The sequence below is a fragment of the Sceloporus occidentalis genome, unplaced genomic scaffold (assembly GCF_023333645.1).
Source record: "Sceloporus occidentalis isolate IW3139 unplaced genomic scaffold, rSceOcc1.0.p SCAF_1, whole genome shotgun sequence".
Taxonomy (NCBI): Eukaryota; Metazoa; Chordata; class Lepidosauria; order Squamata; family Phrynosomatidae; genus Sceloporus; species Sceloporus occidentalis.
This window is the reverse complement of record NW_028316981.1, coordinates 45,414,267-45,990,982: the sequence shown is the minus strand read 5'-3', so window position 1 is coordinate 45,990,982 and position 576,716 is coordinate 45,414,267.

Here is a 576,716-nt window from a genome sequence, read left to right as displayed (position 1 = left end):
CCCAAATGCCATTGAATGGGATGGAAGTGTCACCAGTGTGATCATGCCTGGTGCTTCTAAAGTGAAATGGAAGAGTTATCGCCATGGAATTGTCAGCAGATATACCCTTTTCTTATTAATGGATTAATATTAATGGAGTTTGTTGAGAGAGAGTGTATCCACAATGCAGAATTAAAGCAGTGGGCACTACTTTAACTGCTATGGCTCTATCCTACAGAAACCTGGGATCTGTAGTCTGGTAAGGAACCAGAGGGCTCTGACAGACCAGGCCCTATGAAAAACATTCTGATGTCCTTTCCTCTCTTGTTTTATTCCAGTTGTTCTTGCTGCTTCCATTTTTTTAACTGGTTCTTTAAAAATATGAAAACCCAAAGTTCCCAAATTTTAAAAAAGACCCCAAAGCCTATAGAAAAAAGCATGATGGTGAACAGTGTGAGTGTTGTTTCAAAATACAAAACCCAGGATTCTGTAGGATAGAGTCATGGCAAAAGTGGTATCAAACTGCCTTAGATCTGCAGTGTGGATACACTATTTGGAAGTCTTCACAAAAATAGCCCTGTTGGCTCTCTTGAAAGTGATTGCGTGTCACAGGGAGGGGGATGCACCTCAGCTCAAGAGTATGTACATTTGGAAAACAGAAACAGGATTTTGGAGAAAAGTATGCACAAAGCAAATAGCACATAGCTGAACAGTTGGAAAAAAATATAAAAATTTGTTCTGATCAATGAGGAAAATTTGTACATTAGGTCCAAAATATAAATAAATGTTCATATTAGGAAAATAAATAAAAAGTATATGAATTTAAATGCAGGACAAAAAAGATGAAAGTCTTTCAACTCAATATGAAACAGAATAGTAAAAAAAAAATGCTGGGGGGATTTTCACAGCTCCAGGTAAGGAATATACAAATAATAATGTAAAAACATTGCCTTCCTATTAATGTTTTCCAGCCAGTGTTGCAAGAGGCATCTTGCCTCTCATCCTAGAAAGTAAATACATAGCCTTCATGCCTAAACCCGTGATCTGATATGTTAAGAAACTTTTATAAAGAATTGTATTCTTTGTTTGTTCCCATGCTAAAAATACCAAGGAATTTATAAGCACGACAGATTTTTAAAAATAATATCTGTAAAACTCTACACAGGAATCTATTTCATCTTAAATGTCAAGGACATGCTTAAAGTTTCTGCAGAAACAGAAGTAAGAATAAAATTATTTACCTAGTGTAGAATGGAAATGGATTTGCTAGGAAGAAAAATGAGAGTCCTCTTTGTTTTTTATTTATTTAAAAATCCTTTCAGAAATGGTTCCAAATTTAAATGAGACTCATCTTCAGAGACTAGATCAATTCCTTGGGCTGAATTTTCCTTTATTTTTCAAGTTGATCAAGCTGCTGTACTGTGGCTTGCATTCATCAGTAGTTTTGATGTATGCTATTGTAATATACCATAGTTCTGCAGAAGGGAAAAAACAAATTGGATCCCAAGGAAGTGAACCATAACTTCAGAGCTGCTGCTGTTTGAGGCTTTAAAATTGGGCTAGTTAGGGCATCTTTGGTTTCTGAGGCATTCAAAGCAACTTCTAATTGAATAAACCTTGAGAGTAAAAATGAGATTTCTATTGATTGGACAGAGAGTGGGACTTTCAAAGCCAAATACATTTTTATACACATATATAGTTCAGAGCGACCAGAGCTGCTCCCAGCCTGTTCTATTTCTTCACCTGCTCTCCTGCAAGCTGCTGGTTGTTCTGTATGAATCACTTCCATGCTGATTGGTACAATAGCTCACACTTGAAGGTGGCCAATAATTCAATTAGGCTGACTGAATTCAGAGTTGCATTTTATCTTAATAATACAGTACTTGGAGGTACAATTATTTCCTTTGACTCTTGGAAGAAGAACCACACATAAAAAGAAGCAGTCATCAAAATAAAAATGAGTGGCATTTATTAATTGTAGCATACAAAAGGGTATTGAAAGGCAGAAAGGAAAATGAAACTTCACACACTATCAGCGTCTAGCAAAAGGTTGGGATGGCGCAAGGCTAAACACAGAACAGCTGGCTAGTATAAAGGAATATGATTCTGTTCTTGAGCTTGAATCCCTTTGAAGAGAAGCTGGCCCATCTATCCAATGTTCCTAGCATAGCTCCTGCCTTAGTAGCATACAGTGTATATTATTTATAGGTTTCCATGCCATATGGAGTCTTATTTGGAAGAAAGGCAGCCCTCCATATTCACAGATTTTTTTCATCCATGGATTCAACAACAGAAAAATATTCCAAAAATATATCACTTCCCAAAAGCAAACCTTGATTTTGCTATTTTATATAAAGGATATCATTCTACTATGCCACTCTACATAATGAGACATGAGCATCCATAGATTTTGGTATCCATGGGGGTCCTGGACCCAAACCCCAGTGGATACCAAGGGCCTACTGTACAAATAAAATGTATAAATAAAGCATAGATGGAGGGGTAAGCTTATGAACCTTTAAATGTAAAAAAGACACCAAAATGTGACTTATTCCTGTTGTTTTCTTATGCTTCAACTCTCCTGAGATTATATATGATTATTTAATACTGAGCTTTCTCTAGACATGTAGATCCTCACTGAGGGGACATTTGGATTCCACAAGACTGCTTATTGCACCTTGAAGGGAGTTGCCATTCCAAAGAGGACTTGAGGGTACTGAATACATTTTCACGGCCAGCAGGCTACTGTTCACCCATTCCAGCTGCCTGATAAATGGTGTTCTATAGTTCCCCACAGATGAATGGACTGGATGAATTTCTGAATACTCAGAGAACACAGTTTCCCACTTCCATAGCCTATCACCATGAACTGCTGAAAAATCTGGAATTCATCTCCTGGGACCACGGTCATAGTATCCATTAATTGCTGGCAAGGGATACATATTTCTTGTCCCTTTTTAGTCTGTTACATTTTTTTTCAATCATGACTGCATTCTGTCCAGTTGACACACCATTCTGTGAGTTTGTTTTTAAAAAAGAACACACACACACTATATTTCATATGCAGTTTTCTCAGACATACACAATTTCTTCTAATATGTAAATTTTATCATTTTTTTCTTTTTGAAACAAGAACAGCTGCACAAAATGCAGAGTAGTATGCAAACCCAGTAATTATCTATTATCTGTTTGCCCCAAAATGCAGATTTGCACAAAGTTCTCCAAAACTTAATCAATTCCCATCATAACACAATGCATCTTTACACCAGCAGAAATGCTACATGTAATGTTTAGTCTCCACATGATTGAGACTTGTCTTATTCTTCATAAAGTAACAATGGCAAATGCGTATATTACCCATTTTCTAGTACCTGCATTTATCTATATTACAGTCTTCTGGTATCCCTTCATTTATCACATGCTCTATCTCTATATTGCTTCTAGTGTTTTATGATTTATTTGAACATTGTTATGAGTGGCTAACTGTATTATTACTTTATGATATGTTTCCTTGTTGTTGCAAGCAACCTCTAATGGTACTTCTCAAAATCTAGGTAATTTTTTTTTATTAATATAGGTGAGTCACCCCTGTTTTTACTTTTAGTGATTTGTCATTCATATATACCACACAGGCGCTTGTAAAGTTCATTGTAAATATTCTTTACAAGAAATGAAGTAAAAAAAAAGAGAGAGAGAAGGTAGAGAAATAGAAAGCTGGATAAGAGATCCATGGGAATAATCACACTGTGATTTCAAAGAAACATAGCCCAACTCCCTAAATTACTATCTTTACACAGTCTTCTGCAACCAGAAGTTATCCTTGTGAAATTTGTCACTTTATCTAATGAGTGCATTCTTAAATAATCATAAGCATCACTGTATATTTTTCTCAAGCTTTCCTATATTTTGGGGACTGATCTGCCTAGTATTTAAGAATATGTTTGATGCTAAGCTCATACTGCTTGGAGTTTATGGCAGCCTGACATGTGATGAGTTGTATGGCATAGACTTAAAAAAATTCTGATTTAATGAAATTTGAATAGAATACTCTGCGTCTGAAATTCTCTTTTATTCATGTCAGGCTTTTGATAGAGACAGCACCTTCAGCGCTGAACTTTTCAGCAAGGTCTCTGTGCAGCTTTGTAATAAAAACAAAGTTGAATTCATGAATAAGCAAAAGCCCCATGATGCCACGGTGAGAGCGAACACCAGCCTGATAGAATATTGCAGACATATCACTCCTGACAGGGCTAAGCAATAGGTGATGCAGATAAGTGGGGTTGGAATAAAATATGATTAATCCCAGTCTTTTCTATTCTGTTTTGATTTTAAAATACACAGAGCCCTCAATTCATCTTCTGTCTGGAAAGAATAAATCAGCTGATAAGCAACACTGAAATATAAGTGAGGTGCCAGTGAAGTCAAATGGCCATGTGTTCATAAACTGCTTATGCAAAAGAGAATGGGATTAAAGCAGCAATTCTGTAGACTTATTTACCTATGAGTAAATCCTGTTTGTCTCAAATGGGCTTGCTTCTGAGTAGACATGTAACAAGATTACACTGACAGTAACCAATAGGAAAGGTTGCCCTGTCTAAAGTGCCCATCAGAATTTATGCAGATAAGCTGACAGAAAGAATGATAACCATATGAACGCAGGTGAATGAGCCAGCGCAGACATGAACAAAACAGCAAAAAGAATTTAGATTAGTAATGCCATGACATTATGCCACTGGCAAATTAATAGCTCTGTATCTAAAGTGAGCTGACAATTTTGTTTTTCCTGTTGACTTTGCTATATTATCATTCAAGAGATAAATTTCAAGGAATGTTTAACATTGATGAAATTGCTGCTCCGGTGGGGAAAATTCTCACATAGCATATAAACTTTTCAGTTTGCTTGGTTGATTGATCTTTTTGATTTAATTCTGCTTCTGCCTTCACCATTGAGATTCCATGTGGTTTTGATTAGGATAAAAACAACATTCTTATAACTATAATGCTAAGTGTGTTATGAATTCTTCCTAACCATGGAAAGTGTGAATGGCAGAAAAACAAATCACAACTCAGAAATCATTGTTTTGAATGATATATACATTTAATTTAGCCCTGTTTATTTATTAACCTTTTATATTTCCTACCTTCCCCTCAATTGGAGCTAAGCCAGAACATAGTTAAAGGGATGCCAAAATAAACATGCCTTTAAAAGAAGTCAAAATTAAATTAGGAGAGAGCAAATATGGTTTCGGGAGCAGAAAGTTTTGTAACCTGAATATGACATCAGAGAAGGTGCTGTCTTATAGGGCCGAAACAGACGGTCCAGTAAAGCCACCTTCCAGGTGGGGTGGGGCTGTGGCATTTAGATGCTGCTTGCCCCCAAGACATCTTGAAGCTGCCCAGCTGTTTAGATGTGGGCAGCATCAAGGTGCTCTGATGGAGCAATGTTTGTATGTTACATCCTGCCGGAGTAGCTTGCAGCAGGCTTCAAAATGTTGCAGGGTGGGAACAGCCGGCTTTTGCCACCTGAAAAAGAAGTAGATCTTTGCAGCTCCTTTTTCAGCTTGGCTTCAAGGAAGGAAGGCCACACACCTAATATGTTTACCCCACTGACTACCCTGTGCCTAATCCCACAATGTTTATGTTAATCGGATTACTCTTTTGTAGATTATTTTAATATTGTAGGTTATTTTAATATTTCATTGTTTAATTCTGTTTTAGGAGAGGGAGGGAAGGGGTTTTTAGGATTTTGTATGGAGTTTTAATATGTAAGCCACCTCGATTATCTTTGATAGAGAGGTGGGATACAAATCGAATTTTTATTATTTTATTTATTATTGGGGCCATGGCATGTGGTTGAGGGTTCAATCCCAGGTAAGGGGGGCTCAAGCTTGACTCAGGCTTGCATCCTTCTGAGGTCGCTAAAATGAGTACCCAGATTGTTGTGGGCAATTACCTTACACTTTGTAAACCGCTTAGGAAGTGCTTAAGTGCATTGATAAGCGGTATAGAAATGTACTTGCTATTGCTATTCCTATGTGATGCCACAGCCCCAATCCAGCTTTGGCATGGACAGTTTGAAATCATCACTGCAGGGCGTTCTGTTTCGCCCCATATTCTCTATATGTAGCCTGGATTATATATATAATATCCAGGACTATCTCCTCAACTGTTTTAACAGAAAGGATAGGTTTGTTTAGTTGGAGATGGTGAAATGCAGTCATCTGTCCACAGTCATGGGGGTTAGGGGAACAAGCCCCCCATGAATGTGGAAAACCAACAAATAAGGTTCCCCTCTGATACTTGAGACAGATGAGTTGGGTTGTTTTTTTCAAATTTAAGGAGTTTTTTTTCTTTGTTTTGTTTTTTAAGGGGGACTGCATATCTTTCCCCCATGTGCCATTTAAATTGCTTTTTATTCAGTAGTCAATTTATATTATAATCATTTATATTTTGATGTTCAGTATTATACTTTTAAAGATATATTTTTCTTTTTTAAGTTGTGCGATACCTTTAATCCCAGCCTTGGAAGAGAGGCGAGATCTAAATAAAATAGAAAAAATAAAATAAATAATTTTGTATCATTTGATCTGGTCCTAAAAAAGTAATTTCCTTTTTTTAGGACCAGATCAAATGATACATTGAGTTATTGTTGGCAAGGCAGAACCTGAAGAACAGCAAATACCATGCCCACCCATACACAAAGGAGAATGTAAATAAGCTTTAGTCTGCTTTGTAAAACATTTTAAAATAGCTTTACTTACAAAATGTCTTGTTCCTAGTCAAACATATTGTCTATTGAAGGAGAAGAGGGGCAAATGTCTACAGGTAAGAGTGGTGAAAGAAGAGAGTAGGTGTGAAGAAACAAACAATAATAATGTTCTCTGCAATAAGAAGGTTTCCGGTTCAAATGCATGTATCTAGTTTTATTCATGAATTTGATTTGAAGCTATCCATTGAAACAAAGTTCAACACTGCAGGTGGGAAGGCCTCCAGTATTCCAAATGCAGTCATTATCAAGAGGAGCGGATGTCCAAAGCATGCTGGCTCTGTGAATTCTGTGAAATCTGGGAACCTCATGAAAAAGAAGAGAAAGGGGGCCTTAGGACTTGTTAGAATCTTGGAGGAAGAGGAAAGCTCTTTGGACTCATACCAGGATAAAATAAGCTTGATGAAAAGCTGATAGTGTGAAAGGAAAGAGATAAGTTGCATTTTTCATGAGACCATACAAGATGCCAGTATATATTCTTGCAAGCTTGCTGAAATGCGAAATAATGCTACATCTAGATTTGGAAGCCAGATTCTAGCACTTTCTCCCATCTCTCATGAGTAAGGCCTTTTCTCTCCTTCTTTTACACTCTCAGCAAAAGAATGGTACATTTCTTCTATCTAGTATGGTTATTCCTTTGCATGAAGGAATTATATAGCATGGTGTGGAAGGAAGGGGACACTTGCCTAGCCACTTAGGTCAGTTATATCAATCGTGGTGGTTAAAGGGATGATAGATGTCACCTCCATATTACCTTCACTAACATGTACACACTCATATAGAAACATACCCCACACACTGGAACAGAATAGCCAAGCCTTATCTAGAAATTAAGCCCTATCTAATCATTTGCAGTTTTTTTCAGAGAAAGACTGCCCTAATGGAAACCATTTTAGAATACTGTAGGGATGTAATTCTTCAGTAAGGTCCAAAACATACTGCAGAAATAATCCAGTCTGAGACTGCTTTAACTGCCCTGGCTCAATGCTGGGGAATTTTGGAAACTGTAGTTTTGTGAGACATTTAGCCTTCTCTGTCAGAGAGCTCTGGTGCCATAAAAGATTACAGTTCCCAGGATTCCCTAGCACTGAGCCAGGGCAGTTAAAGGGGTCTGAAACTGGGCTATTTCTGCAGTGTGTTTTGGACCTAAGTTTCTTCTTCAAAGTAGGAATTAGTAATTTCAGCAATTTTGTTTGCATTTCAAGAAAATCTTCAAAACCACACAGTTTCCCAAGGCTGTTTGCAATCTGGGGCTTGTTCTTTATGCAATTTTCATGTAGCATCTCTGAAGATGCCAGCCACAGATGCTGGTGAAACGTCAGGAAGAAACTCTTCTAGAACATGGCCACATAGCCCGAAAAACCCACAAAAAACTCTTTCATGTGGCTGTTTGGCACAGCCTGCACAGAAAATGCAGGAAACAACATTTTCTGCATGGAAAATAATATGTCAATGCAGAAATATCCATTCATGTACAGAAAATGCTTTTTTCTGCACAGATTATTTTTCTGCACAGATAATGTTATTTTCTATGCAAATCATACATTTCTGAATTTTATGTAGAATAAATCCTGAATTAAAGCACTTTTTGTTCAGAAAACAATATTTTCTGTGCAAGAGTTAACATTTCTGCATTGAAATATTATATTGTTATGTTTATTTATATCCTACCTTCCTCACAGCACAGGGAGTCAAGGCAGCTTTCAAAACTAAAACAGTCCAAGTTAACACGCTATAAAACATGCAAAATACAAGTTGAAAAACAATTAAACAGTTAAAAAAATTAAAAACATTACATTATTAAAATTTAAAGTTTAAAACTCTTTAAAACAAAAATAAAACAGCATCCATGTCATGCGAAAGCCTGGTGGCATAAAACAATCTTTACCTCCATCGGAAGGACAGCAGGGATGGAGCCACCCTAGCCTCCCTAGGAAGGGAGTTCCAGACCTTGGGAGCAGCCATTGAAAAGGCCCTTTCTCTTGTTCCCACCAATGTGCCAGAGAGAAAGGCCTCTCCAGATGACCTCAAGTTTCTTGGGGTCATACAGGGAGATACAGTCCTTCAAATAGCCTGGACCCAAGCCATATAGGGCTTTATAGGTCAAAACCAGCACTTTGAATTGTGCCCAGAAATGGACTGGCAGCCAGTGGAGCTGTTGCTCCATGTAACCAGCTCCAGTTAACAGCTTGGCTGCAGCTCTTTCAACCAGCTGAAGTTTCTGAGCACTTTTCAAAGGCAGCCCCACGTAGAGTGCATTAAAGTAATCCAAATGGGTTGTAACCAAGGCATGTATCACCATGGCCAGGTCTGACTTCTCCAGGAATGGGTGCAGTTGGTGCACAAATTTTAACTGTGCAAAGGCACTCCTGGTCACAGCTGATACCTGGGCTTTCAGACTGAGTGCTGAATCCAGAAGTACCCCCAGACAACAAACCTGAGTTTTCAGCAGAAGTATAACCCCATCTAACACAGGTTGAATCCCTAATCCCAGATCTGTCTTTTGATTGACCAGGAGCACCTCTGTCTTGTTTGAATTTATCTTCAATTTGTTTTCCCTCATCCAGTCCATTACAGCAGCCAGATACTGGTTTAGAACAGACAATGCTTCCTTGAAATTAAGTGGAAAAGAGTGACAGAGCTGGGTATCATCAGCATACAGGTGACACCCTACTCCAAAACTCAGGATGACCTCTCCCAGCAGTTTCATGTAAATGTTAAAAAGCATAGGGGTCAGGACTGAGCCCTGAGGAACCCCATGCGCCAATGGCCAAGGAGTCAAACAGGTATCTCCCATCACCACCTTCTGAGAGCGCTCCTCCAGGAAAGAGTGGAGCCACTGTAGAACAGTACCTCCAAGCCCATCCCAGACAGACAACTCAGAAGGATACCATGATTGATGATATCGAAAGCCGCTGAGTGGTCCAGCAAAACCAACACTCCCTGTGATCAGTTCTCTGTGTAGGTCATCCACCAAATTGACCAAAGCTGTTTCTGTCCCATAACCAGGCCTAAAACCAGACATGGATCTAGAAAATCCATCTCATCCAAGAATACTTGAAGGTGGGAAGCCACCACATGCTCCAGCACCTTGCCCAAAAATGGAAGATTGGATACTGGCCTGTAATTATCTAGTAAAGTAGGATCCAGGGAAGGTTTTTTCAAAAGAGGTCTTACCACAGCATTTTTTAGGCATGTTGGAACCCTGCTTTGCTGTAAAGAGGCATTAATCACTTCCCTTATCCACTCTGCCAGTCCTCCTCTAGCCTGTTTAATTAACCACAAAGGGCAGCGGTCTAGTATACATGTAATGGCTCTCACCTCTCCAAGGATCCTGTCCACATCATCAGGCTGCACAAATTGAAATGTATCCATCAGTACTGGAGAAGCAGGAGCCAAGATTACATCTACCGACACTGTATCAACTGGCATCTAAGTCAGAGCGAATATGAGCGATTTTATCAGCAATGGTGACCAAATTCTTCACAGCAAACTGATGATTGGCTTACATTCTGCTCAGGACCAGATCGTAACAGATCCTTAACCACTTGAAACAGCTCAGATGAGTGGTTCTGTCGAGCCCTGTAGTTATGCTGTTTCCTGTGTAGAAAATTCGCAGAATACAGATGCATCCATACTGCAGAAATAATCCAGGCTGATACTGCTTTAACTGCCGTGGCTCAATGCTATGGAATTCTGGAAACTGTAGTTCTGAGAGATATTTAGCCTCCTCCTTCAGAGAGCTCTGGTGCCCCCAACAAACTATAATTTCCAGAATTCCATAGCACAGAGCTGTGGCTGTTAAAGTGGTTTCAAACTGGATTATTTGAGCAGATGCAGCCTACATTTCAAACTGAAAATTCTCATGAGTTCACAGTTCTTCTCAGCAGGGAATATGTTTTTGATCATTTCATGAATATTTTAAAATATTTTTTCCATCCCTATTGTAGAATCTAAGTCTTCACCTGCAACACTGAAAGGTAGAAGGGAGGGCTGAAAAGCATGTGGCAGCATCTTTAAGGTAAACTGGTTTTTATTTTAGCATGAACTTCAATGGATATAAATCCACTACTTCAGATACATCTTTTAAACCATCTGCAACATCAAGGAACTGAAGTTTTCACCACTACATGAATCCAGTCCCAGCATTCTTCCTTCTCCCCTTCTCCCCTTTTCAATTTGTGTAACATCAAGCTGTTGATATCACTGGCAGAAGGATCAAACATACCAATATAAGTGGAACAGCCTCCTGGCAATTGCAATACACACACACACACACACACACACACACGCATTTGAGTAATAGAACATCCCCTTCGAGGCCGGCTCATAGCTCTGGAGTTCATGGCTTCCATGACTGCCATGGGCCTCTCCCAATTAGTCTCGGGTCCGACACATTGTGCAGGTAATACGCTCAATGTGGTCTTTAGTACGGATCAGGGAAGTCCATGGGCAGAGGTCCTGGGGACCTCTGCTCTGTCATGGATGGACCATTTCCTAGTCAAGGTGCGACTGAAGGCAACCACCCAACTCCCCCCTGGGTGTGGAGGACCTATTAGAATGGTCCGCTCTCGAAGGCAGATGGAACCCAAAAGGTTCCAAGAAGCCTTAGAGGGATTTATGGTTGGATCTGACGTCAATTCTGTTGATGCCCCGACAGATACCTGGGACAGCATCGTTCTCGAACATCCTTTCCGGCCCGCTCCTAACAGAAAAGCCTGGTATACGGAAGATCTTCAGGAAATGAAGCGGGCCACGCAATGACTAGAGCGCTGATGGTGGAGACATCAGCGCCTATCTGACAAGACACTCCATCAGAGTCTTTTGAAGTCCTATGGAGTGGCAATAAGTGCAGCAAAGAATTCTTTCTATGCTGCACATATTGCATCTGCAGAGTCTCGTCCGGCAGAGCTGTTCAGGGTGGTGAGGGAGTTGACCCAGCTACCGCCCACCCTGAACCCCAACAAAAGCCTGCTGTGATGACTTTAATAACTTCTTTGCAGATAAAAATCTCTCAGATAAGGGCTGATCTTGACGCTGGCATTAAAACAGAAACAATAGGAGAGGTATCCAGAGCTTTCGTGGACTCTATTAAGCTTTGAGTTTGTAAATACCAATGAAGTGGACAAGCTCCTTGGATGTGTAAGGAAGATGACATGCACTCTCGATCCCTGCCCTTCTTGGTTGACCGCCCAGGGAGGAGATGCCGTAACTACATTGTTATGATTAATAATCAATGCATCCTTCCGGGAGGGCAAATTTCCACCTAAATTGAAATTAGCAGTGGTTAAACTGCTGCTGAAAAAACCCTCCCTGAGCCCCCTGGTGAAAAATAATTATAAGCCGGTCTCCCTGCTGCCATTTTTGGGCAAGGTAATTGAGAGAGCAGTCGCCTTCCAACTCCAAGCTGTCTTGGATGAAACTGATTATCTGGACCCATTTCAATCCGGCTTCAGGGTGGGATATGGAGTTGAGACTGCCATGGTCACCTTAGTCGATGATCTCCGTCTGGGCATTGACAGGGGAAGTGTGACCTTGCTGGTGCTCTTGGACATCTCAGCGACTTTCGATACCATTGACCACGGTATCCTTCTGGAGCGCCTGAGGGAGCTGGGTATCAGAGGCACTGCACTCCAGTGGTTCCGATCCTACCTCTCAGGCAGATTCCAGATGGTGAAGCTGGGGGACACTTGCTCCTCTAAGAGGGAACTGACATCTGGTGTCCCTCAAGGAGCTATTCTGTCCCCCATGCTGTTCAATATTTACATGAAACCGCTGGGAGAGATCATCCGGAGACACGGGGCGTAGTGTTATCAGTACGCTGATGACACCCAAATATGTTTCTCTATGTCTCCGACTGATACAGAGACTAAGGATGGCATCTCTCCTCTGAATGCCTGCCTGGAGGTGGTAATCGGCTGGATGAGGGAAAACAAACTCAGACTGAATCCAGAGAAAACGGAAGTACTTGTGATAGGTTCCTCGGGTCTAAGGAAGGAAATTTGCCAACCTGTCCTGGACGGGGTCACACTTCCCCTAAAGGATGATGTTCGCAGTTTAGGCGTACTTCTGGACTCGTCCCTGCAATAGACATCTCAGGTAGATGCGACGACCAGAAGTGCTTACTATCAACTTTGGTTGATACGCCAACTGCGACCCTACCTAGACCAAAGGGACCTTGAAACGGTGGTACATGCTTTGGTAACCTCTCGTACCAAGTTCGGAAGCTTCAGTTAGTGCAAAATATGGCAGCCAGATTGGTCACCGGTTCATCAAGGTTCGACCATATTACACCTATCTTAAAAGATCTTCACTGGCTCCCTATTTGCTTCCGGGCACAGTACAAGATGTGGTTATTACCTATAAAGCCCTACATGGCTTGGGTCCGAGTTACTTACGGGACCGCATCTCCCTATATAATCTGCCCCACACTCTTAGAACATCGGGTAAGAACCTATTAGAAACAGCAACCTCTAAGTACAGTGGTACCCCGGGATACGAATGCGCCGCCTTACGAAATTTCCGGGTTACGAAAAAAATCCATTTAAAAACATTTTTCCGGGTTACGAAGGTTATTTCGGGTTACGAAGAAAAATTTGGTGCTTTTCGGCGCGATTTCACACGGAATCGCGGCTTTCGCTATTAGCGCCTATGGGCTTTTCGGCTAGCGAAAGTTTCCGGGTTACGAAAGCGGCGGCGGAACGAATTAATTTCGTAACCCGGGGTACCACTGTATGTTGCTACTTCACAAAGAGCATTCTCATCACCAGCTCCGAGACTTTGGAACAGTCTTCCTGAGGAGATCCACTCGGCAGCCTCGTTAGAAATATTTTTAAAAGCAGTTAAAACCGAGCTTTTCAGCCGAGCATACCCCACCTAATATGAATACCCCCCGATATGATATGAATGATATGCCCCTGCCTGTGTATTATCCCTGCCTTGCTTGTTGATGCTATTGTTATTGTCTGATGTCGGATATTTTATTGATTTTAGCTGCTTTTAATTGAATTTTGATATAAATACCTTGTGCTGTATTTAGTCTGTAACCCCGTTTCGATCCACTGGGAGAGGCGGGGAAACATAAATAAATGTTATTATTATTATATTATTAGAATGAAGCCACATGGCAGATTGAAGAAAAGTATTTTTTTTTAATTGTGAAGAAATTAGATTGCTCCTGCTAACAGACAACTTCACACTTCTTGCTGCAACATGGGTCAGGCTGACACTACTGCTCCTTTGAGAATATTAACTACACAGTCGCATCAGTAGGTAGGCAGGAAAACTTGCTATGTGCTTATTATTACCGTAGGAGATGAGAATAATGATAACACAGTTCAGAGGCTTTTTGCCACTTCAGTGGAATGGCTTGCACAATCTCCTCTTCTCCACCAAAAACATTATAATTGCAATCTGGAGAAATCTAATCAGAGTTAATTCCCACTGAAATGTGTTAAGACAAGTTTATCATGGATGATTTAAGGGCCATTTATCTCATTGGGTTTTACAAGTCATCAACAGTGGCTTGTGGCTTCGTCAGCAAGGGAGTGGGTAGATTCCAAGTTTTCATCTAAAGCTTAAAGGAAATATCATAGGTGTTGAGTCCTTTCCATTCAGATAGCTTCAGTACCTTGCACAGAAAAATCTGGGCTGGATTCACCATTCCTCGAACACTGGAACCACCAGTGTCCATTGCAAGAGATGCATTTCTGTGGATCAGGTCCAAGGTGCCTTTTGAGAAACTATCTATGATTTTTCCATCAGGACTGGTTCTATCACTAGGCAGAATGGGGCAAACACTGCAGATACTGCAAGTTTCAGATACTGGGGAGATGAGCAGCAACACCTTGGCTGTTCTTCCCAAGCCCTCAGCTCTTCTCTTTTCATGAAGGACAGAGATGAGCATCTTGCCTTGTCCCATACCTTCTAAGGTAGCCTCTTGCCTCAAGTATGGTGAAAGATTCCTAGAGAAGGGCTAGGTATTGTGTGGCCTTCTAAATGTTCTTGAATTGCAACTCTGACCATCCCTCATCCTTGAATATGCTGGCAAGAGCTGCTGGAAGTTTCAGTCTGAACAACATCTGGAAAGTCACACAAATTACACCCAAGCCTTAGGATGGCAAAGTAAGGTACCATCACCAACCCAGCTGGACTGTGTGATTATGCAAAACACCAACTTATCTTTTATCTGAAGCAACAAATGCCCCAGGCCAGGCCTACTGTCCACATTCTGTTTCTTTATCTGGCATATAAAGGTCTAAGCATGGTGGACTAAACTATATGGGGACACTTCTTTTGTTCTTTCTACTCTAAATCTGAGATCCTATCTACATTTGTTGTTGTTGTGTGCCTTTAAATTGCTTCTGACTTGTGGCAACCTTAAGGTAAACCTATCACAGGGCTTTCTAGGGCTGAGAGTATGCAATTCGCCTAAGGTCGCCCAGTGGGTTTCCATGGCCAAGCAGGGATCAAAATTTTCATGTGATCAAATCTCAGTGAGATTATTTTATTAACAAACATCTGTAGAATTGGACTATAATTCACAAAATGCACCCACCTGACTTTTTCCCCCGAAGGTCAGGATGTGTATTTGACAGGTTGTGATTGGCCAGCTTTTAAATATTAGCATGGAGTCTTATGACTTGATATTCTTGTGTAGATGTGTTAGGCATACAATATTTGTGTTAGGCATACAATGACTGTTATTTTTGTGTTTAACAGATTTTTGTGTAAGTTTCAGGCTGGAATCTTGTTGCTTAGTTCTATTTAAGGGGGACCAATTAAATCAAATGAGGAATAGTGAGTCAATACAAGTAAATTGAACTGATGCAATAGTTGGGACAAACAATAGGATTTACTGAGCATTTTAATTTAGAAAATACTTGAAAGAAATTTAAATAAGGGTAGTGATAATGATGGTGGCAGTGGGGTAGTGATGATGATTATGCAACAATTGTTGTTGTAGTTTATTTATATCTCACTTTCCCCTCAAAATTAGGATTCAAAGCAGCTCACAATTTAAAATACTAATATAAAAACAACAAGGGTTATTTGAGTGTTCTAGTAACCACTTGGGCTGTGTTCATATGGCCAAACACTATGGCCCCCTCACTCCTCCTGCCAACCATTCTGGTTGATGCAGAGCACAATCCCCAGTTCTGGCACATACTGTCTGGAAACATACAAACAGTTCAGCACAGAACCCATGATTTAACTCCCTTAAAATAGTTTTTAAAAAGTCACCTTTTGCTCCATATCTTCCCAGAAGATCGAGCACACTTCAGAGCAATACCAAGTGGCTGTAGACAATGCTGGCAGTATGAATAATTCCCTATGAGGTCAGAACAAGAGGGAGAGACCTATGGCAGCAGTGATGGTGGGTGACACAGCATGGAGAAGAGTGTGAACTGAGCTCCACTGGCAAAATTGCTCTGAAGGCAAGTGCAGGGGTATCCTGATCTATCCCATTACCACTGGTCTCATTGTTGGGCTTGTTTGGGTACAGGGCAACAGCAACCAGGGTTAAGTGATTTATTGGTGGAAATTGCAGTGAAGCAGAAGAGCACCTTGATTCCCCATGGTGCATCAGAGCTAATGGTGCTAATGGTAGATCAGACTACACTTTCCCTCCCCCACTCCTGGATGAGGGAATGAGGGAATAAACAAGAGAGTGTACAGACCCCCAACCACTGCAAATGCAGAGTTTACATGACAGCATGTAAAAAAAGTTTATAAAATACCAAAGGTGCCTTCATTTCAGAAGCTCAGCTAGCCTTCAGTTAATATGACCTGAATGTAAAAGAAGAAGACAAAAAGACAACACACACTAAGATGACACACAACAATTAGCCCACCTTTCCTGAGTCCACCCCTCTCTTGGCTCACATGCTAAAAATCTAGTTTTTTCTAAAATTGTGGAGTAAAAGGAGGGGTTGTAAAATTCATATTAATGCCTGCACTAAACAATTTCACTATAAAACAGGGCATACATCATGGGTTCCTACAGAATTGGGAACAAAGTGAATATGAATCTTTTTGCCCTTGTAGTCAACCCCTTAAAGAAGCCGGGCCACAGTTCTATTGTTGTTGTGTGCCTTCAAGCCATTTCTAACTTATGGCAAACCTAGCTTGGGGTTCTCTTGGCAAGATGTGTTCAGAGGGGGTTTGCCTTTGCCTTCTTCTGAGGCTGAGAGAATGTGACTTGCCCAAGGTCACCCAGTGGGTTTCAATGGCCAAGCAAGGATGTGGACCCTGGTTTCAAGAGCCATAGTCCAACCCTCAAACCACTATGCCACAGTGGCTGCCCCTGTCTTATAGGTAGTTTGTAAATGTTTTGGTAAGTGAAAAGAAAGCATAGGTAGTTTGAAAATACTAGACAGATCTTTAATAGATAAGAATTTTAGGATTTCTAAGAGGAAGAGTAGACTGGTTACTTTGAAGCTGATGAATTGGGGTTTGATCATGAAGAGAAAATTAAGCTGCAATTTTTAAGAATATGTCATAGATGAACATGCCTATGTCTGCCAATTCCTTTTTGAAACCACAGTGTGTATGGAGGTTGGCATTAATTCTGCAGGCGTGTGGCCATGAGTATTCAATCACATTGTTCAATTACATCGTAACTGAATGCTGACACCTACTGACATACAAAACCATCAGACTATAATAACACTGTTGAAAGCTGATAGATGCACATGGCACATGTTATTTTATCCCCATCCCACACACACTTTACTCGACAGCATTTAGCTATACAAATGGCATTTTGTGTCAAGCCAAAGAAACTGCATAAAGTGACACAGTTGCTGCCAACATAGCAATTAAAACATCCAGATCTTCCTGAATTTCAGTTACTTCAGTGTGAATTCCACAAAAGTCAACAGAACTGTATCCAGGGCTGAATCCTCAGAAAGATTCAGGTGACCCTGTATCTTTCTACCTGTGGACGTTCCTGATGCTGGCATGCAAATATTATTTATTTATTTCCTTGGGCATTAGACTGGGAGAAGTTACAGTTCTCATGACACATGTGGTGGTAAACTCCAAAATAGTTTTCCCAGTGAGTTGAATGGTGGTCAGGGTTTAAATCCCTATTGTCAGAGAGGTTAAAAGAGTATGTTGCACAGGTCTACACAATAACCATTGTGGCTGAGCAATGGGGCCTTTTCACACTTCACAGTTATAGAGCTATGATTCCGTTTTAACTGCCTTGCCTATGGGATTCTGGGATTTTCAGTGTTGGAAAGGGTATGTAGAACTTACAACCACAAAGCTCTTTCAGTGCCTCCCCTAACTGCTGACCTTCATTCACAGCCCAGCAGTCTTGAGATATAGTTGACAATGGTGAAAGCACTGTACAGCATTACAGATATTTTCAAGAAAATGCAGCATACAGACCTGGGGCATGTGCCATTCACTTAAGATTCTATGGGAGAGGTGGAGGATAGGAACAGAATTCAAAAGGGCCTAGATGTACAAAACAGGAGGCTGGAATGAATAAAATGAAATTTAGTACAAACAAATGCAAAATTCTACATTTAGGCCACAAAACCCAAATTCATAGGGGGATAATTAGCTCAACAGAACTACATGTGGAAAGGACCTTGGGATTATTGTTGATTATAACTTGAACATGTGTGATGCTTCAACAAAGAAAGCAAATGGTATTTTAGCCTGGTTTAATAGGAGCATAGTTTCCATGCAGAGAAAAGCAATAGTCCCATGATATTCTGCACTGGTTAGGCGTCATCTGGCTTGCTGGGTATGTTCAGCTTGATGACTAGAAAACTGAGACGTGACATAATTTCAGTCTTTAAATACATCAATGTCTATCACATAGCAGAGGGTGCAGGACCAGGTCTAATGTTTTTAAATTACAGGAAGGTATATTCCAATTAAACATTAGAAGGAACTTCTTGACAATAACAGCTGTTCTGCACTGGAACCAATTTCCTAGAGAAGTGGTGGGGTCTCCTTCTCTGAACATCTTCAAAAAAAGAGGCTAGACAGCTACCTGCTGGGGAAGCTTTAGATGGAGGTCCAGCACTGAGATCCAGGAGGAAGTTGGACATAATGATCTATGAGGCCCCTTGCAACTCTGTGATTCTATAGTTCCTTCCTAGCTGCCCTTCCAAGTCCTAATCTTCTGATTTCTTGACTGCAATTTCCATTCCTTTTAATGACTGAGCCAATGTATGGAAAATCTTTATTTCACTGTCTTCATCAGCTGGTTTAAAATTATGTAAATCATCTGTAGCCATTTTTTCTTCATGTTCAGCTGTAACCTGCCTTTGTATTTTCTTCCTTGACTTTCCTCAGTAATCATGCAGTCTTTGTTATTTTCTGCCAGTGATATGATATCATCTACATATTTTAAACTATTGTTCATAGGGTCACCATAAGTTGATGCTAACATGATGGCAATTAACAACAGAAGAACATGCATTATTTTAATGTGCACCTGGATACATTTTGTGCAGGAGGAAAATAAAATGTGTGGTGGCAAGTAGTTTTTTGACTGCTTTTGAGTACAGTTGACAAGGATCAGGGATGTTTCCTAAAACAAGTAGGTTAGAGAAAGATAAAGAAATGCAAAATTGAAACTATTACTGTTACTTTTCTGTCTTCATAAGTTTAAATTTATAATATATTACTGGGAGCAACCACCTGACTGTTCTACTGATGGCCAAGGACAGAGGTGCTCTTTGTCAGTCAGAAGGCAGATCAGGGAATAGGGATCCAGCCTGTGTTAGATGGGATCACGCTCCCGCTAAAGATGCAGATCCATAGTTTGGGGGTATTCCTGGACTCTGCTCTGAACCTGGAGGCCCAAGTCTCTGCAGTGATCAGGTGTGCTTTTGCACATTTAAAACTTGCTTGCCAACTGCACCCGTTCCTTGAGATGCCAGATCTGGCCTCTGGTACATGCTTTAGTTACATCCCATTTGGACTACTGCAATGCACTCTACTTGGGGCTGCCTTTGAAAAATGTTTGGAAATTTCAGCTGGTCCAAAGAACTGCAGCCAGGGTGTTACTGGGGGCAGGTTTTAGAGATCACAGGATGCGCCTGTTGAAACAGCTCCACTGGCTGCCAGTTTGTTTCCATGCACAATTCAGAGTTCTGGCTATGAGTTATAAAGTTCTATATGGCCTTATATGGTTAGTTTCACAAAACTACAGAATTCCATAGCATTAAGCCATGACAATTAAAATAGTGTCGACCTAGATTATTTCTGTGGTGCAGATGCAGCCTATATATCTTCAGACAATGAGTCATGCTGTCTCAGTCACTTTCTATGATGTATAGTCAGGCAAAATAACATATGAGTGCCAGGTGATTTAGGGATAAATTTGCCATTGGTACCATCCCTTTGACTTTTTCGGGGGGAAATATTTAGAGTAAACTCTGAAACTCTGATACAAAAACAGGATCTCTCTTTCTCTGGGTTGTTCCTAAGAAAAAAGATGCAAAATTATTTTTCATTGCATAAACTGGTTTTCACATGTGCAACAACTTCACTGCAATGTGACCACCATTCCCCCACACAACTTCTTTACAAACAACATTTTCCTACTATTGCAATGGGACAGAAGCTCTAATGGATGGTAAATAGATCGTTATCTGTCTTGGTGCAATCAGTGGATGAATAGTTCTTCCATTAAATATGAAAAACTGAAGAATAAAAGTTAAATGGGGGTTTGGGAATTAGCTCATATACAAGTATAAAATAATTGTGACAGATAGTTCCTTTATTTCCATGCCAAATTAGTTACCTGTAAACAAGCAAATGCCCATTATTCCTCATAAGGTTATAAGTAATTTTCTATTTATTTATTTGCATTTTAATGAATCATTAAAGTCCCATAACACTCCTGGAGATTCCAATTAACTCTGCAGTGCCACTGTATCTGTAATACTTTTATACATTGTAGTAATTGGATAATTATATGTATGGCTATTTCATATACAGTGTAACAGGCAGAGTAGTTTGCCATTATAAATGTTGAGTTTCTATATACTGCTGTATGATATTATAGATGTGTGGTATAACTACACACACATAGAATAAATAGTTATGGGTTAATGTTCAAAGAAAAATTACCACATGAAAATTCTCCATAACGAGAATGTAAACAAGAATGAGACAGTCATTTGTTTCATATTTTAAAAAATAAAGGCTGCAAAGGTGTCACAATAATGTAGCTGACTTATAATCACTGGAATTACTGTCTGGATGCTACATGCTGTATTACATTTTGATTCAGACTTTTCCCCTCATTGTCCTATATGTGGAGCCCCATTTTTATTAAAAAAAGTCAGGTAAGGAAATCAATGCTACTATCCACTCTGAGCATTGCTCGTATGATATCCTCTCACAGAGTTGTCTTATTGCTCAGCAACAATAAGTACAAATGGACCTCCTCAGTGGAGGGACCACATGACATGTCCTCACATCGGTCTCTTCCTCTAAGGCAGAGGCTGGAGAGTGGGGCAAGTGGCAACAGGAGGTCCCATTGGTTGTAGGCCCAGACACAAAGCCCCTTGTAGTCCAGTGCCAGCTACACTGAAATTTCTGAGATGATCGTGTCTGTTTCATATGGTTTTCAAATGCAAGGTATAGCCAAAGGTGGCTTTGCCCGTTAATAAATAAATAATAATAAAACTTTTATTTATATCCCGCTTTTCTGTGATGGGACAATCAAAGTGGCTACAACATGTTAAAATCCACATTTACACATTTATATCCCAAATTACCCCCCTTAAAACAGGATTAAACAAATTACAATTAAAACATCTATTAAAAACACAATAAAATACAGAGAGGACAGAGCGGTGGGCTGATACATGATGTGGGGGGCAGTCATTCTGTTTTATTATTTATTATTTATTATTATTTATTCTGCATGTGTCGGTCAGCAGCTTTGATGACAGATGGCATTTCTCTTCTCAGTCAGTGTCTTGATGTGGTATTGGGTTGGATGAGGAAAAACGGATTCAAGCTGAATCCAGACAAAGTGGAAGTACTTACAATATGTGCCCCTGAGCCAGGCATTGGGTTACAACCTCCAATCCTAGATGGCATTACACTCTCCTCAATGGACTGTGTTCACAGCTTGGGGGTGCTCCTAGATCTGTTGCTTCAGATGATAAATTAGATAAATGTGACGGTCAGGAGCGCTTGCTATCAGCTTTGGCTGATACGCCAGCTGCGCCCTTTCCTGGAAATAAGGGACCTAGAAACTGTAGTACATGCACTGGTAGCCTCACGACTTGATTTCTGCAATGCGCTATAATGGGGCTACCCTTGTGCCAAGTATGGAAACTTCAATCAGTACAAAATATGGTAGTCAGGTTGGTTACTGGAAAAAAATAGGAGTGACCATATAATACCTATCCTGAAATCACTCCACTGGCTGCCTATTGGTTTCCGGGCACAGTACAAGGTGTTGGTTATCACCTTCAAAGCCCTACATGGCCTGGGTCCAATCTATTTAAGGGATCACCTACTTCTGTATAATCCACCCTGCACACTCAGGTCCTCTGGGAGGAATTTATTGCAGCCTATAAAGTCCAGACTAACTGCAACCTCCCAGAGAACATTCTCTGCAACTGCTCCCAGATTGTGAAATGGCCTGCAGGAGGAGATCCGTCAAATCACTAGCTTAGACAGCTTCAAAAAGCTGTTAAGTACTCAAAGCTATTGAGTACTTAGAGACAAAAAGAAAAAAAGACGGGCCTTTAAGTACGGACTCAGTATGTACTAGGGTTAAAAAGGGGGGTCACTTCCGGACGCCCCTAACCCTAGTACAGACTGAGTCCATACAAAATGGCAGCGCCCCTTCCACATGGGGACCGCCATGACGACGTCACAACTGCACCACCTCTATATGGGGCAGCGCGGACGTGACGTTGTCGCTCTGCACCAGGGCACTTAGTGCGCCCTTTCCACGGAGCAGGAAGGAGCTCCATTTCGGAGCTCCTTCCTGGTTTGCATCGCTGGGCGCAGCCTTTAGATGGCTGTGCCCAGAGACGCAAGGGAGAAAGGGGCCTCCTCCTCCCTGCCGCCGCAGGGTGTCCTTGGGGCTTGAAGCCCCAAGGACACCCCTTTCCAGGCTGTGGGGAAGCGGCCTTTTGCCACTTCCCCGCAGCCTGGAAAGTGGCGGATCGGGGCCTCGGAGGCTGCCGGTCTGGCAGCTGAGGCCCCGATACACCAGGGAAAGCAGCGCCTACAGGCACCTCAAAGGGGCGGTCTGTAACGCGCCTTTGAAAATTATAAGCATGTTGTATTTTAACAAATAAAACATAATAAAAATAATTTTTAAAAAAGCTGTTAAGATGGATCTCTTCTGGTAGGCCTTCCCTGAATAGAATTCTTGGCCATGGATGAACTCTCCCTCATATTATGTATTTAATTTCCACCCTGCCCATTTGATTATTTCTTATGAATAGTTTATTTTGATAGATTAATTTTTTAATAATAATGTGTTTAATTCTTTTTGGGTGTGTGTCTGTAAGATATGTACTGTTGGATGTGTTTTAAATATGTAAGCCACTTTGATTGTTTCCATAAAAGAAAAGAGGGATATAAATAAAAGTTTTATTATTTATTATTTATTATGTATGATATGTTCACTGAATAGCTTAAACAGATAGGATGATAAAAATGCAGTCATCCCTGACCGCTTGCCAGTTGGAAACCATTCGATTTCTTCATATTCTGCCCTGACAGTAGCCTTTTCTCCTGAGTATAGGTTATATACATCAAGAAAATCAAATCTTCCAGTACACTCACTTCTTTAAGGGAGATTCATGGTTTTTCATGACCTACACAATCATAGGCTTTGCTATGACCTCTAAAGCATGATCTGAATTTCTTCTGGAATTCTTTGGTGTGCTCCATTATCCAAATTATGTTTGTAACATATTCCCTAGTGCTTCTTCCTTTCCTGAATCCAGCTTGGAATACCTGGCATTCCTAGCTCCATGAATGGTAACAGTTTTTGTTGTATCACTTTGAGCATCTCCTTGGATTTCATGAGAGATTAATGCAATGGTCCTGTGGTTACTGCAGTCTCTAGTATCCCCTTTCTTGGGGATTGGAATGTATATTGAGTATATTCCAATCCTTTAAATATTGCTTGTTTTCTGTATCTGCTGACATATTTTAGTATAAACTAGAGCAAATTCTGTTCCTGCAGATTGAAGTAGCTCTGTTGGTATGAATTCTGTTCTTGTCAATTTGTTTCTTCTGAGTGCAACTTCTACTTCACTTTCTAGAATTGTAGGTTCATCTTCAAATGGCTCTTTCTTAAATGAATCTTTCACCCTTTCACCATATATTTCCCATCATCTTTTCTTCCCTTCTTGGTCATATAATGTGCTCCCCTGCTGGTTGTATAGCATTTACATTTCCTTTGATTTCTTGGATCTTGCAGAAGTCATCTCTTGTTCTTCCTCTTTTTGTAGTTATTTTCTATTTCTCAGTTTATTTTGTCACTGTGCAAAAGTTGCTGGACAATTGCATTCAGGGCTGTAGCCCTATTTCTGAACCTTAATACTTTTGTTTCACATCTTTCCTAGCTGCCTGAAGAGTTCCATCTGTCATCCATTGAGGCTTCTCTTTCTTTTTGATGCAGAAATGTCTTTTTGCATTCCTCCCTGACAATGTCCCTGGCTTCAATCCAGAGTTCTTCTGTCTCCCAATCAATTAGGCATAACAGGGCAAATCTTTTTAAAAAACAAACTAACAAACACATTATCTTTACATTCTGTTGGGATGTCTTTCAGGTTGTATTTTGGTACAATTGTTGCTTTAGTATTTTTCTTTAGCTTTACTGTCACTTTTGATATTAACAGTTCATGGTCTGTGCGACAATCTGCTCCTGGTCTTATTTTTGTAGAGAAAATGGAGCTTCTCCATCTTCTGCCTCCAATTATGTGGTCTATTAGATTTCCATCAGATGATGTCCATTTATACAGTTGCCTATTTGTTTGCCTGAAAAATGTGTTCATGATTAACAAACTGCTGGCCTCACAAAATTTAATCAGTCATTCGCCTGCTTCATTTCTTGATCCTAGGTTAAATTCTCCTACAATCTTTGGTTCTGATCTGTTTCCTGTTTTTGCATTCCAATAGCTTATGATTAACGATAAGTCTTTTTTTTTTTTTTGACATGTGATTAATTTCCTCCTGGACTCCAGCACATAATCTTCCAGTTTCTTCCTCTTCTGCCTCTGTAGTTAGAGCATAACCTTGGATTGTGGTTATATAGATGGATTTTTGCTGAAGCCTTATTAAAATTATTTGTTCAGACTTTGCATTATTTCCATTGACTCTTTTTGTGACATCACTCCTCACTGTTAATGCCACCAGATTTCTTCTTAGATTTTCATTTCCTGAGTAAAATACTGTGTAATTATATGACTCAAAATGTCCCATTCCTTTCCACATTTGCTCATTTACCCCAAGTATTGCAATGTTAATATGTTCCGTTTCTTATTTTACTATGTCTAGCTTTCCCTATCCATGCACCTCACATTTCATATTCCTGTAATATGTGTTGTACAGTTTCATACTTTCCTTTCACAGCTAAAGGTCCTTTCAGTTTTAGTCCAGTTGTGTCACTAGCCACAGCACTTCATGTTGTTGTCTTCCACTTTACCACAGTATCTCACTGGGTGTCTTCTGATCTGGGAATCTCATCTTGTGGTGTAGTCTCTTGTTTCATGTTGGGTTGTCTCATCATAAGGATTTTGTGGTTAAAAAAAAATTCATAAGGGGGTTCATTGTGCTTCCCTCTCTGTGGTACTAACAAAAGTTAGGTATTGTATCACTGCTGTTGTCTCTAAGAGAACCTGCAGCTGTGGCACCTCCCAGTATTGTTGCTGCCCAGTAGCTGTTTTGCAGTTTAGTCTGGTTCCTCAGCAAAAGCCTGTCTGACATGAAAGACCCTATCAGCAGCACCACTATGGTCTGCATAGCATCTTGCCCACAGGAGCACACTGTTTTATTACGATGGAATGGTAGTAACATGCTGAGAGTCCTTAAGCAGACCAAATCAAAGTGAACAAGAAAAGGAACATCTTTTTGAAAAGGTTTTTCTTTTTCTTTTTTAAGAAGCAGATTCCATGCTGTGTGGGGCCATCAATGCACAGGTACATAATTTATAACTGTAGTCTCAAACTACATATCTGTTGTAGCAGTTACAGGATGGATTTAGCTTTCTCATATACTGTAGCATCAGATACGACAAAACTAACAGTCTCTTGAGCAGCTATTATCATTTATTCCATATGTGGGTTATATATGTGTTCTTTGTATTTAAGAAATAAAAAATCATAGAATCATAGAGTTGGAAGAGACCACAAGGGCCATCCAGTCCAACCCCCTGCCATGCAGAAACTCACAATCAAAGCATCCCTGATAGATAGCCTTCAAGCCTCTGTTTAAAGACCTCCAAAGAGGAGAATCCACTACTTTCCAAGGGAGTGTGAACAACTGTTGAACAGCCCTTACTGTCAGGAAGTTCCTCCTAATGTTGAGGTGGAATCTCTTTTCCTGGAGTTTGCATCCATTGTTCCAGGTCCTAGAACATTACCTCACTATCCTCTTGGTCCGTTCTGAGAACGGAATGGAAGGAGCAGGAACAAGAGCGGAACGAGTGGTTGACGGATTTTACCGCACACACCAGTCCCTCATTCATTCCATTCCCTCTCTCTTCCGTTCTCAATCCATTCCAGAGGGGGAAAATTTTGAGAACTGTTCAGAATAGTTCTCAAAAAACGTTCTGTTTCCTGCTGGGCCATTCTGAGAACGGCCCTGAAGACCTGTGCGGTAAGCTTCATAGTCTCTAGAGCAGCAGAAAACAAGCTCGCTCCATCCTCAATATGACATTCCTTCAAATATTTAAACAGGGTTATCATATCACCTCTTAACCGTCTCTTCTCTAGGCTAAACATACCCAGCTCTCTAAGTCTCTCCTCATAAGACATGGTTTCTAGACCTTTCACCATTTTTGTTGCCTTCCTTTAGACACGCTCCAGTTTCTCAACATTCTTTTTGAATTGTGGTGCCCAGGACTGGACACAGTATTCTAGGTGGTGCCTGACCAAGGCAGAATAGAGTGGTACTATTACTTCCTTTGATCTAGACACTATACTTCTGTTGATGCAGCCTAGAATCGCATAGGCCTTTTCAGTTGCTGCATCACACTGTTGACTCATGTTCAGCTTGTGGTCTCCTACGAAAGATCCCTTTCACATGTAGTCCCGTTCAGCCAGGTGTCCCCCATCCTATATCTCTGCATTTCATTTTTCTTCCCTAAGTGCAGTACTTTACATTTCTCCCTGTTGAATTTCATTTTGTTAGCATTGGCTCAGCTTTCTAATCTGTTCAGGTCATTTTGAATTTTGATCCTTGAATTTTGAAATGTATCTTGCCCTCTTGTTACAGGGGCTTCACGGGTACATAGGAGATGGGATTCAGGGACAAAACAACAGTGGTGACTAGTGACAGCACTGGACTCCAAGCACAGAGCTGGATTAAGCAGCTGAGGACCTAAACCATGTCACATTGAACAGGTTGCCTGAGAGTTGCCCATTCAGAATGTTCCTGGGCTCTGAAGGTTCTAGGCAAAAGTCAGATGATTAGATTCAACCCCCTGTCATGCCATTAGGAGTTATACATTAAATACCTACTTGCAGCTTGTCATTCAAACACATACAAAAAGAGAGGGAGGGAGGGAGTGGGGAGGGAAGGAACGAAGGAACATATTCTCCATTAAGTTTGAGGTCCAAAACACACTGGAGAAATAATCCACTTTGAGACTACATTAACTGTCCTGGCTCAATACTTGGGAATTTCTGGAAACTGCAGTTTTGTGAAACAATTAGCCTTCTCTGCCAGAGAGCTCTGGTGCCACAATAAACTACAATTCCCAGGATTCCCTAGTACTGAGGCAGGGCAATTATAATGGTCCCAGACTCAAATGTAGTCATGCCCTATGCTGCCTGGCACTGCTGGCATAAGACACGCCTTCTGAGGTCAGAAACGAGGCACCCAGCATTTATTACATGGCTGGACACTTCATTGTGACCTCAGAGAAAGAAAATTGTGCCAGCGGTGCCAGCACCAGTCACCACAGTGAGATATTATGTAAATATGCCCCATAGTGCTCCAGAGTGCTCCCATTTTACCTGGAACATCTGGAGCAAAGGTAAGGCAAACTAGTGAAAGACAAGGATAATCTGGATTCCATACAGAACAGGCCTCATGTTGTGAAGACAGTCCTTAGTCAAATTGGGCTTTGGCCCTGTGCCATGAAAACAAGTCACAGTGAAGGCAGGGAGTGGGGTAGACTCATTCATTTGGCCCACATAGACATGCCCAATGACAGAAATCTTATATAAGGAGCTGTTACCAAATCAAAGTGAAATGAGGAGATTATTCCTTCTCATTTACTCAGGAAAATGGAACAAGGAATATTCAGTCTAGTATATTTGCTGCTAGCCAGAAAGTGGATTCAGACCAGAGCAGAGTCCTAGCATCACTACAACTGAAAAGGAAGGAGGAAGCCAACTAAGTAAATACATAACCCTCATGGACAGTCTTTGCAAATTGCAGGAACTATTTTATTTTATTTTATTTATATCCCGCCTTTCCTCCCAGAGGGGATCCAAGGCAGGTCACAAATAAAATTCAAAAAATGTATTACAGTAAAACAGTTAAAATCTTATCTAAAAACAGTATATAATTACAAACATTAAAACCGCACTAAAATCATGATACCCACCCTATATAACAAATAGCCAAGCCACCCCATGATTATACATTAAACAGGCGGCTTGAATAAAGCCAATGAAAGACAAGCAAGGAGGGGGCTATCCTTGCTTCTCGTGGAAGGGCATTCCAGAAGGTAGGAGAAAGCTCTCTCTTGTGTCCTCACCAGTTGAGCCTGTGATGGTGAACCTCCTGAAGGTGAGCCTCCTGAAGATTTTATGGCTCTAGCTGATTCATATGGGGAGAAATGGTCTGTCAAATAATCTGGAACTAAGACATGTAGGCTTCATAAGTCATAACTAGCACTTTGAATTCTGCCGGCAAACAAACTGGCAGCCAGTGAAGCTGTTTTAACAGGGGGGTTATGTGGTTCCTATAAGTGGCCCCAGTCAGCATCAATCGTAAGGCAGATCAGGGAATAGGAATGTTGCCTGTGCTTGATGGGGTCACACTCCCCTTGAAATCTCAGGCTCTCAGCTTGAGTGCACTACTGGACTTCACTCTGAGCCTGGATGCCCAGGTTTCAGCAGTGGCCAGGAGTGCATTTGCACAGTTAGAAGTTCGCCAGCTGCACCCATTCCTTGAGACATCAGATCTGGCTACAGTGACACATGCTTTGATTACTTCCTGTTTGGAATACCTGAACACACTCAGTGCCAGGCCCTAAGATCTGGCAACTCTATCCAAACATTAGTAAAATTGTATATTATCAGAACTGTATTACATTGATACCCAACCATGAAATAACGAGACCAGACACGTAAATTGGATGAATAAAGGGCCATTTATTTGACCTATAATCTATTTAAAGCTAACACTTGAACTTCAACCTTAACTTCAAAGTCTGAGCAAACTGATTAAAGTGAAAAGCCTGGTGTGGGTCCAGCTGAAGTCAGGTGTCAATCCTAGACTTCCTCTTCAGCCTTCCCTTTGGGCACAAACACCGAACCCTGAGGTAAATCCAATGATTTGGATTGCATCCTCAGCCAGTCCTAGGAAGCTAAATATAAGGTACTCTCCCCCAAACTCTCACGAATTTGTAAGGTTGAGCAAAACCCCCATGTCTACCCCAGAGGCAGGTTCTCTCACAACTCCACGCCCCTTAACGTGTTAAGCTGATCAAGAGCCTAACCTTTCACCACAAAGGGGTGCCAATGGTGCGTACCAAACAGTTCTTTAACCCCATATGGGCCAGTGAAACCTATTTAGCAGCCACCCAAAGCCAATTACCAGTCCTGGCACACAGTATGGGGTAGGCAAAAAACCCCGGGAAAAGGGGAGAAAATTACTACCTGGCCCCGAAGCGACCAACAGAGTTCATACTGCATTTAGGGTGGGCTGCTTCGTGGAAAAGAGGCAGGATGGGGGGTGTACTGTCCTTATATACTGATTCCACCTCTCATCACATGCCTCAGCCTGGTCCATTGGACCTTGCTTATATTGAAAATTCTGGTCTCTTCATGGAGGGTAGCAAAGCCCTCCCCTCCCTCAAGGCTCTGCCAATCGTCCTGGTGTGAAAATTTAAGACATTATTACCAAAGTTCTATCTTATTCTAACAGAGAGAGTCAAGAAGTATTTTTTTAATTAGAACTCCTTCAAAAGTTAAAGTCTTAAACTGTACCTTACTTAGCCAGGCCTCAGAGGGAGAGAAGAACTGCTGGACCACATCTTCTCCCCGCATCACCATTCCCTTCTCCTCTTGTGTCGTGTCTTTTAGATTGTAAGCCTGCGGGCAGGGAACCGTCTTTTATCCTCTCAGCTGTAAACCGCTCAGATTCCCAGTGACTGAGCGGTATATAAATAAAACCTATTATTATTATTATTACTATTATTATTATTATTAAGCCAGATGTTAATGTGGTCTATATGTTTTCTCTTGGGGCAGCCTGACCTTCAATTTTCCATAAAGGGGAAAAAATCTATTATGCTTCCTTGAAATAAAGAAAGTGAGACCCACATGCTAAACAATTGGTCTGTGACTGTGAAAGATAAAAAGCCACAGACATGCTTGCAGCTGGTGAGGTACTGATTGACCAGTAGTGTGAGATGTGACAAGGCATTTCATTTCATTCCATTTTATAGAAACTATGATAGATACAAGGATGAATAGGACATGACCGGGCATGATTCACTGAGGCTGTGATTTACTAAATTGCTACAGCAGTTGTGAGGATAACTTTGTAATCTTTTCCACAACATACTTCTGGTGTGTTTGTTTCTACAACACATCATGATATTAAGGATGGATATGTAGGAAATCAGAACACAGATGTGATTAACTGCTATACATTTTTGTTTGAAATGCACTAAAGTAGGACCATCAGTTCTATGGGCAGAATTTTTACTCTCCCCAGTGCCCTATGGACTGCATCCCCATGACAGTAAACCAAAATGCCTCCTCAATACCCGCATACCTCATTTCCAGTTAACATTTGGGGAAGGATAAAGGTGAAAAAGGAACCATCTAGATGTTATTGATGGTACTGTGAGGGGCAATTTTGGGGTGTGTGTGTGTGTGATATGTGAGGTAACTTTTGTACAGGATGAAAATAGCCTGAAAACCATGCCTTTAAAAAGTGGATTGTTAGGGAACCGGTGGGCTTCAGGATAGAGGTTGTGCATATGGACCAAGAGCCACACTTTCCTCATGCCATGTTGTAAAGCCATGTAACTATACTTCCCAAGCCCTAAAATCAATGGTTGGTTCCAACTTGAGTAGACCCACTTAATCAATAGGAACTTGACAACTAGCACTTCTGCAAGCTCCATTAACTGAGTGGTGCCATGCTTCATTGTACATGTGTTATGGGTGATGAGCCACAGCATTCCATCAATGTTATGAAGAGAAATACTCATTGGTTGTTCTGCCCTTGTTTCTTAGTGCCTTACTTCTTTGTATGATTGGCCTACAGATCAAGATAATTTCACCTTTAAGTTATGGCACATATAAGGATGGCTCAAGCTCTTACTCAGTTTCCCATTCTGTGGTCATGCCCCCTCTTGTAAATAGGAGAACATGTGATGGCAGTGGTAGCAATAGCCACTCAGAGACCAAGAAGGAGGAAGAGAAAAATGCAGCAGTGCCTATAACCTACCTACCTACTTCCTGTGATAAGAACGTTACAGAGGCAGTGCTTCCACTTAGCATCTGCTTCAGACTGTCTAGATGAGGAATTTGACTGGGCCCCATTCCAGAGAAAATAAGCTTTGGATCTATGGTCTCCAAAGTAGCTTTAGATCTTATCTATCTCTACAATGGTCTGTTTCACAGCCATGGACTTACTATCACCACTGGAGATTTTGGCAGTTACACGCTAGAGGATGTCTTCACTACTGCCACCTGAAGAGTTCGAGGATGTGGGTGGCACCTGAATCCTCCACTCACCCACCATCAGAGGAGAATGCCACAGAGACAGCATCTGCACCATTCCCTCCATAAGGAGGAGGTCACACCAGTACTGGCAGCCTTTGTCTGTTGAAACACAAATGAGGATGGTGGTGGCGGCAAGCACCAACACCCATCAAAAGAAAGAGGAAAGCAGTGACCAGGTCAGAAGAAAGAGGTAAAAGCAGAGGCAACATCACCAACATTGGCCAACTCTGGCAAGCTCTGCAATACAGTGGCAGCTCTCTAGAGTGAGAGGGGCACAGCTGGAGTGAGCTAGAAATTTGTCACTTCCAGTGGTATTCCATCTAAGACAATACTCTCACTGAAACCAATAAGAGGGCTAATAGTGAAAATATGGTTGATGGAGCTATTTGCTAAGAGTACAATTCTAAACATAGTTTGGCACAACCAAAACTCTTGGGAATAAGGTAGGGCAGCACAGTTTTATTTATTGTTAGCTCTATTTCTCTCATCTATTTTTGTGGCAAAAGTAATCCATTTATTTTCTGAGTCCACTTCACTTTCTGACTTATAAAAAGTCTGAATTAAAATTCTGATTTGACATGTTCATTTGTCATAATATATTCTTTTTTTGGATGTAATTTTGCTTAAAGTTATCAATTTTTGCCCAAATTATAAGACATATGAAGACTGATATTTACACTCTGTTCTGGATCAGATGCTGATTTGGAAAGTGTGAATCTAGCAAGTTCTTATCCAATCCAGCCTGATCCAATTACCTTCTGAGCTTCAGTAAATGTGAGTGCCCCTTCTATCTTCCCTATTCAGCATTAGATTGAGTTATGTAGTCAGAAAATTTCAAACTGGCTGAGATTTGGGATCAGGAGTTTGCTTCTATTACAATGCATATAAAATGTGGGCATAAAACCAACAAAGATGGATTTAAAGAATATCCAGGTTTATTACAATATTGCAGGCTACAAGCCACCAAGAGACCCAGGAAGGTCAAGAGAGTGGCATGCCTCCTGTTTTTTCACCAAATTAGTTTGTCTATCAAAACAACTAAATCCATTTCCATGCCATTCTCTTTCCCAAAACTAATTTGAAATGAGTCCAGATAGTCGATTTCCTGCAAGAATACCTAGAGTTGTTCAGCCACAACATGCTCAAGAACCTTGTCTAGATGGGGAATATTTGCAATAGGGCAGTAGTTTTTGAGTTGCTGTGGGTCAAGAGAGGTCCTCTTCAAGCGATGGTGCACCACAGCATCCTTCGAAGCAGTAAGTATTTCCCCATGACAGAGTGAAGCATTTATCATCCCACAAACCCACCCAGTCCATCCCACTTTGCTAGAACTTAATAGCCATAATGAGCAAGGATCAAGTGGTGGGATGAACTGATCACAACTTAATATCTAGATGTACATTCTTCTGCAAGTGCCTGGCAATTTTTTCATAGCCATAGGCTCTATTGTTGATATCTGTGGACCTAATCCCAAAAGGTTTCTCAACACTTGTAATAATCATTTTGGGTAGGAGATGGGGCAGTCCTAGAAATGTAATATCATTTTTCTGTCCAACCTGACAGTCATATAATAGGACTTGTTTACATTACTCTATACTACAAGTTTCTCATGGACTGTCTGCATGGCTTTTACCCCATCCAGCCCCAATACTCTGAATTGGGTCTGGGCTGTTTACACAGTGCCTAGACCTTGTCCCACATTAAGAAAACGTACCTTTTGCTCTGGATTTTCCAGGAGATGACAATCAGTGGTGATGGGCAGAGACAGGCAGCTTCCAGTTCCCATGAAGTCACTCTCTGGAGTGACTGTGGAGTCACTGTTTGCCTCAGTCTGACCTCAGAGTGACTTGTGCCTGCAGTGGTGGTACTGGCTGACTCGCAGGGACCACAGTTCTCTGCCATCTTCAGCAGGTAAGGGGGGGGTGCAAATTTGAGGCAGCCCGGAGTATTCTGTCAAGTGTAGGCAAGCTGATAGGCACAATAAAAAGCCTTTGCATTCGCTCTGGGTTCTACACCACAAACATTCTCCCCAACATCCAACCTCTTCCTTTGCCCACAGGTCTTTTCACTTCATTTCATTTTTATGCCACTTTCTCCCACAGTGGGACCTAAGGCAGTGAAACATACACACATGCGCACGCACAAACCTAACCTAACTATAAAATTTTAAAGAGGATTAATTCTATAAAATCATTAAAAGTTATATTTTTTAAAAAAATGGGCAAACACCCCTATAAGAAGTGTCTCTGCTAGCAATTAAACATTAAAAGCCTGTTTAAGCAAACAAACAAAAATATTTGCCCTCTGGCAAAAGAAGAACAGAGAGGGAGCCAGTTTAGTCTCCCATAGAAGAGAATTCTAGATTGTAGGAGCAGCCCCTGAGTAGACTCTCTACTATGTCCTTGCCAAATCAGCCTGTGCTGGTGGTGGGAAATCCCTCCACTGTGGATCTTTTTATTATAGTTATTGTTATTAATTTTGGATTTATGGTGGATGGGTGGGTGGGTTTGTGGGAGATTTTATTGTATTGTATTTATATTTTAATGTTGTAGGCCACCTCAATCTCCTTGGAGACGCAGGTTATAAATTATTATTATTATTATTATTATTATTATTATTATCATCATCATCATCATCATCATCATCATCTGTGGCAGGTTTGTATATGGTCTTTCAGGTGGTTTGGGCCTAAACCATTTAGGATTTTATAGGTCATGACCAGCACTTTGAATTGTGCCTGGTAATGAACTGGTTTAACTTCAAAATTTAACTTCAAAGATGAATTTTCCTATCCTTGAAAAACCATGGGATAAGCCCAGGTTGCATACATGCTGCATACAGGAGAATGCAGTAACCTGTCTTTGAAGTTAAATGTGCGTGTATCCCATCGGGAAAATGGTGGGATAAAGTATGTGTGATAATCTATGAAATGGCAAGATGGAATAGGACAAATACAGTCATTTGTAAGTACCCTGTGCTGTCCAATGCTGTAGTTGCACAAGACTTCAGAAACCTCAGTAGGTCCAAAATGTTGCAGCCAGAATGCCAGCTGGCCCAGTTACATGGCTCCCTTGTTAAAAGGGATAAGGCATGTGAGATAATCTCCGTAGTGAGACAAGAGCTTCAATTGAATATCCAGCTCTCTCAGTTGGAAAATCCACCAGATATTCAGGAATCCCTCAGATTCCATATGTCTTTGGAGGCTGAACATCTTAATAGGTCTCTCATTCATGCAGGAAGGATCTGTTACTGTTATCCATAAAAATAGAATGTTTGTTGCTCGGTGTGATTAAAGCCAAAGTACACATAGGAGTAAAGAGATTTTATAGTTTTATTTGCTGCCATGAATAGATTCTAGTGGTCTCATGACCAGAAAACACAAACACAACGGAAAGGAACAGACATCTAAGCAGATATATGTTTGCATATGATAATTACAAAGCATTCTATTTCTATGTAGGTACAGTGTCACTAATTAGTTGGTCACATTTCTTGAGCATGTATACTAGACAAGTCATGTTCTACTATCCTATAGTGACCCCTTGTTGCCTGATAACCTCAAAAGAGAGGAGGGCACCTTCTGGGAGAGAGGTTTGCTTTGAGCTTGTGACATCAAAAGGCACCCAGAGTTCAGGAACTCTGTACAACCTTGGGAAGCTGTTGAGTGGTGTCAGTCACCTCTCTACGATAGCTGCCCATTATCTAATTTGCTTCTATTAAGCCTTGTAGTTTTACCTCTACCATTCCCCTTGCTTCATTTCATTCTCTGCTTCTCTCTCAAGTTGACAATGTCATGGTCACTGTCTTGAAGAACTATAGGAAGGTGAAGAAAAACACACATATGTTTTTCTATTCATTTTGGCATGATATTTCCATACTGGTGTCTTTACCATTTTCTCCCAGTATGTCTTATCAGTTGCCTCATTTGGTACAAGATACAGCTAATTAATTAATATTGCGTGTCCCACGCTTTCTTTGTTTTGCAAAGGGCATGAAGAATTCAACATCTCGCTTTCTTTCCTGGTTTCTCACACCTGTTTGGACAGCCATTATTCTTGCTGCTGTCAATTCATGTTTTATAAAAACAGCTTATAAAGGCATACACTGCGTGAGTACACAAACCAGTATACCAATGAATATTATTTTGATTATACCAATGAAGAGTTGCCTGATCCAACCAAAATTACACAACAAATAAGCCAGGATAGATCCATACCACCAGCTCCTTGAGCTGTGGCATCACATCCTGGGGTTGGTTCACTTTGTTCTTCACCCCCTATGAATTGTCTGACAAACTAAAGCAACACATGTCTTGAAAATCTTGACATACCCTCTTGTTCCTAAGCAGCAAATAGTCACTTTTTTGTTTAATACACCCACAAATTATGTTTTAGGTCAAATTTCTGGTACACTTGTTCTGCTGTAGAACTTAGAAATAGAAGGAAAAGACCTCCCCACCACCACCACACACACATTCATTTTTGTCTTTTCAACAAAAATCTCCAGTCCTCCATTCAATGGTACTCCTTTGTGCTGACTTCTGGTGCACCATTCTGTTGATCCACTACTAGTTAGGCACAGTGGTGCACAACTGTAATCCCATGGCTGGGAGGCTGATACTGGCAGGTGGCTTGAGTTCAGGAGTTTTGGGCTATGCCAATCAGATGTCAAGTTTGTCATCATTACCCCACTTGTAACCCGCTTTGATCTCTTTGGAAAAGCGGGCTATAAATAAACAGTATTATTATTTTTATCATTACCACTAAACAAAACTTCATGAGGAAATGATATAACCATGAAAATGGGATTGCTGAAATCACACCAAACCCATACAATCTTCCATTTGCTGTTGTGTGCCTTGACATTGTTTCTGACTTATGGTGACCCTAAAGCAAACCTATCACAGGGTTTTCTGGGGCTGAGAATGTGTGGCTTGGTGAAGGTCACCCAGTGGGTTTCCATGGCCAAGCAGGGAATTGATTCCTGATCTCCAAAGTCCTAGTCCAACACTGAAACTACTACACGACACTGATGTTTACTGATGTTTACTGATGATGGTCCAACACTGATGTTGGACCAACAATGTAGAAAGACATGGTTGTCATGGTAGCAATGAAATCCCAAGCTGTCCATTGGTACAGCCTCATGGACAGTAGTTGTTTCATTGCAAACTGACCTACCATTAATGAGAAGCACCAATAGATTAGAAAGTGGTCTGACAAGGCAGCTTCAGTTTTGAGGGACCAAACACAGGCTAGATCTCAGATATCTATCTCACTTTTCTCTTACTTCTGGGATGCAGTGGCTCAACTGGTTAAGATGCTCTGTTAATTGTAAGGTTGGCAGGTTGGCAGTTCGAGGCCTGGCTGCTGCATGATGGGTGAGCTCCCATCACTAGTCCCAGTTTCTACCAATCTAGCAGTTTGTAAGTATGCAAATGCAAATAGATAATAGGTACCATTCTGGTGGAAAGGTAAACAGCATTCTGTACAATCATGCTGGCTACATGATGACAGAGTAGTGTCTGACAACACTGGCTCTTTGGCTTAGTAAAAGAGATGAGCACTGCCCCCTATGGCGGGACACGATTGGATAACCTTGTCAGTGGAGAATACCTTTACCTTTTTTCTCTTACTTATCAAGTCCAACCTCCTGCAACATGCATTCCACTACCCATGATCACTCGAATAAAGGCACTCCATTCTTTGAGATTCAGCTAAATACAAGTGCAATATTTAACAAGCAAAAATAATCTGAACAACCTCTGTTAAGATGCCAATGCAGCAGTTCAGAGCAAGTGAGCCACAACTCACAATCCTAGGCCAGCTTTCCAATATTTCTCAGAAGCCTTCAGAGAAATTTAAGGTGGGTGCCAAGAAAATAAAAGTCTAATTCAGTATGGTATTTCCTCACTGCCAGAGATGCCCAGCTCATCTACCCTGCTGCACATCTCTCACATGAGCATGTAATGATCTTGTAATCCCTGCTTCTCACCCAAGGACCTTAAGGTTGCCTCCCAAGAGAGTTAATCCACATTCTAATTGACATAAACCCAAGATCCTGACACTCATCCACAGACTGTCTTTTACAGTATTTATAATAAATGAAGAATGAAATGCATATACGATTGGAGTACAAAATTAGACAAGAGCATTTTTAAAATTTCTTTTCTAGTCTGAGCCTTATGAGCAGCCTACAATAGGAATGTGAGCAGATTATTTAAGAATCAAACAGTGCTTTTTTTAAAAAAAAAGAATCTCTGGCATTCTCTGGAGTTCTGTAAACAGCTTTCTAGGATCCAACACTTTCTGAGAAGCTCATGGGCAGAAGTCATATTATGTCTTCTCATGGGCATCGCAGCTACCAGAAGAGGCTAAAAAGCACTGTGAAAACCACCAGGAAGCTCTAAAAAAATAAACTGAATAAAAGCAGTTTCATTTATATACTGCTTCATACTGAACTAACAATGTCTAAGTGGTTTGCAACTGTAAGCTAATTGCCCTCAACAATCTGGGTATTCATTTTAGCGACCTCAGAAGGATGCAAGCCTGAGTCAAGATTGAGCCCTTCTGCTGGTATTCAACTCTCAACCTTATGGTTTTGAGTGAGTGGCTGAACTACAGGCGTTTAACCACTGCACCACCAGGGCACCTGGTGAAAAGAAACAAGCCACTAAGGTAAGAGATCAAGAACAGGTAAACCTGTGTAAACAGATTAACCCCCTCCTCTTTCCATATTTTTCAATACGCAATCTTTTGTAGAGCATGTGTAGCATGTACATTTAGCAATAGCATGTACACTTCTATACCACTTATCAGTGAACTCAGTACTTTCTAAAAATGGCACTTTACAATCCCTAAATGAGTACCCCAACAAGCTAGATACTCAATTTACCAATCTACGAAAGATGGAAGGCTGAGTCAATCTTGGAGCCCCTGGTATTGAACCCACAACACAGTGGCTGCAATACTGGCATTTAACTACTGGGTCACTAGGGCTCCCTGGTCATTGGTTATTATCCCTCCTTCTCCCAAAATTGTTTTACAAATACTTCATGTATCAGCAGAATATGAGGCTTTCCCAGCCTATATTGGAAATAAAAGAGATTAAATTTAAGATCTTTGGCTGAGGATGGAAAGAAGATTTAAATATATTTGAAAAATGGTTGAATTTTATTATTATTATTATTGTTGTTGTTGTTGTTGTTGTTGTTGTTGGAAGCCCAAATGAGGGGAATCGTGAACTGATAAAGAAATTTTACAGTTTGGGACGTATTCTGGTTTTTCAGTGTGTGGGGTTCGTGTGTATATGTGCTACCCATAGTTTCTGAGGTAGAGCACAGAAAACAACACTATATACACAAAAAATGCTGATAGCTGTCAAAAAATTACAAAGTTTCTGAAGAATAAGGGAATGTACAGACCGGCCATTAAAGCTGGCCTGAGGGCAAAGTTGGGGCATGGCATCCACACGACGCATGCCCCAGATCTGTGGTGTCACAGCGTTCCTCTGGCACCGTGTTTAGATGTGCAGCATCAAAGAAGTGCCATAAAGCCTCCGCACCAGTGGCTATTGGTACCCTTTCCAAGGTGTAAAAAGGAGCCACATTTTTAGGCTCCTTTTTGTACTGTGGAAAGGCCAGCTCGGGGCCACAGCATACAATTGCTGCAGCCCCAATCTGCCAAAGATGGAGGCAGCTGCAGGCTGCCCCTTTAGGGGCAGTCTGCACAGACCTTAGGTCCCTAACTACAGCATTAAAGGAGCCCTGGTAGCACAGTGGTTAAATGCAGACACACGATTGTGAGTTCAGTCCAAGGGACTCCAAGGGTAACTCAGCCTTCCATTCTTTCATAGGTCAGTAAAATGAGTACCCAGTTTATTGGGAGAATTAGTTTACAGACTGTAAACCCCTCAGAGAGTGCAGAATTCACTTATAAGTGGGATAGAAATGTACTTGCTATTTTCTGCATTGTTTTCTGTTCAATAATAGTCCATGCATATTTTTCGCAGAATAAATCCTAAACTGTTACTAGTCTTGAAAATGAAGAAAATGTAAAAATAGTTACCACTTCCAAAGCAAAAAAAAAGTGCATTCCGACTTTGTTCATTTAAAGGAGGCACACTACAATTAACCTTGTCTTTCTTGCATAATCATTGCTGGCTTTCAGGGGGTGGGGAAAAACACAAAGGAGGATACACCTCTTCAAGAATCTGTAGTAGTGAGACTGACAGTGACTCTTGTTTCTGCCTTCCTTCAGAGCTGGAGCTAGTGACCTGTTACATTTGAGTCATAAATCTGAATTCTTCCAGCTCCATGGTCTGCTTAGCTTCTAATTTCTCATTAGTGAGGTTTTTCATGGATTTGAATTGTAACAGCATTAAATAATATCCAGTGGTTTCCAAAGAACCTTTTCCCCTCCATTAAAATCATGTACTGAATACAAATGGTGGTTAACAGCAGTTTCACAATCCAGGGTATCAACCATTAATTGATTAAAACTTGGTATGCAGATGTCCTTTTGTCCTAGTTATATTGCCTTCTTGCTCTCTCCATCAGAGGAATGACAAGGCTGTTTTGTAACTTTTTGTTATCACAAGCATCAAGGTTATTAGATAGTACGTGGACCCTCACTTGACTGTATTTGCAACAAGAAAGAACAAGAATAATTCAAAATTTAATCATGCATTACATTAACTGTAAAGCTTTGTTCAGATGTTTGGTTTTGAATTCATATGTGGAAACAGACACAAGTGAAAAACAGTTAGGTACTTAAACTGATTGTGAAATATACAAGGTTGGCTCTGCCATTAAAGAGAGTGGGGCAATTGCCTCAGACAATGGACAGGATAGCAGATTATTTACAAGATGATGATGATGATGACTTACTGCCAGAGATGAGAAGAGGTTTATGGGATTCTAATAAATGTCATTCCAACAGTAACCCATAGACAATGACATTGCATAGACAAAGAGGACAGAATTCAGACAAAACTGTAATAATCTAACACATTGCTTTTAGAAAATGCTTTTAACAATAGTTCTATCTTTCCAGTGGTAAACAAAGATAGGGTGTATTTTCCAATGAGTATCATTACAGATATATGGCCCCTGCTATTTAGGCATGGTGAGGACAAATTCTACCAGTAGCAATGTTCCAGTTGTTACTTTTAAAGAGGAAAAAGGTGTAGAGATGGCTTACAGCTGTAAAACAGCTACCATACATTTGAATCCAGTTTGCTGTTTTGCTGAAATTGATCATTGAGCCACCTCCTAAAAGTTTAGAAGCAAAAATTACCAAATTTCCCTGAAGTGTGAAATACTTATTTACTCATCCACAAAAGCAAATTTCAGCTGCCTGCCTGCTTGTACGTGATCCAAGAGGAAATACTGAAGAAAACCATAAGTTTTGGGCATTGTAAAAGGAAGCATTATGAAGGAAGCTAGGGACACAATGCATTCATTGCACAGCATCCAAATGTACCGTTCTATAAATGGGACCTCAAGAAGTCTGTCATGAGATAATGAGTCAGTGAAAACCTCTCAAATTTGCTTGGGACTAGTCATACACAGCTTCTTTCAAGTGCACAGTGTTCACTTCAATGCACAATCTTGTTTATAACCCAAGGTGTATTTCAGAAAGTGTTGGTTGACTAAGATAGGACCTCTGCGGTTGCCTGCCCCATTCTTCATGTCTCATCTGCATTATGCTGATAGAATGAAGAAGTAATTTTTTGCAAACTTCAGCACAAGGCAAGAAAATGGAAGAAGTATCACTTCCATAATGGATAAATCACTGCTAAGCCCATTATTCCTCCCAGTTGGGATACTTCCTTGTCTGGAACATATCACTTTCCTCTCTGGTTTTTCCCCAGTTCATACTGATGTATTCATAATAGAAGGAAAATTGAATCATTGGGCATGTTATGATTCTCATATTGGTATTCCAATAATTTATGAGCAAAAGTAAAACACTGCTTAGGAATTCTGAAACCATTACTTTCCATCTAAAACAGGGTCAGACAACAGGCATCTTTTCATACAGATCTACCTCACATGGAAACTTTATGTGGTTTGAGATACATTTAACTTGGCTAAATTTTATGCTTAGGCTACTGTAGATGAAGTGATGGAAATGGGTGTGATCCTGCTTTTGCTTTCTGCCCAGGCTAAGAAGGCCTAGCAATATGTCAATGGAAGGGACATATCAAGAAGCATAATTGTTTTTCTATATTCTAAGCCTTCTTCTTGAAAGCACAAGCCCATCAACATTTTTGTAGAAATTGTTCAAATAGCCCTCTTTATACATATATTTAACTTGTGAGATGGAAGCAAGATCACCATTTACATCCACCCCTAGTTACAGCCTAGAGGGAAGGGACTTTTTATGTACAGATGCATGCATCCAGACTTTCTATGAGAATGAGAACCTCTGATTGGACAGAGTATTACTTCTTTTGGAGAGATATATGCACATACATCTGGGAAATGTGTGACCTTCCTATTTTATTCCTATCAGCCCTACCCAGAATTGCCAATTTGCTATCCAACTTGAAATAACAAGACCAGACACAGACATGGATTGAAAATGGGCCACTCTATTTATATTAACCTATTTAACAGTTTTCTTGAAATCTACAAAAACTGAAGGGGAACAACCTGGTGCAGGAGCAGCTGTGGCAAGTGGTCTTTTCCTCAGACCATCTATCTCCTCAGCTTCCCTTGGGTGAAACATCTGAACCCTGTGGAAAACCCCATAACTAGGTTGTTCCCCAGTCAGCTCGCATCTGGAACGCCAACCTGAGATTTTTTTACTCAGCTCACAGGACTTGATTGAGGGTTATATCCCAGGTCCGCCCCAAGGGAGGTCTATTTCTCTATCCTTTTAGTCACATGACCTAAGAAGAAAGTTTCAGAGGCCTAACCTTCACCCCAAGAGGGTGCCATAGCTGTTCACCTGACCACTAATTCCCCCCATCCATCAACTGCCAGTGACCACCTATTTAGGTCCACACCCAAGCCAATTGTCTAAGTCCCCAAACAACAGTGTGGGGTAGGTGAAAAACCCTTGAAAAGGAGAGAAAATTTCTACCTGGCCTGAAAGTAACCAACATATTCATACTGAAGTAGAAGCGAGAGGGTGGGATAAAAAAATTGCATCTAATTGGCTGCTGGCCTCCATTCAAGATGTCAGCAAAGGCACATCCCCAGCCAGGGTTCAGCACAGAGGATGCAAAATATGCTGACAGATGATGGGGTGATGAACTTCAGCTTCTTTCAGGCATAGGCAACATAGCCAACTAATTTTTCCCATCTGATATACAGAAAAGTGTTCATCACACTTTCCCTGAATATGTGGTGGGTAAGTCAGCAGGGAGTGGACAACAGTGGAAATTCACTCTGGCCCCTGCATTTGATAAAGATATAAGCTGAGTGGGGGTCTTAGAAGAAAAGAAGCCATTAAAACACTGAGACTCAAGGTGGTAGTCCATGGACAATTGGCAGTTTGAGAGCTGTTGGCTACTGGCCCTTGGAGAGTTTCCAGAAAGAAAACTGTTGTAATCCATGGACACAAATTTGGTGCTGGTTCTTGGCACAATGGGGAAAATATCTAATTGTCTCCCATATCCGATAGCTTACTGTACTGTATCATGTAGTTAGCACAACACATTACCTGTCAACAGAGTAGCCGCTGAAAGCAAAGATCCCTGATCTAAATTTGTCACATAATCATGAACATGTCTTAGCTTGCATCCTTGTCCTTTAGATCACTGGTTTCTGTATCTGTGGAGAGGGAGAAAGACTAGGTTAAAGTGTGTGCATGTGGGAAATTTATCCATTTTCTCACTGTAGCTTGATTTTGCTGGAGAATTTATACTATATATTACATTCTCCAAACAAATGATGAAACTTTCAAACTGAGTCTGTGAATGGCCTTTGTGAGATCAACGAAATTCAGGATAAGCCTGTAATAACAGATACAAAGCTCTTTTAATCCATGAATGCACCTAGCCTTGATGAATGTTAGCCATTTTACGCTATCTGGATTTATCTTGAATCAGGAAAAAATCCCTTAACTCTAATTAAATGTCCCCAATAAATGTCTTTATTCTGAAGCCAGTTATTCACTTTTCACATTTCCTGTGCATCCAAAGAATCCCTACTGATTAAAAGTGGGGGGAGGGGGTTAGTTCTGTGTAAGGCACATTGCAAAATACACCATGAAATTGCATTTATTAATAAGGAAAGCAGCCACAGCCACTTGACTTTCATCTTGGTGCAGACGTTGATGCAATTGTCAGTATCTTTGTTACACATTTTTAATCTAACTCCATCTTTTCCATCTATTGCTTAGTTTTTTTTCAATCTATTCACTCACATTCCAGATAAAACTTTTATACAGTACTTTTCATTTTTAAGAATGTATAGATTTCTTGATGTTACCTATTTCATATCCAGGGCTACCAGAAATCTGATCTACATTGTCAAGCCACATGACATACATTGTAATCACTAGTTTACCTTGCACATATTGGTATATGTCCATGGATTTGCCACCAAATTCCTAGAGTAATTATAAAACATTCTGCTCAGTTTCAATATCCAAAATGAATTAGGGAGTTTCTCTTCAAATAAAACAGCTAAGGAGCTTTAAAGAGAGCAGAAATAACCCTGAGAACCAGATTCAACTCTCTGCTCAGCACTGAAGCAGTTGGTAGGTGGCTTTGGGCCAGTCACAATAATCTCTTAGCCTAAACTCATCTCACGGGATTTTTGTGAAGATTAAATTAACTCCATCTTGAACTCCATGGAGGAAAAGAAGGAGATAAATATGATTCCTGAATACATGTACAATATCCAGGACTCTCTTCCTTTCATGATTGAAAATATTCTGAAAGTGGTTTAAAAAGGGGTTTTCTTGGGTGTATGAAACTGCAATGAAAAGAATGCTAGAAGGATAAGAAACTTTATGGTTTGGGACTTTTACTTTCTGAAAAATACATGTGGGGTTTTTTTGTCTGCAGAAAACAGAATTTTGTTCACAAGAATAAGGGTTTTTGATTCCATTAATATGAAATGCAGAGCCACGGTGGTGTAGTGGTTTGAGCACTGGACTATGGTTTGCCCTCCTGGCACAGTGTGTACTCAGCCACACACTCACAAATCATAAGCTTGTGAGTTCAATGCCAGCCATGGGCTCAGGATCAACTCAGCCTTGAATCCTTCTGAGATCGCTAAAATTAGTACCCAGCTGGGTGATCTTACGCAAGTCACACACTCTCAGCTTCAGAGAATAGCAATGAAGAAACTTGCCAAGAAAACCCCATGATAAGTTTGCCTTGTGGGTGCCATGAGTTGGAAAGAACCTGAAGGCACACAATAAGAATGCAGAAATGCAGTTTTCTGTACTGGAATCTTGCCTTCTGCTTTTTTGCACAAAAAACTACATGCTTTTCTTTTCTTTTCTTTTCTTTTTGCACAGAATAACTGACCTGTGAACAGTTTTCAATGCCTTTCTCACAGTAGGGACACAAATGATAAAATTATTTGGTTTTGCCTGTGATCGTGAAATTTACTAAGTTTTACATCTTTAAGTAGCGTTAGACTGTACAAAGGTGCACAAGCTATTGATGATCCTGACTTCCTGGAAGCTAGCATGAGAGCTCCCTTCTTTAAAATGGAAAGATGGCGGTTGGATTTCAAATGCTGGAGAAAAGAGTAAACAAAAACTAAAGTAGGCTGTCTTTCATGCCAAGGTTGAGTATGATACTAATTATAGCATCAATGTCAGTTTTATATATGCCAGGAGCAGAGAATGGGAATGTAACACATTTTAGGCTATAACTCCTAGAATTTCCAAGCCAGTGTGGCCACTGAGGGATTCTAGAGTGCATCTACACTATAGAAATAATACAGTTTGACACCACTTTAAGTGCTATAGCTCTATCCTATGAAATCCTGCAATTTGTAGTTTTACAAGGTCTTCAGCCTTTTCTGCCAAGGAGTGCTGGTGCCTCATTAAACTATCTCAAGATCCTGTAGGAGCGAGCCATGGAAGTTAAAGTGATGCCAAACTGCACTATTTCTACAGTGTATATGCACCTTTAGTCAGGCTTAAGAGATCCAGTGAAAAATCATTTGGCAGTTGTATTCCAAAAAAAGCAACTTTTCCCAGTTCTGCCTTTGGCCCAGTACAGATGGGCCAAAAGCGGCGTGGCAGAGCTGATACTTGGGTTCAGGAACACGCAGTAACTGCACGTTCCCAAACCCTAGTACATATGGGGGCCACCATTTTGGTGTGTGCGTGTTTAGACAGCACGCGTACCAATAACATGTCTTGTGCAATGCATCCAAACAGTGCAGTGCACATGACACATCACCACGATGCCCCAGGGTGCAAATGGCACCTTGGTGGCATCACAGGAAGGAGCTCCATTTTGGAGCTACTTTTTGCAGCGGATCATGGTCGCAGCCCTGTGGTTGCCACAGCAACGATCCTAATCTGTACCAGGACTTAGCAAGAATTAGCAGATCCAGATGAAAGTCCTCACTGAGCCATGAACCACACTTTTTGTTTTTTTGTTTTGTTTGTTTGTTTTATTTATATACCGCTATTCCAAAGATCATAGCGGTGAACAGCAAGTAAGCTAATTAGCAAGTAAGCTAATTTGCCCCCAACAGTCTGGGTACTCATTTTAGCGACCTCGGAAGGATGCAAGCCTGAGTCGAGCTTGGGCCCTTTTGCTGGTCTTGAACTCGCAACCTTGTGGTTTCGAGTGAATGGCTGCAGTACAGGCATTTAACCACTGTGCCACCAGGGCGCCACTTGGGCTAGTCACTCTGTTTTGCAATCTAACATACCTCATAGGATTGTTGTAAGGATAAAATGTGTTAGAGGGGAGACATTTACAGCATCTTGGTCCCAATGAAGGAAAAGCAAGATAGAAATGTAATTTATAGGGCTTTCTCTGTGCATTAGTCCAGTGTCATTCCATGGCCATTTTTCATTGTACAGTTTTTGATCCTGTTTTTTCGGACTTTCACAAATCTTGGTACTTCCTTGGTGTGTTGATGACCCTCTCTTTTGCTTGAATGCCATTGCTTTGACCACATAAGTATTGACACCCATTTACAAGCATTACTCATGGACATTATTTCATGAAAGGGCTTAGGGTTAAACAATATTTGAATGAATAGACCGAAGGCCCATAGGCTGGCTTCTGTTGAGTCACCTTCTGGTCATTATGACAACTCTCTTCCCTCAAATTTCAATGAACTGTACTCTCTCATATATTGCCTAAGCAGTGGAAATCGTTCATCTTTGGCTCATAAAGTTTGCAGGGTATATTAAACTGGCATCAGTGCTGAAATCTTTGATGTACCAAGTCTTGACATGAAATATGGCCCAACTAGCTATTGTTTATTGCATTCCTAAGGCCCATGCTAAATCTGCAGGGCTCCATTTTTCTGGTCTGAAACTGTAATTCCAAACCATCCAGAGGTAATGTAAATCTTTTTCATTGGCTGTCTTTGGCCAGAAAGTAGTAATTGCAGGAAATGACAAGAGCAGGATTTCATTCAATTGCGCTAAGCGTAAAAGGACCAAACACAAAAAAGATTTCCTTTCATGTCATAAAGATGTACATGTTAGTATTTTATTTGTATTTTTCTTTCCAAACACAGAACAAACAGAGGCCTTGGAAGCAGCTGAGAGGCTAAAAATGCTGTTCTTCACAGTCATGCTCAGGAGATGGATGGGTGATGATTACTGTCAGCCTCAAGCTGTCATTGACGTATGCCGCTTTCATTGAGCATGCTGAGAACCAGGCCCCATCAGAGGTCAAGTTATAATGTTGGACTGAAAACCAGGTTTGCTTGCTGCAGTGTTCTTCTGCCTCTCAATAAGATGAAGTTAAGACCTTGTCAGACACATCTAAAGTGAAACAGCTATATTTTAAAAAGCAGAAAGGGAAGTGAAGGGTGGGGGGGAGAAATTGACCTGTACCTTTAAGATTAACTGATGTTTATTCTAGCATATGTTTTTAAAGACATCTATCCACTTTTTCAAATGCAATACAAATTTTAAAACCGCAGACAGAACCACCACCATATAAATCCTAGGGAGATATCATCTGCAATTCAGGATTTGTATACAAGGACCAGAATATTATTATCCTATGCAAGAGGTGGAACTTTTTCCAGAGCTGCAAAGCAGCCTCGTTGTCTGCACCTTCCTTCACTCACAACAATTGTGCACACAGTCCTTTCATTCTTGCTACTACCACCTGTGCCAGCATAATAACACACATGATTCTGGCTAAGAAAAACACTATTTGGATGTGATAGGCCAAAATAAAGCCAGAAGCTGCACCAAAGCTGTGCTCTATTCCTTAGGACTGGAGCATGACTTTGGCGTGGCTTCTGGCCTCTTAGAATGCATGCAGCATTTAAACAGCATACCTACAAAGTGACCCCAAACAGCTTTATTTTGGCCTGTCTGTTTGGGCTCAATTGTTAGAAAACTACTGCTGAATTCTTCTCTTTTATACCCAGATTTATTTCTTAGATGTCCCTTTTGTGGAAGCATTTGTCATCTGGTTTACATATGGATGAGTTTTAAGTGGTGCTTCCCCCCCCCACCCCCCCATCATGTGAAACAATATGCCCCAGGAATAATTTTACAGTCTAATCTGCTGTTTGTGTGAACTAGGGAAATAACTCTTCATTAATGTTCTCCTCAACAAAAACAATGGGTAATTGTAGCATTTTTTTCCTACTGTGAAAAAAAAAAGTGTTTGAAAACAGGCCTTATTCTGCGCAAAATTCCCATGTGGTTGTTTTTGCACAGAAAACAGAATTTTTTTAGCATAGGAAACAGGGTTTTCTGGTCAGAAATATTGTTTTCAACAGAGGAAATGCTGTTTCTTGTACAAACAAGATCTGTTTTTTGCACAAAATAACTGTGTGTGAATTTTGCACGTAATAAGTCTCAGCATATGCCTTTTCCCTCTCAGCAAGACGTGAATGAAGAGTGTGCCCAGGAAGACCTGTGAACCTCATAGAGCCCCTCTTATAGCTGACTGGGATGGAAGAGAGGGGAGATTGAGGGATGAAGCCATCATTGTACTCATCATCATGAGCCTGATAAAGGACACCAAGCTGCCATCACATTTTTTTTCTAAATATATTCCTATTAACATCTAACAGTTGGAATTAAGGAACAAAGGAAATCTTCAAAAATGGTGATTAATATGCTTTAGTGAGTCATTTGCCTTTTGGATTTCTATGAGATACTTTTGAGGAAGACTTTTGAAGTGATGCCCTTCTTTGGGATTGATTGCACAAAAACCTTTTAAAGTTATATAAAAGGGGAAAGAATAAAACTTTTTGAATGCCCAGAGACATAGAGTTTGACATAGGAAAATAACTATTAGATTTAGAAACAATGCAGTTTAGCACCACTGTAAGTGCTGTAGCACCATCCTATGGAATTTTGGGATTGGTAGTTTTACAAGGTCTTTTGTCTTCTCTGCCAAAGTGCTGGTCACAAAATTATAAATCCCAGGATGAAGGATGAACCCATGGCAGTTAAATGGATGTTAGTTGCATTATTTCCACAATATAGCTGCACACCTGGTTTGTTTTGTTTATACATTTGCAATTAAAGTAGGGCATAAAGAAAAGAGAAAAGACTAGCTTTGTTACAAGGCTGTTTTTATCAAAGGTATTCAGGTTACAAAATGACAGGGGAGCTGATGGGTTAAATCTTTAAGTACCAAATATTTGTTAAATGGAATAACAAAGAGAACAACTACACAAGTAGATGATGGAAAAAGCTTGGAAGGGGATTTGGGAGGGCTTGTATAAAAAAGGAGACAGGTGTATAATCACTGTGGAGAAGTCACTTTTACACTTTTTCTGTTTCTTCTTTTTCTTCCTTTTTCATATGTATGCATTTTTTATTTGTAATTTTTATAGTTTTAGTATAGTGTTTTATATATCTGAATGAACGGATGGATGGATGGATGATCGATCGATAGATAGGAGAATAAGGGATGAAACAGATGGCCCCTTTGCAGTGGCTTCCTGACAGCTTGAGGGTATGTTGTTTAGATAACACACCCCCAAGCCAGCAAGAAGCTGCCATGACCACACGGCAAACAGCTTTGCGGTACTCTGATGCCACTGTGTGTATATGCCACATGTTACAGGAGTGCTGCAAAGTGGCTTTCTGCCGCTTCTTTTTGGGCTGGCTAAAAGCCAGATCAGGGGCATGGTGTGTGGTTGCCATGGCCCCGATCTGGCAATCAGGGCCATCTGTTTTGGCCCTTAGTCTTGAATTGTAACATTTCTTGTCAGGCCAGGATTTTTCTCATCAGGATTTCTTGCCACTGAAGAAACGTGTCTTCTTTTTTTAAAAAAAATTAAAAACAAACAAACAAAAAAACTCCTTTAATTTGAATAGTTTTGAATAATTTTCCTATCCCTCATCTGAACTATGCCTGGAACTGCAACTGAAAATATTTTAAAAGTGGGAAATAAGAGGGTGGGAGGACAAATACATGGATCACATGTAATGAATAAGAATAGAAACTTGTCCTTTTCAGATTTCCTTATTCTATTGCTATCATTGTTGGGGGGTTTTTTGCCCTTATGTTTATACATTAACATAATTAAAACCCATGAAAAGTATCAGTTTTATATGTAAATTTATTGATGAAGATACTATTTTTCCCTCAAAAGAATTCAAAAGAATGTTCTTCCCACCATTATACAATATGACCTAGATAAAATCATAAGTTTTATCTAACTAGATAGTAATGAACAGCTGTACTTAAGCTTTATATTTTCCAACCATTGATCGTCATACCCACCTCCCCAAACCCCTTAGTTGTGAATGGCACTAGGTGAAGCAGGAATCCATCCTACCATTCACACACCTCAATAGTTGAATATTTATTTATTTATTTATTTATTTATTTATTTAACTTTGGGATTTATATCCTGTCTTTCTACCAAAATGGGATTCAAGGTGACTTGCAATAATTTAAAAGAATAAAACTAAAACTTTAATTAGAAAAGTTAAAAATAATTAAATGATACTAATATTGAAACATGTTATCAAACAGCATAGTTCAAACCATTTTTAAAAGTAAAAACCATTAAAGCATTAAAACAGCACACTATGCTACATAAGTAAAATTCACCCACCAAACTCCTGCCTAAATAAAAATGTCTTCAGCTGCCAGCAAAAAAGAGAGCAGTGAGGGGACTTGAAGTCCTGTGGGAGGGCATTCCACAGTTTGGGAGAAGCTGCGGAGAAGGTTTCCTTTGACATTAATGTCTAGTTGTAACCAAATGTAGGGGGGCATTGCTCATATCTGTTTGTCAAAGAGCCAGCATTGACAAACACCTATAGTCATGTAAAAGACTATACTGAAGACTGTTGCCTTCCCACCAAAGTGGTACCTATTTATCTGCTTGCACCTTTACATGCTAGGTAGGCAGAAACTGGGACTAGTGCCGGAAACTCACTCCGTCCCATCTACCAACCTTCAGACCTTGCGATCTTCAGAATTGGTGTCTTAACTACTAAAGCTATCATGGCCCGTATGTAGAGTGCATTACAGTTGTCCAAACAGGGTCAAGTCATTTGTCACCATAGCCAGAATATGAAAGAGAAAGAACTGTAAGTATGAGATGGAAAAGTCACATTGGTCAAGCATTTGTGGCAAATGTTGTTGGGGAAGTGCCTCCAGAGGAAATGGAAATCCTATTAATGCATAAAAAATGGTGAGCTTCATTTTCCAGATTAGTGACACAATAGATGTTTGAAGATTAAAAAAAAAAAGGGGGGGGGAATTACATTTAGGAGACAGAAACAATAGAAAGACAATTAAAAATGAAGTAATTTCCTGCAACTCGATAGGAAAGATTTGGCATAAAAAGAGATGTTCCAGAGATGGTAATGTATGTTCCATCTAGAAAATGTATGGAGAGCTTTAAGTTCTCAAACATCCTGGGGACATCAAGCCTACAAGAATAGCAATTATGTTCAAAGATGTAGTTCTTTCTCATATGCCTTTCTCTATACTTTGCTAAAGGCTCTCCCTCTCCATGGCCCAGTACAAATGGGCAGTTTGCAGCATCCTCATTGCGAACTAGGGCTAGATGAGTCTGGGCGTTTAGTCCTTCTTTTCCAACTCTTTCTCACTTTCTGGTTAAGACATATTTGTTAAAAATGCTTCCACACATTCCTCACAACATCTACTGTGTTCACCGGGTCTTGTGGTCACACTACATGGTCACAATTGGTGGAGAAGTGGATGGAATTATGTACAACTCAGATTTTTTTAAAAAAAGACATAAGTAGTCTGGATTCTGATTTCATTGTACTGAATGATGTTCATGCATATCCAACTGATTTATTGACCATCCCTTTTGTAGTCTCTTTTGTAGTGTATTGATCTCCCTCCTTGAAGGGAGAGGAGAAGCAGGCACAGTTGCTCCATGCCTAGGCTGAGAAACAGATGAAGGGCCCTCTGACCATTCCAGCTACTGAAAGAAAAAGTTATCTGGTGGACTTAATCCCCTCCTACACTGCCATCCCTTTTCCCTCTTGTGTCATGTCTTAATTAGATTATAAACCTGGGGATAGAGAACTTTTGTTGTTCTTTTACTTTTAAAGTGCAGTGATGGGGCTATATAGATGATGATGATTATCTATTTCAATGTTATATTAAAGCATATTTAATTACTTTTAATTGGACTCCTTAAATGGGTGGCTTACTTATCATTGGCATGTAAGTCAAAGATCCCATAGCCCTGGAATGGAAGAAAAGTCCAGCCCTGCAAAATCGTATGTCAGGAACTAGCTATCTTCCCCAAAATTTCATAGTACATAAGAATATCTGTGAAACTGCTCTATAAGGATCAGGAGAAGAGGAGAGAGGATTTGTACATGAGAAAAACAAAAAAAGACACAAGAGAGCTGAATTCATATTCTCATACTACCTTGAAATTCCCTGGACAGCTACACAAGTCTGCTAGGTCATAACCTGAGGTGTAAATTACACCTGTAAGTCTAATGCTAGATCATAACACAAAATTGTTGATGACTTCTTTGGCTATATTTTTTCATCCAGAGTTTTCATCTGCTGTTGTGATTTGAGGTAGTGGTGGCCTAAACATTCCCACTTGCTGAGAGGACAGGAAAAATATTCCATCATATCCACCTCTGAGCCTTGTGAACTGGTTCTTCATGGGCCCAAATGCTTGTGGGGCTTGCTTGTGTGTGTGTTTGTGTGTGTGCGTGGGGGGGGGGTGTCCTTCCTTAGAACAAGAAGTGGGTGAGTTTATGATGAGGTCCTCTGCCTTACCAGGAGCCCTCCTATCAGGGAGGAGGAGTTGCATTATGTCCCTCTTCCCCACGCTAATGCCTGAAATATAAGGATTGAGGCTGAATGCAAGTAATAGATAGGGGGAAAGTGCAGGAGCTCACAATGAATTTCTATATCCATTATCAAAGGAACTCTATATATCATCTGTACCTATATCATCTGTGCTGAAGTGTGGTGGCATTAGGAATATGGAAGTAACTGTCAAAATCAAATACTGGCCAAGCACACCAGTTGCTGAGTCCTAAATAAAACACGTGCAAGAATGATAATGATGACTGATTGACTGAAATATTTATAACTCATTCTGTCTCAAAGATCTCAGGGCAGTTTACAAAAAGCAATACAAGTTACAATGTTTAAAATGATTTTATAAGTAGTATAAGTTTTATAAGAAGAAGTGTTTGGGATGAATTAATGAGGCACAAAGACTTTCACATGAGTATTGGTGACGGTCAGGCCTCCAGGAAGAGGGGAATTCCATAGCTGGGTTGCCATGGCTGAGAAGGCCCTCTCCCATGCCCCAACACAGTGTATGGAGAAGGACTGCTCTCAGCAGTCCTCAGTTTGGTTCCCATTTTTTGAATTGTTGGTATTTGCTGTCAGGTTGACTTTGGTCTTCAGGAATGAGATTATTATTTTTTCATTTGTACTGTTTTGAAATCTATTATATTTACTGGTTACTCCATTGAATCTACTATTGAATTGTAAAGCTTACTGGTTAGTCAATTAAATCTATTATTGAATGGTAAATCAATATGTAGGTAAATCCCCTTGATTCAGTGAATTGACTCTAATTGGGTCTAACACTAGGATAGAGGCCAAATATGTTAATAACTGTAATATGCCTTGATTGTGCTACATTCAGAAAAATGGCATGAAAAAAATATATTCTATCAACATATTTTCCATCTAATGCATCATAGTCCTTCATATGATTCAGGCCAAATGTTTGTCCCTGAAGAAGCATCTGAGAAGGTACTTGAAATGATTGTTTGGAAAAGTTGTTGTTTTGTTTTCCTTACTTTAATACTGTATGTCATTTTCTATTTGCTTGGGTTATTTTGTTACTTCCATTCTGGTCATCAAACCCAAATGAATACCTTCAGGTTGTGTTTCTTCAAGTAGCTTTCTTTCAAGAACTTTGGTAATGTCTATTATTTCCTACTTGAATTTTTTTAAAAAATGCTCCTCACACAAAGGCTGACAGAGTAAAGGACAAGAGTTCATAGCAGTGCATGTGATGGCATTATAATGATGGCACTAGAAAAGTGCTTGATATTTTTCTTTAATTTAACTGTAGCTGTTAGCAATTTAATTATCACTGAAATTCAGAATTAAAGGGTACTTGGGTAATAGTACGAGACAGGCCTCTTAAGACAGGAACCTCTTAAGAAAGACTTACTTTTTAATATACATAATTTTATGCCAACAGTGAACTACAGAGACAGAGAGTGGTGGAATGAGAGATTGCACTGATTTTCTGGCAAAAAGATACATGATATGAAGAATCTAAAGGTTCTTTGTAGCAAAACATTCATATGAAGGTGCTTCAGGTTTCATTTCCCTAAAGTGCCATGTATACCTCTAGGCATAATGTTAAATTGTCTAAAAAATAGTGTCATCAGTATGCCGGCAGGATCCTATTTTTAACCTTTTCTCTCTGAGAACCAATTGCAGTGGTCTTGGTCTTGAACAAGTGCTTTTCCTTATGTACAGACTGGCTAGATATTTAAAAAGATTGAGCTAATACAGTTGACCCTCTGTTTTCGCAGGGGATATGTTCTGCACACACCCTGTGAAAACGGAGGCTCGCACATAGTCATGCCCCATGGGCTTGAATGGGGTGCCCAGGCACACTTGCCACTGAAATTAGCAGAGGTCACCCCTCCGCAGATATTCAAGATCATGGATCTCAGAACAGGGAATTAAGAGGGGCTGTATCTTACAGCTTTGCTTCTTAGATGTTTCTCTCCCTCTCTCCAATCCCTACCTTCTAATTCTGTCAATGTCCTATCTCTTATGAACTGATTCTAGACTATGCGATTCATAGATGTGCCTTGCTATCTTCAACACAGTCTGGTTCTGAACCTCTGAAGGGTGAAGGTTAACTACACGAAGCTATTAAACTGGAATCATGGGACCTCTTCTTCTTCTTAAGGTTTTCTAATCTAATCCCTTATCCTGAAATATTCATGGAATCATCACTGTTTGTGGAACACTAGATAATGGTCTTGGCTAAAAAGGACCTTCCATATTTGTCGCTCTCTCTTGTGGAAAGAAAATGCAAAGACTGTGTTTCCGACCACATTCTACATCTTTACTGGCAGCTTTGGATTTGAAATAGCTGCAAGAATCCACACTCAAAGATGTGCACCTTCAAAGGAAGAAGGAATTTATGTGGCTCATTACGTATCCCAGAAGGAAGTGGATCTTTCATGGTGAACTAATCTTACATGGTAAATGTAATTCTCATAACCTAGTCTGCTACCTGCCTGTCTGTGTCTCTGTTTACACATGCACAAAAGATGTGCTGAATATCTGAATAGGGATATGAACAGGTTTTGATTGGGTGTATAATTCTTTTTGTTTGAATATGGGCTATACAATGACACAACTAAAATATATTCTGTAACTAGTGCTTTTAAGGGGCTGTGCTTTCCATAACTAATAATAGCATTGGCTATTATTAGAGCAGAGACTAAATGTTACATTAGATCTTGACCTACTCATAGCCATTAAATGTTCTGTAGTAAGAAGTAATTTGGTTAAATTGTAAAATCTATACTCTTCAGGAAGATTTACTACAACACAAACCAAAACACAGATAAATACCACAATGTGTGACCATTATTTCCATTAAGCTGCAAATCCCTGGACTAAATTAATTTAATAGGAGCCACAGATTCCATCTAAATAGATTCATATTGTTTTTATTCTTTCACTAAAGGAGAAAACTACAGAGCTGTATTTCTATCCCAGGTATTGTTGCACAGGTTCACTTCTGAGGGGTCTTTGAAAAGAAGATAGTGGCCACCAGATGGCAACCACCATGACGACCTCTGGAAGAGGCAGTAAATTGCCTATTATCACTTATGTTCAACTTGGTATCACTGAAAATTGGAGATTAGGACAACTAGGGATGCAAAGAATATTTTAAAATATTGAGACCACTTTACATACCCTGGCTCAGTGCTAGGGAATCCTTGGAACTATAGTTTATAGTGGCACTAGAGCTCTCTGATAGAGAAGGCTAAATGTCTCACAAAACTACAGTTCCCAGAAATCCCTAGCACTGAGCCAAGGCAGTTAAAGCAATCTCTAACTGGATTGTTTATACAGTGTGTTTTTGACCATTGCCACCTAAGAATTTAAGAATAATATTCCTTTGCATATAAAGGAGAGGAGGGAGGAACAATATTGATTAACAGTCCTGTAAGGTAAAACTACACTCAAAGGCTTTTATTAGAATGAAATATAAACTAGTTCAATTCAGGCTATAAAGATTTTCTGTGATTCATTATTGATCATAGGGCAGATCAGGGAATAGGGACTTTGCCAATGTTGGATGGATTTACACTTCCCCTAAAACCTTAGGCTCATAGCTTGGGTCTTCTCTTGCATTCAACTCTGAGCCTGGATGTCCAGGTCTCAGCAATGGCTAAAAGTGCATTCACACAGTTAAAACTTGTGCATCAGCTAGTGCCTGTTTCTTGAGACACCAGATCTAGCTACGGTAACACATGCCATTTGGACTACTGTAACACACTCTACATGGGGCTGCCATTGAAAACTGTTCAGAAGCATGTTGTGACCAGTATGCTGACTAGGGACAGTTAAAGGAAGTGAAACATCAAGAATAAACTGGTGAAACATCAGGAATAAACTCTTCCAGAACATAGCCACATGGCCTGAAAAACCCACAAAAAAAGCTATGGATGCTAGCCATGAAAGCCTTCAACTTTTAATTAAACAATGAATGGAGTTAAAACATTAAATATTAAAAATATTAAAATGCATTAAAAGACTGTATACCAATCTTAAAAACTGAGCTGCACAGCATCAAAACCCCAACCCCAACTATTTGGTAAAAGTCTGATGGCACAGAAATATTTTGACCTGCCGTCAAATGGAGTGCAAGGAAGAGGAGTTCCATAGTCTTAGAACAGCCACCAAGAAGTCCCTCTCCCTTGTTTCAATCAAACAAGCCTGAGTAGGTGGTGGGACAGAAAGAAAAGCCTCCCCAGATGATCTTAAATTTCTAATGTGATCATACAGGGAGATAAAGTCCTTCAAGTAACCTGGACGCAAGGTATATAGGGTTTAGTAGGTCATCACCAGCACTTTGAATTGTGCCCGGAAACTCTATGATCCTGATATGGGTGCCATTATGTGGAACCACTGCAACAAGGGAATTGGGTGATCCCTGTAACCAACCTCAGTTAACAACCTGGCTCCAGCTCTTTGGGCCAACTGAAGTTACTGAATACTTTTCAGAGGCTCCACATACGATGCATTACTGTAAGCCAAACAGAATGTAACCAAGACATGTACCAGATCCTACATCTCTAGAAATGGAGACAGTTGTTGAAGGGTGCGTCAATACAAAGATAAATCCCACTCATTCAATAGATCTAATCTGGTTAGGACTAGCAACAGAATTCAGGCCAGAATTCCAGGATCTTTGTAATACAATTAATATACATATTGCTGGCACAAAGCCTAGAACCATAATCTGTGTCCAAACAATGACATATTTGCTACATCATAAAAAGAGAAAAAGAAAGTGATGTCTGGAGAAATCATTCCAAAAGGTCTTTCAGGACATCCTCACTTGTCATCATTTGATAGTCATGCAGAGCTCAGGCTATTAGTAAACATATGCATCTGCTTTGTTGCTTACTGCATGGATTCTTGGATATTAATATCAGAGACTAGAAAATATTTTTTCAAAGATTTTTGCTAGCTTGATTGGTCCTGGCTGAGATGAATAGAATTAAAACTTGCCATTTCTTTTCCCACTCTTATCTCATTCCTGTGTCAAACTGACCAGTCTGTTAGCCCTGGGGATATCTAAGCCTACCCTCCTCCTTTGATATCGGAATTACTATCAATCAAGCCTCTATGATCCTAATATGGGTGCCATTATGTGGAAGTGAGCAGGTCATGTCAGCTAGCTTAGGAGTCACCAAGAGGATTTATGTTCTGGACATGTCAGAGGAGGTGAGAAAGAGCCTAGCCATGAAACAATGGGATGGCTCTGGTCAGTGTAAATAACTCCATCTATCTGATACTTTAAGCTGTCCTGATGAAGGAATACACCCATTCACACCCTTATGTTTCACCTTTGGAAGACCCAACTTCAAAGTGTCACTTATGCATATCAAGGTTTTGGACCATTTGGGCACATCAACTCTCTGGATTTTTCCCCAGCGAACAAATTTCCTATAAATTAGGGAACCTTTCCTTTGTTAATTGGGTTAGCTTGGTTTGCAGGCAGAGGTGCTGCCAATTACTACTTTTCTAGACACCTCTTTCACTTGCCAAACTCCAGTGGCCTCGGGAATGATTGAGTTCCCTTTTCCCACCCCAGAACATCATCAAAAGGAGCACCATCCAAGCGGATGTCATATCTCCACTAAAAGGACTTACTCTGTTCCGGCCTAACTCCTTTATTTCTCAGTCTGTGTGCTTGTGTGAGTGATTGTCAAGAGTGTGTGCTGGTTTTTCCCATTTTAAAATAAAATACAATTGATTGAGGATATGCTTCTGCAGTTCTTCTTGTCTCCAACCTTGATATACATATGGATAATCCCATGGCTTCATAACATTACATTGAGCAAATATCAGATTCCCCAAGAGTGAGCTAATCTTAAGGTAGAGTTTCTCATTTTTGAAAAGAGGCCGTCTGAGTGTGTCTGGGACCCAGGCTGCATGTGGGTTTCAGTCGCCCAGTGGCATCAGCAGCAAATTATGTGCAATAAAAACAGCTAATAATTCAAAGTGCAACTGTATCCCATTAGGTATATGTCACTTTTTTATGTGATAAACTCCTATGTTTTAGTAATGTTTCTCTTGCTTCGTACTCACTTCTGTTGCCTTCTAGTTCACAGGTTCTGGCATCATTGTCAAGGGGTGAAGAAAATGGTTTTGTTTTTTAAAAAACCTCTGTGGTATATATATGTTCTTAATGTTCATGCTCTGTGAGGGATATTTTGAATGAGGCTACAGTGTAAGCAAGTACATCCGAATCCTTGTTTTGACACTCTGCATAGGGCCTAAGAGTTGTGGCTGTCTTGGTTACAGCTGGTATGAAAGAGAAACTTGATGCTTAGAAGGGGAGAAACTACATTCATATGGACTGATCAGGAGAATAATACTTTTTATTTTATCCTCAGAACAATCTTGTGAGGCAGGTCGGACTCAAGATACCCAACTCATTTCATAGCTCAGAAGACTAGACAGTAACTTCACTTCCTACTTCACTATCCAGCATCTCATCCATTAAACACATATAAAATCTTCATTAAAAAATATAAGCTTTCTTATGAAATAAAAATAATCAAAGTGTGGCATGGAACTGAGAACTGAAATAATAATTATTTATATCCTGCCTCTCTGTGCAACACAACCGGGGTGGCTTACAATTAAAATAATACAATCCCATAACCTCATGTTCCACCCACCCCTAAAATAACAATTAAACAATACACAATTTAAAACATACCTTAAAATGAACAGTCAGATCAACAATAGCTATAGCATAGTTCTGGGGGTGGGGGTGTAACAGGTTCAGATGTTTAAATTTTAGTGGTCGGTTATCTGTTCAGGAAAGGCCTGCCGGAAGAGATCCATCTTAACAGCTTTTTTAAAGCTGTTTAAGCTGATAATATGACAGATCTCCTCCCAATTAACCCAATTAATTGTGAGCCACTAGTTTAGCATCAAAATGCACAAGCTTTAGAACAGAAATATTTGGACCCTATTACATTCAGAAGGAAGAACATATAACACATGATATATGTCTGAACTGGCTTCTGCCTGTAACCATTTTGGGGAAAACATCTCCTACCTGAGGATTAAGAATTGATTGAATAAAAGAGAAGTCAACACACTCCTGTCCAGGGTTGCTGACAATGTTCTTTTCCTGTTACATTCAGCAGTCTTCCCAAACCAAACCTCAGAGAGCAAATTATACATTCAAATACATTCAGTTGACACCAAAACTGCTGAAGTGACAAGTAAACATAGAGTGCATTGTGTTTGATATGATGAAGCCAAACTCTCTTCTCCCCCCATCATTTGCTAATAAATACATGTCAAACACTATTGCTCAGCAAGTTAGTTGGCTTTGGGGAGGCTATTAGTGCAACCCACTTTAAACAGGATTATGTCACAAGAGGCAAATATGAAATGGAGTTTGCTGTGAATACAAAATGTTTTTGGGCTTTTCGAAGGATCTCTAAAGGGACTGTCAAAGTCACTTTCATTTTATGATATACAACCCTGATCAGCTTGGCAATGAATCACTTATTTTCCTGCTCTTTTCTATTTAACCTCCTTCCTGCTATGTTCCCCATACACCCACACAGATTTCACAGTAAGTATTTTTAAACTCCTGATTAATCACAGGTCACAACTATGCTTTTTAAAATGCTGGTGTGTTTGAGATTTTTTTTCTCTCATTTTTTTTCCAAAAAGAAAAAGGCTTTGCAGAGATGTGCTACAAATGATAAAGTGATTCTAATTAGTTTTAATTGGAAGTCTGCATTGAGTTTTCCATAAATTATTTAAAATTCTCTGAGAATGTGTTTCTTTAGGGAAAGCAGAGCATGCTGAATCATTTAGGTTGGCCAGATTTTGGCACTAGTCTGCATGTGTGCATGCATGTGTGTGTGTTTGTGAGTGTGAAAGTGAGCACACATGCACCAGCTATATACATTTGGCATAAAGAACTGCAATGTAAGCATTTAAGGGGTTCCCCCCCCCCCCACTTTCCATGAAACTGCGAGTCATGACATTTCCCCTCTCCCTTTGGAGGTGTATTTGGCCTAAAGAGCTATATGGATCTAAGAGGACTGAGTAAATCTCTATGCTTATAAAATCATAGTTTATTAAATTTCAGCACTCTACCTTCTTGATGGTTCAGCTGCTTCATATAGAGTTCTTAGAACAGCATACAGGGTTGCCCAGATTCAAACATGTTTGATCTTACTGAAAGGAAGTGTTTAGGTGGAATCTCTTTTTCTGTAGTTTGAATCCATTGCTCTGTGTCCCAGTGTCAGGAATGGCAAAAAATAAGCTTGCTCCATAATTACCATATACCATGCAGCTGCGGACAAGTCTACAATGTGCAAACAAGAATCAAGGAACACGAAAGACACTGCCGACTGGGCCAGCCAGAAAAATCAGCAGTAGCAGTAGCAGAACATGCCACAAACCATTCTGGGCATAAAATATTGTTTGAAAACCCTGAAATTCTGGGCCACCACCATGTCAGGATGCACAGAGAAGCCATTGAAATCCACAAACACCTGGACATTTTCAACCAGAAAGAAGAAACCCTTAAAGTGAACAAAATTTGGCTACCAGTCCTGAGGAATAGCAAAATAAGGACTCAGCAAATGCAAATAGGAAGCCATTCAGAGTCAGGGACTTTCCCAGCAGATAATGATCACCAATTAGCAGACATTAATCCTCGTTTGCATTAGCCTCCCAGCCTGAGGCCAGCCATCAGCACAGAACAATACACATGCAAATCACTCCTGGATTCCCAGGCTCACACAGGATATATATACCCCCTTTTTTTAAAGGCAAGCATTCTCTGAAGATGCCAGCCACCGATGCTGGCGAAATGTCAGGAAGAAACTCTTCTAGAACATGGCCACATAGCCCAAAAAAATCCACAAAAAAACTCTAATTTGGTGTCATCTGCAAATTTCATAAGTATACCCCCAATTCTGTCATCCAAGTCATTGATAAAGATGTTGAATAGCACTGGGCCCAGGACAGACCCCTGTGGGACCCCACTGGTCACTTCTCTCCAGGATGAAAAGGAGCCATTGTTGAGCACCCTTTGGGTTTGACCAGTCAACCAATTACAAATCCATGTAACAGTTGCCTTGTCTAGCCCACACTTCACTAGCTTGTTTGCAAGAACCTCATTTTCTCTCACAACCACTCATCCATTCTCCATAAAGATGATCATCCTGTAACCAATTATTCATTTACTCATCAAGTTGCAACTCTGAACTTAAAACTCTCCATGGAGATGACATCCTTTACAACAGTGATGTTTTTGAAATAAATAAATAAAATGATACAAGCTTCTAATTGATATCATGTCATGGGAATGCCTTTGTTGCACATTCTAGTTTACTGGAAAATTGTTTCTGTTACATAATTTGTGTATTTTGGTAAAACTCTGTCAGTAGATTAAATTTTATAAAATTAGTGCCATACAAGCTTTAAAGTATGCAATTAGATGTTCATAAGGTATTCATGAGTTTATTAGTAAACTATTTTCAGTTCTGAGGGGAGTAGAGCAGGGAAAGAAACAATTACCTTGATTAATATTTTTAATATTTATTTGCATTTTTCTACTTTTTTCCCTGTGTATATATTGGACAGTCAATAGGGATGTACACCAACCACAAGAATAAGTTTGGTCCCTTTTCAATGATTGAGAATGTGGTCCGATTCAGCTCAGACTGATGTGGTGCCAATCCATTTTGATCCAAGTCACAAAACTAAGTAGAATTTCAGAAATGCAAAGTCTGTGCCTTCCATTGTTGAGTGGAAATCCAAAATTGGCTGTAACTTTTTTCTCTCCTACCAGAATTAGATGAAATGGCCAAGTGTACTAGTCTCTTAAAACTGGTTTATATCTACCAAATTTCAGACAAATAGCTGAAGCATTTTGTAATCCATCCATACACCTAGGTGTTTTCACAGAAAGAAAAGAATATCAAGATGCTGTAGGGTTTAGGGAAGGGGATTACCCTTGCCTTTCCACATTTTGATTCTAGCTGATGGGGTTTGATTTTATTTCTGATAGTTTCAGAGGTCTGTATCAAATAATCAGTTCTTACTTTCTCACTGCTGTCTCAAAAATGATCCTGTCCCCTCCTCCACTTTCCAGTGAGCATTTATGAGATACCAAGCCATTCATATGTTCTCTCCAACCCCACCCTTCTGTTTTCTTACAATACCAGAAACTGAATGGTTCAAGGTTTCTGCTGTGAGGGCACATTTCCTCGTAGAGGTGCACCTTCTAATTAAGCTGGTAGCCCACATAAAATGAACAGTGAATCCTCTCCCTGGGACTCCCATGTCTGCTATTGACCCGTCTCCTTGTGCAATCATTTATTACCTGCTGATAATTTTCTTCTCCTGGTGATTTCTTTTTCATTCTCCACAGGCTGTGGTTTATCTACTTTTTTTGCCATTGTCTGTTGTGCAGCAAGTTCCCCTGTTGCTTTGTTCCATTCCCCTCCACTGCAGTAAGTAGTTTGCAGCTCAGGGTTTTCTTTTAAAAAGAACAAAAAAAAGAACTTCATGCTATGTACACCATTAGAGGGATAAAATAAGTGCATCTTTCAGTGTGTTTGAAGCAAACATGACTCTCTCTCTCTCTCTCTCTCTCTCTCTCTTTTTAATTTTCAGGTACCAGGGTCTACAGAAGGATCACTCTATACAGTAGGTCCTCCACATTCATTGGGGTTAGGGGCAAAAGACCTCCATGGAAGTGGAAAAAAACCCATATAGAAAATATTTTTTTTAACTTGAGAGAAAACCTCTCTAGGAATCTCTGGGTCAGTCAGTGCAACTCTGTTGTCAACATCTGCCAGACATTGACAACAGAATCATGCTGGATGACCTACAAATGCCTAGAGGAATGTTTTCTCCAGGAACCTCTGAGTCCTAGTTGTACTGGAGAAACTAGAGATTCCTAGACAGAACATATTGATTAAATCTGCAAATAGTCAAATCTGCAAATGTGGAGGGGCAGCTTTAATAACTGGGAAGCATTTCTTCAAGACCTACATCTCTTCCAAGAATTAATTTGGAGGGGGGGGGAGAGATATCTCATGAAACTGATGAGAACAGGTTGCTACTCCATTCCAATGAAGTTGCCCTTCTCCCACAAGCTCAGCTTGTGTATTAAGGTGGGCAACTGTGTCAGTGCCAGGGGCCAATTTCTCTCTGGATTTCACTCTCAGACAGCAAGCCCTATCACCTCAATTTTCCTCTGCAGCCCTTCCCAAAAGGGTGACAGGAAGGTACCTCCTATGGGTGGAGGTATGTTTGCATGTTTTATGTTTTTGGTGGGGAAGAGGGATGGTGCATAAAAAGCAGAATGGAGATGATGAACAAACAAAGGGAGGATGAAGCCAAGAAACGGGGGATGGCTTTGAGGAAAGCTTTTCACTTAACTGTCCAACTGCATGCTAATGTGTGAGCATCCAGATAATATTGTTTAGGCAGGCATCTTGCCAGAGGAACTGAAGAGGCCTGGCTGTTGCGGAAGGAAGCTGAATCTGAAGACACCTGAGTTGCTGAGGGTATGAGTTCACTGTAGAAATAATGCAGTCGGACACCACATTAAGTGCTGTAGCTCAGTCCTATGGAATCCTGGGATTTGTAGTTTTATAATGTTTTTAGCTTTCTCTGCCAAAGAATGCTGGTGCCTCACAAAACTACATATCATATGATTCTTTAGTATGGGACCATGACAGTTGAAGTGGGGTCAAATTGCATTATTTCTGCAGTGCAGATGCACCCTCAGACTGTGGCATGAGATGATGTGTGCAGAAGGGCTCTTGCCCTGTGATTCTCAGCCAGGGGCTACAGCCTGGGTTGCAATGGTGTCCTGCTTTGCCTACTGGAGGAGGAGGAGGTATGGCAGTGGGGCAGAATACGCCAATAGAGGAGAATGGGGAAGAGGCATCTCATGGCTGTTCCTCCTTCTGGTTCAATTTAAAATAATAATAATAATAATAATAATAATAATAATAATAATAATAATAATTTATTTATTTATTTATTTATATACCGCTATTCCAGAGATCATAGCAGTGAACAGCAAGTAAGCTAATTAGCAAGTAAGCTAATTAGCCCCCAACAGTCTGGGTACTCATTTTAGCGACCTCGGAAGGATGCAAGCCTGAGTCAAGCTTGGGCCCTTTTGCTGGTCTTGAACTCGCAACCTTGTGGTCTTGCTGGGAGGACCCTCTTCCATGTCCTACCAGTGAGGTCAGTGAGGGGGACTGGCCAGTTAGGTGGTGGAGGTTGTAAATGCTTCTTTGAAAGAGAGCTACGTTCCAACCTTTCCTAAAGAAGCAATTTTATGACCTTTGTTGGAGAAGGGGAGAACTTCATTAGACCCAACCTCCCTAGGTACATATCAAATAGTCTCTAATCTACCATTTTCCTATTACGGCCCTAGACAGAGTAGTGTCAACACAACTCCAGGCTTTCTTGTGTGTGCATGTTCACATAGAAGCAAGTGCAAGCAGGCAGGTAAGTCAGCCAAGTAAGGATTGATAGTACATCATGGTTTTGGTGTTGAATCCAACAATCTGTCAGTTTGTAACATTTAGTCTTTAAGGGATTTAATAATGCCTTCTTGCCCTAGAAAACATTCAGAAGGGATAAAAGCCAGCAACTAATTTTAATCATGCTCTCTATAATCTACTGCAGTTGGATCTGGATTGGCATGATTAAAATCTAATTGACACCTTCATCCTACATTTATAGTTTTCTCATTCATTTTTTACTGAGAAAGTAGACTGAAGTGACTTCTTTCTTTCTCTCAATTAATCTCAAAGGTACTACAGTACACTTTTTCTACATTACCACTTTTCAATTTGAACAAAGTTCTGAAACCATACTTTGGGATGCACAATTTGATTTTTTTTCCCCTTCAACTTTAAAAGGCCTCAAAGCAATGTGGTGTGCATGAAATATAATCTCTAAATTATGCTCACTTTACAAGTCATGCAGTGTCTTCAAGTCATATCCTCCCTATGGCACTTCTGAAAAACGCTTTGCATCTGAAAGTTATTCCCAAATAGCCAACATTATTGCTAAATAAATATTGACTTCAGAAGTGCCTCTGAACTGAGAACCACTTCTCACTTTATGCTCATAATGCAAATCTGTTCCTGCAAATTACCTGAATGTGTAAAAAAAAATTGGAAGGATTAGCATATATTACTGATTTCAAGGGGGGGGGGGAAGATGAACATCAATATCTGCCCCCTTTTAGAAGCAATAACATGGGACATTCAGTTTTAGGCTACAGCGGTAATGTTCCAATCTAATAAGCAAAATGGCATACTAGAAGAGTAATATCAAAATTTAATGTATTTTAAATACAAGTACAATAACAAAAATGTATTTTGCATACATTTACACTTGAAATTATTTGCCGCATATTGGCTTAAGATCATAAAGTTCCATGAGGCATAGTTAATTTTTACTCTACCTCACTGCCTGCTTGACCTATAGGTCTGTAGGCTGGGCCTTCCTCCTTATCACTGTTCATAAACTAGGGGAGAAGAATGGGTAGCCATCTCCATTCCTGCAGCCAGCTGCAGAAAGAAAATGATGTCTCTTTGACCTCTGGAGATCTCAACAGTCCAAAAGGATGTGTTTCTCTTCCTGCAGGAGGATGGAAGAACAGAGCTGGCTGGTGTTTGGGCTGACATTCATTCTCTCCAAACCACTGAATGGCTGCAAGGAAGAGTACCCAACCAGAAACATGCAAGTGTCTCAGAAAAAGAGTCTTAGTAGATAGAGGTTGTAATGCCTCTGAGGTCCTCTCTTCCTGCATCTGTAGAGCAAAATGGGACCTCTAGAGAGCACCTATTGTTTCTAATGAACTCACCAAACCCAATCCCTCATTGATTTGAATCCTCCCTCTTTAGCAATGTAATGGTATGTTGCTGGATTTAACCTGTACTTCCTATCTCTAATTCTGCGGAGACATTTCCTTCCCTCCCACAGCCCTAGAGAAAGCTAGCCCGAGCCAAGGTGTGTGAAAGAGGAGCAGAGGAGAAACAGAGTACAGTTGCCCCTCCGTTTTCTCAGACTTGAAATCCATGGTCTCAGTTATTCACGGAGAGGTGAGCATTCACAGGAGTGCATGGCCTTCAAGAAAATGTGGCTTGAAAATATGTGAGTTTCCATTTTCACAGGGAGGTCTGGAATGGATTGCCCCCCCCCCCCAAAAAAAAAAAATGGAGGGGCAACTGTATTTTTAAAAGAAAAGGTTTTATTCTAAGTCTATTTCTGCATGAAAAACACCTTTCTTCGGGTATGAGCTTTTAAATCACAATTTAGAGACAGATTAAGTCATTTCAGCTAAATCAGGAAAAATAACTGAAACCCTGACACAGCTAGTTATACATTCTCGTAATCCAGATTTGTAATCCTGGATGTTTATGGGGTAATTGGAAGTCTGGAGTCTATTCTCCAGCCCCCACCAGACTTCCAAACTTGAGCCCCTCCCCTGGAGTTCTTGTTGAAAGCCTCTTAGAATCTGTTTAAAGAGAGTGACATTGTGATTCTTCAGGCTTTTTGTAACTTCTCTGCAGAAGCATCTCTGAAAGTTCATGCTTGCTATCTCATCACCACTGCTGAGCCTCCTTAAAATGTAACTGAGCCTCTTTACCCTTTTTAACTCGTAAGCCAGAAAGAAGATTCAGATGTTGTGAGGACTTCCCATTTATCACAGAGGTGCTGAATTCCACCGTCCACCACGTCATACCTGTATCAACCACTGAAAGGATGCCAGCCCCTGTATATTTCTTTCACTTAATTATTTCTAACTCAATCCCACTTTTTTCCTTTAACACACATTCATATGTTTTTCCTTAACACACATTCATGTTTTTTAAACCACAAAGTCTTTCCATCCAAGATATTAAAAAGTGAGAACAGCTATAATTTCCTTATTCCCCCATTGTACCAAAATGGAATGAAATCAGTAGGCAGATAACTTCTTTTGTGAGTGGGGGTTGTTGTTGTGGTGGTGTACCTTCAAGTCACCTCCAACTTATGGCAACCCTAAGGTGACCTTATCACAGGGTTTTCTTGGAAAGATTTGTACAGAGGGGGTTTGCCTTTGCCTGCAAGAGAGTGTAATTTACCAGTGATTTTCTGTGCCTGAGCAGGGATTTGAACTATGTTCTCCAGTCATAGTTCAATACTCAGATGATTACGCCATGCTGACTCTCACAGGGTGGTGGTTATAACTGCCAAATTTTAAACAAGTGTCATTTTTGTGCAGTGTGCATGCGCTCGCGCACACACACACGTGTACACAAATACGCACACATGAGAATCCCATACATTTTTAAATTCTTCACATAATGGATTGTTGTACTTCACTGTCTGGATCTTTTTCCCTGCATCCAAATTCAGGAATGGTGAATTTCATATTTAGACCACTTTGAGGGAATCCTTTTTGATTTAAACATCTCCTGAATATGTATGAAGTAGCTGAGTTCACTTCTTAATTCAAGATTTGGTAAAACCTAAAGGGCACACCCATTAATGATTATACTAAACTGCCAAAGATGGAAAAAATATGTTTGAGTCAATGGTCAGAATCCTGTTTCTGCACTACAACATTATTTTAGCAATTGCTTCTTAATCTGGGCCAGACATCTGCTGCAAAGGAAGTAAAGCAATGTTCTCATCCCTGTTACCAGAAGGCATGTGGTGGCTCCAAACAACCTGTTTCTGCAAAGCTGGTATTCCAGATGACTACTTGCTTGACAATTCCCTGTGCTATGGAACATACCCCACACCCCAAAAGGCTGCCACTGGAGAAAGTGGTTGCTCTGAACCAATAGTCTTCTTCTCCTGAGACAAAAAAGATTACCATGCATTATTGCCTTCGTAGCAACTGCAGTTCTGGCCACATTCATCCTGTAGCTATGTCACCATGGTCTCTGGTGTAAGTATTCAGCAGTATCTTGGCCCATGTCATAGGGTCAATATCTTGATTGAACTTATTTTGACTTTAATATTATTACCAGTTACTTACCATAACTGTGGCTCAACATTCAATATTTGCCCGTTTCACTGTAATTCCCAATTTAGAATACATTTTTCTTCAGCATATCACATCGTTGTAACCACTGCTGTGTCTACAGAGATTATTCCAAGTGGCAACATTTTTGTTCTCATTAGCAATCTTCTTTTTTCTTTTTTCCACCCCCCCCCCCTTTTCTTAAAATAACCTGCCATGTGAATCTCTTAAAAACCCCTCAGGGCATTTAATAACTATTGTTGCAATTCTTTAGGCGTTCCTTCCATTTTGCTTGCACTGTAATTTGCAACCACTCTTTCCTATATTCAAATGGCTAGGTTTATGCAGTGAGGTAATTGAGTCCCAGCTCATCCAAATGATTCATTCTAAGCAGATTTCTGTCTCAATGGAGTTAACTCACATCCCTCTAACAGACTTTGCTTATGTTGCTTAGTTTATGACTGGGAAAAGAAAACAAGAGAAAGGATTTGAATCCTAAATTCAAAGCATGGAATTATTAGGGAAATGCACACTAATTTTTGGAGTGAGGGGGTTTGAAATTAATAAATTGGCCTAATGAACTGAAACCACATTTAAGCATTCTTTGAGGAGACCCATAGAAACAAATGAAATTGCAAATTGTCATTGGTCTCTTCCAACTCTATTATTCTATGATTCTACCTAAATCTGGAACTAAGCTGTCATTAATTGATTTTATTCCATTAAAAGATCTGTATACCACTCTTGACCAGACATGATTCTATAGCAATTCTCTCTGATTCTGCAATAAACATGCACTTCAAATAAAATGTAAGCATGCCTCAGTTAACAAAGCCTCTCAGAATGAAGCTTTATTTTACAAAATCTTTTTTATGCCTGCCAAGCCCCACATTTCACCCTCCCTCTATCTATCTAGAATGTCTTTAGCAGCATCACCTTGGGGAGGATAGTGAAGGAAGGTTGGAGAAACAAACTTTTTGGGCCAGGGTGCAGATGAACATGTGTTGTGTTGTGAAAAAACTAGAGTAGGGAAAAAGCATGATTCTGCTCTAGCTGATCCAATTGAAGTCATATATGCTTCCTTAGAACAGATGAGGCTGAGCATGCAAGAAGAGCAAAACAGGGGACAGATAAGCCTAACCAGCTTGGTTTATGTATTGAATGATTGCATTTATATCCTTTCCTTCTTCCAAAATGGGATCCAAGGCAGTGTAGATCTGTAAGTCTAGACACCAAATTGAAAATGATTAGAAAAATGGAAGCTGGTGAAAGAAAAAGGACCTGAAGAAGAGGTTCTCCCTCTTTGCCAACGGTCATCTTCTGGCCTGGAGGAAAAGAAAGGAAAGGCCCAACACCATCAGGGCCGGACCAGCCTTGATTAAGAAAAAGAGCCCTCCCTCCAGTCCATCTGCCTTGGTCCAGGCCTCAGAGGGAGAGAACCACTGGACCTGATCCCCTTTCCCACTACCATTCCCTTCTCCTTTTGTGTTGTGTCTTTTTAGATTGTAAGCCTGAGGGTATGGAACCGTCTAATTAAAATAATAATTGTAAGCCGCTCTGAGAGCCTTTAGGGCTGAAGGGTGGGGTATACATAAATAAATAAATAAATAAATAAATAAATAAATAAATAAATACCTGGATATTTTGAAAGAATCTTTAAAGTAATCTCTAGAAGATTCCTAATGTTTTTGTTTACTCATGCGATGCTTATGTTATCTGGTTGAGCAATGACTTTGGAGACCAGGGCTTGAATCCAGGCTCAGCCATGTAAACCCATTGAGTGATATTGGGCAAGACACACTTTCTGGTACCAAAGTTCCTGTTAAAGAAGTAACGCCCAGGAACTTATCTATTTCATTAACTGAGGTATACCTGTAGTAAACTGGACCAAACAAAGCAAATTAAATAATCTTTATCCCACCTCACTAATTAAAAATAGACATCAAAATAACATATAACTTTATTAACATGTATTAATAAGCAATAAATATTATAACAGACAAAGTCTAAGGAAAATATGGACTACTATGGTGGAGGTTAGTTGCCTCATTAACTAACATGCAAGAGTAGGACCACTCAGTATTATGTCCAAATTGGTGTTGTCTGCTCTTAGAGGATACCATCTTGAGAAGACCCAGTTCTTTATGTCAGTGCATCCCAATCACTAATCCTCCTCCATCTGAACACAATTCAAACAGAGAAGGAAAGTGAAATGGAGCAGGAGGATACTCTGACATTTCATTCTTGTCACTGCTTGCCTGTTGAGATGATAGCTGACCAGGTGATAATATATCAAAGAAGAAAGAAGGAGAAGAAGACTCTTTTTCAGTGACTCTTCTCCCAGAGTGTTTGCCTCTTCAGGCACCCATAAATGCCTACACCAATTCCAGTACTGTGGACAATATCACGCACTGTGGCTGTATGTAGTTGCTGGGTGGTGGTGCCATTTGTGTAAAGTTTTTGGATAGTTGAATGAAGGTCAGGATCCATATGGTAATACTTTTGGGAAGACAGCAGTCAGAATCCCAAAACAAATATATTAAATTCTGTAAACAGTAACTGAAGATCAGAAGTACAAAACATGGATAATCCAAGTTACATAGGAGGTCAATCAACCAATGGCAGTTGTGTCTGAGAAAACATCAGAGGTTCAACCAGGTTGGATCCTCTTTAGTAAAATAAATTGCTCAGGTTAAAGGTGCTGTTTGGAGCCTGGAATATTATATGGCTTCATAGATCTGGATGGGTCCCGGGGCTTGAAGTCATCTGACAGAATGATAGTCTGAATTTCAAATAAGCTGATTTCTTTGAGGAACTTGTTTCATTTAGCAAGGTATATACAAAAAGGGAACATTCGTAGGATAAAATTGTAGTGCAAATTTTAATGCTGTGGAAGATGGTTTCAAAAATCCTTGGCACTTTAGAGATGATACCTGGATACAGGTGCACCATATTATTAGTATTAGTATTGGTATCCCACTCCCCCCCCCAAAAAAAAAAATGGGATACAAAGCTGCTTACAAATTTACAAACAATGCAGTTAAAAACATACAAAAATGGGCATTAAAATAGAATTCAGCTAGTATAGTATTAAAATACATCACTCAATAAAAGAATAAAATTAAATTAAAAAAATAAGATCAGTGCTATGGTTCTATAATTGCTGCAGTCTCTTGTGTCTAGTTTTTTGGGGATGGGGATGTATACTGATCTCTTCCAATCTGTTGGTTAGCACTAGACTCTGTCAGTGTGGATTGCAGCAGTTCAATTGGAATATCAGCTGTTCCTGGTGATTCGTTTTTTGCTATTTCTCTTGTTATTTAGAATTTGGGGTTCATCTTCACATGGCTCTTCATTCCATGTGTCCTTCATTTTGTCATCTCTTTTATATAATTCTTCTTTGTATTGCATCCAATGTCTTTTTATTCCCTTCTGGTCTTGAATTATGTTATTTTTTACTGCCATAGAGCATTTGAATTTATGGGGGGGGGGTGTCACACCTTGAAGAAAATATTATTCATTCTTTTCTCTTTTTTTACATCAAACTGGCTTCAATTTACATTGACTTAGGGAATGAGAGACCTCCAAGAGCCTTGGTCATCAGCTGCCCTGTTCAGGCCTTATAAACTCAAAGCCTCTTTCACCAAGTCCATCCATCTACAACGTAGTCTTCCTCTTTCCCTACTGCCTTCCATTTTACCATCTTTTCCAAAGCATTTTGCCATCTCATTATATGTCTGAAATGTAATAGCCTCACTTTATGCTTGATTTCTTCTTGAACCCACTTACTTTTATTTTTGATAGGCATTCAACTCTTCAGATCACAATCCAAGAGAATGACAAAGTTTAATAAGCTCATTCTAGTTTGTATGTATGTGTATATGTGAGGAAGGAGAAATAAAAGAATTGTGGGCTCTTGAAATTTTTTAAAAGAACTACTACCAAAAAGGAAAAAAAGCTGATATAACATGGATTTGCCAACATGGATACCTTTGGTATCCACTGAGGTTTGGTTCCAGAACTCCGTGTGGATACCAAAATCTCTGGGTGCTCAGGTCCCATTATATACAATGAGGTAGTAAATTGGTGTCCCTTACATAAAATCCATTGGTTGAATTCATGGATTTGGAGGACCATCTTACTACACAAGGATAAGAGATTATCAGGTGAATTGTGTAGCAGCTCCACCTTCTTTCCAGTGCTACACATGTTGTTGGATATCAAGTCCCCTGTTTTCTCTCTTTATATTTAAGACTGGTTAAAACTATCCTGTAATGCAGGAGAGATGGCACTAAATTCAACATCACTCTAATGCTGTAGGCCAAGGGCAATGGAAATACCATCTACCATTTTCCCCTGCAGTACCTAACTATACCATCTAAAAGCAGGCTCCATGAGGTTTGTCAACCTTCCTGACCCAGTTTTGGGGGTGTTCTGTGGCCTACAGAAGTGAGCAGAATCAGCCCTCTCATTCTCACTAGATTCCACTGTTCTGAAATAGGAAAATCTACACTGAATATTGTCCATTGTGACCAAAGTAAAAGGCTGGTAAGATAAGAATAAACAAACGCCCTCTCAGAGCTAAGGGAAAATAAAATACTCTATAGTTTAGAAAGGGTCCTGTGGCACCTTAGAAACTGACACATTTATTGTGTCAGACATTGGTCTGGTTCAGGTATCATTTTGTCAGATGGCTCTTGTGATGCCCTCTTCAAGGAAGAAAATCACTAAATCACCCGAGCTTCTTGGCATCCACTATAGGATGCAGTTCAGAAATGTTATATTAATACTTCCCTGATTCAAGGAAAAGGAATCCCCATTGCCCCTCTCTTGTGGTCCTACAGTCCTTAGGGACTTATATACACCTTCACCTTGTAGCCGATTGATTCCCTCTTGAAAGGCAGTGCCGTTCATTGGGGGTCCCTCATGGTTTGTGCTTTTCCTGATTTAGTAGGGCTGAAGAGGCTGGAGCACAGGCAAAGGAGTCGTGGTTTCCATTGCAACTGACTGCTTTCAAATAATTATGTGTGAGTCATATAACCTTCAATGAATTGTTCTCCTGATCTCCATAATGATTTATTATTATTATTATTTTCTTTCCACTTACGCTGTAAAGCATTTAGCAATCTCATGAGAATCAAACTGTAATTTTTCATTTCTGTCCCAACAACATGCAGTTTGGTGAATTTGACAAATGTTAACAACCAGTTTGAGCAAACATCAGATTGGTGCAAACTGGCTGTATGGCTCCAACACCATTGTGTTCAAGCACACCACCTGTTTTACTCTATTGTGTATTCTACCAGGGCCACAGTCCTAAACCTTAAGGTATACTTAAGGTTATCAATGAGCTTAAGTGTTCCCAACTCTTTATTTAACTGTGTCATGGAATTTGCAATTATAACAAAGTTGTTTTAATCAGGTTTTATTCTTCTTTCAGTTTAATAATTCACACACAAAATTATTACCTGAGTCACTAAACTGCTTTTCATAGTAATAAAGTAGATATTGTCTGTGGGCTTTTAAAACTAGTAAGCGATTTCAAGGTGGCTTTATCTTGACAAGTAAGCATTACTGTGATGCATCCAAGAAGTTCTAGTTTGTTTTTGTTTACTTACCTTGTGTGCCACAGTAAAAAAATATTCAACACCTTGACAGGACTGACTTTCTTAGTTACATCAAGAGTCAGCAATGCCAATTAAATTCATTTCAGTTCCAGGTTGTAGCACAAATACTGTGGAAAAGTCAAGAAGATGTGTGAATACCTCTGCAAGTACTGTATGTTTTTGTGTTTGCATACAAAGAGAGAGAGAGAAAGGTTCTGGTGAAACAACTTTGCAAGCTGAGGTTGACTTATAGATAGCAAAGTTCACAGACTCAAAAAGATAGCATAAATGATTCATGTTGCATCCACACTGCAGAAATAATCCAGTTTAACACCACTTTAACTGCCATGGAATTCTGGGAATGATAATTTGTTGTGGCACAAGAGATATCTGACATAGAAGGCTAAATGTCTCTGAAAACTACAATTCTCAGAATTCCATTGAACTGAGCCATGGAAGTTAAAGTGGTGTCAAACTGGATTGTCTCTGCAGTGTGGATGCAGCCTCAGTCATCTGGAGGTCCTAAATCAGTTGAGTCAGCTACAATCAAGTCTTGCAAGCTGGTATTCAATTTACATAATACCAACTTATTTAGGAAGAGGTTAAAAACCTTCCTCTTCCAACAGGCTTTCCCCCAGACAATGTAGCATCTGCCCTCTCCCTGATGTATTGTTCCACCTGCACTTTACGTTAGCTATTGTTGTGTTTTAATTCTGTAGTTTTTACCTTGTTTTTAATCTGTTTTATTGCATTGTTTGTGCTTTGATGTATTTTATACTGTTTGTGAGATTTGTACATTGTTGTACTTTGTTGTTACCCGCTTAGATCTGCAAGGATAAGCAGGATACAAATAAACAATTTATTATTATTATTATTATTATTATTATCATTATTAACTGTAGTAACTTAACCAATTTTGTCTTCCATTCATGTTCTATTCATATTCTTACTGAAAAACCTCATGAGGATATAGACAAACAGATCTGACGTATTTCAGTTAAATAAATATTTCCAGTTTCTTTGAGTGCAGGTAAACATGTCCCTTCCTTACCTCTTGATAAACAAAATCTGACCTAGAGTTAGAACAAAAGAACATGTTATGCCAGTAGAACCCTCTCTATCCAAAGGTTTCTTCTCTAACTTTTAAGCAGAACCAGATTTTTCTGCCTACTTTTACACTTGCATATGAAGTAAATTATTGTAAAATAAATAAAAAGCAATGGATTCCATGGAAGCTTTAAACATAATTTAATTTTATTATTTATTTTACATTTGAATTTTGTCCAATGTATAAAATTCTCTGGTTGAATACAGCTTTAATAGATCAAAAAACGCAATATATTACAGTACATTGTATCTTTTGTTGAACCGACTTCAAGGCAACACATGAGGACCTTCCCACTTTATCCTTACAACTGCCCTTTGAGGTAGGTCAGGCTAAGAGAATATGTTTGACCCAAGCAGTAATACAGAAGAGCAATTCCTGTGCACTGCACAAATCATGCCTAAAGCTGGATTAGGTTCTGAGGAAGGAGGCATGAAAATTGAGGAAAAAACATCAACAATTTAGGATATGCAGATTAATTTGCTAGCAGAAATTAGCAAAGACATGGAATAAACTACTTGAAAAAAGAGCAAAGGCAGGTTTACACTTGAACATTAAGAAATAAAATGGCCACTGTAGAATTGCATAACCTTAAAACAGACAATGAAGACATGGATTGGTGATTGATTTCTTATACCTTGGCTCAGTCATCAATCAAACTGGAGACCGTTGTTGTTGTTGTTGTTGTGCACCTGCAAGATAGTTCTGAATTATGGCAACCCTAAAGTGAACCTACTGTGGGGTTTTCTTAGCAAGGATCATTCATAGGAGGTTGCCATTGCTGTCCTCTGAGGCTGAGAGAGTGTGACTTGCCCAAGGCCACCTAGTAGGCTTTCATGGCTGAATGGGGATTCAAACCCTGGTCTTCTGGAGTTGTAGTTCAACACTTAAACCACTACATTACACACAGTCAAGAAATCAGAAGACTACAACAACTAGGAAGGAACCAAACAAGATCTTCAAAATGTAAAGTATATAATTGATTGATTGTCCATGCCATTGTATTTCCAATTTCTATGTATGCTTGTGACAGTGGAAAAAAAATATGACAAGAAGACAACCATTTCATTGTGTTGCTGGAGATACCATGGCCTGTCAAAAGAACAACAAAAAAAATAGTTCTTATGCCAAATCAAGCCCAAACTCTCCTTGAAGTCAAGATGACTTAGGCTATCATACATAGGACATATCATGAGAACACATGACTCACTAGAAAAGATGATAATGCTTGGCTACGTAGAAACCATCAGGAAAGGAAGAAGACCACATTACAGGTGGATAGATTCAGGGCCAAAGCAGAGGGCCCTTTAAAGCCTGCTTCCGGGCATCTTGGGAATGTGGCGTTTATATGCCACATGGTCCAAAGACATTTGGAAGCCAGGTAGTTGCCCAGACATGGGTGGCTTCAAGTCTCTCCATCGGCATGGCATTCACATGGTGGGGCTGGGAAAGCCACCACTTTCCCAGGCCATATAGGAGCGGATCTTTCCTGCTCCTATTTAGGCTGGGTTCAAAGAGAATTAGGGCCAGGGGATGTGTTTGCCGCAGCCCCAATCTCTTTTTGGTGGGGGAGGCTTCAAGCTGCCCCTTCAGGGCCATCTATTCCAGCCCTCAGTCAAAGAAATAATTGCCTTGAGTTTGCAAGACATAAGTAGGGCTGTTGATGACTTGCGGTCTTTCATTCATAAGGTCACCATAAGTCAAAGTAGACTTGATGGCAGTTAACAACAACAATACAAAGGATGATAATAAAAAATAGCAGATACAGTATAATACAAAGTAGAGCACTATTTTGTATAAAACTAGAAGAGCTGCCTTTGGAGTAGAAATATATAGAAAAAACAAAAACATTAGATTAAATTTATGCTGAAATTAAAGAGATGTAAAATTTTCATCTACTACAGAGATCAAAATTCATGCCCAGAGTATAACTTATTATTTCTAATACATTTCTAATTGTGAGAAGTATTGCCACTTCATTAGGTTAAGTTAAACAGACAATTGCATATGGCAAGATTGAAGGTTATTGTCAGCCATGGGTATTTTTATTTGAAATTGATTACACTGGCTATGGCAAATTAATTCCATTCTCAATCTTTGTTATTTTGTCATTCCATTATTAGTTACTGAACTGAATTTATGTTAAATGACTCAAGCTCATATATTCTGACAATTGGAAAGTTTTGGAACCTGCTTTCTAATACATATTTTTTTGTCCATGGATAGTTCTGAAATGTTGGACAGAAAAAACACAACTAATCTTTAGCTGCCAATCCATCAGTTCCACTGGTTCATGAATCAATGTGGTCATGCTTGGCCCAAGTTGACCAGAAGATTTTTAAAGCTCATGATGGTAAATTAACCCAAATGTCAGTTCTCCTGTCAATCTTTATTATCTTCCCAAGCCAAGATAAATCAAATCAAACTCTGAGATAAGAATCAGTTTTTATATCCTATTCTGTGTTGGGAGATAGCACATCTTAAAATACTGTCATCCAATAGCCTTTTAAGTAAATATTTTACATCTTTTACATTATCCTTTCGAGAGAGCAGAGGTCATATATTGATCCCCCACCCCATGTTTCCCATAATAATTGAGAAAAACATACATAGCTCCAAAAATATAGTCAGCTCCATACAGAAGAATTTGGGGTTAGAATTTTAGTTTCATGGAGTCTGACAACTCAGCCACCTCACAAATGTAATAATAATAATAATAATATGTTTATAGACCGCTATTCCGCGATGATCATAGCGGTGTACAGTAAAATCGTAATACAATACAAAATACAGTTAAAGGAGGGAGAAGTCTCGTCCTTCAGGCAGTCCAAGATGTTGCTGGGTCTGCCTGATGGCTCCCTCTGAGGCCGAGATGACAGTTGAGGAGGGGCCTCTTCCTTCAGGCAGTCCCTGATGTTGCTGGGTCTGCCTGATGGCTCCCTCTGAGGCCGAGATGACAGTTGAGGAGGGAGGGGCCTCTTCCTTCAGGCAGTCCCTGATGTTGCTGGGTCTGCCTGATGGCTCCCTCTGAGGCCGAGATGACAGTTGAGGAGGGAGGGGCCTCTTCCTTCAGGCAGTCCAAGATGTTGCTGGGTCTGCCTGATGGCTCCCTCTGAGGCCAAGATGACAGTTGAGGAGGGGCCTCTTCCTTCAGGCAGTCCAAGATGTTGCTGGGTCTGCCTGATCGCTCCCTCTGAGGCCGAGATGTAGGTTTCCTTTGCTCATGTGTGCCAGCATTTATTTATTTATTTCTCCCTTGCCTTTCAGTGGTGCTTCCCAGTCCTAAATACATATCACAAAATAGCAAATAATTAAAATACTTTTAAAAATTTAAATGTGTCAAGGACAATTTTAACAGTTAAGACAGCAGTGTAAAAGTAAACCTACACAATGCTTTTGAAGCAAAAAATACTAACATGTCTTTGGGATGGAAACACATCCTAAAAGATAATGCCTTAACTCAGGCATTAATTAAGGTATTAACTCAGATATTAATTAAGGTCATAATTAAAAGTGATTGGAAAATGTTCAGAATGTTTAGCTCCCCCAAACTCTGCAACTGGACTGTTCACTGAGGCTGCTTACAAGGGCTCCTTTGTCAGATAATATTAGATAATAAATAAATGCCTTTCTAAACACAAAGCAAAACTTTGAGTAGGCTTTCATAGACAGAAAGGTTATTTCACCATATAAAAGGTATCTGCCCGCCATATTTCAGATGAAGAGAGTCCCAAACAGCAAGGCTATCTCAAAATAACTAAAGAATGGTATTTTCTTAACCATGCTAACACTTTCTTCTTCATGGTGGTTTCTTCTCCCCAGGTTTTTTCTGCTTTTCATGGGTTTTGATGGAAGCAACCAATCAGTAGTAGTAATAATAATAATAATAATAATAATAATAATAATAACTTTTATTTATATCCCACTTTTCTGTGACAAGACAATCAAAGCGGCAGTAAGGAAGGAGGGAAGTACTTCCTTGGTGCAAGACATTGAACCTAATGACTTTACTCTAGACCACCATGGAAGTATATTTTCAGGTTCAACTTCCTTCTTGCCCATCCATCCTTTGTTGGTGAACCCCCTTTTGTTATGATTGTTGTTATATGCACTTGCTATTGTCACACATTTTAGCAGTTCACATTATTTTGTCACAACCTTGGCAGCGTGGCATGGAACGGGTGTCTGAGTTAATGTTCAGTATTTCTGTATCAGGAGGATGAAGTGCAAAAAAGAATAGGTAGATGAATTGGGCTGAATGAAACACATCTATCTGAATTCATGAGTGAGAGTGTGAAAAAGAGAAGGAAAAGAGTGTGTGTCACTTTGGTAGCATGCGTGTGTATGGAAAGAAAGAGGAGGAAATATTGGGGTGTTGATGACTTTGGCTAACCATCACTGTTTGTATACTATCTTACTTAAATCATCACTATTGTACACATTCATATCACTTTGTCTGTTCAGATTCTTGAAAAGGCAACAGTACACGCCCTCCAACATTTCACAGATGAATATGGGATCACCCATGTGCATTTGTAAAGTGTGTGGCTGAGCAATATGAAGGTGTGATCAAAAGGATTTCTTCATGTACAAAAGTTATTAATGAGAAAGAATTCATAAAACTAGTATTTTAATCAGACAAACCTCTGGACCTAGGGAAAAAGAAAAAAGCTTTAATCAATAAATCTAACATTGAGTGCATGCATGAGTGAGCCAGTGCAGTGCAGTGGTTTGAGGGTTTGGCTAGGCCTCTGGAGACCAGGGTTCAAATCCTCACTTGGCCTTGGACAAGTTACATACTTTCAGCCCTAGAGGAAGACAATGACAAACTTCCTCTGGGCAAATCTTACAATGATAGGGCCTTAGGGTTGCCATACATCATAAATGACTTCAAGGCACACAACAACAAAACAATTGGTCTGCTACAAGTGTGCATAGCATAATGATAAATCTTATAGTATACATTAATGTAAAGCAAACCAGATACTAGCCTTGACTGCTTTCTTTCAGATTCATGATCACTGCATGAGCTCTTATGTTCACATTTACCCAGTTTGCTCAAGCCATAGATTCAAATATATTACAGCTTCCCTTAAAATTTATGTGGTCTCCTTGTGATCATAATTTCTCAGCCTAACCTATTAGAATCTAACCTCTCAGTCTAAAAGCAATGTTATAATAAAATTTGGGTGAGAGATGAGAAAACCACATGCAACATTTTCAGCTCCAGGAGAAAAATGAAACAGAATTAGTTTTTAAAAATATAGCTGAGTACATTATTGTCATTTAAAAATTTGATGCATTCCAGTAGCATTTTTGGAAGTTACAGAGGTAACAATTTTGTAGGAATTTACTTAGGAATAAGTCCTACTAAGCTCAGTGAGGTGGTATGGTTGTTTTGTTAACCTAAGTGAGCTCAACAGAAGCAAGACTAATGTCCTTCCTCTCTCTTTCTCTCTCTCTAAATGCTATAAACACACACTATTCCCCTCACGAAGATGCACATGCTTCCTCCCCTCTCCCACATAAATACACACAAACACACACATATTCTCAGTTCTCATACAGGTTGGGTCTCCCTTATCCAGAGTTTTGGAATACAAAATATTTCAAAGACCAAAACATTTTTCATGTTCTGAGGTAGTGACACCTTTGCTTTCTGATGGTTCAGTGTGCACAAACTGTGTTTCATGCACAAAATTATTTAACAAGATTGTAAAAAATTACCTTCCAGCTATGTGTATAAAGTGTATATGAAACATAAATAAATTTTGTGTTCAGACATGGCTCCCTCCTGCAAGATCTCTCATTATGTACATATATACAAATACCTATATTCCAACATAAAAAAAAATCTGAAATCCCAAACACTAATCATCCAATTTTCGATAAGGGAGACTCAACCTGTACATTGATAAACCCCCCACCTTTTCTTAAGACACAACCAGTTAGGGAAGTAAAACATTGAACAGTCCCTTGCTTCCTGCCTATTTCTCTGTCCTTGCTCTCCTATTCCTTGATGTTCAGTCACCTTCTGCCAATAAGGCAACACGAAATACAGAATCAGAGTATTCCACTTCTGATTGGTTGTTAGGGGATCCACCCTCAGCAGATCCCCCCTGTTGCCCACTTTTTAATTGCTTTATTGAGAGGTTGACCTGTAGAAAACTTCCAGTATGTTCATCCTAATTTTGATGAGACTTGCCATCGAATTCAAACTGGAGAACTGAGAACTTATGCTGGAGTTTTCAATCCATGATTCAACTGGGACAGGGAGTATATTGGGAGCATTTTTGCAAATTTTGGGACCCTTCAAAGGCATGATGAGCTTAAGAGACAAAGGGAGGGAGAGTACGTGTAATGGCCCTGGGCTTGTTTGCTTCTGTTCTGGTCCTCCTGCCCTGAAACAAAAATCTCCAAGGAAAGCTAGACCCTGGTGGAGGAAAAAACTGTTCTGGAACATTATATTCTACAATTTTTATATTTTTAAATGAACTGGTTGCTGGATGTTCAAGGCCCAAAAAGACATCATATAGCAACAAGAGCTTCACAATTAAATTTAAAATCACTCTTGAAAACCTTCTCTGGGCTAGCAGCTTGGGTATCAAAAGAAAAAAAAGAAAAAAGAATCCCCTTTCATATGTTGATGAATATTACAGCAAATGGAGGTCATGGTTAAAATGACAGAAAAATAGTGTGGAGAGGAAAGCAGAAGATTGGCTTCATATGTCAAAATTCCATGTTCAGATCCCTACTTATAAATTTCATTGTGTCGCCTTTGGCTGGCTACTATATATCATTCTACACCAGTTAACAGCCTTTTGATGAAACCGAAACATTTCTCTCTTTATTCCTTGCAGGTGGATACTACAGATGTAACAAGTAAAGAATAAATGATTCTCGAGTCCACTTTAAAAGGAAGAAGATATAGCCTACAATTACCTGACAAAAATGCCTTCTGCTTGCTTGGTGACATCTGTAAGTAACGAATCAATAGGATTACTTATGTAAATGACATTGCAGATGCTAACAAATGCATTCATCATTAAACCATTTTGTACTGCACTGACAAGTCAGATGAAGGGGCTCGCAACACATCTTTTCAGTAACAATTTTCTTGCTTTCAGAACACAGCCGCTGCTTAATAAGTATAAAGGTGGATCACAAAAATGCAATAAGAATGAAAAGGGTCTGGAAGCTAGTTGCTATTTATAGGCCATAGGATGAGAACATGGAGAAGAATGTAATGGGAGAAAATTAGATTGAGGAGCCTGTCAAGTATGACCTAGCTAGCTGGCTAATAGCTGTAGCTACTATTTAAGTATGTGGTTGGGTGGAATAAGATATGACAAGGTGTGAAGCAGGTAATATTAATTCATGGGTAGTGTATGGTAAGTAGTGTATCTGGGCATGCATTTCTAGCCTGCAAGGCTTATATATCTGAAATGACATCTTATTTCAAACTGAGCTCTTTGTGATGAACACAGTATTCCTCATATACATATCTTTCACACAAAAAATGCTGCAGTTGAGCATAAGCAGTTTTCCATGAGAATAAAACATATTTAACTTGTTCCTTGAGTTGTGGCCATGACCTGCACACAGCCATGAACCTAGAGCAGTTGAAGTCAACTGTTAGGGTTTAAGGGGCTGTATTAGCCCTCCAGTGGCCCTTGAAGGGTCATACCTGAAAAAAATGAAACATGTTTTGTCTTTAAGTAACCCCTAGGTGACAAAATGGCAACTTTGCCAGATTTTATTTTTCTGTCTGACTTGGCTATTTTGGGTCCAGGAGAGGTCTTTATTCATATAAGAAGTCATCTGCAAGTCAACGTCTGGGTTACTTTCTGTATGAAAAATGACTTCTTGGGACAACACAAATGTTCTGGGGGTGCATGTGGCCCATGGGCTGCACTTTCCCTAATCCAATCTAACAATTAACTAAAACAGGGATGAGGAAAGTGCAGTGCATGACCCCCAATGGGTCAGTGGTTATTCATGATGGATTCCTTCAACATCCTCCCACATGCTCACAGAATATATGGCCCCCACAGATGGCAGATGAAGAAGGGACCCTTCTGGAGACCTCATTGCCTAGGCATATGTGAATGAGGAAAGGTTACTCAGTCACAGTTCCCTACAGATTATATTGCAGAAGTACAATTTATTTTTTGTGGGATTTTCGGGCTATGTGGCTGTGTTCTGGAATAATTTATTCCTGATGTTTCACCAGCATCTCTGTCTGGCATTTTCAGAGAATGCTGGCACACGAGTGAGTGTGGTATATATATATATATATATATATCGTTGAGTGGAATCTCTGTGTTGGTCTGTTGTTGAAAGGCAAGGCCTCAGGCTTTCTATTCAATTAATGATTCATTGTCTGCTGGGAAATTCCCCTCACTCTGGATGATTTTCATTTACATGAGCTGGGTTTTGATTTTGGTGTTTCTCAGGATTAGTAGACAAACTCTTTAAGGGTTTACTTTAAGGGTTTCTTCTTTCCTGTTGAAGTTGTCTAGGTGCTCATGGATTTCAATGGCTTCCCTCTGCATTCTGTCCTGATAGTTGTTGGCATGGTCCACAATTTCAGTGTTTTCAAATAGCATTTTATGCCCTGGATGGTTTATAACATATACTGCTACTGTTGATTTTTCTGGCTGAACCAGTCTGCAGTGTCTCTCATGTTCTTTGATACATGTCTGGGTGCTGCATTTGGTGGTCCCTTTGTAGACTCGTCCGCAGCTATGCAGTATGCAGTAAACTCCAGTGGCCGTGAGAGGATCTCTCCTGTCACAGACAGAATAGGGAAACTGGTGAGGAAACACAACCTCCAGATGATCTACAAACCAACCAAGAAAATCCAGACAATGCTGCACTCAGCAAAGGACAGGTCAGGGCTTTCCTGAATAGAGTGCAGGGGCTAAAGCAAAGGGAAGAATAACTACAAGGTTTGAGTTATATCTTATTTTCATTTCTTTGCTTTGTGAGGAAAAAGGAATCTCCAACATTTGGGCTACGTTTTCTGGTGAGGCCATCTCATCTACCCCCTGGGGTCTTCAGCAAGCCTTCTGCAGATAAGGCCCTTCCACAAAGTTCTCTACATTCTTAAGGTAAACAGATCAGGAGTGCAAGTCATAGGAGGGCAAGTGAAGTTGGAGCTTCTTCAGTTTTCAAGGATGGAGAGGGGAAATGAAATTGGACCTCAGTCATGGAAGAAGTTACAGCTTAGTGGCGGAGCATATGTTGTATGTACAGAAGGCTTCTGATTCAATACTTAGAAAATGATTATACTCAAATCCCTGGATTATCACTGTCAATCAACTTCCAGGAAAAGACAATAATACTGGTCTAGATGGAGCAATGGTCTAAGTATAAGGCAGCTTTCTATATCCTAATTAATTTAAATGAGACTATTATGTAGATTTTTGGATCAGTTGGATAAATTAGCACTTCTTTGTGTATTTTTTTAAAAAAAAAATATTGGCCACCTTACCAATTTCATCTGATTTTGGAACTAAATAGGGCTGGACCTAGGTAACAGTTAGATGAGAGACTATCAGGGAATACCAGACAGTGATAAGTAGGAATCCTCTCAGAAACTCTGGAAAGCCACTGGTAGTCAGAGGTGACAGTACTGGGCGATACTCAGTAGAAGGAAGTTAGCCAGTGCCTGAAATAATAGTCTCTTTAGATATTAGGGACCCACTCAAACTACAGATTTATAGTGCTCTTATTTCATGTCAAGTACGATTCCATCTATGGAATCCTGGGATTTGTAGTTTGCAGAGTCACAAGAGTGATTTGGCTGAGAATTTTAAATGTCACTCTCTAAACTGCAAAATCCAGAATCTCTTATTGCCACGGCAGTTAAAGTAGAAATAGAGCACTATAATTTTGTAATGAGAATGGACCTTAGATGTGTCACTTCACCCACCACTCATCATCTGAACAAGCTGGAAGGGAAAGTTGGCAAAGGACTTCAAAAACAGTTGTAAGTGTTGCTCCTCCAAATGCTTACCAAGTCCTTTCTTGCACGTCTCAATGTCCCTTCCAGGAAATGGTGGATAACAAAATGTGATATAAGGAGTACTAAATCATTTTGATGTCAGAGTGGGCCTGTTTGAAAGTCTGAGGGCCATTCATATGACATCATCTATCCCACCACAGTGGTCCCTGGAAGAAAGTGAGTTTTGAAACCAGTACCCCCTCTGAGTAAGCATTCTGGTTAAAGCTTCAGCCTCAGATCAGTATGCACCTTGATTTAATCCTTGAGGTATTATTTGTTTTTGTCATTGGTTTTCAACAATTTAAGCAATCATTCTACATTGTAGAACTTACATAATACCAGAGAAGTAAGTAACTTGTTAAGGACAAATAGATCTATTTGGAATGTGTCATGGAGCATAGGCTAAAATGTTTAAATTGCACATCACATTTCTGTAACTACCAACACTGCTGTAATTGCGTTCAATTTGATTTCTATTTTAGGCTAACTCATGCACTGGTCCAGTACTGTAATGAGATAATTAGAGAAATAATTACTACGGAATATATTGTATAATATTATTTGATATATAATATCAAAACAAAATAATGTGAATGTTCAAACATTAACAGAAATGAAATCACAAACTTTTAATGAGATAGCAGTTGGAATTGTCTCAAAGGAAATGCTGCAGGGCAGATCACTAACTCCACAAGTTGAATAAATTGAAATCTTGAGTAGGATTTCATTTTATTTTTTCTTATTCTTGCAACTGAACAATTACATTGCAACTTCATTTTCAATTACACGGAGCATGTCCTATGAGCATTTAGGAAAGCATATGTTTATGTAAATGGAAAAACTATTTCATATGGTTATAGTAACATAGAGGAATATAGGTGAATAATATTGAGATTCCAGATAAAGAGTCTAAGTTAATTAGTCCTGGGATTATCATCCTCTTCATTCTTCTATAGTAGATACAAATTAGGTAGAAAAGTACATTATACTTTAAAAAGTAAGTTTGTTGGCTTTCTGATGTGAAGGGCCGTTTTTCAATAGATATGAATTTAAAATGCAGTCCAACAGCATAGATCTGTTCATGCATCCTTCTGTGCATACATTCCTAAATGTATCCAACAGTGCATACATCCTAAATCACTGTGCATACATATTACTAATAAGAAATTTTGTTTCTGTTGTTTAGTCCATTTAGGAGAAATAAGATCTAGAAAAATAATTAATGTTAAACAGTTCAAGCCAAGGTTTCATAAGTCCTTCATACTGGGCCCCTTATGTGCAAATGAGTACTGCTTGAGATGAAAGAAACTTGAATCTGGAACCTAGGAATGTATGTTCATCCTTGGATAGTAACTGTGCCCATAGTTCACATAACACACATTTGTTGTTGTTGTTGTTGTTTGCAAATCATTTCTGACTTAGAGCAATCCTAAGGCAAAACTATTATATGATTTTCTTGGCAAGATTTGTGCTGAGGAGGTGTGCCACTGCCTTCCTTTGAGGCCCAGGGACACTCAGTAGGTTCCCATGGCAGGAATTCAAACATAAGGACAACGGGTAACAAATCCAGTCCCTTTTTACAAGAAATCAATGTGGGCCTATTGTTTGCCAAATTTCCCTTAATTGTGTTAACTGTAGATTGATGTTTGTGGCTAATGGCCAAATTTCTGGTGGTGACAACAAGCTTATGGCATACATTTAATAATACATAATAATACCTTCCTCCAGTCGATCTGCCTTGGTCCAGGCCTCGGAGGTGGAGAAGAACTGCTGGACCTGATCCCATTCCCCACCACCACTCCCCTCTCCTTTTGTGTCGTGTCTTCTTAGATTGTAAGCCTGAGGGCAGGGAACCGTCTAACTAAAAGATTGTATGTACAGCGCTGTGTAAATTTACAGTGCTTTATAAATAAAAGTTAATAATAATAATAATAATAATAATACATTTCTTAATAACGATCTTGAAGTTTTATTGCAAATGTATGTTGTTGTATGCCTAATAAAGGTTGGAGGAAATGAAATGAAATGGAAAAAAAAATCATTGTTAAAATGTACTAAAGTTGTTAGGTTCCACAGCAGGCAGACCAAAAGGAAGGGTAGGGTGAGACTATTGTGTAACTTTTCCCAAAGTAAAATGGGTCCTGATTGGTTTGTAGAATTATGGAATCTGCTGAAAGTCTCTGGGCCATGGGGTGAGCTGCCAATGTAAAGCGTAGAGAATACCCTTGATTCATAGAGTTCAACTGAAGACCCAAAGATGTGATAATGTAGATTGTTTTCAGACCCTTCCTAATTACTGCACTAACTGTTTTGTTAAACAAGCACACAGAGACTGTGCTTAATGTTAATGACAACGCTGAAAAATAATAGTTCTGCTTCTTTCTGCATCACTATATTGCCTGCTCACCTTGTACCTTTATACTCACATTATTTCTTCAGTCTGCTGTGTTCTCCCCCTCCCCCCTCAGTAAACATACCTTGTAGAGTTTGCCCTGAACTTTTCACCACAGAGGCAAGGGGGAAACTGTGTAAACAATCCCTCATTTTCTTTACTGACCCCATATTCCTAACAAGCTGCTTTATAACATATGCAGTGAAACAGCCTCCATTTTCAGGTGTGATAATGATAAGGTAAATGAAGTGTGTGGCCTATTTAAAAGAAAATCATTGTGCTTGCCATAGCTCCTGGTAGGCCAAAGGATCCTTAAATCCCAAAGAAATATCCAGAACAGCACATAGGTTTTGAACTATGCTGATACTACTCACCAGCCATTTAATTAGCTACCCAGATGAGAGCTAAGCTCTTTAAAATTCTTGTCCCACTTACAGAGACTTCATCTTTTTTTGTTTTTAAAACCTGTCCCACTAATTAATTTACTGTTGGCCTGTTTCCCAAATGTATGCCTCACAGTCAATTTCTATGGTACATGACAGTCCATTTCATCCTCTTTCATTTGGGGTCCAGCTATCTCTTCTGTTTAGCTTCAGACCACAGAAAAATAATTGCCTGTGTCACCTGTGTCAGTCTAGATAATTTTGACAGATGAGGTATAGGGGTTACTTGCATTATGCCAATGTCTAATATCCTTTTCACAATTAGTGTGAATGTGTGGCAAGAGAGGGTCAAGATTCCATCTCTGCAGATACACAAAATTTTCTTTTAAAAAAAATCATTGTCTGCATAACCAGAACTTCACAAATTCACAGGCCAATCTAACTTAAGTCTATTTAGAATTATTTCCCAACATGTTCCATGAGTTTTACCACTAGAAACCTATACAAAGGATTGTGTAGCATTGCAGGTTAACTGGGCTATCTTACCCTTTCAGGATGTGCCAAAGTAACAGCCTCCAGTATATCCAACCCCCTGCCAGACCTATTGCAACAGGGTAGAAGTAAGGTAGCAGTGGCATTTCCATTCTTGTTGTTTTTTTTTAAATGATTCCCTTCCACTGGAAGGAGGGAATTAAACTATGCTTTTCTCAGACTGGTCTAGGTTACTGGCCATTTTGAGGACTCATCTGGAGACAAGAGAGCTTGGGGTTCTTTTGATTTACTACATCTTCTGTACCTCTTCCAAACCTCTAGACCTTGGTGTTGGAGAGGTAAAGGCTACAGAGGTTTATCTAGGAGTTGGGATGGAGCCTGTGGTGAGACTCCCCCCACCAGTTATAGACAATTCTTTGTGCCCTTGGACATGAAACCCAGAATTATTTTTAAACTGAGCACAGCCCAAGACTGTCAAGCAGGTCATTATGAATTACAGACTTGCACGTATGATTTAACAAAACAGTAAAAATCTCAGAGTACAGAGAATAACAACAACAACAAATAAAGCATCTAGGGGTAGCTGTGTTGGCTATATAGCAAATCCAATAGCTTTATTGGGACAACCAAAATGCACAATTACATGTTGCAAGCTTTTGAAGTCACACTGGCTTCTTCATCAGGCAAACAGGAGAAAAAAATGAAGATGTTAGTCTTAGGCCTGCATTTTCTGTTTCTGGTCTTAATTCAGATGATAGGAAGGGCCCTTGGACAGTCAACCTTCCTATGGTTCTAGGATACCCTGCCATGAACCATATGACTACAACTTTAAAGTGCTATCTTTTAAATATTATGGGTTATTTGATTTTTTCCCCCCAGATAAACATGTCTGCAACTGATGAAGTAGACTTATGGTGCATCTACACAGTAGAATGAATGCAGTACACTGCTTTAAGTGCTGAAGCTCCAGTCTATGGAATCCTAGATTTTGCAGTTTCACAAGGTACTTAACCTTCTCTTCCGAAGACTTCTACTGCCTCACAGTGTGTGGCATCACAGCACTCCTCTGGCACTGCATCTGCACAACACAGCACCAAAGGAGCACCGCAAAGCTGTGGCACTAGGGCTATCGCACCCCTTCAAGGGTGCAAAAGGAACCACTTTTTGCAGCTCCTTTTCATGCCCTGGAAAGGCTAGATCAGGGCCATGGCATGGGATTGCCACAGCCCCAATCTGGCTGTAAAAGGGGCAGCTGGAGGCTGCCCCAGGGGCTGTGTACACAGCCCTTTTGTGTCAGTCTCAAAGTTGTTATAAGACTGCTCTGCATGCCTAGAAATCAATATATCAGCATTTTCTTCTAATGCTGCTTGCTGATCACACAGAAGGAATACATCACCATCATCATGTGCATCTTGGTCTTTATTATTATTTTAGGATTTAGTTAAAGTTGGCCCTCAGTATCCACAAATTCTGTATCTGTGAATTTAACCATCAACAGCTTGAAAATATTCCCAAAAGATATAAATTCCATAAAGCAAACCTTGATTTTGCTATTTTCTATAAAAGACGTCATTTTTCTACATCATTGTATTTAATGAGCATCCATGGATTTTGGTATTCCTGGGGTGTCCTGGAACCAAACCCTAGCAGATACCAAGGGGCCCTGTAATAATGGTAACACTGGGTTCAAGCAGAGGGGGCTGAAAATGTGGCCAGAGGCCACTCCCACCCTGATTGCCCTGGGACCACCACAGGACTGCAGCAACCAGATGCCATGGTCCTAAGGGTGCCTGCCACTGTGGTCCTCAACAGGCCGTGAAAAGGAAACCATTCTTTTTACAGCCATGTTTGACAGCCCTAGCATGGCCTCAACTTTATCTCTGAGTGATACAGGGCATGCGTCATGTTTTCGCCCTGCCCCCAGATCAGTCCACTGGCAGCCCTTTTGGACCGTCTGTTTCAGGCCTCAGTCACACTAACTTAGGCGCGTTACAGACCGCCCCTTTGGGGCGGCCTGTAGGCACACCTTTCCCCGCTGGATCGGGGCCTCAGCAGCCAGAGCGGCAGCCGCTGAAGCCCCGATCCGCCGCTTTCCGGGCTGCGGGGAAGCGGCAAAAGGCCCCTTCCCCGCAGCCTGGAAAGGGGTGTCCTTGGGGCTTCAAGCCCCAAGGAGACCCTGCGGTGGCGGGGAGAAGGAGAAAGGGGCCGTTTGGCCCCTTTCTCCTTTGGTCTGCTGGGCGCAGCCGTCTGAAGGCTGCGCCCAGCGGACCAAACCAGGAAGGAGCTCCAAAACGGAGCTCCTTCCAGGGTCGCGGAAAGGGCGCCCTAGGCGCCCTGCCTTGACCCCAATACATCACAACCACGCCGCCTCGTTTGGAGGCGGTGCGGTTGTCACGTATCGATGGTGGCGGCCGTGTGGAACAGCCGCCACCATTTTGTGTGCGCACAGTGCGCACTAGGGTTAGGGCGGTGCAGAAGCACCTGTCAGGGATGATGGGAGTTGTAGCTCTTCACCTCCGGCTCTAACTCACCACCTTGTTATGCAGCAGAGCTGACCAGCTTTGGTCAGTGGTTAATGCTTTTCTTCAAAGCAGCAGAGTTTCAGAGAATAGGCTGAAGACCCTGACAAACTCTCCAAGCCTTCTCACTCTTCTTCCACAGATGTCTCCAAACTTCTCCCGGATTCTGCTGGCTCTTGTATCTTCACTCAAGACACCAGATAACTCAGTAGTCTTATATAAAAGATCTACTTTATTCTACTATATACAAATACTATATGCCCTACAAATCACTATCTCCAATACTCCACAATATCTCCAAACTACTCCAACTACCCAACAAAAAACATTGGCAAACATTGCAATTATTATAGCCATTGTTAATCACCACCCACTAGTCAGTTTCCACCCAGTGGGTGTGTACATTCATTTTGATTGGTTCACATAGTTCAACCCACACTTAAGACCAACCCAAGTATTTCATCATTTTACCTTGTACACTTAATGAATCTCAGGTGTACATTCTATAATTCTGTCCTTGACTTTCAAGACTTCTAAATTACATTAGCTTTTTCACCTGTGTAGCTTCTTAATTGCTCTTGCTTAGTCACTGTGACTTTCACATACATATTTTATTTCTATTACTGTATGTCCCATGTTGCATTTTCCTTAACAGCACCGCCCCGTCTTAACCCTAGTACGCGCTCCGTGTGTACTTTTTAGCCCATCTGTAACAGGCCTTGCTTAGGTCTTTGGTTGGAATTAACAAGGGACCTCTCCAATGATAGAAATGAATAGAGAGTCATCTCCACGTTATCCTAATCTTCTTCATCCATCAGCATTTGATGGTGCCAAAGTAGTATTGCATTCTGAATTATTTTTAATATGTGCAATCTTTTATTTTGTGCATAACTGTTAAATGAGAAACAAACACCAAAAGACTTCAAACCATAAATGCTAGCAATAATGGCACTTCTGGTGGGTAGAAAGGTGAATTTATTTGAGATAGAATCCAACTCTTCAAGCCTCATCAAGTTCTAATAATTTTAATTGAAATTTTTCTGTTTAGCTACCTTATTTTTAAACATACAGTTAAAAATGCACCGCCTGCTACTGATTTGGTAGAAACACTTTTTGATTTTCTTAACACCATATTTTCAATTGTTATTTTTTCCCCTCTCAGCATGCTGTTTTCATGTACAGCCAAACATACTTCCATAATTTCCACTCACTAATAAATTGCTGCTATTCAGATACTTTAATTATAATAAATTTCATGCTGTTCTGAAAGTCCACAAAGCACCCTATCATTGTTACATGAAAGTGACTGACAGAGCATAATTTGTAGTTTTTAATAATACTGAAAATATTAAAGAGGCAGAGCTCATGAACACTGACAAAGCAGTGGGGACACTGTGATAAACTTACTCAGTGAGCTTGCTCATGGTTGGAGATCCTGTTTCAGAACATTTCAGAAATTACGAGCAATGAGAAAGAAATTTAATCATAAATTCTTGGGGAATCCTCATTACTCACCTCTCCCTATTACTCACCTCTGAAAACTTTCATTGAAATGCAATATGTCATGGAAATCTACACATTTGCACTTGCAACAAATTTCAGAAACAATAAATGTGAAGAAAGCATGGAGGAATTTCTAGGAGAAAATATTAAATTGGCTAAGCCAGATGTTAGGACAAACAGTACACCGTTTATTGTCAATACGCATATTTGAAAGTCAAAAGGAGAGCTTTCCAAAATAAAAAGAAGAAGAAAGATGAAGAAAAGAAAATACTTTTGTTATGTTCTGCAAGATTAAAAATAGTAAACTATTCAGAAGAACACTACAATGTCCTTATAGGCAAAAGTGGCTAGCACTTATACAAGGCAATATACAAAGTTAGATCAGCAGCAGGAGATATAAAAAAAGGTATATTTGAAGAAGTTTGGAAGCCTTTTATTGTTTATGTTACTCATATAAATTCTGGACTTAAACCACTTGATAAGGCTTCTTTCTGGAGAAGTGTATTTTAGCCAGAGAGTCATAGAATCATAGAGTTGCAAGGGGCTTCATGGACCATCTAGTTTTGACTATTATAAACAATACATCACCTTTCAGTCAGTACACTGAATATGACTTATGGTGATGGACAATGGTATATAATTAGTATTATAATTTAATGTAGGGTAATTTAAGTTTCCTAAGGCTTCAGTCTTTTTAAAGGAACAAAACATATTGAAATATCAAAATGTCAAAGCCAAGCCTGTTAGGGTCTAGCTTTAAAATAGCAAAGTAGCAGAAATGTGCTCTTGCAAAAAAAAAAAAATAATAAAAAATAAAAAAATCTTCCAACAACTAAGACTTGGTGGTGAAAGGAGAAAAGGAGGGGGATAGGGATATGACTCCCTCTTATTGCTGACTGATTTGCACATTGCATTTGCTAGTATCTCCCTGAGCAGATAGTCTAATTGGGTGGAGGTTCTTCTGAGAGGAAGTGAGTCATATAGCCTAATCGCACAGGGCTCCTGGAATGGTACAAAAGGGGCTAGAAAGGGAACAGAACGAGTGAGGGAAGCATTTTACCACACACAGGAAGTCCCTGTTCCATTCCATTCCGTACCCCATCAGTCCCAGAGGAGGAGATTTTTGAGAACTGTTCTGAACAGTTCTCAAAAATCACCTCCTCTGGGATGGATGGGGAACAGATGTGGAATGGAAAGGGGACTTCCAGCGGTGGTGGTGGCATTCTGTGTGTGGTAAAATGTGTCCCTCACTCATTCCTCACTTGTCCCTCACTCATTTTGTTCCCTTCCCGGCCCCTTTTGTACTGTTCCAGCCAGCCTTGTGTAATAAGGTTCATAGATTTCACTGAGGTTGGGATTAGGAAGTGCTACCCCTGTATACAGTAGCTTCTCCTCAATCTCTGGAGCTCATGGGTAAGACCTTGGAAAACAGGAAGAGGACAACAGAAATTTTGCATAAGGAAGTTTGAGTGAGAGACCTGGAGTACTGTGACATCAACTATATAGGACAAGAGAACATGGGTGGTGAGGGATCTGCTGCAGTGACCTGCAACCCTTGTCCCATGTTGTTCTTAGCTGAAGATGTAAGGATTTATACCTGCAGCAAATGCACACTGATTGCACTATTAGAAGAGGAGGGGAAACAGCTTGAGGTTTGATTATCTACACACAAACCTCTCACAGAGGAGGAAACCCATGGAAGGGGAACATATGCCAGAGAAGAGACCAGTTCCCAAACTCAGAAGGCAGACACTGGGACGAATATGACACAGAAGGGGAGAACTATTAATAACTATGCAATGTTGATTCCTAGTTCTCCCCTTGATCAGCAATGAAGAGAGACAGCAACAGAGATAACAGCCTCAAGGACCATGGATTCAAATTGCAAGGAAAGAGATTCATTGTAAACATTAGGAAGAACTTCCTGATGGTAATTGCTGTTTCACAGTGGAACAGACTGCCTCTGCATGTTCTGGGCTTTCCTTCATTGGATGTTTTTAAGGAGAGGTTGGGTAGCCATCTCTCAGAAGTGCTTTAACTTTGTATTTCTGCACAACAGTGGGTTGGATTACAATTAAATGGCTCATGAAGTCCCTTCATGCCTTATATTTCCTCTACCTTTTGCTCCTCCTCATTCATCAGAAGCAGATGTGAAGCTTCTGTTATTAATTACAAATCAACTCACATGTTACCATATGGGATATGTGGTCTACTCTGTAACCAACAAATCAGATAAAAGAATCAAAGCTGGTTTGCTGGTTATAGCATATCCAATCAAAAGACATGCAAGACAGAATGCCACACATATATTTATGTCAAGAGATACTAAATGGATGTGCACATGTGGGGTGGGTGGGGGCAGAAACAGTATCCTCAAGGCAGTATGACCAGTGGCAGAAAGACTATTAGGAAATACTTGGAGGCTGGCTTTTATACTTTTAAGTAGATCTGGGCATGATATTATCAGGTGACAGATCTGAATCTGCAAATGGCCATGCTCGCTAAAAAATTGTGTGAGCTGTATTCCAAAAAAAGTAGGATTTTCAAGGTCTTATCACATGATCATCTCTGACTATTGACCTCATTACTACTAGCAAATAGTATAATACATCCTTATGTATTATGATGTAAAAAATTGTAACTTTTGAGTTCTGAAAATAACAACAACAACAACAACAACAGCAACACAGAATGTCAGATTCTTTAAAATGTGGTTGTCTGCATGAACTACACCCATCATTGTAAGTGATGACAAGCCTTGGGCTTCTCCTTTGCTGCCTTTCCTTCCTTTCTATAATATTTCATGTTAAATATCAATTTTTAGCATAGTAAGAAGTATGCTTTTTCCTGTAATGTACTTCCCTTCTTTGTGATAAAGCAATGCAGAATAACAGTAGAGAGGCAATAAAATATAATGTCATTCACTCCAGGCTTCAAGCACAAGACAAAAGCTTTAACATCTTTATTCTATTCAGGGCTCTGTAAGTGAACATTTTCAAATCCAGGTTTCCTTAGTGACTATTAAGCATCCCTGGATTCATTACAGATCTGATAGACAAAGCTCTTACCAATGCATTCTACCCATTTGCACAGATCTCAACACGCTCCTGTGGAAACAAGTGTAAAATCAACCTAGAAGTAGGTTCTTTCTTCAGGTCCTAACAAAACACACCTAGTTGTGCTTGTGTTTTCATTTTTCATTAGGTTTTTCTTTGGGGAGAAAATGTTCCCTGTTATTTCCCCAGTTGTTTGCTGTAGCACATAAACAATACTGCACCGATCATGTAATCCTTTGTTATGTACCAGAGAGATTCAATGTTGGGATTAGCAAATTATACTTGGTGCCTGGTGATGGATGGATGGTTGGATGGATGGTTGGATGGATGGATGGATGGATGGAAAAAATGAATGTTTAGCTTTGCAAGCAGAAATCAGAGCACATTGAATTCGCAATTGGGCCTGAACAGATAATCCAGCATCTTCGTAGATGCTAACAAGTCTGTAATGGATTGGGGTACCACTTGAGAACTATCTGATTAGTCTATCTAGCTACCACTACAAAAGCCAAATCCAGCTCTCTCCTAAAAGTTTTTCTCACACTCTGATTACCATGGAGTGGTACCTAGCATAGAATTATTAGATGAGAGATGTAATTATTTGAGTATTTCATTCTAATATGCAAGGACAAATAAGTTCTGTAGTTTTGTCCCTGCTGTGGGAGAAAACAAATATTTATGCACAGTTTTTATCCATTATTTTTACATTCTACAAAAATCCACATCAGTGTTTTGTGTGAAAATCACAAACACGTTTTTGTACAAAAACAAACAAACAAACAAACAAAAAAACCAGGGTTTCCATAAACCTACATTTTCACTGGAAAAACATTCTGTGAAAAATATTAACTTTGTACAAAAAAAAATTGGGTAGCAAGAACAAGGCGTGTGTGTATGAGAGAGAGAGAGAGAGAGAAATGTGTTGTTGTTTTTTCATACAGACAAAATTTGCACACCCAAATCTTCTTTGTTATTCTTCCCAGAATAATCTCTAAAAATAATGTGTTAATATAGAGCAAAAACTGCACAAAAATCTCACCTGTGTGTTGTTTTGTCCTGAGTATTAGAAAACTCAATTTTCAACTGGGAAATAAATACTAGTGAATTAGGAATGCAAAGAATATTTGAAAAAAAAATTAAATGTTGAAAAACCTTTTCAATTGTCCCATGAACACTCACAGTTCAGAACTTATTCTGCGCAAAATTCACTTGCTTTGTGTAGAACACAGCCTTTTTTGTGCATAAATATTACATCCTGCACAAAAAATATTGTTTTCTAGATAGAAAATCTCTTCCCTGAAATTGCAGACATTCTTTGCAAAAATTGCATGTGGGTAATTTACATAAAAAACAGCATTTCCTGAACTTTTTCTGCAAAGAAAATCCATCTTTCTACACAGGAATATTTTTTTTTTCCCACAGAAAAGACTTGTTCCAGTACAGAAAATATTGTTTTCTTTGGGAAACAACCACATGTGTATTTTGCACAGAATAAGTCCAAATTGTGAAAGGCTTTGAAAACCATGCAGTTTTTGAAGACTTTCTCATACCAGGAAGAAAATTGCTAAAATTCACTCTTTCCTTCCTTTGAGAAGAAAATTAGTGAAGAACTACATCCCTAACATAAATATTCTTTCCATTCCTAGATATGACTACATTTAATTTGTTAATGATCACTGTTACTATAAGTAACTGGCTATCCGCATGGTCTGTACACTCCCAAGTACACTCCCTTTGTCCATACTTTCTGTCAGACAGTATGTATTGGTGCTATACTTGGTCTTATGGGAAATCTAGACACATGGTCATTGTGAAAGCAAAACCTTTCACATAGCCAAGATTCTCAGTGACCCAACATTAGTAGTAGAGTTTCATTGGATAGTGGTGTGTGTCTATTTATGAGGTGTGTATGAAGCGAAGAGTGTACAAATGTGTACACATTGAGATGTGTACAGAAACAGAACTAAATGTTAGTTAATTAATGTTAAAGTTAATTAATTAATTAATTAATTAGCATGTAAGTATTAAAATCTGTGTTCGCAGTCTGGGGGTGTTCCTATACTCATCGCTTCACATGATAAATCAGGTGAATGCGACAGTCAGGAGCACCTGTTATCAGCTCCAGCTGATACACCAGCTGTGCCCTTTCCTGGAAGTAAGGGACCTAGAAACTGTAGTGCATGCACTGATAACCGCACAACTCGATTTCTGCAATGCACTCTACATAGGGCTAGCCTTGTACCTAGTCTGGAAACTACAATTAGTACAAAAGGCTGATCACTGGTAAAACTAGAAGTGATCATATTACACCTGTTCTGAAATCTCTTCACTGGCTGCCAGTTGTTTTCCTGGGCACAGTCCAAGGTGTACATTGCTTGGGTCCAACCTATATAAGGGATCACCTACTTCCGTACAATCCACCCTGCACCCTCTGGTCCACTGAGAGGAATTTATTGCAACCCATAAAAACCAGACTAATGGCAACCTCCCTGAGGATGTTCTCCGCTGCCACTCCCAGACTATGGAATGCCTTGCTGGAGGAGATCCGTCAAATAACCAGCCTAGACAGCTTCAAAAAAACCTGTCAAGATGGATCTCTTCAGGCAGGCCTTCCCAGAATACCTCAATCTAATCTCTGTACCCTCCCTACTTTATGTAACCATTGCCTCTACTTGAAAATTGCTGTCATTTAAAAGGTTGAATTTTTAAACTGTATTGTATTTAATCCTGTTTTAAAGGGGGAGTCAGTTTATTTATTGAGAGTATGTATTATTCCAATATAGTCTAGTCTTGTAAGCCACCTTGATTGCTGCAGCAGAAGCCGGGGTATAAGAATAAACTTTATTTATTGATTTATTTATTTAAATATAATTTATTATACTAATTTTTAAAATAAATTTGTTTATTAAAATATTTTAATTCCCTCTCAGCTCTATGTGGGCTTAGACACAATGGATAAAAATCTTCTTCTACATTAAATCATTTTTAAAAAATAGTTTCAGAAAGCTCATGTACTGTTAAAACAGTCCTAAGAAACAAATGGCAATACAAATCAATGGGGACTTGGATGTGGACATTGGGGCTATACAGACCAGCACCATTTTGGTGCGCGCCCTTCTGGATAGTATGTGCCATGATGATGCACATCCAGTGCAGCACAAAAAAGGCACAGCACCAATGGGGCATCATCATGGTGCACTGGTGCATCTATGATGCCCCTCCAGGGAGCAAGAAGACACTGCTTTTCACAGTATCTTTTTGCTTCCTCCAGGGACCAGATTGGTGCCACTGCATGCAGTTGCTGCAGCACTGATCCAGAATGAAAAGGGGCGGCTGCCTGCCGTCCATCTGTTTAGCCCCTTTTGTGATGCTGTTACTGAGATAGATAGGCATTTTCATTTATAAGTGATTTGGTTCATTTTGCCATCTCTTCTTGTCTTTCCCAAGACTGATATAGACAATGTCACAACCTCCAGTATGTTCTCACCTCCAGCAAGATGTGGGGAAAGCAATGACAACCATGAGACAAAAGTAGGTGAAAGGCTGGGAATGTAGACACTGCTTGGCTTTCCCTTCTGTACTTGAGAGGGACCAAGCAGTTTGATGCTGAAGGAAAGGGGCAGGGAATGGAGACAAGGAAACCACTGTATAATTTTATTTATATCCCGCCTCTCTACAAAATGCAATTGAGGTGGCTTACAAGATTAAAATATACAGTCTGAACCCTCAACCCACCCCCTTAAAATACAATTAAACCATGTAAAATTTAAAACATAAACCATACTTAAAAACAATACAATAACTGTGGTGAAGTAAGAGGTCAGCAGTTAGATTTTCCTTCTGATAGCCGGAAAACTGTTCAGGAAAGGCCTGCCGGAAGAGATCCATCTTTATAGCTCTTTTAAAACTGTTTAGAGTGGTAATATGACAGATCTCGTCCGGCAGGCCATTCCACAATCTGGCTGCAATAGCTGAGAAGGTCCTCTGGGAGGTCATAGACAGCCTTGTTTAACAAGGCTGTAACAAGTTTTTCCCCAAGGATCTAAGTGTGTGGGGAGGATTATATAGAAGGAGGCGGTCCTGAAGATAGGTTGGACCCAAGCCATTAAGGGCTTTAAAGGTGATAACCAACACCTTGTACTGGGCCCGGAAACTGATGGGCAGCCAATGAAGTGATCTTAAGATCCGTGTTATATGGTCTCTTCTGGATGTACCAGAGACCAGTCTGGCTGCCATGTTTTGAACTAATTGAAGTTTCCGAACCAAGCACAAGGGTAGGCCCATGTAGAGTGCATTACAGAAATCAAGGTGCGAGGTTACCAGTGCATGTCTCAAGGTCCCTGACTTCCAAGAAAGGGCGCAGCTGGTGTATCAGCCAGAGCTGATAACAGGCACTCCTAACAAATTCACCTGATTTGTGATGTGAAGTGACGAATCTAGGAGCACCCCCAGACTGCGAACACAGTCCTTTGAGGAGAGTGTGACCCCTTCTAGGACTGGAGGTTGTATCCTAATGCCTGGGTTCGGAGCTGATACCGTAAGTACCTCAGTTTTGTCTGGATTCAGCTTCAATTTGTTTTCCCTCATCCAATCCATTACTGCCTTAAGACAGTCATTGAAAGGCGAGATGCCATCTGAAGTCAAAGCTGAAGACCAAAACATGGATAAATATATCTGAGTGTCATCAGCATACTGATAACACCCTGCCCTGAAGAAGCAGAAGGTGCTACACAAGGTAAATGGTTCTCTACAACTGCTCAAACCCCATAGAAAATAACGGAGGATGCGCTCGCTGCAGGGCATTGGGTGTACTGCGTGGTTATGTGCCCCATTATATCTGCCAGGGCTTGCCTTCCACATAAGCTCAAAGTCACGGAAGGCAAGCCCACCTATGGGGAGGGCTGACTGTACTACTACTACTACTACTACTAATAATAATAATAATAATAATAATATGTAATATAAGGGAAAGGGTCAACATGAATAGATTGGTGCTTGCTTTCTAATTTTCCATTATGTCTGCTGTTTGATCATTGACCAGTATATACCCAGTTTGCTCCCATCGTTTGCTATATGTTGTTCTGTGCTTCAGCTGAGCAGAATTTCAAAAACTGCTATATATGGGAAAGTATATGTTTCCTTCATTACCTGACTGTTCAGCCTGAATGCTGACATCATGATCCATGTGTTGTAAAACAAAACAAAAAAAAAAAAAAAACCAACAACCCTATTTTCCTCAGTGCAATAATACCTCCATTTATGAACCTTAAAAGGGTCAATTTTCCCCTACAGTTCTCTGGCTGGAGTGATAAGGATACAGGAATAATTTTGCTCTCTTCTCTATTGGTGTTTCCTGATTATATTTATTAACATGTTCAAATATTTATGGGTGTAAGCTGATAGATTACTTGGGAATACCATCCTTCCACAATGATATCAGAACATCTTCCAAATCCAATATATTATATATACCCATGTAAAAGTCGACCTCGTGTATAAGCCAAGGAAAGGTTTTAGGGCCAAAATCATGGATTTTGATATGACCTGTTGATAAGTTGAGGGTAAAACTTAGGACCAGATAACAAAGGATGCAAAGAAGAGAGAAGGTTTTAACATCGGACTGAGAAGGGAAGGAAGTGGAGCTAAATGGGGTGTTGGGTAGGGAGAGAAGGTTTTAACATTGGGTTGTGTAGAGAGGGAAGTGGAGTCAAATGGGGTGTTTGGTAGGTGGAAAAGATTTTAACATTGATTTGAGAAGGTAAGGAAGTGGAGTCAAATGGAGTGTTTGGTGGGGTGAAAGATCCAGAGGAGGAGGATGGGAAGAGAGGGTTTTAAGGTCTCTCTCTCTCTCTCTCTCTCTCTCTCTCTCTCTCTCTCCTGCCTCGGTAGCTCTTTCAGGAATTGCTGCTGAGGCAGGGAGAGTGGGACATCCTGGCAATTTCCTTCAGGACCTTTCTAAGCAGCATTACTGTATTGACCCATATATAAGTTGATCCAAGATTTTAGGGTCAATTTGTGGCCATAATTTTTTTTGACTTATAGTCGAGTATATATGGTACTGCCTTTTTTTATGGTTGCCATGGGGAGACAATCAACCTGCTACATACACATGTGGGCACACATACACACACATCCATGTGTTCATTCTACAATGAAGATAATTTTGCTAACATTTCAAATATAACAGCAGCTTTTAAAAAGCAGTTTCAAGAGATACTGAGGTGCCTTATGATTTGATTAAAGGTGCAGTAAATCAGTCTGTTATTCTTCTAAAACCTCCTTCTTCTCTCCTAGTGGATATTTCTCCATCCAGCAGCAAAGGAATTTTCAAAACCTGCAGCCCTCATTTCCCTCAGGGGTCTTTCTCCCCTCCAACAGTCAATTTAATATTATTTTGAAGGAAAAACTGCCAAAATCCTTATTTTGTTGCTAATTTATATATTCTGTCTGACACTTCATTTGCTCCGCTATGATCATATTAAGTACAAAAAATATTTTCAGTGCTGGCTTTATGTTTGGAAATGGATAGATAAAATTATTAGATAAACCATTTTCTTCACATCACTGGCATTTAGTTACCCAAATAGTTTCCAATTGCTATTAACATCATTCTTGAGTACCATGATGTGTGGATGTTAAAACCTAGTGAAGGGAGACTTCAAAATGGCCATTAATTTTTCAAGAAACTATTTCAATTGCTGTTTGAACAGACATAGGACATAGTTGTCTGATCCAACTCCCTTGATGATATGAACTGAAACACTTCTGCTGACAACAGTGCACTTCAAATCAAACTAAAAATCAATCTGAATATCAAATATATCTGTGGGTTATACCTGTCTGCTACATGTAGAAAGCAGAAATCAAATGGAAGCCATTAAAATGTTATTTGTTTATTTTATTTACTTATATTATATATATGCCACCTTTCTCCAGGAATGGAACCCCAGACAGCTCACAGAAAGAAATCAATTAAACTATACTCATGCAGTTTTTAAAACACTTAAAGTCATCACAATTAAAACAATATAAAATTATTTTAAAACATACATAGGTTTAAAAAATAAAAATAAAAACATGCACACGTAAGTAAAAAAAAATTCTCCCTGGCACAGTTACATATCAAAAGCCTGCTTAAACAAAAAGGTTTTTGGCTGCAGTATAACTTCTAGTTAATGAATAGTTAGTGGAATCTTTTCAAATTGTTTGCCTTTTGTAAACCTTCTGTCTTTCATACCATAAATCCATAACTGTAGGCCATAAGAAAATACTATCCCATTTCATACTCTGCACATGACAAGTGAAACATAAAAGCATCACAAAATCACCCTTAGTCTCACAAAGTCACAGGGTAAATTTGGGAGAGGGGTTGTTGTTTCTGCAGGTATGTGTCTCTGTGGAGGGCTTTTCATATTGATTTTGGCACCAGAGAGTGGAAACTGATTAGTCTTTTAAAGAAAACTAACAAAAATAATGTGCTGTCCTATTTGAGCATTGCATGCTTGGATTCCAGACAGACTCTCCCACTACAATTACTGGTAAGCAGACACTGGGATCAAATGGGGGCCCATTTCCAATTGATCAAGAAGCAGTTACTTGACATTCCCACCCCCTCCTGTGACTGATCTCCAGCACTACAAGCAGAAAAAGACCCCTGTCACAAATCACACCCCCACACACATCAGAGATCACTCATGCAAGAGGGGGTGGGCATGTCATTCAGCCACTTCTCTATTGACAGGGGAACAGACACCATTGATGATCCCAGTGGTTGCTTACTAGTAAATGGGTTTTGGGGACTTTCACTGTCCCTCCAAAAAACACCATTGGATTATATTCTGTATCCCATTGAAAAGCAAAGCAAAACTAAATTGCTCCATTGTTTTCAGTGGGGCATGCCACAAGCTGGATATTAGATAGGAGCTTTATTATTATAAATAAAGGAGAAATTGAGTTTTATCATCTCTCTTCCCCCCCCCCCCCCTATATTTCTTCAGGATTAAATTTTTCATTTCACTTAGTGAAGATAAGTCCACTTTTTATTATTACAATTCTTCATTTTATTAATTTGCATTGCCTTCTCTTGCTCTGATTTCCATTTCCATTTTGCATTTGTCACATCATGTATTGTAACATCACACATTTGCATTTGTACCTCATGTTAGATCCAAATCTGATTAATCTTGTGGCATTGTGGCTGTATCCTCATTATGGTGTGATCCCGGATATAACTTTTCTAGCAGCATTCCCTTCACTCTAAATGAGAGGTGAGCAACACACAGCCTGTGAGAGACATGTCATTATTTTGACTTCATTTGCAGTCACTACAGCACACAAATACAAGTAGGTGGGTTTGTACTTAGGTTTGTACAGAGTTCGTTTTGGCAGCAACAAATCCAGCATCTATTGAGTTTTGCTGACATGAGCAATTCTGGTGGCAGTGCAGCCTGCTGTGAATTTCAGACAGTCCAATGCAACCCTACAGCAAGTGACATTACTATTCCTGATTCTCCTGAATCATTTCTCAAATAATGTCATCTGACAGTCAAGCTTGATTGGCTATATATTAAAATAATGTCTTCACATCATTCTGTGATCCCTGATTTGATGAAATCATGAATCATGAATCCTAAAAGAAAATGCTGTGGGATCCTGGGTGATGGGGAGATGGCACAGAACAATTTGAAAAGTAACTATTCTCACAAAATTTATCTTTCTCTGTCTCTCTCTGTCTCTCTCTGTGTCTGTGTGTTTATGCACATGCACATGCAGGTCCATCCACCTTATTTCCATCACACTAAAAAGAATTAAACATGAGTACATCTGGCATAAATCTATTAAACCATTTTCCCTTCAAGTATTTTAGGTTGCTCTCATTACTATGCTATCTTAATACAATGGTCTCTTTTGGTTCCAGGACACCCCCCCCCCCCCATGTATAACAAATTCCATGGGTGCTTGAGTCTCATTAAATAAAGTGGCATAGTAAAATAGAGTCTTTGTATAAAATGGCTAAATCAAGGCTTGCTTTTTGGCACGCGCGTGCGCGCGCGCGCGCACACACACACACAGAGTTAATATTTTCAAGTCATTGATGGTTGAATCCATGGATAAAGAATTTATCAATATCAAAGGACAAGCATACACAATAATTCCTTTACTAAACATCCCTGCAGATGTGCCCAGACAAAGGCTTATCTTTCTTGGAAGGACATACTCCTGAACTTCTGTTTGCAAACACAGATATCTCACACATCATTGTTCCCATTGCTGAGGGGCTTGTGCAGATTTCAGTTGTTGGCAGATTTCTCTAGGCTACAGGCAAAGCACTCCCATACTGAGCCTACAGGATCTTCTTGCACGGTCAAAGCAGCTTCCTCCCCATTGGGGTGCTCTCAGGGATAGAAGCCAGACCATTTTATATCAAGTTTATGTCAAATGGAGGGGTGAACTTTGGATTAACATCTTAATGATAATCTTTGTCACGTATGGCAAGGCATTGGGTGGTGGCTGTTTTCAGTTAGGTCCTAGCTTCAGGCCTTATTAATGGTCGTCTCATCAACATAGGCCTTTAAGGTAGTTGACTATTGGGATCATCCTTCCATTCTTATTCTTTCACCACTTCCCAGTTTATTGCATATATATGCTTTTAAGGCATTTTATGTTTTCTGTGGCCCGTTACAGATGGGCCTTAAACTACGGACTCAGTCGTACTAGGGTTAAAAAGGGGCGTCGCTTCCGGACGCCCCTAACCCTAGTACGGCCTGAGTCCATACAAAATGGCGGTGCCCCTTCCACATGGGGGCCGCCATGATGACATCACAAACGCGCTGCCTCCAAATGGGGCGGCGCGGACGTGACGTCGCGCTGCGCGAGGGCGCTTAGTGCGCTTAGTGCGCTTAGTGCGCCCTTTCGGCGGAGCAGGAAGGAGCTCCGAAACAGAGCTCCTTCCTGGTTTGCGCCAGTGACGCAAATCAGAAAGGGGCCGAGTGGCCCCTTTCTGAGAGTCCCTGCTGCCGTTGGGGTGTCCTTGGGGCTTGAAGCCCCAAGGACACCTCTTTCCAGGCCATGGGGGAGCGGTCTTTTGCCGCTTCCCCGCGGCCTGGAAAGCGGAGGATCAGGGCCTCAGAAGCTGCCGTTCTGGCAGCTGAGGCCCCGATCTGGCGGGGAAAGGGCCGGTTACAGGCCGCCCCAAACGGGCGGTCTGTAATGCGCCCGTATTCAGTACTTTGTTTCTTTTGTTGTTGTTTTTTTTAATTTAAATTCTGTCCCTGTATTCCTCTATAGTTCAATTCACTCTGTAGATCAACTTTTATTCACTATTTGCTTTTCATCATGTTTGGGCCTGGTTATATTTCTTCTGATTATTCTAATTAATTAGGAAGTCATCTTCATTGGTACAATTAATTGATCTGGAATAAATTTCTAAATTATATGTAATTGCTCTAGGATAATTTTTAACTTGATTAATTTTGATTATAGGACAATTGATACTTCTAATCATATTTCAATCAGTCTTCTGGGGTAGGGTTCTTTGATAATCAGGGTAATCTGTTGTCACTTTGTTATTGCTCCTTTACAGTTCTTTCTTTTAGGTTTTTGCCTTGGGCACAGTCTCTTTATTATCATGGAATTTTAAAAAGAGAAGGTGGCCTAAAGGGCCAAGGCAAAGCTGTAAAGAGCCAGAGATCCTGCCATTAATAAGCTATTAATTGGTTCTCCAGCATTTGAGCAGGAAGAAGACACCATTATTGTGGCTGTTTTTTCCAGAACAAATTCTCTTGAAGAATCCAGAGTAGTTCCTCTATCATCTTTGAGAATGAAAAGAGAACTGTGGCAAAGCAAAATAATATTAAGAAACAAGATGTTGATTTAAAAATAGTGTTGCCTTCCCAACCCCTTTCTTCCTAAACCAGCCCTAGAATTGTAGCTTCCAAACCATTCCTGTAGATTCCAGGTCAAACACAGGCTATCACAGTGGAGCACATTCCCTCGGAGAGTGGTGGAAACTCCTTTTTTTAAACAGAGGCCAGATGGCCATCTGTTGGGGGTGCTTTGATTGTGAGTTCCTGCATGGCAGGGGGTTGGACTGGATGGCCTTGTAGTCTTTTCCTACCCTATGATTCTATGATTCATAGCTACCTTGAGGAATGCAGCTATCTACAGAGGAAACATAAATGTCAATGGCACCATTGCTTCTGTTTACAATGACATTCTAGGGGTTGCAAATTTGCAGCCACTTTAACTGGCATTGTTGGCAAGAAAGTAAGGGTATCATTTTGAGTGTAGATCAGAGCTACGGACTTTATTAGAGAATATGGCTCTCCAACTATTGTTGGGTTGCAAGGTTCTGGGGGACAATAACTCCAGTCAGCCAGGACTAGGATAGCAACTTTTTCTTCAGCTTCCCCTAGACTGTGGAATGATCTCCCAGAAGCAATTTGACATCTGAAAACACTGTCCAAATTTAAAACAGCATTAAAGATAAGTCTCTTCCAGAGGCCTAGCCAGATGATTTTAAACTGAAAATTTTAAATGATGAAATTTAAATGTGGATTATTTTAATACATCTGTGTATTATTTATTCTTTCAAACTGATATGTGTTTTTAACTGACTTTGTGTTTTAACTGATATTGTCTATTTATTGGTCTGCTGTTGTTCCCTGTCTTGATCCATGGGGAAAGGCAGATAAGAAATCTGGAGAAGTGAGGGGCCTCAAAAACAGATTTAGTGGGACACATGTATTCCCAAGTAGTTTGTCAGTGGGCCACATACAGCCCACCCCCTGTGCTACCAAAATATTAATATGGAGGGGACATGGTGGTAGTGTAGATGAATAAGAATGCATAGAATGCAAGACTGATTCCTTTGCTCCTCCTTTGGTACCTTGGGGCCACATTAGGTCCTAGGGACAGATATCTCTTACCTGGCTCAAGGGGGCTGCAGAGATTACAAAGTGTGTGTGTGTGTATGTGTGTGTGTGTGATCAAGTTGCCATTCAACTTATCAACCCCATGAATTTCATAGGGTTTTCTTAGGCAAGGAATGTGTTTTTGCCAGTCCCTTCCTTTGAAAGATATCCCACAACACTTGGTATTCCCTGGTGGTCTCCCATCCAAGTACAAACCAGGACTCACTGACCTAGCATAACTTTCAAGATCTGGATATTGTTGGACTGATTCAGAATACAATTTATTGGTGTAGCCAATACGTCAGCATTGGCTACACTAGCTAGGGGCTGCTGGAACTTGCAATCCAACAATAGCTGGACAGCCATATGTTACAATAAAGTAACACAGTAGTCTAAAAGTTAATCCAAAAAGTCCCATTTGGCTTTAAAAAAGCAAAGATGCACATTGAAAGGGGGAGGATGGCTGGGAGGGGGAGACAGAGAAAGAATTAGAAAAGTTTTTGACTATATCTTCCAACATCTCCCAACACCCAGCTATGGGAACTGTAGTCCAAAAAAGGCAATGTTACCGAGTCCTGAGAAATATGGATCAGTATAACTGCACAGATATTTGTAATCTATTCAGGAAGCTCACTCAGAGGACTAGTATAACACCATAGTGTTTGTGTGTGTGTCTGTGTGTTTCCTGAGCTACACAGAGCACTTCTTCAATTGACCATTTTGGCTGGATTATAACATGTAGGCAGCTGAATTAGAAAACTAATCCCCCTTTGTCTTCACTGTATCCTCTGTATAAATTATACCGAAATAACTTGCCCCTTCCCTGTGTGACATTTTCTATTTTAGGTTCAACAAATTTGAATCCAGACAATTGCCAAAACAACAAAAACACACAATTCCAACATCTCATTGTCAGTGTACTAAGAAAGAACAGCTTCCTATCTTGCTTGACCTTTCCAGCTTGAAGACACATACACTCATTTGCACCCCCAGTGTTTAGCTGCACTGAAGCAATAAAGCAATAAAAATATCCAGAACATAGAATTTAAAATGATATTCCCACCTCCCACCATTGGGATGGATGACCTCTGTCATATGTGACAGCCAAGATATTTTCATTCTTTCACACTTCTCATGAAGGAAAACCAATAATTTTATTCCCACTCTTCTTTAGGCACAAGAAGAATTATACAATCAATTTGCATCACTATGGACAGTTAACAGCAGGTGAGGACACCGAACTGCATGTAGGGGGGCATTATGCTACCCACTTGATGTAGGAAGTCATCTAGAGACCTATTTAATAGGCAAAGAGGAAAAATGAACATAAGATTGAATTATCAAGAGAAATATAAATTAAAGACTCAAGTTCATCCACCACCATCACCATTTCTAGAGGAGACCAACATGTCAATTCAATGACCTCACTTAATTCCTGCCCATAAGCACTGTGGTTGGAGAGTGATGGTGAGATTTATGTCCTAAACTGCAAGATAGATTTAGCAGTAAGCAAAGCCCCTCGCCTCCCTTGCTCCACACCACTGTGACATCTTTCTTATATGGCTATTTGAAGACACACTTTTGAGCTATCTTCTATATATGTTCTATATATGACACCTATATATCTTCTATATATGACACCAAGATTTCTAGATTGGTCCATTCCTGAAGTGCAAAGGAGGAATAGCCTGTCATGCTTCTTAATTGTCATTGAGGCATCCTGCTTTTCTCCTGTTGTCAAAGTGTTCATGGAGCAGTCATTTCTTGAATAACGAGAACTTTCGTTATTCAAGAAATGGCTGCTCCATGAATGCTTTGACAATGGGAAAGAAGCAGGACACTTCAATGATGATTAAGAAACGCGATGGGCTATCCCCCGTTCACACTTCAGGAACGCTTCAGGAACATTTTGCTGGTATTTTAGTGTCTCCTTGTGAAAGAGTCCAGAGACCTAATTTGGAAAATTACATCTAAAACATACATGGAATTTGAAGGCATCACCTGCATGGGTTCTGACAAAGTTTTTCATATATGGAAGGTCTTCAGTTATTCTCTCAGGTGGGATAAGAAAAATAAAGTGCTATGGTTACAGTTCATGTCAACTGCTCATCTGATTCAAAGTGACAAGGCTGATAGGGGTCATGTTTTAGACAAAGAAATATCAGTATTTCTTATCTTATTTAGTGCAAGGTAGAATAAAAATAGAGTGTTCATGTGCTTGGAGTAAAGAGCCAACGGTCCTGTACATATAACCTGTCCAAAATGAAATATCAATGTTCTGTGTGCACAGGTTCATACATTCTGTCTTCATTTAAAATGAAGATTGTGAAAGGGTAAAAGATTACCAGGGATCAGTGTATATAGGGACTAGATCTATTCCATTTTACTTGGTGATAGTTCAGTGTTAGTAAGAGTTTTCATGATTAGGGAGAAAGACAACAGTGAATATATATTGCTTAGGTTTTTTTTTTTAAAAATGCTAATTTAAAAAGAGTGATAAGAACAGAGCTTTCAGATGGGATATTCAGCTTATTTAGGAAATTATTGCATGGGAAAACAGGTACGGGTTACACATGGTTTGTGTCTCTCTCTGACACATCTTATTGCAGTGTCCTGTGCGCAGGTACTAGGCAGCCCCTATCCAACCCAGGCTTCTCTGGCAGCTTTTCAGGAATGGGACAATCCCATTCTTGCAAAGATGAAGGAGAAGCCAGGGTTGCATATGGGCTCCCTACTGCCCAGATACCGGCAGTGCGATAAGATCCGTCAGAGATGGATACAAATCACATGTAACCGGGCCTGTTTTCCCATGCAATAATCTCCTTACAAATTTACAGAAGGAGGCTGAGACAACCTAATTTTGAAATTCCTGTAACATTATCAGACTGCCTTGGGTATATTTCATACCTCATCTTAAATCATCTCATTAGATTGTTGATATGGTAATTATATTACAATGAGTTATGAAAATAGTCTCAATGTGAAAAATAGCTCACCTTAAAGACTAAAGGGCTGTACAGACTGCCCCTAAGGGGTGGCCTACAGCTGCCTCTTTCTTCATCAAATTTGTGCCACAGCAACTGCATGCTGTGGCCCCGATCTGGTCTTTCTGCACTGCAGAAAGGGCGTCATAGCCACCGGTGATACAGCTTTTCAGTGCTTCTTTGGTGCTGCTTCATCTGGACGCAGCTCCAGAGGAGTGCCATGACACCACCCACCATGTGATGTGGTGCACAGTGTCATGCTGGCATGGGTGCAGAGTCGGGACATGCGCCGTGAGGATGCCTTATCCCCACTCTGCCCCCAGGCCAGCTTTTATGGCAGGTCTTTACACCCTCTGGTCACTCATTTTATATAGTGTATCTATAGCATGGGTCTTTGTAATAGTCGCTTTATATCCTATTTGTATTACTACTTACACACCTCCATCCACTCCCCAAATATATGTAGTTGCAATTTAGAATACCACTTCATACATCTGATGAAATGGGCTGCAGCCCACAAATGTTTAGACCATAATAGATGTAGTAAAATGTCCATTCTTATTTCTGCAACCTAATTTCAAAACTCCTCTTCAAGTGATTAGGTGAAATCTCTGCAGAAATGCAAAAACTGAGAAAGAAAGTAGTGACAGCTGGTGGCTTCCATGTCAATGAAAAAGAGAATCCTCTTCATTTTTATTCTGACCTTGAAAACTATCCTTATGCCTAAAAAAATGTTCAGCATGTTGGATCACTTCTTTTAAGGTCAGGTTAAACCCTGGTGTGGCTTTACCACCTCACTGACATGGAAGCTACCTACCCCAATTGAAGCAAAGCAGAGGAAATATTATAGAGCGAGAATGGGCAGGCTACCCATAAGGTAATACAACTGTTAACAAGGGGGAAAGGTGACCTATGCATACCGTAAAGTGCCATAAAACTTTGTTGTTAAACTCAGCTTCATTTTCAAACAAAAATGAGAGAAATTCTAAAGCCAGACATCTGTTGATTATACAGTAAAAACCAAGTATACATATCTTTAATTTCTTCAGTTTGAAAATATGCAAGGCTAATAATGATCACTCTATGTCAAAAATCAAATTGGATCATCAAAATGTTCCAAATAATGATCTTGTTCATGCCTTTTGATAGACTAACTGGATACTTTCAGATGATCCATGGCAGCCCCAGTGGAGAAAGACCTTCTGGCTCCAGCTGTATGAGAGAGAGTGTGTGATGAAGACCACCTGAAGCCCAGTGAATAGAGGAAGCTAATTGGGAGACGCCCTTGGAGAGTGGCACCTTTAAAAATGCTGGCTCCTGGGCCCCCTCCCCAGACCACCTGTCTACATTGGCCCAGAGAAGGATGCGGAGGAGAGCAGTAGAGTATTTTATGCTGGCTCCAATGCCCTCAGAACACCTGGCTGCACCAGCCTAGAGGATAACCATTTTAGACATCCACACAATCCACCCCGCACACTCAGAACATCTGGGACCAAATTGTTGGAGGTCCCTAGGTCTAATCTGACTCGGACCTCACAGAGGGCTTTTACCACTGCTGCCCCTGTACTTTGGAATAAGCTCCCTGCAGAGCTCCGCTCCGCCGCCTCATTAGATGTTTTTAAAAAACAGCTGAAAACATATCTATTCCGGCTGGCCTTCCCACCTTAAATTGTTTGTCTGTTTCTCCTGCCCCTTTTTTTTCTCTGACCCTGGATCGATGATTGTTTTTGCATTTTTCTACTGCCCCTGATATATGTATTTTTTACTTATCGTTTCCTGTTCCTGTCTTTGTAATAATGGTTTTAATTGCTGATTGAATTTTACCTGTATTGTAATGTTTTTTATAACTTTGTAAGCCGCCCTGATCATTTCTTGGAAGGGCGGGGTAGAAATAAAATTTATTATTATTTATTATTATTATTATTAGACATGTAATTGTTAATAAGAGGGAGTTGGGGATTGTTGTTTAGATTATTATGCTATATTATGTTCGATTATTACACTATGTCATGTTTTTTGGATTTTTTTGTACTTTGTACTTTTATATGTTTTTCTGACTTTACAGCGCTTTATAAATAAAGGTTAATAATAATAATAATAATAATAATAATAATAATAATATGTTTGCTGTGATGTAATTGGTGGGGGGGTGTACTTTGTATTTTGTATTTTGCTCCCTTTGCTTTGTAATCTGCCTTGATTCTGCAAGGAAAAGACGGAATATAGATAAATCAAATCATATTAGTAGCCTGGCATATGGAGCGTCATGAAATAAATAACTTAATTAATGAAACATTTCTATTCATCCAGATGCTCACAACCATAGAGGTTTTGAATAAAAGAGATAAATGAAAGGAAGAAATGCCAGTAATAACAACTTTTGAATAATATGCAGCAGAACAACATTTAGACACAGATTGTCTGACCCAGGTGATTCAGCTTCAAGACTCTACTAAAGAATTCCTTCACACATATTAGGGGCAAAGCATGCAGGGTTGACCTTTAATGAAAGGAAAACCAACACAGGCTGCTTCCACACTTCATAATTAATACAGTTTGACATTGCTTTGAATGTCATAGCTCCATCCTATTGAATTCTGAGATTTGTAGTTTGTTATAGCACCAGAGCTCTGAAAGGGAAGGCTAAATCTCTCACAAAACTACAAATCCCAGAATTCCGTAGCATTGAGCCAAGACAGTTAAAGCAGCGTAAAACTACATTAATTCTACGGTGTAGCTGCAGCCATAGCTTCTCCATTTTTATTGTTTTCACCTTTTCAACACACAAATACAATTAAAGAGTAAAAATAATTGAAACTCAGATGAAGGAAATAAACGATGAAGGTTTTTTGTGGGTTTTTTGGGCTATGAGGCCATGTGGCCACATAGCCCGAAAAGCCCACAAAAAACCATGGATGCCGGCCATGAAAGCCTTGACTAACTATGAAGGGTTTTTTCCCGACATGCTCTTCTTAAAGGTGAGCATTTGTTCCTAATTAATTTTCATAATGTGTGAAGTTTTAAGTCACAATTGTGTACGAAAGAAAAGTAAGATTCCCCCCTTCCTTTTTCAAATAAATGAAAGTCTTTTGTTGTCATCTGCAGCTGAGTTTTCAAGAAAAAAATATCAGATTGTTACCAGTGATAAGGTATTTGCATAACTCATCTGACTCACATCCACTATTATCTCTAAGTCATTATTTCCTCTTTGCCAGTAATAATTTTATTTGGTCAGATAATCAATACAAGGCTCATCCTTCAGAGGAATATGTTTCACTTTGTACTGTGAAGTGCAAGGAGAAGAATTCATTTTAGAATAATGAAATATGCTGGAGGAAGAAAGCTTCCATTTGTAAATTCATCCTTGCTATTTTATGAGATTTGCTTCATTGCCAGTAGGGAGAGGGGGAAGAAACCCACCCAATTACTTTGTTTTTACATGGTCATTGTGTTTAAAGGTGCTATGAAATGGGATAGTTGATTGAATGGTACTTACATATCAAATATTCTATAGGCCATAAAAAACATAGGCTGCAAGAACAGAAAGTCGAATGCTTTGATCTGATTGTTTTCCTTATGCCCTTACACTTCTGTCATAACTTGTTGATCTTGCTAATCTCAGTATGATTGTAGATTTGTCCAGCCTAGGGATGACCAGTCTTTTTCAGTATGAGGATTCTTATATAGATGTGTATGAAAATAAATGAAAAGATTAGTAGGTTCAGTGAAAGATGTAAAAATCTCATTCTTTAATGTTGTCATGCTTCTCTGAATCACAACTGCATCCTTTTCTATTCCTGCTCCACAACTGGGCATGAGAGCTTGTGTGAGCTTGTTGGGGGCTTAGAAATCTGTGTCTATTTTTATGCATTCATACCTGGTGTTTACTATTAACTGGGTATAAATTAATGTGGTTTGTCATTGATTACGTACCTGTTGAGTAGGTTACTAACTCAGTATGTTCTTTTTTCCTACCAATTTACTTTTTCTTTCTATATTCCTCAGTTGACATGCTTAGGCAGCAAAACAACTTTGTTGTTAGCCAGTGACCGTTCCCAATATTATGGTTAAAGTGAAAGAATTTATAATATTGTCAACAGGTGGGCAGGTGGCATTCATACTTAGAATGAGATAGGAATGGGGGGATTATTTCATTTAAGTTCATTTTTTAAAAAGAATTTAGGAAAATAATCAAATTTCTTCACATTCAGGGCAGAGAAAACATATAACTTGAGCTTAAATGCTTGCTATGGGGAAGAAACCAAATTCAGCAGATCATCTAGCCAAGTCTAAGAGTTTGAACACTTAGCTGTTAGGCCCTGTACAGACCGCCCGAAAACAGCAGTCTGCAGGTGACCATTTTAACTCTGGAGGGATGCCGCAGCCACTAGACTGCGCAACGTCCCTCCAGAGTTAAAGGAACCTGGTTTTTCTGGGTTCTTTTGTAATGTAATGGACACACTGCGATGTGCAGATGCTATGTGTCCGTTACGTGAAAATGATGATGGCCATACAGATGGGACACTGCCATCAGGCCGCCACCATTACATACAAAGGTTCCAGACTGTGCGGTTGCTGCACAGTCTGGAACCCTAGTATCACCGCCGCCATACCCCTTTTGGCCCGTTTGTCTCGAGCCTTAGAAATGTAGGTTTGGAAGCACGTACATTCAATCATGCTAATGGTGCTGAATTATAGTTGCCACCTCTCTTTCTCACCAGAGTTTTAGGACATTGAAAGGCTGGAATGTGCCCAGAGATCAATTTTGGCATAGTACAGACTGCCCCAAAGGGATGGCCCGTCAGCGGCCCAATTCCTTCCAGAGGGAAGCTGCAGCTGCCAAACCATGCGGCTTCCCTCCGGAGTAAAAAGAACCCAGGAAAACCGGGTTCTTTTTGTGCCGTAGGGCAGATGTCACGAGTGTACCAATGATGCACTCGTGAGGTACATGGGAAGCCGCCATTGTTCCTCCACTTGCATATACTAGGGTTAGGGACCATGCAGTTGCCATGCGGTCCCTAACCCTAGCATCGTGCCACTCCACAAAATAACTTTGTGCCAGTCCACAAAATAACTATGTCTCAGGCCATACTTAAGTTTCTAGAAACCAAGCACTATGAGAAATAGTTGAGGAAAATTGATATTTTTAGGTTAAAGCATGAACTAACTTGCCTATTAACTTGTTAAATTCTTAATTCACTAGGGTTTTTTTTTCCGAGTGGTTTATAACTCACTAGATTCTCCAATTAATGCTGAATTTGAACATATACTTTTGTGGATTCAGTGTTTGAAATTCCTTAGGGTGATTGCCTCTCTCTTTGTCACATTCAGTAAAACAAAAAGGCCTGTTCCAGTAGGAGAACAAATATTTGAATTAGAGAAAATGTCTCTCATGGCTCTGTCCTTAGGCAGACTAATCGGTGTGATTTCTTTGAGAAGACTCCAGGGAGAAAGGAGGAGGAGGGAAACAAATTTCTATATTTGGGTTTATATAACAGAAGAACAGCTTTAGCTTGGAAAAGAATTAAAATGAGGGCATTACTTGTTTGCCGAGTAGAAGACCAAGGCCATTAACCAGCCAGTACCCTTTCAGAATACTCCATATATGTAATGGGCCTACATTTGATGAATTTCTGAGCAGGGGACAGTGGGTCATTCTGACTGTCTTGAGTAACGTTTCCTACTCTTCTGAATTAGAGAAAATGTCTCTCATGGCTCTGTCCTTAGGCAGACTAATCGGTGTGATTTCTTTGAGAAGACTCCAGGGAGAAAGGAGGAGGAGGGAAACAAATTTCTATATTTGGGTTTATATAACAGAAGAACAGCTTTAGCTTGGAAAAGAATTAAAATGAGGGCATTACTTGTTTGCCGAGTAGAAGACCAAGGCCATTAACCAGCCAGTACCCTTTCAGAATACTCCATATATGTAATGGGCCTACATTTGATGAATTTCTGAGCAGGGGACAGTGGGTCATTCTGACTGTCTTGAGTAACGTTTCCTACTCTTCTGAATAGGTTTCTGGGCTTTTTGCTATAGTATTTTATATGGTGTAATATAAACACAACTATTACATAACATAAATTCAACTATTGTGTAATATTTATGGGTCAGAAGTAATTTCCAGGCCTTAAAGATTTTGCGACTAAAGTGCACACCCACTAGGCCTGTATAAAAGGGGAGTGTTTGGAGCCTTTTGGGGGCATGAGGTTCATTATTACTTTCTTCAGTAACTTCTCCCTTTCTATAGATTATATGAGGGACTGATTTCTATTGTATATGATTATTGCAATGAATCCCAGTGCAGTTCTTTAGTTTATTAGTTACACAGCATATCACAATTAAGGAAAAGGTTTACCTCAAACCCATCAACATTTATCATCTCTATTCTTCATTTTACTCTTCCCTACCCATCTCCTTCCTCTTATTCCTCTTTACATCCTTTAATTATGTAGCTAATGTAGTATAAATCCAGAGAAGAGTGGCATTGTGGGTTACAGAATTATTAAAACTACAGATTGTATTTGGAATTCCTGGCTCCTGCATGCAAAACCTGTTCTCTCTCTCTGCTCTTTGCAGACTAAACATGGAGGAGCAGAAAAGCTACAGTGATTCAGTTGTGCAGGGAGGAAAATAGTCTATATATGCTTTGAGAAAAATTTCTAGCTGAGAATTCTTTAGTCTTGATTCACTGACCATTCTTTGTAGCTATCCAGTTATTATACTTCCAGTAGATCGGTGCTGTCTAACCAAAACAAATAATTCCTTATTAACATTTAACAAGCAAGGCATTTGAAGAATGAATGAAGTCTGTGTTGGTGGTTGTGGAAAGAAAAAATAAGAGTCAGTATGAACTGGAGATATTTTTAGATGTGATTACATGCTTTGGGAAAGCCTTCTCAATTTTGACAGTTCCCAGATGTGTTTGACTCCCACCATTCTAGACAAGAATTCTGTTATGGGATTTGTATCCATGTGGGGAAACATTTTAGGCTAGAGAAAAACAGCTTTAAATGGACCAAAAGAGCTGTTCAGGAGTGAGGAAAAACCTCCATAGTTGTTTCTGTAAATCCTATGGACTAGGCCAACACTAACAGCTCAGTCCATTAGTCAATTAAAAAGAAATTAACAGGTTAAATCATTCAAGCCAGTATTTGTGCCAGTGAATTAATTTTCCAATTTCTCGTATTTAGCATTATTGAATTAATTTTCAAGCCTATTGTTCCAAACCCTGTCTATTCCTGAAGTGCATGCTTCTTTAGTAAAGTGTATTCACATGTCATTTCTTAAACTGTGTGCACTGAGGATGCTTTATTTTAGCTCTTTTCTAAGCACCTCATTACCCCTTAAGTCACCAAAATGTGCATATTCTTCTGCAAGATATCTTTCTTCTTCCAAGGAGTCTCAAAAGGTTCAAAAATGCTGCTTTCATCTAAGCCAATAAAATTATTGCCCATTCCAAAGTACAGTTTTCAAGCCTGTACTTGACAAGCTCTATCTTCCAAAATCACATCTTCAAAGAAATTACTACGATTACTACTAATGACTTCTGTCAATTGTATAACTTTTTTTTTAATTTATTGCCATTTCTAATTTTCAGCTGACAAAATAACTAAGGGTGGGAGTGGATTGTTTTGGTGAAAGGATGGTCTCTGAAACTACCTCTTTAGGTCTTGAAACCAGGGAAGTGGGGAAAGAGACTGCCCTTGAGGCTGGCCTGAAAGATCAACCCTCTCTTTAATCCCCAGGGCTTGGGAAAGGGACATTCTGGTTGGTCTTCCTGATATAGGCTGGCCAGGGAAAAATCCAGCTTTTGGGTTCTCTTTGCGGTTCGGGTATGATCGCCAGAGGGAAGACTACCAGCGGCAGTTGCTCCCACATTAGGCTATTCTCCCCCACCTTAGTTGCAGTTCTCTTAAGAAATCAATAAATGGGTCAAGTTAATAAAATGGCCCAAATTAAACCAATGTTTCAGGGTCTGTTTTGTTGTGTCTTGTGTTTTTGTTCCTGGGTTTGGTCAGCAAAAGACACAATCTTAGTTTAGCTGAAACTGTGGCTTTTCTAAACCCCATACTATCAGATTTGTTTTCCGATATGAGAGGAAGTACATGAGACGACCTCCTTAGTGATGTCTTCCATTGTCATACTCCTTTCTTGGGAGCCTAGGCTTTTCTCCCTCCCCTTTTTAATTCAAACACTGGGTCAGTAACAGCCCACTGCAGAAGTTCCTTAATGAGGGCATTCTATGTCTTTCTTTTTGTTATTCTGTTATGTTTTAAAATGTTTTTCAATTTATGCCAAATCAGTCTGTTTTTTTGTATCCTGGGACACAGGAAGGGCTTTGCATCCTGTGGATCCTCTCTGCTCACACCATCTCTTTCATTATCCCTTTCACCCACCTCTGACATCAATGCTGCCCCATCACGTTAGGAGGAATGCCCTTCCTTGAGGAGCCTGGATAGTTCCATGATGGAGTCAGGGAGGAAGAGCCAAGCTTCAACTAAGTTTGGAGTGGTACCTTCAGCACTGTGGAAAAAATTCTGATCTAAATGCTGTTCTAGGAATAAGAGAATCCCTTCAGTGTAAGAAAGAGAAAAAAAAGTTAGTTAGGCCTGAAACAGATGGCTTTTGTTGAGTGCCAGATCAGGGCTGGGCAATTGCATGCCATGTCCCCAATCCAGCTATTTACTGGCTCAAAAACAGGCAGACAAATGTTGCTCTTTTCTCAGCCAGCAAAAGGGTGCCCTTTCCACTGCCACCACAGCTTTGTAGTGCTTGGGCAGTGGGTAGCGTCTAAACACTGAGCCACTGGAGTTCCATGAAGCCAGCCCACATGTGGGCAGAAGGGTGGCTTCCAGGCAGCATCAGGGTGGCATCAGGGCATGCGTCATGCCCCCACACAGGCTGCAAGGTGGTTTTTAGTCTGTACCAGCCCCAAATTTTTCATTCACTAAGTCCAATTAAACACTCAGATTATGTGACGGCGACAATCTTAAACACCCTTACTAGAGAATAGGCATCATGGATCACAGTGGTAAGTACTTTTTGAGTTATACAGATTTTGTTGGAAGCCTTACAGCAGTTAGATATGACATACTGAGTAATGTGCTTCTAATCTGAGAACACAATGGAACATATTCCAGGCAATCCTAGAGGTGAGCAGAAAAACTAATATGCAATGTGTAACTATTAACATAAGATTACCTTGGGCTCTTTCTCCTGGGCCTAAATCAAGACATTTTTCACTTTTGTTTCAAGAAAATTAGCATGTCAGTGTAGGTAAAAGGTAATCCAGTTGTTAATTATTGTATCAAGTCTTCCATGATAGATAGATAGATAGATAGATAGATAGATAGACAGACAGACAATAAACAGGCAGATACTGTAATAATTTTCTTTTAACATTACAATAAACTCTTACATAGAAGTGAGTCATCCAGTGACAAACTTCCTCTGGTGGATTGTTTGTATCAAATGAGATTTCCATTTTTTTTGCAGTTGACACTGATATTATGAGGCACAGCAAGTAGCAGGGTGTGTAGAAGTACTACCAATTAAAGGGAATCCCATGCAAATACAAACATCTGGGTTTTATTTTGTCTTGTTTTAGTGTGAGTGATATCTGTAAAAGAAATCTTTATCTTACCTGTCTGCTCATATTACAAGGAATCATGATAAATTTGCATTACTTTGATGATGTGGTGGTGCGGCGGGGGGAGGACTGTGAATTTTTACATTAGAAAACAGAAATGGTCAAACTACCAGAGTGTTTTCCTATAGTAAAGAAAAGTTGTTACTCTCATTAAACATTTCAAGTGAACAAAAACAACATTATTGACACCTTATCCATTATATTTTTCGAGTTATTTATTCTTTATCTATGATCACTATAAAAATCAGTAATGGTTGCTAAACTCTTCCTTTTAGTGTGGTAGGCTTGGAACTCTATATTCCATTTATAATCTCTTCAGAATCTGGAAAACTAAGATTGCTCCATTTCTACATGTCCTATCAATCAGCAAGTGTCCCACGAATCAGGAGTCAGGTGGTCAGAATACAACACCGGCTGAGTAGTTAATTCAGTCCAGGTCAGTCACAGAGTATTCAGCAGGATGAAGGGAGAAATAAGAGGGAGAAGTCATTCTGCAAGTCAGTAGTCCAGATAAACAAAGCCAGCAAGAAATAAAATGGTGTCATAAACTGTATCCAATCCAAGGTCAGGAAAACACAAGGTAGTCAAGAAGGAGGGTTGAAAGCAATAATGTTGACAGGGAGTGGCTGGGAGATTTGTAGGTAACTGTCTCAACAGGTGCATACATAGGTTACCATGTCCTACTTAACAAGCACTGGGATCAGCACAAACTCTCCCTTCTCTCCCTCACTCAATGAATGACGGCAATAGGTCTTCAGCATCTGCACCCTCATGTTGTGAGCAGGGAGCCCCTCTGCTTCAGCTTCAAGCTCCTCTGACTCAGAGAGACCACTGTTATCAGAAGCTGCAAATTCCTATAGGTACATGCTTTAATAACATGCTGTAGGTAGCTAGTAAAACAGGATTAACTGGTTTCCCTTTTCTGTGTGCTTCGCTGATCACACATGCTTCAAGGGATTCTGGAGAGCTGATGTGTAGCTCACCTGTTGTAGACAGGCATATGTGGCTGCAGTAGAACTGGCTAGAGCAGAGTCCCTGAATTGTTTATTGCAAACATGCTGCTGCAGTCCAACACTGAATGTAATTTTCAGTCCTCCTTTGCCATCCTTCCAGTCCCAATGCTGATAAAAAAAATCTCCAACCTGAAATAATGAAGAGAAAAAGTGGGAATGTGGGGACATAGACTTCAATCAATCTTTATTGCTTTTGGCCAGTGGCCGCTGCAAAAACCAAAACAATAAAATGATGCATATAAAAATTTCATATTAACAAAAAATCGACATAAGCATTTACATATAACATATATAACATATATATAATAAAATTTACAGCTAAACCCTTTTAACTAAAATTATCCCCATTACAAGGAGCAGCTATCTCTGCTAAGTATTTCTTCCTGATCTTTTTGGCAGCAAGGGCAAATAGGGCTACACATCAAGTCACATATTTATGTCTATCCATTAGGAGATAAAGTACCTTTTCTTGGAAGTTCAAAAATAATCTATTTCCAGTTAAAAGTAAAATAAAATGCTCCCCAAAGTCTTTATATAATGGACAACAGATTAAGTAATGTACCAAGTCCTCTGAATGAGGACGGTCACTTATACATCTTCATTCATTTTTTGGAACTTTCTTAAGCCTCCCATTTCTTAAGAAACTATGATATAAGAGGACACATGAGGAACCATAGACAATATGTGAGGCCCTGTACAGACCGGCACTTTGTGCCGGCCTGTGGGCAGAGTCAGGAAACAGCATCCTATCGCTAGACACCCTAATTCCACCCCCAGGGTGTCATGATGCCACACACTGTTCCAGACGATGTGCAGCATCATGGCATGACTCTGGTGCTACATTCACATGATGCAGCATGGAAGGGGCGCCATACAGCTACGCTGCCGTAGATATGGCACCTTTTGAAGGGTGCAAAAGGGAGGCACTTTTTCTGGCTCCTTTTTGAGCTCTCCAGAGGCTGAATCGGGGCCACAGTGTGAGGTTGCCACTGCCCTGATCCAACCAGGAAAGAGGCAGCTACAAGTTGCCCCTTAGGGGAAATCTGTATAGCCCCTGAATCTGCAAGTGTAGTAGCTTCTAATATTGAGTCGTTCATTTTTTTTTCTTCCTTGCAGGATAATCTAGCCCTTTCAGTTCATCAACTGAAAGCCCATACTTAATAATTAATTGAGCTGCCCCATGGACTCAATTATTTACAGGTAATCCATTATTGAGTTCAAGGAGACATTTTTTGGTAGTCTAGAAAGTGACATCTCATAGATCTTAAACCAATAATACAGAATCCTTTTGTCTATTTGGCTTTCTAATGTTGGAACAAAAGTTTCGAGGTGGATCATAGAAGTTGAGGGATCCCTAAGAAGTCGTACTAATGCACTCAGAAAATAATTCTGCGATGTTTTTAAACCTGAAACCTTAAGTATACCCCAAATCTCTGCCACATAAAGGATCTATGCCAAATTTTTGGCTCTGAAAACCAATAGCTAAATTGCCTCCCCTGTTAACATTAAAGCTCAGTGTTGCTTTAGCTGATCTGTGGGCTTGTATTTTAATGTTTATCATACGTTATTTCCAAGAAACTGATTTATAGAATCATCGAATCATAGAATTGTAGAGTTGGAAGAGACCACAAGGGCCATCCAGTCCAACCCCCTGCCATGCAGGAAATCCCAATCAAAGCATACCCGACAGATGGCCATCCAGAAAAGAAAAGAAAATTCCCAAATATTTAAAGGTTTTTACTTGTTTCGTTATATGTTCATCTAGGTGCCGGGAATGTATTTTGGGATACCTACCAAACACCATAACCTGAATTTCGTTGTAATTTACTGTCAGGATATTTCCCTTACAATATGATGAGAGCCTGGTCAGCAAGGATCTCAAGCCCACCTGAGTTCTAGATAAAAGGATGATGTCATCAGCATACATTAGCAGAGAAAGCTTTTGGTCCAAAATAGTAACTGAGGCCCTTGACAGACGGGCCCTTTAGCACGTCCTGGTGACGTGCTAGAGTTGCCTCAGGTCGCCATTTCCAGATGCCCCACAACCCTAGGATGTCACCAGGATGTCATCACTGTGCGGCGCCGTATACACAGTGCACACAGCTGTTGACGTCACTGCTGCGCACCATTCAGATGGGCGCACGCAGCAGCGATGTACTCGCGCTGCCACAGGCAGTTTGTGGTGGTACTAAAAGGAGCTGCTTTTCAGCGCTCCTTTTTTTTCCGTGTAGCCATGCTGCGCAATCTGGTTGCTGTGGCACGGCTACGCGGAAAAGAGAGGTGGCTCCTGGCCGCCTCTTTCTGGTGATCTGTATCCCGCCTGAGGCATACTGTAGACCCTCTTTTTCCTTCCTTGGAGGTCTTTAAACAGAGGCTGGATGGCCATCTGTTGGGTATGCTTTCATTGAGAGTTCCTGCATGGCAGGGGGTTAGACTGGATTGCCCTTGTGGTCTCTTCCAACTCTATGATTCTATGATTCTATGAACTGCATCATTGATGTAAAAATTAAATAAAAAGGGTACCAATATGCAGCATAGGTATTTATTTTGGAGGTAAGATGACCTATCAAATCAACTTTAACCTGCATCGAGGTTAAAGCCCTAACTAGATATAAAAGGTGGGGGGTCAATATCAGTCTTTTCAAGCTTTTGCCACAACAGGTTCCTAGAAATTGAGTCAAAAGCTGACTTTAGGTCAACCAAACAAAGTTTTGGCTTCATACTTTAATTATGTTTAATTATTTTCAAAACTGAGTTAAAGACTATATTGTTTAGAGAAGCATTCCCAGAGGCTAGCCCCTCTCTGACCCAGGAAGCCTCCTTTTAACCATTAATTAAGAAGCCAAGCACTTCCTCCAGTCCATCTGCCTTGGTCCAGGCCTCGGAGGTGGAGAACTGCTGGACCTGATCCCATTCCCCACCACCACTCCCTTCTCCTTTTGTGTCGTGTCTTCTTAGATTGTAAGCCTGAGGGCAGGGAACCATCTAACTAAAAGATTGTATGTACAGCGCTGTGTAAATTTACAGCGCTTTATAAATAAAGGTTAATAATAATAATAATATGTTTATGGACAAAAAAGTTTACTACAAAGCACAAATCAATAGTGGATTTCTCCTTTTGAAAACCAGCTTGAGCTTCAGATATTAAAACATGCTTTCAGACCAATGTTCTAAGCGTCCCAATAAGGTACACATATATAGTTTGGAAGAGATATTCAAGAGACTAATCAATCTGTAATTGGCAGGATCTTTTTAATCTCCCTTTTTATGTATGGGGGCAATAATACTTAATCTCCATCCCTCAGGGATACATCCTGATTTGTTTATATGTGTAAACTACTTGACCAGAATAAGAGCCCAATAGTCTGGTTTTCAGTTGAATAGTACCATGGGGACCATATCCTCCCCAGTAGCTTTATTAATATATTGTTTTGCCATAAATTTAAAAACCTGATCAGGAGTAACCTCTGATCATTCTGGAAAGGTAGTAAATTAGGGAAGATGTGAATGAAAATGTTTGCAGCTGTATATATTTGCAAAATATTCCTCCCATACATTACTTTGAATTACTGCTTCCAGAGAATAATCGATGATTCTGATTGCTCTGGCAATAATATAACAGAATGTTTGTGAATTTTTTTTTTTTTTTTTGGTATAGCTTCATGATCTAATTCTTTCTACTGAAATGTATAGTAATTGTATCTCTTTTCTTTAATGTTTTTTAATCACTCCTCAGCCGTGCTGTATATAATTGTGTTTCCATGTTCCTTTGGCGGCCTTTACTTTTAGAGCCCTCAGCTCTTTCACTAATGTTTTCTTGGTCTTCCAACAGTCTTCATCAAACCAAGTCTGAGGCTTAAACCTAAACACTTTAGAATTAGAAGATGATGTAAGAACTGGTTTTAAATGGGACAAAAGAATTTTGTATAATCCAATAATATTATAAGGTTCATACAATACAATCTCTCTTAATTTAACAAAATTAGGCAATTCCAGAGTGTTAATAATTCTATCTTGGAGCTGTTTGTTCCATGAAGGATTAAGTAATACCATCAAGACTACCCAGAAATAGTCAGAGGACCAGATATAGACATAAGCAACTGTACAGGATGATGATCACTCTCAGCTCTAGGGGTTATTATAAATGAGTCGCAAAGTATTGGAACAGGACTAGTAGATGTGGGGATATAGAAAGCCATTGTAAAACAAAGCTTCATTCTCAGATGTTTTGATAACTGGGGTATGCCTGTATAGCAGTTTGACCATTCCACTCCATGGCTTGTGCATTTTCTCCTCAGAAATAATAAGTCAGAGTTATATTATAGTGATGACTAATAATAGCAATCTTGAAAGTAATAACACTGCCAAGAAAGTCATTGGTTCCTTGGAATTTATTCCTCAGGGGCTATTTTGGTGCATAAAAACGTGATATTGCAACTAGAAGCAACAACAACAAAGGCATGTCATTGGAAATTGTCCCAGTTTTAATTAAACATCATCTCCAAACTTGGATATACAGTACACAATGGGTTTTCTTGTTAATGATGTTCTGCAAAGACAAGCACCTTGTGCTCCTGGTGAATGATTTATTGACTGAAGCAATATAAATTTCTCTCTTACACATCTGGTGTGCAAAAGACAAAAGAGATAATTATGGTGCCCAAAGCACTTTTAACCTCATACATACTCTGTGCATAAATTGATTTGCATCATTCTTCATCACCTGCTTGATTTCATTGCCTTGCAGCAACAGGATTCTTGTGAAGTGAGTGTCTGTCTCATTCCCTACATGAGTGGAGGGGGAAAAAAGAGTTTGCATCACGGTTTCTGGTTAAGAACCAACTTTGTTCTACAGGAAACAATTCTGGCAGATTAATGCTTCACAGTAACGTTACTATTATCCTTTAAGAACTGGGTGTATTGTGCAGGAGTCAGTCAAGACTCAGTAACCCCAATATTTCCTTTAGTCCTCAAGTTTTGCCAGTGCAACTGACTGTGCAGAATCCCTTCTAGCTCTCTGCTCATTTTGGAGTCAATTAAATCCGGCTGCCTGATTAGCAATTCTCCCCAATATTTCAAGTTGTCAAGCTCATTCTTTTGCTCCTTCTGCTTTGAAGCATCTCTCTTGACATCCCTGAAGCAAGTGCAGGAGATAATACAATACAATCTTTCAGATAACCTGCATTTACATAAAATTTTCTTCATATCCTTTTCTCCTCCAATGTTTCATGTAAATGTCAGATACTTTCTTGTAATGGGTAAGAAGCTGCCACGCATGAAACCTTACTCTCAAAATGAGCACCTTCTTGACAACTACATAGTCACCTCTAGCTTTTCTCTTCCCGTGATAGATATATTTTGTATATTTGGAAGACTCAAAATAATATGCAGAACAGTATTTCAGTATTTTGTGTAACTTATATTGTAAACCTATTTGAGTCCCATTTGGGGAGAATGGTGGGATATAAAATTAATTCATTAAATTCAATAACCACATAGTGGTTTGGTCTTCGAAATGTTACGCAATGTAAAGTGGGCTTTCTCAGTGGCTACTGCTAGATTATGGAATTCCTTTCCATGGTAAGATGGCCCCCTCTCTGTTTTCTTTTTCACCAGCAGGTAAAGAAGTTTTTATTTGGACAGGCATTTGATGATGAGTTGCACAAGAAGGGATTTTTTTTAATGTGATAGGAGTGTTGCATTTTAATCTTCAGTGGCGGGATACAAACCGCCGCTTTGCGGCGCTTCCCCGTTGGCGCCATTTGCTCCGCTTGGGAGCTGCAGCAGTCAAACCGCGCGGCTCCCGTGCGGAGCAAAAAAGAAGCTCCATTTCGGAGCTTCTTCTTGCAGTGCACTGATGATGTTGCGAAGCGCCGCTGGCGCATTCGCGACATCATAGGCGCCGCGACACATCTGGACGCTATGCGTCCAGTACGTAAAGATGGCGGCACCCATGTGGAAGGGGCGCTGCCATCTTGTACGTATTGTATACGTACTAGGGTTAGGGGGGTGCGGAAGCACCGCCCCTTCCTAACCCTAGTACATATACAATACGTACTATATGGCGGTGTGTATCCCGCCAGAATTATGTTTTTAATGAAGTTATACTGTTTTAATTACAGTGGACCCTTATTATACGCTGGGGGTTGGTTCCAAGATCCCCCATGGATATCAAAATCAGTGGATGCTCAAATCCCATTAAATATAATGACATAACACAATGGTGTCCCTTATAAAAAATGGAAAACAAGGTTTGATATTTGAAATGTATACTTTTTGGAACATTTTCAAACCGTGGATGCTTGAATCCATGTATAAAAGATCCGTGTATAAGAAGGGAAGACTGTATTAGTTTTTCTATGTGATAGCTAATTTAAACATGTTCCCACCTCAACGTTAGGAAGAACTTTCTGATGGTAAGAGCTGTTCAACAGTGGAACACCCTCCCCTGGAATGTGGTAGAGTCTGCTTCTTTGGTTTGGACTGGATGGTCCTTGAAATCTCTTCCAACTCTATGATTGTATGTGGGAGAGTTGTTTGCTTTATCAGGTTTTAGTTCTACTTTGTTTGAACCTTGCTGTAAGTCATCTTCATTCCCATGTTGAGAGAAAGCCATGATAGAAATTAAAAATAAATAAATATGGGCCCAAGATCTATTCATTGTTTTTTTTTTTGGGGGGGGGGGGGCGGGAGGAGTATCAAGAGTGCTTAAAAAATGTCTGATTTGTGAAGAGGATGGTAGTGATAACGTTCAGTGCATGTTCTTGGATGTTCTGGTTGTTCTTCCTGGACATTAGAAGGGAGGAACAGAGACATGCTTGTACTGTACACCAACCACTTTTTAAGCCAAGTCATTGCACTGTAAGAAGAAAAGGAACTGCTTGTATAAAAGGCTCTTGGATGCTTCCTTAGACAAGCCAGTAGCATAATGGTCCAATGGGATTCTAGTCCTTATTTCTTCTTAATGCAAGTTTGCATAGTTCCAAATTGATGTTCAGGGACACCCTGGCATTTCCAACTCCATCAAGAGGTGAAGAAAAAACATACTCAGGACATTTCTCTACCATAGTCTCTTTGTTCAACCCATTTGTGCAAGAAATGTGAGTAAGAAAAAGCTTCCATCCAGTCTTGTAAACTAGAAACATTTTATGAAGGTATTTTCAACCTTTTCTCCTCCAGGATTTCCAAATCTTGTTTTTAGCACTTAGTTCATTGTATATATGGTATGAGGAGATGTGGTGGAGTGTGAGCAGTTAATTTTCTTTAGGAGAAACTGGATTTGAGAAAGATATAAAGTGGACAGAGATAAACACACACATACACAAACATATTGTTATCAATGTCATCACATAACCAGATAATTTTTGACTGATGCGAGGAATAAATTCATTGATGTATGGACTTGTCACAGAAGATGTAGGGATGTATGGATATTTTAGGAGTTGGAGTCCAAAAAGTCCAAAAAGCCATGGAGAATAGGTCTATCGACTGCCAGGGGAGTATCATCCCAGGCCCTAAGATTTTGGGTGCACCAACACTGTAGAAATAATTTTAAATTATATTTTGAGGCATGCGCTCTCACTTGGCTTCAAGATTGGATCAATTTGAAAAATAAGGGATTACTAGAACTGGAGAGGGATGATCTGAAATTTGGTTGGCACGCCTATTTACAATCTGGAAAAATTGAAGCAGATAATTTTTTTTAATAATCATTCTGTTAGAAAAACATTATTAAGAGTCTGGCAAAAACACAAACACAAATTATATAGGAAAATCCCGAAGTGGATACAGTTTGATATAACTTTAACTGCCATGGTTCCATCCTACAGAGTCCTGGGATTTGTAGTTTTGAGACACACTGGCACAGTTTGGCTGAGGAGGCTAAAGACCTTGTAAAAAACTACAAATCCCAGGTTTCCATAGGATGGGCCTAAAACACTTACAGTGACATAAAACATCTACTGTGTAGATGCACTGTTAAGGACCAAAAACCGAGGCCCAGGCATGCCCCTATTAATGTCAGAACTGGTGGGGCCCATCAGTATTACCTGGCCTGGTTCTGAAGATATTATTAACTACAATACATTAAACCAGTGCTACTCAGAACATGACATGCAAATACAAACACAAAGGTCAAGATCCTATTTGTGAAGTCCTTTAATGAGTTTTTTTAAAGAAAAGCCTGCTCAATCTTGTTTATAGTTTGTTTTTTATTGAATTTATATCCTGACTTTCTCCCACAATGAGATTCAAGGTGGTTTCTCACTCAGAAACACTAAAAGGTTGTGTGAATGAGCCTAAGCCCAATGAAAACAGAAGCTTATGTGAAACTAATACAAAACCTGTGTTGTAATCATTTGATGTGTTTAGATAATCTGCCCCCTTCTACACACATATTCTGACCACCTTCATCACACAGTCTTTGTTGTTACTTAAATTTGCTATGGAATAGATATTTTAGGAATGTTTCTCCTTGTAGGACATCGTGGACCCAGCAACAGTTAATGCACATTCCTTTTAGTAAAGCTAGAAATATACACTATCGTCTATGTTATTTGAGATGATATACCTGCTTAACACTGTCTGTTTGAAAAACCTGTCTGCAAACATAAAAAAAGATAGGGGTCTTCAAAATTGTTGGTTTGTTGTTCAGATTGTTCAGATCAGATTGTTCAGATACTAGTATTATTTCAGAATCGTCCCCTTAACTGCAGATCTGGCTCAACTGCAGATGATTCCCAGTTTAATGGCTAACTTGTGTGCATCTTTCCAATCACTTCAGTTGAATGCACCAGTTCCTGCCATTCTTCAGAGTCAAAGCTAGCTGTCTAACACAAATCTGTTGTAACTAATGGTCACTGTTTTACTCTCAGTGTTGTGTATCCTTCTCCATTCTGTGAAGATGGCTTACTACATTACATCTTGTTTTACATCTTCCTATTTTTGCTTCCTTTCATCCTCCTCCCACCAACTTTTATGATAACTATTTAGAAATCTATCACTACATTCAGAATACTTCTCTACAGCTGCAAATATGTATCACACATAATTAATGCATCCTTAATCAAAACATTACAGCTTCACAGAACTTATGGCACACATCTCTCTCTCCTCTGCCACATTCCTTTTTTTACTGAAATGCATATTTGACAAGCCCGCATTACTAGAATTCATTTGCTCATTATAACTTTACATTGGGAAAAAACCCAAGAGCACTTTACACATGAACAATCACTCTGCTGTATGTCTCCTAGAAACAGGGATGCTTGAGGATTTCATTCAGACTTATTCTGAAGCAAATCAATCTGGTTTACAGATAAATATGCAGAACAGAATGGTTTTTAAAAAACAAAAAGAGCTGTGCAAGTATGTAAGTAAAAGAAAAATACACAGTTGAACAATACTTTTTGTCACAACTAACCCACAGGGACATAAATGTGTGCAAGCTATTCATCAGGTTATAGAGGGAAACAGGAAAATAAGTGATAGAAGAAGAACCAGACTAATTCAAAAATTAGGACAGGTATGGTGACTGTGACATCTGCAATTACATTAAATTCCAAAATAGAGATTACAAAATTAGTGAATCACTGGGAGATAGGTAGGTATCAGGTTATAGCCAGAAATCTTGCAATAGCTATCTTCTTTTCTGAAGACACCAGGCTAGTTGAAACACATGGATCACTCCACTACCATAGCCCAAATACTGTGATTCATAAGTGATTCCTGAGTTGACACAGAGCAGAGGAAATTGATGTAACCTGCCTTGATTCTCATTGTGTGAGAAAAGCTGGATATAAATCTTTGAAATTAATAAAATTAAAAAGGAAGTATGGCATTTTTCTTATCAACAAAGCTAGAGATTTAGTGATATTGTTCAGCTGGTGACTTTTTTCTTACTCATAGACCAATACAGTGAGCTACATTTTTGTTGCTGTTATACTTGTTATGAGTAGGATGTCCAGTTCAAAATTGCCTGCAATTTCTGGGCCAGAACTAAGACCTAGGGTCAATCCTTTGTCATGTTATTAAGTATGATCCAACCAGAGTTGTTTACAGCTTGTCCTTCAAACACACACACTCACTCACAGAGAGAGAGAGAGAGAGAGAGAGAGAGAGAACACATTTTCCTATTTGGAAATTAAAACACGAAAGAGAGGGGGTTATTTCTTCTTACTTAGGCCCAAAACACACTGTTGTTATTCATTAAAACAAGAAAACTAAATTTCAAAAACTAAACTAAAAAGTGACCTGAGAACTAGGGAAAAGGTGTTATTTAGCTTATATGTACATTGTAACAAAGGAGATTGCAGGAACTAATCTTAGTGTAAAAGTGTAAAAGTCAAATAGATTATTGAAGGGTATATTATAAACTAACTGAGGTGAAATTAACAAAAAAGATCTGCCCTATGTATTTGGATGTACGAGTTGGACGTCTTGTAAAGAGATGACATATCGTAAATAGTGACACCAACAAACATGGATTTTGTACAATGATGCTAGGAAAGGTAGAGGGTGGTAGAAAGAGGAAGACCACATATCAGAGGTCACGGGTCTGAATCTTCAGGATCTGAACAGAACAATTGAGGATAGGGGGTCTTTCATAGGATCGCCACGAGTCAAAGTTGACTGATAGGCAGCTAACAACAGGTAATGGCTTACATGATATTATAAAATCAACCACATTTATGCAGAATGTAAGTAAATTAAATATTGAACCCATAGCTTTTCAGATGACATATTTCACGTAATATCCCATGAATTCAGGCCAAAGCTAAGTTTAAAAGTAATATTTTTAGTTTGTTTAATAATGTGAGCCAGGCATTTGATGCCATGTTAGAGTTCTATCTCAGAATAACAAATTACTTCTATTAATCCTGTTTACTATACTTGCTATGAATTTAAGATCTGAAGTGTTGTATTACAGAAGGAATGTCATTTTGATTTAATCAATACTAATCTGCAGGTGGATTTTTTGGAAATAGCATGGCTTGCCATGTTCCCTTATATAAAAGAGCATCTTTTTTAGTTTGATGCTTAGAGTAATATAATTTTGCTTCACGTGGTTCCCTGTAAAAAAAATTAAAAATCAACCATTCTACATGCATTTAAATCAGAATATCTAGCAAAGAACATGGAAATTAGGTGCCTTGGCTTGGCAAAAGTAGGTTCAGTAATTGGTTTATACATTAACAGATGATATTAGGGTTCTCATTAATGAGGAACAGAATTTCTGTTACCCTGATGTTACATTTGTCAAGCAAAGCTGTCCATATAATTGCATTTTTCTCCTCCTCACCAGACTCCAATCTGTTTTGTCCCCTTTTATTATTTATAACTGACATTACCTCAACAGTGAGAACATTTCAAGGTGAAGGGTTACTGTTATAACTCTGCTGAGGAGATTCTGGCTTGTAATTTTGATACTTTAGAGGAGGATGGTCATCTTTCCTCTTCTTGAAGAATGCTCCATAGTGCTCCATAGAATCTTTATTATTCAGGTTGTGGTCTACAGCAGTGCTTCTCATGATATCTGATGTGGGGAAGGGCAATTTATTTCCTGACAATGTCCCAGGTACCAATGCCATATTTGTTCCTGTTTGTCAACAATTGCTTCCTTCTTCACTCAAAACTTGCTAGGGGACATCAGACAATGGCTTGAGGAAATCCTTTTGTACATGGACCACCACAATCTAATCCTTTCAACATTGGTTAGATTTTTTTTAATAGAGTGGGGGGGGGGGGTTGGTAATAAAGTTGGATTCAAAAAGCAATAAGAAGATCAATGCTCAGTTTGGTTGTGGCCAGGTCTCAATCTCTCTCTTTCCCTCCCCTCTCTCCATGGAAGGAGCCTACACAATAAGAAGGGGTGGAACTGCATGCAAAAATCAAACAGAAATGTCCTATTAATAACAGCATTTTTTCCCACACTTAAAACAAAAATGTGTTTATTTTTATTCTGAAGAAATGGTAGGCATTTTTCTTCCCCCATGCTTAAATTACATTCTGTTTAGGGCCACCAGGTACAGAAAAAATGGCAACATAGGTAATAGCTAAATGGAGTACTACCAGGTAACCCACCATATATTATAGCATGTAGAGAGATCTTGTAGCACCTTTGAGACTAAGGGCTGGGGGGAAAAACCAGCCAGAGACTGATGTACAGACAATGTACACCCCCAAGCAACCCAGAAGCCAGCTTCACATCACCCAGCTGCCCACATATGGGCCAGCTTCCAGGCCCTCTGGTGACATGGCGTTCAGATACCACAACTGCCAGAGTGGCGGAAAGCCACCCCAGGGCTGTGGCAGGGCCAGAAAAGCCCGCTTTTACTGGCCAAAAAGGAGCTGCTCTTTGCCATTCCTTTTTCAGCTGGCTTCAAGGTGGATTGGGGCTGTAGCATGAGGTTGCAGCAGCCCCAATCCCCCTTTGTCAGGGGCTGCTTGAAGCTGGTCCTTCAGCCCTAACTGAAAGAAAGAAGTTGGCAGCATGATGCATCTGAGGAAGTAGACTTTCTCTATGAAAGTTCATGCTGACAACTTCTTTCTTTCAGTTAGTCTCAAAGGTGTTACCGATTCTACAAAAGGAAAGGTGAGAAAAATATACAACTGAATTCAACTGTTCTGCAACTTATGCACCGGGACAAAGAGAACTACTATAATAACCAATGCAGATAAACCGAAGATGCCAATAAAAAATAAAGAACAAGAGACCTTTTCCGCAAGATAAAATCAAAGAGTTACATCTTTTTTCATCTGAATTTCTTTCATGTATTAATCTCATGTTTTCTGTGATAATTGTATCCATATTATTAACCTTTATTTATAAAGCGCTATAAATTTACACAGCACTGTACATACAATCTTTTTAATTAGACGGTTCCCTGCCCTCAGGTTTACAATCTAAAAAGACACGACACAAAAGGAGAAGGGAGTGGTGGTGGGGAAGGGGATCAGGTCCAGCAGTTCTTCTCTACCTCCAGGGCCTGGATCAGGGGAAATGGACTGGAGGGAGGACTTGGCTTCTTGGACCTAGTCTGCCTCTCTCTCCATATGTATCAGAATTCGTAGAAATGGATGGATTTACATGATTGTATTTTTAATTTTAGTGTATCCAAAATGAATACTACTATTTGCCATCTGTCATCAAGTCCACCTAGATTTATGGCAATCCTATGAATGAGAAATCTCCAAGTCTCCCTATTACCAACAGCCCTGCTAGGATCTTGCAGATTCAGGGACGTGGCTTCCTTGACTGAGTGTATCAATCTGCAACGCCTTCCACCTTGCTAAGCATTATTGTCTTTTCCAGGAAATCAGGTATTTGCATAATATTTCTAAAATATGACAGTCTTGGTTTTGTCATTTTGGGTTCTAGGAAGAGGTCAGGCTTTATTTGCTCTATTTATTTGTATTTTTAGCAGTCCATGGTATCCATAGAACTTTTCTACAGCACCACATTACAAATATTTAAATGGGAATATTAATATAGAGAAAGGCAAACGCAGCAGCTCCCTGAATGTGTTCTATCTCTCTGATGCCTCTGAGGAATCCACTGTGAGTAGTTCACTCACATGAGTACAGAGGCCCCAGCTGAACATACCAGAGCAATTTATCTTATTGGAAATGTTGGCACTGATACTGAAAATTGTGAGCTAGGCCATTAACAGGTCCTCACACTAGGGAAAAGAGAGAAACAGCTGAAACTTATTTCTATCACCTTGTATCCTCCCCTGCCACACACACAATCCACATATTGCCTTGACAGGAAAGCCCTATTTTCTGTTTCCCACTAAGATTAAAAATTGCTCATTAATGGTCAGTTTTCCCTTTTATGCTGCGACAATGAATGCCTGATCACAGCCATTCTGTGCACCAGTAACTTTATGACTAGTTTGCTGGCCATTTCTATAGGGTATATATTAGCATGCTGGTTGATAGCTCTCTTTTGCCTGAAGACTATGAAACTCAGTTCAGTATGGTGCTCATTAATAGAGGTAACTGGAAAACTGTCAAAAGTGATTTAGCATGGATGGTTATAAGTATCTGAACCCATTTGAAAACAGGTCTTGCATTGCACATTTAATCTTTCAGCTAACCCAATATGGAGTCTAACTAAAAAGGCAAAAATAAGAAATTATTCTACTTCACTCGAGTTGTGTAGCTACTTTTTATTTTACTGTAAAATATATAGGCAGGAAGCATATGATTCAAGGAACTAGGCTTAGGAAAGGAGTACTCATAGAGGGGCAGGGTGACCAAGCCATTCAGAAAAAAGTGAAACCACAATCAGTTCATGTTTCTCTTGTCAGCAAAAATTTCCAGGTGCCTTTAGGTTTGAGAGTGACACAGTTCAGCCATGAATTCATTCTAAACGGTATGTCTGCTTACTTTTAATTTTCTTTATAGGTTAACTAATAAGAATAGGGTTCACTTTCAAAGCTGAAGTAGATTATCATATGGTTTATAACTGAACTATTGAGATTTATTTGACTTTAGAAATACCTTTTGAAATCTATAGCCCTTTATGGGTTTATGAATTTCAAGTTGCCTAGAGAAAGCTGGCTGTTTTAGCCCCCAAATAACTTTTTCTAGGATCTCTTATTGGATTACAGATAGCTCTCTATATCCACGGATTCTGCATCAATGGATTCAACCACTCATGGTCTGAAAATATTTCAAGAAGGAAAAAATCCAAAATGCAAACCTTGATTTTTATATAAGGGACATCATTTTACTAAGCCATTAGTAATAGGACTTGAGCATCCATGGATAGCGGAATCCACAGGGAGTCCTGGAACCAAAAAGCAGTGGATGCCAAGGACCCACTGTACTAACACATAGACCTGTCTCACTTTACAAAATGGTTAAGTTCCATTACGTTGTTCAATAAAATATATCAATGGGAATTGCTATAATTTTAGAATTAAGAGCACTTGCAAGACACAGAAAAGATAGTGGCCAAGAGACAGTGAAACCCCCAGAACCTACCTGTGCAGTGCAGTCCCCACCAGCACCACCATGTTGGTTTTCCTGGAGTTCGAGAGGAATCAGTGCAGATGCTTGTTGCAGTGCTTCAGCTACAGGAAGAAAATGGGACACATATCTGTTTGCTCTACCCCTCTCTAACAAAACAGAAATGGCCATGTTAGGAGAGGAGGGTATGCTTCTGAAAGAGCAGACGGGACGGGACTTTTGGATATGCAGTGATGATAAAAGTGATGTCATGAGGCAGATTTACAACTTTGTAAATTACTTAACAAGTTGCCAGCCAGTAACTCTACCAAATATGATACTGATGTTAAACAGAATTCAGTTTGGAGCCAATGGTTTACGTATTTGAGGAGGGAAAAAGATCTACTCTTCCTCTGTAATACTTGATCACATGCCAACCAGAAAGGTCATCATCATAAAGCTCAGAAGCCAGATAAAAGAAAAACCCACCTTCTACTCCTTAAAGTATTACTAGACACTGGTAATGGTAAAATGGATCCCCAAGCCACATAGTGACCATCACTGTGAGGGAGGGGGCTGCTTTTGGCCTCCATAAGGTAGACAAATGTGCTTTGAGCATAACACATTGAGAGGTCACATGCAGGGGGTGAGGGAGGAGGCTATTTAAGGGTCAGTCACCCCCTCATATGCTCAAGCATCAGTATTAAGTGTATGGTAGTTTGGCAGAGAGAAGATGGAGAGATGATGTGACAGTCATCTTTAAGGAACTGAAAGAATATCAGGTAATAGGAGGAGTGAGTTTGTTTTATGTTGCTCCAAAAATAAGAACATGAAACAATGGATTCAAATTAGAAGAAAAAAAGAGTTGCTGTCCAGAAGGTAACTTGTCTAAACTCTGCTTAAGTGGCTGTCCCTCATGATTGAGAAAGTACATTGATACACAGAAGATACTTCCACATGTGTAGCCATACACACATGGGAGAGCTTCTTGTGGTTGCTATATGTGTGCCTACTAGAAGAGGGCATCAGGCTCAATGGACCTGTTAAGGTCAATACGGGGGCTAGTGGCTATGCCCACTCTCTCATGTTGCATGAATGTGTGAAGGAGGTATCAGAAAAATTTTTGGAGCGACTAAGCACTGCTCCACAAGCCACCACTGGGATTTTCATTGACCTTTTCAGTGATGAACAAAAGAACATTGAAAACAGCATTAAGTTTTCACAATGCCTTGAATTACAGTATTTTTAATGTGCAGTGTAGATTCATGTGTAGATTTCTATGATCTGGGACCTTTAAATAATTGAGTGAAACACTGGGAAATGGATATTTATATTAATTGAACATCTTAATTGAGAAGAAAAATGTGAATGTATACAAAATTGTATGAATGTATATAAAAAAATTACATATTGGGTAGCTGTGATGATGGTGGTGATGCTACTGGTGGTGGTAGTGGAGGAGGAGGACATCAACAGATTATCTAATCCAAAAATAGGTAGGTAGATGATAGATTGTATGTACCTCCTTCTTTTTCTATTTTTTCCTTTCTTATTCTTTTCTAAAAGTATCTGCCTAGAAACAATAATCATACTATTTTTTAAAAAAAAAATCCACACACACACACACACACACACACACACACACACTATTCTCCCACCCCCACCCCAATAAGGAAGACAGAAACGATGTTCATTGTGGTCCTTGGATATCAGTGCTCCAGTGAGGGGCCAACTCTCAAACCAGTAAACATCACTGGCTTTCTGTGAACTTATATATGCTCCATAATTTTAGTGGAGCGTAACCTAGCATCTGTGAAGGGATGGATGAACAGAGTTTCCATAGTTATTGGAATGAACGAGGAAGGTCACTTCCAGCAGAGTTCTATGTATACATTAGAGTAGTCAGTATCCAGTTCTGAACGCTTTACCATCAATCTTTAATTGCAACTTATGTCTAGTGATTTCCTTGATGCTTAAGATACATCTCCTGTAGGACCTGGTTCATTTTCCTTTACATATGCTCAGTCCTTTCCTTGCTTGTTCTCACTAATAATACCTAAAGTGAGTGGAAACGACAGATGCTAAACCACTGAGCGCATCAGCTATTATTTCCAAAATAGTCACAAGACACTAATGTGATAGCAGTATACCATTTCCCATTTCCATGCATGCCCACTAAATCTGAATAATATTAAAGATTTGTTCTACACACTGTAAAGTAATGATAAAGAGAGCTGAAACCAAGCATTCCTCTGAAATCATGTCCTATCTTCTGCTGACCTCTCAGTGACTCCTAATACATTACAAAGAATTCTCAGGATCCCCATTTTCGCTAAGCTTTGAGTATTGCACCTTCATCTCAGATAATTTGGCACCATCTGAGGAGAAATGAAAGGAGAAAGAGAGAGGAAAGGAAATGCAATGAAAGTGAGAAGAAAAAGATTCAACAGTCTTGTCAGAGGCAGCATTTCAACACCTCCCAAGATGTATGGGAAGTAAAACATACTTTGTGCATTTGTGAGGCTTACACATTGTTTGGTGGCGCATACAAAACAATGGCTAGATCTTGAAAATCCAAATTGCTAAAATGATCAAAACTGGAGGGAGGGGAATCTGTAGCACTGTATTCTGTGTATTAGGTAAAATGTGTAAACAAATGCATATATTAGGAAAACCATTAACATGTGAACAGGTTTTCATGGAAACATAAACACACACTCAAAGACCATGTATGTGTAGCCCTGCATGTGTTTTTTTCCACATATGCCCACCACCCAGTGCCAGAGGGAAGGTAGAGATAATTCAACCCATGGAGAAGCAGCTCGTTTCATCTTGGCAAAGGGGGTGAAATGGGGGTGCACTCTCAGATGGATTGTACCCACCTTTTCCTTCCCCCTGGAGTTGAGAGGTGCCAGATTTTCATGCACTTAATAGTTACTCCCCTCCTTTTCCTTTAGTAAGGAGTACCAGGGGAGCCATCTGGAGCTTAACAACTATGAGGTAGTGGGAGGTTTTGGACAGAGTCCAAGGGCAAGAGAATGGCCCTCTGTACCCCTTCAAAAAGGGACCAGGGACGTAGCCAAGGGGGGGGTCCTTGGGGTCCGGACCCCCGTTAGATAAAATGAATGGTGAGTGCTGCCACGCTGCTGCACCCAAACCCCATTATAATGGTGGCACTTAGTCTGGACCCCCCCCCCCTTCCCAAAATCCTGGCTACATCCCTGAAGGGACTTATATATGTATAAGGCCCACTCACTCCGGCATAACTCACCAACAGAAGCCTAAATCTTTGAATCTGACAGGAAACAAAGACAGAAAGAAAATGCAGATAGGATCCAGACAGAACATATAGTTGGCCCTCCACATTTGCAGATATGATTATTTATGGATTCTATTATTTATGGATTTGATTAATATGTTATCTCTGGGAATCTCTAGTTCCTCCAATACAACTCTGTGATCAATATCAGCCAAAGTCAAACTGGAAGATGTAGAGATTCCTAGAGAGCACACTTCTCTAGGCATTTGTAGGCCCTTGAGCCCAATTCTGTGGTCAACATCTAGCAGATGTGGACCGTAGAGTTGTGCTGGATGACCTGGAGATTCCTAGAGAGGGGTTCTGCCAGGTTTTTAAAAAATTGTGTTTTATTGTTTGCTGTGTGTGTGTGTGTGGGGCAAGGAAAATATCAGAAGTTTGGAAAGGAAAACATTCCATATCATCCCCTGCTGAACAGTTTTGCTAGAGTGTTAGACCTGGTCTAGTATTACCTGAACGAGCTCCAGTAGGCCTTCTGTGTTCTTCTGACAAAGCTGTGAAAAAGAGGTCAGAGATGCAGATGTGGAAATCTGTCAATTTCATTTTTGTTGTGTTTTGGTTTAGAATCTCACCAACACTCAAACCCCTAATTTATTATTATGAGACTTTTCTTCTTCCTGCATGGAAATTTGTGCACACGTTTTCCATAAAGTAACTGTCAAGCTCAGCAGGGCAGCAACTCAGGTGCAGTAGTAAAAACTCGATATCTTTATTAAGAAAACTTATTGATTCAGTCTTGTAACTTTCAAAACTGACCAACCATTACAATCACATAATTAAACTGCACATAATTCAAATATCAGGTGGGCTTCATTCTAATTTGTTAAAATTAGTACATTCTTTAGTACTTTATTATAATATATTTAGTATTATTAGTACTTTATTTCCCTCTCAAATAACCTTGGGTATGCTTGCCTTTTTTTCTGACTTATCTCACCAGCTGGACATCACTCACAATCTAAAATACAATTCACAAACAGTCCTAAAACATGATATAACTACTATATATCCCATTACTGCATCATGGCAGGGCAAAAGCTTATACAACTCCTGACAGTAGCACATTTCATGCATTTCTCCCATTGGCTAATATTTGTGTGCAGATTTTGTAAATATGTGCATTTTGCAGTTTTGTGTGCATTTTTCAAATGTACATATATGATATTGCAAACAAATTAATTACATAAATTCACTAGTGTAAATTTGAAGATGGAAGAATCAGTGCAATTTGCTAGTGCGTAATTTGAAAAAGAAAGATAGAAGAATCTGCCAATTGATTTAGCCCTATATTGGTTTAAACTAGCCAACCCTGCTCTAGAGAGGTGTGAATATGTTACTTTTCTTGAAAATGAGTCCAGTGGATATCAAGGGCCCACTGTGTATATTGTTGCTTTCAAGCAGATGCAGATAAAGATTATTTATGTTAATTTTTGTTTTGGGATTTTCAGTTCCATTGTTTCACACACAACCCCAGAGTTTGAACTTAAAAAACAACTAGTTTTCCCCCAACCCTACTCCAGTGTAGGGATGGGAAGAATATTTAAAATTATTTGGGGGGGAAATGGCCAACAAACATATTTCTCAAGTATCAAGACATCCCAACAAGAGGAAGGCTGGAGAGATTCTGTGCAAAATTTGCATGTGGTTGTTTTCTGTTTTCTGCATAGCAAGTAATATTATTGCAAAAAGATGTTATTGCATGCACAGAAAAGGCTGCTTCGTGTGCATAAAATGCTGTAACTGGGGACTTATTCTATGCAGAATTCACATATGAATATTTTGGACACAAAAGTTTTTTTCTGTGCAGGAAAGAGTTTTCTGTGCAGAAAATAATACTTCTGATGAGAAATTTCTGTTCATAAAAGGCTGGTACCTTTGCAGGAAAGACTGTCTACTGCTCTAAACAACTGCGTGTAAATTTTATACAAATTGCATCCTGATTTGTGATTGATTTATAAAAAAAAGCAGGAAGAAATTTTTTTAATTACCAGTTGCTTCCTTCAAGAAAATTGGTGAAGAATTTCATCCCCTCCCTAGTGTTGTTGGAGGAAAAAATCAACATTCATCTTCAACATTTGCACATTTGCAAGATTTACAGGATATTTCTAGGAAATAAAGTGTATGAAAAGCAATGCAGATATTTTAAAATCTGGATAGTTAAACTTTGTATAATTGGAAAAAATGCGAAGAAACATGCTTCAGAATATGAGAAGAGAAATGCATAAATTAGGTAGACTGGGAATAAAGGTGCAAATTAAATGAAAATTTACAATGAATATCAGTGTAAGAACTAAAGACAAAGTTATCACCCCCTGATACATGACAAAGACAGGAATAAAATGCAAGTGGGATTTGGAGGAGCTCAGAAAAACTGAGATTGAGAAATTCCCTCATCTTTGCACTAAACAATTGTTTCACTTACATCAAGCCACTGGGTCTCCATGGATCCAATTACTTTATTAATATAACAATTTAAACATTCCATGATTCCTAAAATGTGGACTGGATTTGTCTTAGTGATGCACATTGTATGTATGACTTTTCATGGTAGAGTTATTGCAAAAGCCAGTATCCAAAATCTCCTTTGCACATTGATCTTTTGACAGTTTAACATGCCATCCTGGTGCCAGTGCACCCTTTAAGGCCATTTAGTAGCTCTAGGTCAGGGCAGTCAATATCCAGTTGGTTTTCTGCTGCTGACACACACAGAAAACATCTTTCTCCCAGATCCCACAGGAATTGCAAGAGGGTTTGGGAGAATGACATTTCTTATGAGGCTGCATCTGCACTGCAGTAATAATCTGGTTTAGCACCACTTTAACTGCCTCTGCTCAATGCTATGGAATTCTGAGAATTGTAGTTGTGTGAGATATTTAGCCTTTTCTGTCAAAGCATGCTGGTTCCACAACAAACAAGAATTCTCAGAATTCCATAACACTGAGCCACAGCAGTTCAAGTGGAGTAAAACCAGATTATTTCTGCAGTGCAGATGCAGCCTATGCCTCTGGCTGCAGAAACACAGCTGGATGCTGCCTGGCTGCCTGGCTGCCCTGCCCCAGCCTCCAATATGAATAGCTGAGTGCAGGAAGGAGAGAACAAGCTGACAGTAGGAAGGTATCCTGAGGGTGGGTGGAGGAGGGGAAGAGACCACGGTAAGCTTTGTGAGGTTTTAGACTCTATTCAGCTGATTTGGGGATATCTTAATAAACCTTTCTTCAATGTGTGTCAAGGCTGGTTAGGGAAAACCAGCTGTTACCTATCTCACTTCAAAACACAAGCTTTTTTAAAAAAAATCATCTGAAAGAATCTGATGGTGTCACTTCTGCTCACAGACGACTTGTGTTTCATGAATGAAAGTGTTTCTTATAATGTGCACAGCAAAACCAGTCTTACATAAATGCCCTACATCATCCAAGTAGTCACTCTCTGATCTTCAAATTCCAACAGAATTATTTATAGCTTTTTAATGAAATATTCATAAAGAAGTGTCCATTGCAGCCAATTTCTGCTAAGAAGTGATTTAACATTTTATTTTATTTTTTCCTCTACCCTCCCCGCCCCCAATCTTATTAATTTAGGCCAAGTAAGGAACAAAGTAGCATTAATTAAAAATGGGGAAATGAATTTTCTATTTGGATGGACTCTCTCTCCACCCTCACCCCCATCTCTTAAGAGCACATACAGATTGGCCAATGAACAGTCTTTCATATCTCTGATATTAGTATAACCTTTATGCTACTCAGTGGAAAACAGGGGAAACAGGTCTAAGAACAATTTATTTTATAGGAGGAAAAAGAACTAACAAACCAGTCCTAAACTTGCACAACAGTAAGGATGCATCTCATGCAGCCACAATTTCCCTAGGAGTAAGCTCTATTGAATATAACAAGACTTTCTTCCTTATGAATAAATGTGATTAGCATTCCTTTGCATATAAATATTGAGACTAGAGCATAATGACTGCTGATGGAACAAATAACCTTACCAGGCAGAACATTTATCATTATCATTTCTAGGATGCTTCTTAGTATCCTACCATTGTGGACCAAAACAAAATTCAGCATAAATGTTCATTGCTTTTGCCACATTAATTAGCTAAAATGTTTTCTCACAACAAGATGCGGAACAGGGTCTGGAGTGTGGGGAGGAAACTCTTGACCAAACTTCAAGGGAAAGCATATTCCATTGGGTGATCATCAGTGTCAATGTGAAAGGGAGTAATTTACCCTTTCACACTGGTTCCACAGAGTGTTTTGGCTATGAATAATAGTATCCCCTGATATACTCCTGGTGGAAAAGACAGATCAGGCAGTGGGGATGAGAGAAAATACAGGGAATATTACTATGTTCCCTTTCCTTCCTCTCTCTCAGCCCTTAGCACTACTTTCCCAACATTCCACAGGAGTTCCTCCAAAGTAGATTTGTGGGAGTACATGAGGCATAAAGATGAAAGAGATCATAAGGACTATCCAGCCAGGGAGACGGAGAGCAGTTTCTAGGCAGCCATTTTGAGTGGGTGAATGTTTGATTTTTATTAAAAAAAACCAAACTCTTGGGAGAGTGTGTTTGTTTCTGAGGGAGTGGAGTTCTGTGAGTCACATCTGTGAGTCACTAAGGGGTGGAACTAGGAGCCTTGCCAGGGAGAAGAGAAAACTGGGCAAATAGTACAAGAACCCAACAGTGGGAGGAAATAAAAAACCAGTTAAGCCACTAGGATGAAAGACTCGTGGTCTTAGATGTCACTATACTAATTCACAGAGAATGGGAAATAAACAAGATGGACATGTTCTGGGCACCTCAATTCAAAAAGGATGTTGACAAGGTGGAACATGTCGGGAGGAAGGTAACCAAAAAGGTGAAAGGTCTGGAAGCCACGCCCTATGAAGAGCAACTTAGGGAGCTGGGAATGGTTAGCCTGATGAAAAGAAGGTAAGGGGTGGCATGATAATCATATTTAAATATTTGAAGGGATATCATATAAAAGTGGGAACAGGCTTTGTTTTCACAGCTGTGGAGACAAGGACAAGGAGCAGTGGAGTCAAACTACAGGAAAACAGATTCCATTTAAACATTAGGAGGAACATTCTGACAGGAAGAGATGTTTGACAATGGAACACACTCCCTCAGAGAGTGGTGGAGTCTCCTTCTTTGGAGGTCTTTACACAGAGGCTGATGGCCATCTGTGGGGGGTGGTTTGATCGGTGTTCCTGCTTGGCATGGGGTTGGACTTAATGACCCCTGTGGTCTCTTCCAACTCTATGATTCTATGATTCTATTTACTTCAATTCTTAACACAGCAAAGCAAATACAATGTAATAGGCTTCACTAGATCTATATAACTTCTCCCAGACAGGCACGCCTAATGGCATGCAAATTTTCACAATCAAGGGAAAGTAGAGCACAGGCAAAAGGGGATCTAGGAGTTCAAGTAGACCACAAAGTGAAGATGAGTCAACAGTGTGATGCAGCAGCTAAAAAGCCCAATGCGATTTTAGTTTGAATCCATAGAAGTATAATGTTTAGATAAAGGGAAGTAATAGTGCCACTCTATTCTGCTCTGGTCAGGCCCCACCTGGAATATTGTGTCCAGTTCTGGGCACCACAATTCAAAAAGGATGTTGAAAAACTGGAGCGTGTCCAAAGGAGGGCAACTAAAATGGTGAAGGGTCTGGAAACTATGTCCTATGAGGAATGACTTAGGGAGCTGGGGATGTTTAGTCTGGAAAACAGAAGATTAAAAAGTGATATGATAGCCCTGTTTAAATACTGAAGGGATGTCATATTGAGGAGGGAGCAAGCTTGTTTCTGCTGCTCCAGAGAACAGGACACATAACAATGGCTGCAAAACTCAGGAAAAGAGATTCCACCTCAACATTAGGAGGAACCTCCTGAGAGTAAGGGCTGTTTGACAGTGGAACACACTTCCTTGAAGAGTGGTGGAGTCTCCCTCCTTGGAGGTCTTTAAAGAGATGCTGGATAGCCATCTGTCGGGGATGCTTTGATTGGGAGTTCCTGCATGGCAGAGGGTTGGACTGGATGGCCCTTGTGGTCTTTTCCAACTCTATGATGCTATGACACCAGTTTATTATTCCCAACACTTGAATTTCTGCCCCCAAGAAAACTGTTTCCCTTCCACACATAACTCAGTCTGTCAACTTCCTACCCAAAGCCTCATACTCCCTTGTCATATCCTGAAAGCTATGCCTTGTAATGCCATTGGACCAAAAGAAGGGGGTAACGGTCAGTGGGCTTGTCAAGTGGACTTATCAAGCTCTCTGTTACACCACAGATTTTTGCTCCGAAGGGGACAGCACACTTCTAGAGACATCCTATCAGGCCTGAAAATCTGTTCCTCTCAGCAAGGAGTCCCTTACACCACCATACATCTCCTGTGAGTATTGGCAGGGGCCCTTCCATGCACTGAACCTTTAAAGGTCACCGGTCAGTTCTCTGAGGACTGGTTGTTCTTGTGACTTCCTCCTGTCATTACTGAGCTTTAGTGATTGATGTTGTGGCTCCAAACTCACAGAATAATCCCTGGTCCTTTGTCTATGAGCCACATTCCTCAAAAGTTTTCTTAGGTCAATGAGATGATTGTGTGTAACACAGCCATTGTGCTGTATAAATAAATACAATTAGTAGCAGTAATAATACTAATGCTACAGTCATAATCATGATAATATAAGCTCTTCTGTTGTCAGTGGGGTGTATTATCACAATATTTCTTCAGTGCATATCACACTTACTGATCAGGATTGTTTCCACACTAGAGACTTGCTGACAAAAGTATTGCCCTTCCGGGATCAAATGGAAGAAGAATTTAAATGATTCCATATGTAGTTCTTTTTCCTCCACTGCAATTTGACAAAGCCTGATCCAATGGCAGAGACAAAAGTAAACAAACATCACTGAAAAAGAAATATATCCATGTGCTTTGTGAGACTTTCTCACTAAAGATTTTAAAAAATTAGGAGGTGAAGTTGAATGCTTTCATGGCCGGCATCCATAGTTTTATGTGGGTTTTTTGGGCTATGTGGCCATGTTCTAGAAAATAAACTTTTCTAGAACATGGCCATATAGCCTGAAAAACCCACCTAAAACTATAACAATTAGGAGGATTTGCTGGGAATGAGGTGGGTACAAGAAATAACTGTGATTATGATTCCTTTCACTTAAGCCTACCGTTTCATGTCTATTAGAATGGATATGCATCCTACTTTACAAAAGTGAATCCTCCTTTGACAGACTTCAAACAGACTATTGAAAGGAATGTCCAGTCCAATTTTACAATAATTTTTTTAAAAGCCCTATAAAATAACAATAAGAGCCCTGGAATTGTCCATCAGCTGGGCAGCAGACACTTTATTTATTGGATTTATATCCTAACTTTTACCCTAAATTGGACTCAAGTCAGCTGCTGACCATTTTGAGGTGCATTGTATTCCTGAGGCTGCATCCACACTGCAGAAATAATCCAGTTTGACACTACTTTAACTGTCATGGCTCAGTGCTATGGGATTGTTGGAATTGTAGTTTTGTGAGACATTTCACCTTTTCTGTTAGAGACTTGTGATGCCCCAATAAACTACAATTACATGATTCCCTAGCACTGAGCCATGGTAGTTAAAGTAGTGTCAAACCAGATTATTTCTATATTGTGGATGCAACCAGTTTAAACTATTGTAATTATTTTCTGTGTTTAGCTGTTGTCAGGCCCAGCCTGGCTGAGGACTCAGGGGAGGACTTTGAGCCTGGCCCTAGTTCTGCCCTGAGAGATCCAGCAGAGATTATGGCTCCAAAAGACAACTAGGAGCCAAACCTCCAGGCAGTAGTACTGTGGGGACGGAGGAGGAGGATCACATACCTACCTTCAGCCAGAGAAGATCCAAAAGGATATGTCTCCGGCACTCAAGGAGGCTTTATGTAAAACACCAACTCGTCAAAGATCAGCTGCAGTCATGAGGGCTGATGATAAAAGCCTGGGTAGGACACCAGAGCCTTTATCAGAAGCTATCTGAGCTCCCTAGTGAAAGCACCTTGTTTCCTGACACAGCTTGGATCTTTGGACTACAGACTGACCTGACTACCCTGCTTTTCTGGAACCCTTGATCTACTTGTACTGTTTGATTATGCTCTTGGTTTGACCCTGTGGGTTACACTTGGACTGACTACTGATTTCTGGACTCTGCCATTTGCCTGTAATTCTGCCTTTCAAGACTTGCCTTGTTCCACAACCTCTGCATGGAATTCTCATGTTTGTTTGGACTTGGGTATCAGCTGTTGGGTGCTTTCCCGGACAACTCTATACCTTACACACATGCAATTCTGAAGTAAATCCACATCCTCTTGTTCTGAAATTAGGCTACATCTACTTGAAGCTCCCCCCTCCATGAAGAGATTCATCTGCTGCCAACTCTAGCATGAGCCACCAAGAGTGAAAGAAGGTTTTAATGAATATTAAAGGATGCAGCAAGTGTTTCAGAGCAAAGCTAACTCCTTGTATTCACTCTAGCATGGAGAGCCCTGAGCAAGAGAGAATTACCATTAAGATCCTATATGGTTCCAGGCATGTGAGCAATTCAAGCCCTACAGGAAACCAAAAAGTATAGTTGTAAAGCAAGGGCTTTTATAGGCTTGCTTAAACAGCTTTTTAAAAAAGCTCCTACAAGCAGAAGCAAGCAAAAGAAGCTCCCCTTTCTGTATCACTTTCATGACACAGCAGCAGAGAGGGAGGCACAATTGCCACTCCCCTATCTGGTAATTTTATCTAACTGTGTTATTCTTAGATGATTTTATTGAATTGTTAATATTGTAACTGTGATTGTAATTGTATTTTTAACTGTTTTTACATTGTATTATGGCTTCAGTCATAATTTTAATTGCTGTAAACCGCTTTGATCTCCAGGAAAAGTGGTATATAAATAAATGGTTTATTTATTTATTTATTTATTTATTTATTTATTTATTACTACTCTGCTTAGCACATGATGCTCTTGCTTATGCATACAGTTGAGTTATAATGAGGGTTGAATGGAAGGCCTCTACAGACTGCAGGCTAAGGAGAAGGGCTAGAATCCCTTTCTAAAAATAATGTGTTCCATTACCTTCAGTATTGGCAGCAGCTGCTCATCCTGTTCTCTTTTCCCACTTTCTTCTATTGCAATGTTTGCAACAAAGCCATGATATATATATATATATATATATATATATATATATATATATATAAAATCACCATCTATTAAATGTAAAAGATACATTGTAAAAGGGAAGTTCAGTCATTGCAGAACATGTGATGTTACTGAAACAGGAAAATGGCAGAATACAGGTAACCATGTTCCAAACTCTGGAGAAATCCTTTAAAGTTTGGAATGAAGCTGGAGTGGATTCATTGTCCCACTAACATGGAAGCCACATGCCACCGCTGTACCCCTCCTTTACAGGGGCACTCCTTTCCAGGGCGTATGGGGAGCGCTGGCTGCACCAGGTACCACCTCAGATGGGATGTCACCAGTGCAATGGTAGGAAGGGGCTGCCTTCCAGGCATAGTGGCTCTACTGACCAAGTATGAAAGTGAGTCTCCTTCCTTTCTTGTCCATCCAGCAGCTCTGCCAGCCCTGAAAATGTGGCAGAAGCACTCCACCAACAGCTGCTGGTGGAAAGGGGCTGCCTTCCTTGTCTGGCAAATCTGCAGACTGGGCAATAAAGAGAGTTGCCTCCCTTTTCTGCCCAGCCAGCAGTTTTGCTAGATGTGGAAAAGACTGTTGAAGAGAAAAGGGGGTTATTAAAAAATGATCTGCATCACCTGTAAAATATAATGGGTATGCCATTGCTCCTTTCCCCAGGTGAACCTACAGCATTTCACTGTTCTGTACTGGGGGGAAAATGTATTTATTGTTATTTATTTATTTATTTATTTATTTATTTATTTCATTTGTATACCACCTTTCTCCCTGAAAGGGACCAAAAGTGGCTCACAGGTAAAAAAAAAACATTTTAAAATCTTAACAATAAAAATGTAAAGACAATTAAAATCTTCTGACTAAAAAGAGTATAAAATTACATTAAAGATTAGGACTGTAATTGCATACTTTTTAAAAAAACAACAACCATAAGGTTAGAAAAACAACTGCAAAGCAGTAAGACTAGGGTCCAACCACTTCATAGTAATGCCATCTGGTTTCTCTACAATGGAGTGAACAAATGTTGTCAACTTGGTGGGTCATGCCTTGTGTGGAAGCAACCCATGGGAGCTGTTTCTTCTGAGTGCATTATCTACAACACAAAAGTTGAAATGCTGAACAGGGCTATATGATTTAGCCCTAAAATGTAGTCTCAGGGGAAGTGAGATTCTTGCTTCTTCTTTTTAAAAATTTCTTGGGGAAAGCTCACTAATACAAAGTTTGAGAAATGCTGCTGCTCGGGAAACATCTCATGCATGGGCAAAGAAGCTAGTGGAATCAATTATTCATTCTCTCCAACAAATAGAAAACAATCTCGTTTTAGTCAAGAAGTACAAATCCTAGGACTCCCATACTTCTAACTGCAGTGAAAGGCCTGAGGGAAAACTGTCTAAAATTAAATGTACAATAACTGTGTTGGTTGTTATATGAGACTCAAACCATAATTTGCAGAGTATGTTTCTCTTTTTGTCTTAGTGCAGTTTTTTTTAATGTCAGTATTCTATTATTTATTACCACATAAGTATCCTGGCTTTTCTTTAAGGAGCTCTAAGTGGAAAAGATCGTTCTTCCTCCACACTTTATCTTTGAGAGGTGGGTTAAGCTGGAAGACAGACATTTTCCCAAGACCACCCATGGGCTTTGAAAAACAACAGGGATCAAACCAATATCTTTCAGCCTATCGCCATATTTTATCTATTACACACACACTTTCTTTACTTTGAAACTGATTTACCTTGAAATTTGTTTGATTTGCATTTTAATGTAACATTCCCTGATATGTACTTCTGGAAGTGAAATTTAAACAGGAACACAATTTGCAATAAGAAATCTGTAAATTTTCTGAGTTTGTAGGGTAATTCACAAAACACTACACTTTTTATATTTAAAAAAATCATTTTCATAAAATACACACCAATGAAAAAACGTACACAGAAAAAATGCACATGTTTGAAAAAAAGAATACACATGTTTTGGTCAATGGGAAAATGCGTAAGATGTGCCCCATTTGAAAAATGTGCAGGAAAATATCTTCTTGTTGAAGACTGAACAAAAGAATGGATGGCTTTTCATCAGACTGCAATCTGCTGTGAACCTGAATTGTAATGGGTTTCTTTTAAAAACATCCAAGAGCTCCAAAAACATCACAGCTGACAGATGAACACATCTTTATGCCCCATTTTCTCATTTTGATGATCATCTTTGGACTGTTCACATTTCCAAATCTAAGTTCTTCAAGGGCAGAAGGGCAAATTCAAACATCCATCTTGTGCAATACCAAAAATTGGCAATGATACTGTTCATTTTTTCATAGCTAGGGTTATAAAATCTTAGGAGAATGACCTCTAATAATTAGGGGTAGTTTTAGTACCTCACATTAGGGTCAATCTTGAAGATATATGAGTGTGAGTGTATTTCATATAGCTTTCTTTTTTTAACAAAAAGGCATTTCCACTACCATCACTTTTGTTTGCTCTACTGTTCGAGCCAACATTATTTAGTCCAGTCCTGAACTTAAAGAACAAATGATAAACAGCCAAGTCCACAAGACAGAGATTATAATGGCACTATAATTTAACTCACTAATTCAGCTGAAGTTCTTCTAACCCCAGTTTTCTCAAAGACCACGGCAATATGGCAAGAACACATATAAAGATAAATATGATTTCTTCTCCTCCTCCTGCCACTAGTATAGCTTAGCAAATTAAAGAATGATTTAGCATTTTACTATAACTCAGTAACTCAGCCACATGGGTGGCTGAGGTAGTGACATGTTTGCTTTCTGACAAATCAGTGTACACAAACTTTGTTGCATGCACACAATTATTTAAAGAAACTTTATATATATTGTATGTACATCTCTAAAATACTGAATAATGTATATGCAAATATTCCATAATAATAATAATAATAATAATAATAAATTCTGAAATCCCAAACACTTCTGGTCCCAAGTATTTCAGATAAGAAATCTCAACCTGTACTAAATCTCAGCATCAGATATTAAATAATTGTTGGATCTCAAATAATTTATGAACTTCAATGTGTATAAAAGCAATAAAATAATTATCTTGAATCTTGAAAAAAGAAGTAGTTTATTTTAATGGGGGCAGTTACTATAATTAATATGAGGGTAGTCCTCTGCTTTAAACTAAATTAAATTCATTTTTAAAAAAGAATGGTTATCTATAATTATGTAATTTGTGCATTCAGGGAGAAAAAAAATAGGCCACACAATTCATTATACAGAAGCACCAGAGATTGAAGGCTTGATCTGCCAAATATAAAACTGTGTTAAAAAGCTTGCCAGTTATTATTATTTGTAATCTCCAATTCAATGAATAATAATGATAGGTTGAAATGGAAGACAACCCTTAAGACAGCTTCATAAATATGCCCATTCATTGCAAACACATGTAGCTTACTGCCCAATGTCCACACTTCTTTCACAACTAAAAAACTCCCCCTTCTTGATTTCCAGATTTTTGTTTTGTTCTATTTTTAAACCTACTAATTTCATCCTTAAAACATATCCAGGGTAGCCATATTGGCTATGTAACAAAGTACAATAACATCCAAAACCCTCAAAATAGTGCTACCTGTATTGGGCCAACCAAAATGTACAAAATATATGTTGCAAATTTTTGAAGCTCCACTGGCTTCTTCAGCAGGCAAATATATGGAAGGGAGGGCGAGATTAAGTTAATCACAAACCTGCATTTTATCAATATGAAGCAGTTCAGGTGGTGTGGAGGGACATCCATGCAGGTTTCTTCTGGCTGTGTGGAGTACTCAAGGAAATAACATTTAAGTTCAATTAGCAAGATAAAAAGAAATGCTCCTCTTGAGATCCAGATTGCCGCTGTCCTTTGTGAAGCTACAAGCTCCTTTGTTAGGCACTGAATTTCAAAAGGATCCCTCCATGTTTTTGCTTTAGGAAACCCTTTTAGGTGCTGCTTGGTAAAACATGCCAATTGTAGTATGTGTATATATACAGAGAAAGAGAGAGAGAGAGAGATGTTATATCTTTGTTAGAGACAGAAACCTCAAATAGTGATCTCCCAGTCCATCTCAAAAGGAGTATCTCTTTTTGTCTTGCTAATGGAACTTAAACTTTATTTCCTGGAGTACCCACATAGCCAGAAGGAGGAGGGGCCTGTCTGCATGACTGTCCCTCTACACCATCTGAACTGAAAACAGCAACATCTTGACAAAATGCATGCTTCTGACTAAAACTGTCTTATTTTCCTCCTGTATTATTTTTAACACCTGTGCCTAACGAAGAAGCCAGTGAAGTTTCAAAAGCTTGCAACATGTTTTCTGTTTATTTTGGTTGGTCCAATAAAGGTATCACTGGAGATTATCACATGGTGTATGGAGGGAATGCTCCCATCCTTACCCTGTCCTTACCCCATCCTGATCATGTCTGTTCTTATCCTGTCATTCTCCCGTCAGTGGCCCTGTCATTGTATTAATGGGAGTTACCATTAATGCACAGTGATGGGGCCATGCCACTTCAGTGATGGGAGAAAGACTGGGCAAGTTTGACATCATCAGATAATCTTATTGTGATCATGTGGTAAGGATGACTGAAGGATGTGATAAGGACAGACTCATCTGATAATCTTTGCACAATCACGCTATAAGGATGGGGTAAGGACGGGAGTGATCCATCCTTTACCCCGTGTGATAATCCTCACTGTTTTGTGAATTTTGGATGTTACTGTAATTTCACCTTTCATCCTAGAATTAGGACCATCTCCTTTTTTATGATCTATAAAAGGAAGAACTGTTCAAAAGAGATGAAGAAAGAATGTAAATTGTAGGGAAGGACATGCTACTAAGATGTGTGATTAATGGTACACAAATGTGAAGAAGTCAAACTAGACAAGAAAAAAAAGGCAAATGAAGCACTCCACTGAGCGTGAGGCAGTGAAATGCCAAGGTTTTCACTTACTTTCACTACCTTTGAGAACCATGTGCTAACTAGCTTTTACACTAACAAATGCAGTGAAACCTATTCATCCCAATAATATGTCTCAAGGCAACATGGGAGACAGGTCTAAACAGTAAAAATTCTGCAGAAAGGGAAATATGGAGCAGTGCCATTCAACACTACTACTGGCTACAGACATGTGAACAGTCTAAAGGTGTTCATCAGTGGCATTTATACCCATTAAAGCAATCAAGTTTGCATTAGCAAACAAGTGATAAGTGTTTGCTAATGTAAACTTGATTGCTTTAATGGGAACAAATGTCACTGATGAACACCTTTAGATGGAGAGCTTGCAGTGAGACTGTCACATTATTATATATGTAATGGACTTGTGAGGCAGTTGAGATTAGTTTTTTCAAGAGCTTAACACTGTGTTAAACAGGCTGGCCTAATCCAAAACTGCCTTTCTCTTTGGCGAATTAGGGTGGCGAGAGAATGGCCTAGACTGTAATTCCTGGAATCTTGTAAGCTATTGCTGGCTACAAATATCATTGTACTGAAAGATTAGTTAGCACATATAATGAATTACACATATAAAGGTGGTTCAAATTATAAAATGGGCAGCAGAGCTCTCCTCCCTGTTTTCTCAATATCTATCCAATTTGCTGAGGACCTCTTACCAACAAACCTGAAAGAAGCCTAGAGCGGTTTCTTTTGGTGGCATCACAAACAGGAAGGGGAGTTAGCATGACGCCACTTCCTGTCAGCAATGTCCGGACACTGTGTGTCATCATCTTCATGGTGGCCCCGTGTGGACCAGAGGCCACCATGATTGTGGTGTCCATACGTACTAGGGTTCCAGAGTGTGCAGTTGCTGCTCACTCTCGAACCCTAGAATCAGCGCTGCCACGCCACTTCCTGCCCATTTGTATTGGGCCTATATTGCTAATAATGCTCAAAAGTCTTCAGTGACCATCCAAAGGTATTTCAGACATAATGGTAGTCTATATGTTCCTGCAGCTCTGAAAGTATTTGGTGCAAAACTAATAGCTCAACTTCTGTATGGTGCTCATCCGGGACCCTTTTTGTTCTTTTGGAATGTGTACAGGCCAAGTTTTTAAGATCAGTTCGTCGTGCTCCTAAATGTGTATCTAATGCCACTTTAAGGTCAGGCAGATTTCCTGAGCACCGAGGCCAGAGTATGGATTTGCATATTTAATTATTGGCTCAAATTAATCTTTGCAGCTCTGATTAATTTTAATATGCCATTGTATTCCTTTATATTTGTGTTTTATGTATATTTGTAGCTATTCATAACTTATATACAGATGTTTCTGGATAGAGGATAGAGAATAAATGCAATGCTCATAGCTGTAATCCCTGTGAGCTTTATGACTCAGAAAAATTGCTTCTCTGATAATCCTTATCTATGCCATTACTTATTTGTATATTTAAGTTTTTGTGTTTTGTAACTATTTATAACTTAGATTTAGATGTCTCTGGAACAACTTTTACTGGTCTATGACTTTAATAAACAATATCTATCAAAAGAGTCTATGCTGTCACCCAGGAAGAAATTGATCATACATCATAAAAGGCTTCTTGATAATACTAGCTAACTGGCATGCAAATGTAGGAAATAAAGCAGAATCAAATATTGTAGGAAAATTTGACTTAGGATCAGGAATTGAAGCAGAAGAGTGACTGATTGAATTTTGTGAAGCCAACAGTTTGTTCATGACAAACATATTCTTCAGGCAACTAAACAAGTAACCGTATACATGGGGCTGCATCTGCCCTGCATAAAAGATTCTAGTTGTATGCTACTTTAACCGTCATGGGTCAATGCTATGGAATTCTGGGAATGGTAGTTTGTTGTAGCACCAGAGCCCTAGACATGATTTGATGGCCTAAAACTCAGACAGATTTCATAATTAGATGCAGAAGATGGTGCATAATTAGAAGCATTTTCTCTGCAAAAACAAGACCAAGAGCAGATTGTGACACAGATCATTAACTGAGAAATATTTTTTAAAAAATAGAGTAAAGCTAAAGAAGAACACTAATTCAGTCCTTGTGCCAAAATGCAACCTGAAGAACATCCCTACAGGCTTCAAAGATAATGGAGAAAAAAGGAAAATAATATGTACTATTAAGCCTAATTGACCAGAAGCCAGAAGAACTTTGAACTGAAGCCAGGGCCATTGTGAGGGAAGAATGCACAAAGTCACTATCTGCAGACAAAAAGAAAGAAAAGCCTCACTGGATGAAAAATGTAACTCTTCTAGCAGATAAGGACATATGAGAAGCAAAAGCAAAAGATGATAGATTTCTTCATATTCAGGATGGAAAGGAGAGTGAAAGGGGAAAAAATGTGGGTGAAAGCCCATCTGGTATTAATCTTTCCAGGCTTGTAGCTTTTGCTGCCTAACCCTAAAAATTCTGGGATTGAATTTCATCCATGTTACTGTTGATCAGTTTCTATCTCTTTATTTTATTTTATTCTTTGACACACTGTTTATCTGCCTTAACTATAACAGAAGATGATTAGAAAATCACTGAGGTTATGAAGCTGTGAACATTCAGACTCTTGGAAATTCCAAATTTATACAGATTTCAGTATAAAGGTCTCTCCAAGTGAGAACATAAATAGTATGGGAATGGAAAGCAATGGCAGTCAGTACAGTATATCTCACCAATTGGCAATAAGGTGGTGGAAAAAAGTAGGAATTACTAACATTCTCCTATGCAGCCTTAACAGATTGTACAAATATTTTATGTTGGATCTTCCATGAACTGGCCATTTCAAAAATTTACAGGCTGAAGCTGTATTTGCTGAAAGCTGTGAATAAAGAGAGAATATGTATACCTCAGCAAAATTGATTTTATTTTTTTTTTAACAAGGACTGCTGTACATTAAAACATTTTAAAGGCCAAATCTTAAAAAAAAACTGCTCAGCTGGTCTGTCACAAACCATTGTAAGCTTACCAGTTGGGCAGGAAACTGTTGCAACCTCTACAGATAAAGCATGCTGCAGTGAGTTATATATAATTTCCTTTATTCACAATGAAATAGTGCATAAGAGTTACCACTAAACTAGATGAGATACTGGCAAGACTTTTTTTTAGTACAGGCACAAGAGAAAAAGCATACTCTGTAATGGGATTTTGGTGTTAATTCTTTTCCAAACCCACCCATTTTCTCAAATTAAATCAGGAACATAAAAAAGATATTTACATGGGAAGAAGCCCTTCATGCCCTCCAATGTGAGAGCAGGAACAGGGCTGCTGTGCTTAAAGCTCATGACAGGGTCTTGGAAATAGAATAGCCACCCCTGGGCCCCTTGCTGCCCCCCCTCCTCCTCCTCTTGTTGTGTGCCTTCAATTTATTTACAACTTATCGTAACCCTAAAATGAATTTATCACAGGGTTTTCTTGGCAAGATTTTTGTCTGTATGTGTGTGGGGTGCTATTGCCATACTCTGTGGCTGAGAAAATCTGACTTGCCCAAAGCTGTCCAGGGGATTTCCATGGCTGAGTAAGGATTCAAACCCTGGCATCTAAGAGTTCTAGTCCAAAATCCAAATCACAACACCTTGCTGGCTCTCTATGGCAGCTATTGCTGTCAATAAACAGCTATACATTGGAGAAGTGATGACACAATTTTTTACAAAGGCACCAAGAAGGCATCTAGTGGTGGACTTCTTTCTCCACTCCACCCATGGATTGGACTGCCCACAATATTCTACAGAGCTTGAGATGCTTGTGGGTCCGTTATATTGCACTCCAAGGCCTAAATCCAATATGATCCTGGAACTGCAATGCCTTGAAGGAAGTGACTTCACTCCATCTCCCTGCAGCCTTTGAAACTGCCTGTAAACCTGCTCTGAAGAAGAGGATTTTGTGATAACCAGGCCTTGCAGCAGAAAAGGGAGAGCCAGATTACTCCCTCCCATATCCGTTGAACTTCATGATTCCACCAGCAGCCATCCAGCACTAGATTCCCAGTGGGGCTTGATGGTTTCCATGCCTGTGAGATAGTGAATCTGCTCTGAGTGTTAGTCTGACTTTTAAAGTAGCTACCCAAAATTCAGGTCCTTGGATCACTCCCTTAGATGTTGGACTAAACCCCAGAGCAGATGCAAGACCCCATGGAGAAGCGAACTACCATCTCTCACTGCTGGATCCTATGCATCAAAGATATTTAGATAATTTTCACTTTGTTCACAAATTGTTAAGGATTACAGTTACCGTAGAATGGCCAACCTAACTGCAGAAATGTGATGGAATGTAAAGGATCAACAAATAAGAGAGAAAGCAAACAGAGCAAAAAAGACACTAAAACCTAACAACTGCGAGATATTCATTAGGCCAGAGGGAAGAAAAGATGAATGCATTCCCTATACTTTTGGCATATTTTCATTAAATTGCATTGTGGAGAGAAGGCACTACTGAAGTAATAAATACTACTAGTAAACACTTGGGTGGAACTTAATTTTCAAGTCCTAGTGAGAATACCTGTGCATTCACAGTCTAAGGCTAATATTGAAATAAATATACTAGACTGATGCTGTATTTGCTTATGGAAATTGCAACAGCAAGGCAAATGCTTTAAGGTGATGAAGAAAAAGGATACTACAGCTCGCTGTTAAGCAGATAAGTTATTCATTCCCCACATCTGCCTTTAAGGGAAATCATGGCACTTAATAAGACCAAGTAATAAAAAGAAGAAAAGCAAGTGCCTTCTAAAACTACTTACTTTGCTTTTGTGGTTCAGATTGGGTTGGGGGTTTTCACCTGTGCGTTGTGAAGAGAAGCTACCGCTTAATCACTGCTGGAAGTCAAAAAGTGCTGCTGGTTATTTCTTGTGTACTCAGTTAACTGAGGTGACATCTTTAAGATCCTTGCATACTAAGCAGAAAAAATGTTTAGCTGGGTGACTGTTAAAAATAACAATAAATGGAATGTGTGAACTAGGTCTGTGAATACTTTTGATGCAAAATAAATTATTATTCTTGTTTGTGCTCTCTCTCTTCACACTGCAACCCAGGTCAGAACTTGTCAGAGGCTGATGAAATTTCTCTCCATCACTGTGCAAAGGCCTCCTTGCAAGTCTTTGTGAAGTCAAGGCACAACAAATATTCTGTGTGCACCACTGTAGCAGAGTAATGTGGACCCACTCCTATCACAAGCTGCTGAATGTTCTGCTCTGTAATTTATTTTGTAATAGCTCATCCCACACTGCTTTGAAAGGAAGGGAGATGTTTCCCCTACAGATTGCTCTCAACAGTGCAAAATGGAGAGAGAGACAAAGAGAGCAGCAAAGTACACCTGAGCTTGCAAAAGACTTTTGAGGAGATATAGGCCCTGTAAAGGCCAGGTTGGGGGCAGAGTTGGGGCGTAGTGTCTCCACAAAGTGCCCCGGCTCCGCCCCCAAGGTGGTGTGATGTCACACGCTGCACCAGACAGTGTGCAGTGTTATAGCGCTCCTCTGGCGCTGCATCTGGATGACATGGCACCGTGCTATCGTGCCCTTTCCAGGGCTCAAAAAGGCTTTTTTCAGCTCCTTTTTGTGCACTGGAAATGCTGGACTGAGACCATGGCATGCAGTTGCAGCAGCCCTGATCCAGCTAGGAAAGGGATGGCATCGCACCGCCCGTAGGGGCTGTTTGCATTGCCCCATAGGAAACCTAACACTGAAGAAGAGCTCTCATGCTCTTCAGCTCCAACCTCTACTGTCCTCCTCCATTCCCAAAATGTAGGTCTGTAGTTTTTTCTACCAGCCATACTTTCACTCAAATTGATAGTAGCAGGAGAAGCCAGTACAGGCAATTGGCTCTGATGTCAATGTAGTGGTGAATCTACTATGAGTACCAGTCTGAATTTCATAAGAGTCATCCAAGGTGCTAAACCGAATTCTCCAGAAATTTCAGTCTAAAACCCAAAGCAGATTCTTTGCCCCACTGACATTGGAGCCACCAGTCACCACTGGGAGAAACATCATCTGAAACACACTCCCTTCAGCATTTCAATGTTGTACTGGTTGACAGTATGTTAGGACAGAGGGGATAATGGGAGATGTTGCTCTCCCAAGCTAGTTTCATGAACTTCTGAGCACTGCTCCATCTCACTTTAACACAAAACCTACTTGTTTCCAATACTGAAAGCTATTCACAACATGCAGAATTTTATCACATGAGGCAATAAACAGCAATAACAGCTGGTCAATAGTGTTTGTTGCTGGAACATGTCACATGACAACACCTCCTTTCTGTTGTTATCTCTGTGGGAGGTGGTTTGGCAGGCATATCGTTTCACTCACCCTCTGTGAATGAACCCATTTCCCAGTCTGTGGTGCTAGCATTTGCAGTGTTATAAATTAATTCTGATTTAATCTCAATTTTGGGTGGTCTGTTGGCGGACTTTAGGTGTTGCTTGCTCTTTGCTTGACTGTAATAATGGACAAAGGAGCTCCTGACTTGAGTAAAGAATTAATTGCTTTTATCTGTCATTGATTAGACTACTTTGAATCAGAAGTCTCTCCTCCAGCCCCTGAGGGGTGAGGGAGGAAGACTAATTTTAATTTATATTTCTTTGGGACTATCTGTATGTGTATGCCAAACTAAGCACACACTGGGCAGTATTGCGTAGGCAGTGCTAAATTCTGTGTGTATTAACACAAGTGAAAGTTGTAATGCCAGAAATATTATGAAGATTATGATATTGTGATAGAGAACAAGGATTCCTGTTTGCATAGTGCTTTTGAAAAGAATGCAATTTTAGCAGGAGAACATCCTGGTGTGATAAAGTCCATAATCATCCACATGTTGTCTCTGCACACAGAGTTATTGTAAGGAAGCATGAGCAAAACAACAGCCACTGACTGTATACAGAGGAATGGGTAAATAACTTCCAGCATTTCACACAGGAAAAGTGGGGCACATATCACCATGCAATATCAGAGTGTGGTCAAAATGGCAAAAGCTACTGGGAAAAAATAGATAAACTAGCACAGGCTGCAGCCATTTGGTTTTGCCTGAACCCACTAGGAAGGGGGGATACTCTGTCCCTCCTCTCTCTCTCTCCTGCTGAGTAAATTAAGTACAAACTGTATTGCTACTTTGAACTGTTTGCAGCAACTGAAATAAGCTGAGGACAAATGGGAGAAAGTAGGAGGAGGGGGAAGAAACTGAGACATTTCAAAAGCATCTGAAAAAATAGGATGATAGAGGGTGGCATTCTCTGCCAAATCAGGACAGTTGGAGGCTATATGATATATACATGTCATCCAGATTAAATCTGAAGCTGTAAGCCTACATGCATATAGCTATATATGCATATAGTACATAGGTGCAACCCACAATTATGTGGCAGAGTGATGTTGAGTGAACCAGTGGGTTCAGTCCTACTCCCCTCCCCAATTTTTATTCCACTAACAAAAGCAATTTATGAAAGGGCATTGCTACCTTAAGATTCAATCCACTTATTTATTTAAAGGTCTTCCCTAAAGCAAAGATTAAAATTGCATCTAGCAAAACCTGAATTATAAAACAGAACAGGATAAAATAATGATAAAGCCAGAATTAGCAGATAAAACCAGATGGTACTATATGTAACCAACATCTCAATCAATAGTTGTGTTTTTTTGGGGTGGTGGTGGAATTTCCTTTGAACACTATAAAGACCAATAGTCCTAAAAACAGAACATAAGGACTGAACAATGTTGTAGTCATATTCTGATTAATATACTGAGACAAAGCAGTAAGTGAATGTATTTTTGTCTATTTATGTCTTCTAGAAGGTAGAAATGGGTTCCTTTCTTTTCTGGAATATTATTTGATGTAATGAACTTGAAAAAAATAAAATACCCTTTTAATACACACACACACACTAGCTCCTATAGATTCCTGACGCAAACAGAGCCTAAGTAGAACAGTGGAAGATAGGGAGTCTTGGAGGAATCTCATACACAGGGTCACCATGAGTGAAAGTTGACTCAAGGGTAGTTAACAAGCACAACTGAAGAAGTAGGTTTATATCTATGAAAGGTCACGTGAAAATAAAAACTAACTAGCCTTAAAAGTGCTGCAATGCTCCCCCATCTCTTCCTCCTCTTTATGTTGTGGTATAAGTAGGTGACACACAATCTAGCCATCTAGCACCTACCATTATTTCAACAACTACATATCATACCATGTGTTCCTATATCTACATACATACATACAAGCAAGCAATATTGAAAAATAGTGGGCTTACTTTTATTATTATTATTATTATTATTATTATTATTATTATTATTATTTTCTTATATCCTGCCTTTCTCCCAACATAGGGACTCAAGGCAATGAACAACGTGTATAAAACAATACAATTAAAAACAGTACAAGAATATTAAAATATATAAATATAAAATTTTTAAAAATTAATTAAACAATCTTATTTCTGAGGATGCATCTGCACAATTAACATCCATTTTGACATACTGTGTGATCACTGTAATTGGAAAATAAATTCTTATCCTCTGGTCTCTAATTACTGGCAGCATAAAATGAAACAAATATGATAATGATACTTTCTGCCTTCAAAATATCCCTTAAAATGTATCCCTGTGACAACAGCCCATTGCTTGTACCCATATAATTAAAACACCAAACTACAGTCATTCCACAGAGATGGTAATAAATTGTTCAAACATCCATCACAGCTGCAGTTAATCCTAACAGTCTGACAGGTTAGTATCTTAATTATATGGAAACAGGGGGTGGAATATGATTTCAAAGCCATGTTTTAAGGGAGTGTTTGAAGGACAGAAGTCATTACTGTCCAGCGTTTTTCCCCATAATATAAATATTTGGAAAAGGGAGGATAAGGTGGGTTTTTTTTCCTTTGAATAAGATGATGAGCCAACATGTTTTGGGAATAGAACATAATCCATAATGTTTTGTCCTTGTTGTTAACTGCCCTTGAGTTGGCCCTGACTCATGGTGACCCTGTGGATGAGACATTTTCAAGGCCCCTTGTTCTCCATTGCTCTGCTTAGGTCTTGCAAATGCAGTCTCTAGATCTGGCATGTGGTTTTCTTCTCTTTCTGTTGTTTTCTATCTTCCCTAGCATTATCATATTTTCTAGTGAGTCATATGTCCTCATGATGTGGCCAAAGTATAACAATTTCAGTTTCATCATCTTTGCTTCCAGGGAGATTTCAGGATTGATCTGCTCAAGGACCCATTTGTTGGTCTTTTCAGCTGTCCTTGGTATCCTCACCACTTTTCTCCAGCACCACATCTCAAATGATCTTATTTTCTATGTTCCTGTTATGCTGCTATGTGATGTAACTGAAAAGGAAAGAGCAATGGTGGGAAATCATCCAGCCCTCCAGATATTGTTGAACGTATAAAGCTTCTGTCAACTCAGAATAGGTAATAGTGAAAAATGCTGGGAGCTGCAGTTCAACACTACTTGGAGGGCCGTGTGATTCCTCACTTCTGGCTTAGAGATGCTGCTCTTTGTTGTAGGTTGGACCTGTTTTCTATAGAGGATGCACCTATTTGGAAGCATCCTTGCTTTGCAGGGTTGTCCAGTCCACATGCAGTTGCCCCTGAATGACACCAGGAGAGCAGACTGAGTAGGCATACAAATCACTCAGGGGCCCCGTCACAGTTATAGCACTATGATACTGCTTCAATAGCCATGCAACATCATATAAAGTCCTGGGATTTTCAGTTGAAGAAAGGATATTTAGACTTTTATGCCAGAAAGTTCTTCTAGCACCTCTCCAAATATATCCAGGACTCCATAGGGTGCAGCCAGGGCAGTTAAAGTCAAATCATGTGCCCTATAGTTTTATAATATGAAGGGGTGCCTGGCAAGGGGTCACAGCCTTCCCTTTCTAGGGAGGTTCACTTCTCTTTCTAAGGAGATGTAATTTCTTATAAAATTATAGTGATTAATTTTTTTTTAAATAATCACTATAGTGATTGAAATTTTTAGAAATAATCACTATAATTTTAAAAGAAATGTGATACATCTGCCTAGGAGGGGAAGATTGTGACTCCTGGTCAGAGCCCCTTTCATATTATAAAATTATAGTGTTTATGAAAATTATAATGCACATGAAAATTTTATGCACACAGACACTCTGTTTGATTCCCTCTTGGTCATCTCTTTGCTGATCATAGGCCTAAGCGGTGCCGTCGTTATGCCAGGAATACGCGCGAGGGGCAGCGCTTCCGGACGCGCCTTGCCCCTCGCGTGTATTCCATACGGCAAGATGGCGGCGCCCTATACAGACGGGCGCGGCCATCTTGATGTAACGGACGCGCAGCGTCTGGACGTCTAAACCCGGAAGAGCCGTCGCGAGTGCACGCTTTGGCACTTGCGGCTGCTCTTCCAGGTTGCCGGAAGGTGTGCGATTTCTGCATTCCTTTATTGCAGCGCGGAGGAGTTGCGCGGTTTGGCTGCTGCGGCTCCTCCGCGCTGCAACCAGCAGCGGCCCAAGACCGCCCCTTTTGGGCGGTCTGTAACGGGCCACAGAATCATAGAATCGTAGAGTTGGAAGAGACCACAAGGGCCATCCAAGTCCAACCCTCTGCCATGCAGGAACTCTCAATCAAAGCATCCCCAACAGATGGCCACCCAGCCTCTGTTTAAAGACCTCCAAAGAAGGAGACTCCACCACTCTCCGAGGGAGTGTGTTCCACTGTTGAACATCCCTTATTGTCAGGAAGTTCCTCCTAATGATGAGGTGGAATCTCTTTTCCTGTAGCTTGCATCTATTGTTCCGGGTCCTGTTCTCCTCATAGGACATGGTTTCCAGACCCTTCACCATTTTAGTCGCCCTCCTTTGGATACACTCCAGTTTCTCAATGTCCTTTTTAAATTGTGGTGCATCGTTTCTCTTTTGCCAGTGCATTTTACTCTATTGTGCCTCTGTGGGCATGCATTTCCTTGCACCTGAGAATCATTCTGCAGCAAAAACTAGCCAGATTTGAAAAATGAATGGCAAAAACCTTTTGGATGTTCCCTATGGCCTTGAGATACATCAGATTAAATTTGCCTACTCAATAGCATTTTCAAATGCCAAGTATAAAACTAAAATCAACATTTACATCCAGAGATGTCCAGTCGTGGCAAGTCTACTCTCAATTTAATGGTTACTCCTCCCATAAGTGTTCTAGGTTGTGTGCAAACCATGCAGGTGCTGAAATCTATTTTTACTATTTCCCTTCAGCCACCATCTTGGGGGGAGAGAGGCAGGCAAGCTCCAACTGCCTGCCTGTAAGAAGAAAAGCCCTCCCTTCAGCCACCATCTTGGGGGGAAAGAGGCAGGCAAGCTCCAACTGCCTGCCTGAAAAAAGAAAAAGCCCTCCTTCTGACCACCATCTTGAGGAGGAGAGAGGCCTGGCCTGAAAGACTAAGGGCCCTCCTTCCGACCACCATCTTGGGGGGAGAGAGGCCTGTTATGTTTTATTTTGACTTTGTATTGTACTTCCTGTTGTACACCGCTTTGATCTAATTTGGAAAAGCGGTATATAAATAAAAATTATTATTATTATTATTATTATTAGAGATTTGTCACCATGAGAGCTCCCGTACAACATTGAACACCTGTGATGACCACAAAATTGAGAGTGGATTCACCACATCTGTAGTCTACCTCCCCCTCATCAAATGTGGGAATAATCCTGAAAAATCATAGTTCACCAATCATTCAGGCACATCCATTTCTCTGATTTTAGCTGGTTTGGAGCTAGTTGCTAGCTATTTAGGACTGCCAAATCAATTTGGAATGCAGTTCAGTGTGGCATAGTACTCTGAGTGCTGGACTAGGATACTGGAAGATAAGATATTGAATCCCCACTCAGCTATGGAAACTACTGAGTCACACACTCTTAGCATCGGAGGAAATCCCCAAGTTAGTTCATGTGCTGTCACAGGCATGAATCCTTCCAATGACACAGAGGTGAGCTAGGCGAAGGTTAAAAATTAGACTGCAACTGCTTTTGACTCAGATGACTGTGGAATCAGGCAAGAGGATAATAAGGCAAGAGTCACATGGGTTCAGAATTTGGGCAAAAAGCTAAAATGATTAAACTGAGCCTATAGTATTTGGGGCATATCATGAGACAAAATGGTAATGCTTGGTAAAGTGGAAGGCAGTGGAAAGAGAGAATAGCCACACTAGTCAATCAAAGAAGCCATGGCCCCAAGTCTGCAAGATCTGAGCAGATCAACAACAACAGTTTATTTTGGTCATTGACCAGTATAAAAAGAACAGATCTATTTTTCACAGGGTCTCTAGCAAGTCTCTCAGACTTAGGATTGCCATAGGGTGAAACCAACTTAATGGGAAACAAACAACAAATTCTCAAACCTTTAAAAAAATGTGGAAAGTAGCAAAATGTACCCAATTCCTGCAACACCTAGTCTCATTGCTCCATTCCCAGGAGATCCTACATAAAGTACATGTGACATATGAGTAGTCCTTCAAGACCCTACACTGGATAGCTCACCAACAGCACTCTGAATGTTCCAGATAGATCATCATAGCACATAGCTGCCAAGGGCATGCACGCCAATATTGTGCCTCCCCAGTTACCTTCCAACCCTTGCTCCTGGATTGTTAATGCACCAGCATTATACAAGCACAAAACCCACATAAAATGCATAAGGAGCCCACAAGAAAAACCCAGTGCCAGCAGGGAATAAGTGAAGATGAGTACCAAAGCTTTAAAGCCATTTCATACACAAAAATCAAATTTCTTGCTCTCTGAGTGCCACACACCCTGACATTTTTCCTCCTGTCTGGATAGTTGGTGTGAGAACACACCACACAGTTATAGCACTATTAACTTTAACTGCCATAGCAACTTCCTGTAGGATCTTATTTTTTAGTTTGGTGAAATAGTAAAGCAATCTGGCTAAAAATCCCTCCCTAAACTCAGGATTTTAGGAAGGGGGGGGGTCCAGACTAAGTGCCACCATTATAATGGGGCTTGGGTGCGGCAGCGCAGCAGCACGCACCATTCTTTTTTCTAATGGAAGGGGGGGTCCAGACCCCAAGAACCCTCCCCCCTACTTGGCTACATCCATGCTAAACTGCAAACCCCATTGGATGCTGCCATAGCAGTTAAAGTGGAATCATAATGCTATAATCATGTAGTGTGAAAAGGCCCCTGGAGAAGCATGTTAATTCTCTGATAATTCAACTAGCATCCTGAGTAACACTGTCACTGTCTTCTTGGAAACTTGTTACATTCAAGAAGGTGTGTTTGATTCACTGCTAGAGATCTCTAGCATTAAAAGAAGACACTACACCACAATATGGTTAAAAAAATAAGCAGTGATCAAAAGTCATACATGCATTAGAAGGTCAAAAAAGCACTTAAAGATTAAATCAAGAAATTTGGAAAGATTTAGAGTTCAAATTGTGGCCTCTTGACATTGCTTTGAAGGTAATGTAATCTATCACCATATGAATTTCTCTGAAGGTAAGCTGACATACTCACATCAAAGAAATTTTGCAGGCAATTCTCAACACACAATACTAGCAAATGAAATATTGCTTACTGCCAATTAAGTGTGCAGTTCTATGCTCACTTAGGGGCATTTCCGCCCCTGATAGAATCTACTGACAAGACAACAATTCAGTGGCCTGTTATAGATTCTGAACAATTTAATACAGGTCAGTATCTAATTGTGGGCTACTTGAGATTTGCTTTTAGCATGTGTATGCTACTATTATACTATCAATTTGTGTTATTATTCTGTGGCTAGATTTTACTTTTTGGCAGTCTCCTCTCTGCCCTCAAAAAGCCTTTAGGTCAGACTTCTTCCATTTCAAAGTGGTTTGCTTTGTAGGGAATTGGGTCTTTCTCCAGATCATGTGGATTATAATGCAGGGTTAATACTTGTAAAAAAATATTGCATTTTAATGTTTATACATGTTAATATAAGAGACTCAGTGTAGTGCAATGGTTTGAGTGTTGGGCTAGGACTCTGGGAGACAAGGGTTCAAATGCCTGTTCAGCCATGGAAACTCAGTTCATGACTTTAGGTAAGTCACATTCTTTCAGCCCAAAAGGAAAGCGATGGCAAACCTCCACTAAACAAATTTTGTAAACAAAAGCCATGATAGAGCCACCATATGTTGGAAATGACTAGAAGGTACACATAGCTTCTAGTCATTTCCAACATATGGTGGCTCTATCATGGCTTTTGTTAAAGTTTGCTTGCTTACATTAATGTTATTCCTAAATACATTTACAGAACAAGTGTGTGCTTGTTTACTCAAAGGTTGTATCACCATGGTCAGTGGGTCTTTTTTCCCTGGGGTAAATCTCCAAGATTTATAGAATTGCAGTCTCATAAATCAGTCCGACATATGCTTACTTTTTTCATAAAAGTCATTGTATCCATGGGCACTTATTCTCAGGTAAGTGGTTACAAAGCTTCCACATAACAAAGGGGAACAATATATCAGAGTCCCCGCTCACTGGAGTTGTGTAACTATGTTCAGCTCAACAAATGTAGACTGCCTTCTTCAGACTTTTATGCTGAATGCACAAAGATCTGATTTTCTTCAAGGTATTCAGGGTCATTGAAGGTAGGACTTCAATGCATACTCACATTCCCTTTCTCAGCTTTAGCCCTATGCAAATTCCCCTGAACAGGCTAGAGCAAGAGTCTTATATGTACATGGACCTGCTGGGTTCTCTCTTTTGGGGATGCTTAAAGAAACTATTGATTTTTGAGAAACTGGATTTACAATTTCCTTTGTTGAAATCACTATTATTTTTACAGGCTATGTTCATCATAACTTAGAATAACTTCATACGAGTGTTGATTTGCACACTCCAACAAATTATAGAGGCAATTACAATGAGCTAATATTAGCGGAGGCTTTCTAATCCACAGGTGTTTGCAAAGTCAAGAACAGAATCTTTGGATTTGATTGGATTGGATCAAATTCTATCCACTCGACAAGTTTTCTTAAGTACCCTTGCATATTTCACATGTTCAACTAAATTACCATCAACAGTAATAGAGATTGCTACCAGCAAACAATCTTGCCAACTCCATGTAGTTCATGGAGGACAACTTTAGTAGTTCCAGGGGGGCAATGTTTTGCACCAGAAACCCTTCACAGATTGCAACAATATCCCCCACAACATGGGAGGGAAACTGTAAGTGGCTGGATCTCCACTTGTTGTTATGTGCCTTCAAGTCAGCTCTGACTTATGGCAACCCTACTATACAGTGTGAAGTCGAAGGGTTTCATGGCTGGCATCCATAGTTTTTTGGGGGTTTTTTCAGGCTATGTGTGTTTTATTGGATTCATATTGGCTTCCACATCCCTTTCCTTTCAATTCAAAATATTTCCCTGCAGTGATTACTATACTGGCTCCCAAAGCTGCATGTATTAGTGGAGCTAAAAAAAAAAACCTGAATAATTTTTAAATGTCATGGTCTTATTTCAGGAAGAGATGTAACAAAAGTTGGAAAAATGTTTACATCTAAACATTAGGAAGACCTTCCTGACAATAAGAATTGTTTGACAGTGAATATGCTCCCTTGGTGTGATGGAACCTTCATCTTTAGAGATTTTGAAATAGAGACTGGATTTGCTTTGATGTGAGCTCCTGCATGACATGGGGGTTGGACCGGTTGCTCCATGTGTTCTCTTCCAATTCTATGATTCTATAAGCGTGTTTTTCTCTTCCACATCCTTGTTGTATGAGTTTGTCCCAATATCTGTTTCACCACATTTCTACATTGATATGCCATTTTAATCTCAAAAGCAAAATCGCATTTCAAAATATATTTTGTTTTTATAATATCAATTTCTAAACATATTTCTACTCTGTGTTAAAATATATTCTGATAGCTTTAAATTAAAATACCACCTGTTGTTGTTGTTAACTGCCCTCAAGTGAATTCTGACTCAATATGGGCCCGAACAAACTAGCCTAAAAAAAAAAACCCAAGCCGCTTGGAAGCTGCCCTTGCCGACCAGATGTGGCTGGCTTTATGGTACTCTGGTGGCACAGTGTTTACACACTGCACACTGCCAGAGCACCGGAAAGCTGCCCTGGGGCTGAAGTGGAGCTGGAAAGCTGGCTTTTTGCCAGCTGAAACGGAGCAGCTCTTTGCTGCAGCCCCAGTCTGCCTTTGGAAGGGGAGGCTTGAAGCCTCCCTCCCCTTCAGGGCTATCTATTTGGCCCCAAGTTGCTTTTGTTTTCTGCCACAACTCTCTCTCTCTTTTTACCATAAACATGTGGCAAAATATATTACTTTTGTTCTCTCTCTCTCTCTCTCTCTCTCTCTCTCTCTCTCTCTCTCAATCTCTTTTTACGGTGTTCCATTTCTGTTGATGATGAAGTAGGCAAATGGTCACATGTTCTTATCAAAGATGAACCAATTGATAAAATTCCATAGGTGAGGTTATTTTCAATATAGGATCATCTTCCACATCCTCAGTACAACTATATAACAAGGGTGGACAACTAGCAGGGGTTTGTGTGGATCCTGTGGCCCTTCATGAACCTCTCTCCATTTCAAAGCATTATTTAACAAACTGATCCCAAATGCCCTCCATACAGGGGAGGGCTCCGTGGCTACTTAGCATCCTCTAGTTGACATACTTTGTTAATTTTAAATAGAGATTCATCTGTGGCTTGTAGATTTACTTGTGTGTTTCTATAGAGTATTGGACTGACATACATGTTTTTGTGGCACTGCCTTTGTTCAAGGTTTAGCAAACAGCATCAAAAATTGGCAATTTTAAATTGCCAGGTTCTCATTGTAAATTGAGATAATTGTGTTTCTTGGGACTATGCCATGTTACCCTCTTGTAAACCATTTGCCGCTCTGCCTTTTTCTCCTTCTCCTTTTTATAACCCATCTTTCCCCTCTAAACAAGGGCTCGCTGAATATGGTACAAAACACACTGCAGAAATAATCCAGTTTAAGATCACTTTATCCAGTTTGAAACCGCTTCAACTGCCCTGGCTCAGTCCTGGGAATTGTAGTTTGTTGTGGCACCACAGCTCTCTGACAGAAAAGGCTAAATGTCTCACAAAACTACAGTTCCCAGAATTTCCTCTCATTGATCCAGTTAAAGCAGTCTCAAACTAGATTATTTCTGCACCTTGTTTTGAATTTTAGTTACAATAAAATATCTAAAAAACAGTAAAATATTTAAACTGGTCAAACCTTTTAAATAACAGAAAGAAGACAAATAAGGATGCTTATAAAAAAGAGAGGTATGAAGTCTTGTTAAACATGGATTAAGAGGAAAATTATCACTGGAATCCATTTTTGTTCTTTTTTAGAAAGCAGTTTCTTTTTTTCCCTTGTATTAATTAAGGACTTGCAGCAAAGATATAATAATGTCTCTAGCTCTTTGATTTTGCTTCCTACAAGCATGAATATCATATGACCTTGGTTTCATATTAAAAATAAATAGTGTAATAATTATTCCTTTGGCATGTGCTGTGTCTTCCTAAAAGGGATCAGCATTTCTTGGCCATCTGCACATGAATCTAATTGACTCTCTATAAAAAGTAAGTTAATATGATAATTGAGATTGTACATGGCAGATGGTAATGCCAAATTCAGGCATAATGTTACCATTGTCAGGCATAATTTGGCATGTCCATCATAGAAAGCTGGATAAACTATTTGGTATGGTTTTCTTGCTCTTACTCAATACAGACTGATTTGAGTTGGGCCTATTCTCAACATCTGTCCTGCACCACATATCTGGGGTCTGGTTTAATTTAAACAACAGGAAGAGCTACAAATACAATTCATGATGTGCTTACATCTGTGAGCCCAACACTGATACCTGAAATCCTCAGCAAGGACCCACTTCTCATGTGCCACCTACCTGTCTGTTCTTCCTTGTTCCTGCACCAAATATTTTAATACTTGAATAGAGATAGTTTGAAAATGAAATCAAACATAACCTTAATTACGAAGGCCTAAAATTGTGGGGATGTGTAAGGGGAAAAGTGAAGTTCCATGGCCTAATAAAATAATTAAAACGACAGTGCTCTTCAACACTGCACAATTATATTGCTATGGTTCCACTTTGCCATGACAACATCCTGTGGGATCCTGGGACTTGTAGTTTATGCAGAGGTATTTAGGATTCTCAGCCAGAGAACATTAGCACCTCATCAGAATAGAGCAGGGATTCCCTGGGGGTGCAAGATGGAAGTTCAGAAGGTAGAACAAAGAATGGCTTGGGTCCTTGAGTGATGACTTATTCAATTTTTTTTCTGAATAAACTAAAATCTAATTGCTCAGTTTAGATTTGCAGTTTATGCACTCAGTTATGAGTTTATTTTTTCAAGGTTCAGTTTGTTCACTGGCAGTATTATATGCAATTCAGTTTGTGATTCAAAAATTAGAAATTAGACTTCGTCATCTTCAAATATGGTATTACTTACATAGGGTGTGTGAACTTTAATCAAGCATTTCCTATGCTCATATAAAATGTTGGGAACCACTGATCTAGAAGCACCAGGATCCCACAGGGTGGAACTATGTCAGCAGAAGTATTTTATGTGAAAAGGCCTTTAGAATAAGAGACTCACTCAACTAAGCAACAAATGTAAAGAAGATTGAACTGGATTGGAAAATGAGGATTGAAGGCTGAGTTCTTATGGAATGAAAGCTTCTGCTTCTTCCCTGGATAAGTCCTGGATCGATGCAACATCATCTGAAAATCTTCAGTGCAGTCGTACGACTTTGCTGGGAGTATGCCTTTTACTCCCAGCTTTTTTCCCCATTTGAAAATCTCCTAAATTTTGCTTTGCATCGATTCTTGGGACGTGATAAATAAATAATTTGGGTGAGTATCTCAACTCCCCTAAAACTCTTCTCCATTCCTACTCTTAACATTGGCAATCATTCCTTGAAATTTACTAGCATTACTTCTCAATGGCAATAGCACTACACCAGACAGTGGGTGACTTGTAGGCACTTGCTGTTCTTCTATTAATTTTCTCTCAGCATGCAAAACAATTTTGAACACAATCCCTTATTTCAGACACCTATTCAGACACCTTGAAAACCCTTCTTTAAATTGCAGTGTTTTTATTGGGTGCCAATACTTCCTCCACAAGCAGATCACACCATTGAGGTTCTGGTGACTCACAAGTAGTTATAGAAACAATATTTGTAATGTGAAGTCAAAGGCTTTCATGGCCAGCATCCAACGTCAGGAATAAACTTTTCCAGAACACAGCCACATAGCCCAAGAACACCCCCCCCCAAAAAAAAACCTACAATATTTGAAAATATTCATTCTTTGGTTGAAAAATAGGTTTCTTGGCACTCAGGAGATGCCATCAGGAAATATAATACAGAAAATTTTGCATTCTTCTGGTTTTCAACACCTTGAAATGTTTTGTGGGAATTATTGTGCAGAGAGAAACATCTGGGTGTGGGTGTGTGTGGGGGGGGTGCAAACCCTTGTTTATTGTGTTGAAAATGGGTCAACTGCACAGAAAATACTGTATACTGTATTTTTCTACACAGGAACCAGGGATTGTACAAAACAACCCTCACATTTTACTTCATAAAATATTCCTGCAAAATACTTCAGGATTGTTGAATCCAGGGAGAATACTGGGAAAGAATATTTGTTTACTCTCTCATTGGGGACTATTTTAATTATTCATCCTCACATGCAAGAACAAAACAGTTGGAGATTTACATCCTTACCTGCAAGTGTTGGAACATCTCTTCCAGTTTGAAATTTAGCTGATTTGAAATTTAACCATGCCATACAGAATCCTTAGTAATATTTTTTTGCACTGAAGTTACTCATCAGTCATAATTCCTGTATATCACTGCATGCAATGGCAATAGTGATGACATAAACAATGTGCACAATTAAAATTATAGGTTTAAATTACAATATCATATGCACAGCCTAAATGCATTTATATATACATAGCTTTATGTGGTTAAAGTGAAAATTTGGTAATATGTGATTTTTAAAAAGATGTATATGTTTGCCTGAGGACTGAGATCTGCCAGAAAGGCCTTCTTTTGTAACAGTAAAGCAATATGAACATGGAGGACACAAGAAAAAGCATTCTTGTAAAATCCTCTCCCCTCAGAGGACAAACTGGTGCCAACATTGCTTTCTTTTCAGTGTGAAGTTGAGACATGACTTTTTATTAAAGCTTTTAAGGTCTAATTAAAGAAGGTGCATGTTGTATATGTGTGTTTTGTTTTTGTTTTGTTTTTTAAATTTATTTTAGCTTTTTAAAGCTGTTTGACTTGTTTGATGTGTTTTTATCTTGTTTAAATTATGCATTGATTTTAATCTAAAACTGTTTACACTGTTTATATTGTTTTATCTGTTTGGCACCCCAAGATCTCATGATAAATGGAGAGGATTAAAACATTTTAAGAAATAAAAATAGATAAATAGCTATTTGCTCTTATTGTATTTTTACTGCTAGACAGTGGGGAAAGTACGTATGGGATTTCTACCTCATATACAAATCAACTATTCTAGATTTCAGTACTGTGTACAATGATTTTAGTGGGTGGGTTGAGGTGACTCTTCTGCCAGTCATATGTTGGCTGGGAGGATTTGGAAGTTACAGTAAAATGACTCAGGGTCATTTTGTTCACTGAACAGCACCCGGGGTACATGGAGGAGAACATTTTTGACAAACATATTGGAGAGTTTAAGTTTGTGACTTCTATTCCTTTATTCAGATTATCAAGATTCCTTCTTCTTATGAAGTTTCTGATGATGATAATGTGTTCTTCCCAGAACATCAGATACTGCTCAGCTAAGCGCAAAATAATTTTCAAAACAGAACTCTAAAATTATCTCCTTTTAACATTCCCATATCAAGAGCTCATTTTTGAGAACTAATTTTGAGGGTTACTCTAGAGAGACGGGATTTTACATGATTTCTGAGAGACACTTTGAATTGTAGCTCAGGATCAACATGGCAATAAAGGAATGGAACTGCTGGTGAGCTTGCTTGAAGTTACTGTGGTAGCAGCAGCAGTAGATCCATTGTAGTTGAAGACTGGTTCAAAGGGTTGTGTTGCCTTCTTGGCATATCTTTGTAGCAATTTCTGTATGAAGTTTCCTGGAGAGGTAGGGTCAGATCTAAAATCTAATCCTGTAAAACAAAAAACACCATCCCTGTTCTACAGACATACATTATTGCATAGTAATCTGTACTGATGTAAATACAACATAATACCAAAGAGTCAGTCGAGTTGATCCATCTTCTTGTCTGTAATCCAAAACTGTGGTAGTCAGAGTGTCAGATCTGGGCTGAAGAGTATAGGACTTCCTTTTTGTTTTCTTTGACAAAATAAAATTTCAAGTAAAACATAATTAATTATTTATAAATATGCCTGAAACATGGCTATGTTGCAGTTGCAGGGAACCAACTGAATTTCCTTCAAAGAGAGAAAATTATGAAGACAGACAACAGCTGCATGACAGGAAATTAGGCTGCCTCAAAGTATACCCTTGGTGAATGAAATTTAGCTTGGTATCATCTCTTCCAGTATGAGCCAGAGTGAAGAAGCAGCCCTGCAGAGATAATGGGTAGAAAAGCGAGTAGATTTTGAAAGGAAATTATGGTCCTAACACAGTGCAACTGACCATTTCTCATCTTCCAGACCGGACTGCACAAATGTGAATGCTAACAATACAGTTTTGCCAGTTGTCACTTCCATACCCACTTGTTCCATTCTTTCTGGGGACTGTTTGCAGAAATTTCTTGACTTAGCACTATGGTTTTCCAAAAAAAGAATTACAATAAAAAGAACAACAAGAAGAATGACAATGAAGGTGTTGTGATGATTTTATGGTGTGAAAGACAAATTTGTTCTCCCTTTCTTTTTAAAAATTTTCCTTAGAGTTACAAAGTTATAGTGCAAAAGTGCCATTTAACTGATGCTGGACCTTATCACATGGAGAAAAAGAAATAGATTCAGGATTGCAAACTCAAAATGAGGTATTACCACACATAAATATATTGCTGCTGCCACCAGGTAGCTACAACCCGAGTCCCAGCTGTACTCAGCTGGCTGCTTTGCAAAAACAGAAAGCTCCTGTTTTTGCAAAGGATCAGCAGATGGGACCCGCTGGCTGAGCACAGATGGGACCCGGGTTGTAGTTGCCTGCACAACAGGCAGAAAAAGGAACACTGTGCAAATCCTTGCTCATGCAGTGGCAATAAAATGTCACTAGGGGGGACCATTGGACAGCTGCTTCTTGATTGACAAGAGAATGGACCCCCATCCATCCAAGTAAGCAGGGTTTGGGGGATGTCCTTGGTCCCTACATAGCCTTTAAAGATCATGAATCATGTTCAAGAGGATTCTGGCCAATATTGCTAAGAATTCTTTTAAGGAGGATAAGAGGAAACATTTTTGTTCAGATATGTCTTGGACTTAAAAAGAAACTCACTTGAGGGTGGGAATAAGTCCTACACATGGTGTCAGGAATTGCTAGAAAATACTCAGTGGAAAAAGAAACATAATTTGGATTTTTAAAAAGCCCACTGAAACCTCCTGATGCATATGCCCCAATATAGCCACACTCCCAAGAAAGATTCAAAATCCAAGACTGTATTGTAAACTGCATTGAGATCCTCAGATATAGGGTGGTGTACACATAGTTCTATATAAAAATAAGTTTGTGAAAATGTATAAAATAAGTAAATGAAAACACAGGTTGGTTTGTTGACTGATTTCAACAAAAGCAATCTAACATTATTCAGGTGGACCAGGAGCAGTTCATTTAATAATAATAATAATAATTAAAAAACCTCAATGGATCTTAATTACCACTTGAGAGCAAGTCACCCCAAATGCTTTCCATTATAGATAGTAGATACCAATATATTGCTTCTAGAAAACTCCATCTTTTCCACAGCAATTTTGAGGAGTGCAGCTAAGTGCAGAGGGGAAGGGGAATCTTGAGAGAGGTGGCATATTTGTTCGTCTCCCTCTCTCTCACACACACACACACCTTCCCTATTCCTTTGACCCAGATAACCATGGTTCAACACCAGTGCCCCAAACCTATCCTCACCACTTAGCTTGGCAGTGAGTGGCCTCCAGAAATTATACTGGTTTTCCTGACAAGGACCCACCAGCAAATAGTCAGAACAGCTTCAGGACAATGCAGGGCTGTCACAAGCCAGAAAGGTGACTCGAAATATTGTGCCTTTTATAAGATGTCTCAAGCAATCATTCATTTAAATGTGCTGTAGCAATAATATAAGAGTGGCTTTCAAGGATTTTTTTGCCATCACCATGCTGTGGTTATTCTAGCTATGGCAAAAATAGGAAAAGGGAGGTCAGGATGTTTAAGCAGCACAACAGACCAAACTCAGCTATGTTTCTGGAAAGCAAGGGCTAGCAATTCCCTTTTAACTTCAGTGTTCTACATAAACACATACATATATGACAGAAGTCTCCCAAATTGATCTCACAGAGCTGGCCGAGTGGGGGGGACAACCTTCCCCCAGCTCACAAGCCATACAACCAAGGAAGAAAAGAGGAGACAGGGAACCAATTTATGTTAAGCAAATAAACTACTGCCTTTTTCAATTGTTTTGAAAGTGCCCACAGAGAAAGGAGGGGAAAACACAGCCAGGAAAACTGAGGAAAACACACAGCAATTTAATTTGAGCAAACTGAACAAAAATGTCACCCCACATGCATGTTTGCTTTGAAACTAGAAAGGGAACATCCTTTTCTGCTAAGACGGCACTCATGTTGGAACCTGCACTATTGAACTGAATGGAATGGAGGTACATCTCACAAACTGGAGGAGAAATTATGCCAATAAAGGAGGGGAAAGCCCAATCCTTTTCCTTTCTTTGGAGAAACATCTCAGAAGACCCATAGGACACATTATAAGGGCCCAAATTATTATATATTTTTTATTTAGAAGTTCAAATATTTAGACATGTATATTTTGTCCTGGGCTATTTTAAAATTCGCATCCAGAGAACAACAGTATATTTCCCTATCTCAGGATGGTGAAAAGGGTTCCATGGTTATTTTATTGGCATTTTTATGCTATTTATATTTTCCATTGGCTTATCCCTCTTCTCTCTTTACCCTCAACCCAGACTTCTGAATGTGAGCTGATATATGCAGCCCTATAGTGCTAAAATGTGTTGTCAAATATGCTTCACAAACTCATGTTCACCACTCTGATGTGGAAGGTAGAAGAAAACAAATAAAGGAAAGCAAAGCAAAACCAAAAGAGAAAAAAAAATGAATGTGTAGTTCTCTTATTACACATTAAATGTGTAACAAATACAAAAGCCTTTTAAATAGGTGAGCATTGTGTAAAATTATGCGTTCATTTCCACTTAGCAGTTGGCTTTCTGTACTGCAGTTCACACACTGTTTGGAGAAATAAAAAGATGTAACTGTGTGCATAAATACCATATTGTTTTGCCTTCCCACACTGCATTTTATGTTCTTGAAATTGAAGCTAGTTCGAAGCGGGCAGCCTATACCTGCACACACGCTTTATACTACTGGAAAGAAAGCAATCAAATTCATGATTTATGACTGCATAATTATTATTAGGATTACCAATGCATGCAACACATCCCTTTGAGGAGATCTGGAATTTATGATTCTTTCCTGTGAAAGCAATTCTGCATCTTTGCATTTCAGTCCAAGGTACTGATTTCCTGACAAAAAGCCACACCAAGCAGTCAGGCTTTAAAAAAGCATGTAAATGGCATCCACTTTGGTTGATGCTCAGAAGAGCCATTTGGGGTGCATCTGGGTGTACTCAGGCAAGGCCCCTTTCCTCATGGAAAAAGGAACAAACTCAGCACCCCAAAATAGGTGCTGGGGTTTCCTATCCTTACCTCTGATCAATTCTTATCATAGGAGATAAGAATTCTTTTTCCCAGCACAATAAGCAGTATTTCCTCTAGAGTGGGTCAAGAGGTACAGCACCTGGAAGAAAACCACTGTGGACAGGACTGAGACCTTTCCCCAAAAGCCAGGGTTTGCTCATCCACTCTTGGTTGATACAGAACAGATGTGCAGCTGGTTAATTGTTTTTGAAACCAGGGAAATCATATTCAACATGTACTGCGCCATAAGGATTTAGTTTGTATACTAGGGAGAGTTTTGAACACAATCCTGCTGGTGAAGGCTTATCATCCATATGCTGTCTTCAAGCAGTGTTGCCTTTACATTGATTGAAAGTTAATTTCATTGGACTTGAAGACCTTTGTTTCCTCCATTCATTTTCTGAAATTGTAACTCTTTTTCAAAAATCAAAAACTAAGATTAGCCCCTCCAGAATAGGCCCAAGAGAGAAGGATTTAGCTGAAATCCTCATCCCTTTATACCTTTATTAACAACAGAAACAGTTGTCCAAATGGAGAGTAACCTGTGCTTTAACTTGTGTACAGGATATAAAATAAAGCACTAGTGAAATATAAAATCATATTAAATTATTGGTATCTAATTAAGTGTGTAGTTGTTCCTCCATTGGGTGAGAGGTGAGATTTCAGAAATGAATAAAAAAAGTCTATGTAGTCTAAGTAATTTCTAAAAACAAAATTGGATCCACTTATCTTCATAAATACTGGATGGTTGTTTTTAAAAGGGGGAATTAATTTTTATTAATATTTGCAAACTGTAAATGCATTTTTAAGAAAAAGATGAAAAATATCACATAAAGATTTTTCTTCCTGTGTTTAAAAGATTGTCTTTTTTCTAAATGCATTTCTTTGACTTTTAATTCTAAAGATAACCAACATTTTTCCCAACTTGCATTCTAATTACCCTATATACTCAACTATAAGTTGAGAGATTTATGCCCAAAAATTGCCCCTAAAATCTTGAGTAGACTTATAGAAGGGTCAATGCAGCAACAGTGCTTAGAAAGGTCCTATAACAAGAAAGCCTGGTGCCCCAATCTCAGTTGAATTCCTCCCCCTCCAGTCCATTTGCAAGCCTTTCCTTTCTATCCTATCACAAAAACTCCCCTTTGAAAAGCACTTGCCTGGTCTGTTTGCAAGGCTCTCCTTCCCTTCTCCGTTTGTAAGGTTCTCCTTCCCTGGTCCGTTTTCAAAGCTCTCCTTCCCTGGTCCCTTTTGCAAGGCTCTCCTTCCCTGGTCTGTTTTGCAAGGCTCTCTTTCCCTGGTCCCTTTGCAAGGCTTTCCTTCCTATGGGGAAAACTCCCCACTGAAAAGCACTTGCCTGGTCTGTTTTGCAAGCCTTTGCTTCCTGTGGAAACAAATCTCCATTTAAATTCACTTGCTTCCTAGAGGTCCAGAGAAGAAGACGGACGGAAGTGGTATTTCCCCCTTTCCATCCTTCCTTATGGCTCCCTAAGTTTTACCCTCGACTTATCCATGGGATCCTGAAACCTTCTCTCGACTTATACATGAGGTCGACTTATACACGAGTATAAACGGTAGTTTCCTCAGATGAAAATCATGATAATATAAAAGAAGTGAGGAAGGTCCTATTAGAGATCTTTAATATTTTTGAATAATGTCGATTTAGGAGCTAAATAGACTGGCTTGAAGCGCCAACATAGGGGTGGCATGGGGGTGGGGCATTTTGATGCTGCACGCCCTGATGCTGGTGTCATCTCAGCATCATGCCATGTGCCCAGCTGCACAGCGGGGGTGTTACAGCATTCTGTTGGCTCAGTGTTCAGACACACTGCTCCAAAGTAGCACTGAAAAGCCACCATCACAGAGGCATGGGCGCCTTTTTGCCGACGCTAAAAGGTGAGGCATTGCTGCGGCCCCAATCTGGTGAGGAAAGGGGCATCAGGATGCTGCTCCAAAGGGGCAGTCTATTTTGCCCTTTAGTTACCTAGATCTTTTCTTTTCGTAATAAAATTCATAATCAATGTTTTGTCAATTTTTCAATAGCAGTTCTGAAATACATATTGGAAGATATAGGAAGAGAAAAGTAATTTGGGGCAAAATTGATATTGTAATGGCTGAAATGTGACACAAGTAGGTTATGTTTTCCCTCATTTTTCTTTGCTAGATTAAATAAAAGATTATAATTTATTAATGATATTTTATCTGAATTACAAGGAAGAATCACTCCTAGATATCTTGCAGAAGGCAATGGCATGGTTTTAAAGATTTTCCTAATTTTGGTTTTGTTTTTTTTAATCATCATATTTATTAGATCCCCAGGTTTTTAATTTAGATAAATGTATAGAAAGGGTAGAAATTGCACAAAGCTCAATTAAATATGTATACATCTTAGGACTGGTAATGGAAATTGCAACCACGGGGGTGAAACAGACTGGCAAAATGAAACAGTTTCCAACTGCTTTGAAGGTGGGGCATCTGGATGACACACACCTTGAAAGCAGTTGGAAAAACAGCTAAAAATAGGAGCAAAAAGAAGCCAGGACAGTCCAATTCAAGGCAGAAAATGTGCATCTTCGTGGCTGCATATAAATGCCCTGATGCTAGTGTCTGTCTGTGGCAAAGCGAAGAAATGAAAGTACAACAGCAACAATAGATGCAATTACAACATACACAAATCACAGTTCAACAGGGGGGCATGGGCTGAAGGGGGGTGAAGATGTAGTGGTCTGGGTGTTTGGCTAGGACTCTGTAGACCATGGTTTGAATCCCCACTCAACCATGGAGACCCACAGGATGATCTTGGACAAGTCACACTCTCTCAGCCTCAGTGGAAGGCAAAGGCAAACACACCTGTAAACAGCTCTTATCAAGAAAACCCCATGATAGGGTCAACTTAGAGTCACCACAACTCAGAAATGATGTGAAGGCATACAACAACAAATATAATCCTGCAATACTACTAAATATTGCAGCTAGAATAGTTGTGAAGAGTTTCCAATCTAGAGGTATTAATGTATAGGTCTATAGGCATTCATCTCCTCAATTTTTCCACTTTTTTCCTAAATGAGACAGTTTGTGTATTTTATTCCAGTGGTAAACCTCAATAAACAGTACTCCAGTAAGATGGTGACTCCACTCCACATTTTAATCTAAAGGATTGCCAATCAGTGTACTATTCTTATGTGCCTTCAGTTTGACACTGACATAGGTCCAAAACACACTTCAGAAATAATGCAGTTTGAGACTGCTTTAACTGCCCTGGCTCAATGCTAAGGAATCCTGGAAATTGTAGTTTATTGTGGCACCAGAGCTCTCAGATACAAAACGCAAAACTACAGTTTCCAATATTCCCTAGCCTTGAGCCAGGGCAGTTAAAGTGGTGTGAAATGCATTATTTCTGCAGTGTGTTTTGGATCTTAGTGTTTTAACTGTGTATTATTATTATTATAATAATAAATAATAAATAAAAGTTTTATTTATATACCGCCCTTCTACAAATCAGGGCGGTGCACAACAAGGTTAACAATACAATAAACTCCAATATACAGTTACAATATACAAAACCATATCATAATAAAACCTAGACATATTAAAACATTACATCCTCATGCCCATCTAATACTGGCAGAGGAAAGGAGGGGGGAAGGTGAGTACACATTCTGGGGGGAAAATATTCAGGGGTAAGCTTGCTCGAATAGATAGGTTTTCAACCCCTTCTTAAATTGAGGTAGGGAGGTGGCTGCGCGGAGCTCTATGGGCAGCGAGTTCCAGAGGCTGGGGGCCGAGGTCGTGAACGCCCTCCTAGAAGTAGAAACTAACCTGGCCTCCAGAACTCTTAGAAGTTGCTGCCCAGATGATCTGAGGGTGTGGGGCGGATTATATGGGGAGAGGCGGTCCATCAGATACCCAGGGCCCAAGCCATTTAGGGCTTTATAGGTAACGACCAACACCTTGTATTGCGCCCGGAAGTGAATAGGCAGCCAGTGCAGCTCTTTAAGCACTGGAGTTATGTGACTGGCCCTAGATGTATTAGTGACCAGTCGGGCTGCCATATTCTGCACTAATTGCAGCTTCCGGGTATGACACAAGGGTGGCCCCATGTAGAGCGCATTGCAGAAATCCAAACGAGAGGTTACCAGAGCATGTACAACAGTTTCTAGGTCCCTCCGGCCCAGGTAGGGATGCAGCTGTCGTATCCGCCGAAGCTGATAACAGGTGCTCCTTACTGTCACGTCCACTTGAGATGTAAGGTGGAGCGACGAGTCAAGGAGCACCCCCAAACTGCGTACCGAGTCCTTCACAGGGAGCGTGACCCCGTTCAGGACAGGTGGAATTACCGCCATCCCTGGACCGGGAGAACCTATCACAAGTACTTCCGTTTTCTCTGGATTCAGGCTGAGTCTGTTTTCCCTCATCCAGCCCATTACCAACTCCAGATAAGCCACGAGAGGAGAGATGCCATCCCCGGTCACTGCATCAGTCGGAGGCATAGAGAAAACTATTTGGGTGTCATCAGCGTACTGATAACCCCGCGCCCCATGTCTCCGGATGATCTCTCCCAGCGGTTTCATGTAAATGTTAAATAGCATGGGGGACAAAATGGCTCCTTGAGGGACCCCAGATGTAAGGGCCCTCTTATCGGAGCACATGTCCCCCAGCTGCACCATCTGGAACCTCCCAGAGAGGTAGGAACGGAACCACTGGAGCGCAGTGCCCCCGATACCCACCTCCATCAGGCGCTCCAGAAGGATACCATGGTCTATGGTATCGAAAGCCGCTGAGATGTCCAAGAGCACTAACAGGGACACGCTTCCCCTGTCCATGCCCAGACGGAGATCATCGACCAAGGCGACCATGGCAGTCTCAACCCCGTAGCCCGCCCGAAAGCCGGTTTGAAATGGGTCTAGATAATCCGTTTCATCCAGGATCGATTGAAGCTGGAGAGCAACCGCCCTCTCGATCACCTTCCCCAAAAATGGCAATAGCGAGACTGGCCGATAATTGTTATGCAACAGGGGGTCAAGGGAGGGCTTTTTTAACAAAGGTTTTACTATGGCCAATTTCAGATTAGATGGAAATTGCCCATCCCTCAAAGATGTGTTAATGATGCGGTGTAACAATGAGGTTACAACCGGGGGCCCCTGTGCCGCTAGCCATGAGGGGCAGGGATCGAGGGAGCATGTTGTCTTCCTAACACTTCGAAGGATCCTGTCCACATCCTCGGTACTAACAGACTCAAACTGATCCAGTCTAATTGAGTCCACGGAAGCTCTGGATACCTCTACTCTAGGTTCTGCTCTAATGCTGGCTTCAAGACCTTCGCTTATCCGAGAGGTTTTATCCGCGAAGAAGTTGTTAAATTGGTCACAGCAGGCCTTAGAAGGTTCAAGGATCTGGTTCGGGGCAGAAGGGAGCTGAGTTAGCTCCCTAACTACCCTGAACAACTCTGCTGGACGCGACTCCGCGGACGCGATGCGAGCACCATAGAACGAGTTCTTAGCTGCCCACATCGTCTCTCCATAGTCCTCCAAAAGGTGGTCTAGGAGAATCTTGTCGGCTAAGCATAGGTGTTTCCGCCAGCGGTGCTCTAGCCGTCGCAGAACCCGCTTCCTTGCCCAGAGATCTTTCGTATACCAGGGCTTACGTTTGGAAGCAGGCCTGAGAGGGCGCTTGGGAGCGATCCTGTGTATAGCCCTAGAAAGACCGGTATCCCAGATACCAGTCAGGGCATCAACAGAGTCGCCATCATTTCCAACCATGTTCCCCTCTAAGGCTTCTTGGAACCTTATGGGTTCCATCAGCCTTCAAGGGTGGACCATTCGAATAGGTCCGCCACCCCCAGGAGGGATCTGGGTAGAAGCCTTGATCTTTGCCTCCACCAGGAAATGATCCATCCATGACAAGGGGGAAATATTAGATATTTCCTCCCACGGATTTTCCATGTCCGTGCAAAAAACCATATCGAGTGTATTACCCGCAGAATGCGTCGGACCCGAGACCAGTTGAGACAGGCCCATGGAAGTCATGGTATCCATGAATTCCTGAGCCGCACCGGATGGAATATAGTTGGCCGCGAAGGGGATGTTGAAATCACCCAGGACAAGTAGCCTGGGTGTTTCCAGCATCAGCTCCGAGACCAACTGTGTCAGCTCGTTAAGGGAGTCTGTTAGCGCACGGGGTGGCCGATACACCAACAAAATCCCTAGACTGTCCCTGGCCTTTAGGGTCAAGTATATACACTCGATGTAGGAAGTTTGACGAACATGGTTCCTGGAAAGAGACAAGGTGTTCTTATGGACCAAGGCGACACCCCCCCCCCCCCGCCCACCTAACCTAGTCTGGTCCTTCACTGACTACCCGGCTGGCAGGGCCTGAGCCCACACAGCTTCCCCTTCAGGCCCAAGCCAGGTCTCAGTAATGCAATAATAATAATAATAATAATTATTATTATTATTATTATTATTATTATTATTATTATTTTATATAGCACTGTAGATTTGCACAGCGCTGTACATAAAAACAATAAATATAAAAGAGTAAACCTGCCTATGGCGTAAAATCTAGTACCAAAGGACCCCTGATATGACCTAGCAGCTATTACCATCCCTTATTAGCAACTCTACCTCAACAGTGAAAGAGAATCTGGTTGTTGGTGTCAGATTCTTCATGAGCCCATTTATACTATGCAATTATAGTGCTATAATTCCACTTTAACTGTCATAGGCCCCATACAGACAGGCCATTTATGCCGATATTAGGGTTCGATAGGGTGCAGCATCCAAATGCGCTGAGCACTATTATTGGCACCCTTAACATCACAAGGCTGTGTCCCCATCCACACAGGGTGCAGCCTTGTGACATAAGGGTGCTCAAGCATCCAAACAGATCTGGATGGAAGAGTCATCATAGGGCTGCGTTGCAGGCTTTATGACACCTCAAAAAAGGAGCCACCTAGAGTGGCTCCTTTTGGAGGGTGTTTCTGTGCTTCAGCATTTGGATGCTGCAGCACAGATGCAAGGCAAAAACGGGCAGTATGGAGCCACCCGTCTGTACAGTTCCATAGTTTAGTTCAGGGAGGGGTATTTAGATGTTCTACTGCCTCTCCAACCTACAAACCCAAGGATTCCATAAGATGTAGCCATGGCAGTCAAAGTGGAACCATTCTGCTATAACTGTATGGTGTCGAAGACCCTCAGTTCTACTCTTGCCAAGAGACATAAACGTCCCTTCCCTTTCTAGGGCTTCTAGATAATGGTGTTGGGCAAGGTACTGTACAAAGCTCTTTTTATACAACATCTTATGTTCTGTCAACTGCCAGATGAAATTCTATTGGATTACTTTCCTTTACTTAGAGGTGTCATTTACATCTTGAGATGTTCGCCTTTTCTTACCATTTCTTACAATTTTAAGATTGCCATGCATGATATTGGCCTGGCATTATCACAGGCTGCCCTCACTTCTGCTCACACCATAAACCACCACTGACTTGTGCTTAATCTAAGTATGTAGGAGTTCTGCTATGCTTCTGTATCACAGTGTAGCCATCCATATTCATCAGTACTTGGACAGATATGTTAGATTTCCTCTTTTTTTAAGGTTCTATAGTTCAGGTTGACGTGATTAGTATACTGAGAATGTGACTACAACCAAGAATCTGCCCTATAAGAGGTGCCCATGTTCTACAACAGATCAAATGTAACATTTTCTAATAATCCTCGTGAGTGAAGCCTGTTCCACATAACCACAGAAGAGCAGATCACACAGACTAAATAAATATTTCACCAGTGGGCAAAAAAATATCCTGGAAGCCAGCAGTAAAGTCTAGGCCTCATTATTTTGTATAGCACTGTAAAGGTCACTTTGTTGCTTCATTGAGTTCTTGGCTGTGTAATCCCTTTATTTCCTATATAAAACACCATCTGAGACACATTACACCAACCTGATTAAAAGCCAAAGCAAATGAAAGTTTATTGATTCAACAAACACCCTTTTATAATGGAAACTAAGTATCTCATGGCATTTTTCTTTTTCCTTGCAATAGCCTTGGGCTTGGAACTCAGTTTCTAGGATGGTCAGTCCTATGGTCAATCCAAACACTTCAGAGATAAATCAGCATGACCTTGAATGGAGCTGATAAAAGTTACTTTTGATTACAAAGAGCCTGTACAGACAGGCCAAAATAAAGCTGCTTCGGGTCACTTTGGAGGTATGCTGTTTAAATGATGCATGCGTCCTAAGAGGCCGGAAGCCATGCGAAAGCCACACTCCAGTCCTAAGGACTGGAGCGCAGCTTTGGTGTAGCTTCTGGACTCTTAAGATGTGTGTGTCATTTAAACAACACACCTCTAAAGTGACCCAAATTATAGGGCCTGTCTGTACGGGCCCTATAATTCCCAAAATTGTTCAGCCAATAATCCCAGTGTGAATGCTGTCTGGAGAATTCTGGGAACTGTAATTTAATCAAACAAAGAAAATGGCCATGGAGGATGTACATAACTTGAAAGCAGACAATAAAAACATAGAAATAGTTCAAGATTTTACCTACCTTGGCTTGATCATTACTCAGAGTGAAGACTGTAGTCATAAGATCAGAAGATGATTAAGGACCTTATCACATTAGATTATAAGAAGGGCGGTATATAAATAAAACTTTTATTATTATTATTATTAATACCTCTCAGAAACGGGATTGAAAAGTAGGAAAAAAACTGCAAACGCAGGATGATTTTCAGACAATGTTTCTCCCAAACAGCAATAACGGAAAAATAAAGTGAACAGAAAAAAATCACCTTTTTACTTTCGGAAAGTTCCCAAAAGTAAAAAAGTGTCAAGATAAGGCTTAAGATTGAACAATAAGGGCCCAAACAGACAGGCCAAAATAAAGCTGCTTTGGGTCACTTTGGAGGTATGCTGTCTAAATTATGCATGCGTCCTAAGAGGCCAGAAACCACGCCAAAGCCATGCTCCATTCCTAAGGACTGGAGGACAGCTTTGGCGCAGCTTCTGGCCTCTTAAGATGTGTGTGTCATTTAAAAAGCATACCTCCAAAGTGACCCGAAGCAGCTTTATTTTAGCCTGTCTGTTGGGGCCCCAAGAAAACAAAAATAAGGTCAATGGAAGATCTACAAGAATTCATAGATAATGAGAAAACCAAAATAGTCAAAGAGTCAAATGAGAAAATCAAAATAGTCAAATAGTTATTGATCGAAATGGAGACTGCAGTCAAGAAATCAGGAGACAAGAATTGGGAAGGGCAGCTATGAAATAACTGGACAAGATCCTAAATGTAAAGATTTATCTCTGAACACTAAAGTGAGGATCGTCCAAGCCATCATATTCAGATCCCAATGATGTGAATAGATGGACCCATTGAATTTGTCTTTTGCAAATGAGGGAGAATGTTATTTATTAATTTTATTTGAGTTTTGAAGAATTTACCAAAGTTTTAAAAATTCTTCATACCTGATACGAAAAGTTTTGAGGTTTGATTTTTAAAAAAAGTGGGGAAAATTAACAGACAGAATTTTTTTCCATCCCCAGTGTCAGGTATCTCAAAGACAGGTGCCTCCTGGGTGTTTCTTTTTACTGTGCTCATCCTTCTGTCCATCATCAGCCTAATGACCTCCACCCTGACACCAGAGGGTGAAGCCAAAGACAACGGTCTGTGGCTATACATAATAACCATGTAGCTCTTTGGAACCACTCTATGGTACAGAAAGTCAGGGGAATGGCTTTCAGGATTTCCTCCATCCTTGAAGGTCTGCCTAGCTGAGAATGTATTAAAGGGGTGAGCAAGCTGCTTCTGGGGATCAATTAGTTTTCCTTTTTTATTTTTAATTATTCAGAATGCCTTCATGTCCTCTGGCATCTTCCAGTTTACACATTGGTTTAATAAACTAGTCTCTTAAGACCAAAACAGATTAAGAGCCTCAAATATATTGCAGAATTGCTACCCCAGAATGTAAGTGGACATTTTAATTGGTAGGGAGAAAAGTAAATAATAAAATAAAAAAGTAAACAATAAAATAAAATATGGCATATTTTAAGGCACATGGCAGTGTGGAGTGCTGCCTTCTGATACCTTACTGGAAGCCAATGGGATACACAACAGTTACTGTTGTGATTCCTCCTCCTCCTCCTCCTCTTCTTCCACTGAGAAGGTAGGCTGTGACTTGGGTCCAAAGAACAGTCAAACTGAAAAATATGATTTGTTGTTTCCAGAGTTGGCATCTTTCACTGAGTAACAGCACTTACCAACTTCAACTAATCTGGGGTTGTGTGTGTGCATGCCTTCAAGTTACTTGTCGATGTATGTTGACCTCATGAATTTCATATGTCTTTCTTAGGCAAGGAAGACAAAGAGGTGGTTTTCCCCATTTTTCTCTCTAATGTAGAGCCTATAGCATCTGGTATTAATTGGCTGTCTCCAATCCAAGTACTAACCAGAGCTGACCCTGCTTCACTCCCAAGATCATAACTGGTACCTTTAGTAAATTGTTTGACTTATATCATATTTTTCGCCCACTCTTGCAATCAAGGTAACTTAAAACAGTTAAAAGAAACAGCTAAAAGATACCAAATACAAAAGTTAAAAAAATAGTATTAAACTATTCAACAAATTAAAACCAGTTGAAATCTTAACTATTACAAACAACAGATAAAAAACAGTACAGCAGAATTCTTCAAGGCCGAGTTGCTGTAAACAGTCGGCAAAGGCCTCCCAAAATAAAATAAAAAGTATAAACCTGTCTATGGAAATATAGCCTAGAAGGTTCCTCTCAAAGGAGAGTTTCAGTTTGGTAACAGCTAGTGAAAGGGACATTTCTCCTGTTACTATCAAGTGTACTTGTTAGTGGGGTGGGGTCATTGCAGAAGAACTCAAAACATGGGCAGCCTCATATGGAAAGATGTGGTCCTTCAGTTAACATAGAGGGCAGCAATATGTAGCTTTAAAGATCATAATCAGCACTTTCAATTGGGCCCAGAAACACACTGGCAGCAAATGACGGTGTTGCAACAGTTGCCCATCCCTGAAGTGCAGGATCTAGCAGCTGTTCTTTCAGTGCACTGCTCTCTCTCACCTCTTCATGGACTATAGGACTGCCGTACCCTTTACATGATAAAGCCAAAAAGACAATACATTTAGAACAATAAAAGGCCATCTCTTTTGAAAGTATCCTTTATGGATAGAATTTTAATTGTCCTCCATCCCCCCTCCCCCCCACGTAAGGGAAATTCCATGAGTGCTTAAACCCCATTGAAAACAATGGGGCTCGTGCACACGGTTGCTTTTCTGGCATGCAGCTTTCAGCGTAAACTGAAAGCCTCATATATAGCACACCCACATATGACGTGGGTGCACTGTAGTTTGTGCAGCATTTAAAGAATAAGTTGTATTGGTTGTAAAGGGAGGTTAAACATCTGAAGGCCAAAATTCTTAGTATTTAATAGGAATACAAGCAAGCTGTATTGGACATCTGGTGTGGTATAGTGCTTTGAGTGTTTGATGAGGATTCCAGGAAACCAGGGTTCAAATCCCTGCTCAGTAATGGAAACCTACAACGTGATCTTAGTCAAACCACACACTCTCAGCCTTAGAGGAAAGGAATGCGAAATCCTCTCTGGACAAATCTTGGCAAGAAACCTCTAGGTTAGGGTTGCCATAAATCAGAATTCACATGAAGGAACAAAACAGCAATAACAACATGCTATTTTCCTCAGCTTTTTCACTCGTACCTGCCATTTATCTCTATGCTTGCATGTCTGCAAATTATCACCTAAACTTTAGGGCTGAAAGTCAGTTCCGGAATCATATGCTTTCTGTCTATCCTTTCCTGAATCTCTATAAGATAGAACATGGTCCTGTTTTAGACTGAGGGGGATTGGGTGGGAGGACGATCAGTTTTTATTGCAGATTAAGATGATGGATTGTCGTCGTTGTTGTTTTTAAAATTAGGCTGAATTGACACTTTCAGTTGGAAGTTGTTGATGAACCACCACATGTGGGCAGCACAGGAACTGCTGAGAGTGGATTCTGCACATTTTGAAATGTTGACAGAATGCTCTCAACAGAGCCAAATTTCACAGACTGTGTGTGGGGTGTTATGCTTCTCACATATGTGTATTGCGGCAGCAAACTTTGTCAAAGCCTAGCTATTTAAAGCATGTCACCTTGGGGGATGTGTGGGGTCTGGGCTGGCTCAGGGCTTCTAAGGGAGGGTCTCTGGGATTCTCTGTTCTACATTTTGTTTAATCAAAAATAGAGAGGCTTAAGTTTTCAAAAGAGAGAAAAATGATCTGGTTGAAGCACAAATGCTTTGCAGAAGAAAATTATGAAATATTGCTGTTACATAGAATGCTGTTAAGTGGATTCTTGTTACTTTGTCACAAACTTTAGTTTATATATGAGTTAGTCTAAAATACAGTGTTATAATTCCTTTTTTTTTTAAATGTTCATTTCTTCTGAGCTCCTTTTTAATAGAAATCTTTTATGTACTTGCAGTCTGTTCCTTGGATAGCTTGGAAAATATTAGTTTTTGAACTACAAATCCCATAATTCCCAAGCCAGCATGGCCAGTGGCCATCTTGGCTGAGGGATTCTAGGAGATGGAGTTTCCAAGCTCTGTCAGTTCCCATCTCAGTCTATGCCTGTGGTCATCATGTTGCCATGTAATACAAGTATGTACATGAAACATTTAATATAAATTGTAAATGAAGATGTTTCAACAACCTGAGCAGCCTGATCGGTCTATAATTCCTGGAAAGGACTACATCCCCCATCGTGTTAGTGTATTCCAATTGTGCAGTGACATTTTCCTTCCTTCTACACCTGCCTGTATCATTTGTACCCCCAAAAATCTGCCCTGGAGAATCTTTCAATTGTGTAGGGAAAAATTTGAAGCGATGAGGGATTATGTATGAAGAATCAATCCTACCAGGATGTCTGTTCTGGGGCTGAATGGACAGCACTGATTAGGTTGCGACCTACTGTGTTTAAAAATTTGCCTTTGTTGTTTCAGACTGTATGTTTGCTGTAGAAAACATCCAACCAATTACAGTGTACTTGAGGTCAAAAATATTATCATGTAATATATTCAACCAAATTCAGAATCATGTCACACTCAATATGAAGTGTAGAAGAATATGTTCGGTGAAGAGGCGGTTGACACACCTGGATTAAAATCTCTTTTCAACCGTGATGCTTGCTGGTTGACCATGACTTTGTCACTGGAGATTATCACATGAGGCACGGTGCATCATTGTCCTGTCCTTCCTGCCTGATCGCAAAAAGGACTTTTACACATGACCTGATATTGACTCGGCAGGGAAGCACAAGTGAAAGTGATTGCACAAATCATTCTCACTCATAAGTGTGCTGAATCCATCATTCAGCCACCCAGAATGCATTAGTGAAAGTGATCATGCGAATCACTTTCACATGAAAGCAGGCAGAAAAGTGCTTTCGGCCATCAGCTGAAATCACTTTCTCCTGTCATTTGCAGTCTTTTATAATAATGGAAGAACCTGCTATTACCAGGATGGCTGAAACCATTTTCAGATGATGGCTGAAAATGCTTTTCAGCCCACTTTCATGTGAAAGTGATTTGCGCGATCACTTTCACTCAGGTCATGGATGGGATAAGGACAGGGGAGCAATCCCAACTCTATCATATACCTGTGTGATAATCTCCACTGTCTCTCAGTGTAACCTACCTCACAGGGCTATTATAAAGATATAATGAAGGTGACAGCACTTTATGCTCTGAAAGTCCTTGGAAGAAGGGTAGGTCAGGAATATAACTGTTCATATTTAAACAATAGTTGTGCAAAACTTTACAGAAATACCTGTTAGATTTTTAAGATGCAGGAATTGAAAACTTGGAGATTTGTTTTGCTAGGAAAATCATCCCCCACCCTTTTTAAGTATAATGCTGCAGGTAGACCATTTCTATTATAATGCATTTAAAAATTACTGCACTCTGATTCCATACCAGTTGCTGATGACCTTATACAAGTTGAATGAGGCAGAGCAAAACCAAGCTGCTAATGAATTATGAAAGGTCAGCAATAATGCAGTAAATTATGTATTTGCATCTGCTTCGCAGTATTTGTATAGAAATGTTTTAAAGATTAATCCCTTCAGAATCTTTTTTTTCTCCATTTCCAGGGCTGTGTGTATATATTTATGTCATCGGTTTAACAATGGCTCTGCTATTGAGTTCAAAACAATAATAAGGCCTCAGGAAAATTCATTTTTTTCATTGAAGTCATAATGATTTCCACAACTTCCGTCTCTTTCCACAAAGAACTTGTCTTTACCCTTTCACCATGATGGGCCTGACAAGACCAGTCACTCACTCAGTCATTCAAAATAAGCAGTTGTCACAGAAACACCAACAACTTCACTTGAAAAGTTACCAAATGTACAGTTTTCTCTCCCTGTGAGAAGTAGTGCATTAATTAATTTATTAAATTTATATGTCCTATATATTGGGGAAATGGCATTTAGGGCAGTAACAATTGCCTTATTCAGCTATCATGAACATCTTGAAGAGCCATGATTTCATCAATGTGGGTAGTCAACCCATGAATGCAGAACTCAACTGTTCAATACTGTCATTCTGTTCATAGTTGCTGTCACCAGGGCATCACCTGTGGTCAGTTTTCTGATTATGAAGTTCTCTTTTATTTCACTAGTCTGGTCTTTTGCTGGTGTACATTCAGTCTGCCAGCAGGACTGTATCTGAAGGATTACTACCTTGGCAGACCCTACCAGAGCCTTCACTGAGAACCTAAGGCCATCTACGCACCGCACTGGAGATTATCACATAAGGGATGGGATGTCATTTTCCTGTCCCTGTCCCATCCTTCCCACTCAGTCACAGGAAGGACTTTCACACATGACGTGCACTTGACCTGGCAGGGAAGCGCAAGTGAGAGTGATCACAGAAATCACTTTCATACTGCAGCCGGCTAAAAAGTGCTTTCAGCCATCATTTGCAGTCTTCTGTATTAATAAAAGAACCTGTTAATATCATGACAGCTGAAAGAGCTTTCAGCTTATGGTTGAAAGCACTTTTCAGTTGGCTGCAATGTGAAAGGGATTTATGCAATCACTTTCACTCGGGTCATGGATGGAATAAGGATGAGGGAGCAATCCCATCCTTATCCCTTCCTCGTTATGATAATCTCCAGTGTTACTGATGTAGTGGAATAGGAACTTTTGGAGGAATAATAAATCAAATTCACATAAAACAGAAATAAAATTAAAACATAAAAAGAACTTTAAAAGACAATTAAAATGCACCAATAAAAAGAAATAAGAACATGCAAACAGATTTTAAAAACCCAGCTTAACTGCCAAAGGTCAAAATAAAGCCACCTTTCTCTCCCATGGCAAGAAAATCCATACTCAGAACAGCCACTGGAAAGCACCTCTCTGGTATCCCCACAACAGATGCCCCAAGTGTGGCAAACAGAAGGATGAGTCTTATCAAAATATCTTAAATTCCAGGCACCTTTCTATGGGAGAATAAGGTGATCTATTGAAATATGACTATTTTTTTCTTGAGGAAGTTCAGTGCTATCACTTTAAGATTATCACCTGAATAGGTCAAATTGAAAGCTTCATGTAACTAGTGCTGGAAATAGCATGGCCCTCCAGATGTTGGGCTGCAGCTCCCCGGATGCCTTACTTGCCATTTGCTTGGTTGGCAAGGGATGCTGGAATTTACAGTTCAGCGTCATCTGGACAGACACAAAATTCTCACCCATTCTTTTAGACAATGGCCATTAGATACTGGTGTCATGGCTGAAGGTAGTATTGAAGCTGGACTTAAATGTAAAGGGCTTGAGATTTAATAATCAGAACTTGGGATAGTTACTTTTTTTGGATTGGTGGTGGTGGTGGTGGTGGTGGTGTTTACTGCCTTCTAGTTGACCTCAATTCATGGCAACCCTATGAATGAGAGACCACCAAGTTAAAAAACCTCTGGACCTGCAAGCCCAGGGCCGTATCCTCCCTAATTGAGTCTATTCATCTCTGGTGTGGCCTTTGTTTTTTCCTGCTGCCCTCTACCTTACCAAGCTTTACTGTTTTTTCTAGTGAATTCTGTCTAGTCGTTATATAAGCAAAGTATGACACCCTCATGTGAAGTCAGTTTAGTCATCCTATCTTCTATAGATTGTTTCAGCTTGATTTGCTCTAGGACCTTTTTAGTAGTTCACTGTCTCCACAGAACTCTTCTTTAGCACCACTTCTCAAATGAATTACTGTAATTTTCTTTCTATCAGCTTTCTTCACTGTCCAGCTTTCACATCCAAATATAGAGATGAGAAATACGTTGGCTTGAACTATCCCAATATTAGTATTCAGCAATTATCTTTACATTTCAGAATCTTGCCTAATTCCTTCATAGCTTTACTCTTCAGGAGCTTTTCTAGTTTTTTCATAGCTGCCCTTCCCATCCTGTCCACAATGCTGTTTAACATATACATGAAACCGCTGGGAGCAATCATCCAGAGGCATGGCACAGGTTGTTATCAGTATGCTGATGACATCCAATTACATCTCTCCATGCCCCGGATCTCCCCTTTGAATGAATGTCTTGAGGCAGTAATGAGATGGATGAGGACAAACAGATTGAATCTGAATCCAGATAAGATGGAGGTGCTTGTTGTTGGGAGCCCTAATCCAAGGTTGGAAATTTGTCAACCAGTCCTGCATGGGGGTCACACTTCCCCTAAAGGACTGTGTTTGTAGTTTGCGGGTACTCGTGGATCCGTTGCTTCAGATGTCAGCTGAGATAGATGTGACAGCCAGGAGTGCCAGTTATCAACTTCAGCTGATATGCCAACTATGCTCTTTCCTGGAATCTAAGGACCTAAAAACTATCATGTACGTACTAATAACCTCATGACTTGACTTCCACAATGTGCTCTACATAGGGCTACCCTTGTACCTAGTCTGGAAATTCAACTAATACAAAATATGGCAGCCAGGGTGGTCACTGGAAGATCTAGAGGTGACCATATTACACCGATATTAAAATCCCTTCACTGGCTGCCTATTAATTTCTGGGCACAGTAGAAGGTGTTGGTTATAAACTTTAAAGCCCTTCATGGCTTGGGTTCAGCCTACCTACAGGATTGCCTTCTTCCATACAATCCGCCCCACACATTGAGGTCCTCAAATAAAAATCTACTGCAGTCAGCTAAGACTAGGCTGGCTGCAGTTACTCAGAGGATCAGGTTTTAAAAAACTGGAGTGCAGGGAGAGAGAAAAACTTCCCCATTACAATATGCACACATCGTGTTCCCATGCCTGCTTACTTTTCAGACAATTCTAAACCACCCCAGTACATTAGTATCACAGTACTGCTCCTAACTCTTTAAAATAAATATTAAATCATCAACTTTTCATAATCCTGACTGAGGCAGTTAAATTGAAATGTATTAATAGTTTTTAGTTATAATGTGTGCCCAACAATATATTGTTTATTTGTAAGCCTTTTGACCTAGACACAGTGGGTGTGGGGATGACATGTCGGTTCTGACTGGGTGGGTGAAATCTCCTAATTCTGTGTGATGAGGCTGGCCCTGTAGCTCTTTCCCCCACTGCATTGTTCAGTGGGATCCCCTAACCTCTCCAGAGGAGATTTTGAGAGTGCCTCTCCCTCTCCTTCTCCCAACTGGAGAAGCTCTGTCAGCAGCAGAATTTACCTGGATAAACACCTGCCTTTTTTATTTATCAAAATATTTCCTGTAGCTCCCCTGATTTCTGTGTTAAATATTTGTTGCGCTATATTTTCTTCTCTCACTCTATTCTCCTAATCTATTCTCATGGATAAAGAATGTGTGTTGGTACTTCAAATATGCAGAGTTCTAAATACTGTACCTGCTGCTAGGACTTTGTGGGAGGAAGGGTGTCTCATAAATTTATAATTTTGTAGATATCCAGAATTCAAATAAATGAATAAATAAATAAATAAATCTTATTTGTATCCTGCTTTTTGTAAAAGCAATCAAAGCGGTGAACAACATATAAAATCATACAATGATATACACAATACTGCCCCTAAAAAATAATTAAACAAATTGAGATTAAAATTACATAAATAACATTAAAATGTAATAATCATGGGCAGAGTCATGGCATAGACCAAAAGTGTCAATGATGTATGCAAGTAATCGTTATGTGGCCAAGGACTTTATTCTGGAAAGGCCTGCCAGAAGAGATCCATCTTGACAGCTTTTCAAAAAGTGTCTAAGTTTGTAATTTGATGGATCTCATCTGGCAGGCCATTCCACAGACTGGGAGCAGTTGCAGAAAAAGTCTTCTGGGAGGTAGCAACTAACCTGGTCTTTAAAGGTTGCAATAAATTCCTCCCAGAGGACCTGAGTATATGGGACAGATTGTATGGAAATAGGCAATTCCTTTAAATAAATTGACTTTTTTGAATGCCAAACTTCTGAATGCCAAACCTTTTAAAAAACATGACTTTGAAAAATGTCACATTAACACTTAACTCATTTTTTCTAAAGGAAATACTGTTTAAACATCTGCCTGCTAATTCAAACTCCAACATCCAAGTCTAAAGTCATCCATATTTGGGAAGACAGAACATAGCTTCTATTCTATTTTGTAACTCAAATTATTGTAACTGTAAACTATTTTTAAAAATGCAGCAAAATCTGCTACTATCTTCTATGATGTGATTAAAATGGTCCTCTCGACATCTGGGATCTTAGAAGGAGAGGTATTCTCCATGGTTTTGTATCTCTAACCTCTGACAACAAAATTTCAGCGCTGGAGAGTGAAAGACATGAGAATTGATATGTCGCAATGCGGTGTATGAGAACTAAGAGTAGCATCCTATTAGTAACAAATCAGTGCATAAGTGTGGCTTATGCACACACAAAATTCAGTTTGGACAGGGCATGAGTCCCCTCCAAAACCTTTCCCCACCAACAGCCAAGGTGAGGAGGGAGGAAATTTTGGGGTAGAAAAGGAGGGGAAATGCCATATTTGATCACACTAAGGTTGCCAGTCTAAGATTTTCTCAGCCCCTGAGGTTTCCAGGCCAAAAACTAAGGATGGCTCCTGATGATGTCATTAAGTGTTATGCATAAAGTATCAAGCATAGTTGCTCACATTCAAGAACATACTTTACTGTGTACTTGTCATTCAAGAACATTCACACACCTGAGAGTGTCTGTGCAAGTTGTAGCAACAAATCAGTTAAGCCTTACAAAGTGAAGCAAGGTACTGCTTTACTAACTGAGCTTGAAATTTACACACAGCCCTTTCTTCTTACCTGGAGCTGAGTCCACCAAAACTGCAGAATTTGCATGCTTAACTCCTGCCTGGAAATGACTAACAAAACCTGGAGACTCATGACAAGGCCCTGAGATCAAGCAACCCTAGATCACACCCTCATTTCTACACCCCCAACAACTAAGACGCACTGCCTCTTCCACATTTGAATTGCCTCCCCATCCCTCCTCTCACCACTGGTGAACAGCAGCAGCATTTTCATGGGTCTGATAGATGCCAGGTTGGCTGAAGGAAATGGAACTGCTAGGGCAGATAACTACATTCTTCCTGCTCAATCTCAGCTTTGCAAATCGCCCAGTTGGACTCGGATTCTATACGGAAGTTACATGGGCTGCACCCGCCCAGCGGCTTTGGTGTCAAAAATCCATGCAATGGGATCTGGATGCAACCTGAATTAGAATTTAAACTGAGAGTGGTAAGTCAAGTTTAAAAGCTGTGTGATAAGCCCCATAGAGAACAAAACCTTCCCAGCCCTCAGTCATACCCCAAGCAAGAGGAGGCTTGGAGTAAAAGGGGTAAAGGTTTACATTTTCACTTAAAAAAATATGAGGAAGATGATTGAATGCCATTTCTCCCTCTCTTCCATCCTGTCAGCAAGAGTCCATTGAGGTTATGCCAAACATTGTTCTGGTATTTTCAATGTCCTCATTCATTTTTACATACTGTCATAATAAGAGTGCTTCTTTTCTTTAAAAAGTCATAATCAAATCAGATATGGGCTGTCAAAAAAAAAGGAGGACATTCACTCATTAACGTTAAACCCTACTGCTTCCAAATCTATCACTGTCCTTCAGTGATACGTTACAGTGCATCTGCAACATCTCTACTCAGATGTAACTCTCATGACCTTTGTTAGGGCTCACTCCCTGGTAAGAGAGTCAATGGAGATTATCGCATGCCAAATCCGAGCCAGGATAGACATAGGTTGTAACTGTCACTGACAGATCTTATCACATTGCCCTGTGCCTGGGTAGTAGGCTGTCTATATCCAACCTGGGCTTCTCCAGCAGCTTTTCAAGAACAGAAAAATCCCATTTTTGAAAAGCTGAGGGAGAAGCTCAGGTTGGATATGGGCTTCCTACTGTCTGGGCATGGGGCAGTGTTACAAGATCTGTTGATGACAGTTACAACTTGCATCTATCCCGACATGAATTTGGCATGCAATAATTTCCTCTGAGTGCAGCCTTTATAACATACACAGGAAGCTGCAAGGATGAAACAAGAATCAGCCTCATTAGTGTTATTCAAATACTATGTTATCCAGAAATGTAGCTTCCACAGAACCAAACCACAATGGTGTGACATATTTGGTTGTAGCACAAGCACTTACTATAAAATCCAGCTTTAAATATGCATATAAGACATATATGAGAATGAGCATTCAATCCATCCTTTTCTTTCTTTTGTCATTTTTTTCTTTCTTTCTCCTTCTCATCCTTAGCCTTTCACTTTCATTCTCTAAAAAGAAGTTCCAGTGCAATCTATCAATTTTCATGTGGCAGAATTTTAAAAAGATTTACTTGCAAGCAGGTATTCCCTGCACACACATGGACATGCACATCGAGGGGCTTCCAGGCATGAACTGATGTCTTGGAGAACTGATGACCTTATCTAAGTCTTAAAAGAAGGAAGAAGTGTGATTTTATATACATGAGGGGGCTTTGAAGCCTGGGAGCCCTTTTTTATTCATTCCTGGCTGGCTGCAGCTTTCTAGCTCAGCGCATAAATGTCTCTCTGTGTTGTACTTGGGCATGGTTGATGCACCACATAACTGGCAGGGAAAGGAGATCACTTTGGGAGTGGCGGATGAGTGTCTACACTTAGGTTCATCATGTCTTTCTAAAGAAGTCAGAGAATAAAGCACTAGCAATATTTCTCACAAGTATTCTTGTCACGCAATCTTGTGTGTACTTCATCATCAGTAATATTTAAAGATATAGCTGCGTTAGTCTGTAGAATCAGTACATAGAGAGATCTTGTAGCACCTTTGAGACTCACTGAAAGAAAGAAATTGGTAGCATGAGCTTTTGTAGACTTCAGTCTGCTTCCTTAGATTCATTTGCTGAAGTGGAAGCACAGGCACAGACATATATATGCCATTGGTATGTGAGGATGTCAGTTCAAATTACAAATCCTTTGTGTATGGAAATGAAGAAGATTATCTCACAGGGTCTTACCATGTGCCGATCTCCATGGAAACATTGGGGAAGCATGCATGTATGAACGCCTGGCATGCTTCCTCAGCGTGATGGAATCATCAGCTCCCTCTAGTGTCATGGAATCATTCAGAGTGAATTTCCTCTTAATGAAAATTCACTCTTCCTGAACAATTCTATGACACTAGAGGGAACTGACAATTCCATCACACTGAAGAAATTAGCAAGACGTCCATACACATGCTCTTCTTCTATGTTTCTGCGGCATTTAGCAAATGGTAAGACCAAGACCATGTGTGATAATCTTCAGTGTTGTAAGTCCAATTTTAAAGATGGTCGTTAGTGCACAAAGGCATAGGATACTGGTCTTTGTTTATGGAGATGAACTGGCAGAATCAGTTTTGCAATGGGACTAGACTGTGGTGAGGGGAATAGATGAATGTAGCCCCCCCCCCCCATGAGGACGAGGTTAGCTAATGTTCAAGTATGTGTAGTAATATTTGCCATCTTGACTATATTCTGCTTGTTGGCCACATGTGTCCCCATTTTCATCTGTGAAATGTAGACTGTAAAGGCTCCACATGTCATACATTCATGTGGGATGCAAATGCCAAAAGGGACAATGATCACTGTTGCAAATATATTTAGATGCCTGTCTTTAGGTCTGTGATGGTGAACCTATGGCACACATGCAAGAGCTGGCACTTAACGCCATTTCCTCCAGCACATGGTGGGGAAGGAAGCAGCAAGCGCACCTTCCTCCTCCTTTCCAACCCTCCCCGGCCTCCAGTTGCCTCTCTGGAGGCAGCTGAAGGCTGGTGATGGCATGGGGGGGAGGGGTGCTCCACAGCCTCCAGTTGCCTCTCTGGAGGAAGCTGAAGGCTGGGGATGGCATGGGGTAGGACCCTCCCTGGTCTCCAGTTTCCTCCCTGGAGGCACCTGAAGCCTGGGAATAGTGTGAGGGGAGCAGGAGCAAGAGGTGTCCACCTGTTCCTCTTCTCCCCATCCCCCAGTCCATTAGCTGTCTCTGGAGAGGCAGCTGAAGGCCTGGGAGGCTGGGGGGAAGAGGTTCCTCCCTGGAAGTCACACCCCTGGAGGGCAGAATTACTGCTTCCAGCACCAGGGGCTTTTAATTTTGGCACTTGGCTCTTAAAAGATTTGCCATCACTACTCTAGGTTTTTACCCTCATGTCCATTTTCACTTTTGCCCACCTCTGTAACATCACAAGTCCCCACTTCCTGGTCTCAGATTTTAAGGGATGCTGGTGACATAGGCTAGAAACTTGACTCCAGTTCCAATCTCCCATTAAAATCTCCAGTGTACACTTGGGCCCTTTTATATTATAAAAGTATGGCAGCATGATTCCACTTTACCTGATATGATAGCATCTGTGGAATCCTGGGGTTTGTAGTTTCAGGGCAAACTAGGGTTCTGTGTTGGAGAATTCTAAATGCCACTCCCTAAACTATGAATCCCAGGATCCCACAGGATGGAAGCATGGCAGTTAATGTGGAACCCAAGAGCTGTAAAATGAATGGGGCCCTACAATTATCACACATGCAATGCAGATCAGTGTCTGCCCCTTGGGGGGAAAAATCATTCCAGACTTCATTAGATAAAAGAGTCATAAATGAAAATATAATGACTTGTTCTGTATTGTACAAGCTATTACGCAATTACAATTGGCTCTTTTAGAACATTTTTTTATTCCTGAAATGCCTGTCAGTTAACCTACAGGAAAATGTCTCCAAATTAAAAGAATTGTCAGAACAATACCATATATATTACATTCAGGGTCCATAAGTGTTTCCAACAGCATTAAGTAGGAGCAGGCTATGAGAAACACAGCATAGTCCAATTTTCAGTCAGCAGCATTAGAAGACTGTGGTAGCTTGTCACTCCATTCTTCTTCACTGGATCTACAATTATATACACTGATGTTTAGTGTATGAGGAGGGCTGTGAGGAGGCTGTGTGGGATTTGAAAATTTAACCCCCTTGTGTATTGCTAGATGAGAAAGTCATGAAGAAACATTTTGCTTGTGGCCATTGATGTGCTCTTTATGGGTATACACAGTACTTGTCAGGTGTAGTGAGAGCACAAATTGGCCTGCAGGCATCATCAGATCCTTCAAAGGTTTCAGCTTGAGTTCTTTAGAGATTTTTATGCAAATGGAATAACAGCAAACTGTACATCAGGAATGGGACAAATTGACTTCTCTAATCAGTTCATCCTGCCCTCCTGTTTCTCTGTGCATAGCTCAGAGTTAGCCATATGTTCAACGGTGCCATTAATTTAGAAATAACATTATTTACCAAGGCAAATGCTGGTACTTGCACTTACCTGCGTAATCATGCATAGAGTTTTGAACAGCGTACAGTCGCTTTGTTCCAGAAATCACTGGAGCAAATAATAGAGATCCAATGACTCTCAGCTTCTAGCTTCAGGGAATGATTTGGTAAACTGTTCTCGTGCTGCAGATTGGTTGGGAATACAGAGCACTGCCAAGATTTACAAGGATCATAGACCATTGGCTGATGACCTCAGAAGGAAAAAAAACTTGAAAGTTCCTTCACATTTTATGGCTTTCATACAAAGGCAGTTGGGAAATATCTTCATTTCTGTCTTTATAAAAATAAATGCAAATACCACTCTTTAGCAGAAACTTTCAGAGCAGTTGACAAGAAAAGAGAGATGGTTATAAATGTACACAATTGGTTGTTCTCAAGATTTGTCTCTTTTGTGTATTTTTTCTTTAATAATCCTATTTTCACTTTTATTATATGTGTAAATAGAAGAAAAGTGGTTTGAAATTAATATGGTAAATAGGTTAAAAAGGAATGTAGAAGATTAAAGGGGAAATATTATTGCTTAAAATCAGCTAGAGAGCAAGCAGGAAGTCTTTTTAAGTGGGGCAGGAGTTGTTGTATGTCGACACATATGACCATGTCTGTTTCTATGTATGTCTCTATATTTATGTTAAATTTTGAATAAAATTTTTAATCATTAATGTACACAGTTAAAATTAAAAACATTCAAACACCAGCAGCTGTGGAGAGGTATCCTGCAAATTTGTTTATGTTATCATAAGCAATGTTTACATTTTAATGTCTTTGATTATTTAGGCCAAAGACCAGAGCTTAAATATTAGTTTTTATTTTATTTATTTTTTTAAAAAAAGCAATTCGTTTTATACAGTTCCAAGGCCCTCAAAAGCAATTAATTCTAGTTCTAATTCTTTCTTCTCTCACACACACAGTTCACTAGAACATATGTTCTTGACGTGCAGATGGTAGAATCTAGGAACGTTCTCCTGTTCTGCTGAGAAATTGGCAAGGGATCAAAGAGAACTCTGATAGGTTCTTCTAGGATAGAAGATCCTGAATTTATAGAAGAAGTAAATCAAAAGCTGACTTGAGCTGAAAGCCAACAATGCCTAGTGACACCAGAGGCTCATTATTCACCTCTCTTTTTTCCTGACATCATGTAAGTAATAACCAGGGAGTTATCTCTAAATCATGGTGACTCAGCCTTAAGTGGTTTGGAGGCAGCATTTTCAGCAAGGCTTATAATGTTTTCCAAGGTTCCTAGCACCATCTATTACATCATCTGGATTCAATCCTTGTTGCATCTTTTTCTTTACTGTTGACACTGCAATTTCACCACCACCCTGCTCATGAAGTCATAAGGCCTGTGAGGTACACAGAATGACACACAATACTATCTTATACAACAGCAACAAATTTGAGAGGGAGGGAAGGACAGTATCACAAGTGTCCTGGGCAGAATCCAATTGAGTCTTACATAATGAGAAGAAAACACTTTTGAGACTGATTTTCTCCCCTATGTTTCCCCGTGATTCCAGTGCTACTGCTGATTGAGGGGGAAGGGGGTCATTTGTTTTTACAGAGACAATTACTTTATCCTTGAATCCCATCTTGGTATAAATCCTATCTCTCTTCCACAGATTGTGGGCCAGGGGGAGATTTCTGAGATTATATTAGTAGCAAAAAGGAGTGGTGATTTAAGAGTGCAAGCCTAGTTTTGCACAAAAAGCTATTTCAGTTCAACTCAGAAGTAAGCAAAGTTGTGCTGAATACTCCAAGTATGTCATCTCATTAAGCACACAAATCTTTCCTTGGTGAAATTTGCAAGGGAGCAATTCCCACCAAGCTCCTCTAAGGTAAGAGAATAGACTGATCACTTCAACCTGCCTTGACCTGAGATAGAGACAAGGAAAATGGCAGGTGTGAAACAGCAGCTACCCCCAAAGTCTTCAGCTGAGATAAATCACATCACTCTAAAAATATTTGAGTGTCAGACAACAAAAGAGCAAACTGGAACTCTGAGATACTAAAAAGATGGTTGGGCATGCCCTAACGATCAGAAGGCCATTTTGGTCTCTTCCAGTGCCTCGACAAAAGGTTCACTCAAGAGCAGCCAGAAATGATATTTCTGGTTTTGTTTTCAGGGCCTCTGTTTGGCACCCATGTTTATCAGCCATTATGAAAAAACATGTTGGGGGTTGATGGGTTTGGGGAGGGCAAGGATCTCTCATAACCCCTCCTTTGGCCTGGATGGGGGCCACAAAACTCAAGCCCCTGCTCTAAGATGATACCACTTATTATGAGCCACCTTCTCTCAGTCTAAGACCTTGATACTTGAAGGAGTGTCTCTCCTTCTATAGTAGGGATGTAATTTTCCACTAATTTCTTTCTTTTCTTTTCTTTTCTTTTATAAGAAGCAAGGAGTTGTTTTAGCAATTTTCTTCCTCCTGTGAAAACATCTTTAAAGACTATTCACACATTGGAATTTATCTACACATAGCATTTTTGTCCAGAAAACATTGTTTTCTGTATTTCGTTTTAGACAATTTGTTTCCTATACAGAAAATCTTGTGTTTTTTTCTTGCACACTAAAAAAAGCACAAATTTTGTGCAGAATAAATCTTAAACTACAAAGATTCTCCAGGATTCCCTTTGTCAGGGTTCCCTGCATATATACAAATCATCCTATCTCTACATAGGCATAGTGTCACTAATTTCTAGAGTATGCATACTAAACAGGTCACATACTAACATCCCGTAATGACCCTTTGCTTCCTAACAACTTAAGAAGAGAAGGGGTTATCTTCTGGCACAGACATGTATTTTAGGGCTTGTGACATCAATAAGGCACCCTGTTCCAAACACAGTCTGGGCAACCAGCCAAAGGCTGATTGCTACACAGCTAATACAAACATGGCATGAGCAAGCAAAATAACAGAGCAGCTTACAGTTCAGCACTTACTGTATTTAGGGGGGGGGGGGGGAAGCCTTGAGCCCCAAACAAAGTTCATTCACAACTTCAGGTATGGTGAGAGAGTTTCTCAATATCCAAGTCAGGTAAATGGTATCCAAAGGAAGCAAACACAGTCCAGGTCAAACAGTGTTCATGAACATGAGAGGAAATCAGATAATCTCCAACAACTCCTGGAGGGCAGGGCTGGAAATTTATAGATCAGCAGCTCAAGGCAGCAGCTGCTTAATGAATTGCTGCTTCCTAGAAATCCTCTGAGATCTGCTGAGGCCCTCTTTTTGTTGTCTTCATTCAGTGAAGTCAGGTAGGGGTAAGTGATCTTCTAAAGCTAAATGGGCAGGATTCTCTGTCAGAGCTGATACCACACTCTAGTCTGTATCTGGGATGTGTGGTTCTAGAACCTCCACCTGGTCTGGTTTAACAGCAGGCCCTCTGCTTCAGTCTCTGAGTCAGAGTCCATTTCCATGTTCTGGAAGCAGGGCATGACACACCTAGAGTTCAGGTGTGTGGTTCTAGAACCTCCACCTGGTCTGGTTTAACAGCAGGCCCTCTGCTTCAGTCTCTGAGTCAGAGTCCATTTCCATGTTCTGGAAGCAGGGCATGACACACCTAGAGTTCAGGTGTGTGGTTCTAGAACCTCCACCTGGTCTGGTTTAACAGCAGGCCCTCTGCTTCAGTCTCTGAGTCAGAGTCCATTTCCATGTTCTGGAAGCAGGGCATGACACACCTAGAGTTCAGGTGTGTGGTTCTAGAACCTCCACCTGGTCTGGTTTAACAGCAGGCCCTCTGCTTCAGTCTCTGAGTCAGAGTCCATTTCCATGTTCTGGAAGCAGGGCATGACACACCTAGAGTTCAGGTGTGTGGTTCTAGAACCTCCACCTGGTCTGGTTTAACAGCAGGCCCTCTGCTTCAGTCTCTGAGTCAGAGTCCATTTCCATGTTCTGGAAGCAGGGCATGACACACCTAGAGTTCAGGAACTCTGTTTGAACTTGGGAAGCCTCCAAGTTGTGCCAAGCACTTCTGTATGCTGATGCCCTGTCAACTAATTTGTTTCCCCTAGGCCTTGTAGTTTTCTCTCTATCGTCCTCCTTGCTGCATTCCATTCTCTGCTTCTCTATCAAGTTGACATTACCAGGGTCCCTTGCTGTATCTTGAAGAAATATAGCAAAGGGAAAGGGAGACATGCATACATTTTTCTATTTTATTCAATTGGCATTATATTTCCATACTGGTCCCACTTACAGTTTTTTCATAGTGGTTTACCATTTTGCCCCAGTATACATTCTCAACCTTAACTAAAATTAACAAAGACTCAAATACATAGGGTGCATTTTGTAAAGCAGATGCCATTTCTTTGTTAAAATATTTAATATGATTTAAATAAAGCCACCTCTGACTGAGAACTGAGTAATAAGCATTGGTTGCACAACAACTGCAGGCAGGGTTCTTAAACCCAGATATGCATTTAAAAATATTTATTATCACTTGGCATAATATTGGACTACCAGGATAATTAAATTTTTTAGAAATTAATTGTATGGGATAGCTGTGTGTCATGCTATTAAATGGGCAATTAATAATTCAGAACATATGTATTGCATCTTATCAGCTGTGAGAACTGCAGGCGCTTGCTTATAAAAGCTTTCATATTTTGAAAAGTTAATTTAAAACATGCAGCTTTTATTCCTTTATCTATTGCTCATAGGAAAATTTGAAGAAACATGTTTTAATTCATTATATTAGCAGAAATGGGTAAGCTTCCTGGCCCTGGGCCCAAATCAGATTGGCACTGATAAGACATCCTATTTCCTATAAAAACCAGGAAAGGACTTCTTTCTGAGTTAGTTCAAATCCAGATGGCCTTACTCAAGCCCTCATGTGATCATCCACACTACCTAGAGCTGGAACATATCCAGAGGAGGGCAACCAAAATGGTGAAAGGTCTGGAAACCATGCCCTATCAAGTGTGGCTAAGGCCCGTTACAAACGGGCACCCTAGTACGCGATGAGCGCGTACTAGGGTTAGAAAGAGGCGTCACTTCTTGACACCCCTAACCCTAGTACGGACCCAGTCTGTACAAAATGGCAGCACCCTATACAGATGAGCGCCACCATGACTACATCACCACTGCGCCGCCTCCAAACGAGGCGGCGCGGTTGTGATGTCATCGCGCCATGCGAGGGCGCCTAGAGCGCCCTTTCCACGGCATGAGAAGGAGCTCTGAAACGGAGCTCCTTCTGTGGTTTGAGTCATTGGCGCAGCCTTTAGATGGCTGCGCCAGGGACGCAAGGGAGAAAGGGGCTGAGTGGCCTCTTTCTCCTCCTACCCGCCGCCATCGGATGTCCTTGGGGCATGAAGCCCCAAGGACACCCCTTTCCAGGCCGTGGGGAAGCGGCCTTTTGCCACTTCCCTGCGGCCTGGAAAGTGGCGGATCGGGGCCTCAGAGGCTGCCATTGTGGCAGCTGAGGCCCCGATACAGTGGGGAAAGGGCCAGTTACAGGCCGCCCCAAAGGGGCGGTCTGTAACACGCCTATGGGAGCTGTGTATGTTCATCATGGGCTAAAGAAGGTTAGAGCTGACATGATAGCCATGTTTAAATATATGAAGGGATGTCATGTTGAAGATGGAACAAGCTTTTTTTCTGCTGCTCCAGAAATTAGGGCACAGAGCAATGGGTTCAAACTATAGGAAAAGAGATTCTGTCTAAACATTAGGAAAACAGTAAGAGCTGTTGGATAGTGGAACATGCTGCCTTGGAGATTGATGGATTCTCCTTCTTTAGCAGTTTTTAAACAGAGTGTGGATGGCCATCTATCAAGAGTGCTTTGATTCTGTGTTCCTGCATGGCAGGGGGGTGGACTGGATGACTATTGTGATCTATTCCAGTTTTATGATTCTGTGACATCCATCCTCTTCATCATGACTCCTTCCATCTTTCCCTTCCTTAAGCACACAGATCATTGCTAACACCAAAGAGATCACAAAAAAGCGTTTTTTATATGGTGTACATATGTTGCTGTTGCGTGCCTTCAAGTGGTTTCCAGTTTGTGAAGTTTTTTTGGCAAGTTTCTTCAGAGAGGGTTTGCCAATGTCATCCTCTGAGGCTGAGAGGGTGTAACTTGCCCAAGGTGACCCAGTGGGTTTCCATGGCCAAGCATGTCAACATTAAACTTCCAGGAAATATTAGGCCACAGCCCTTTGTAAAAAGAAATGCTGTGAATCTTATGTAATTTAAACCCCCATGTATAAATCATTACCTTACCAAATAATCCTGGCAGTCCTCAATCTTCAAAACTGTGTGGATTGAAATTAGCATTCACAATAAAATGTTAAAATGAAACACTTCACTACTTGCACCACAAAGGTTCACAAAGCAGTCTTTTGTCATAGGGTAATTATTTTAAAAGATTAACTGCAGCTGAAGTTCCTGAAACATTGACTGATTGATTATTTGTGAGCAGAGAAGGTAATGAAGTTGACAAATTTGTATGCACTCTGCAAACATGCTAGAAACAGTACTAGGACTCATTTATTGACCTGGATTCGTTAGCTCTGTTTGGCTATGCAGAGTGTCTGGTGTATCATTTGAAGGCAATTTAAACAAAAGTAAAATCAAGAAATGTGTGACATGCTCAAAACAAAAAGCTAGAACTCCTGTTCTGTTTAATGCACATTTATTGAATTAAACATAATTGCCTAATCTGAGGCAGTCCAGATTCCTGAAATTCCTCAATGAAGTGATATTACCCTAATAGGTTACATTTTTATTTACATAGATGGACTCATTCACTCATTCTTTGGACCCTAAGTGATATTGCAAACCAAAACAAGGGCCTAACCTAACTAATCTGTAATTACTGTGATAGAAACACATTCCAAGAAACAAATGCGTTGTGCACATACAGACACATACTTCTGAATTTATTTGGAATCTTACCAGGGGGAAAAGTGGGTGCTCCTACAACTGTTTCAAGATCCTGAGCTGTACATGGATGGTGCTTGCAACCTTTTGTTGTTGCTGGATTTTTTCCTGACAAAGCTCCTCTGCCTTTAAACCATGTCATAAAGCTCATGTTTGCTGAGAAAAATCATCCATCAACTTTCTGCTTGGCATGCTGGTCTTAAAGGAGCATCCTGCCATCAGAAAAGACTGAAAAATTACCCGAGAATGAAGACCTAAATGTTTACTTGGCTTCTAACACTACACTGCATGCATTTTGCTGTCTCTGAGCTTTAAAATGTCATCCTCTACCACATAACACTCTTGGCATGCCAAACTGAACCCTGTCTTTTTTCTGGGTTGGGTTTTTTTTTTTTTTTGGAGGGAGGAGGGTTATGTCCATCAGTCAAATCAGAAAGCTGAGATTGCCATTTAAATAGCATACACTTGTTTCTTTTTGCCTCTCTATTCAGAAAAACAAACAAAACACCAAAACTTCTTTGTGTCAGGGGGATGCTAGATGTCAAAATAAGCCCCTTAACCAGCTCTACAACAAGATATACAGCCACCAAAAGTAAATAAATAAATAAATAAAGACGGAAGCTGCTTCTCAAGCACATGCTGCCTCTGTGAATCTTAAACAACAGGCAAAAGTAGGGCAAAACCTCAAGCAAACACAGAGCTGAAAATGATCTGTTTTGGTCGGCTGCCTCGAAAATGGTTTTCTTGATGAAACTCACAAGTCCACTAGAGAACAAAGACACAGATGGATGAGCGAGGGATATGATAAACCTGCTGCATGAGTTTATAGTTAATTGCCCATCATCTTTTTTTTGTCTCCCTATAAAACATTTCACGCCCACCTTGCACAGGAAAGGTAACGTAAGTGTCATAAACCATTTGTCTCCCATGCTTGCTTTCTGCATTGTTCGATTGGTCTTCATCTTAAGGTGTGGAGAGACAAGACAAATTGCTCTGTTCTCACGGAGATGGAGCTTTCTGCATCTTCTTTCAAGCAACCCTCCTTGTTTCTAACCTAATGAGGAAGAGCATCTTTCAGGATTGTTTGCATACTAATATCTTCATTTTATTCTGCACCTTAGAAACACAATGACATAAATCCAATTTTAAACTCAACTAGAGTAGGCTCATTGAAGCAGTGAGATTTACATACAAGTCACCTTATTATTCAGCAATTGATTTGGTAAGTCTACATAATTTCAGATTGTGCTATTGAATTTATTTGTTTAATTTATATCCCAACTTTTCCCCAATATGTATTGTATTGATTTGATTTGATTTGATTTGTACCCCTTTCTTCCTAATGGGACTCAAAGCAGCTTACAGTATAAGTTAAAACAAAACAGATAAAACAGTATGAAGTACAAAAGTTTAAAAAGCAATAGCAAGTACATTTCTATACCGCTTATCAGTGCACTTAAGCACTCGCTAAGCGGTTTACAAGTGTAAGCTAATTGCCCCCAACAATCTGGGTACTCATTTTACTGACCTTGGAAGGATGCAAGCCTGAGTCGAGCTTGAGCCCTTTCCCTGGTATTGAACTCGCAATGGTCTGTTTATGAATGGCTGCAGTACAGGCATTTAACCATTGCGCCACCAGGGCATTAAATCATCAACCTAATTAAAACATTATTTTTAATATGAACTTAAAACACAATTTTAAACATATGAAATAAATATTATATATGAAAAACAGCACTCCTAATTGTGTGTTCCTCTACCCTGCTCAGTTAAAGTTGAAAGCCTGTTTGAACAGAAAAGTCTTTGCCTGCCAGTAGCTGAACAATTCAAACCTCCTTTGGAATGGAGTCCCATAGTCTAGAATAGTGGTTCCCAAACTTTTTCCAGCTACCACCCCTTTTTGTCTTTGCCAACGACCCTAGTACACCCCCCATGCATATTTCTTGATATTACGTCTACTGTTCTACTACAAATTCAAAACAACCAATCTTGGTCACTGCTCCCTTTGCATCTGGTCACCCTGAGAGTAGCAGCTGAGCAAGCTGGATGAACAGCAACCAAGAACCCTCTCAGCCATGCCACTCCTCCAGCAAAGGCCAGTGCAGGCAAGAGGCCTCTCGATTGCTGCTCAGCCAGCTACTTGGTTGCTGCTCTCAAGGCAACCTGTGCAAAGGGAGGACTCTCCATCATTCATCATTGGGATGAAGACGGGCACAGCCAGTGTCTGTATGTGTGTGGGGGGTGGGGGTGGGGGGAGAAGAGAAGCCACATGCCCTAGACTGGAGACTGGCATGGATGGGGAAAGGGGAGATTTTAACTATAGAAGCCATTCCAAGGTTAAGGACTCTTTCCAAGAATCAACCCCAGATACTACATCCTCTCCTTTGCCAGAGACATGTCTTCCCCACATAGCTTCAGGTATCCCCCCACTACACACACACACACACACACACACACACACAGAAATTGCTTCTTCTGTTACCTTGTCTCTCAGCCTGTCCTATGAAAGAAAACAGGAGCAGCAGAGCAGCTCCAACCTGCCAGCCAAGCCCCAGCAAAGCTCACAAAGATTAATCAGGGTCCCAAATTTGAAAGTTCCTTTTTGCCACCGCTTCTTCCCCACAGCCATATACTCGTAACTCCTTGCTCCAGTCAGTCAGTCTCTCCCAAAATGATGCCACTCTGAGCCATAGAATCAACATCCTGTGTCCAAGACTCGCAAGTGTTTTCCAGCTGCCACTGGCAACACCAGCAGAAGTGAAAGATGCAGCTAAGGTAGTGAGCTTGTGTAGGTAAGACAAAGAGCATGACACATCATCATATGAAATCATCAGTGAAGCTGCCTTGTGATTTTAAGGAACCCTGAGAAGTATGCAGTCCTCATCCTCAACATGGTCCTAAAGGCTGCTGCTTCCCCTTGTCTTTCTTGTGCACCAATACTTTGACTGAAGGCCCCCCTGCCACCGCCCTATCCCCTTACCGTTTCCTTGCTTCCCCCTTCCACCCTCATTGACCCTGGATCTTTCCAATGGCCCCTAGGGGATGTACCACCCACTTTGGGAATCACTGATCTAGAGGAAGCCACCAAGAAGGCTCTCCTCATCCGATGGCCCTGGGAGGATGGTGGGACAGAGAGAAAGCTCTCCCCTGAATGTTGTAATAGGATGGCTCATATGGGAAGATAGAGGCTATCAGACAGTCTAGAATTAAACCATATAGGGCTTTATATGTTAAGCACTTTGAACTGTGTCTGGATACAAACTGGCAGCCAGTGAATTCCACAAGAGATTTATATGCTCCCTATAACCATCCCTAGTCAGCAGTCTAGTCACATCATTTTGGACCTGCTGTAGTTTCTGAACAATTTCCAAAGGCAGACACTTTTATTTGTCTTTACTCAGACATATACACACTCCAAGGTCATAAAAACCACTGCCATCAGTTGAGAACTGCTTTTATCTAAGGAACTCACTGCCACCACCTGATTCCTAACTTTTCCCACTTTAGCAATGCATCAGGATGTTGCTGGGGAATTCCACAGGCATTTCCCTTGCTGAGTGTAGGGAAGAAGGGAGCCAACCTAGGACATGTGGGAAAGGAGTGCATGAGAGGCAGAGTACTTTATAAAGAAAAAAAGCTTTATTCTAAGTAAGAAAATTCTATAGCCAAAGGAAATCTCTCTTCATGAAGAACCTTCTTGTTCTTTAGGCACAGGTAGAAAATAAAAGTTATAGAGAGAAATCAGTTTGGCCAAACCAGGGGAAAAAAATCAAAAGATCCTAATATCACTGACTGGTATATTTTTCTAACCTTAGGGGCTGTGCTTCTGGGTGGGTTCTTTTTGCATCCCAAAAGGAGCACGATAGGCAACTTCACACACCATGATGACACCCCTTGTGTGCAGCAGCGTTTGGGTGCTGCACATAACAAGCTTCATCATGGTGTGTGCCATGTAAATGAGTATGTGTCAAGATGGTGCCCTGGCAGCGCAGTGAGGGCTCAGAGAGTCCGGGTGCTCAGCCCTCACTGTGCCTATAATATAAGTGACAGAGGGAAATCAGTTTGGCCCCTTACTCACCAAAATATGCCAACAAATATGGAAAATAAAACAGTAGCCAACAGATTAGAAGCTATTTATATACATCCCTATCTACAAAAAAGGAAACATAAAACACTGCAGCAACTATAAGACCATATCATTTATTTCCCATGCAAGCAAAATTATGTTTAAAATTTTGCAGCATAGACTCCAATCATATGTGAAGAGAAAAATCCCAGAGGTGCAAACTGGATACAAAAAAAAGAAGAGGGATTATATTTCAAACATAAGATGGATAATGGAGCATAACAGAGAATTCCAAAACAAAATCTGCATGTGGCTCATTGATTACAGCAAAACCTTTGACTGCACAGATCACAAAAAGGTATGAAATGCTGTCAGAAAAATAGGAGTGCTATTAAATTTGATTGTCCTGATGCAGAACCTGCACTGAAGACAATAGGCTGCCATCAGAACTGAATATAGAAAAACAGAATGGTTCCCAAGTGGAAATGGGGACAGGCAAGGTTGCCTACTATCACAGCACAACAACTAGCATAATGAAGAAAACATCATATACAGTGCAGGAATGGACTCAGAGGAAAGAGGAGTGAAAATTACAGGAAGGAACAGTAACAATCTCAGGGGTAGGCAACCTTTTTGAGCCGGGGGCCGGGTTGCTGTCCCTCAGACAACTAAGGGGCTGAACTCAAAATGACGCCCGGAGCGGCATGGAAGCTGCAGCGGGGTTGGCAATTGGTGGCAGGACTGGGCTGGGGCCAGTCCCAAGGCCTCGCCAGGCCGGATCTGGCCCGCGGGCCATAGGTTGCCGATCCCTGATCTAAGATATGCAGATGACATAATAATACTACCAGAAACAAACAAAGACCTGAAAGAATTACTGAATTCCACTGAGGAGGAAAGCACCAAGGCTGACTTAATGTTGAACAAATAAGAAAACAAAAATAATGATCATGGAAGATGTACAAAAATTCATCCTAGATAATAAGAAAATCAAAATAGTCAAAGACTTCCCAAAATTTGGATCATACACAGATCAGAATGGATACTACAGTCAAGAATTTAGAAGAATGCTAAGATTGGGATGGAGAGCTATGGAAGATTTAGACATGTTCCTAAAGTGTTCCTAAGGAACACTTCCAAGAATGTCAACTCAGTAATTGCTATCTGTGTAGATGGTACTCTCCACCATCTTGAGGGAGAGAGAGGCAGGCTAGCTCCACCAGGCCTTCCTGGAAGAAAAGCCCTCCCTTCAGCCACCATCTTGAGGGAGAGAGAGGCAGGCTAGCTCCACCAGGCCTGCCTGGAAGAAGACAAGCCCTCCCTTCGTCCACCATCTTGAGGGAGAGAGAGGCAGGCTAGCTCCACCAGGCCTGCCTGGAAGAAGACAAGCCCTCCCTTCAGCCACCATCTTGAGGGGGAGAGAGGCAGGCTAGCTCCACCAGGGCTAGCCTGAAAAAGAAGAGCCCTCCCTCGGGTCCATCTGCCTTGGTCCAGGCCTCAGAGGGAGAGAAGAACCACTAGACCTCATCCCCTTCCCCACCACCATTCCCTTATCCTTTTGTGTCGTGTCTTTTAGATTGTAAGCCTGAGGGCAGGGAACTGTCTATTATCCCCTCTGTTGTAAACCACTCGGATTCCCAGTGATTGGGTGGTATATAAATAATTCCTATTATTATTATTATTATTATTATTATTATTATTATTATTAATGATATAACTCTGAACAGTAAAGTAAGTGTCCAAGTCATTGTATATCCCACTACTACATATGAATGTGACAGACAGAAAATGAGATAAGCTGAGAGAAAGAAGATAAACTCATTTAAAATACAGTGCTGGAAAAAGTGCTGAGGTGTTGCATATGATCCATGAACAGCCCAAAAGACAAACAAATGGGTTCTTGAAAAGATCAAGCCTGAACTCTCCTTGGAATCCAGAATGACTGAATTGAGGTGGCATATTTAGGTTACATCATGAGAAAGCATGAATCATTAGAAAAGACAATAATACTAAGAAAGGTAGAGGGCAGTAGAAGGAGAGTAAGACCACATATCACATGGTCTGAGCCTGCAGGTACTTAGCAGAGCAATGGAGGACAGGGAGCCTTGGAGAGGTCTTAACCATTGGGTTGCAATTAACAACAACAGCCACATGGGAGTCATACTGATTCATGTTGGGGGGGGGGGCAATTTCATTGGGCACATTTGTAGGCAGGGGATAGTTCCATTGACAAAAACCTATGATTTTTAATGGGAGGGTTACTTTCCCTAGTAGGAGGGTATCTTGTCTAGAAGTAGAGACAACCCAAGAATCAACAGCTACCATCTATTACGGGTATGCTTAGGAACAACTACCCAGATTAGTATAAATCCAAGTGCTGGGTCACAACATTTGTGAAGAAAGATAGATTTGAGGATAGCAATTTGAAACCACTTCCTCCCAACTGAGCTGTTTGTTGTAAAGAGAGTATGCTTTCAGAGTTACAGTACTTGGTTTCTTTTGGTTCCTTTCCAGCCTTTTTTTAAAAAAGTTTCTTCCTCCACCAGCCATTTACAGAATTAACATTGATTTTTCTTTTCCATTTCCTCATTTTGAAGAACTCTTTAACAATCCCTTTTCCCCAGCATACCTGTGCTGTTTATCAGCTGACCATTTAAAGAGCCAAGAGAAGACAACTAAAATGCTCAGCTGTAACAGGGCTTTCCTAGCAAAGAATTCAGCTGAAGCAATCAGACACATTTGCTGAAAATGAACAAAGTGTGCCTAATGGGCAGATGAAAGAGGTAGATAGGATTTTCCCAAGTGTGCCTTATAGAACATGGTCTTGATTTCCAGCATTTAAATCTCAGGCAGAAGGGAAAAAACTGCTTTCTACATGTTTGAATGCAGTGGTTCATTTTCCACGGCCAAGGGAGCCTTTTCAAAGAGCAATAATAAAAGAACGGGGAGAGCAAAAATAAAAATAAAAAAATAAAATCCTATTAGTTTTACTACCTTTTTGCAACACTACATCAAAACTCTTATGCTTCTGACAACAGCAGAGAAGGAGAAAATCAACGGTTCAACTTCTTCTGGCATAGAGTTGCAATTACTTTAAAAATAAAAATCATTTTCACTGTCAAATACGTATATCCCTCTTATGTAGATATTAATAGCACAAATGGCCTGTAAATGTAGAAAAGAAGGTACAAATTTCTATTATGTTTGCATATGATGAATTCTATATTTGTTTTCTCCTACTGTCACACTATATCTCTCTGTAGTCCCTTGGTGAGCTTCACAAGGAACGATTATAGGACTTAGAAAACCTTGATATCCTATATTACAGTGCGGCCTGCTGAGGGCTTAATTCCCTCTGGAGGGAAGCTGCTGCTACCAAGCTGCGCAGTTTCCCTTCAGAGTAAAAAGAACCCAGAAAAAACGGGTTCTTTTTGCCCCTCAGGGCGAAGGTCACAAGTGTGCCAATGATGCACTCACAGCATAAGCAACATGTGGTGTCATGCAGATGTCACGTGGTGCTTGCGTCGCAATGGTGGCACCCATGTACACCAGACACCACCATTGTTACACTGCCCACACGTACTAGGGTTAGGGACTGTGCAGTTGCCACACGGTCCCTAACCCTAGTATCGCCACCACCACACCACAAAGGGCCCATCTGTCTTGGGCCTTTGACTGAATACACATGGTTTACTTTTATAAAGATCTCACCACAGAGATCAGTTGTCTTGTTACAAGATAAAATATGATCTCTATTTTCTGTGATAAAATCAAGACCCCCTACTCATGCACCCTACATTCTCCAATTATGTATCACTTAAGATATGGTCACAGGTCATGGATCTTGGTGATAATTAATATAGGTCCACTAACACTATGACTAACTTACATTCAATTGATTTCAAGAGGTCTTTTCACAGTACATGTTGAGCCTCCCTTATCTGAAATGCTTGGGACCAGAAGCACTTTGGATTTTTCTTCCAAATTTTGGAATATTTGCAAGTATGTAATGAGATATCTTGGAGAAAGAACAGAAGTGTAAACATGAAGATCATTTATTTTTCATATACACCTTATAGCCTGAGGGTACTTTTATACATAATATTTTAAACACTTTTCTGCATGGAAGGAATTTTGTGTACACTGAACCATCAGAAAGCAAAGGCATCACTATCTTATCCACCTAGGTGGGCAATTTTGGGCTTTAGAATATTTCGGGTTTCAGAACTCTGGATAAGGAAGACTCAACCTGCATTATTTAATTTGGGCATAAGCCATTGAATGTGCATTGAATGTGCATAAATGAGAGAAGAGGACCATGTCTTCTTGTACCTGCTGGTCCTATAAGTATTTGGTGCACATGCATGCACACATGTGGTACTTGTATGGGCAAGGTGCAGGTGAACCTTTTGTACATAACATGAGCTTTTTCACAGAACCTGCAGATGAACATTTTGTATATAACATGGGCTTTTTCACAAGTTACACTGAATGTACATAGATAGGAAGCATGATCCAAGTCCCCTTTTCCCAATGCAAACAGTAAAGGTGGTTGTCTTCAAGAATGGTAAATATCATCTTGCCTGTTATGACACTAACATAATCTTGGGAGTACAGTTGTTAGTGATGTATTTGGTATATTAAAGCAGTAATTGTGAATGAGAATTGTGTGGGGCTTTAGATGCTGTTTGGCTGCAGCTCCTGGCTGGGAGTTGTAGTTGAACAACATCTAAAGACTGATGTGATTCCCACCCTCGTCTTAAAGGGACAGAATCTTTGTCAACTCATTCTTTTTTCTCCTTGGAGGTGTGTTAGGATCCCTTGCTAACTTTAGCCTTGAACTGAGGTAGTGAGTATTTCCGTGAGAAAGAATTGGATTGATTATGCTGACTGTTTTACCAAAAACAAAAAACAAAAAAGAAATGTCTTTCTCCTACTTTTAGATTTATCCCACAGCTAGCAGAAGGCTCTGCCTAGACAACTGAACAAATGTGTCCCTTTTCTTGGGCCACGTATTTTCCATGTACAGTGACCATCGATTTACTTTTTGCATTTTTCATAATAAAAAATCGTGTGTTTTGAAGGTATTTGTTGCTCATGGTGCCCTTGGGTTTCAACAGCCACTGCAGGAATCCTTTCCAACTGACACTTTTGTCCTCATTCTCACAAGAATAGCAATTTCTTGAATATCTCCCTCACCTTCTCACTACCAGTAGGGAGTTTAATGTTTGTTCATCTTGTTCCCAACAGAGATAAAAGAAAATAGTTGATTCATTTGACTCTGTACAAAGCAAGGGACATTTTATTGTCCTTGATTAAAAATTGTTTTGTTTCTCATAAATACAAAAAAAGAAGGTGCAAGAATTCAGGTTGTGCAAAATAAACAATGACCAAGATTCTGTATTACAGAACATAGTGGGAAACATCTGTACGCACAACTATGCTATATCTCTCCTCTGACCATGACCCTGGGATTCACTGTAGCCCTCTCCAGGGCTATCCAATGGCTGTGGAAAGCTGTTGCTTATTGGAGAGGCATCTGTCTATGTCTATGTCTTCACAGTCAAACACAAACTGATGGTGTGATAACTTATGGTCCTCCAGAGATCTCAGTGGGTTTAGTAAGTATGCTGTATCTGAGAATGGGGCATAGCTTCTTGAATGTTCCCACCACTCTCCCTGTCACTTAAGGGCCTAAGGTCGTTTGCAGTGGCTAATTAGTCCAAGGAGAGGCTTTGGGCATTGTGCATTGTGCAGGGAGGAAGAAAATAGCAGGCTCTACAAAAACTGAAAAGACGCATGCATATATGTATGATGTATTATGCTTGTGTGTGTTCCTTAAGTCCTATGCAATCATGTGCCTTCACCAAACATATGTTGTTGTTTTTTTCTGGATGTGCATGTGTTGCTTTACTGCAAACAGGATCTACACTGTCTAAAATAAGTGCAGTCTACTAAGGAATTCATTTCAGTGCAGTGCAGTCTATGAAGGCTTGTTAAACTCTGCACAGTTTCCTCCTTAGTCTGTGGAGAACACAGAAAAGCTTTTTCTGAAAGTTGGGGGGGGGGGGGGGGAGACCAACCCTGTGTTCTTACTCTCATGTCAATGGCAGGACCATTTGAGAAGCCAAAGCTTTTCTCCCCAAGGTTTCTCATAACAGCAAGAAGCTGAAATTTACGGAGGGTTTGTTTCTTTTTTTCCTTCAAAAAAGCATTCTTTGCATCCCTGTGCACCAGCTGTGTCTGACCAGTATCCCCTGGACTTTCTGAGTCTCACATTTTCACTGAGGCAGTTGCTTTCATTTTTCTACACCCCAAATGAAGCTAAGGCAACACTGAAAAAAAATCAAGTTGGTACACACTTTCCTTGTTTCTTCTCCCTTAGAAAAGCAAGACACTGCTGTGAAGATGAATGAGAAGCTATTCTTTCCTTACCATTGCTTCAGATCATATCTGTTTTTACCTCAAAAACATACATTCAGAGAAAAATGTATTCTTTCCCCATCATAATGAAATACTAATGGTCTTTACATGCACAGCAATTTGGGTCACAATGTGTATCCCATTTGTACTGATCACCTCTCAAATTCTAATCTGGTCCATGGAACTCCTGTTGAAGCTGCAGCTACTGAATTTGGGGATCAAACAAGAGAAGCCAGATATACATAATCTACTTTACACAGAGATAGCAGATCTAACAAAGGGATCCATACCCAGATGCTGGAATTCAAATGCTGTCTTTGTTTGTGAAGGCCATACTGAATATGACATTCTACATATGAATATGATAACATTCTACATACATATTGCCATTTCTACTTGCTATTGTTAAAAAAATAACTTTGTGATGGTCAGAGAACAAAAGTAGTGATATGAATGGCTTTTATAAAGCAAACTGCAGGTGTGGGTCATTCACTCAGGATCAGTTCTATGTTATAGATGAACAGATGGCCATTAATCTTTTGCTGCCCATACAGTCCTAATCTGGATTTGAAACCCTAATCCATCAATTTGCATTGTCAACCCCACCCCCACAATGCTTTCTTTGCTTCAATTATTCAAATGTTACAGCATATCGTTTGGATGAGAATTTGCATTCATTCAGCAGTGGATCCCAAAGCCCTTTATGCTCCCCCCCCCCACACTCAACCTATAGAACTACTGGTGCTTTTTCTTCAAGAGCAAGAAAAATGGTGCTGGGTCTTCCTGACACCATCATCAAATATTGCTAGACTCAAACCCACTTAGAGTAGATTAACACAATGAAGTCTTGTTTTGTTTTTAACACAGGCTAAATGCAACTGTCAGGCAAGATAGTAATGGTTTGAAAGTTCTGTCATCACTACTATCACAGCCTTTTGACTGTGAATGTCAGTGGAGAAGATGCTAAACTTTTGAAGCGATAATCATAGTGTCAGGAATTAGTCACATCAGTTCATTGAAGAGTACAAGTCAAAGTCTTGAAGATGATCCACTGCAATGAGAGATTCCAAGCTAAGACCAAAGCGGTGGGTATTTTTTAAAAAAATATTTGAAAATGGTGAAAAATTCTAGCCCTCAACATTTGTTGTGGAAATAAATTTGGATTCAAACACTTAGGCCCTGTACAGACTGGGGCTTTGCACTGGTCTGAGGCCGAAATTAGGGTTCTGTAGGGCTAGGCATCCATATGCGCCCAGCCCTACCATCGGTGCACGGGTGCCATGATTGCGCGCATCCATCCATACGGGGTGCACAATGATGATGTCCATGCGACTCAGCACCCAAACAGTGCCACGTCACACAGATGTCATTGTTGCATGCAAGTGTGCTAATGGCACCTCGCATGCGGCGCAAAAAGACCCCACTGGGATTAATTCAGTAGGTGTTCCCTGCATATGACTAAGACCTAAATGCAATTTTAGACCCACTGAATCAATATAAACTTGCTCAGTCAGCACTTATGAAAGGTCATTGATTCAATGGGTATTGGATTTACATAAAAGTTTGGTTCCAGGACATTTTATACAGCAGATGCTAACTTGATATATTCTATAAGAATATAGATCTGAATACATATTTAGTCATACAACTATAAACTATAAAACACTTTCACTAACTAAACCAGGGGTTTGAACTGTGTGGCTCCCAAGGACTGCAACTCCATGTATTCCTTGTTGTACTGGTGCAGGCTAAGAGAAGTTGACGTCCAACAGCATCTGAAGGATAATGTGATTCTTACCTCAGAACTAAACTGATGGTGCTTGGAGATTGGCAATCAAATAAGCCTTATTGATTTCAGTGACAAATGCATGCAGAATGCAAAACTATATATAGCTACTCAGAAATTAGGATGTATTGGGTTCCTACTCAGTGTCTTGAGACAGCCACTGTAGTACGTGGTTTGCACATTGGACTATGACTCTGAAGACCAGGGTTCAAATTCCTGCTCAGGTTGTGCCAAAGCCACACTCTATTCCTAAGCACTCGAGTGCAGCTTTGGTGCAGCTTCCGGATTCTTAGGATGCATGCATCATTTAAACAGCATACCTCCAAAGAGACCCGAAGCAGCTTTATTTTGGCAGTCGTTTGGCATCAGTGGCTGCTTTTTTAGGATCTCAAATGAACAGCATGAAAAAAACTTTAAAAAACATGATGAAAGACTGAATGTAACTACAACCTTAGATTTCTAGTGCATCATTTGTACATAACAATCTTTTGTAAAGTGTTGCACAGTTAATAATAATAATAATAATAATAATAATAATAATAATAATAAATTTTATTTATGTTTCCCCGCCTCTTCTATTGGATTGAGGCAGGGTTACAGACTATTAAAAACCATTACAAACAATCTCATAAAAATATCATTAAAATATAGATTAAAATATAGATAAATTTCAATAGTACAGAAATTCTATACATAGTCATTCAGCATGCGTATCCAGGGTAAGGCAGAGAGTCAATGGCATCAAAATACAAAACTTCATTCTTCATGGGGGAAGGCTTGACAAAAGAGAAAGGTTTTAAGACTCTTTTTGAATGTTTCCAGGGGGGTCATAAGATGGAGCTCATCAGGAAGACTATTCCAGATCCGCGGGGCTGCAATTGAAAAGGCCATTTGGGATGTGGAGACGTATTTGGAAGATGGTGTTTCCAACAGGTTCTTCCTGGTTGTTCTGAGTGTGTGGGGCAGATCATATGAGGAGATGCGGTCCCCCAAGTTACTCGGGCCCAAGCCATGTAGGGCTTTATAGGTGATAACCAACACCTTGTATTGTGCTCGGAAGCAAATAGGCAGCCAGTGAAGATCTTTCAAAATAGGTGTTATGTGGTCAAACCTAGATGCACCGGTGACCAATCTGGCTGCCATGTTTTGTACTAATTGAAGCTTCCGAGTTTGGTACAAGGGTTGCCCCATGTAGAGTGCATTACAGAAATCTAAGTGAGAGGTTACCAGAGCATGTACCACAGTTTCAAGGTCCCTTTGGCCCAGGTAGGGTCACAGCTGGCATATCAACCGAAGTTGATAGCAAGCAGAACATACACTCCCAAGGCATACATGTAAACATATCCATGCAGCAAAATATAATAACATAGTCATGCAGCACAATATAATAACATCCAATGATATCCAAAATCCACAAAACAGGGATACTTTTATTGGGCCAACCAAAATGCACAAAATATGTCATGCAAGCTTTGAAGAGGGAGTCAGGGGATAAGGACTTAACTCTTTGAGGTTTCTGTCTCCAACAAATGTCAAGTTGTACCTATACAGCACCTAAAAATTTTTTTCCAAATGCAACAATATAGAGGCTTCTCGCAAAATTCAATGTTCTCTGCCTAAGAAATGGATGGATAGTCTCAACTAGATCTGAAACAACCTGGATCTCAGGAGAAGTTATTTGTTGTTGTTGTTGTTGTTGTTAATGGAGTTGAAATGTTATTGTCTGGATTTTACAACTCTCGCTCACATGGCCAGAGAGAGGAGTGAACTCTGCCAGCATTGATATTCCTCCAAACCATCATAACTGACAACAACAACATTTTGACAAAATATAGACCTGTGACTCTAACATAGGCACAAAATACAGTGCAGAAAAAATCCAGTTTGAGACCACTTCAACTGCCCTGGCTCAGTGCTGGGGAATTCTTGGAACTGTAGTTTTGTGAGACATTTAGCTTTCTCTGCCAGAGAGCTCTGGTGCCACAATAAACTACAGTTCCCAGGATTCCCTAGCACTGAGCCAGGGCAGTTAAAGCAGTCTCAAACTGGGTTATTTCTGTGTTTTGGACCATAATCATTTGTATGATTTTTAACACATTTGCCTGGTGAGCAAGCCAGCGGAGCTTTGAAATCATTCCATGGTGTATGTTGTGCCTTTTCAGTTTGCCTAATAAAGGTACCACTGTTTTATGGATTAAGGCATACATGTGACAGTACAACACAAAAATGTATGGAATGAAATCCACTGTACTGGCATGATGGCTCTGTGTACAAGAGAACCAGAATCTAACTGAGGATTTTTTTTCCCCCAGAGAAGATCACAGTGTGAATTTTACTTGGAATGTGCCTAATTACAACTGCATTGGAACTCAAAGTAAAGACCACCTTTAATCTCTTTCAAAAGACTGCCACCATATGGGGAAATTGCTTCAATACAAGTACGATTTTCCTCACAGTAATCTCGATAGTGACAATAAAATATTCCCTTCTGGAGAAATTTTCCTCTCTTAATATGGTCATTAAACGTTACTGAGCCGTTCCAACCATACACTTTGTTGGGGGGACAGGAATCATGTTTCCTAATAATTCACAAATGTGTTAGAGTCAATTTGCTAAACAAGGTTTCTTGATATAGAGACCACTCTGGGATGTTTTAAATAAGAGATAGAGCCATGAGAAGATTAAGAAAGGAGAGGTAATTATAAACAGTGGCCCTGCCTTCAATAGACACAGCCCTACAGTCCTTCTTTTCAGCCTCTACAAAATAACGTGAAAATCTAACAGTTATGCTTTTTGTTGCTTTCCTATAGGTTCTTCTATTCTCAGCATGGGGAGGTCTCTGTTTGCTATCTAGATGTTAAAGATGAAGAGCTTCTCATCACCCCCAGATTATTCATCACTCCCATATCATATTTGGATGCCAAGGGCTTCTCACCTAGACTAAAGATGAACCACTCCAGGGCCAAGTCTAGGACTTTGATGGATTGAGTAAATATGCCATTTTTTTAAAAAAAAAAGAATTGATCAGTTTTTGTTTCTCCAGCATCTGAAGTTTTGAAATGGTAAGATTATTCTTTATCCCAAATGTGAAAAAAATACAAATTTTTTGGCAAATTCTTATTAGAAATTGACTGAAATAAAATTCTCACACTCCCCTGGCTTTTCACACATGATTAGAACCCTTCAAAGAATTAGGGGTTACCAAGTTTCCTGAAAGCATAGCGTGCATGTGTTCCATTGAGACTCAAACAAGTTAGAGTGCCAAGAATCAAGACAGGGAGGTTGGAAGTTCAGTGGCCAGGGTCATTATATACATAACACCTGAAGAGGGCTCCTAATGGATGATATTTTAGGTTATTAAAATGTCTTTAAAATGTGCTAGACACATTCAGGAAGGTTAAAGCTATTGCCAGCTACTTCCCATTTATTTATTTATTGTATTTATGCCCTGCTCTTCAGCAGCAAAGGCTCTCAGAGTGTCTTGCAGATTGTTAATTTGACATTTCCCTCAGGCTTACAATCTAAAAAGACATGACACAAAAGGAAAATGGAATGGCAGTGTGCAAGGGGAGCAAGTCCAGCAGCTACTGCTGGTTCTTCTGTACCTCTAAGGTCAAGGAGGTGTCAGTTGGAATGGAGGAAGGGCCTTTTATCTGCCTCTAGGGCTAGGCATTGTGGAGCTGTGTCTGCCTCTTCTTCTCTCCCTCCGAGGCCATGGTGGTAGCAGTTAAAATGGAAGGAGGGCCTTTCATCTGCCTATGAGGCTAGGCATACCTCTTCTTCTCTTTATCTCCAAGGCCAGGTTAGTGGCAGTTAATATGGATGGAGGGCCATTAATCTTCCTCTGGCCCTAGACATGGTGGAGCTGTGCCTGCCTCCCCTTCTCTCTCTCCAAGATGATGTCATGATGGTGTTATGTAGCTCCAGGTTCAGAGAGGGTGTGCCACTGAACACAAGCTACTATTGCCTTAATGTTCTGTTTGTGGAATCATCAAAGGAAAGGCTGGCTCAACACATTTTCTTGCCAGGGGACAAAATGGTGATCTCTCCCCATTCCAATGTACAGAATCCTACAGGATTGGCAGTAGTATTTCACTTGAGCGTTAGTGATGGGATAACATCCACTAATGAACTTAAGATAGCAAACTGATTTGTAGTGGCAACAGAATAGGCTGAGTACTACACACAATTCTACACTGCAAGAGGCTGAGGGAAAGACGTTTTGGGAGTTCTACAGATCACCCCAAAGGAGCGGCGGGATACCACCCCTTTCCTGGCTGGATCAGGACCACCGCAGCCCCAATCAGGTCTTTGGAGGGCGCAAAAAGGAGCAGCAAAAAGCGGCTCCTTTTTGCATCCTCCAAAATGTGCCATAGTCATGGTATCATGGCTGTATAGTGCTCCTTTTGTGTTGTGTCATGTGGACACAGTGCCAGAGGTGCACCATGATGTCGCCAGTCTATATAGGGCCTTAGAAGGAGCCCTTTTGATAAAGGTAACATTGTCTCCCAATATTTTCCATCTCAGCCAGTTGTCTGACTCTGCTTATGGTAGGATTTGTCCTGCCCAAAAGTATTTGATCAGCTGCAATGAAAAACAGGGTGATGATGAAGATGGACTGCTGGCCTAATGTAACAGAGTTGTTGTTTTCCTATGTTACTATCAGCATTTCCACACTGCAGAAATAAAGCAGTTTGACACCACTTTACTGCCATGACTTAGCCTCCAGGATCCTGGGATTTGTGGTTTGGTAAAGCCTGATCTGTCATAGAGGTCTGGTGCCTCCCCAAACTTCAAATTCCAAGATTTTGTAGGATGAAATCATGGCAGTCAAAGTGATGTCAAACTGCTTTATTTCTGCAATGTGAATATACCCTATGAAATCCAGATCTTTCATGGTAATACTCCTCAATGTAAAATCCATATTCTCTCTGCTTTCTTTGAAATTTAGCAAACCCCTTCTTTCCTTCTCTACTTTATTGCTGACTGATTGTTTTTCCAGAAGAAAGAGAAGTAATTCTCTTGAGATTTGTCATTTCTCTTTTTTGAAGGATCACCAACAAATTGTGCTATAGATTTGTGCCATTAACAGAAACACTGATAGATATGGAAGGAAAGCAATGCTAAGTGAGGCTATTCAATAAGACAACGTCTCAACATATGAACATAAATTAGAAATGCCACACATGTCTCCAACAAGATCTTTTGGCCAGATAGAGTACACCAAAGAAATATGGATAAATCAACCCTCTTCTGAACAAACATAATACTGCCTGTGACTCAATGGGAAAATATGTTTTCTGTAAATGTAAGCAGCTTTTAAAAAGGTTGTGTGGGGAATCCATGTGTCACTTACCTTGATAGTGACATCCATTTGTGACATTTTATCATCATGCTGCACAGGATGAGTAAATTTTAATTCTGGATCCTGCAGTGTAGCAAAACAGCAGTGATACTCATTTGGCACCTGAACCATTTAGTTACCTTGATTGTTGTCATGTGCTGACATATGAATCAGCCTTCAAAGTTCCATACAGAATTTGAAAAGGCATTGAAAAAAACAGTTGGAAAACGTGTATATGCGCTCATGCACCTATTTTTAACAACTTTCTTCCATTTTGCAAAATAACTGGCATTTTGATGCTTACTTCTTTTTGTTTTATTGTGTTAGATGTTATACTCCGTGATTTGAAAATTCCTGTATTTCACAGTCTATTTTTTGTTAAGGATAGTGGTGTTAGGTGTATCTGAATGCATTTTGGAATATACACAGAAACAGAAGCAGATGGAAAGGCAGAGGGCTCAGTCCTGACTAGAACCTTCTCGGGGCAGAGTTTGCCCCAAGCTGAAGATATGATGTGAGGCAGCAGATCTGCTGCATGATAAAAATACACAGATAGTTTGGCTCTGCAGATAGTTTGGTCCACTTACATATTTGTAAATAAATCAAATATTACAAAGCATCCTATAAGACTAAGGAGTTTAACACACAGCAAAATAAACTGACTTACAACTCCCGAATTCAAGCCAAGTTTGGTCTGCCCCCTGGTGTTATCACATGGCCTTTGCCCCCAAAACCACCATCCAAGTACAGCTTGGTTCCAATACTGGTCCCTGAACTCACTTCAGTGGCCATTTTTCAAAGTTGGAAAGCTCCCGACTTTGAAAAATGGTCACTGAAGTGAGTTCAGGGACCAGTATTATAGCTAGGCTGTACCCGAATGGCAGTTTGGGGGGCAAAAGCCATATGATAACACTTGTGGGCAGCCCAAATTTGGCTTGAATTTGGGAGCATAAGTCAGTTTATTTTGCTAAGCTCCTAAAACCCTCCTGAAACTTCTTATCATCAAATAGTGCAGACTGAAGAACTAGGTTCTTAGACTTTGCCAGCCATGAAAAGACTGCTTTGAACATCCAAAGCTCCCTGGTTTCATTTAGGTCTATCTGAATATATGTATTACTAGCTGAAATAAATTATTTGAAATTACTTCTTTGAGGGCAATACATGAGGAGGCTTCAATAACAACTTTGTTTCCAACTATTAGAATCAAATTGTGTGGGAAAATAAATATATTTCATTTTCCCAAGAAATGCTTTTGAGTCATACAAGTTAAGCTTTTCCGAGACTTTGGACACCTTCCTCCATGGTTCATGAACAGGATCAATATGCTTGAAAGCAACATGACCCCTTGAATTAACAATTAAGTAGTTACTAAAGGCACAGCTTCAGAGAAGAGCTTATATTCTTAGTTTCACCAAATATAATTTGTACAGCTGTGACTTATTGTGTTTTTTGTAACATGTCATTTACTGTGTTAAAAACATTCTGAATACAGAATGACATGAAGCAAAGTAAAGTTATTTCTGAGTGGTGGGAAAGAAAAGATTACAGCATTCAGTCAAATAGCAAAAAAGCTGTTAACAAGTCTATTATATCACTTGTAGATTGCCCTGAAGAAATTATTTATATTATACATATAGCACTTTTAATGTATCAGAACTTTACTAGTATTATCGGTTTGCACTGAATTGTTTGTGTTTGAGAGTGTATGTGTGCACTTTCAAGCCAGCTGTCGACTTATGGCAACACCATGAATTTTATAGCATTTTCTCAGGCAAGAAACTCCCAGACGAGGTTATGTACACGATGCAAAGCCAAATCCCCAATCTGAGTGCTGACTGTCTTCACTATGTAAGACCACCTCTGCAATGAATCTGCCCTATCCCTTCCTTAAACCAGTTTTTTTTAAAACTTGCTTTTTGCTCCAGATTTTGCAGGAATACTAGAGGACTCCATATCAATACTGAGACTCAGGTCCCCACTGTCTCATCTGGCACTGCCACTGTTGTGAGTTGCTCCCTCTGAGGTTACAAAGAGGTGCCCAGCCATATGTTTTAAACTACATGCCTTGTGTCTGACCTAGAGGGAATGACTTGTGCCAGTTGTGGTGCCATAGAGCAACACAGCAAGGATACATGTGCAGACAGCTGTCCAGCATTTCTAAGGAATGTGGAGGAACAAAGGGAATATGGGGCAGCTCTCAGGCCAGAATATTCAGGGAGCAGTCCAGAACATTCTGGCTAGGGCAGACAAGCCCTAAATGTAGGACTGCAAGTTAAGAGACAATGGTTTGTCAAGACTAACCAACAAGAGTCAGTTCAAATGCAGAGTACAGCAGGAACTGTGATTTCCATCAGTTCCAGTAAGTAAGTAAAGAATTTATTTATTTATTTTAAACATAATCCACCTGGTCAAAATCTGCATAAGTGAGTGTAAGAGCATAGGCTAGAGACCTGCTTCCTTGGGGTTGGAAAAGCAAAGAGGCAAAGGACCCAAAGTTATATGAATAACTGTGTGTTCAAATGTTTGCTTTAAAAAGAAAACACACACTTTTCTTTCCTTACATAACAAGTAGTGATTGTCTCTGAGGAGAACATTGCTATACCCAAGATGCAGCATATGTGTGAGAACAAGTTGGATCAGTTTTGTAAATAGGCCAAAGTATTTTCTTCCTAATCTTTTGGGGTTAACATCTTATTTTTGGTCTAAAAACTGATACTTCTTTTTCTCAGTTCATGCCCCACTTCCCCGTCGCCAATCTCCTTCTGTTTGAAATCTCCAGGAATATGTTGGGTATTGTTTCATCCATTGCTCAAGTGGGATCTGACTTGTTACCTTCCCTTAACAAATCCTTTAGAGTTCAAAAGACACTACTCCAATCTGATCTCTATTTTAAATGACTAATGTGCCTCCTGGGAATGTGCCATTTTAGAACAGAGGCCTGAGACTGCATATACAAATGCTTCCCCACAATGGGTAAGAAAAAACTCTAGTTGCATATTGTAAATAGAAGTCAATTGCAAGCAGTATCCAGGCCCTAAATACCCCAAAGCCTCCAGATGCCATCTGATCTTGAAAGCTAAGCAGGCTCAGTTCTGGTTAATACTTAGATAAGTGTCTGCCAATGAATACTAGGTGTCGTAGGCTGTATTTCAGAAGAAAGAACTCGCAAAACCATCACTGAGTATTTCTTCCCTAAGAAAACCCTATGAAATCCATGTGTTGACCATATGTTGATAGATGACCTGAAGACATACACATCAGCAACAACAGTTTCAAGAATATTCTTGTTTTCTTGGAAGAGCACTTATGTTGAAGGCTCCTGTCAGCCAAACTTGGTCAATTCCTGGATACAAAGCAGTCACAAAGAGAGAGATACTGACAAATGAATGGTGCATGTAGTCATTTATCAATACAGGACAGTGTCCATGAGTCTTTGTTCACTTCTTTGCACTAAATACCAACATGCCACTACTTTTAATAGGAAACTTAGGTGATTAGTGCTGAGTGCTCTTCAGCAACAATCCTGAGGAGAAGGTGGAATGGATTTTCTTACCAAGCATCGCAAACATGTTATGGTATATCTCTTTTATAACACAACATAATTAGACATAGTAAGTCTTGGACGAGCAATTATGACCCATCAGCTTTACAAAAGGCTGGTAGAGACAAAACTGGCTTGTTGATACAGAGTAATAGCTGCCTACATTTTTTTACTCTCTTTAAGGGGGGTGGCTGTGGGGACTACTGTGATGTACACTTGCACTTCAAAATTTAACACAGCAGTACTGCAAAGATTATTATGTGTGTTTGCATGTGTGTATGCCTGCACCATCAAGTCACCTGTCAATTAATGGTGATCCCATGAATTTCACGGGATTTTTCAAGGCAAGGAGTATTCAAAGGTAATTTGCATCTGGCTTTCTTTGAATATGGTTTATAACACATGATAATCCTTGGGAGTCTTTCTTCCAAATGCTAAACAAGCCTCACCCTTCTTAGCTTTCAAGATCAGAGAGAATCTGATGCCTTCAGGGTAGACCCTTTTCTAAATTCTTCAAGCCCGAAAAGCAGAGAGACTGGAGCTTAGTGCATGAACTTTAAAACTGTCTCAAGCCTCCCGGGCTGCTGTTGGGATGCGGGATGGAGGCAGGGATTAGCACATGCTAAATTATCACCTAATCATCAGCCACCATCACCTGGGTCCCAAACGGGTCCCAGCTGTTCTCCGCCAGCACTTTTTCAAAGTCTGAAGCTTTCCGGCTTCTAAAAAGTGCTGGTGTAGTGTGGCTGGGACCCTGTCTGATGGCAGCTGGTGATTAGGCCATGATTTAGCATGCGACAATCCCTGCCTCCATCCCGTGTCCTGGCTGCAGCCCGAAAGGCTTGAGCTGGTTTTAAAGTTCATGTGATAAGCTCCTCTGTCTGGATTAGGAAACTATATTCTTAAATTGCCTGGCTGTATTTATACATAGAAGGATATTGCAGTATATTCCACCTTGCTGTATGTGAACTCTTTGATGTACAAAATTATCTGCCCATTCACCTTGCAGATGTAATGTGAAGAGTTCTTGTTTGTTGTATAGAAAAACAAAGCAGTGGGTAAAACTGAACTATGGTTACACTGGAATGAGAATGGGGTTCTATTTCATCATAATAAATATATTTTATAAGATCTTTTACTACCCCTGTAGGCATTAAACTTTTATATAGGGTTTATGTTCAGCCTGACCCTTTTTCCCCAGTATAGTCTTAGGCATTTAAGACCTCTGATCTAAGGGATGCCTATTTTAGGTGCAGAAAGCTGTAACATTTATAGAGTGGTGAAGCCAGCTGAGAAATCCATTCATGGCATTCAGTTAACACATACCTCTTCTCACCAATTATTGAGTTGTGATTTTAAAAAGGAGGGTGTGTGTGTGTGTGTGTGTGTGTGGTTGTGAACACTGCAGATTGGCTAGGACCAATTACAAGCCCTTCCTCTCGCCAGTTCTGAAATGACTTATTGAACTTCAGAAATGATTCTCGTTTGGTATCATTACATGAATCCTAAACCTCCCCTACCCCTTTATTAAGAACAATTGGCCTTCCGAGTACCCTTACCTTGAAGCAGGCAAAAAGACCAATGAAAGCAATACATTAAAGAAACTGCTTTCTCATTTTTCTCTTTCTCGGGCTTCACAAATCCCTCTGAAACACTGACAGTACTGGTATACTGCTAATGGTTTCCATTGGTGTCACTGTAAATAAGAATGATTGTTCCCATGCTTGGAACTGAATGAAGCATCTAAACACAAACAGCACCGTATTGAATCTGAGTGGGCTTTTTACGTGGAGCTTTATAGCTATTTTGGTTCTGAGACAACATGAGTAATGTTAATGCAACCCACCTGAGGGTTGGGTTATATAGCTGAGCCTTCTCACTTTGGAAAGGATAGATCTCCCACAGATTGCTTTGATAGCTACAGTCCATATATGGATGATAGAGTTGCTTTGGTTTAATAATATATGCTCAAAAAAGCAAATGGGTTTCAGGCAAGGTAAATGGACTAAAACTATATAGAAAAACTATTACATATAGAGTGAATGTTACCTTCATAGCTAGCTAAGTGTACCACTCACTGCGGGGCTGGACTCAGGCAAAGGAGCAAAAGTCACCTTCCCCATTCACAGGATGTAGTACCCAAAGACGGGTACTTTTGGCTTGACTGATGATGCCACAGGCACCCAACCCTGGCAGTACAAATGAAATAATATATTAAATAATAGATTGCTGACTTTTTCCAACACCCAAAATCTGCTGCCTGAGGCAGCAACTTCACTTTACATAATGGTAGCAGTAGTTCTGCTGCACTAGATCTGGTCTGAGAAAGAAAAAGACCACCACCATTCTGAAAGAGCTCTGCCAAACTTTTTATTTAAGCATGACTTAAATAAAGTTTGCTTAAATGAGGGGAAAAAGTGTTTTCTTGATGCTGTAAGATACAATTTCCAAGTCTTCAAATAATTTGTTGTGGTGTGCCTTCAAGTCATTTCTGACCCCAAGATGAATCTCTCATAGGGTTTCTTTGACAAGTTGTGTTGTGTGTTCATTTGTTTGGAGGGATTCCATTGTTTTCCTCTGAGGTTAAGAGAGTGTGACTTGACCAGGGTTACCCAGTGGATTTCCATGGCTGAGCAGGCATTTAAACCCTGGTCTCTCAGATTCATAATCCAACCCCCAGTCCGGTACATCACACTGGCTCTCCTTCAAACAAAATTGTGTGGCTAGTATGTACTACCTCTGTAGACATTAAATTTTTATATAGGGTTTATGTTCAGCCTGACCCCTTTTCCCCAGTATAGTCTTAGGCATGTAATACCTCTGATCTAAGGGATGACTATTTCAGGTGCAGAAAGCTGTTACATTTATAGAGTGGTGAAGCCAACTGAGAAATCCACTCATGGCATTCAGTTAACACATACCTCTTCTGGAAAAGTGGGATATAAATAAAACCTATTATTATTATTATTATTATTATTATTATTATTACGAGAGTGATTTTTGAGTTAAAAATGGGATTGGTGGTAAATTTTATTTAGCAGGAAGAACCACAAATGGTATGGATTAAATAATGTACAATCTAGTATTCCTTCCCTGATTGTCTCATAATGTGATTCTTAATTCAGATTTGCTTTTATCTTGGGTTTGTTCGCATCAGTTATTCACCCTACCCACGATGCAGATCTTTAAAAAAAAAAACTGGGAGAAAACCCCCAATATTGATTATCTCACATTAAATGGGTTTTTGGCAGCCCCCCACCCCCACCCCCAAACCTATTCAGGTGTATTAAGCATCTGTGTGAACCTGGATTTAACCTGGATTCATCCTGGATTATTTTCACAGTGTGAATAACCCATATGCATTATTAAAGATCTTTGTTCTTAAAGCTATTTTAAGTGTAAATATATTGAGTAGTAGATCTGTTAAAAATTTCATAATTTCTTTCAGTGTTAATTGTGATTCATAGCATTTTATCACACCAAGGCAACCCAATAGGATTTGTATAAGAAAGGCAAAAATACCAGTTTCAAGACAGCAATTACCAACAGATCTTCAAAAGTATGATGGTGCTACTTCTATGCCGGCCTCTGACATGCCAGCCTCTATAGTCCTACCTCCCTGCCCTAATCCCTTCCCAGTGTGCCTTTTGGTCTCATCTATTTGTATTTATTTTTATTTATATTTATTTCATGATCATGGCAATCCATTAAGTAAAAAAGAAAGAAAATATTTTAAAAAGAAAAGAAAAGAAAAAACAAAGGGTAGAGGAGCACAATCATGGCCACTCGCAAAATGTGACTGCCTGAATATCAGAACTGCACAGGAGAAACTTATTACATGTGAGTCAAAGTGAAAAAGCAACATGATTGGGAGACATTGATGGGTTTTGTCCATCAACAAGAAAGAGCACTCCTGCAACAGATGGACTACAGACCAGCTATTGGACAGACACCATGTCATGTGATATGGTATGGCCACCGACACTGATCTCGACCCATGGTGACCCTGTGGAAGAGACATCTCCCAGACCCCTGTCCTCCACTACTCTGTTTAGTTGCAGCACATTCATACCTGTGTCCTTCTTAAATAGAGTCCATCCATCTAGCATGTGGCCTTCCTCTCTTTCTGTGTCCCTCTACCTGTCCTAGCATTATTGTTGTGTTTTTTTTCCAGTGAGTCATGCCTTCTCATAATGTGTCTCAAGTACAACATCCTAGGTTTTGTCATCTTGGCTTCCAGGGAGGTGGTAGCAGCAGCAGCAAAAATGGAGGACTTGCAATTTTTGTTGTGGGGAGAGTTTAAAAATTATCCACACTGCGTGTCAAGTATGTCAGGCATGCCCCTGTGTCCTCACCCTCTATCTAGTACTAAGTGATTTCCAAAAGAGTGCCAGTGAGTTGTTATAGGGAAGTGATGATCTAGGACAGGAAAGCACATAGAAATAATAATAATAATAATAATAATAATAATAATAATAATAGGACTTATTTATAGCCTGCCCAATCACAAGGAATCAGGGCAGGTTACAACAATAAAGAAAGTACAAAGCAAATAAACAATAGCAATAAAATAACGAAGCAATTCACAATAGCAAAAAATAGCAAAAAATACATAACAATTCACAGCAGCAATAAAATTAACAAAGCAAATTACATAGCATTAAATGAACAAAACAAGTAAAATAGAAAATAACCCCATTCTCAAGCCCCACATCCCAATCCTGAAAACAATATAAACAATACACAATCTTAAAACATTACAGTCTTGGACCATAGGGAGGGAGGAAACAAAAACAAAAAACACCTGAGCTCTCTGCTGGTCCCTGGTGTTTCTGGGAGAGGCAGGTGAAAGGCAAATGATGTTCCCTGGGTGACCCTGGGCCCATCATTATCCTTCAGCCTAATACATCTCACTGAGTTGTTCTGACCATGCTCATAGCCTTGAGGTTCTTGGGGGAACAGTTATATATAAATGTAACAATCAAAACACACACAGAGAGAAAAGAATTCTACAACATTTCTGCTGTCTTGATGTTCTGCTTACAATTCCATTCTTGATTGCTTCTGCCCTTTTTTCTACTGAAACGCTTCTTGCAAAAAAAAAAAAAGTGTTCTTTTCACTGCCAAATCTAGAAGTCTCAGCTGTATCCTTGTCTGCCTTGTATTTCCTTAGTGCAGTGAATCATTGTTTCATTGATTCCAAAAGTACTGGAACAAAGCCTTGCTAAAATACTTTTTCCAAGCCTGATGTCTACTTGAAGACAAACATCTTAAACAATTTGTCAGTGCATTTATATTGTCCAAATCTAACATCAGTGGTACTTTTCAGGAATGGTGTAAGAGCTATGGATGAAGACTTTGGATAGACACATTTACAAATAAACTTTCACATATATATTATAGGATAATATATGAGCCATGTTCATGGTGAAAGATCACAATGTATTTTTTTTCCTAAAATTAGTCCTAGCATTGATAACACATCATTTGCATTTTTATGGCATATTCAGCCACAAACATCATGTATGCAGAGGTAGGGTCTTACTAGATAAATATTAAGGTTTGAAGCTGAAATACTCTAATGCTGCTAAAGAAAAAAATATTGGTAATGTGGATTCAAACCTGATCAGCCTGAGGATAGAAAGCCAGACAGGATGCACTTGGGCTAAAGGGGATATCATCATTTTGTGATGTAAAGGATCAAATTGTTTCACGGTCAGCATTAAGTGTTTCGAACTGGGAATCTGAGAAAGAATATCCCTCCAGTTCTATGAACTGGGTAGCATAATTTTTTTAAATTCAATTATCCTGCATGCAGTTTTGCTACTGCCTTCCCCGGGGCATATAGAGGATAGCAGATAATCTGATGAGGATATACTTTTGTGATTTCATAAAATCAGATGCTCCCCAAAAAAGCCCTCTTCAGGATTTAAAAGCCATTAGTACTCCCAACAGCAATGCATGTGATAAGCATATGATCACAATGACTGTCCAACACTCTTCATCATAATTATGGCAGCTGGCAAATATTAATTTGTAGGGGATAGTGCTCAGCATCCCTCGTTATTGCACTTTAATTATTAAAGAAATAAGCCATTTATCAAAGCGATAACCCATTATATGACTGTTATGCAGCTAAGAATTAATATGAGCAATAAGCACAGACATCACAGGCTTAATGGAAAATAAATAGTAGCTTTCTCTTTGTTTGGCTTCACAAGGGAAGATATGTGTTGGTTTCTTCTGGTATGCAGTCCCACTAATGCATTGTTAACATGCTTAACAGGTCATTAGGAACATCAGCAAAAAAGTGCATAAAGTCATGTTTTAATATTGCCAGTATGGGCATTGATTATATGGGGAAAGAAATTGGCCATATTTGCAATAATATTTCCTATATGAAGAAACAGATTACATATCGAGCAAGGTCATGGCTGGTCCTACTGCTGGTCTAGTGTTGTCAGACAATAGGGACCATTACCTTCCAGCCCTCAGCTATTTCCCCTGGTTGGTCAATGAACCGATTTGCTTGGTCACGGCCAAGCTGTGGGATGACATAGGGGCCACGAAAAGCGCCCTATAGAAGGCATGCAACCGGTCAATCGCATGTTTGCTATTAAGCCCCTAGTCACCCAGAGCTGCTGAATTGATGTGGCCCCCACAATGGCCACACCGCATGCCCTCAGCACTCCCGGGTTCTGAAGGACTCCCAATCCAGTGCTGCACAGCCCTGGATACCACCAGATCCAGGACCTATACTACCGCCCCCAAACGAAAAAGTTGTGACAAGCAACACCCTCAACTGAGGGAGGGAGGGTGGGAGAGCCAAGCAAAACTGGCACCCAGGCAGGATGCCACGTGGCCTTAAATAGGCCCACAAACCAATCGGGAGCCAGGAGAAGGAGGAGGCACTGCCTCCCTGGCTCTCATGACCAATGGGCTGCCCCAGAGGGAATGGGGCAGCCAATAGGCAGGCGCTTCCACCCCTGGTGCATGCTGGGAGTTGAAGTCTCCCAGCACTGGGGTGGGAGGCCCACCCCTTCCTCTGAATAGGTCAATAGTGGGCCTTCCCAACCCCAGCAAGGAATGCTGGGAGCCTGGATGGGCCGGCCAAGGCCCAAACAGGCGGCTCACCCCCTCACGCAGCAACAAGGCCGACCCTGTTGAGTCGGGGCAGCCTCATTTCTGGAGAAGCCATTGCTGATTGGACTGTTCAGTGGAAGCATCTCTGCAACACTATGACTGCATCCACGTTGCAGAAATAATCTGGTATGGTAGCACTTTAACTGCCATGGCTCAATGCTATGGAATTCTGGGAACTGTAATTTGCACCAGAGCAAAGAAACGTTTCCCAAAATTCCATAGCAATGATCTGTGGCATTTTAAATGGCATCAAACCAGATTATTTCTGCAGTGCGGATGCAGCCATAGTGTTGCAGAGATCTCGAGACCTATCTTAATGTTCATAGTCCTTAATAGATTTCAAGCATCTCAAGTGGCCAAAATCATTAAAAAAAAATAGATTATAGAAAGCAACATTAAAATTCCACCTAAACCCATAGTAAAGAGGCAGATAACTTCCTCAGCACAGTCTTCATCTTCCTTTCTCATAATGCATGGTAGAAGGAAGGGATGCCCACTTTCTGTTAGTCCTGTCATTGTCCTTTTCCGGTAATTTAGTTGTAGAACAGCTAATCCAAGGGAAACCTTAGAATCCCCATCACTGGAGACATTTACAATTAGAGCTGACAAAGGATTAGAAAAATACACTGTGAGGCAAAAACCATGAATTATCAAGGAGACAGATAAAAAGGCCTAATGGGAATCTTTTCCTCACACAATTGTTTTGGAGTGACAGGAATGTAGTTATGGAATAAAATGTTGCAGATTCTTCTAAAAGGGTAAGGTCATATTAGCTTGAAGCAGCTTGACCTTTTCCTACATTTCACAGGAAATGAATTAATGGTCTGATAAATGATATTGCCACCATTCCCACTGAAATTCTTCTTTGCCACCAGTCTCAGATTCAAAGAATCACTGATTTTAATCATATTCACCCCAATACCATTATTTTGTTGTTTACAGTCATATGAAAGGGAAAGGGGTTTTGTGCTTGCCAGCTATGCCTATGCCTTCACTAGTCCTTAGATTACAATACTAGTGAGGTGAAGGTCTGAAGACAGAAGCATGGTCTATATGTGTAGAACAAATGTATAAACTCATGACTGAGGAGGCTGATGGAACTAGCAGGGGGGCTGCTTCCTTTTCATGTGATTGGGTTTGTACAGTGTTATGGGTGAATGCTCAAATAGAGGCTAATGGAAAGCGAAATCATATCATTACTCCTAATATTTTACTTCAGTCTAACCATCTTGACTAAAACAAACCACACTGCAATTATTTGTTAACCCCATCCCATGAGATATCAGCTCCTGTGCAAGACCAAGATGCTAAAGAGCTTGGGCAGAGTATTTTGTATGTTCTGCAGCTGTAATTGTCACAAGGCGAGACATAATTGTCAGGAAAAAGCAACATGGGATATATAGTCACAAGAAATATAATATGTATATGAATGTATTTGAAAGTAACATGACACAGCAAAAGCTATTGAAATGGCACATAGGTGTTGCATATAATGTAATTAGAAGTTCCTAAAAGCCAAGGACACATGCGGCAAGGACAAAGTGAAAAGGTGCAAATTGATATCACCTGAAAGTCATTGAGTGGACAGCAATGTATGATGCAATGTGAGGTAAAGATTGAGCCAAGTATGATATGTCAATCATAATGTATGTACACGCCCAGGAGGTGGCAACTGTATAATGAATGGAGAGACAAATGCCTATATAAGCAATAATGTATGGCAATACTTTTTGTGGGTATTGAGGAGTATAGTAGTGTGAGTTTTGTGAGTAGTGAATTGTTTTGTGCATAGTGTATATATTAGAATAAAAGTAGATCTTTTATAGAAGACTACTGTGTTGACTGGTGTCTTGAGAGCTGAACAAGAACCAGCAGACTTCAGAGAAGATTGGAAGACATCTTCAGAGCCAATTCTCAGAGCTACTGGTCAAACTGGTTGTTCTTCCGCTGACCAGGGGGGTGAGAGTGAAAGCCAGGAGAAGAGCTGCAACTCCCATCATCCCTAACAATAATTTGTACAAGCTCCTGATCTCTAAGAGCAAGATTAGTGCAATAGTCTTTCTTTTTAATTTAGTGCTATCTTTGAAGATAACATTGGGAGTTTTTCCGTAGGATGATGCCATGTGTGCAAAATACCATGGTGCCCACATATTTACTATATTTAAGTAGACATTTGTAAAATACACAGAAAGTAAGCCATAAAATGTGTAAATTTTCTCAAGACCTTTTTTTTTCTGGCAAAACTCTGACAACAGGAAGAAAAAAAAACCTCATTTTCTTGCAAACTGCACAAGGAGAAATCTAATCAGTATTTACATCCTTAGGATAATATTCACCAGGGGTTTGACTCATTTATATCTCTAGCCTAATGCTCTCCAGAGGTTTTACACATTCATGAAATTTCAGAGAGAAATCTGTGTTTTCTTCAGGACTAGGTGATTGTCTGTCCGTCCGTCCGTCCGTCCACATTGTTGTCTTTAAAATCTGTTTCCAGTTCTGAGGAGAATAGAGGTGTTTCTTCTTATCTAAAGCTCTCCAGGAGATTTTAGTTATTTGTCACTGGCTATTTAGTCATATCTGCAGGAACACTAGTCATTTGATAATATGTTAATATATTTATTAACTCCAATTGATTGTGTGTATTTGAGCTAAGCATTTGGATGGTTTTAACACTGTATCTGTTTGCATATAGATGACAAACATGTGACGAACAGCAAACCAAGATAAAATTCACTCAGCAGGCTGAATGCTATGGGACACAATGCACGTGGATCATTATCCAAAGCCTCCCACACACTTTGGATCTTTTTCAGTAAGAGAAATATTCCACACTGCTTATCAGTTTCCGATTACACATACTAAACAGAGCTGAAAACAGGGAAAACTTTGAATAGTATAGAACAGGAAAGACCTCCGTGCAAGTAACTTTTGAGCAGCTAAATTTGGTGCTGAAATGTGGTTCTGAGTTTGCTAGTCAATAGTTTATAAGCCAAAGGTATGGAAGCCCTGGTGACACAGTGGTTAAATGCTGATTGAGGCCCAGTACAAACCGGCCAAAGTGCCGACCTGGGGACGATTTTAGGGCTCCAGAGGGCTGGGCGTCCATACGTGCCCAGCCCTACTAGCGGCACCGATGCGCCATCTTGCCGCAGCCCCACCCACATGGGGTGCTCGATGATGATGCACAGCTGTCCACGCACCTAAATGGCACTTGCTGGAAGTGGCGGCATAGCGCTTTAGGTGGCTTCTTTTTAGGGAGCATGTCTTTTTAGGTTGGCACGGCACCAACGAGGGTCAAAAACATGCGGCATGGAGCTGCCCGTCTGTATCCCCTACTGCAGCCAAAATACTCTGAGTTCGATCCTGCAGGGTTCCAGGTTGATTCAGCCTTCCATCCTTCCATAAGTTAGTAAAATGACTATCCAGCATGTTAGGGGCATATTGTCAATAAGCTAACACATTGTAAAGCATAGAGAGTGCCGAGCACTATAAAGTGATATAGAAATATAACTGCTATTGCTATTGCTATGGTTTACAATGGATGTGCTGTGTCTCATTTTATTTCTTTATGAATTTTGGGAAGCCAAAAGTGTGAATAGACTAGATAGTTAAGCTTTGTGTTTGAGAGCATGTCAAGTGATGTGAAGTTTGGTCTGTGCTGTTTTACTTCCCATGATCCATTCACACATTCCCCTTAAAACATATTCATGCCACCGTCCCTTTCAAGATGTACCTTGTTCTTTTCCCAGTGTTGAGTGGTCCTCACAGCAGTCCTGAAGTGGCTAAAACTGAGGTAGAGAGTTTGTGGCTGTAAGTCACTGAGGGGCTGAGCAGACTGGTAGGAAAAAGTAGCTCAATCCTGGGTTTTCTGAAAGTGGGGGGAAGCCCGGCTGTCTGCATGGTCCCAATACCCATGGGCAATCCACACTGTGTGGTGTTAAGCCATACCACTCGGTTATTTTTTTTCCACCTCCTCACCATTCATGTGCACCATCGAACAAACACACTTCCTGTGCTTGCCAATTACCTCCCTCCTCCCACCCAGCTAGCATCCCTTTGGATGCCCCATGGGACTGGTGACACAGTCACACATGCAATACACCACCTGTACAGTGCCTTGATGTGCCCAGTGACACATTGACAAAGCACACTCATGGAGCCCCCTCCCCATACATGCACCCGTTCTACCCCTTTTCTCCATGTATCCCTGTTGGATTCCTTAGTTTGTGTATTTTATAATTACATCTATTGCATTATTGGTGACCTGCTGTATTTGTCGTACATTTATTTGTTTTTTTGGTTTGTTTTCCCATATTCCTGCGGGTGACTCATGCCATGCTGTTTATATGCATCTGTGATGACGTTCATTTTCCACATTAAGGTGGACTATCAAGGCTACTTTTTGCTCCAGTTTTCAGCTACATTCCGCCTCTCTAGGATGTCACACAGAACTCTTTACCAGGCCAGCTTGTTAAGCTGAAGCACTTTTAACCCAAAACTATGAAAGACTGAGCCTCAGGCCTTAGGCACATAAACCATGTGCTTTACAGAAGAACTGTAGCTATTCCCAAGGACAGTATTTTCTATGTTAGCAGATGTTTTAGAGAAAGAATCCAGCTTTATTGCTGTAATAAGGCTATACAAGGTTTTCTGTCAATGGCACTTGCAGGAATTTATTCACTGAGTTGGTTTGCTCAATAATTGACCTATAATGATAATTAAGTTGTACTGATTTATCATGATGTTTGTCACTGCAGTGGTTGAGTTATGGGGTTGTGTACTGAGGCATGAGGTTAAGTGCTGCCTCCCAGTTGCCTTTCCTGAAGTCACCTCATCTGCAGCAGTGTACTTTTATCATATTTGAATCAGCTGTTCCTCTTTCTAAAAGTTACCTAAGATGGCATCATGTTCACATGTGGTGCCGTTCTGGTATTAAATTGGTTTTTTATAAATGGACAATGACAATTTACATCTGCCAAAACACAAAGGCCATGTTTTTAAAACAAGAAAATTAACCTTGCCCATCAGATGTTAACAAGTTCACTGTTTGACTGCAGAAGTTGATTTCCTAGAATCATAGAATCATAAAATCGTAGAGTTGGAAGAGACCACAAGGGCCATCCAGTCCAACCCTCTGCCATGCAGGAAATCACAATCAAAGCATCCCCGACAGATGGCCATCCAACCTCTGTCTGAAGACCTCTAAGGAAGGAGACTCCACTACACTCTGAGGAAGTGTGTTCCACTGTCAAACAGCCCTTACTGTCAGGAAGTTCCTCCTAATGTTGAGGTGGAATCTCTTTTCCTGCAGCTTGCATCCATTGCTCCGGGTCCTAGTCTCTGGAGCAGCAGAAAACAAGCTTGCTCCTTCCTCAATATGACATACCTTCAAATATTTAAACAGGGCTATCATATTACCTCTTAACCTTCTCTTCTCCAGGTTAAATATCCCCAGACTTAGGGAGCTGGGGATGTTTAGCCTGGAGAAGAGAAGGTTAAGAGGTGATATGATAGCCCTGTTTAAATATTTGAAGGGATCCTTATGGATTTTAAAAGAGGCAGCCGCCTGACTACGCGAGCAGGCTGCGTTGCCGCCGGGGCCTGCAACGCAAGGCCCCATTGCGTGCCCCAGAATGCCTTGCTGGGGCACGCTGGCCTCCCATTGGCCAGCCGGGGGGGAAAGGGAGGGACTTCCGCCTCCAAAGCGATGCTCTAGGAGGCGGATGGTCCCTCTTGATGGTAGCCCTGGTCCTCCAGGGCAACCAATTGGCTGGCTGCTCCTGGGGGCGGGGCAACTCCCCTCCCAGCCCCCACCTTCTTGGCTGGCCTTTATAAGGACACGCGGCATCCTCTCTTGGCGCCATTCTCACTCAGCTCTCCCACCCGCCCTGCCTAGGGTGCGTGTTTTTTTGTCACAACTTTGGGTCTGCAGCAGAGGTTCTGGATCTGGTAGGCATGGTCCATAAGGTTGTGTAGCACTGTATTGGGAGTCCCTATGGGACACGGGAGTGATGAGGGCATGCGTTGTGGCCATTGCGGGGGCCATAACGTGACACCGCTTCCTGGTGACTAGGGGCTTTATTATTAAATGTAATCAGCGGGTTGCATGGATACGAGAGGGCGTTATTTTAGCCCCTAGCTCATCCCGATGCCTTGCTCTATATGACATGCCCTATATCTTACAATGACGGGTTGTACGATTATCCAGACCTCATGCTTTTAGCCAAACCTACCTTTTGTTGCTGGCTTGCGTTAATAAAGTTGTGGCCTTTCTTCCACATGTGGCTCTGCTTGTTATTGTGGCGATGCCCTCCCAGGCAATGGCAAGTTACTTCATATAAGATATTGTCTAAAACAGGTGGGCAGCTGTTGCCAGTTCAGAGGCTGCACTGGGCTGCAGGGAGAACTAGGAGAGCCATACCCACCAACAACAACACCCAGAGAACCCAGTGCTCTTTAAGGAGCAAGGTGAAATTTCTCAGCATTTTTGCCTTCATCTTCAACCATTTTAGGCCTGGGTCTGTTCATTTTTACATCTCAGCTCCTGAATCAGTTCCTGTTAGGAAAACAGGTCTCAACTGTGCCTAAAAAAGTTCAGTGTATGCCCCAAATTTGCCCCCAAAATGTGAAAAGCCAGGAAACCATAAAAATGTGTTCTATGGACTGTGTTCTTCCTACTCCTCACCTAAAAGAAAGAGGAAAAATGGTCACTATGCAACCCAACAGAGTAAGATAACATAACCTCAAGCATTTCAGTTAAAAACTGGGTCATATGTGGCCAAACATGTGGCCAAATACTGTATCCTGTCTTTCTCAAAGACAGGTCTTTTTGCATTTGCCCATGACCACCCGTCTGCAGCCCGTATGCAACCTATTTCCTATTGTAGTATGTGTGACAAAAGGGATAACTCCTGCATTAGTAAAATGATTGTAGCCCCTCAAAAAAAAAAAAATCAGGAAAGAGATAATCTAATGATGAAAAAAGCCAATGATAACAAAAAAAAATTAGTATGGGATTAAAATAAGAGACAGATTGCAAAGGATTTTGACTTTTGGGGCAGGAGACAATGAATGACTGAACAACAAGTGAGCTTAAGGGATGCCCCCCTCCCTAATTGAACAATTGGTTGTTCAGCTGTGGGATCCTGGATTGCACTGACATATATTTACACTACACCAAAAGCATATAATATCTTGGTTAGTATACTGTATACCAGTTAAAGCAGTTACAAAGAAATTATTATAAAACAGGGGTACCCCACCAGCTTCTATCACCCACAGATTGCCTTAAATAGATCGCTGAATCTCCTACAGGCCTCCAGAAGGCATAATTATTGCATTTTATTAAGTCTTGACTCTTCCCACCTTTGGGGGATCCAAAATAGCACTTTAAAAATATATGTTCTATAAAAAGGGGGAGGGCGAAGCCCACAGGAGGCTGAAATGGTGGAAAATGTGACCCTCAGTCCTTCTGAAGTTGCCTTCTTCTGCTGTGGAATAGACTTCTTGCCCACACTGTGTCTGCCTAAAGACTTTTTAATCCTTATAGAGAGTATATATACAGTACATAAATAATTTTTTCAGAGACCAAAAAAATAAAGGCTTAGTTCTATTATTATTATTATTATTTAGGAAACAAGATTTAAAATTTACCCTGCTTCCCATGTAATCAATTTGATATGTTTTATGCCTGATTAACTATCTGAGGCCCTGTATACACTGGGCATTAAGGCCAGCATGGGGGCAGAGTCGAGGTGTAGCATCCTCATGACACACACCTGATTCCATCTCCCAGGGTGCTCTGACACTGCGCACTGCTCCACATGGTGTGCGGTGTCATGGTACTCCTCTGGAGTTGTGTCCATATAATGCAGCACCAAAGGAGCGCCGTATGGCCACAACAACACAGCTATGGGCCTGAACAGACAGGCCAAAATAAAGCTGCTTCAGATCACTTTGGAGGTATGCTGTTTAAATGACACACACATCTTAAGAGACCAGAAGCTGCGCCAAAGCTGTGCTCTAGTCCTTAGTACTGGAGTGTGGCTTTGGCGTGGCTTCTGGCCTCTTTGAACATACGCAGCGTTTAAACAGAATACATCCAAAGTGACCTGAAGCAACTTTATTTTGGCCTGTCTGTTCGGATCCTATGACACCCTTTCAAGGGCACAAAAAGAAGCTGCTTTCTGCGGCTCCTTTTTGCACCCTCAAAAGGGTGGATCAGGGCCTCAGCATGAGGTTGTCATGGCCTCAGTCTGGCTAGGAAAGGGGCAGTGTCCCACCAACCCTTAGGGGCTGTATGTGCAGCTCCTTAGACTCCTTGCTGGTGTGAAGACCCATTCTTATGCTTTGATTCTCTCAGCCTCAAACTCTTCCATGGTCTTAGTGCTTCAATTCATGCAAGTCAGAACAGGATACCGAAGCTATTCAAGTCTCTATGGCATCTCTATGGCATCATCAAAAGGTTTTGCTAGATTTCAAACTTCATATGAAATCATAGCCTCTAGTATTTCACAGATGAAAACTGGGACACATATTGCCAAACAACATCAGAGTGTGGTCAAGATCACAAAAGGTATTAATGAGAGGAACACACAATCGAGGAGAAACTGCAGCACTTTGCTTTTGCTTGAAGTTGCTGGGAAGGGCAGGATCCCACCCTTTCTCATTTCTCCCTTACTCTATTAATTGAATAGAGATTACTTTTGTGATTTGGACTCAATTTGCAGCATTTCAGTTAGGCTGAAGGCAAAGGGGGAAAGGGAGGGAAGAGAGAGAAACCAGGACATTTTAATAGCAGCTAAAAACATCAATAGCAGAGGATTTATTTGTGAGTATCTTTGTCAAACTTAAACAGTTGGTGGTTATGATCAGCTGGAGTGCAAATTTGTATGAAGGGCGATGCAAAGTCACCGTCCCATGCTGGTCTTCCATACACAGTCTGTATACCTCTTTTTTGTGAACAGAGCACACACAAACACACGTGAAACAAAACATACATCAGTGTCAATTAAAGTATGACCTTGAGTTTACATTTCTAATTAATTATCTGTATCATTTATAGAGTTGTTGCAATGTTGTGGCACTGGTTCAATAGAAATGGATATAACTGTGAAGATCTGTGGGTAATGGAGACCTTAAATATTCCCTTCAAGCGACTGGTTTTGAACTGTAATCTTCAGGAGGAATCTTATTTGCCATGTGGTGCGTTTGAACAACCAAGTGAGTCATTCCGAGTACACTTATAATTAGATAATCAAGTCAATAATAGATCTCAAACAAATTATGAATTTGACACATAACACATCCCTCAGTTTCAGAAAAACAAATTATGGGAAGGGGATAGATGATGAGGAATCTTTGAGCATTGTCTGCATGAACATAAGTCAGATTTAATGAATGTTTGTAATTAAGTGTAAAATTTGCATTATTTGAGGGCTGGGATGGCCTTGTGAATCTGTAGCAAACAGATTGTGTAATATTGGCATTACTTCTCAGTACAGAAAAAAAAATAAAGGACAGCTTAATAACAGTCTAAGAATTGTTAGTTCAGGCTTTTGACTGACCTTTTCCTCCAGCCACATTTTACATCAAAACACATGACTAGATTTAAATGTTTTCTGGGGTCCCACTTTTTCCCCTTGTGATAAATTACTTCTGATTTAATTCTAGGCATGCATAAACATGGGGTTAATATGCAATGGGCCATAGAAGAAGGAAGACCAATTTCATTACATTAAAATCCTATTCTATAAAACAATCAGGCCAAGAAGTTAGGAACAACACATGATGAACTAATGAAATCTGAGTCTGGCTGAAAATTTAAAGCCATGTGACATTAGTTTAGTCAAGATCTCTTAACTTCTGTAACATACAATTTCTCACACTGGATATATACACATTCAAAAGAACATTGGGATGTTTGTTTATTTATGTCCTGCCCTACCACACAGGACAGCTGACAACTTACACAGAAGTCCAATCCAACAAATAGTATTATGATTTTATGAATTTATAATTTTAAGATAAAATATATTGTAACAAATAAAAACAATAATAAATAAATAAATAATAAGCTACAATGAAACAAATGTACACAGGTGGCCCATGTATTATGCAGACCCAATTTTCTGCAAAGACACACTCACACCAGTGCTGCTCATGCTATCTTTGTTGTTTCTTTTGCTGTGGCACTTCAAACTGCAAAATGTACATCCAGAGTGCATGATAAATTTGTAGCTAAAATGGAGAAGACCTTAATTTTTGGGGTGGAAGACATGAACAGAAAGTGTGTTCCCACTGATGTCAACGTGTTGAGCCTATAAGTAAGGGATGGTTGCACAGATTTAGGGATAAGCATGGACTGAAAAATGTCAAACTGATTGGAGAGACTGTGTCTGCCATGAAAATGTTGCTGCCACATTTCCATAAAAATATTAAGAAGTTGATTCAGGAGAAAGGATACCACCCAAAACAGTATGTTCGGTTTTGATGAAACTGTGCATAAAACAACTCTGCATGGCAAAGGATTAAACCAGGCATAGTGTACCAATTGAAGAACTCATACAATCTTTAAAATGAAAACATTTATCTGCCTATGCTCTGACAACATAATAAGAAAGTGTGGATGTCTGCCATCTCATTCACTGAATGGTTTCACCAATGCTTGATTCCAGAATATATTTGTGACAGGAAGGTTTAGCATTTAAAGTCCTATAAATAGTAGACAATGCACCTGGCCAGCCTGAAAATGTTTGCTATGAAAACGGAATTACTAAAAAAAATTGTTTTGTTTTTCGCGTTTTGTTTTGTTTTTGCCTCCCAATGCACAACCTTATTGATTCAGCCCTTTGACTAGGGTTTCATTTGTTTTGTCAATGCCACGTATACCCATCTGGTATTTGAGCTCATTGTAGCAGTAATTGATGCAAACCTTACTGTGAAAATCCTTCACTATTGCTGATGCCATAATGTTAATCAAAGCTGCAATTGATCAGTTTAAAACCAGACACTGTAACTGCCTGCTGGAAGAATTTATGAAGTGATGTTGTGGAGGATTTTCATGCCGTCCCAGGGATCAATGGAAAAGTTAGGAAAATCATTGGCTCAGCAAGACAACATGGTGGAGAAGAATTTTTCAACATGTTGGATGAAGATGTGGAAAAACACATTGACAGCCATGAGGAAGTGTTAAACAATGAGTAGTTGGAAGAACTTGTTAAGACTTCTTCAGAGAAAGAGGAAGAAATGGAAACAACACCAGCTACAAGGAAATTACAGAGGTTTTCTGACATGTTTCAAACCACACAAACTGTAAAGGACAAAATTATGGAATATGATACTTGGATAGAACACAGGATTAAAGCCACCTCTATGGTCACTTTATAGTTACAGCAACAAATTGATGAGTGAAAAACAAAGAGACAATTCCCTATCTTCCAAAAGGTTTCTACTAATGAGGATCCCCAGTCATTAACATTGTATGTTTCTGACATCAACATCTTACCATCAAGAACATCTGCTCCCAACATCGCCATCAAAACATCAACTTTGTCCTGGTCCTACAATCCAGGATCACCTTTACACAATCTTCTTTCAGACGAAGTTTCCTCTTCAAGATACCTGTACATCAGAAGGTCAATACTGATGGTTTTCAGTGGCTGCCATGTCTCCATCATTCACTTCAGGTTCCACATAGGGTTCCAGATAGTACATGAAAATCACATGTACATGTAATATGTTCAGGCTACCTGCATTTGCCTATCCCCAACTGTATTTTAAGCTGGAGCCAAAATGGCAACAGCAAAAGGAATGAAATCTGTAGACAGAGTTTAAAATCTGGAGTGTTACCGCCAAGAAAACTCTGCCACATGTGGTTGTCCTGTGGCTGATTCTCATGATGGTCCTTACAAACAGAATTTTTCCACCCAGTCTCAAATTCTGGATAGGTTAATATTATGGAAGGCTATCATTCAAGTATTTATGCCCTATGGCCTTTAGTACATAAGCTTAACTAATTTAGGACATAAAGTCCAAAACATACTGCAGAAATAATCCTGTCTGAGACTGCTTTAACTGCCCTGGCTCAATGCTAGGAAATCCTGGGAATTGTAGCTTACTGTGGCACCAGAGCTCTCTGACAAAGAAGGCTAAATGTCTCATAATATGACAGTTCCCAGAATTCCCTAGTATTGTGCCAGGGCAGTTAAAGTGGTATTAAACTGGATTATTTCTGCAGCATGCTTTGGACCTAAGTTTAACAATTTGATTTGGTCTTATTAACTCACTCATTGCCAATACAAATATTTCAGACTTTATGAAATACTTGCACCTCTTGTCCTGTCAACAGACAGGCAGTATTGTTCAAAAAAACTGCCTCATTAAGTAAGAAAAATAGCATGATTTTAAAATAATCTTATAGTGTTTAATTTGGGGGTTTTAAATTGTTTTTAAAACTTTACTGTAAACATTTTTAATTTGTTATCTCTGGAAGCCACCTTGGGTGCCATCCTGGAAGAATGGAGGCTAAATAAATAAATAAATAAATAAATAAACAAGCCTTGTCTTTTCTTCCCTAAATGCACTCTTTCTGTTTTCCCGCTTCCCTAAGTACAGTATTAACAGATGCATCTGGAGTGAGAAGAGTAGAAGCAAGCTATTCTGTATGTGTGCCAGGTAAAGTCTATATGGAATTGTAGCTGAAAAGGTTGCAGAGAGTTAGCTTGGCCCTCTGAGAAAAATCTTTAAGTCTAGTCGGTACACCTGATGGGGAATAGGTGTCTGTTAGAAGTGTGGTTGATGTTATGGACCCTTACTAGGTGTTTGTGTGTGAGAGAGAGGGCAGGGGGAGAAAGAATAAATGTCATATGACAGAACTGAATCATGCATAAGTGCTAGAGCTTGTCACCATTTTGAAGTTGTATACATGCTCATAACAATAGTATAACTAACTATACTGTATAAGCACATGTATCTCCTTACCTAGTTCAAAATGGTTATTTCTCCAAAGAAATTATGCTTTGGCATATTTAAAATTTTCACAATGGAGATGTAAATCTGGATTTTATCTGTCACAATACAATGTTTACAGAAAATAGGTTTAGATTATTTAAATATTGCCATCTTGATGCTTTTGTTATAGTGTTGTTGTTATTTTTCCTGCTGCTGATGTTTTAAAAAGGCTCCAATACATCTCAAATGAGAGCTGGTCAACCAGAATCCATTCTGCAAAACTCATTCAGTACATTGCATATGTCTTTGGAAAACATATAGTCCTGGATAATAATTCCAGTTTTGACTAATTCATAATGTCCACAGATAGCTTATTCTACCCAAAGGAATCTTGCAGTCAAAACAATTAATCAACCTTTTCCAGTTTTAGAGCCATAGTTTTAAGTACACAGTTGACAGTATCGAAAAAGTGCTAGGGGTGGTTTTGCAGTGAAGCTTTTCAAATGCTGGGTTGCGGGGAGGGGGAAATAAATGGAGAAAAATAGTCCCTCTGCTATAGTTTTCTCCAAAGCACGCAGAACAATACAGTAGAATGCTACAGTACTAGCAGTTATGATGATCGATTTACTGTCCATGATATGGTGTAATGAAACTGCCTCCCCATTCCCCTGGTATCTAACCAAACTAGATTTACCATTTTTGCCACTATGTCACTTGCATAGCTTGTCACAACACATTTGTTTATTCCAGACTGGCTTGCAGGGGCATTTTAGTAATTATTCCCCACCACCATAAATCAGCTGAGATTCAGGGCAGTATCTTCTTAGTAGCATCTGTGTGTGTGTGTCTCCTTTTGGAGGGGGTTGGGGGGGGGAGGTTATACTCTAGCCTTCCATTCTCCTTCCAAATCCTGGCCCCTTCAGCACCTGTCAAGGTCTGGGAATGGCTGTGACTGCTGCTGTTTAAAAGCAGCAGGGAAAGGAGGGGGAGGTAATCCAGATGATAAAGATGCAGCTGGGCTGGGCTCCAAGGGGAAGGGAAACAAGAATTGACTCTATCTGCAAGGGCAGCGTCACTCCTGTGCTGAGACCAGATGCTTCTTGATTGCCTATTTGCCTCCTTCCTTTCCCCATTGGTAAGCAGCAGCAGGTCCCCAAGATCTGACAGCTGCTGTGACAAGAGGAGGGCATAGATCTACACAAGCTGCTCAGTGTAGCATCTCAGATTCTATGCACTATCCTTAGGATCACTGGAGTTTCCACAAACCCACATTTCCACCTACCCTCCCAGAAATCTGAGTCAATCAGGAACTTCCTCCTCTCTTGTACAAAACAATGCTTACTTCTGAGCTTTGCTGGTTGCTTCAGCACTGGATAGGACTTTTCTCCCCTTTGCAGGGATATGTTTTGTTTTTGAGGTTTTGGCCTATCCCACACTGTATCTGTGGGACTTTTGGATATGGTGGGTTTTTAAATAGGTTGTCATTTGGCAGATAGTGAGGGAATAATATAAGAGTTCAGCGTATTCCTTGGCAACCTTTTGGTGAAGGGTTGGGCTCTGGAACAGCCTCAACAGGTCAAGGGATCTAGAGGTTGGGAAGGAGTCTGCCCTTGGGGATGACTTGGAGGGTTGTTCTCTCTTACAAAACTGTGAGTTCTGTGGGGTGAGTTCCCTAGGTTTGCCTTCAAACGGTTGGCCAGGGATACAATCCAGGATTTTGGATTGCCCTCAGGGTCTGGTGTTTTGCCCAAGGGAAGGCTGAGAAGGTGGTCACCTGGTTTCAGCTGGACCTGCATCAGGGCGTTCCCCCTTCTTGAGCTCTCCTAAGTTTCATTTGTAAAATAGGTTTTTAGGTCAAATAAATGGCCCTTGTTTAATCCAATGTACAGTGTCTGGACTTTTTAGTTCATGGTTGGTCATCAATAGAGTCAGGGAGGACTCCGCAAATGCTTTTTTGATAGAGCATTCTGAAAACATTGATACTCCAAGGAAGTTCCTGTGGAAAGGGAAAAAATGTTAGCTGTGTCAGAGATTTTCAGTACACCTCTGTACTCATAGGACTGTGTCATTTTTGTGAATGATTTGCAGCACTCAGTGCAAGTATTTAAGACTGCAACTCCTAGCTTATCATTGGCTACTGGAATTTTCAGTCCAACAAAATCTGGAAAGTGACATGATTTCCAACCCTGAGTTAAAAAGAAAGTTTCAGAGTCATTGGAGAGATGTGTTTTTAAGAATATGAAGCTAAGGATTAGATTTTAGCAACTGTCTCTGTGTTTTGAGCAACTTCCATTATAGTCAGGGTTGTTTCTTATTGACTACAAATTTAATGCTGGTAGCTTTAACTGGTTTTGGAACAAAACAAATCCTTAGAATTCATTTTGTATGCATATATATAACTGCACATCTAGGTTAATAATTATGTTAATGAAATCAAAATATGCTTACATTTTCAAATGCCTTATACAATATGAAGACAAAATAACAATTAGAATCACCTTGATTCCTTAATGATGTACCAATTTACTGATCAGTTTCAAATGTATATGATAGTAAAAGTTGCTAACCCACCCATTCTAGCCGTAGCTTCCTTCTTGGTGCCAGAATATTTGATGAAAAGACAAATGTAACATGACATAACGCAGTCAGACCTGTCACATTCCTCCTAATCATTTCCAAACTGTCCTTGACATTTTAATAAGAAAAAGGAAAACAAAATGCAGTAAAAGGATATCAAAATAGTCAGAAAAACTAAAATGCACTATGGGGGAAAAACCAAAATGTAATTTAAAAAAATATTTGGAAAGGCATGTTAGACCAAGGTACAGCTAAGACTGATTAAAAACAATATAAAGTATTTTGGGTGCCAAGCTGCAAAATCTTCCCATTCAAAAAGCATTAAATATTCTTTAATTAGAGTATTTTATTATCATTCTTATATTAGAAGATAAAGTGAACAACCAAATTTCATGTTATAATTTACTAGTGATACTTGGACTGAGCAAAACATTTTCCAGCAAAAAGACAACATCTTGAACATCATTTTAGGCTTTAGAATCCTTAGTCCCTCTAACTTACAGCTAATGAGGAAAAGAAGAAAGAAAAAGAAAAATCACATAGCCAATTATTTTTCATTATCTTATTATCTCATAAAAGCAAATTATCCTTATGAGGGTGATGCCTATTCAATAAGCCAATCTGGACATTATCACATCACAGTTTCAAGGGGGTAGGAAGGGAATGGACTGAAACTGCAATAGTTGTGGACTAGTAATGTATACAGCTATAAAAGTCTGAATTCACAGAATACCTTCCCTTCTGACCTCTAAATGCTGTCCTTTCTATTTCTATCATTTAAAAAAATGAATACATAATCTCTTTGCTTTATTTTTCTTTCCAAATTTGTGCATGTTTTTACAAAGGTACACATTGCTTGAATGCATTTAACTCACCAAAATAAAGCTTTCTTCAGCAGCATGTTGTGCACATTTCAAACATGCACATTCTTATATGCCCTTTTTCAAAGCACAGGTTCTGGAGAAGAAACTGCAACTCCTAACTTGTGGACAGCCCAGGCATGGCTGAAGTCTGCAATAAAATTCTGTTGAAGATGTGGATACCTTACACATCCTTAATCAGGACCTGTAGGCTCTTAATCAGGGCTATGGTGCTTTGCTGCTCACATTTTAATGCCAAGCAAGGGGAATATGGAATGTATAGATATGTGTTGAGTGTATCTGCATAATTATGCATAGCTGCTGACATTTTGGTACCAGGTAAGGCAATACTAATTCTGGAATGTCTGGACAAGTGTTGGGAGTTCAGGCATCAAGAATGTGGCAAGCAACCTCACTCTGCCTGGAAAAAATTCCAATCTGGCTGGGGGATTCTGTGAACTGTAGTTTGAAAAAGTAAAATTTTGGAGCTCTGTTGCCTTCCCAACAAAATGATTTTAAAAGCTTTATCATAAGTCTGGGTGTGTTGTTTGCTGGGGTGGGGCAGTTTCAAATACAGCCCAGTCCAGCCCAAGAAACAGCTGACCCTCCAGACGTTTCTGGATGGAATCTTCCATCAGTCTTAGCCAGGATAACCTATGATGAGGAATGATGAGAGCTGCAGTCCAAGAACATTTGAAGGATCACATGCTCCTCATCCATACTCTATGGAACTGGATACAAGCTCATAAAGTTTCGTTTGTCTTTAGAAGCAATTCGCTCAAATCGCCGTGTAACTTCAATACAATTCCCAAAGAACATGGTAGCAGTTTGTTATCTATTAGCCCTCTAAAAGTTCATTGTGCAAAATAAATACCAGAGTCTAGCTAATTAAGACCTCACATCCCCCATTTTAAAGAAAGTAATTTCCTATGTTTGTTTTAGAAATTGAGTTTCAAAGGCATTTGACCATGGACCACTCTATCAAAATGGGAACTGGTACACATTAGAGTATGCCAAATGAAGCCTGCCTACATATGTAAATTTTTTAAAACATTTTAAATTAGTTTATTCTAAGTTCAACACATATTTCGTCTTCCCACACGATAAGCCAGGACTGCATGCACTCTTGACCAAAATATACTTCTGTCTGTCTCCACCACAACTCTTTTCAGTGGCCAGATATAACAAAAATTTGGCCTTACCAAAAATAGAAGATGACAGAAGCTCAAAGATTTGCTTTACAAGTTGGGGGGGGGGGTAGACATACAGATTCAAGTACAGAATATATAGAGAGGGAGATAGAGGAGAGAGAGAATTGAAAGAGAAGTATAATACATCTCATTTTAATGGAGAAATTATGATCAGTGTCCATACGCATGCATACTCTTCTGTCCAAGGTGCTACGTGTTGATGGATAAATTCAGATCCTCTACTCTCCTTACCTAAGGTAATTTAATTTTAGAAAGAGCAATAAATTCAATAGCCCATAAAACAGATATCTGTCCTCTGAAAAGTAGGACACCTTCCCTCAGGTGCCAGCTATTGGGAAATGGAAAGCTTTAATTTCAGGTTTCCTTTCATCTCCACACCTTCCAAAAAACAGCACATAGCCTCTTTTGCCCTTGAGCTCTCTAAGATCACACACAGAAGGAGAACAAACAAGAAATAGCACTCCCATGCCACGCACAAATCAGAGTTGTGGTCTCCTTGATTGAGTCTATCCATCTGGTGTATGGTTTCTTCTCTTTCTGCTACCCTCACCTTTCCCAGCATTATTGTCTTTTCTATTGAATCATCTCTTCTCATGATGTGGCTGAAGTACAACAACCTCAATTTGGTCATTCAGGCTTGATCTGTTCTAGGACCCATTTGTTTATCTTTTTGGCTGTCCACAATATCCTCAGCACTCTTCTCCAGTACCATATTTCAAATGAGTTTATTTCCTTTTGATCTGCTTTATTCACTGTGCAGCTCTTGTATCCGTACATGGTGATGGAAAATAGTATGGCTCAGATGATCCTAACTTTAGTGTTCAGTCTTATATCTTTGACTTAAGAATCCTATCTAGTTCTTTCCTAGCTGCCCTTACCAATCCCTTCAAATTTCTTGACTGCTGGATCTGTTCTGATCAATGATTGATCTAAGGTATGGGAAATATTTAACTATTTCAGTTTCCTCATCAAGTAGGCTGAGCAGTCCATAGTTTCTCATGATCTTTGCTGTCAAAAGCTTTGCTGTAGCTTGTAAATCATATGCTGATTTTCTTCTGTAATTCCTTGGTTTGCTCCATTATCCAGTGTATGTTTGCAATGTGGTCTCTACTACCACCTCTCTTTTTCCTGAACCTAGCTTGCACCTCTAGAATTTCTTACTCTCTGTATAGTAGGAGCCTTTGCTGCAGAATTTAGAGCATGACTTTGATTGCATGGGAAATTTATGTAATGGTTCTATAGTTACTGCAGTCTTTTGCATCTCATTTTTTGGGTGTCCATCCCTACCAATACCCATTCACTCTAGCAGACTCCATCCTGAAGCATCAGGCATAAACGGGATTGTTTCTCCTGTGCCCCTGATCCTACACAGTGCCAGGGGTCTAGTCTCAGGCTCTCCCTCTGTATCTTAGGAGAGGATACAAGCCAATTCTGTTCACAGAAGCTTCTCTGTTAATTGAGAAGAACTACCAGGGACCCTCTCAGTATCTCACAGAGTCAATCTGGTGTAGCAAAGACTATGGCTGCTGCCACACTGTAGAATTAATGCAGTTTGACATTGCTTTATTGTCATGTCTCCATCCTATGATTTGTAATTTGTTGTGTCACTAGAGCTCTCTGATATCTCACCAAAATGCAAATCCAGAATTCCATAGTACTGAACCATGGCAGTTAATGTGATGTCAAACTGCATTAATTCTACAGTGTAGATGGAACCTATAAACCTAGTGGAGAGACCTAAATTCAAAGAGCCAGTCATTCTATAAGATTATTGAGTGGCCTTTGGCTAGCTTCTCTCTCACACCCTCTCTCTCTCTCTCACCACCCTATTTCTCAAGTTTGTTGTGAAAACAAAAATGATAGTGTGAATAGCAAAAAATACAGTATGGTATCTTGAGCTTCTTTGGGGGGGGGGGCGCAGTGGCATAAAATTAAATGAATAAATCCACTTATACCACCACAACTAATACCACCCAGCTGTTTCCTCTGTATTAACGTTTCAAAGGCTACCATGGCTTGTCAGAAGGGAAAAGAAGAAAGTGAGCAATATTTCAGTGGCTGTGAACCAGACAGAAAAAAAGTAAGATAAAGTATGTGGGTAAATTTATATCTACGTTTACAGTACTGAATCAGAGTCTAATTGAATACTTTCTGCCTTACATTGATTCAATGATGTATGTCATTCTTTCTTAGCCAAGTTTTATCACCCTGTCGTCTAGCACTACTCTCATATTCTTCTTTGGTTGAGGACAAATGAGGTGTGCTGTAATGAAACCAGTCTCTAGAACCCAGAAAGAAAAGCAGGTAAGGTCTTATTCACTCCTGGCTTGCATTAAATAATCTATTAATGCCAACTTCTTATGGAAAAATATATTGTTTTATAATGCCCATAAAATAAAATACAACAGTTTATTACAGTAATAAATGCTAGACCTGTCTAGAACATTGGTATGCGTTGTCAATCATGAGGTGTAAGTAGTTATGCTATTGAAAGCACATTATAGTTTTGTTGGTTTTTCTCCCTCTCTAAAATTTCCAGTTTTATAGACACATTTTCCTTTCCAAATACAATAAAGCAATCTCACTGGATGATTTTCCATTACTTTCATAAACCTGAATATTCTGGTTATCAAAGATTTCAGTTTTAAAACTGAAGATATATAGTCTAGAAATCCATCTGGCTTTATTTATGTCAGTAATTTATGTCTGTGATTCTTAAACAGTGGCTTGCAGTGTGCTTGCAAATGACTTGAGAGAGTGGAGTAGAGCTAGAAGAAAATGCTAGAAGCTGAATTTAGAAATGCAGGTTTTCTGTATTTGGTGCAGCTGTGCTGAATAGAAAGGAAATAATAATTTCACAGACGGGCTGTTTAACAAGGCAAATATTAATTGAAACATGTCCTGACTTCTGCTTTGGCGAAACTAAAGCTGTGAAGAGTGTGAAAGGAAAGTCAGTAAAAGAAATTTACCCTAAATATCTGCCTTAGAATGTTTACATCCTACAGAAAGACAGTATTCACAGAAAAGAGGTTGAGTATGAAGATGTGGAGACTCCAGTGGCAACTACTCTTATAGAGAAAGGAAAAAGTTGTAGTACCCTGCTCCATCTTACCAAGATCACCTTACCAATGATTAAGGAGGAGGAAGAGTAAGAGGAGGAGGATGTATCCCCTGTATTCCTCATAAAAGCTCGGGGAACCTAACAATTCCACCCAGGTTAGAATCCTAGGTGAAGCCTGTATCTCTGAGGTTAGGCAGAGCAAAGGCTCAGCCACATACCTGTGAAAATTTCAGGCCAGTGCTGAACAACTTGAAAAGGAAGATTGCAGCTGTCTTCCCAAGCTGTGTAAGAACACAAACAGCCCTCTGAATTGGCTTGGGGGATTGGTCTGTGCTTGTGCAGTATGCTAGTGTATGCTATGTTTTAACTGCATTGTTCGGTTAATATTGTTGAGCCGCTCAGAGTCCAGTTCTAGGAAAAGAGTGGGATACAAATAAATATAATAAATAAATAAATAAATAAATATTTATATCCTACCTCTGTCTATGGATTGAGGCGGGTTACAATAACACAAAAGTAACAATAAAACCAATTCTACATAATCCCCTACCCCCGATCCCCCTCCCTACCTTAAAATAAGATAGAAATAAAAATGACAGCAATATAAAATACTAATTAAAATTAGTTGAGATAGACATATTTGAAGTGAGACATCTTTTGAGGCAGTCAGGACCTATCAATATCAGTGGAAGGGGAAGTTAATCTGGAAAGGCCTGCCAAAGAAGATCTGTCTTAATAGCCTTTTTAAAGGCTTCAAGAACAGTAATTTGATGGATAAATAAAGTAAAGGTCTGCTCCATAAGAAAGTGCTTTTTTCCAGGATTTCTCAGTGACAGCAAGGGAAGTTTGAGAAAGTCATTCCTCATCATTGGAAGGGGAAATCTGCCATCTCCAAGCAGTCTATTTCTCTAATGGCTGACTTTCAGTTGGATCATTAGAGCTATGCTGTTATCAAAAGGCTGGGGAAACAAACACTTCCATTTACAGTTGGCATAGACTCCAGAATGGAAATGGGAACAGAGGAGGGCTAAAGCCTCCCTAAGATTAGGCCTGGGAGCCTGAGCTTCTGAAGAAATGATCTGGCAAACCTGAACCACCAAGTCTCCTATATATTTAAGCTTATAATCTCTAACATTTCACAGATGAAAACTGGGATGCATGTGATCAGACATATCAAAACATGGCCCACATGGCAGAAATGAGGAAGAACATGGAATAGGTAGAAAACACATTTATATTAAAGAGAATTGGCTTATAGGACAATTTTATACAAATGTTCTTGGAAGTATGTTTCTCATTGTTCCCAAGTAACTGCATTCAGAGCTGTACACAGCAGTCCAAGGCTTAATGTAAGTTGATGAATAGACTTACAGTTTATTCTATGCATGTGTACTTGGAACTCAGAATAAGTTCCACTCTGTTTAGCAGAAGCCATTTATGCATCTCCAATCCAGAAGAAATACATTGTCCAAAAAGAGGACGAAAATAGATAAAGCTAAAACTAAGATCTGATATATCTAACCATAATAGGGAAAACTTCTTTATTCTTCTTTACCCTTGAAATGAACTTGTATTGGCCACCTCTTCAAATAGAAGATTCCAGTATTGCAGGCAAACAAATGTGGTCCCCAGCCTGCCTGCTCCAGGTGCACAAAAAATATTTTTCCCCTTTAGAGGTGTAGGTGCATTTTCAACATGTTTTTGTTCTCCTTAGGCCAATTTAGGTCCAGAAGAGGACTAACAGGAGGTGAACAGGAGCTGACTTCTGCTCATGTACTGTTAAAAACAGACTCTCCTGGGCTTAAAATGGCTAGGGGGCAAGACTACAATCATGGTCCCTAGAGGCATCTGGGGCAAAAAAAGAGGGTTTTCCCCCCAAAAAAAACATAATTTCAGTGAAGTGTACCATTCTTCAATTCTCCTAGGGGGCAATGTGTTCCCCTAGCCTTCTATAATTCCCCACCCCTGTAATATTGGATGACTTTCTAACTGTCAGGAAAAAGCCACATGGGATATATAGTCACAAGAAATATAATATGTATATGAATGTATTTGAAAGTAACATGACACAGCAAAAGTTATTGAATTGTCACACAGGTGTTGCAAGTAATGTAATTAGAAGGTCCTGAAAGCCAAGGACATATGAGGCAATGACAAAGTGAAAAGGTGCAAATTGATATCACCTGAGAGTCATTGAGTGGACAGTAATGTATGATGCAATGTGAGGTCTAGATTGAGCCAAGTATGGTATGTCAATCATAATGTATGTACACGCCCAGGAGGTGGCAACTGTATAATGAATAGAGAGACAAATGTCTATATAAACAATAATGTATGGCAATACTTTTTGTGGGTATTGAGGAGTATAGTAGTGTGGGTATTGAGGAGTATAGTAGTGAGAGTTTTGTGAGTAGTGAAATGTTTTGTGCATAGTATATAGTAGAATAAAAGTAGATCTTTTTAAGAAGACTACTGTGTTGACTGGTGTCTTGAGAGCTGAACAAGAACCAGCAGACTCCAGAGAAGATTGGAAGACATCTTCAGCCAATTCTCAGAGCTACTGGTCAAACTGGTTGTTCTTCCGCTGACCAAGGGGGTGAGAGTGAAAGCCAGGAGAAGAGCTGCAACTCCCATCATCCCTAACAAGGGTTACGGGCCCAGCGCCAGTTACTGGAACACCCAGCATCCACAGAAACTGAACTTTCCTGGAAGAGAAAGAAAGTTTTGTGGACGACCGATCAGAGCAAGCTGTGTACGCTGCACTGGTAAGCTCGTGAGTGAAGTGTTTTGTGTTTTGGAAAAGCCCGAGACGAGGCAGCTGTGCAAACTCAGGAAGGACTTTGCCAAATTGAGTCACTGCACAAGATAAGATGGAAGTGTTGAAGTTTAGCAAGTTGAACTCCCACAATTACTCCACCTGGAAAGTTTATGCACAGTCACTACTGATTAAAGAAGGTTTATGGGCCACAGTCGAGACGGGGCTAACAGCCGATGCAAGTGCAGCCGCCAAAGAAAGAGATAGCAAGGCAAAAGCATGCTTGTATTTGATGCTCGAGGAGGACATGATAAACGATGTGAGAGATAAGGGCTCCGCAAAAGAAGTTTGGGAGACTCTTGAAAGGCTACATACTCCAACTACAGCTTTTGCCAAAATGCTTTGGTCTAAAAGAATCTATAGACAAAAGATGACTAAGGGACAGTGTGTGATTGAACATTTAAAGAAAATGCAAAACCTGTTTGTGGAGGCAGAATTAAGAGGTGTCCAAATAAACAAAGAACAGCAATGTTACATCCTAATAGAGTCTTTAGACAGTTCATGGGACTCCATCACTAACAGTCTTCAGAATCTGCCTGAGGCTGAACTAAGCAGAGACTTAATAGTAGCAAGAATTTTGGAGGAAAATCAGAGAAGATTGTCTGAAAAAGAAGACTCACATAAATCAGCACCAAGACTGCACCAGGCTCCTGAGTTAAGAGAACACCAAGCAGCAGCTCCCGTGAGAGAAAAACGACGTTGTTACCACTGTGGAAAGGCAGGACATTTGCAAAGAAACTGTCAACAATTGGCTGCTGACCAGTACAGACAGAGAGATAACAGACCGCAGACGCGGAACTTTCAGCAACAGAGACAGAACAAGCCGACATTTTTCAGGGGCAGTTACAACAAGAAGGAACGTGCAACTATGATAAAAGAGAAACATAGAAAAGATTCTAAATGGTTAATAGATTCTGGTGCAACTAGTAATATGTGTAATGACATTGAGTTGATTGAAAATAGGAAATCTGCCAATATTAATGCAGTAATTCTAGCTAATGGCAATGAAGTAAGTTCAGTAAAAGAAATGGGATCTGTTTACATTCCGGGGTTAAAACAAGAATTTAATAATGTGCTACATGTGAGAGAGTTGGAAAACAATTTATTATCAGTCAGTAGATTAACAGACCAGGACTACACTGTAATTTTTGAAAAGAATTTTTGCAAGATAAAGTTAAATGGTGAGCTTTGCGGAATAGGGCTAAAGAAAGATAAGCTTTATTTTCTAGAGGAAAATGTTGATCATTACAAAGTAGAGAATGTAAACAATGTTGATAATGTTCCGTTACACAAGGATTGTATACATGAGTTACATAGAAAATTTGGTCATGCAAGCTTTAAATGCTTAAAGAACCTAATCAGTATGTGCCCTGATCTGAGAGTGGCAGACTGTAAAAATCATTTGGATTGTACCATTTGTAGTCAAGTGAAAATTAAGTCATATCCTGTAGCAAAAAAGACAAAAAGAATTGCACGAAGACCTTTTGAATTTGTACATGCTGACGTTGCCCACGCAAACTGTTTATCTATAGGAGGTTGCAAGTATTATTTGGTAATTGTGGACAGATACACTAGATTTACATTTGTCAGAATACTGAAAAATAAGTCAGACGCTGGGCAAAGCTTAAAATCTTGGATAAGAATGGTTGAAAGAAAATTTGATTTCAGAGTAGACACAATTATAACTGATAAAGGCGGGGAATTTTTATCTAATGAATTGTTTTATTGGTTTCAAAAGGTTGGCATAACACACCACACAACAAATCCTGCATGTCCTAGTGAGGATGGGCTTGCAGAGAGAAAGATTCAAGAAATCAAAAAGTTAACTGCTTGTATGATGGCTGACGCAGGTGTAAGTGATAATTTTTGGGGTGAAGCTGTTTTGACAGCTGTACACATAACCAATAGACTCTATCATTCAGTAATAGATGATATTCCTTATAGAGTTCTATATGGTAGAATTCCTAATTTTAAATACCTAAGAATCTTTGGTCAATATGCATATGTGTACACACCTGCATGCTTTAGAAACAAAGGTGAACCCAAGAGTAGAAGAATGATGTTTTTGGGGTATTCTGGAAACAGTTACAAATTCTATTTAGGAGGAAAAGAAGTGAGACATTCGAGATCTGCCAATTTTGAAAGATATGCTGGTTGGGAAAAACTCCATGCAAATAAGGAAGTGTTTGTGAAGTTAGGCAACTCAAGTGAGGCAGAAACTCAGACCCAAAGCCAAGCATCTCCAGGAAATGGAGGGGTTATAGTAAAACCAGAAGAACCATCCACGAGTAGCAGTGATAGCTCCTCAGATAGTGAAATGTCCAGACCAAAAACCACACGCATGACAGAGGACAAGAGATTCAGTAAGAAAGCCACAACTTCCAGTGTAGACAGAGATGAGGAAGAGAGAGGCAGAACAACAGAGTTAGTACCTAGACGTAGTCAAAGAACTAGAAAATCTCCTGACAGATTTGTGGTGACCAATGCAAAAGCTTGTTTGGTTTTTGAAGAACCAGAAAGTTTTGCTGAAATAGAAAATTTTCCTAAAGAGGAACAGGAGAAGTGGTGTGAAGCAATGGAGTGTGAATTTGATTGCTTAGAAAGGAAAGATGTTTTTGAAATAGTAGGAAGACCCAAGGATAAAAAAGTCATTGGTTGCAAGTGGGTTTATAAAAGGAAAGACATGCCTGATGGTAGTGTGAAATATAAGGCAAGGTTGGTAGCAAAAGGCTTTTCACAGGAACAGTTTGAAAATTATGACAAAACTTTTTCTCCAACCGCAAAAGCAGAGAGTTTAAGAATGGTATTAGCAGTTGCAGGAAAGAGAGATCTGATTGTAGAGCATTTTGATTTTGAGACGGCTTATTTAAATGCCAATTTAGAAGAAGAAATTTTCATGGAGCAACCTCAAGGTTTTGAAGTAGGTGGTAGTCAGAATGTATACAGGTTGAAGAAAGCATTGTACGGTCTCAAGCAAAGTGCAAGAGCTTGGAATATATGCATCAATGATGAATTGGAGAAGTTAGGTTACAAGAGAAGTGTTGCTGATGCTTGTGTATACACAAAAGGAGATGTAATTTTGTTGATCTATGTGGATGATTTGTGCGTTGCAGCCAAATCAAAGAAAGAAATTGAGTTGGTGAAAAATGAATTGTCAAAGAAATTTGTGTTGAAAGATTTAGGTATGTTGAAGTCTTACTTAGGGATAAATGTAGAATGGACTGAAGAAGGGCATTGTTTGCTGAGTCAAAGCAAGAAAATTGAAAGGTTAATTGAGAAATGTGGTTTACAGAGTGCAAAGGTTGTGAAAACTCCGATGACTACAAGTTTTGTGTCAGAGGAAGTTACAAGAGCTTTTGAGGATAAAAGATTGTTTAGAAGTGTTGTTGGATCTTTACAGTTTATTTCTAGCCATACCAGACCAGACATCTCGTACGCGGTTCATGTTTTGGCCAGAAGAGTAAACGACCCGAGAATTGAGGATTGGACAGCAGTGAAACATTTGATTAGGTATCTGAAAGGAACCATAGACAAGAGGTTGATAATTAGAAAAAGCAATGCTGATTTGGATTGTTATGTAGATAGTTCATTTGCTTCGGAATCAGGGGACAAAAAGTCAGTGACTGGAATGATTATAAGATACAGCGAAAGTCCCATTGTGTGGAGAAGTAGAAAACAGACAAACGTAGCATTGAGCACTAGTGAGGCTGAGTTCGCAGCTTTGAATGAAGTCACAAATGAGGTACAGTGGATAGAACAATTATTGATTGATTTGAATGAAAGCTTTAAAATTCCTGTAGAAATTCATGAAGATTCGCAGTCCTGTATAGCAATGGCAGAAACAGAAAGTCTGAAAAACAGAACAAAGTACGTAGGTGTAAGATACCAGAACGTAAGAGAAATGGTCCAGAAAGGAGAAATAGAGTTAAAGTACATAGAGACACAACACAACATAGCAGACATTTTTACAAAGGCTTTGACAGTTGAAAAACACGAGAGATTGTCTCAGTTGATTGGAATGACAATATAATTCACATACAATATTCTATTTCGGAGGGGATTGTCAGGAAAAAGCCACATGGGATATATAGTCACAAGAAATATAATATGTATATGAATGTATTTGAAAGTAACATGACACAGCAAAAGTTATTGAATTGTCACACAGGTGTTGCAAGTAATGTAATTAGAAGGTCCTGAAAGCCAAGGACATATGAGGCAATGACAAAGTGAAAAGGTGCAAATTGATATCACCTGAGAGTCATTGAGTGGACAGTAATGTATGATGCAATGTGAGGTCTAGATTGAGCCAAGTATGGTATGTCAATCATAATGTATGTACACGCCCAGGAGGTGGCAACTGTATAATGAATAGAGAGACAAATGTCTATATAAACAATAATGTATGGCAATACTTTTTGTGGGTATTGAGGAGTATAGTAGTGTGGGTATTGAGGAGTATAGTAGTGAGAGTTTTGTGAGTAGTGAAATGTTTTGTGCATAGTATATAGTAGAATAAAAGTAGATCTTTTTAAGAAGACTACTGTGTTGACTGGTGTCTTGAGAGCTGAACAAGAACCAGCAGACTCCAGAGAAGATTGGAAGACATCTTCAGCCAATTCTCAGAGCTACTGGTCAAACTGGTTGTTCTTCCGCTGACCAAGGGGGTGAGAGTGAAAGCCAGGAGAAGAGCTGCAACTCCCATCATCCCTAACACTAACAGCCTCTCAGATACAGGACTGTCCTTTATAAAATGGGGTATGTGCCATTTTAGTTTATTGCCAAGAAAATATGAATAACAGTATAATAGCATAGCAGTCATGGATGTTACAGAGAGCAATGGATATCACAGTGAATAATTTTCCACACTAGAGGCTTCAAGGAAGTGACTGGGCAGACATCTGGCAGAGACTGTGAGATTAGTCAGAGTATTCTATGTTGCTACTTCCAGCTCTTTTGATAGTTTGATTCTATTTTGTAAAAAAAATTCCAAGCATCATTTCTGATTGCAATTTTGAAAGAGGAGTGTCTCTCCTTGCACAGCAGTAGTTAATATTGTGTTTGGTTATCCCCTAAGCCTCTATTTTGAGAGGCTTATCCTTTAGCCACACAGCACTGCACTCGCTGAGGCTCAAAGTAATCTCTCATCCCTTGAGAATTGTGTTGATCTTGCTGTTGGGCAGCTGTAAGAAAGTAAGATAAATACTGAAGGCGGATTAATTTTTATTAGAAGCCAGAGCATAGTCTAACAGTTGACAAAGTAACTTAATCTCTTGTAATGAAATTTTAGAAGAGACATTCAGAAAAACTTTAAAAATTTGAGAAGTAACAACATCCAAAAGGAGTATCTTATGATTGTCCATGCAGATTGGAAAAGAGCTGCCACTCATATCTATAACTGAAAACAAAATCACTGACTGCTTGTATTGGCAATCAGAGGTGGGGAAAAAGCTGATGTCACCAACTATGATTGTCACATACTACAAAAAACCATTCTCTAAAGGAACAGTCACACCACCAAAGTGTTGTGGTCCTCACAGTTCCACCAGCAAAAGAAGGTCAATAAAACTTTACTGATCCTTTGGAATACATAATATCATGGAAGTGTGGCATTTAGTTGCCTCACTTTAGTTATCAACTACAGATCTATGACCAATTAATCAGATCAAACCATATAAGCTTTCCTGTCAGTTCTCTTACCATTACTATCTTTCTTTTATGCCAATACATGTTTTTATTTATATTCTTTAACACTTTCACCACTTGTTAATCCAAAATTTTACTTGTTCATTAGTAGTTTAAATTTATTCCTTTGACACATAAAATTTGCAAATGGTTTCCACTTGTTATCAAATAAATCTTCTTTTATATCCCCTCTTGCTAGTCTAACTTTGTACACATTGAGTCTACCTTATCTGAAATGATTTGGACCAGAAGTGTTTTGGATTTTGAATATTTATTTATTTATTTATTGGAATACCTATATTTACATATACATACATAATGAGACATCTTGGAGATGTGACACAAGTCTAACCACAGAATTAATGTATGTTTCATATACACCTGATACAGATAGCCTGAAGGTGATTTTGTACAATATTTTAAAATAATTGTGTGCATGAAATAAAGTTTGTGTGCATTTAACCAGCAGAAAGTAAAGGTGTCACTGTCTCAGCCACCTATCAAAGAAGTTTTGGTTTTTGGAATATTTCGGATTTCAGAATTCCAGATAAGGGAGACTCAACCTTTATATTAATTTCTCTGATATAAGGTCTTTGTTCAGCAAATTTTTATTCTCATTTTTAAATATAGAAATCAGAAGTACTGCTCCTCTAAAATGAACATTTTCTCCGAATATTCAACTTAACCAAGACAAAACCTCATCCCAGAATCTTCGTACCTTGGGGCATGTTAACCTCATATGAAGTCCCCCTCTTTCACCACATCCTCTCCAACATAATGTTGACATTCCATTATCAATTTTATATAATGTAAATGGATAATAGAACATTTATGAATTATGTTCAAAGTAATCATCTTTAATCTGAACCAAATATGATGTATAAATTTGAACCAAAACTGACATTGTTTCAAGACACGCAGGAATACAAAATCAAAACATTCCCAACAGATGACCGGGTTCTTTTAAAAATCATCCGAGGAAGGCAATTCCAAGAGACTCCGAGGCAGCATATTGTACTGCTGAACAACTCTTACTGTCAGGAAATTCTTCCTAATGTGCAGGTGGAATCTGTTTTCCTGTAATTTGAATCTATTATTTCAAGACCTAGTCTCTGGAGCAGGAAAAAACAAACTTGCTTCATCCTCAATATGACATCTTTTCAAGTATCTAAACATGACTATCATGTCACCTCTTAACTGCCTTTCCTCCAGGCTAACATACCCAGCACTCTAAGCCGCTCATCATAGGGAATGGTTTCCAGACTTTAAACCATTTGGGTTGCTCTCCAAGTTCAAGTTTGCCAATATCCATCTTGAAATGTGGTGCCTAGAAGTAGACACAATATTCTTGGTGTAGTCTCACCAAAGAAGAATAGAGTGGTGCGATTACTCTCCTCAGTCTAGACACTATACACCTATTGATGCAGCCTGGAACTGCATTGCGGCTGCACCACATTGCTGTCTCATGTTCAATTTGTGGTCCACTGAGATTCTTATATCCTTTCACATGTACTGCCATAAAGCCATGTGTCTCCCATCCTGCATCAGTGCATTTCATTTTTACTGCCCATGTCTAGCATTGTCTAGACCACATTTTATTAGCTTGTTTTCAAGAATATCATGGAGGGCGAGGTGTGTATGCTTGTCTGAAATCAAGATATGCTGCGACCATAAAATTCCCTTAATCTACCAAGTGAGCAAGCAAGAGAGAGAGAGAGAGAGAAGGTTAGCCTGGGATGATTTGTTTTTGAGAAATCCATGTTGACTTTTAGAGATAATAATAATAATAATAATAATAATAATAATAATAATTTGTATACCGCTATTCCAACATTAGATCATAGCGGTTAACAACATTAATACAATAAAAAACATAATACATATCCCCAACAACAAATGTCCCCATCCCCCCCCAAAAAAAACCATACTATACAGCACATCGTTAAAAACATTACTATTTACAAGACAACAAATCACAGCATTCCTTTCTCAATGCTTACATATGATGTGGATCATTATCTGCTTAAGGATCTCTCCTGGTCTCAATGTCAGGCTGACTGGACAATCATGGTTAGGATTCTCTCTTTCTTCTCTCCCCCCCCCCCCTCTTTTTGAAGATGAGGGACAACATTTGCCCTCCTCCAGTTTGCTGAGAGTTCTCCTGTTGTCTAGGAGTTATCAAAGATTATTGCCAGCGGTTCTGAGATAATTTTGGCCAGTTATTTCAATAACTTGGATGTAGTTCACCTGGCCCTAGGAGACTTGAATTTATTTAGATTAGAAGGTATTCCTATGTTACCTCTTTGCCTATTCTGTGCTGCATTTCCTCTACTGCATCATTTGCTCCCCACCTACGTTGAGTACTGTTTTCCTTTTGTAAAAGGCTGAGGAAAGAAGATACTAAGTAGTTCTGCCTCTTCTCTGTCCCCTGTTAGCATTTCATTATCTTCATGCAGTAGCCCTACCATTTCCTTGTCCTTCCTTTTGCTACAGACATAACAAAAAACCCTTTTTATATAAACCAAGCAGTAGATATCATGGAAACCAAGGTCTATATCTTATTTTAGTTCCAACTAAAGAAGACCTATGTGTTGACATACCATTCGCCTATGTGTTGACATACCATTCATTAATTGATTCAATGGGCATACTCTATTTGGAACTATCCAACTGGATTTGAAGATAGCAAAGTTGTACATATTCCACTATGGGACAAAATCTACTTTTTGGTTTCTAGAAGTTGACCTCAGCAAACAATTGAAAAGACACAGTTTCTGGTATTGATTCTAAACTCATCCTATAGGTATTTGGATCCTAACCCACATCTCTGCCCTTTTGCTTGAGAACTAACAAAAGAGATCTGTTATTTGTGTTTTAATTGGTTCCCAAGTGCCATGATATTTTAAAGACAGTAAAAACCCCTAGAGCATATCAGAGTTATGGGGAAACGTTTAGGCACTTTCTGAATTTATTAATAATTTCACTTTAGCAGCAAAGATATTGTCCTGAAAGAAGTGATAGGGTATTTGGGAGCATAGACTCTGAAGGCTGGATACCTTTGGCTTTGAATAAATTGATTGGGTAACACTGTCTGTTGTTCAAATCTCTTCAGACAGCATGCCCTGGGAATGTTGCTGCCCATTTAGGAATTACTCAGTATTTTCTAGCACAAAATACCCCTTGAAATACTACAAAGCTGTCATATACTACTGAAATGGTTGAAAGAAATGCCAGGAATGTTTGTGTTGCCAGTTTGACAGCTACAAATTGAGGTTTGTAGTAGACATCACTTCTAGTACTTTTTGATAAGGAAAATAAGGCTCATGCTTTATATTCACCATACTCCACCTCCTCCCACTACCTAGATAAACTACGCCTGCCATTATAGTCCTATTAAGGAAATATCCAAAGTAATTATTGGGAGCATGTTAGATAGCTATGTCCCATCCCTATGTCCCATATATTCTAATCAGTTCCACTCACAAATCCCAATTACAAGAAAGAAAATTCCAGCTAAATAGTAGGAAGACATTTCTGATAGTAAGAGTTGTTTGACAGTGAAATAGCATGTCTCAGAACGTGATTTACCACCAGATTTCTGCACAGCAAGGAAATGGACAAAATAGCCCCTTAAATTCATTTCAACTCTATCCTTTCATGATTCTATGAAACTGGAATCCAGGTAGTGCAATTATAATGATAGTACAATTATAATACTGTGTTTCCACTTAAATGTCATGATTCCATTCTATTGCATCCTGGGATTTCCATTTAATCAGGGGAAGTATTTAGGATAAGGGGACAGGCAACTTCAAGGCACATACACACAGAGAACCTGCAATGATATATGGAATAGAATACAGAGTAGAACACTTCACAAAAGTATACAGAGGTACATTCAATGGATGACTTCAATGTAATATGATGTGATGCAGCAATTCCTTTGGCAGAGTCAGTCTGGATCCCTTTTAAAGGTCCTCATTGTGCCAGACCGAGTCAGAGCCACTGGTTCATCCTTAATGTATCATCAAAACTTTGGTCTCTGTTTTTTGCAGCTTTCCTGGTTTTATGGATACAACTGGTATAATCCAGAGCCAATAGTCACATTGGCTTAGACATTCTGGGAATTGAAGTCCAAAAGGTAACTTTTATTACTCTATTGTAACCAGATTGTTCTGTGGTTTAAATAAAGGAGGTCCCTTGTTTCACAGTTGTGGAATGAGGCCTCCTTTCATAGTCAATCCATGCATTAGCCATATCTAATTAGTTTCAATTACAATTCAATACATACTTATCTGGGACAAAATCTTGTCATCAGGATGAAGATGGGTGGGGATTCTGTTTAATTGATTTTTTAAAGTCTTTAAAAGATATAAAACACATTTTGTTTCATTAACAGGAAACTAAGAAAATGTTGTATGGATTAAAAAATGTACAATCTAGCAAAGTGGTGAGGAAGCACAACCTGCATATGGTTTACAAACCGATGAAGAAAATCCAGCAAATGCTTTGCTCAGCCAAGGACCAGAGAGACCCTCTCACAGCTGCAGGAGTTTACCGCATACCATGCAGCTGCGGAAAAGTCTACATAGGGATGACCAAAAGCAGTGTGCAAACAAGAATCAAGGAACACGAGAGACACTGCAGACTGGGCCAGCCAGAAAAATCAGCAGTAGCAGAACATGCCACAAACCATCCTGGGCACAAAATACTGTTTGAAAACACTGAAATTCTGGACCATGCCAGCCACTACCATGTCAGGATGCACAGGGAAGCCATTGAAATCCACAAACACCTGGACAATTTCAACAGAAAAGAGGAAACCCTTAAAGTAAACAAGGTTTGGCTCCCAGTCCTGAAAGCTAGCAAGATAAAGTCTCAACAAATGCAAATGAGAACTCTCCTAGCAATGAGCACTATCAAGCAGACACTAATCCTCTTTTGCAGACCCTCACACCCTGAGGACTGCCATTAGCAATAACAATATATATGCAAATCACTCCTGCCTTTCCAGGTCACATATATATAGCCAAGTCCTTTCCAGGCAAACATTCTCTGAAGATGCCAGCCACAGATGCTGGCAAAACGTCAGGAAGAAACTCTGCTAGAACATGTCCACATAGCCTGAAAAACCCACAAAAAACCACTGGGTGTTCTTGGGCAAGTCATACTCTCTCAGAGGATAACAATGACAACCCCTCCCCCTCTAAAGAAACCTGCAAAGAAAGCCCCATGATATGTTCACCTTAGGGTTGCCATGAGTCAGAAATGACTTGAAAGCATACAACAATAATAAAGAACACTAAGATCTATTCATTTCTCTACTCCAGTGTTGGCTGGGATAGGGTGGGACTGGTTGCTCACTTTCTGCTTACAAAGATTAATTACTGTGTTTTTGAGATGGACTAGTATCTTGCACATTCCCCCACAGTTACATCCACTATTGTACAGTGAGCCCTACTCATCCATATAAATGAATTTTGGCACTGTACATCCATGTTATGAGTTAATGATCTTGAATATAAGGTTTAACTGCATGTGCAGGTTGATAAATTACTCCTTGGTTAATTCAAACCAATCCTACTAACCAATATTGAGCTTTGGGATACTCAGTGTGCATCTTTTAAAACAATGCAAATATTAGGGTTACATGTGGAACTGTGCATACTCAGAAGCATACATGTGTCTTACCTAGACATGTAGGAATTTGCATCATATAAGCATCCCTTTCTGTTTGACATAAAATGCACAAAGAAAACATACATCATAATAAAATAATTTAGATTATACATTCTATAACATCTCAGAGGAAGAGAATACTTTCACCAAGTGATCAAACACTATAAGACAAGATGACTGTAGAGCAGCAAGCAATCTCATGGTGGGTTGCCTGTATCAAATAGCCATTTTAACCAGAGAGAGAGAGATTGATGGATGGATAGACAAATGGAAGGATGGATGGATACATGGATGGACGGACGGACAGACAGACAGACAGACAGACAGACAGACACCCTTGATTTATTCTGCTCTGAAAGTATGTGCGTGCATGCTGGAAACTAAACATGCACAATACAAATGTCTGGGGTTTTCTCCCTGTATAGTAATGTAGTATTTATTTTAAATAAATGGTTAAAGCTTATTTGATGTATAGTGTTCACAGTGTATAGTTCTGAAACATCTTTTGCATATAATCCGTTGTCCTTGCTCCTTTGAATTTTTGCAGTTCTGAGAAAGAGGCCATTGGTTGCTACATTGGTAATAATTGCTCAGCATTTCCCATTCTAGCCTCTGGTCAATCAGGCATCCAGTGATCTAGTTGAAGAGCAAATGAGATAGCAGCAGTTGGGGATATATTTCCTTTATCCTTTGCATTCAAGATGAAATTTGCAGTTGCTTTGTAGTTAAGATCATCCTCTTGGGCTGAGGAAAGGTAGAAAGAAAGAGGTCATGCAAATTGAAGATGTATGTTAACACTGTTTAAGTAACTCAATTGCTAAGCTTCGGTGGTCAGCAAACGGTTCTTTTATTCCAAGAAAAAAAGAATTCTAGTATATATATATATATATATATATATATATATATAAAGACAGGATTAAGCAGGATTAGTCATCTTTGTTCAGAAAAACATGGCCCAAGGTACCACAAAGAAATGTTGTTTTTATTGCTGGCAGATTCATTCTTGTTGTGGCTGTTTGCTCTCTTTTACTGTTAGCTTTGTTTTCCGTGTTGACAGGAAGCCAATTCATTAACCGTGTTTGAATTTGAAGAAATGTTCGGCCTTCCTCAAGCAAGATTACCCTGAAGCTTGCTGTTTTTTTGTGGTCCAGAAGCTAAAAAGCAGATACCAGGCAAGAGGTTGGTGTTCTTTCATAGAAATACCTAATACTGTGAAATTAATATCAAATAAACACAAATATTAACAACTGAGAAGTATATGACCAGACAGTCAGAAGAAAGTACTTTCATTACTGTGAAGAAAGTACTGTGGGGTCCCTCAGGGTTCTGTGTTGTCCCCTATGCTGTTTAACATATACATGAAATGGCTGAGAGAGGTTGTCCAGAGTTTTGGGGTGTGGTGTCATCAATATGCAGATGACACTCTATTATTCCTTCCCACCTCTATCCAAGGAAGCTGTCCTGGTCCTAAACCAGTGCCTGTCTTCAGTAATGGACTGGATGAGAGCAAACAAATTGAAACTTAATCCAGACAAGACAGAGGTGTTCCTGGTCAGTCAGAAGGCAGATCAGGGAATAGGGATCCAGCCTGTGTATAGTTACACTCCCTAAAGACACAGGTTCGCAGTTTGGGGGTACTCTTGGACTCAGCTTTGAACCTGGAGGCCCAGGTCTCTGCTGTGACCAGGAGTGCTTTCACCCATTTAAAATTTGTGCACCTTGAGATGCCAGCTCTGGCCACAATGGTTCATGCCTTGGTTACATCCCGTTTGGCTATTGTAATCGGCTCTACATAGGGCTGTCTTTGAAAAGTGTTCGGAAAATTCAGCTGGTTCGAAGAGCTGCTGCCAGGCTGTTAACAGGGGCAGATTACAGAGATCATACAACTCCCCTGTTGAAACAGCTTCATTGGCTGCCAGTTTGTTTCCAGTGCTGGTTATTACCTATAAAGCCCTACATGGCTCAGGTCCACACTATTTGGCAGACCGTTTCTCCTGGTATGAACCAGCCTGGACTCTGAGATCCTCTGGAGAGGCCCTTCTCTCTGTCCCACCACCATCACAAACACTGTTGGTGGGGACGCGAGAGAAGGCCTTCTCAATGGCTGCCCCTAGACTCTGGAACTCCCTGCCCAGAGAGATCAGAACGGCTCCCTCTTTGATGGTCTTCCGTGGGCAGGTTAAGACCTACCTGTTTACACAGGCGTTTAAGGAATTGCTATAAGGACAGGCTAGGATGTTGGACCATTTTAAAAATTTATTACAATTTTTTCTTCTTATTTATAGTTTTATCTTTTTAAAATATGTTTTATTCTTTTAATAACTATCTGTTTTAATATTGTAATAATTTAATTCCTTTTAATGTACTTATTATTATTATTATTATTTATTTATTTTATTTTATTTTTATGTTTTTAATTGTACTGTTTTTAATGCTGTGAAGCTGCTCTGAGTCCCAGTCCTGGGAAAAGAGCAGGATACAAATACAGTAAATATAAGAAAGAAAGAAAGAGAGAAAGAGAGAAAGAAAGAAAGAAAGAAAGTACAATCATGACAAGGCATTATAAGGTGCTAGAAAAGTGCAGTGAGTAGTGAGTAAAGCAAAAGTATTATATGAAACTAAATATAAGATGAAACAAGATTGCAATACTTTCCAGCTCGCACAAACCACAATTTATTCTAAAATGAAAAATGTCCACTAAAACAATGATAAGGACCTGAAGAAGACACCACAGACAGCAAAAAAGTGATTGAAAGTGCAGAGGACTTCCAGCTGATCAGAGGAGGCATGAGAAGCATTTTTGCAGAGCCCCACAGAAAAACTATTTGAAAGGGGACCTTTTTGCCACCCCAAAAGGGAGCAACTGTGGGTGACTTTTTCCCATCACATAGGGGGTACCAGGGGGCCCCCACAGTGGCTTGTTACCCAGCTAGAACGCGGCTGGTTTGAGAGGGAGAGAAGAGAGGTGAAACAGCCATGGAGAGCTGGAGGGAGCCATGGGGGATAGCCAAGCCTTGTTCAAGTGGTAGTGCCGCTTTTGTTTCTTTTTATCAAATACAGAATACAAAATAACAAGCTTGAGCTGCATCCACACTGGAGAAATAACCCAGTTTGGCACCACTTTAACTCTTTCTGGCTCAAGGCTATGGAATCCTGGGAGTTGGAGTTTGATGTGGGTCCAGAGTGGAGCAGAGCGGTGCCAAACCGGGTTATTTCTCCAGTGTGGATGCAGCCTTGGAGTACTATAGGCTGAATTGAAACAGTAGAATTTTTTTTGTTTTCTTCTTTTTTCTTTTTTCTTTTTCTTTCTTTCTTTCTTTCTTTCTTTTTCTTTTTCTTTTTCTTTTTTTTTTTTTTTTTTTTTGCCAATTGATGTGTTTAATTCATTACTCCCCTTCATTATTTAACAATTCAGAATGATTATCCATTTTCGAAGAAAGCATCAGTCCATGCAGGTCTATCTCCTGCACTCATCTGCTCTCAATATCTGTGAGAATGCTAAGCAGAAGAAGTACCTGCAGCAACCAACAAAAAACTCAAAGCAAAACAAAGGACAATTGAACATAGACCACACAAATTCAACAGAGCAATGTATAAAAGGACATAATTAATGATTACTAACAAACCACAAAGTAAGTGATTCCTAATCTCAATAATTGCAAATTATTATGTATTCACTACAGGGTGAAAAAGAGAACATCTCATTCCCATCCCTGGAAATACAAATAAGACCAGGAAAGCCATACTCTTAGCTTCATTCAGTCTTCCCAGTGGGAAAAGTTTTTCTGGATGACCTTTTGTGGCCATAAGTAAGGGTCAGTGCTAATTTTATACCATCATGTATATGGCAGTGCTAGCCAGCATTTTCCATGGCACTGAGACAAAGTCGTTGCTCTAGGTTTTAGTTTGAAGTTTAAGGGGGCTACCCACAGAGCTTAATCTATTGGGGGGATAAGAACTAATAAATATTTTTTTAAAAAAAATTCACACTAAAACATGGAATTGATTGAAAGTCCAATTGTCATGCATGCCACCAGACAATACTGGTACATGATGTTATCTTACTTGAACCTGTGGACTACTTCTTGAAAAGACTGAGGTTAATAATAGGCAACTAAAATAATCACATGTGCAGGAATGCACTTAGTGTCTTCAACACATGCCATGTCATAGTCATCTATGGGAAACAAGCTTCAGTAGTGCTAGCAGCAATGGACGCAAATGCATGTCTTCTGTGCTGGAGCAAAGTTAGCCCTAAACTCTTAGTAGACAATTAGAAACGGAGCTGTTAGCCTTGAGACTTCTAATACTTACACATGTAATCTTCTGCACATGAGTACTCCTGCTAAGTATATCAGCATAAGACTATTCATGCACATAGTTATTTGCCATAAAGGGGGTTATAATTTGTAGCAAATTATTTCCTTGATTGCTACAGTTAACCTCTCTTACTGTCCATTTGAGGCCATTTGTAAGGAATTATTTCATATTCTGAAGCAGTTTCCACATAATTGCTGGAATGAATGTGCGAAAAGCAGCAAGGAGCTAGTCATGAGGACACAGCATTTTCACGGTGTTCACTGGTTTTAGCTTGTCTTAAATAGCTAAGGATTGGATGCAATCCAGCAGGTTCTTTACCTGAGTATGCGTTACTAATCTGGTTGGGAGCTGATCAAGATGTGCCTTAGTGCAAGTAGATAAAAGTTAATCTAGCTATACACAGACTACCTGCTCTGCAAGAACTATGATTTACAATTCAACACTACATATGCAAATGAAATCAGAGTTTGCAACAACATAATTATAGATTCTCTTGGGAGGATTAATAGCTACTGCCTGCCCTGTTTATGTTGAGGTTTAATTTAATTCTGTTGCATGAATTAAAGGCGAAAAAATAAGTCAGCATTCAGTATTGTGCTTACCTGTTAATATGTACCAGGATGTAGCCTAAAGGCTGACCTCCATAGACTGCATTGATTGTGTCTACTTTCTTAAAAATGACAAAGCATAGAAATAGCATGGGAAGCCAAATGCATAACAATAGCCAGCACTCCAATACAGCATGAGACTAGCCTTACACGTGTACTTGGAATGTAGGAATGTGAGAATATTACCTACCTGGGCTAACATGCATGCATGCATGCATAAATAAATAAATAAACTTTTATTTTTATCCCGCTTTTCTGTGACGAGACAATCAAAGCGGCTCACAACACATTAAAATATCCACATTCACAACATTATATCCCAGTTTCCCCCTTAAAACAGTATTAAACGTGTTACAATTACAATGTCTATTAAAAACACAATAAAAAAATATAATGAGGACAGAGCGGTGGGCTAATACATGATGTGGGGGGCAGACATTCTGTGGCCGGGCAGTTTTATTCAGGAAAGGCCTGCCAGAAGAGATCCATCTTGACAGCTTTTTTAAAGCTGTCTAAGCTGGCAATTTGACGGATCTTGTCTGGCAGACCGTTCCATAGTTTGAGAGCAATTGCAGAGAAGGCCCTCTGGGAGGTAGCAGTTAGTCTGGTTTTTAAAGGCTGCAATAAATTCCTCCCAGAGGACCTGAGGGTGCGGGGCGAATTATATGGGAGCAGGCGATCCCTCAAATAGGTTGGACCCAAGGCATGTAGGGCTTTAAAGGTTATAACCAACACCTTGTACTGTGCCCGGAAACTAATAGGCAGCCAGTGAAGAGATTTTAGGACAGGTGTTATTCGGTCACTCCTAGTTTTTCCAGTGACCAGCCTGGCTGGCATATTTTGCACTAGTTGAAGTTTCCGGACTAGGCAAAAGGGTAGCCCCATGTAGAGCGCATTACAGAAATCAAGTCGTGAAGTTACCAGTGAATGTACAACAGTTTCTAGGTCCTTTACTTCCAGGAAAGGGTGCATTAAAATGAAGGCAAGGGAACTGGCAGTCTGAAATGTACCCATACTTGCAGAAAGACTGGTGTGTGTAGAGAAATACAGTGTAGAGGAATGTAAATTTTAATTAATTTGATTTCTGAAAGAAGGAATGAGTAATTTATTTTCTTTCCTCTGTGAGAAAGTCTTTGAAAACTATGCCATTTTCAAAGACCATTCCCAATGTGAGATTTTTATGTGCAAAAACCTCACTTGGGCCTGTTACAGACTGCCAAAATAAAGCTGCTTCGGGTCTCTTTGGAGGTATGCTGTTTAAATGATGCATGCATCCTAAGAATCCGGAAGCTGCACCAAAGCTGCACTCCAGTGCTTAGGAATGGAGTGTGGCTTTGGCGCGACCTCCGGACTCTTAGGACCCATGCATCATTTAAATAGCATACCTCCAAAGAGACCCGAAGCAGCTTTATTTTGGCAGTCTGTAACAAGTCTTGGTCTTTTAAAGTAGAAAACTAAACTTTTTGTGGTGGGGAATCTTGTCTTCGATGGAAGGGAAATGGCTGTGTTTCACATAGAAAAATTCCTAAGTGTCAAGAATTTTGATTTCCTCATTAATATTTATTGTAAAGATGCAAATAATCTTTTTTTAAAAGTCCAAAATATAGATGAAAAAAGTGTTTCCCGAGATCAAGAAACCCTGACAAGAAGAATCATGGACCAATAAGAATTTTCATAGTTCGGACTTATTCCACACAACATTCACATATTGCATTTGTGCAAAAAAGAGCATTTTCTGTGAAAGAAAATTTTCTATCCAGAAAATGCTGTTTTCCGCAAAACAAAGTGTAATTTTTTTGCATAATAAATCTAAGCTATATCATTTTTGTACAAGAAACAGCATTTTCTGAATAAATAAATATATTTCTTCAGAAATATCAGAAATATCATTTTCTTGCCCCACTTCTTGCCCCACTTCGGTTCTGCTCTAGAGCAGCCGAACGTCTTTGGAGAAAGTCCAAACAGTGGGCTGACTTTATTCATTACAAATTTGTTCTTTCTTCCTTCTCACGCGCCCTCTCTATGGCAAAACAAAATTATTACAAATCATTGATCTCCGCCAATGAGAGGAGCCTGCAGCGTTTGTTCTCCACCTTCAACACTTTGCTTAAACCTCCCTCTCCTCCTGTCTCTTCATCATTCTCTCCTAATGACTTTGCTAATTATTTCATCTCAAAGATTACCACTATTTGCTCTGAGATAGTCCCTCCTGATTCTTCTTCTGCTCATAATCTTCTATTGCCCTCGCCTAACAAATTTTCTGTGTTTCCTCCTGCTTCCTTGGATAAACTCTCTACATTTCTGAACTCTTCCAAACCTGCAACTTGTTCTCTTGACCCAATTCCTACTCCTCTTCTAATCTCTATAGCTCCCTCTTTTCTCCCCTCACTTCTCCATATCTTCAATCTCTCTCTCTCTACAGGCTCCTTCCCTTCGGATTTCAAACATGCTCTCATTTCCCCAATTCTGAAAAAACCTTCTCTTGACCCCTCCTCTTTGTCTAGCTATCGTCCAATTTCTCTTCTTCCCTTTCTTTCTAAAGTTTTGGAACGGGTTGTTGGAACGCTTTCTTGAGTTTCTTGAAGCAAATTCCATTCTTGATCCCTTTCAGTCTGGTTTCCGCCCTAGGCATTCCACAGAGACAACGCTCACTAAGATCTCAAATGACCTTTTACAGGCCAAGGCTAACGGCCTTTACTCTGTTCTCATCCTTCTTGATCTGTCTGCAGCCTTTGACACCGTTGATCACTGTATCCTAGTTGACATACTTTCTGACCTTGGGTTCTCAGACTCTGTTCTCGACTGGTTTAGATCTTATTTGTCTGGCAGATCTTTTGCAGTGGTCACAGGTGGTCAGACTTCATCTCCTGTTCCCTTATCTGTTGGAGTTCCCCAGGGCTCTGTTCTGGGTCCCCTTCTGTTTTCTCTCTACACACTGTCCTTAGGTAAACTCATTAGCTCTTTTGGTTTTTCCTACCATCTGTATGCTGATGATACCCAGTTGTATCTTTCCACCCCTGATCTTTCTCCAAGGCTTAAACAGCAAGTTTCGTCTTGTCTCACAGCTGTCTCACAGTGGATGCGCCATCGGCGTTTGAAGCTCAACATGTCCAAGGCGGAGCTTCTTGTCTTTCCTCCTAAGTCCACCCTTCAACACTCCTTTTCTGTCTCTGTGGACAACATTTCTAGTCTTGGTTTCATCTTTGATTCTTCTCTGTCGTCTATCCCTCAGATCCAGACCACAGCCAAGGCTTGCAGATTCTTTTTGTACAATATTGTCAAAATCCGACCATATCTCTCCACCTCTACTGCCAAGATCCTGGTCCATGCCCTAGTGATCTCATGACTTGATTACTGTAACGTTCTCCTGGCTGGGCTTCCTCTTTCTCACCTCCGTCCTCTAATTTCTGTCCAGCATTCAGCTGCACGCATTATCACATCCACCCACTTCTCTGACCATATCTCTCCTTTGTTGGCATCCCTTCACTGGCTCCCCCTTCCTTTCCGCATTCAGTACAAGCTCCTGCTGTCAACATTTAAAGCCCTCCATGGGCTGGCCCCTCCTTACTTATCCTTACGTATTTTATATGTATTATACTACTAGAAAGGCCCCTTACCCACCACCACTCCCTTCTCCTTTCGTGTCGTGTCTTTTTAGATTGTAAGCCTGAGGGCAGGGAAACGTCCAATTAAAAAGATTGTATGTACAGCGCTGTGTAAATTTACAGCGCTTTATAAATAAAGGTTAATAATAATAACTTCAGCCCCAGAGGTCGTGAAAGGTAGAGGAGGAAGAGGAAGGTGGTGGGGATAGAGAGAAGGAGGGAGGAGAAGAGCCAGGAAGCGACTGCTGGAAGAGCGGGTGAGGCTGAGCCAGCTGAGCGGTCCTGATTCCTCCGAGGTGGCTGCTCAGAGGAATCGAAGGAATCAGGGCCTGGCTTCCTGGCTCCTCTCTTTTTTCCCTCCTTCCCTCCCTGCCTCGTTCCCTCCCCCTCTTCTACCTTTCACAATTTCTGGGGCTGAAGCAGGGCCAAGGCAAAGAGGCCCCAGGCTGGCTTGCAGGAGGAGGAGAGGGAGACGGAGGATCTCTGACACTTCCACCACTGCCATGGATGTAGAGGGTCCCCCTGAGGGTTCTGGTGGAGCAGCGGTGAGGTGAGGAGCACACCAGAGAGCAGCCCATCTGGAGGAGGTGGAAGGGGAGCCACTTGGGCTCAAGCCTTCCCACCATGCCACTGGCCTTTGTCTTTCTGAAGTGTTTGAAGTGTGTCTTGTCATGGGGTCTTCTTGGCAAGGTTTGTTCAGGAGTTTGCCTTTTCTTTCCTCCTCCTCTTCCTCTTCTCTCTGTGGCAGTCATGGATCACAGCGGCCCCAAAGTTTGGTCCCTAAAAGCAGGACCCTGCTCAGGGCTTGCAAATGCAAATCAGATCCCCTGTTCCCACTCCCCTGAATTAATTTTTTTCCCAAAAAACCCTCTCCTGAATCGATTTTTTCCATAAGAGCTTTAAAAAAAAACTAGTGTTAAAAAAAAGCGGGTTGTTTGGATTTGTCTCACTTTAACCAAATCCAAGTGAATGCAGTCACATCTGAAACAGTTCACACTGGGAATCACACACATCTAAATCAATCAGGAAACTGATTTATTCTCTAGTGGGAATGAGCCCCAAGTATTTCATAAAGTAGCTTCTCCTTCCATGCAAACAGATGGATGTGACTATTGGAAGTGTCTGCAGGTTTTCTTTAGCTTCTTACAGACTCATCTTTGATTTAGAGAAAAGCACTGTGCATGGTGCTTTGGAAGAGGGTACTTAGCATTTATAATCACAAGCTCAAAATCTATCCCCCATGCTTATAGCAAACAGATTTTGCAAATAACAGTGAAAAAATTGAGGTGCACACACCAATATGCTGGAAAAGATACAAACTGATACTGAGCTCATGCTCCACAATTAGATCGTCAGTTTAATGCTACTTCCCATGCAATACTATTGACGTCAGTAAGGCGCTGATATGGATTTCACAGGGGTGAATGGGGTGTTGATAGCTGGAGATTGTACCAGTAATGAGTCACAACACTTTATAACACTCTGTGATTATAACTACTGAAAGAACAGGTCAATAGGAGAAACAAAAATATGATTCATGACTGAAAACTTTCATTCTAATGAAATAGTGTTAGGCGTTGTTAATGTTGAATTCTCTTTCATATGATGACCTGTGCTATCTTCTTAATATATTTTAAAATGTGGAATGGTTTGTATGTGGCTGTTAAAGTGTGGGCACTATAAAAGTGAAATAAGTTATTAGGCGATACAATAAGAACACTTGAATACTATTTACAAAAGTGTTTCCTTCTTCTTTTTAATGCAATTGATTCTTTTTATTTGGACTGTTACCAAAATCACCAAGGCAAAGTAAAACGTTCTAGAAGAGTTTATTCCTGACATTTCATCAGCATCTGTGGCTGGCATTTTCAGAGATGCCAGCCACAGATGCTGGCGAAATGTCAGGAATAAACTCTTCTAGAACATGGCCACATAGCCTGAAAAACCCACAAAAAACTATGGATGCCAGCCATGAAAGCCTTCAACTTCACAAAGTAAAACCTTTGTCACCACACTTGATAAGCTTAGGCCTGTTACAGACAGGCCAAAATAAAGCTGCTTCGAGTCACTTTGGAGGTATGGTATTTCAATGATGCATGAGTCCTAAGAGTCCAAAAGCCACACCAAAGCTGCACTCCAGTCCTTAGGACTGGAGCATGGCTTTGGTGCGGGTTTTGGACTCTTAGGACGCATGCATCATTGAAATATCATACCTCCAAAGTGACTCGAAGCAGCTTTATTTTGGCCTGTCTGTAACAGGCCTTAGTTTGTTGTAGCTGCTTTTTGTATTGCATAATAACTATATCACTGTTATTAACATATAAAAAGCAAGGATTTTTTTTGTTTTTGTTATTGGACCATTTACCTGTATATCCCTTCCAAAAAAAAAATGGTTCCTAGATTTATAGAAATGTATAGAATAGCACCTGAAGACACTTCTGTATTCCTACTTCCCCAAGATTAGTTTCAGAATGAAAGTAGAAAGGGAAGGTGACAGAGGTGGATTTTATTTGTCTTTATTGTAACACTTCTAAATACATCATTCCTATGAATACCAAGTTCATGCACAAAGGTAATAAAGTCAAGAAAGCAATGAAGACAAGAAAAATGTCCATATGCATAATTTGCTCTCTATATAGTCTTGACTTGATTTTAACAGAATATAGAAATAAGAGTACATCCTTCTGTTCATCATGAGAGGCCTCAAGATTTTGTCAGCAAACCTGTTCTTCTTGAGAGACATTAAGCCTTTCTTCCAAATACAAATAATGCAGCTCTGGACATGCACAGCAGAAGGCACTGTGCAGGTGAGGTCACCTTTGATGACTTTGATGGGAGAGAGGCCAGTGATTCACATCAGGTGCAAGACACCATGATGCTATACATTGGTGTAAAGGTCCACCAATGTAAGTTGTCACAGGCTGCTGGAGTCCTGTTGCCAAAGTTTTGCAGGATCTGGGCAGAGCTGCCAAAATTCTAGAAGGATCAGGGCTAGGTCAACAGGCACAGCCAGCTCTACGCATGCAGGGCAGCTGGAGCAGGTGGAGGTACAGCCATTTAAGGGATGCATTGGCTTTGCAATCCTTGCCACAACAACACAGGGTACAGACCGGGTGGCAATTTGCCACCTTCTTGGCCACTTCTTTTTTGGCGGAGTAACACCAGATCTGCTTCCTACCTCTGACCCATTGGACTCTTGGAACTCTGCTTGGCTGTGCTTAGACCTTGATCTGTTTCCTGACCTTGCCTCCGGACTATTGAACTATCTAAGGCCTGAATTGCATGGGCCAACAGAAGCTACGTCCAGCTGCATGGCCCAGAAAAATGGAGCCCTGATTCAGTGCCCTAATATGACACACTGCCCTGTTGGAGCTGCAGCAAAGACATGCCATGCCTGGAAAGCAGTCTACCTGTCAGCAGGCTGAAGTGGTACAACACATCCCACAGTCCAATGGACCAACAAAAATGGGTTTAGTGGATAGCCAAAAAGGGGACTCTAACTTCAACATGCCTAACATTGACCCTGTAAATAATATCCTTCACTGGTGGATCATACTCCACAACTGCACCCTTGCATAGATGAAATAATGTGGCAAACAATTCCCATGCCCTATCTACTTTGTAGCTATGCATTTTCTCCTTGTCATCTAATTCCTCTTTATCCTTTTTTCCAAACTATGATAAAGAAAAGTAGACATCCATATACTCACTATGCAGAATTGTATCCTTAGTGTTTTGTAATACAAGATCACCTAGGGAACTGTCTGCACCTCATGTGGGCACTGCAACTACTTGGGCTCCATTTTTCTTGGCCCATTAGACCTCTTTTTCTAGGCTCCATTGGACCACATAACTTACCGCCCAGGCCTCAAGCCTAGTCGTGTTAGATCTTTCCCAGACCCCATTAGGCAGTGTTGTAGTTTGCCAAAAAATAAATAAATGGCCTGCTTGTCCTGTTGATCCCAAACCTCTTATGCCTTCTTCTTGTCCCATTAAAACTTGCTAAGGCAGGCCTTGTTGTTATCATGTGGCTTGCAGCCCACTAGGTCTCCTTGGGCCTTAGTAGGCCTTCTTTATGGTGTAGAGGGCCTTGAGGCTTTGCCAGGACCTATTAATTAATTTTTAAAAGTTTTGGTAGGTTGATGGTGGGTGTCTATGAGGCCTGGGCAGTAAACCAACTAGGCTTAATAGGATCTAGCAGTCAAGCTGAAAATAATGGGCTGAATTACCAGAGGGGCTTTCAGAGGGGACCCCTGCCCAGAATGTCGTGTGGTGCTGGCAAGTTTGCATTGGTAGGGTCTGTTTCAGATGATGCACATGATACCAGCACAGTTTCTTCCTGCTCACCCTCCTTCCCTTGGGTGGTTTGGAGCAATTCAGGTGAGCAAGCAGCTATAGGTGCCACTAGCGGAAGAGTGAGTCCCTTTGTGTTTCTTGGGCATGGTGAGGCTGTTATTGGTTCCAAGAGTTGGACTAAGTCTAGTTTAGTTCTGTTTAATTAGCATGGCTTTCATGAAATGGTAAAGGCCCAGTTACTGTAGGTGCACACCAGCTAAGTGTCAACTCCTTGAGCTATCTGTCTCATTTAATGAGGAGGTAGTTTGTTTGGCTACCATTCTGGCTAGACTGCAAGTTTTAGAGAAGGTCCAGGTTCCTCCAAAGCAACCTATTGTCCTAACTAGGAGGGAGGTGAAAGCAAGCATTACTAAGCAGATTCTGGGTTGTTTAGATGCTTTGGTGAAAGAGGCCAGAGTGAGGACATGGAAGACGTTCCAGTCGCCATAGAAGAACTCTGCAAGCTTACACTGGAGAAACCTTGGGATTTGAAGGGGAGAGCTTTAACCCCTTTGTACATTTTTGTTGTGATAATATGGCCACGGTTCATCTTATTGATTTTATGTTCTCCAACTCTGTATGGGTCATTTGTTTGGTCAGAGTCCTTATAATGCAATGTCTTCATTATAGTATTTTGTTCATGGTCCTCCATCTGGCTGAGGTGGACAATGGGATTGCTGAAGCTCTCTTCTACCTTCAAATAATCTGGACTCAAGATATATAGGGCTTTATAGGTCAAAATCAGCACTTTGAATTGTGCCCAGAAACAGATGGGCAGTCAATGGAACTGTTTCACAAGGGAGTTGTGCACTCCCTGTATTCTGTTCCAGTTAATAATTTGGCTGCAAATCTTTGGAGTAACTGAAGTTTCTGAGTACTTTTCAAAGGCATACGACACAGAGTGTATTACAGTAATCCAAACAAGATATAACAAAGGCATGTACCACTGTGGCTAGACCTCCAGGAGCAGGTGCAGTTAGCACATTAGCTTTAACTGTGCAAAAGCACTCCTGGTCACTGCTGAAACCTGAGTCTCCAGACTGAAACCTGAATCCAGGAGTACTCCAAACTGGAAACCTGTGTTTTCAAGGGGAGTGTAAACTCATGTAACACAGACTGAATCCCTTTTCCCACACCTGTTTTTGACTGACCAGGAGTATCTCTTTCTTGTCTGGATTAAGCTTCAATTTGTTTGCCCTCATCCAGCCCTTTCCAGCTGCCAGGCACTGGTTTAGCACTGGAACAGCTTCCTTGGAATTAGGTGAAAAGGAGGGATAGAGTTGGATATCATTAGCATACTGGTGACACTTAACTCCAAAACTCTGGACCATGTCTCCCAGCAGTTTCATGTAAGTATTAAATGGCATAGAGGACAAGAGTAAACCCTGAGTAACCCCACAGGACACTGAGTCAAACAGGAATCCCCAGTAGTACCCTCTGTGAGAGCTATCCAAGAAAGAATGGCACCACTGTAAAACAGTAACTCCAAGCACCATTCTAGAGAGGTACTCAGAAGGATACCATGGTCAATGGTATTGAAGGCCACTGAGAGGTCCAGCATAACCAAAAGGACACTTCACCACGATACTAAAGTAGGATTCAGGGAAAGGTTTTTCAGAAGACGTCTTACCACAGCCTCTTCCAGGTGTGTTGGGACCCTGCCTTGTCATAAAGAGGCATTTATCGCTTCCCTTACCCATTCAACAAGTCCTCCTCTTAATTAGCAAGAGATTCTCTCTTCAAGAATCCTGTCCACATTGTCAGACTGCACAAATGTAAAAATATCTATCAACACTGGACAAGCAGGGGGCAAGGTGTTCCTCCTGCATATTTCAATTAAGCTTGTGACAAATCCAAGTTGTGGGTTGTGCCTTGAGAAATTATTAAAATACTGAGGCAAATTCAATTCAGTTAATACAATTAATACAATCCTCATATGTCAGTTCCAAAGAGGAAAGGTTTTTGATTTCAAGACAATAGGTGTGTGAGGCACAAATCTGCAACAATCACTGGTTTCTCCAGCCCAAGCTGCTAATGAAATAACTGCCGTTGTGCTAGAAATTCCACATTGGACTAAAACAAAACCCTGACCATTTATGATGCTCAGCATTCTAGAAAGCAAATTTCCTCCTTTCTCATCATTGTTGTTGTGTCATCATCATCATAATGCAACAATAGCAATAGGGATGTCTGTGTATCTGTCAAAGCCATGGCTCTAAGGCAAATGAAACATCGCATGCATTCAAAGGGGACAATGGAAATGTGATCCTGTAAATTGTTGATTTCTAAGACATATTTATTGTTGTGCTGTGCTTTCAGGTGGTTTCCAGCTTATTGCAACCCTATCATGGGGTTTTCTTTGAAAAATTTGTTGAGAAAATGTTTGCCTCTGATTTGCCCAAGATCACCCAGTGGGTTTCTATGGCTGAATGGCAGATTTGAACCCTGGTCTCCAGAATCATAGTCCAGTGCTCAAACCACTAAACCATGCTGGCTCTTTAAAATGGATTAGTTCAATTTAATTATTTTTAAAGATGCTGATGTATTTGAAATCTGCAATACCATCTTCATTCACTAGGTGGCAGACTTCCCTAGGTAGTACCAACTGGAACAGTTGGAAACCATACAGCAGAAGACTGAGAAAGCTCTCCTCTCTCCTTTACAGAAATGGAATGGATAAGACCCTCTGGCACCTATATAGGGCTATACCATGGCAGCAGGAGTTCAAGTAGCAGTTGTTTCCCACAGATTTGGCACAGATGTATAACTCTGCTTGAATCTTTATCAGTATCTAACAAAAGTCTATCCAGCCTATGCAAAATGTCTACTAAAGTAGTGTGGATAATTATTGCATAGGACTAAAACAGGGGTAGGCAACCTGCGGCCCGCGGGCCGGATGCGGCCCGGCGAGGCCTTGGGACCGGCCCCAGCCCAGTCCTGCCGCCGATTGCCGCCGGGGCCTTTGGCGTGTCATGCAAGGGGCATGGTGGGGCAATTGTCTATAGAAGCCTCAGAAACATGCATTTATCTTAACATTTTTTAAAAAATCAGCAAATTTTTTCGCGTGTCCTCCATTTCTTATTTAAAAAGTGCCCTCCATTTGAAAATTTTGTCCTACATTTGTCCTGGCTTATTTATTTAATTAATTTTTTAAAAATTATTTAATTATTTATTTTTTGGCTTCGGCCCCCCAGTTGTCTGAGGGACAGCAACCCGGCCCCCGGCTCAAAAGGGTTGCCTACCCCTGTAGTGACTAAAAGATTGTTCTCACCCAGTAATTCTTGTTGTGCGAACATAGCAAGAGTGATACATAGCAGTTGTGAAGCACAGAGCTTCATTTTCATTCTCATATCTGAGAAGGGGAAAAAGATCTTTATGAGCAATACAAATTTGTAGTGGCCTGGTATTGATGGAAAATGTGAATTCATTTTAAACAGAGGCCAATATTAAGTGGGAGATCTGTTATTATAACCCCCCAGTAATGTTGCTTTGCTAATTAACAGTCCTTTAGGACAGCTTTGAAAATTAGAGAAATGGTGCTGTGGGGGAAGGCTTTAATTTATTTCTCTCATGTCCTTTTCTAGATATACATACACCCTTGACCAAAGACCCGGCAGTAGCACTACAGCAAAAGGAAGACAAGATTGTATGCTAGTAAGATTGTTTTACAGTCCTGACACCCACTATCCCATGTCTAGTTTTCTGTCTAAAATAAAGTATACAGCCTCTGGGTATAGATCTGTCACCTGTCAGTTACAATTTTATCTCACACCATAAAATAAAATAAAAAACACATTTTTATTTCACTTTCTCAAATTTGCCATTCAGTCAGAAAGCAAGATGCACATTCACCTAAATCTTACCATCATTCATTAATCCTAATTTATTTGATCAGAGCTGGACTGGTGTGGCCCATTTTACACCTTTTTGGATACCCTTCTGTCAGAGGGTGGAGGAGGGAGATCAGTCGGGTTGGGATCCCACCGCGGAGAACAACACCCTTGAGGACCCTGGAGAAACCCTGCGGGATGAAGGAAGGGCAGCTAAGGGAGAAGCAGCTGGACCGCGGGTGGAACTGAGGGAGGGGGCGGCGTCAAGGGATAGAAAGGGAGAGCCGGGAGGGAAGGAAGAGGAGGAGGGGCCAGAAGGAAAGCGGCTGGAGAGGCCGTACAAGTGGGAGGAGACGGGCTACGAGGCGGGCATCGAGGCGAGGGTGAGTGAAGCTCTGGCGGCCGAGATTAATCGGCGTCACTTCAGGGGTCATAGGACCAGCCCGGGCAGGAGTCTAGAGGGCCGACCTACAGAGCAAGGTTGGTGGCTGCCACATCCCACGGGCTCGGACCCTGAACCTTACATAGCCCGCCCCGTGCTTCATCCCAGTCCACGCCTTCTGTGGGACAACCGCGGGAGAAGTGCCTCAACAGCCCGGGAAGCCTCAGGCCAGGCTCGGCGCGAGATACTTCCTGCTCACGAGAGTGCTGACGTAGGAGAACTATAGAGCCCAAAGGGTGAAGTAACTCTGGGCTACATTTATAACCCAAGGAAGACTTTGAGTTCATTTTTGAGGAAAGGGCAGTGAAGAAACTTGCCCATTACTGTTGCCTTCGGGCCTGTTCAAGTTGTGTTTATTAAAGTTGTTTCAGCATCATCCCGGTTTTTGGTCTTTTCATCCATGGAACCCATGGGACCTCCACCTCCTCCCCCAGAGGGGACTCGGGGCCCGGCGACACCTTCTTATGAAGTTCCTCTATGCTAGAGATTGGAAGTGACTAGTTAAAATCATTTAAGTTATCAATTAAGTAGGAAATGTTCTACCCTAAGGGATAACTTCATTACATTTATTTATTACCATTTGTAGTTGTTATTGTTATTGTGTGCCTTCAAGTCATTTCCAACTTATAACAATCTTAATGCAAACCTATCAGGGTGTTTTCTTGGCAAGAGGTGTTCAGAAGAAGTTTACCATTGCTTTCCCCTGAAGCTGAAAGCATGTGACTTGACCAAAGTCACCCAGTGGATTTCATGTACAAGCAGGGAATCGAACCCTAGTCTCCAGAGTTGTAGTGTGACCACTGGCTCATTTTCTTTAACTAATGTGATTAATTGTTTCCATTTTACAATGCTAAAATTGTAATGTTTAGTTCACATGAGCCAAACCACTTGTTTTGGGTCATGACTGGAATGTGATCATTCAGTTAATTCTGAGGTTTAAATATTTTATGCCAACAAGTAATAAGGGTTTGATCTTGTTTGCATCAGATAATACTCCTGCACTGTGCATTAGACACTATATAGAGTGGGAGGGGGCAACCCTGAGTCACATACTGTTGATGGAATAAATTTTAGTGTCCCTTGAAGCTCGGCATCAGTCCCTCAAATGGCCCAACTTCTTTTTTTTAAAGAAAAGGTGTAATTTAAGACATTTTCCCCTTGAAAACCTTACATAAAGCCTCACAAATGCATGAAAACATTTGAAAACACCTCCACCTTTCCCACACAGCCTCCATATCCCAAATGCCCTCATTTCTGTCACTGACCCTCTCAAAATGGTGACAGGAAGTGATACAACATTATTTCCAGCCACTATTTTGATAGGGGACTGTGAAGAAAAAAGGAGGCATTTGGGCTTGCGAGGAGTTGGAGAGGAGATCAGGCATGGATCAATGGAGGGGGGGAGGAATTGGTCTCTGATACAGAGGGTCCTCATCTGTCCCAAGAAACTAAGGGCCCATACAGACAGGCCAAAATAAAGCTGCTTCGGGTCACTTTGGGGGTATGCTGTTTAAATGATGCATGTGTTCTAAGAGTCCAGAAGCTGTGCCAAAGCTACGCTCCAGTCCTTAGGACTGTATAGTTTTTGTATAGTTTTTGAAGACAATTCACAACAGAGAGAAAATTGAATTAAATTATTTATTTTCCCTTGCAGGCATGAATAATTTTAACACAGCAGATCCCTAGAATGTAGTTGTTGATTCCCCCCTCCTTCTAATGTAAATGCAATCAACATATTTTTTTTAGCTTATTAATGTTTAACTAAATTCATTAACCTTTTCCTACTAACTTCCCTAGTCCTTCTCTGCTCTGTGCATCATTCTAATTTGTTTCATCCAAATAAGCTGCCTTTCCCCCTTTTTTCCTAGTAAACTACATAGCTGAAACAGGGAAATGGGCCACACAGTATACAGAAAAAACTATACACATGGACAGATACCGACACAAGAACTCCAACTATCACCAAGGACAAAAAAGAAAAAAGAAGAAAAAAAAAAGAAACACAATAAAAACACTGGTAGATGAGGCAAAAAGGATCTGTGAACTCCACTTCTTGGAAGATGAATTGAAGCACCTAGATTGGGCTGTACAGGCTAATGGTTACTCCAGGTCAGACATCAGAAGGGCTGCCAGACCCAGAAAAACCCATAGGAGTAAAGACAAACATCCACCCAAAGGGAAGGTATTTTTATCATACACCAAATGAGTCATAGACAGAATAGGGAAACTGGTGAGGAAACACAACCTGCAAATGACCTACAAATTGACCAAGAAAATCCAGCGAATGCTGCACTCAGTGAAGGACAGGAGAAACCCTTTCACAGCCACAGGAGTTTACTGCATACCAAGCAACTGCATAAGGACCACCAAATGCAGTGTTCAAACACTAGAGAAACTGCAGACTGGGTCAGCCAGAAAAATCAGCAGTAGCAGAACACATTATAAACCACCAGGGCATAAAATGCTATTTGAAAACATTGAAATTCTGGACCATGCCAATAGCTATCAAATCAGAATGCACAGGGAAGCCATTGAAATCCACAAGCACCTAGACAACTTCAACAGGAAAGAAGAACCCCTTAAAGTAAACAAAGTTTGGCTACCAGTCCTGAAAAACACCAAAATCAAGACCTAGCAAGTGCAAATGAAAACCACCCAGGGTGAAGGGGGTTCCCAGCAGACAATGGATAATTAATTAAATAGAAACCCTGAGGCCTTGCCATTCAAGAACAGACCAACACACAGATTAACATGTAAATCACTTACTCTCAACCAAAGGTCACACAATATATGTACCCCACTCACTTCCATGCCAGCATTCTCTGAATATGCCAGCCACAGATGCTGGCAAAACATCAGGAATAAACTCTTCCAGAACATGGCCACGTAGCCTGAAAAACCAACAAAAATGTTAAGATGGAGTTGATGATGCAAATGTATCCAAATGTATCCAAAGCACATTCAAGGCCTGCAGAGGTTTATCCCAGTTTATCCTGGATCTATTCCCATTGGTTATTCACCCATCCAACAATGAGTATATTTTAGGAAATCTTGGAAAGAAACCAACATTCTGGGTTAAGTGTTTTTTTCAGCAGCTCCCCCTTCCCCCTAATTTAATCAGATGTATTTGAAATGCATGTGAACAATGAAGATTCAACCTAAATTCTACCTAGATTATTATCACCATCTGAATAACCCTTTGGACTCCAGGAGAGACCATGGATAGAATCCTTTCAGCCATGGAAACAAATCCACTGAGTGACCTTGGATAAGTAGAGGAAGTCAATAGCAAACCTCTCCTCAATAAATGTTGACAAGATAGGGCTGCCATAAATTGGAGTCACCTTTAAGATGTATAAGAACAAACATTCACATGACCCTTGTATCAGGAAAGTCTCTTACAAATATTATATTTAGCATCTTGGAAAAATCTTGGCCTTGTGCAATGCAAGTTTAATAAAATGGAGTGAAGTTTTATGGTTGAGAGGGGACAAAAAGAAGGAACAAAAAATTCCAATATCTATTTAACCCAAACTTGCTGTTTTGAAAAGTAAAGCTAAAAACAAACTAGAGAGGAGGAGGAAAGTGCAGGTGGAGGAGGGGGTACCATGCCCCTGGCATTCAGCAATTAACCATCAATCATGTCACTATAATAAATGGCAGCTTGAGAGGTGAGCCGTGAAGTGGCAGATGTTTGCCGATGGTGTTTTGAAGCCATTCCACTGAAATGGCAGAAGTACTAGTTTAAATTTGGCAGACCTGCTGGATTTTTGTGGACTTCTGTTTTTGCATGAAATCTTACAACAATATAAGCTCCCCCCCCCTTTTTTTTTTTTTGTCAATAGGGTGACAGTCCTTGTGAAAAATCTTGCTTTTTTACCACAAGTGGGCAGACTGTAATCTTCAGTATCTCTAGATGTCCCTGGGACTGTGAATTGCCTGAGGAACAAACAAGGATTATGTTACAGGAAGCCTCTCAGCTCATATAAACCAGTTTTTCTTTATATATCCTAACCCTGTATGGCCTGTGTACAGACCCAGAAAGTTATTTTTGTGCCTTATTATAAGCTGTTGAACTCTGTCCCCAAAATAGTTTCAGCACCTTCAATAGTTCAGACTAGAACCAAAATCAGATTCACTTTCCCCTGACATGAAAGCCATGAGCTGCAAACAACCCACAAAATAGCAACTGTTTTCAAGATGTCTTTATCGTATGAAGAAATAATGATGTTAATTGCAATCTCTGTAGGGCTAATCTGCATTCATTTTTGTGGCATGTGAAAATGTTATAAAAATGCCAAAGAGGCAGTTAGAAAATGCACATTTTGAAAGGAGGAAAATGGGGAGCTGAGAGGAAACAAATGATGTAATGGTTCTGAACGTTTAAAAAAAGAAAGATGAAGGAGAAGCAAATACATAAAAGGGTAGACTTGAACACAGAAGACATTTAAGTTATGAAAGTGAACAGAAATCAAGTTTATCAGATTGCCTGCAACACAGAGCAAATATGAAATTGCTGTATTGGGACTGACAGCAAATACATTTCCATTATAAATACACATCTTGAGGCATAAGAAAATTGGGTGAGATGTAGGGTGGGAAATGAAAAGTCCAAGAACCAGAAAGGTAAAAAGGGAAGACATAATGGGAAAGTTGGGATTTGTATAGAATTAGAAACTGATAACTTTTGTGGGAAGATATGTATTCTGCTGACAGCTGCAGAAGTCGAGTTGCACACATGGAACATTGTGCATTGCAGTTGCACACTGAAATTGAGCACTGTACAATGCACATTGCAGTTATGCATTATGCATTGCATTTTCACATTTCGTCCTACTGAGTAAGCTTTCAAAGTAAGTTTTCAATACAGGGCAAACTTCAATTTCTGAATTTAGTATTGCTAAGAGTAAAACTTATTTTCTGGCTCATTTGCTGTGCAAATAAAAGTCTTGTGAATTTAGGATGAAATTTGTCCATATTATCTTAGCCTAAATCTACTGTTAGTTCCAGCTGGAGAACACCCATTCATTCAATTGCTCACCCACTCTATTATTCTTTAATCAATATAATTTACTTAATTTCTTCTTTTTGGAGGAAGAAGAAACCAGTAACTATTACAGTCAGTCCTCCACATCCATGGATTCAAAATATTCCAAAAATATAAAAATTCCAAAAAGCAAACTTTGATTTTCCCATTTTATATAAGGGGCATCATTTTACTATGCCATTGTATATAATTAGACTTGAGCATCTATGGAGTTTGGTATCCATGGAAGGTCCTGCAACCAAACCCTACTGTGCTATCATTTATTCAGTGTGTCTAACTAACTAACTAAGCCACCTTGAATCCTATCTTGAGAGAAAGGTGTAGTATAAATCCAATAAACAAACAAATAACAATGGGTCTAACTAATTAAGACTAACTAACAGGATTCTAGCAATTAACATTTTTTTTTTAGTGGAGAGGGAATCTGCAAAGTTACTATAAATAAGTAAATACTCCACAAAAATATAGCATTGTGAATGAATTCTTCCTTTTTCGGAATGAAGCAAATCATCATTGACATCATTCAGTTTCACTAGCATTGGCACCTTTTTTTAAAGGCAGGCACCAACCCATAAAGGGTTAACTATAAATAAACAGGTATAGGAGAAGCCCAAATCAAAGGTTCACCAGAGATTTTGGGTGTGAGGTTTGCAGATGAAGGAATGCTTAAAGCTTTTCTTATTTTGTTCTTTCCCACAGCACACATGATTTTATGTATTTGGAGCTCAAAAGACAGACAAAGATTCCTTTGAAGCGGAGAGAGGTTGTATGGGCAGTGAAGTATTATGTGGAGTTGGAAAACAGCAGACACAGAAAGAACTGATTATCCTTGCCTCACAACTGTTGTTCTATTGATAATCAAAGAACTCATGTTCAGCCTTGGCCTTGCACATTGGCTACTCTGCCTCATTCTTTTCTATGGCCAGCGAGAAGTATAGCCCAGAATTCCATTTTATTTTGCCTAGTTCCTTCTCTTGCCAATACATATCAACAAGGGATTTAAAAAAAACTACTTAATGATTGAAAATAAACTATTTAATCACTAAATAAGCTACCTACAAACACCAGAGCATTTTAATGGTTTCTTTAACCAAGTAGAGAGCCTTATTTTGAACACATAACAACTAGGGATGTTGAGTTATCTAATCCCTGCATCCATGAATATTCCACCTTTCCCACCTCTGCATTCAGCCCACCCCCAGTTCTGCCACTAGAGCAAATCTCCTATGGGAAGTTGCAATGTTTGGGGCTTTGGGGATTAGAAAAACCTATGGGAAAGAGAAACATGATAGAGGTTTGTGAGATTTTCTATCAGGGTAGACAATTTGGAGAAGAGGGGGCATTGCCATTGTGCTTGATCATATATACAGCAACTGATGTCACATCAATTCCAGCCATTATTTGGACCTATTTTCAACTATGTAGTTAAGTGTACGTAAATATACATTGAGTGAAAGGTCATATAGGAGTCCATTATTGCGTTTTTGCATAGAAAACATGTTTTTCATGCAAAATATTTACTTTCTTTGCAGAAAATGCTACTTTCTGTACAATAAACTTGTTTTCTGCTCATTTTTGTACCAAAAGAAATGTGCATTGTTCACACTCAATAAGTCCCTGCAAAGGTTCTCACCTGTCTAAAAATCTGCTCATCAGGCTTTCCTGATAATCAAAACAACTTTTTTGCCATTTTCGAATATTCTTTTCATCCCTCCATCATGCATGGCTTTTCTAATGTTCTTATGTATCTGTGAGAATACTGGAATGAGAATCATGACTCCCTAAAGACATTCTGGATAGTCAGGCCTATCCAGCTTTGGAATGAAATCTGGTTTGTCGCATATCCCTAATAACAGCAGGCCAGCAATAATAAATGAAGATTATCACACGCAAGTATCCTTGATGGGACAGATGTGCATTTAATCATCTTACCACATTTTCCCATTTTACCACATTTTCAAGCTTATCCTGCAGTTTTTCAAGAATGGGAAAGTCCCATTCTTGAAAAGCTATGAGGTAAGCTTGAAAAGCTTTGGGTTACATACAGGTTGCCTACAGCCTGGCCACGGGGGAAAGTGGTAAGATCTGGAATTGATGGTTAAACTCATGTCTATCCCATCAGATATAGTCTTGTGCAATAACCTCCTAAACTAGGAGTGGGAACTCTGTGGTTTTTCAAATGTTGTTAAACTGTAACTCCCAGCATCCCTCATCACTGACTGTGCTAATTGGTGCTGCTCTGACTTGCAGCTCAACAATGTCTGGAAAGCCACAAAATAAAGAGAAGTGGAATCCTGGTTGATCTCCCATCTTCAGGCAGAAGGGCAGCTCTAGCCTAGCACTCCACAGGGAATCCTTTCATCTTGTATATACAGTGCTAAACTTAAATGCAAGACAGAGATTTTATTTTTAGAATAATCTTAGTCCATTTCTAAATGTCTGCATTGTCAGATGATGTCAGAATGGCATTTTGTTCTGTCTGCTGTCTGTTATTGACTAAAGCCAAGAAGAGGTTAAATGAATAAATTGGGGGGGGGGGGGGGAATGGTTTCTGAAAAATCACCAAAGGCAAGCAAATGAAAGGCAGCCTATTTTTATTTAAAAATCGATAGCTATAAGAGAAAGAAGAAAATTTTGTACAGGGGTTTTATTATTATTTTAAAAGGATACTCATCAAGTCTTAGACACAGGCATCATCCTACTTTTCCATTTCTTGGGGAAAAATCAATAGAATATTATTTCCAGGTTTTTATTACAAAATTATTATATGGAAATCAATATTATTACACCCTCCTACAATATGTGCGTGGATGTGGGTGCTCTCTCTCTCTGTGTGTGTGTGTGTCTGTGTGTGTGTGTGTGTGTGTGTGTATTCAGGTTTGACTGTAATGTCACCAACACTGAGTTGAATTATATTATAGTAGTAGTATGCAACACCTGATGTAATAAATATCAAGCATTTGTGTACATCCTTTCAATGTTTAGAGTGCTTTGTCATTTTTATCTCCTTTATCCTGCCAACAATTTGCTGATGTATTTAGGCTACAAGAAGATAAGGATTATGATGACAATATTTATTTATATCCTGACTATAAATCTAAATGCCCCTCCCTAAACTACAAATCCCAAGATTCCACAAGACATAGTCATAGAGTCATAAAGCCATAAGGGTCATCCAGTCCAACTCCCTGCCATGCAGGAACTCTCAGTCAAAGTACCACCAACAGATTGCCATCCAGCCTCTGCTTAAAGGCCTCCAAAGAAGGAGACTCCACCACATTACAAGGGTGTGTTCCACTGCTGAACAGCTCTTACTGTCAGGAGGTTCCTCCTAAAGTTGAGATGGCATCTCTTTTCTTTTAGCTTGCATCCATTGTTCCGGGTCCTATTCCCTGGAGCAGCAAAAAATAAGCTTGCTCCATCCTCAATATGACATCCCTTCAGCTATTTAAACAGGGCTATATATCACCTCTTAACCATCTTGTCTCCAGGCTAAAGTGGACTAATAGTGCTATAACAGTGTAGTGTGATATTGTCTTTAGTGAATATTCTGGTCCTGTTGCTTTAATGCTGTTTTTAAACAGGGGAAACATTTACTCCCTACCCAATGTCAGGTTTAGCTTCTATTGATCCTAAATTTACCAGCCACTGGTAAGGAATGATGTGAATTGCAATCCAACAATACCTAACAAGTTTCCCATTTCCCATTTATTTTTTACAAAATTTCCCTGTTGTGGTGTAATATATTCATTTTAGCTTTCCCCCTAAATGTTTTCATTTTATTTCTTAATGGTTTTGCTGTAAATTATTTCAAGCACTCAAAGAAAGAATGATTACAGATACATTAAATACACAAAGTCCTGGAATAATTTTTCTCCATAAGTATCACTGTTCCTTGACTGCAAAAAGTCCATCCCGAACATCAAACACTCTTTTTAAAAACTCATTTTGTATTCTCCATCCCAAAGTACTTTGGAAAAAAAACTCTGTTACAGGTGAGAAAGGCCACCACTTTTCTGTTTATATTGAACTACCTTGAATTTCCACTGTTTTGACATTAATGATAATAATAACTGATACTACAAACAATTTTGTGCACTCTGCTTTGAAAATTTAACAACATAACAAATTATGATGTAAAAGAAAGCTCTAGCCCAAATCACATCCAGCACAGATTATATCTAATGCTAAATGAAAATATGTAGAAAAGGAAGCAAATTCATAACAGCATAAAGTGAATGAGAGACCTCTCTTATAAAAAGTGACAAGAGATTCTTTGCTTTTCTCTTTAACACACACACACACACACACACACACATCATCTTTACTAGACTAGCTCTCTTTCAAAAAGCAGAAACAAAGGACAGATAAAAGAAAATGTTTCACTAGCACTTCCACAGCGCTACTCTTCAAAGGCCCTCTCAGGAAAGCAGTTCTTTACAAAGTGTCTGAACTTGGACAAGCTGGCTCCACATTCCATTTTAAAACTGAATGCCAGATGGAGCACTCTTTTCAGTGCTTTAGGACATAGGATGTTAGCACATAGAGCTAGTGTGGTGTAGTGTTTGAGAGTTGGACTATGACTCTGGAGACCATGTTTTGAATGCCGGCTCGCCCATGGAAACCCACTGAGTGATCTTGGGCAAGTCACACTCTCTCAGCTTCAGAGGCAAACTCCCTCTGAAGAAAAGTGCCAAGAAAATCCCATGAGAGGTTCGGCTTAGGGTCACCATACGTCAGAAACAATTTGAACACACACAACATGTTAGCATATCTGTACCTACAAGAGGACACTAAAGATTTCACAGTTGTTTCCACTGGATGTGTGTGTGTGTAGTGTGTGCCTTCAAGACATATCTGACTTACAGCAATCCTAATGCAAACCAATCATGGGGTTTTCTCACCAAAATTTGTACGGAGAAAGTGTGTCATTGCTTTCTCTGGAAACTGAGATTGCTGGTGCAAATAATCACTGCTGAGAAACAGGCTGTATCCTCTAACATACCCAACTTCTTTTCTCTCCCCTAACAGTACCCCTTTCATATTTTGGTAACCAGTATGAAATCAAGTGCCACTGCTGCTATTTACCATTTTATTGCTCTAAATAAACTGTGGCTGAGCTCACTGCAACAGTGAGACATAGTTAGAAAATGGAGATAGTGCTCTCTGAACTGCTACTTTCTGTCAAGCTTGTGAAAAATTCTTCTTTGCTTTACTGATCACAATATTTTCCTCTTGTCTTCATTTACAGCTAACCTGACTAAAAATTGAGAGGATATGTGTTAGAATACAGTTTGGTTTTGCAACTACTGAGCTAATTGCTCCAATAATAAATCCACCCTGATGATGACAATTATCCATGGGCAAAACAAGTGTGTCTAGACAGTGCAATTGTGATCTTATATGTGTACACAGTGTGTGACACCAATTAACGTTGTAGCAAAAAGAAGCCCAGATAAGAGGGGAATACACTAATTGAGAAGAAAAGCAAGTAGCATGCCATTGTTTAGTGGTGTAGAAATAATGACCAGTAAATTCATCTCATTGGTGGAGTATCTGACATTTAGATAAGAATCTGTCTGGAATGCTTATCCCCTTGAGCAGAGGATGGATGGGGTAACCTTTTGGGGATAATGTTCTGGAAGCCATCATATTTATTTCTATGCTGTTTTTCAAGGCAGAACATCTCAAGTTGGCTCACAATGGAATCATAGAGTAATTTCAAAGATAAATATTCAAAGCACAACACCAACATTAAAATATATATATAGTGCTAGGGCAGTATAAGGAGCTGTTTGTCATATTACTAGTGAAACAACACCAGTTTAGAGCTGGGGTGAACAAGCTTTATAGTAGAGCATCCACAGAGTGGTTCCTTTTATCCGAAGAGGTAACAAATGTGATGTTTCAAAGGCCCTGGGATGTTCAACATCTATATAAATGAATTTTGTGAAGAAGTGGGGTGCATGCTCATCAACCTAGCTAATGACTGTGAAGATAACTAATACCTCAGAAAAGAGAAATGCATAAACTGGGTTGATTGCAGGGTGAAATCAAGGTAACAGATATACAAATGTAGGACTGGGGACAACTGTTTTGACAGTTGAAAAGGATTTAGGAGTTTTAGTAGACTTCAAGCTAAATATGAAACAACAATATGATGCAGCAGCAAAAAAGAAAGAAAAGTGAATGCAGTGCCAGATCAAACAAAGTAATCAAACAACTATATTCTGCTTTGTATAAATCTTACCTGGATTACTGTTTCAAGTTTGGGGGCTCAACAGTTTAATAGTTATTTGCAACATGTAGTATGACCAAAAATAATAACCAATATGGTTAAGTTTCTGGAACCAAGCTTGATGAGGAATATTTGAGGGTGCTGGTTTTGTTTAGCCCTGATAAGAAAAGACTTAATTGTGATATAATAAGCATGTTCAAATAGCTAGAGGGCTGTCGTGTGGAATATGGAGCGATCTTCTTTTATGCTGTTCGAGAAGGCAGAACTGAAACAAATGGATTCAGATTACAAGAAAGAATTTTGACTAAACATTAGAAAAGCTTTCTGACAGTAAGATCTATTCAACAATGGATCTGACTTTCTGAGAAGAGGTTCAACTCTCTTTCCTGGAGATTTTTAAATGAAGATTAGATGATCAGCTGTCCAAGATGGCTTGTCTGTAGATTTCTACACTGGCAAATTTCTACAATGAATTGGACAATACCTTTAGATTTTGTAATTCTATGGCTCTACAAAAGATACATTGGTAGCTGAGGAACAAGAGAAGGCAGAATTGTTGTATACATTGTCAGACCCCCTCTCTGCCTCCTCTCTAAGTCACAGAAAGTCTCCTTTCCACATAATGGCATCTTATGTCTTTATTTCTGTTCTCTCTCCTTCTCTCTCTTTCTAACAAACCTGTTCTCCCTCCCACAGACAACATACACTGATGCACCTTCCCACAAACATTCATCTCCAATCACATACAGACACAGCCTCCATCAGACATATGGATCTCAGGAAGTTAAAACCTCTTCACCTACATGGTCCTGATCAAAATTGCTCTTTCCATACATCTATTAATAGAAGGGAACTGTGTCTTAACTGCATCAGCATTGCTAGGGTGGCGTGAAAATTAAAGCTTAGTTAAGAAAGGGAATACCAGGGGTTGCAGCAATTACAGGACCACTGCATTAATTTCTCATGCAAGAAAAGCAAAATTCTACAACAAAAACTTTTACCGCATATTGAGCAATTAATGCCAATTTTCCACACTGAGTTCAGGAAAGGAAGAGGCACCAAGGATCATACCACAAACATACACACCAAATAATTTCTAAAGAAAATTAGCCTGTGCTTTATAATCATAGCAAAGCCTTTGGTTTTGAAGATAATGAAAAACTATGGTTCTCTCCTAAAGAAATGGGTGTGCCATAGCATTTGGTTGTCCTGATATACAGTCTGTACCCAGGACAAAAGGCTACCCTTAGGAGAAATAGAGTGCATTCCAGATGGCACAGGGGTCAGGCAAGGATGTATCCTATCAGTTTAATGCTGTATGATATGCTAAACATGTCATGGATAAAAAGCAGGATTAGACATGGAGGAAGGAGGCATGGAAACTGGGGCAAGGGACATCAATAATTTAAGAAATGCAGATGACACCATACTGGTAGCAGAAAACAGCAAATACTTGGAACGATTACTGAAGAAAGTCAAGAAAGAAAAGAGCAAAGGCAAGTTTACAGTTGAACATTGAAAAGAAAAAATAATGACCACAGATGATTTATACAAGTTTAAAGTAGCTGATGTAGACATTGAAATAGTTCAATATTTTTCATACATTGGCTCAGTCATTAGGCAAAATGGGGGCTGCTATCAAGAAATCAGAAGTCTAGGACTTGGAAGGGCATCTATGAAGGTATTAAACAAAATCCTAAAGTATCAAGGTATATAACTGATTACCAAATAAAGATGATACAAACCAGCATATTTCCAATTTGGGAAGACTGTAAGGCTGTGAAAGCTAGACAGTAAAAAAGCTGATAGAAAGAAAATCAACTCCTTTGAAAAATGGTGCTGGAGAAGAGTTCTACAGATATTGTGGATGGCTAAAAGGACAAGTAAATGGCTCTTAGACCAAATCAAACCTGAACTGTTCCTAGAAACCAAGATAACTAAACTGAGATATCATACTTTGGCCATAGTAAGAAAAGAAATGACTCACTAGAAAAGACAATAATGCTTGGTAAGGTAGAAGGCAGTAGGAAAAGAGGAAGACCACATTCCAGATGGATAGACTCAGTAAAGGATGTCCTGGCCCAGAGTTGGCAAGACCTGAATAGGGCAGTAGAGGATAGGGTGACTTAGGAGTATCTCATTCACAAGGGTGCCATATATAAAAGTCAACCTGATAGCACTTAACAACATAAAATGTTGAACACTGAGAAAATAAATAGTGACATGTAATTATGATGGCAACTACCCTCCTTTTTTATTTGGAACTGTAATTCTGTAATTGGAACTGTAAGTAGCTATCCAAGCTTTGCTTCCTTACCATCACATATCCACCACCCCTTTTTTAACCACTGGAATATATTCCTAGAGCTGTGTGATATAATTTCACTCATCATGTTGACAGAACAAAGACAGTACTGGAGGCTGGCCTTATCTGGAGGCAATTTGTAAAGACCTTGCATTGTCTGAATGCAAATGCTTGTGAGGAGGAGGGTTGTTTGCCGTTCAGGAAGGAAGGAGAGATAGACAGACAGATGGTTGCCTTGTGGCATGAGGGGGAGTGAGGAAGGAGCAAGAGCGGTTGTAAATCACTGTTCCCTCTCAGTTCTATTGTCTTTCAGTGTTTCTTGGCCTACCCTCACACCTTATTACAATAATTAGCATTTGGTTACTTTTAGAAGGCCAGTGAGATAAAATGATATCTTGGCCAATGATCATTGAACATCAATGGACATCTTTTTCTGACAACTTCTCCAGATTTCCCCATTGGGTCCTTGAACAATGTTTGGGACTTGACTAGATTGACTTTCTCCTTTAGGGCTCAGGGCCTGAGGAGAGGGTCAACATCTTCAGGCTCCTGGAATTAGACCATCCATGGAGAAGCTAGATAGATTAGGTTGTTTCTGGGACCAGCAGTAGCTCACTGCATGCTGCAAGGAAGATAATAGTGCATCTTCTTCAGTATATACTGCATTAAAAAGTCTTGTTGCTGATCAGAATTAAATAGTCAATCAAGTAAACCTAGTTTATCCATACAATTTATGTGTCTACCCATTTCTTCCTACCAGGTGGGCAAGTGTCAGCTTTCTTTTATCAAAGTGAGGAGCTGTCACACCATGTTAGAATCAATTAAGAAAAGTGTGGAGGGAAGGATTTGCAAAATAAATGTCTTTTGTGTCAGTATGATGTCAATAGATACTTATGTGCTCTGGCTTATTTCAAGTGACCACGCAAGGAGAAAATTTGGTTGACATCTTTCCCATTAATTGCCCAGTGTGAAAGAGAATGTGAACATACTACCAAATAGTTTTAACCCTGCATATTGTAATAATATATCTTTTGGATTAGTGTGAAAAAACCAAATGCTCTATTTATATTTATGCTGCAGTCCTATAGTCCAGGGTTCAAATCATGCATGCTTTCAGATAGCATTGAACTGTAACTCCCAATATAGAACCATAGGATCATAGAATCGTAGGACTGGAAGGGACCACAAGAGCTATCTAATCCAGCCCCTGGCATGCAGGTACACCATCAAAGTACTCCCAAGAGATAGTCATGCAATCTTTATTTAAAGACCTACAGAGAAAGCATATCCACTGCCTTCTGAGGCAATCTATTCCAATGTAGAACAACTACTACAGTCTGGAGACTATTCCCAATATTTAGATGGAGTCTCCTTTATTGCAATTTGAATCCATTTGGTTAGTGTTCTAGTCTCTGGAGCAGCTAAAAACAAGCTTGCTCCTGTCAGCGCAACTGCTGGGGTCCAACAACCACTGTCAGCAACTCAAACGAGTCCTGGGGTTAAATCAGACCCATGTAGCAGAGCTGGCAATTTCCAGAAGCTGAAGCATGGCTCCAAAGTCCAACTGGGATGACAGCAACTGGATGTCTTCCAGGAACTGCAGCAATGCAGGAACCTCCAGGGACACACAGCAAACCGATGCTGTAGCTTCTTCTGATAAACCACCAGAGAAACCAAAATCCCCAAAGTGCTCTTTATTCACAGTGCTATAATACAAAACCAGATCTCTAAAACTCCAAACCATACTAATCCAACTCCTACTTCAAACCCACAAGCTATCCCTTGCAACCCCTGGGTTTATATAGTCTCCAGACCATGTGGTCTCCCAAACACAGTGAGTTCAGGTGTGTAACTATGTCATGTGTCTCCTGTGCAATCCAGACATGTGTTTCATCATCCATGGCTACGTGCACTTGGACACTGAAGTGTCCTTGAGCCAATGAGCTTCAGCTGTGCTGATCAGCCTTGCCACTCTGCTGAATGCTCATGGCCAAACACACACACATCAAGCATTTCCCTGTGTGCTGTGTTTTAACCCTTCAAATCCCTGACAGCTCCATCTTCAACATGACATCCCTTTAAATATTTAAAAATGGCTATCAGCCTTCTCTCTTCCAAGCTAAATATTTCTAGTTCCCTAAGACTCTCCTCAAAGGAATTGGTTTCCAGACTCCTTACCACCTTGATCTCCCTCCTCTGAACACATCCCAGCTTGTCAACATCCTTTTTGAACTGCAATGCTTAAAACTGCATACAATATTCCTGGTGAGATTTGACCAAAGCTGATTAAAGCCATACTTTTACATCCCTTGATCTAGATACTATATTCCTGTTGATGAAGCCCAGAATTGCATTGGCTTTTGTGACAGCTGCATCACATTGTTGACTCATGATAAGCTTGTGGTCTTTCATGTAAGTCAAAAGTAGGTGCACACAGTATAGTTAAAATTAAGCATGTTAAAGTTCAGCCAGGATGTAAATGTATGCTTATTTTACTCCAACATAAAAGCCTTTCTCCATCAACAACCATAGTTAAAATTGAACTTGTCACCTCATCACCGTACTCACAAGTTTTGCATTTCTATTCATACACAGCTATTCATACAGTCTAATTTTAAAGATCTTTTCTGGGCACAAGTTCACTCCATGCATCTGAGGAAGTAGACCAAGTCTCTGAAAGTTTTTGCTACAACTTCTTTTGCTCAGTTAGTCTCAAAGGTGCTACAGGATCCCCTTTGCATTTCTACCTCATCTTATTGCTTAAATTTATCCCTTTCTCCCTTCTGTATACTAATCTTTCTCCCCAACTTGATAGAATGTTTGGCCAGGAAACTAAAAGTAATAATAATAATATTTATTTGTATCCCGCCTCTCCCTGTATTGGATCAAGACGGGTAACAACAAACATAAGAACAATAAATACGGAACACAGCAAACCACAAGTAAAAACATAGCAAAACGTATACAATCCAATTCCCTATCTCCCTCTCACCTTAAAATAGCATTAAAAACAATAATTCCCAACTGGAGAGTGAACATTCCAAGGAGGTCAATTTAGGAAGGCCTGCTGGAAGAGATCCATTTTTATTGCCTTCTTAAAGGCCTCCAAAGATTTTATATGGCAGATCTCTTCTGGTAGGTCATTCCAGACTTTTGGAGCAGCAACAGAAAACGTCCTCTGGGAAGTCAATACCAGTCTGGTTTTCTTGGACTGCAAGAAGATTCTTCCCAGAGGACCTGAGAGTGCAGGAAGGATATGGAAGGAGGCGTTCCATCAGGTAAGCTGGACCCAAGCCATGTAGGGCTTTATAGGTAATGTCTTGTACATTCTATGGAGTGGAGGCTACTCCACAAAGCTTATAATATGTTTGTTAATCTTGGTGGGAGGATTGTTGTAGTTAATGCTCCTACACACTGGATATTCCAGAAGTTGTTGAACCACTGACTCTGAAACAGCACGGCTCTTATTATTTATATGCCATTCTGGCCTCCAGCTTTTTATATGTTTCAATTATTGCCCCAGGTGCTAGGCCTGTTGCTCACTTCTATTTTAAGAATTATCATCAAAGTAGGACTTGTCATGAAGATTGACACACCAGTCTCTTTGCTGTGACTGCCAGCCTTTTTTCCGCCTCTTCCTCCTCCTGCTGCTGTCTACTTGTGACCTTTTCTGGATTCAGAACCATTTGCCATGATATTTCAGCCTCACTTCCATGCTGCTGTGGCAGCTTTTTTTATCTCGTACCTCTCAAGTGATGCTCATGAAGAGCACAGAGAGAGAGCCAGCTAGAACTAAGAAATTGTATGATCTAATGAACAAGAAGCAGCCTGACAGTTGTTCTAATGTTATTGATCATTACACTGCTTGGACTGCTGAACACAATCCTTTGTTTGGGAGGAAAGATACATTTCAAATCATTAGCTAGAGAAAAGCCAAGGAGAAATGAAGACTAGTGTCAACCAACAGTGGCCAGTCACCTCCACTCCTTTAGCATCCCTCAGGATTCTGCCTTTCTTCCTAGTACTCCATTAAAGCAGAGGTGAAGATTAGTAAAAAAAACAAAAACAAAAGTCTAAAGCCTGAAATTAACAGAGCCTGGAAGTAACAATGTAATACTGATTATGAAATAATTCAAACCATATGCAGTACACATACAGATATGCAGTAACAGCATATCTTTACTAGGGCCATCTTAAAAATCACAGCACAATGAACTAGTTTCAAAGGATTTGAAGTTAAGCACATACACAAAGAATGGGCATGGGGAAGATGCTACTGAATTTATCATCTCATCCCCCACTTTTTTTCTGTGCAAGTGTACTTTTTTCCCCCTTCCTTTCTGTCAGCCAGTCAGCCATCCTCAGTTAATTATTTATTGACATAATACCTCAAGTTTATTCAGAAGAACGGCCCTCAAGGTGTTTCATTACTAGATGCAATCAAAACACAAATAAATTTAAAATATTAAAATGCAATCATATCATAAACACAATTTAAAATATTTTTAAAATAAAATATATCAGTGAGGGATGGGGACACAGAACCAACACAATAAAAAACAAAACAAAATTCCAAAATCTTTCATCGCTTTTGGAGAAAAGTTGTTTCACACTAATCTAGGATTCTTTAAAACTTGAAAGCAAACCCATTGTTTTCTCATGCCATTCTTGGTTACTTTATAACTTCTTCATGTCCATCTCAGCTTGCAGGTGGTATTTCTGGAAATGTAAGCAATTTTTCTTCTTCACTCCTTCTTCAGTAGAGAAGGAGTTTTTGGGAGAATCTGACTCTAAAGGAGTAGAATTTGGATGGTCTTCTTTGAAAGTACCAGCTTGGGTGCCTGTATTGTTTGTTAGGCAGCTTCAAGGATTGCCAGATGGACATGGCCACCATCAAAATGGGGCTTGGTACCACATGCAGTCTGGAGCTAGCCTTTCTCAATCTGTAATTTGCTTACATGTCATTGCTTCCCCATATCACAGTCACATAATTCAGAGAGCATGTGTGAATATGTCAAGTCTATGGGGAGTCTAAATTCAGTAGGACAGATGACAGTTTAAAGAGGCATCCTCTCTAAGATGAGAACCTACTCTCCATTTCAACATTGTCACAGGCACAGTTGACAGAGATGACAGATAGGACCTGACTTTTACAGGGTCCAAGATCTATTTTTGAATGGGAATCCTAAATCAAAGGAGAAATTGTTAATATATCTTGCTCCTTTTCATTCCAACTGGCTGCAGCTATATCAAATCATGGAATTCCAGAAAGTCCTTGTTAGGATTGAAAATCCCACCCCATCCCCCCGGTCTGGTACTCTAACACTGGTTGAACAGTACTGTGTTGAGGGCACGATAACTTTAAAAGGACTTTCTAGTAAATTTTATAATTTAATCATGGACAATATAAATGGCAATAATCAATTTGCAAAAAAGGGATGGGAATTGAACATGAATGCAACAATTTCTGATGCTGAACAGTCAAATATTTGGCTTTAAATCCAAATGAGGTTCTTCTAAATAGTGCTCCTTGTAATAGATACACAAATGGCATCTTACTCCAATTAAGTTAGTGATAATAACAGACAATATATGTCCCAGTGCTAGAGAGGTTGTGATTGAATGGGTAAATTTTTACACACGTGGTTACATTTTGACAAGATCTATCAATTGTGGCTCTCTGTACTTTCATTCATCTCAGGTATTGTCCTAGTTCACCAGACACAGGCTAGTTGAGAGAGAACTGCCAATTGATAATTGAGGCAGAGGCAGCAAATTACAAGCAGCTAGAAAGCATCCTTGCCTGTGAAAGTCTGTTAAGAGAGAAGCATTGGTCAAACAGTCCAAGTCAAGGGAGGCAACAGGAATCAAGGTCAACACAGTCCAAGGGTCGAAGAAACCAGGAAGTCCAAAGTATGAAATGCAGTTGTTGGGACACAGGTATCAACAACAGGAATGCTTGCCAAGAAATAGACAAATTGTTTCCAGCACTTGTCTGAAGCAAACTCACCTCTTAAATAGCCTGACACCACCTGGTTCTAATCAGAGCTGGCATGTTGCTGCTTGGCCTGCAGCCTGGCTGAGAGTCTTTGTTGTATCCTTTGTTTTAGTCTTTTGTTTCTCCTCCTTGATTGAAGACTTAAGACCCCAGCTGAGTCCTCTGTCTCATCAGCAGGTGAGTCTTGCCCTTGTCCTGCTGGCTGAGGCTCTTCAGCAGGGAGATCTGGCTGCTCTCAACAGGGAGATCTGCAGGTTGTTCCCTGTCTGGAAGATTTGCCTGGGTCCCTTCCTTGGCCTCCTCATTAGACTCTTCCTCCAGGCCCCAGTCCTACAGCTCCTGGCCCATGACAGGTATCAAAAATGCCCTGGGTTATTACTTTTGTCTGTGTTTATTGGAAACAATAACAACTTAAAGGATAAACATATAATTTGTTTCCTTCTTGGTATTACTCATTTGGCGATAGCACAGAACTGGAAGACTAGCTGCTTGCTCATGGAGAACTGGTGGCAAAGGGCCTGAAACACTTTGCTAATAGAAAAACTATTGGGCAGGGTTAAAAGCTCTGCTTCGTGTCATACTGCTTTCAAGGAGAAATTGTTTCTATTTTAACTTTTGTTAACTCTTTAGAACATCCTCCTTCACCACCATCTCTATATTTGAACTTATGGAATGACATTGTTTCCTGATCTGAACCATCTCCTCCAAGACCTATATTGTCATGATTTTTTTAAACTTTCCTCAGTGGATTAATGACCTCCATAATAGCATTAATATGATGGTTTTATATGTTGTCTACTGAACTATGGTTCTATTGTAACTTGTCAAGTTTTTATTTTATTTTTTGTATTTTGTTTTAATTTTTAAAAAATTAAAAATTAAAATTAAGGTCTTCTTAATGGCTGCCCCTATGATTTGGAACTCCCTTCCAGGGAAGTCTCCCTCCTTCTTGTCCTTCCAGTGACAAGTCAATACCTTTTTATTCTGGCAGGCTTTTAGAACAGAAAGCTTTAAGGAATGGTTCTTTAAAAACAAAACAAAAACATGTTCTATTGTTTTAAACTGATCTGGCTTTCTATCTTTTTAAGTGTATGTTTTAAATTAAATATTAATACAATTTCAATGCACACCTTTTTGCATGGTTTTAATTGTGTTGTATTTGTTATAAATTCAAAGTTGCCTTGAGTCCCAATTTTGGGGAAAAATCAGGATATAAATAAAAAAAATAAGTAGCAGAGGCAACTTCTCACTGGGCACAAAAGACCACAGGTTGCCACAGGTGACTGGGATGTTAAATTATATTCTCCAATGTAATGTTTCATTGCACCATGGGGAAATAGTACCTATACTTCCAAATATATATCGAACAGGAAGTTTGCGATGAGTAAATATCAAAAATTCCATGAAGTGGTCTTATCTCTGCTTATTCCTAATTCTCAGTTCTGGCTTTTTAAAGTATGGAATGTTACCAGAGACACCGGTCTATAAGTTCTCACGAAAGAAAGACCAAACTAGATGTTTCAGCACTACTGAGGCTTAGTTGGATATACATTTTTATGGCCAGGCAATTCATCCCATATTTCCATTTCTAGCTGAAGAAGATACAAACATATGCATGGAGCTTTCTGTAGATTATCTGAGAGCACTGGAGATTCATTTTTATGGTTATTATAACTGGCAAAGAATGCCAATACCTAATGTACCTCATCTAACCCAGCTGTTTTTCATCTTGAACTTCCTGAATCTATTATGCTATGAATGTGCTGGCACCTCTGTACACCATCCTGGCTATTTCCGAAACATTGATCATAATAATCATAAAGAATAAAAACTCATATAATCAACTTCTGTCATCTTGCGCTGGTCCAGATGAGATATACTGCAATTTATCTTTGCAATGGGCTGCTGTAAAAGGAACATAATAGAGCCAATTAAATTTGCTTCTGGAAAGCCTGTCGTTCAGATCCAGGTACCTCTATGACACTGGGATGCCACAGTTTCCTGACACTCATGTCAAAAGCATTGTGATTTAGGTGTATTCTGATCTTGCTAATTTTTTTATTTCTTTACTGTAACTTGCTACTGACATAGTTACAGCAGCTAAAATCCTGTTGGACTGTTATGCATGTGTAGCCTACAGTTATGTGCTTGTGACTGTTTTGTATTCATGATCCCTATAGATTTTTAGTTTAGGGGCTATGCAGGGACAAATAAAGTCTCCAAGCTCCACTTACTGGAAAGTAGGGGCTGTGATCAATGGAGGTCTGTTCCACTGTCAATCAGGAAGCAATTGATTGGTGGTCACATCCCCCCCACACACACACACTCAAGAGATCTCTGGCAAGAGGGGTAATTGTGAGAGGGACCAAGATTCTGCCTGTGACATCATAGATCACTCCTCTTGGGGGATGTCAGTCAGCTGCTTCTTGACAGAAGAACTGACCCAGATCAATTGCAATGGCTGCTTCCCAGTAAGTGAGGATCATTGGTGAGGTCATTGAAATTCACTGCATAGCACTGTAAGTAGTGGTGTAAATTTCTCTCTTCATTCTTCCCATCCTAGAATGTGGGGTGGAAAATTTTATTACTCTTCTTGCTCTTCTGTGGAGAGCAAGATATTTCAACTTGGTCATCCCTCACAGAGAAGTGAACCATTCCTGATAAATTCCTGAAGAATGAAGGCTATAAAACTCTCAGCTGGATTTCCCTCCCTAACTCTCCTTGTAATGAGCAGTTTGAATCATAAAACTATGTTTGCAATATCTTACAAGGAAGGATGGCCTGTGTTTATTTTTACAATGGAATTCCCGCTCCTCCTTCCATCCTGCAGCCCAGTGGAATAATTCAAATAGCCTTGACTGAGACTGACACAATAGAAATGAATGGCTGAGGCACTGTTACATATATTGTTGAAGGAGGATAAGGATAACAACAAAAACAACAAAACCACAATGTCATAAACTTCAAATTTGCCTGCGCCATTATTTCTTTTCTAAATGAAATATCTACAAATTCTCATATCTTGATCGAGCTGGTGCCAAATTACATAAATCCTAAATATTTAACCCAAGCATCAAGAACACCCAAAATCCCATATGTTTAATCTACAGCAATGAGCTGTCATCACATCCCTGATGGTAAGTATGGTTTTTATGCATATGCTAATCCCAACAGGATTCTGGCCAACATATTTAGTATGGTCTTCCTACTTAGATGATGTGCATAAATCCTCTCCCCTGCTTTACATAATCCCATGAAATAAATTAGACTATATAAAACAAGAGCTTCAGTATTGAATTGAAATTACTTATTTACTGTATTTACTGTATTAAACAACTTGAAAACTATTTGTTTTCATGACATGCTGCCTTTAAGGAGTACAGAGAGGAGATTCCAATGATTATAACCCCATACCAAAATATTATGTGAAATTAAAACACCAAGTTAAAATTTCAGTACACTGCTTCAAACAAACAGCAGGAATTGTAAATCTTTGCTTACTTCAGTTTCACATGCCAAAACAAATCATTTCAAAAGTATTCTCCCCTCTGGTCAAGTTTGAGGACCTATTTTTCAATGATTTCATCACATTTTGGGTGGCTTTTTGCAACCTCCTCCTTTAACTTTAGTGTGAACAATGTTTTTGTACAAATAACAGTGCATTTTGCAGAGAGACCACTGTTTTTGTTGTTTTTTGCATTAAAAAAGATTTTCATGAAAACTTTTGGGGGGGAGGGATAAAAGGTTCTAAAATCTGAAAAGGTAGTTAACTCACTTTCTTCATAGGATGTCTCAGTGTGTTGAAAAACCTTTCATCCCCAAGGACAAGGGGGAAGAAATGCAAGCATTGTTTCCATTTCTAGTGCCCAGCATCCATTGGCCATAGCACAAAAATTAATCAACTGAATGCTGAAATAATTTTTTTCTATTTCAACATACAGTTGATTAATTCTGTTCCGATGAATTCTTAAACAATTAGCTTTTCAATTAGCTAGTCAGAGATCTCTCTTTAGAAAAAAAAAAGCAAAGATTGGGGTATATGAATATCCTGGGATGACAAATTCCATGAATGTGGAATACTGAAAAGCCTCCCTCTCTTGTACCTTCCCTATTTAACATTTCCTTCCAGTGAATCAAATAATAAATATACATTTCAGCATTCATTTGATTAACATGGTATTGGAGAGTGGCCGTGTTGTTGTTTTATTTAATTATATGCCACCTTTCTCCCAATATAGGGACTCAAGGTAGCAAACAGCAAACTTAAAATAATACAGTAAAAAATTAAATATATAAATATAAAATTTTAAAAAGAATTCAACACTTTTAAAAGCTAAAACAGCTATGAATTAAAATGTAACATGTTAAAAACTCAATACAAACCTTAACATTTAGGAGAAGCTACAGCAGATTGGAGGAGAAATGAAGCCAGTATAGTTTTATTTCCATGCTTAATGCCTGTTGCTACTGTCTTCTCCCTGTATATATGTTCTCTTATGTCCATTGTCTCTGCCCCAAAGTATGAAATGACTGCCTCTTGCCTAGGTATTTAGCAGTTTTAGCAGTTGCTAGACTAGTGTCTGTGATCTCCACAGAACATGACTGCTGCATGCTTCACTGTGGGATGTGCTTAATGATTGAGGCTACCAATTAGTTTCTGGCCAAGGTACAAGGTGTTGGTCATTACCTTTAAAGCCCTACAGAATACTTAAGAGAACACCTTCTTTCCTACTGTCCGTCCTGCACATTAAGGTCCTCTGGGAAGAATCTACTTCAGCTGAAAAAAATCTAGGTTAACTTCAGTTACCCAGAGGGGCTTTTCCACCACTGCTCCAAAGTTATGGAATGACCTGCCATTCTACTCTCATAGAATCATAGAGTTGGAAGAGACCACAAGGGCCATCCAGTCCAACCCCCTGCCATGCAGGAAATCACAATCAAAGCATACCCGACAGATGGCCATTCAGCCTCTGTTTAAAGACCTCCAACAGCTGTTCACAGCCTTTAAGAAGATTCTTAAGACAGATCTCTTCCAGCAGGCCTTCCCAACCTAGTTCCTCTCCCCGAGCATGAATATGAACATGAATATGACTTGATTGTGATCCATGTCTCTCTGTCCGCTCAATTTTACCCAATCTTTTATCCTATTGTATTTTCTGTTTTAAATTGTGATTATTTAATTATTGTAATTTTAGAATTGGGTTGGGGGATGGGAAAGGGATTAATTTTGAATTTTTACTGTATTTTAATGTATTTTCTGCTGTAACCCGCCCAGATTCTCCATGATTGGGCAGGCTATAAATAAATTATTATATATTATATTATATTATGAGATCAATGGGACTAGAAGCAGGAATGGAGTTGGCATTTGATTATTTGCTTTCTTGTTACTCTCTCTGATTATTGTGAGATGATTTAGCTCTGTTGCAGTTTTGTAATGAATGGCTTCCCCTACAAATTGAACACTAGTGTTTAAATTTGCAGGGTTGAACAGAGAAGGATGTTGCAGTGCAGATCATTTTCATAACTAATTTGCAGGGTTACACACAACTTGTGACCAAAACTCCAAACATAACATTCTTTGAGATTGACTTGACCCTTGTTTGGCATGAAGGGATCCAGACCTAGCAATAAATCCAGCATATACCAACGTGACACCAATTGGTCCAATTGTACTCAACCTTTCAGTTTCTTAGCTTTTCTTTTTCTTTAGCATCCAGATCTCCCTTATCCTTCTTTTCAAGCTCCCGATATAAGAGGGAGAGTATGTTGACATATTCTCTCTTCAAAATCTTGTTCCTGGTGGACTGAGACAAATGACCTCCTAAAGGGAAAGTTAAATCCCTGGAAGGTAAACTGGGATAGGGAGCAAAATCATAAGCAGATGGCGTTTGAAAACCCAAGCCATCTGAGGAATGAAGGGAGGTGTCGCAGCAAAAACCCTGGGTAGCTCAATTGGAATGGAGCCATAGGCCACCCTAACTGTGAAGGTGGCATAATATTTGTGTAGCTCATAGATGGCCCTGGCACCTGAACAGTAGATTGTGGAAAACCAGGTCCACCAACATTCCATAGCCAAGTTACACCTGAATGTGGATTGTGTCAGTGGACCTCCTCATCTGATTGTAAATGGCTGTCAGGCACATCTGGAGAAGGCCACTCATCTTCCTGGGTAGCAGGTGTGGTATGAATCTCCTCTGAATTAGCCACAGCTGTAGATGACTTGTCCTGACAACGAAATCGCAATTTGGGGCTGTTAGGTAGGTTGATTTTGGGTTGGTGCTTTCCCCTTAGGATTCAGACATGCCCTTTTAAGAGCCATAACTCTTAAAAAGAAGAAAAGGGGACCAGGTAAAATAATTAACTCTGTAGTTAAAAATGGGATTCGAATAAAGTTAATATAAGGTCAAATGGCGAATAAACAGCCACAAAAATTCTCACAACCACATGAGTTTTCCTTTGAAAAATAATCCACAATACAAAATCACAACTGATGACAAGAACGGAGTAAGAAAGGCAGAAAACAAATTTAAAAAGAAAAGGGCAGGGGGAAGGAGGGAGGAAAGAGGGAACCAGAATAAGTTTGTATAGCAAAAAAGCCAAAAGGCTAATTAAGGAACAAAGCTAATTGAAAAGAATTAAAGAAATAACTAGTATTTCAGTTTCCTCTGAAATATAGCCTACAGCATTTCAATAAAGCAGGAAAGGAAAAAAAGGGGGATGGGGTGGGTAAAGAAATTCAAATACCAGCAAGAACCTGTAGAGGGAGCAATGAGATGAAAACTGGTCAGATCAACAGCAAAACTAGATGAGCAAAAGCAGCCACAAGCCACACTACAGCCCCTCAAACCTGGCCCAAACAAGGCCTCAAGAACGAGGTAAAAGGAAGGTGTGTGTGAAGGGGTCTAAAATTAAGCAACGCCCTCAAGCCCAGTAAAAAAAAAAAAAGGGGGGGGAATGTGACCAAACTTTAACTGTAAAGTGGTAATGGTGACCCACCAGATCAGAGGGACCAAACACAGGTTCAAACTTCCAGCCCAGCACCAGTCCCACTATGTGGATGGGGCTAGCCTAAAAGGAACACACTGAACCCTGAGGGGAGGCAGACTGCTAGCCCCACATGGTCAAAGGCCCCCTGTCAAATGGATGGGGGGCATGTTCAGGCACCCCTCAGACTCCCAGCTCTGTTACTGTTGCTAGCCGGATAGCCAGCCATGTCTCTCTCCCTCACACTGGCCCTGCCTGAGAGTAACAACCAAGGCACGTCAGGCACCCAATGCCCTCCAACTCCCCAATACTCAGGTTCATGGAGACCTGTCACCGCAGCTTTGTCCCACGTTGTGCCTCTTGTGCCTCAATAAAAAGCAAAGAGTGGGGGAGAGCAAACCACCCATGTGGCAAAGAAGCAAGCTGAATCTTGAGCCACTAGCCAGCTTGAGCAACAAACTTTGAAGAGGGGGAGGGGAGGGGAGCCAAAAAAGGCTTAGCTCTGTCCCTAACTCTCTCCTGAGCATGGCACAAATACACCGTCCTGCATTTTTCAAATTGACTTCTTACAAGGGGCCAGCAAATGCACATCCTGAGCTAGCCAGCCTGCCCAGGACATGGATTCTTGCTTCTGTAACCATTCCATTAAGCCCAATGCCAAATTCTAAAACCTTTCTTTTCTGCTGAATGGCACAGTGTCTTTACGAACCTCTTCAATATGTAAATTTCACTTTTTCTTTCCTCTGAAGAAGAAGAGATCAGAAGTTACCAATATAGATTAGGAAGGGGGTGGTATTTTATACTGAGACTCATTTCTGATATACTTTAACATCTGATTAGTTAAAGCTCTGATTGCTTTGTAAAGTATATTTGTTTATAACTGCAGTTTGAGAAAGTTCAGGAGTCAATGAGAGAAGCAGAGTCCCACTAAAATCATCATATTCCATCAGATAAGGTATCTGAGCAGACTGCATTGCAAAAACTTATGAGCAAAACTCTTTGGGCTGTGGTAAATAGAGGTTGAAAACATCAGAGCGATTGGTTTGTTTAAGAGATAATGTAAATTGAATTGAGTACTTTTGAAGCATAATAGCCTATTGCTGAAAAATAACAACTACAGTGAAGCAGAGACATTGATGGGAATAACCATCAGGACATACCCAAACATCATTTTCAAAAGTAGGAAACATTGATCCTATAATTACACTTGATTGCATTGTCTATTATTCACCCCACAAATAGCTGATTAAGAGGCATGCACTTACTTCTGATGTCAATGTGAATGAATCAGTTTTCCTGCATTGATGTGCTGAATAGCTGTACTTCAATGAAATTACTATTTGTGCTGAGCTGAAATCGAGCCCTTTCAGTGAATTTTTAGCTGGTGGCTAATAGAGGCAGAGGGGGGTCCCCCATTCAGAGTCAAGACAATGGCTCCTAAAATGGCTGCAAAGTTGGCACAAAAACTGTATCCATTCCTTGGAAATCCTTATCTCTCTTACACCACACTATAGCATGTTGAGTCTACTTGAGCATCTGTGGCTCCATTCTGTGGAATTTTAGGATTTGTAATTTTTGGAAGATAATTAGCATTCTCTTTAAGAGACCTCTAGAGCCTTCAAGAATTCTGTAGGCTGCAGTCATGAGAGTTGAAGTGGTATCAATGTGCTATGATGGTGAAAAGTGAATGAGTCTGTAGCTTGTAAGAGAATATTGTAAAAAATACTTTATTTAAAAAGATGAGCATGGGAAGGAAGGGTGAGCAATTTGACCATCTGGAAAGTATATTTTTGTCCAGAAAAATGTGCTTCCTAATATTTGGTGCAATCCACATTGCCATTACGGATGTCTAAATTTACTTTACTATTCAAAATAGATAGACAGATAGATATTTAGACAGATATATATATATATATATATATATATATATATGTATCAGGTTGCAGGACTTTATTTGCTTCTTAATGCATAGTCATTTGTACACATTTTCCATATGAGGTGAGGAGAGAAGGGAACCTGAATATCCACAAAATTTCAAATTCATGGGGCATCCTGAAATGGATCCCCTGCAAACTCAGAGGGACAACTGTATTCAAATTGATCAAAGCTTGGCCACCCACTCTTTCGGGAGCCTTTTTGTGCCCACATAACAGAGGAAGGGAGGAAAATGGAGCACCCACATTATCAGCTGCCACAAACATCAGGTGACTGGACCAATAAGGCCCCTGAATAGCTGTCCTTTCTGCTCTGAAAAGGGAGCAAAAAAACATTCAGGCCACATGACTGTAAACACTGTGCTTCTCACTGGCTTCTGCTCCCACTTGCAATATCATTAACATCTGCCTTTTGCTGCCTGCTTCATAGAGACTGATGTCAGTCAGCAGTTTCTGGGACCAGGTAGAGTTTTTATATGCTGGTTGTGGAACATGGGTTTTTTCCCCTCCCTCATAGCAATGAGGCTTATTACTGTTTCAGTGTGCTTTTGTCTACTGTATATATTTAACCTGAATGCTTGCTGTTACTTGTTCATGTCATACCCTTGGGTGGCATTGGAAACACTAGGGAGGATCAAGTTCAACATGGGAGACCCATAGGCCTCCCCACATCACAATGGAAGAGTGAGATTTGCGAGGGATCTAGTTAAAATCGTATAGAAGATGGAACCAGCTTGTTTTCTGCTGCTCCAGAGACTACAATGTGAACTGATAGATTCAAATTACAAGAAAAGAGATTCCACCTAAAGTTCAGAAATATTTTTTTTATTATTGAAAGAACTGATCAACAGTAGAATAATTACCTTGGAAGACAAGATGGACCCTTCTTGTTGAGTGCTTTAAAGATATTCCCCTTTGCCAAGGTTGTCTAGTTGTGTCCGACTGTAGGGGGCAGGGGTCATCTCTGTTACTAAGCCAAAGGGCCAGTGTTGTCAGAGATGACTCTGTGAGTCATGTGACCAGCATGACTGCACAGAACACTGTTTACCTTCCCACTGAAGTGGTACCTGTTTATCTACTTGGATTTGCATGCTTTCAGACTGCTAGGTTGGTAGAAGCTGAGACTAGTAACGGGAGCTTACCCCACCACACAGTGCTTGGGCCTCGAACTGGCAACCTTCTGATCTTGCAATCAACAGATTCAGTGTCTTAATCACTGAGTCACCACATCCCTGAGTGCTTTAGTTGTATTTATAGCAATAGCAACTACATCTCTATATGACTTATCAGTGAAGAAGCACTCCCTAAGTAGTTTACTATGTATCATCCAATTTTCTCCAACAAGCTGGGTACTCATTTTACCGATGGGAGAAGAAGGGGCAGCACATGCCCCTTCCATCCCTTCCCATTGCCTCACTTTCCTGGCTGCCTGGTCAGCCCCTGGCAGCCCTGGTTGGCTAGCTGGATGGGCAGGCAGGCAGCCATTCAATTGAGTGGGAGGGGAGGGAGAACAGGGTAGGCCACCACTAGGTTTCCCGTTCTGGGTCTGACTGGGCAGTAGGTGGGCAGGTGAGTGAAGTAGAGTGATGAGAGGGAGAGCAGGCTATTGTCAGCCTCCTGGCAGCCCCTTCCAAAAACCTGCACTGAACAACAACACTAGAAACATCACTGGGATTGGGGTGCAAAACAACCCTTGCCATCTTGTCATCTCACAAGAAAAGTAACAGTAACCAAAATACTTTTGATAGAACCATACCTAACATCAAGGTACAGTGAGGAGTCATCTGAAGCAGCAGGTTGTAGATATCATTAAAGACAGACAGAATGTTGCTTATTTACTTTCATGTTACTATATTGTTATTGTCAGGGACAGGGAGAGGTATTTGTAGGATTTTCTCCCTCACACACCATAATAAATCGACTGGGATTGGGTACTACATGCTTTGATTTGGGTTGGTTGTATGGTGAAACGTTCACTGTTTCATCTCAGACAGCAAAATATCTTGGGCTACCCAGTTATTGTACCTACATGACATATATAACTAAAGAAAAAGAAGAAAGAACACTAGTGTTAAACTCTTGTTATTTCTTTGGCCTGACGCTTCCACCATGGGTTCAAAGGATGACAGCAAATAGATGCTGCTACACACATCATTGGTCTTTGTAGCTGCAGCAATATCATTAAATCTGACTCTTAGCTTTTGAGACACACTCTGCTCAACTATCTGGTCCTGTCTGTGCACTTTTTCTAGGCAATACTTAATCATATTGTGTAGTAACCTTTATTGATTTCTTATTGGCTGCTCTTCATAAAATTGGAGATAATGATTCCTTTTCATGCACCTTTCCCAGGTTACAGATCTTTATCTCTTCCAAAGCTCACAGCTCAAGGTCAGGGTGTTTGCAGTGTTTAGTCTAGAAATAAATCAAAGCAGTATGGGCCAAAAACAGCAGGAAGGCATTTGCTTACTTGGAAGATTTCTGCTTTGATCACCGAATCTTATCTAAGGTATTACAATGGACATATGGGAGCAATAAAAGTTGTTTTCTTACTCCACTAATTGTAATTGACTATTTCCTCTCTTTTCTATCTTCTAAATGACTTTATTTCAATTTGTGCTCCTTAGTGTCATTATAGATTGTATTAAATTACTGTTCATTGTATATATTGGTGAAACAGAGAAACACTTGCTTGTAACATCTGATATCATACTCTTAACATTTCTTCAGATTTTTTCTCATCTCCCTTACTCATTTCCAGTGAGTCCTGACTTAAGTCACTCCCATTTATTTCAAGTTTATGACAGTAGCTGGAGTGGGTAAAATAAAAGTGGAAGGATGGGGTAAGTAGGGGTAGAAGGTGTAGGACTATTAGCAAAGAATGGGAAGGAAGATGCTGGGAGGCAGGGTAGAGGAGTCAAAGGGAGGCACTCAAATCAGGAAGCTGAATGTGGAGCAGAAGGTATCACAAGTCATCACAAGTCAGAAACTATTTGAAGGCACACAACAACAAATATAATCAATGTAATCCAGAATCTATATTAAATCATAAATTACAGTCATCCCTCCATATTTATGGATTTGATATTTGCAGATTTGATTATTCACGGATTTCATTAATAAGTTCTCTCTAGGACTGTCTAGGTCCTCCAGTGCAACTCTGTAGTCAACTTTAACTAAAAGTTGCACTGAAAGACCATTTGTAGCTACTCCAGTGCCATTCTATGGTCAGTATATGTTGGACATTGACCACAGAGTTGCACTGGAGGACCTAGAGATTCCTAGAGAGGTGTCCTCTCAGGTAAAAACAGTGTTTTTGTTATTTGCGGTTTTTCCATATTCACAGGATCTTGTTCCCCTAACCCTAGTGAATATGGAGGGACAACTGTATATACAGTCATAGAATCATAGAACTGAAAGGGGCCCCATGGACCAACATACCATATTATATAAATATAAGTTATTATTCTTTTATCAGAACCAATTTTCCCATGTTGGAAACCCCCTTTGTATCCCAAACATGTGAAAAAGATGGGTTTTAAATCTAATAAATAAAATATATAATTAGTTTTTTGTGGGTTTTTCGGGCTATGTGGCCATGTTCTAGCAGAGTTTCTTTCAGACGTTTCGCCAGCATCTGTGGCTGGCATCTTCAGAGAATGCTTTGCCTGGAAAAATTGGGTGTATATATACTGTGTGAGCCTGGGAATGCAGGAGTGATTTGCATGTGTGTTGTTCTGTGTTGATGGCTGGCCTCAGGCTGGGAGGCTAATGCAAAAGAGAATTAATGTCTGCTAATTGATGATCATTATCTGCTGGGAAAGCCCCTGATTCTGAATGGTTTCCCATTTGCATTTGCTGAGTCTTATTTTGCTATTCCTCAGGACTGGTAGCCAAATTTTGTTCACATTAAAGGTTTCTTCTTTCCGGTTGAAATTGTCCAGGTGTTTGTAGATTTCAATGGCTTCCCTGTGCATCCTGACATGGTAGTGATTGGCATGGTCCAGAACTTTGGTGTTTTCAAACAGTATTTTATGCCCACTTATAATTTATAATTTCAATCAATTTATAATTGATTTCAACCAGATGTGGGGAAACTGTGGTCCATGAACCACATGTGACCCCCCAACTTATTTTTGCACTATTCTCAAACCCTCACGTAATTTCCCCAAATTTAGAGGAGGGGAGGAACATTTTCAAAGGTCTATCACCATTTCAAAAAGCTCCCTGGAGTGGCAGTTTTGCATAGAATAGTCCTAGTGCCCCAAGACACCCTGACAAACCTAGAAACTACAGATGGTAGAAACTTTCAGTTTTGATTTTGGGCCAAAAATGTGAGTGCAGAGGGCAAACATTGACCTTTGCTGTAGTTGACCAGATCAGATTTAGATACTTCCTCTTTTCTGGGAATTCTACTTGGAGTCCTTTAACTTGGAAAAGGTACAGATGTTCCAATAGCAATCACGGCAGAAGGGAAGGGCAAAATTATTTTTTAGGTGCCAGAAATGAGCAAACCTTTGAACTGGGATTTCTGGCCTCTCCTTGCCATTTCAGTGGCAGCTGCTGTGTGTTAAAAATACAGAATAACAGGAAACATTGATCTAATATAAGCCTTGCATATGCTTTCAGTACTGGCAGGTAGAGCCACCTGTGGATTGGCACACTTGCACAGCTTGATATCTTTATTGCTTGGCCATTTGTAACGGGCTAAAGATTTTAAGCATTTAATCACTGATGTGCGGCTGGCATAAAGTGTTCAAGGGAAAGTGGAACAGCCGCACTTTAATAGCTTGTTTTGCATGCTTTTAATACTTTTGGCATGCATCTGACTGCTTTTCAGGGCCTAGTCACCTCTAATAGGAAAAGGGGCATCAAACTGTGAAAGGTTTTACTCCCGTCCTAAGGAACACAAGCAGTGAGTGTGCTACCAAAGAAATCTATATTGCTGCCAAGGGAAACATACACTAGATTACTTGGTTATGATACAAATTCTAAGATGTAAGGAGAAACAGAGCTGATATACTTTACGACAAAAAATAGAACTTTGTTATCAGTCAAATCAAGAGAAAGGCATGGGCACCAGATAAAGAATAGATATACCTAAACCATGTGGGATAAAGTGTGGTATGCACTTACACGTAAGTCAATATCAACATTTGGATATGTTACTTTTTGGACTAAGACTATCAGAATCCCCCAGCTCAACAGTCCAGTGGCCACCAAAGTGAGGTTGGGAGGAAGGTTCTTAGAATTATAAAGATATATATAGTAAAGATATTCACCATGTACGAATGTGAGAGCTGGACAGTGAAGGAAGCAGAAAGAAAGAAAATCAATGGATTTAAGATGTAGTGTTTGGAAAGAGTGCAAACAGATGGGTCATTGAACAGTTCAAACCTGAACTCTCCTTGGAAGCCAGGATGATCAAAATGAGGCTGTCATACTTTGACCAAATAAAGAAAAGACATGGATTACGGGGGGGGGGGGGGGGGGGGAATAACACTAGAAAAGGTAGAGGGTAGAAGGGAAGGAAGGCCACAAGCAAGATGGATGGAATCAATCAAGGGACTCACAGTCTTGGGTTTTTCAGAGACTGAGCAGAGTATTGGAGGATAGGGACTCTTGGAGGTGTCTCATCCACAGGGTCACCATCAGTCCCCTGTGTAAGGGAAGGGCCCACTATAGCACCAGGTGTATTTAAGACCTTGCCTCCATCCGTATTTTCAGAATATTGGTGTTGTCCAGGCATACACTAGTTCAGGATTGGGGAAAATGCAGTACCCCATGGAAACATTTGGCTCTAGTCCCTTTTTGCTTTTCCTAAATCCCAAAGACCCCAGACCTCAAAATTGTTGTTGGATTAAGAACCATCCCAGAATTTCTTAAGCATCTATTGCTGTCAAGTACTTGTAAATATTACTTCTCATGCCTGAAGAATGGTAGGAAATAAAATTACTGTTCTTCCCACATGAGAAGTGTGAGATAATTACAGTGTCTCACCCCTCACAAGGGGCAGAGCTCATCCATGTTTGATGTTTTATTGAATCAGTACAATTAAATAGCAGGAATCCAAGAATTTGTGCAATTTCACATTGGAAAATTCTAGCATGCAACATAGGAATTTTTCAAAGATAAAACAGAAAATGACACACAACAGAAGGGGAAGGAGGGTAGCTTGATATAGCTTATGAGAAAAATAAAGTGAAGAAGACAAGCTGGGATCAATTTTGACTACAGTTCTATAGCTGGGAGGGTGATTATTGGATCTGTACTCCCAAACTTTCCTGAACTCTAATTCTCTCTTTTTCTCCCCTGCTCTCTTCAGTGCATACCATAATGCGCTGAATTCAATAGAGTTATTGAGTTCTTCTATTGTCTTCTTCACTCTGTCTTCTTCACTCTGTCTTCCTCATAAACTATATGGAGGTCCCTCCTCTGTGTGACGTCTTCTGTTTTAGCCTTGTCAAATTTGAATCCAGTCATTGCAAAAACAATTAAAACACACAATTTTAACACCTGATTGGCAAGACAGCTTCCTATGTTACTTGCTAAACTTTTCCAGTGTGAAAATGCACAGACTCTTGCACCTCTGCTGCTTAATTGCACTGATGCAATAAAACAATAACACTTCCAAAACAGCAAATTTCAAAAGAAATTTCCCACCCATTTACTCCATTTTCAAGTGAACCATCTGAAAAGTCTCACATACAGGCGATCATGTGGCAAATTAAAGGGCTGAGAAATCAACAATGTGTGTGTTTAGTGAACCACAATGAATGATCATCTGATCCCTAATTGCAGTAATCCTATGATTATAAATGCATACAAAGCAGTAACAGATTTGTAACTTCTTCATTACAAATCCATAACTGCAATACAGGGTGCCAGATGGCCGGCTTCTCTCTCTCTCCTCCCAAAATTAAAACTGGAAGTGAGCTTAACTTCCTCTAAACAGGGATGCCTGCTAGGAAGAAAAGGAAAGATATAAAAGTTCAGTTCTTTAACTCCAACAGGTCTCCTTGGAAGAAGATTAACTAACCATCCATTAAGAAGTCAAGCCCTCCCTCCAGTCCATCTCCCCTGGATCCAGGCCTTGGAGGTAGAGAAGAACTGCTGGCCCTCATCCCTTTCCCCACCACCTTTCCCTTCTCCTTTTGTGTCATTTCTTTTTAGATTGTAAGCCTGAGGGCAGGGAACCATCCAATTAAAAAGATTGTATTACAGCACTGTGTAAATTTACAGCGCTTCATAAATAAAGGTTAATAATAATAATAATAAGTGTGAGATCTATGTATAATGCCTCCTAGTGAATGTTTCGTAAGATGAATATGAAAGAATATTATGAAATATTCATTACAAAATCAAGTCTATGTAGATCATGTGATAGCTAATGATAGCTGAGAAGCTAATATGATACCATATGTTAATAGAGAGCCTGCTCATTCTCCCATGTAAATACCCTGAGATTCAAATACTTTAGAGTGCTTAAGGGTAGTGTTGATGCTAACTCTACCTGTTTGGATTATACCATTGGTCACAAGTTAGGAGCCCAGGTGACTAGGTGATGACAAAAGGGAATCTACCACAAATCCAAAGGGATACATGTTAGCTGGCAAATTGCAAAAAAACCTCAGTCCCTCAGTTTAACTAGACAGGGTGGGGGATAGGGAAGAGAATAATCTAGTGACGTAAAAGGATGTCCTGACAAGAACAATGTTTGCCCAAGACAAACTGTAAAGAAAGTTTCAGAAAAGCCCTTCTTCACCTGCTTAAGAAGCAAGCCTCTTTTGCTGTCAGCCTGGAACACATGAACAGAATGCAGCCCAAGGAAGCAGGTATTTTTACAAATTAGGTGCTGAGATTCCTAAACTGTAGTCCTGCAATGTTGATATAGAATGTACTGAGAGTAGTGATCGAATGACTCATGGCAATCTTATAAAAGAAGCATGTGAATGATTATAAAGCTACACTGAACATTTATAGAAAATAATATTGTGCAGAAGAGATTGGCTTACGTATTTCAACAGTACAGATGCCACAATTTGTGTCTTAAGGAGATGCCCCCCCCCCAAAGCCAATTTCATATTTGTTAGTTTGAAACATTTTTCACCCTGTAATCAGATGAGACTTTAATATAATGAAAAATAAATTAATCAGTGTATGCCTATAATCATTTTGTCCCAAGTGTTCTACCCTACCTCCAGTATCCTGGCATGTCCTCTGAGTGAATGACTCACACTAGACTACCTATTGCTATTGCTACCTCTGCTTTTCTACTGATGCCTTGGTGAGCTTGGGTTCACTCTCCCTCTCTCTGCTTAAAATATTCTCAAGACATTGAGGCCCTGTGCTGGGAATCTGGCTAGCTTCCTAAGGGCAAAACAGGACACCATCCTTAATTTTAAAAACAGATTTGTTGATCCTACCTCGGGAACAGGATACCACTGCTATACTACTCTCCAAATTGCTGATATTGGAAGATAGGTACTGGGTACAGGCACAGGACTGCAAACATTTTTGCCAAAGTTTAGCACCTGAAAGGATTTCTCAAATACAGTTTCTTTGTACATCCTCTGTACAGGAGGTTGAGGGGCACTTTTGTGCAGCCATGTATGGAAGGGGAATCTAATAGGTGTGGGTAACACACATACTGTGAGTCATGTGTGGCCTGACACCCATCTGTTCAGCACACTGGAAATCATACTCACTGGAAAATGTGGGCAGCAAAAGGAGAAAGCTGCTGATACTCAAAAAGGAGGGTTTATAATGTGACTTTTAGCTATGTCTACTGTCCATCATCATCGTCATCATTCTGTGGTGTGTCCCACTCTTGGTATATAAGAAGGTTTCACAATTCCTAACCTGCTATTCCATATTCAAAGGTTTTGTTTAATAGAACATTCCTATCTGCATTCTTTCCTGGTGCTGCTTTTTGGGTTTGCATCCAGATATTCTCAAAAACAATAGGGCCAGATTCCTAAACACAGCAAGGAAAGGAGAGAGGAAAGTGGGGGAGAGTGAATGAGAGGTCAAAATTTTGTGATCTTCTTTTGCCTTCAGTGGGACTGAATTATGCTTATGGATCAGTCTGTCCCTTCAACCACCAAAATTAATTCTAAAGAGGCATGGACATTTGCTCAACTAGTGAGGCAAGGCAAAAGTTTAAAACATCTCTGCCACCTAGATGACCGTTGCTGATTATATATATGTAGCACTCTCTGATGCTTTAACATGCCCATCATCCAGCTGATGAAGTTAGATTCCAAATACCATTCTGGTAATGCACAGGACTCATATTGCATGTATTGGTTGACTCACAGTTAATAATGCATTTGTTACTATCGGCATATAATTTCCCTCTGAACCCAGAGTTAATGCGCCCCAAGTCTCACAGCCTGGCTAGTTCACCTGCAAAGCCCCACTGACAACTCAGTTCAACCCCACTGTTTTAACTCATGCTCCTGGCTAGCTTTTCCAAAGTAGCCTGCTATGGCAACACCCTTTCCCAGTTGTTGCAAATTAGCCTATTAAGTCCAGCAGGCAGCTGAGTTGCCTACTTTCTTTTTTGGCCTTGCTGGAGCTACTGGTTCCTCCTGACTGAAATAGGCTGTTGCAACATTGCCAAATTAATACAATTTAACACCACTTTAACTCTCTTGGCTTCATTCTATGGAATCCTGGAATTTGTAGTTTGTTATGACCCCACGGCCCTCTGAAAGAGAAAGGTAACTATCTCACAAAACTACAAAGCCCAGAATTCCATAATATTGACCCATGACAGTTAAAGCAGTGTCAAACTGCATTAATTCTGCCGTGCAGATACAGTGATAAATGATGTTCTTACATCTCTACTGTCCTTTGGGTGCCTGAGCAAGTTCTACTCTGCTGAGTCCCTCCATTCCCTTACTGGAGGCAACATGAAATGGTTAATGAGATTGCTTAAACACATTGAATTTTATCGCATGGGCCCAGGAACAGGCCTGCTGCGTTCTAAAAAGGGGGCATTCTGGGAACAGGATGGGGCTAAGAACAGAGTTTACCGCACACTGGAACACCACCGCTGCCACCAGACGTTCCAATCGCATCTTATATCCATTCCAGGGGGCACGATTTCTGAGAACGCTTCTGAACAGTTCTTCAAAATCGCGCCCCCTGGAACAGATGTAGGATGCGATTGGAATGTCTGGCAGGAGCGGCGGCGTTCCAGTATGCAGTAAACTCCACTGTCTTTTATTCAGCAGTGACAATGTTCCATTGACTTCTCTACAATGCTTATTTATTTCTCATTTAATGCATGGATCCATAACAATAATCTTATTTAAAAATGAAATAACTATTAATGCATACCACAAACACATTTGCTTCCAAAAGTGTTGAAATAATAGGCCCAACTCTGGATTAACCATGCCAGTTTCCTTCAGACCTGTACAGTCTTAACCAGTAAGTATTTTTTCCCTACAGTCTGAGTTGCTTACCCTAACAGAGGCCATGCTACCTTCAGCATATATGATCGGTAAAATTGACAAGGTGAATACTGATTACTGTGTGATTTGTTATACAGGGTAAATTACGAGAGATCACAAACTTGGACATCTAAATGTTCTCTGACATTTATTTACAGCTAATACTGTGTACCTCTTAATTTTGGTCTTCATCACCCGCTCATCAGAATTTTCTGAAATTGTCAATAATTAGCAGTTTGAAGGTCAGGGCACAAAATGATGAGTTGTTCGGGGTCATGACACAAAGTGAATACCATTACAGTCAGGTTGACTCATAATTCTGTTAGATGCTTGTGTTATGACAAACCTTACCACAACCGTGACACATAGCTATCACATTCACCATCAACATTCTAGCCAGAATCAAATAAACCTCTGAAATAAATGCATTTCCTAAGCCACTTAAGTGAAGGTCAGCCAAAATACTGAAAGATAGCCAATTCTTCATTGTTATGAAGTACAAATTCTGTGCATATTGAGCTATTAATCTGATCTGACATCCTCTGTGAGATCAATGAATAATTTCTAGCAGGTGAAATGTACAGCTTTATTTTAACAGCTTTTTTTTTAAAGTAACATCAACTATGTAAGCAGCACTTGCATTCCCCCCTTTTTTGAAATACTGACAAAAATTTCCAAAAGTTCTCATTTCTAGCCTCCTACCCAGTGCCTCCTATTGCCACCTGTTTTACACACACACACACACACATACAAATCAAATTCACATTTCAATCAGCCATTTTTGTTCAGTTGTCACAGTTTGTCATGACATTTTGTTAGCAAACCACACCTCCACCTCCTTACTACACCCTTTCTTTTAAAAAGATGAAGAAAGGCATATTACGAGCTAGCCTACACACACCGCTATCCTGAGGAGGGAAAGCATGGGTGCCAGCTCCCTCTGAAATGCCATTTTTATTAAAGAGACTGCAATTGTATGTTCATAGTTTTTTTGTGGGGTTTTCAGGCTGTATGGCCATGTTCTAGAACATGGACACACAGCCCGAAAAACCCACGAAAAACTATGCATGCTGGCCATGAAAGCCTTTGACTTCAAAGTGTATGTTCCTTGCTCAAAAGCAGAGGGGGGGGGGGTACTAGAAGCTGGCAAGACATTTTAACAGATCCAGCATTGAACAGATCCAACATTTTAACAGATCTCCTCAGCCTCTGAGCAGGGAAAGCAGGCTGCCAGATATTTCTGAAATTTCTTCCTTTCTTCAGTTATTGTTGCTGTTATGTATTCATTACTCAACCTCCCCACAAAGTCCACCTTACAGCCTGCAGCTGGGTTGGCTGAAGGAGGTCTGTTCTGATGCTTCGAGTGAGACTGTGAGAATCAGAAGCAGGAGCCCTGTTGCAATTCCTAATCTTAGCCTCGCTGGCTGGCAGAAAGGAGTTGGAAACATCATCCATGACATTTGGGCATAATGCAAATAGATTAAGAGGTGAACTCTTGTTGTTGTTGTGTACCTTCAAGTTCCTGACTTATGGCGACCCTATCAGGGGGTTTTGTGGCAAGTTTCTTCAGAGTGGGTTTGCCACTGCCAACCTCTGAGGCTGAGAGAGTATGACTTGTGTTATGAGTACTGGATGTCTTCCATTTTTGATATAAAATGTGGTGAAGATCATCCCCTTCATGACTCTAAATGCACTTTCCAGGAGACCTTAAGTGTAAGATCACGTAGGCAGCTCTCCAGGTCACATAGGCAGTTAGAAATTGCAAAGGGGCTGATTCCCACATGCATTCCAGGAAGGCTAGGCAATTAATCTCAGGATAGCCCAAAAAGCCCACAAAAAAAATATGGATGCCAGCCATTAAAGCCGGCCATTAAAGCCGGCATTAAAGACTTCACATACAGTAATCTCAGGATGTTTGACATGTCTGCCAGAGAGTGCGTATTTACAACCCCAATTTCCACTTCCAAGATTTCCATCCCGAGTGATCACCCCATGCTGATTTGGCCTCTTTGATATAGGACACCTGGTCTTTACCCCAGGCTAGTTTTACTTATAAAAGATCCCAAATTTCCTTTATTCCCAAGGCTAGTTGGTTTTCAGGATGACTCCATGTCACTCTGAACTTTGTTAGTTCTAGGTCGCCACTGCCTCCCCTCCAGCACTCTGGAGCTGCTGAGTCCTAGATCACAGCCATCAAACCGCAACTACTGGAGCAAATTGCTGTTGGTAACTATAACTTCTTAGTGAAGCCTCTTCTCTGACCCTTGACCCCTTGTGTGTGATTGTGTGAGAGAGTATGGATTCTCTCTGTGTGTGTTTAATTCCTTTTAATAAAATAGCTAATAAAGAACTATGTCTTTGCAATCCTTTGTCTCAGCAAAGATGAGACAGTATCCCAGGGGCTGCTTGTAACTCAGCCCATTTATTGAGCTAAAATTAATATTTCCCTAGAGCCCCTAGTTATACTTGCCCAAGGTCACTCAATGGGTTCACATGGCTGAGCCAGGATTCAAACCCTAGTCTTCAAAGTCATAGTCTAATGCTCAAAGCACTACACCACTGTGTAGTCCTAATTGCTTGGATTATACAGTGGCACTAAAATTACCAACATCAATCTCCCTTTCTGTAGATGAGGGTACATGTTGAACCTGGCCTTCTCTCTCACACATCCACAAAGTAGCTTCAAGGCTCTTTGTTTTTCCATCAAAGGAACTACTCCATTGAAAAATCCTGACATACTAGTTCTCTGTGCTATGCATCCTAGTGTTTCACATGAGTGAAGTTATCTCCCAGCTTCTGTGCAGAAGGGAAAGGTCTCAAAAAGCTCTACTACATGGTGTTCCAATCTTATTCACTTGAAGTATGTACTAAAATAATACGGTATGCACTGATTCTTCTCTTTTACTTGCACTGATTAAAAGATTTCAGTCCTTGAAGCAATGCATTGTTCTCTATATTTTTTTTCTTGGAACTTGATTGCTTTTCTATATATACAAAACCCAAGTCTTCAGATGCTACAAAAGCATTTGAGTTCTGGCAAGTGATAGAGTGGTAAACATTTCATCCAGCATTGAAAGAACAGGGACTTAGAGGACTGGCAAGGCAAACAACCAACTTTCAATGCATTACAACTCAGCTCATATTTGCTCAAGTGTCATTACCACTCCCATTTAAGCTTGTCTGAATCAGTTCCACGAGTACAAGATCATGAGTGGGATCCAATGTTAAAATAATAATAATAATAATAATAATAATAATAATAATAATAATGAATTTAAAATGGCAAATAAAACCAGCACAATCCAGAACAGAAAATACAGTGCCGAATTATTCCTTCAATAATAAATAAATAACTATTTGATAAAATGACAGTGGTAATATCTTTATCACTACTGATTCAGGTAATAATAATAATAATAATAATAATAAATTGTTTATACCCCATCACTCCAATGAGATCGAGGTGGCTTACAACAATATTAAAACCATTAAAATACAATAAAATACAATGCCCCATAAACCCACCCACCACAACAATAAACAATAACAATAAAGCAATACAGTTAAGATTATTAAAACAGACAAGTTGCGGGAGGCGACTGAGATGTTAAACCAGGATTAGGTCTCTAGTCATTTGAGGACTTATTCAGGCAGTAAAGGGTTAAGCTGGGAGGGGACATATATGCAAATAAAGAGTGACATCACAGCTTACGGAAGTCTCACTTGGCCAATCAGTGAGCAAGATCAAGGGTTTTTCTGGAAACTTCTGTCACAAGGGTATATAAGGCCTCTGAGTCCAAGTTGGGAAACTGACAGTTGTTTGGAGAGAGTGTCAGGTAGAGATGGAGAGGGACAGTTAGAGAGTGAATCATAGGAGTTAGTGGGTTTTGAAGAAGGAATATATCAGAGTAAAACGTTTAGGTTTTTTAAAATGAATTATATCTTTTGGTTCTATTTTGTTACTTATAATAAATAATTCCTTAAAAGTATCTGCTACTCGACACTCCTTGACATGCGTCTTATCTCGGTTGGTGCTTCAGTAGATCAGCAAGAAGGAGAATTGCAGTCCTTAAAAAGTAGGGTTGCCATTCCATGGGTTCTGGCAGGACCTTTTTGACCTTGAGGAAGGTCCTGTCCCGCCTCTGCATTCTGTCCTGGGGACAGCTGGACTCCTGGTTCTTGCCTCTCCTTTGCATTATTAGACTGAAAGAGTCTGCTTTTTCAGATGCATTTAGTCTCAGAGGTGCAACAAGATCTCGATAGAAGGATTTATATTAATGCGTTTTTTAAAATACATATATTATTGTTTTTTGCTTTTAGTTGGTTGTGTCCTCCATTTTTTGAATGTCCTACATTTTTCTACGTTTTGTCCCGGTTTGGTGGTAGTGAATTATGGCAGCCCTGTTAACAAGTCCCAGTGCTTTTGTATCCACAAATGAAAAGGCTCAGTCCTTTCAGAAGAAAACAGTATTCCTTGGAGGACTTTAGGTCAGAGAGGAGGGTGAAAATCTTCTCCAATTTGTCTTCCCCTAGTAGCCCCTAGTGCATCTTCCATTGTTCCAGAAGAACCTCCACATTTCCCCAGTGCACCAATCTGGATCCATCTTGACATTTTCAGCAGATTAGCACTGTATCAGAATCCCTTGCAATTGAAGGATGGAGTCCAATCAATAACTCACTATAAATAGAGCCACACTGAGCTTCCTTCGAAGAATTTGCCTAGAGAAACAGATAGAACCATGCCTTGATGTTAGACTTAGCCTTATGTCACAGAATTTGGAAAATAATTTTAAAATCATTTTAAATTATTTGCTGAGGTTTTTTTCTTCTTCTTTGTATTGTTTTAAGCTTGATTTGTTGCAACAGCCTGTTTCACATCTTGAATTTATAGTTCAACAGGCAGTTCAGCTTTCTAATATTTCTTTAATTTATCCACACAATGTATAATAAACAGTCCTTTTTCCACTGAAATAAAATAAAGATGTAGGCATTTCAATGTTCTATGAAATGGACTTCAGGATGAATTAATCTGTCAAAATAATAACACTCATGTATTCAGAACCAAAGGAACCTCTCTTTTTCTATTCTAATATTCTCTAGCTAGGCAATCGTATACTCATCCAACTCAGAAAGAAGTCTTTTTATAGGTTGAATTCAATGAGGCCTACCCTCAGGTTAGTAACTGTAAGATTACTGCCTAAGCATTCTGTGTCTGAGTTTTTACATTGTGGGTATGGACCACAACTTTATGCTCACAAAGATAAGCAGTAGTTGGGAAATCCCACTTCATTTGCAAATTGTGACTGAATGTCTCCTGCTTTGTATATGCAACCATGTGTAGTGTGCTGCCATCCACAATGTGCCACATCTACAACTCCACTTCTGCTGGGGGTTGCTGATTCTGATGGAAGCAGCCAGATCCAGAAGAAACATACCACCTGGTCGTAGCCATTGGTGAAAAACTGAGAACCTGAGATAATCCAAAATGGATATATCCAACCATTATTATTTTTACCTATTATGGTCTACCACTGGGAGTTTCAGACAGCTTTTTACACCATTTGCTGTCCAATCCTTTTAAAATATAGTACTAAGATTAATCCTAGAACTTTTTGCATACAAAGTAAGTGCCTGGACACTAAGGTACTGTTGTTGATAGGGTTCACTATCTGTAGGATGATATGGCAGGAAACAGATTGCTAATGCAACAGTTGTGTATCAAATAACAAGGGATTTCCAATAGCATTATGCTTTGTTACTTCAAGTATTACATACTACCAATTTGTTTATGAAAATTCTCTGAGTCCCACCGAACTGTTGACGTAAGTATCATTTATGCAAGTGTTTCTCATGTTTTTCATGATCCATGATTGCAGACATCCAAAGAGGTTGTGAACAATGCTGAGGACCACTATCTGGTGGAATTTGTTACAATGCATTTGGAATTGTTTTCATCTTCCGTTCAGTGCCATATAAATGGAAGAGGGATATGAGGATTTTTTGTTTTTGTTTTGTTTTTTGCCTTTCACAGGGACAGAATAAAAATACTAACAGAAGAGTATGGTTCTGTAGAGCTACTTTACATCAAAGCCTTCTGCATATGGAGGCATAATTGTACTGGGATTTGAAGAGCCAGATGAGACAATAAATGAAATGCATGATGAATGACTGAACAACAGTTGCATGGTCTGAAAAGCAGCACTCACATATTTATTTCCAGCTTCACAACAACTTTTCTTTTGAACTATACGAGATACACACACACACACACACACACACTTGAAGATTAAGGGGTAAAAGTACTTCATTTTCAAGGATGATTGTTGAGAGGCAGAAAATGTTAGATTTCTTCTTCATTTTTAAAAAGAAATGCTTAAGGGGAACGAGAATGCCAAAAGACTAAGGCATACATTGTCTAAATTAATTACTCTCAAGTGCAAACTTCTCTGTGTTTGTTCACAAGGTCTCCTGTGTTCAACAAGGGCTTACTCTTTGTTAAGTGTGAATGAGCATGCAGTATTACAACATGTTGTTGTTGTTGTGGTGGTGGTGGTGGTGGTGTGCCTTCAAGTCATATCTGACTTACGGTGACCCTAAGGTGAACCTCAGATGGGGTTTGCTATTGCCATGCTCTGAAACTGTGACTTGCCCAAAGTCACCCACTGGGTTTCCATGGCCCAGCGGAATTCAAATCATGGTCTCCCAGTGTCCCAGTACAATGCTTAAGCCACTACACCATGCTAGCTTCCTATTGCAACACTAGTAGAAGGACAGCCCTGCCTGCCCTTAGCTATTCTACTTCATTTTGCTTGTTTAAAGGGTGTAACTATTTTGCTTGTTTTAATGGTGTAACTATTTTAACTGTTATTGTGTTTTATTATTATGTAATGGTGGGGGGGTTGTAAGGGAACAGTATAATGTGACTATTGTTTGTATTTTGTGTTTTTATTCTATGTTGTAATATTGTTAATTGTTTTATTGTCATTTCTGTTGTAATCTGCCTTGATTCCTCTGGGAAAAGGCAGAATAATAATAATAATAATAATAATAATAATAATAATTATTATTATTATTATTATTATTATTATTATTATTATTAGTCTACTGTGGGTCTTACTCCCAGGTAAATGGATATAGGATTGCAGCTGAAAGTGAGTTAACAATTATTTGTTTTCCTCTAACAAAGCTCTATGCCATAATTAACAGCACCCTCCTGACATTAAAATTCAGACTTATTAAGGCACATTCCAGGCAAAGTTTTAAAAGTGCCTATGTACAAACCTTATGCATATTCTGAAAGAAATTTGATTGGTGTTTTTAAAAGGGTTGCTTACTTTAACAGGTAATCACATACAAAAATGAGAGAAAATAGTCCCCCCTTCATTTATACAGCTCTGCCTTCCAGGGGGAAGGGCATAGCATAATGCTTAGAAATACCTTGTTTCCCTATTATAAAAATGTTGTTCCTGTGTGTGAGAGAGAAAGGAAGGGTAGAGAGATTGTAATAACAAGCTCATTCTTCCCCGTTGCTTTGAGAATTGCCTTGGAAAAAATTCCTAACATATTTGTATGAATTTTTTCCATGCATATTAGTTTTTTGATATAGCCTTCCACAAAGTGTGCATTTTTGAAATGACATACACTTTCTGTACAGATTTTTGAAAGGAGTGTGTGTTTCTGTTGTTTTTGTGGAACATGGCAAAAGCCTCAAAGGCTGCCTCTGCACTACAGAAAAAGTCCAGTCTGAGACCGCTTTAACTGCCATGGCTATGGAATACTGGGATTTGTGGTTCTGTGGGCTATTTAGCCCTCTCTCTCAGGGAGCACTACAATCCCAGAATTCCATAGCACTGAGCCATGGCAGTTAAAGTGGTGTCAAACTGGATTATTTCTAGAATGCAGATGCAGCCCTTGTGTATGGTTTTTTTGTTGTTGTTGAAAATAGTGTCCAAGTGTGATTCCAGGAGATCTGGATCAGGAAAAGCTACACATACAAAACTCCTGCAGATTCCTTACACAGCCCTTTTTGGGAACTAGGGAGGGGAGAGCAGGTGCGCTGAGTATTTGGAAAGTGTGTGCAATCATGCTGTAACAAGGAATGACACATGTGCAGAGATTAGAAGTGGGTGCTTGTTTCCACGGCATAAAGAGCTCACTGCATTTCTAAGGTGAACGCCAATTAGATTTTCAAGATGCTGTCTTGGGATTGTTACCTTGGTAACCTGTCCTAGGTGACTAGTACAGTCTAGCTGAGCCAACCTGGAAGCAACAGAGAGAAAGAAATCTAGGTGTGTTGGGAAACCTAAGCTTCCAAAAGGAGGGTTGAAATAATTATATGCAATGAAAGATGGATAAAGCACAGAGGCTGGACGTAAGGTCAAAGAGACAGAGGCCAGAACCAAGCATAAAAGGTTGTCTTTAATGTAAAACAAACTGGTAAGACAATTAATGTCAGGAACTTTTGTTCTAATGCCTAAATATGTTTTCACACAAGCAACCTTTAAATGCTTTTCTATATTTAGTTAAATCTTCCATTCTGCTTCATATTACACATGATGCTCTTTGCTCACCTGCTAAGAGATAATGAGACTGGACAGAAATGTGGGTAAAACTATTTATAATACCTGAAGGAATTGCTGCCCATGTCAGGCATGTGTCTGGTCAGGGCAGGGCATGCCATCATCATCCTCATCATCATCATCAGTCGTAGTTGCTGTTGTCATCATCTTCATCATGATCATTGTTTTATTCATTTATATCCTGCCTGTCTCCCAATATGAGAGTCAAGACTACGAGCAACATATATAACAACAATACACATGAAAAATATCCAAAAACTTCCATTAAAGCATAAATGGAAAAGTTATTTTAAAAAACAATTCATTGTGTAAAAGGTAAAAAAAATAATTTAATTTAATTTGTATCCAAACCATAAAAATAGCACTACACAGCATTAAAAGCCCATCCCATTTGAATTCTTTTAGCTTGATGGCATAAAAACATTTTAACATGCAAGAGTATTTTATGCCTAGCAATGGAAAGCATTTCTATCAAGACTAGCTAATAAAGCTAACAGATATGATGAAACTTAATAAATTAACATATCTGTTGAAAAATAAATCTTCAAGTAAAGTAGAAGAAAAATGGTTTCAAATCAGATATTATTGGAAAGATGTGACCAAATCTAAAATATATATTTAAATAAAATAATGAAAGAGAAAAACATGGCAATCCAATACTTAAAAACAATGAATACATAATAGAAAAAAGTTAGAAGTGGATAAAATGGAAATCAATTAGCAAAACAGAGAAGAATTGGTTTAGTGGAGAAGTAGAACTAATAACCAAGGAAGAATTGGGAAGGATAAAAGAAAGGGTTTAATAAACAGAGAGAAACTGTTTGAGATTTTCCTATGTAGTATCAATAGAAAAGCTCTTCTCGTTAATGTGAAAATTATTATTTTACCATTACAGATGGAAGTGATTAATTCTACAAAATTGCTAACAGCCATATGTAGAAATGATTACATCTTTAGTTTTCTTATTGCTCAAAAAACTGAAATGGCTTCCAATCTTTCAAAAAGAAACCTTCAATTATTTGGCTTTTCCTTTAAAATCCATTTGGCCATTTTTTAAAATTTAGATTGTAAGCCTGAGGGCAGGGAACCGTCTAATTAATAATAATAATAATAATAATAATAATAATAATAAATTGTAAGCTGCTCTGAGCGCCTTTAGGGCTGAAGAGCAGGGTATAAATACTATAAATAAATAAAAATAAATAAATGATTTATAATTGTTGATAATGTGTTAACACTTTTTTATGTTTGTGACATAAACAGCTAGGAAAATTAAAGTTATACCTTCGAATTACAATATCATATGCAAAATCTAAATATATTTATATATACATAGTGGAGATTTGGTTAAAATGAAATGTTTTAAAAGAAAATGTAAAAAGATTTTTTTAAAAAAATCAAAAATGTTTTTAAAAACTTAAATTTCAAATTTGAAAATTTGAAAAATTATTTTTAAAAAAATCTCTTTTAATACCATTCAGAGTTTTTCATAATTGTTTTGCAACAGTATACTATTATTCTTCATGAATGTAACTCCTAAGTACTTGTTTCCCCCTTTTTTCAACAATACATATATTTTAATATGTATCTTTCCTATTGTGTATAATGTGATATAATGGGATCACTGCCTTAAATTAGGTCTCTTCTGCTCTTGTCATCTTTACTCTTTCAATATGATACTACTACCAACTTCTTCTAGGCAGAGTTTATTTATGTAATTGTTTTAAATGTGTTCCTATTGCTATCTTTTACTATTAGTAGCTACCGTACTTTTTGCCTTTTATTATTTATTTCAATAAAAATATATTTTTTAAAAAAATTAAAATATGTGTACGAAAAGCCATTTTAATAAACATAGTTGCTTTAGGTTTTTTAAAAAGGTTATTTTGTTGTTGTTGAAAGAACAGTCAGCTCATTTTTGTCTTCCAAGGACATATTTTTAGTCAGCGATTTTGTTTTATCAGAGTTCACTGAACCCTAAGCACCATTTTTTTTTCAGACTAGATTTCATTGGGTCAAATGGGTTTTGTGTCATTATCACAAGATCGTCTGCATAAGCCCTCAGTTTATACTTTTTCTCACCTTTGATATACACTTAGCTGCCACCTGCTGGTCACAGAAATATTCCTTCAAGTATCTGTCGTCTGTCTAAGCAAGCCTTAAAAAGTTACTTTCTCATTCCTCACAACACACATCTCCCCCCCTTTTCCTTTCCTTTCTTTCCCTTTCTGCTGTATTGTTTTGCTTCAGAGTACTTTTGTAAAGGAAATGGGAATAAATAATTGACTTCATTTTTTTAAAAAAGGAGCAATTAAGTAAAATTATTTGATGTACAAAAGTCACATAATAATATTATTACGTCTAACATAGTTTAACTACTCCATTTGTCCAAGCCATTAAATGGGTAGGAATAATGGCCACTGCTTCTACACTCTTATGTAGGACACAGTGTTTCTAATCTGCATTGGAAAAGCAGGACCAGAATGCTCACAAGTGCATGTGATCATGTGCATTAAATTTTACTGGTCCCTAGTAATGTTATTGATGCTTACATATTTCCTGGACCTCTCCAGATGTACAGGGCCTGACTGTGGCCCTGAGGCTGCAATAGTTCATCCATAAACTTAATGGGGTTTACTTTTTAGTAGAGATACACATCAGTTAGCAAAGCAGATGTTTTCCTAGGCATTACTTCTTTAACAAAAAAATTTGGTTGCAGAGTCAGAAATAACATGAGAAAAATAGTGATAGGTTCTCACACTACAAAAAAGAAGTTTTAACATGTCTCAGTTAATGTTTTGTCCAGAAATGAAATGAATCAACAGGGACAGGTAAACTTTGCATGAGTAAAGAGAAACATGTTGAACTTCTAGAAGCCACTTTAGGGCTTCTTCCAAACTGCATCTAATGATGACTTCTATTGTGACCAGCCTCTATTTTTCTTATGATTTCCATGTGGATGGACAAATGTAAAGATCTATGCTTTCTTAACATGCTGGGGGTAACTGGTGAATCAGGCTTATCTGCTTTCCCCTTTTCACTTTATTTGCTTCTTCATGAAGGCCTATTAAGGGATTCTAAAGGCAACTGTCATTTACTTTATCTGTTGTAGGGAGATACACATAGCTAATAGATTAATAGATTAGAAAATTGGACCAATGCTAACAAAATGAATTTCATCATGGAGAGATGAAAGTACTGCACCTAGAGCAAGAAAATGAAATGCATAGATATAGGATGGAGACACCTGGCATATCAAGTCTACATGTGAAAAAGATCTAGAGGTCTTAGTAGACCACAAGTTGAACATGAGTCAACAGTGTGATGCAGCAGCTAAAAAGGCTAATGTGATTTTATGCTGCATCAATAGAATTATAGTGTCTAAATCAAGGGTAGTAACAGTGCTACTCTATTTTGCTTTGGTTAGGCCTCACCTGGAATACTGTCTCCAGTTATGAGCATCACAAAAACGACAGAGAGAAGTTGGAGCATGTCCAAAGGAGGGCAACTAAAATGGTGAAGGGTCTTGAAACTATGCCCTATGAGGAATGCCTTAGGAGCTGGGAATGTTTAGCCTGGAGAAGAGAAGGTTAATAGATGATATGATAGCCCTGTCATATTGAGAAGGGAGCAAGCTTGTTCTCTGCTGCTCCAGAGACTAGGATCCGGAGCAATGGATGCAAGCTACAGCAAAAGAGATTCCACCTCAACCTTAGGAGGAACTTCCTGACAGTAAGGGCTGTTTGACAGTGGAACACACTCCCTCGGAGTGTAGTGGAGTCTCCCTCCTTGGAGGTCCTTAAACAGAGGCTGGATGGCCATCTGTCAGCGATGCTTTGATTGAGAGTTCCTGCATAGCAGGGGGTTGGACTGGATGGCCCTTGTGGTCTCTTCCAACTCTATGATTCTATGATTTCAAACTGGCTTTAGGACAGGATATGGAGTCGAGACTGCCATGGTCGCCTTAGTGGATGATCTCCACCTAAGTATCAACAGGGGAAGTGTGACTCTGTTGGTTCTTTTGGACCTCTTAGCAGTTTTCAATACCATTTACCATGGTATCCTTCTGGAACACCTAGGGGAGTTGGGGATCGGAGTCACTGCACTGCAATGATTTAGGTCCTATCTCTCAGGAAGATTCCAGATAGTGATGCTTGGAAACAGTTGCTCCTACAAAAAGGAACTAAAATATGGCATCCTTCAAGTGTCCAAAGGAGGGTGGCTAAGATGGTGAATGGTTTGCCCTATGAGGAGAGACTTGGGGAGCTGGGTATATTTAGCTGGAGAAGAGATGCTTAAGAGGTGATATGATAGCCCTGATTAATTATTTGAAGGGATGTCATATTGACAATGGAGAAATCTTGTTTTTTTGCTGGGTATGTTCAGCCTGGGGAAGAGAAGCCATTTTTAAATATTTGAAGGGATGCCATATTGAGAATGGAGCAAGCTATAGGAGAAGAGATTCCACTTCAATATTAGGAGGATATTCCTGATATTAAGAGCTGTTGAATAGTGGAACACGCTCCCTCAGTGTGTGGTGGAGTCTCCTTTTTTTTTTGGGGGGGGGGGGTTAAACAGAGGCTGAACAGCCATCTGCCAGGGATGCTTTGATGGTGAGTTCCTGCATGGCAGCAGGTTGGACTGGATGGCCATTGTGATCTCTTCCAACTCTATGATTCTATCATTCTATGATTCTAATTAGGACTGGCTACAGTAGAATCCCATTCTTCCCAAGATCAAGATTTACTGAATTGTTTACTGCAACCTGACACTAAAAATATGTGCTTCTCCAGCATTTCCTCACTATCCTCCCAATGTAGATGCTGCTAAAACCTTCCAGTTAGACAGAGGATAACCCTGTATCCAACAGCCCTACTTTTGCAAACTCAGAGCACAGCTTCCTTAAGTCTCTCCATCTGTAATACAATCTTTCCCTTTTCGTACTGCCTTCTACCTTGCGGATAAAAGTCCAGTCTATATCTTATTCTAGCGAGTGCAAATTATGTCAGTGTGCTTTAATATGTGAACCAAATGAAATTATTTCCCTGTCACTGCTTCTGAGTAGGCATATATACGAATACAATGTAATATAACTGACAGCTCTTGCATTATAGTAAATCTCAACAGTAAATACTAGTTCTTTTACTACTAATATGTTATTAAACACCTGCAGCCTAAGCACTAGCTGCTACAACAGATATTATGGTAGCAAATGGCATCCACTGAAAGGGTTCGGTTTAAATTATCAGTATTAATATTTAAAGCTGTAAATAACTTAGGCGGGTTACAGACTGCCGAAATGCGGCGGTCTGCTGCCGCCGCCGGTTGCTGCATCCGGGAACCGCAGCAGCCAAACGGTGCGGTTTCCGGATGCAGCAAAGAAGGAGCACGAAAATCACACTCCTTCTTGCAGCCCGGAAGAGATGCCACGAGGCGCTAGTCGCGCACTTGCAGCGTCACTTCCACCATGCAACGTGTGGATGCAGAGCGTCCATTACGTCAAAATGGCGGTGGCCGTGTGGAACGGCCGCCGCCATTTGTTACGGACTCAGTCAGTGCTAGGGTTAGGGGCATCTGGAAGAGACGCCCCTTTCTAACCCTAGCACGGACTGAGTCCATCCTAGGATGCCTGTTTGTAACGGGCCTTAGGGTTAGAGGTATGTTGTTGCTCCTGCCCAGATTCTATGAGTTTCTTCACAGGCTTTCCTCTAGATCCCTCAGCCAAATTGAATGGCACTAGAAAGGCTTTTCGGTGGTTATATCCCATACTCTGCCCAGTGGTCATTGTGGCAATTCTACGGTGGTCTTTTCAATACCCCGTGAAGATTTTCCCCAGCTTCTTTAGTCCTTTTATTTTAAAAGGCGATATTGATTCTTTTTAGATTTTTCCATTTCCGGCGCCTTTCCTTTGGTCCGATTTCCCCCCAGTGATTTTTATGCATTTTAATTATTATATTGTTATATTTTATGGGCTTCAGATATGCCCAAAGAGTTTTGGTTATTGGGTGTTGTAGAAATATAATAAATGAAAACTATCTCTGCCAAGTGCTCTTCCAGGTGGTCAGAGGCAAACCATCTACTCTCAGACTTATCCCCAGTTGACAAGATGGTCATAATAATACTGACACATTTTTGAGGGTCATTGTAAGGATTACTGAGGTACAAAACATACTGCAGAAATAATCCAGTTTGAGACTGCTTTAACTGCCCAGGTTCTATGCTATGGAATTCTGGGAACTGTAGTTTTGTGAGACATTTAGCCGCCTTTGTCAGAGAGCTCTGGTGCCACAATAAACTACAATTTCCAGGATTCCATATCACTGAGCCAGGACAGTTAAAGTGGTTTCAAACTTATTTCTGCAGTGTGGTTTGGACCTGAGTTAATGTGTATGAAAGGCACAGTGCTCAAAAGGTGGCATACACATTGTTCAAAATCTAGTGTTAGTGTTATCATTACAATACTACAAACAACAACTGTTATGTTAAAATGATCAGTATTATTAATTTTATAGTATCATAGTTCACAGCTTGCCAGGTTGTAATCATGGAAGAGAATGGGAACAAAAGGGTGCTTCCTTAGATTCCTGGTTTGTTTTTTTCCAGCCTTTATTTTATGATCATAATTCAGAGTGCACAGCAAGCTAGGGAAAAACTCCAGAGAATTTGAAATAGGGTCTGAGCAACCAGGACTCCTGATTGCTCTTATTTTGCTCACAGTCAACTTTAATGCATATTAAAAATGAGATCGTTGTAGTTTTTCAGCTTACTCTGATAAGGGAATGAGGGCTGAAGCAAAATTGGATAGACTTCAGATTTTAGTTTGTTAAATACAGATCTACAAATAATTCAGAACCCTCCAGTATAACTGCAGGGCCATTTTTAGCTCCACTGAACAGAATGATTTCATTATTTAATCCAGAGATTAATAGTAGGTAAGGAAACCTCTTAATCTCATAGAGAAAAGCCTAAGGAATATTTCACTGTAGGAATCTGGCCCCCATCTCCTCAGAGTTTCATAAGGCATCTACACCAGTCAAAAATAATTTAAAACCCAGATGTCCCCAGCATACACAAACTTCACTCAGATGTGTTACAATCATTTCTTAAGGGAAGAGGCTGAGACCGCTGTACACTACAGGGAGTTTCAGAAGAGGCAGTCTCCAAACAGGTTCAAATATGCCTGACACAGACTTTGCCTGCCTGAATGAACTATGAAGAGAATCACACAGACTGCTTTTCTCCTGTCCACAAAATACTAGCATGTCAGGACAATTGCTTTATCAAACTCAGAGCAGGCCTTGCAATTTGGCACAGTGAAACAACCGCCTTGGACACCAGATCTGGGATGTCATGAAAGGGCAGCAAATTGTTAGTTATTTAATTAGGTGTTAAGTATTTTTTAGTGCTAGAAATGGTGAGTAAAGCTTGAGAGATTCTTCTGTGTCTGCAACAACGAGCAAAATATGTTGTACTTGAGTGGGTGGGAGACACTGCTTGTTACTCCATGCTCAGCCACTCTAGGAAGATCATAATTCTGCTAAACAGTATAGTACTGGATTATTGGAAGGAATACAGTCTTAGAAGGATTGACACACATATACTACTCAATATCTCAATACTTTTATTGTTATCAAGTAGGAAGACTATTTCTTAGTATACTTCTGTCATCTAGACTCTAAAAGTGTTTGGTGCAAGAAGAAAAAACTTGGGGCTCTTCCACACTACATCATTATGGCACTATGATCCCACTTTAACTGCCATGGCAACATGCTATGGAATTCTGGCATTTTCAGTTGGTGAGTTCTCTGGCTGAGAATTTTAAAAACTGCCCTCCCTAAATTTCTTCACATCTGAAACATAGTGTTTCAATTGTGTAGTGTGAAGGGGCCCTTGGACACAAGGCTGGCTCATCCATATAGGCGAACTAGACAGCTGCCTAGGACAGCAAAATTTAGGGGGTTTTTTGTATAATTTTTTTGTGTAATTAAACAATATTAAAGTGAAAACTCATTACAGCAAGCAACGTAAAAGCAAACTACCATGACAGTTTCTTTGTACAATGGCCAAAACATAAATATGTGTTCCCCTGTATCCATGTTACTGTCACATGGTACGTCATCTGCCTTCCATATGCGCCTTGAATGTAACCTCAAGGTCAACAACTCCCTCTCCTTAAGAGATTGGAACCTAAGTTTTATGTCATGTTTAGCTTTAATAAATGAAACAGCGAGGGGTGAAAATAATTATGAGGGGTAACAGGGGGTGCCAAAATATGTCTTGCCTAGGGTGGCCAAATACCTAGAGCCGGCCCTGCTTGGACATAGAGGGTAGGAATAATAATAATAATAACAACAACAACAACAACAACAACAAAGTTTATTTATATTTCCCACCACTCCCAAAGATTGAGGCAGGATTACATCAATAAAAATTATACAGTAGTACATAAATATGATCAATAAAAGACTAATACTGAATTAACCCACATTCCTATTGGTTCTCTAATTCATCAACAGCCGAGCATACAGTAGCTTAGCAGTGAGAATGAAAATGGAGGTGACTCTCATCATCTCTCTTTAGGCCTGATATTGCCCCTGCCAAAAATAAAAATCTGCTCTTTGTTCATGCACCATTCCTAATCCAGGAGCTCTCACTGATTGTCCATGTAGAGTCCTGATGTGGAGATGCAGGAATCACTGGAAAGCATATTGGAATTGCTGAAAAATTCATCATAACTGTCCAAGGTGAGGGACTCTCAATTTAGTTAACAAACCTCTCGTGTTCTGCACCCCTTGTTAAACTGGAGACCTCTGGCAACCTCATTATCTTAGAAATAACAACAAATAGACAAGTATGGGTGAGGAATCACAACAGAGGAAACACCACAGGTGCTAAGCCCAAATATAAGCAGGACTGTATAAACAGAATAATATATTCAAAACATACAGAACATGTAGAATGCTACAATCAAAACATAAGCAATAAGCAATATACAATGGATTTCCAGATAATATCTGTTTTGGCCAAAATGGTCTTGTTCAAACCATAAAGAATATTTTACAGGAACCAGTTCTGAAAGCACCCCTTTATCTCACTAACACATGAGTTTCCCCTTATGATTTAACTGGAACAAAATTGTTTTAAGCAAGGTTTTGAATATGAAATCAGTGATAGAATAACAAGAATTCAAACAAGTAACATCAGTATCATTTCTTTCCAGCAATGAACCAAGGGTACCAGTAACCAACACTTTTGAACCAAGGTAAGACCACATTCATGAGTTTGGTTAATTGTTAAATGTAGTCAGATCTTGCAAGAGAAGTCAAATAAAGGCAGTTGGCTACATCCCACCCTTGTTCCACCAGATGAAGGAGAACTGTCCACCACTTCTCTCTCCTCTGTTCCTGTAACCTACTAGTCGAGAAGGAGTTCCTGACTACCTTCCAGGCCTTGCTGTTTTATTCCTCTGACATCACACGTTGGCCCTTAAATCTCAGGGAATGAGATTCTCCAGCATGCACCTACTGAAAATCCCTGTGGAATAGGTCACTCTTGACAATGGAGTGTTATACTGGTAAGGATATGCAGGTAGGGTGGAGTTAGTGCAAATGCCCACCGCTTACGTCAATAAAGGAGCAACTGCAATTTGAGTCTGCAAATTGCCTTTTGAATCTGTCTTCTCCCTTGCAGTGTCTTGTATTTTCAGCATTATGCAGTGGCATAATTTATTTACCGCTAAAACACAGAGTGCTGGATAATTGTGCTCTCTTGTGAGTAAAACAGAGAGACAGAGAAACAGGGAGAGAGAATGTTTTATGAGCCAAGTCTTGTCTTCCCCCCCCCCCCCCTCAAGCAATGGAACTGAATGAAATGAAAGATCCCAAACCAAGAGATGGTAATGAAAGTGCTAACAGACCCCCTAATTGCTATTTTGCAGCACACTGTACACAATCAACACCAAAACAGTTTGGAAATGTCTTGTTTAAAATACATTTAAGCCATTCAAAGCTGATATTGATATTTGCTTGAGAGCCAGTAGTGCCTTGAAGGCATCTCTCAGCAAGAGAAACTATTTCTATAGTATGTTACAGTCAGTAACAGCAGGTGGGATGAAACAGTGACAAACAGGGAGAAAGGCAGTAACATATTAAGCATTTAAACCCCCCATTTGGCTGCCTGCTTTGCTGTTTCTCAGGAGCTAGCACTAGCAATATAAAAACCTCCTCAGAAGCATAAGGCTATTCCCTTACAATCTCCAGGGCATTGAAGGTCAGTTCCACTCCTCCTCCTGGCCTTCCTAATACCTCTTTTGATGGGAATAAGTGAAACCCTCTTCAGGGCAGTTGCATGATTCTGCTACTGCAGGAAACTTTTATGAATGGATAGGATAGGATAGGATAGGATAGGATAGGATAGGATAGGATAGGATAGGATAGGATAGGATGGGATAGATAGACCATTCTATTATTATTAATTTTTAAATATTTTTATCCAGCCCTTAATCATGGGATATGAAGAGAGTGTAAAATATAAACAATTTATAACACTTCCAGATGAAAACTATAAATAATTCAAACAAGATTTTTAAAAATGTATTAAACAAAACAACAGTTAACTTTGAAACCATGCACATGTACACTTTGAAGCAAATTAGTCCCCAAAGACTTTAATAAACATCTCCATTTTGGTTTAACACCAGACAGCAACCAACATTGACACCAGTAAGACCTCCAAAGGATGCTACAACAGAGAAGGCCCTTTCTCATGTCCTCTTTTATTATTATTATTATTATTATTATTATTATTACTCCTCTCATAGGAAAATAGATGAGGGCCCCTCCTAAAGACTACAATTGTCAAACAAGTATCTAATGTCACTATAGAATGGCTGAGCTTGGCTTTTATGTCTGGAATTCTGTTAGTGTCTTAGGGGATTATCACATGGACGCTTACCATGTTGAAATCATTGGCTAAGCATGGAGGTGTGGTAGCCTGTTACTCTTCTGAAGCATCACTGAGGCGTCTCGTTCCTCTCCCGTCAACAAAGCATTTGCGGAGCAGCCATTTCTTTAATAATGGAAGTTCCCATTATTAAAAAGATGGCTGTTCTGCAAACGTTTCGTCAGTGGGAGAGGCGTGGGATGTGTGATAATCCCCTAACTTGCATAGGTCCCCCAACAGAGGCAATTGGACATTTTGTCCCATGTACAACATTAGTCAAGGGAACAGACCCATGGAAACAGAGTTGCACAAGTGATGTCATTACATTGCAACAGTTAGACTACTTAACTCAGACAGCAGGGTAGAAGAATCAAGCCAGTCATATGACACAGAAGAAGGGTCAACCATACAGATCTGGATAAGGAGTTGGTAAGAAATCTTCAGGGTAAGTAACAGTTATGTGAACAAAGATAAAACTAGTGAATTCCTTTTCCAGATTAGTGTTTTGAAATTTAACAGGTAAGCAGAGCTGGAACAAAAAGAAATAAGAAGTCTAGAAAAGGCCTTAAAAAGTAAGTCACACATGATTCAGGACATAAAAGTTGTTATAGATTCAACCCTAGCAAAAAGAGTTATGACATAGCTGGTAAATGAACTGGACATCCTATGCTATAAAACATCCTAGGGACAGCATGCCTATATTTCAAGACTGGAAAATATATCTAAAACTTCCTTCTGTTTACTTTCCCTCTATTCCTTCCTTGTACTTTGCTAACGCCAGCCCTACTCTGCTTTCCATACACTTCTCCTCCCCCCTATCTTTAAGGGAGACTCTATTGCCCCGTCTCTAAATACACACACTATTTGAGGACGTATATCTAAGGGTAGTCATGTTGGCCTTACAGCAAAGTCTAGCAAAATACAAAATCCACAAAAGAGTGATACCTTTATTGGCTAACAAGAACATACCATACACATCATACATGGTTTCAAAACTCCACTGGCTTCTTCATCACGCAAAAATGTTTAAAAAGCATACAGGAAAAGAAAAGTGACCGTATTAGAGTCACAGGCCTCCATTTTGTATAAGATGATGTTTCTGTTTTAGTTATATCTCAATGTGGGTAGAGCCCACTCCCCTGAGAAAAAGTGCAGTAAAATTTATACTCTATTAGCACAGTAAAGTAATTCATCTTGGGATCCAGGGTGTTCTGACTTTTGTGAAGCCACACACCCTTTTTTAGGCACAAAATTTCTCAAGGAGTCTCTGTACTGCTACATCTGGAAATCATTTTGGTGCTACATAGGTAAAATTCAGCCAATTATAGTCCAAAAGAAAACTTTTACCTTAGTTGGTGGCAGAAGCCTCAAAGAGTTCAGTCCCCTTCATGGCATCTCTGTTCCTTCTCTACACCACTATTGCCTATCAATGTCCTCCTTCTAGCTCTTCCAGCTGACAGTTAGGCAGATACAAAATCTTTGGGTTCCTGACAAACAGCCAGCTTCTACAAACAGCCCCATAGCAGCTCTTCCCCATTTAATAATAATAATAATAATAATAATAATAATTTGTTTTATTTATATACCGCTATTTCAAAGATCATAGCGGTGAACAGCAAGTAAGCTAATTAGCAAGTAAGCTAATTTGCCCCCAACAGTCTGGGTACTCATTTTAGCGACCTCAGAAGGATGCAAGCCTGAGTCGAGCTTGGGCCCTTTTGCTGGTCTTGAACTCGCAACCTTGTGGTTTTGAGTGAATGGCTGCAGTACAGGCATTTAACCACTGCACCACCAGGGCTCCTATCTGTGAAGGCTTGATTTGTAATGTTTTTTCACATTCTTCCCAACCTGTGCTCTACTCAACAGATTCTCTGGCACTAGCTTTACACACCACATTTGGTGGAATGCAAGTGGAATTATGCACTATTTAGATTCCTAATAAAGACATAGAAAGGCTGGATTCAGGTTGCACAGGAGTTCATTGGACAGATACATAATTGATTTGTTACATATGATTTTTATTGTCTGTTTCAGTGTTATAATACCTCTATATTTTAATATAATTTTTAAACATTTATACAGGTTGAGTATCCCTTAACCTGAATTTCAAAATCCAAAATACTCCAAAACTGTTCATACCAGTGGCCAAGACCTTTGCTTTCTGATGGTTCAGTGTACATTAACTTTGTTTCATGCACAAAATTATTAAAACTATTTTTATAAAATTATTTTCAGGTTATATTTACACAGTGTATAAGCAACATAAATAAATGAATTTCATGTTTAGACTTGAGTTTTATTTCTAAGTTAACTTATTATGCATATGGAAATATTCCAAAATCTGAAAAACTACAAAATACAAAATACTTTTGATCCTAAGCATTTCAGATAAGGGAGACTCAACCCATAAATAAATTCTCTTAAATACACACAAAGAAAGATACATCCTGGAAAAGGCCCATTGTACCCTTGCAATGTTTAGATCTGGGCCTCACCTCCAAGACATCTCATTATGTAGAGTGGGCCCATCGTATTTGCTGGGTTTGGTTCCAGGACCCACAGTCGATACCAAAATCCATGAAGGGTCAAGTTCAATACAACGGTAAAGTAAAATGGTGTCCTTTATATAAAATGGCAAAATCAAAGTTTACTTTTGGGGATTTATATTTTTAAAAATATTTCAAAGCCGTGGATGCTTGAATCCATGGATAAAAAAATCCGTGGATATCTAGGGTTGATGTATATGCAAATATTCCAAAATCTGCGAGAGAAAACCCCAAAATCCAAAAGACTACTGGTCTCAATCATTTTGGATAAGGGAGACTCAACGTGTATAAAGTGTATGTGTGTGTGTATGTGTTCAGTACTATCTGTAGACACACACAAGCACTTTATATACGTACAGTATAACAAATCATTTAAGGTGAATTCGTATTCATTTTAACTGAAATGCTATTCTCTTTGAATGTACGGTTATACAATGTTGTTCACAAGCTAATGATCCCATAGCCCTGGATAATAAGAGAGAAAGCTGGTTTGGGGAGACTGCACACCTGGGACTTTTTGTCCCAGATTTTAATTATAGCTAACACTCATGGACAGAGCATGAAGGACCTCCTTCTATCATTGCGAGGTGGAAATTCCCAAGTACTTTGTTCCTGTCATAAGACTCCGGTAGGAAGGGAGCAGAGGAAAGGAGCAAAGAAGACCTAAATTGGAGGTGGAGGACTCAAACAATCTGATGAGGATGAAGCATGCTTAGTGGTCACAGAATTCTCAGTGTCATTTAGCATGAAAACTGATGGAATGGAATGGAATCTCCAAATAGGTGATGGTTCAATGGCTGCACCCCTTGTAACCCTAAACAGGAATTTCCAGTCTTGCACTCAACCTGTCATTCATTTCTGTGTTAATGATTAAATTGAAATTTATGCAAACCACACATTTTTAGTTACCATGTATTTGGGACAAGGGAAGGGATTTCCATCTCCTGGTACATATTTTCTATAAATGTGGAAAAAGTAAAAGGTCAAGATAATCTTTATTTCAGCCCTTCATTTTGGAAAACAAAAGAGTTTTATACCTATGTCTGTATATATATTCTGCTAATGGCACATAAGATTCCTAATGACACATAAGAGACTCAAAAGCATCCTGATGTCAGACCTTGAGTCTAGACAGCATCAATTAAATTATGAGTATAAATGCTCTTGAGTTTGTTTCACCTAATTTCATTTAATAAACAACTGCAGAGAAAGAAAAAGAAAAAGACGAAGGCCCCCAGGTTTCCACAGCACAAGTTGCCTTCTTTTCCCCCACACACATGGTAGTGTTTTATTATTCCATTTCATCTTTTTTTGTATAGTTCCTGTCTGACAAGTGATGGCAACTAAATTCTGTCCGCCCTCAAAGGAGGCAGGAATGGCACAAGGATTAAGAAGTCAATCTTTCTGCCAAGCTCTGCCTAAGCATTAATATATAATTACATTAGTCTATTCATGCTGTCCAATTACAGATGTCTCATGTTGACAAGGTCCCCAGTCCTGCCCAGTCTTCACTGTTTCAAAGTGACCTTTTTAAATGATGATCTTTCCTTTTGCCTGGGCATTTTAATCACAGAAGAGGTAGGCCCAAATGTTTCAAATTCTCCTGGAAGAAATTAAGAGAGTACCAATTCAATCAATGTCCACAAGCCCCTAATAAATAAACTTAACTGTGATTAGCATCTGCTGTGGCTTACTCAGTCATATCTTGCAAGTAATTAAGCAAGTCCCTTCCAAGTCATTACTTGATTGCTTGGCACATTTCATCTGAGGCCATGCAGGGCAGTAGTTAAGCATCTGTGTGTCATCCATTATACAATGTCCAAGTTTGTTTGTTTACTGGAAGGGCTGTAGAGGAGATGTTTAGTCTCTTTACAGTTTTTTTTTCCCCAGTGATGACATTTGGTGCTTGCTACTTCTGTGGATTAGCAACCCTGGGGAAGATGCACAGACAAATACAAATTCAGTAAGGACAATTATCCAGTATTAGACACTAGAAAGAAAACTAGATGTGAACAGACTAATCTAGGGAATGGAATCTATTTCAATAGCTGTCCTGTCCAAGATAGGAAACTTAATATGGAGCATTCAGTACAGACTTTATCACACAAGTCCCATTCACACTGCAATCACGCAAATAAATAAAAATGCAAATATACCGGTTTTGTAAGCAGCCATTGCAGGAAGACACAAAGCAACCTCGACAGATAGCCATGCAGTCTCTGTTTGAAAACCTCAAAAGAAGGTAACTCCACCACTTTTCAAGAGAGTGTGTTCCACTGTTGAACAATAATGACTGTCAGAAAGTTCCTCCTAATGTTAAGGTAAAATCTCTTTCCCTGTAGTTTTAGTCCAGGGCTCTGTGTCCTAGTCACTGGAGCAGCAGAAAACAAGCTTGCTCCATCCTCAATATAATATCCCTTCAAATATTTAAACATAGCTATCATCTCACCTCTTAATCTTCTCTTCCTCAAGCTAAACATAACCAGCTACCTAAGCAACACCTTATAAAGCATGTTATCCAGACTTTTCATCATTTTGGTTGCCCTCCCCTGAACAGACTCCAGCTTATCAACATCTTTCTTGAACTGTGATGCCCAGAATTGTGCACAGTATTCCAGGTGAGGTATGGCCAAAACAAAATCAAGTGATTCTATAACTTCCCTCAGTCTAAACACTATACTATTACTGATTCAGCCTAGAATTGCATTGGTTTTTTTTCCCTAAAATAGCGTTAAAACAACAAATATCAATAAAATGCTCCCAATAAAACAGTCAATAAAATCAGTCACGATCTCAGTCTGGTGGGAACAGCAATGCAACTGGAGAGTGAAAAATTCCAAGGAGGTCAGTTTGGGAAGGCCTGCTGGAAGAGATCTGTTTTTATTGCCTTCTTAAAGGCCTCCAGAGATGTTATATGGCGGATTTCTTCCGGCAGGTCATTCCAGATTTTTAGAGCGGCAACAGAAAACATTCTCTGGGAAGTCGTTACCAATCTAGTTTTCTGAGGCAGGTTACAGACCGCCGAAAAGCGGCGCTCTGCCGCCGGCGCCGGTTGCTGCGTCCGGGAACTGCAGCAACCAAACCGCGTGGTTCCCGGAGGCAGCGAAGAAGAAGCACCAAAATGGCACTTCTTCTTACACCCCGGATGGGGCACCGTGAGGCACTACTCGCACACTCACAGCATCACATCCGGGGCGCGAAGTATGGATGCTATGCATTTGATACATCAAAATGATGGTGCCCGTATGTATAAGGCGCCGCCATTATTAAGCCCCCGTCACGTGCTAGGGGTGAGGCTGGTATGGACGCTAGGTCCTCGGCCAACCCCTAGCACATGATGGGGCGCCGCAAAGGCTCGTTTGTAACAGGCCTCAGTCTGCAAGAGAGTCTTCCCAGAGGACCTGAGAGTGCGGGAAGGATTGTATGGGACTTTTCTTGTTCTCCAGGAATTCTGAAATATTACTGCCAATTATTCTCAGATTACATCTACCAGTTATTTTTATACCCTTGGAGGTAATTGGTCTGGTCCTGGAGACTTGAATTTATTCAGAGTAAACAGATATTCCTGCACTACCTCTTTAACTATTCTGTGCTGCATTTCTTCTACCGCATCATCTGCTCCATCTTCCCCAGGTTCAGCATTGTTTTCCTCTGGGGAGAAGTCCAAGGTAAAGAAGATGTAGTTTGCCTTTTCTGGAAAGCCAGGGAGGAAAGGGTACAGAGTCCCCATGGCTTTTCCCTGCATGGAAAAAAAGTAGTTTAGGGAGAAGACAGAGGGGGAAAAAATGGTAAGGTAAATGGCCTCTCGCCCTACCACCATTTTTCTACTCATACCAGGAGCAATTCCTCAGTTAAAATGAAAAATGAGAAGAGTATAATCTGTGAAATATATTTCTTTCACATAACATCTACTTTGTCCCTTAGACTGATTCAAATGGCTGAGCAGACCTATTTTACTTTCTATCTCCACTGATCTCACTCTCAGGTATTGTGATAAAATGGAGGGTATCTCAGCTGTGTCCTAATGTTAAATTGAATAAAATTAAGCTGCAGTGAAAAAAATTAAGCTCATTTTTATGAATTTCAAGAAAGAAGATTATAAATAATGCCCTTTGAATTTGAAGATGAAAAGTGACTGAACCCAAGAACAGGAGAGAGAGGGTATCTGATTTCCATTCTTTCAGAAATGAAGGAAGGGGTTATTCTTTGAATGTTGGAACTTGCCCTCTGTGGGTACATATGTAAATTTCAAGTATTGGTTTTAAAAAAAACTGTACAATTAAGATGTTCTCTGACATTTCTCATCAGTGCAACTACATTTTCTATGTTATATGGTATTAGGCATAAATGGTGTTTTACCACCACCCAAGGATTGCTCTAATTCTTTAATCAGAATTTTAAACAGTATTATCATTATGGATCAGCAGCACAATTTCAAAGCTGGATTTTAAAACCTACAGTTCCCAAGTCCTTTCAGTGTCATAATATTAATAGAAAAGTGACTCTTGGATATGGAATGCATTAAGAATGTGAGATGTGATGAACAGCTATATTGACAGAAGTCTGTCTCCAGCACCATTTCAAGAAAGTTGACACCTGGTAAACATGAAATTGTAGTACCCAATGACTATTGAGTGACAGCAGATATTGAAGTAATTGAAAAAATTAATTGTGGATCAGGTGTGGGGAAAGTATGACTCTTCAGATGTGGTTGGAATCCATTCCTGGGGCTTGAATTTAGATGAAGGCTTATTATCATGCTATCTGTGTTAATTGACTTAACATGGTACCAGAACATTTGTGTTACCAGCAATGATTTTATGAATTAAAAAGTGACTATATTAACATTTGTCTGTGTGTGTGTGTGTCTGTGTGCGTGTGTGTCATTGCTTGTATTACTATGTTTTGAGGTATTTTGAAATGCCCCCCAGGCTATTCAATAAACATATTGATTAATTGATCGATCGATCAATTGATTGAATTAAAAAGTGACCATACTTCTGCATTTTAATTTTCCTCAGCCAGCAATCTCATTGGCTATAATATCACCACCAACTGTATGTACTCTGTTTACAGTATACATGAAATTCTGGATAAAATTCCAGTTATCTGTCAAAATGGATGGCCATCCACAAAAACATGTAGCTGTACCAAATGTATTCATTTTGGGGTGCCACAGGAACTTGGTTGATTCAGATGCAACAGACTAAGGACTTTATCATATGGGGAAAATCAAAGGTTTAAAGAGTGATTATTCCATGCAAATTGCACAATCGCGATTAACTTTTTCACATGACATCATGATAAAAGCCTCATTATCCTGGGAATAAAGAGGTAATAAACAGCAACAAATCATTCACGGGGAAATCCCATGAATGATTTGTTGTTGTTTACTGCCTGTTTGTTCCTGAGTTAATGGCTCTTTAATCGCGATGGTGTGTGAAAATGTTAATGGCAATTGCACAGCTTTCATGGGATAATGGCTGTTTAAACCTACAATTTTCCCTGTGCGATAAAGTCCTAACATGGCTATCTGTCTAGACACCTACAAGCATCATTTATAATATCAAAACTCTAAGCCAAGGCTGGATGAATCCCTTTCAGCCTATGAGCTGAGTACTGAAATGGTCTTGGAAGCAGTATTGTAGAACTAAAAAGAAAACTGATAAGCATGTATTGCAACAAAAGCAAAATAGCAGATAGGCTTCATGTGCTGATAGATGGTTACTTCTTTATTTTATTCATTTTCTCATTATTTTAAAAAGCTGAACACATTTCAGCCTCTTAATAGTGGCCTTCTACAGGCGCTACACTATAAAATACAAATAAAATTCCATATATTAACCTCGACAACACAAAATCAGTAAAATTTTCTACTGTACATAGAAATCAGAAGACTTAGGGCAGGGGCAACAAAAAACTGCTTCTTCTTTGGGCCGGAGCTTTGGTCAAGATTCACCCCATCAAGGTTTCCCAGTGTTTGAGAAGCCCCATTTTCATTTCCCCCAAGTCGTCAAATACTTCCTCTGTCCCTAGTAGGAAGTGCTGAGTTAGAGAAGTTCCATCTACTTGAGGGTTGGTTCCAGATTAGCATTGAGGAATTCCTATTCATCCTCACAGATGTGTGCCACATGCTATATCTATATGAAACCTCTAGATGGGATCATTAGGAGTTTTTAAGTTGGATGCCATGAATAGGATAATGAAAATCAAATTTATTTCCCTTGTTGTTGCAGTCAGTTTGGGCAATGCAGCTATTGGACTAGGCCATAGGCCCAAAATAGATGGGCCAAAAGAAGTGGTGTCTAGCTGCTTCAGGGGCATGACATTTACATCACACACACACACACACACACACACACACAAGCAGCCCAAAGCTGCTCTGACACTGCATTCCCATCCTTTGGACCTGAGCAAAAAGGAGCTGGGATAATCCAGCTCCTGGTGGCACAGATTTGGCATTATTGATGCATTTTGACAATCTAGTCAAAATATCAGTTTAAAAGCACATAATTAGGAGTGGGCCATGCGGTTTATGCATACTTTGGGAGTGGACCATGTGGTTGCTGTGGTCCTGGCCCTCTTGGAGCTGCTCCTTACTGTCCATCTGCTCCAGGCCCTAGATGCCATAATGGGATGGATGTGAGTTAATAAACTGAAGATCAATTCCAATGAGATGGAACCTGTGTGGACTAGCCATTTCTGGGTCCAGGAACTGGATAAGTTGCCTTTCCTGGGTCCTACCTGCACGGCTCCCATTCTGGCATTATCCTGTTAGACAATGCATGCCCCAAGCCTGGTTCTGGTGAAAGCAGTCTGGATTATGTCCAGATCATTCTGTACCAGAAATGGAGTATAACAGTCTTAAAACACATTAAAAATATATACCTGTTACTGTGTATCATCTGGGAAGATCTGGAGGCTCATGGTGGTTGTTTGCATGGGTGTCTCACCGGACTATCTTCTATATCCACAGTCACTCTGGGTTGCTCACTTGAAGATCAAAATGAAGTGCCCAGTCATGTGCCCATGCAGAAAGCCACTGCAACATGGGAATGGAGAAACCTATCTACTGTGACACCATGGTTGTGGAATGCCCTCCCATGGGAGTTCCAAACTGATGCAAATGCTACCTTCAGTCTAACACCATGTTCATGTACTAACAGCTACCTTTCCAACATGGCATTTTCCAGTTTTTACTCAGATTCTAAGCACATTCTCCTTGTACCTGTTTCCTCAAAAAGTTGACATAGAAGGAGTCCCACTTACCTCCCAACCTTTGACTGGCCATCTCTATAACATCACAAGGGTGCAGCCCCCTCTCAGGTATTTGCCCCAAAATCTCTCAGAATGGGAGGCTATTGATCTTGCAACCCTAACTGTATCTATGAACAACACCAGATCTTATAATCCCATTCAAAGTAACAGGCTGAGCTATCATTTTGTCAAGATAAAGCAGAAGTTGAAAATATGACAGACTAGTCACATTCTGAACATTTAAAACCTACACATTTATATGTATTTACTAAATCTTTATAACTAGGTGTAAGACGCTTGTGAAGAAATATATTTACTACTAATCTTACTAATCAGTTGGTTTAATATTTTTTGCCTGAAATGTTTAGCATCTAAATTATAAAATAAATCTTCCTAATATTTTACTTATGTATATTCTTTGACTAAAGTAAAACAAGTTAAACTGCCTGATCAATGCTCAAAACTTCAAAATAAAAGAACCTAATCCCTATAAAGAATTTGGCATTATTGATGGATTTTGACAAGCAAGCTATCTAGTGTGTTCTTAGAAATATCAGTTTAATGCACATAATCTATCTTGTAAAAACAATTTATGAGAGCATATCAGTCATTCAAGTAATATCTATAGGAATCAGTCAAACATTCTGCTATCTGCTGTGATCAGCTTATGTCATATGCCCAGTATTAACTCACAGTTTGATAACAATGACATTAAGCATGAGATTGAAAAACAAAATTGCAGAGATCTTACTGCCTTACTGAAATTCCTTCCTTTATTTCAATATGTCACAGTTGATCAAGATAAATAAGGAAAGCAGAGTGCAATTGACTGCTACGTGCCATCCATATAATGCTGTTTTTGATTCACATGATCTGAACCAGTTGATCAGAAAGAGCTGCCCTGAAGTCAAATGTGTCATGTTAATTTGGGGGATTAACTCTATTTTATCTTCTCAATTTCTCACCTTCAAATAGAGCTTCTTTGCTCTTTTTTCATGTCCAGTGTTGCCATAGTAAAGAAACTGGTGCTAATATAGAATCATAGAATTGTAGAATCATAGATTCATAGAGATGGAAGACACCACAAGGGCCATCCAGTCCAACCCCCTGCCATGCATGAACTCACAATCAAAGCATCCCTGACGGCCATCCAGGCTCTCTTTAAAGACACTCCAAGGAAGAGTGTTCCACTGTTGAACAGCCCTTACTGTCAGGAAGTTCCTTCTAATGTTAAGTTGAAATCTCTTTTCCTGTAGCTTGCATCCATCATTCCATGTTCTAGTCTCTGGAGCAGCAGAAAACAAACTTGCTCGATCCTCAATGTGACACCCTTTCAAGAGCTATCATATCACCACTTAACTGTCTCTTTTCCAGGCTAAATATACTCAGCTCTAGACATCTTTCCTCAAAGGCATGGTTTCCAGGCCCCTCACCATTTTGGTGGTTCTCTTTTGGACACGCTACAGTTTCTCAACATCCTTTTTGAATTATGGTGCCCAGAACTGGACACAGTATTCCAGGTGAGGCCAGACCAAGGCAGAATAGAGTAACACTGTTACTTCCCTTAACTAGAAACCATACCTTTATTGATGTAGTCTAAAATCACATTGGCCTTTTTAGCTGCTATATCACACTGTTGACTCATGTTCAACTTGTGGTCTACTAGGATTTCTAGATCCCTTTCACACATAGTCACACATAGAATAATTACACGCCAGTCTCTTTATTACCATTTTTGAGCAAGGTGATCGAGAGGGCAGTTGCTCTTCAACTCCAAGCTGTCTTGGATGAAACCGATTATCTAGACCCATTTCAAACTGGCTTCAGGACAGGTTTTGGGGTTGAGACTGCCATGGTTGCCTTGACCGACAATCTGCGTCTGAGCATCAACAGGGGCAGTGTGACCCTGTTCGTGCTCCTAGACCTCTCAGCGGCTTTCGACACGAAAGATCACGGCATCCTCTTGGACCACCTGAGGGGGTTAGATATTGGAGGCACTGCATTGCAGTGGTTCCGGTCCTTCCTCTCGGGCAGATCCCAGAGGGTGTTGCTTGGGGACAGCTACTCCAGTAAAAGGGAGCTCACCTGTGGGGTTCCACAGGGTGCTATACTGTCCTCGATGTTATTTAACATCTATATGAAGCCGCTGGGTGAGATTATTCGGAGTTGTGGAGCTGGGTGTTATCAGTACGCTGATTACACCCAGATCTATTTCTCCGTGTCTCGTTTGTCGGCCTCGAATTCTAATGGCATCTCCTCTGTCAATGAATGTCTCCAAGCAGTAATGGGCTGGATGAGGAAAAACAGATTGAAACTGAATCCGGACAAGACAGAGGTGCTCACGGTAGCGGCCCCGAAACCAAGAATTGGGTTGCAACCTCCAGTCCTGGATGGGGTCACACTCTCCTCCAGTGACTGTGTTCGCAGTCTGGGGGTGCTCCTTGACTCATTGCTCCTGACGATAAATCAGGTAAATGCGACAGTCAAGAGCGCCTGTTATCAGCTTCAGCTGATACGCCAACTGCGCCCTTTTCTGGAAGTAAGAGATCTCGATATTGTTGTACATGCGCTGGTAACCTCACGTCTAGATTTATGTAATGCGCTCTACATGGGGCTACCCTTGTGCTTGATTCGGAAAATGCAATTAGCGCAGAACATGGCGGCCATAGTAGTGTCAGGAACATCGAGGAGGGACCATATTACTCCGGTATTAAAGTTCCTCCACTGGCTGCCTATTAGTTTCCGGGCCCAGTAAAAGGTGTTGGTTATCACCTTTAAAGCCCTAAATGGCTTGGGTCCAAACTATCTCAGGGACCACCTCCTCCCATATAATCCTCCCTGTACACCCCGGTCCTCTGGGAGGAATCTGCTACAGCCTCAAAGATCTAGGCTTTCGGCTACCTCCAGAGGGCTTTTTCTGTTGTTGCTCCCAGATTATGGAACGACCTGCCAGACGAGATCCGTCAACTGACATCTTTAGACAGCTTTAAAAAGGCTGTCAAGACGGATCTCTTCTGGCAGGCCTTTGCGGGATAGATAACCCCGGCCTCAGGAATCCTCTTCTCATGAGAGTCCCCAAGGTCCTCCCTGGAAATGCCACTGTAGTTTACTGTTTTATTTGTTTTGCTTTGTTTTGTTCTGTTTTGTTTTTGTCTTGTAATAATGTGTATGTGTTAATGTTGTTTAATTTGTTGGTTTTAATTATAATTGATTTAATAATTTTTTAAGGGGAGGGGAATTTTGATGTACAATGGCCTTAAAGTGTGCACTCCACGCATGCTAGGGTTAGAAAGGGGCGTCCTTTCTGGACGCCCCCAACCATAGTGCACGCAGAGCGTGCACAAAATGTTGGCGGCCGTTCCACACGGCCTCCGCGATTACAACATCATGACCCACCGCCTCTATACAGGGCGGCACGGACGTGACGTCGTCACACCGCTCCAGGGCGAATAGTATGCCCCTTCCCCAGCTGCAAAAGGAGCTCCGAAACGGAGCTCCTTTTGCCGTTTGCGTCTCTGGGCGCAGCCTTCAGATGGCTGCACCCAGCGACACAGAGGAGAAAGGGGCCGCCACGGGGTGTCCTTGGGGCTTGAAACCTCAAGGACACCCCTTTCCAGGCTGCAGGGAAGGGGCCTTTTGCTGCTTCCCCACAGCCTGGAAAGCGGCGGATTGGGGCCTCAGCGGCTGCCTCTCTGACCACTGAGGCCCTGATCCAGCGGGGAAAGGGGCGGGTGCAGGCCGCCACTTTTAGGCAGTCTGTAACCCGCCAATGTATTGTATTTTATTGCTGTTAGCTGCCCCGATTGACCTCAAAGGGGTGGGATATAAATTAATTAATTAATCATCATCATCATCATCATCATCATCATTAGTCTTGTTAAGCCAGGTGTCCCCCATTCTATATCTGTGCATTTCATCTTGAATTTCTCCCTGTTGAAGTTCATTTTGTTAGCTTTGGCCCAGCTTTCTAATCTATTAAGGTCATTTTGAATTTTGATTCTGTCCTCTGTAGTATTAGCTATTCCTCCTAATTTGATGTCATCTGCAAATGAAGCTATTCCTTCATCCAAGTCACTGATAAAGATGTTGAATAGCACTGGGCCCACCTGTGGCACCCCACTAGTCACTTCTCTCCAGGATGAAGAGGAGCCATTGTTGACTACCCTTTGTGTTCGGCCAGTCAACCAATTACAAATCCACCTAATAGTTGCATTATCTAGCCCACATTTTATTAGCTTGCTTGCAAGAATATCATGGGGATTACATGGCTATGCATGAACAATTTTTCTTTTATGACTACCAAATGACCCTATATTTCCCTCATTTTCAAACATTACTGTAGGAGCTGCTTGATGGTATTATATGCTGTGGCACAAAGACACAGTACCTAGTGGTAAAGTAGGGAGTGAATTGATCTTTATGATAGGAAGAACATTCCAGTTGCCGCCTCAAGAAAGTACTCCTCAAGGATAATCATATACAGTGGGCCCTTGGTATCCATGGGAGATACATTCCAGACCCCCCCCCTCCCACGAATACCAAAAATCTGTGGATGCTCAAGTTCCATAATACTCAATGGTGACGCAGCCACGTGGCCATGCCACCATTGAGGACAATGACACTTTGGCTCCGCCCCTTCCCGATTCCAGCCTCACCGTTCTCACTGCACCAGGCAGCAGGGGGGTACCTCTTCTTCCTCCTCTTCTCGCTCCTCCCCCTCTTCTCCTCTTCCTCTTCCTCCTCCATTGCCACTGCCAAGGCTCCTTCTCCTCCTTCTCCTCCTCCTCCTCTTGTCCACTTCCTCCACTTTCTCCTCTTCCTCCTTTTACTCCCTCTGTTGTTCTGCTGCCACTCCTCCTCCTCCTCCTCCTCCTCCTCCTCCTCATTCTCCTTCTCTCCCCCCCAGTGGGCTTGCCATCTGTGTATGCTGAAATCCACAGATGGCAAGTCCACAGATAGAGAGGGCGGACTGTATTTATTTTAAATGGCTTTTAAGTGATATATGATTTGATATATTTTATGCCTTTTACAATATACTTTTACTGTTATTTGTTATCTTAAATTGATTTTACTGCATGCCACCCTAAGATCTTCAGATATAGGGGAATATAAATATTTCAATAAATAAATAAATACATACATACATACATACATACATAAATGTCACTTTTTACACACAGTGGGGTTATGAAAACTTGTTGCATGCTTGAGATTTTGTCCCTCATAGGCACTTTAAACTAGGGTGAGGTGACTTTAGCCACTCACATATTTTGGGCATTGATTCCCAGAAACCTCAGCCATTTTAGCCTATAGGAACTGATTTGGGGAGTTGTTCAATACACCTGGAAGAGCAAATACTCCCCAATCCTGCTTTTTATAATTCTTCTCAGGAAATGTCAGTGCAAATATATATTTAAAAAACCATGCCTTTGGCCATGTATTTAGGATTGAGATTCCAGGCACATCACATTCCACCTCAGTGGTTGTTTTTAAGGCATCTAAGAATTATACATTTGCAATATTTTTTAAAAAAATATAGAATAAAGCAAAATACAGCCTCCAGAATGTCTTTACTTTGTATGATTTATTGAAGGCCATTAAAACAGTGTATATTTCGCAGGTATCTGAGGCACACATATTGTTAAATGAACATCTTTTCCACCACAGATGCATAAAACTTAGCTGACAGCCTGAGCTCACTCGGGAGATAGATGCTCTGTCATACTGAAGCATAATACCAGGGCTTTGGTATCTGTTTAGTGTTGTCACTTCAGCCTGGAAACCTACCTTATCACAAATGTATTCTTCAGGGAATATTTATCTGCAGATTATGGTCATATTAAGCCATAATACCTTCTTTGAAAATATAGACCATTTGTTATGTCAGAAGCAGGGGTTTGCCCATTTCTAAGTAGATGAAACAGAAAAGCTTGAATTAATTTTAAAATAATTCACACTTTCATTTCTGCATACTTAGATTTTCAGCTTGTGGTTCAACTTCAGGTTTTAGGCAGGATATATTGTTTCTAATGTTCCAGTAAATCTACATAGGCTTAAATCTTCTTGCTAGTTCCTCAAAAGAATAAACTCATTAAATCTATGAAAGGTGTATATGTGTTTGATTTACTATGTTCCCATTGATTTAATGGATCTGAGGTATTTTGAACTAGCGACTGGACACTCTTGTTCTCCCTCATGCACATTTTGAGAAGAAAACTAGCATATCTCGGAAAACAATTTTAGCCGTGCAATCTTGCAACACATTTCTCCAAGGAATGCTCCAAGGAGCATTTGAAAATGCAGTTCCCTTCTCAACTGAAATTCCAAGAGGCACATACCATCCAACTGTCCTGATTTGGCAGGGACAATCAGTTCTCAATCACCTGACTTTTTCATCTGTTTTCAAACGTCCCAGTTTTTCTTTCTTCCTCCAAGTTTTTCCTCATGAATCACTTTTGCCAACTGCTGTTTGCCACTCGGATGTTGCATAGCCACAAGTGTTCCTATTTTCAAATATCTTGTATCTTGTGTGAAATGTTGGAGACTATGGATGCAATGCTCCCCTGCACAGTAAATTGTAAATAACTCCCAATTAAAGAACCATGTTACATTAGGGACTTTATCACACGGGAGGCAAGCATCATTAAATCAACATTAAATCATGTTAATATTGTGGAACAACGGGTTGATTTTCATATGACGTAGTGCAACATCACCATTATCCCGCCATTATCCTATGAATAAAGCAGCAAAATTGTGCCATTTTTTATTCATGGGAAAATCCTGTGAATAAAAAAAACAGTGTAATTTTGCTGCTTTATTCACAGAATAATGTTGTGATAATGGTGACATCGTATGAAAATCAACCCATTATTGTATGATATTGATGGGATTTAATGATGATTTAATGATGCTTGCCTCCCGTATGATAAAGTCCTAGGATTAGAAAAGGATTAGAAGTGATGTAGTTTATTTTGCCACCTAAAGATTCTACCACCCCATTCAGTTAATATAAATCCAATAATAGATCAGGTTTTGCTCTCTAAAAGTCACTTTTGTCACAATCCTCCTGAAGTGTGGCCTACTCCAACCCATTATCCCAGAAAATCTTTTATCCAAGAAAAACAAAGGGAGCTGTGCTAACGTGGCACAAATAGCCCAAATAGCCTGGTGAGCCACTTCACACAAACGGCTCACCATCTGATATTGCCTCCTAGTAATTACTTGTCAGGTTGCCAGACCTGCTCCTATTGACAAAATAGCCAAAAGCTTCCATTTTGCTTGCAGGGACGCACATCTTCCTTGTATAAAACCTTCCTGTGACAAAAAGCAGAGGCCATCAACTCAAAGATGTGTCACTTCTCCATAAACTTGTGTGCCTTGGATTGATCAGGGTGAAAAATGGTTAATAATGAGTTATATCCCAGATGCCCTTGTAGATAGCTGTTCCTATTATGGTTTTGACCCTTCTGGCACCTTTAGAGTTCTCTGTAAATTACAGAGCTTTGTTTTCATTTTCCTTGCTGTCTCTTAGTTTCTGAGGTTTGGTTTGAAGCCAACTGATGAGAACATAATGATGGCTTTTGTAACTCCCAAAGAAGTCTCTGTCAGGAAAGACTAATTTTAATTTTGCTGAGCAAAGGGGGTTCTCTCTCTCTCTCTCTCTCTCCCCCTCACTCCCTCCCTCCCTCTCTCTCTGTCTCTAACCGAAATATCTACAATTACTTCTGAGTGTTCCTGTTTTTATTGGTGGGGAATGGTTCATCCTTTTAAAAAGGTTTCATGTCTGCTTCAAAGGCAATGTTAATCATTGCTACATATTGAACCTCTTTCCCCTGAGAAACCTGGAAGTACAGAAGATTACTGAAGTTTAAAAATGTTCTGTATTCTCCTCCAACATCATTGATTAATTTCCTGGATATTAAAAAAATAATACATATTTTGTTGTGTTTCAGACCACTTCATTGAACAATGCATATATATTTGGGAACTACCTAGAGAATGTGTGGGAAAGTGAGGCTCAAGGGCATTTTTAAAAGACACTTGGCTCTTCCATTTTACCAAGACTGCCCTTTTCATACTCCTCCCACAAAACCAAATGTGAAATACCTTTCCTGGGAGCCTAAAAATTGGTAATATGGCTTTTAAATAGTTTTCTGGTTCTATTGTGATGTTCAGCATCAACAAAATAGCAATTTTTCCAGAAAAGAGGTTGATTTCTTCTGAGAGGGTGGATGTTGTTTGGTTAGGGTTTGGTTTTTCTTTTTGATAGAACTTGGAGCTCCATGTAGAGTGTCAGGACAGAAAATTGACCTCCAAACCAATACATTTGCTCCCTCTCAATGTATATACCATATCTGTGTATTATTTGTAGAAGAAATGGGCAACATTTCTGCAATTTGAGCATGCATATAGCAGTTGTACATGGGTTAAATGATGCATACTTTCCATCATTTGATGCATACTTTCCATCACAGATGAAAACTAGAACATGTGTGGCCAAGCAACATCAGAGTATGATCAAGATGGTAAAGGTTATTAATAAAGAATAAAACACTAACTAGGAGAGGCTGCAGCAGTTTGCTTGTGCCTGAGCCTACTGGGAAGGGCAAGACTCCATTCCTCCTCTCCTCTCTCCCCTGCTGAGTTCATGGAGTGTAAACTACTTTCATAATTTGAACTCATTTTGCAGCAACTGAAGTAAGCAGAGGACAAGGGGAGAAAGTGGGAGGAGGAAAGGGAAACTGCAAAGTTTTAAGCAGCTAAAAATCCTCCTTGTTCATCCACAAACATTTTTAACTGAAATACATTTATTGAAGGTTTTTTAAGCTTTTGTAATGTATTGATGGTGAAATTTCAAAAATAATTTTCTTAAACAAATAATAATAATAATAATAATAATAATAATAATAAATGTTATTTATATACCGCCCTGTGGCGAACCAATCCGGGCAGTTTACAACATTAAAATAACATACAGCATAAAAACAATATATTTCCCTCCCCCCTTAAAAAGTTATTAAACTGCATATCTAAATTAAAACCACAATAACTAGTTAAAACAACAATAAATTAAACAAAATAATACCAACCGATAAACCACTGCAACTTCAGTTCTAAAGAAAAGAAAAGGGGGCTTTGGAGACATTACTGAGGAGGGGGGAGATCCTGAGATCCTGAGGCCGGGATATTTTAGTCTGGGAAGGCCTGCCTGAAGAGATCCATCTTGACAGCCTTTTTGAAGCTGTCCAAAGATGTTAATTGACGGATCTCGTCCGGCAGGTCGTTCCAGAGCCTGGGGGCAACAGCAGAAAAAGCCCTCTGGGAGGTCGCCGCAAGCCTCGATTTTTGAGGCTGCAACAAGTTCCTCCCAGAGAACCGGAGGGGGCTGGGAGGATTGTATGGGAAGAGGCGGTAATAACCAACACCTTGTACTGGGCCCGGAAACCAATAGGCAGCCAGTGGAGGGACCTCAGAACCGAAGTGATGTGGTCTCTTCTAGATGTTCCTGACACAAGCCTGGCTGCCATATTTTGAACCAGCTGTAGTTTCCGAACCAGGCACAAGGGTAGCCCCATGTAGAGCACATTACAGAAATCAAGGCGTGAGGTTACCAGTGCGTGCACAACAGTCTCGAGATCCCTTACTTCCAGAAAAGGGCACAGCTGGTGTATCAGCCGAAGCTGATAACAGGCGCTCCTGACTGTCGCATTCACCTGATTTGTCATCAGGAGTGACAAGTCAAGAAGCACCCCAGACTGCGAACACAGTCACTGGAGGAGAGTGTGATCCCATCTAGGACTGGTGGTTGCAACCCAATTCTTGGTTTCGGGGCCGCTACCGTGAGCACCTCCGTCTTGTTTGGATTCAGCTTCAATCTGTTTTTCCTCATCCAGCCCATTACCACCGGAAGACATTCATTGAGAGAAGAGATGCCATTAGAATTCGAGGCTCTACTGTGTTCAATTCAAGCTGCAAATATATAGCCATAAACAGCCTAGGATCCAAGTATGTGGAGGATCACCTCCCCCAATATCAACCTAGGATTTAAGGTCTTCTGAGGAGACTCTGTTCATTGTACCCTGGAATAACATGGCCTATGAGGCTATCACTCATGGCAGTGTGTGACATCCTAGTATGGCATCCCCTTCCAGGGGAGATTCAATTATTTTCTCATTGTTCAGGTACCAGGTAAAAACATAATTATTTGTATCATCTTTAGGAGGCAAGCAAGTGTTTTAACTGTTGTTGATTTGTTGCATACTGTATTTTGTTGTATTGTCTTGCATTTTTATTTTTAAAAACTGTACTTTTGACGTGTGTGATGTGATTTTAAGTTACATGTTTTTAATTAGGTTATTAGCACTTACCTGCCTTGTTTGTGTAAGGAAGGGCAAACAGAAATCTAATTAGAAAGAAGAGAAGCGGGAGGTGTGTGGTAGTAACAGCAGCAGTAATATTTTGCAGCTTCTCCCAAGTCTGAATTACATTGTGAGTTGGATCCAGAATTTGTTCTATACTGGCTTATTTTAGTCTAGCTCATTGTATATCTAGAAATCGATGGATGTTGACAGTAAATTAAAAGATTTTGATTCTCCCAGTGCACTCATGTAGCTCATGTCTCTTTGTAAAATGACAGGCCATGACATCAGAGCAGAAAAGCCAATGATAAAGGGCTGCAGATGCAATTGCAAGAACAACAGTGACCTGCTATGAGATCAGAGAGTCTGGACTACCTGGCTTTAGAGACTCTCTTAGCAATAAGGAAGGCACGGCAATTCCATAAAAAGTATGATATTCTTGAACTATTCCGCAGAAAGCGTTGTTAAAATGTGCAAAGCGTTGTTAAAATCTGCAAGCAGCAAGGTATAAGTGACAGTTTCAGATGAACATTACAGAAGAGAGGATGCTTTGTTTTATTCCTATACTGTTCAAAAGTTATGATAGAATCAGGGAGCTGGAAGATACTTTAGGGGTCATCTTGTCTCTATACATCAGATCTGGCCATAGTGGCACATGCCTTAGTTACCTCCAAGCTATACTTGGACCTGCCAAGTCAAATTCTTCAGCTGGATCAAATAATTTCAGCCAAATTGGTAACCAGGGGTGGCTACAGGAAGGACTCTTTGTAACTATGATCCAGGAGAAATTTAATTATCTCAATTAATTGGACTGAGTTACAAGCAGTCCTTTTGGAATTGTTTCCCACCTATATACTAAGATGCTGGGATAGGGAATTCACAGAGGTAGAGTTCTTTCTATTAACTGTCTCCCCCCCCCCCCCCCGGGGAAACACATGTTGATGCAAACACACTCACACATACACATGCAAGAAATAAGGAATGAAGGGTTGAGTGTTGGAATAGACAAGAGGTTTTACTAATGGTGATACCTACTAAAGCGTGGTGTCTCTGGATGGTCCAATTAGGTGGTATGGTGTTGGACTTGGCCATTTTGGGGAATGCTGAGGGAAGACGACAGCAAGACAGAACTAGTCAGAATCCAAAGTGGCGTGAAGTCACCACAAATTCTATCCAACCCAAGGAAACAAAGGAAATCTGGTTTCTTATATAGGCCAGAAATAGCCTGAGCCCTGAAGTGGGAAAAAGACAGGATGTAAATAAATACTACAATAACCTCTCAGTGTGACAAGTTTCCTTTTGGGGGCAATGAATTGACCTGTCTCCAAGGAATCATGAAGCAAAATGAAACTGACTAAATACTATTTTCCAATATCTCCTATGAATTAATGGCCTTTCTGCTTGTTATAAAACTTCCCTCCTTATTTTTTTGTTCTTGTTGCTTTTTCTAAAAATAGATCTTCAGTATTATTGGGTATGTCAAAATCTAAGCCAAATGGCTAAAAAAAAGCAGCCAGAAAAGATTTCACAAAACTCCTTTCCATGAAAACTTTCCCACTTCAATGATGACCAGCTGGGACAGAGGGCAGGGGGCGATCTTAGAATAAAGACCTTGTTAAAGTGAACAGCATAGCGGAAGTAATGTTGTAAAATGATAGATGTTAGAAATGGAAAAGATCTATTTTGCTATTGAACTTTTTCTCCTGCTGTCAGAGTGGAACTCTTCCTTAGGGTGTATTCGCAATAGCTGCTACCTTGTTTTACAGCATGTGTTTCAGTCTGCAATAAAACTTCTTTCCTGTCTTTTAATGTGCTGATCAACTTTTCAGACTACACCTTTCTCAAGACAAAAACCAAGATTTTAATATTTGGAGACCTGAACAGCAAAGTTTCAGTGGATAACGTCACTGTTTTCCTTATCTGAATACATTCCAACTATTGTTAAACCCAAATAGAGCAGTCCTATTGAATCAATGAGACTAAAAATAAATTTGTTGGGCTTTTTTTGTTGTTGTTGTGACATATGACAGTCTTGTATTTGAAGGGATGTCTACTCCAGCAGGGTTACAAGTGATGCAACCTCCACATATTGAACTCCCAGCATTCTGTACTTTTGGCTATGCTGGCTAAGCCTCCTGAGACTTGCAGTCCAATAACATCTGAAGATCCACATAATGCTCACTTCTGACCAACAGGATTCAGGCCATGATCATCTGAACTATGTTTTTGTAGAGGAAACTCCCTCCTCCTTCCCGCATTTGGGTCCAGGAACAGAGGCAGTAGTAAACTGAAGACAGGAGATGTTTTAATACAGTTCTCAGTGTTCTGGAGCAATCTGGCACCAAAACAAAACCTACACTTTACCCTTTATAGCATTTTGGAAAATCTAACCCACAAGAGAACATAACAACATACAGTAAATCACAGGACTGCTCTAGATATATTTTAGCCAGTCATTAAATAGCAATCATTAAGCAATAATGCTCACCAAGCACCAAATGAAAATTATTCATGTTCAATCTTTCCCTTATATTTTACATTGTTATTGTTATTAATTGGAAAAAAAACAATTAGTCAGTAGTAGGGCTAAAATGATATGTAATTGTTTAACCTGCTTTTCTTTGAGATTCTTAACAGCTGGACAACTCTGCAGCTACTAAAACATTTCACTGGTTGGAGACTTTATGGTCACCCATTGACCTTTACACAATCACTGACACAGAAAACTTTTCAAAAGGCACCATATAGATCAATAAAATATTGTTAAATCTATAAATATTTCAATATATTTAAGGAATCTCCACAACATACACAATTACATTTCCAAAGAATAACATGTTTATTCCTCTGCAAGGAACAGGGCCTTCAACCACACCCCTATTACTGAGGATTTCTTGCTGTTTTCATGACCTCTTGTTTTGCAGTACTGGAACACCATTGTTAGTTTTGAGCATGTATTGCCTAGTTATCCCTGACCATAAAGACTGCTGAAATTCTGTTGACACTGTGTTACTTCTCAAATGCCTCTGGGTCAACACTCCTCTTGCCATTTCCTAAATGTCTGTTCTGTAAAACAAACTCCTCATGGGCCATTTGTGTGGTCAGAACCAAATCTCAATTATACTTGTAGTTCCAAGTTGGTTTGTTGTTTTTCATAAAGGAAAACAGAAATCCCCCCCCCCCCGGGCAACCTTTTTGGCATTTTTCTTCCTTACCAAGACACTAATAATGATGATTTTTTTTAAAAAAAATGCACTTCATTGAAGGAAAAGCTTGACCTGGCATGGCATTCAGTCAGAAGAAGCCACGGGGAACAAATATTGAGATGCTGAATATTATTGCCTTCTTATTATTGCTTTACAATTTGTTGACTACACCAATTTAAAACAATCTGAATAGAAGGAAGTATCAGAAAATTCAAAGCACACAATTTCCCTCTTGTTGAATATTTACAAAAGGAAAATTACTTTTGATTATCCCTCGCTATCGGATTCCACTCCCTTTTTTTCAATACATTCATTCTATGCTGTGCATTTCATTCCTACTGCATTGTAGTATATAAACATACAACTTTAAAAAGATTAGTGGTACACTCACCCATGGAACACTAGCAAATAATAACAACTTCTGTGGACCTAATCTCCCAGCTCCAACAAAAAAACAGAAGGATGAATGCCTACCAGCTCAGTGCCTGGGGGTTTGCTCTCAAAGGGCCTGAATGATCATTTTCTTCACAGAAGGGCTCTGGAATGACATCTGTGTTTATAAAGAAGGAAGAAAAAGCCTAGGAAGTGAGACTGATTTTTTGCTTGTGGTTTTCTTAACTGGTAGGTGCCAGAAGATCAGCTAGTTTCATATTCTTTTTGTTCATTTGTTTGATCACCCAGCTGATGAAGTGTACTCCTCTGTGGATTTAGTACAAGAGCAATCCTAACCACTGAAGATGGCCTAGGGCCAGCTGAGCTGAAAGTACACCAGCTGAAGTGGTGCTGAGTCCAAACACATACACACGTGAGTCTACTGGTGTTGTAAATTACTAAGGGCAACACTCTCCCCAGCCAGAATTATGACTTTGTTGGTAAATCTAGCATAACATTGATTGTACTTTGCCCCATGTCTTCTATGTCCCCCTTTCTGTTTGGAAATTGCTCTGGGGGCTAGGACTGTTCTGCCAGAACGCAATTTCCAGGAAGATGGTTCTGATGGCAGGCTTCTGCAATCAGCTGACAAAAATGAGTTCTGCTCACAGTAGGACATTTCTACCAACAGAACAGTGGAGCACTGGATCCACTTCCCCAAATCCAAATTTACTGCCCAGGACAGACAGCCCAGAAGCGCTGTGCCAAAACTGATACTAGGGTTAGGGACCACACACCAACCGCATGGTCCCTACCCCTAGCACAGCATGGCGGCAGCCTAATGGCGGTGTCCTGTCAACACGGGCGCTGCCATCTTGGCATAAACAATGCACAACATATACATGGTTTTTCTGGGTTCTTTTTGGAAAAACAGGCCACTGCCAGCCTGGCTTTTCCCAGAGGTATGTACTGGGCCTTCTTCAGTTTTTAAAGGAGCTTTCCAGGATACTGAACCCTTTGAAGAGATAAATTCAGACTAGACGCCACAGTGAATTAACCTTCACCCTCCCTCCACTGACATGGACATCACCAGGAACAGCTGCCTAAATGTAATGTTTGCAGAAGATCCAGATCAAAGTTGTTAGAATGCCTTGGACTAGTACAGAAAGTCCACCCTTGGAAAGGGGAAAAACTACAGAACAATACAGCTTGTATTTTTAAAGTATCTGAAGAGCCTGCAGGCTTACTTCTGAAAACTCAGACCTCCAAAGACAATACTAACCACCTACAGCTGTAGTATCTTTCAGTTAGGATCACACTGTACACTCATAAGATCCAGGAAAAAGTTCTTTAAAAGTCTCATAACTTTATGTTTGTTTTTCTGGTGATCAAACAGTAACAAAGACTTCTTCTGCACTCAAACATTCAAGGAGATGGTGACTGTCAGAGGAGAATTAAAACCCACCCCATTTTATTCCCATGTTAAGTGACATTCTGAAAAACCTCTATCCCTAATATGAGAATTAGAAGCTTATATAGCCAGAGAAGGGAAAATCAAAGTAATGAATGTACAGATTGACCCCTGGATCCTATCAGTGAGGTGACAGATCAAAGGTCCAGAGAAAAGATGCCACTGAACAAGAGAAAACATCATCCTAAAGATGACAGTGAAGCAGGAATGAAATGATAGTGAAGCAGGTAAAAAGAATGGGTGCTCTTTGTTGCTTGTAAAGCATGGACAAGATGGCTGTTGGTGATATCACATAATAATGTTAAAGGCCACTTAGCTAACTCAGCTTATTGAAATGTTTGCACAATGCTTCATTTCATCTAATCAACATGACTAGTATTGTCTGTCAATTTTTCTAAAACATTTTATCTTATCTAGAACATCACAAAAAATGTAGGGTGAAAGAGAACCAGGCAGACAAAGAGAGATTTTCAAATATAGGCAATGAAAAAGTGATCCCTGGGATGGGAAGAAAAAATTCAACAAATATGTCAGGCTTCTCAAAATATATGTTCCGACATCCAAAGCATTGCAAGGTGTCAAGGAGGCTCTGATATGCACCGTAGTGCCCCAGTGAAAATGATAACAACACCAGCTGCTCACGTTTGTCAGAATGACAGCAACAAACCTGATGTATGACTGTATTTACTACTCACATGTTTAGATTTTAGACAACAGTTTTAGACAACATGGATGGGATTATATAAAGACCACTTTATCATTATTCTCTCTTTGTCAACATCAGATTGCACATTCTCTCTTTCATGATGTGTGATCTGAATTAAAACCCACCTCTAGTCGATATCAAATACTAATTTTGGCCATAGTCTCATGTGCATGGATTACAAAATGATGGCATATTGGAAGTCTTGCAGAAGATTTGCCAGCCACCTATTAATGGGGATATGATATCATAATAGTGCATGATGAACAAATCTGTGGATCTGGAAGTGGTCCCAAAGGAAGATTTTCAGTGGTGAATCTTCTTAGTGAAGAACCACTGAATACAGAATTTCCTCCAACTCCTAACAATTAAAGAAAACAATGGTCCTTAAACTGCAATTTGTGTTTCTTTCAGCATGCGTTCTGCTCCAGCCCAAGAAAGGGGCGGGAAGGTATGCAGAGACTCTTCTAATTTTATGCATACTGAGACCAAGTTGCATTGGATGTGTAAAGCGGGTCTCTCCATAAACAGATCTTAAGAAAAATGAGAACCACTCTTAGGACCTTCCCAATCTACTTTGTATATGTATGGAGTGGTTAAAAGATGGAAAGGAACAGGAACTATATTAGCAGATGCCTAGTTCAAGAGGGTTTGGGAACCTGCTGTGGCTGAAAAAAATTACCTGCCAATTTTAATTGTAATGGGCTATTCTAATATAAGACACATTTAGTACCACTTGGTATTACTTTAACTGTTTGATAGCTACTCAGTCTCCAGCCTCACATAAGTCATTTTTGTTAAATCATTGTTAAAAAGGGCATTGTTTCCATTGCAGATTGCTTGTATGTTTGATATATGAGGGACAGCTACCTAATAATAATAATAATAATAATAATAATAAATGGTGTATTTATAGCCCACCCAATCACGAGGAATCCAGGCAGGTTACAACATAAAAAATACATTGAATTACAATATAATTCAAAATTAATCCCTTCCCAGCCTTCCTTCTTGATGCTAAAACTACAATTAAATAATACAATTAAATAATTGTGGTTTAAAAACAATAAAATAAAATATCTTAAAATTAGAGAAGAATTGGTGGACAGAAAGACACAAGTTGCTTTATACGGGGAGAGGGATTAGGTTGGGAAGGCCTGCTGAGGATGCTTAACTGGAGATCCTGCACTGAGCAGGAGGGGTTGGACTTGATAGCCCTTGAGGCTCCTTCCAACTCTATGATTCCATGATTCTTATTTGTTATATTTACGTGGTCTTTTCTATTTATTTTGTCAATTTTTCTGTTATTATTGCCATTAAAATTGAATCTCACCATTTTTAAATTTAAAAGTGGATTCCTTGAAAGTGATTTTCTGTCCTTTGATAGTCAGTAAAACAAAAGAACATATAAGCCCCTATTAGGATTCAGTGTAGCCACAACCTATTTTCAATCTAATTTTCTACTATCCATCATCAGGATGCTTTTCATATGAACTTTAAAAGACACGTTAAGCCCCTCTGGCCCTTCTGCATTCCTTGTCCTTTGATCTGACAGAATATTTCTTCCTATGCTGTTTGCTTTATAAAACCTTTATGTAATTCCCCATTTCCTTCAGGAAGCACAGATCAACCTATGTGGGATTCTCTGACAATCTCCCTTCTGGACACTAAACAAGCTGAGACCAGCTTAGCTGAAGCAGCAAGAAGAGTGAGCTGTGTTGACCCTGAGGAATTAGAAAAGTGAAGTGGTGTCATCAGAACTTCAGCACTCTTGATCCTCATGAAGGACTGACAATGTAGGAATATAAGAAATTATCTTATATTGAGTTAGACTATTGATCCACACAGCCCACTGTTGTCAACTGCAGCCATAGCTGTCCAGGGTATCAGACAGGATGCTTTCCTCACTCAACCTGAAGATCCCTTGTATCTCTGGTGGTGTCTTGACCCAGACTGATCCTACTGAGGTCTGAAACACACTGCCAAAATAATCCAGTTTCTGATTGCTTTAACTGCCCTGACTCAGTGCTAGGGAATCCTGGGCAGTGTAGTTTATTGTAGCACTATTGCTCTCTGATGGAGTAGGCTAAATGTATCATAAAACTACAGTTCCTAGAATTCTCTAGCATTGAGCCAGGGCAGTTAAAGCAACATCAAATAGGATTATTTTTGCAATTTGTTTTGGAACATAGGGGCTATACAGACTGGCACATTGTGCTGGCCTGTAGATGGAGCCACAGTGCAACTTCCGCATAGTGGATGCCGTGACTCTGCCCCATCATGTCATGATGCTGGGCTCCCTTCTAGACAGCATGCAGCATCATGGCATGGCCCTGGCAATGCATCTAGATGATGCAGTGCCCAAATGGTATCACACAGACGTGCTGCTGCAACTATGACGCCCTTTGGAGGGTGCAAAAAGGAGCCGCTTGGGGCTGTACAGATCCGCCCCTGTACTGGCTGGATAGGTGCCACAGCAATCTCATGCAGCAGCACTAATCCGGCCTCTGAAGAATGCAAAAAGGAGCCCAAAAAGGGGGTCCTTTTTGCACCCTCTAAAGGGCATCATAGCCATGGTGGTGTGGCTTTCTGATGTCCTTTCGGTGCTGCATCATGTAGATGCAGCATCGGGGTTGCACTATGATGCCATGCACCATCTAGAAGGGTGCATGGCATGATGACATGATGGGGGCAGAGTCACAGCATCCAGCATGTGAATGCTGTGCCGTGGCTCTGCCTACAGCTCCTTTTTGTGCTCCATCTCCTTTTTTGCACTCTCCGGAGGTCGCATCAGTGCCGTGGCATGCAGTTGTTGTTGCACCAATCCAGCCACTTAAGAGGCAGCTATATGCCACACATCTGTACGGCTCCATAGTTTCCAAAACCAGATGATTTTGGGTGCATTCATATTGCTGTGGTACTATATGTGCCCAGAATCAATGACTGAACTGTTGGAATGGGATGCTACAAAACAATGTGTTACAGAAATAACAGGAAAACCCCAGAAATTATTATTATCATCATCATCATATTTATTTATATCCTACAATTTCCCCAGATTGGGACTGAAAGCCACTTGCAACAATAAAAAATAGTTTAAAATCTACAACATTCAAAAATTAAAAACAATTAAACAGTCAGAAATAATTAAAACTAGGTTAAAATATATATTCAAGTGCACACATACTCCAGCACAGTGATTAACAATATATAGCATATTGTATAAGATGGGTCTTAGATCATCACTCATCAAAAGCCTGTCAGAAGAGAAAATTCTTTGCTTATCTGCACAAAGAAAGTAGGGAAAGGGCCTAACTTTTCTGGGAATGAGTTTCTGAGCCTGGAGGCAGCCACTAAAAAGGCTGCCTCTTATGTTGCTATCAGATACACTGTGAGGATGTTGGGACTGAGAGAAAGGCCTCACCAACATATCTCAGAGCACAGTGGGCTGTTCATAAGGAAGGATTTCCAGAAACTGGAAATGATTACTTTTCTTTGAAGGCCAGACTGTGTTGTCAGAAAGGAAACTGAAATAAACAGTTATCCTGTGAAAGTGTGTGGTCATAGGATGGAGTAGGGTAGGAGTGGGGTAAAGGTAGATTTTTCTACTACCATCCTCATACACACACACACATATATATAATCTTTTAACAGAGTGTTTGAAAAAAACACAATAGTAAGAGTTGCTATACAGATACCGTCTGTGGAATCTGGCAGATAAGAGGCAGAATGTGTGATGGAAGGTGGTCTGACACTGTCACCCAAAGAATTAAGGAGTTGCAGTAGAAGCCAGTGATGACTAGAATTCGTTGCTGTATACCTTCAAGCTGCGTCTGATTTCATCTGGGTCCAAAGCACACTGCAGAAATAATCCGGTCTGAGACTGCTTTAATTGCCCTAGCTCAATACTAGGGAATCCTGGGAATTGTAGCTTATTGTGGCTCCAGAGCTCTCTGACAGAGAAAGCTAAATGCCTGACAAAACTACAGTTCCCAGAATTCCCTAACACTGAGCAAGGGCAGCTAAAATAGTCTCAGATTGGATTATTTCTGCAATGTGTTTTGGACCGTGGTTTTCTCTGAAAGATTTGTTTAGAGAGCAGTTGCCATTGCCTTCCTCTGAGGCTGAGAGGGTGTGCCTTACCCAAGGCCACCCAATGGGTTTCCATGGCTGGGGAGCACCATGCAAAGTGCAGACTAGTGCCTCCTAGCCAGCAAACCTGCAACAGCAGTAATCCCTAGTGGAGTTTTCATATGTTTCACCCAATTTATTTCTTCTGTTCATGTGGACATCGCCTCACCCCCTCAGTATAGTGTATGAATAAAAATTGTTTGTTTATTGTGTGTATTTCCATTCACACATTCACGTACATTCATATTTTAACATTTTATAGGGCCATCCCTCCCTGTTGAACATGTTTCATCCTTTTCCATTTTTCCTCACCACCAATCACTACAATAACAGCATCTCTTCTTCAGTTTCTTTTCCAAGCTCTATAACTTACCAACCAGCAACTATCTAACATTGCTTTTATCTGCCCTTCTTTTTCTTTTCATTCAGCATATACCTGTATGTTGCTGGACTACCGTGAAGACCATTTTAACTGTTTGTACATGCTGCTTTGGTTCACTCCAAAGTAATAAGTTTTGGCGTTCAAGATATGCCCCATTTGTCATGAGAGCTTAAAGAAATAGAAAGAACCCAAAGCCTAACAGTGATTTCATACTCAATGTGAAGAATTCCTCTTCTAAGGATAAGAAGCTTATGTTGACTTTTTCCAGTTAGCCCTCTAAAAAAAAGTAGCTCCTCAAAGAGCATATTAAATCAGCAACTTTTTCTAGTGAAGTTTTTCAGTAAAATTTAGTCACTATTTACTATCAAGCTACAGTCCAATAATAAAACTGGTCTTAAAATCTGAGAATCAGTCTTGCTAAAATCAATACATGTTTGCTGTGTCTCTGGTTAAACAGTTTCCTGACAGAAATTGGCCTTTTGATAAGACAGGGCCCTAGTTACGTACCAGAATTTTAAATGTTTCTTTCTGCATTGTCTCTCTTCTTCTCAGTTAAAGAGTGGCAAAATGCTGATCATTTGATATGTTAGCCATGTTGTTGTGTTTTCAGTATCTTGTCGTTATCTTCCCTGAAAATATGACTGGAGGGTGAAATATGAAAAATACAAAGGAACAGATCATATTTGCTAAGGTTCAGTGGTCTGTCAGTGAGCTATAGCAGAAATCATGCAGAACTACTAAACTACTTAGAATTAAGCCCAGTTGATTTCATTAGGACTTGCTCTCAGGTAACTGTGTGCAATTGCACCCTAAATGGAAAATGACAATCTCTTGAAGTTATTTCCATTTGTTGACTCAGCACCATCTCTATGTTACATGCAGACTTATTTTATTTAGTAGCATGTTCTTTTTATTCATTTTTATTTACAGTGGGCCCTTGATATCCACTGGGGTTTGGTTCCAGAACCCCCTGTGGATACCAAAATCTGTATTTACTCAAGCTCTATTAAATACAATGGTGTAGTGGAATGGTGTCCTTGTATAAAATGCAAAATCAAGGTTTGCTTACTGGAATTTATATTTTAAAAAAATATTTTCAAGCTGTGGATGCTTCAATCAGTGCATAAAAATATGTGGATATGGAGGGCCAATTGTATATAGTAACTTTAATGAAGTCTGTGAAGCTGCCACTACAGTATTTAGTGAAAAAAGCAAAAATTAAAATAATAAAGATAAAGATATGTAGGCAGCTCAAGTAAGTAACCGTATATGTGGAAGCAAAGGGACATTATTGCACTTTTGAGCCTAATTGAAACAAGGACACATAATGGTATCTGCATTACTAAAATAATGTAGTTTGACAGTACTTTAACTGCCATGGCTCAATGCTATGGAATCATTGGATCTGTAGTTTGTTGTGGCATCAGAACTCTCTGACAGAGAAGGCAAAACTACAACTCACAGAATTCCATAGCCTTGAACCATGGCAGTTAAAGTGCTGTCAGACCACTTTATTTTGGCAGTACAGCTGCAGCCTTTGTAGCTTAAGATATCACAGGCTGAGTCTACTTCATCAGATGCATCTGAAGAGGAAGATTCATTTTGCCAAAGTTTATGCTACAAACCTCTTTCTCTGAATCTCAAATGTGCTACAGTATCCCTTTGCATCTTGATGCAGACTAACATTGCTATGTCTTTGAATTATATGTGATGAGTGTAGCATTTCTTAAAGAGCTGTATCACACTATTAGTTGTAAGACATGCCGCTGCAACAGGGAGGGACCACAGCCCAGTGAAAGCAGTGGTGGAAAAGAAAATTGGTGGAGTTGAGATTCTCGACAAAGTATCCACTGTACACCTCCCAGGACTTGTTGTGAGAGAAAGGACATGATGCCTTGGAGATCTGCAGATTTTTGCAAGGCTTCCAGCCTTCCTGAGAAATAAAATATGCATCAAACAAACCATATATTTTAAAACTATGAACAGTTAAATATGCAGTTTGGGGGGGGAGTGCATAGTCAAGTGAGAAAACAAAATTTCAATGCAAGAAAGGGAAAAAAGTCCTACAACCTGATACGAGCAAAGATTGAAATAAAAAGTGTAGGAGAGATTTAGAGAAATCCAAGAAAATCAAGCCTGAGAGTTTTTCACACCTCAATGCCAAAGAGGAAATTCTCTGAATGAAGATAATCCTGATCTCTGCTGCCACACTATAGAATTAACACAGTTTGACACCGCTTTAACTCTCATGGCTCCATGACAGTTCTGACCTGAACCTACTGGAAAGGACAAAATTTGTCCCCTTCTTTCTTCTCCCTCATGTTGAGTTAACTTATGGCAAAGTACTTTTGTATTTTGAAATCTGTTTGCAGCAATGGGAATAAGCTGAGAACAAAGGAGGCAAAGTGGGAGGAAAGAGAAAAACTGTGGCATTGAAAAAGTGGGACAACAGAGGATTAATTAGGCATGGTAAAATTCAGTTGCCTGTGTTTCTACATCATTTATTTTAAGAAACAGATATAAATAATGTGATATAATTTATTTGTACTTCAGTTTACTTTCCACATTTTGAGCAACAAAGGGTTTCAGAATGGTTCCAAGAAATGCTGACAACCATAATCATGTCATACAAATAATAAAAAAACCAACTGTTTATAGCAATTGTAGACTGAGTCGAACACTTCTAAAAATTCAGATGTTGCTTTTCTACCATCACTAGTCAAAGGTTAAAATAAAACAGAATGCATAGTGAATATGTTCACCTACAAAACCCATTGCTGAGTTCTTCCTACTAATTCAGTGTGAATGGTTTTATGTCTCCAGCTTTGAATATTATGTTACAGCAATGGTGAATCAAAACTGAAAGGTGCTGGAAGGGCTGCATCAAATATGCAATATTCTTTTGCTCAAAGTAAATCTGTTTAGCTTTGATTTACTGTCTGTTCTTTTACTTAATTATTAAAGATATATAGATCATGCCTGTCAGTACGTAATGGCACAAAGTTTGCAACCAATCAAATATTATGTACAATGCAATATATACCACACCATGACCAAAGATCCTACCACAGGGCTAACAGTTACTATCCCCTCACTGCTATGAAGAGCCATTGGAAGCATATACTTCTGGCCAAAAGCTACCTCCTTCAGTCTTAAAAAAAAATAAAAAGAAAAGACAAATCACTAAATTCAATGTCTTAAAAGTTAATGTAATGCAGATACATTTGGTTTTGCCTTTGCATCATGCCCTGTTATTTGTGGTTGCATCAACATTCCACCCGAGGAACAGATATTTCCTTTTTTAAAATACCTTATATAATATAAAATAATAGAATTGGAAGAACCCACAAGGACCATCCACTCAAACCCCCTGCCATGCAGAAATAAACAATCAAAGCACCCCCAAGAGAGAGCAATCCAGCCTCTGTTTAAAAACCTCCAAAAACGAAGACTCCACTACACTCCAAGGAAGCATATTCCACAGTCAAACAGCTCTTGCCATCAAAAAAGATCTTTCTAATGTTTAGGTGAAATCTCTTTTCCTGTAGCTTGAATCTACTGTTCCATGTCCTAGTCTCTAGAACAGCAGTAAACAAGCTATATATCAGCACATTCCAGCACCAGCTAACAGCACAGGAAGAAGCATGCTAGATCAGGTGAAAGAATTACCCCAGTCCATAGTTCTGTTAACAGATGCCCATGGGAACTCCACAAGCAGCTACTGGTATACATAAGAGGCACACTTTCTGTGAAACTGGAGGTAACAATGTCAGGAAATGACATTGGTGTGGCCACTAGGGGGAGCTGTTGTGCAGATAATTTGGAGCTCCAGTGGCAGCTAATGTGTCAGCATTCAAAAAGTGCATCATCGGAATGTTGATGCAACTGTCAACTGTCAGTTCTCAACTGTCACTGAGAGACTGAGAGACAGTTAGTGCCTCTATGAGTGGGCTGTGTCTGTTACTGTGAGATAGTTGGTGCCTTTGAGTAGGCTGTGTCTGTTACTGAGAGGCAGTGAGATGGTTGTGTGTTAATGTGGCTGCCTCAGAGGTTGTGTTATTGTTGGTCGGTGTAAATAGTGTGTATTAGAGACATATGTCCAATATGCTGTGTATATCTATGTTGTAAATACTGCAAAGGAAGATTAAAGCCCTCATTTAGAGTGAAGACTTGTAAGTGTCATTATTAGTTGAAGACATCTTCACAGATTCCTTCTTCTTGGCGTCCTGTCGACGTGGTTGAACTCGGCAGGTGGTCGTGGTGGACACTGCGCGTCATTTCCATAAGTTCCAACAAGGGTTATGGGCGCAGCACACGAGCCACAACAAACACATAGTCACCATGGCTATTAACCATTGACAGCTTTATGCACTGTGAATTTGTCCAGTCCACTTTAACAGCCATAAGTCTTGGTAGCCATCACTGTAACTTGTTGTTGTGTTTCTTCAAGTCATTTCCAACTTGTGGTGGTCCTATGGTGAACTTATCATGAGAGTTTCTTAGCAAAACATGTTTAGAGGGAGTTTTCCTTTGCCTTCTTCTGAGACTGAGAGAGAGTGACTTGTTCAAGGTCACCCAGTGGGTTTCCTTGGCCAAGTGGCAATTTGAACACTGATCTTCAGAGACAAAGGAGTTTATTGCATGCTTAAAAACCCCAACTTATCCCTTCCATTTTGAAGTCTATTACGGGATAAAGTCAGGGAATATGCCACCAGTGCTGTTGCCCGTCTGTATCCCTCTTAAAACTCAGCTAAAAGCCACGCTCAGCTGGCCAATTTGCAAGAAAACTGTCTTATACTGACCACATTACCTCACTACACTCTTATAGTGCTGCTATTCCACTTTAACTGCTGCTCTGGTTGCCTCTGTTGCATTCTGATGTTTGTAGTTCAGTGAGGCCTAAGAACTCTCTGGCTGAGAATTCTAAATGCCCTTCCTTAAACTGCAATTCCCAGAATGCAACAGGAGGCAGCCAGAGCAGTTTCAGTGGAACAGCAGCACTATAAGAGTGTAGTGCGGTAATCATACCATTGGTCCTCTAGTGCAGTACTGTCAACACTCACTGGTGACTGTTCTGTAGAATTTTCTCAGGGCTGAACCTGGGATGTTCACTATGCAAAACATCTGTTCTGCCACAAATATATAGGGATACAGGTAAAAAATATGGCCCAAAATGAGTTTTCCCTGAAAGCTAGGCTGAATATCTGAAAATCTGATTATTAGATTAAAATGAAATGGTACTGAAAATTACAATTATAATACCTCCTTGACAGTAATATTCTGCATCCTATTGACTCAATGGATGTTTAATAGCTCTTCAAATGAAATAGGTGACATTAAATGACTGCACAGAAGTGCAATGCTTTATTCCATCTCTGTGATCATTTGGCTGTTCATTTCAGAAGAATAACCAAATGTGCCGATCATAACCCAAGCATGAGAAGGCAGGGTTCACTACCACTGTGTAGACTCAGGGCCTAGAAATCCAGAGGGATCCAACCTGATCCCTCCTGAGTCTTTCAGAGAATTACTGGGGGGGGGGGGGGAATCTCCCAAATCAAGGTTGGATAACAACCAAAACTCAATATGGATATATATATCCAAGAGGAGAATTTTCAGCTTTATTCTTCTATCTTTACTTCACATCTCCAAAACCATTTTCAACCAGCCACAGTTCCAAAACAGTGCCCCTTATCCTTCCCTCACAAGCAATGGGGGTAATAAAAGCAGAGAGAACCATCTCTTCCCTGCATAAACATGATGAAGGGTAGGAGAGCGGAGGGGAAGGTGGGGCAAGGAAAGTTGGGTAGCAGCACCTTTAAGACTGACTGGTTTTTATTTTAACATGAGCTTTCATGGGTGTCAATCCACTTCTTCATGGTGATAGTAAAGTCTCAGTTTGTAAAGCATATTTCTACAGTTGTGGGAGTGGGATAAAATATAATAGGATCCATTCTTGCTGGGCAAAGGCAGTAAGATTCTTGTTTAGCTCCTGGCAATAGAGACTGGTGATAGATGTCAGTGAAAAAATGAATCTACTTTGGATTGTAGACTGGAATTTAAAGAAGTCATTCAAGGTGCTGAAGCCTATGCCCAAAATAGTTTTAGCACCATGGACAACTCCCTTAACATTCAGACTAAAATGCAAAAAGGATTCAGTAGCCCATTGACATTTGAGCCATTAGCCTCCCTTGGATTCTAGATTGTGTCTCCTCCAAGCTTTCATAGTAGTGGATAGAAGATTGCCCTTAATCAGTTAACCCATCCAATTAGCTAGCCTAATCTTTCAGGATTACTTTCAGTTTTTGAAGCAGAAAATTTTAACACCATACTATATTAATGTTCCACTGATATCAAACTGAGATTTCAAGAGGTCTTATGGATATCTTTTTCCAATTGATAGAGAAATAATTGACACGAAGTGCTCTCATAGTAACAGTTAGCCTTGGAGGTTCAGAGGATCTAAATGGACCCATCTACTGAACTTTGCTAACATGAACAACTCGATTAAAACTCCTCATCTTCCCAAAATATACCATGTCTTTCATGTGGAAACCTTGGAATACAGAAGATTTCTGGTCTCTTCAAGAATTGATAGGTACAACCAGCACATATCTGTGGCCATACCTAGCAAAGGCATTTCTTAAAACACTTCAGGGATTAATCACAGGGATGATGAAGTCTGGTGCTATTTTTATATTCCCTTATTGTGGATTCAGTTTTTGCTTTGCAATGTTGCAGTAAGTCATAGCTCTGAGCCTTTGAGTTCAAGGTTCCTCTACCTCAAAATATTAACCTGCCCATTTCCAGTAATATTTATTTCATCAAATTGTTTGGGGGAGGTGGGTTGATGTTGCTCGAGTGCTTCCTGTGCAAAGGATTTTGTGTATAAACCTCAGTTCAGCCATAGGCAGCAGTGATGGTGGAAGCAACAGTTAAATAGCTGTCACAGCAATATGGTTGTGTCACTAAGAGCAGAGTGCTCCATTATTAGTCTGTCAAGCATCTTTGATTTAGAGGCTATAATAAGTAATATTTCACCCTGGACTTTGTAAAGCCAAGGTTCTTTTAGCTTACAGTACAGCTTACAATTCATTCAAACACAATTCCCCAACTCCAGACTGCATTCATCTATGTGCCTGCCTCATTGCCATACACATAACTGCAAATCCAGTGCATTATCATAAAAGGGGGAAAAACAGCAAAGGGACCACAGACACATTATTCACAGATGACTTAAATCAGAACTGCTTTTGTATCTGAGCAATACTTTCCCAAGCAAGTAGTATAGGGGTATAAAAATACACGACTGACAAAATATAGAGACTGAAACAAACCTCAACTTTGTATTTCCTCATTCTCCATATGATGAAGTGTTCATGCTGGTTCTACCATTAATGAAACCCCTCCTTTTTTTAATAGTAAAGCTCACCTGTAGATGTTGGTAGTTAAGTGAGAAGTAGTTACACAAAAGATACACAGAAGAGTTATACAAAAGAGATGAGGGAATGAATTATATTTGGAATGAGGAGAGATATGAAGATGAAGCAAAGGCCCCTTTCACACTCGGTCATATGCCCTGGATAGAACTGGGCAGATCTGGTTGTCCCCATATAGAATCTGCTCGGAAAGAAGTTCGTACAACTCTTTACCTCAATCGTTGTAATTTGTCCCGCTGAAGTTCACATTTGCAGTACCGCTTTAAAATGGACCCTCTTTTGTTGTCAATCAAATTCACTTCTGCTTTCGTCAAAGGTGACAACCATTGGCCAACCGAATAGGTGCTTTCCCCCCTCCTTTTTAAAAAAAAAAAAATTGGCAGCAGTGTGTGCATATTCTGTCAATGTGTCAAATTTAAAAACCTCCAGGTATGTGTGTGTGTGTTCTATGTATTTGGGTCATTACAGATTATGGGAACCCTAAAACGACCCCATCCTGGGGTTTTTCTTGGCAAGATTAGTTCCGAGGAGATTTGCCATTGCCTTTCCCCTGAGGCTGAGAGAGTATGACTCCCCCAAAGTCATGGGTTTCCAGAGCCTTCCCTCTGTATGCCTGCCTCTAGCTTCCCCTTTGCTTCCAGCCCAGTATTTCCTCCTCTTTGGAACCTCTTCCTTTCCCTTCCCTTCAAGCCCAATGCCACCTTCGAAGCCCTTGCCTCCCCCCATGCCATTCTCTTCCCTTCCCTTCCAGCCCAAAGCATGTGCATAATCTGTCACAACAACAACAACAACAATAATACCTCACCTCAGAATGCCATCTCTGCATCCTCTTGCTTTCCCTCCAATTGCCACCAGAATGCCTTACATACACATATACATATGTAGCAAAAGCATTCACACATTGTATCAATTTGCCAAATTTAAAAGGAAACACATTTGCATATTCTGTCACACACACACACACACACAAATAATTTTTTAAAAATTGCCACTTGCAAAGTGAGGTGCCGTGCCAGCAGCAAGCAAACAAAAAGGAAATGTAGCACAAGCAGACACATACTATCAATATGTATCAAGCTGTAGAACAAGTATTCACATAATCTGTCTTCTGCCCTCCCTCTGACCTAAATCCCTCCCCTGAACTTGACCCGAGCATGACTGTGTCAGGTTTTGAAGGGTTAAAACACAGCACACAGGGAAATGCTTGATGTGTGTGTGTGTGTTTGGCCATGAGCATTCAGCAGAGTGGCAAGCTTGAACAGCACAGCTGAAGCTCATTGTGTCAAGGACTCTTCAGTGCCCAAGTGCACGTAGCCATGGCTGATGAAACATGTGTCTGGATTGCACAGGAGACACATGACATGGCTACACACCTGAACTCACTGGGTTTGGGAGACCACATGGTCTGGAGTCTATATAAACCCAGGGGTTGCAAGGGTGTGGTGTGGGTTTGAAGTAGGAGTTGGATTGGTATGTTTTGGAGTTTTAGAGATCTAGTATTGTATTATAGCACTGTGAATAAAGAGCACTTTGGGGACTTTTGTTTCTCTGGTGGTTTATCAGAAGAAGCTACAGCATCGGTTTGCTGTGTGTCCCTGGAGGTTCCTACATTGCTGCAGTTCCTGGAAGACATCCAGTTGCTGTCATCCCAATTGGACTCTGGGAGCCACGCTTCGGCTTCTGGAAATTTGCCAGCTCTGCTCCAAGGATCTGATTTAACCCCAGGACTCATTTGAGTTGCTGACAAGGGTTGTTGGATCCCAGCAGTTGCATTGACAGACCGAGGCCAAGTTCACATTTGCTGGCACCTGGTTTTTCTCAAAAGATACAGGAAATACTCCGCTTTCAAAAGACCCATGCCAAAGGGGATTTGCCCCTGAACGGGTGAGTGTAAAAAAACTGGTGCCAGTATGAACTTCCCACTTTTAATCCGGTTTCTGAACTGGGGTAAAAGGTAGTCTGAATGGCCCCAAAGATGATCAAGTTGAGACTATTGTACTTTCGCCAAATCATGAGAAGGCATGGGTCACTAGAAAAAACAATAATGCTAAGGTAGAGGGTAGAAGAAAGAGAGGAAGACCACAAACCAGATGGATCTGGGCAGGGCAGTGGAGGATAGGGATTCTTGGAGATGTCTCATCCACAGAGTCACCATAAGTTGCAAATGACTCGAGGACAGCTAACAACAAAGTTACTTAATAGGAAGAGAAATACATAATAGAATTCAGGATGTATTATTGTCTCATTCCATTGTTAAACACAGAGATCTCCATGGAGTGTGTGTGTGTGTGTGTGTGTGTGTGTGTTCAAATTTTTTCTTGACTCATAAGAACTCCACAAATATCATAAGGTTTTCTTAGACAAGGAATACTCAGACATGGTTTGCTATTGCCATCATCTGAAATATAACCTACACCACCAGGTATTCACGGGCAGTCTGCAACCCAAGTACAAAACACATCTGACCCTGCTTGGCTTCCAAGATCAGGCAGGATTTAGACTCCTCATGGTATTTAGGCCATGGGGGGGAGGGGATACCTCTGAAATATATTTGTCCAATACATTGTTTTTGCTACACTATAATCAACACAGAATCATAGAGTTTGGAGAGAATCTCTTCTACTGAATTAGGTACTGCAATCCACTGCTCAGTGCAAGAAATCCAAAGTTTGAACATCACCAACAGATAGTTCTCCAGAATCTCCTTAAGGATCTTCAGCAGCTGATACCCCATTGCCACTTCAGACCAGTGTTGCCATGGTTGACCTTCTCTTACCATCTGCTGAATGTCAACCCAAGTCACTGGGGCAATAGATGGCTCTACTGTCAGTAATGCAGGGAACCCATTATGAATTTTAAAGGACCAAACCAAAGTTCTGAATCCCATCCCCCAAACAGATTTAGAACCCTGCATAGCACTTTTAAAGTTCAGACTAAAATACAGACTAAAATTCCCACCCTCATGGCATTGTAACCACAAGCCAGCAATTCTGTTCTGTAACTAAAGCTCTCTAGATCAAGTCCTTTCCTTTGGGGCAGCAGATAATAAATCTTAATCCCCTTCTATGTGACAGCTCTTTGGGTACTGGCATGGCTAAATTGTCTCCAGGCTAAATATACCCAGTTCCTTTGGCCTGTCCACATAGAATTTATCTTATTAGGATTTGATTCCTAATTTGTCTTGTTGTTCTTATCAACTGTCAAGCTGAGTTTGAGTTAAGAAGACCCTTTGAATGAGAGGCTTCCAAGAGTGTCAGCCATCTACCCTGCTCAGGTTTTGAAAACTCAGGGCCAAAGCAAGTTTGATTGAACCAAACCACCTCCTGTGTGGTCTCCCTCTTTTCCTACTGTCTTCCACTTCACCAGGCTTTATCATATTTTATGTCTATGTGTTCCATTTCTTGCTTTACAGTTTCCAACTTTCTCTAATCTTTCTCTGTATCTCATATTCCATGTTCCTACTATGTACATACATTGTATAACCACTATGCATTTCATCAGCTCAATCATTTTGGCTTTAGTGCTGTTGCATCATTACACACAGCATTAATCATACTTCTCCTCTGCTCTTTCCAATAGCTGGTTGAGTGCCTTCTGACCTAGGAGTATCATCTTCAGGCAGTATCTGTTGTTTCATTTTGGATTATCTTATCATGGGGGTTTCAAGGTAAAGAGTGGCTTAACATTGTTGCCTCCTGTATGGTACTAGCTCTTTTAGAATTAGCTATAGTGCTACTGTAGTCAGGGAGGGTGAGGAGAGGGTTGATCGGGCAGAACTGCAACAGGAGAGAAGAGATGACCCAGAGGAGGCCTGGGAGGAAAGGGTGTGGACCTGGGGAAGAGAGATAAAAGGTGAGGGAGAGGAGAACGCGGGGAGAAGGGCGATAGGCGGAAGAGCTGGATGCGGAGAAGCAGTCAGGACAGGGATAGAGAAGGTAATTAGGAGTCCAGGAAGAGAGAAACACCCAGGGACTTTGCAAGAGAAGCCTGGTTTGTTAAGAGTTGGGCCACCCCTGTGGATAAAGCTGCTTGACCCTAAAGAGGAAGGAGACTTTAGGTATCCCCAAAAAGGAGAGTGGCACCAAAAGGAGGAAGCAACGCTGCAAGGAGAGTGGTGGGATTCAAGGGCTGAATAGTGGCAGCAGGATCCGAGGCTCAGCGAGAGTGGCAAGGAAGAAATAGAAACCCTGTAGAAGTGGTCCAGTTGGAAGGGAGAGGTTGAAGAGGAATCTCAGTGAAGAAACTAGAGACTGCCTTTGGCAGTAAAGTTTATTTGACCTGTGAATTCTGTTAAGTAAAGTTTGAAGCATCTATGTGGATTTGTACCTATAAGAGAGAGTTTGTTTGGAACACATGTGTGGCCAATATGTCACAGGGTGTGAGTGTCCCGTCCATAGCTACTACCATCATCTCTGAGAGATCCTCTGCCATTGTCACCCTCCACTATTGCTGCTACCCAATAGATACTTGGTACATTTGGTCTGGCTCCTCAGCAAAACACTGATGTGAAAGACCTGCCAACAGCAGTGTTACTATTAGCATATCTTCTTGTCTCATAGGAGTGTGCAAATATAATGTGCAAACAAGCTTAGTTTGCCTACATACATCTTAAAGTATGGGACAAAAAACCTGCACATTAGCTTTTAATTAATGTGTGGCCAATGCAGGTTAAAGTATAATACTACTTTCTGTAACCTGGAAATATATGGCTGGATTCAGGTTTAATGTCAATGATCTACATATAAATAAATCTGGAGTGAAAACTAAATCAACATGGCCTTTTTTGAAGCAGCATCACTGTTAGTTCTTGAAGAGCTTATATTCAGCTACAATTCTGAGAACCATTTCACATATATTACTGCCAAGCCAGATATACCCCCAACCTATACTTGTATATTTTATGTTTACTTGTGCAGACATACAGAACTTTGCATTCATTTCTGTTGAATTTAATTCTCCACATCTTACACCAGTTTTCCATTCAATGAAGGCTGACTTAATTTTTATATATTTAACAGTGAATTTCCATGCACGTCATTTAAAAAACGGAAGATTAATTCAGAAATGGGACAGGAAAGACTTATAGGTGCAAGCATAACACATGCAAAAGCAACACAGAACAGAAATAGACTGATAATCCCATCCCTGAATTGATATGTGTGCAGCTCTCAATTGTGATGTATATTTGTTGACTGGGGAAGTAGCCACAGGATTATGCTTTTTTATTTTGTTCACTTATGTAGAAAATATATCTGTGAATCAGTCCATCAGTTATGTGTATCTGAATGAGATTTGTTTGGCAATAGAATGTACTCCAAATTGGATGACTACATCCTAACATCATAATGTGAGAAGTGGTGTAAAGAAACAACCTGTGAATCCTTCATGGAATCCAGAACATATAGCTGTGACTGGTGGCGAGCGGTGGGGGTGGGGGTTGCTATTATGTTTATTGCCTTGGGTAAAACATGTTCCATTTCTGTGAAGAACTGCAAAGGTTCCAGATAGAAATATGATGTTTTGTGTTTTTAAGGGCAAGCCAATAAAGTTATAGCAGTGTGACTTATACTGAAACACAGGCTCTTCATTATAAATAAGCCCCATAAGGTTTATCACTTGGAACTGCAAAAACTGTGAAATGGTGACTGGATGCTCCGTGTGTCTTTAACATTCTATGTCCCTCTTCCACACGGTGCGCAGAATCTTTCTATGTCAAATTGCTACCCTGGATTCTAATGAGTTCCCCCATCCCAACCCTCATGTTATATGCACAACATAAATCCTGCAAGTGACTGCCATCGGAACAGTCTTCTCTCTATCTATCTCTCAGAGCAATAGAAACCTGATGTGGCCTTCTCTCAGCTAGAAGTCCTCCTTTGCATATCACACAGAAATGACAGGCTGCCTTCTCTTTAATGTTAGGTAATGCCTTCCCTGAAAGCAACACACCACAGCCTTCCCCTGACATAGACACATGGACAGAATACATGTAGACACACACAGAATCTCCCTTCTGCAGAGTAGATGTAAGGAATGCAGTGAAGAATACTACCACAATGAACTCTGCTGGAAAGAAAAAAAATAGGTTTACTGTAGAAGGTATTTAGTTAGAAGGCGGTAATGGGGGAAACAGTTGCATCACATAGCAGCAGTAGTTGAGGTACTATTATCTGACTGGCATACTAAATATTTGATTATTCTTGTTGTGGCTATATTGTTTTATCTTTCTTCCAGAGTGGAGAGGATGAATAGGCATTGCAAGATACTTGAATGTGCTGTAAATCAGGCGTACATCATATAAATCGCCAATATTAAAATGCAAAATCCAGACATATTTGAGAATAGAGTATTCAGCAAAATGAAAGTCTGTAAATTAGGGTGGAAAGAAGAAGAGATGAAACTTTAATATTGTATTAGCTGGCAGTTCAGTCACAAGGAAAGAAGGAAGACTGACCAAAAAATGTTCTCAGCAAAAATTACAGTGTGTTTTTTTGGCGAACAGTCAGGCAATGTTGAAGATAAATTTTCCTTCTTAAAATATTTCCAGCGTTTTGTTAGGTAGAAAATGCTTTTTCACCTTTAAAGTGTCCTGTCTTGACAACATTTGGAAATGACTTCACTTGGGGCCCTTTCACACTATATAATTATAGTGCTATGATTCCATGTTAACATCCATGGTTCCATCCTTTGGCATCTACAGTTTAGGGAGGGGTATCTAGAACTGGGGTTTGTAGTTCAGTGAGACCTAAGAGCTCTCTGGCTGAGAATTCTAAATGCCCCTCTCTAAAGTTTGATTCAACTTTAACTGTCATAGTTCCAGCCTGTGGAATCCTGGGAATAGTGGTTTAGGAAGGAATCAAATAGTTTTCCTGCTAGACAGCTGTACTCCAAGAAGAGTGCCACAGAAAATCCTAAATGCCTCCTCAAATTACAAATCCCAGAATTCCATAGGATGCAGCCATAGCATTTAAAGTGGAGACACTAGAGATTATCACACAGAGGAGGCAAGAATCCTCCTCCTGTCATTAAACCATCAATTAACAATACTGTTAATTGCACAATCGGGGAAAAGATTATCACACCCTCGTGCACTTATCCCATTCTTGTCCCATCTGTAAACAGTAATGGACCTATCATTTGGTATTAATGAAAGTTTCCATTAATGCCAAATGACATGTCCATTACTGTTTACATATGGGACAATAACGGGATATATGCACGGGAGTGTAATAATCTACCCCACTCCTCGATTGTGTGGTTGACACAATTTAATAATGATTTAATGATGGAAGGAGGATGCTTTCCTCCCATGTGATAAGGTCCACTGGCTATAATGGTACAGTGCAGATATATCCCATATCACAGGAAACCACACTGGAGCTAAAGCCCCCTTTCACACTTCACAGCTATATCAGCATAAAGCGAGAGGGCCCACTCCATGATGTCTTGATTCACTAGTGACTTTTCACACTCTCTTGGCAGGTGAATGATCTTAGAACCCACCCTGTAAAGGCAGGCATAATTATTATGAATTTAAAGCCAGGAGGTTGGGAAATAAAGTCATCTCTTTCCCTTCACTGTGCCCATTGGAACAGCATTGCTGTGATGGTATCTCAGCTCCAGCAACAACTATAATTTGAGAATGTGTGTTTTATACACTAATAATGGCTGGATATAATTCTGGGGATTTGTCTGCTCCCTAAACATATGTGTCAAGTTTCCATAAATGTATATTTCATTGGAGTTGCCTTAGAATATGTGACCCCTAAGACTCTTCCATTACAATTCAGTGTATAAATAATATCACAAGAAGCATCTCTTTCTTTCTGGTTTTTTTTTTTTTTTTTTTTTTTTTTTTTTTTTTGAAAAAGCATTACAACCTGAACAGCTATTTTTTTTAAAAAAAAAAATCTTCTGAATGATACATTGGCAAAAAAAAAAAAAATCTAAAAACCCTCTTGCTGAAACAGGGACAGCTGTTACAAAAAAGATATATGCCACATGGCAATTCTTACTGAGATGTGTTGCAAACCTTTGGGAACTGAGTGAGGAGAAACAGAAATATGTAAAGGAAAACACTGCAGAATTCACTCTGTGAACAGTGGGGCTGCTGTTTTCTTGGCACTGCAAATTGCTGCATTTCCAGATTTTGAAATGAGTTACTCATAGAGATAATGAAGAGTCTCCTCTTTTTTATGTGTTGAGAGACTTTGCTTGTGGACTATTCCTAGTCAGCTACACTAATGTTTCAGTGTATATGAGCATACAGTGCCTATCTCATAAATAAGAGATGATAGCTCTTTCTTTGGCTCAAGCTTCAAATTCATGTCTTTCATTTTTCATTTCATTATGATGCCTTGAATCCAGAGTTTCAGAATCCCACTCAACTGGCCTCTCTCTGTAGAAGCCAAGGGGAGACCATTTTCATCCATTCCTCCTTTCCTCTACAACACCAAAATATATGCCTTCTGAAAAGCTGTTCTGGAGGGGAATGAAAAAGAATGGAGGAAAGGGAGATTGGTTACATCTGTTGTCCTAAATATGTGTGTGTATACAATGGCATCTTCTCTTATAAAGTTGTGTTTATAATGATATCTTATCATTCCTTGAATATATCCTAGAAAATATTGTTTATAAGGCATACCGTATTTCATTGTGGGGAAGCAAACAGTTCAGTGTGAGTCTGTCTCAGTGCAGGAGAAATTTCAACTACTGTTTGTTGAAATAGGAGGATAACTGCCAAGCTTGCCTCATCACATGTTGTTAGACTTCAACATCGCCAACAGAAATGGTCAGTGGCCAAGAATTGTAGGAGTAGAAGTTCAGACTTATGCCCAAGCTTGTGAAACATTACAATAAGGAGGGGGAAAGACCAGTATCTAATCCCTAACAGCAGAAACAGCAGATTGTTTGATCCAGCTAATTCGTTGTATGGTTTTAATTGGTTTTTAGATTGTGAATGATTGTATGAAATGTTTTAGGATACTTTGTATTGTTTTTAAATTGGTATTGTGGGTTTTTGTATTATTGGGTCACGGGTTGATGCATTGTAGTGTTTTTTGATGGTGATTTTTTGTAAACCGCTGTGATCTGCAAGGAATAGCGGTATAGAAATAAAATTTCATTCATTCATTCAAACAAATAGTATGTTAGTCTGAACCAAAGTATTCTTATATCACCTTTACCAAATTTACATAGTAGTAAAACAAGCTGGGTAAGTGCCTGGAAGAAAAATAAACAGGTTTAGATGGCTGGCCAAACTAAAGGCACCTACAGGAGCAAAGGAGAAGCTGCATCAGAATATGTTTGCATAAGTCATTTCAAAACCACTGCAAGCCAGTCCTGCCAACCGGCTGCATCCTAACATGGAGATAAAATATGCCATGTTAGAAGGACATAAAACTGTGGAGAGCTCAAGAAAAGGCAGCCATGATGACTGTGATCCTTCATCATGCAGAGTTTAAGGCTCCAAGCGGCTCATGCCAGCAGAGAACCCCCAGAGAGGAGGTTGAAGACACGCAAACACTTGACTGCAGTTCTGAAGCTGGTAGAAGAGAGCAGACAACACCCTCTGTCTCCCAGAACTACTGCTACGAAGCTACACACATTCTCCCACTGTAAAAATATATATGCTGATGTGCTTGGACAGTAATGGGAAGCAGAGAGGCATTGTGGAAGGTGGAACTGTATACCTCATTACCCAAGGTCCCAAAAGTCACATACACCGATATAACTAGTGTATATATGTGTATGTCATCAAATAGATTCAAGCCATTGTATGCAGGAACATGCTGTATTCTGGAAGAAAGTGGGAGTTATGTTTGGATTGGATGTCTTTGAATTGGGACAACAGCACTCTCATCTGATGACCAATTCATCCATCACTCCTTTTAGGATTCATTTTTAATGTTGCTTGGACTTCAATATACTTTTATGCTGACCCTCATTTTCTACAAGCTATCTTGGCTGAATGAAGTTCTTCCCCATTTTTTCCACACATTCATTTGTCACCTTACCTTTCCCCCATTTTTTGAGGTTATTAGAGTTTCACTTATGCCTCTGTGTACACCTGTCTCCAAGAAATATAATGCATAAAGAATTAAAAACAAGAATAAGTAAAGAGATAGTTCAGGAATAATCTAAATGAATATGTCTCCAGGACCAGATGAACTACATCCAAGGGTATTAAAAAACTGGCAAATGTAATATTGGAGCCATTGGCAACAATCTTTGAGAACTCCTGGAGAACAGAAGTCCTAGCAGACTGGAGGAGGACAAACGTTGTCCCCATTTTCAAAAGAGGGAAAAAAGAGGATCATCCAGTTTGTCTGACAGCCACACCAGAAAGATTATATAGCAGATCATTCAAGAGAGAGTCTGTGGACATTTAAGAGGTAATGCCATAATCACAAAAAGTCAACATGGGTTTCAGAGAAACAAGTCATTCCAGACTAATCTGATCTTTCTCCATATCTCTCTCTCTCTCTCTCTCTCTCTCTCTCTCTCTCTCTCTCTCTCTCTTGATAAAATTACCAGCTTGGTAGATGAAGAGAATGCTGTGGATATAGTATATCTTGATTTCAGTAAGGCCTTTGACAAGGAACCCTATGACATTCTTGCAAAAAAGCTTGTAAAATGTGGGCTAGAAAAAGTAACTGTTACATGGATTTGCAATTGGTTGACCAGCCGAACCCAAAGGGTGCTCAACAATAGCTCCTTTTCATCCTGGAGAGAAGTGACCAATGGGGTCCCACAGGGGTCTGTCCTGGGCCCAGTGCTATTCAACACCTTTATCAATGACTTGGATGACAGAATTGGGAGCATATTTATTAAATTTGCAGATGACACCAAAATAGGAGGAGTAGCTAATACCTCAGAGGACAGGATCAGCATTCAAAATGAACTCAGTAGATTAGAAAGCTGGGGCGAAGCTAACAAAATGAATTTCAACACAAATAACTGTATGCTACTGCACTTAGGGCAAAAATTGAAATGCATAAATATAGGATGTGGGACACCTGACATAAGGGGACTACATGTGAAAGATATCTAGAAGTCCTAGTAGACCACAAGCTGAACATGAGTCAACAGTGCAACACAGCAGCTAAAAATGACAATGCCATTTCAATGGAAGTATAGTGTCTAGATCAAGGGAAGTAATAGTGCCACTCTATTCTGCTTTGGTCAGGTCTCACCTGGAATATTGTGTCCAGTTCTGGGCTCCACAATTCAAAAAGAATGTTGAAAAACTAGAGGGTGTCCAAAGGAGGATGACTAAAATGGTGAGGGGTATGGAAACCATGCCCTATGAGGAATGACTAAACAGTTAAGAGCTGATATGATAATCTTGTTTAAATATTTGAAAGGATGTCATATTGAGGATGGATCAAACTTGTTTTCTGATGCTCCAGAGAACAGGGCCTACAAGAATGGATGCAAGCTACAGGAAAAGAGATTCCACCTAAACATTAGGAGGAACTTCCTGACAGTAAGAGCTGTTCAACAGTGGAACATACTCCCTCAGAGAGTGGTGGAGTCTCCTTCTTTGGGGTTTTTTAAACAGAGACTGAATGGCCATCAGTCGGGAATGTTTTGATTGAGAGTTCCTGCATGGCAGGGGGTTGGACTGGATTACCCTCATGGTCTCTTCAAACTCTTTGATTCTATGAAACTCTCAGCTAGGGCTGGAACTGTGTATTTTAAGCCTTTGATCCAGTTCTTCCAAGTACATTGGCTACAAATAATGGGATGTCCAAATGTTTTCCAAGGATACATATCTTTTCCTGTTCAAAATTCTCAAAATATCTTTGGGAGTTTGTTTAAAAACTTGGCTATATTCTCTCTCTCTCTCTCTCTGTTTCAAAAAGACTTTCTGAGTAGAAATTGTACTTAACATGGTCGGCTGCTTTTCTAGGGATGGAGCAAGTTTTGTTCAAGTTAATGGTAGTATCTTCTTTGAAAGGACATCTTCCACTAGGATGGATGGGAAACATTTAATGCTTTAACAGAGCACGCGCAGTTTTACCTCAGTGTCTGTCCAGATGAGAAAGATATCATAAAATATGCAAAGCACAAGTCCTCCTTTCTTGCCGTAAGTGTGAGATTGCTGTACTTCAAAGTGATGATGATAGGTATGTTCCCTGGCTATAAGGGCCTATTCCCAATGATCACAGCTATATCCAGAAGAAAAATAGCTTCAATTTCTGCCTGTAAAGAACGGATTGAGCAATTTAGGCATCCCATATCCTTCTTTGTCAGATGTTTCATTTGTACGCCAGTCCTGCAGAAAGTGGGGAACACAAGTCTTTGGCCAGCAAAAAGTCTGCTTCAGTGGCAGTCTCTCTATTTTTTATTTTTTATTTTCAAATGGAAAGATATTTTTATTCTTGGTAGACTGAAGAATTCAAAGAATTATTACCAATCTGGAACACTAGCTCTCCCCAAAATAAGCCTCCAAAAACAGAAAATAATTTCCCCAAAAGTCACCATTATTGAAATGGGGCAAGAAGTGGGTAGATCAGCCAATAGAAAAATTACCTGCCACATCTCAGCCAATGAGTACCTTCTAATATCATTTTTTTTAATTCATCAAAGCAAACTAAAGGTTACATTTAGGTCTTTAGGAACTTCATTTTAAGTCCCTGTATGGTGTAACTTGTGTGAGGTGTGTGAGGCAGGGGATCTGTTCTTAGCAAATTAAATATTGTAGTCAGTGAATATGAAAAGGGGATAAATGCTGAGCTCATTTGCACCACTGCTTTTCATTTTGCTCTGGATGCTTTCCTATTTAATTATTAGATAGCCCATAGTAAGCTAGTTATCAATTAATTGCTTGAAAAATGGCAGCCTGTGCACATGTTCCTTCTTAGATCTCTAATTGGCTACACTGCTGCTTTCTTGTTCGGAGCTAATTAAAGTTTCAAAACAACCAAATATTTGTTTACTTTTTTAAATCCTTTGACAAGATTCATGGAGGAGGCCTAAAGAAACACATGTTGGTGTTGCCTAGTATTTCTTTATTTAAGCTTAAGGTGAACCACACCATCAGAAATGGCTTTTTCTTCTCTCATTAAAAAATGTTGTTTGTGCTTTGAAGCACAGGAGTAAACTATATAATTCAACAAATTAAATTGGTTTAGGCCAGTCCTTTTGTAATTTGAGATAATTCCTTAAGCCACAATGCATGACAATTACAAAGGCTCAAATGTGATTGTATTTCTATGGTAAACCTCAAAGGTTGTTGAAATAAACCAGTAAGTCTGCACCTCCTTTTGGACTTTGAAGGAGCTGTGCTTATTTAGTCTGTAACCCCATTTTGAGAGGCGGGGAAACATAAATAAAAATTTTTTATTATTATTATTATTATTATTATTATTATTATTATTATTATTATGGACTTGTGACGTCTGACAGTTTAAAAATAGGGGCAAGAAAAATGGTGCTGATATGAAAACAATACAATACAAAACAGAAAATCTGATAAATGAGACTGATAAATGTATTGTAGCATGAGCTTTTGTGTATTACAACTTGAATGTCTGGACTTCAAGAACATAAAATCAGAGGCAGGGTTATTGATAGTAAGGACAGATGGAAATAAGGTGTGAAAGTCTCACTGTAGTGCAACAAAACTTGCAAGTGTGATCAGAATGAGAGACTGCTGACTTGCAATTCATCAGGAGGCAGGCTCATTCCAACAGGCCTCCCTGGAAGAAGTTTACCCATCCATTAAGAAGCCAAGCCCTCCCTCCAGTTCATCTGGCTTGGTCCAGGCCTCGGAGGTAAAGAAGAACTGCTGACCCTCATCCCCTTCCCCTCCACCACTCCCTTCTCCTTTTGTGTTGTGTCTTTTTAGATTGTAAGCCTGAGGGCAGGGAACCGCCTAATTAAAAGATTGTATGTACAGCACTGTGTAAATTTACAGCGCTTTATAAACATGGGTTAATAATAATAATAATAATAATAATAATAATAATAATAATAATAGAGGCTTAGTTTTGGAAGAAAGGCTTTTTATTATATGTGTTTACTGGCTTGCCTAATGTCAAAATGTCTCAGTTATCAGCAACAGTTTTGTGAAAAGCCAATGATGATAAAGAAACTGCCACTGACAAAACTTTCTGTGTTTGGCTACCCTCTGACTTACTGCTACTAATCCCATTTCCCTCTGTGTGTAATGTGTCTCTCTCTCTGTGTGTGTATGAAAAAGAGAGGAGGAGGAGGAGAGGGTTTTCAGGCATTAGATGACTTGGATTATAGGCAACAAAGCTTCTGCATCTAATAAACTTGTTAGGTGGGTGGAAGTCCCAGCACTCTCTCAGGTGCATTTAGTGAGAACAAGAGAGAAGGCCTTCTCAGTGGCTGCTCCCAAGCTTTGGAACCTGCTCCCTATAGAGGCCACAATGGCCCCATCCCTGCTCTCCTTTTGGCAGCATGTAAAAACATTCTTGTGCTGTCAGGCTTTTTCAAACTTACAAGGGCTGGGCATTTAAATATTGTGTAATTTTAAGGTTTATATAGAGGTTTTGTTGAATGCATTTTAATTTTTAATGTGTAACATTTTTAACTTTTTAAAAATTATTTAATTTTTTATCCTTTGTATCTACATTTTAATGCTTTCACATTGTTTTTAACTCGAACAATTTTAAATTCCCTATATCAGGAGGAAGTCAGGATATAAATGAAATCATCATCATCATCATCATCATCATCATCATTTAAGGTGCCAAAGGACTCATTGTTATGTGATGAATGTGTTGACCAAGGTCTCTAAAGGCCACTCTACTCCACGTAACTGAAAAGTGATAAGAGTGTGGTTCATAAACCACACCACATATGATATGCAAAAGAAGTGTTTTCACTAGAGAATAATTCCTTTGAAACACTTTAGGATGGTTGAAGATAGGAAGAATACTGTGGAAGAACAGGGTTTTCCCCCCTGCTACAAGATGAAACTGCTGTAACTGTTAGTTGAGAAATTACATCCCTACCAGCAGAACTGGGAAGGGCAAATCCCCCTCCCTAACTGTGGCCTCATGTCTGTCTATCCAACTCACTCTATAGGACTGTGGAAATTCCTTAGAGATTCTTTCTGTGTGGCATGAAGGCTACAAGGAAGAATGGAGGGAGGGAGAACAAGGTTTGGTGGAAAGTTGGATTTTGCCAGGTATGTCAGAAATGATTCTCCGCTTTAGCAGCCAATGCTATAAAGGATTTCTTCTGTACTATTTATTTGAATCAGTGATAGAGTTTTCCTATATATGTCTTCTCCAAGGTTTGCCCCTCTGACTTCAATAGGAATTGACTCTCAGATAAGTACCTATAGGACTGCTGTCTAAACTACACACCTACAACTTTAGTAAATATAGTGTGAAAAAAGAAAGAGGGTTCAGCACAAACATCCGGTCAGTTATCAGATTCTCTTCAGGCTACTCCATTTGCTTGACCATAAGTAAAGACCCCACAGGTTTCCATTACTTTATCCTCAACCAGTTGACCTAGTTCAGACACAGGTAGAACAAATTGATAATACTTAGTTCCACTTTTAGAATATAGCATGGCATATTTTTCAGTATGCCTCTCTCTCTCTCATGATCTGGTATTGTCACTGCCACAGTCAGATGTGTCACACACACACACACACACGCACGCTGGTACACAGCATGATTTCTTTTCAGGCAAGCAGGCTTTCCTTCCCTTTCTACCTTGTAGCCTTCTGAACCATCTGTCACACCTGGCTGTGGCATGTGGACTCAAGAGCCCAAGGCCACCAAATTCCAAAGTACCAGATGGCAGTCAGTGAAGACAATCAAACTGCCAAGTTTAAGGCAAATGAAGAATTTAATAGGCTACACCCTGGGAAGAGAAAGGCAGTAAATTCAATAGGAAATAGATATGCAACACAGAGCTTTCTAGTAACAATAATGAGAAGAAAGGCAGCCATTTAGGAGGGAGAAAGAACTAGGGAAATGGAAGTATATCCTTCCAGAAGCACTTTTCCTGAACCAATCAAGTAAATAAGTAGTACAAATTTGAATATACAATTAGTGTGTAGAAGGTTTTCCCCCTTTCCATAAATGATTTGAGGAGAAGAAGGTGGCCCATATGTGTGTACATGTACACTGCCCAATTAGTTTTGAGTGACCTTAAAAGGAGAGGTGGATTTTGATGCATTGATGCACAAAAGTTGCTCACTAGTTATGAATCAACAAGATTCTGATCAAGGGTTGCAGGGAGATGGTGGCTAAAATGTTAATATATATCTGACTAATTATGCAAACTGGAATGCCATTTTATTCACAGTTTTCCAAACTCTGTGGTGCAATTCTCTGATGACTGAGAAAATAAGCTACACCACATCATACCCACTCCTACAAATGCATCCTATTTGGACATATATATGTCTTATGATTATGACCTAGTCAGGATGAAGGGATATACAAGGGTATATTTACAAGGAGGGAAAATGTGGGCCTGTTTCCCACTAAGAATTCTGCCCAACCAATGAAATTTTCTTCAGTCTCCAAATTTCTAGCTTTGTAGTAATTTAAAACATCTATTGAACATTAGACATCAGGGGGGAGGAGGGGTTAGGTTACCAGTGGTATGTGAACACAACGCATATAATATTCTACATGTGAACAGTTTACATGCTAATGATCTGGAGACTGAAGGAAAATTTGGGGAGGCATCATTCCTATCATATGAGGGGAAACTCTGATTTACCACCACCATCACCATCACCACAGCTACATCTTTGAGAAGGAAGAACTGGCTGATTTAAAAATCAATAAATTGGTTTTGGAACCACTTACCAGAAAGCAAGAGAGAAAGTTACTCACTATCAGTCATTTTAGGTGTACATATATATGTCTATTCACAGAAATAATACCCTTTGAACTCAATGGGGCTTACTCCCAGTTAAGTGTGCATAACATTTCAGGTTTTGTAAGAGGGCTCTTGTGCTGGTCTTCACCTCAGTGCTACTAAAACTGTAGTCTGCCCTGGTCCTGTCTGGTTGGAAAAAGAAACATATCTCAAAATCTGGCAGCTATACCCTGTCCTTCACTGTATGTAAAGTGTGTTCAGGTGACTAAACATTTCTTCTGCTTTTTCGTCACTTGAGAATACAGTACAGATTCTAGCCCATATGAGATATGCTACAATTGTTAGTCATTAAGGTGCTAGAAGAATATATGTTGTGTATGAAACAACAATAACAAGAAAAAATAACAGGCCTATTATTACACAGTAAGTCAAATTCTGAAAACATTCAACAGATGGAAGGAAAAGGGAAAACAGCTTTGTATTCTTATTGCATTGAGTCATATTAATTAAAATACATTTCCACAAATATACCCCAATTGTAAGTTGAGGGACAACATTTATTACTAGGAAAACCAGACTTTGGCTAGGTCATGAATTCTAAGCACATTATTTTGATTGTAAGGATCACATGATCTGCCTTTTCTTTCTTTCTTTTGTTTTTCTTTTGTTTGTTTTTCTTTTGTTTTGTTTTTTGCAGTCAAGGCATCCAAAACTGAGAATCCAGAATATTCACAGTCTTTTGCTTTAATCAAAACAAGAGGAAAATGTGAACTAAGTTTTTTCCTTACAGATATCAAGATTAGCAAGAGAACAAAATGAACACTTTTTATAAAGTCAGTACCTATCTGCATCCTGAACCAAATGAGTTGGTAACACAGGTAGTATTCAATTAAGTTATGCATGTGAAATTTTAATATATCAGTTGAAGTTATATGTTATATGACTTAAATATATGAATAGGGCTGTTTTCTTGCTTTGATTCCCAATGTTCTAATACAGGATCAGAATTCAATTAGAATTCAAAATGACCTTAACAGATTGGAGAGCTAGACCAAAACTAACAAAATGAATTTCAACATGAGAAAATTAAGTTATTAAACTTAGCCAGGAAAAAAATTAAAGGCACAGATATAGGAAGGCTGACACCTGGCTTGACAACAGTACATGCAAAAGGGATCTCAGTTTCTTAGTGAAGCACAAGCAGAATGTGAGCCAATAGTGTGATGCAGCAGCTAAAAATGCCAGTTGATCCTAGGCTGCACCAGCAGGAGTGTAGTATCTAAAATGAAGGAAGTAACTCTATTCTGCTTTGGCCAAAGCTCACTTAGGATGCTGTGTCAAATTCTGGGCACCACAATTCAACCTGGAGCATGTCCAGAGGAGGGTAACCAAAACTAAGAAAATTCTGGAAATTATGCCCTATGAGGTGTGGCTTAGGGAATTTGGTATGTTTAGCCTGGGGATGAGAAGACTAAGATGTGGCATGACAGCCATAAAATCATAGAATCATAGAATCATAGAGTTGAAAGAGACCATAAGGCCATCCAGTCCAACCCCCTGCCATGCAGGAACTCTCTATGAAAGCATACCCAACAAATGCCCATCCAACCTCTGTTTATAGACCTCCAAGGAAGGATACTCCACTACACTCCGAGGGAGTGTGTTCCACTGTCGATCAGCCCTTACTGTCAGGATGTTCCTTCTAATGTTAAGATGGAATCTCTTTTCTTGTATCTTGCATCCATTGTTCCATGTCCTCTTCTCTGAAGCAGCAGAAAACAAGCTTGCTCCATCCTCAATATGACATCCCTTCAAATAGTTAAACAGGGCTATCATATCACCTCTTAACCTTTTCTTCTCCAGGCTAAGCATCCCCAGCTCCCTAAGTCGTTCCTCAAAGGGCATAGTTTCCAGACCCTTCACCATTTTAGTCACCCTCCTTTGGACATGCTCCAGTTTCTCAACATCCTTTTTGAATTGTGGTGCCCAGAACTGGACACAGTATTCCAGCTGGGGCCTGGCCAAAGCAGAATACAGTGGCACTATTACTTCCCTTGACCTAGACACTATGCTTCTTTTGATGCAGCTTGAAATGGCATTGTCATTTTTAGCTGCCGCATTGCACTGTTGACTCATGTTCAACTTGTGGTCTACTAGGACTTCTAGATCCCTTTCACAAGTAGTCTCCTTAAGCCTGATGTCGCCCATTCTATATCTATGCATTTCATTTTTCTTTTCTAAGTGCAGTATCTTACATTTCTCCGTGTTGAATTTCATTTTGTTAGTTTTGGCCCAGCTTTCTAATTTATTGAGGTCATTTTGAATGTTGATCCTGTCCTCTGGGGTATTAGCTACTCCTCTTAATTTGATGTCTTCTACAAATTTGATAAGCATGCCCCCAATTCTGTCATCCAAGTCATTGATAAAGATGTTGAATAGCACTGGGTCCAGGACAGAGCCCTGTGGGACCCCACTGGTCACTTCTCTCCAGGATGAAAAGGAGCCGTTGCTGAGCACCCTTTGGGTTTGGCCAGTCAACCAGTTACAAATCCATGTAACAGTTACTTTGTCTAGCCCACATTTAACAAGCTTGTTTGCAAGAATGTCATGGGGAACCTTGTCAAAGGCCTTACTGAAATCAAGATATACTATATCCACAGCATTCCATTCATCTACCAAGCTCGTTGTTTTATATTAAAAAAAAGGAGATCAGATTTATCTGACATGAGTTGTTTCTCTGAAACCCGTGTTGGCTTTTTTGTGATTATGGCATTGCCTTCTAGATGTTCACATACTCTCTGTTTAATGATCTGCTCCAGAATCTTTCCTGATATAGATGTCAGACTAACTGGATGATAATTGTTTGGATCCTATTTTTCCCCCTTTTTGAAGATGGGGACAACGTTTGCCCTCTTCCAGTCTGCTGGCACTTCTCCTGTTCTTCAGGAGTTCTCAATGATTATTGTCAGTTACTCTGAGCCTAAATTTGCCAGTTCTTTTAATACCCTTGGATGTAGTTCATCTGGTCTCAGAAACATATATTTGTTTAGATTAACCAGATATTCCTGTACTATCTCTTTACTTATTCTGTGCTGAACTTCCCCTATTCTGTCCTCTGCTCCAGTTTCTTCACGTTGACCACCCTTTTCCTTTCCTGAGAACATTGAAGCAAAGAAGGTGTTGAGCAATTCTGCCTTTTCTCTGTTCCCTCTTAACATTTTGCTATACTCTTTGTGCAGTGGCTACCATTTCCTTCTCCTTTCTTTTGCTATGGTTTCTACTAGTGGGAACCTATGGGAAATTACACTAAACAGTGGAGAGGGACAAATGAAGGAAGGATGGTTGCTGCCGTAGCTTTTACCAATATCTGTCTGGGAAATCCCTGGATGAGAAATTCACAAATATATATCTATATAGTACATCTCACAGCAGCATATTTGGGCTGGAGAGAGTGTGGGAAGATATCACCACTGGAAGAAAAGAGAATGTGGGCAATACTTTGCCAGATAGCTAGGAAGTGGAGGGGCTTAGAGAGAGAGAGTATTTTTGTGCACTGACAGGATTAGGCCCAAGGGCCATGGGTTCCTCTTCACAGTGAAGCCTCTGCTAGTGGTAAATCCATTTCAGGATTTATTCAAAACTTTAAAAGCATAATCCAAGATACCAATCCAAGAACAAGTCTCATATTAGGATGGATAGTCACGGATAGTTTCTATGAATTTCAGACTAAAATGTGGAGCACTAACTTGGAAGCCACCAACTATCTCTGTGCCCAGATTCAGGTATACTCACTGCAATGAATAAAAAAAAAGCCCTGTGAAGAGACCATCAAGGGTTTGCTGCTCTGTGACCCACTACCCCATCAAAGGAGAGGCCTAGACAGGCAGGTTGTGTATGATGAGGCTTAAAATCAATATGTTTGATGTTTGATACAATCTCTAACATGAGTCATTAGACCTGGGGAGGAACGGCTGGGCAATGAAAGCAGATAGTCAAATGGGCTCAGATTTGGTAAACAGATCAAAGAAGGTTTAACAGAAAGAAGTAGAAGTCATGAAGGCAGACTGAGAAAGCAAAAAGGCAAAAAGGCAGAAGAGAGAAACAAAATAGAAGAGGACCAGAAGGCTTAAGAAATGTCATAGAGGAGAATGGGAAAAGAATCAGAAGAGGGTGTGAAAAGAGGGGGGAGAGAGAGCTGAAAGGGAAAGAGAGGACAAGTGTCCAGATGAAGGCCAAGGGAAACCAGATCAAAGGACAAGCTATCAGGTCAGAAGAATCCTCTTTGGAGGATGACCTGGAGCTCAGCAAAGCCAATATCCATGAACGAACAGCACTCAGCAGGCCTGTGGAGGACATCAGGGGGGCCCTGGGCCCTTAGGTGAAATGTCAGTTGAACCCTCCCTTGAAGACACAAATACTTCATCCCTGACAAATCAGAGGTAAAAATAACAACAACAACAAGAAGAAGTTAGCTGGTCAGTTTGTCCCAATTTGTTCCTTGGAGCAAAACATACTGCTGATTTACTCCACTTCTGTACATGGAATGGTGCCATCTTGCTCTTTGAGTCATGCAGCAAAATGCCTTTGGACAGCCTCATGATTTGGGAATGCTGACAGTTGTTTCTACTAGTTTCTGCTGCTGACTAGTTGTTGGTAGTAGACCCCTGGGGAACTTCAGTGAACAACAGACAGGTAGATAGTTCTTGGGGTGATCTACATCTCTCCCCCTCCCTCCATGTTAGGAGTGTGGCAGGGTATGGTAGGTGTATTTGGATACTGACTCTTGACAGACTGCCCTCATCTTCCCATGCCATGTCCCTGATCTGCTTATTTTCACCCTCTTTCTAACAGTAGAGTTCTGATTTTAGAAGAAGCCACAGAAAAATACAAAACGGTATGCAGGGAAGATCAAATATTAGATCCTCCACACTGAGGTCAGAGCCCTGGCCGTATCAGCATGGCAATGTTAAGATTTTTTAAAAAAAGGAATGATTTGTTATTTTCAGTCCAGATTTATCAATTTAGTGAAGCCAGATTGTACTTCTATTTCTCACTAAAAACAAAAACAAGATATAAGGAACATAAATATTAGCAAAACATTCAGCCACGTGCCTTAAATAAAATCTAATGGAAGCTAGAATCTGAAAGAAACAAATAGTTGTTGTCTATGAACTATCAATAGCTCTGGAAGCAACAGACAAGAAAAAGAAAACAAGCAAAAAAAATCTATACATATCCCTGCAGATTTGGAGGAGGCTGAAAATTAGTCTGCATTGGTTAAGAGCAGCTCCATACAGGAGCAAAATGAAACTATATCATGTAGAAAGCAATTGTCATTCAGTGGCTCTTCTTTTCGCTCTTCGCTGGAGCTTCAGTTAAATGACAGGGCTGTTAGGAGATGTAGCAAAGTAAATATACTTCCAATCATGTCCCAACTAGCAAATATATTGATTTGATTTAAATCAACACTACAGAGAATAGAACTTTGCTTGGATGTGATTTCATCTGACACACACCAATATTCTGGGTGTAGGAAGCAATTTAGTTTGCAGCTCCCTCTAGCAGTCTCATTGCATAAACTGCAGGGTGACAGAGGGAGGGGGAACCACTTGGAGCTAAAAGGAGACTAAAAACAAGCTGTGACAAGTGCTTGCTTTAGACTTCTTTCTTCTGTCATGGAGCAGAAAATGCACATTTCCAATGTGAACTGAAACTAATCTTCACATTCCCTACACAATACCAAATACAGCATCCTGTGCCACATCCTTGTAACTTTTTTCACCAATGCAAAGAGGCATGATGCACAAATATTTTTGAGTGGAAAACTTTCTCTTCAAATTTTAAATGACAGAATGGTTTCATAAAGGTACCACCAAGTGCTGGGTGTCCTCTAGCAATTTAGTATTCAGTATGCCAACTTGTAAACTTACCATGTTACATAGGATTAATATGTTGCCGTGAACGAAAGGTGAACAGACTTCAATTTGTTGCCAGTTAGTTTTCACACTTCCATTGCTCCTCTTAATAATGAATCTGTTGCTGAAATGGCAACAATATTCTGGTCAAAATGATGTTACTAAGCAACAAGGAAGATTCACCATGTTGGGACATTCACCGTGCTCACAGGAACCCAAGATTTCCAGAACTGCAAAAGTGTTTTTAAAAAATCAAACCTAAGAAAATCAAACCCATAATGCCAGCTAGAACAGGCCAACTGAAATAAATGGGGCTCAGATGATGGATAATTAAGAAGTCTCATTCAAAGCTGTTTTTGCAAAACAAAACAAAAAAAAAAACAACCAAAAAAATCCTGTAGTGACATAAATTAATCTTGTTTTCCTTCACTTTTGAAATGGAAGGAGATGCTGTGTCCTGTAGACAAATAAAGCTCTATGGTGGATGTGGAGGCTTGGACATGCTCTAGCATTATAGAGGGCTGCCACAGTTGCCATCAGTGACAACCTAGGTGATAGCCATCAGATTTTACCAGTGGTGGAAATCCTGCTGGATCCAGTGCAAGTCTACATGCCTGGGGAGCTGACGATCCCAATCTATACTGTCAACAGTGGCACTTTAAAGTTTCAGACAGGTATCTTTCTTATTTATTTATTTCCCATCCCACTTATGCCCCAGTGTGGGAACCAAGGTGGTTTGATAAGTTCTCTCTGTACATACCTAGAATGGAAAGTAGAACCTTTAACAAGGAAAGCAGGTGTCCTATTCTTGCATTGTGGGAAATGCTTAGTGTTCAAAAATGTCAAAGCCAGTTTATGAAACTACATTTTATGTCTGAATGTGTCTGCTCTCACACTGCAACAGAATGCCTAGTGCCCAAAGTTCAATAGCCAAAAGAACAAGCAGTAACCAATAACCAACAGTTCAGAGTCAGAAGCTGTAAATCCAGGCAAAGTCTACAAGCAGCAAGATAACAGGGTCCACAGTCATAAATCAGAATCAGTCCTCACAGTAGATACAAACAGAGAGAAATCAAGTTTGTCTCTAGCAACTGAAGGGGGAAAGTCTCTTGACTTATAAAGCCAACTTAATGCAGCCCCACCCAATTTGCAGACCATATTTCAAGAGGATGTTTTCCCTTTACATGCACACAGCCTCTCATTTTGGCTGCAGGGGAGAGACTGGGTTTTTGCCAGATGCCAAAGCTTTCATCTTTCCCAAGGATTTGGAGACATTTTTCCTGATTCTTCCTCCTGTGGAGCTCTCAGGTGGTTGTCAGACTAAACTGGAGGAAGGCACAGCTTCATTAGGTCCATTTCATCTTCTGAAGTCAGACTCTCAAGGGAGGGGGGGGCATGACAGTATGAAACATCATCCAGCTCAGTGTTATGCAAACTGTGACCCATCCATATCACAAGTAACAATATGCTTAGTATTTTGTAAAATAGAATAAATACAAAAAGAATCTAAAAATCTTCAGAAGTCTGGATTCTTCCCTGAGTTTATCTGAGCTAAATCTTTATACCTCCTCCAGTTTCCATGGAGACATACCAATCTGTGTCAGTGTGACAACAGAAAAGTTCCAATAAAAACATGTAGACTGTTTGTCAGATTCCAGTATATACTTTGTAATATGTTCTGTTCCCAGTGTGGCTACAGTATAATTGTCCTCATTAACATGGTGTATTTTAGTAATGAGAATATAATTGCTAATGTTTATAAGACATATAATCTCATTACCTCCAACCTTATTGGTATTCCTTAGCTTTATCCTCTATGCTATGTATTCATTGTACCTCTCTGTGAAATACAAAAATATTTCTCTGTTCTTCAGCATACAGACATTAAGGCATGTTGCTAGTTCTCTGGCAGATATCATGGCTCATCGGGGAGGCAAGACTGCTGGCCGTGTTTTTAATCCATTTAATTTGCCATTTTTGAAACAGAGCCAAACTGCAGAAGAATGACACCATAGTGTAATTATCATGTACTGCTCCTGACGCTCCACTTAAGAAAGAAAGAATGACAAGGTCATACAATGTCTAAAAAAAGACATCCACACGCAAATAAGGTCCTGTTAGAAGGAAGGGGAAGAGAGAGCTTTCTGATGTAGGAAGCTGCTTTATACAAAAGCCACACTGTCTCTCTACCATACAGATAGGAAACATTTAGCTTTCCAGATGTAGTTGGACTGGAGCTACCACACCATCTGGAGTTCAGCAACATCTAGAGGGTCACATGGTTCCTGGTGATGTTTAACCCAAGGAAGTCTACACTGACTTGGACTATCTCTCTGGTGTCCCTCTGACTTCCATCCCCTTTTTAATGGAGATTCCAGAAACTAAAGTGTTGGCTTTCTGTTTGCAAAATATATGCTGTGCCATTGTGCAGAAATAACAATGTAATAAAAGTAATAACATAGTGTATTACTTTTTTAAAAAATAACATTAATGGTAGTACATTACTGAAGAGGACTCTTCCTAGATTAGGAAGAGCACCAGGGACCAATTCCCCTCCCAGATCCCTCCATAGGTTGCATGCATATCCACATACACCCATCCACATGCAGCAAACCCAAATAATACCATTTCCCCCTGCAGACGCTCTCAAAATAGTGACATTGTCCTAAGACAGACTGGCGCAAAGCACTGGCCTGGGGGCAATTTTAGGGCTCGGGATAGCAGAGCGTCTGCATGCTCCCAAGCCCTGTCACACCATAATGGTTCACCCCCATCTACATGGGTGCTGCCATCATTATTGTGTATGAGGGCAGCAATGGCACCTGGCACAAGGCATAAAAAGAACCCACTGGGAGTGGGTTCTTTTTAGAGCCCCGGAGGCCATGCCATTTGGTTGCTGCAGCCTCCATGTAGGGAGATAGGAGCGGCATCTCGGCACTCTTTTCTCCCCATCTGCATCCCCCCCACTGTGTACTTTGTATTACCATTTTGAAGTGACCAAAGAGAAAATGAAGGCATTGGAGGGTAGTACAGGTTTAAGTATCTGTGTGGGAATGCGGTAGAGGTATTTTCATGTGTTTTCATGCATGGGGAACTTCTGCATGGTTTGAGGGTAAAATTGCTCCCAAATCATGCATTTTTTTTAAAGGAGGCTGTGGAGCTTGGGGACTGAGAGGGGCAGGTAGGCCACAAAAATGAGATCTGAGGCTACAGTGGGCTAGAGAAGTGCACCATAAATTATTTCTAAAGAGAAATTTTAATGTTCTGTTTAGGAAATGTAACTTTAAGATCTGGTAGGGAAATGTTTTTCTCACTCTCTCATAATACATGCCCATGGTCATCCACTGAAGATAAATGATGGGAGATTCAGGATAAACAAAAGGAAGTACTTTTCCACATACAATATAGTTAGATTATGAGATGTTTCAGTATATTCCAGGTACTTAATGCTTAAGATACAGTGATGGCCAAAACATTGCCAGCTTTTATGCCAGAAGTAACATAGATACAACATTAACATCCTTAATAGCATCCTTAAATACCCTGATCCTCCCATAATTTTGTTTGCTCTTCTTTTAAATATATTGGTGGATATCATTACATCTTATTTTGTTTGCTACTGCTCTGAATGCCACTTTTCAAAAAACAAGGATAGGATAGTGTTATTGTGATCATATCATTCACATTACATTCTTACAGCTATCTGATTGGCTACTGTAGAAACAAGAATTCTGGGTTAGATAGTACTTTTGGCAGATCCACAAGGATTCTTCTTAGATTCTCATGTTAGAGAAACCAACCCTTTAGAAAAAAAAACAGTCTAGAAACTATCACCTGCCACTCATAATCATTCCATTTTAGCAATAGGCTGAAATACTGAACCTGAAACTTTTAAAATGAACTAAGATCAGTTTATTATTCCTAAAGGAACACCATGACAGAATGGCAGAAAAGGACAGCTTCTACATAGTGTTGTAACTGCAAGGAATTTCTCTCCAAAGGTTCTCTGCCTAGGATTCAAAACAGGATCCCAAATATCACTGACTTTCCAGACCACATTGACCTTCCAGACCACATTCAATGGAATAATGGGTTTCTTCTTAGGGATGCTTACTTCCCAAAGGTGGAGATGGAGACACCAAGTGGGTGTTTGGAACTGAGGTGACTCTTTACAGACCCAGCATGCTTCTTATTGAAAGCAATGGGCAAGCTGTACTGACTACTCAATAGGAAAATAACCTCTTTTTCTTCTAATACAAGCCAAAATGTGTTACTGTAGCTTAAACATATGGGGATGATAAACAGAACAAAGGAAGATGGCTATGAGTTATACTAAAAAAAACTTCCTGTGGTTTTATTACCCATGTTTTAAATATATTCATGTAATCAAACGTTTGGTTATCGTACCAAGAAATTAGTCTTATCGCAGGGGGATTTGAAAGCTTTCAAATATTCCAGTTGATGGAAGGATGGTCCTCTTCAAGTCTAAATGGTTCCTGTTGTCTTTGGCCTCATGTGAGATGTTTCACCATTGAGCAGTGCTCAAAGCAACTGGACAATGCATGATGACCATATTCCCACCATGAGGATAGGCCATTTGGCTAACTCGTTCCTACACCACTGGCTTCCAAAAGAATGGTAATCAAACTGATTAAATGCTTTCAGACTCACCAATGAAGAAGCGCCCGGTCCCACAGTTGTTTTACCATGATGCTGTGAAAACAAGTACAAAAACTCTTTGTAAGGGGATGGAGGTCAGTGTAGTAGTAGGGATCTGTTGAAGAAGCAGCAATGCCAACTTTCTTTTGTCCCAGTCATGTCATAGTTATGCAGTTGGCTATCAGCAGCAGAATGTAAAAAAGATGTAGTAATGCAGTTCAAATAATTGATATTTAAATGCTCTTGTCTGACTCATCTGGTGTAGTACAGTGCGCCCGTGTCATTTACGCTGAAAGCCATGCAGGCAGAAGGGGTGGTGCATCCCATAGGGACTAATGGGATGTGTGCCTGTGGTGTGTGGCGCACCGCTGGACCTCCGTGTGCATGAGTCCCATTCATATAAATGGGGCTCGAGCATAGGCTTGATCCCCCACATAAAGCAGGGGCGCACTTTACCATAATCACAGAGAGAAGCAGTTCCCCTACTCTAGCATCCGGGATATAATCCCTACCTTATTTGTTTTCCTGAAAACCTTTTTCCCTGAACAGAGGGAAGTTTTCTGTAACACAGCTGCTGCTCCATTGTCACAGCCTTGTGATAATAGTGACTAAGGCCCGATACAGCTTTGCGGCGGTCTGGAGCAAAAATTAGGACGCGGGAGATCAGAGCGTCTGGATGCTCCATGCTCTCCCAGCACCATTTTGGATGCATGCATGTTCAGACAGCGTGTGCACCAATGACATGCCTCATGCGTGCCTCTAAATGGCACAGTGCACAAGAGACATCACTGTGCCACTCCAAGGTGCCTAGCGGCACAGAAAGGAACTGCGTGTGGTTGCCATGGAAATGATGTGGGGCAGAAATGGGCAGTGTCTGACCACCCCTTCCTGCCCATCTGTACAGCCCCTTAGATTAATATTATTTAGTTAATTTGTTAGTTGGTTGGTTATATACCACCTTTCTTCCATGATTCGTTCTAAGGAGTCTCCCAAAAATATCAAATTAAAAAGGTTTACAATTACAAAAAATCAAAATCATTTTTAAAAATCCCCACATTAAACACTATAAAATCATTTAAAAGCCATACAAAAGTAAAAACAAATAAAAAACTGAATAACTAAAAAGGTTTCCTGCTTAACTATTAAAAGCCTGCTTAAACAAAAATGCCTTTGCCTGATGGCAGAAGGAAAACAGAGAGGGGGCCAGTCTAGGCTCCCATAGAGGTTAATTACACTTGGCCAACCAGAAAGTGGACTGGGAAGTAGCTTCCATGGCTTATCCTCAAATAAATGGCTCCACAGATTAATCTGAAATGTGGCATCATACAGGAGGTCCTTTTGAGGATGGTCTGTGCTGGCTGGGAGTTGAAGAGAGTGAGAAATGATGTATTTATATAACTAGAATCCAGTGCTTATCTTCTGCAAGGACAAGCAATTTCTGTAGTTGGAAACAAGGGCAGTCACTCTGGCCCAATTTAGACGGGCCTTTGTGGACCCCCCATCACGTGCTAGGGGACGCACTGTCCATATTGGCCTCACCCCTAGCATGTGACGGGGGTGGCAAAATGGCAGCGCCTGTACACATGGGCGCTGCCATTTTGATGCGATGGATGCATAGCATCCACACGGCGCATCACACTTGCAACAACATGAGTGGGCCATTTGCGCACTTGGGCATCGCAAGCGCAATGCAAAAAGAACCCACTTTTGCATTTGGTGGCTGAGGCTTCCCGCTAGCGGAAATGGAGGCAGCAGCAGCCCGCTCTTTTTGGGCGGTCTGTATCCTGCCTCTGACAACCTGCTCCAGAAATATTGGGAAGCTTTTAGCACCATGGACAGCTACAGAAAAGAAAAGAGAGAAAGAGTTGAATTTAGTCATATTTGTTTGGTCTTGTTTCCTCCTGCCTATCACCTATACCTGTCTCTTTCAATTCTTTCATTCTACATAAATTGAAATGTTTGCCGGTTGGATCCTTGCAACATGGAATGGCAACTTCAGTTTTATGATAGCCTCAGGTCCAAAACACACTGCAGAAATGATCCAGTTTCAGACCTCTTTAACTGCCCTGGCTCAATGCTAGGGAATTCTGGGAACTGTAGTTTTGTGAGACATTTAGTCTTCTCTGTCAGAGAGCTCTGGTGCCAAAATAAACTACAATTCCCAGGATTCCCTAGCACTGAGCCAGGGCAGTTAAACAGGTCTCAAACTAGATTATTTCTGCAGTCTGTTTTGGACCTCTGTTGTATAGATCCCATGTGTCTGTTCAAAAAATATGACTTTTAGACATAGGCCAGCCAATCTGCCAATAACAGTCATCCACCTCCAAGGTAGCAGAAAATCGAAAAGCATAGCCTACAACCCTATATGCCTACTAGGAATTGTTAAGAATATGTTACTGGAGGGGGTGTTCACACAATAAATTCTGAATTGTAAATAGTTTTCAATTACTTTCTCTCAGCGGAGAAAATTTTGCTAAAATTAATTATTACTTCCTTTGAAAGTGATACCATGCTCCATTCTCCTCATTTTGTACATTAAAATTGTGGGTGGATGGCATTGTTTCCAATTATGCTTTGTTAGCATTCCAATTATGCTTTGTTAGCCCCTTTCCACCTGGGCAGGGCGGCCCAGAGGACTCTTCGCCGCCGCAGCGGCGTTTTTCCAGGGGGGCGGGGCCGGTGGGAGCGGCCCCTACAAAAGCCGGCCCACCGGCTCCCCTGAAGAGGACGCCGCCGCCGCCCCTTTCCACCTGGGCAGGGTGGCCCAGAGGACTCTTCGCCGCCGCAGCGGCGTTTTTCCAGGGGGGCGGGGCCGGTGGGAGCGGCCCCTACAAAAGCCGGCCCACCGGCTCCCCTGTAGAGCTCTCTGTCCACGCCCCTATACCATCAGGGTGGAATGCCAAGGACTGTTGCCTGGTCCCGCCGTCGTGGACTCTTCAGAGGGAGGGAGATAGAGGAGAGGGGCGTAGTTAGTTTCTTTTTTAGGGGTTCGTTGGGACATGGGCTGTAATGCCTTCCTCGCATGTTCTGTTGTTGTTTTTTTCTTGTTTTGTATACTAATTATTGTATTTTTAGATTGTCTTATTATTTGATTGAATAAGGATGGATTTATTGTTGTATAGTAGTATATGGCTTTTGTAGGGGCCGCTCCCACCGGCCCCGCCCCCCTGGAAAAACGCCGCTGCGGCGGTGAAGAGTCCTCTGGGCCGCCCTGCCCAGGTGGAAAGGGGCGGCCCAGAGGACTCTTCGCCGCCGCAGCGGCGTTTTTCCAGGGGGGCGGGGCCGGTGGGAGCGGCCCCTACAAAAGCCGGCCCACCGGCTCCCCCGAAGAGGACGCCGCCGCCGCCCCTTTCCACCTGGGCAGGGCGGCCCAGAGGACTCTTCGCCGCCGCAGCGGCATTTTTCCAGGGGGGCGGGGCCGGTGGGAGCGGCCCCTACAAAAGCCGGCCCACCGGCTCCCCTGTAGAGCTCTCTGTCCACGCCCCTATACCATCAGGGTGGAATGCCAAGGACTGTTGCCTGGTCCCGCCGTCGTGGACTCTTCAGAGGGAGGGAGATAGAGGAGAGGGGCGTAGTTAGTTTCTTTTTTAGGGGTTCGTTGGGACATGGGCTGTAATGCCTTCCTCGCATGTTCTGTTGTTGTTTTTTTCTTGTTTTGTATACTAATTATTGTATTTTTAGATTGTCTTATTATTTGATTGAATAAGGATCCATTTATTGTTGTATAGTAGTATATGGTTTTTATCCTGTCTGTAACCTGTATTGTTGTATTTTGTATCTTATTCTGTTGTAAACCGCCGTGATCATAGGAACGGCGGTATATAAATAAATTTCATTTCATTTCATTTCAAAATACTTCCCTATGTCCATATATTTTTTTGGGGGGATAAGACCAACTTTACTAGAGTTCATATCAATTCACAAGCAATATGCAAAAACACATGGTAGCACTAGGAAGTTAAAAGCCTCCTCCCACGAATGAAAAAAGAAGCTTTATTGTTTCTCCTGGAATTTAAAGAATTGCAGAATGTTCTTTTTATTCCAAAGTAGAAGAGAATTCAAATTCCTGTGTGAAATTTGGATGGAGAAATGGGGAAAAGAAAAGAGATAAGAATTCCTTCCCAATGTTTCTACGCAAAATCGCCCTCTCTTGAAATTATTGTTCTTTAAAAAAATGGATACTATTTAAAAGGTAAATTAGTGTCTTTGTACTATTAAAATCTTTTGCATAGGATCCTATTCAATGTGCCTTAAAATTGCATCCAGTCTATGAATATCATATCTAAAGTTGGATTATACCTAGAGGAAGTAGGCAACATTAAATTGTTGGCCTCAACAATTTAAGAGGGCATGTATTACTAGCAGAAAATAATAAAGACTCAAAGCAACGATTGAAGAGGGCCAAGGCAGAAAGTGCAAAAGCAGGTTGACAGTTAAATATTAAGAAGACAAAAATAATGACCACCAATGATTTGCATAACTTTAAATGGATGATCAAAACATTGAAATAATTCAAGATTTTCCATACTTAAACTCAGCCATAAATCAGGGCATTTTTTTACAACTGACCACAACTAAATAATTGCCTTCCTGGGGGGAATTGACTGGTACGCAAATTATATTTTGCTAGACACCAAGCAAAAATTTCTTAATTCCCTAGGCATTTCATTATTTATTCTGATTATGTGCTTAATTAGCTTGATGCTGGGTTTTGTTTTTGATCCCTTCAGTTTTATGGATTGATGTTTTTGTGCCTTTAGTCTATTGTATATGTAATTCTGTCTTGTTACCCAGGAATCCATTTTAGTAAATGAAAGGTAGTCTACAAATATTTTAACAAATACATAATGCATACTGGCCTAAATCCAATTATTATCTCAACTACTGTTGATCCATAGAATCAATAGGAAGTTTGTAAATCAATACTTATGTAAGTCCTATCTATTCAATAGGTTTACTCTAATTGGGACTTCCAAATGAATTTAGGCTGAAGTAATATGGCACTACAGAGAAAAAGCATTTCTTAACAGTATCAGACTGCTTTGTTGTTTTCGTTACAGCAGACATAGCATGGCACAGAAACTCAACGCTCTCAACAAGAACCCCATAAGTCAAAGGATGAGAAGTAATGCGACATCAGAGTTTGGACACTATAATTTAAAATACAGTACAGAAAGTCTCTTTGGGGATTATGAACCATTCATGATTATTTATGTATAGAGCTATATTACTGTGCATCATTTCCATGCTATGCTCTTTTTTTGCAAAACAATATCCCTTCCTTAGCAGAGCAAACCAAATATCCAGATTTCATCTTTATAATGACACTGTAATGGTGTTATATCATGTTTGTTTTTTGCTGATACAGAATTTAGAATCTCTATGGAATGGTGGGGATTTTTATGCAGATGATGCACAGAAAACTGCTTATAAAGGAACTGTCAAAATGTGATGGCTTTTAGATTATAGTGTTAGACATTTCAGTACAGTGCCATTTGCTTTATGAAATATACAAATAATACCTATTTATGACTGCAGTCAAAATGGCCATCAAAACAATGACATTTTCAATCTCCAAGCTTATTTAGGCTTGCTGGTTTGTACAAACAAATAGCTTTTAACTAGTAACATCCTCCTGGCTGGGCTTCCTCTTTTTCACCTCCGTCCTTTAATTTCTGTCCAGCATTCAGCTGCACGCATTATCACATCTGCCCACCGCTCTGACCATATCTCTCCTTTGTTGGCATCCCTTCACTGGCTCCCCCTCCCTTTCCACATTCAGTATAAGCTCCTGCTGTCAACATTTAAAGCCCTCCATGGGCTGGCCCCTCCTTACTTATCAGACCTTCTTTCTCCTCACCTTCCCACTAGGGTCCTCCATTCTGGTAGTCAAGGTCTGCTGTCCCAGCCCAGGATTTCCTCTGCCCCATCTTGGATTCGCCCCTTTTCACTCACTGCCCCTCACTCCTGGAACCTTCTTCCCCGCGCAAGCAAGAGCCATCACTTCTTTAACCAGCTTCAAAACGGAGCTGAAGACCATCCTGTTCAAAGAAGTGTTCCCAGGCATTGCATGATTATCATTTGCTATTTGATGTTCTTTTTTGCTGCCTGTTTCTTTTAATCTTTATTTTTCTCATTTTCTGCCTGTTTTATTGAACCATTTCCTGTATTGCTATGTATTTTATATGTATTATCCTATTATTTCTTAGATTGTACACCATAGGCAGGTTTACCCTTATCTATTTATTGTTTGTATGTACAGCGCTGTGCAAATCTACAGTGCTATATTAATAATAATAATAATAATAATAATAATAATAGTAATAATAGAGCTGTTTAAGCATCACTTCCAACTTCTTGGAACAATCTTCTTCTTCTAGCAATGAACAAGTAGATGAAGCCGACTGGATGAAGCCGATTATCCAGACCCATTTCTAACTGGCTTCAGGGCGGATACAGAGTTGAAACTGCCATGGTCGCCTTAGTCGATGATCTCCGTCTGGGCAATGACAGGGGAAGTGTGACCCTGTTGGTGCTCTTGGACATCTCAGCAGCCTTCGATACCATAAACCATGGTATCCTTCTGGAATGCCTCAGGGAGCTAGGAATTGGAGGCACTGCGCTCCAGTGGCTCCATTCCTACCTCTTCGGCAGATTCCAGATAGTGATGCTGGGGGACAGCTGCTCTTCTAAAAGAGAGCTGACATCAGGTGTCCCCCAGGGTGCCATTCTGTCCCCCATGCTGTTTAACATTTACATGAAGCCACTGCGAGAACTCATCAGGAGACATGGGGCACAGTGTTATCAGTACGCTGATGACACCCAAGTATATCTCTCTATGTCTCCAACTGGTACAGTGACTAGGGATGGCACCTCTCCCCTGGATGCCTGCCTTGGGTCAGTAATGGACTGGATGAGGGAAAATAAACTCAAGCTGAATCCAGAGGAAATGGAGGTACTAGCGATAGGTACTCCAGGCCCAGGGATGGAGATTTGTCAACCAGTCCTGGATGCAGTCACACTTCCCCTAAAGGAAGAAGTCTGCAGTTTTGGAGTAGTCCTGGATCCATCACTACAGCTGACATCTCAAGTGGATGCGATAGCCAGGAGCGCTTGGTACCAACTCTGGTTGATATGCCAACTGCATCCCTACCTGGGCCAAAAGGACCTTGAAGCAGTGGTACATGCACTAGTAATGTCTCGTTTAGATTTCTGTAATGTGCTGTACTTGGGGCTACCCTTGTACCAAGTTCGGAAGCTTCAATTGGTTCAAAATGCTGCAGCCAGATTGGTCACTAATACACCTAGGTCTGACCATATAACACCAGTGTTGAAATCCCTTCACTGTCTGCCAATCAGCTTCTGGGCGCAGTACAAGGGTGTTGGTTATTACCTTTAAAGCCCTCCATGGCTCGGGGCTGAGTTACTTGCAGGAATGCCTCTCCCTACACAATCCACTCCGCACACTCAGAATATCCAGGAAGAACTTAATGGAACACTATAACACCAGGTTAATAACAACTTCCCATAGAGCATTTACAGCCGCAGCCCCTAAATTGTGGAACAGTCTACTGGAAGAGATCCATCTTATTACCACCTTAGAGTATTTAAGAAGGCACTTAAGACAGATCTCTTCCAGAGCGCATATCCTTCTGATTCTGTATAAGACTATGATAAATGTTCCACCCTTGATGATGATTGTAGGATTACTTGATGATTAAATATTTTAAGGAACTAATGGGAATGTTGTACTTCAGTATTAATATTTTATAGTTGTATTTGTACTGTATTGTATTTTTAATTATGTAATCCCACTTCGATCCTTAGGAGAAGCGGGAAATATAAATAAAAATTATTATTATTATTACTATTATTAATGTATTTTCAGTTTGTATATTCCAGTGATGAACAGAGTGGAGTATGGGTGAATGAGTATTTTGCTTCAATATGTGTGTCATAAGAATTCACTGAAATTCACAAAATTATTCATATTCAAAACATAGAATTTTAGAATTTTAGAAATTTTAAAAACTAAGAAAACTGTCAAATCCATCAATCCATGCCCAGGGCTTTGAGCATTTTGCTCTTACAATCCAACCCAAATTAAAAGTTGTCATCACTTTCTGTTGAAATGCTCCTCATCTTTAGCAGTTGCATGATAGGCAGGTGTAATATCATCTTTTTTCCATCTTAAAGTAGATGAATTTACTGAATTTAGTCCATGCGGGGGGGGGGGGGATTGCAGTTTCTGCTCAATTGCAGTAAGATGAATGGATCAAAATTTGCAAATTCTGGGGCAGAAGAACTTGGGAAATCTGAATGTGAGAGAAATTCAAATTGATAGATCTCTCCATCACTTCCTTTGGTCATTCTCCTCAGCAAGAGGACAGTGGGTTATGGAGCCAACAGAGGAACCTCACACTAGCCATCCTCATATCTTCACATGATGGTAACTACATATGCAGAGAATAAGTACAGTGGAAGGCAAGCCAGCTCCAACAGGCCTTGCCTGAAAGAAGAAGAGCCCTCCCTCTATCCACCATCTTGAGGGAGACGAAGACAAGCCAGCTCCAATAGGCCTCCGAAGGAGAACAGATCTGCTGGACTTTTCCCCTTCCCCACTGCCATTCCCTTCTCCTTTTGTGTCTTGTCTTTTTTAGATTGTAAGCCTAAGGGCAGGGAAATGTCTAATTAACAAACTGTAAGCAGCTCTAATCGCCTTTTGGCTGAAGAGCCGGGTATAAATAAATAAATAAGTATTATTAGTAGTAGTAGTCGTCGTATTGTAAAATTAACATCATATCCAACATCATAGGTTCACATGGCAATGTACAGATAAAATCATCTTAAAACAATTTAGCACAATTACAAACAGTGGGGAAGGGTTTCAAGAGTTGATAAGCATGTTAAACAAAGCATGTTACAACCTTTTAAAATAGTTTAAACCCCTATCCCTGTGTAAGTTTGGAAGAAATTGTTAGCTCCCCAAACCTTTGAAAAATTGCTGCTAAAATCAACAGCCTAGTGAAGAAAAACTACAAGCGCAGCAATAGAGCAGCAATGGAAATAATTCTATTCACCAGAAGAAATGAAAACCACTGTTTCTTTGCACATTGAAAAGGGAATATATACATTGCTTTCTTTGTGGCTTCAGAAACCAGTGTGCAATGGTACTAAATTTCCTAAGATTCTCTTTGTGTGGTATGTGGGTGAGAACATTTGAGTGCAAGATATAGATAATAGTATACCTCTTTTTCATCGTCTCAGTCTTCTATCTTTGATGTTTCAGTAGGCAAACTTGACCTTATAGAAACTAAACATGGAAAGGATTATTTAGTGTGACAATGAACAGCAAGGCAACCTCACTGCAAATAAAAGCACAGTGAATATTCCATACAAGATATAAACGGACCCTGACAGTTTCAGAATATTTGAAGTTCTGTCTATCATTCAGACTGCTGGTTTGCCTGCTTTCTTTTGTAAGAAATCCAAAGCAATCATCCTCCAAAATCCTTGGCTTTTGCTTTCCTTCGGTTCCAAAAAAGATGGCATTGGATGCTAAAATCCTTCTGAGGAGTAGAATTAACAATAAATTTATTCCTTCTATTTGGAAAGTGTCAGAAGATTATCTTTACTTCATGTTGTTTTAATGGATGTTGTCACAATTTTTATGACTCAATACTTCAATGTACATAATAAAAATATCTTGCTTTGATGTATTTTTAAAATTTATTTTATGTTCATAAATCTGCTTTTTATTTATAGCCACCTATTGGTCTGCATGCAATATTATAACTTCTGTATAAAGACCAAAAACTGGAAAGCATCCATTAAAATTGCATGTCTCATGATTTCAGAAGATGGCTTTTATTAGCTCAAAGCCCAATGGTCTATGGATATTTGGGGGCCAAACAAAAATGAAGATTACATACATATAAAATAATATATGAATAGATAAAATAAATTGATAATCATTCCTATATTTGCACATTGGTTATAGCCTGTATGTATCTAACAAACATCAAGAATCCAGAAATTTCTAAACAAGGAACTACAAAACCACTTACTAGTAAAATGAAAGCAGGTGAATAAATACTAAGGTTTTAGATCTTACAAGAAGATGTTGGGGGTATAAAACCATAGCATCCAAGGGCACATGGATCATTTCTGGACTTAAGAAAAAGGACGGTCTGAGAGCTCTGAAAGATTATATGAGAGTGAAACCATCTCATGTTCACAAGAAGCTATCCAGTTCTACTGACTTTTGTGTTACCAAAAATCAAAGGGAAAAATGCCTGTGCAGTTGCAGTTGTGCCACAAGGGAAACAGGCTCTGTATAATGTGCTGAACTATGTTCATTTTAAATCTTATAAATTGCCCTTGAGTCCCAAACTGGACAAGATATCAGTTGTTGTTATTGTTATTGTTGTTGTTGTTGTTTTACAAAATCTGACATTGGCCCTGTGATCTACAGTAGATGTTATGTGTTATATTCAAGCCTCAGGACACACTTCAGTCACAGAAGGAATAAATATGTGCAACATTGGACACTGTGACTTGCAGACAGTAAGGAAACTCCAAATAACCTTGAATAAGACAACATAATTTGGTGCCTCTCTCTCTTTCTCTCTCTCTCTCTCTCTCTCTCCCCTCATGTATTCTTCAAGTAGGGGCCTGGTCCTGACATGCAGACTTGGAGCCAAAGATGTTCCCTTGCCAATTGAGATATGTTTCTGCTCACAAAATGGCTATTTCTGACTTACAAAAAGGAAATTGCATGAAAAGAGCAACTTCAAATCCAGGATAATTTCTCAGGGACTTTTGATAGCTCTCTTAAGAATTGATGAGCTGTTGCCTGCATCTTCTTTGTTCTTCATGTTTCTCATATACCTTACAGAATATGTCACTGCTCTGAAAGATCTGTTATGTGGATTCAGTCTTCACGTCCTATTTGTAGGCTTATCACAGGCAACAGGTCTACCAATGTGGAAACATAAGGCCTGACAAGGTAGGCCTTTGGTTCAATCCAGAACTTATCTTATGTTCTTAAACTTTCTTATGTTCTTAAACTATGATGTCCTGGTACTGCAGCCACTCACAGCCACAAGGTTGTGACTTTGCTTAAGCCAGGGGCTCCAGGGTCAACTAGCCTGGCATCCTTCTGAAGTCACTAAAATGAGTACCCAGCTTGTTGGGGGGCAATTAGCTTACACGTTGTAAACTACCTGGAGATGGCTTAGTTCAGTATGAAGCGGTATAGAAATGTAGCTGCTATTGCTATTGCTATGTCTGCTCTTCCTATACAAGATATTTTTGCATTTCTACATTCTTTCTACATTCATCTTTCGACCTTTTCCCTTCAATTCATAATTTCAGTTTTTACCACTTTTATATCAGAGATCTTGGTGTTGCTGAACAATTATCGTCCCCTTGTAAAACCACGTGTGATTTGAATAAGCCATATTTTTTTAATGTCAGAAAAGTGAAGATATACTTTATAGTGCAATTTCAAACAAACATTACAACATTAAATGACAATTTGTCTGTGTCCTTGCCCTCTGAATATAGAGCAGCTAACAATTCCGATTAATTTATTGTCCAATGATGTGTGTAAGTAATGATCTTGTCTTCCACAGGAGGTATAAACGGGTTTTATTAGATTAATAGAGTCTTGAGGAATTTGTATTCACTTTCTCCAACAGCATTTTTGTCATGATGACTGGCCTATGTATCCATTATCAGAGATCAGTAACTCTAATGTATAACTGAAGAGCATGCTGTGGAATCTTCTAAGTGGCTTTTCTGTAAATGTGTTATACTTCCAAAGGTAATGATTTCCACACCACTGCAGAATACATTTATAAACCTAATCTTTTAAAGGACTGTAAGCTATTGAATTGAATACCAAGAAGAGTGGTTAGTCTCCTAGTTATTCCTATGGCTTCATGATATGTATTATTAATGCTAAAGTTGTCGTTCCTTGGAGAAATTGAATTGACTCCATTTTAATCACTCACTCAAACCAAAATACATTTGTTTGTTCAATTTATGGTGAATACAGGTATATAGCCATGGCGTTGATCAAGTATGACATAGTCAGCATATAATGCTAACAATTCTTTATGATTGTCTATCTGCAGTGAGAACCCTCCTGCCTTGATACAAAATATTTTCTTTAACTAATTAAAAAATGCATTGCATACAAATCTCATGATGGATATTTGTGTTTCCTTGATTTTGATTAAGCCGCCACTTGCCTTCTTATACTTGATGAAGTAGCCTCTTATCTATGGAAGCTGGTCCCATCATCAGTTTGTAAATATAAGATGCTTCAAGAAGAGGAAATGTAGACAACTGACACCAGTTCTCTAATGAGAAACCGCATTGGTTGAATTTCTTCTAATTGTAACAGCTGCTGATTGCTGACTGGCCTCATTCTATTAATTATATTGTCTTGAAATGGCCATATATTTTGGCCTTTCTTCCCCCCCCCCCCCCCCCATGGAACCATTGAATGTAGCGCTGATGGTGAGGTATGTGCATGCTTGTGTCTTTTTTTTAATGTATTGAATGCCTCCTTTTGCAATGTCCAGACTCCTCCCAGGCAGCTGCTAATTGCTAGGATGTGCTTTGATGGCTGTTTATGGGCAGAGGGTGGGAATGGATGGTAGGCACTGAAGGAGAGCTCCAGCTGCTCATGGGAGATCCAGGAGGAAAAAAATAATTCTCTTCTGCCAGCCACACACAGCTATAGACAAGCGTTGCTTCAGTTCCTCCCAGGATTGCCCCTGAATAGTCAATAAATGTCTATCACAGTGTGCTTCAGTCCATAGAGGTTGCCTAGAGGGGACAGAATGGATGTAGAACTGTGTGGATGGAACATAATTGTCCAATCACTGATTCTTAAAATTTTGTGCAAGCTACCTTCTATCTTGATAATGGATTTTGAAAATGTGACATCTGCTCTAGATGGCATTGTGGTAGATGACTCTGAGGATCAGAAGGGTTCAGACAGGGTGATGTACAGGGCAAACTATAGAAGCCTTGGTAAAGCTGCGTTTTGAAAGACACTTTCCACAGCAAGTCTACTTTGGCCAAAATATCCCGGGAGCAGCATCTACCAAATTTCTCCTCAGAAAGGAAGTCCAACCATCAGTTCCAGTCACAACCACAATGTTATCCAAAGCAGAAAGAGGACATTTTCAGAGCAATTCATGCCAGACAACTGAAAATGCTAAGGAAAGCCATACATTGTGCCATAAGGAAACCAACTGTTCCCTATTTCAATCTCTATCTAATATGACATGCACTATCCCCTTTTCAGTCTAGGTATAGTAACTAAAGGCTGTAGGATATATTTCCTTGGCATGTAGAATATCTTCGCTATAAGGTATAAGAGTGGACTGAAGGCTCAGTTGCTTGATTCACCTCCACCTAAAAGTAGAATAACACATATTGTGTACATAAAATTGTCCATAATCCTGTTTCCCTGGTTGGATGACACTCAGTGAGCTACTGGGAAACAGCAGAGGACAACTACAAGTAGTGCTGTGCCTAATGACACAACTGGATTCAAGGGAAAAGGAAAGTCAGCAGTTGATGTGTTCAGAGTTGAAAAGAAAGTCTGAAGCTGCACAAAGAGGATGACATTTCCAGCACTCTCCCACTGGCAAACAAGACTGCAATGAAGAATTGCAAGAGGGGTTCTACTGATTGTTGTGACTTTGTTCACTGGTGGGAGGCAGTGGCATCACTGGGGGGGAGGGGTGCCACCCAGTCTTGCCCTCGTGCTGCCATGGCAAAGGAGAAGTGAAAGTGTCTCTGCTACCACGACAGCAAAGAAGAAGGCTTCTGCCACCTCCCTTGTAGCCCCTCCTATCCATTTGGTAGCTGACAGACCTTTGCTTGACCCAGCTGCTGGCTGCTACAGTGAGCTAGGTGGATGGGGGGGGGGGGGGGGAAATCATGCCAGAAGAACTTAGTTATACATCCACAACTAAGTAGTCGATGTGTAATATCAACAGTTAGCCTAAATCCCAGCTAAATGAGACCTACTGAATCAATTCAATTATTGAATGATAAATGAGTGCATATTGATTCAACAGGTCTACTGATTTTGGGACTAGCATTTGGATTTAGGTCATTATTCCTATATTGTTGTTTAGCCATTGACTGTGGTAGGATGTAGAACAAGCAGCAAATTGACAAGCATGCAGCTCATTTACTAAAAGTCAGAATTTCTACTGGCAACCTCATTCCCCCCTCATTTCTGTGTAGATCAGGCCATGTTCATTTTGGCCACTATCCACCCTATTGCTTTATATGCATTTCTCTTTCATGGAGTCATTAGGCTTAAACAGTGCCAAAGTCTGCAGAAACAAGCCAACGCTACAGTGATTGGAAGACTTGTTAATTGTTCCTTCCCTGCCTTGGTATCAGTTGTTTCAGGCTGGCATTGGAACACAGATAATTTTGTTTCTTTCTTTCCTAAGGCTCTAAGCTGCTTAGTTCTTTCTTATGTTGGAATTGTATCCTCTCTGGAGAATTGGATTAATCTCTCTTTTTGTTGTTGTTGTACAGCTGAAATCCTGTTTGTGGACTGAATGTTGTTGTTGGTGTGTGTGTGTGTGTGTGTGTGTGTGTGTGTGTGTGTGTGTGTGTTAATATATTCTTTTTCTTCTTTCATTTACCAAACCTGACATTTGAGGTTACAGACCTTGGAACACTTGGATATCAATCAGTTAACACCCGTTTCATTAGCAAAGTGTTGTACATGAATTGTTCTTTCTTTAGTCATTTCCCAAGCAGCTAACTCTATTGGGTACTTTTTAAAAAAATCCTCTTTCTTTCCTTCTGATTAGGAAATGAATGGATTTTCCCTACAACCTGTTAAGGAAATCTATAAAGAACAATCTGATTTCTACTGGGAAATGGCCAAAATGACATTTTGTGAGTGATTAAGGGAAGACAGAATGTTAGTCAGTTGCCAACATGGAAAAAGCCAATTTTTACAAAGCCTAAAAGTCTTTAGGGAAAGGAAATTGGAATGAAAGACTTGGTGCATTTCTATGAACTACATTAATGTCATAATACTTTGTGCTCTTGTGAATATTGAAAAACAGCCCACCATTTGCTGTTTTATGTTACAGAATAGTATTTGGGGCACAAATCCTCAAGGGATGATTAAGAAGCAAAATGTGAAAGCCATTCCAACCCTACAAGAAGAGACGTCATATGTAACTAATATTTTCACAGGGATTTCATGAAGTACAAACCATCTGTCTTTCCCAGTCCTGCCTCCTCTATTTCAGATTTTAACCTATGACAATCCAATAACTTGATGTATTAAAAATTCAGCTTGATGTAATAATGCAGCTTGATGTGTTAATACAAGTGGAGATACCCCAAATGAAATAAAATGCCATAAAATGTCATGGCATGAAATAAATTTCCACACCTCAGCCATTAAAAGCCTATGACTCTGAAGACCATGATTTGATTCCCAGCTCAGCCATGAAACCCACTGAGTGATCTTGGGCAAGTCACATGCTCTCAGCCCCAGAGGAAAGCAATGGCAAACCTCCTCTGAACAAATCTTGGCAAGAAAACCCCAAGATACCACCTCCTCTTTGCTTCTGGCCATCAGGGTTAGGGTTGCCATAATTTGGAAACAACTTGAAGGCACAAAACAACAACAAAGTAAAAAGGCACAAGAAAGGAGGGCAAGGGCTTTGAGGTTACCCTCACTTGCCCAGCCAACTACAGGGGCACAGAGGTTACTTAGGCACAGTTTTCTCTGCTTTGGTGAGATGTTTTAAATTTCTATTGACATTATAGTAATTATTTCTAAATATATGTGTGCATGCACATGCAAATATTACTCAAACTGTATTCTCTGTTCTCCTCCTTTTTTGTGAAGCATTTTTATAATGTTTGGAAGTAACAGTAATGTTATTAGTATAATGATATAACTTATTTTAAAAAGCAGCTTTGTAGTCTCTAAAAATGTATATGTCCATCCCTATGAGTTCCATTTATGTCCCACCTTCCCACTTCATATTCATCTTTTTTCTTGCAATAATGGCTTACATTTCAATCTTTTACCACTAATTTTTGGCACATAAGATTCCAGCTGAATGACAAACAGACAGAAGGAACAAAAGGCTGTAACACAGAAATTTGGGAGAGGGGGAATCCGGTTGGCCAAACCTCATCCTGTCACAGATGTATTAAAAGAGATGTTAAAACTTCTTGTCATCCAGACTTACAAACTCCACCATCACATTTAATGGTCATACCCCCTAAGGGGAGACTCCTCTCTAGCAATCCAATTATAGCTACAAAATCCAGGTCCATAAAAGCTTCTTTATGTGAGAAAGAGGCAGTGAAAACAACAGTTAGGTGACTTGCCTTTCTTGAGCCTAAAGTGATTGGATGTCGTGATGGGAAAAGACTCCAGTACCTGTAATAGTTTTATTTGTGAAGCATCTAAAATGTTTTAAAGCGTTTTATAATAATTCCCCTCCCATGAGCCCACACAATTATTCCCTTCGCATGTGGCTCACACAAGAGGAAAGGTGAGAAAGTGCACTGCAAAAAGGGGCTGCTTTCTAAAACAGGAATTTTTGGCAGGCCCTTTGCGTAAAGACAGAACTGATTAATCTGTCATTAAGCACAATGGTGGCTGATGAAAGAGGCATGAAATGGCAAAATGTTATGGGTCAGAACTGTATGTGTGTTGTGTAGCTTACTCTGCTGCCCTCAAGTGCTGCAGGAGGGTCAGATTCATCTGAAAGTTCAGTTTGGCTTCTGTATATGGAATGGGGGAGCAAGAAATCATTTTGATTTTTGCCACAGTCAGTAAAATACCATTATTATTATTATTATTATTATTATTATTATTATTATTATTATTTGTATCCCGCCTCTCCCTGTACCTTGCTCCAGCTCTGCTTAAGGAATACAGTTATTCAGTCCTTCATGATGTACCATCAAACATTTCTTACTACCCTATCAATAAAGGGGTTTGGGTGTGGGTGTGCTATGTGCTTTCAAGTTGTTTCCAACTTATGACAATTCTAAGGTGAACTTGTCATGGGGTTTTCTTGGGAAGATCTGTTCAGAGGTTTGCCATTGGCTTCCCCTGAGGCTGAGAGCATGTGAGTTGCCCAAGGTCACCCAGTGGGTTTCATGGTCGAGTGGGAATCAAACCTTGGACTCCAGAGTCATAGACCAGTGCTCAAACCACTATACCATGCTGGCTCAATAGAAGTACAGAAATGTTATCTTCTTTTGTAACAATTTAAGAGATTTTCTGTTCCTCCTGGCATTCTCTTAATTGCACAGTGAGAAAAACCTAATGGTTGGAATCCTATGAGTGAGCTACAAAGATATACATCTAACTTATATCTGCATAAGTCACATTTTTGTTTGTTATGGAGCTTGGAATCTTCTACCAGATGTGCCACAATCAAACTTACCCCAACCTTGGCCAAAACTTTGGGCTGTATCTACACTGCAAAATTAACACAGTTTGACACTGCTTTCACTGCCATGGCTCGGTGCTATTAAATTCTGGGTTTTATAATTTTCTGAGATATTTAGCCTTCTCTTTCAGAGCGCTCTAGTCCCACAACAAACTGCAAATCCCGGGATCCCATAGGATGGAACCATGACAGTTAAAGTAGTGTCAAACTGCTTTAATTCTGTTTTGTGGCAGCACCTCAGCTGCTGCACTCCCTGGATAGCAAGGAGGGCAGCAGAGAAACATCCAGCTATGCTCCTACACTTTAACGCACAGCTATAGCATCCTCTTTTAGAACCTCTGAGAATGACTCTCACTATGCATCTAGCTAAAGGAGCATAGCGGGATGCTTCTGTTCGCTGCCACCACCACCACTCACTCTCCAGCATCCAAGAAATGCAATATTTCGGAATGGGGACAGTAGGAGCTTAAACGATGAATTGTGGATGTGAGGGGGAGACATGTCATAATTCTGCCTGTGAGAAAGTTTGTGATACATCTATCAATCCAGGTTCTCAGCAACAGTAGATAATGCAGTCCAGCACATTATTTGTCACCTGAAAGAAACCCAAACATGTTGAATGGGAGGAAATGTGATATTCACTTTACTGGAATATTTATGTCATCTGTCCATTTGAAGAAAAAGAAAGTGTTTTATGAGAAATGAGATGTTTGGAATGACTGGAATAATTCAGATAAGCCACAGCTTTAAATAATAACATCAAAGTCATATCATTAAGCCTTATCATTTCAGGTAGGCATTTTCAGTTCGGTACCTTGGGATAAGTGGTGTTTGCTTCACAATTCAGGATGTGGAACAAAGCGTTACCTGTCCTTTGCACAATAAAAGCATAATGTGTGCTGTGCCAAGGAATTTAATGAGCTATGACTCTAAATCCCCCATAGGGAATATTTCTGGTGTATTGTTTATCTACAATGTTGCTTAAGGTTTCCTATGAATACTTGACACAAATACTGTCATTCACATGGAAGGGAAATCTATGCATTTGAAATTTTAATGATGTACCCCCCCCCCTTTTTTTTTAGGAGCAGTCTCTTGCTCAAGTTTAATATTTGCTTTGCTTTGGGTTTTGTATAAGCACAGTCACCTTATGTACATCTCTTGATCGAGGCAGGAATTGTACACTCTTGTGGGCCTTATGCACCCTGCAGGGCTTTTTTTTCTGCACCCTTCTGATTTTCCAGTGCTGGAAAAATTGCTAGAGCTTTTCAAAAACCCATCCCCCCCCAAAAAAAAAAAACCACCAGGCATGGAAGTCACACAATTCTGTGGCCAAAAATGCCACTGAATGGCCCACCACTGTGGGGAAAAGATAGAGCCTGCATCTACAATCACTGTCCATTCCAGATATAGACCAATTTAGAAATACAGATGATACTCAGTCCAATTTCTCTATTATTCCAGGTCATATGTGTTGATGCAGAGCCTAAATCAATACTGGACAGTTGGATGTTTGATGGCTGGAGCACTGGATGGTGGCTAACCAACTGAAGCTGAATCCCAGAAAGAGGAAAACTCTGTTAAACGCATTAACAATTCCTTAATGTGTGAATTGTTGTTGTTGTTGATGATGATGTTGTTGTTATATTTATTTGTATCCTCCTTCTTCCCAGTTAGGGACTCAAGCTGAATAATCTATATGTGCTAGATGGAACTGTTTTCTCCCATCAGAGATAGGGCATAATTTCTGAGGAATCTTGAATTTGTCTTCTCCTGGTGCTTTTACTTCTGAGGCCTATGAATTGTGATATAAGTCTGCCAGTGTATGTGAAATTGGAGTTGAATTTCACTGCACACATGGTGGATGCTGGGCAATGCAACACATGGGAAAGGTTGCAGCATGATGACTGACATGAATTGTCATCATCACACCATATTGGATATGCCCAGGATGACACAGCAGACATGATGCAAGAAGCTGATGCAAGAGGACTATTGCAGACACCTGTGTGAGAAAATCATGCCATAGACAAAATTTATAAATATGGTGTAGCCTATGTTCACTTGGGGTTGCTGTTGTTAGTGGATGGTTTATCGGAAAGTCGTTGGTTTGTACATAGTGCTGTAAATGCTCTGTAGTAAAGTTCTGTACATAGAACTTGGAGGCTCTGAGTAATTATGTACTGAGCCCAGCCCAGAAAGATCACAGATAGTGCATGGCTCTGACAAAGGCACATCTGAAGATGCCAGTCACAGATGCTGGCGAAACACCAGGAATAAACTCTTCTAGAATATGGCCACATAGCCCAAAAAATCCACAAAAAACTATGGATGCCGGCCATGAAAGCTTTCGACTTCGCACATATGAAACTTGCCCTGAAAGCCTTATGTTCAAGGTATTACTGTCAGGAGAGTGTTCCTAATGTTTTGGTGGAACATCTTTTGTTGTAATTTGAATACATTGTTTCATGTCCTAGTCCCAGGGGCAGTGAAAACAAGCGTACTCTACATGAAGCAATTTATGCTATACAACACCAATACCAGATCTCAGACTAATTCATTAATATTGCTCTTTTTTCTCAATACTGGGGATCAACGCAGCTTACAATTTTTTTTAAAAAACGCAGCAAATTTTAATGGGGATTTGTTACCAGCATAATTGATACTCAAGTTGCAACACAGAATACAGAAAAGTGTGACTTTATTTTTCAGTGAAATCCATTAGACAGGTATGAAACAAATTACAAACCAAAATGCTACCCTCCCCTCTCAATCTTGTTGAGTTATATGACTTTGTACTTAGTAAAGGAAATAAAATTCAGAGTTTCTTGAACTGTAATGCCTTAGGGAAAGGATCTGAATTATTACATCAAATAATTTCTCCCCTGATATTAAACATTTCATGATAACAGAATAAATGATAAATTTATTTGGGAAAAAGATACATAACATTTTCTCAAAAACCAAGTTGGGAGCAATATTTTTGGCATATTAAAGCCTGGAAGGATGAGAGTCACAATGGAATAGATTGGATGACATAATAACTACATCCCAAGGTCCTCTTGGGAGTATTAAATGATTTTCAGTTATAATTTGAAAATGAGGTTATCACTATGGGGAAGGAAAGCTATGTAGACTGAACCAGCTAGCAATGACAATTCAAGAAATGATCAAGCTTGGATCCAAGTTTTCAATGATGGGGCAAGGCTTTTACTGCATTTGTGGTTCACAACCGGTAAGTGATTTTTACAGATAAGCATCTTAACTAGAGATTGACCAAGTCAGTGTTTGGGGTTACAACTTCTATAAATGTCCATGCTCACTAGGAGAGTCTGGGAGTTGCACTCCCAAAATACTAATTGTGCCAAATTCTAGTCTTAGCCTCAGATCTGATGTCCCAGTTTCTGTAAAGACATACAACAACAAGACATTTCAAAGTATTCATGGACAAATGACCTGATAATAGGGAGCCAGTGTTGTCATTTCCCCATAATGTTACTTGTACAATGTAATGTACAAAGTTAATGTCATGTACAAAAATCCAAGCATCTTTAGTAAAGCAGAAAACTTTATTCAGAAACCAAAGTTGTTCTAAGCAAATGTATGCTGTCCAAACTGAAGTAGAAGTGGTTACACAGCATAATCTTAGCACAAAGCAATTAAAACCTTGCTTAGGTTTACACTCCATTTTCCCATAAACCTAAACACTTTCATATTACCTCCTTCCCAGGCTTGCCCCTCCTTCCAACCCCATACCAGTCTTTCTCATGAGAATGGCTTTGAAAGTTTCAACACAATCTCTATTCCCCACATATCTGCTCTTTAACCACCCCAAGGAAGGGAGACAGCCAACACCATCATTGATTTGTGACAGCACATCCATCAGCCAATATTTAATTCACTCCAGCTTTAAAATACTACAAGCATGTAAAACATATACACTATGGCAAGAAATCTGAGGCACACAGAAGAAGTTCCTTTCTTGGGTCGTCCCCCCCCCCCCACCTGTTCAATTTTTGAATTTTCTTTCCATTTCTTGTCCTATCTAAATACATTCTGTGTTAGAGTCAGACAAATATCAATAAATGGTGCCTCCATGCAACTTTGCTCATTACAAACTGTGTGAGAAAAGGGCCATTTAGGTCCAGACTTCAAAATCACTTTATATACACTTTATTTTATAATTTGACATGTTTTATTCCCCCAGCTCTCAGTGATGCTGTATTTATTCAATTATCTCCTTAGTCCATGTCCTAAAATGGATTCCTTTTCTTTTATATGCAAAACAACAATCAGGATTTGTCACAGATGAAAAGTCCAGATCCTTTTCTTCAGTAGCAATTCAGCAGATACATAATTAATGAAAACAAGAGGTCATTTCAATTATACATGGGCTTCCTCAGGAGAGAAGTGAACAAGAATTTGAGGGAATTGTACAAAGTTACCCTTACTTCTCATCAACCAAAATAATGACCTTGTGGATGCATATCAATGGTTTTAAGTGTGAATACAAAATATAGATGGAGGGAAAGATAAGCATAGTCACTTAAAGATTTCAGAGACTGAAGCTATTTTAACACAGACCAACTTAAATTCTAATTGTCCTAGTTTTTCACATGTGAAAAGTGGCAGGTCTGATCAGGAGACATTCCTGCTCAGGTAAGACTCTCCACCAAAGCAAAGTAGGTGGAGAAATCTGGGTTCCTGCTTGTTGGGAGAGTCCTGATTAAAATAACACCATGTTGCTTTCTGCTGCCATTTGAGAGGCTGCAGAGGAAAACAGGCATTGTTGGCAGTACTGTATAGGTTTCTGGGGACCTTGTGGGGGGATTTCTAAATGGTTTGTGTAAGGTTCAGCAACAAAATGTGTTTGATAACTGCATCACTTTTAAAAGAAATGTGAGTTGGAGGCTTTGGAGCACTTCTGATGAATTACAGGAGGCACAAAAATGGAGTCCAGGGACAGGATGCAACCTGCGAATCACACCATGTCTACTTCTGTTGTAACAGGACACCTATCACCTTCTCTGTGGAAAGCATGGTTTATCTGCAAATTACAGATTCTCCCTATGGAGGTGAATTTAAAGGGAAGGCTAAAAGAAAATAATACTTCCTCTCTTCACACTGCCTCTCTTCTAGACCACTTCCACACATCTTCTTCTGAATGTTAAAGTCCTGTAATATTGTTTCAAAGTGGGATGTTTATTTATGAGCCAGATGCTTTTAGGTGTTCCTCTCTACTGATATAAGGCCCTTTTTTGTCCCAGGGATTCCCTTTGGATCAGGAATATTTCTTTCAACTCTGGCTTAGGTCCCTTTGCCATGCTAATGGTTGGAATACTTCAGTTCACCAAACTTTACAGATGAGAAATGCTAGAATGGTAAACACCTCCTGTAGGCATTCTCCTCTGCCCTTGTTATTTCTCTCTCTCTCTCTCTCTCTCTCTCCCCTTCACTTTTTTCATTTGAAGTTAAATGGCTTCAAAATGCATTTGTTGACGAAACAGAAAAGGTACCTTTCTGCTCTCCTTTGATGTACAGATTTCAGCAAGAAGAATTTAGTCAACCTGAAATCATAAGAGACAAGAATTCTGTTATTTCCCCAAACAGGGGAGGAGCAGGTGTTAATCTAACAGCACATATCACACTGAGATGAGAGGATTTGTATCCACTCGTGAATCCTCCATTCATGAATCATTTGGCACCAATGAATAACAATGAGAAAATGAGATATTGGGGAAATGACACTAAATAGAGGTAGATGCTGTCTCCATGGGCATAAGATTGGAGGTTTTGTAGTAGCAAGGTTTATTTTAGAAAGAAGGTGATTAGCATTGACCTCTTTTTTCCTTTCTTTTTCTCTTTTTTGTTAATGTGCACATAGAACTTATAAATAGTTGTAGTTCAAAATAGTAGATCCATTTTTGATACATTAGTGTAGTCTAGAGATTGGCTGCCAAATTCTCTGTTTCAGGAGAAACTCAGGAGAAACTGGGCTCACTAGATCTGCTGCTGTGGCAAAATCAATGAGCCATTTAGACATGGTTGTTGAATCTAGATTTAATCATGCTTAGAGTAAATTAAATAAAATCAGCGATTAACTTATTCCACTGAGTTTAGTGACTTTTCTCTAATCATACCTCAGTCAACTCAGTATCTCTTCTCCTGGTCATAGAGAAGATGCTGTAGAATCTTTAAATCTCTGTTGTTGTTTTTGTCATTGCTCTTGTTGTGTGCTTTCAAGTCATTTCTGACTTATGGCAACCCTAAGATGAACCTATTACAGGGTTTTCTGGGGCTGAGAGTATGTGACTCACCCAAGGTCACCCAGTGGGTTTCCATGGCCAAGCGAGGAATTAAACCTTGATCTCCAGAACTGCAATTCAACACTCAGACTACCACACTGTGCTAGTTGTCTAGATTATTGAATCTATACAATCTGGTTAAACAGAGGGAAGTTTCTATTTCCAGTCCAGAGCTCTTACCAGATTTTCAGGACTTTTTCTTCTCAAATCTTTCATCAATATATTGTCCAAGGATAGTCAACCACAGTTCACTAGGTAGAAGCCAGGATATGTATGATACTGATTAGAAATGGCACGATCCCTGATTCATGTCTTGAACTAGTTTGCCCCAACTAGATCATGCTGTGGACAAGATTGTCACCATAAGACCTGTCTATTCTTTGTGTCTTAATGGAAAAGTTTGCTGCAGAAGAGATCACACCCTCTCTGTGTGCTTTGGTTACACATTCTATCCAATTCCTTTAGACCAATTATCTTTTCTTCACCAGCACACTATGGCAAATAAGCAAAATACATGAATCCAAGTGCAAGCAAAGTTCCACTCATGATGCCGGTGAAATATAAATGTTGATTTTGTGGAATGAGAAACAGTAGCTGGGTGCAAGCTGAAAGCAATTTCTGATACTGCTATTACAGGAATATCAAATTTGAAAGTAATCTAGTTTTTTATGTATTAGGAAGGATGGTCTGCTCATGAGTGTTCTTGAGATTTGGCAACAAATGTACTTCATGGATTTCTGGGCTGATATTCCCACTTAAAGATACTTCTTAGAGAGTCTAATGTGTCTGTCATTATTTTTTTCAGAAAAGCTCTTTGATGTTACTTTTAAAAAGAATATGTGTAAAGATATGTTGATGCCATCAATCAATCAAGTTGGTGCCATCCACAACTGAGCAGTGGTAATATGTAAAGAGATCTTGTAGCACCTTTGAGATTAAGGGGCTGTACAAACAGCCCCCAAGGGGCGGCATGCAGCTACCCCTTTCCTGGCCAGATTAGGGCTGCAGCAAGCTCATACTGTGGCCCCAATCCAGCCTCTGGTGGATGCAAAAAGGAGCTGCAAAAAGCTGCTTTTTGCATCCTCCAAAGGGTGCCATAGCCACAGCAGCACAGCTGTATTGCACCACTTCAACGCTGCATCATCTGGATGCAGTGCTGGAGTCGCACCATAATGCTGTGCACCATCATGATGCCCTGGAGGTGAAGTCAGGGCATCCAGCATCAGGATGCTGCACCCTGACTCCACCCACAGGCTGGCACAAGTGCCGATCTGTACAGGGCCTAACTGAAAGAAAGAAGTTGGCACATGAGCTTTTGTAGACTTAAATCTACTTCCTCAGATACATTTCTTCATGCTGCCAACTTCTTTCTTTCAGTTAGTCTCAAAGTGCTATAAGATCTCTTTGCATACTGATTTTACAGACTAACACAGCTATATCTTTGAATTCTAAGCAGTGCTAGGATTATATTCTTTCCAAGCTTTTCTTTAGAAGTATTAGTTTTCTATGATACGGTGAGCTTTTTGCAAACGTTAATGGCAAACATTAATGGAACCTCCATTCCATTGAAATCAAGTACATTTGCATGGGTGTCAGCACCTACAAATCATCATGTTGGAAGTTCACTGCATGTTCAGTATATCAGGGATAAGGAACCTCTAAACTGCAAATAGTGCAAAACACAATATTCTTTTATCCAGACTTCAATACTCTACCAAGATGTGCCCTAATCATCTAGGCCTCACACCTTCCAGCTGTCCAGATAGGGGAGCAGCCAGAAAAGAAGCTGTAGTGTTAGAGCTCTCAGGGTGTTTTCCGGATCATGGCCTCTGTTCCTTCATCCATAACAAAATACAACATGGTCATTCTCGACCAATTCTCTTATTTTAGAAGCCCATTTTTCAGGTTCTACTGCTGCAATGTGCTGTCTTGTCGCCTGGAAAGCTTGTAAATATTGCTAGAGCAAAAGGGGGAGAGACAACCACATTGATTTTGTCATGATGGAGTCAATGTTCCTCATTTTTTCTAGCAATTTTTCACGGTAATCTAACAAAGAACAATGATTATTTGCATCTAAATGTAATAGCTAGAGAGGCCCAGACTATTCTAACTGTTACTTCTCCTAAATACTGGTTTGTAAAGCTATACTTTTCATTTTGTAGTAAGAAATCAATGTCATTTTTAATTGTTTGCCAGCTGTAGATTGTGTCTATGCATTGGAATGATATTATTAAGAAAAATCAACACTATTTAAATGTCTTAGGCGCAGTACAGACCACCGAGAAATGGCGGCCTGCCGGCGCCTGTTTTTCCTCCAGAGGGATGGCACAGCCCCCAAACGGTGCGCCGTCACTGCGGAAGAAAAAGAACCTAGTATTTAAGGGTTCTTTTTTGGGTGCTGCAATGATGTTGGGAGTGTGCCAGTGGCGCACTCATAACATAACTGATGCATGGTGCTTACCTCACAATGGCAGTGCCCGTATGGATGGGACACCACCATTGTTACGCTGCCCACATGTACTAGGGTTAGGGAAAGTACGGTTGGTGCATGCTCCCTGACCCTAGAATTGGTGTTGGTATGCCACTTTATGGCGGTCTGTACTGCACCAAAATTTCTAGATCAGGAATGCGCAAAGCTTCAGGCCTGATATATCTCCTTCCCCCACTGCAACCTCAGGCTGTTTTGGCAGCCCTCAACCTCTTCACTTTCTCTGTACCATTCTTACTCTGGGCACCAAAACTTGATGAATTGCCACTCCTAGAAGCATTCAAAAGTTGTACTTAGCCTTTTAAATATGTCACAGGACCCCCCTTTACTGTCTAACATTTATTTTTTGATTTTTTAAAAAAAATACCAGTTATTTTAGTTGTTATTAGCATAAAATGATACAAAGGAATCCTGTAGCATGTTTAAAACTAACTGAGAGAAATAAGTTTGTAGCATAAACTTTTAAAGTCGACTGACGGGCTAAAAAAACTGGCATTGTACACCAGCATGGGGGCGGCTTGGGGATGTGGCGTATGCACGGCAGGCACCCCATGCTGGCATCAGGCCGCACACCCAATCACATGGCAGGGGGGGTTACAGTGCACCATTCGTGCAGCATTGTCCAGGAAAGTCCAGGAAATTTAAAGTCCATTTGCATCTCCATAGGGATCCCTCTTTTGCAATCCAATATGCCTCTATTCCAATGAGATCACAGGCCCCTTTGTAGGCAGGGAACAATGGATAGCTGGGTTGGCCATTTAACAAATACAAACAAAAATCCATCAGTGATACCCTTATTGGCCAACCAAAATACACAATATACTTACTGCAAGTTTTCCAAGCTCTATGAGCTTCTTCATCAGGCAAGATATTAGAAACCAAACAGGCGAAAAAACATTTTGAATTTGAATTGACATTCTCACATATTAATAGCATACATAGGTCTGTCCCTGGTTTTCTACTCCACCAAACGCATCTGAGGAAGTAGACCTAAGTCAACAAAAGATCATGCTGTCAGCTTCTTTCTTTCAGTTAGTCTCATAGGTGCTACAATATTTCTTTACATATTTAGTTAGTAGAGTGAGGCTTCAGTGTAGTTGCCCAGCTTCTTTCCAAAACAAAGAAACAGACTGAAAATTGGTAAACATGGGGATTTAACACTTCTTCTTAGTGACATCTATCTTGATGTTGAAAAACTAATATCCTTGTACCAGGAACATCCATCCCATTTAAAAAAAACTGTTAAGACTATAATTTACAGATGAGATGTAAAAAAAATCAAATGGATTAAAAACGTTCAATAAATTGTTTTTAAAAGTTATGTTTTATTTGTTGAATACATATGCATGTTTAACTTTAAAGTGCTAAATTGGTTGTTTTGAATAGTAGACCTAATATGAAGAAATAGGTATTGGGGGATGCTAGGGTTGTTGACCCAGGGGAGGGGGTAGCCTGAAAAGGTTTGGGGACATTGATATAAATGCACTCTCAGATGAAATTCAAAGGGCATTTACAGTCTTGACAATAGGGTTGATCTGCAGCAAAACAAGCCTGCCTTGCTTGAATTGGTTCCCTGAAAGTTAAGGTGGTATCCAGGGGGCATTTATGATCATGGCAATAGTGCCACAACTGTGAATAGGTAGCATAAATTGAATATAGAGCAGTTATGGATTCATAATTCTAGATTATGAATCCATAACTACAGTACAGGGTGCCACCTATAGCTGACCATGATATTAATAGCACTTAAATCATAACTCAGGATTGCAATTCAAAGCAAAGCATCAGAATGAGACACTGGTCAAATGTGTCATGGATTACTGAGCTGAGTATGACAGTAGACAGCAGAGTCTTCTTCCCAATGTGACTCATCAATAATAGCAGAAAGCAATTTCCACATAAGTGAAACAGTGGGATTTCTCAAAGTTTACCAAATTGGCAAAGCAACGAACCAGTCAGTCATTTAATTATTTTATCACTCTAAATGCAAGCACCTCAGGGTGCAATGCAAAGTATTAAAAGGTTATGAGAATTCGGTTGAAACCAAAATGCATCAATTTGGAGCTAACACCCAGACTGAGAACATAATGTATCCAACCCAACCAGTTTCTGTAGCTGGGAAGCATTATAAGCAAAAGCTTATGATTCAGAAAAAAAATGTCTGTAGTGGAAGAGTGGGGGGGGGGGAAATCTGTAGGAGAACATCTGGAAAAGTGAAACAAAAACAATAAAAACTATGATAAAATGGAGGCACCACAGACCATGTAAAGGCTTGCAATTTATTTAACACCAGAAGTCTAGAAATTACTTTTATACAGTATTTTACTCAATGTTAGCTCTGCTCCCTCTCTAACAAGGGCTTTTGTTACAAAGGTAGAATCATAGAATCATAGAATAATAGAGTTGGAAGAGACCGCAAAGGCCATCCAGTCCAACCCCCTGCCATGCAGGAAATCCAAATCAAAGCATCCCCGACAGATGGCCATCCAGCCTCTGTTTAAAGACCTCCACGGACGGAGATTCCACTACACTCTGAGGGAGTATGTTCCACTGTCGGACAGCCCTTACTGTCAGGAAGTTCTTCCTAATGTTGAGGTGGAATCTCTTTTGCTGTAGCTTGCATCTGTTGTTCTGGGTCCTAGTCTCTGGAGCAGCAGAAAACAAGCTTGCTCCCTCCTCAATATGACATCCCTTCAAATATTTAAACAGGGCTATCATATCACCTCTTAACCTTCTCTTCTCCAGGCTAAACCTCCCCAGCTCCCTAAGTCATTCCTCATAGGGCATGGCTTCCAGACCCTTCACCATTTTAGTCGCTCTCCTTTGGACATGCTCCAGTTTCTCCACATCCTTGTCTGCTAATGGCAGTTGCATGGCTAGATATTTCCTGTTCCAATGAGAAAAGGAGAACCAGGCATAAACCCAAGATAGAGGAAAGAGAAGAGCTGTGCATTTTCAGGCATCAGTCTGAGAGTTCTTCCTGAGGCACAAAGTTTTAGATCTAATGGTAAAGCAGATTGATCCCTTGGTTTAGATGTGCTTGGGTCTGGGGATTAAAATAAATAAAAAAAGATCTCTGTGTGGTCAGAATAAGGTATACTGGTTTTGTTAAACATAGTATAAATCAAGATAACTATTACGCAGCTCATAACAGAGATGATCATTTTATTGGGGTGTGAGAAGAGTTTGTACAGCTACTACTGTTCACTAATGAAGAATGCCTGACCAGCCTCAATAAAAAATATACCATGCCATACCATATCTTCCTTCTTAAAATGTTGCTCCATCAGCTCCATGCAGTCCCATGCTCCAAATGGCTCAGCCTTCCAGCCAACTAGATGTAAAGAATGTTCTCATTGACAACAAGAAAGGACATCGTGATATAGACACACCCTATTGAGAAAAGAGTCATCCTTTCTTAGATTTTTCATTATCCAGAACTATTTTTCAAGAAAAATTAGTGCCTATAAACCACTCGGGACAAAATACACAATTTTCTGTGCCAAAAAACATTCTTTTGTGCAAAAGCCAGGATGTTTGCACAAAAGCCAAGGTTCTTTGCACAAAGCATGAAAAGTAATCAAAAAGGTGCACTCTTGTAAAGTTACCCGGCAGGTACAAAAATTTTAAAAATATTTTTTTCCTATATGACCGAACAAAATATTTGAAGATAGTTAACCAAAGATTAGATGGGGGGATTGGGAGGTCCACACCAACTGCCAGTGGTACTTCAAATGTTGGTGACATTCACCATGTAAGAGGCTTGGCAACCTTTGGACCATTTGCACGAATGTATACCAGTACTAACTGGAGAGAACTCCAGGGTTTGGGTGAATTAAGAGAGTTTTTATTTAGAAAAATGCAGAATGTAATCACACACAAAAGATAGTAATTGAAACAGACACAGCAAACATATTCTGACTGACATGCAAATATGGAAATGGATAGCTGAGTTTTAAGGGTTTGCAGTGGCATTATAATTACCTATCTGAAGAGAAGACCATGGAAAGAATCAACAATGGAATTCTGGACTGGTTGATGGCTTTAGTTTTAGTGTAACAAAAACATGATAGGATCAGGACTTCCCTGAGTTGGATGGACAGGGATGTTTGGCTGAGGACACACCAGATGGTATGCAGAGAGACTGACTTTTGTCTTCGGGTGTGAGGAGATCCCTTGTTTTAACTTTTGAGAGGAAATGCAGATTATTTGAGGGCAGAAAGGTGCACTTTCAATTTGATGGTTTTGTTTACCTGGATGTCCACATGCCTTTGGGGAAACAACCCTTTTTTCCTGGGAATCTCACCTAGTGTTCCTGAAAGGTCATAAATCTTTCAAAAACATGCTATCTCCAGATATGAGATATGAAAATATGAAAATATAGTTCAGGGTATACAAGGGTGCACAATACTTAAAGCATGAGCCTTCTCTGTTGACAGTCACTGACAATTCAGTTCTATAGTGGGATTATTATTTTTTTTCCTCTGTTTCTGATTTTGTAATGGGAGATAGGATGCTCCCCTCTCCCTGGATACTTGAAGGAAAATAATGTGTTACCTTTACTGGAATAGGAATCAATTTTCTTGTGGTGGGTGAGGGAAATTCTATTGGGTTTTATTGTTTATAGAAAAACTATTATGCATAATTGGTCAGTGGAACTGGGAAGTAGTGCAAAGAAGTGGCAAATTAGATTTCATGCAAGAAACTATCTGAATATTGAGAAGTATGTTTCAGAGCAGCCTTCAAAAGCTGAAATTTAAAAGTCTGCTTGCATAAAAAGAGGAATTCCAGCCATCCTAATGTAAAACAGTTTAATGGCCAGAGATGCCTGAACTTCTCCATCCTGAGACTTACATAGGGGTTGCAACCCACAAATAGTGACCATGCAGGTTGAATCAATTTTATATAAACAGAAGTTCTGCATACACTCAGGGAATTGTTTTTCCCCTAAAAACAGAAAGTAAGCATTCATAGCATGCAATTCCTACAGTTTCTGTATTTTCTTGGTGGAGCTTGTTGCACTATCTGTGCAGTGAACATTATCAAACAGTAACCACAAGTGTTATGTTGCAGGGACAGAGAACTATTTTGTCCCATGTATTTAGGTAGCCTAAAAAATATCTGCACAATTGTTGCAAATTTGACATCAGGGTATATGCAGGTGGTTACACCTGATTTCAGAGAATCATTGTGGTAAATTGATTCCACAGACATGCACAGGTATTGATCAACACAGCCCCTTCATTTTTGGATTGTCCTTAAGAGCATGGCAAGAGGAACTGTTATGAGGAGTGCCCATGTTTCAAACTTCACCACTACTCATGACAATTAGTAGCCATGCTTCTAGTATTCCTCAGGTAAAATACAGTGGGTCCTTGGTATCCACTGTGGTTTGGTTTTAGGACTCCCCATGGATACGGAAATCCATGGATGCCCAATCTCATTATATGCAATGGCGTGCTAAAATGGGGCCTCTAATTAAAATGGCAATATCAAGTTTTGCTTTTTGGAATTATTATTATTATTATTATATATATATATATATATATATATATATATATATATATATTTTGTGTGTGTGTGTGTGTTTACATACTACAGAATTGGTGGATATGGAGGGATGACTGTATTATCCACTCCTTTGTGTTTCACTACAGTACTAACGTTCATGAGTCTTATTTACATATTTGGTAGTTTCAGGTGCCAAATGCATAAAGCAGCTCTCAAGAATGCTGACCTGCACTTCCCTGAAGATGGCTACATATGTGACAGCAATGCTTCTCAGTGGAGGCATGATTGGAAATTCTCTGAATGAGCCCAGCATTATGGAGAGCACAGTCACTGTATGCACTGGCATAGAGAGAAGGAGTTACCTTGGATGTTCTTCCAAGTGGCTTTAGCATTCAGAACCCATGGGTGGGCTTTACGCAACCAGTTTACAGATCCTTGTAAATACATCTGAACTCCATGTTGACTCCCTGCAAAGCTGACAGAAAACAGTTTATAATTATTACCGTAGTCCATCTTAAAATAGTTATGACTGTATGTATTTTTACAGGAAAACATTGGACTGGATTTGGTACCAACAATAAATAGCTCTTCCAATATTCCCACCTCAATAAAAAAAATTAAAGTTTTCCGTGTTTGCATGCAATGTGTTAATGTCTTAAAGGCAATTTAGCAAATTGTCAAAAAAATGATGTACAGGCAGAAACATCAATAGAAAATTTATGTTCACACATTGGAACAGCAGTTCTTACATTTTAGAAGAGTAAAGCAATCTTATTGACATTGTTGTCAAAGAATTCCTGGATCAGCTGTGGAAACATTTGACTGACATTCAGAAACCTAATCTAAACTTTTATATATCTAAACTTGATCAGCGCTCTTCTGTCTGTCAGACAACAACCATGAACTGAGACAAGGCTCAGGGTACTCCATTGGCTCTAGTGCTCACCTCAGTAGAGGTCGACTTTGCCTGACTACAAGGTCCCTATCTCCAGTCCATCTCCTACTAGAACTCTAGCAACCATTGCAAACCTTATGGAGAAGTTATCCTCCTTTGGTGTTTCTAGGAAATCATCATTCAGGGAGCCAGGTATGCAGAACCTGCACATATACTAATATGTCAAAGAGAGCAATAAAATCTTTACTGTGCCACAGCACATCTGATTGGTGACATTTGTAAAAAATAATTCCCTCACCATGGTACAGATTTCATCTTCGCATTGATGACACTGCTAGGTTAGCCATCAGCCAAGTTCTCCCACTGCTTGAGGAGAAGAGAGAAGACGTTTCCCCATCCTCCCTATCTCATTGCTACTTTTACCTCATTATGATCTGCCCTGTCATTACCCCTGGAGCAAGGAAAATGGCATCTGGAAAGCACTATGAAGAGCAGTGCCAAGCACAAAAGTGGTTATTGCTGTGATCCACAGAACCAGCCTGGATTTGAGGTAGTCTTCCCCCATAACCAGACATTTGAGACCAGGCTTGCTTCAGAGAACACCACTGGTGGCAAAAACCCTTGAGGAGAAGGCAGAGCCATTTGCTTCTTCCAGCACTACATTGCCTGAGGTGGTGGAGTCATTTTGCCTATTGCAGAAGTGTCAAAGTATGATTTAATAATAAATGTCTCTATATATTTTATAATAAAAGGGCACGTGGGATCATTTCCAAAAACCCATATCCCCCAAATGAAACAATACTCCCAAGAGAGTGGGGAGGGGGGGAGGATGGGGCCCAAAATCAGAAATGGACTTCTGGCAATTAAAAAAAATCAGAAGTTCTAGGCCTGGTATGATCCTGGAATCATGTTTCCTAAGGCTGAAAATTACCTTCTGCGTCAGGAAATGTAAAACAGTAGTGGTTCTCTCAAACACAGTAATCAAATTGTCAAGATAGAAACTGAACAATAACTAATTCCTTGCCCCCTGCATGCACACAGACACAGATACACACACAGGGTATAGTAGAGAAAGAGCTTGGTCTGTCCTGTGAAACATACAGTTTTACTTACCAAGTACTTATACATAGTCAAATGATGCAGGAGTTCTTATCTCATCTTACCATTCGGTTTGAGTTCTTCGATCCCAGGACTCTGGGCTCCTTAACCAGCCAAAGACTTTTTCTTTACTGGATCGGATTCATTCTTTTTCACTTGCCGCACCTTATTCCTGGAACGGTCTTCCCAAACGCCTGTGGATTATCACTTCTTTAGCTAATTTTAAGTCTGAACTAAAGACTTTTTTGTTCTCTGAACCATTTAAAACTGCAGTTTGATATTCTCTAATAATCCAGATTAATGGTGTAATATTTGCCTATAGTTTTATGGTTGTATTTTAATGGGATACATTGCTTATTTATTGTATATCATTTTATATCTTATGATTTTTAATTACATGCCATGGGCAGGTTTTATGTTGTTTTGATGAGGCTGTAAAGTGCTATGCAAAACTTATGGTGTTAAATAAATAAATAAATAAATAAAGGAGGCACATGTAGATACGTTGAAAGAAAGAAAGAAAAGAGCAAGTTGTTATGATGGAAACTATGTGAGTATGGGCTCACAAAGTTTGCTAACTCTAACACATTGGACTACTGGAAGTTGCACATCCACAGCCCAATAGATTGGCTAGTCATGGCTAGAGGTAGCCATGTGTCTTCATAATACTCCATAATGTTTGGTAGAAACACATGTACTCACCTCATCTTAACCTGGAATTGTGTTTGGCAATTTAGAATAATAGGAAATCAGCCAGCCTACAGACTCCCAAAACTGGAACACCTGGCTCTCTGATTATTATGTGAGGTGCAGTATCTCTGGCTATTACCAGGGTCAAGCTGCAGAGCAGCAAAGTTCAAAACAATTGCAGGCTGTACCTGAGAATTGCTCCACTGCACAGGAGGTAAGGCTCCTGAACCTTACTGTGACATTCCCTGGGACTAAATGAATAGAAATAGCTTGACAGTACAGAAATTCAGAAACCTGAGGAGGTCATAATGCACCTTTTGTCCACAACTGAAAGTACAATCAGTCCTTCCAGTGATTCTTAGATGATTCAGTGTGTGTTCAGGTGTTTGTACAAATGAGGTTACTATTGATTTACTATGGGCTGGGCAGAAAGGTGAAATTGCCCACATAGATTTCTTGAACCAGCTATTGCTTTCTCTTACTAAAAAGAAAAATAAAGGATGTTCCCATCAAAAAGCATAACCTGAAAACATACAGTGATCCAGAAAACAGCAGAGTTCTCTACTAATTTGCTATGCTGCAACGAGTCTTTAAAGAGCTTTGTTAGACTTCTAGAAGAACGTGGTAGGAGAATTCATCTGAAAAAAGCATGCTACTGTTGAATCAGTTTCAGATGTTCTTCCTAACACTTTAATTTAAAAGCCAGCCCTCACCCCAATTGGAAGGGGTCCAGACTGAATTCCACTTATTTTCCACTGAAGTCAATGGACATATTTGTAATAATGTAAGGCCTGGAACAGATGGGCCTTTGCGAAGCCCTCGCCATGTGCGAGGGTTGCCTGGTGGGCGGAGTGCCCACACGCTCGGCAACCCTCACATGTCATGGACGCACTGCAGTTGCAGTGCGCCCACAAGACGGGGTGTGTAATGATGATGTCGTGGCTGCACCACTTCCAAATGGGGTGTCGCAGCTGCGACATCATCGCGCCATCTCTGGCGCTTTGCAGTGTCGCAGTGGTGCCGCAAAAAGGAGCCGCTTCCAGGCACTCCTTTTTTGCTCCACAGCAGCGTTGCACAATTTGGTTGCTGCAACCCTCCTGCAGAGCAAAGAGAGGCATCAGGAAGGCACCTCTTTTTGGCGCTCTGTACTGTGCCTAAGATTAGTGGAAGCTAATGCAACTAACTTGAGTATGTAATTGTTTTAATGGTATTTTATGATGGTATAGTTTGGGGGGAGGGAATAATAGAATGTATTTTAATGCATGTTGTATTTTATACTGTATTTTATAGATGTTGTAAGCAGCTTTAATCCTACAGGAGAGGCGGGGTAAAATTATCATCATCATCATCATTATTATCATCATTATTGACTTTAACTGCAGCAACCAATTTCCTATTCCACAAAATCATAGAATCATAGTTGTAATGGGCTTCATGGGCCATTGAGTCCAGCACCCTGCTCAGTGCAAGATCTCCAGTTAAAGCATCCCCAGCAGGTAACTATACAGACTCTTTTTGAAGATATCCAGAGAAGGAGATCTGACCACCCTTTATTATTATTATTAAACTTTATTTCTAGAGCGCTGTAATTATACACAGCGCTGTACAAAGTCGGTAAAATTAAAAAGTATATAAAAGCCTGCCCAAGGCGTACATTCTAAGATAATAACAATTAAAAGAGGAATAGATAAAATTACCATATAGAAAAGAAAAAACAAATTAAAAACATCAAATATAAAACAAATCACATCACATCAAATATTATCAGACAGCCAGATGACAATCACAAATTCCCTGAAAACACATCCCTAAACAATATGGTTTTCAGCTCAGCCTTAAAGCTGGTTAGGGAAGTGATGAGCCGTGCATGCAGAGGAAGAAGGTTCCAGGAATGGGGGGCAGCAAGAGAGAAGGGACGGATCCGGGATGGGGCAGAGGAGATCCTGGGTTGAGAGAGGAGACTTTGGCTACCAGAGCGGAGAGTGCGAGTAGGGATGTAGGGAGAGAGAAGATCGGTTAAATAAAGAGGGGCCAGCCCATGCAGGACTTTAAAGGTGAGTAGCAAAAGTTTGTACCTGATGCGGAAAGGAAAAGGGAGCCAGTGAAGGGAGGACAACAGAGGCGAGACATGATCATAACGGCGAGCGAGTGAAATAATGCGTGCAGCTGAATGCTGAACAGAAATGAATGGGTGGAGATGAGAGAGGGGAAGCCCTGCCAAGAGGAGGTTACAGTAGTCTAGTCGTGAGACCACTAGGGCATGGACCAGTGTCTTTGCGGTAGAAGCTGAGAGATATGGACGGATTTTGGCAATGTTATAGACAAAAAATCTACAGACTTTGGCTGTAGTCTGGATCTGGGGGATAAATGACAAAGAGGAGTCAAAAATGAAACCAAGACTGCAGGCTTCCTGGACCGGCTGGATAGAGACGTTATTGACAGAAATAGAAAAGGAGTAGTGAAGGGTGGGCTTAGGAGGGAAAACAAGAAGCTCTGTCTTGGACATATTGAGCTTCAGGCCCTTCAACTCTCACAGTCAAGAAGTTCCTTCTAATGTTCAATCAAAATCTACCCTCCTGTAACTTAAAACCATTAGATGTATTTCTGCCCTCTGAGGCAGCAGAAAACAAGCCTGCAAGCTTCTCTTTGTGGCATCCCTTGAGATATTTCAAGAGCATGATGATGTTACTCCTCAGTCTTCTCTTCACCAAGCTGAACATGCCCAACTCCTTCAACATATCATCATATGTTTTGTTCTCCATGACTCTTATTATCCTTGTTACCCTTCTCTGAATTCATTCTGACATGACTATATCCTTCTTAAATCTTTCCATGTAAGGTTGTGAAAGCTGGAGAGTGAAGATACCTGAAAAGAAAATAATTCATTCATTTGGAATGGATTGCTCGAAAGACAGATAAATTGATCCTAGAGTAAATCAAGCATCCTGAACTCTCCTTTAGAAAATTTCACAGATATCAAATGGAAACAAGCAATAAGAGCGTCTTTGCTCAACTTTCAAACATAAAACATCTGCATTAACGTATAAGCTCAGCTGGTAGGGAGACATGGAATTTTTTCAGTACATTTTTATCTCCTTGGAGGTTATACAGCCAAAGGAGACCCCAGTGTACAAAAGAAATGTATTTCAGATGGACAAAAATGAGGCTTCATTCCATTTCTACTTTTTTAGAACTGGTCACACACCAGTAGCTTGAGAGAGATGATTCATTTCACTGACCTGATTGCATTATTGACCAAGATTTCATGATGACCTAACGAACTAAGTGCATGGATTTCTCCTCCCTTGTAAAAATGATTTGTGTGTGCCACTTTGTCAGACTTGCTTTTAAAAACGTGAAGTTCTGGTAATGGAGGTGACAATAGCAATCTTACACCTTGGGATACAGATGAAAGAGCAAAGGGGTTTTAAAATTCCTCTATTCGCCTTTTCCTCATTTCTCCATCTCTGGCAGGTTTGGAATATTTCTTCCCTTTATGCAGTGCTTTGCTTTCCCCAATGTGGCACTCTCCCCATGTGTTAGATTACAATTCCCACTATCCCCAGCTAACATGATCTACGTATGTTAGTTGGAAATGGTGGGGTTTGTGCTCTAACACATCTAGAGAGATGTTCTTGAAGTCTGCTTTAAATTACCAAGTTAACACAGCTGTTAGACAGTTAATGCTGAAGTAAACCAAAATCAAGGAAGAGTCTAGAGATATTAAGAATACATCATTATTCATCACACTGAGAAAGCTTGACCAAAGTGTCCAAATGAATCCTTCCACCTGACCCCAGACTACAATGGGGATTATTCACAATAATCAAGACAATTGGAACAAAACCAATTAGCATACTAAACCAGTTGTGAGATGTTATAAGGCATTTGCTGTAAACTCAAACACTGAAACATAATGTTTGTTTGTTTGTTTGTTTGTTTGTTTGTTTGTTTGAGCTGAGATCCTCCATGGGACACGGCTATGATGTTGTCGCTGAACTCCATTCCCTGATCCAATCCCCTAAAATCTACACTAAGAGCCAGGCATTAATTATGAGCGAAGGCATTATGCAATGCACTGAAGACTTACGCATCCAGCCTCCTTCTGCCAGCAAGCTGCAATGCAACAAGCAGAAGCAAGGACTCTTGCAGGGTTCTCTTGCAACATCTCATCACATCATGGTTGCAGTGGGAAGGTGTTGGATGCATTATTCTTGAGTGCCCCACTTGCCAGCACAGCAGAACTCCATCCCTTAGAAAGGTTTCCTGGCTTTTATGGAGGGTTGTAGAGGCATTTGTAAATGTGAACATGAAACAGTTACAAGTCCTAAGTCTAGCTTCCCACATGGGAACTGCCCAACTGGATGCCACCCTTTATTTATATCCTGCCTTTTCCCCAGTTTTAGAACCATGCTGGATAATATAAGCGAAAACAGAATAGAGAATACAGAATACAGTTAAAACAACTAAGGCAAAAGTTAAAAGCAATAACTGGAATTCTGCTGGGAACCTGTAACTTTGTAAGTGGACTTCCATCTGTGTCAGTTAGAAATGGGCAGTTGTGTAATGTCGATATCCAATAAGGGGCTGCATTTACAATCACAAATTGCTATGCAGGGGAACCAGCAAAGTGACCAATGCACAATGTGACAAACCACATCAGTCCCATCAGGTCACTGACTAAGAAGTTCTGATGCCATTGATATGTCCAATGCCCATTACAACATTTGTGCTGCTGTCCCATTGCATAGCTGCACAATTTACTAACAGGACCAGAGCAGATGGGCAGAAAAAAGTGGCTCAATCTGAAAGCAGGTCTTCTGAAAGCAGGTCAAAACCCTACTGTCTACATGGTCCATTCCCAAGGCAGGCCAAACACCCATGGGCTGTCTGCACCATGTGGCATCAAGCTGTGTGGCATGGTTATTTTTTGTTGCCTCCCTGGCATGCATGTGCATCATCGCACATTCAAACACACTGCCTGCAACTTCCAGGTACCTCCCTCTTCCCATCCAGATGTCACTCCATTGGATGTCTGCCAGTATGACCAGCCACACAGTTGCACATGTGATGCACTGCCTGTACATGTGATGCACTTCCTCGATGTGTCCAGCGATATAATGGCAAAACACAATCATGGATCCCCCCCCATACATACCCCCTTCACCTCATGTTCCCCTGTTGGACTGTCTGGTTTGTGTATGTTGTACAGTGGGCCCTCAGTATTCATGGGGGATCCGTTCTGGAGCCCCCTCCCCCCGGTGGATACCAAATTCTGTGCATGCTCAAATCTTAAATGTCCCCAGTGGCAGCACATGAATGTAGCTGTGCCATCATTGGGAAGAACTGTGCCACCATTGGGACTGTATGTGCATTCGCACCTGTGAGAGGAGCCTGTGGGAGGATGAGGACCAGCAGGCAGCCCCAAACCAACTAGGTAGGTGCCTACTGCCCCAAGGGAGAATTTTTGGGTACCAAAGGGCACAGGTGGGTAAAGGTGCCTGCCAGGAGAGGGGTGTGGGGTGCCCTCGGCAGAGGCTGTGCTGCTGCTGTGGGATACCTGGCTGACCCAGTGTGGGTCCACCTCCCTCTTCCATGCCCCACAGAGTGGGTGGCACCCACCTTACTCCTGCCAGCCAGACAAGGGGTGGCTGGGGAGCAGAAGGGAGCACAGGGCATCTGGTAGCGCATTGGGCAGAGCTGGGGAGTGCCAAGGTGGATACTACTCACTCCATGAGAGATGGAGAAGGGAGGTGGCCCCCACAACCGGGTCAGCTGGGAGTCCCATAGCAGCAGTACAGTCTCCAAGGGAGATTTGTAGGGCACTGCAGGCACCCCACAGCCCTCTTCTGGCTGACACCCTTGCCTGCCTGTGCCTCCAGTGCCCAGCAAATTCTCCCTTGGGGTGGCGGGCGCCTATCTAGCTGGCCTGGGGTTGCCTGCTGGTCCTCCTTCTCCTCCCCCTCCTCCCACAGGCTTCTCCCATGGTCACAACCGCAAATGCAGTCCCTAATTGTGGCACAGCTGCTTGCACGTGCCACCATTACTGATAACAAGGGTCTTGCCATCTGGAAGATGCTGGAATCTGTGGATGGAGGGTCCACTGTAATTACATCCATTGCATTATTGGTGATCACATTTTTGCTTTGTCAGAGTCTCATACTGGCACTGAGCTGTTTATATGCCACCGCAATGATGCATATTTTCTATCTTGAATCAGAGTATCCCAGCTCCTTTTTGCTCCAGTTTTTAGCCCTGGAGTGTGGCTTCATTTCACTTTCTACCTGCTTTTACCTTATGCGTCATCGAAACACCCCACCTTCAAAGCTGTTTGAAGCCACTTTATTTGGCCAATGCAGACTACCGCATAGTTTCTGCTACATAGTTCCTAACAGACTATGATAGAGATAAACAAAACTTAGATAAACAAAAATATCAAACTGACTTTACATTCTATCTACCCACATATATATACACATATACAGATATATAATGGTTGTGTTAACATAAATGGTTTTATTAATACTTTTGTCAACATGCATTGTTTTCATACTGCAAGCTGCCATGGGAAGATAATGGTCTCAAGAGGCAGCCGTGGAATGAATCAGAATTTATTAAATAAATCTATAAAGTCAAAGCCTGGATTCCACAGGCTGTAATGAAGCAGCTTCCCTACTAATCTCTATCCAACAATTCTCAATGAAGCCTGAACACTCCTTCTTTCAATTAACAACAGCTTTTCCCAATGCTGACAACACTGGCATGCAGGTAGACATCACTCAAATAGCCACAAATCCCCCTCCTCCATGTGTTTTTGTTCTCTTAACACTTCGCATAAGAGCAAAACACAGGTCGCTCCTGCAGAGGCTATGCTCCTTCATCTCACAAAGATTTTTAGTTTCCTCCTCCTTCCTGCCAAGATTAGAGGTAGAAGAACTAAAGCAATAACAACAAATTGCCAGTGTGAATAGGAGTGAACTAAACCTAAATAAAATGAACTTGGTTGCTGCTGACACATTGATCACTGCATCCCAACAGCAATTAACTTAGAAGCTCTGGAATCTGCAGAGAGGGAGAAAGCTATGCCTTAATAGCATTGAAAATACACATCACAGAACACAAGACATGGCTCCACAAACAGTGAGCAATTAAAGAGGGAAGCTACACATGCAGAATAATGTGCATACTAGTACAGCTTTAGAATTGATTACCCCTTGCAAATGAACACCACTTAAGGCTGAAATAATGATAGCAAAGGTTGGCAGCCAAACATTTCACTGCTTATAGCAAAAATAATTTGTTTCCCTCTTAACATCAATACCACCTCAGCTCCCTGGCCCACAGGCAGAGGATCCCAATCCCTAGTGCACAGACTGAAGGGGTAGCCAAACTGCAGAATTAAAGAACAGTGGCCCGTTTCACACGGGCCTTTGTGGCGCCCCCGTCATGTGCTAGCGGTTGGCCGAGGACCTAGCGTCCATACCGGCCTCACCCCAGCATGTGATGGGGGCGTAAAAATGGCCACGCCCTATACACACGGGCGTGGCCATTTTTACGTGCCAGACGCTTAGTGTCCGCATGTAGCGTCACAAAAATGACGCGTCGAGTGCGCCATTGACACCTCGTCACGTCATTTCCATGACACAAGAAGAAGTGCCATTTTGGAGCTTCTTTTTAGCTGCCCTTGCGGTTTGGCCACTGGGACTTCTCGGCGCAGCTAATGACGGCGCAGGCAGAGCACCGCTTTTCGGTGCTCTGTAACGCACCTATGTCACCATTTTAAATGCCATGACTCTATCCAACAGAATTATGGGATTAACAAAGCCCAGGATTTTGAAGGACTGAGCCATGGAAATTACAGTGGTTTCAAACTGCCTTAATTCTACAGTATGGATACACCCTAGAAATTTTAGCTTTTAGTACTACAAACCCCAAAATTTCAGATGGCTAAACTGGATGGATATTTAGAGAACTATAGTGTGGAAATTGAAATTTTCAAATCTTTTCTTCAGTCTCTTTTGTGTCTTCTCTATTCTCCAAAAGGGCATAGTCAACCAGATTTCCATGAGCCATGTCAGGAAAAAAAACTTCTCCCGTGTGTTTCCTGCTCTGTTTTCCTCCACTTCCTTCTTCATTTGTCTCTGATTCATTTAGGGGTTATTCAGATGCTGAAAATAATCCAGGATGAATCCAAGTTGAATCTCCATTATTCACATGCAACCCAAATGCATCCAATTCCACTTTTTTGGGGGGAGGGGGGGAAGAGGTGCTGTCAAAAAACCACTTAACTTGGGATAATCGATAACTGGCTTTTCCTGAGTTCGTTTTTTAAAAGATTCGCACCTCAAAACATAGGACATTTGAGAAAAATTAGACCATTAAAAAAATAAAAGCTAAAAACACTAATATAAATATAAATACACGCTTCTTAGTCATGCTCCAAGTGGAGATAATTTGGAATGCCTTCTGGACAGAAGGTTGAAATGTAGGACAGGTCCTGGAAAAGTTGAACATCCAGTTACCTTGATCCCACTACTCCTGCCCTGCCTGCTGGAATTTCTTCCAACAGATGTCTCCAGCTGAGCCGAAATGAATTTTCAACAATTGGTGAATATTGTTGGTAAACATTTTCCAAATTGTCATTGTTGTCTTTCTTTGCCAGGGACTAAAGGTACATTTTCCAGCAGCATCAGTCTCCTCCTCCTTCTCCTCTTTTTCTTTGTTTTCTTCTTCTTCTTCTTCTTGTCATATCCTACCTTTTCCCAATCTGGGCTGCTTACAAAAGTTAAAACAGCTGAAAACTCACATTACAAAAGTTTAAAATGTATTTAAACTATAAAAAAAAATCACAAGTCAAAAAGAAAACAACTGATAGATAATGTAGCACATTATGCCTTTTCTCCTTTGAACAATCAGTCTTCAAAGTCTCCTGTTCAAACAAAAAGTCTTTGTTTGCCTACAGATGCCCAAGATGTTTTTTCCATCTCAGGTGAAGGTTAAATTGGCATTTACTTCTTGTTCCATGTACAGAAGCTGAGGTGAATGGAAGCGGAATCCTAAATCAACACTCAAGGTGAAATAGCATCTTCCATCAGATCTGATGGGAACAAGCAATCATAGGGGATGCAGTATGGATGAAAGAGACGCACACACATACCTTCATCCTCCAATACGTTGTGATTTATCTCCCTTCAGTACATACCTTGAGGGCCAGCCTTTACATAACAGCAGGGCTGGCCCTGTTTTCCACCCATCCAGAGGACACCGAGGGGATAAAGTTAGTTACTTCATACTCTTTCTGAAGCAAATGTGAGTTAAGGAAGGATGAAAAGAAATTTTACTGGACTCGACAGTCTCAAGGAAAGTAGCTTTTATTAATGATGTTTTAATATAATGGCTTGTTTAATTGTGTTTTAACTTAGTTATCATCAGGTTTTTATTTTTATTGTATTTCTGTCCTTGATGTAACCCATCTTGGGTCCCATGGCAGGAGAAAGGCAGAACATTAATAAAATAAAATGCATGAATAAACATTTCTACACCTCCCGAGATGTCTTGTGAAAAACTGCACACTGCAACTGAAGCATTCACACTTTTGCAAGATTTATAGGTCAACGCTAAGAAAAAATGTCACCAGAAAGTGCAAATATTTTTAAATGGGAATGGCTAAAATGTGTAGAGCTGGAAAAAAATATGCAGAAACTCACTTCAGTCAATGGGAAAACATGAATAAATAAGGTAAAATATACATATAAATGAAGAAATTAGGCAAAGTTGTGTAAAAATTGCATATGAGAAGTCTCACAACCCAATATAGAAATCGACAAGAAGAAAATGCAGGTAAGGTTCATTGAAACTGTAAGACGTGGGTGATGTTCACATCCTTGGGAAAAGCAGAATTTGCATCTATTAAGTCAGATAACTACTTACCATACCCATGTCAAAGATGTCTTGCTCATGCTTTATCTGTAGTTCCTGCTTCTTTTATCCTCATATAAGGATTGTCCCTTTTTATTATCACTGAAAAATAAGTGCATGCATCATTTCATATGTCTCAAGCTATTCTTCTTCACTGCCACAAAATGATAGCAGTACCATACCGAGACAAGACTCATTTGTCCCCTGCTATGGCTTTCAGATACCTAATTTGAATCTTTTTTTCATGCTTTAATATTCCTTAAAGAAGGAACTGAATGCTGTTCATTAACAGCATTTAAATGTTACAGAAATCACATCTTTATTTTCCTCTTTTATTAATTATTCTACTTATTTGAGCTCATTTTCTCTGTAAGCCTCAAGGAATTTCAAAGCATTTTATCTTCCAGTAGAAGCATAATTACTTTTTCTTTCAAAATCAAGGGCAAAACCTTTTAATAGAGGTATGAATTACTGAATGTAATCTTAATTATTTCTAAGTTGTCATTGTAATTTAAAATTGTAAGAATCATACAGCTGTTAGCGTTTAGGATAAGAATAGCCAGTTCTGGCTCCCGTCTTCAGATTAGTCTTCCAAAGCAAACTCAGTTGCCCATCCACCCAAAAAGAAAGAAGCAAAACACTGATGAGATAAATTAGGGCCACTTTATTAATTAATTAAACTATTCAAACACTTTAACCTATAGTGAGGCCACCGAATTTGCAGAACTAATTGACCCAAGGGTGTCGCTTCCTCCTCAACCACTTTCTCAACTGCCAAGGGTGAGCATTCGGGACCCTAATGCCATCCTGTAAACTGAAATTCTGACCATGAAGAACTTCCCAGGGCAACTCCCCCAAGACCTATACCTTTGTTGGGAACTCTCTCTGGGGCGTACCTGGGCCCCACCCAATCCCATGTGCAACTCAAGGACTGCCTTTTACCCAAGGGAGGTGACTAAATAGTAGCTCACTGATCCTGATTCTTTCCCGTTTTCCATACTAACCACTAGTGACTGAATTAGATTTTAGACCACACCCTTAGCTAATATGTTCCATGCCAGACACTGAGTACAAGGTCGGGGAAAAATCCAACTTTTTCTAACATAAACAGTAAGATAATGCCAAAAATTCTTACTCATCAGTGACTAGCCATAGCCTGTGTTGAACTCTAAAGTGGGAGGGTGGGCCGAGCACACAGACAAAGAGGATGGAAACAGGAGACATCAGATTTATAAATCTTCTGTACTTCTCACCTTTACCCTCCTAGCAGACTGAAACCATTTACCTTCATCTATTTAGCATGCCTTGTCTACTTCCATGGAAGCAGGCAATCCAACCTTGTGCCTCACAACCTTGCTACTCACTATGTGAGTGAAGCTGTGATTTCCATAGTCTTGCACTAGGAAAAGGCTCGCTGTTCAGATAAAGCCCGCAATCTCTGATGGGCAAAAGGTGTTTTGTCTTAGTGCTCATAGCAGTACCTGTCCATGTTAGAGTTGGCAATGTTTGAGTGCCTATACTCATTGGGTTCCATGTTACTCTACAGAACTTTATGCACAGTACATAGTACATATTTATGGTGATTTTTTTGTTTTCTTTTGTTTTTTAGGTTATCTATCATGGCCTTTCTATTTCTGCATCACTCTAATATGCAGCCATTTTCTCTTGTTTTGTCTTGTCTCACAGCTGTCTCGCAGTGGATGCACCATCGGCGTTTGAAGCTCAACATGTCCAAGACAGAGCTTCTTGTCTTTCCAGCTAAGTCCACCCTTCAACACTCCTTTTCTGTCTCTGTGAACAACATTTCTATTCAACCAGTCCAGCAAGCCCACAGTCTTGGTTTTATCTTTGATTCTTCTCTGTCATGTATCCCTCAGATCCAGACCACAGCCAAGGCTTGTAGATTCTTTTTATACAATATTGCCAAAATCCGACCATATCTCTCCGCCTCTACTGCCAAGATTCTGGTCCATGCCCTAGTGGTCTCACGACTTGATTACTGTAACGTCCTCCTGGCTGGGCTTCCTCTTTCTTACCTCCGTCCTTTAATTTCTGTCCAGCATTCAGCTGCACGCATTATCACATCCGCCCACCGCTCTGACCACATCTCTCCTTTGTTGGCATCCCTTCACTGGCTCCTCCTCCCTTTCCGTATTCAGTATAAGCTCCTGCTGTCGACGTTTAAAGCCCTCCATGGGCTGGCCCCTCCTTATTTATCAGACCTTCTTTCTCCTTACCTTCCCACTAGGGCCCTCCGTTCTGGTAGTCAAGGTCTGCTGTCACAGCCCAGGATTTCCTCTGCCCCATCTCAGATTAGCCCCTTTTCACTTGCTGCCCTTCATTCCTGGAACCTTCTTCCCCCACGAGCAAGGGCCATCACTTCTTTAACCAGCTTCAAAATGGAGTTGAAGACCATCCCGTTCAGAGAAGCATTCCCAGGCATTGCATGATTGTCACTTGCTATTTGATGTTCTTTTGTTGCCTGTTTTATTGAATCATTTCCTGTATTGCTATGTATTTTATATGTATTATCCTATTATTTCTTAGATTGTACACCATAGGCAGGTTTACTCTTTTATATTTATTGTTGGGATAGGGTGGCTTAGTGGTTAAGATGCTAGTTCGGATGATTGGAAGATCAGAAGGTTGGCTGTTTGAGTCCTGAGTGCTGCATGATAAGGTGAGCTCCTCTCACTAGTTTATGCCAATCTAGCAGTTTGAAAGCATGCAAATGCAATAGGTATCACTTTGGTGGGAAGTTAACTGCATTCAGTGCTGTCATGCTGGCCACAACTAGACGTTCATGTCAAAGGACTACCTTAACATTTTTAACCTTTTAGATTTATTTATCACATTGCTATCCTGCCTTAATTCCAAGGAATTCAAGTCCCCCCTCCACACACATAAACACAGGAGATTATCAGGTGGTGGGGGATAATGACAGGAGAAGGACACAAGCGAAATGTCATGCTCCCATCCTTATTGTTTGAGCACTCGAAGATTATCAGACACATGGCACTTATTCCATGATTATCCCATCAATGAAGAGGAATTGTTCCATGACTTCAGTATTAATGGCTTATCCTGTTACTAAGAAATGGAGGTAAATGAAGGGACAGTTCCACTTCGTTGACTGTATCTTTTTGAAAAACAAGGGCCTGAAACAGGCAGGCCAAAAGTGACACCTTTGGCCAGATCCGTCGATGTGGTATTCAGATAATACATGCCCCAGATCGGGCTGAAGCCATGGCATGGTCTTAAAGCAGCCCAAATCTGGCTGCAAAAGGAACATCCCAAAAGTGCTCCTTGCCAGCAGTCTGTCAGGGCTCACTGCTCCAAGCCGCCTCTCTGTTTGAGGCATATGACCCTCATATGGCTAACAATAAGATTCTCTTATTTCTTGTGTAGTCAGTAAGTAAGAAATTTATTGACAAAGGCCCTATACAGACCAGCCGAAAGGCCGGTCTATGGGCGGAGTCAGGGTGCAGCATCCTGAGGATGCACACCCTGACTCCACCCCCAGGGCACCATGATGCCGCACACTGCTCCAGATGGCACACAGTATCATGGCACACCTCCAGTGCTGTGTCCAGATGATGCAGTGCTGAAGGGGCACCATACAGCCATGCCACCGTGGCTATGGCATCCTTTGGAGGGCACAAAAAGCAGCCACTTTTTGTGGCTCCTTTTTGCTCTCTCCAAAGGCTGATCCAGCCAAGAAAGGGTCACCTGCAGGCCACCCCTTCATGGCAGTTTGTAAAGCCCCTAAGTCTACAGTCCATTTCAAATGCTGCACAGTCAATAAACTCTGATGAGATTGCATAAGTCTTTTCTACCTTTGGCAAAAAAAGAGAGAGAGAGCGCGCAAAAGCAATGGCAAAAGCTTGTCATTTTATAAACAGCAATTCACTTATTTTTATTCAGTGTCCATTCTATCCAGAAGCTTGCAAAATTAATCGAATTGAATGCATGCAAACCGTAATACAGTGTGGATATGAATCTATTAGAAAAATGAAAGAATACTAATTATCTTGCAAAGCACATGCGTTTGGTCTCTTTCAGGCATTTATTTAAGTTATATTTGCTTCAAAGAAAAATAAATTTTGGTTTAATTGAAGAAATGTTATTGCTGTAGTAACAATATCAATCTATGGACTGTTCGGGAAAGCTCTGGGAAGAATTACTAGGTTAAGTCAGAAACACATTTTCCCACTAAATTTGTTTGTTATACAGCCCAGTACTCAACATATTTCTTCATAAGGAAATCTCACAGAGTTCAGTGGTGCTCATACCTTGTTTTAAGTATGCTTGGTATAACTGCCGTCTTCGAAAATCATGTTGCCATTAGAAGATTATTCCAGAAATAATGCAAACAATATATTCATTTTAAAATATGTCAGCTCCCTTTGTGCTACTCTTTCTCATAGATGCCCAGAAAGTATATCCTATAATCAGGATGAGCAAGCAAATGTAGAACTCTGACTCATGTCAACCGAAAAGAAGGTCCTATTAAATTCTGTGGTGTTTACTCACAGAAAAGTAAGTAAAGGATTACAACATAAGTTTTGTGACTTAAGAAATCTGATACTTTCAGTCAATGGCAGCTGGTAGTTTCCATGTCAGTCATTCAGTGACTCTCCCCACTCCCTCATCAACCAGAAATTTAAAGAGACTATCCAGAGTACTGTTTAGGGAATCGAATTTTGCATCTTGGATAGTGCCCTTAAAACTCACACAAAACCTAGACCAGACTGACTGCCCTATAGACCTGGAAGTTACTAGCTATCAGCCATGATCTTCATTACTCCAATGTATTATTGTGATACTCTGCATCACCTCCATGAAAAGTGATGCATAATTTGCTGGCCTACCTGGAACAGGGGAACAAGTTTAAATTGAGCAGTGACAGTTATGCCATGGTAAGAGGAGGCTTGAGGGCATGGCCAGAGGTGATTTGAGCCCTGCTGCCCTCAGCTCTTCATTCTGGTTCAGGTGATCGATGAAGATCGGCTGAGTTCCTGGATTTCCTTGGCTAAGCTTTTTTTTTTAACATGGTTGTTTAAACTGTGCTGTCTATTCCTGCTTTTTCTGTTTGAGGCTTTTTCCCCGCTGCTATTTTCCCAGTTCCTTTTTTTGCTTAATTTACCTGTTTTTCAGGGGAGGGTTCCCCCCCCCCCCCCCAGCTCAGCCACCTTCGGGTGTGGCTTTGCCTGGTCCTCTACACTCTTAGCCATCATTTGGACTGTGTTTTCTGTTTGTTTTGACAACCTTTTCTATTTTGTTTGGGCTTGGGTCTTCTTCTGGTTAAGGCCTGCCTTTTGAGTTTCCAGCCTTTGTGTTTTAATAATAATAATAACAACTTTTATTTATATTTCCCACCTCTCCCTGTGGATCGAGGTGGGATTACAACAATAAAAACAAGAATTACAAGATTAAAACTACAATGCCATATAAAATACACTCAATAAAACAATATACTGTTACCAATACAATGTAGTGACTAAATCGTCATTTAAAATACATATCATTACAAACAGAGGTGGAGTATTTCTAATTCTCTTATAACAAATTGGATGGATAGGCCTGCCAAAAGAGATCGGTCTTAAGTGCCTTCTTAAAGGCATCTAATGTGGTAATAAGATGGATCTCCTCCGGCAAGTCGTTCCACAGCTTGGAGGCTACAGCAGTAAACGCTCGGTGGGAAGATGTTATTAACCTGGTCTTAGCATATTCCAATAGTTGCTTCCCAGATGTTCTGAGTGTGCGGGGCAGACTGTGTAGGGAGAAGCCAATGAAGAGATTTTAGTACTGGTGTTATATAGTCAGACCTAGGTGTTCCGGTGACCAATCTGGCTGCTGCATTTTGAACCAATTGAAGCTTCCAAACTTGGTACAGAGATAACCCCATGTAGAGCGCATTACAGAAATCTAAACGAGAGAATATCAGTGCATGTACCACTGCTTCAAGGTCCTTTTGGTCCAGATAGGGACCAAAATAGTTTTTTGGTGGCTTGGTGTTGTGGACCCTGGCTTGAGGATTTCTTTCACTGGTTTTCAGGTTCATAGGCTTGGTTTTCAACCGCCCCTATCTTTTCAATTTGGAGGGTTTTCAGGCTTCTTGCCTTTTGTGTTTGGATACGTTTTAGTGGGCTTTGTGCAATAAAGCCTAGTCTAGGGACTTCTTTCCCGTTCTTTGTCTCCCAGAGTGACATGGGGCTCCAGGTTGTGGTTTGGGTACAGTCTTGGGGCCCACTTGGACCCAAAGTATCTGACTTCATTCTCAGTTATCCTCACCCCTTATTAACTGGATGGTCTTGGGAAACTTATTCTCTTATCCTCAGGGGCAGGCTGATCACTAGATTTTAAAAATCTCTTTTGTGTACTCAGCACTTTGTGCTTGTATTCAGTGAGGCCCATGAGGATTGCTTGATGTTTCAGTTTCCCAAGCCCACTCTACCAACAGTTACTTTCATTTTCTTTCTTCTTGGATTTCTTTCTGTCTATTAAACCTTGTTGTAAGACTCCCCCCGTTCTTTCCTTCTTACTCTTCCTCCCTCCTTTTTTCTTCCAAGGAAATAGAAAAAGATTTTTTCCTGGTTATATTTTTATATGCAACTGGAAATCATCTGATCTTACAAGCTATTTACTGCAGGTTATGTTCTATATAGGCATCCAACTCTAAGTTTTAATTGTACTGGGAACCAGTGTGATGCACTCGTTTGGGTGTTGAACTACGATTCTGGAGACCAAGGTTCGATTCCCAGTTTGGTCCTGAAACCCACAGAGTGACCTTGGACAAGTCACATTCTCTCAGCCTCACAGGAAGAAAGTGGCAAACCCCCTTCCGACTGATTTAGGGACTAAGGATGGCATCTCTCCCCTGAATGCCTGCCTGGAGTTGGTAATGGGCTGGATGAGGGAAAACAAACTCAGACTGAATCCAGAGAAAACGGAAGTACTTGTGATAGGCTCCTTGGGTCTAAGGAAGAAAATTTGTCAACCTGTCCTGGACAGGGTCACACTTCCCCTGAAGGACAAAGTTCGCATTTTAGGAGTACTTCTGGACTCGTCCCTGCAATTGACATCTCAGATAGATGCGACGGCCAGAAGTGCTTGCTATCAACTTTGGTTGATTCATCAACTGCGACCCTACCTAGACCAAAAGGACCTTGAAACGGTGGTACACGCTCTGGTAACCTCTCGTCTAGATTTCTGTAATGCGCTTTACATGGGGCTACCCTTGTACCAAGTTCGGAAGCTTCAGTTAGTGCAGAATATGGCAGCCAGATTGGTCACTGGTTAATCAAGGTTTGACCATATTACACCTGTCTTAAAAGATCTTCACTGGCTCCCTATTTGCTTCTGGGCACAGTACAAGGTGTTGGTTATTACCTATAAAGCCCTACATGGCTTGGGCCCGAGTTACTTACAGGACCGCATCTCCCCATACAATCCACCCCGCACTCTCAAAACATCGGCTAACAACTTATTAGAAATAGCAACTTCCAAATGTGTTACTACTTCACAAAGACCTTTTTCAACAACGGCTCCAAGACTTTGGAACAGTCTCCCTGAGGAGATCCGCTCGGCGACCTCATTAGAGATATTTAGGAGGGTTACACACCGCCATTTAGTATGTATTCTATACATACTAGGGTTAGGAAGGGGCGGTGCTTCCGCACCCCCCTAACCCTAGTACGTATAGAATACGTACAAGATGGCGGCGCCCTGTTCATACGGGCGCCGCCATCTTTATGTATCGGACGCATAGCGTCCAGACATGTTGTGGTGCCTATGATGTCGCGAATGCGCCAGCGGCGCCTCGCGACGTCACAGAGGCACCGCAAGAAGGAGCTCCATTTTGGAGCTCCTTTTTTGCTCCGCGCGGGAGCCGCGCAGTGTGACTGCTACGGCTCCCGCACGGAGCAAGCGGCAGCGGCGGCAGACCGCCTTAGAAAAGCAGTTAAAACCAAGCTTTTTAGCCGAGCATACCCCACCTGATATGAATACCCCCCTGATATGAATAATATGCCCCTGTCTGTGTATGATCCCTGCCTTGCTTGTTGATGCTATTGGTATTATCTGATGTTGGATATTTTACTGTTTTTAGCTGTTTGTAATTGAATTTTGATGTAAACACTTTGTGCTTTTATTTAGTCTGTAACCCCGCTTCGATCCACTGGGAGAGGCGGGGAAGCATAAATAAAATTTATTATTATTATTATTATTATTATTATCTTGCCAACAAAAACCCATGAGAGAGTCACACACTTTCATCTTCAGAGGAAGACAATAGCAAAACTCTTCTGAACACATCTTGTCAAGAAATCACTTTTTTGAGTCTCTCTTAATTTTGTTGATTCTGTGGGCTATTTATTTATTTTATTTATTTTTGTTTTTCCAGTCAATGACTTTTAATTACAGTTATTATTTTAAGTTGGCTTTTTTAACCTCTGAACTATATTTCAGAGGAAGCCTGTTTGATTTAGATTCAAATCATTTGATTGTTTTCCTATAGGCTATTTTTCAGACAAAAGCTTCATGGACTTTTCTTTAAATATTAGCCTGTTCCAATTACCAATTTTGATTTTACAGTGTTACTTTAACATTATTTGGTTGGATAATTTTATCACTCCATATTTCAAATTAGGACTCATGTCCTACACTGATATGATCTTTAAAAAGGCAAGATTTTAGATATGATTTAAAATATTATAGTGAGTTATTCGCTACCTATTTAACCTTCCTAGACTCCAATAAAGGCTTGTAAATGTTCTAAATATAAATAATATTTAACAAAATAATATCTAATTTTGATGTTTTAGAATAGAAATGTGCCTGCCTTGGCTGCTGCTGTCCCAATACCTCTAAATTCTGAAGTTATGCCTCACATTGATCATGGAGGGACGCTACAACTGTGAGTGGTTTCATTGCCATCTGAACAAGTGTGCCCTGACCTTGGCTTACTGGTGGATGCTGCATTAATTTATATGTGGGTGTGACAAATGGTGAATAATGTGCAGCTCTCTTGTTGTGGCTGGAACTAACCCCCAAGTCTTAAGTTGGGAACTAGGGGAAAATAAACAGACTAAGAACTAGACCTTAACAATTTGTTTAGCAATGGCCTAGTACAGACTGAATGTATGCCAGGAGGAGCTCCAAATGGAGTAGTGCAGCAGCGATGTGTTCTGCGCCACCGCAGGCTGTTTGCGGCAGCGAAAAAAGAGCCGCTTTTTAGCACTCCTTTTTTTGCTGTGCAGCAGCACTGTACAATTTGGTTGCTGTGACACTGCTGCACAGCAACGAAAGGCGGCCCCAGCCCACCCTTTCGAGCCCATCTGTACTGGGCCAATATTTGTCTCTTATGACATGTTGTATATCAACATAGTATCAAATATTAGCCAAAAATGGGTGACTCCAAAAGGGAGTAAATAAAAAAAAAAAACCATTGAAAATCATCTTAAATTGAGGATAGCTTGTGAAGCAGGATAAGAAAACAACACACACCAAGCCCAGCTTAATTAATGGGGTTTGGAACCCTTTAGAGGTAGAGAGGGACCATCATCGCCCTTTTTATTGTGTTGAATATCTTTGTTGGCTCTGGCTTGTCCCTGCCTTTTGTTATAGTTTCGAAAGGAATGAGACACTTTAGAAACTGAGTTTAAATGTTTGTGTCCACAGACTTTAGGATTATAGACATCTTGGAAACAGAACACGCAACACAACAGATTTTATGCCTAGCATGACCTATCTGGATGGGTTGGAATGATCACATAATGAAAGCGATAATTGTCTATATGGAATGATAGAATGTATGATAGCATTATATCTCATCTCACTAGGAGGCCTTCTATGGAAAGGGGAAGCAGTGGCCACAGAAGGACAGGGCCAAGGCATTACTGGTGAAAGAGTTACACTTTAAGGTGGCTGAACAATGGGTGATGTAAAAGTAATTGGCTCTCTGTCTAAACTTTGTGGGAAAAGTATATGGATGTGTTTGGTTAGAAGAACCTCAGGGTCAAAATGTCTCATTGTGTGTATTAGAAGACTCGCCAGAGGGCAATGAAAGCACTCGGTTGTAGTGACTCTCTTCTCCCTCCTCCTCCTCTGCCAACATCCCCCCATGGGGTCTTTCTCTTTCTCCTCCTTCTCTTTCCTGTCTCCTCCTCCTTCTTCCTCTTCTTCACTCTTCCTCCTCCACTTCTTCTTTGTCGCTTCAGGTTCTGCAGTTTGATTCCCAACTCAGCCATGAAAACCCACTGGGTGACCTTGGGCAAGCAACACTGTCTCAGTCTCAGGGGAACCTTGAACAAATTTTGCCAAGAAAAATTCACCTTAGGATCGCCATAAGTCAGAAACTACTTGAAGGCTGGCACACAGCAGCCACCGCCCTCGTCCTCCAGGGAAGCACTAAGTGCGGGGTTGGTTGGGGCTCCATGCATCCTCCTCCGATTCGTCTTCCTCCTAGTCTGTGAAAAATTCACATGATGTTGTTTTGTGCGGAAGACAGCATTTTCTGTATAGGAAGCACTTTTTACACACACACAGATTTGTTCACAGAACTATTATTTCTGCATCAAAAGGACTATTTCCATACAAAATAGCCACATGCAAACTTTGTGCAAAGCAAATCCAAAATAGCAAATAGTGTAACAGACCTAGATGCATCCACACTGCAAAAATAATCCAGTTTGATATTGCTTTAACTGTCATGGCTCAATGCTATGGAATTCTGGGAAGTGTAGTTTGTTGTGACACAAGAGCTCTCTGACAGAAAAGGCTAAATGTCTCACAAAACTACAATTCCCAGAACGCCATGGCAGTTAAAGTAGTGTCAAACTGGATTATTTCTGCAGTATGGATGCAGCCTTTAATCATAATGTCTTAATCACATATTCCTTGTTGCTTCCTTAAAAAAGAAAACTGATGAAGAATTATATCAGTAGTGGGTAAGTACGAGCTATAAGCCATGTGACAATATAATAATGATTTTTAGGCCATATGATGCATGTACATGTAATCTGAGAGGTGTGGACTAGATAAACATGTAAAAGGAAAACCTTGAGAGGATTACTTTGTCACATATCATCCACTTGTAGATTTGGCAGTCTTAGTGAACAATATAGTGATACCATTGGTTCATGCATTCAGTGTATTCTATTCATTTCCACACCAGCAAAGCAAGAACATGTTGGCAAAAAGTGTTTGTTGACTGCCGGATTAATCACTCTCAACAGCTCCACATGAACCATTTAAACTCCTTTTCAGAATTAGAGTTTGCCAACCCAGCTCATAAACTTTCTAACAAAATTAATTTTAATTCATGGTTGAGGAAATGAGGCATTAACAAAGTCTTAAAATGTGGCACTAGTTTAAATAAACATGGCAAGCTAAGCAAAGGAATTGCTCTGCAAAACTTCTGCAAGGTGAACTCTAATGCAGTGTGACATCGCACTGAGCTGCAGGTTCCTGTGCAATTAGATGCTAAAAATATAATACTGTTCTTTGGACAGCACAAGAATTACACATAGTGCACAAGGAGACACCTTATTCCAATTCCTCTTTTTTAAGATTAATTTTTATTATCTTAGAAGACAAACAGTCTAATTTACAATCGAAATAATATACAATGATAAAGAAATCGAAGGAAGAAAAAGGGGAGAAGAAAAGAAAAAAGACATACAATGAATACACAGTAAGGTATGTTTCCAAGTGTGGTCAAAATGTTGTTGTAGTTGTTGTTGTTGCCATATATCAAAGAAGCAATCCATATTTACTAGCCAGTTCTTTGTCTATAATACCGAACAAAACATTTCTTGTAACATTATAAAATCTACCTTTAAAATGTTTTGCATGAAGATAAAAAAAAAACCTAGACCTGTAACTGTTCACCTTCTTACAAGTCTTACAAATGTTCATATATATATATATATATATATATATATATATATATATATATATTAAAAAAAGTCCTCATTATCTTGACATGCCAGAACATTGTTTTGAAATACCCTGGGCAATTTTCAACAACTTATTTGGGGTTAGATACCATCTATACATCATCTTACACAGATTTTCTTTTAAATAGCCCATAGTAAATTTTATAACTTTGGAACACATTTGGACATTATGCCCAGTTATGGGCCAAAGTTATCATGTACTGTTTTACATATGACTATGGGTGTTATTATTAAATCTGTCCTTAAGTTTCATATCTGAAAACCAGTTAAGATCTTTGCCTTCCTTAAGAATCATATCTTGTCTTAAATGTCCAGCTATCTTGTTCAAAATACAAAACATAGTCATAGAGCAACCACTTCCAATTTTTAACCCATTCTTTCCTTTAAAAAAAAGAACAAATTTTCTACACTGAAAAAGTCTCTGTTTGTACTTATGCCAAATTTGTAAAAGAGTCTTTCTAATACAATGATTTTTATAATTCAGGATGTGCTTTAACCTTATCATGCCAAAGAAACTATGCCAACCAAATCTTAAATGATGGCCTGCAAGTTCAAGAATTTCACCTCTCTAAGCAATAGCCATTCCTTCAACCATACAAAACATAATACACTTCCCTGACTGTGGCAAACAACACTGCAAGAGGGGGAACAGTTTTATGGCTTCCATGAATAGAGGCCAGAATACCCTGAACTTGGCATTTGGCAGCAAGCATTGGTCATGTGAAGTGGGTGGAGGCAGAGGCTATTTAATGCCGTGAGACTCCTTGCATGTCATCCTTGCTCTTCTTGGCACAGCCTATCCACCCACCTTCAGTGCAGTGTGAGTTCAACTGGTCACTTCAGTCAGATAGGAAATTTTCCCATTCAACTCCCCCCCCCCCCCCAATTATCCCACACTGTATCTGTTGGGACTTGGAGATTTGTCTATGGGTGGCATCGAAATAAGTCCTCACTTGGCAGGCTATGGTGGGAGAAATTATTAGATCTATGTCTGCTTTGGCACCTTTTTGGCATGTATGCCTTGGCACCTCTATGAGCCATGGGGCCTGTGGGAAGGGAGAAGGAATCTGCTCCTGGGACCAACCTTGGAGTTTACTCTTTTTCATAAAGTCTTGTGTCTTGTAAGTGGTTGTCCCCTGGATTTACCTTCCATCAAAAAACTGTCCAGTCAGCAACCAATGGTTTTTGGATTGTCCCTGGAATCTGGTGTTTTGCCCAAGGAAAGGGTGGGAAAGCTGGTCAAATGTTGATGCCTGAGCCTCAACTGGACCCACATCAGGTACCCCCATCTCCCCCCCCCCCCCATGCTGGTTTACTTAGCCAAATTTAGTTAAATAGGGTATAGGTCAATAAAGTGGCTCTTATTCAATGCATTTTTGTGTCTGGTCTCCTTATTTCATGGTTGGTCATCAATATCATTTTAACATCATGGAGTCCTGAGCTGCTCCTTCCCTTAGCACTGTGCAGTTTTATTCTGCATTTATTCTGTCAGTTTTATTCTGGGTTTCTTTACCTACAAGACAAATCTAGAAATCTCTTTCTGCCATTGCACAAAAGGTATTCTTCTAAAAATACACAAAAAATATTTGCAAAATATCTGCTTTTATTACTGCAACTCTACCCAAAAGGAATACATTTAATTTCTCTATTTTAATATATCACTGTTAATGTTTTTCCTGACATTTTCATAGTTGTTTTGAAATAATAAACTTGTTCTTCATAATTGTAACTCTCAAATATTTTAAGGAGCTTCACTCCTGGTGTTTCTTTCCCCTCTAGACATATCTAATATGCAAGGTTGAAAAGGATGGGAGAGTGAGGAAGGCAATTTCCTTCCCATTCCAACATTAAAATTAAATGTTTATGGTAGCCTATTTGTTCATGCAGCAGTATCTATGAGAATAATTATTAATGCAGAAGGTGCTCTGACATCTTTCTGTATGCCAAAGGCATATGGATGATTCTGAACAATCCTTTTGGTGTCCTGTCCACCCAGCCCTGTATGTTCATACATAGACACACACTGGCTTTTCCTGTTTCACTCTCTGTCTCTGTCTCTCTCCCTCCCTTACTTTTTTCCCCTTATTATATACCAAGTAAGTTTATCAGCTTATCTGCTGTCATAAGCACAGCAAATCAAGCTAACTATCCCTTTTGGGATGCATGATTCCAGTCCTCAGGCATTGGGAAAGTGGGTTCGCTTTAATAAACTTCATGCCATAAGTTTGTTGAAATTCTCACTTCTTCCATCCTAAATCCAAGTATTCTGTCCCCCCCCCCCCCCACTGACTTCATATAAATGAGATGCAAGGATGGCAGGTTCATTCAATAATAATAATAATAATAATAATAATAATAATAATAATAATTTTTATTTATAGACCGCTATTCCGCAATGATCATAGCGGTGTACAGTAAAATTGCAATACAATACAAAAAATTGCAAGGCCTCTCTCCCCCTCAAGATGGTGGTTGGAGGAGGGCTCTTTTTCATCCAGGCCTGGCCTCTCTCCCCCTCAAGGAAGAACCATTTGTGGATGAACCCACAATTTTAGAAAGTGAAGTGGAAGCTCAAAAGGTTTGGGAGAAATAAATTCCTAGGAACAGATGGCATGACAATATTGTTGTTTCAAGCAACAGAGACAGAATCCACTCAAATTCTAATTAAAATATGTCAACAAATAAGGAAAACAAAAGAATGGCCCACAGATTTGAAACATGCAATATACATTCCAGTCCCCAGAAAGGAGACACCAGGGACTGCAGTAATCACATCACCATCCCACACAATCAAAGTGATGCTCAAAATTCTACTACAATTACATTTGCCATATATTGAGTGATAAATGCCAAATTTCTCAGGAAAGGAATTTTCAGGAAAAGAAGAGGCTCTAGGGATCATACTGCAAATATACACTGGATAATGGAGTGCACCATAGAATTATTTTAAAAATCACCCTACACTGTTTAAATTATAGCAAATCGTTTGATTGTGTAGATCATGAAAAACTATAGATTAGTCTTTTAAAAATCAGTGCATTACAACATTTTATTGTCCTGATGCATAATCTGTACACTAATCAATAATCCAGAGAAATGGAATGGCTTCCAATTGGCAAAGAGTCAGGCAAGGCTGCATTTTATCATCCTATATATTTAAGTTGTACGCTGAACATACCACACATTAAGTAGGATTAGATTCAGAGGAAGGAAGTGTGAAAATTGAAGGAAGGAACATCAACAATTTAAGATATGCAGATGATACCATACTACTGGCAGAAAATAGCAGACTTGGAACTACTGAAGTAAGTCAAGACAGAATGTGCAAAAGTAGGTTAATAGGTGGATGATATAAAAACAATAATAATGGCCACAGATCATTATGTTACTTTAAAGCAGATAGTGAAGACATTGAAATAGTTCAGGATTTTCCATACCTTAGCTCAACCATTAATCAGAATGGAGACTGCAATCAAGAAATCAGAAGAATAGAACTAGGAAGGGCAGCTATGAAGGAACTTCCTAGTTCCTTCATAGCTGTTCATAATAAAGTGGCTTGGAGGTCTCTCATTCATAGGGTCACCATAAGTCAAAGTCAGCAATTCATGTCATCAGCAACACTTTTGGCCAAGAGCAATGTTTAAAATAATGGTAACTTTCTGCATCCAGCTTCGCTCTGATCCCATCCACCAGCCATGTATAAAGTGCATATATAGCAGAAGACTATACTCAGACTATACTTCAAGCATCTCAGTATCTGGATTGTAATCCATGAATGTACACACTAAATAAACTTATTGGTCCTCAAGGTGCCACAGAGCTCTTTGTTGTTACATAATAACAGACAAAGACAACTATCACTGTGAAAACTAACCCTATAAAAATCTGTAAGAATTCTACCATGGCTCCTTTACCACTTTAAAAGATGTATGTATGGATGTATTTCCAAGCAATTGTATACCATGTTCTAAAAACATCACCATAAAAACAGATACAATGAAACAGTAGGTAAAAGGATAAAATGATTTTTAAAAATAACACAAGCAATAAAACCATTTATTAATTTTAAAAAAGGGGGGGCTGGCAGGGTTAACAATTAGGAAAATGAAATCTCGCCGGACCACCGACGCCACCAGAGCTCTGTGGCCAGAGCTGCGCCTTCGGCCGGGCGGCCTCCTCCCGGGGTGTCGGAGGTGCGCATCTGCGCACCGCCCCGGGAGCGCCGCCCACGGACTGGGGAGCTCCGCGGTGGGACCCCCCTAAGACTCTGGGCTTGGCTTCTGGCTTTGGCGTTTGGCGGCCAGGAAGCGAGTGGGCCTTTAAGGAACACCTGGGGGGAAGCAAGGAGGAGCCCGCCAGGTGAGAGCGGCAGGTACAAAAGCCGGGCAACCGGTCCCTCCTTGACACGCCCCCTTCTGCCTCTCGCCGGACCACCGACGCCACCAGAGCTGCGCCTTCGGCCGGGCGGCCTCCTCCCGGGGTGTCGGAGGTGCGCATCTGCGCACCGCCCCGGGAGCGCCGCCCACGGACTGGGGAGCTCCGTTGCTGCGGAGCTGCGCAACTGCGCAGCTTTTATTGGGCAAAGAGGCTTTGGATTAGCCTAGGAGCAGGGAATGCCTGCAGTGGCTAATCCCTGCTCCTCTAATAGCCATAGGAGGGTGGGGGGAGGATAGGGAAGCGGGGGATGCCTGGGCCGGGGATAACATCTTTGCGAGCGGGGCTCCAATTGAGGTTGTGTGGGGCAGGGGGAGATATGGTGGTGGGAGAAGGGACTGGCGTTCCAGGGGAAGGCGTGATAGATGCATCATATCTATCCCGCCTTCCTGTCCCCCTCCCAACCAGAAGGACCTGAGGGTCACTCCAACCGCGCCACAAACCCTGTCGCTGCTCCTGTGCAATGCCAGGTCTGTCAACAACAAGACCCACATCCTCCAGGATCTGCTGGAGGACTCTAAGTGTGACCTGGCTTGCATTACCGAGACCTGGCTGGGGCCTGAAGGGGATGCGGTGTGGGCTCAGGCCCTGCCCGCTGGGTTCTCGGTGAAGGATCAGCGCAGGTTAGGTGGGCGGGGGGGTGTGGCCTTGATACATAGGAACACCGTGTCCCTCACCAGGAACCACATCCGACAGACCTCCTATATCGAGTGTATTTACCTGACCCTAAAGGCTAGGGACAGTCTAGGGATTCTGTTAGTGTATCGGCCACTCCGTGCATTAGCGGACTCCCTTAACGAGCTGACACAGCTGGTCGCTGAGCTGATGTTGGAGACACCCAGGCTTCTTGTCCTGGGCGACTTCAACATCTCCCTCACGGCCAGCCATGTTCCATCCGGTGCGGCTCGGGAATTCATGGATACCATGGCGGCCATGGGCCTGTCCCAGCTGATACAGGGTCCTACGCATTGTGCGGGTAATACTCTCGATTTGGTCTTCTGTTCGGATGCGGAGAATCCGTGGGCGGAAATAGCTAATGTTTCCCCCCTGTCATGGACGGATCACTTCCTGGTAGAGGTGAAAATCAAGGCTTCTACCCAGATCCCCCCCGGGGGTGGTGGACCTGTTAGGATGGTCCACCCTCGAAGGCTGATGGAACCTGAGAGGTTCCAAGAAGCCTTAGAGGGGCTCGCGGTTGGAAATGACGGCGACTCTGTTGATGCCCTTACCGGTATTTGGAATACCGGACTTTCTAGGGCTATACACAGGATCGCTCCCAAGCGCCCTCTCAGGCCCGCTTCCAAATGCAAGCCCTGGTATACGGAAGATCTCCGGGCAAGGAAGCGGGTCCTGCGACGGCTAGAGTACCGTTAGCGGAAACACCTTCGCTTAAACGACAAGACTCTCCTAGACCAATTGTTAAAGGACTATGGAGAGGCAATACGAGCAACAAAGAACTCGTTCTATGGTGCTCGTATTGCGTCCGCTGAGTCGCGTCCGGCAGAGTTGTTCAGGGTGGTCAGGGAGCTAACTCAGCTCCCTCCCGCCCCGAACCAGATCCTTGAACCTTCTAAGGCCTGCTGTGATTTGTTTAACGACTTTTTTGCGGATAAAACTTCTCATATAAGCGAAGGTCTGAACGCCGACATTATAGCAGAACCTAGAGTAGAAGTGTCCAGAGCCTCTGTGGACTATGTTAAACTGGATCAGTTTGAGTTGGTGAGTACCGAGGATGTGGACAAGATCCTCGGAAGTGTTCGGAAAACAACCTGCTCTCTTGATCCCTGCCCCTCGTGGTTAGCAGCCCAGGGGGGACCGGCGGTAACACTGTTGTTACGCCGGATAATTAACACATCTCTGAGGGATGGGCTATTTCCATCAGATCTTAAATTGGCCATTGTAAAACCGATCCTAAAAAAGCCCTCCCTCGACCCCCTGGTTCATAATAATTATCGGCCTGTTTCGCTGCTACCGTTTTTGGGAAAGGTGATCGAGAGGGCGGTTGCGATCCAGCTTCAGGCGGTCTTGGATGAAACGGATTATCTGGACCCATTTCAAACTGGCTTCCGGGCGGGTTACGGGGTTGAGACTGCCATGGTCGCCCTGGTCGATGATCTCCGTCTGAGCATCGATAGGGCAAGCGTGTCCCCGTTGGTGCTCTTGGACATCTCAGCGGCTTTCGATACCATAGACCATGGTATCCTTCTGGGGCGCCTGGCAGAGGTGGGGATCGGGGGCACTGCGCTCCAGTGGTTCCGTTCCTACCTCTCCGGGAGGTCCCAGATGGTGCAGCTGGGAGACGTGTGCTCTGATGAGAGGCCCCTTAAAACTGGGGTCCCTCAAGGAGCCATTCTGTCTCCCATGCTATTTAACATTTACATGAAACCGCTGGGAGAGATCATCCGGAGACATGGGGCGCGGGGTTATCAGTACGCTGATGACACCCAAATTATTTTCTCTATGTCTCCGACTGATGCAGTGACCGGGGATGGCGTCTCTCCTCTCGTGGCCTGTCTAGAGTCAGTAATGGGCTGGATGAGGGAAAACCGACTCAAATTGAATCCAGAGAAAACGGAGGTACTAGTGATAGGTTCCCCTGGCCCAGGAATGGCGGTGGTTCCACCTGTCCTGAACGGGGTCACGCTCCCTGTGAAGGACTCCGTGGGCAGTATGGGGGTGCTTCTTGACTCGTCGCTTCACCTGACTGCTCAGGTGAATGCGACGGTCAAGAGCACCTGTTATCAGCTTCGGCTGATTCGCCAGCTGCGCCCATACCTGGCCCAGAGGGACCTAGAAACTGTTGTACATGCTCTGGTAACTTCGAGACTGGATTTCTGCAATGTACTCTACATGGGGCAACCCTTATACCAAACTCGGAAGCTGCAAATATTGCAGAACATGGCAGCCCGGCTGGTCACTGGTGCTCCCAGGACCAGCCATATAACACCGGTTCTGAAAGACCTCCATTGGCTGCCCATTCGCTTCCGAGCCCAATGTAAGGCGTTGGTAATCACCTATAAAGCCCTAAATGGCTTGGGCCCAGGATACCTGAAGGACCGCCTCTCCCCGTACATTCCGCCTCGCACCCTCAGAACGTCTGGGCAGCAATTACTGAAGGTGCCTGGGGCTAGGTTGGCCTCCACCACACGGAGGTCATTTTCTACAGCTGCCCCAGCCCTTTGGAATACGCTGCCCACCGAGCTCCGCTCGTCTACCACCCTGGCCCAATTCAGGAAGGATTTAAAGACCTTCCTGTTCCAACAGGCATTCCCCGAATAAAATCCTGTGGGCCTCCCTCCTCTTCCGTGGCCAAGAGGTTGGGCTATGGGGCTTTTTGTTGGTTATTTTTTATATGATTATTGTACTGTATTTTAACTTCTGTCTTGATGTGTACACTGATTGTATTTTAATTCATGTTGTAAGCCGCCCTGATTTCTAGAAGGGCGGGATATAAATAAAAATTTTATTATTTATTATTAAACAAAATCTGGGAGCCAACCTAATTTCAATGGAAAGACCATTCCATATCATGGGAACTAGTACTGAGGACTTCTCCACACCACATCCATTCAAATTCTGTATTCTATAAGTTACCTGACCTGCTTTATGATTCTCCACAAAGCCAGAATTAGGGGGTGGCTGATGGAATGGATGGACAAATAGATCAAGTCTATATATTCTTCTTTTGAAAATTAAGCCTTGCCAAGCATTTTAGGACATGAAAAGTGTAATTTTGGGTTGAAACAGATAGGCAGCTAGGAGCGACCTCTGGCCCATCCAGCAACAATCAGCCTGTGATTAGCCTGGGATCATGGCAACCTCATGGCCCACTCTCAACTACGCCGCCACTGCAGTCTCAAATGAGCCACCAGCAGGAGCAGTTTTTGCCTCTCTTTTTTCCAGCAGCTTTTGGCGGCCTCAAAGCCACTTCTGACCATGTTGGGGGTGTGCGTCATCTGTATACCACACCCCAAAAGTGGCCAGAAGCCGCTCCTTTTGGCCAGTCTGTTTCAGGCCTTTGCCTGTTCCATGGAGTTCTAAACAGAATGCAGAACTTATTGCAATCTTTTCTTATTTCTTTAGCTGAAACTCAGCATGGCACAGCATGACCATGAAGAGACTCAGAAATCACCAGGAGAGCCTGAAAATTTGTTCTGTACCATAACTGGTCTGATTAACTCTTAGTTTGATCAATACTACTGGCTTCTTACTTCACACTAACAATACTAATTTGCATGCAGCAAAATTTTCTAACTTGTGGGTTAGTTTTTTTGGATAGGAAGGGCATATGCAAAAGATCCCAAGGGACACATCCAGCACCTGACAATGTGGTTCCTTAACCGCAGAAGCAATGTTAGTTCACTAACTGCTTTAGGTGTTACCTAGGCCCTGGCAGATGAATAATTGCAAGCCACTCCTGCATTCTGAACTGAAGATTTTATCAGTTTCAAATAATTAATTGATCATTGTAGCAATGTACTGTTGCTATAAACGTGAATAGCATACCAAGGACTTCTGGTTTTTGCTTTTATTGTTGTTGCTGCTGCTGCTTTTCCAAATATTTAGTTTAACAGCTAATGAACAGTTCCCCAGCAGTTCATGGACTTCCTTACTACAGGCATCTGTATGAATAGCATGCAAAGATGTAACTAATCATCATGGGCATTTCATTGTCAGCTTCCATAAATCTTGAAATGTCCTATCTGGAAAAAAAATATGTAAGCCACATTAACATGTTGCCTGAAAGATATATGCACAGTGAGCCACAAGATTTATGTTGAAGATATACATGACAGAGTCTCAAAGCACTGGTAATCAAGTAGAATGGAAGAAAAAATCCTCCCACTTTGGTCATTAAAGGTATGTGAAGAGAATGGAAATAAGTGTTTTAGGATCATTGTGTTAAGATCTGCTAAAGAGCTTTTAGGAGATTCCACGTCCCTTGGAGCATGAATGACAATGAAAAGTACATTGCACAATGAAAAGTGGGTAAGCATTAGTCTAAAACTGAGGGGAGATGTGATGACAGAATTATTTCTGTCAGCAGAGTTAGGAGAAGTCAGTCTCCCCTCTGTAGTTTCCCTTGCACCCCCAGAACTGGTCTGTAGGGCTGAGGAACCAATCGACAAAAATTTGATGCCTACTGTAGCTCACAACTATGTGAAAAACAGCTATGCTGCTACACTCTGCTTGGCATCCTGTTAGTTACCCCAACTACAGCAGGCATATTCAATCAATCATTGGATGGTGAATCAACATTTGGCTGAATGCTGGTGACTGAAGGAGTCTGTCCTAATCACGACTAACAATAGGATATGGACCTGTTGAATAAAGTGCTAAGGTAGGCTTATTGATGAACATTAAGAAAACAAAAATAATGACTGTGGAAGATACATGAATTCAGCCCAGATGATGAGAAACTTGAAATAGTCAAAGAGTGACCGACAACACCTTGGATCAAACATTGATCAGAACAGAGACTGCAGTCAAGAAATCAGGAGACTAGATTACCACACTACACTCTTATAATGTCACCATGCCCTATGAGGAACGCCTTAGGGAGCTGGGGTTGTTTAGCCTGGAGAAGAGAAGGTGAAGAGGTGATATAATAGCCCTATTTAAATACTTGAAGGGATGCCATATTGAGGAGGGAGCAAGCTTGTTTTCTGCTGCTCCAGAGTCTAGGACCCAGAACAATGGATGCAAACTGCAGGAAAAGAGATTCCACCTCAACATTAGGGACCGGTCTCCCTATTACCATTCTTGGGCAAGGTGATTGAGAGGGCAGTCACCTTTCCGCTCCAAGCAGTCTTGGATGAAGCCGATTATCTAGACCCATTTCAAACTGGCTTCAGAGCGGAATACGGAGTCAAGACTGCCATGGTCGCCTTAGTCGATGATCTCCGTCTGGGCATTGACAAGGGAAATGTGACCCTGTTAGTGCTCTTGGACATCTCAGCGGCCTTCGATACCATCGACCATGGTATCTTTCTGGAACGCCTGGGAGAGCTGGGTATTGGGGGCACTGCGCTCCAGTGGTTCCAGTCCTACCTCTCGGGAAGGTTCCAGTCGGTGAGGCTGGGGGATAGTTGCTCTCGTAAAAGGGAGCTGACATCTGGCGTTCCTCAGGGCGCCATTCTATCCCCCACGTTATTCAACATTTACATGAAGCCGCTGGGACAGATAATCCGGAAGCATGGAGCACGGTGTTATCAATACGCTGATGACACCCAGATCTACCTCTCCATGTCTCCGACTGATACAGTGACTAAGGATGGCACCTCCCCTCTGGATACTTGCCTGGAGTCAGTAATGGGCTGGATGAGGGAAAACAAACTCAAGCTGAATCCAGAGAAAACAGAGGTACTTGTGATAGGTACCCCAAATCCAGATAGGGAAATTTGCCATCCTATCCTTGACGGGGTTATGCTCCCCCTAAAGGATAAAGTTCGCAGCTTGGGAGTACTCCTGGACTCATCTCTACAATTATCATCTCAAGTAGATGCGATGGCCAGGAGTGCTTGGTACCAGCTCTGGCTGATGTGCCAACTGCATCCCTGTCTGGATCAAAAGGACCTTGAAACCGTAGTACATGCACTGGTAACCTCTCGCTTGGATTTCTGTAATGCGCTCTACATGGGGCTACCTTTGTACCAGGTTCGGAAGCTTCAGTTAGTCCAGAATGCTGCAGCCAGATTGGTCACGGGTACCCTAAGATCGGACCACATAACACCTATACTAAAATCCCTTCACTGGCTGCCTATTAGCTTCCGGGCGCAACACAAAGCGTTGGTTCTTACCTATAAATCCCTATATGGCTTGGGCCCGAGTTACTTGAGGGAGCGCCTCTCCCTACATAATCCGCCCCACACCCTCAGAACATCGGGGACATACCTACTTGAATACCCCAGGGTAAAATTAGTAGCTACTCATCAGAGAGCCTACACGGTGATAGCTCCCGCTCACTGGAACGCCTTCCACACTGGAAGCCTTTAAGAAGGCATTGAAAACTTATCTTTTTCAGATAGCATACCCTCTGATTCTCTCTAGAGATAGAACACCCTAATTAAGATCTGGATTCCCAACCACAACTGATAGTTTTTAATTGTTTTGTATATGGTATTAGACTTTTATTGAACTGTGTAATATTATTGATGTAACTGTGGATATATTGTACTGCTTGATGTATTGTATTGCTTTGTATTGTGACATATGTCACATAATTGGCATAGTGTGAACCGCTTTGATCAGATGGAAAAGCGGTATACAAATAAAAGTTTTATTTATTATTATTTTATTTAACATTAGGAGGAACTTCCTGACCGTAAGGGCTGTTCGACAGTGGAACAAATTCCCTCAGAGAGTGGTGGAGTCTTCCTCTTTGCAGCTCTTTAAGCAGAGGCTGGATGGCCATGTGTCAGAGATGCTTTGATTTAGATTTCCTGCATGGCAGGGGATTGGACTGGATGGTCTCATCCAACTCTATGATTTTATGATTCTATGGTGGGTTACAGACCGCCCGTTTGGGGCGGCCTGCATCCACCCCTTTCCCCGCTGTATCAGGGCCTCAGCTGCCAGACCGGCAGCCTCCGAGGCCCCGATCCACCACTTTCCAGGCCGCGGGGAAGCAGAAAAAGGCCGCTTCCTCGCGGCCTGGAAAGGGGTGTCCTTGGGGCTTCAAGCCCCAAGGACACCCGGCGACGGCAAGGAGGAGGAGAAAGGAGCCGCTTGGCCCCTTTCTCCTCTGTGTCGCTGGGCGCAGCCATGTAAAGGCTGCGCCCAGTGATGCAAACCCCAGGAGCTCCGTTTCAGAGCTCCTTCTTACGCCGCGGAAAGGGCGCTCTAGGCGGCACGGTCGTGACGTCGTAATGGCCGCCGCCATTTTGTGCGTGCTCTGCGCGTGCTAGCGCTGGGAGCGTCCAGAAAGGACGCGCCTTTCTAACCCTAGTACGTGCAGAGCGCGTACTTTTAGGCCCATCTGTAACGGGCGTATGATTCTATTCCTTTTTACTGCTCTGGTTGCCTCTTGTTGCATTCTGGGATTTACAGCAGGGGGGTGGCATTTAGAATTCTCAGCCAGAGACCTCTTAGGCATCACTGAACTACAAATTTCAGAATGCAACAGGAGACAGCCAGAGCAGTCAAAGTGGAATAGCGGCACTATAATACTGTGGTAATGTACTAGGAATTGGAATGGCACTTATGAAACAGTTAGACAAAAGAGCAAAGATGTACAACTGAGCACTAAAGTCAGAATCATGCAGTCCCTTTTATTCCCTATCACCATGTATGGACAGTGAAGAAAGAAGATAGGAAGACAGTCAGCTCATTTGAGATGTGATGCTGGAGAAGAGTAGTGAGGATACCATGGATCATAGACCTCCATTGCATGATTTGGCTCCCACAAATTCAATGTGAGGATTTACAATCAGGGCAATATTGCCATGATTGTGAACACATAGCATAGGTGAAAACTAAACAGTTACACAATACATTGTAATTGTGCATCTTATCCTTTGTACTATAGTTGTGAATCATATATTGTGCTTTGTGCCATGGCACCCAGTCATTCATGTGTTGCACAGAGTTGCTATGGGGTTTGTGTGCTGCCATGGCCTATGTGCAAATGTGGGTATTTATGCTATACTACAGGAATATTGGCTTGAGGCCTTTGCATGAAAAATACCAAATGTCCAAGCTGCCTTTAGAAAAGGAAGATGCAATGGATTCATAATGCAAATGTTTATTGGATAATGGAATGTACCAAAGAATTTCAAAAGAAAATCAACCTGTGCTTTATACATTATATCAAAGCCTTTTATTGGGATGAACATTACAAACTATGGCTTGTTTTGGAACAAATGGGTGTGCCCTCATATCTGATTGTGCTGATGCATAACCTATACCCAGGACAACAGGTTGCTATCAGGACACCACATGAAGAAACAGAATTGTTTCCAATTCTGGTAAGGGGCTCAAGCAAGGCTACATGTTATCATCCTATCTCTTCAATTTATACACAGAACTTATATTACAGTAAGGAATATTTGACTCAGATTAAGGAGATGTGAAAACTGAAGGAAGAAGCATCAGTACTTTAAGATATTCAGATGGCACCGTAATACTAGTAGAAAATAGCAAATATTTCTAATGACTACTAAAGGTTTAGGAAAAAAAGTATAAAAGATGGGCTACAGCTGAACATTAAGATATCAAAAATAATAACCACAGAAGATTTACATTAACTTTAAAGTAGATGTTGAAAGCATCAAAATTGTCAAAGATTTTCCATACCTTAGCTCAAAACTAAGACTTGGAAGGGCCACTATGAAAGAACTAGATAAATCCTCAGGTATAAACAAATTTTGTTAAATATCAAAATCAGAATCAACCATGCTATAATATTTCTGATCCCTGTGTATGACTGTGAAAGCTGAACAGTAAAGACAGCTAATGGAGGAAAACTCATTTGAAATGTGCTGTTTGAGAATTCTATGGCTACCAAGACCTGTACAAAGACAAGCAACAAACTTAGCAGGACTTTAATAATCATGGTTCTTGGAGGTATCTCATTCACAGGGTCACCATAAGTCACTATTTGTAGAGTCACCATTATAACGTATAACAACAACTGTATCTCAGTCTCACCCCCCACCACCACCTACACACACACCTTATAGCAATAGCAAGTAAATTTCTATACTGCTTATCAGTGAACTAGCACTCCCTAAGCGGTTTACAATGTGCAAGCCACATTGGCCAGTATCTTGTTAGTAACATATATTACTGTATGTTTTGTGGTCACTGCAGAAGAAGAAATTCAATGCCTCTTTTGTGTAACAACCTTCATTCTTCAAAGCCCACTTGTCCCTTGCTCACCTTCAACACAGCAATGTAGTGCCCAAGAGTGAGCATGGGGTGCCCAAGAAGGGACCTTATATCTTTATAGAGATTTATTCTCTGTATTGTTGTTGTTGTTTAAAATCCCCTTTTTGCAAAGAAAATGCTGTTTTCTTTTTTAAAAAAATGTATTCTGTGCCAAAAAAAAACCCGGTTGTTTTTTGCATAGAAATTGTTGCATTCTGGACACAAACTACAATTTTCAGTGTAGATCTGTTAGTTTCATGTTTTCAGCAAAGGTAACACTATTTTTGGACAGAAAAGAATGCATGTATTTTTTTATGCAGGAGGAGTCCTGAACTACTAAGGTTTCCACAGGCCTAGGATTCTCCACATCTTAGGCCTGAAACAGATGGGAGGACGGGGGCTGCTTCTGGCCACTCCGTGGGCATGGCGTTTAGACAATGCACGCCTCCAGAGTGTCCAGAAGCTGTCCCAGGGCCACACTAAAGCCTCCTAAGGCGACCCCAAACCAGCCCTAAAAGGAGCAGATCTTTTCTGCTCCTTGCCATAGTCCATTTGGGACCATAGCAGGAGGCACCCTCATGGCCACAGTGTGTGTTTGCTGCAGCCCTGGGGAGATCAGGTTGGGAGGGGCTTATGGCCACTCCTGGATGCCCATCTGTTTCACCCCTTAGTTTCCCAAAACTGAATAAACAAATTTTTCAACCATTTTTCAAATAGTTTGTAATATTCTTTCCATTTTCACTGCACGGTAGCTTGCCCCCTGATTGCAGGTTTTGGCCCTGACATCTCAGGGGATGAGAAGTTATTGACCTTGCAACCTTAACTGTAAGGAATTAAGTACAATAATCCATAGAACAATGATTGCTTAATTAGCCAACCATAATGTACAAAATACATTGTGTAAGCTTTTGAAGTTCCACAGGCTTCTTATTCAGGCAAAAATGTTCAAAATCATACAGGAAGGAAAAAAATATGATGATGTTAGCTGCACGCCTGCATTTTGAAGATGTTGCTGTTCTCAGTTCAGATGTTGTTGGATGGACATTCATTCAGGCAGACAACTCCTCCTTCTGGCCACGTGGGTACTCCAGGAAATATATTAAGTTAACTTTGAGAAGTACAGGTGGCTATATGAGCATAACCTTCCATCTACACCAGCTGGTGAGGAGGAGATTTGGAGTTTAGGTTTTTTGAGCTGCAAGAGTAAGTATAGACTTAATCAAGATCCAAAAATAAAAAATCTAGGAAGGGGGATGCCATTGGTTATTTCTTTTTATTGGTTGAAAAATGTCAAACAATTGGAAGGACTATAGGATAATAGGTGTAGGATGAGTAGAAAAGGGGTGAGATTTGAATACCTCCTCCTGTGCCTTGAAAAATTGTGAGCCACCCTGAGCCTTTTGCTTAAGGAGGACTATAAAAAGAAAACAAACAATGTAATTGTTGTGCTAAATCACTAGCTTTCCACAGTTAAAAATAATTACAGCCGGGAAACATACTTAAAAAAAAAAAAAAAAAAAGCAGCTATGCCAGAAAAGAAGAGAGTCTGAATTACATAGAATTCTGAGCTCATATGGAAATAGTGTGGGAGCACAAGAACAAGCAAATCTTTACCTGAATATAGAATCTTGGAACAGGCTCTTAATTGCTTCAGAAAAGCCCTAATAACAGTGAGTGATCTCATCAACACAGGGGAGCCATCAGGGATAAACCAAGAGCCTTAAAATACATGTGATTTTTATTTCATTCACTAAGCACAAGCCTACTGTTACGGAAATGTAAGGGGCTGTGTTGTGTACATAATTCTTTTCCACTTTCTTTGTTAGTTAAATTAAAAAGAATAAAATTCTCATAAAGTGTATCATACAGAATTCTCCAGAGTACTGCTTTAGGAGCTAATACAGTTTTGTCTAGTGCACCATAACTGTTTCTTATGGTCTAATATACATGTACATTTAGAGACTGTTAAAAATTCATGTAGTTTATCCAAAAAAAGTCAAACCTAGTACATTTTGACATATAAAACTGTATTCAGATTAAAAAAAAACAACCCCCAAAAACCCCAGATGCTACAATATTTTCCTAGCATTCCATTAGGAATCCGACAGAACTTATTACAATCAATTGCATAATTCCATATATATCCTCTAGAGCCATTATAAGACTGTCTGTGCAGTGGATTTGCTATAAAAGAAAGATAAGATCAACATGCAAAATATTATCACCAATTTTCAAAAACTTTGGCAATTATAGGCTAGAAATGTTGAGAATTTGGAGACAGATGTTTCAGAAGAGTCCATCAAGGAAAACCAGTATAGTAGAGCCTTCCACCATCCAAAAAATAATCAAAGCCCAGGCTAGTTCAGAGGGGACAAAATCACAAGAATGGTAGGAACTGCCTGATAAAATGAGGATAAGACTTTTTGTTTCAGCCATTAGGCATTTGAATGTGCCTCCGTTTCTGACATAAAACTGAAGATGTAGATAAATGAGCAATATATACCTTGAAAATTTGTGATTTTATTGATGCAGGTAGTAGTTCAATGAATGGATGCTATGGCCAAATCATCACCTTGTCATTCTCCTGGTGATAATCCTCTCCATATTTAACTAGCCTGATCCTTAGAGAACAGACATTACACTGTAGGGAAGGGGGGGGGGGGGAGAGAGAGAGAGACTTTAATGGCCATGGCTACAGAATCCCAGGATCTATAGCTTAGTGAGGCACTAGAACTCCTTGGCAAACAAGGCTAAAGACCTTAAAAACTACAAATCCCAGGATTTCATGGGATGAAGCTATAGCACTTAAAGTGGTGTCAAACTGCATTATTTCTACATTGTAGATATGCCCATAGTCTACCCTTAAGGCCATGTTTTCCCAGTGTGACAGAACTTGACACAATTTACAATCTACTACTACAGCCTGGAGAAACCAGGTTCACCTCCTGGCCACACTGGAAGCCAAGTCTGACTTTGTGGAGGACCTGTAAATCAGTTCACTTAATTTCAGATTCAGACATAAAGGAAAAATATGTCTCTAAAAATCTCCTCACTCCATTAGAATAAGATCCATATTTTTCATTTCATTTTACAAGCTGAAACCTTTTTCTGAGACAGATCCTTGAGTTTAGGAAGTATACATCCAGTATCTATCAAGCACAAATATGACAGAGAAACAAGACCCCGAAATTTAACCTCTAGCAACAAGCAAAATACAACTTTTTAGTAAGGAAAAATTGGCAGGATTTGGCAAAGAGAGTCTACTTTCTCTTTGCAGCTTTGGTTGTGGGCAGAGTCTCTAACCCAAGCCGGTCCTGCCACAAACTCATGGAGTATTTCACTGTAGTTATTGGCCACTGGTTATCCATGTACTCATCCACCCTACACCCCAAAAAAGGGAACTGTGAGAAGAGTGTTGTGCTGTATCATCAAGGTGACCAAATTTTCACAACTTTATGACTAACTGCTTTGCTAGTTGCCCAGTGGCATTTTGCCTTTTCAAATGGAAGGCAGTGACTTATGGGAATTTAGGTCCAAAACAAATAGCTTAAATAAACCAGTCTGAGACTCCTTTAACTGCCCTGGTTCGGTGCTAGGGAATCCTGGGAATTGTAGCTTATTGTGGTACCAGAGCTCTCTGACAGAGAAAGCTAAATGTCTCACAACACTACAGTTCCAAGAATTCCCTAGCATTGAGCCAGGGTAGTTAAAGCGGTCTCAAACTGGATTATTTTTGCAGTGTGTTTTAGACCTGAAAGGAACAAGGTCATTTTGCATTTGTAATGACCTGCCAATGATTTGAAATCAAGTATGAATTAATTAGACTTTGCTAATACTTGTTGTTTTGTTCTGATAACATCACCACCCAAGACGGAGTGTGGTAGAGTCTCCTTCTTTGAAGGTCTTTAAACAGAAGCTGGAAGGCCATCTGTTGGGGATGCTTTGATTGTGATTTCCTGCATGGCAGGAGGTTGGACTGGATGGCCCCGTGGTCTCTTCCAACTTTATGATTCTGTGATTCTATGGTGTAGATCTCTAGTTACTGAATAAAAGTTTTCTGAGTTTTACTAGTAAAGTCTGGATTTCTGAGTCTAAGGGATCAGTAGATGGACTCTATGGCATTTAAGGCATGACAGTTTGAATATTGTCTGACTTTGGGGCTCGACAGGTGGAGCTGCCCATTTTTGCTCCCGAGGGAGCCTGCAGCAGCCAAATCTAAAAGCAGGTTCTTTTGGGGGCGCACAGCCACTGCCATCATGCATCAGTGATGCAAGCGTGGCCCCGTGACATGTGGATGCGGCACCACGCTTGCATCACATTGGCATCCCCCGTGTGGACCAGAGGCCACCATGATGGTGCTGCCACCGCATGCTACAATTTGGGAGCATGCGGTTGCTCCATTCTCCTGAATCCTAGGCCTATGTCTCATACAGCAGAAAATTTCTCTTTCAGATATATTGGTTGCCACAACATCTATTCAAGAAAGGGCTTTCTAAGCAAATTGTTGGAAATGTAATACATTCGGCCCTTCATATCTGCCAGGGTTCTGTCTGGACCCACCCACCCCCATGGATGCCAAAAACTGCTGGACCTCAAATCCCATTGGTTTTAATGGTGGTGTGCAATGTGTGTGGCCATGACGGTGCAAGCATGTGCATGTGCCACCACTGGGATGAATAGGACGGGGCCATCCGTGGATGTTGAAATTTGTGGATGGCAAACCTGCAGTTAGGGCAAGTAAATTGTACTATTAATGCTTCCTTAATACATATGTTTTTGAATTGTCCCATTGTAGGTACATTTTGGGAGAAAGTGAACACATGAATAAATTTGGTTTGGGGCAGTTCCTAGATATTAAAGAACATGCATGTTCTTTCGGATTATTTCCCTGTTTCTTGGAAATTAATAAATGGCCAACTGAAGTGGATTTTTTCTGCTCCAAAGAATAGAAGATCCAACAATGTTTGCAATATTTTAAAGAATGATGTACAAATGAAATTAACAAATGGGCATATATTTGGACATTTGGTTAGCTTTTATAGAAAATTACAGTTAATGTGGTTATTTTTCCTATGCTTGAGCCCCATTTAAATGAATGGGGCTCATACACACGGCAGCGCAGTGGCACAGCCGTGCACATGATACAGACGCACACCCCATTAATCCCTATGAGACGCGCCACCCCTTCTCCCTGTGCATCTTTCAGCGTATGATGCGGGTGCACTGTATAACCTTTTGACTGAAAATAATTTTTAATAAATTGCTTTTTTAACCTTTGTAAAATATTTTTTATCTGCATCCAATTTTCAATTGGTTGTAAGCTGCCTTGATTCCTGAAAAATGAGAAAAGCAAGATATAAATTTTAAAAATAATATTAAATAAAATTAAAAATGCTGTTTCTACAGCTGGAAGTAAAATCCTATAAAGATGCATACATACATGTATTCATTTTTATGAGTGTGGGGAATTCTGTCTAAAGCATTCAGTGTTTCTAGGCATACAGGTAATAGCATATATATTAACTTTTTTCCTTAATTGGATTCAGGTCCCTTGGTTCAGTCAGTGTAACATTCTCATTGCTTGTTGAAAATTGCAATTCTCCTTGATCAGAGGGAAATACTTTGAACTGATTTTGCTTAAGAAATGAAAACAGCTGTTTACAGCTACCTAGCCAAATGATTTTTATCTGGGGGCAGGGTACTTTGTAGAATTGATCATTTTTACAGTTGTCATCCATATTGTTATGAATCATTTTGTCTGTGTTACATAAAGTATATGTGCTACCCATAACATTGCCTTTGGAGGCCACCTACACCTCCATGAGTAGACCATAGAACTAAGAGGAAGTTTATTGGCTTTCGCAAGTATCCCCAACAACTTTTTATTTATTCACTTTAAAATATTTCTAAGCAATGAATAATATAAACATAAAATGTAATAAAGGAACAGGATAAAAGTTAATAAAACATGGGGAAATGGCAGTGCATCATGCACTGGGACAGCCCAAGCAAAGAAGCATAGTCCGTGTTATATATAGATAAGTATATTTAACTCACTTCTTCTGGCTTACCCACTGACCCCCAAAACTGATGGAAACATTATCATCTGCGCTTCAGTCCCAGGCAGAATGGACCTCTTTTTGTTTCCATGCCCCTTAAAGACGGTTGGGGTGTTACAATTGTGACAATACTGTCACAGTCATAACTTAGTAGCAGTTGTGAACATGGAACAATTATCTCGATTTACTCATCCATAACTGTTATTTATACATGATCACTACTATGTATGCTATTATATATAGAACTGAAATTGTATATACAGTTGAATACCCTATTGTATAGGGAATTTAAATTGTAATAGTATTCAATTCTGTTTTATATAGGATTGAAATTGAAAAGATAATTTCCATTTTTAAAAAAAATATATTGTTATTAAAAAGAAAGGACATACACAATATAAAAAAATTACTCAAACAATACATCGAAACTCAATAACACTCAAACACAATTCTTAAACATAAAATAAAGCTACTAAAAACACAAAACACACACACAGAGACACACACACATATATATGACTTCCTTTCCTTTATCTTGAATATTTCTCAAAAAGTTTTAGCTTTCTTTATACAAAAAAGTTTGACTTTCCTGATTTAATTGTAAACCTATCATGCTTAAATTTTGTCTCATATGATTAGTAATTAGTTCTTATCCTCTTTATAATTATTCTCTTATTTAACTTCCTCTCATTTGAACCACATGGTTATTATAAAACAATACTGTCTCAATTACACCTTTAAATCTTAGTAACATAAAATTTAAACAGATCCCATCATAATTACTTCCTAATATTGTCCAATTTCAATTTTTCCTAATCCTGGTTTTTACATGTTCTTCTTATCAGTTTGAGAGGTACTGATTTACTTTAATCCAGTCCTTTTCATGTTTATTCTTAGTTTCATTTCTTAACAAATATGTCAATTTGTCTGAAATAATCAGGTCATGTGATTTTTAGACACCCTGCATCATGCCACTTTCCTTTGGTTTTTGGTGCATCAAAACCCTGGGCTGCATAAAAGCACAGCCATGCCCAGTCAAGGCCACTTTTTAAGGTCTGTTCCCTCAAGGTTGCTGACTCTGGAATACATTACATTTGTCAAGACCTATTAGAGCTAAATGTGCTGTTAATGGGCAAAAATATTTTGCCTAACCTATCGAATTAGTAGAATACTTTAATGTTCTTTTTTCTTCACAGCACAATTGTAATTCAAACATCATTTACAACACTTCATTAAATCAAGAGAACTGGTTAAAAACTTAATTCAGCATATGTGTGTATGCGTATACGCATGCACACATACACAAACAATAGTCATGGTAGTTTTTTATTAGGATCAAACATTTGATCTCCAAATGAGACAGCCAAACAAGAATGAAAGTCACAATGTCATTTAACTTGCACACAGGGACTCTATGACTGGATCAGCCGGTGAAAATTTTTAAGGAGAGGAAAAGTGTTCAGAAAAAGGATGGCTGACATACAAAGATATTTTGAAATGTGAAAATGATAAATCAATATTGAAAAATCAGGAGGAATTAAAAGTAGAAGGAATAAATTGTCAATGGTTTCCTCATCAACAAGTTATGGACAGATTCAAAATGGATATGCAACTACACAGAATTACAAAGGGGAAAAACTGAATTAGAAGGAATAATAGTAGAAATTATAAAACGAATGATTTCTAAAGCCTATAAACTGTGTCTAAAATTAGAGTTAGAATCAGAAACACTAAAACCTGCATTGTTAAGTGGGCACAAAATATAACTACTAGAAAATGGGAGAAAGCCTGGGGATGTGATTAGAAATTTACTTCGTGTATGGAAATAAAACAAAAATTTCATAAAAATGGTGCACAGATGGTGCATGACACCATCTAGACTAGCAAAACTGTATAGGAAGGATGAAGGAAACTGCTGGAAATGTCAAATGGTGGACTTCTCCAAAAAGAAAAAGATATTGGCAAGAAATTAATAAAATAATTCAAGATATATATCAGATAAAAATTAGATTAGATCCAAAAACATGTTTATTAAATATGATACTAGGTAAAGAGGAGAGAAAATATTTGAAAATGATACTGTATTTGATGACAATGGAAATAATGTTTTTTGCAAAACAATGGAGAGAACCAGAAACTCCAACAATAGATGACTGGCTCCTAAAAGCTTTAGATGTAATTGAAATGGATAAATTAACAATGTTACTGCAAGATAAGTCAACCTAAGAAGGGGAAGAAAATTGGGATCCATTGTTAAGATATTGTACAAATAGATGGTCCAAATCCGACTGGAGAATAAGACAGTTAAAACATATATTAGAATAAAAGAAATAACGAATTTCTTATAAATGAGAAAAAATAGAGTGTGTATACACACACACACACACACACACACACACACACACACACAGAGGACTTCTGCTTAGAAGTGAATGTAAAATGAGATTGTAGTTAATTTTTTTAAAGGTAAACTCAGGTTTCTCTTCCAGCGAGTCTTCATAATATTAGGTTTGCTAAAATCCACTGTATAACCTGTTTTGAAGAATTATAAAAGCTGTAAAAGTTCCTCCATAGACTTTAACAAATTCAGTTAGATAACGGATGTATCCATGCTGCAAAATTACAGCCTCTTGACACATTATCTACCATGGCTCCATCCTCTAGAATCCTGTAATTTGTGGTTCAGTGAAGAGATTACAATTATCTAATGCATTCCCTGGAATTACAATATGGGAGGACTCAGGGAGTGAATTCTAAGTACCTGTTCCAATGATCCTTCAATTCTTACTTATGGTGACCCTTTCATAGAATTTTCTTGGCAAGATTTAATCACTGACTTCCTCTAAGGCTGAGAGAGTGTGATTTGTCCACCCAGTGAGTTTTCATGGCTCAGCAGGGATCTGAGCCCTGGTCTTCAAGAGTTATAATGGTTAGAGTGCTGGACTGGGGCTCTGGGTGACCAGGTTTGAATCCCTGTTCAGTTATCGAAACACAGTGAGTGACTCAGTCACACTTCCTTAAGCTTACAGGAAGGCAATAGAAAACCTCCTTTGGATAAATCTTGTCAAGAAATTCTATGGGTGCATCTATGCTACAGAAATAATGCAGTTTGATACCATTTTAACTGCCAGAGCAGGATACAAATAAACAAATAATATATACAATACACATAATTCCATGCTTTTATTTTTATTATTTGTTACTCCCTTGACCCTTTGGCTTCAGATGAAAAGTATGACTAGTAGCAGGATCCTGATGGGGGAAAGGTCAAGACAGACTACATGTATACATTTTAAAGTTAACGGATTTATTTTAAGGTGGGGAGAAAACAGCACACTACGTCCTTTATCTGAAACTGTAGCATCCTGACCTCTCCAAATCATTTCAAAGAGTTAACAAAATACCAGCAAAAGGAGCAGCTCTGGATATAATTTGTTTAGACTTTCAAAAGGCTTTGGATAAAGCCTGTCAGAAGAAGCTATCAAAGGTTTTCTGCCAGATCTTTATCTCTTTTGCTTCCCCTGGACTCAATTTTTCTGCTGCTTCTCCTGAGGAAATCTTTTAACTATCATCCGGAGATACCTGGCACATTCAAACATATAAATACAAAACAGATGACCTTGATGTGTTCTAACTCACCTACATTCAGTTACTTTTCCATCTTAGCCAGCAAATTCCAGGTTCCTTCTAATCTCAGTTTTACTCAACAGTGTCTCCTCCCTACTGATAAACAGTCATCGCCACGATAATGGAGGGTAGGATTAAAGCCATTTTTTACTTTAAGCCATCCTCATCACCAAAAGAACTATAGCAATGAATTCTAGGGCTTGTAAATGTTAGTCTTTTTTTAAACTACATCTTCCAGGTCACCCAACCAGCATAGCAACTGATCATCCTGGCAGAGAGATTCTGGTAGTTGTAGTCCAATTGTAACTTTTTTCAAGACCTGATGAATTCCAGCCATCATGTTTGATGTTGAAGCACTCTTTCTGTGTCTCTTGTTCTACTTACCACACACAGGGGGCAAAGGACAGATTCTCTGTCCCAAAGACAGTGTATTCACTCTTACTTTTAGCCTTGCTATTTGTCCGGGAAAGCAGCCAAAGGGCTGATAAGGCAGCTAGTTCTCAAACAAACAAACCCCCTCCCAGCACAGCAAAGTCAGTGTAAGCTACACAGTCCTGGAGATTCACAGTAGTTCTAGCAAAAGGGATTACCAAGAGAATTGTCAGACGGTCCGAGGTTCAGGGTAACAGATAGGCAGGTCAATAAAGCAGTCCAAGATCAAGGTTTCCGGGTAGTCAAGACAAGAAGCCAAAGGAGCCAGAGACAGAGTCTTTCCTCTAAAAGAGTCAGATATCCACTGGCAAAGAACCACACATGCTCCAGGTGCTTAAGAAGGCAAGGAGCCGGCCTTCAGCTGTGTCTGATTACGAAGACGCTTCTGATAAAGCCTCCGAGATCTTCAAAGGCCCTCTCTTTCTGCTCAACGCTCATTGAAGGTAGGCACACTGCCCAGATCCTCCTCCATGTCCACAGCCTCGGCACCAGGCAAACTTGGCTGCTGAACCTCTGGAGGGGCCATAGACTCTGCTCCAGCAGAACTAGGGCCAGCCTCTGGCTCCTCCATTACAGGTTCAAGCCCCAGGGGCTCTGGCTCCTCCATTACAAGTTCAGGTCCCAAGGGCTCTAGCTCATCCTCTGAGTCCTCCAAGCCATCCTCCAGGCTGGGCATGACACTATTGAACACATACAAGTGGTGTATATGTGTGTGGAGGAAGGAAGGAAGGAAATACTCTCTCTTTAGTCACTCTTGACTCTGTACAGAATTTTGTTGACTCATGTCCCATTTGATTCCCATGGTCAAAGTTTAATCTCTTAACATTTTGTCACCCAAAGGAGGGTGGGGAAGCAGAAAGAGGTCATAACCAGAATGCAAAATTTATTAGGCACCTCTTTCCTGTTACCAGTTCTGCTTAATAAATATGAACATTAGACTTTGATGCATAAGACAGGAAAGGTGTCTGTTACCATTGCACAAATTGCTACGAAACATACTGAACAGCTAGGGCTGCTGTGGCCTGGACTATGTCCACCTTGGAGGGGAAAGCCAAGTGTTATTCTAAACTTCAGACTTTCCTCACACACATACACCCTCCTGCTGACATGGAAATGGTTTCCTTGATGAGTAACCAAGGTTTAAGTGTCTTCTTTACCTCCAGTGAATGGAAACCCTGCCAAACTGGCTCAGAATAGTACACTCCCCATTGTGAGGTATACAGATTTCAGAGAGGTTGAGCAAATATATCTGGATTTGAAAGAAAATGAATATCTATACTGATTGGCTTTGTCCTATGTATGCAGCCCCATTAGTCGATACTACCCAGACCACTTAGGAGTCATTATCAGTACCTGAAGGGCATGTTGACTACTGCTACCTGCAAGCACTTGTTTTGTTTTGTTTTTTACAACAACATTCAGGACATGGTTTTCCCCACTCAGAGATGTTCTCTTTACTTTCAGGACACAGCCCCACAAATTAGGAGGAGGTTAAAATACAGAGAAAAAGAGAGAAATTCTCTCTTCCACCTGCTCTGCTCTTTTAGACTTGCTGATATCTCTGATATCTGCCTTTTGCTGCTATAGTCTCCAGTCATCTTTTTTTTACATTGGAGGGTTAAAAAAAATCTATGTATGTGTTTTAGTCTGAACTCACTTAAGCTTAGCCCTAACCTCTTTAGATTTAGGAGGGTTTTTAACTTCCATAGTGTTTTTCCTCCTTTTCCTTTGAGAAACAGCTTGCATTGGGTGTATATTCAGTTGGTTTCTGCTGCTATGTTTTTCTATATTTTTAATAAATAAATAATCGTTTTTGCTGAAAAAACAGCTTGTCTTTCTACCTTATTCTCACTTAGAGTCACTTCAGCCTGTAAGGTACTGCAGAGAGTGAGTGTCTGGAAGAAATTTCCCCAAAAAAAACATTAAAAACAGTGCACGGCTCTCAACATTCCCTTTGAAAAATCAAGCTGCAAACACAACTTCACTCTGATAAGATATGTAGCCTTAAATGTACATGCTAATGTGGCTAATATATGTGTTATAGGACTACATGATGTCTGGGGGGAGTTTCACACAGTCACTAGGGCCAAGAGTTTGAAACCACTCTTCATTCCCCTGAAAGCAATACCAAACAAAAAAGTAGCCAACATCATCTTCCCACAGGATAACTAATCCTCACTGGAGAAATACGTATATGGCCTGGAGAGATTAAAGAATGAGAGGACATGGACAATAACTTCAGCTAAAGAATTTTCCCCCAAACAAAACAGTAGTGCATGGGAGTCACAAATGGTTAAAAGTTGTATAGAAGTCATCAAGCAGAGTTAGAAGTCATCAAGCAGAATTAGAGCAGCCAAGTCCATCAGGCAGTCATGGAATATGGTCATCATTCTACCTTATGGTGCATCATTAGCTCTTTCAAGAGAGACTCAGGATGCATATTTTAAAAGGTCTTGTTCCATAAATTAACCTTACACGTTTCAATGAAGGAATATTTGTGTGGCCTTTGTCAGAGGCTACAAGGTTTTCAAAAAAACATTGTAGCTGCCAAGCATAAAAGTGTGTCTGCACAGTTTATGCCCAGCAACAGATCATTAAGCTTTAGAGACACTATTTTAAAAAATAAATAAATGCACCCCCGAAAGAAGGTTATACAAATGTTTCCAGATGGTGTAAAGGTATAACATTCCATATTCACAAATATCTTTTTATTTCAGAACAGCAGGCAGTAATAGATCCGGGTGGACAGATTTTGTTTTTACTTGGAACATATTTTGGAAAATTATTTGTTTGGATTAATGTCTGTGGGCCTAATAGTGATGTACCAGTGATGTTTCACAGTTGTTTAAGTAACCTTACTGACCTAGAATATTGTTATTGAATAATATCCTCTTGCAACAAATGGAATTGACTTTGACATGTCTACTGCAACCCTATTGGGAAAATGAAGAATGTCCCAACAAGATTCTGGCACATCACCTTAAGTACCAACAACAAATGCCATGTTGTTTCACTGCATCCCATGAGGTCTAGTAAGCTAGGGTCTGGAACAGATGGACAGGAAAAAGTGACTCAACCCTGCTTTTTCCCAAAGCAGGTTGAAACCCCACTGCCCCCACAGCCAAAGCAGGATGCTGAGTAATTTTTTTGTTGCCTTTCTGCTATACATATGCACCATTGCATGAACATACCACCGGTGATTTCCAAGTGCTTCCCACATTCACCCAGATGCCATCCCATTGGATGGCCATCTCTTTGAATGGCCACACAGTCGCACATGTGATACTTTGCTCTTAAACTGAATCAAAGCATTGGTGTGCCAAGTGTTACATTGGCAAAGCACAATTATAGAGCCTCCATACATGTTCCCTTAAACCCCCGCCCCCCATACTTCATGCTCCCATTGGACTGTTTGGTTTGTGTATGTTGTAATTAAACCCATTAGAGTTGTTGCACTTTCATTTCTTTGCTTTGCAACAGCCCTGCACACTTGTTAGGGTGTTTATATGCAGGCACGAAGATGTGCATCTTCTGTACTAATCCAGACTATCTCAGGTTTATTTGCTCTAGTTTCTAGCCCTGGAATGTGGCTTCAGTCCAGTTTCTGTCCACTTTGGACACATGCATCATATGAACTCCCTGCTTTCAAAATAGTGGGAAACTGATTTATTTTGCCTGTCTGTTCAACCCCTAGTTCTAACCAGGCTTGATCAGTTTCTTGCTTCACATACACAATCACCTATTGACAGATGAAAGGATTTTAGACATTATCCCCTTTTCAAACAGCAGCAATCAGTGATCAGAAAGGAGGTCCATAAAGATTTATCTGGTGGGGTTTAGTTCCAGGATACCTCACAGATACCAAAATCTGTGGATGCTCAAGTCCCATTAGCTACAGTGGTGTAGTAAAATGGTGTTCCTTATATAAAATAAAAATCAAACTTTCATTTTTGAAATAGTTTTTAAAATTAGTTTCAAGGCATGGATGGTTGGATCCATAGATGCAGAATACCATTTATATATACCCTTTGTACTACCCTTTGCATTCATGCTAAGCATTTGATGTTTTAAAATACATTGAAATAGAAATGTATTCTCTGGTTAGCTCTGGCCCAAAATAGATGGGCCAAATAAAGCGACTTTCAGGTGCTTTGGGGGCATGGTGTTCAAATGACACATGACCCCGAAGTGGCTGGAAGCCAACCTGGGACTGGCTAACATGGCCCAAAGCTGGACCAAAACAGAGTGGCAAAAAGCCACTCATGTTCCCAACTCATACAGGACTGTGGCAGTGGCCAGGTTCAGGACCGCGCTGTCCAGTCGCCACGGTCCCAGAGCGATTGCAGACAGAATGACCACATTTTTTTTCCATCTGGCCCATCTATTTTGCTCCTCAGCTGATGTAGCATGCCAGTCTGACACAACTGAAAATAGACTTTCTTTCTGTTAGACCAGTTGCCCATCAGTTCATTACAAGTTTGTTATGAATGGAAGTATCTCTTTCTTCATAGCATTTAAAATAGTAGAAGTAGCAAATGGTTTGAAAATCAAAACATGCTCCATAGAGCTTAGAAAAGTTGCTTTTTGCAACTGTAACTCTCAGAATTTTGTAGCCAGCATAGCCATTTGTCCTACTCATGACAGGATTGTGAGAAATGTCATCCAAAAATGCCTACTGTTCCCAAACTGACTGAACTGGAATATGTTTAGAAACATGGGGCTGTACCTTTTTCTGATGTTGGTGACAGGGTTTTAGAACCTCTCATAGTGGGTCCCAGCCTGTTACAGGTGTCCATGAAAATTCTATGTCCCCATGGATGAATGGTGAAACATATGTTACACCATCTTTCACTGATGTCCCATGCCTCATCACCAAATGATTTTTACTCTAGAGGAAATTGGTTGTGAAATGACTGTCATCATAATTAAGCACAGTTTTGATTACAGCGTTTTTACCCTTGTGAGATGCCTGCTGTTTTTCATTATCCCCACTTTGGCTCCATTTCACTGTGATATATCAGCAAAGATATTCATTTCCAGAGGCTGAATAACTGCTAACCATAGCACTAAAATGGGGTCCATCCTTTCTTATTGCTTACCTCAGGGTTAGCAGTTACTCAGTCTCTGGAAATGAATCATCATATCAAATGATGGTGACATTACAATAACACACACCAATGTCTGCAGTTAAAAATATGGACAAATATAATGTTCTGGTATAATTTTCATTTTGTATCTAGCTATTCCACCAACAATACCAAATTCATTTGCAAACTGTTATTTAAAATGTGATGGTGCCTTTGGTCCTCTAAATATTTATTAATAATTCCTGATCTTTTCCCAGCAATTCCAGCAATTCTTACACTATATTACACTATATTTCTTATACATTTTACCAGAAATAAGAACTTAACTATTAAAATTCCAAAGAAATTTTCTAACAAAAAGGGGTGACTTTTAACTTAACTGACTGACTTAGGTTGAAATTTCAGTATTAACTTAATTCCAGAATGTGCAATCAATTGAGTGATTGATTGATTGATTGATTGACTGACTGACTGTGAGACAGTTCTAAAAACCCAACAATTTTTTACATTTTTTTACCAGGTTCTTTGCCCAAAGTCTAGTTCTCTTTGAGTTTTCCAAAACTGCTTCTTGTTTTTCCTTAGTTTCTCAGGAGAAATACAGCATTTAGGGGATGAAACACATGGGCAAAATAAAGCGGCTTCCAGACACTTTGAAGGAGAGGCATTTAGACAATGCATGAGGTGAAAGCAGATGGAAAGTGAAATGCAGCTGCACTCTAGTGCTAAAAACCAGAGAAAAGGGATCCCTGATACTCTGATTTAACATGGAAAATGTACATCTTCACACCTGGATATAAACAGCCTAGCACCAGTGCTGGACTGCAGCAAAGCAGAAAACTGAAAGTGCAACAACTCCAATGATTGTAATTACAACATACACAAACCAGACAATCCAACAGGGGGGTATTTGGTGAAGAGTCGTAAAGGGAGCATATAGGGGGCCCCCATGATTGCGCTTTGCCAACCAATCACTCAGCTCACCAATGCACCTATGCCTTGTATTAGAAGTGTGACTGTGTGGCCAATCAAAGGGATTGCCATCCAATGGAATGTCATCAAACTAGAAGTGTGATGACAGTTTAGTGTGACAGTTTAGACAATTGCAGGGTTAAACAATTTAATCTAACAAGTAGTAGGGGCAGTTTGGAAGGAGTGCTCTTATTTGTATCCAGATAGTCCTGTGATATCATACATCCCATAGCAGCACTTCATCTGTCCCAGGAATTTTAAAGCTCTTAACACTGGGAATTTTGCAGGAACCAAGATAGTTATCAATAAACTTTAAAAGGATTGGAACAAAGAGATGTGATTATAAAAGAAGTGGGGAAGGAAAGCAAGAGAAGGAGTTTTGACTGGAAAGGTGAGAAATGGGGTTTTCAAAAATTCATACAGCTATATCCTTCTCTCCCAAAGTCAACATAGGGGCAAGTGGAGTGGGCGGGATTGAAATCATATGTGGCACTTTTCAGCTTTATTCTGGTAGAATCATAGAGTTGGAAAAGACCACAAGGGGCATCCAGTTCAATCTCCTGCCATGCAGGAAGACATAGACAAAGCATTCCTGACAAATGGCCTTCCAGCCTTTGTCTTAAAACCTCCAATGAAGGAGACTCCACTATGCTTTGAGGCAGCGTATTCTACTGTCGAGTAGTTCTTACTAAGATTTAGATGAACCTCTTTTCCTGTAGTTTGAATTCATTGCTCCCTTTTCTCCTCTCTGGAGCAGCAAAAACAAACTTGCTCCCTTTTCAGTGTGATAGTAACCTCTTCTCCAGGATAAACATACCCAGCTCTCTAAGATGCTTCTCATATGGAATGGTTTTATAGATCTTTTTCCATTTTGGTCACTCTCCTCTGGACATATTCCAGTTGTCAATATCCTTCCTAAATTGTGGTTCCAAGAAACGGATGCTGTATTTTGGATGAGGTTTGACCAGATCAGAATAAAGATAGCTATGCCCTGGAAATCTTAAAACAGTCTTACTATATAATGTACTAAAGCACAAGGCCATACCTACAGAATCTTCTGGAGGAAGTACCAAATGCCATGCTGTTCATGACAAATTCCCAAATCAAAACTTTGGTACTACCTTTATGAGGAAAACAAAAAGAATCCTCACAATACCTCTCATGTTGCTTTTTCATGGAAAGTTTTCACAAAGAGCAGGAAAGAGAAAAAGAAATAGGTGGGATGTATGGAATAGTTTTATCTTAAAGTCATGTAGTCAGTGTGCTTTGCTATGATGTTACACAGCAGCAGTAACAGGCTGAATGGCCCCAAGTGTTGCTGAGAACAAGGAAAGCAATAGAAGACAGTTAACTTATACTGATATTCTGCATTGACTACTTATGTCTGCTTAACTAAATAACAGCTCATGGTTTAATTTCACCCACCCACTTTAAGAGCCAACAACTTGGCAAAGGAGGGCCATTCAGTACAAAAAGGATGATGTTTCTACCATCCTCCCACCAGGAGTAAGGCTGTGATGAAGACGTGTGGTGGGAGTTATGTTTATGATTGTCATTGTCTCACTTGCTGATGGAAAGGTGGAAACATCCTCCTCCTTGTGCCCTGATTGGAAGCCAAATAGATCTCCTTCACTTGTCACAGCTGCTGCTTCTTAAGGCTAGCTGATGGGTTGGGCCACAAGATATTACTTAGTTATTCAGATATAACTACCTTATATGCTCGTCTATAAGTCTAAAAATTTATGCCCAAAAATTGACCTCAAAATTCCAGGTTGACTTATTTACAGGTCAATATGGTAATGTGATAGCAGCTCTTTCGGGTTCCCCTGTGTGGTGGGGAGAGAGTTTCTTTTTCTCTTGAGCCAAGTAGAAAGAGTCCTGAGTGATTAATTGCTGTTAGACAAACAGAGTCCCTCTCATGCCCGTGCTGGCCATCATGGTCTGGGTGAAGGCTGAAACCAAAGTTGAAACAAACACTGAAGCAAAAAGTCTCAATTAGAGTTTCTCTTGCTGTACACACACATACACACACTGAAGGAGCCTCCAAGTTTTGCCCTCAACTTATCAACGGGTCATGGCAAAATCCATAATTTGGGGCACAAAACCTGCCCTCAACTTATACATGAGGTCAACTTATAGTCAAGTATATACAGTAAGTAGCCAATGTAGAATATTACCATACCTTTATTTCCTTCTATTGGACATATGTGCTGCTGGCTCTTAAGATGATCTGGGGTGGCATTTGCATAATTTTATAGTAAGATTACATAGTCTTATTGAATAAAGCAATAACTGCAATAACTGCAATAGTGAATGCCAGCTTTTGGCTCCCCATTTTGAAAATACAAACAACTCCTTTGAAAACTCAAAGTGTCTTCACTTGACCCGATCTGAGGCAGAGAGCAGAAAAAAGGGGCTTCAGCACTGGTAAAGAAACTGAGCATGTTTGTCGATATGGTCCTCATTGTTTATATTTGAACAGAAAAGCCCCTGTTAGGAGATGGCATATATTTTTCTCCACTTTCCATTTGACTCCTCTAAAATGTTCTCTTCCTTCCATTTGTATTTTGACAGTGAATTCTCAACAGCTAGAATTTTCTGTGACACTTACAAGGCATAATTTTCTAGCTTAACTTTTGATAGTTTTTCCGGTGCATCTCTCTGCTTGAAAGCATTCTTTGCTGCACTCATTGTGACCTATTTTGTGCTGCTTCACAATGAGAAAGATTTGCCATTTGCCTCAGCAGTGCTGCCAAGCTATAATAAAGCAGGTTTATAACAAATTTTATTATTTGCATGCTTTTATTAAAAGGAGCATATCAACTTCTGAGAACACAGTGTTCTATTGAAACTCTCTTTTTGGAACACCAACATTTGAAGACAATATGGGAAAAGTATGTAATTTGCAAAATTACAGTAATTGCAGTTACTGTTAGATTGAGAAGCCATAAAGCAGCAGGTATTTCTTACCCCATAGAACATGCTTTCCTCTTCACCATGCTACATATGTCAGTCTCTGTCTGGTATTGCACTTTTGATGGTATCAGCTCAGAAACTAATGGGCTGCTCTGGTGTGAGGCTGGTCGGTGCAGCACCCCCATTTTTTTGCTTCCACGGTGGACCTGATGAAAAACTGTCCTTTGAAAACCTACTGAAAAATATCCCCAAACCCCCATGTAATCTCCACTATGTCTTGACTGGTGGGAAATTCCATTGCATTCATGCAGCACAGCACTAGTGCTTGAATGAGCTGCCACAAAGCATATAGACTGCCTGGATTCTGCTGGTGACTCCCTTCACCCTCAAATGGAGCACATAAGCAGAGAACCAGACTTGTGCTCCCAAGCAGTGCACATGTAATAAAAACAAGTACAATTTTAACATAAAAATAATCAAATCTTAGAAGAAGCAGCCAGTAAGGTCATAAAAACAAATGCATTCTGGGATGCATATGCAAAGACAATATCAAACATAGCAAAATAACACCAGGCATCATGAGAGCTTCTCCTGTTAAACATCTTTAACAGTATGTACATTCCTGTATTTACATCCACAAAATAGGAGACACAAAGACTACATCAACCATGGAGCCATAGAATTAATTTCCCAGGCTTGCAAAATCACGCTCAAAATTCTGCAGCACAGACTCCAACCATACGTGGAGAGAAAAATCCCAGAGGTCCAAGTGAGGTTCAGAAAAGAAAAGAGGCACTATGCAAATCCTTTGACTGCACAGAGCATGAAAAGCTATGGAATGCTCTTAAAGACACAGAAGTGCCACTACATTTGATAGTCCCAATAAATCTGTACTTAGGACAAGAGGCTACAGCTAGAATAGAATATGGAGAGACAGAATGGTTCCCAAACAAAACATGTATCAGGCAGTGCTGCATCCTATCTCCATACCTGTTCAATTTGTATGCAGAAGTAGAAGGAGTAAAGATAGGAGGGAGGAACATCAACAGTCTAAGATATGAAGATGACACCATACTACTAACAGAAAACACCACAGACTTGGGACAATTATTAAAGAAAGTCAAAGAAGAAAGTCCAAAGGCAGGCTTACTGCTGAACATAAAGAAAACAAAAATAATGACCATGGAAGGTCTACATAAATTCAACCTAGACAATGAGGAAATTGAAATAGTAAAAGAGTCCCCATATCTCAGATCAAACATTGATCAGAACGGAGACAGGAGCCAAGAAATCAGAGGACTAGGAATGGCGAGGGCAGCCATGTAAGAACTAGATAAGATCCTAAAGTGTAAAGATATACAACTGAACACTAAAGTTAGAATCATCCAAGCCATTATATTCCTCATCACCATCTACAGATGTGAGAGCTGGACAGTAAAGAACTATGACAGAAAGAAAATCAACTCATTTGAGATGTGGCACTGGAGAAGAGTGCTGATGATATGTGGACAGCCAAAGAGACAAATAAATGAGTCCTTAAACAGATTAAACCTGTCCTCTCCCTGGAAGCCAAGATGGCAAAACTAAAGCTTGTCATACTTTGGCCATACCATGAGAAGGCATGGCTCACTAGAAAAGGCAATACTGCTAAGGAAGATGGAGGGGAGTAGAAAGAGAGGAAGACCACATGCATGATGGATGGACTCAGTTAGGGAGGCCACGGGCCTGAGTCTTCAGCACCTAATCAGAGCAGTGAAGAACTAGGGTGCCTGGAGAAGTCTAATCTGCAGGATAAACGTGAGTTGCAGCCAGCATGAGGGCAGTTTACAACAACAGTAATAACAACATTCTTACCAGCATATATATATATATATATATATATATATAGAGAGAGAGAGAGAGAGAGAGAGAGAGAGAGAGAGAGAGTCTAGGCTGTCTATGAGCTCTGCAGCAGCTCATCCATGCAGCCATGTGGTGTGCCAGTACTGGAAAATCACATGAGCTTCTCTGCGGAGGTTATTTCAAGTACTAGAAATGCCATGCTTCCTCTGGTCACTTCACTGGCATATAATATTCTCTACTAAGAAAATTATTTCTCTGAATAACTATAAGGCTGGGCACACTCACATGTAGAAGGTGGTCCTTCAGCTAGCCAGGTGCCAAACTATGCAAAACTTTATAGATAAAAACCAGCACTTTGGTTTGCACTCAGCAACAGACCAGCATGCAACAGTGGAGATTATGAGATGGGGGAGTAAAAGAGAACAGATTTTGTCAATATTTCATCACTGGAGATTATTGGAAGGGGGGAAATTGGGGAACTAAAAGGCATACTCCCAGTAAAGTTGTACGATTGCACTGAAATTTTCAGACACATTGTGCTTATCCAGGACTTCACTGGGGAAGTTCTGGGAATGGTTTGTTGCTGGAACATTCCTGGATCTTCATAGGTTAAGTCCTGGATAAGCACGACACTGTCTGAAAATCTTCAATGCGACTTTGCCAGGAGCATGTCTTTTAATTCCCCAATTTTGTCCTTTCTGATAATCTCCAGTGATGAAATACTGACAAAATCTGTTCTTTTTTTCTGGTCCCATTTAATAACGTAGAAGTTATGCGATATAGTACTTAGAGCACTTGGGGTGTTGATGAATGTGATCTTTCAGATTTCTAATATGAACTGATGTGGTCTGTGGCACCCAGTTTAATGTACTGATTTAAGAGTATAGCTACACTATCAAATTAAAAAAAGATTTATTAATACGATTTGTAGCACACCGAGTTACCTAGAATTCCTTACTAGAAAGTTGAACTGTCTACTCAGACAATAATTCCTATTAGGTTTAATTGGCCTTACTTAAGTAAGCATATAGAACATTAGAACCTTGATAGTAAAACCTAAATCAAATTGTTAGTTTCAGTGGGAAATGTAGCACAACATAAGCATTTAAATCAGTGTATTACAGTTAGGACAAAATTCAAGATGGGCTATTGCATTTGTTTTTAAGGCATTTTTTAAAATTCTATTATGGATTTTTTTTTTAATCTGGAAGCCAATATGGGGGCCATTTCAGTGGGATGAAAGATAGGATAGAAAGCCTCTAAAATGGTAAATAAAATGAACAATTCTTTCCCCCCTTCAGCCTCCTTTTTGTCAAAAAGTATATTTACATTTGGATGTTGATTAGGGAATCGACACACTGAAGTCAGCTGTATCTAAGAGAAGTCTGCTCTCCAAATCTCCTTTGTTCAAAATGACTGTTGCCCATTGATTCGCACAAAATAGCTGGCATTATAATTTTATACCTGTCAAGATCTGACAAATGCAATTGCCTAATTACAACTTTGTCTGTGGGCGCAGAGGTGCAAAATCGATTTAACTGCTTTTGTAATGCAAAAGAATTCTTTTAGCAAAGGTACTGAATAGTAAAATGAAATTGTTTTATTATCTGCAGACTGCAGTTTCACTTCCCTTTCCTAATTATTTGCTTATGTTATTATAGTAAACAGTAGTCATTCTCCAGAGTAGTGGTCACTGCCCAGGAGTTCCTCTGTATTTTCAGTTCCTGGTGGTTTTAGGGTTCCAGTTCTGGCACAAATAATACCCAAATGATTGATACTTGATGCAGTTAGCCATGAAGATCAACAAAGGTAATGAATCATGAGCTGTTAATAAAGATGAAAAAGTGTTGTGTTATTCCAGATATTGTATATACTAGTATTGCGGGATGAAAATGAAATGCATAATAATCTACCAGAAAGTTATCCTGTACAATATGGATGACATAAAAAGCATGAGAGTTCCTTTTGAGCAGATGAAATTCAAAGCATTGGAACTTTCCAGAGATTTTTGACCCTTTCATATTTTCTTTTTTGTACCTCAGATCCACAACAATCTGCTGCAGTTTCTGATTTTCTAAAAAAAGATCAAAAACAGATGAGTTATGAACAGTCATATGGAAAAAGCAGCAGGCAGGGTGGTTCAGAAAAGGGCTAGAAAAGAAACATTGTATCCAAAAGGACAAAACATTTGCACTGGATGATTTCTTTCAATATTTTTGTACTCTACTTTTCCATATATATATGTACATACATAAATATACATATACATATACATATATATACATACATACATACATACACATACACACACAGAAAGAACGTTTAACATAAACTAAATGGCATGATGTGAACATCAGCATTTAATTTTTTAAAAAATGCAAAATAAATGGTAGCTCAAAGCAAAGTAGATAATAGATCCTGAAATCAATGAGTCTTGGCTACAAAAGAGCTAGTGTGGTGTAGTAGTTGGAATGGTAGACTAGGAGACCAGGATTTATTCCCCGCTGAACCATGGAAACCCATTGGCTATCTTGGACACGTCACAAACACTCAACTTCATATAAACATCTGAACAAATTCGGCTAAGAAAACTCTGAGATGTTAAGGTCACCATAAGTCAGAAATAAGTTGAAGGCAAACAGCAAAAACAGCCAAAGGCAAGCCCCACTGTTACCAGGCATATCTTTCTGAAAGCATGCCCTATTCTAAGCAAGCCTCCCGAAAACCGTTGTCTTCCAGGTATGCTGGGTTACAACTCCCATCAACCCAACATGAATGGAAGACACCAGAGTGGGTAGCCACTAGTATTTAAAAAAATGTGGCATCCTGATGTTGCATGCTTCTGATGGTTGGTTTGGCTAAGTTTATTTTACCTTACTAAAGCTCTCCTTCGTTATGGATGCAGGGCCAAACCAGAAGTTGAATACTTGAATAGCTGCACAGGTCCTCTGGTTCACCGTTGAAAGTCTGGTCTTCTTAGGTTGTAGCAGATTCTTCCCAGAGGACCGAAGTGTGAGGGGAGGATTGTATGGAAGTAGGCACTCCCGCAAGTAGTCAAGACCCAAGCCATGTAGGGCTTTAAAGGTTAAAACTAACACATTGTGCCTTGCCCCAAAACTGATAATTCAGCTTTCTATGTTGGCTTTGTCATTGTCATGATGTAATCGTGTACCAAGTTTATTTAGAGGTTTTGTAACTGCTGATTTCAGAAGAACTTCCTGTGCTGCTACAAACTGAATCTTCAAATCAGCAGTAGGTTTGAAAACTCCTATCACAACAGAACTCCAGTATTATGCAAGGCACAACAGAGGAAAAGAAGGAATTATTAAGAGAAAAGAACAACCTGTGAAGCAGTCAAACATGTTTAAATAATGCTGAGCTAGGAGACAGGTCAAGGAAATAAAGGTCAGAAGAGATTGGTTTTATTTCTCAATAACAACTTTGTGTAGCAACTAAGTAAGTGTAGTTCTGTTAAGCATGCAATGGCCAATGATAACTAAGTCCAGAAATTTGCGTGTCTTTATCATGGCAGTTCAATATTTTTTGTCTTTAAGTGTAAAGACTTAAAAGATATATATAATTATACTATAAATTAAAGTGCTTGTCTGACTGTCAGTGAGACAGTCAGATATGTTATACAAATGCACATTACAGAGTCACCAGACTTGGTGTTATCTACTGGGATCCAAATGAACACCACAGTAAGGTTGTGATTTTATCCATCAACTACTTTCAGTGCCTCTGAAATGCACACATATGATTTCTGAATTTTTGATCTAGAATACATATTTATGGGGAGAAATATCAAATCTGATGTTTTCCTCATATTAAGTGGACATCCCCACTATGTTCACAAAAGTTTGGGTCCAATCAGCAAATGTCAGTATTTTTCAGGAAACTGATGTTTTGGTCCACTTTGCATGGAACCTGGAATGAATCAAGATTTAAGGATTATGGGTGCCACATTGAACACTTGTTCCATTCAAATCATCAACATTAATCATTATTGAGTACAGTCAAAATCCTTGGGGATGAAAAGCAACTGCCTACGCTGCTCACTAGGGAAAGCTTGTGAACCATCAAAAGGTTTCTATCTTTCATGAATTATTTTTCAAGAATCTCTCAAGCTTCCCAAATCAAGACTTCTAATAGGCATCAAAATGTGGAAGCAACTGATGGATCAGGGGTGGTCAAATGCAGCATGTCTGGGAGACACTTTAAGCCTCTGGAGCATCTGGGGACCTTATGGACTGCCAAAAATAAAGCAAAAATATCAGTGTCTCGAAATCCACACCTGCATTTTAAAAATTGGTATTTTTATGTGAAATAGTACAGGGAGGTGGAGGCTTCTAAGAGCAATAATTCAGCCTCTTGGAGGGGGTTATTCTCTTTGGTTATTCTGGAGATGGGGGTGGACAAACACATCCTCGGGGCAGATATCTGGCCTCAAGGTTGCATTTTGCCCACCTTTTCTATGGAAGACTGGTATCTCCATTGTTTTGAAGCAGTGGGTTTTAAAGGAGCTATTCTTATACTTCTAGAGTGGTGTACTGGTTTGAGTTTTGAACTATGACTCAAGGCAAGGGTTCAGTTCCCAGCTCAAGCCATGAAACCTACCGGGTGACCTTGGGAAACTCACATGCTGTCAGTCTCAGGAGATGGCAATGCCAAGAAAACCCTATGATAGGTACACCTTGTAAGGAAATGTATGAATATGTATGAAAGGCACTACTGGAGCAAACGAAATGGAGAAGGTGCAATGCATGATGGGGAAAGCTGCCTGGCAAACGAGGTGAGGATTTTTTGAGAACTGCTGATGTGACGATAGATGGCGTGTCCAAAACCTTGGATGTAGCTGCTTATCCGTAAAGAAGAAGATATCCAGGACTGTACGAACAGCCTGGATAGGAACAAAAACTGATAAGGAAGAGACTGCAAAGAACTGTTCGATCTGAAGTGTTGGCCAACGTCAAAGGAAGAGGTCCTCACGTAAAGACAGCAGGACGGAGGACGTGGTAAAGCCTTAAAAGAGAGACTTTTCCAGATCAAAGGGGTGCTCTGGACCCGCAGCAACAGAGCTCCCATGTCTTCATGAAGACGACTGATCAACGGCTTCAGTGAAGTGCCTTCTGTGTGTATTGTGTGAATGGTGTATGTGAGAGCTCTCTTGGTACTTGTATCTGTCTATGTCTGTGCATTTCAATAAATGTTACATACATAGTGTCTATAACCAAATTTGGTGTCTCTTTGATGTTTATCACACTATACTCTTAAAGTGCTACTATTCCACTTTGACTCCTCTAGCTGCCTCCTGTTGCATTCTGGGATTTGCAGTTTTAAGGAGGGGTATTTAGAATTCTCAGGCAGAGAAGTTCTCTGCCTGAGAATTCTAAATACCCCTCCTTAAAACTGCCAATACCAGAATGCAACAGGAGGCAGCTAGAGGAGTCAAAGTGGAATAGTAGCACTTTAAGAGTATAGTGTGATAAACATTGTCTGTCTGTGTCAGCCCTGCTGTGGGTAAGTTTACTGGGAGGGAGATTTCCACTACACACTCTCAGGTTGAACAGGTTGCCCTTAAAATCTGGGCATAACAACCTTAGGGTCATCATAAGTTGGCAACAACTTGAAAGCACACAACAAGAACAACAACAACAACAACAACAACAACAAGTCTGGGTTAAGTGAAGGTATTTTACAAGAGCTGTCCAAGGTACTGAACAAAATTTTGAATAAGCTTCAGAATCTTGGTCAGCTTCTCATAAACTGTTTCCCTAAAATCGAGAAACTTCTTGTCAAAAGCTACCTACATTTACTGTGCTAAAGCTACCAGCTACCTTAGCTATGTTCCTTTCCATTTATTGTAAGGATGGAGAGACTTTCATAACAAGCTGTACATTTACTCAGGACTCATCTGGTAAGGCTTCAGTGGATAGAGATGAAGCCAGCAAAAGACAACCCCACACTTACCTCTCTCTTTATCTCTCTCTTGCCTTTCTCTCTTTTCAGGTACAAAGTAATGTGCTAGGGAAGAGATACACAGTTCTAGCAGAAGGCTGAACTGAGAATTTGAAAAGAATTTGGATACTGACTGGAAGGACTATAATGGGCTCCTGCTTTTGAGTAGGAGAGGGAAATCTTGAATTCTATCCACTGTCACCAACACTGATTCACCCAACATGGCTCAATAATCTAATGACAGATATTGAGGGGCTTAACCTGCACTTTTTCAACCTCTGACTCTGCAGAAACTTCCCTCTTCCTCTTGTGGGGAATGAGAATCCATATATGTGCACATACTTAGCAAGGGCACAGGAAGAAAATATGGAAAAGAACTTTGTTTTAAGGAAAGATTTTATTCTTCTCTCTCTCTCTCTCTCTCTCTCTCTCTCTCTCTCTCTCTCCTAGGAGAAAAGCAGCATACAAATGAAATAAATAAATAAATAATTCTAATCTAGCAATTTTACATTAGCAAAAGTGTATCTTGTAATGAAGACACCTTCCTTCAGCCTTTTTGTAGGAGTAGTGCTGAAGTTACAAAAATGGCCCATCAAATTCAGCTGAGGTTACAAGAACCATAAGCCCTAATGCAACTATCTGAACAATTCTGTTTTCTCAAAATCTGATGATGTTTTGGGTCTTTGGATGTTCATGGAAAGCTGGGAGTCTGGACCCCTGTTCTCCAGCCAACAGCCAAGCTTCATTCAGGACATAGGATAGGCAGCATCTACCCTTTCTATCGGTCCCAAAGGCTTCCAGTCAGTCTCATGAGCTTGTTTCTTGTGACAAAAGGTTTCTCATCTTGGAACTATCTCCAAACCTCTTCCCCACACTGGTCAGCCTCATTGGACATTTGGAAATCTGTGCTGCCCATCCTAACTTACTGTATCAGATCTATTCCTGGATAAGGTACTAGATCATATCCCATGACAAAAGAAAAGAAAGAATCCATCCAGAGAGTTTGCAGATGTAAACTGTGATGTATGTCACTTAATATAGTGGAGCCTCTCCTTACACAGGGGATCCACTCCAGACCCCCCCCCCACGTAATGCAAATTCTGCATAAGCACAAGCCCTATTCTACTGAATGGGGCTTGTGCTCATGGTGGCATGGGGCAAGCATGCCATGGGTGCATGCTCCATTCATTTAATTGCAGAGCAGCTTCCACGTAAACCTTAGATTTATCTGTATACAGAAAAGTTAGGTTTTGACACAGTAACCAAGATCCTGCCTCACACAGGTGGACTGTAAAATTCTGTCAGGCATAGGTACATCTTGCCCCCCCCCCCCCCAAGTTGAAGTTGTTGTTGAAGTTGTTCCTTCAGCAACTTTCCAAACAGGTCACAAAGGCTTTAAAACAACAGCAGCATTTTAAAATTATAATAACTACTGACACAGTAGTTTGGTGCCTGGTGATGGAATGTGCAGAAGCATGGGGGAGGAACTTTCTCAGAACCAGCCAGTGGGAAACAGAAAGTAGAGATGGGTACTGAACTGCATTGCAGGCTGGGTGAATTCTAGAAGGGGTTGGTTAAAACAATTGGATGTGGAGAAAAGGATTGGCATGTTTTAATTAATTTACAAATTAATATGAAGCCCACAAAGTTTAGGGAGTTAATATTAATGTTAGGCCTGTGCTGGGGGATGCTGGCACTTCAGATGTATTCCTGTTAATACTTGAGTTTTTTTCTGAAATACAGTTTTTACTGTTTGCAATATGGAAGACTTGTTTGCTGAACTCGTGGGGTAAATAGCTGTTCTTGACAACTAGACAGATTCACATGGGAGCAAGTCTTCCTTTAGAAACCCAGGTGCCAGACTACTGATGACTCTCTTAGAATAAGGACTGGTGGGGAGAATCCTCTCCCTCAAGCAGTAGAATAAGAGAGAATCTTTGCTTCCCTGGGCAACTTCACTGGCCATTCCAATCCAGAGAATTACAGAGCAGAGAAACTGCTGCATGGCTTTCTTAAGTAGGTCTTTGTGCAACCTGAAACAAGGGGTGGGTGTGCTTACCACATCCTACTACTGCTCTGTGCAGCTTCCTTGGGCAACCACTGCCTACAGAAAACATCACAGTTGAGGAACAGCCATTTGAATTCTCTGGACAGCCCTCCCAGCTCACTTTCTTGTGTAGCACATGGCTCATCAGAAAAGCAGCCAGCCTATTCTCCAAAGTGGGGCTTTGACAGGCTTCTCTACATAGAGGGCTATGGCAGTATCAAGTGAATGCTGCTACCCGGATTACCAGGTTTTGCATTTGCATAGAATCATAGAATCGTAGAGTTGGAAGAGACTGCAAGGGCCATCCAGTGCAACTCCCTGCCATGCAAGAAATCTAAATCAAAGCATCCCTGACATATGGCCATCCAGCCTCTGCTTAAAGACCTCCAAAGAAGGAGATTCCACCACACTCTGAGGGAGTGTGTTCCACAGTCAAACAACCCTTACTGTCAGGAAGTTCCTCCTAATGTTGAGGTGGAATCTCTTTTCCTGTAGTTTGCATCCATTGTTCCGCATTCTAGTCTCTAGAGCAGCAGAAAACAAGCTTGCTCCCTCCTCAACATGATATCCCTTCAAATATTTAAACAGGGCTATCGTATCACCTCTTAACCTTCCCTTCTCCAGGCTAAACATCCCCAGCTCCCTAAGTCGTTCCTCATAGGGCATGGTTTCCAGACCCTTCATCATTTTAGTCACCCTCCTTTGGACATGCTCCAGTTTCTCAATGTCCTTTTTTAATTATGGTGCCCAGAACTGGACACAATATTCCAGGCAGGGCCTGACCAGAGCAGAATAGAGTGGCACTATTACTTCCTTTGATCTAGACACTATACTTCTATTGATGCAGCCTAAAATCGCATCATCTTTTCATGTTTACCTACATGCTATGAAAACATCTTTGGCAGGTTTCTGCAGAACTTGTTGGCATTACTGGCACAAGAACAGAAAAAGCTAGAAAATTTGGTAATTCTATGGCTACTCTGTTTGTATTGTGACCCTGGACTTCAAATCCTGCAGTCCGAGGTTTCACTTTCATTTTAGAATTCTATTAAAGGAAAATATCAGAAGCAGAACAGCTTGTGACCTCATAATAACAAGTTTACAGGGCATCCAGTTTTTAAGATTGAAACCAGGTGTGAATTATTTTTGGCCAGGTAATCAAAAATGTACACACAGTTCATTCCACAGAGCTAGGAAAATTGTAGAGTCTTACATACACACACAAACACACCTACTATTCTAAATGAGGCTCAAATTCATCTCCCAAGTGGCTTTAAATTGCATATACAAAAAAAACCAAAAGCCATTACCCTGTGCATACAAACAAGTAAATAATAGATTTTGACAAACATGTTTGGAAAAGAGTGGCCTAATTGAGTCAACAGGCTCTTGGTGAATCTAAAATTGGCTCAACACTAGAATTCTCATACAGAATTATACCAGGAGTGATTTGACGCTTTGCTGCCTTGGCATTATTAATCATGTAGATAGCACTTTTGTGTGTGACTGACAACTTTCATCTCACTTCTCATAACAGCTCTAAGACTGACGTCACTGTGACTTCTAATTTATGGATAAGAAACCAAGCCTGAGAGCTAGCAACCTGCCTAAGGCTATTCTTTCTCATCAAATCCAAGGCTGATCTGAAATTCAAACTCATGTCAATGTTGAACACTTCAGCTACCAGGCCATCTTGGCTTTCAGGTCTTAGTTGGAAGTGTGGTAATTTATACAGATTTCTCTCAACTGCTGCTGTTGCTGCCACCATCATTCCACTGAACATACCATTAGGAAAGAGAAGACAGAGTTTTCCCCCTTTTTATAGTATACAGGAAGTGCTGAATTTACAGTACAGGTTTGGGAGCCAACAATTCACATGTAAATTCTCAGGCAGAAATGAGAAATAATGTAGTTACTGTAGTTTGCTCACCCGCAGGCATCTCTTTTATGGGTGAAAAAGGAATTGCTGCTGTGTGCCTTCAATTCATTTCCGACTTATGGGAACCCAAATGTGAACCTATCATGGGATTTTTGTGACAAGATTTTTTTCAGAGGGAAGTTGCCATTGCATCCCTTTGAGTCTGTGAAAATGTGACTTACCTAAGGTCATTCAGTGGATTACCATGGCTTAGCAGGAATTTTAACCCTTATGCCCTGCATTCCTAGTCCACCAATCAAACTACTAAATATAATATCTATAATACAATAAATTTAAATTCCTTAAACAAGCAAAATAAGTGTGCATTCCTGTACACACTTACCTAAGAATAAGATACATTGAATCCAAAGACACTTTATTCTGAATAGTATGCACGAATTGGTTTATCATCATCTTTTAACCACCATAAAAGAATAGTTATTCCAAAACAAATCCTAGGAAGGACCAAAAGGAAGGCAGCAAGGAAGGAAGGAAGGGGAAAGAAGAAGAGAATGTAGCAGCATCTTTAAGACTAACTGGTTTTCATTTTCACATGAGCTTTTGTGGATATAAATCCACATCCAGTACAGAATGAATCAGGATATAGAACTGTCTGATTTGCATATGGACGATCCCAGCTTCAATCTCTGGCACTTCTGGCTAAAAGAAACATATTTCAGTTGTATGAAAAACTTATGCTTGACATTTGGTAGAGCTGCTTCCTGTTGGGGTAAACGATACTGGGCTTGACAGACTAATGGTCTGATTGAGTTCAAGGCAGCTGTCTGAGTTGCTTCTCACTCTCATCATATTCTTAGTTTGAGCTCCACTGTACTAAGTATCTTGTGTTCCATAGCAAACATGTGTTCTACTGTACAAATCATTTTGTACAATGAGATATCTTGTAGCAGGTCTGCAGTGAATAAAAATGTTTTTCTGTGAATTTTTCAGGCTATGTGGCTGCATTCTGGAAGAATTTATTCCTGACATTTCACCTGCAACTGCGGCTGGCATCTTCAGAGGCTATAGAAAGGTAACCATAGAAAAATATGGGTGCCAGCTGTGAAAGCCTTCGACTTCTCAAAAATATTTTCTCTTTTCCATCATTACACAATCCAAATAAAGTGGGTTTTGTTTAACCCTATCAGGCCCCATTATTTTATAGCTGGTCATCAAAACCCAAAACAGATTTCCCACTCCACTGCCATCTAAACGACCAAACACCTGTACGGTGGAAGCAACTCAAAGCTTAATTCCTCTAGCAAAACAGTACAGCTCAAATGCTTCAGGGGGTAGAACATTTTTATGGTGATAAATGGGAGTCCCTTCATTTATCAGACAGGTACAGTTACATTTTAATGAGGGATTACATCACAGGCAATGAGATGGCAACCTCTTGGATGCAACACAAGGCTTTTGTATGTCTGCCTGCCTGTTGGATTTGTCTCTTGGTCTCATGAGGCAGATCATGAAGAGACTGGTGGAGCTGGACAATGAAGTCCAGCCCCTAGCTATCCAGAAACACGAAGGAGTACAAATCCCATCTGATCTGTGAGTAAGATTAGGAACATGTACAGTACCAGTCAGTGGCATCAGGGTTTTGATATGTTTTCCTGGTTTGGCTGAAATGATTGTACTCTGTGTAACTTACACTTTCTTTCTGGGCCTGATAAGTTTGTCCTTCATGTAGTGATATCTTTTTGCTATAGAATCTCTGTACCTAGAACAGTGATGGTGAACCTTTTAGAGGCCGAGTGCCCAAATTGCAACCCCAAACCCACTTATTTATTGCAAAGTGCCATGTCCCTCTGGCTTTCTAGTAACAAACTGCCAAACTTTGTGATGGGACGATGGCACATGTGCCCACAGAGAGGGCTCTGAGTGCCACCTCTGGCACGCATGCCATAGGTTCGCCATCACTGACCTAGAATAAAGCTTTTCTTTTAGGGACATTGCCTCTCTTGCATTCTTTTTCACATGCCTTAGCTTGGCTACTTCTTCACTGGGTTGGCAAATGCCAGTGGAATTTCCCAGCTATGTCCCAATGTATTCCTAAGGTGTAGCAAGTTAATCATTGGGTGGTGGCAGCAAGGTTTTTTTTAAGATAAAAGGTGGTCTCAAGGAGTCCCATCCAGCACAGCAGGAGTGGAGGGGAACCCATAAAGAACCTTTACATTTGCTGGTCCCAAGCACTCTGTCCTCTTCATCGGGATTAGAGTCTGAAAGAATCAAAATGTGGGCACAAAGAGGTAAGTTGTAAGCACGCACAATTTGTGACAATGGAAAACATTTATCATGGAACATGCTTAGTTAAGGTATCATCCTTAGCTTTTGATTTTCTGACTGTAGAGCTGGAGTCAATCTGAGATAGTCTTAGCCTTAAACCATCAAGCACTTTTTAAAAAAAATAGTGATTACACAATATATCTTTTTCTATGGAAATTTGCAATATTAATATGCTTAGGGAATTAATCCATAACACAACAAAAGAAGCCTAATAACAAATGCTGCTGAGTTCAAATCAGCATTAGCACACTTGTGCCAGTTTTGTCATACTATGGCTTCCACAAATATTTGGCTTCCCAGATTATATCCACAAAAACTGATGATCTGTCACGAGACAGACCTGTGTTCTAATTAAGCTCTCTGCCAAGTATATGTGAAATCAAGCATAAGAAGTTCCCTTAGATTCATCCATGCTAAAAGCATATCTATTCTTCCCCCGCTCCTCACCACAAAAATTTCAATTAAGTGTGAGTGAAAGTTGAATTAGTTCTGTGCAACAATTTTGCATTTTTGATCAAATAAAAGTGCTTTTGTAAGGGTTTATAGGTGGTATCCAGACCGGCGCTTTGTGCCGGCCTGGATACGTGCTAGGGTTGTCTCGGGACGTCCTTTATAGATGCCTCGCAACCCTAGCACATAACCACAGTGTCAAAATGGCAGCGCCCTGTCTACATGGGCACCGGCATTACGACGTTATGGCCGCCCTGCAGCCAAACGGCATGGTGCAGGCGTGACGTGTGTGTGAGACGCTGCAGGGCGCTTGTGACACCCTTTCAGTGGCACTGGAAGGAGCTCCGAAACGGAGCTCCTTTCACCATGGGTATCACTGGCGCAGCCCTTACACGGCTGTGCCAGCAATACTTTCTCTCTTTCCCTGCCGCTGTCGGAGTGTCCTTGGGGTATGAAGCCTCAAGGACACCCCTTTCTAGGCCGCGGGGAAGCGGCATTTTGCCACTTCCCCGAGGCCGGGAGAAGCGGTGGATCGGGACCTCCAGGGCTGCCGCTGTGGCTGCTCAGCCCCTGATCCATCGGGGAAAGGGCGGGTGCAGGCTTCTAGTTGATAGGGAATATACTAAAACAGGCCCAGGAAAGGGTACATTTATAACCAGAATTGGCCAATTGTTCCCCCAGCCATGTCTGGGGTCTGGGGTATGATTGACCAATCTCCCCCTGCCCCCCTCCAAAAAAATGGGGGGGGGGGGCACAGGGGCTACATGGGATCCATGGATTCCCATGGGATCATCCCTCTTGGCAATGCATCCATTTGAAAAATATAATCAGAAATTTGTAGGGAGAAGTTTATTTTTAAAAAATCTGCACAAAGCTGGGATGGAAGGGACTTAGAGAAGGAAAAAGAAAGAGGTCTGTGGGAATGGGCGTGACAGATCTTGCTGTTGTGTTCTTTCAAATCATTTCTGACTTGTGGAGACCCTAAGGTGAACCTATCATGGGGTTTTCTTGGCATGTTTCTTCAGTGGGGTTTGCCATTGCCATCCCTTGAGGCTGGGAGAGTGGGACTTGCCCAAGGTCACTCAGTGGGTTTCCATGGACAAGCTGGGATCCAAACTCTGGTCTCCAGAGTCATAGTCCAAAGCTCAATCCACTACACCACACTGCTCACAGGCCTATCCATTCCTATTTCTCATGCTCTGTCATCATCAGCCAGTTCTAAACCCCACAAATGGTAATTGGGCTCTGCTTCTCTCTTGTGATGGACCATATTCTGAACCAGTGGTGTAGCTGCAGTGGAGTGTAGGGAGATTTATTTAATTTAATTATAAATAATTTTATTTATTAATTTATTTATATTTAATTTGTTTACTAAAATGTTTTTACTCAACCCTTTATCAAAAGATGTCAAGGATACATACAGGTAAAGTCAACATTAACAAGTTTAAATAATCTAAAACATTAAAAAATACTTTAGAAAGAACAAGATTAAACACAGTAATGAATTAATATTAATGTTAATGCCACAAAGAGGAAGATGCTGGCTTCTTATTCTCTGTAGAATAGGTAGAGCTAGGTCTGATGGTTTTAAGTTACAGAACAGTAGATTTCATCTGAACATTAGAAGGAACTTCTTGCCAGTAAGTGTGGTTCGGCAATGGAACCAACTGCCTAGAGAGGTGGTGGGGTCTTCTTCTCAGTAGCATCCTGAGCATGCCAACACTCAGACGCTGCTAATTTGCATCTCTCTATAAAAGTTTAGGTATAGCATGTATTTGTGTTATTTCCTGTTGTTTTAGCCATGCCATCTCTCTATTCCTGGATCAGTTAGTCTGTGTTAGTTTGAGCTTGTTCATCCTCCATTTTGTAGTCTGCAATTTTCTTTTTTCTAGCTATGATAGTATGAAATATTTAATATATCTATGTAAACGTATCTCATATGTTTTTACAAAGGAGACAAAGCCTGGTTTTTTTTCTGTTGTGTATTATGGTCAGTAGAGTAATTCATATTGGCAAGTGAAAAGTGAACAACAGCCAGTCCCATGACTTCGCTCATTGTGGGATGGGAGACTGGCTGTTGCTTTCTTTCTGCTTGCCAGGACTAATTAGTCTCCTTGTGTGATATATTACTATTTTTTTTACATTCCACAACACAGTAATTGAACCCTTTTTCCTAGAATGCAGGTATAGTAATTCAGAAAACTGAACTCACTTAAATACTGCCTGTTATACAAATATTACACAGTGAGAGAGAGAGAGAGAGTCCACACTACAGAATGAGCCCAAGTTTGGACAGAAACCTAGAACAAGCCCCACTCTCCTTAAATTAAAATCTGCCATCAGCAGGAATCTCTGTCTTTAAATGTCAAGTCAGTAATGCTACCAGAGCATAATCTTGGGTGAAAGTCCACACCCTGATCTGCTAGTTCCTGATCTGCTAGGTATTGTTTCTTCCCAGGCTAAGCTCTTACTTTCTCACATTTCAGATTGCTAAAGCTTTTAAAAGGCTAAGCCAGGTGGGCAGAATGTAGCCTAAGGCCTCATATGCCCTCTCCCCAAGATGGTTTTGTAATGCTGATCTTACCGCACTGCCCTGTGCCCGGGCAGTAGGCAGCCTATACCCAACCCAGGCTTCTCCAGCAGCTTTTTGAGAACGGGAAAATCGCAGCTGATTTCCCATGTGATTGTTTCCAAAGCTTTCCTACATTCTACATAAAATACCCCTTTGTGTGAACCAGAAGTAGACTTCCTAGTACACTGGGAGTTTTACTTTTTGGTAATCCATGTAGACTTGGTGTATCCCAGGGCATAAAAATGGCCTCCAGATTTGCCACAGTTACCCACCCCTGGACTAAGTGAACCATGGGGAGAAAAGTATTTTGAGTTGCTGTTGGAAAGGGAAGTGCCAACGATCACAATCAACAGTACCTCTCCAGAATAATCACCCCACTATTATGACACTCTTGAAAAGCCTCCTCTGACTTCAGAGGGAGCTTTTAAAGAGACTCATTGGGGAGGGGTGATGAGTGTGCACGTGTAAATCCATGTCTGAATAAATCAGGTCTCGCAATGCTAGGATAGCTCCAACCACAGTGATGTAAGGCTGAACCCGGAGGTGGCAAACAATCCCTAGCATGCTTGCATGGGACCAATTTGGCCCTTAAGGCCCCCCAAAATATTCTCCATCCCACTCTAAATGAAAGGACTTGACAATTTTGTTCAATTTCCCTTTGATTATTTTTTTTAGTTTACTTATTTATTTTTAATTCCCCACTTTTCTCCCGACACAGGATTCAAGCCTGTATTTCTGTGGCTCACAATGCAAATTTATTTATTTATTTATTTATTTATTTATTTATTTATTTATTTAACTATTTCTATCCTGCCCTCTATCTAGAAATCTCAGTGTGGTGTACAGTAAACCATTCTGCCTTGAATCCTGCATAAGGAGGAAGGCAGGATATGAATCAAATAAATAAATAATAAACAATAAACAAATTTAAAATAGCCTTAAAAATAGAAATGCTTTTCTTAAATACCCAGAAGGCACCAGATTCAGTCTGCTCTTGGAGGCTAAGCAGGGTCTAGTGTGGTTAGTACTTAAACAGAGGACCATCAAGAAATGCCAGGTGCTGCAGGCTATATTTCAGAGGAAGGCAACAGTGAACCTCCTCTGAGTGCATAGAGCCCTTGTTATCCATTGGAGTTTTGTTCCAGGGCCCCCTAGGGATACCAAAAACCATGATGTGCAAGTCAAATTATACACAATGGTGTAGTAAAATGGTGTCCTTATATAAAATAGCAAAATCTATATTTGCTTTTTGGAATTTTATTTTATTTTGGAATATTTTCAAGCCATGGCTGGTTGAATCTGTGGATGCAGAATCCATGGGTATGGAGGGCTGACTGTACTCGTTGCCTAAGTAGAAGCTATGAAATTCATGGTGTCACCATAAGTCAACAGGCAGCTAGACTCATAAACTAAAAAGGCACATACACTGAAAAAGCTGATAATACCAAACAAAATGGAGATTACATCTTGAAAACACTCCTATTCTCATACAAAATTCTGGTCACAGACAACGAACTACATTTGTTTTCTGCCAGACATTGCCATTGCTTTCTGCTACAAAGGACAAAGTAAAAAAAAAATAATCTCTTGACTCCACTCATCATTCTACATGACATCTGCCATAAAGTGTGAATCATAGCTAGCCGCCTGACATCAGACTAACCATCTCCCAAACATTTCCTCAGTGAAAGCCATTTACAAGCATGTCAGAGAAAGTCAACAGTTTATCATCACCCATGGATGACCTCAGTGTGCTAGTAAGCCTTCTTTGGGTCATCCTTTGTTGCTGTTTTTTAAAGTGTGCATAAAAATAAGTTATGCTGCCTATTAAGACTCTGAGGCCTTGAGAGACAGGTCATATCACAGTAAAGCAGCAGATTGACCTCTGAGCCCAAAATGACTAAGTCTCATTTTAGTGTGCTACATTCTTCTTTTTACACCTTAGCCTTAAAGAACTGTCATGTGGCTAAATTGAACCCTGGGGGCTCTGCTACTCCCATTACCTGATTATTTATCTTCTCAGGTCATGCTATTTAAAAAGATTCTTCAGGGATGAATCCATTTTCTACTAAAGTACCTCATCTGGCAAATTGCTGGTACAGAATATCCCTGCCTTGTTGTTCCTGCAGGGAACAGAAATGAATAGGCTGACTTACTATATTAGCCCCTCATAACAAAAAGGACTGTGCTGAAGGAACTGATACAGATCGTGCAGCCACTATAAAGGTTCACCAGGTGCAAAGGTTTCAAGGGATGGGACACAGGGGATAGATGAATCAGGTGATTGCTGGCCCGTGGCATTTCCACATATGTTGCCTCATAAAACCATGCCATACCATTTCTATATTTACTATAAGTCTTGTGTGGAGAGAACCACATTTAAAATTTTACCTTGACACACATTTCATTATCCCTCACTTTTCTTAGGATTTCCAAAAGCATTTTATGTCAAATTATGCGTTTTTAAATACAGTACTTTGTACTTTTTTTTTTTAGCTGAGATCTGCTTATCACAACATTTGGAAAAATTCCAGATCTCATCCTGTGAACAGCTCAGTTTCATTCAACATCATGAGATTGCTCAAGACTCTTTCATACTCAAGGTAAACCCATGGAGTATAATTTAGCCTGGATCCAAGTCATTATTCCAACAGATGAAGATCACATCAGATCATGTCACAAAACATAGAGATTACATTCTTCAAGCATCTTTTGTCAGCATTAAGAAAACAGCACCAAAGTTTTTTTCTAATTTCGCTTGTCATTGTATAAAAAAGAGAGACTGAACACTATAGGGATGTGATTCTTCATTAATTTCATTCTGGAAGGAAGTCACAAATAATTCTAGCAATTTTCTTACCACTGCAAGAAAATGTTTAAACTATTTGCAGTATGGGACTTATTCTATACAAAATTCACAAATGGAATTTTTCACACAGAAAGCAGCATTGTCTACACAGAAAACAGCATTTTGGGGCATACATTTCTATAGTTCAGCACAAAAATTGTACATCGTATTTTTGTGTGGAAAACAGCATACAGGAAACAGCACTTTCTGCAAAGAAAATAATATTTCTGTGCAATAATATCTCTTGTTCAGAAAATGTTGCTTCCCGTGCAGAAAATACTGGTCAAAAATACTATGTGCAGTTTTTGAGCAAAATACAAACAGAACTATAAAGATTCTCTTAAGTCCAGGGTTCCACTCATCAGGCTTTTCTGACCTTTACAAAACAAGAGGGGAAGGCTACCATTTTTGGAGTATTTTATTAAAATTCCTTCTAACCCTTTTAAGCCTCTGAAAAAAAGATGGAAAAATATACCTGTTCAACAAAGAACTTCTTCGCAAAATATACACATTTTTACATGAAAAATATAATTTCTAAAAATGCTGATCCACTTCAGATAATAGTCCTATTTCTCATTTCTCAATATATATATTTTTGCAGAGGGAAAATATGTCCCTTGTTTTAACCCTTAAGGGTTTTATCTACCCTAATACTAAATGTAACTACTGGAAAACTAATTCAGTTTGATCAGGCAGAGATTCAATTAGATCAGCTGTCAGAAGCTGACTTAGACAAGTGAGGCTTTCAGTATTCCCGTCCATCTTCTTAAAAAGAAAAGTACTGTTTCCTTTTTTAAAAAACTTAAAATGATTCATATAAAAATACATTTGTCTTTAAACCTGTGTCACAACCCATTAACATGAATTTATTACTCTGTGACAAAACCAGTGCTAATGATATGAAAAGAACTGATTAATATATCATATGTTTAACATTTCTACTATTTTACAACTCTGTTTAGAGATGTGGAAAGGAAGAGTGCCTGAGATTAATGGCACTTTTATACTAAATTAAGCAGGCTTTAGGCTTTGCAACCACAGGGTGGTTCCTGCATTTTAAAAAAAAGTACTTCCCCATCCCACCATGAGAGTGAGCTGGTCACATGTATGTTTCTATACTAGTATCAGTGGTTCTTAAGGAGGTGTGTATCTGGTATGTAGCCAGTTCATATTGCTGAATTCCACATTGTTGCAGTACACAATTCTAATCTATCCAGCTCTCATAATTCTACACAAGTCAAATGTTACCATATATACTCGTGTATAAGTCAACTTCATGTATAAATTGTGGGCAGGTTTCAGGGGGGGGGGAATCATGGGTTTTGATATGACCCATGGATAAGTCGAAAATCAAACTCAGGGGCATGTAACAAAGGATCTAAACAGGGGGGCATCACTTCATTCCCTCCTTCTCCCTCTCTGGACCTCTCCCAAGGGTCATAGTCTGGGCATGCAAAATGTGCATACAAACCCCCAATTTTCCTCCCTTTCCCACAACTTTCCCCAAGGCTGATGGCTTGCAAAAAAGGGGGACACAAACCTCCAATTTCCCTCCCTTCCCTACAACTTTCCCCAAGGCTAATGGCTTGCAAAAAAAGGAGATCCAGACCTCCAGTTTCTCTCCCTTTCCTACAACTTTCCCCAAGGCTGCTGGCTTGCAAAAAGGAGGACACAGACCTCCGATTTCTCTCCTCTCTCTCTCTCCTCCCTCCCTTCTCCACAGCTTTCCCAAGGCTCACAGAGAAGTATTACCATATTGACCAGTACATCCGTCTACCTAGGTTTTTGGAGCCCATTTTGGGGCTTAAATTTTTCGATTAATAGATGAGTATATTCAGTATATGTTTATCTCAGGGAACAATTTGCCCCCATTGATTTATGGCTACTAAGTGGAATCACATCTAGAGAGTTGTGTGTTTTACAGGATTCTGAATTAAAGTTTTCCTTCCCTCTTACCTTACCACCACTCTTCAGAAACATTGTTTTCACAGACTGACAGGATAGGCCATCCTCCTTCAACTGGGTGTCTTGTAGATGTTTGCTTTTGGGTTCCAAACGATTTGTCATGCTGGCTGGAATAGAGGGACCGGTAGCTAGGGTTCCCAGATCAGAAGGCTGGCCCTTCTTCTCAGTCCTCAAAGCAAAGGGAAGAATGTCAGAGTAAAAGCACTGCCTTAAATTGTGTGTGTGTGTTCCTCATTTGTTACACTTGGTATTTTGGATTTGAATGGCACCCTTTATTTAGATGTCACTGAGGATTAATACATATGCTTAGTGATATTACCAGGGACTGCCCTTTGTAACATGAGCAGGGCTTGCTTTTTTTGACATCATAAGGGGCCATCCCTTGGGCTCATATTTTGGCTCTGAAATCTCAGGGCTTGGGATGCTCCTGACCATGCCAGTGGTAACCCAAACATTTGAAATCAGTTTGAGTACTAGTAGCTATTCAGATAACTAGTCCTGTGGAAAATACATTTCTGAAATGGAAAGCATTTCCAAAACTTATCAATTGGGAAAGATTAATTAAAAGCAAATACCATAGATTGGATTTCCCCACAATAACTTAAAGCACAATGGCATGACAGCTACTTCAATTATACTTTCTCTCAAGCAGAGGAAAGGGAAGTAGATCCAAGACGCCTCCAGCCAAACCTTTCTTCAGTGGTTTTCCCTCTTGTCACTGTACATAAATCTTGCTCAGTCTTTGGGCCATGGTCTGCTACTCTTAAAATCAAAAGCTTTTTCTCACTGCTAGGCTTCTTCGACCATACATCAAATAAATCCTCAGAGACAAGCTAAAATCTGATAGCCTCCAGAAATATTTTTCTATAATGTTAAAATGGTCTTTGAAAGCTTCTCAAAGCTTTTTACGAACATGCATAGTTATGCTGAGCTACATTAAAATCTTGTTCTCAGTGCATATGTGTGTGTGAGTCGATGTATTACAGATTCAAGCAGCTCAGATGATAGTCAAGATTTTGTTGGAGTGTAACTTTCCCACAGCCCACTTCCATTCACCTTTTGGGTTCTGTGGGTTTTGCAATGCAACTCTGCAATGCTCATGGCAAATCAGTGTTGAATCAGTGATCCAGGTGGGGTGCCAGGCACTCTGGGCCACTAGCTTGTTGCAATACTGCAGCTAGGACAAAGCTGTTATCCCACTGGACCTCCAGAAAATATATCCAGTATCCAAAAAGGTGATGATTTTTTTTCACCTGGCTGCAAAACTATAGCTAGATGTTGGTTGGGAGCCTCCAACACCAAACTGGTTACTGCTTTGCTGTGTGGGTGCACCCTAGCACTTGTGAGTTGGAGTTACATATCTGGAAAATGACTGTACAAATAGGCTTTAAGTATCTCCTCCATCAATAACCCCCTACATACACTGGAATAACAGGAGGTGTATGTCACCAACAACACTCTGACTTCAGTCTTGACAAATTTGAAAGCTGACATTAAACCATAACTGATTCATAGTGTTTAACATGGTTGTTTCTCTCATGGTATTGTCGTTGTTGCTGTTGTTGTTGTGTGCCTTCAAGTCATTTCCAACTTATAACAACCCCACAGCAAACCTATCATGGGATTTTCTGGGCAAATTTCTTCAGAGAGGGTTTCCATTGCTATCCTTTGAGGCTCAGAATGTGTGACTTGCCCAAATTCACCCAGATGGTTTACACGGCTGAGCTGGGATTCAAACTCTGGTCTCCAGAGTCATAAACCAATGCTAAAACCACTACACCACATTGGCTCTCCATGTTTTCGTACAGTGGATTGCAAATGAGAATGACTTCTGAAATTAACATTGTTTAGTGGCAAACCATACACATTAGACAGTTCTATATGATTTACTCCTATAGCATCATACAGTGGATTAAATCATGTGTTGTTGTCGTTGCTGCTGCTGTTGTACCTTCAAGTCATTTCTAATTTATGGTGACCCTATGGGGGGCCTATCATGAGGTTTAATACACCAGATGCGTCCCTTCTGGGAGTCAGGGGACCTACAAACGGTGGTACATGCACTGATAACCTCCCAATGCAACTTCTGTAATGTGTTGTATGTGGGGCTACCCTTATGCCTAATTCAGAAATTTCAATTAGTTCAAAATATGGCAGTCAGATTGGTCGCCAGGAAAATCTAGAGGCGACCATATAACACCAATTTTAAAATCTCTGCACTGGCTACCTATTAGAATGTTACCAAGGTGATGATGATAATAATAATAATAATAATAATAATAATAATAATAATAATAATAATTTTTGTTTCTTTCCCACCTCTTCTCAATTATCAAGGAGATACACAGAAGGTTGCATTGCCAGATGATCCAGATGATACCAACATGCTTCAGCCACCCTAGTACCATCCAAACCTGACACTGCTAAAATAGTCAAGGGGCAACATCCTATTAGTGAATTGCATGTTCATAACTGTGGCTTTACCCTACACTACATAATTATAGCAGCATAGGTGATGGCAGCAGGAGTAAAATGGTTGTAGGTACAAAGGCAGTGAACAAAGGAAGGTGCAGAAGAAATAGGCAAATCAGACCTGGCAGATTTTGTCAGTCTTCTTTCACCATAACTGCACAACCCTCAAAAAAACACAACCACTAATAGAGCACATTGACATGATTCTGGCCTATAGAATCTACTAATCTACTAGTAGAGTATTTCAACTTGTATCATTTGCACTACTCTATGTTAGTAGGGAATGTTTTCTGTCCCCTCTCCCTGCATTGTCAGAAGGTCTGGGCAAGGACTGTAACACATTTGAAGTGAATATGAACTGTATATGAACACAAGCCATCACAAGACCTGCCTCATCAGGGTTTCCAATCAGGTGAGCTTCCATAAAACTTTTATCAGTCCTTTTCAAACCTTCTCCACCAATATACAGGGAAAGAGTGCAGGGAGAGAAGTTGAAGCATGTGGCCCTGGTGCCCTCTACTCAAGTGGAGAAACAAGACTGAATAGGGCTTACATCTTAGTCCAGGGGAAGCCAACTACAGTGCAATTTTCTGCTCTAGAAGCAACCCCCCCCACCCCCCCAAAAAAGAAAAGAAAATGGGCAGAAGCTCACTTCTGGTTTCAGAAAACAAGGAAAATTTTTAAACAAAAAAGATGGCCCCTGAAACCTTTGAAATGTAGATGGCTACTCCTAAAGACCTCCACAGAAGTCATTTTTCATGGCCAGAAAAAGGCAGTCATTGGAGTTTGGGTGCAGCAAGGATGGCAAAACCAGCCTGGGAGGCTGCACTTAACCTAAGGTGGAACAAAAGAAATATATGTCTTAGGCTTGACTCTTGCTACTTGTCCTGTCTATCCCTTTATTTCAATATACAGTGTTTGCAAAAGTAGGATAACTGCAAGAATGCAGCACAACCTCACCCTATATAGTATCAGAATAGACATTACTGAGCTACACAGATCAATGGCCTAACGTAGCATGCAGCCTCATCCCCTTTTCTTAATTACATGTTCCTAAAACCAACTAGCTGAGTACCACACTTCTCTGGTTTGTGTTAGATGATGTGGAAGGCTGCCACCTCACAAGGCAATCCCAGTGATCAAATGTCAGAATGCCATACATCACAGGAACTGTGTGGCTGTAGTGACATCATTTCTAGAAGCTTTAATAAAAGAATTCAAGTTGAAAACTGGATAGAGACAAAAGCTATTTTCCCCCTTCTGTGTTAATAATGCTCTGCACAAAGGTAATATATAAGACGCCAAGCGCTGGTACTCCTGCCAAATGTTTTATTCATTGCTTTTGGCCCTTGGGAGAGAAAGAACAATCCCTTTTGTTTATTAAACCTTTCTTTTTACATTTGAGCTTGCCTGTGAAAATACTCAGATATGTGTCCTCTTATTTGGCAAAAGATGGGCTGTTGTGCACAACATGCCCTTAGCTTGATGCTACCTGCTCTTTCTCTTTGCATTTTAAAGAAGAGAAGCCTATGAACATCACAATATGTTTGGCGCTGCCATTACTATTATTTGCAGTGCTGTTTTAATGGTTGCAGCATTATACTTTGTACCCCCGCCCTTGTGCAGTTTAGTTTCACATCCCTTCTAATGGTGGCTACACTCACGGATATTAAATTATTCCTTCCAAAACAGAAAGTAGTCTCTAAATTCTAATGAAAGAGTGCTTTAGTAGCATGCTTTAAGGAGTTTTAAAAACTGTATTCATGGTATCCAGACGTATTTAGTTCTGGTAACCTTGATGTTATAGATCAATTCATCCATGAATTCTTCAAGTGACCTAGAGCATGGCACTCTCTTTCATTCTCAATTCTCTCACTGTATTATGACAATAATGCTCTTTACTGCCTTGAGAGTGGGATTGAGATAAGGATTGTAAAGCAGATCCTTAAACCAAAACTAGCACTTCAAATAGGGTTCATACAGATGAGTAGGTGTCAAAAGCATTGCTCTCACTGTCCTTTTCCTGAAGATTAACCTGCATACAAATGAGCTGCCTGGATGTTGCCCTGCTCACCTTTGGAATGAAGTGGCAGGTTTGGTGCTAGGATGGAATCAAAGAGTGTCACTTCAACCCAGTCATGTTCATTGTTCTTATACATTGCAGGCACCTGGGGGAAGAAGCGGCAGTATATATGAATTGCGAATTTAAAAGCCACCTCCTCCTCCTGTTCTTCATTGTTCAATTTAGTTGTTTGCAGACATGAAAGAAAGAATTCCATCCCACAGGTTTACATGTAAGATACACATGGCAGAAAGAACAATAGGTAAACTTGGGCACAAAATTTTAAAGTTTCAACAAGTTATTGCTGTGTGCCTTCAAGGTGCTTCCGTCCTATGGCGACTCTAAAGCAAAACTATCATAGGGTTTTCTTTTCAGAGGGGGTTTGCCATTGCCATCCTCTGAGGCTTAGAGGGTGTGACTTGCCCACGGTCACCCAATGGTTTTTCTTAGTGGAGCCAAACGCTTTCAATCTGAACATTAAAAATCAACTTCTTTACACTTTGCTTTCCATATAGTCTTTCACACATGTGATGTTCCAGGACAACAAGCAAAAAGTTGTACACCTTGATGACTAAGGCCAATTTACATGCTAGAAAAACAATGTGAACATTTGGGCTTAAATCAAGTTGTGACTTCCAGCTGCAAAGACAACTGAATCAATAGGAACCTGGTAAGTCAATGTTTGTATCAATGCCATTGATTCTAGGCCTTGAAATAAATCTGTGCTATATTTTTTTTAAAAAAAAAAATCCTTTCACGAGTGAAATATAGGGTTTACAGATTCAAGCATCCACGGCTTCTAATTTTTAAAAAAAAAATATAACTTCCAAAAAGCAAACCTTGATTTTACCATTTTATATAAGGAATATCATTTTACTATGCCACTGTATTTAATAGGACTTGAGCATATACAGATTTTGGTATCAATGGTGGGCCCTGGAACCAAACCCCAGTAGATATCAAGGGCCCACTGTAGTTTTCTTACACTCTGATTCCATATATATATTCCTGATTGCATGTCCATGGCTTCCAGTCAATATAGCAATAGCAAGTACATTTCTATACTACTTTTCAGTGAACTAGCACTTCCTAAGCAGTTTACAATGTGGAACCCAATTGCCCCCAACAACTGGGTACTCATTTTCCAACCAATGAATGGATGGAAGGCTGAGTGGACCGTGGAGCCCTCCTCTAGGATCGAACTTACAACATTTTGGCTACAGTACCATAATTTAACCACTGCGCCACCCAGACTACTTGTTGACCCCCATTGTTTCAGTTTGTACCCATGTTCATTTCATATCTTCTGTTCATTGAGACCTGATTCCTCTGTTGATCTTCCTTCCTAGAGATAGAATCATAGAATCGTAGAGTTAGAAGAGACCACAAGGGCCATCCAGTCCAACCCCCTGCCATGCAGGAAATCCAAATCAAAGCATCCCCAACAGATGGCCAGCCAGCCTCTGCTTAAAGACCTCCAAGGAAGGAGACTCCTCTACACTCTGAGGGAGTGTGTTCCACTGTCAAACAGCCTTTACTGTCAGGAAGTTCTTCCTAATGTTGAGGTGGAATCTCTTTTCCTGTAGCTTGAATCCATTGTTCCGGGTCCTGTTCTCTGGAGCAGCAGAAAACAAGCTTGCTCCCTCCTCAACATGACATCCCTTCAAATATTTAAACAGGGCTATCATATCACCTCTTAATCTTCTTTTCTCCAGGCTAAACATCCCCAGCTTCCTAAGTCGTTCTTCATAGGACATGGTTTCCAGACCTTTCACCAATTTAGTCGCCCTCTTTTGGACATGTTCCAGTTTCTCAATGTCCTTTCTGAATTGTGGTACCCAGAACTGGACACAATATTCCAGGTGGGGCCTGACCAAAGCAGAATACAGTGGCACTATTACTTCTCTTGATCTAGACACTATACTTTTATTGATGCAGCCTAAAATTGCATTGGCCTTTTTAGCTGCCGCATCACACTGTTGACTCATGTTCAACTTGTCGTTTACTTGGACTCCTAGAACCCTTTCACATGGAGTCTCATTCAGCCAGGTGTCACCCATCCTATATCTGTGCATTTTATTTTTCTGCCCTAAGTGCAGTACCTCACGTTTCTCCGCGTTGAATTTCATTTTGTTAGCTTTGGCCCAGCTTTCTAGTCTATTCAGATCATTTTGAATTTTGATCCTGTTCTCTGGAGTATTAGCTATTCCTCCTAATTTGGTGCCATCTGCAAATTTGATAAGTATGCTCCCAATTCTGTCATCCAGGTCATTGATAAAGATGTTGAATAGCACTGGGCCCATGACAGAGCCCTCTGTGACCCCACTGGTCACTTCTCTCCAGGCTGAAAAGGTGCCATTGTTGAGCACCCTTTGGGTTCAGCCGGTCAACCAATTCCAAATCCATGAAACAGTTACTTTGTCTAGCCCACATTTTACAAGCTTGTTTCCAAGAATGTCATGGGAAACCTTGTCAAAGGCCTTACTGAAATCAAGATATACTATATCCACAGCATTCCCTTCATCTACCAAGCAAGTAATTTTATCAAAGAAAGAGATAAGATTTGTCTGGAATGACTTGTTTCTCTGAAACTCGTGTTGACTTTTTGTGATTATGGAATTGCCTTCTAGATGTTCACAGACTCTCTGTTTAATGATCTGCTCTAGAATCTTTCCTGGTATTGATGTCAGACTAACTGGATAATTGTTGGGATCCTCTTTTTTCCCCTTTTTGAAGATGGGGACATTTGCCCTCCTCCAGTCTGCTGGGACTTCTCCTGTTCTCCAGGAGTTTTCGAAGATTATTGCCAATGGCTCCAATATTACATTTCCCAGTTCTTTTAGTACCCTTGGATGTAGTTCATCTGGTCCTGGAGACTTAAATTCATTTAGATTAACCAGGTATTCCTCTACTATCTCTTTACTTATTCTGTACTGAAATTCCCCTATTCTGTCCTCTGCTCCATTATCCTCAGGTTGAGCACCCTCTGCCTTTTCTGAGAAGACTGAGGCAAAGAAGGTGTTGAGCAATTCTGCCTTTTCTCTATCTCCTGTTAGCATTTTGCCATCTTCTCCATGCAGTGGCCCTACTGTTTCCTTCTTCTTCCTCTTGCTGTGGACATATCCAAAAAAGCCCTTTTTATTGTTCTTAACCTCTTTAGCAAGCCTGAGTTCATTCTGCGCTTTAGCTTTTCTGACTTTACCCCTACACATGCCTGCTATTTCTTTGAATTCCTTTTTCATGATTTCTCCCCTTTTCCATTTCTTATACATGTTCCATTTAAAAGTCAGCTCAGTTGAAAGTTCCTTAGTCATCCATCCTCGTTTCTTAAGACACCTTCCGTTTTTCTTTCTCACTGGAACTGTTTGAAATTGTGCCTTCAGTATCTCCCTTTTGAGAAAGTCCCATCTGTCCTGAACTCCCTTATCTTTTAGTATTTCTGACCATGGAATCACCCTCAATATTTCTCTAATTTTACTGAACTCCGCTCTCCTAAAGTCTAGAATGCATGTCTGACTATGCCTGGCTTTTCCTTTCCATTGTATAACAAACTCCAGGAGAACATGGTCACTTCCACCTAATGATCCCACCACTTATACCCCATTAACCAAGTCATCCTTGTTGGTTAGGATCAGATCCAAAATAGCTGACCCCCTTGTTGCCTCTTCCACTTTTTGGACCATGAAATTGTCTTCCAGGCAAGTGAGGAATTTGCTAGAGGATTTTGCTGTGTTTGACTTCCAGCAAATATCAGGATAGTTGAAGTCACCCATCACTACTACATCTCTCCTTTCTTAGTGTGTAGTCATCTGTTTTAGAGAGGCATCATCCAATTCCTGCGTCTGACTTGGGGGTCTGTAGTAGACTCCCACCATAACATCTTTGTTGTTTCCCTCCCCTTTAATTTTTATCCAGATGCTTTCCACCTGGCTTCCATGATTGATGTCCTGAATCTCTTCACTAGTGTAAATATCTCTGACATATAGTGCTATTCCTCCTCCTTTCCTGTTTGGTCTATTTCTCTTAAAAAGGCTATGCCCCTCTATTTCCACATTCCAATCATGAGACTCATCCCACCAGGTTTCAGTGATGCCTATTATATCATATTTGCTTTGTTGTACTAGGAGTTCGAGTTCATCTTGCTTATTTCCCATGCTCTGTGCATTAGTGTAGAGACATCGCAGACCATGGTTCCCTTTTACTTGCTGCCTGTGCAAGTTTTTTTGCCTCCCACTGTTGGGTCCTTGCACTTTTTTTCTTGTTTCCTCTATGTCAGTTTGACTATTTTCGCCATCCCTTTCGCCTTCCTTAATATTGTCTCCCTTCCCTACGAAACTCAGTTTAAAGCCCTCCTGATCAAGTTCTTGAGACTGTTGGCAAAAAATTTCTTCCAACTGGCGTGAGATGCAACCCGTCCGTTGCAAGAAGTCCCTCCTCATGGAACCGCAGCCCATGATCAAAGAATCCAAATCGTTCTCGGCGGCACCATCTGCGAAGCCAGTTGTTCACATCCGCTATTTTCCTCTCCCCTCCTGGACCATGCCCTTCGACTGACAGAAGAGATGAGATGACAACCTGTACATCCATTCCTTTCAGCTTCCTACCAAGCGCCTTGTAATCCCTTTTGATGTTCTGCAGGCTGTGTCTTGCAGTATCGTTGGTTCCCATGTGGACCAAAAGGAAGGGGTATTGGTCAGTAGGCTTGACCAGTCTTGTCAGCCTCTCTGTCACATCACGGATCTTTGCCCCTGGGAAACAACACACCTCTCGAGACATCTTGTCAGGCCTACAAATCACTGCTTCTGTACCCCTCAGCAAGGAGTCCCCCACTACGACCACATGCCTCCTCCAAGGCTTAGCAGTGACTGTTCCCTCGAGTGGGACTCTCAGGCTCCCCTGCTCTGTCCCTGAAGTCTGTCCATGCTGCTCTTCCTCGTCCTCCTTGATAAGGGAAAGAGCTTTGAATTGATTCTCTAGCTGCTAGCTCCCAGAACAATCCCTTCTTGGCCTACTTCTCTGTGTGGATGCATCTTTTTTATTTTGATCAGGGATGATTATATACTAGCTAGCCTTCCTAATGTGTTAACAAGAAGATACAAGGAATATAAAATGTCACAACAGGATGCCTGCAGAAGAAATATCTAAAACTCTGTCAGGCTGGACCAAACTGGCACTCGTCTGTGTTCTCAGCTGAAAACTGTGTCATGGTACAGACCACAAGTCATCATTGACAAGTTGATAAGGTACCAGCAGTTGCTTCAATAAACAGAAGTTATTAGTTCGATGGTAACCCTGATTCCTTTTTAGGTCTTTTACTGAGGTTATAAATTATATTCAGTGATTTATAACAGTAATTACATTTTAAGTAAATAGCTGCCTTAGATATGTAGAAAAATCACTTATCCTTTGCAGTTCAACTATTAATTTTGTCTTAATGAAGCTTGCTATAAGTATACATTATTCAGTTTTCCTTCCCCAAGATTAAAAAACCAAGAACACTATTTATTTATATTTGATTTCCTTTTGAGTAGAAATAATTGTGTAATTCTAATGAAAGTAAACTTTATTCAATTCCATTTCAAACAGAATTCACAGAACATAGGGATACTAGCAATTATTTTGAAAAGGAAATGAAACCCTTTTTCTCCAGCATATGACTGTAATTCTTATCCTACTCCTAAAATCTTGTTCTGATTTATTATAACTGATGAATACATATTAGATATTAACCCTCATTTGAACACTGGCATTAGAACTTTGATTCACACAAAAATGGCTGTCACTTGCAGTCCACTTGAAATTGCATCTGATCAGTATCACATTGGTCAGCCTCTAACCTGTGGATTTGTCTTTGAGACAGTCAGACATATCCATAGAATTCTCCTTCAGCACCAGATTTCAAATGAGTTGATTCTCCTCCTGCCATCTATCTTCACCACCCAGCTTTCGCAATCACACCTAGAAATTGGAAAAATGATTGCATAAACAACCTTAACTTTAGCATTCAATGAAATATCTTTACACTTCAGGATCTTATCTCGTTCCTTCATAGCTACCATTCTAAGTCATAGTGTTGTTCTGATTTCTTGGCTACAGTCTCCATTTTTATTTAGGACTGGACCTATATTGATGTCTTTAAAACAGTGTAAATCATCTGTAGTCATTATTTTTGTTTTCTTAATGTTCAGCTGTAACTCTGCTTCTGAACTTTCTTCCCTGACTTTCTTCAGTAATCATTTCAAGTACTTGATGTTTTCTACTAGTAGTATAATGTCATTCCCATATCTTGAATTATTGGTGTTTCTTCCTCCAATTTCCATGCCTCTTTCCTCCAAATCTAGTTCAGTTTTACATAGAGTGATAAAATGTGGCCTTGCCTGACCCCCTTGCCAATTGGAAACCACTCTGGATCTTCATATTCTGTTCTAAGGGTGGCCTCTTGTCCTAAACACTCATTCTTACCTTCATGCATTTATTCATACCATAGATCAGAGCCAATAATGGCTTCAACATTTAACTGTTCACCTGAAATCTGTTAAATCAATCTTTGTACAAAACAGCATTTATTATATCAAAATTTTATCCAACCTTGACTCTTGCAATCCACTCTCCAAGAAGTTACTGAAGGTTGGATGCAGAAAGAAAAGAGTTGAGAAAACTATACCATCCTACTCTAGTAATTGTAGAGATGGGGGAAGAGCATCTTTCTCTCATAATGTAGAGAGATCTTGTAGCACCTTTGAGACTAACTGAAACAAAGAAGTCTACGATAGCTCACGCTGCCAACGTTTTTCTTTCAGTTAGTCTCAAAGGTACTATAAGATCTCTCTACATATTGGTTCTACAGACTGCTATATCTTTGATTTCTCTCATAATGTCTGTTGAATAAACCTATCTAAAGAATGAAGGATTAAAAACAAAAACTAAAAACTAACACTACCATACTGACTTTCTCTCTTAAAGAGGCCTAGGTGAGATCCTACAGGAGAACATAGTTCTTTCCATATATTTCTGCCTCCTTTCCTCTCTCACAGAAACTGTTTACTGTCAGGAGGAATTGGGGGGAGAGGAACAGGGTGGTTGAGACCATGATATAGCAACTAGACTAAGCTTGGACGGTTGAGGAAGCAAGGGTGAAATGCACTCTCCTTTTCCTTCCACCAAGGGCCCAGAACAACCATATCTTCATGATTTGATCACCTCTCCACTCCTTCCCTCTTTCCACCAGTAAGAAAAGGCGGCAGCAGCAATCTCTCCAAGTGCTTGGTGGCTGCCAGGGGTGATGGGGGAGGCTGTGAGTAAGAGTTCAAAAGTAAAAGAATAGACTTCTGGCCTTCTCCTAAAAGGGGGCAAGCACAAGAGTAAGGACCTGTGCAAACCAGCCATTAAGGCCAGCCTGGGGGCAGAATTGGGGTGTGGCATCCACATGACGCCACCCCAAGGTTCCGTAACACCGTGTGACGCTCCACAAGGTGCACGGCATCATGGTGTTCCTCTGGCACTGCGTCCACATGACACAGTGCCAAAGGAGAACCTTCAAGCCACAGTTCTGCAGCTATTGTGCCCTGGAAAGGTCAGATAGGGGCTGAAGCATGGCGGTTGTCATGGCCCTGATCCCCTTAGGAGTGATCTGCACAGCCCCTAATTCATGCTTATGCAGGTTCATAACAAGAGGCCAGCTCTGCCCTATCTTTTCAGCCTCATAATGTGGATGGGATTACACTCCCCTTGAAGATGCAGGTCCACAGCTTGAGTGTGCTCCTAGATTCAGCTCTGAGCCTGGAAGCTAAGATTTCAGCAGTGGCTAGGAGTGTATTTGCACAGTTAAAGCTTTTGTGCTAGCTGTTCCCATTCCTTGAGACATCAGATTTTGCCATGGTGGCACATGCCTTAATTACATTCTGGTTGGATTACTGTAACATGGTCTACATGGGGCTGCCTTTGAAGAGTGTTCAGAAAGTTCAACTGGATCAGAAAGCTGCAGGCAGATTGCTAGCAGGAGCTGACTACAGGGAAGACACAACTGCCTTGTTGTAACAACTTCACTGGCTAATTGTTTTGAGAATTTCTAGGAGGTTCTTGTGTCTGTCTCACAACCCACAAATGAAGGAAATGCTGTGGATGTAGTATATCTTGATTTCAGTCCTTTGCCACTATCCCCCACTATATTCCTACAAAAAAGCTAGTAAAATTTGGGCTAGACAATGCTGCTGTTTGGTGGATTTGTAATTGGTTGACAGAGGGTGCTCACCAATGACTCTCTTTCATCCTAGAGAGAAGTGACTAGTGGAGTGCTATAGGGGTCGGTCCTGGGCACACTGTTATCCAACATTTTTATTAATGAATTAAATGAAAGAATAGGGGGTATGCTTATCAAATTTGCAGATGACACCAAATTCGGAGGAGTGGCTAATATCCCAGAGGAGAGAATCAGAATTCAAATGACCTTAACTGATTAGAAAGTAAGGCCAAAACTAAGTAAATTAATTTCAACAGGGAGATGATGATGATGATGATGATGATGATGATGATGATGATGATGATGATGATGATGATGATGATATAATGTACCACAAAATGTGACATACTACACTTAGGCAGAAAGAAAATGAAATGCACAGCTATAGGATGAATGACATCAGGCTTGACAACAGTACATGTGAAAGGGATCTAGAAATCTTAGTAGAATACAAACTAAACTTAGGTCAATAATATGATGGGGCAGCTAAAAAAGAAAGAAAAGAAAAAAGCTTTAAAAGCCAATGCAATTCTAGGCTGCATCAATAGGAGTATAGAGCCTAGACTGAGGGAAGTAATACTGTCACTGGAATACTGTGTCCAGTTCTAAACACCACAGTTCAAGATGGAGGTTGACAAGCTGAAGCATGTCCAAAGGATGGTGATCACAATGGTAAAAGGTCTGGAAACCATATTCTATGAGGAGTAGCATAGGAAGCGAGGTATGTTTAGTCTGGAGAAGCGAAGGTTAAGAGATGACATGATAGCTATGCTTAAATATTTGAAAGGATATCATACTGAAGATGGAACAAGCTTGTTTTCTGGTACTCCAGAGAAAAGGAAATGGAGCAATGGACTCAAGCTATGCGGGGAAAGGTTCCACATAAACTTTAGGAAGAACTTCCTGATGGCAAGAGCTGTTCAACAGTGGAACACACTGCCTTCTTCTTTGGAGATTTTTAAAAGAGACTGGATGGCTATCGTCAGGAGCATTTTGATTGTGTATCCCTACATGGAAGGGGATTATACTGGATGGCCCTTGTGGTCTTTTCCAACTCTACAATTCTATGATTCTTTTCTTCAAGCTATGTCTTGGACCATGATACAGTCATGGACCACATCTGTGCCAGATTCATCAATCTGTTGGATACACTTTCATAAGCCATGCTGTCAAGAGGAAGACTGAAGCTGAACTCAGCAAGGTAGTTGGTGTTGGTAACTTCTATAGGTTGTACGTTCAGTCAACACCCAGATCCCAGCCTGTATTTAGAGAGAGAGTTCCACAGAAGTGCTCCTCCAAATGCTCTGATTACAACTTTTTTTTTCTGCAGGGAATAGTCTAGGCCAGATGCCTGAGACTCCATCTTTCTTGGGGACTGGGAGGCCTCTCCTCTAGCTCCTATTCCTGCTCTGAACCTGACCCATCCTGCTGAACAGAGGGAGACCTTGGCTGGCATCCACTATCTGACAATGAACACAATCTGCTGGGGTTGTTATGAGATTGTCAAAGAAGCAGATGCTGATGCTGCTGCACTAACATTTTGATGTCCTTTGTCTCATTGGCCACATTCCAAACCCAGTATTGGTTACAAAGCAAGAGCAAGAGGAAACTATAGGATCTGCAGAGCACTAGGGGAGGGAGGCTGCTAAAAATTCAAAGCAGTTCTCAAAACTTGTGATTGTTTTATTTCCTTAATGTAAAATGATTCATAAAATAAAATTGTGATATAACCCAGGACTGAAGCTAAATCAATAACAAAGTAATATTTCAGTTCTGTCAGCACATATTATGCAAGTGGGGAAAAGTCCAGCATGTACAGTACGTTATGATTTTAATATATCACTGTACAAAATGGAAAAATATCAAAGCAGGTAATGTGGCATTATAAATATTATTGTTTCTTATCATTTGGACCATTGAAGTAGTAAAATATTTATAGCTAATCTCAGTGGCAATTATCCCTGTGGTGCTTTTCTGCTGTGCTTTACTTTTATTTTCTATTACAAGGATATTTGCTGAGTAAGAGAGGTCACTCTATTCCACTTGCTCTGTAGAAATACATACCTGTTCAGATCCACAGTCATGTTTAATCAAGCCCCTCTTTCACACATATGGCAGACAGGCTGGCCCTACTATGCAGCAGGATGAAGCAGCCTGCTTCAGGTGGTACCATATTTGGGGTGGTTGGGATAGGGTAACAACTGTTTGAATGGCTTTTTAATTGTGGAAAAGAACTTTTGAAATGTTGGGTCTAGGCAAGGCAGAGGGGGCATTACTAGGGTTCCACTCTACATAGAATCCATTTTTCTCTGGTTCGATCCATTGATACTAGGGTATTCCAAGCCATTTTTAAAAGGTTCTCTATAGGAGCATCATTGGCCTAACCTTGCTTCTCACAGTTCCTGACTCTGAGAATCAAGTGCTCCCCATATGAATAGCTCCTTCATTGCTCTGCCTCATCAAATTATAGAGCTGGAAGGAGGCTCAGGGGCCTTCAAATACAACCTCCTGCTTAATGCAGGAACTTTATCTAGAGCATTCCCAGCAAGTAACTGTTCATCCTCTTTTGAAGACATCTTTAAAAAGAGCCCCCTTGGAAACTGGCTCCTATATGTAACGGATCATGGACTCAGACAATTTTCCTCAATGCTAATCTCACTGTTCATTTGAATGAGAATAAGGAGAGCATACTAAAGGACACCCAAAATATATTTTACTTTTGAATCACAGAGAGATGATCACTAATATATCTAAAAACTTGCATACTCAATATCAAAGACATGTATAAAGTACAGAAAGCTTCTAATGTAAGGAATCCAATGTAATATTGATCAATTGATTGATTAAATGAATGTCACCTTGTTAAACTACCCTTCCTTGTTGACATAACCAGGGTGTTAGAACAGTGTGGTTGAAATCACACAGAATGTGATAAAAACTGTTAAAACAACAGTGTAGCAAGCAAGGAAGGCAACAAAAACAACAGACACATCAGTCATACCAACCAATTAAAATCTAAATTAAAATGCCTGGAAAAATAGAAAAGGGTTGAGCTAGTGGCAAAAGAAATGCAGTGATTACGCCGTTCACATGTCCATGGGGAGGGTATTCCATAATTAAAGGACCAAGATCATAGCATAAAATGTGGGCTAGCCAGAGTAATGGGTGGCAGGAATTGCAGCCAGGTAACTGCTTTGGGTATCTTCCCAGTTTGTACATTGTAAAGGAAACACACTTAATATATCTTCATAGTATAAGATTTCCAACATTGTATAATCTTCAAGAAGTTTGGTAACCAGTAGTGAACATCATAACTTTTCATCACCTGATTCACCAGCACTGCAAGTTTGTTCTCTACAGGCAAAATTGATTTTCCACTGCACTGGTCACTTGTTGATGCCACAACAGATATTACATTTTGTCATAGGAATGTGTTTATTTTACAGTCTCATCATCTTAGTAAACCCATAGTCTGTAATGTCTCCTTCTGGCTCATTACCATTCCTCCAGAAGGATACATTGTGAATGTTTAATACTTGCTTAGAATGCATTTATGCAAGTCATTTCCCCCCTTCTGCTTAACCTCCTACTCACAAATGCTTGACTTTTGATGCTCCAATGCTTTCAAATTGGTGGGTTTTGTTGTTGTTGTTGTTGTTGTTTTAAAAAAGAGCTTTTAAAAAATCAGAAGGGACAAAACTGATATTTTCCATCCCTAGTACCAACTTACCTTTTGAGAAGCCTGTGCAGATAGAGAGAGATTTTATGTTTTTAATTAGTTTGCTGCAAGCAACCTATTTAATATATCATAATGTTAGGCTTCAAGACAGGGAACAAGAGCTGGATGGAAATCGTTCCTGCCAATTGTTCTATGAATGACAGATTGTTCTGCTGGGATCAGTCACCAGCACTCTCTCATTTTATATTGGGAGCTGAAAGGAGGGATCCATTTTTTTCTGTCAGAAACCTATTTAGGAGAAAGTGAGCTGTACCCTCAGATATACCCTCATATAGAAGAGAAGATGTGCTTCAGCTCAAGGATCCCATGGCCAAACACCTTCTGCTTGTTAATCCCCTCCCCCAGGTAAACCAATTCTTGCAAAGTTCCCTACAAAGGACCAGGAAAAAAGAAAACCCATAAATATTTATATTAAATAGCTGGTGAAACCTTGGGTTCTAAGTAATTCAGTGGAGGAAATTTATAATCTCCCACAAGCATTCTGGCATATATCAGATCTTGTTAACTGCTTTTAATTTAAGCATATACAGCAGGTTCACAGTAAAAGGACTATTTTGATCTTTTCTTCGTCTTCCTTTTTTCTGAGCAATGAGAAATGTATATGCTTTCCCAGGACTTCTCATCTTGGAGAGAGGAGAGGCCAGAGGGAAACTGAAAGGTTGTGGCATTCTTGGAGAAACCTCATTATTTACATAGGTGAGAAAAAAAGAGATGAAGAATGCAACACTATGCCTTTGAGCACAGAACCTGGGCACCCCCTAGAGTCTCAAGGTTGCCTTGCCTAGACTTCCTCTTAAACTTCTGTAAACGTTTGCCTTGTCCAGATTAAAAACAAATTCAGAGAACTGCAAACCTCCTCCCAGCCCCAGCTTTGTCTCCCAGTAATCTCAGTATCTTTCCTGCCACTCAGTCATGCCAAAGATGCACAGATTAAAGAACACTTATCACTCCAAAGTATAGTTTGTCACATTGATAGTGTAGATGAGAAAGGCACTGGATCTACAAGATCCAATACAGGGGGGAAATAACTCTAGCCTTGGACCTGGCAATAATAATTATCCTCCGAATATCTGCTATGTCAAAGAAACTGGGTTTCCCCCCCCCAAAAAAAAAAAAAACTGTTGGAAAGGAAGTAGATGCTGCTCCTTTTGTATTTCCACCCTTTTCACATGAGCCTGGCAGGGCTTTGGATGCTGCAGAAGCTCTACTGTCATTGGTATCTATTCCATTAGTTTTTGGGAAGGACAGCAAGGATGAAACTGCTACTACCAATATGACAAATATTTTCACACTGACTGTGAGTTTCATGATCTAGGGGTTAATATCATCTTCATTAAATACCAAGAGTGACATCACTGAAAAAGCCATGACATTACTGAAAGTCATGGGCTTCCTGAAAGGGAGCCAGTGTCTCAGAAAATCCAGCTTTTACAGGAAAACAAATCTGAACAAGTTTGAGAGAGGAAAATTTCCCATTAATGCTGACTCACAATGCACATAGTGAAAAGCTTCCTGTAATGATAGGCTGTGCACACAGCTCTTGGTAACAGGGGGTTCTTGGATGAGTGGTTCACTATAATTAATACTGTTCTCCAAGCAGGAAGAACATTTATCTGTTTCAGCAGAGGGAAAGTTATGAGGCCATATCTCTTACAGACACATCCTGTATACCCCCAGGTTCTGGCCCTAATCAAGAGATCAGACTTTTCCAGGATAGAAAAATGGCCAGTTTGGAACAGTCTTTTTAATCTCAATTCTTTGAAATGGAGACTCTTGATAAGAGATCATCTCCTGAGTCTGGATGATGAACCTATCTTTGAATGGTCCTTTCCTGTTTCCTGTTTCTTGATCTGTCTGTTCATCTCTATGAGGGACAGGTTTTAAGTGTCTCAGGTGACAGTATCTATCCCTAAGAGAAGCTGTACCTCTGTATGCTGTTATGTAATGGGTGCATGCAATCTTCATTTGGTGTGCATTTACTGTAGAATAATAATAATAATAATAATTATTATTATTATTATTATTATTATTATTATATTTATTTATATAGCACCATAGGCTTTATATAGAGCTTTACAAAGGAGGAAAACAACAATCCAAAAATAAAAACAAAGCCTGCCTACGGCGCACAATCTAAAAATGGCTGTTTAGTTTAGCTGGGGACTACAAAATGGTGGAAATATAATCTAGGCATCTCCTCGCCCCATTCTGCAACAAAGTGAACCCTCACCCACCCTCACTCAAACTATTCCTACCCTTTATCCAATGTCTTCTGGATATGATTTTTGCCATCTTGGATAAATAAAGGCTTTAACTGTTACTTTAAAGTTTTGTTCTTTCTGTACTTGCATTTTTTTCCCTTACAGTTATATCTCACAAAGGATTTGGTAGCCTCAAAGTTGGGTAAATGGTTGCTTCCCTACATAATTGCAAGCCAAAATAAAGAACATTCATTCAGCCTGAGGAATACCTTGGTTCCGGTCAAGGACATCAGGAGCCTCATGCCAGGAGTTGGCATGTCCACACTGCTGTGGACATGGCATACCCAACCACTCTGACAAATATGCTCACTCCATTTCCACATATTCCATACCTTGGGGTAGGGGCAGAGACAGGAACATAGTGAATTTCCAGTGTGGGTACAAACTGTATTTTTTTCACTGGCACAATTTGCTGCCTTTCCATGCTTTGCGAGACAGAGCAAGGGGGCTCTCTTTGCCCCACGTATGACTTTTGGTCACACAAAACACCCTAAAAGCACCAGATTCCATCTGCTCTTGGAAGCTAAGAAGAGTCAGTGCTGGTTGGATGGGGGATCGCCAACAAATTACAGGTGCTGTAAGTTATATTACAGAGAAAGGAACTGACAAAGCCACCTCTGAGTATTCTACCTACAAAAAACCCAATTAAATGTATGGGGTCAACATAAGAGGCAATTTGAAGGCATATAAACACACACACATATGCCCCTTTAAGCTCTTTGAAGGCTATGTATACTTTCTGTAAAATAACTAAACTAATTTCAAAGTGCAGTGATACCTTCAAATAGGCTAACAGGAACTAGGAAATAATGTAATGAAATAAATGTACATGAATCATATAACAATTAAATGAATGCTTTTGTTTTCAGGCATTCCTGTCACCATGAAGCATGTGCATTATCTTACTGCCCTCCAGTGGTAGTCAAAGAAGTACAAAGGGGAATTTTATAAAACATAAGTGGTACAGACTTAAAGAAACACTCCCTAAAGGCATCTCTGTGCACGCACCTACGAGACACAGCTTGTTCTGGGAGAGAATCTGAATGAAAAATGAGAGATAAATTGTGGTAGATGAGAGTGTAAGGCTCTGTCAAGATCTCAACCTTTCAGAACTTGGCTCTGCATTTCTAGAACAATCTTCCTTTGTCTCTCTGGCTGAAGGACTGCAGACCTTCCTCTTTAATTCACTGGATTAAGCTATGAGTTTACCTAAGGCTGCTGAGATGAGTAGCAACTGGTGTGGAAGTAGGGATTTTACCTTTAGCATATGATAGTGTTCGTTTTATCGTTTTGTCCTTGACTATAAATGTCTAGTGCTCTGCTCCTTGGTGAAAATGACATTATAAAGAAACATTGGCGGGTTACAGACCACCATTTAGGACGCACTCCACGTGTCCTAGGGTTAGGAAGGGGCGTCCTAGGGTTAGGAAGGGTTGCCCCTTCCTAACCAGCCCTGTTCCCAACACGCGCGGAGCGTGTCCTAAATGGCAGCGCCCATCCACACGGGCGCTGCCATTTTTACGTCTTGGATGCACAGCGTCCAGACATGGTGCACCAGAAGTGATGCCATGAGTGTGTGCTTCACGATTCGCGGCACCACTTCCGGGGGCCAAAAAGGAGCACCATTTCGGCGCTCCTTTTTCGCTGCAGCTGGAAGCCTCACGGTCTGGCCTTTGGGGCTTCCCACTGTAGCTAATGGCGGCGGCGGCAGACCGCCCGCTTTAGGGCAGTCTGTAACGCACCATTGTTATTAATCCATAAGCAATGCATCACTGAGAGGTAACCATACAATCCCTGTTGCAAACTTCAAATGAGAGACCTCCATTTTTACTGAAAAGGGTAAGAGGAACTGAGGGGTTCCCACCAACTCTGTCAGCTTCTCTTTTAGATGTTGGGGGAATGGCTTAGCTCAGCTAGACTTGTGGGGCTGGATAACATTGAGGATCGTTTCCACCTATTTATACCAGTACTAACTGATAGAGGACTCGAGGTTTAGTGAATAAAGGAGATTTTTATTTAGAAATATGCAAGCATGCAACCAAGCATACAATAGTAATTCAAACAGCAACACCATACACAGCTAACCAAAATAGAAGTATAGAAATTGGATAGCAGAGATTTAGATTTAGGGCCATAGAGGGGGTAATAGCTACCTGTCCTGAAGAGAATACCATGGAAAGTGGAGTGTGCATCTGAGCACAACACAGCAAGCAGAAGAGGGTCTCTGTACACACATGGTCAGGGGGCAGACTGTGAGTGCAAAAGGTGGATCAACTGTGTACAAAAAAGCAAGTTTTCAGACTGATGTTTATACCTGAGATCCTAGCCTAAAAGGGTGCTAGGTGCTATCTTGCAATGTAACAAAGGCATGATAGTTTTCCCAGGGAATCAGCAATGTGATTCTATAATGACTTATGGCTTTAACTTCAGAGTAATAAAAACACTGAGTGGATTTCGGATAAACCCAATATATATAAAGAGGAAGTTCACTGGGAACATGGCAGGGGTAGGTAGAAAGTGCTGGCTTTAGTACAAGAGGCTATGTGGAGAGCCTAGAATCATAGAATCATAGAGTTGGAAGAGACGGCACGGGCCATCCAGTCCAACCCCCTGCCATGCAGGAAATCCAAATCAAAGTATCCCCAGCAGATGGCCATCTAGCCTCTGCTTAAAGACCTCCAAGGAAGGAGACTCCACTACACTCCGAGGGAGTGTGTTCCACTGTCGAACAGCCCTTACTGTCAGGAAGTTCTTCCTAATGTTGGGGTGGAATCTCTTTTCCTGGAGCTTGCATCCATTGTTCCGGATCCTGTTCTCTGGAGCAGCAGAAAACAAGCTTGCTCCCTCCTCAATATGACATCCTTTCAAATATTTAAACAGGGCTATCATAACTCTTAAACTTCTCTTCGCCAGGCTAAACATCCCCAGCTCCCTGAGTCATTCCTCATAGGACATGGTTTCCAGACCTTTCACCATTTTAGTCGCCCTCCTCTGGACACGCTCCAGTTTCTCAATGTCCTTTTTGAATTGTGGTGCCCAGAACTGGACACAATATTCCAGGTGGGGCCTGACCAAAGCAGAATACAGTGGCGCTATTACTTCTCTTGATCTAGACACTATACTTTTATTGATGCAGCCTAAAATTGCATTGGCCTTTTTAGCTGCCGCATCACACTGCTGACTCATGTTCAACTTGTGGTCTACTTGGACTCCCAGATCCCTTTCACGTGTAGTTTCATTCAGCCAGCTGTCCCTATATCTGTGCATTTCATTTTTCTGCCCTAAGTGCAGTACCTTATATTTCTCTGTGTTGAATTTCATTTTGTTAGCTTTGGCCCAGCTTTCTATTCTATTCAGAACATTTTGAATGTTGATCCTGTCCTCTGGAGTATTAGCTATTCCTCCTAATTTGGTGTCATCTGCAAATTTGATAAGTATGCTCCCAATTCTGTCATCCAGGTCATTGATAAAGATGTTGAATAACACTGGGCCCAGGACAGAGCCCTGTGGGACCCCACTGGTCACTTCTCTCCAGGCTGAAAAGGAGCCACTGTTGAGCACCCTTTGGGTTCGGCTGGTCAACCAGTTACAAATCCATGTAACAGTTACTTTGTCTAGTCCACATTTTACAAGCTTGTTTGCAAGAATGTCATGGGAAACCTTGTCAAAGGCCTTACTGAAATCAAGGTATACTATATCCACGGCATTCCCTTCATGTATCAAGCTGGTAATTTTATCAAAGAAAGAGATCAGATTTGTCTGGCATGACTTGTTTCTCTGAAACCCATGTTGACTTTTTGTGATTATGGCATTGCCTTCTAGATGTTCACAGACTCTCTGTTTAATGATCTGCTCCAGAATCTTTCCTGGTATTGATGTCAGACTAACTGGACGATAATTATTGGGATCCTTTTTTTCCCCCTTTTTGAAGATGGGGACGTTTGCCCCCAACGTTTGCTTTAGATGGCTGCGCCCAGTGACACAAGGGAGAAAGGGCCCCTTTCTCCTCCTCCCCACCACCGCGGGGTGTCCTTGGGGCTTGAAGCCCCAAGGACACCCCTTTCCAGGCTGCAGGGAAGGGGCCTTTTGCCACTTCCCCGTGGCCTGGAAAGCGGCGGATCAGAGCCTCAGCAGCTGCCGCTCTGGCCACTGAGGCCCCAATCTGGCGAGGAAAGGGGCGGGTGCAGGCCGCCGCTTTTCAGCGGTCTGTAACCCACCTTGGTATTATCTAGGTCTTTCACATCTACATCTCCTGGTGTTCCAAAGGTCATTGTGACCTTTTAAGAACATGCCTGGCTCTAAATATGAAAATTTAAAAATACAGAAGCCCCATATATAGCATGAGGTGCATCAAGTGCACTAACACCATGCACCTGAAGTGGATGAAAGACCATGCAGAAATAAATCAATTTGTATGAAAGTTGCTGTTAAATTTACTCTCAACCAGCCTCCCCACCCTACTTTCTCTCCCTTTTGCAATGAGAAAGAATCCATCATCTTCAAAGGTAGTCCATTTCATTGCTGAACTGCTCTTACCATCAGGAAGTTCTTCCTAATGTTTAGGTGGGATCTTTTTTCTTGTCATTTGAAACCATTGCTTCCTGTTCTAATCCCTAGAACAGCAGAAAACAAGCTCACTCCATTTTTCACATGACAGCCTTTCTGATTTTATAATAAGATTCCATTTATATGGATACAGTAGAAATGGCTGCTTGTTATTGTGAAATTTAAAAAAGCATGCCCTTGGCAACAATCATGTTCAACATGTTGCGGCTGAGCTACAGATGTATTTGTTCCAACATGGAACCTGAATAAGAAGACTACTCATATGGTATTGTAGCAAAGAACCATGCTACATTTGGTGCTACCTAAATGGTTACTATGAAGTTAACACAGTTATCAAGGTGTTTGTTTCCCCAACATTTTGTTCCAGTTGCAGAGAAGTGATGGGTCTGATCTAGGCAAGAGTAACCTTAAGAACAAAGTCAGTGACAGCTCTCCATTGTCAACATTGATAATGCAAAACAGTAGAACATCAGGAGGTTCCAAGACAGGGATTCTCAGAGGCAGGATCCCTAGTTGTTTCTCTCACTGTCATTATACTGCATTCTTTAAAATCAAAGATGAATTTATTTGAACGCTTAACACAGAAAGACCAATATAATTTAATAAACAATATCGAAACCTGTTGAATTAGAATCATGACTACATGTAGTAAGTGAAGAATATGGTCTATTCAAAAGGAAAAGACCAAACTGAAAGGAAGGAGTTGCAGCACTGTATCTAAAAGATTGGAGCCAGGGTAGCATCATGGTTTGAGTGCTGGATTAAAACTCTGGAGACCATGGTTCAATTCTCCATGGGCCATGAAACCCACTAGGTGGCCTTGGACATGCCACATTCTCTCACCCTCAGGGGAAGGTAATGGCAAACCTCATCTGAACATATCTCACCAAGAAAACATGTCACTGATCTGTGGCTATGGGGACATAACCAGGTGACTATTTGGTTTCTTTCCCCCACCATCACCACCAGTCGCATAATGGCCATGGGGGTTGCTGCAGCAGCTAAAGTGAATTGTAGTTTGAGGGAAAGGAGATAATGTAGCTCTACCTGAAGAACATTTATGTTATGTTCTGCATTACAGAATCTTAATCATAAGATCCAAATCAAAGGAAATAATGTTACCACTCTATTCTGCTTTTATCAGACCTTTTCTCCAGTTCTGGACATCACAGTTCAAGAAGGATATTGACAAGCTAGAATGGTCCAGAGAAGGGTGACCAAGATGATAAAGCATTTAGAAATCAAAAGCACAAAAAATAGTTAAGAAAGGCGGGTTACACACCACCAAAAAGTACATGCTTGGCACGTACTAGGGTTAGGAAGGGGCGTCCTTTCCAGACGCGCCTAACCCTAGTACGTGCTGAGCATGTACAAAATGGCGGCACCCATTCTACATGGGCACCGCCATTATGACGCCGCAAGTGCCAATGGTGCTTTGCGGCACCATAATGGCGCCACAAAAAGAAGCTGCATTTTGCAGCTTCTTTTTGTTGCGTGAGGGAGCCGCGCGGTTTGGCCACTGCGGCTCCCTTGCACAACAAATGAGGGCAGCGGGAGAAAGCGCCAAAGTTAAATAAGTTTTGTCTGCAAAAGAGAGGATTGAGAGGTGGAATGCTAGCCACTAAAGGGCTGATATGGGATTTTTCTACATACTGTAACTTGCTTAATAAACCAGAGAGCATAAACTGGTAGAAAGCTTGTTTTCTGCTGTTCCAAAGGATAAGATGCAAATCAATGGATTCAATGAAAAATGAGATTCCAGTGAAATTTCAGGGGGGGAAATCTCAGCAATGGAATGGGTTAGTTTGGAAGGTGGAGGACCTTCTTTGACTGATAGCATTTAAACAGGATTAGACAGTCACTTCTCAGTGGTGCTTTAGCACACTGGAACAAGGTGGATGATATTGCCCTTGAGGTTCCTTCCAGCTCTACAGTGCTATGATTCTATTAGATTGTATGGTGATGGCTAGAACTTTTATAAAACTCTGTTTGTAAAAATAGATAGCAATGTGGATGGTACATTATCATCCAGACACACACAATTCATAGGTGTAAATGGGATGCAAATAAACAATTTTCTTCACTCATTTTAACTAAGATTGAAGAGGTTGCTGATCTTGATGAGTTCTCATGTTTTGCATTCATAAGATGCCAGGTTCTGGGAAATCTCTTTTTAATGGGGATCTGGGAAGCTAAGGTTCATGGACTGCTTTAATATCTTGGATTTGGATAGCTTCTATATGTCATAAAATACTGATATTAAGCTAGATGGTCCTAAAGCAGGTGTAGCTCTTCATATATTGTCAAACAGCAAATTCCATCACCCCTATCCAGCATAGACAATAATAAGGAATGATGAGACCTGCTGTCTAAAACATCTTTGCTTACTGTCATCTGACGTCTGACTGCAACTGTGTCAGCTAACATGTGTAAATTCAGAATGGCTGTTCCTCCATAGTGTGTTAAATTCCACACCGCTCTCACAAATGTCTGAATAACTGCAACTTTTCTACACAACGTTCAAGTTTATCACATGTGGCACTTCCATTGCCCAAACATCATCAAATGGGGCAGAATGCAGAAGCATCACCAGTGCTTCTAAAGGGGAACGGAAGTGTTATCACCATGGAATCGCCATAAAATCATCAGGGAAGCAACCCTTTTCTTATTAACGGATTAATCCATTATTAATAAGAAAAGGGCTTCTCTGCTGACGATTCCATGGCAATAACTTTTCTGTTTCACTTTAGAATCACCATGCATGATCACACTGGTGACGCTTCCACCCCATTTTGATGACATTTGGGTGATGGAAGCATGACATTTGGAGCTCCATGTGATAAACCCCATACTTAACAAACCAGATTGCATAAGCTGGGAACAAACTTCATCCCCATGAGCTCCATCTCAGCTTACCTCCTCGCTTCATGTGCCAGGTTTAACACTGTACAAACCAGTTTCCCACTAAATCAGCACCAACCAGAATATTAAACCAGCATCAAACCATTCAATATGATCTTTGGGTATTATACTGACATGAAGCAAAAATGTTCTACTTCAAAACACCAGTGTCTGCACAGAATGAGAGAAAAATGAGGTGGAATGTTTATTACAGTTTGCACATCAACAGCTATGTCCAATTGTTACTCTCGGAGTAGACCCTCTGAATCAATGGAATTTATAAAAGTATTGAGTGGCCAAGTTCCCATTGAATCAATAGGCTCTCTTATAGGTGGGATGAGCAATTGGATTTAGGCCTCATTAAACCAGCATACAGACTAGCAAAATCCAAAAGTAGTATGAACTGCTGGCAATTGGATAAAGCATATAGCTATTAGACTGTGTCAAAAGTATTGAGCTTTACAGATCAATTATTCATATTTGTCATTTTATTATTTTCTTGGTGACTTTTTTAAAAAAAAATAAAGACTGCAGAGAAGGGAAACGTTTTTATTTATATATTCAAATGATAAAAAGATAGCACAGTTTTAGAAATGAATATTGGTTAGTGACACTCCTCATCGGTCTACTGCCAGTATTTCACCAAGTGCAATTTTAAGCCAAGGAAGTGGTGTCTATGGTTACTGCCACACTACAGAATTAATGCAGTTTGACAATATTTTCATTGTCATGACCCTAGCCTGTGGATGCTTGGGATTTGTAGTTTGCTGTGGCACCAGAATGCTCAGATAGAGAAAGCTAAATTTCTCACAGAATTACAGATCCCACAATTCCACATCATTGAGCCATGACAGTTAGAAGCAGTGTCAAACGTCATTATTTATGAAGTGCTTAATAGCACCGAGGCAGTTTATATAGGTGGTGGTGGTTTGGGTTTTAATGTTATGATTGCGTATTCCTTGTAAACAGAAAAGTAGGATACAAATCCCTAACTCAATCAATCAATGAAAGAATCCTGTTAGACAAACAAATAACCAGAACTTGGAAGCATTACTTCAAAGAGTTATTATTGAAAAACTACAATTCCAAGAAGCCCTCAGAATCATCTTCCATCCCAGAGGATTCTGGTAGTTGTAGTCCAAAACAGTAATAAGCTCTGCAAATAATATTAGAAGATGGTGCCTGGTGTGATTGCACAGTCACATATGATCTTCACCAGTCTCATAATGTTTAAATAATAGAATGAAGTGACATCTCTTGAGTCTATTATTTAATATCAACCCAGTGTGGGATTCAGACCCAGGAAAAATGGCTCTGTAAAATACAGATACAATTTACAGTAGATCCATTGAAGTGAACAGGATTTGTAATAACAGATCACACCAAGATCCCTTGTCATAAACCTATTAAGTAATTTATATATAAGAATTGTCTTGTAAAAGCAAGATAAAGTCCTTGTGTAACAAGAAGAGAAGTAGGACAGATTGCTGGAATGTTTTTGACATTCCAATAATGAATTGCCACTTGAGCTTTGCCTAGTATAATAAATTATGTCCTATTTTGTCATACCCTGTTGGTATTTAAACATATTACTCACTCACCATAGATAGGATCTCCAGGTATATAAATACAGCTAACTATTATGTATCACTTGGAGTTTCATTTAAATTTACTAAAAGAAAATAAGAACAAATGAGTCATACATTATAAAGAGGAGTACCTCCTATGTATCACATACCTCTTTCCCTTTCCAAATTCATTCTCTTTAGATAAATTAAATTGTCCACTACATATATCCACATCAGAGAGCCATTTAGAATGCCATATTTTAGAGAAAGCAATTATATATCTTCATTGATATACCACCCTAAGATTCCAAATGTGTCACTTAAAAAATGGAAATGTCAAAACATAGATATTGACATGACAAATGTTGTTCCACAATAATTGTTTCAGAGTCTTTTCCACACACCTACTGCCTAGAATGTAGTGGGGGACACTATGCTTATATTCTCCATCCCACCCTTACTCTGCACAACACCAGTAAACCCCAGCAACTACTGGCTGCTAACAAAAGCATTCCTGTGCCTAGAAGCTCAAAAGGTTTCAGACTAAAATTGGATGCACACCATATGCTGTTTTCTGACAGTGGACTGCTGTGACTCATCCAACCAGTCCAAAAAGGAACCTAGCAAGGTGGTAATCGGTGAGAAATTTTATTTGTTCTGGCTATGTGAGCATTCCAAATTTGTAAAATGCTTCCTAAACATAGTAGAAAGAACTAGAGGGTTAAAAAAAGTGTGTATAGTGTGAAACAATCCTGGAGACCTTTCATACTGTATAATTACATCAGTATAATTCGACTAATTGTCATGGGAACATCTTACGGAATTCTGGGGTTTGCACTTTAGGTTTTTATTATCATCATCCTCTACAGAGCTCTAGTGCCTCAGCAAACTACAACCTTAAGATTCCATAGTATGCAACCATGGCAGATAAAATGGAATCATAGCTCCATAGGTGTGTGATGAGAAAGGGCTCCTGATCAATTCATCTATCCCAGTAGAGGTATTTGGAGACTATGATCTTCAAATTCTGATTTTAAATTTCTGTGTATTTAACCATGTTTATAGTCCTCGATTAGTATTGGTATCTCTTTTTTTCTGACAGGTTTATCATCTTTAACAGAAGGTTGCAGGCAGTGAGAACATGGTGCTCTCTGCATTGCAAATGGCTAAACCTATTGCTTTTGACCACAGCAGATAGATGAGAATTTTATTTGGTTTGCTTTTTATTTTAAAAATAATCCCCAACAAAATTAATGATTTTGAATATTTTTAGTTTTGAATGGAGATGAAAACAAATGTAAGGATGGCAGATCTGTCCATCCCTAGGCCAGGGGAACAATCCCTTTATTTTGCTGAGTTTTGGTTTCTGGGTCTCTCTTTCTCTCAGTCCCCCTACCAAGGTAGCTATGGCTCTACATTAGGAGAAACAGATGGCTTCAATATTAGCAGGGTGATATCTCTGCTGCAGGACTTAGTCTGAACTGTACTCAAACCAAACAAGATGTTATCTAACATGCTGAATCCTAAGGATAGCACTTTGAACAGATCCAAAGTCCTCTCCGAAATTTGGATAAAAACCTGGATTTTGTAGGCCATGATCCTACATCACATTTCTGAAGCCTCTCCACCGGAGTGCTTACAGAAGACTATTCCTTTGTCTTACAGTGCTCAAGAGCTGCTAGAACAAGCCTAGGTACAACCTTGCATTCTATTTGGGGCCAGGGAAATGGATTGGAATCTGACAGTGTTTCTCCTTCCAGCTGTCACTGACCATCAGGATGGGAGCTTGTGAAGAGGTACCTCTTGCCACAAGAGGCAAAAAAAAAAAAAAATGTACACACAGATGTAATCCTCAGTTATGCCAGTGCATGTCACCAGCACTTCCTGGGCTACAACTCCTAACATATCCCAACAAGCATGGCTTGTGAGCATTCTTCTACAGTAAGTCCAGAAAAGTGTCCAAGTTTCCAAGCTCTAGAGAGCCAAAATTCTTCCACTCATGTGAAAACACGCCACTAAGAGGCTTCAGCGGCAAAGAGCTGATATACATCCTTCAACTACTGAAGTCATCTCTGCACTTCAATCTGTCCTTGCTGCTGCAGCACCTCTACTTCAGCCAGATATTTTCAAAGCGAAGGCGAGTTTCTGCAAATCCAGGTCTAGATGGGCTCTTACAGGTTAAGGCAGAGCTATCTTGAGCTCTTCTGTACACTTAGATCCTTTAATGCAGCAGTTCCCAACCTGTGCTCCAAGGAGCCCTTAGGGCTCCATGTGCACTTCCCAAGCCCTCTGTGGCTCCTCCAAGAAAATGAAAGAAATAAAAATTGAATGAAATTAAAGAATAAGAAACAAAAAGTAACACTACTCCTAAACACAATTAACTTGTAAGGCATAGGATAGGCCTTTTAGGGGCTTCGCCATAGAAACTGATTGTAAAAAAGGATTCATGAGTCAAAAAGTTTGAGAACCCCTGCTTTAATGTGTGTGAGAAAACCTTCAAGCTTTCAGGGGGGGAAACCTAAACAGAGGATTTGTTATGCATGCATGTGTCGTATTCTGGGATTCTAACTCCCCTAGCCCAACAGGTATAAATAATAACCATAAAAAGAGCTATTTGGCTATAGAGAGGAAATTTATAATTAAAGCCACTAACTCAAGGCTAATTCAATAATGTTAGAGTAAGTGTGAAGGAATTAATGAATTATAGGTCACAAATAAAAGACAGAAACTGCTCTAAAGAAAGGGGTAAAGAGAGAACACCTAATTAAAAGACCTGCCATGAAGGTTGAATACTCTATAAGCACCCATTCCTGTCTAATCTTGACAGCCAAGCAGGGTCAACCCTGGTTAGAACTTGGATGGGAGACCACCAACAAGTACCAGGTGCACTAGGCTACATTTCAGAGGAAGGAACTGGCAAATCACTTTTGAGTATTCCTATCCTGAGAAAACCATACAAAATTCATAAAATTGTCTTTAAGTTGAAAGGTGACTTAAAGGCAAACACGCACATATGCACACACAAACACATACACAAATGAGAACTCTCACTATAGCATTTCACCAGCCTATACTGGGCATGTTGGTATGGTAGTTGTGTTTAGGATCAGAAATGTCACCACAAATCAGTTCTGAAGGAACACAATAAATACATCTGGTAAACTACAAAGCAACATTTTAGCAGCAATAGATTAAAAACACACCCCATATAAATAAATATATAAAACTTTTATTTATATCCCGCTTTTCTGTTACAAGACAATCAAAGCAGCTCACAACATATTAAAATCCACATTTACAAAATTATATCCCAAATTCCCCCCCTTAAAACAGGATTAAACATGTACAATTAAAATATCAATTAAAAACACACACAAAACAAATGTATACAAGGACAGAGCGGTGGGCTGATACATGATGTGGGGGGCAGTCATTCCATGGCTGGGCACTTTTATTCAGGAAAGGCCTGCCAGAAGAGATCCGTCTTGACAGTTTTTTAAAGCTGTTTAAGCTGACAATTTGACGGATTCGTCTGGCAGACCGTTCCATAGTTTGGGAGCAATTGCAGAGAAGGCCCTCTGGGAGGTAGCAGTTAGTCTGGTTTTTAAAGGCTGCAATAGAGTCCTCCCAGAGGACCTGAGGGTGCGGGGCGGATTATATGGAAGCAGGCAATCCCTCAAATAGGTTGGACCCAAGCCATGTAGGGCTTTAAAGGTTATAACCAACACCTTGTAGCACAAAAGAGCAGTACAGCACTTTGATGCCAGTTTAACTGTCATGGCTGCATCATATGGAATGCTGAGATTTATTGTCTGATGGTATGATGATTCATATTCTCTGCTAGAAACCTGAAGGCTGCAGGTTCAGTGGAATGGAATGGACTAGGGCTCAAATTCTAACTCCCTAACCCAATACAAATCCCAGGATTATGAAAGAAGCAGCTATGACAGTGAAAGTGATACTAAACTGCTATTACTGGGTAGTGTGGAAGCACATTTAAGGAAGAAACCTATTGGTATCCCCAGTGGAAGCAGTTGGCCATTTTTTCACCTGCAGAATTATTGCATTCAGTTCAAGGCCATGGAAGCAGAGTTGCACATGCAGTGACACTGTGAATGTGCCTGTGATTTTGCATTTGGCTGTGAATTCAGTTGTTCATTCAATTCCAGTTGTCATTCAATGTATAGCATGATCAGTGTGTAGCTCTATGTTGGAGGTTTACACTATGCAAGCTTGATGAAGGATCTCAGCCTTTACAATGTCTCCATTGTAAAACCCAAACTGACTACACATGCATTAGTTGCTTCCTCTGAAAAATAGTCTACAGCACCCAGTATTCATTGGCAGTCTCCCATCCAAATACTAACAAGGGCTGACCCTGTTCAAACCTCCAAGACCAGGCAGGATCTAGTGCCTTTAGGATATTTCAGCTAGTCCATCAAAACAGTTTATCAAACAAACTGATTCTATAGCATGAGTCAGGCCTCATTCCCCCTACAAAATAAATCGTTTTTAGTCGAATCGATTAAGCGATTTAGCACCAAATAGACATTCACACTATTTGAGCCGTGATCGAACCTACCTGTTTCAATTTAATCCACTTCAGTTTCACATTCAGCAATGGACTGATTTAACATGGAGTCAACTCACAGGGGTGACTACACCACAGGAACCAAATCAAATAGACAGTATGTTCACACTTGTGCTGAATTGATTCATTCCAAAAGAAGTGATGAATTCTGCAGATCCAGAAAAATCGGTTTTAATGGGTTTAGTGCTACATCCCCTAGTTCAGATCAGTTTGAAAACTGATTATGTAGTGAGACTGAGGCCTCAGTTTCGAAGGTCACATGCACAGTTGGTTACTATGCACTGAGTTTACTTTACCACTGTAATGAATTAATAGGAAACAGATACTACCATGAACTACCTCATAATAATATGACAAGAATTATTTTTAATTATCCTTTTAAAACACTGATACATCAATGCATCAGCAGTAATCTCAGACATAATACAGCAATTTATATTATCTATGTAACATCTTGCCAGCTTCTCCTGAGAATTTGTATTTAATGAAGTTACTGAAGAACCATTCATCATGCAGTTCAAAGGACTAAGAACATCAAAATGGAGATGAATAAGTAAAAATCTGGGCAAAGAAGAAAGATGAGTTTAAAGGTCATAAATCTGTGACCAATTAGGTCTATGCAATTATATATGCATGTAGTGGGAGGGAAAACAAACAAACATGTGTATGGAAAAATGTGCATTCATATGCATGATATATCTATGGTTTATTATACTGAAGCCACATTCAAATATAAACTACAGTTTGTGAGTGTGTGTTTTTAAGTCACCTGTTGACTTATGATGACCCCATGAATTTCACAGGGTTTTGGTAGGCAAAGAATAATCACAGGTGGTTTTGTTAGTTCCTTCTTCTGAAATATAGCCTACAGCAATTGGTATTCATTGGTAGTCTCCCATCCAAGTACTAACCAGAGCTGACCCTGCTTAGCTTCCAAGATAATACAGGATCTGATGGTATTTAGGCCCTATAAATGTCCTTAAAAAGTAGGTATTTCAGCAAAGAAATGGGTTTTCTACTTTCTAAACACTCATTTATAATACAGAAAACCCATTTCTTTGCTGAAATATTTTGAATCAGCAGCAAGTAGACAAATCAGTCTTCCTTTGAATACCCATCTCTTCTTTCTTCACTTCACTGTGATAGAGGCATTTTTCCCAAGTGGGGTGGACAATTTCATGGTGCATCATTATCATCACATCCATCTCTTGCATTTATTGTGTGTGTGTGTATTTGTGTGTTGTGGTTGCTCACTGGAAGGTTAACAAACATTGAATTTTCACCTCTGTTTGTTGAGATACATACCTCTGAAAAAAGTTAATTGTGGGAGGGAAAACAGGTTAAATATAGGCAATGTGTAGTTTGCCTACTAATTTCTAATTTGCTATGCTAAGAGATCCTAGATGTGTGTTGATGTACTGGGGGACCAGCCATAAAGGATGCCACACATTTTCCCCCACTTTCCCTGACTGCACTGCACAAAGCCCAATTCTGTGCGGTCTTCAAATATGATTATGACATTTTACAAGTACTGTAAACAAATGTTTTGTTACAGAGATATTACCTCCAAGCAGAAAAGGATGAAGCTGCCTTGCCACCCTTTACTGGAGTCGCTCACAGGTTCTGTGTGAACATGTGTCTCTCACCATGGTAAGAGGAGGGAAGAAAAACCTGATTATAACAGTGTCTGCAACAGGATAAAAATATATACAGAACATTTGGTATATCTATAAATGTTTTATAGCAACTAAAGATTTTTAAAATGTTTTTGCATTGCAGATTTGGAGAGAACATAGTGACACTTTGGGATTTTACAGGTATTGAGAGGCTGAAAAGTAGAAGCAGATGGGCTTCATAAGTTTGATATAAACCTGGTCAACTCAGCAGAGCTTTGGTTGATTGAAATATGTTTTTAACTATATATCAAATAATCTGAAATATCTTTGAATTTGCACGTACCCCATCTGAGAATCTGCACATCTGAGCTCCCTGCAGGCAAATATGGATATGAATCTAAGAGACTTCAGGACTTCATCCTGGAGAGAAGTGACCAGTGGGGTCCCACAGGGCTCTGTCCTGGGCCCAGTGCTATTCAACATCTTTATCAGTGACTTGGATGACAGAATTGGGGGGCATACTTATCAAATTCGCAGATGACACCAAATCAGGAGGAGTAGCAAATACCCCAGAGGACAGGATCAAGATTCAAAATGACCTGAATAGATTAGAAAGCTGGACCAATGCTAACAAAATAAACTTCAACATCGAGAAATGTAAGGTACTGCACTTAGGATGGAAAAATGAAATGCACAGATATAGGATGGGGGACACCTGGCTGAATGAAACTACGTGTGAAAGGGATCCAGGAGTCCAAGTAGACAACAAGTTGAACATGAGTCAACAGTGTGATGCGGCAGCTAAAGAGGCCAATGCCATTTTAGGCTGCATCAATAGAGGTATAGTGTCTAGATCAAGGGAAGTAATAGTGCCACTCTATTCTGCTCTGGTCAGGCCCCACCTGGAATATTGTGTCCAGTTCTGGGCGCCACAATTTAAAGAGAATGTTGAGAAACTGGAGCATGTCCAAAGGAGGGTGACTAAAATAGTGAAGGGTCTGGAAACCATACCCTATAAGGAACAGCTTAGGGAGCTAGGATGTTTAGCCTGGAGAAGAGAAGGTTAAGAGGTGATATGGTAGCCCCGTTTAAATATCATATCACATATTGAGGATGGAGCAAGCATATTTTCTGCTGCTCCAGAGAATAGGACCCAGAGCAATGGATGCAAGCTCCAGGAAAAGAGATTCCACCTCAACATTAGGATGAACCTCCTGACAGTAAGGGCTGCTCGACAGTGGAACAAACTCCCTTGGAGACTGGTGGAGTCTCCTTTTTTGGAGGTCTTTAAGCAGAGGCTGGATGGCCATCTGTCAGGGATGCTTTGATTGAAAGTTCTTGCATGGTAGGGGGTTGGACTGGATGGCCCTTGTGGTCTCTTCCAGCTCTACAATTCTATGAGAATGTTCCAGCAATGATAATACTATGTCCAGGTTTACATATGTACATTTCCTGCATAGGATATATAAGAATGTGACTCAGGGACCATTCACACTACATAACTAAAGCATTATTATTATTATTATTATTATTATTATTATTATTTACAAACTGGAACATTAGTAACAACTCTCTTTTGCCTCTCCTGTAACTTTTGATAGCAACAGATACCCAGTATTTTTAAAACCACTCATTTGGGCTACAGGAAGAGTCAGTTATATTTTTTTCTTTTCTTGTTATGTAGAGGTTGACTGAGTTTGAAAAGGTTTGAGGGCTCTAGTGTGTGGCTGCCACACACTAATAGATACTTATCCCAGAACTGAACATTTGCCCACTACTCTGGGCAAAGCACCCATTTTGTCCTAAGCTTTTAAACCAGACAAAAACTGTGAATACTTGCACACTTGTGGACAATCCCACCTTTATAATCCCACCTTTATAATCAACTATGAAGCTTCAAATTATATCCTGAGACTGAGGCCAATTTAAATACTTTTCTAATGTTAATTGCCAAATGCATCTGAACCAAATGTATCTGAAAGGCTCAGCATTCTACAATTGGATCAGCAAAGGAAGAATCAGTGGTCAGTGCTTAACATCTCCCACTTGGAAAAACCAGGAGTCACTCTGATACAAAGGAGTTGATTTAATAGCTACAGAAAGTACTCATTTATTGCACTTTCAGAAAAGACTCACTAGATCTGTCCCACTGGGGTTATTTCATCAGGTTCATCCATGGGCATATTTACAAATGCAAAATCATTAACCATAGGGCGAGGGGAGACTCTGACCTGACAGGTAGATGCAGCTCACAGAACCTCTCCACTCAGCCCTCTTCACATCACACTCAGTAGGAATTATGCTTGCCCAGAACTTGGAATAGTTATTGGTTTGGACTACTAAAATGTTATAGCACTATGTTATAGTACTATGATCTAACTTTAAATTCAACATCCTATGAGATCCTGCAACTGACAGTCTGGGAAATGATATTTAGAACTCTCAGCTAGACTGTTCTAATGCCTCATTGAACTATGCATTCCAGGATTCTATAGCCATGGCAGAAGCAGAATCAAACTGGTATAACTGTGTAGTCTGAAAGGGCCCTACAGTTCCCAGAATCACCTAGCCACTGGTCATGTGGGCTAGGACATTCTGGGAGCTACAGCCCAAAAAGAAACTTTCCGCAACCCTGGGCTTGACATCATCCCAACAAATACAGTGTTGTATTTAGGCTTGAGTAAGTCCTTCCGTATGTGTGTGTCAATGTGCGTACATTAGAGTATGAGAACTGTAGTGTGTTAGGTTTTTATATATGTGTTACATATGAGAATGGGTGTATTTGAATAGTTTAGTCTGTACTGAGTGTGAAATGTATTAATGTGTATGAATGCAATGTGTAATATATATACTTGTGAGGCAGGCACACAGAAATACGCTTTAAGTTCACTTATTCACCTCTACATCTGGCATGTGACCCCCAGAAGGTTCCCTGGAAGAAAATGCAGCCCACTGGCCAAAAGCTGCTTACCACACATATCAAAGCAATCCTGGTTCACACATGTAAATCAAATCCCTGGATATAGGTACACCGGATTATTGTATAGTTGACTGACAACTGTATGTGCGAACAGACTCTGTTAAAAAGCACTAGAAGCTACTGTCTTTGCAATGATATCAAAATGTTTCTGAAGTATTACATTACAAATAACCCACTCACACATGCAAGTCATCATCTGACATCTTAGTCACCCAGTGATGAGGAATCAACCATTCGAAAGAGTCATATAATGGTGTGCATTACAGTAATACACACTCATACTTCATGCATTCATGCAATTCAGTGGAAGTGAATCAATCTTATAAAGGAAAAGTGAGCCAGCTTTTTTTCTTATACATGGTTATCATAAAAGCTGGATAAGAACTGAATCAGACTGAAGTTTTATATATTCTAGAATTCTCATTTCACTATTGATAATAGATTCAGTTTGTATCACACCTTTCTCCCAATATGGGGAGCCAATGTAACTTACAGTGAAGTAAAAAAAAATAGATGGAACTAAAAACACAATACATTATAACACTGAAATGCAATTAAACAGATAGTCAATATTCAAACAAGAAATCTCGGCCCTGCAGATTTGGAACTCTCTTTCCGACGAGCTCCGCTCTGTTACCTCCCTTGACCTGTTTAGGAAGAGACTTAAGACCTACCTCTTCCAACAGACTTTCCCCCATGTGTCTTGACATCTGTTCCCCATCATATATGCTGCTTTCCTGCTAGTTCTGTCTTTTGGCCATGGTTTTTCTTCTCTGTGGTTTTATTGTGTTTTTAATTTTGGAATGTTTTTATGATGTTTATATACTGTTGTTCAAATTGTATAATGCTTTATATCCTTGTTGTAACCCGCTTTGATCTCTTTTGGAAAAGCGGGCTATAAATAAACAGCATTATTATTATTATTATTATTATTATTATTATTATTATATGAAGCAACAACTTCAGGACACATCGGGGGGCGGGGGGGCAAGAATAGTAACCCCAATTAAAAAAAACTTTCTTTAGCAGTCACTCAATTAGAAAGCGTGACTGAATTTTTAAAAAATAGTATTTGGCTGCTGTCAAAAGGATATGAGGGAGAAGGTCTGCTTTCTGTAGGGAGTTCCAGAACTTGAGAGCAGCCACCAAAAAGACTTTTGCCCATTCCCATAGTGCAAAATTAAATATCTATGAGAAGCCTATAAAGAAGAAATAAGCATTCTTCTGTTTGTGCTCTTCAGCAACTTTTATCCCAGGTTATATCTAACATTGCAAGTAATCATAACTGGAAGCCTGCACTGCCACCATATCCTACATGAATTATTGCTATTATCGTATCATAAACTGGACTCTCTATTCTAAACTACTTCTTGAGGAGTTTCTCGGCATACAGGAATATACTTCTGTTGATCTGTATACTACAGTTCAGTGACTCCCCAGCCATTCTGTTAAGATTTTCATCTCTCACCTGTCAATGGCCATTAAAAACCTTGCACCCAGGTGAATGTCCATGTATGATCCATACTACCACTCACCAGCACTTGAGATAGCAACTCAATGATTCATCCCACCAGTTCCCCTTAGCTAACTGCATCCTATTCCACCATTGCCCTTGACTTAGATGAAAGAATAGAGGGTATGCTTATTGAATTTGCATATGATACCAAATTAAGAGGAATAGCAAATACCCCAGAGGACAGGATCAAAATTCAAAATGACCTGGATAGATTAGAAAGCTGGACCAAAGCTAACAAAATGAACTTCAACAGGTAGAAATGTAAGGTACTGCACTAAGGATGGAAAAATGAAATGCACAGATATAGGATGGGGAACAGTCAGCTTAAGGAGTCTATGTATGAAAGGGATCTAGGAGTCCAAGTTGACCACAAGTTGAACATGAGTCAATAGTGTGATGCAGCAGCTAAAAAAGCCAATGCGATTCTAGGCTGCATCAACAGAAGTATAGGGTCTAGATCAAGAGAAGTAATAGTGCCACTCTATTCTGCTTTGGTCAGGCCCCACCTGAGACATTGTGTCCAGTTCTGAGCACCACAATTTAAAAAGGATGTGGAGAAACTGGAGCATGTCCAAAGGAGGGCAACTAAAATGGCGAAGGGTCTGGAAACCAAGCCCTATGAGGAACGACTTAGGGACCTGGGGATGTTTAACCTGGAGAAAAGAAGATTAAGAGGTGAAATGCTAGCCCTGTTTAAATATTTGAAGGGATGTCATGTTGAGGAGGGAGCAACCTTGTTTTCTGCTGCTCCAGAAAACAGAACCCAGAACAGTGGATGCAAGCTCCAGGAAAAGAGATTCCACCTCAATATTAGGAGGAACTTCCTGACAGTAAGGGCTGTTCAACAGTGGAACAAACTTCCTCGGAGTGTAGTGGAGTCTCCTTCCTTGGAGGTCTTTAAGCAGAGGCTGGATGGCCATCTGTCAGGGATGCTTTGATCTGGATTTCCTGCATGGCAGGGGGTTGGACTGGATGGCCCTTGTGGTCTCTTCCAACTCTATGATTCTATGATTAGCACAGGAAAAGAGCTGTATGGCTACAAGTTTACTATATGCACAAATCTACTGCACATCAAAAACTAGACCGAAATATTATGTGACTTTCATTCCACATTATTTTATACATTCACTCATTTCAGGATCTCGTGGGAGGACATAAAGCTATCTGCCTCTCATACCATAACCCATGCCCATTCCATTGCTGTAATGAATGCTGAGCCAAAAACTTTTTGAGAGTCTCTCTCTTTCTTTTCAATGCAGCTGAATATAAAAACAGTACAATTTGACTTTGAACAGAAAGCTGCATTTGTTGTCTTGCAACCCAGCTATTGAGGACCTGCCTTTTTTTGGAAATCTTGGTAACTGAAAACACTTTATGAAATATTTGTTTAACAGCTATGGAAATGTTTGTTAAAACTAGTGATTAGTAACAAAAAATATGATAACCATGGCTACTGAGAACATGCTTGTTGCTTATATAAACAGTCTTATCCACTTCATGCAGTGCTGGCAGAAAGAGCTAAAGCTGTTACCATTGCTTGCTTTGTTTATTTTTAGTATTTTTATGCTTGACTTTCAAGCATTTTCCAAGGATAGTTTACAAAAAATCAGAAAATAATACCCAGGGAGTAAAATGCACAATTTAAATCAAATGTGTATCTATGAAAAGAAACAAAATCTACAATTTTCAAACCCCCTTTCATCTTACATTACCCTTTGAAAGTTTATGCCCAGTGTCACAATTTGTTACTTTCTGTATCCCATTATAATATGATCTCACCCCCACAAATATGTGCTTACTGTAAGCACCAGTGTCTTGATTTGTAATTCATCAATGCATCTGAAGAAGTGGATTAAAATCCACAAAAGCTCAAGCTATAACAAATCTGTTAGTCTTAAAGGTGTCACTCAGTTCCTGCTCCTCCTTTCCTATTTAACATAAAACCTCTAAGGTTATACAAAGGAACATAAAATCACCACCAGAAGGAAAGATAGAATAGAAGGCCTTCTTCTGAATTGCTGAATCAAGGTGTGACCACCAACAAGGCCCTTTCCCTTCTAACAAGGAAATTTCAGATCTTTATCTAATTTTAGACAGTAAAGATATCAAGAGTATTCTTAGCCAATTTCCCCATGGGTGGGTGGGATGTACACCAGTTATTGCCCTCAACTAAGCTTGTTAGGTGAAAAATAGGACAGGCCTCTTGTGCCTTTAATGGCTGAATTAAAGAAGAAATTTCAACAGTAGTAGTTTTACAAGCTTTAATTTTTATATCTAAATCTACTTCATATGGTTTTACAAAGACCAAGCCTGGTAGTGGTGTGGAATTGCTTAAATTTCATCTTCCATTCAAACTAAAAGGCTGTTTAACATGTGCTCTTCAAGTACGGAGGACAGGGAGAGAAATGCAGGTGACAACATGGAGGAAAAACAAACTCAGACAAATATCAGACTAATGGATGCAGGAAGAGAGGAGGTGTGGTGAATACCAACAAACAGGAGGTGACATGAATGCATGCTACACCTTTGAGAGTCTCTAGAAACACATGCAAACTAGCACCTATTTGAATGTAGGCAAGCTAAGTTGCTATTTCTAACACATGTAGCCACTTGATGCCACTTTTGTGACACCTGAAACCCCCTGGCACAACTCCAAAGTCCTCAGCCCTCCTTAACAGGGATTAGTTTTTAGTCTCCTTTGTTGCCGCCTGGATATCGAACAAATATATCAAAACCAACCACAACTGTCAGATGTTGTTTCATTTTATCCTGCACAGCACCACAAAAGCCTCAAAAATCAGCTGTAAATTGAGCAAAAGAGAAACCAGAAGTGACATACAGTATGTCACTAACATGTTGATGCAGCCAATGGAGTGTGGAGACAACAGGGATGTGCATGCATTCATTTGAAGATGAATGGAAACCATATAAGGCTCAATTTTAATCGATTTCCATTCACTACATAACAAGTGCAGAATGGAATAAATAGGTATGAATGGAAGTCCCATTCCAAATTCTTATTTGGGATCATTGTTCACACAAAAGTGGAAAAACAAGCAGCCAGTTTGGCCACATTTTAAGTGCATGAGAATTTCACAGTCTCAATAAAAGGCTGTCCAGATACTCCTTGAGACAATACATTGCAACTACAGATGAGTTTATTCCAGTTCATATCTCTCTAAGATTAAGACATTTTAAGAGACACTTGGCCAAAGGAGAAATCTTTATACTACGTTTCAACAATCATTTTCACTTATCCTACCAGGTCCAGTTGATCAATCTATATCACCTGTTGCAGGAGGAGGAAAAGTTGAAGAGATTTGGAGAAATAAGAATCTGCCAATCATCAGTCAGGGCCTAATCTTTTTCCTAGTGAAAGCTCTGTACTTCACCATCAGTCTCCAGACTCAGACATCATTATCAAACAAGTTGATAACATTCAAGCTATAGTGCTATTGAACAGATGAGACTACAAACAGAAGATTGCACAAATATGAAAAATGCAACATCTTATGCTATCTGTGTAGAGGAACTTACAGTATCTAGTATACCAATACAACTGGAGCAGGGGCTTCTTATGGGGTGCATGTCAAGATTGTACATATGATGGCCATGCACTCTAACTTAGATTTTACCCAAAATACGTAAATAAATATTCCCACTTGAAATTCATTCTTCAATCAGTACTATTAACAATTAACTCAATATGGCTTTTTTTCACCTTGTATACTGAACATTACATTATAACTGGCATCATGTTAGGTGTAACTGTGGTTGTAATGGGTGTAGGAATTCAACACTTCCATCCACAGTAACTCTCCATGCTCTGTACTTAGCATTCTACAGCTAGATCACATATACACAGCCATTTTATAGTCAAGAGAGATGGAGGACAGACAGGCAGTGGCCAGGTGTCCTACTGCAACCAGATGCATAGAGAAGCTGGTGCACTCCTGGACCTTCCAAGGGTCTTCATAGTTCCCCCAGGAAATCCAGGAGGAAGATGCCATTATGTGTTCAGATATTGACTTCCCACTGTCCCCCTCTTCATCCTCTGGGCATTAAATATCTATGATGGTAGTGATGTCCAAGCTGCAGGATAGTGAATACAGAATACATGGAGCAGGGTGGGAGCAGAGTTACAATTGGTGGATTTTTATGCTTAGCTCAATATAGCATCTCAGCCTATCTTGTATGTAGAGAATTTCCACCTATTTTATCAATATAACTTGACTTTGCCATTGATAAAACTATTTCATCAATAAAACTTGTTAACACCATGCACAAGAAGAGCATTGGACAAGCATGATGTAATATTCACACACGAGGTTGTGTGAATCATAAGGAACATTTTTTACACACATCAAATATCCATCAATTCATTTTGTTGTTAGGCTGAATGTTGTGTGCATCTGCCTTTAAGTGGCCAGTCAACTTATGGTGCCCCCAAGCATTTAGGCAAGGAATTAGATAAGAAATACTAAAAGGTGGTTTTGTCAATTCCTTCCTCTGAAATATAGCCTACAACATCTGGTATTCAGTGGCAGTCTCCCATCCAGTACTAACTAGGGCTCCCCCATTTAGCTTCCAAAATGAGATAGGATCTGATGCCTTTAGGATATTTAGGCGTTGTACAGACTGGCATTTGCGCTGGCCTGCACACGTACTAGGGTTGCCTCGGGGCGTCCTTTCCAGATCCCCCGCAACCCTAGTACGTCGTAATGGCGGTGCCCATTCTACATGGGCGCCGCCATGACAACGTCATGGACTTGCTGCCTCCAAATGGGGTGGCTCCTTCCTTTGTTTTGTGTTGCTAGCGCACACTTTACACAGCTGCACCAGTGACACAAAGGAGAAAGGGGCCGAGTGGCCCCTTTCTCCCTTTCACTGCCACTGTCAGGGAAGCCAAAAGGACACCCCTTTCCAAGCCACGGTGAAGCGGCGGATCGGGGCTTCAGGGCTGCCACTGTGACAGCTGAGGCCCTGATCCGTCGGGGAAAGGGGCGGTCTGTACACCGCCTAAGATCCTATTATGTGGAATGGTAGATAAAAATAATTTGCCTTTTCAAACACACCTGTTTGAGCAAACCAAACTAAACTAGCACTATGAAGTAATTCACACGAAAGCCTTTTTTGTCCAATCCTGACTAGAACAGAAACACTGTATCTATTAGATTTATATACATGTTGTCACACCATTCAACAACTGAATGAATAAGTCTACTCTAGTTAGGATTAACTGTCAGGATGCCAACCAGTATCTGCCCCACAATCTGTATTGTGCCTAAGGCTGCAGTTACTGAAACACAGTATAAAATACAGTTAGCACTCTATATCCACTGATTTTTTTATCCATGGACTCAAGCATCCACAGCTTGGAAATATTCAAAATAAGTATAAATTCCAAATTGCCATTTTATATAGGGGACACCATTTTTCTATGGCACTGTAATTAATGAGACTTGAGCATCCACAGATTTTGGTATCCATGGGAGGTACCTGAAACCAAACTTCCCTAATGTATTGCTTGCTTCTTGCATGAACTCTGAATTTAAAAATACATCATACCTCAAGGCAATATTGAAATATCTTCCCATGTTAGCACCTTGTTATTGTTCTTGTGTGCCTTCAAGTCATTTCTGACTTATGGCAACCCATAGGTAACCCTATCATAGGTTTTCTGGGGCTGAGAATGATTTTATGATTCTGACTCATCCAAAGTCATCCAGTGGGTTTCCATGGCTGAGTAAAGAACTAAATCCTGATCTCCAGAGTAATAGTACAACTCTCAAACCACTGCACCAAGCTGGCTCTCGAGATTATTAGCATCTTACCTAGCCTATATTTAGAAAATAAGAGCATCCATTTTTATGCCATTTAGCTAATTATTCTTCATTAAACTGTTAGCCAGTGACTTTTCTTGTTTACACTGCCTAGATTATAGTCTTCTCCCAGCACAATGGAAAGGATAAGAGTAAAGAGGAAATGACACAATGCTCAGAGATAAATGACATCATACTGTAATTACAGCTTTATGGAAATATAAACCAAATGTGCCCAAATTCCAAAATGTATTTGTCAAAAACTGGTACAGAGCCTCTCACCCTTTTCCCCCCTTCAAATGCAGTATTTTTCACCAATACTGGAGGAAACCATGTCTCCTGCTGGTTTCATATCCTGCGACTGCCAAGAGAAATTGATAGTAATGACTCCCAGCCACATTTTCCCATTCACTTAACAATAATAGCACAATTGGGTTGCTATTATTAATAATGATAGTTGCAAATCTAGTTCAATTTTATGCAGTACATGTTCATGGCAGATATATAACTAACGGCAAGTATGCTGAGGGTTTTTTTTTAGTTAGAATCCAACAAGCCAGAAAATATAATTTACAGATTGTTTGCTTTTCCATGTCCTAGTTAATAGGCATTTGAGCCTATTAACAAATTTAAGTTTTGCATGATTCACAAAATCTTTTTTCAAGATTCTAAGATTAATGGAAAAATTGGAATGAGCAAGACCAATATGATTTGTTGAACAGGCACCCAGCAAGTCAGCCTATACAAACCATGGTAAAAGGAATACTTGTGGACTGAGGAACTGACCACCTGTGAGGTTTCTCTGTATGTCCCCCTCCTCTCCTGCTGAGCTGGATGGGACCCCTTCAGACCACCTTTTATCTAAAGAATTTGCTGCCACCACCCAATAATTAACATCCCACCTTAGCAAAGCATTGAGACATTGCTGGGGAATTCTACTGTTATTTCACTTGCCAACGAGGGAAGAACTGGGCCAAGCCAAGGCATGTGAAAAAGGAGTGCAAGAGAGTCAGAGTGCCTTAAAGAAAAGCTTTATTCTAAGTCAAGAAATTTTATAGAAAAATGATATACAGTGGGCCCTTTTTATCCACCGGGGTATGGTTCCAGGACCCCTCGTGGATAATAAAATCCATGGATGCTCAAGTCCCATTAAATACAATGGTATAGTAAAATGGTGTCCCTTGTATAAAATGGAAAATCAAGATTTGCTATTTGGAATTTATACTTTTTTGGGGAATATTTTCAAGCCATGGATGCTGGAATCTGTGGATAAAAAAATCCTTGGGTAAGGAGGGACGACTGTAACCACATGAAGGACCAACTTGCCCTCCCAGCACAGATGGAAAGTATAAGTTACCAAACTGAGTTAATACAGCCAAACCAGGAAAATAATTTTTAAAAAAAACTGATACTACTGACTTGTACATTTTCCTAATTTTACTCATCCATCAGATGGGATTTGTAGTCCTTGTTGTTTCTGGAGAGCCAGGAACCTGGACTCCATTATCCGGCTCTTCCAACCTCTCAATTCCAGAGCTCCTAGTTAGAAGCCCCCCACAGTCTACCACTCTAGAGCCAGAGACAAAGGCAGATAGGCCCACAGGCAGAAGCCTTGTTCGGGTTTTTAGGCCTTTTTAAATACCTCACCTCAGCACCACTTCTCCCCAATGGCTCATCCCATTCTACAATCGCCATCACACCACCTATGATGTAGATCCTCATTAAAGTGCAACTGTACCTCCTACTTCATTTAACCCTTTGTTATCTAGGAAGAAGGCTCTGATAAATGCAGTGACTACAATTTATCATGCGACACAAGGTGACTTACTTAAGGAAAGTAAGATACTCACTGAGAAAGAATAAACTGTTCTCGTAGGAATCCATGAATGAAGATGGGCTTTGATGGATCCTATCCAAAAAGATGATGGGGAATTCTGGCTAGAATCTTTTATCAACTGCTTAGGTAGTTAACTTGATTAGGAGAGACTGGGCCTTTCCTGGTACAAACCCCCTCCCAAATCTGATCAGTGTTACCAATTTCCAGGGAATTTCCCAGTTTCCGGGTAATTTAAAAACTTTCTGTATGATTTCCGTGGGTGAGAAATCTCCAGGTAAATTCCAGGGAATTCAGCCCTTCCCACTGAAGCATACCTTCCCACCCAAAAATACCAGCCCAAAATACCTTCAAAATATACTGTACCTTCCCGCCCAAACATGACTCCCATCCTGGAAGTCCCGCTCCTTTAGCCTTCCCATAGTACCTTGTTCCCCCCTCCGACCCCAGAGGTCCCACCCCCGACCCAGAAGTCCCACCTGCTTTGGGGGAATTTGGAGGCATTCCAGGGAACCAATCAGGGGATTTCCTTTGAAGGTGATTGGCAACACTGAATCTGATGGAAACTTCATTCATCCATGCTCTGATCACCAGCAGAATAGATCTCCTCCTTCCCATGCAGCAGATGTCCTGTAAAATACACAGGGAGCAGAGTTACAATTGTGGCAGCAATGTTACAATCATGACTAAGCAGCAATTATGAATACATAATAGTTACCTAAATTTGTTCATCTGTAGCTGTTTTCTAGTTATGATTGCTATGTACAACTGCCCTGGCTCATCGATATCGAATCCTGGGAATTGTAGTTTATTGTGACACCAGAGCTCTCTAACAAAGAAGGCTGAATGTTTCACAAAACTACAGTTCCCAGAATTCTATTGCATTGAGCCAGGACAGTTAAAGCAGTCTCAAACTGGATGATGATAATGATGATGATCCCTCCCGTCTCCCAAAGCTGGGACTCAGGGTGGCTTACAACACACACACACACACAACCCCACCATACAGTTAAAAAAAATGTAAGTCAAAAGGGGAATTGAGGCAAGTAGTACATGAGGCAGGCCAACTAAAGCCTGGTCTCTTTCAAGTCTCTCTCAAGAGCTCCAGGCAAAATTTCATCTCATGGGAGTCTGGAAATTTCTCCAGAGGGTCTTCTCTTTCAAGACTTGAAGTGGGCTTTATCTGTCCTATGTGTGGTCTTAACATGTGCTGCCTAGTCTTGAGCTGGCATTGCAACAGAGATGATGGTCCCATATTGCAGTTGAAAAACCTGGCAACCCTAACTGAAGAGCGGGGGGGGGGGAATCCCCTCTGCTTCAGTTAAGTATCTTTGGGCATGTTTTCCATCCCTGCTGAATCATTGCAGCTGTTTCAGAACAAAACATCAAGAAGGCTGTAAATGAAGTATGTAACCACTCTATGGATTTAAATAGTTTTAAGTCATGCTCTGAGCTTTTTCATGGGGAGGGCTGGAGGAAGCAGAACCAAAAGCTGCATTTTTCATGATCATCTGAGGAAAGCCATTTCAGGTGAAAAAGTGACACATATTCCCAACCTATATGTGTCACAAAACAATCTCTTTGTGGTCCTCTTTTTTATTCTAAACTGGCTTGTGACCTGCACGATAAATAGTTTATGTCTCTTTTAAAACTCTAGGTTATTAATCAGAACATTACCATAGTATAGTTTTGCATATATATGTTACCCTTTTGAAAGAACAATAGTTTTTTACTTGCTTGGCATTTAGTGAAATATATTAACAGAGTGGGAAGAACACCCTTTATGATTTCATTATTTTAAGACTTCCAGGAAATCTACAGTAATAAAACACATTTTATTGTCATTTATGGCCTAGCAATCTTTTTCATGGCAGCAATCAAATAAATAAAGTATGCAAAGACTCTACAGAAACAATCTTCATGGGCAGTTCTCCACTGCCAAAATGAGTCTGGTTTCACAGATGAAAATGCAGCAAATCTCCTTTGGGAACCAGAGCTAGGGAAAGTTACTTTTTGGACTACAAATTCCCAAAACCCAGCCTCCAGAAAACAGTAGTCTAGCTGGCTGGAGATTGTAGAAGATGTAATCCAAAAGTAATGTTTATGTGATTTGCTGGATATAAAGAGAATAGCAGTTGCCCTCGTGACCTCACTCTGCTTGGCCATTTCTGTCCTGCTTTTTGTCTGTGAAATGTTGTGGGGTATATTATAGCAGGAATGAGAGAAAGGAATTTGATGCCCTGTGATCTATGGAGATCTATAAAGTCCCAAAGAGCCCAAGTCTAGGTTAAAGGTGTGTTTACATTGTACGAATGATGCAGTTCAGTACCAGTTTAACAGTCATGGCTCCATCCTACAGAATCCTGGGAGTTATTATTATTATTATGCTTTATTTATATAGCACTGTAGATTTACACAGCGCTGTACATACGAACAGTAAAATAGATAAAGTAAACCTGCCCATGGCATACAATCTAAGAAATAACAGCATAATACATATAATAATAATAATAATAATAATAATAATAATAATAATACTGTTTATTTATAGCCCGCTTTTCCAAAGAGATCAAAGCGGGTTACAACAAAGGTACTACACAATGTACAAATTTACAAACAGCATCCACATAAAAATCCATGACAATACATCAGAGTATTAAAAACAAGATAAAAATTACAAGGTTAAAAACCACAACAATAACTAGCTTAAAATGCTAGTGTAACGGGGAGAGAACAGAAATCACAGTGTCTGGGGGAAAGCCTGTTGGAAGAGTAAGGTCTTCAGCTTCTTTCTGAACAGGTCAAGGGAGGTAACCGAGCGGAGCTCGCCGGGAAGAGAGTTCCAAAGCTGCGGGGCCGAGTTGGAAAACACCCTCTGTGCAGTCACGGCGTACTTCGTATCAGGAACCCTCAACATTTGCTTCCCGGCCGATCGGAGAGTGCGGGGTGGATTATATGGGGAGAGGTGGTCCTCCAAGTACCCTGGGGCCAAGCCATTTAGGGCTTTATAGGTCATTACCAACACCTTGTATTGGGCTCGGAAGCGAATGGGCAGCCAATGAAGATCTTGCAAAATGGGTGTTATGTGGCTAGTCCTGGAGCATCCAGTGACTAACCTAGCTGCCATATTCTGCACTAATTGAAGCTTCCGAGTTTGGTACAAGGGTTGCCCCATGTAGAGCGCATAAGTAATACATAACAATACAGGAAAGGGTGCAATAAAGTAAAGCAGGCAACAAATTAAAAACGTCAAGTAACAAATAATAGTCACGCAATGCCTGGGAACACTTCCCTGAACTGGGTGGTCTTCAACTCAGTTTTGAAATTGGTTAAAGAAGTGATGAGCCATGTTCGTGGGGGAGGGAGATTCCAGGAGTGAGGGGCAGCAAGTGAAAAGAGACGAATCCAGGACAAGGCAATGGAGATCCTAGGCTGAGACAGCAGACCTTCACTACTAGAATGGAGGGCACAAGTGAGAAGGTAGGAGAAAGAAGTTCAGATAAAGCCAGGCCATTAAAGGCTTTAAAAATAAACAGCAGAAGCTTATGCTGAATACAGAAGGGGAAGGGGAGCCAGTGAAGGGATGATAATAGAGTAGAAACATAGGCCTGTTACAGACTGCCAAAATAAAGCTGCTTCGGGTCTCTTTGGGGGTATGCTATTTAAATGATGCATGGGTCCTAAGAGTCCGGAGGTCACGCCAAAGCCACACTCCATTCCTAAGCACTGGAGTGCAGCTTTGCTGCAGCTTCCAGATTCTTAGGATGCATGCATCATTTAAACAGCATACCTCCAAAGAGACCCAAAGCAGCTTTATTTTGGCAGTCTGTAACAGGCCAAGTTTGTGAGGCATCTGAGCATAGAATCATAGAATCATAGAGTTGGAAGAGACCACAAGGGCCATCCAGTCCAACCCCCTGCCATGCAGGAAATCCAGATCAAAGCATCCCTGACAGATGGCCATCCAGCCTCCGTTTGAAGACCTCCAAGGAGGGAGACTCCACTACACTCCTAGGAAGTGTGTTCCACTGTCGAACAGCCCTTACTGTCAGGAAATTCCTCCTAATGTTGAGGTGGAATCTCTTTTCCTGCAGCTTGCATCCATTGCTCTGGGTCCTAGTCTCTGGAGCAGCAGAAAACAAGTTTGCTCCCTCCTCAATATGACATCCCTTCAAATATTTATATAGGGCTATCATATCACCTCTTAATCTTCTTTTCTCCAGGCTAAACATACCCAACTCCCTAAGGCGTTCCTCATAGGGCATGGTTTTCAGACCTTTCATCATTTTAGTCACCCTCCTTTGGACACGCTCCAGTTTCTCAATGTCCTTTTTGAATTGTCATGCCCAGAACTGGACACAATATTCCAGGTGGGGCCTGACCAGAGCAGAATATAGTGACACTATTACTTCCCTTGATCTAGACACTATACTTCTATTGATGCAGCCTAAAATCGCATTGGCCTTGTTAGCTGCCGCATCGCACTGTTGACTCATGTTCAACTTGTGGTCTACTTGGACTCCTAGATCCCTTTCACATGTTGTCTCATTCAGCCAGGTGTCACCCATCCTATATCTGTGCATTTCATTTTTTCGCCCTAAGTGCAGTTCCTTACATTTCTCCCTGTTGAAGTTCATTCTGTTAGCTGTGGCCCAGCTTTCTAGTCTATTCAGGTCATTTTGAATTTTGATCCTGTCCTCTGGAGTATTAGCTATTCCTCCTAATTTGGTGTCATCTGCAAATTTGATAAGTATGCTCCCAATTCTGTCATCCATGTCATTGATAAAAATGTTGAATAACACTGGGCCCAGGACAGAGCCCTGTGGGACTCCACTGGTCACTTCTCTCCAGGATGAAAAGGAGCCATTATTGAGCACCCTTTGGGTTCGGCCGGTCAACCAGTTACAAATCCACTTAACAGTTGCCT